Source organism: Falco peregrinus, chromosome 21 (assembly GCF_023634155.1).
Source record: "Falco peregrinus isolate bFalPer1 chromosome 21, bFalPer1.pri, whole genome shotgun sequence".
Taxonomy (NCBI): domain Eukaryota; kingdom Metazoa; phylum Chordata; class Aves; order Falconiformes; family Falconidae; genus Falco; species Falco peregrinus.
This window is the reverse complement of record NC_073742.1, coordinates 1,221,592-1,767,127: the sequence shown is the minus strand read 5'-3', so window position 1 is coordinate 1,767,127 and position 545,536 is coordinate 1,221,592.

The window sequence follows — 545,536 nt, the reverse complement described above, 5'->3', positions numbered from 1 at the left end:
TGGTGGGCCGTGGTGGGCTGGGACAGGTCATGGTAGGCTGGGACAGGCTGTGGTGGGCCGTGGCTCGCTGTGGCGGGCCGTGGTGGGCTGGGACGGGCCGTGGTGGGCTGTGGTGGGACGCGGTGGTCTGGGACGGGCTGGGATGGGCTCTGGTGGTATGGAACGGGCTGGGATGGGCTGGGATGAGCTGGGACCGGATGTGGTGGGCTGGGACGAGCTGTGGTGAGCTGGGATGAGCTGTGGTGGGCTGGGACGGGATGTTGTGAGCTGGGATGAGCTGTGGTGGGCTGGGACGGGATGTTGTGAGCTGGGATGAGCTGTGGTGGGCTGAGATGGGATGTGGTATGCTGGGACGGGCTGTGGTGTGCTGGGACGGGCGGGGGACGTGCTGTGCTGGGCGGAGACGGGCTGTGGTGGGCGGGGACGGGCTGTGGTGGTCTGGAACGGGCTGTGGTGGCCTGGGATGGGCTGTGTTGGCCTGGGACGGGCTGTGGTGGGCTGTGGTGGGTTGTGGTGGGGCGTGGTGGGCTGGGATGGGCCGTGGTAAACTGTGGTGGACGGTGTTGGGCTGGGACGGGTCGTGGTGGGCTGGGACGGTCCGTGGTGGGCCGTGGTGAGCTGTGGTGGGGCGTGGTGGGCTGTGGTTTGCCGTGGTGGGCTGGGGCGGGCTGTGGTGAGCAGGGATGGGCTGTGGTGGGCAGGGACGGGCTGTGGTGGGCAGGGACGGGCTGTGGTGGGCAGGGACGACCTGTGACGGGCTGTGGTGGGCTGGGATGGGCTGTGATGGGATGTGGTGGGCTTTGACGGGCTGTTGTGGGCTGTGACGGGCAATGGTTGGCTGGGACGGGCTGTGATGGGCTGGGACGATCTGTGACAGGCTGGGACAGGTTGTGGTGGTCTGCGGTAGGCTGTGGTGTGCTGTAGTGGCCTGTGGTGGGCTGGGACGGGCTGTGGTGGGCTGGGACGGGCTGTGGTGGGCAGGGACGGGCTGTGACGGGCTGTGGTGGGCCGTGGTGGGCTGGGACGGGCTGTGGAGGGCTGGGACGGGCTGTGGTGGTCTGGAATGGTCTGTGGTGGCCTGGGATGGGCTGTGTTGGCCTGGGACGGGCTGTGGTGGGCTGTGGTGGGTTGTGGTGGGGCGTGGTGGGCTGGGATGGGCCGTGGTAAACTGTGGTGGACGGTGTTGGGCTGGGACGGGTCGTGGTGGGCTGGGACGGTCCGTGGTGGGCCGTGGTGAGCTGTGGTGGGGCGTGGTGGGCTGTGGTTTGCCGTGGTGGGCTGGGGCGGGCTGTGGTGGGCAGGGATGGGCTGTGGTGGGCAGGGACGGGCTGTGGTGGGCAGGGACGGGCTGTGGTGGGCAGGGACGACCTGTGACGGGCTGTGGTGGGCTGGGATGGGCTGTGATGGGATGTGGTGGGCTTTGACGGGCTGTTGTGGGCTGTGACGGGCAATGGTTGGCTGGGACGGGCTGTGATGGGCTGGGACGATCTGTGACAGGCTGGGACAGGTTGTGGTGGTCTGCGGTAGGCTGTGGTGTGCTGTAGTGGCCTGTGGTGGGCTGGGACGGGCTGTGGTGGGCTGGGACGGGCTGTGGTGGGCAGGGACGGGCTGTGACGGGCTGTGGTGGGCCGTGGTGGGCTGGGACGGGCTGTGGAGGGCTGGGACGGGCTGTGGTGGTCTGGAATGGTCTGTGGTGGGCTGGGACGGGCTGTGGTGGGCTGTGGTGGGCTGGGACTGGCTGTGGTGGGCTGGGACGGGGTGGGATGGGCTGTGGTGGGCTGGGACGGGCTGTGGTGGGCTGTGGTGGGTTGGGACGAGCTGTGGTGGGCCGTGGTGGGCTGTGGTGGGATGGGACGGGCCGTGGTGGGCTGTGGTGGGCTGTGGTGGGATGGGACGGGCCGTGGTGGGCCAGGACAGGCAGTGGTGCGCCGTGGTGGGCCGTTCTGGGCCGTGGTGGGCCGTGATGGGCTGGGCCGTGGTGTGCTGGGATGGGACGGGCTGTGCGGGGCCGGGCCGGGCTGTGGTAAGCTGGGACGTGCTGAGACGGGCTGTGGTGGGCTGTGGTGGGATGGGACGGGCTGTGGTGGGCTCTGGTGGGCTGGGACGGGCTGGGACTAGCTGAAGTCGGCTGGGACGGGCTGCGGTGAGCTGGGACAGGCTGCGGTGGGCTGGGACGGGCCGTGGTGGGCTGGGACGGGCCGTGGTGGGCTGGGACGGACTGTGGTGGGCTGTGGTGGACTGGGAAGGGCTGTGGTGGGCCATGGTGGGCCGTGTTGGGCCGGGGCAGGTTGTGGTGGGCTGTGGTGGGCTGTGGTGGGTAGTGGTGGACTGTGCTGTGCGGTGGTGGGCTGGGACGGGCTGTGGTGGGCTGCGACAGGCTGGGACGGGTTGTGGTTTGCTGTGGTGGGCTGTGGTGGGCTCTGGCGGGCTGTGGTGGGCCGTGGCGGGCCGTGGTGTGCTGGACTGGGCTGTGGTGGGCGGGGACGGGCTGGGACGGGCTGTGGTGGGCTGTGGTGAGCTGGGACGGGCTGTGGCAGGCCGTGGTGGGCTGTGGCAGGCTGGGATGGGCTTTGGCGGGCCGTGGTGGGCCGTGGCTAGCCGTGGTGTGCTGGGATGGGCTGTGGTAGGCTGGGATGGGCTGTGGTGGGCTGGGACGGGATGTGGTGGGCAGGGACGGGCTGTGGTGGTCATGGACGGGCTGTGGTGGCCTGGGACGGGCTGTGTTGGGCTGTGGTGGGCTTGGACGGTCTGTGGTGGGCGGGGACGGTCTGTGGTGGACTGGGACGGGCTGTGGTGGCCTGGGGCGGGCTGTGGTGCGTTGGGACGAGCTGTGGTGGGCCGTGGTGGGCTGGGATGGGCCGTGGTAAACTGTGCTGGGCCGTGGTGGGCTGGGACGGGTCGTGGTGGGCTGGGACGGTCCGTGGTGGGCCGTGGTGAGCTGTGGTGGGCTGTGGTGGGCTCGGGCAGGCTGTGGTGGGCAGGGACGGGCTGTGACGGGCTGTGGTGGGCCGTGGTGGGCTGGGACGGGCTGTGGAGGGCTGGGACGGGCTGTGGTGGTCTGGAATGGTCTGTGGTGGGCTGGGATGGGCTGTGGTTGGCTGTGGTGGGCTGGGACTGGCTGTGGTGGGCTGGGACGGGGTGGGATGGGCTGTGGTGGGCTGGGACGGGCTGTGGTGGGCTGGGACGGGCTGTGGTGGGCTGTGGTGGGTTGGGACGACCTGTGGTGGGCCGTGGTGGGCTGGGATGGGCCGTGGTAAACTGTGCTGGGCCGTGGTGGGCGGGGACGGTCCGTCGTAGGCCGTGGTGAGCTGTGGTGGACCGTGGTGGGCTGGGGCGGGCTGTGGTGGGCTGGGGCAGGCTGTGGTGGGCTATGGTGGGCTGTGGTTGGCAGGGACGGGCTGTGGTGGGCTGTGGTAGGTTCTGGTGAGCTTGAGACGGGTCGTGGTGGGCTGGGACGTTCCGTGGTGGTCCGTGGTGGGCTGTGGTGGGCCGTGGTGGGCGGGGACGGGCTGTGGTGGGCTGTGGTGGGCTGGGACGGGCTGGGACGGGCTGCGGTGGGCTGGGACGAGCTGGGACGGGCTGCGGTGGGCTAGTACGGGCTGTGGTGGGCCGTGGTGGGCTGTGGTGGGACGTTTTGGGCCGGGATGGGAGGGGGTGGGCTGTGGTGGGCCGTGGTGGGCTGGGACAGGTCATGGTGGTCTGGGACAGGCTGTGGTGGGCCGTGGCTCGCTGTGGCGGGCCGTGGTGGGCTGGGACGGGCCGTGGTGGGCTATGGTGGGACGTGGTGGTCTGGGATGGGCTGGGACGAGCTCTGGTGGTCTGGAACGGGCTATGGTGGGCTGGGATGAGCTGGGACCGGATGTGGTGGGCTGGGATGGGCTGTGGTGGGCTGTGACGGGCTGTGGTGGGCTGGGACGGGCTGTGGTGGGCTGGGACGGGCTGTTGTGGGCCGGGACGGGCTGTGCTGGGCCGGGACGGGCTGTGCTGGGCCGGGACGGGCCGTGGTTAGCTGGGACAGGCCGTGGTGGGCTGGGACGGGCAGTGGTTGGCTGTGACGGGTTGTGATGGGCTGGGACGAGCTGTGACAGGCTGGGACGGGCTGTGGTGGTCTGCGGTAGGTTGTGGTGTGCTGTAGTGGCCTATGGTGGGCTGGTACGGGCTGTGGTGGGCAGTGGTGGGCCGTGGTGGGCTGGGACAGGCTGTGGTGAGCTGAGACGGGCTGTGGTGGGCTTGGAAGAACCGTGGTGGGCCGTGGTGGGCTGGGACGGGCCGTGGTGGGCTGGGACGGGCCCTGGTGGGCTGCGTCATGCCCTGGTGGGCTGGGACGGACCGTGGTGGGCTGGGATGGGCCGTGGTGGGCTGGGACGGGCCGTGGTGGGTTGTGGTGGACTGGGAAGGGCTGTGGTGTGCCATGGTCGGTCGTGTTGGGCCGGGACGGGTTGTGGTGGGCTGGAACGGGCCGTGGTGGGCTGGGACAGGCCGTAGTGGGCTGTGGTAGGCCGTAGTGGGCTGTGGTGGGCTGAAACAGGCTGTGGTGGGCAGAGAGAAGTTGTGGTGGGCGGGGACGGGCCGTGGTGGGCGGGGACGGGCCGTGGTGGGCTGGGACGGGCTGGGACGGGCTGTGGTGGGCTGGGACGGGCTGTGGTGGGCTGGGACGGGCTGTGGTGGGCTGGGACGGGCTGTGGTAAGCTGTGGTGGGCTGTGACGGGCTGTGGTGGGTTGTGGTGAACTGAGACAGGCTGGGACGGGCTTGGACGGGCTCTGGTGGCCTGGGACGGGCTGTGGGGGGCTGTGGTGGGCTGGGACGAACTGTGGTGCACTGGGACTGGCTGTAGTGTGCTGGGACGGGTTTGGACGGGCTGCGGTGGGCTGGGACGGGCTGCGGTGGGCTGGGACGGGCTGCGGTGGGCTGGGACGGGCTGGGACGGGCTGCGGTGGGCTGGGACGAGCTGGGACGGGCTGCGGTGGGCTAGTACGGGCTGTGGTGGGCTGGGACGGACACTGGTGAGTCTGGGACGGGCTGTGGTGGGCTGGGATGTGCTGTGGTGGGCGGGGACGGGCTGTAATGCTCGGGGACGGGCTATGGTGGGCTGTGGTGGGCTTGGACGGGCTGTGGTGGGTTTTGGTGAGCTGAGATGGGCTGGGATGGGCTCTGGTGGGGTGGGACAGGCTGTGGTGGGCTGGGACGGCCTGTGGTGGGCTGGGACGGCCTGTGCTGGGCTGGGACGGGCTGTGGTGGGCTGTGGTGGGTTGAGAGAAGCTGTAGTGGGCGGGAACGGGCTGTGATGGGCTTCGACGATCTGTGGTGGGCGGGGACGGGCCGTGGTGGGCGGGGAAGGGCCGTGGTGGGCGGGGACGGGCCGTGGTGAGCTGGAACGGGTTGTGGTGGGCTGGGACGGGCTGTGGTAAGCTGTGGTGGGCTGGGACGGGCTGTGGTGGGTTGTGGTGAACTGAGACAGGCTGGGACAAGCTTGGACGGGCTCTGGTGGCCTGGGACGGGCTGTGGGGGGCTGTGGTGGGCTGGGACGGTCTGTAGTGGGCTGGGACGAGCTGTGGTGGGCTGGGACTGGCTGTAGTGTGCTGGACGGGTTTGGACGGGCTGTGGTGGGCTGGGACGGTCCGGGACGGGCTGCGGTGGGCTGGGGTGGGCTGCGGTGGACTGGGACGAGCTGGGATGGGATGCGGTAGGCTGGAACGGGCTGCGGTGGGCTGGGACGGGCTGTGGTGGGTGGGGATGGGCTGTAATGGTTGGGGACAGGCTGTGGTGGGCTGGGACGGGCTGTGGTGGGTTGTGGTGAGCTGAGACGGGCTGGGACGGGCTGTGGTGGGCTGGGACGGGCTGTGGTGGGCTGGGACGGGCTGTGGTGGGCTGGGACAGGCTGTGGTGGGCTGGGAGTGGCTGGGACGTGCTGTGGTGGGCTGGGACGGGCAGAGGTGCACTGGGACGGTCTGGGACGGGCTGTAGTGGGTTGGGACAGGCTCTGCTGGGCTGACGTGGGCCGTGGTGGGCGGGGACGGGCTGTGGTGGGCTGGGACGGGCTATGGTGGGCTGGGAGTGGCTGAGACGTGCTGTGGTGGGCTGGGACGAGCTGGGACGGGCTGCGGTTGGCTGGGACGGGCAGGGACGGGCTGTGGTTGCTGGTACGGTCTGACACGGGCTGGGACGGGCTGTGGTGGGCTGGGACGGGCTGTGGTGGGCTGGGACGGGCTGTGGTGGGCTGGGACGGGCTGTGGTGGGCTGGGACGGGCTGTGACGGGCTGTGGTGGGCCGTGGTGGGCTGGGACGGGCTGTGGAGGGCTGGGACGGGCTGTGGTGGTCTGGAATGGTCTGTGGTGGGCTGGGACGGGCTGTGGTGGGCTGTGGTGGGCTGGGACTGGCTGTGGTGGGCTGGGACGGGGTGGGATGGGCTGTGGTGGGCTGGGACGGGCTGTGGTGGGCAGTGGTGGGCTGTGGTGGGCTGGGACAGGCTGTGGTGAGCTGAGACGGGCTGTGGTGGGCTGTGGTGGGCTGTGAAGTGCCGTGGTGGGCCGTGGTGGGCAGGGACGGGCCGTGGTGGGCAGGGACGGGCCGTGGTGGGCAGGGACGGGCCGTGGTGGGCTGGGACGGGCCGTGGTGGGCTGGGACGGGCCGTGGTGGGCTGTGGTGGGCGGGGAAGGGCTGTGGTGGGCCACGGTGGGCTGTGTTGAGCCGGGATGGGTTGTGGTGGGCCGGGACGGGCCGTGGTGGGCTGGGACAGGCCGTGGTGGGCCGTAGTGGGCTGTGGTGGTCCGTAGTGGGCTGTGGTGGGCTGTGGTGACCTGGGACGGGCTGAGGTACACTGTGGTGGGTTGTGGTAAGCTGAGACGGGCTGTGGTGGGCCGGGATGGGCTGTGGTGGGCTGGGACGGGCTATGGTGGGCTGGGATGGTCTGGGACGGGCTGTGGTGGGCCGGGACTGGCCGTGGTTGGCTGGGACGGGCCGTAGTGGGCCGTGGTGGGCCGGGCCGGGCCGTGGTGGGCCGGGCCGGGCCGTGGTGGGTGGTGACCGGCTGTGGTGGGCCGGGACGGGCCGTGGTGTGCTGGGACGAGCCGTGGTGTGCCGGGACGGGCCGTTGTGGGCCGGGCCGGGCCGTGGTGGGCCGAGACGGGCTGTGGTGGGCTGGGACAGGCTCTGGTGGTCTGGGACGGGCTGTGGTGGGTAGGCACGGGCTGTGGTGGGCTGGGACGGGCTGTGGTGGGCTGGGACGGGCCGTGGTGGGCTGGGAAAGGGTGGGACGGGCTGTGGTGGGCTATGGCAGGCTGTGGTGGGATGGGACGGGCCGTGGTGGGCCGGGACAGGCAGTGGTGCGCCGTGGTGGGCCGTTCTGGGCCGTGGTGGGCCGTGATGGGCTGGGCCGTGGTGTGCTGGGATGGGACGGGCTGTGCGGGGCCGGGCCGGGCTGTGGTAAGCTGGGACGTGCTGAGACGGGCTGTGGTGGGCTGTGGTGGGATGGGACGGGCTGTGCGGGGCCGGGACGGGCTGTGGTAAGCTGGGACGTGCTGAGACGGGCTGTGGTGGGCTGTGGTGGGATGGGACGGGCTGTGGTGGGCTCTGGTGGGCTGGGACGGGCTGGGACTAGCTGAAGTCGGCTGGGACGGGCTGCGGTGAGCTGGGACAGGCTGCGGTGGACTGGGACGGGCTGCGGTGGGCTGGGACGGGCCGTGGTGGGCTGGGACGGGCCGTGGTGGGCTGGGACGGGCCGTGGTGGGCTGGGACGGACTGTGGTGGGCTGTGGTGGACTGGGAAGGGCTGTGGTGGGCCATGGTGGGCCGTGTTGGGCCGGGGCAGGTTGTGGTGGGCTGTGGTGGGCTGTGGTGGGTAGTGGTGGACTGTGCTGTGCGGTGGTGGGCTGTGGTGGGCTGGGACGGGCTGTGGTGGGCTGCGACAGGCTTGGACGGGTTGTGGTTTGCTGTGGTGGGCTGTGGTGGGCTCTGGCGGGCTGTGGTGGGCCGTGGCGGGCCGTGGTGTGCTGGACTGGGCTGTGGTGGGCGGGGACAAGCTGGGACGGGCTGTGGTGGGCTGTGGTGAGCTGGGACGGGCTGTGGCAGGCCGTGGTGGGCTGTGGCAGGCTGGGATGGGCTTTGGCGGGCCGTGGTGGGCCGTGGCTAGCCGTGGTGTGCTGGGATGGGCTGTGGTAGGCTGGGATGGGCTGTGGTGGGCTGGGACGGGATGTGGTGGGCTGGGACGGGCTGTGGTGTGCTGGGATGGGCGGGGACGGGCTGTGGTGGGCGGGGATGGGCTGTGGTGGGCAGGGACGGGCTGTGGTGGTCATGGACGGGCTGTGGTGGCCTGGGACGGGCTGTGTTGGGCTGTGGTGGGCTTGGACGGTCTGTGGTGGGCGGGGACGGTCTGTGGTGGACTGGGACGGGCTGTGGTGGCCTGGGGCGGGCTGTGGTGCGTTGGGACGAGCTGTGGTGGGCCGTGGTGGGCTGGGATGGGCCGTGGTAAACTGTGCTGGGCCGTGGTGGGCTGGGACGGGTCGTGGTGGGCTGGGACGGTCCGTGGTGGGCCGTGGTGAGCTGTGGTGGGCTGTGGTGGGCTCGGGCAGGCTGTGGTGGGCAGGGACGGGCTGTGACGGGCTGTGGTGGGCCGTGGTGGGCTGGGACGGGCTGTGGATGGCTGGGACGGGCTGTGGTGGTCTGGAATGGTCTGTGGTGGGCTGGGATGGGCTGTGGTTGGCTGTGGTGGGCTGGGACTGGCTGTGGTGGGCTGGGACGGGGTGGGATAGGCTGTGGTGGGCTGGGACGGGCTGTGGTGGGCTGGGACGGGCTGTGGTGGGCTGTGGTGGGTTGGGACGACCTGTGGTGGGCCGTGGTGGGCTGGGATGGGCCGTGGTAAACTGTGCTGGGCCGTGGTGGGCGGGGACGGTCCGTGGTAGGCCGTGGTGAGCTGTGGTGGACCGTGGTGGGCTGGGGCGGGCTGTGGTGGGCTGGGGCAGGCTGTGGTGGGCTGGGGCAGGCTGTGGTGGGCTATGGTGGGCTGTGGTTGGCAGGGACGGGCTGTGGTGGGCTGTGGTAGGTTCTGGTGAGCTTGAGACGGGTCGTGGTGGGCTGGGACGTTCCGTGGTGGTCCGTGGTGGGCTGTGGTGGGCCGTGGTGGGCGGGGACGGGCTGTGGTGGGCTGTGGTGGGCTGGGATGGGCTGTGGTGGGCTGGACGGGCTGTGGTGGGCCGTGGTGGGCTGTGGTGGGACATTTTGGGCCGGGATGGGAGGGGGTGGGCTGTGGTGGGCCGTGGTGGGCTGGGACAGGTCATGGTGGTCTGGGACAGGCTGTGGTGGGCCGTGGCTCGCTGTGGCGGGCCGTGGTGGGCTGGGACGGGCCGTGGTGGGCTATGGTGGGACGTGGTGGTCTGGGATGGGCTGGGACGAGCTCTGGTGGTCTGGAACGGGCTATGGTCAGCCGTGGTGTGCTGGGACGGGCTGTGGTGGGTTGGGACGGGCTGTGGTGGGCTGGGACGGGCTGCGGTGGGCTGGGACGGGCCGTGGTGGGCTGTGACGGGCTGTGGTGGGCTGTGACGGGCTGTGGTGGGCCGGGACGGGCTGTGCTGGGCCGGGACGGGCCATGGTTAGCTGGGACAGGCCGTGGTGGGCTGGGACGGGCAGTGGTTGGCTGTGACGGGTTGTGATGGGCTGGGACGAGCTGTGACAGGCTGGGACGGGCTGTGGTGGTCTGCGGTAGGTTGTGGTGTGCTGTAGTGGCCTATGGTGGGCTGGTACGGGCTGTGGTGGGCAGTGGTGGGCCGTGGTGGGCTGGGACAGGCTGTGGTGAGCTGAGACGGGCTGTGGTGGGCTTGGAAGAACCGTGGTGGGCCGTGGTGGGCTGGGACGGGCCGTGGTGGGCTGGGACGGGCCCTGGTGGGCTGCGTCATGCCCTGGTGGGCTGGGACGGACCGTGGTGGGCTGGGACGGGCTGTGGTGGGCTGGGACGGGCCGTGGTGGGTTGTGGTGGACTGGGAAGGGCTGTGGTGTGCCATGGTCGGTCGTGTTGGGCCGGGACGGGTTGTGGTGGGCTGGAACGGGCCGTGGTGGGCTGGGACAGGCCGTAGTGGGCTGTGGTGGGCCGTAGTGGGCTGTGGTGAGCTGTGGTGGGCCGGGACAGGCTGTGGTGGGCAGAGAGAAGTTGTGGTGGGCGGGGACGGGCCGTGGTGGGCGGGGACGGGCCGTGGTGGGCTGGGACGGGCTGGGACGGGCTGTGGTGGGCTGGGACGGGCTGTGGTGGGCTGTGACGGGCTGTGGTAAGCTGTGGTGGGCTGTGACGGGCTGTGGTGGGTTGTGGTGAACTGAGACAGGCTGGGACGGGCTTGGACGGGCTCTGGTGGCCTGGGACGGGCTGTGGGGGGCTGTGGTGGGCTGGGACGAACTGTGGTGCACTGGGACTGGCTGTAGTGTGCTGGGACGGGTTTGGACGGGCTGCGGTGGGCTGGGACGGGCTGCGGTGGGCTGGGACGGGCTGCGGTGGGCTGGGACGGGCTGGGACGGGCTGCGGTGGGCTGGGACGAGCTGGGACGGGCTGCGGTGGGCTAGTACGGGCTGTGGTGGGCTGGGACGGACACTGGTGAGTCTGGGACGGGCTGTGGTGGGCTGGGATGTGCTGTGGTGGGCGGGGACGGGCTGTAATGCTCGGGGACGGGCTATGGTGGGCTGTGGTGGGCTTGGACGGGCTGTGGTGGGTTTTGGTGAGCTGAGATGGGCTGGGATGGGCTCTGGTGGGGTGGGACAGGCTGTGGTGGGCTGGGACGGCCTGTGGTGGGCTGGGACGGCCTGTGCTGGGCTGGGACAGGCTGTGGTGGGCTGTGGTGGGTTGAGAGAAGCTGTAGTGGGCGGGAACGGGCTGTGATGGGCTTCGACGATCTGTGGTGGGCGGGGACGGGCCGTGGTGGGCGGGGACGGGCCGTGGTGGGCGGGGAAGGGCCGTGGTGGGCGGGGACGGGCCGTGGTGAGCTGGAACGGGTTGTGGTGGGATGGGACGGGCTGTGGTAAGCTGTGGTGGGCTGGGACGGGCTGTGGTGGGTTGTGGTGAACTGAGACAGGCTGGGACAAGCTTGGACGGGCTCTGGTGGCCTGGAACGGGCTGTGGGGGGCTGTGGTGGGCTGGGACGGTCTTTAGTGGGCTGGGACGAGCTGTGGTGGGCTGGGACTGGCTGTAGTGTGCTGGGACGGGTTTGGACGGGCTGTGGTGGGCTGGGACGGTCCGGGACGGGCTGCGGTGGGCTGGGGTGGGCTGCGGTGGACTGGGACGAGCTGGGATGGGATGCGGTAGGCTGGGACGGGCTGCGGTGGGCTGGGACGGGCTGTGGTGGGCGGGGATGGGCTGTAATGGTTGGGGACAGGCTGTGGTGGGCTGTGGTGGGCTGGGACGGGCTGTGGTGGGTTGTGGTGAGCTGAGACGGGCTGGGACGGGCTGTGGTGGGCTGGGACGGGCTGTGGTGGGTTGTGGTGAACTGAGACAGGCTGGGACGGGCTTGGACGGGCTCTGGTGGCCTGGGACGGGCTGTGGGGGGCTGTGGTGGGCTGGGACGAACTGTGGTGCACTGGGACTGGCTGTAGTGTGCTGGGACGGGTTTGGACGGGCTGTGGTGGGCTGGGACGGGCTGCGGTGGTCTGGGAGGGGCTGCAGTGGGCTGGGACGGGCTGCGGTGGGCTGGGACGGGCTGCGGTGGGCTGGGACGGGCTGGGACGGGCTGCGGTGGGCTGGGACGAGCTGGGACGGGCTGCGGTGGGCTAGTACGGGCTGTGGTGGGCTGGGACGGACACTGGTGAGTCTGGGACGGGCTGTGGTGGGCTGGGATGTGCTGTGGTGGGCGGGGACGGGCTGTAATGCTCGGGGACGGGCTATGGTGGGCTGTGGTGGGCTTGGACGGGCTGTGGTGGGTTTTGGTGAGCTGAGATGGGCTGGGATGGGCTCTGGTGGGGTGGGACAGGCTGTGGTGGGCTGGGACGGCCTGTGGTGGGCTGGGACGGCCTGTGCTGGGCTGGGACGGGCTGTGGTGGGCTGTGGTGGGTTGAGAGAAGCTGTAGTGGGCGGGAACGGGCTGTGATGGGCTTCGACGATCTGTGGTGGGCGGGGACGGGCCGTGGTGGGCGGGGACGGGCCGTGGTGGGCGGGGAAGGGCCGTGGTGGGCGGGGACGGGCCATGGTGAGCTGGAACGGGTTGTGGTGGGCTGGGACGGGCTGTGGTAAGCTGTGGTGGGCTGTGACGGGCTGTGGTGGGTTGTGGTGAACTGAGACAGGCTGGGACGGGCTTGGACGGGCTCTGGTGGCCTGGGACGGGCTGTGGGGGGCTGTGGTGGGCTGGGACGGTCTGTAGTGGGCTGGGACGGGCTATGGTGGGCTGGGAGTGGCTGGGACGTGCTGTGGTGGGCTGGGACGAGTTGGGACGGGCTGCGGTTGGCTGGGACGGGCAGGGACGGGCTGTGGTTGCTGGTACGGTCTGACACGGGCTGGGACGGGCTGTGGTGGGCTGGGACGGGCTGTGGTGGGCTGGGACGGGCTGTGGTGGGCTGGGACGGGCTGGGACGGGCTGTGGTGGGCCGTGGTGGGCTGGGACGGGCTGTGGAGGGCTGGGACGGGCTGTGGTGGGCTGGAATGGTCTGTGGTGGGCTGGGACGGGCTGTGGTGGGCTGTGGTGGGCTGGGACTGGCTGTGGTGGGCTGGGACGGGGTGGGATGGGCTGTGGTGGGCTGGGACGGGCTGTGGTGGGCAGTGGTGGGCTGTGGTGGGCTGGGACAGGCTGTGGTGAGCTGAGACGGGCTGTGGTGGGCTGTGGTGGGCTGTGAAGTGCCGTGGTGGGCCGTGGTGGGCAGGGACGGGCCGTGGTGGGCAGGGACGGGCCGTGGTGGGCTGGGACGGGCCGTGGTGGGCTGGGACGGGCCGTGGTGGGCTGTGGTGGGCGGGGAAGGGCTGTGGTGGGCCATGGTGGGCTGTGTTGAGCCGGGATGGGTTGTGGTGGGCCGGGACGGGCCGTGGTGGGCTGGGACAGGCCGTGGTGGGCCGTAGTGGGCTGTGGTGGTCCGTAGTGGGCTGTGGTGGGCTGTGGTGACCTGGGACGGGCTGAGGTACACTGTGGTGGGTTGTGGTAAGCTGAGACGGGCTGTGGTGGGCCGGGATGGGCTGTGGTGGGCTGGGACGGGCTATGGTGGGCTGGGATGGTCTGGGACGGGCTGTGGTGGGCCGGGACTGGCCGTGGTTGGCTGGGACGGGCCGTAGTGGGCCGTGGTGGGCCGGGCCGGGCCGTGGTGGGCCGGGCCGGGCCGTGGTGGGTGGTGACCGGCTGTGGTGGGCCGGGACGGGCCGTGGTGTGCTGGGACGAGCCGTGGTGTGCCGGGACGGGCCGTTGTGGGCCGGGCCGGGCCGTGGTGGGCCGAGACGGGCTGTGGTGGGCAGGGACGGGCTGTGACGGGCTGTGGTGGGCCGTGGTGGGCTGGGACGGGCTGTGGATGGCTGGGACGGGCTGTGGTGGTCTGGAATGGTCTGTGGTGGGCTGGGATGGGCTGTGGTTGGCTGTGGTGGGCTGGGACTGGCTGTGGTGGGCTGGGACGGGGTGGGATAGGCTGTGGTGGGCTGGGACGGGCTGTGGTGGGCTGGGACGGGCTGTGGTGGGCTGTGGTGGGTTGGGACGACCTGTGGTGGGCCGTGGTGGGCTGGGATGGGCCGTGGTAAACTGTGCTGGGCCGTGGTGGGCGGGGACGGTCCGTGGTAGGCCGTGGTGAGCTGTGGTGGACCGTGGTGGGCTGGGGCGGGCTGTGGTGGGCTGGGGCAGGCTGTGGTGGGCTGGGGCAGGCTGTGGTGGGCTATGGTGGGCTGTGGTTGGCAGGGACGGGCTGTGGTGGGCTGTGGTAGGTTCTGGTGAGCTTGAGACGGGTCGTGGTGGGCTGGGACGTTCCGTGGTGGTCCGTGGTGGGCTGTGGTGGGCCGTGGTGGGCGGGGACGGGCTGTGGTGGGCTGTGGTGGGCTGGGATGGGCTGTGGTGGGCTGGACGGGCTGTGGTGGGCCGTGGTGGGCTGTGGTGGGACGTTTTGGGCCGGGATGGGAGGGGGTGGGCTGTGGTGGGCCGTGGTGGGCTGGGACAGGTCATGGTGGTCTGGGACAGGCTGTGGTGGGCCGTGGCTCGCTGTGGCGGGCCGTGGTGGGCTGGGACGGGCCGTGGTGGGCTATGGTGGGACGTGGTGGTCTGGGATGGGCTGGGACGAGCTCTGGTGGTCTGGAACGGGCTATGGTGGGCTGGGATGAGCTGGGACCGGATGTGGTGGGCTGGGATGGGCTGTGGTGAGCTGGGATGAGCTGTGGTGGGCTGGGACGGGATGTGGTAGAGCTGGGATGAGCTGTGGTGGGCTGGGACGGGATGTGGTGTGCTGGGACGGGCTGTGGTGTGCTGGGATGGGAGGGGACGGGCTGTGGTGGGCGGGGATGGGCTGTGGTGGGCGGGGACAGGCTGTGGTGGGCTGGGACGACCTGTGACGGGCTGTGACGGGCTGTGGTGGGCTGTGACGGGCTGTGGTGGGCTGTGACGGGCTGTGGTGGGCTGTGACGGGCTGTGGTGGGCTGGGACGGGCTGTGGTGGGCTGGGACGGGCTGTGGTGGGCCGGGACGGGCTGTGGTAGGCCGGGACGGGCTGTGCTGGGCCGGGACGGGCCGTGGTTAGCTGGGACAGGCCGTGGTGGGCTGGGACGGGCAGTGGTTGGCTGTGACGGGTTGTGATGGGCTGGGACGAGCTGTGACAGGCTGGGACGGGCTGTGGTGGTCTGCGGTAGGTTGTGGTGTGCTGTAGTGGCCTATGGTGGGCTGGGACGGGCTGTGGTGGGCAGTGGTGGGCCGTGGTGGGCTGGGACAGGCTGTGGTGAGCTGAGACGGGCTGTGGTGGGCTTGGAAGAACCGTGGTGGGCCGTGGTGGGCTGGGACGGGCCGTGGTGGGCTGGGACGGGCCCTGGTGGGCTGCGTCATGCCCTGGTGGGCTGGGACGGACCGTGGTGGGCTGGGACGGGCTGTGGTGGGCTGGGACGGGCCGTGGTGGGTTGTGGTGGACTGGGAAGGGCTGTGGTGTGCCATGGTCGGTCGTGTTGGGCCGGGACGGGTTGTGGTGGGCTGGAACGGGCCGTGGTGGGCTGGGACAGGCCGTAGTGGGCTGTGGTGGGCCGTAGTGGGCTGTGGTGGGCTGTGGTGGGCTGGGACAGGCTGTGGTGGGCAGAGAGAAGTTGTGGTGGGCGGGGACGGGCCGTGGTGGGCGGGGACGGGCCGTGGTGGGCTGGGACGGGCTGGGACGGGCTGTGGTGGGCTGGGACGGGCTGTGGTGGACGGGCTGTGGTAAGCTGTGGTGGGCTGTGACGGGCTGTGGTGGGTTGTGGTGAACTGAGACAGGCTGGGACGGGCTTGGACGGGCTCTGGTGGCCTGGGACGGGCTGTGGGGGGCTGTGGTGGGCTGGGACGAACTGTGGTGCACTGGGACTGGCTGTAGTGTGCTGGGACGGGTTTGGACGGGCTGCGGTGGGCTGGGACGGGCTGCGGTGGGCTGGGACGGGCTGGGACGGGCTGCGGTGGGCTGGGACGAGCTGGGACGGGCTGCGGTGGGCTAGTACGGGCTGTGGTGGGCTGGGACGGACACTGGTGAGTCTGGGACGGGCTGTGGTGGGCTGGGACGGGCTGTGGTGGGTTGTGGTGAACTGAGACAGGCTGGGACAAGCTTGGACGGGCTCTGGTGGCCTGGAACGGGCTGTGGGGGGCTGTGGTGGGCTGGGACGGTCTGTAGTGGGCTGGGACGAGCTGTGGTGGGCTGGGACGGTCTGGGACGGGCTGCGGTGGGCTGGGGTGGGCTGCGGTGGACTGGGACGAGCTGGGATGGGATGCGGTAGGCTGGGACGGGCTGCGGTGGGCTGGGACGGGCTGTGGTGGGTGGGGATGGGCTGTAATGGTTGGGGACAGGCTGTGGTGGGCTGTGGTGGGCTGGGACGGGCTGTGGTGGGTTGTGGTTGGCTGTGGTGGGCTGGGACGGGCTGTGGTGGGCTGGGACGGGCTGTGGTGGGCTGGGACGGGCTGTGGTGGGCTGGGACGGGCTGTGGTGGGCTGGGACAGGCTGTGGTGGGCTGGGAGTGGCTGGGACGTGCTGTGGTGGGCTGGGACGGGCAGAGGTGCACTGGGACGGTCTGGGACGGGCTGTAGTGGGTTGGGACAGGCTCTGCTGGGCTGACGTGGGCCGTGGTGGGCTGGGACGGGCTGTGGTGGGCTGGGACGGGCTATGGTGGGCTGGGAGTGGCTGGGACGTGCTGTGGTGGGCTGGGACGAGCTGGGACGGGCTGTGGTGGGCTGGGACGGGCAGGGACGGGCTGTGGTTGCTGGTACGGTCTGACACGGGCTGGGACGGGCTGTGGTGGGCTGGGACGGGCTGTGGTGGGCTGGGACGGGCTGTGGTGGGCTGGGACGGGCTGTGGTGGGCTGAGGTGGGCCGTGGTGTGCTGGGACGGACTGTGGTGGGCCGGCACGGGCTGTGATTGTCCGGGACCGGCCGTGGTGGGCCGTGGTGGTCTGGGACGGGCTGTGGTGGGCTGGGACGGGCTGTGTTGGGCTGGGACGGGCTGTGTTGGGCTGGGACGGACTCTGGTGAGTCTGGGATGTGCTGTGGTGGGCGGGGACGGGCTGTGGTGGTTCGGGGACAGGCTGTGGTGGGTTGTGGTGAGCTGAGACGGGCTGGGTCGAGCTGTGGTGGGCTGGGTCGGGCTGTGGTGGGCTGGGTCGGGCCGTGGTGGGCTGGTACGGGCCGTGGTGGGCTGGGATGGGCCGTGGTGGGCTGTGGTGGGCCGTGGTGGGCTATGGTGTGCCGTGGTGGGCTGGGACGTACTGTGTTGGGCTGTGGTGAGCTGTGGTGGGCTGGGACGGGCTGTGGTGGGTTGGGACGGGCTGTTGTGGGCGGGGACTGGCTGTGATGGGCTTCGACGGGCTGTGGTGGGCTGGGACGGGCTGTGGTGGGCTGGGACGGGCTAGGACGTGTTGGGACGAGCTGTAGTGGGCTGTGGTGGGCTGGGACGAGCTGGGATGGGATGCGGTAGGCTGGGACGGGCTGCGGTGGACTGGGACGAGCTGGGATGGGATGCGGTAGGCTGGGACGGGCTGCGGTGGGCTGGGACGGGCTGTGGTGGGTGGGGATGGGCTGTAATGGTTGGGGACAGGCTGTGGTGGGCTGTGGTGGGCTGGGACGGGCTGTGGTGGGTTGTGGTTGGCTGTGGTGGGCTGGGACGGGCTGTGGTGGGCTGGGACGGGCTGTGGTGGGCTGGGACGGGCTGTGGTGGGCTGGGACGGGCTGTGGTGGGCTGGGACGGGCTGTGGTGGGCTGGGAGTGGCTGGGACGTGCTGTGGTGGGCTGGGACGGGCAGAGGTGCACTGGGACGGTCTGGGACGGGCTGTAGTGGGTTGGGACAGGCTCTGCTGGGCTGACGTGGGCCGTGGTGGGCTGGGACGGGCTGTGGTGGGCTGGGACGGGCTATGGTGGGCTGGGAGTGGCTGGGACGTGCTGTGGTGGGCTGGGACGAGCTGGGACGGGCTGTGGTGGGCTGGGACGGGCAGGGACGGGCTGTGGTTGCTGGTACGGTCTGACACGGGCTGGGACGGGCTGTGGTGGGCTGGGACGGGCTGTGGTGGGCTGGGACGGGCTGTGGTGGGCTGGGACGGGCTGTGGTGGGCTGAGGTGGGCCGTGGTGTGCTGGGACGGACTGTGGTGGGCCGGCACGGGCTGTGATTGTCCGGGACCGGCCGTGGTGGGCCGTGGTGGTCTGGGACGGGCTGTGGTGGGCTGGGACGGGCTGTGTTGGGCTGGGACGGGCTGTGTTGGGCTGGGACGGACTCTGGTGAGTCTGGGATGTGCTGTGGTGGGCGGGGACGGGCTGTGGTGGTTCGGGGACAGGCTGTGGTGGGTTGTGGTGAGCTGAGACGGGCTGGGTCGAGCTGTGGTGGGCTGGGTCGGGCTGTGGTGGGCTGGGTCGGGCCGTGGTGGGCTGGTACGGGCCGTGGTGGGCTGGGATGGGCCGTGGTGGGCTGTGGTGGGCCGTGGTGGGCTATGGTGTGCCGTGGTGGGCTGGGACGTACTGTGTTGGGCTGTGGTGAGCTGTGGTGGGCTGGGACGGGCTGTGGTGGGTTGGGACGGGCTGTTGTGGGCGGGGACTGGCTGTGATGGGCTTCGACGGGCTGTGGTGGGCTGGGACGGGCTGTGGTGGGCTGGGACGGGCTAGGACGTGTTGGGACGAGCTGTAGTGGGCTGTGGTGGGCTGGGACGAGCTGGGACGGACTGGGACGTGCTGGGATGGTCTGTAGTGGGCTGTGGTGGGCTGTGGTGTGCTGGTACGGGCTGTGGTGGGCGGGGACAGGCTGGGACGGGTGCTGGCATGGGCTGGGACGGGCCGTTGTGGGCTTAAGTGGGCCGTGGTGGGCTGGGACGGACCGTGGTGGGCCGGGATGGGCTGGTATGGGCTGGGACGGGCTGTGGTGGGCTGTGGTGGGCTGGGATGGTCTGTGGTGGGCCTGGACGGGCTGCGGTGGGCCGTGGTGGGCTGCAGCGAGCCGTGGTGGGCTGCAGCGGGCCGTGGTGGGCTGCAGCGGGCCGTGGTGGGCTGCAGCGGGCCGTGGCGGGCTGCAGCGGGCTGTGGTGGGCCGTGGCGGGCCATGGTAAGCTGGGACGGTCTGTGGTGGGCTGGGACGGTCTGTGGTGGGCTGGGACGGGCTATGGTGGGTGAGGATGGGCTGCGGTGGGCCGGGACGGGATGTGGTGGGCTGTGGTGGGCTGCGGCGGGCCGTGGTGGGCTGCAGCGGGCCGTGGTGGGCCGTGGCAAGCCATGGTAAGCTGGGACGGGCTGTGTTGGGCTGGGACAGGCTGTGGTGGGCTGGGACGGGCTGGCACGGGCTGTGGTTTCCTGGGACGGGCTGTGGTGGGCTGGGACGGACTCTGGTGAGTCTGGGATGTGCTGTGGTGGGCGGGGACGGGCTGTAATGGTCGGGGACAGGCTGTGGTGGGTTGTGGTGAGCTGAGACGGGCTGGGTCGGGCTGTGGTGGGCTGGGTCGGGCTGTGGTGGGCTGGGTCGGGCCGTGGTGGGCTGGTACGGGCCGTGGTGGGCTGTGGTGGGCCGTGGTGGGCTGGGACGTACTGTGTTGGGCTGTGGTGAGCTGTGGTGGGCTGGGACGGGCTGTGGTGGGTTGGGACGGGCTGTTGTGGGCGGGGGCGGGCTGTGATGGGTCGTGGCGGGCCGTGGTGGGCTGTGGCGTGCCGTGGTGGGCCGTGGCGAGCCGTGGCGGGCCGTGGTGGGCCGTGGCAGGCCTGGACGGGCAGTGGTGGGCTGTGGAGGGCTGTGGAGGGCTGTGGTGGGCTGGGACTAGCTGTGGCGGGCTGGAACGGGCTGTGGTGGGCTGGGACGGGCTGTGGTGGGCTGTGGTTGGCTGTGGTGGGCTGGGACGGGCTGTGGTGGTCTTGGATGGGCTGTGGCGTGCCAAGATGGGCTGTGGCGGTCTGGGATGGTCTGGGACGGGCTGTTGTGGGGTCTGCAGCCTGTGGTGGGTTGTGGCGGGCCGTGGTGGGCCGTGGCAGGCTGGGACGGGCTGTGGAGGTCTGTGGTGGGCTGTGGTGGGCTGGGATGGACTGTGGTGGGCTGTGGTGCGCTGTGGTGGGCTGGGACGGGCCGTGGTGGGCTGGGACAGGCCATGGTGGGGCATGGTGGGCCGTTTTGGGCCGGGATGGGAAGGGGTGGGCTGTGGTGGGCTGTGGAGGTCTGTGGTGGGCTGTGGTGGTCTGGGACGTGCTGTGGTGGGCTGGAACAGGCAGTGGTGGGCTGTGGTGGGTCGTGGTGGGCCGTTTTGGGCCGGGATGGGAAGGGGTGGGCTGTGGTGGGCTGGGACGGGCTGTGGTGGGCTGGGACGGGCTGTGGTGGGCTGAGGTGGGCCGTGGTGTGCTGGGACGTGCTGTGGTGGGCCGGCACGGGCTGTGATTGTCCGGGACCGGCCGTGGTGGGCCGTGGCGGTCTGGGACGGGCTGTGGTGGGCTGGGACGGGCTGTGTTGGGCTGGGACGGGCTGTGTTGGGCTGGGACGGACTCTGGTGAGTCTGGGATGTGCTGTGGTGGGCGGGGACGGGCTGTAATGGTCGGGGACAGGCTGTGGTGGGTTGTGGTGAGCTGAGACGGGCTGGGTCGGGCTGTGGTGGGCTGGGTCGGGCTGTGGTGGGCTGGGTCGGGCCGTGGTGGGCTGGGTCGGGCCGTGGTGGGCTGGGATGGGCCGTGGTGGGCTGTTGTGGGCCGTGGTGGGCTATGGTGTGCCGTGGTGGGCTGGGACGTACTGTGTTGGGCTGTGGTGAGCTGTGGTGGGCTGGGACGGGCTGTGGTGGGCTGGGACGGGCTGTGGTGGGTTGGGACGTGCTGTGTTGGGCTGTGGTGAGCTGTGGTGGGCTGGGACGGGCTGTGGTGGGTTGGGACGGGCTGTGGTGGGCTGGGACGTACTGTGTTGGGCTGTGGTGAGCTGTGGTGGGCTTCGACGGGCTGTGGTGGGCTGGGACGGGCTGTGGTGGGCTGGGACGGGCTAGGACGTGTTGGGACGAGCTGTAGTGGGCTGTGGTGGGCTGGGACGAGCTGGGACGGACTGGGACGTGCTGGGATGGTCTGTAGTGGGCTGTGGTGGGCTGTGGTGTGCTGGTACGGGCTGTGGTGGGCGGGGACAGGCTGGGACGGGTGCTGGCATGGGCTGGGACGGGCCGTTGTGGGCTGAAGTGGGCCGTGGTGGGCTGGGACGGACCGTGGTGGGCCGGGATGGGCTGGCATGGGCTGGGACGAGCTGGGATGGGCTTGGTGGGCTGGGACGGGCTGTGGTGGGCTGTGGTGGGCTGGGATGGTCTGTGGTGGGCCTGGACGGGCTGCGGTGGGCCGTGGTGGTCTGCAGGGAGCCGTGGTGGGCTGCAGCGGGCCGTGGTGGGCTGCAGCGGGCCATGGTAAGCTGGGACGGTCTGTGGTGGGCTGGGACGGTCTGTGGTGGGCTGGGACGGGCTATGGTGGGTGAGGATGGGCTGCGGTGGGCCGGGACGGGATGTGGTGGGCTGTGGTGGGCTGCGGCGGGCCGTGTTGGGCTGCAGCGGGCCGTGGTGGGCCGTGGCAAGCCATGGTAAGCTGGGACGGGCTGTGTTGGGCTGGGACAGGCTGTGGTGGGCTGGGACGGGCTGGCACGGGCTGTGGTTTCCTGGGACGGGCTGTGGTGGGCTGGGACGGACTCTGGTGAGTCTGGGATGTGCTGTGGTGGGCGGGGACGGGCTGTAATGGTCGGGGACAGGCTGTGGTGGGTTGTGGTGAGCTGAGACGGGCTGGGTCGGGCTGTGGTGGGCTGGGTCGGGCTGTGGTGGGCTGGGTCGGGCCGTGGTGGGCTGGTACGGGCCGTGGTGGGCTGTGGTGGGCCGTGGTGGGCTGGGACGTACTGTGTTGGGCTGTGGTGAGCTGTGGTGGGCTGGGACGGGCTGTGGTGGGTTGGGACGGGCTGTTGTGGGCGGGGGGCGGGCTGTGATGGGCTTCGACGGGCTGTGGTGGGCTGGGACGGGCTGTGGTCGGCTGGGACGGGCTAGGACATGTTGGGTCGAGCTGTGGTGGGCTGGGACGAGCTGGGACAGACTGGGACGTGCTGGGACGGTCTGTAGTGGGCTGTGGTGGGCTGGGACTAGCTGGGACGGACTGGGACGTGCTGGGACGGTCTGTAGTGGGCTGTGGTAGGCTGTGGTGTGCTGGGACAGCCTGTAGTGAGCTGTGGTGGGCTGTGGTGGGCTGGTACGGGCTGTGGTGGGCGGGGACAGGCTGGGACGGGTGCTGGCATGGGCTGGGACGGGCCGTTGTGGGCTTAAGTGGGCCGTGGTGGGCTGGGACGGACCGTGGTGGGCCGGGATGGGCTGGCATGGGGTGGGACGAGCTGGGATGGGCTTGGTGGGCTGGGACGGGCTGTGGTGGGCTGGGATGGTCTGTGGTGGGCCTGGACGGGCTGCGGTGGGCCGTGGTGGGCTGCAGCGGGCCGTGGTGGGCTGCAGCGGGCCGTGGCGGGCTGCAGCGGGCCGTGGCGGGCTGCAGCGGGCCGTGGTGGGCCGTGGCGGGCCATGGTAAGCTGGGACGGTCTGTGGTGGGCTGGGACGGGCTATGGTGGGTGAGGATGGGCTGCGGTGGGCCGGGACGGGATGTGGTGGGCTGTGGTGGGCTGCGGCGGGCCGTGTTGGGCTGCAGTGGGCCGTGGTGGGCCGTGGCGGGCCATGGTAAGCTGGGACGGGCTGTGTTGGGCTGGGACGGGCTAGGACATGTTGGGACGAGCTGTGGTGGGCTGGGACGAGCTGGGACAGACTGGGACGTGCTGGGACGGTCTGTAGTGGGCTGTGGTGGGCTGGAACGTGCTGGGACGGCCTGTAGTGAGCTGTGGTAGGCTGTGGTGGGCGGGGACGGGCTGGGACGGGTGCTGGTTGGCTGGGACGGGCCGTTGTGGGCTGAAGTGGGCCGTGGTGGGCTGGGACGGACCGTGGTGGGCCGGGATGGGCTGGCATGGGCTGGGACGAGCTGGGATGGGCTTGGTGGGCTGGGACGAGCTGGGATGGGCTTGGTGGGCTGGGACGGGCTGTGGTGGGCTGTGGTGGGCTGGGATGGTCTGTGGTGGGCCGTGACGGGCTGTGGTGGGCTGTGGTGGGCTGCGGCGGGCCGTGGTGGGCTGCAGCGGGCCGTGGTGGGCCGTGGCGGGCCATGGTAAGCTGGGACGGGCTGTGGTGGGCTGGGACGGGCTGTGGTGGGCTGGGACGGGCTGTGGTGGGCGGGGACGGGCTGTGGTGGGCTGGGACGGGCTGTGGTGGGCTGGGACAAGCTGTGGTGGGCTGGGACGGGCTGTGGTGGGCTGGGACAAGCTAGGACGGGCTGTGGTGGTCTGTGGTTGTCTGGGAAGGGCTGTGGTGGTTTGGGACCTGCTGTGGTGGGCCGGGACGGGCTGTGGTGGGCTGTGGTGGGCTGGGACGGGCTGTGGTGGGCTGGGACGGGCTGTGGTGGGCTGGGACAGGCTGTGGTGGGCTGGGACGGGCTATGGTGGGTGAGGATGGGCTGCAGTGGGCCGGGACGGGATGTGGTGGGCTGTGGTAAGCTGGGACGGGCTGTGGCGGGCCGTGGTGGGCCGTGTCAAGCCGTGGTGGGCCGTGGTGGGCCATGGTAAGCTGGAACGGGCTGTGGTGGGTAGGGACGGGCTGTGTTGGGCTGGGACGGGCTGTGGTGGGCTATGGTGGGCTGGGAAGGGCTGTGGTGGTCTGGGACGGGCTGTGGTGGGTCGGGACAGGCTGTGGTGGGCCGTGGTAAGCTGGGACGGGCTGTGGTGGGCTTGGACAGGGTGTGGTGGACTGGGACGGGCTGCGGTGGGCCGGGACAGGCTGTGGTGGGCCGGGACGGGCTGCGGTGGGCAGGGACGGGCTGCGGTGGGCCGGGACGGGCTGCGGTGGGCTGTGGTAAGCTGGGATGGCCTGTGGTGGACTTTGACGGGCTGTGGTGGGCTGGGACGGGCTCTGGTGGTCTGCGGTAGGCTGTGGTGTGCTGTAGTGGCCTGTGGTGGGCCGTGTTTGGCTGTGGTGGGTTGTGGTGGGCTGGGACAGGCTGTGCTGAGCTGAGACGGGCCGTGGTGGGCTGGGACAGGCTGTGGTGGTCTGGGACGGGCTGTAGTGGGCAGGGACAAGTTGTGGTGGGCGGAGAAGGGCTGTGGTGGTTGGGGACGGGCTGTGGTGGGCAGGGACGGGCTGTGGTGGACTGTGGTGGGCTGGGACGGGCTGTGGTAAGCTGTGGTGGGCTGTGGTGGTCTGGGATGGGCTGTGGTGGGTTGTGGTCAACTGAGACAGGCTGGGACGGGCTGGGACTGGCTCTGGTGGCCTGGGACGAGCTGGGACGGGCTGTGGCAGGCTGTGGTGGGCTGGGACGGGTTTTGGTGGGCTGCGACGGGCTGCGACGGGCTGGGACGGGTTGTGGTGGACTGGGTCGGGCTGTGGTGGGTTATGGTGGGCTGGGATGGGCTGGGACGGGCTGTGGTTGGCTGGGACGAGCTGTGCTGCGCTGGGACGGGCTGTGGTGGGCTGGGACGGGCTGGGACGGGTTATGGTGGGCTGGGACGGGGTGGGATGGGCTGTGGTGGGCTGGGACGGGCTGTGGTGAGCTGAGGTGGGCCGTGGTGGGCTGGGACGGGATGTGGTGAGCTGGGATGAGCTGTGGTGGGCTGGGACGGGCTGTGGAGGGCTGTGGTGGGCTGTGGTAGCCTGGGACGGGCTGTGGTGGGTTGGGACGGGCTGTGGTGGGCTGTGGTGGGCCGTGGTGGGCTGGGACAGGCTCTGGTGGTTTGGAACGGGCTGTGGTGGGCTGGGACGGGCCGTGGTGAACTGTGGTGGGCCGTGGTGGGCCGTGGTGAGCTGGGATGGGCCGTGGTAGGCTGTGGTGAGCAGGGATGGGCTGATATAGGCTGTGGTGGGCTGGGATGCGCTGTGGTGGGCTGGGACGGGCTGTGGTGGGCTGGGATGGGCAGTGATGGGCTGTGGTGGGCTTTCACGAACTGTGGTGGGCTGGGACGGGCTGTGCTGGGCTGGGACGGGCTGGGACGGGCTGTGGTGGGCCGGGCCGGGCTGTGCTGGGCCGGGACGGGTAATGGTTGGCTGGGACGGGCTGTGATGGGCTGGGACGATCTGTGACAGGCTGGGACAGGTTGTGGTTGTTTGCGGTGGGCTGTGGTGTGCTGTAGTGGCCTGTGGTGGGCTTGGACGGGCTGTGGTGGACTGGGACGGGCTGTGGTGGGCCATGGTGGGCCGTGTTGGGCCGGGACAGGTTGTGGTGGGCTGAGGTGGGCTGTGGTGGGCAGTGGTGGACTGTGCTGTGCGGTGGTGGGCTGTGGTGGGCTGGGACGGGCTGGGACGGGCTGTGGTGGGCTGTGGTGAGCTGGGACGGGCTGTGGCAGGCCGTGGTGGGCTGTGGCAGGCTGGGATGGGCTTTGGCGGGCCATGGTGGGCCGTGGCTAGCCGTGGTGTGCTGGGCTGGGCTGTGGTAGGCTGGGATGGGCTGTGGTGGGCTGGGACGGGATGTGGTGGGCTGGGACGGGCTGTGGTGTGCTGGGATGGGCGGGGACGGGCTGTGGTGGGCGGGGATGGGCTGTGGTGGGCAAGGACGGGCTGTGGTGGGCGGGGGACGGGCTGGGACGGGCTGTGGTGGGCTTGGACGGGCTGTGGTGGACTGGGACGGTCTGTGGTGTGCTGGGACGGGCTGTGGTGGGCTGGGACTGGCTGGGACGGGCTGGGATGGGCTGTGGTGTGCTGGGACGGGCTGTGGTGGGCTGGGACAAGCTGGGACGGGCTTGGACGGGCTGTGGTGGCCTGGGACTGGCTGTGGTGGCCTGGGACGGGCTGTGGTGGGCTGTGGTGCATTGGGACGAGCTGTGGTGGGCCGTGGTGGGCTGGGATGGGCCGTGGTAAACTGTGCTGGGCCGTGGTGGGCTGGGCCGGGTCGTGGTGGGCTGGGACGGTTTGTGGTGGGCCGTGGTGAGCTGTGGTGGGCCGTGGTGGGCTGTGGTGGGCTGGGGCGGGCTGTGGTGGGCTATGGTGGGCTGTGGTTGGCAGGGACGGGCTGTGGTGGGCTGTGGTATGTTCTGGTGAGCTTGAGACGGGTCGTGGTGGGCTGGGACGGTCCGTGGTGGGCCGTGGTGGGCTGTGGTGGGCCGTGGTGGGCGGGGACGGGCTGTGGTGGGCGGGGACGGGCTGTAGTGGGCGGGGACGGGCTGTGGTGGGCGGGGACGGGCTGGGACGGTCTGTGGTGGCCTGGGACTGGCTGTGGTGGGCTGGGACTGGCTGGGACGGGCTGGGATGGGCTGTGGTGTGCTGGGACGGGCTGTGGTGGGCTGTGACGGGCTTGGACGGGCTGTGGTGGCCTGGGACTGGCTGTGGTGGCCTGGGACTGGCTGTGGTGGCCTGGGACGGGCTGTGGTGGGCTGTGGTGCGTTGGGACGAGCTGTGGTGGGCCGTGGTGGGCTGGGATGGGCCGTGGTAAACTGTGCTGGGCCGTGGTGGGCTGGGCCGGGTCGTGGTGGGCTGGGACGGTTTGTGGTGGGCCGTGGTGGGCTGTGGTGGGCTGGGAAGGGCTGTGGTGGACCATGGTGGGCCGTGTTGAGCCGGGACAGGTTGTGGTGGGCTGTGGTGGGCCGTGGTGGGCTGTGGTGGACTGGGAAGGGCTGTGGTGGGCCATGGTGGGCCGTGTTGAGCCGGGACAGGTTGTGGTGGGCTGTGGTGGGCCGTAGTGGGCTGTGGTGGGCCGTGGTGGGCTGTGGTGGGCCGGGACGGGCTGTGGTGGGCTGTGGTGCGCTGTGGTGGGTTGTGGTGAGTTGGGACGGGCTGTGGTGGGCTGTGGTGGGCTGGGACGGGCTGTGGTGGGCTGTGGTGGGCTGGGATGGGCTGAGATAGGCTGTGGTGGGCTGGGACGGGCTGCGGTGGGCTGGGACGGGCTGGGACGGGCTGTGGTGGGCTGGGCTGGGCTGTGGTGGGCTGGAACGGGCTGGGACGCGTTGTGGTGGGTGTGGTGGGCTGGGACTGACTGGGACGGACTATGTTTGGCTGGGACGGTCTGTGGTGGGCCGTGGTGGTCTGGGACAGGCTGTGGTGAGCTGAGACGGGCTGTCGTGGGCTGGGACGTGCCGTGGTGGGCTGGGACGGGCTAGGACAGGCTATGGTGGGCCGTGGTGGGCTGGGACAGGCTGTGGTGAGCTGAGACAAGCTCTGGTGGGCTATGGTGGGCTGTGGTGAGCTGGGACGAGCTGTGACATGCTGGGATGGGCTGTGGTGGTCTGCGGTAGGCTGTGGTGTGCTGTAGTGGTCTGTGATGGGCTGGGGTGGGCTGGGACAGGCTGTGGTAAGCTGGGACGGGCTGTGGTGGGTAGGCACGTGCTGTGGTGGGCTGGGACGGGCTGTGGTGGGCTGTGGTGGGCTGGGAAGTGCCGTGGTTGGCCATGGTGGGCAGGGACGGGCTGTGGTGGGCTGGGACGGGCCGTGGTGGGCCGGGACAGGCAGTGGTGCGCCGTGGTGGGCTGGGATGGGCCGTGGTGGGCCGTTCTGGGCCGTGGTGGGACGTGATGGGCTGGGCCGTGGTGTGCTGGGATGGGACGGGCTGTGCGGGGCCGGGACGGGCTGTGGTGGGCTGTGGTAAGCTGGGACGTGCTGGGACGGGCTGTGGTGGGCTGTGGTGGGATGGGACGGGCTGTGGTGGGCTCTGGTGGGCTGGGACGGGCTGGGACTAGCTGAGGTCGGCTGGGACGGGCTGCGGTGAGCTGGGACAGGCTACGGTGGGCTGGGACGGGCTGCGGTGGGCTGGGACGGGCTGTGGTGTGTTGGGACGGGCTTTGGTGGTCTGGAATGGGATGTGGTGGGCTGTGACATGCTGGCACGTACTGGGACGGCCTGTGACATGCTGGGACGGTTTGTAGTGGGCTGCGGTGGGCTGTGGTGGGCTGGGACGGGCTGGGATGGTCTGGGACGGGCCGTGGTGGGCTGGGACGGGCCGTGGTGGGCTGGGACGGGCCGTGGTGGGCTGGGACGGGCCGTGGTGGGCTGGGACGGACTGTGGTGAGCTGTGGTGGACTGGGAAGGGCTGTGGTGGGCCATGGTGGGCCGTGTTGGGCCGGGACAGGTTGTGGTGGGCTGAGGTGGGCTGTGGTGGGCAGTGGTGGACTGTGCTGTGCGGTGGTGGGCTGTGGTGGGCTGGGACGGGCTGTGGTGGGCTGTGGTGAGCTGGGACGGGCTGTGGCAGGCCGTGGTGGGCTGTGGCAGGCTGGGATGGGCTTTGGCGGGCCATGGTGGGCCGTGGCTAGCCGTGGTGTGCTGGGCTGGGCTGTGGTAGGCTGGGATGGGCTGTGGTGGGCTGGGACGGGATGTGGTGGGCTGGGACGGGCTGTAGTGGGCTGGGACGGGCGGGGACGGGCTGTGGTGGGCGGGGATGGGCTGTGGTGGGCGGGGACGGGCTGTGGTGGGCGGGGACGGGCTGTGGTGGGCGGGGACGGGCTGGGACGGGCTGTGGTGGGCTTGGACGGGCTGTGGTGGACTGGGACGGTCTGTGGTGTGCTGGGACGGGCTGTGGTGGGCTGGGACTGGCTGGGACGGGCTGGGATGGGCTGTGGTGTGCTGGGACGGGCTGTGGTGGGCTGGGACAAGCTGGGACGGGCTTGGACGGGCTGTGGTGGCCTGGGACTGGCTGTGGTGGCCTGGGACGGGCTGTGGTGGGCTGTGGTGCATTGGGACGAGCTGTGGTGGGCCGTGGTGGGCTGGGATGGGCCGTGGTAAACTGTGCTGGGCCGTGGTGGGCTGGGCCGGGTCGTGGTGGGCTGGGACGGTTTGTGGTGGGCCGTGGTGAGCTGTGGTGGGCCGTGGTGGGCTGTGGTGGGCTGGGGCGGGCTGTGGTGGGCTATGGTGGGCTGTGGTTGGCAGGGACGGGCTGTGGTGGGCTGTGGTAGGTTCTGGTGAGCTTGAGACGGGTCGTGGTGGGCTGGGACGGTCCGTGGTGGGCCGTGGTGGGCTGTGGTGGGCCGTGGTGGGCGGGAACGGGCTGTGGTGGGCTGTGGTGGGCTGGGACGGACTGTGGTGAGCTGGACGGGCTGTGGTGGGCCGTGGTGGGCTGTGGTGGGCCGTTTTGGGTCGGGATGGGAGGGGGTGGGCTGTGGTGGGCCGTGGTGGGCTGGGACATGTCATGGTGGGCTGGGACAGGCTGTGGTGGGCCGTGGCTTGCTGTGGCGGGCCGTGGTGGGCTGGGACGGGCCGTGGTGGGCTGTGGTGGGACGTGGTGGTCTGGGACGGGCTGGGACGGGCTCTGGTGGTCTGGAACGGGCTATGGTGGGCTAGGATGGGCTGGGACCGGATGTGGTGGGCTGGGCTGGGCTGTGGTGAGCTGGGATGAGCTGTGGTGGGCTGGGACGGGATGTGGTGAGCTGGGATGGGATGTGGTGTGCTGGGACGGGCTGTGGTGGGCTGGGACGGGCTGTGGTGGGCCGGGACGGGCTGGGACGGGCGGGGCCAGGCTGTGGTGGGCGGGGACGAGCTGTGGTGGGCGGGGACGGGCTGTGGTGGGCTGGGACGGGCTGTGGAGGGCTGGGACGGGCTGTGGTGGTCTGGAATGGTCTGTGGTGGGCTGGGACGGACTGTGGTGGGCTGTGGTGTGCTGGGACTGGCTGTGGTGGGCTGGGATGGGCGGGGACGGTCTGTGGTGGGCGGGGACGGTCTGTGGTGGGCGGGGATGGGCTGTGGTGGGCGGGGACGGGCTGTGGTGGTCTGGAACGGGCTGTGGTGGTCTGGGACGGGCTGTGGTGGCCTGGGACGGGCTGTGGTGGCCTGGGACGGGCTGTGGTGGCCTGGGACGGGCTGTGGTGGCCTGGGACGGGCTGTGGTGGGCTGTGGTGGGCTGTGGTGGGGCGTGGTGGGCTGGGATGGGCCGTGGTAAACTGTGGTGGACGGTGGTGGGCTGGGACGGGTCGTGGTGGGCTGGGACGGTCCGTGGTGGGCCGTGGTGAGCTGTGGTGGGGCATGGTGGGCTGTGGTGGGCCGTGGTGGGCTGGGGCGGGCCGTGGTGGGCAGGGACGGGCCGTGGTGGGCAGGGACGGGCTGCGGCGGGCTGGGACGGGCTGTGGCAGGCTATGGCGGGCAGTGGTGGGCCGTGGTGGGTGGTGGTGGGCTTTGGTGGGCTGTGGTGTGCTGGGATAAGCTGTGGTAGGCTGGGATGGGCTGTGGTGGGCTGTGGTGGGCTTTGGTTAGCTGGGATGGGCTGTGGTGGGCTGGGACGGGCTGTGTTGGGCTGGGACGGGCTGTGTTGGGCTGGGACGGGCTATGGTGGGCTGGGAGTGGGTGGGACGTGCTGTGGTGGGCTGGGACGAGCTGGGACGGGCTGTGGTGGGCTGGGACGGTCTGGGATGGGATGCGGTGGGCTGTGGTGGGCTGGGACGGGCTGTGGTGGGCTGGGACGGGCTGTGGTGGGCTGGGACGGACTGTGGTGGGCTGGCACGGGCTGGTACGGGCTGTGGTGGGCTGGGGCAGGCTGTGGTGGGCTGTGGTGGGCTCTGGTGAGTCTAGGACGGGCTCTGGTGGGCTGGGATGGGCTCTGGTGGGCTGGTACGAACTGGGATGGGCTGGGACGGCCTGTGGTGGGCTGTGGTGGGCTGGGACTGGCTGTGGTGGGCTGGGACTGGCTGTGGTGATCTGGGACGGGCTGTGGTGGCTGGGACGGGCTGTGGTGGGCCGTGGTGGGCCGGGCCGGGCCGTGGTGGGCCGTGGTGGGCCGTTTTGGGCCGGGATGGGAAGGGGTGGGCTGTGGTGGGCCGTGGTGGGCTGGGACAGGCCGTGGTGGGCTGTGGTGGCCCGTGGTGGGCTGGGACAGGCTCTGGTGGCCTGGAACGCGCTGTGGTGGGCTGGGACAAGCTGTGGTGGGCAGGGACGGGCTGTGGTGGGCGGGGATGGGCTGTGGTGGGCTGGGACGGGCTGTGGTGGGCTGTGGTCGGCTGGGACTGGCTGTGGTGGGCTGGGATGGGCTGTGGTGGGCCGTGGTGGGCTCGGACGGGCCGCGGTGGGCTGGGACAGGCTGTGGTAAGCCTTGTTGAGCTGTGGTGGGCCGCGGTGGGCTGTGGAGTGCCGTGGTGGGTGGTGGCGAGCCGTGGCGGGCTGTGGTGGGCCGTGGCAGGCCGGGACGGGCAGTGGTGGGCTGTGGAGGGCTGTGGAGGGCTGTGGTGGGCTGGGACTAGCTGTGGTGGGCTGGAACAAGCTGTGGTGGGCTGGGACGGGCTGTTGTGGGCTGTGGTGGGCTGTGTTGGGTCGTGGCGGGCCGTGGTGGGCTGTGGCGTGCCGTGGTGGGCCGTGGCGAGCCGTGGCGGGCCGTGGTGGGCCGTGGCAGGCCTGGACGGGCAGTGGTGGGCTGTGGAGGGCTGTGGAGGGCTGTGGTGGGCTGGGACTAGCTGTGGTGGGCTGGGACTAGCTGTGGCGGGCTGGAACGGGCTGTGGTGGGCTGGGACGGGCTGTGGTGGGCTGTGGTTGGCTGTGGTGGGCTGGGACGGGCTGTGGTGGTCTTGGATGGGCTGTGGCGTGCCAAGATGGGCTGTGGTGGTCTGGGATGGTCTGGGACCGGCTGTTGTGGGGTCTGCGGCCTGTGGTGGGTTGTGGCGGGCCGTGGTGGGCCGTGGCAGGCTGGGACGGGCTGTGGAGGTCTGTGGTGGGCTGTGGTGGGCTGTGGTGCGCTGTGGCGGGCTGGGACGGGCCGTGGTGGGCTGGGACAGGCCATGGTGGGGCATGGTGGGCCGTTTTGGGCCGGGATGGGAAGGGGTGGGCTGTGGTGGGCTGTGGAGGTCTGTGGTGGGCTGTGGTGGTCTGGGACGTGCTGTGGTGGGCTGGAACAGGCCGTGGTGGGCTGTGGTGGGTCGTGGTGGGCCGTTTTGGGCCGGGATGGGAAGGGGTGGGCTGTGGTGGGCTGGGACGGGCTGTGGTGGGCTGGGACGGGCTGTGGTGGGCTGGGACGGGCTGTGGTTGGCTGGCACAGGGTGGGATGGGCTGTGGTGGGCTGGGACAGGCTGTGGTGGGCTGAGACAGGCTGTGGTGAACTGTCGTGGGCTATGATATGCCGTGGTGGGCCGTGGTGGGCTGGGACGGGCCGTGGTGGGCTGTGGTGGGATGTGGTGGGTTCTGGTGAGCTTGACACGGGCTGGGACGTGCTGGGACAGGCTGGGACGGGCTCTGGTTGGCTGGGACGGGCTGTGGTGGGCTGTGGTGGTTTGTGGTAAGCTGTGGTGGGCTGGGACGGGCCGTGGTGGGCTGTGGTGGGCTGGGACGGGCTGTGGCGGTCTTGGATGGGCTGTGGCGTGCCAAGACGGGCTGTGGCGGTCTGGGACAGCCTGTGACGGGCTGTGGTGGGTTGTGGCGGACCCTGGTGGGCCGTGGCGGGCCCTGGTGGGCTGTGGCGGGCTGGGCCGGGCAGTGGTGGATTGTGGTGGGCCGTGGCGGGCCGTGGTGGACCGTGGTGGGCCGTGGTTGGCTGTGGTGGGCTGTGGTGGGCTGTGACGTGCTGGGATGGGCTGTGGTGGGCTGGGACGGGCTGTGGTGGGCCGTGGCGGGCTGTGTTGGGCCCTGGCGGGCTGTGGTGGGCTGTGGAGTGCCGTGGTGGGTGGTGGCGAGCCGTGGCGGGCCGTGGTGGGCCGTGGCAGGCCGGGACGGGCAGTGGTGGGCTGTGGAGGGCTGTGGAGGGCTGTGGTGGGCTGGGACTAGCTGTGGTGGGCTGGAACAAGCTGTGGTGGGCTGGGACGGGCTGTTGTGGGCTGTGGTGGGCTGTGTTGGGCCGTGGCGGGCTGTGTTGGGCTGTGGCGTGCCGTGGTGGGCCGTGGCGGGCCGTGGCGAGCCGTGGCGGGCCGTGGTGGGCCGTGGCAGGCCGGGACGGGCAGTGGTGGGCTGTGGAGGGCTGTGGAGGGCTGTGGTGGGCTGGGACTAGCTGTGGTGGGCTGGGACTAGCTGTGGCGGGCTGGAACGGGCTGTGGTGGGCTGGGACGGGCTGTGGTGGGCTGTGGTTGGCTGTGGTGGGCTGGGACGGGCTGTGGTGGTCTTGGATGGGCTGTGGCGTGCCAAGATGGGCTGTGGTGGTCTGGGATGGTCTGGGACGGGCTGTTGTGGGGTCTGCGGCCTGTGGTGGTTTGTGGCGGGCCGTGGTGGGCCGTGGCGGGCTGGGACGGGCCGTGGAGGGATGTGGTGGGCTGGGATGGACTGTGGTGGGCTGTGGTGTGCTGTGGTGGGCTGGGACGGGCCGTGGTGGGCTGGGACAGGCTGTCGTGGGCCATGGTAGGCCGTGGCGGGCCTGGATGGGCTGTGGTGGGCCGTGGTGGGCCGTGGCGGGCAGGGACGGGCTGTGGTGGGCTGTGGCGGGCAGGGTCGGGCAGTGGTGGTCTGTGGTGGGCCGTGGTGGGCCGTGGTGCGCCGTGGCGGGCTGTGGTGGGCCGTGGTGGTGTGGGACGGGCTGTGGCGGGCCATTTTGGGCTGTGGTGGTTTGTAGTGGGCTGTGGCGGGCTGGGACGGGCTGTGGTTGGCTGGGACGGGCTGTGGTGGGCTGTGGTGGTTTGTGGTAAGCTGTGGTGGGCTGAGACGGGCTGTGGTTGGCTGGGACGGTCTGTGGTGAGCTGGGACGGGCTGTGGTGGGCAGGGCCGGGCTGTGACGGGCTGTGACGGGCTGTGACGGGCTGTGACGGGCTGGGCTGGGCTGGGACAAGCTGTGGTGGACTGGGACAAGCTGTGGTGGGCTGGGCCGGTCTGTGGTGGGCTGGGATGGGCTGTGGTGGGCTGGGACGGGCTGTGGTGGGCTGTGACGGGCCGTGGGGGGCCGTGTTGGGCCGTGGCGGGCAGTGGTGGGCCGTGGCAGGCTGTGGCGGGCCGTGGCGGGCCGTGGTGGGCTGTGGTGGGCTGTGGTGGACTGGGACGGGCTGTGGTGAGGTGGGACGGGCTTTGGTGAGCTGCGACAGGCTGTGGTGGCCTGGGACGGGCTGGCACGGGCTGTGGTGGGCTGGGATAAGGTGTGGTGGGCTTGGACGGGCTGTTGTGGGCTTTGGTGGGCTGTGGTGGGCTGGGACGGGCTGTGGCGGTCTTGGATGGGCTGTGGTGGGCCAAGACTTGCTGTGGCGGTCTGGGACGGCCTGTGACGGGCTGTGTTGGGGTCTGGCGGGCCCTTGTGGGTTGTGGTTGGCCGTGGTGTGCCGTGGTGGGCCGTGGCGGGCCTGGCCGGACAGTGGTGGGCTGTGGGGGGCCGTGGTGGGCTGTGGTGGGTCTTGGCCGGGCCGTGGTGGGCCGTGGTGGGCCGTGCTGGGCTGTGGAGGGCTGTGGAGGGCTGTGAAGGGCTGTGGAGGGCTGTGGCGGGCCGTGGTGGTCAGTGGCAGGCCGGGATGGGCTGTGGTGGGCTGTGGGTGGCTGGGACGGGCTGTGGTGGGCTGTGACAGGCTGTGGTGGGCTGTGACGGGCTATGGTGGGCTGTGATGGGCTGTGGTGGGCTTTGGTGGGCTCTGGTGGGCTGGGACGGGTTGTTGTGGTCAGGGACGCGCTGTGGTGGGCTGGGACGGGCTGTGGTGGCCTGTGGCGGGCTGTGGCTGCTTGGGACGGGCTGTGGTGGGCTGGGACAGGCTGTGGTGGGCTGGGACAGGCTGTGGTGGGCTGGGGCGTGCCGTGGTGGGCTGGGACGGGCCGTGGTGAACTGTGGTGGGCTGTGGTGGGCTGTGGTCAGCCGTGGTGGGCTGGCACGGGCTGTGGTCAGTTGTGGTGGGCTGGCACGGGCTGTGGTGGGCTGGGACGAGCTGTGGTGGGTTGTGGTGAGCTGAGACAGGCTGGGACGGGCTGTGGTGGGCTGGGACGAACTGTGGTGGGATGAGACGGGCTGGGACGACCTGGGACGGGTTGTGGTAGGCTGGGACTGGCTGTGGTGGGCTGGGACGGGCCGTGGTGGGCTGTGGTGCGCTGTGTTGGGCTGTAGTTGGCCGTGGTGCGGTGTGTTGGGCTGTGGTGTGCCGTGGTGTGCTGTGGTGTGCTGTGGTAAGCTGGGACGGGCTGTGGTGGGCAGGGATGGGCTGTGGTGGGCTGGGACGGGCTGTGGTGGGCTGTGGTGGGGTGTGACGGGCTGTGGTGGGCGGGGACGGGCTGTGGTGGGTTGCGGTGAGCTGAGACAGGCTGGGACGGGCTGTGGTGGGCTGGGATGGGCTGTGGTGGCTTGCGACGAACTGTGTGGGATGTGACGGGCTGGGACCGCCTGGGACGGGTTGTGGTAGGCTGGGACGGTCTGTGGTGGGCTGGGACGGGCTTTGGTTGGCGGGGACGGGCTTTGGTTGGCGGGGACGGGCTGTGGTGGGCAGGGACGGGCTGGGACGGGCTGTGGTTGGCTAGGCCAGGCTGTGGTGGGCTGTAACGGGCTGTGTCTGGCTGGGACCAGCTGGGACGGGCTGTGGTGGGCGGGGACGGGCTTTGGTGGGCTGTGGTAGGCGGGGATGGGCTGTGGTGGGCTGGGACGGGCTGTGGTGGGCTGGGACGGGCTGTGGCTGCCTGGGACGGGCTGTGGTGGGCTGGGACGAGTTGTGGTGTGCCGGGACAGGCTGTGGTGGGCTGTGGTGAGCTGAGACGGGCTGTGGTGGGCTGTGGTGGGCTGAGATGGGCTGTGGTGGGCTGTGGTAAGCTGGGACAAGCTGTGGTGGGCTGGGACGGGCTGTGGTGGTCTGGGACGCGCTGTGTTGGGCGGGGATGGGCTGTGGTGGGCTGTGGTGGTCCGGGACGGGCTCTGGTGGGCTGTGGTGGGGTGGGATGGGCTGTGGTGCGCTGTGGCGAGTTGTGGTGAGCTGGGACGGGCTGGGACGGGCTGTGGTGGGCTGGGACTTGCTGTGGTGGGCTGTGGTTTGTCCATCAAACAGCTTCTCTGTTTTTCTGTCTCTCAGGCCAACAGTTTTACCGTCTCCTCGGTCTCTGCCCCCTCTTGGCTTCATCGTTTCATTATTGGAAAGAAAGGACAGAACCTGGCCAAAATAACTCAGCAGATGCCAAAGGTATGGATGAGTTGGTTAGCTTAGCACCCCCGGCGTAGAAAAAGGTTTAGTCCAGATCACTCGTCACGAAAGAGAGAGGTGTATTCTAGCGTGGGTAAAACCAGGGGGAAATGACACAGATCTTTGCTGTTCAAGGGAACCCTCTCTTTTACTGCTGCAAACACTGCTCCTCCTATGTTATTGTCATGGGTTGAGCCCTTCCAAGGAAGCTTTATGTGGTGCTGTTTTGAGAACTGATGTAGTAGGATACCTGGAAATGGCGAGTGCAGCAAGGCTTCTCCCTGGGGAGTTAGACGGTATCTAGATAAAGGCTAGATGCGTAAACTTCTCCAAAGCCGTTGCAGAAACCGGGACGGCACCAGAGCCTTGGGCTCTAGGCACTGCCATATGGCCGAAATTGTTAAGTTACTGACTTGTAAAATTGTGGGGATTTGGTCTGGGCTTTTTGGGAAGGAGCACATCTCTCAGTGGCAGGGATCGATGGTGTAGGCCTGACCAAAAGCATTGGCCTGGCTTGGATCTTGGCAAATTCTGAAGAGATTCATTGTCCTTCACCTCAAGGTTCACATCAAATTCACTGGAGGAGAGGATAACATCACTTTGGAAGGACCTACAGAAGATGTGCATGTGGCTCAGGAACAGATTGAAGCCATGCTCAAGGAACTGGTGAGCTGCAGTTACTAGTTCCAGTAAGAAACTGGGGGAAGAAGGGGCAACAGAGCAGAGGTGATGAGGTGTTTGTCACATCCATAGGATGTCTTGGCATGCTTAATCGAACTTGCAGGAGACAAATTGTGTGGCAGGTGGATGACGCCCCTTGGTTATGAAACTCATCCATAGCATCCTTGAAAAGTCAGCATTAATTTTTTTGGTGCGGAGAAGGAAGGATTCTCTTGGTTATAGCTGGAGAGGCATAGAAGTCAGTCTTTTCAATGTTTCATGAGCACAGTGCTCTCTTCTCAAAGCAGAGGAATGCTTGTGCTCTGCTTAAGAGCAGAAGTGCTTGTAGCTGACCGCTGGTGAGTCAGTGCCAATACTGGCAGTAGGCAGTTACTTAGGGCACGAGACAGAAGCGGTGGCCTGTCCTACCTGGCCCTATATAATATAATATATAATATTGGACATACATACATATATAGATATAGATATAAAAATATAATTCTTTTTAGATCCACGGGATGGATTACGCAATAATCAAGGCTGACCACCAATTCCACCGACACCTCATTGGCAAGAACGCAGCTAAACGGTAAGTGGAGTGCCTTTCTAGTCCTTCCCATGCTCACACTCTTCGTGTTTAGCAGATCATATCAGGGGCTCTGTAGCTCACCCAGTGTGCTGTCTCCATCACGTTTCCTCTGCTTTCCTGGAGTGGTGGCGGTACAAGCTGAGAAATGGGCCGTGAGGCCTTGCGATGGCTTTAACGTGTGAAAGTACCTTGGGAGCCTGAACAGTAGTGGAATTACTTCTCTGTGCGAATGACATTTTAGCAGCCAGTTGTGGGTGGTGGAAATGTGCTTGGTGAGCTTCTCCCTGTAGAGGAATGAAGGCGGTGGGTTGATTAGCATTGATAACACGCAGCTGTGGCCTTGCCTCAGAGGCAGTGGGTTGATTGACGTGGACGACGTGCAGGTGTAGCTGGTTCCCGCTAAGGGGTTAAATAGCCCTGTGGCTTGTGGGAGAGGGTGTCAGCTGGAGGAGGAGCAGTGTGGTCTGGCCTCTGGAGGAAGGCGCTACAGCACCGGCAGTAGAATATGGCCAACGCTAAAGCCTTGTTGCGGTCTGCTAGTTTGATAGCACTGCAACGTGTCCCCAGCCAAGAGTTTGGGGTAGAAAGGAACGATTGTCCTCTGCTCTAAATGTGATACTGTTTGGGGAAGAAACACGCCTCGCTCTGACAAGGGAACAATGGGCTCTGTAGATGCCACGGTATATTTACTTGGACAGGCTCTCGTGTGGCACAGGTCTGCTCTCACTGAACTCCAGGGTGAAGAGGCAATTTCCCCTGTCTCAACCCTACCCCACTGAGCCCTTCCCAGAGGCGGCTTTCCTTCTTCAAAAGCCTCTGAGCAGTGATAATCAAGGTGCCTTGCTTCCAGGTCTTTGCCTAGCAGACGGCGTCACCACAGTCCTTGCCTCGAAGTTAACAGGATGAAGGATCTGTACAAGGTGTCTGTGCGCATTCCCCCGGACAACGAGAAGAGCAACCCGATCAGAATGGAAGGAGACCCACAGGGGGTCCCACAGGCCAAGAAAGAGCTGCTGGAACTCGCTTCCCGTATGGTGAGTGGGTAGGACGTGATGTTTGGGAGACTGCAGGGTTTGGGCTCTCGTGTTCCCTTGTAACCTTCTGACGCGAGTGTGTGCCCCTTGCCCACGGAGCACTTGGATCTCATGACAAGTGCAAGTTCTTCTTCACAAATGTCTTCCTCTGTTCCCTCGGGTAGCCCTTCTCTGTCAACGCAGAGTGAATTTGGTCTGGAGAAAAGAGGGACAGTGCTGGCAAGTAAACCGTCGGGCAGCAAACCGCTAAGTCAAAGTAGATGGCTCTCCGGCTGAACACTCAGCGTGCCCTCTGTTCCCATCAGGAAAATGAACACGCTGCGGACCTAATCGTTGAGCAGAAATTCCACCGGACCATCATTGGGCAGGAGGCTGAGCGGGTCTGGGAAATCCGGGAGCAATTCCCAGAGGTAAGGCTTTGTAGGAGAGGAGGAATCCAGAGGGGTTATTTCCTACATGGGTAGTAGGCCTGTCGTCACAGAAGTCGTAACTTTAGTGGCTCTGTAGCGCAAGTGTCTGAGAAGATAGTTCTTTTAGCCAGAGGCCGCTAACACGGTTCCCTGTTTCTGAATGGGAAGAGGGCATGTGTAGGATCCCCCCAACCTTTGCATGTGTCTGACACAAGGGTTCTTGCTTTTGCTTGAGCTAACTATAAATGACCGCTCCTGCAGGTTATCATCAGCTTCCCAGACCCTGCACACAAGAGTGACATCGTCCAACTCCGAGGTCCCAAAAACGAGGTGGAGAAGTGCACCGAGTACATGCAAAAGATGGTGGCAGACCTGGTAAGGAGGTCTCTGCCTGCTCTTCCCTCCTACGTGCCTGGATAACCCTGAGGCAAAGCAGAGCTCTACTGGCTTGGGTAGAGCTAAAACACCTCAAGAGGAGGGAGCTGTCGGCGCTGTTTTGGCTGAATGGAGGCAGGGGGTAGTACCTGTTATGTGAAGGCTACAGGGGAACGTCCTTGCCTTTGTTTAGTCTTACAAAAGTCCCTCGTATAGAGAACTTCCTTGGGTCGAAGCCTGTTTTCAAAAGCTCGTTTATCAGAGCTCCTGAAGTCGGGCCTCCCTTGCCACGACAGTGTAATCTTCGGTTCTCCCTTCCTTTCTCCCTTAGGTTGAAAACAGCTTTTCTATTTCTGTCCCCATCTGCAAACAGTTCCACAAGAACATCATAGAGAAAGGAGGTGCCAAAATCAAGAAGGTGAGATATTGTTCCTAACACAGGTGGGCCGTGGCGGGCCGTGGTAAGCTGTAATGGGCTGTGGTGGGCTGTGGTGAGCTGGGAAGGGCTGTGGTGGGCTGGGACGGGCTGTGGTGGGCTGCGGTGTGCCATGGTGGGATGGCCCGGGCTGGGACATACTGTGGTGGTCGGGGACGGGCTGTGGTGGGCTGGGACGGGCTGGCACATACTGTGGTGGGCGGGGACGGGCCGTGGTGGGCGGGGACGGGCCGTGGTGGGCTGGGACGGGCTGGCACGGGCTGCGGTGGGCTGGGACGGACTCTGCTGAGTCTGGGATGTGATGTGGTGGTCGGGGACGGGCTGTAATAGTCGGGGACAGGCTGTGGTGGGCTGTGCTGGGCTGGGACGGGCTGTGGTGGGTTGTGGTGAGCTGAGACGGGCTGGGACGGGCTCTGGTGGGCTGGGATGGGCTCTGGTGGGCCGGGACGGGCTTGGACGGGCTGCGACAAGCGGGGACGGGCTGGGATGGGCTGCGACGGGCTAGGACAGGCTGGCACGGGCTGTGGTTGCCTGAGATGGGCTGTGGTGGTCTGGGACGGGCTGCGGTTGGCTGGGACGGGCTGGCACGGGCTGTGGTGGGCTAGTAAGGGCTGACACGGGCCGGGACGGGCCGTGGTGAGCAGGGACAGGCTTTGGTGGGCGGGGACGGGCCGTGGCGGGTTCTGGTGAGCTGAGAAGGGCTGTGGTGGGGTGTGGTAAGCTGGGACGGGCTCTGGTGGGTTGTGGTGGGCTGGGACAAATTGTGGTGGGTGGGGATGTGCTGTGGTGGGCTGTGGTGTGCTGGGACGGGCTGGAAAAAGGTGTGGTGGGCTGGGACGGGCTGGCACGGGCTGTGGTGGGCTGGGACGGACTGTGCTGAGTCTGGGATGTGATGTGGTGGTCGGGGATGGGCTGTAATAGTCGGGGACAGGCTGTGGTGGGCTGTGCTGTGCTGGGACGGGCTGTGGTGGGTTGTGGTGAGCTGAGACAGACTGGGATGGGCTCTGGTGGGCTGGGATGGGCTCTGGTGGGCTGGGACGGGCTGTGGTGGGCTGGGACGGCCTGTGGTGGGCTGGGAGGGGCAGAGGTGCACTGGGACGGTCTGGGACGGGCTGTGGTGGGCTGGGACGGGCTGTAGTGGGTTGGGACGGGTTCTGCTGGGCTGAGGTGGGCCGTGGTGGGCTGGGACGGGCTGGGACGGGCTATGGTGGGCTGGGAGTGGCTGGGACGTGGTGGGCTGGGACGGGCTGTGGTGGGCTGGGACGGGCTGTGGTGGGCTAGGACGGGCTGTGGTGGGCTGGGACGGGCTGTGGTGGGCTAACACGGGCTGCGGTGGGTTGGGACGGGCTGCGGTGGGCTGGGACGGGCTCTACTGTGCTGAGGTGGGCCGTGGTAAGCTGGGACAGGCTGCAGTGGGCTGGGACGGGCTGGGACGGGCCGTGGTGGGTTGGGAGTGGCTGGGACGTGCTGTGGTGGGCTGTGTTAGGCTGTGGTGAGCTGTGGTGGGCTGGGACGGGCTGGGACGGGCTATGGTGGGCTGGGAGTGGCTGGGACGTGCTGTGGTGGGCTGTGTTAGGCTGTGGTGAGCTGTGGTGGGCTGGGACGGGCTGTGGTGGGCTTCAACGGGCTGTGATGGGCTGGGATGGGCCGTGGTGGGCGGGGGACGGGCCGTGGTGGGCTGGTACGGGCCGTGGTGGGCGGGGACGGGCCGTGGTGGCCGTGGACGGGCTGGGACGGGCCGTGGTGGGCTGGGACGGGCCGTGGTGGGCTGGGACGGGCCGTGGTGGGCTGGGACGGGCCGTGGTGGGCTATGGTGTGCCGTGGTGGGCTGGGACGTACTGTGTTAGGCTGTGGTGATCTGTGGTGGGCTGGGACGAGCTGTGGTGGGCTGGGACGGTCTGTGATGGGCTGGGACGGGCTCTGGTGGGTTGGGACGGGCTGTTGTGAGCTTCGACGGGCTGTGATGGGCTTCGACGGGCTGTGGTGGGCTGGGATGGGCCGTGGTGAGCTGGGACGGGCCCTGGTGTTCTGGAACGGGCTGTGGTGGGCTGGGACGAGCTGTGGTAAGCTGTGCTGGGCTGTGGTGGGCTGGGACGGGCTGTGACGGGTCGTGGTGGACTGGGTCGGGCTGTGGTGGCTTATGGTGGGCTGGGACGGGCTGTGGTTGGCTGGGACGAGCTGTGCTGCGCTGGGACGGGTTATGGTGGGCTGGGACGGAATGTGGTGGGTTATAGTGGGCTGGGACGGGCTGTGGTGGGCTGGGACAGGCTGGGACGGGCTGCGGTGGGCTGGGACGGGCTGTGGTGGGCTAACACGGGCTGCGGTGGGTTGGGACGGGCTGCGGTGGGCTGGGACGGGCTGCGGTGGTCTTGGACGGGCTCTGCTGTGCTGAGGTGGGCCGTGGTGGGCTGGGACAGGCTGCGGTGGGCTAGGACGGGCTGGGACGGGCCGTGGTAGGCTGGCACGGGCCGTGGTGGGCTGGCACGGGCCGTGGTGGGCTGAGGTAGGCCGTGGTGGGCCGGGACGGGCCGTGGTGAACCGTGGTGGGCCGGGAGGGGCTGTGGTGGGCCGGGCCGGGCTCTGGTGGGCCGGGACAGGCTGTGGTAGGCTGTGGTGGGCTGGGACGGGCTGTGGTGGGCTGGGACGGGCTGTGGTGGGCTGGGACGGGCTGTGGTGGGCTGGGACGGGCTGTGGTGGGCTGGGACGGGCTGTGGTGGGCTGGGACGGGCTGTGGTGGGCTGGGACGGGCTGTGGTGGGCTGGGACGGGCTGTGGTGGGCTGGGACGGGCTGTGGTGGGCTGGGACGGGCTGTGGTGGGCTTGGACGGGCTGCGGTGGGCTGGGACAGGCACTGCTAGGCTGAGGTGGGCCGTGGTGGGCGGGGACGGGCCTTGGTGGGCGGGGACGGGCCGTGGTGGGTGGGGACGGGCCGTGGTGTGCTGGGAAGGGCTGGGACGGGCTGGAACGGACTGTGGTGGGTTGTGTTGGGCTGTGGTGGGCTGTGGTGACCTGGGAAGGGCTGTGGTGGTCTGTGGTAAGCTGGGACTGGCTCTGGTGGGCCGGGACGGGCTGTGGTGGGTTGTGGTGGGTTGAGAGAAGCTGTGGTGGGCTTCGACGATCTGTGGTGTGCTGGGACAGGCGGTGGTGGGCTGGGATGGGCCGTGGTGGGCCGGGACAGGTCATAGTGGGCGGAGAGAAGTTATGGTGGGCGGGAACAGGCTGTGGTGGGCGGGGAAGGGCTGTGGTAGGCGGGGACGGGCTGTGGTGGACTGTGGTGAGCTGGAACGGGCTGTGGTGGGCTGGGACGAGCTGTGGTAAGCTGTGGTGGGCTGCGACTAGCTGCGAAGGGCTGGGACGGGTTGTGGTGGACTGGGTCGGGCTGTGGTGGGTTATGGTGGGCTGGGACGGGCTGTGGTTGGCTGGGACGAGCTGTGCTGCGCTGGGACGGGCTGTGGTGGGCTGGGACGGGCTGGGACGGGTTATGGTGGACTGGGATGGAATGTGGTGGGTTATGGTGGGCTGGGACGGGCTGTGGTGGGCTGCGGTGGGCTGGGACGGGCTGCGGTGGGCTGGGACGGGCTGGGACGGGCTGTGGTGGGCTGGGACGGGCTGTGGTGGGCTGGGACGGGCTGTGGTTGCTGGTACGGTCTGACACGGGCTGGGACGGGCTGTGGTGGGCTGGGACGGGCTGTGGTGGGCTAACACGGGCTGCGGTGGGTTGGGACGGGCTGCGGTGGGCTGGGACGGGCTGCGGTGGTCTTGGACAGGCTCTGCTGTGCTGAGGTGGGCCGTGGTGGGCTGGGACAGGCTGCGGTGGGCTGGGACGGGCCGTGGTGGGTTGGGACGGGCTGTTGTGGGCTTCGACGGGCTGTGATGGGCTGGGACGGGCCGTGGTGGGAGGGGACGGGCCGTGGTGGGCGGGGACGGGCCGTGGTGGGCGGGGACGGGCCGTGGTGGGCGGGGACGGGCTGGGACGGGCCGTGGTGGGCTGGGACGGGCCGTGGTGGGCTGGGACGGGCCGTGGTGGGCTGGGACGGGCCGTGGTGGGCTATGGTGTGCCGTGGTGGGCTGGGACGTGCTGTGTTAGGCTGTGGTGAGCTGTGGTGGGCTGGGACGGGCTGTGGTGGGCTGGGACGGGCTGTGGTGGGTTGGGACGGGCTGTTGTGGGCTTCGACAGGCTGTGATGGGCTGGGACGGGCTGTGGTGGGCTGGGACGGGCCGTGGTGAGCTGGGACGGGCCCTGGTGGTCTGGAACGGGCTGTGGTGGGCTGGGACGAGCTGTGGTAAGCTGTGGTGGGCTGTGGTGGGCTGGGACGGGCTATGACGGGTGTGGTGGACTGGGTCGGGCTGTGGTGGGTTATGGTGGGCCGGGACAGGCTGTGGTAGGCTGTGGTGGGCTGGGACGGGCTGTGGTGGGCTGGGACGGGCTGTGGTGGGCTGGGACGGGATGTGGTGGGCTTGGACGGGCTGCGGTGGGCTGGGACAGGCACTGCTGGGCTGAGGTGGGCCATGGTGGGCGGGGACGGGCCGTGGTGGGTGGGGACGGGCCGTGGTGTGCTGGGAAGGGCTGGGACGGGCTGGAACGGACTGTGGTGGGCTGTGGTGGGCTGTGGTGGGCTGTGGTGACCTGGGAAGGGCTGTGGTGGGCTGTGGTAAGCTGGGACTGGCTCTGGTGGGCTGGGACGGTCTGTGGTGGGCTGCGGTGGGCTGAGACGGGCTGTGGTGGGCCGGGACGGGCTCTGGTGGGCCGGGACGGGCTGTGGTGGGCTGTGGTGGGTTGAGAGAAGCTGTGGTGGGCTTCGACGATCTGTGGTGTGCTGGGACAGGCGGTGGTGGGCTGGGACGGGCCGTGGTGGGCTGGGACAGGCCGTAGTGGGCGGAGAGAAGTTATGGTGGGCGGGAACGGGCTGTGGTGGGTGGGGAAGGACTGTGGTAGGCGGGGACGGGCTGTGGTGGACTGTGGTGAGCTGGAACGGGCTGTGGTGGGCTGGGACGAGCTGTGGTAAGCTGTGGTAAGCTGTGGTGGGCTGTGGTGGGCTGGGACGGTCTGTAGTGTGCTGGGACGGGTTTGGACGGGCTGTGGTGGGCTGGGACGGTCTGGGACGGGCTGCGGTGGGCTGTGGTGGGCTGCGGTGGGCGGGTACGGGCTGCGGTGGGCTGGGACGAGCTGGGACGGGCCGTGGTGGGCGGGGACGGGCCGCGGTGGGCGGGGACGGGCCGCGGTGGGCGGGGATGGGCCGCGGTGGGCGGGGACGGGCCGCGGTGGGCGGGGACGGGCCGCGGTGGGCGGGGACGGGCTGTGGTGTGCCGTGGTGGGCTGGGACGGGCTGTGTTGGGCTGTGGTGAGCCGTGGTGGGCTGGGACGGGCTGTGGCGAGCCGTGGTGGGCTGGGACGGGCTGTGGTGGGCTGTGGTGAGCCGTGGTGGCCTGGGACGGGCTGTGGTGGGCTGTGGTGAGCCGTGGTGCGCTGGGACGGGCTGTGGTGGGTTGGGACGGGCTGTTGTGGGCTTCGACGGGCTGTGGTGGGCTGGGACGGGCTGTGGTGGGCTGGGACGGGCTAGGACGTGTTGGGACGAGCTGTAGTGGGCTGTGGTGGGCTGGGACGAGCTGGGACGGACTGGGACGTGCTGGGATGGTCTGTAGTGGGCTGTGGTGGGCTGGGACGTGCTGGGGCGGCCTGTAGTGAGCTGTGGTGGGCTGGTACGGGCTGTGGTGGGCTGGGACGGGTGCTGGTTGGCTGGGACGGGCCGTTGTGGGCTGAAGTGGGCCGTGGTGGGCTGGGACGGACCGTGGTGGGCCGGGATGGGCTGGCATGGGCTGGGACGAGCTGGGATGGGCTTGGTGGGCTGGGACGGGCTGTGGTGGGCTGTGGTGGGCTGCGGCGGGCCGTGGAGGGCCGTGGCGTGCCATGGTAAGCTGAGACGGGCTGTGTTGGGCTGGGACGGGCTGCGTTGGGCTGGTACAAGCTGGGACGGGCTGTGGTGGGCTTTGGTGGGCTGGGACGGGCTGTGGTGGGCCGGGACGGGCTGTGGTGGGCCGGGACGGGCTGTGGTGGGCCGGGACGGGCTGTGGTGGGCCGGGACGGGCTGTGGTGGGCCGGGACGGGCTGTGGTGGGCCGGGACGGGCTGTGGTGGGCCGGGACGGGCTGTGGTGGGCCGGGACAGGCTGTGGTGGGCCGGGACAGGCTGTGGTGGACTGGGATGGGCTGTGGTGGGCCGGGACAGGCTGTGGTGGGCTGGGACGGGCTATGGTGGGTGAGGATGGGCTGCGGTGGGCCGGGACGGGATGTGGTGGGCTGTGGTAAGCTGGGACAGGCTGTGGCGGGTGGGATAGGCTGGGACGGGCTGGCACGGGCTGTGGTTGCCTGAGACGGGCTGTGGTGGGTTGGGACGGGCTGTGGTGGGTTGGGACAGGCTGTCTTGGTCCAGGACGGGCTGCGGTGGGCTGGGACGGGCTGCGGTGGTCTTGGACGGGCTCTGCTGTGCTGAGGTGGGCCGTGGTGGGCTGGGACAGGCTGTGGTGGGCTGGGACGGGCTGGGACGGGCCGTGGTGGGCTGTCACGGGCCGTGGTGGGCTGGCACGGGCCGTGGTGGGCTGAGGTAGGCCGTGGTGGGCCAGGACGGGCCGTGGTGAACCGTGGTGGGCCGGGAGGGGCTGTTGTGGGCCGGGCCGGGCTCTGGTGGGCCGGGCCGGGCTCTGGTGGGCCGGGCCGGGCTGTGGTGGGCCGGGACGGGCTGTGGTGGGCTGGGACGGGATGTGGTGGGCTTGGATGGGCTGCGGTGGGCTGGGACAGGCACTGCTGGGCTGAGGTGGGCCGTGGTGGGCGGGGACGGGCCTTGGTGGGCGGGGACGGGCCGTGGTGGGTGGGGATGGGCCGTGGTGTGCTGGGAAGGGCTGGGACGGGCTGGAACGGACTGTGGTGGCGTGTGGTGGGCTGTGGTGGGCTGTGGTGACCTGGGAAGGGCTGTGGTGGGCTGTGGTAAGCTGGGACTGGCTCTGGTGGGCCGGGACGGGCTGTGGTGGTCTGTGGTGGGTTGAGAGAAGCTGTGGTGGGCTTCGACGATCTGTGGTGTGCTGGGACAGGTTGTGGTGGGCTGGGACGGGCCGTGGTGGGCCGGGACAGGCCGTAGTGGGCGGAGAGAAGTTATGGTGGACGTGAACGGGCTGTGGTGGGCGGGGAAGGGCTGTGGTAGGCGGGGACGGGCTGTGGTGGACTGTGGTGAGCTGGAACGGGCTGTGGTGGGCTGGGACGAGCTGTGGTAAGCTGTGATGCGCTGTGGTGGGCTGGGACGGGCTGTGGTGGGTTGTGGTGAACTGAGACAGGCTGGGACGGGCTTGGACGGGCTCTGGTGGCCTCGGACGAGCTGGGACGGGCTGTGGGGGCTGTGGTGGGCTGGGACGGGTTTTGGTGGGCTGGGACGGTCTGTAGTGGGCTGGGACGAGCTGTGGTGGGCTGGGACTGGCTGTAGTGTGCTGGGACGGGTTTGGATGGGCTGTAGTGGGCTGGGACGGGCTGCGGTGGGCTGGGACGTGCTGGGACGGGCTGTGGTGGCCTGGGACGGGCTGTGGTGGGCTAACACGGGCTGCGGTGCGTTGGGACGGGCTGCGGTGGGCTGGGACGGGCTGTAGTGTGCTGGGACGGGTTTGGATGGGCTGTAGTGGGCTGGGACGGTCTGGGACGGGCTGCGGTGGGCTGGGACGGGCTGCGGTGGGCTGGGACGGGCTGCGGTGGGCTGGGACGGGCTGCGGTGGGCTGGGACGGGCTGTGGTGGGCTGGGACGGGCCGTGGTGGGCTGGGACGGGCTGTGGTGGGCTGGGAGTGGCTGGGACGTGCTGTGGTGGGCTGGGACGAGCTGGGACGGGCTGCGGTTGGCTGGGACGGGCTGGCACGGGCTGTGGTTGCTGGTACGGTCTGACACGGGCTGGGACGGGCTGTGGTGGGCTGGGACGGGCTGTGGTGGGCTGGGACGGGCTGTGGTGGGCTGGGACGGGCTGTGGTGGGCTGGGACGTGCTCTGGTGGGTTGTGGTGAGCTGAGACAGGCTGGGACGAGCTGTGGTGGGCTGGGACGGGCTGTGGTGGGCCGGCACGGGCTGTGATTGTCCGGGACCGGCCGTGGTGGGCCGTGGTGGTCTGGGACGGGCTGTGGTGGGCTGGGACGGGCTGTGGTGGGCTGTGGTGGGTTGGGATGGGCTCTGGTGGGCCGGGACGGGCTCTGGTGGCCCGGGCCAGGCTCTGGTGGGCCGGGACGGGCTGTGGTGGGCTATGGTGTGCCGTGGTGGGCTGGGACTGGCTGTAGTGTGCTGGGACGTGTTTGGACGGGCTGTGGTGGGCTGGGACGGTCTGGGACGGGCTGCGGTGGGCTGTGGTGGGCTGTGGTGGGCGGGTACGGGCTGCGGTGGGCTGGGACGAGCTGGGACGGGCTGTGGTGGGCTGGGACGGGCCGTGGTGGGCTGGGACGGGCCGTGGTGGGCGGGGACGGGCCGTGGTGGGCGGGGACGGGCCGCGGTGGGCGGGGACGGGCCGCGGTGGGCGGGGACGGGCTGGGACGGGCCGCGGTGGGCTGGGACGGGCCGCGGTGGGCTGGGATGGGCTGGGACGGGCCGTGGTGGGCTATGGTGTGCCGTGGTGGGCTGGGACGTACTGTGTTGGGCTGTGGTGAACTGTGGTGGGCTGGGACGGGCTGTTGTGGGCTTCGACGGGCTGTGATGGGCTTCGACGGGCCGTGGTGGGCTGGGACGGGCCGTGGTGGGCGGGGACGGGCCCTGGTGGTCTGGAACGGGCTGTGGTGGGCTGGGACGGGCTAGGACGTGTTGGGACGAGCTGTAGTGGGCTGTGGTGGGCTGGGACGGACTGGGACGTGCTGGGACGGGCTGTAGTGGGCTGTGGTGGGCTGGGACGTGCTGGGACGGCCTGTAGTGAGCTGTGGTGGGCTGGTACCGGCTGTGGTGGGCTGGGACGGGTGCTGGTTGGCTGGGACGGGCCGTTGTGGGCTGAAGTGGGCCGTGGTGGGCTGGGACGGACCGTGGTTGGCCGGGATGGGCTGGCATGGGCTGGGACGAGCTGGGATGGGCTTGGTGGGCTGGGATGGGCTGTGGTGGGCTGTGGTGGGCTGGGATGGTCTGTGGTGGGCCTGGACGGACTATGGTGGGCTGTGGTGGGCTGGGATAGTCTGTGGTGGGCCTGGACAGGCTGTGGTGGGCTGTGGTGTGCTGCGGCGGGCCGTGGAGGGCCGTGGCGGGCCATGGTAAGCTGGGACGGGCTGTGTTGGGCTGGGACGAGATGTGTTGGGCTGGGACGGACTCTGGTGAGTCTGGGATGTGATGTGGTGGGCGGGGACGGGCTGTAATGGTCGGAGACAGGCTGTGGTGGACTGTGGTGGGCTGGGACGGGCTGTGGTGGGTTGTGGTGAGCTGAGACGGTCTGGGACGGGCTCTGGTGGGCTGGGATGGGCTCTGGTGGGCTGGGACGGGCTGTGGTGGGCTGGGACGGGCAGAGGTGCACTGGGACGGTCTGGGACGGGCTGTAGTGGGTTGGGACGGGCTCTGCTGGGCTGACGTGGGCTGTGGTGGGCTGGGACGGGTTGTGGTGGGCTGGGACGGGCTGTGGTAGGCTGGGACGGGCTGTGGTGGGCTGGGACGGGCTGTGGTGGGCTGTGGTGGGCTGTGGTCGTCTGGAACGGGCTGTGGTGGGCTGGGACGGGCTGTGGTAAGCCGTGGTCGTCTGGAACGGGCTGTGGTGGGCTGGGACGTGCTGTGGTGGGCTGGGACGTGCTGTGGTGCCCTGGGACGAGGTGGGACGGGCTTTGGTGGGCTGGGACGGGCTGTGGTGGGCTGGGACGGGCTGTGGTGGGCTGAGGTGGGCCGTGGTGTGCTGGGACGGACCGTGGTGGCCCAGCACAAGCTGTGATTGTCCGGGACCGGCCGTGGTGGGCCGTGGTGGTCTGGGACGGGCTGTGGTGGGCTGGGACGGGCTGTGGTGGGTTGGGATGGACTCTGGTGGGCCGGGACGGGCTCTGGTGGGCCGGGACGGGCTGTGGTGGGCTGTGGTGGTTTGAGAGAAACTGTAGTGGGCGGGAACGGGCTGTGATGGGCTTCGACGACCTGTGGTGTGCTGGGACAGGCCGTGGTGGGCGGGGACAGGCCGTGGTGGTCGGGGACGGGCTGTGGTGGGCTGGGAAGGTTTTGGACGGGCTGTGGTGGGCTGGGACGGTCTGGGATGGGATGCGGTGGGCTGTGTTGGGCTGGGACGGGCTGTGTTGGGCTGGGACGGGCTGTGTTGGGCTGGGACGGGCTGTGTTGGGCTGGGACGGGCTGTGGTGGGCTGGGACGGGCTGTGGTGGGCTGGGACGGGCTGTGGTGGGCTGGGACGGACTCTGGTGAGTCTGGGACGGGCTCTGGTGGGCTGGTACGAACTGGGACGGGCTGGGACGGGCTGGGACGGGCTGTGGTGGGCTGTGGTGGGCTGGGACTGGCTGTGGTGAACTGGGACGGGCTGCGGTGGCTGGGACGGGCTGCGGTGGCTGGGACGGGCTGTGGTGGGCCGTGGTGGGCTGGGACAGGCCGTGGTGGGCTGTGGTGGGCCGTGGTGGGCTGGGATGGGAAGTGGTGGTCTGGAACGGGCTGTGGTGGGCTGGGGACGGGCAGGGGTGGGGTGGGACGGGGTGGGACGGGCTGTGGTGGGCTGTGGTGGGCCGTGGTGTTCTGTGGTGGGCCGTGGTGGGCTAGGACGGGCTGTGGTGGGCTGTGGTGGGCCGTGGTGGGCTTGGACGGGCTGTGGTAGGCTGTGGTGGGTTTTGGTGAGCTTAAGACGGGCTGTGGTGGGCTGGGACGGTCTGTGGTGGGCTGTGGTGGGCCGTGGTGGGCTGGGACAGGCTCTGGTGGTCTGGAACGCGCTGTGGTGGGCTGGGACAAGCTGTGGTGGGCAGGGACGGGCTGTGGTGGGCAGGGATGGGCTGTGGTGGGCTGGGACGGGCTGTGGTGGGCCGTGGTGGGCTAGGACGGGCCGCGGTGGGCTGGGACAGGCTGTGGTAAGCCTTGTTGGGCTGTGGTGGGCCGTGGTGGGCTATGGTGTGCTGGGACGGGCCGTGGTGGGCTGTGGCGGGCCGTTGTGGGCTGTGGTGGGTTCTAGTGAGCTTGAGACGGGCTCTGGTGGTCTGGAACGGGCTGTGGCGGTCTTGGATGGGCGGTGGCGTGCCAAGAGGGGCTCTGGTGGTCTGGGACGGCCTGTGACGGGCTGTGGTGGGTTGTGGCGGGCCGTGGTGGGCCGTGGCGGGCTGGGCCGGGCAGTGGTGGGCCGTGGTGGACCGTGGTGGGCCGTGGTGGGCTGGGACGGGCTGTGGAGGGCTGTGGTGGGCTGTGGTGGGCTGTGACGTGCTGGGATGGGCTGTGGTGGGCTGGGACGGGCTGTGGTGGGCCGTGGCGGGCTGTGTTGGGCCGTGGCGGGCCGTGGTGGGCCGTGGAGTGCCGTGGTGGGCCGTGGCGGGCCGTGGTGGGCCGTGGCAGGCCGGGACGGGCTGTGGTGGGCTGTGAAGGGCTGTGGTGGGCTGGGACTAGCTGTGGTGGGCTGGGACTAGCTGTGGTGGGCTGGAACAAGCTGTGGTGGGCTGTGGTGGGCTGTGGTGGGCTGTGGTGGGCTGTGGTGGGCTGTGTTGGGCCGTGGTGGGCCGTGGTGGGCTGTGGCGTGCCGTGGTGGGTCGTGGCGGGCCGTGGTGGGCCGTGGCAGGCCGGGACGGGCAGTGGCGGGCTGGAACGGGCTGTGGTGGGCTGGGACTAGCTGTGGTGGGCTGGGACTAGCTGTGGCGGCCTGGAACGGGCTGTGGTGGGCTGGGACGGGCTGTGGTGGGCTGTGGTTGGCTGTGGTGGGCTGGGACGGGCTGTGGTGGTCTTGGATGGGCTGTGGCGTGCCAAGATGGGCTGTGGCGGTCTGGGATGGGCTGTTGTGGGGTCTGCGGCCTGTGGTGGGTTGTGGCGGGCCGTGGTGGGCCGTGGTGGGCCGTGGCGGGCTGGGACGGGCTGTGGAGGTCTGTGGTGGGCTGTGGTGGGCTGTAGTCGTCTGGAACGGGCTGGGACAGGCTGGGACGTGCTGTGGTGGGCTGGGACGAGGTTGGACGGGCTTTGGTGGGCTGGGACGGGCTGGCACGGGCTGTGGTGGGCTGGGACGGGCTGTGGTGGGCTGGGACGGGCTGTGGTGGGCCGGCACGGGCTGTGATTGTCCGGGACCGGCCGTGGTGGGCCTTGGTGGTCTGGGACGGGCTGTGGTGGGCTGGGACGGGCTGTGGTGGGCTGTGGTGGGTTGGGATGGGCTCTGGTGGGCCGGGACGGGCTCTGATGGGCCTGGACGAGCTGTGGAGGGCTGTGGTGGTTTGAGAGAAACTGTAGTGGGCGGGAACGGGCTGTGATGGGCTTCGACGATCTGTGGTGTGCTGGGACAGGCCGTGGTGGGCAGTAACAGGCCGTGGTGGGCGGGGACGGGCCGTGGTGGGCGGGGATGGGCTGTGGTGGTCTGGGACGGTTTTGGACGGGCTGTGGTGGGCTGGGACGGTCTGGGATGGGATGCGGTGGGCTGGGACGGGCTGGGACGGGCTGTGGTGGCTGGGACGGGCTGTGGTGGGCTGGGACGGGCTGTGGTGGGCTATGGTAGGCTGGGAAGGGCTGTGGTGGGCTGGGACGGGCTGGGACGAGCTGGGACGGGCTGGGATGGGCTGGGACGGGCTGTGGTGGGCTGTGGTAAGCTGGGACGGGCTGTGGTGGGCTTTGACGGGCTGTGGTGTGCTGCGACGGGCCGTGGTGGGCTTGGACGGGCCGTGGTGAACTGTGGTGGGCCGTGGTGGGCTAACACGGGCTGTGGTGGGCTGTGGTGGGCTGGGACGGGCCGTGGTGGTCTGGGACGGGCTGTGGTGAACTGTGGTGAGCCGTGGTGGGCTGGGACGGGCTGTGGTGGGCTGTGGTGGGCTGGGACGGGCAGAGGTGCACTGGGACGGGCTGGGACGGGCTGTGGTGGGCTGGGACGGGCTGTGGTGGGCCGGGACGGGCTGCGGTGGGCCAGGACGGGCTGCGGTGGGCAGGGATGGGCTGCGGTGGGCTGGGACGGGCCGTGGTGGGCTAACACGGGCTGTGGTGGGTTGGGACGGGCTGTGGTGGCCTGGGACGGGCTGTGGTGGGCTGGGACGGGCTGGGACGCGCTGTGGTGGGCTGGGACGGGCTGGGACGGGCTGTGGCGGTCTTGGATGGGCTGTGGCGGTCTTGGATGGGCTGTGGCGTGCCAAGACGGGCTGTGGCTGTCTGGGACGGCCTGTGACGGGCTGTGGTGGGTTGTGGCGGGCCGTGGTGGGCCGTGGCGGGCCGGGAGAAGCAGTTGTGGGCCGTGGTGGGCCGTGGCGGGCCGGGATGGGCCGTGGCGGGCCGGGATGGGCCGTGGTGGGCCGTGGTGGGCCGTGGTGGGCCGTGGTGGGCTGTGGTGCGCTGTGGTGGGCTGGGACGGGCCGTGCTGGGCTGGGACAGGCTGTGGTGGGCCATGGTGGGCCGTGGCGGGCCTGGGTGGGCTGTGGTGGGCCGTGGTGGGCAGGGACGGGCTGTGTTGGGCTGTGGCGGGCAGGGTCGGGCAGTGGTGGGCTGTGGTGGGCTGTGGTGGGCCGTGGTGGTGTGGGACGGGCTGTGACGGACTGTGACGGGCTGTGACAGGCTGTGACGGGCTGTGATGGAATGGGACAAGCTGTGGTGGGCTGGGATGGGCTGTGGTGGGCTGGGACCGTCTGTGATGGGCTGGCACAGGCTGTGGTGGGCTATGGTGGGCTGGGACGGGCTGTGGCGGTCTTGGATGGGCTGTGGCATGCCAAGACGGGCTGTGGCGGTCTGGGACGGCCTGTGACGGGCTGTGGTGGGTTGTGGTGGGTTGTGGTGGTCCGTGGCGGGCCCTGGTGGACCGTGGCGGGCTGGGCCGGGCAGTGGTGGGTTGTGGTGGGCCGTGGCGGTCCGTGGTGGACCGTGGTGGGCCGTGGTGGGCTGGGACGGGCTGTGGAGGGCTGCGGTGGGCTGTGGTGGGCTGTGACGTGCTGTGGTGGGCTGTGGTGGGCTGGGACGGGCTGTGTTGGGCCGTGGTGGGCTGTGTTGGGCCGTGGCGAGCCGTGGATGGCTGGGGGGGCTGTGGTCGGCCGTGGCGAGCCGTGGCGGGCCGTGGTGGGCCGTGGCAGGCCGGGACGGGCAGTGGTGGGCTGTGGTGGGCTGGGACTAGCTGTGGTGGGCTGGGACTAGCTGTGGTGGGCTGGGACTAGCTGTGGTGGGCTGGGACTAGCTGTGGTGGGCTGTGGTGGGCTGTGTTGGGCCGTGGCGGGCCGTGGTGGGCTGTGGCGTGCCGTGGTGGGCTGTGGCGGGCCGTGGTGGGCCGTGGCAGGCCGGGACGGGCAGTGGTGGGCTGTGGAGGGCTGTGGAGGGCTGTGGTGGGCTGGGACTAGCTGTGGTGGACTGGGACTAGCTGTGGCGGGCTGGAACGGGCTGTGGTGGGCTGGGACGGGCTGTGGTGGGCTGTGGTTGGCTGTGGTGGGCTGGGACGGGCTGTGGTGGTCTTGGATGGGCTGTGGCGTTCCAAGACGGGCTGTGGTGGTCTGGGATGGTCTGGGACGGGCTGTTGTGGGGTCTGCGACCTGTGGTGGGTTGTGGCGGGCCGTGGTGGGCCGTGGTGGTGGGCCGATACGGACTGTGGAGGTCTGTGGTGGGCTGTGGTGGGCTGGGATGGACTGTGGTGGGCCGTGGTGGGCTGTGGTGCGCTGTGGTGGGCTGGGACGGGCCGTGGTGGGCTGGGACAGGCTGTGGTGGGCCATGGTGGGCCGTAGCAGGCCTGGGTGGGCTGTGGTGGGCCGTGGCGGGCAGGGACGGGCTGTGGTGGGCTGTGGCGAGCAGGGTCGGGCAGTGGTGGGCTGTGGTGGGCCGTCGTGCGCCGTGGTGGGCCGTCGTGCGCCGTGGCGGCCTGTGGTGGGCCGTGGTGGTGTGGGACGGGCTGTGGCGGGCCGTTTTGGGCTGTGGTGGTTTGAAGTGGGCTGTGGCGGGCTGGGACGGGCTGTGGTTGGGTGGGACGGGCTGTGGTGGGCTGTGGTGGTTTGTGGTAAGCTGTGGTGGGCTGGGACGGGCTGTGGTTGGCTGTGACGGAATGTAGTGGGTTATAGTGGGCTGGGACAGGCTGGGACGGGCTGTGGTGGGCTGGGACAGGCTGGGATGGGCTGTGGTGGGCTGGGACGGGCTGTGGTGGCTTGCGACGAGCTGTGTGGGATGTGACGGGCTGGGACCACCTGGGACGGGTTGTGGTAGGCTGGGACGGTCTGTGGTGGACTGGGACGGTCTGTGGTGGACTGGGACGGTCTGTGGTGGGCTGGGACGGGCTTTGGTTGGCGGGGACGGGCTTTGGTTGGCGGGGACGGGCTGTGGTAGGCGGGGACAGGCTGTGGTGGGCTGGGACGGGCTGGGACGGGCTGTGGTGGGCTGTAACGGGCTGTGTCTGGCTGGGACCAGCTGGGACAGGTAGTGGTGGGCTGGGACGAGCTGTGGTGGGCTGTGGTGGGCTGTGGTAGGCGGGGACAGGCTGTGGTGGGCTGGGACGGGCTGGGACGGGTTGTGGTGGGCTGGGACGGGCTGTGGCTCCCTGGGACGGGCTGTGGTGGGCTGGGACGAGTTGTGGTGTGCCGGGACGGGCTGTGGTGGGCTGTGGTGAGCTGAGACGGGCTGGGACGGGCTGTGGTGGGCCGGGACTGGCCGTGGTTGGCTGGGACGGGCCGTGGTGGGCCGTTCTGGGCCGTGGTGGGCCGTGATGGGCTGGGCCGTGGTGTGCTGGGCTGGGACGTGCCGTGGTGGGCTGGGACGGGCTAGTACAGGCTACGGTGGGCCGTGGTGGGCTGGGACAGGCTGTGGTGAGCTGAGACGGGCTCTGGTGGGCTATGGTGGGCTGTGGTGAGCTGGGACGAGCTGTGACATGCTGGGACGGGCTGTGGTGGTCTGCGGTAGGCTGTGGTGTGCTGTAGTGGTCTGTGATGGGCTGGGGTGGGCTGGGACAGGCTGTGGTGGGCTGGGACGGGCTGTGGTGGGTAGGCACGGGCTGTGGTGGGCTGTGGTGGGCTGGGAAGTGCCGTGGTTGGCCGTGGTGGGCAGGGACGGGCCGTGGTGGGCTGGGAGGGGCCGTGGTGGGCTGGGACGGGCCGTGGAGGGCTGGGACAAGCCATGGTGGGCTGGGACGGGCCGTGGTGGGCTGGGACGGGCTCTGGTGGGCTGGGACGAGCTGTGACATGCTGGGACGGGCTGTGGTGGTCTGCGGTAGGCTGTGGTGTGCTGTAGTGGTCTGTGATGGGCTGGGGTGGGCTGGGACGGGCTGTGGTGGGTAGGCACGGGCTGTGGTGGGCTGGGACGGGCTGTGGTGGGCTGTGGTGGGCTGGGAAGTGCCGTGGTTGGCCATGGTGGGCTGGGACGGGCCGTGGTGGGCTGGGACGGGCCGTGGTGGGCTGGGACAAGCCGTGGTGGGCTGAAGTGGGCCGTGGTGGGCTGGGACGGGCCGTGGTGGCCTGGGACGGGCCGTGGTGGGTTGGGACGGGCCGTGGTGGGCTGGGACGGGCCGTGGTGGGCTGGGACGGGCTGTGGTGGGCCGCGCCGGGTTGTGGTGAGCCGAGACGGGCCGTGGTGGGCTGGGACGGGCTGTGGTGGGTTGGGACGGGCTGTGGTGGGCTGTGGTGGGCTGGGATGCGCTGTGGTGGGCTGGGACGGGCTGTGGTGGGCTGGGACGGGCTGTGGTGGGCTGGGACGGGCTGTGGTGGGCTGGGACGGGCTGTGGTGGGCTGGGACGGGCTGTGATGGGCTGTGGTGGGCTGTGACGGGCTGTGCTGGGCTATGACGGGCTGTGCTGGGCTGTGACGGGCTGTGGTGGGCTGGGACGGGCTGTGGTGGCCAGTGGTGGGCTGTGGTGGGCTGGGACAGGCTGTGGTGAGCTGAGACAGGCTGTGGTGGGCTGTGGTGAGCTGGGAAGTGCCGTGGTGGGCCGTGGTGGGCAGGGACGGGCTGTGGTGTGCTGGGACGGGCTGTGGTGGGCTGGGACAGGCCGTGGTGGGCTGTGGTGGGCCGTAGTGGGCTGTGGTGGGCCGGGACGGGCTGTGGTGAGCTGCGCCGGGCTGTGGTGAGCTGTGACTGGCTGTGGTGGGCCGCGCCGGGCTGTGGTGAGCCGAGACGGGCTGTGGTGGGCTGGAACGGGCTGTAGTGTGCTTTGGTGGGCTGGGATGGGCAGTGCTTGGCTGTGGTGGGCTGGGACGGGCTGCGGTGGGCTGTGGTGGGCTGGGATGGGCTGAGATAGGCTGTGGTGGACTGGGACGGGCTTTGGTGGTCTGGGCTGGGCCGTGGTGGGCTGGGACAGGCTGTGGTGGGCTGGATCGGGCTGGGACGGGCTGTGGTGGGCTGGGACGGGCTGTGGTGGGCTGGGACGGGCTGTGGTGTGCTGTGACGGGCTGTGGTGGGCTGGGACGGGCTGTGGTGGGCTGGGACGGGCTGTGGTGGGCTGGGATGGGCTGTGACGGGCTGTGGTGGGCTGTGACGGGCTGTGGTGGGCTCTGACGTGCTTTGACGGGCTGTGGCGGGCCGGGCCGGGCTGTGCTGGGTAGGGCCGGGCCGTGCTGGGCAAGGACGGGCCGTGGTTAGCTGGGACAGGCTGTGGTGGGCTGGGACGGGCAATGGTTGGCTGTGACAGGCTGTGGTGGGCTGGGACGGGCTGTGGTGGGCAGTGGTGGGCTGTGGTGGGCTGGGACAGGCTGTGGTGGGCAGTGGTGGGCTGTGGTGGGCTGGGACAGACTGTGGTGAGCTGAGACGGGCTGTGGTGGGCTGGGAAGTGCCGTGGTGGGCCGTAGTGGGCTGTGGTGGGCTGTAGTGGGCTGTGGTGGGCTGTGGTGAGCTGGGACGGGCTGTGGTGGGTCGGGACGGGCTGTGGTGAGCTGCGCCGGGCTGTGGTGAGCTGTGACTGGCTGTGGTGGGCCGCGCCGGGCTGTGGTGAGCCGAGACGGGCTGTGGTGGGCTGGGACGGGCTGTAGTGGGCTGTGGTGGGCTGGGATGGGCTGAGATGGGCTGTGGTGGGCTGGGACGGGCTGTAGTGGGCTGTGGTGGGCAGGGACGGGTTGTGGTGTGCTGGGACGGGCTGTGGTGGGCTGGGACGGGCCGTGGTGGGCTGGGTCGGGCTGTGGTGGGCTGGGACGGGCCGTGGTGGGCTGTGGTGGACTGGGAAGGGCTGTGGTGGGCCATGGTGGGCCGTGTTGGGCCGGGACGGGTTGTGGTGGGCTGGGACAGGCCGTGGTGGGCTGGGACAGGCCGTGAAGGGCCGTAGTGGGCTGTGGTGGGCCGTAGTGGGCTGGGACGGGCTGTGGTGGGCTGGGACGGGCCGTGGTGGGCTGGGACGGGCTGGGACGGGCTGGGACGGGCTGGGACGGGCTGCGACGGGCTGGGACGGGCTGCGATGGGCTGGGACGGGCGGCGACGGGCTGCAACGGGCTGGGACGGGCTGTGGTGGGCTGGGACGGGCTGTGGTGGGCTGGGACAAGCTGTGGTGGGCTGGCACAGGCTGTGGTTTCCTGGGACGGGCTGTGGTGGGCGGGGACGGGCTGGGACAGGCTGTGGCGGGCTGGGACGGGCTGGCACGGGCTGTGGTTGCCTGAGACGGGCTGTGGTGGGCTGGGACGGGCTGCGGTGGTCTGGGACAGGCTGCAGTGAGCTGGGACGGGCCGTTGTGGGCCGGGACGGGCCGTGGTGGGCAGGGACAGGCTTTGGTGGGCGGGAACGGGCCGTGGCGGGTTGTGGTGAGCTGAGAAGGGCTGTGGTGGGCTGTGGTGGGCTGGGACGGGCTGTGGTGGGCCGGGCTGTGGTGGGCTGTGATGGGCTGTGGTGGGCTGTGACGGGCTGTGCTGGGCTATGACGGGCTGTGCTGGGCTGTGACGGGCTGTGGTGGGCTGGGACGGGCTGTGGTGGCCAGTGGTGGGCTGTGGTGGGCTGGGACAGGCTGTGGTGAGCTGAGACAGGCTGTGGTGGGCTGTGGTGAGCTGGGAAGTGCCGTGGTGGGCCGTGGTGGGCAGGGACGGGCTGTGGTGTGCTGGGACGGGCTGTGGTGGGCTGGGACAGGCCGTGGTGGGCTGTGGTGGGCCGTAGTGGGCTGTGGTGGGCCGGGACGGGCTGTGGTGAGCTGCGCCGGGCTGTGGTGAGCTGTGACTGGCTGTGGTGGGCCGCGCCGGGCTGTGGTGAGCCGAGACGGGCTGTGGTGGGCTGGAACGGGCTGTAGTGTGCTTTGGTGGGCTGGGATGGGCAGTGCTTGGCTGTGGTGGGCTGGGACAGGCTGCGGTGGGCTGTGGTGGGCTGGGATGGGCTGAGATAGGCTGTGGTGGACTGGGACGGGCTTTGGTGGTCTGGGCTGGGCCGTGGTGGGCTGGGACAGGCTGTGGTGGGCTGGATCGGGCTGGGACGGGCTGTGGTGGGCTGGGACGGGCTGTGGTGGGCTGGGACGGGCTGTGGTGTGCTGTGACGGGCTGTGGTGGGCTGGGACGGGCTGTGGTGGGCTGGGACGGGCTGTGGTGGGCTGGGATGGGCTGTGACGGGCTGTGGTGGGCTGTGACGGGCTGTGGTGGGCTCTGACGTGCTTTGACGGGCTGTGGCGGGCCGGGCCGGGCTGTGCTGGGTAGGGCCGGGCCGTGCTGGGCAAGGACGGGCCGTGGTTAGCTGGGACAGGCTGTGGTGGGCTGGGACGGGCAATGGTTGGCTGTGACAGGCTGTGGTGGGCTGGGACGGGCTGTGGTGGGCAGTGGTGGGCTGGGACAGGCTGTGGTGGGCAGTGGTGGGCTGTGGTGGGCTGGGACAGACTGTGGTGAGCTGAGACGGGCTGTGGTGGGCTGGGAAGTGCCGTGGTGGGCCGTAGTGGGCTGTGGTGGGCCGTAGTGGGCTGTGGTGAGCTGGGACGGGCTGTGGTGGGTCGGGACGGGCTGTGGTGAGCTGCGCCGGGCTGTGGTGAGCTGTGACTGGCTGTGGTGGGCCGCGCCGGGCTGTGGTGAGCCGAGACGGGCTGTGGTGGGCTGGGACGGGCTGTAGTGGGCTGTGGTGGGCTGGGATGGGCTGAGATGGGCTGTGGTGGGCTGGGACGGGCTGTAGTGGGCTGTGGTGGGCAGGGACGGGTTGTGGTGTGCTGGGACGGGCTGTGGTGGGCTGGGACGGGCCGTGGTGGGCTGGGTCGGGCTGTGGTGGGCTGGGACGGGCCGTGGTGGGCTGTGGTGGACTGGGAAGGGCTGTGGTGGGCCATGGTGGGCCGTGTTGGGCCGGGACGGGTTGTGGTGGGCTGGGACAGGCCGTGGTGGGCTGGGACAGGCCGTGAAGGGCCGTAGTGGGCTGTGGTGGGCCGTAGTGGGCTGGGACGGGCTGGGACGGGCTGTGGTGGGCTGGGACGGGCTGGGACGGGCTGGGACGGGCTGGGACGGGCTGGGACGGGCTGGGACGGGCTGGGACGGGCTGGGACGGGCTGCGATGGGCTGGGACGGGCGGCGACGGGCTGCAACGGGCTGGGACGGGCTGTGGTGGGCTGGGACGGGCTGTGGTGGGCTGGGACAAGCTGTGGTGGGCTGGCACAGGCTGTGGTTTCCTGGGACGGGCTGTGGTGGGCGGGGACGGGCTGGGACAGGCTGTGGCGGGCTGGGACGGGCTGGCACGGGCTGTGGTTGCCTGAGACGGGCTGTGGTGGGCTGGGACGGGCTGCGGTGGTCTGGGACAGGCTGCAGTGAGCTGGGACGGGCCGTTGTGGGCCGGGACGGGCCGTGGTGGGCAGGGACAGGCTTTGGTGGGCGGGAACGGGCCGTGGCGGGTTGTGGTGAGCTGAGAAGGGCTGTGGTGGGCTGTGGTGGGCTGGGACGGGCTGTGGTGGGCCGGGCTGTGGTGGGCTGGGAAGGGGTGGGACGGGCCGTGGTGGGCTGGGACGGGCCGTGGTGGGCTGGGACCGGCTGTGGTGGGCTGTGGTGGGCTGTGGTGGGCTGGGACGAACTGTGGCGGGCTGTGGTGGGTTGGGACAAGCTGTGGTGGGCTGGCACGGGCTGGCACGGGCTGGCACGGGCTGTGGTTGCCTGGGACGGGCTGTGGTGGGCGGGGACGGGCTGGGACAGGCTGTGGCGGGCTGTGGTGGGCTGGGACGGGCTGCGGTGAGCTGGGACGGGCCGTCGTGGGCCGGGCCGGGCCGTGGTGAGCAGGGACAGGCTTTGGTGGGCGGGAACGGGCCCTGGCGGGTTGTGGTGAGCTGAGAAGGGCTGTGGTGGGGTGTGGTAAGCTGGGACGGGCTCTGGTGGGCTGTGGTGGGCTGGGACAAATTGTGGTGGGCTGGGATGTGCTCTGGTGGGCTGTGGTGTGCTGGGACGGGCTGGAAAAAGCTGTGGTGGGCTGGTACGGGCTGTGGTGGGCGGGGACGGGCTGGGACGGGCGCTGGTTGGCTGGGACGGGCCGTAGTGGTCTGAGGTGGGCTGTGGTGGGCTGGGACGGGCCGTGGTGGGCCGGGATGGGCTGGCATGGGTTGGGACGAGCTGGGATGGGCTTGGTGGGCTGGGATGGGCTGTGGTGGGCTGTGGTAAGCTGTGACGGGCAGTGGTGGGCCTGGACGGGTTGTGGTGGGCTGTGGTGGGCTGCGGCGGGCTGTGGTGGGCGGGGACGGGATGCGTTGGGCTGGGACAAGCTAGGACGGTCTGTGGTGGGCTATGGTGGGCTTGGAAGGGCTGTGGTCGGGCAGTGGTGGGCTGGGATAAGCTGTGGTGGGCTGGGACAGGCTGTGGTGGGCAGTGGTGGGCTGTGGTGGAATGGGACAAGCTGTGCTGGACTATGGTGGGCTGTGGTGGGCTGTGGGGGGCTGGGACTAGATGTGGTGGGCTGGGACGGTCTGTGGCGGGCTAGGACGGGCTGTGGTGGGTAGGGACAGCCTGTGGTGGGCTGGGACGGGCTGTGGTGTGCTGGGACGGGCCGTGGTGGGCTGGGACGGGCCGTGGTGGGCTGGGACGGGCAGTGCTTCGCTGTGACAGGCTGGGACGGGCCGTGGTGGGCTGGGACGGGCTGTGATGGTCTGGGACGGGCTGGGACAGGCTGGGACGGGCTGCGGTGGGCTGGGATGGGCTGTGGTGGGCTGGGACGAGCTGTGATGGGCTGTGGTGGGCTGGGACGGGCTGTGGTGGGCTGGGACGGGCTGTGGTGGGTTGGGACGGGCTCTGCTAGGCTGAGGTGGGCCTTGGTGGGCTGGGACGGGCTGTGGTGGGCTGGGACAGGCTATGGTGGGCTGGGAGTGGCTGGGACGTGCTGTGGTGGGCTGGGACGAGCTGGGACGGGCTGCGGTTGGCTGGGACGGGCTGCCACGGGCTGTGGTTGGATGGTGCGGTCTGACACGGGCTGGGACGGGCTGTGGTGGGCTGGGACGGGCTGTGGTGTGCTGGGACGGGCTGTGGTGGGCTGTGGTGGGCTGGGACAGGCTGTGGTGAGCTGAGATTAGCCGTGGTAGGCCATGGTGGGCTGGGACAGGCCGTGGTGGGCTGGCACGGGCCGTGGTGGGCTGGGACAGGCAGTGCTTGGCCATGGTGGGCTGGGACGGGCCGTGGTGGGCTGGGACGGGCCGTGGTGGGCCGGGACAGGCCGTGGTGGGCCGGGACGGGCCGTGGTGGGCCAGGATGGGCTGTGGAGGGGTGGGACGGGCCGTGGTGAACTGTGGTGGGCTGTGGTGGGCCGTGGTAGGCTGTGGTGGGCCGTGATGGGCTGGGACGGGCCGTGGTGGACTGGGACGGGCCATGGTGGGCTGGGACTGGTTGGGATGAACTGGGACGGGCTGTGGTGGGGGGGGACGGGCCGTGGTGGGCTGGGACGGGCTGTGGTGGGCTTGGATTGGTTGGGATGAACTGGGACGGGCTGTGGTGGGCTGGGACGGGCTGTGGTGGGCAGTGGTGGGCTGTGGTGGGCTGGGACAGACTGTGGTGAGCTGAGACGGGCTGTGGTGGGCTGTGGTGGGCTGGGAAGTGCCGTGGTGGGCCGTGGTGGGCTGTGACAGTCTGTGGTGGGCTGTGACGGGCTGTGGTGGGCTGTGACGGGCTGGGACGGGCGTTGACGGGCTGTGGTGGGCCGGGACGGGCCGTGCTAGGCAAGGACGGGCCGTGGTTAGCTGGGACAGGCTGTGGTGGGCTGGGACGGGCAATGGTTGGCTGGGACAGGCTGTGATGGGCTGGGACGGGCTGTGGTGGTCTGCGGTAGGCTGTGGTGTGCTGTAGTGGCCTGTGGTGGGCTGGGACGGGCTTTGGTGGGCAGTGGTGGGCTGTGGTGGGCTGGGACAGGCTGTGGTGAGCTGAGACGGGCTGTGGTGGACTGGGAAGGGCTGTGGTGGGCCATGGTGGGCCTTGTTGGGCCGGGACGGGTTGTGGTGGGCTGGGACAGGCCGTGGTGGGCTGGGACAGGCCGTGAAGGGCCGTAGTGGGCTGTGGTGGGCCGTAGTGGCTGCGACGGGCTGCGACGGGCTAGGACGGGCTGGGATGGGCTGGGACGGGCTGCGACGGGCTGGGACGGGCTGGGACGGGCTGCAACGGTCTGGGACGGGCTGTGGTGGGCTGGGACGGGCTGTGGTGGGCTGGGACAAGCTGTGGTGGGCTGGCACGGGCTGGCACGGGCTGGCAAGGGCTGTGGTTTCCTGGGACGGGCTGTGGTGGGCGGGGACGGGCTGGGACGGGCTGGGACGGGCTGGCACGGGCTGTGGTTGCCTGAGACGGGCTGTGGTGGGCTGGGACGGGCTGCGGTGAGCTGGGACGGGCCGTTGTGGGCCGGGACGGGCCGTGGTGGGCAGGGACAGGCTTTGGTGGGCGGGAACGGGCCGTGGCGGGTTGTGGTGAGCTGAGAAGGGCTGTGGTGGGCTGTGGTGGGCTGGGACGGGCTGTGGTGGGCCGGGCCATGGTGTGGTGGGCTGGGAAGGGGTGGGACGGGCTGTGGTGGGCTGGGACGGGCTGTGGTGGGCTGGGACGGGCTGTGGTGGGCTGTGGTGGGCTGGGACAGGCTGTGGTGAGCTGAGACGGGCTGTGGTGGGCTGGGAAGGGCCGTGGTGGGCCGTGGTGGGCTGGGACAGGCCGTGGTGGGCCGTAGTGGGCTGTGGCGGGCTGTGGTGGGCTGGGATGGGCCGTGGTGGGCTGTGGTGGGCTGTGGTGGGCTGTGGTGGGCTGTGGTGGTCTGGGACGGGCTGTGGTGGGCTGTGGTGGGTTCTGGTGAGCTTGAGACGGGCTGAGGTGGTCTGGGACGGGCTGGGATGGGCTGTAATGGGCGGGGACGGCCTGTGGTGGGCTGGGACGGGCTGGGACGGGCTATGGTGGGCTGGGACGGGTTGGGACGGGCTGTGGTGGGCTGTGGTGGGCTGGGACGGGCTCTGGTGGTCTGGAACAGGCTGGGACGGGCTGGCACGGGCTGTGGTGGGCTGGGACGGTCTGGGACAGGCTGTGGTGTGCTGGGACGGGCTGTGGTGTGCTGGGACGGGCTGTGGTAAGCTGTAACGGTCTGTGGTGTGCTGGGACGGGTTGGGACGGGCTGGGACGAGCTGGGACTGGCTGGGACGGGCTGGGATGGGCTGTGGTGGGCTGGGACGGGCTGCGGTGGGCTGGCACAGGCCGTGGTGAGCTGAGGTAGGCCGTGGTGGGCCGGGATGGGCCGTGCTGGGCCTGGACGGGCCGCGGTGGGCCGTGGTGAACCGTGGTGGGCCGGGAGGGGCTGTGGTGGGCCGGGCCGGGCTCTGGTGGGCCAGGACAGGCTGTGGTAGGCTGTGGTGGGCTGGGACGGGCTGTGGTGGGCTGGGAGGGGTTGTGGTGGGCTGGGACGGGCTGTGGTGGGCTGGGACGGGCTGTGGTGGGCTGGGACTGGCTGTGGTGAGCTGGGACTGGCTGGGACGGGCTGGGATGGGCTGTGGTGGGCTGGGACGGGCTGTGGTTAGCTGTAACGGGCTGTGGTGGGCTGGGACGGGCTGTGGTAAACTGGGACGGGCTGGGACTGGCTGTGGTGGGCTGGGACGGGCTGTGGTGGGCTGGGACTGTCTGTGGTGAGCTGGGACGGGCTGGGACGAGCTGGGACTGTCTGGGACGGCCTGGGATGGGCTGTGGTGGGCGGGGACGGGCTGCGGTGGGCCGTGGTGGGCGGGGACGGGCCGTGGTGAACCGTGTTGGGCTGTGGTGGGCCGTTTTGGGCCGGGATTGGAAGGGGTGGGCTGTGGTGGGCCGTGGTGGGCTGGGACGGGTCGTGGTGGGCTGGGCCGGGCCGTGGTGGGCTGTGGCGGGCCGTGGTGGGCTGTGGCGGGCTGTGGCGGGCCGTGGTGGGCTGGGATGGGCCGTGGTGGGCTGTGGTGGGCTGTGGTGGTCTGGGACGGGCTGTGGTGGGCTGTGGTGGGTTCTGGTGAGCTTGAGACGGGCTGAGGTGGTCTGGGACGGGCTGGGATGGGCTGTAATGGGCGGGGACGGCCTGTGGTGGGCTGGGACGGGCTGGGACGGGCTATGGTGGGTTGGGACGGGCTGTGGTGGGCTGTGGTGGGCTGGGACGGGCTGGGACGGGCTGTGGTGGGCTGGGACGGTCTGGGACAGGCTGTGGTGTGCTGGGACGGGCTGTGGTGTGCTGGGACGGGCTGTGGTAAGCTGTAACGGGCTGTGGTGAGCTGGGACGGGCTGTGGTAAACTGGGACGGGCTGGGACGGACTGGGACGAGCTGTGGTGTGCTGGGACAGTCTGTGGTGGACTGGGACAAGCTGTGGTGTGCTGGGACGGGTTGGGACGAGCTGGGACTGGCTGGGACGGGCTGGGATGGGCTGTGGTGGGCTGGGATGGGCTGGGACGAGCTGGGACTGGCTGGGACGGACTGGGATGGGCTGTGGTGGGCTGGGACGGGCTGGGACGGCCTGGGACAGGCTGTGGTGGGCTGGGACGGGCTGTGGCGGTCTTGGATGGGCTGTGGCGTGCTAAGACGGGCTGTGGCGGTCTGGGACGGCTGTGGTGGGTTGTGGCAGGCTGTGGTGGGCTGGGACGGGCTGTGGTGGGCTGGGACATTCCGTGGTGGACCGTGGCGGGCTTGGATGGGCCGTGGTGGGCTTGGATGGGCCGTGGTGGGCTGTGGTCGGCCGTGGTGGGCTGTGGTTGGCCGTGGTGGGCCGTGGTGGGCCGTGGTAGGCCGTGGTGGGCCGTGGTGGGCCGTGGTCGGCCGTGGTCGGTCGTGGTGGGCCGTGGTCGGTCGTGGTGGGCTGGGACGGGCTGTGGTGGGCGGGGACGGGCTATGGTGGGCAGGGACAAGCTGTTGTGGGCTGGGACGGGCTGGGACGGGCTGTGGTGGGCTAGGACGGGCTGTGGTGTGCTGTGGTGGGCTCGGACGGGCTGTGGTGAACTTTTGTGGGCTGGGGCGGGTTGAGGCGGGCTGTGGTGTGCTGGGACGGGCTGTGTTGGGCTTTGATGGGCCGTGGTGGGCTCGGACGGGCCGTGGCGGGCCGGGCCGGGCCGTGGTGGGCTGTTGTAAGCTGGGACGGTCTGAGGCGGGCCGTGGTGGTCTGGGACGGGCCGTGGTGGGCTGGGACGGGCCGTGGTGGGCTGGGACGGGCTGTGGTGGGCTGGGACGGGCCGTGGTGGGCTGGGACGGGCTGGGACGGGTTGTGGTGTGCTGGGACGGGCTGTGGTGGGCTGGGACGGGCTGTGGTGTGCTGGGATGGGCTGTGGTGTGCTGGGACAGGCTGGGACGGGCTGTGGTGTGCTGGAACGGGCTGTGGTGTGCTGGGACGGGCTGTGGTGGTCTGGGACGGGCTGTGGTGGGCTGGGAAGGTCTGTGGTGGGCTGGGACGGGCTGTGGTGGGCTCAGACGGGCCGTGGTGGGCTGGGATGTGCCGTGGTGAACTGTGGTGGGCTATGGTGGGCAGTGGTGGGCTGGGACGGGTCGTGTTGGGCTGTGGTGGGACGTGGTGGGTTCTGGTGAGCTTGAGTCGGGCTGTGGTGGGCGGGGATGGGCTGTGGTGGGCGGGGACGGGCTATGGTGGGCGGGGACGGGCTGTGGTGTGCTGGGACGGGCTGGGACGGGCTGTGGTGGGCTAGGACCGGCTGTGGTGTGCTGTGGTGGGCTTGGACGATCTGTGGTGAACTTTGGTGGGCTGGGGCGGGTTGAGGCGGGCTGTGGTGTGCTGGGACGGGCTGTGGAGGGCTGGGATGGGCCGTGGTGGGCTGGGACGGGCTGTGGTGGGCTGGGACGGGACGGGACGGGCTGGGACGGGCTGGGACGAGACGGGACAGTCTGGGACGGGCTGTGCTGGGAAGGGACGGGACGGGTTGTGGTGGGCTGGGACGGGACGGGCTGTTCTGGGACGGGACGGGACGGGCTGTGGTGGGACGGGACGCGCTGGGACGGGACGGGACGGGCTGTGATGGGCTGGGATGGGTTCTGGGGGGCTGTGGTGATCTCTGGTGGGCTCTGGTGGGCTCTGGTGGTCTGGAACGGGCTGTGGTGGGCTGGGATGGGCTGGGACGGGCTGTGGTGGGCTGGGACGAGCTGTGGTGGGCTGTGGTGTGCTGGGACGGGCTTGGACGGGCTGGGACGGGCTGGGACGAGCTGTGGTGGGCGGAGACAGGCTGCGGTGGGCTGGGACGGGCTGCGGTGGACTGGGACGGGCTGTGGTCGACGGGGATGGGCGGGGACGGGCTGTGGTGGGCGGGGACGGGCTGTGGTGGGCTGTGGTGGGCTGGAACGTGCTGTGGTGAGCTGGGACGGGCCGTGGTGGGCTGTGGTGGGCCGTGGTTCGCTGTGGTGGGCCGTGGTGGGCTGGGAGAGCCCGTGGTCAGCTGTGGTGGGCCGTGGTGGTTAGAGACGGGCTATGGTGGGCTGTGGTGGGTTCTGGTGAGCTTGAGACAGGCTGTGGTGGGCTGGGACGGGCTGGGACAAGCTCTGGTGGTCTGGGATGGGCTGTGGTGGGCTCGGACAAGCCGGGACGGGCCGTAGTGGGCCGTGGTGGGCTGGGACGGGCCGTGGTGTGCTGGGACGAGCTGTGGTGTGCTGGGACGGGCTGTGGTGGGCCGTTTTGGGCCGGGATGGGAAGGGGTGGGCTGTGGTGGGCTGGGACGGGCCGTGGTGGGCTGTGGTGGGCCGTGGTTCGCTGGGACGGGCCGTGGTGGGCTGGGACGGGCCGTGGTAAACTGGGACGGGCTGGGACTGGCTGTGGTGGGCTGGGACGGGCTGGGACGGGCTGGGACTGGCTGGGACGGGCTGGGATGGGCTGTGGTGGGCGGGGACGGGCTGCGGTGGGCCGTGGTGGGCGGGGGACGGGCCGTGGTGAACCGTGGTGGGCTGTGACGGGCCCTTTTGGGACGGGATTGGAAGGGGTGGGCTGTGGTGGGCCGTGGTGGGCTGGGACGGGTCGTGGTGGGCTGGGACGGGCCGTGGTGGGCTGTGGTGGGCCGTGGTTCGGTGGGACGGGCCGTGGTTCGGTGGGACGGGCCGTGGTTCGCTGGGACGGGCCGTGGTTCGCTGGGACGGGCCGTGGTGACCTGGGACGGGCCGTGGTGACCTGGGACGGGCCGTGGTGGGCTGGGACGGGCCGTGGTGGGCTGGGACGGGCCGTGGTGGGCGGAGACGGGCCGTGGTGGGCTGGGACGGGCTGTGGTGTGCTGGGATGGGCTGTGTTGTGCTGTGGTGGGCTTGGACGATCTGTGGTGAACTTTGGTGGGCTGGGGCAGGTTGAGGCAGGCTGTGGTGTGCTGGGACGGGCTGTGGAGGGCTGGGATGGGCCGTGGTGGGCTGGGACGGGCTGTGGTGGGCTGGGACAAGACGGGACGGGCTGGGACGGGCTGGGACGAGACGGGACAGTCTGGGACGGGCTGTGCTGGGAAGGGACGGGATGGGTTGTGGTGGGCTGGGACGGGACGGGCTGTTCTGGGACGGGACGGGACGGGCTGTGCTGGGACGGGACGCGCTGGGATGGGACGGGACGGGCTGTGATGGGCTGGGATGGGTTCTGGGGGGCTGTGGTGATCTCTGGTGGGCTCTGGTGGGCTCTGGTGGTCTGGAACGGGCTGTGGTGGGCTGGGACGGGCTGGGACGGGCTGTGGTGGGCTGGGACGAGCTGTGGTGGGCTGTGGTGTGCTGGGACGGGCTTGGACGGGCTGGGACGGGCTGGGACGAGCTGTGGTGGGCGGAGACAGGCTGCGGTGGGCTGGGACGGGCTGCGGTGGACTGGGACGGGCTGTGGTCGACGGGGATGGGCGGGGGACGGGCTGTGGTGGGCGGGGACGGGCTGTGGTGGGCTGTGGTGGGCTGGAACGTGCTGTGGTGAGCTGGGACGGGCCGTGGTGGGCTGTGGTGGGCCGTGGTTCGCTGTGGTGGGCCGTGGTGGGCTGGGAGAGCCCGTGGTCGGCTGTGGTGGGCCGTGGTGGTCTGAGACGGGCTATGGTGGGCTGTGGTGGGATCTGGTGAGCTTGAGACAGGCTGTGGTGGGCTGGGACGGGCTGGGACGAGCTCTGGTGGTCTGGGACGGGCTGTGGTGGGCTCGGACAAGCTGGGACGGGCCGTAGTGGGCCGTGGTGGGCTGGGACGGGCCGTGGTGTGCTGGGACGAGCTGTGGTGTGCTGGGACGGGCTGTGGTGGGCTGTGGTGGGCCGTTTTGAGCCGGGATGGGAAGGGGTGGGCTGTGGTGGGCTGTGGTGGGCTGGGACGGGCCGTGGTGGGCTGTGGTGGGCCGTGGTTCGCTGGGACGGGCCGTGGTGGGCTGGGACGGGCCGTGGTAAACTGGGACGGGCTGGGACTGGCTGTGGTGGGCTGGGACGGGCTGGGACTGGCTGGGACGGGCTGGGATGGGCTGTGGTGGGCGGGGACGGGCTGCGGTGGGCCGTGGGGGGGGGGGGACGGGCCGTGGTGAACCGTGGTGGGCTGGGACGGGCCCTTTTGGGACGGGATTGGAAGGGGTGGGCTGTGGTGGGCCGTGGTGGGCTGGGACGGGTCGTGGTGGGCTGGGACGGGCTGTGGTGGGCTGGGACAGGCCGTGGTGGGCTGTGGTGGGCTGTGGTTCGGTGGGACGGGCCGTGGTTCGCTGGGACGGGCCGTGGTTCGCTGGGACGGGCCGTGGTTCGCTGGGATGGGCCGTGGTGGCCTGGGACGGGCCGTGGTGGCCTGGGACGGGCCGTGGTGGGCTGGGACGGGCCGTGGTGGGCGGAGACGGGCCGCGGTGGACTGGGACGGGCCGCGGTGGACTGGGACGGGCTGCGGTGGACTGGGACGGGCTGTGGTCGACGGGGACGGGCGGGGACGGGCTGTGGTGGGCGGGGACGGGCTGTGGTGGGCGGGGACGGGCTGTGGTGGGCTCGTGGTCGGCTGTGGTGAGCTGGGACGGGCTGTGGTAAGCTGTAACGGGCAGTGGTGGGCTGGGACGGGCTGTGGTAAACTGGGATGGGCTGGGACGGGCTGGGACGAGCTGCGGTGGGCGGAGATGGGCTGCGGTGGGCTGGGACGGGCTGCGGTGGGCCGGGCCGGGGTGGGATGGGCTGGGACGGGCTGTGGTGGTCTGTGGTGGGCTCTCTGGTGGTCTGGAACGGGCTGTTGTGGGCTGGGAAGGGCTGGAATGGGCTGGGGTGGGCTGTGGTGGGCTGTGGCAGGCTGTGGCAGGCTGTAGCGGGCTGTGGTGGGCTGTGGCAGGCTGTAGCGGGCTGTGGTGGGCTGTGGCAGGCTGTAGCGGGCTGTGGTGGGTTTTGGTGAGCTGGGATGTTCTGTGGTGAACTGGGATGGGCTGTGGTGTGATGGGATCGGCTGTGGTGGGCTGAGGTAGGCTGTGGTGGGCTGGGACGGGTTGTGGTAGGCTGTGGTGGGCCGTGGTGGCATGGGATGGGCCGTGGTGAACCGGGCCGGGCCGTGGTGTGCTGGGACGGGCTGCGGTGGGCTGGGACGGGCTGTGGTGGCTTGTGGTGAGCTGGGACGGGCTGTGGTGAGCCGGGACGGGCTGTGGTGGGCGTGGAGGGGCCGTGGTGGGCGTGGAGGGGCCGTGGTGGGCGGGGACGGGCCGTGGTGGGCGGGGACGGCCTGTGGTTGTCTGGGACAAGCTGTGGTGGGCTGGGACGGGCTGTGGTGGGCTGTGGTGTGCTGGGACGGGCCGTGGTGGCTCGGGACGGGCCGTGGTGGGCTGGGACAAGCTCTGGTGAGCTGTGGTGTGCTGGAACGGTCTGTGGTGGGCGGGGAAGTTCTGTGGTGGCCTGGGACTGGCTCTGGTGGTCTGGAACAGGCTGTGGTGTGCTGGGACGGGTTCTGGTGGTGCGGAACGGACTGTGGTGGGCTGGGACGGGCCGTGTTCGGTTGTGGTGAGCTGAGACCCGCTGGGACGGGCTGTGGTGGGCTGGGACGGGCTGTGGTGGGCTGGGACGGGCTGTGGTGGGCTGGGACGGGCTGTGGTCAGTCGTGATGTGCTGGGACGGGGCGTGGTGGCTCGGGACGGACTCTGGTGGGCCGTGACAAGCTCTGGTGGACTGTGGTGGGCCGGGACGGGCTGTGGTGAGCCGGGACGGGCTGTGGTGGGCTGGGACGGGCTGTGGTGGGCTGTGGTGGGCTGGGACGGGCTGTGGTGGGTTTTGGTGTGCTGGGACGGGCCGTGGTGGCTCGGGACGGGCCGTGGTAGGCCGGGACAAGCTCTGGTGAGCTGTGGTGTGCTGTAACGGTCTGTGGTGGGCGGGGAAGGTCTGTGGTGGCTTGGGACGGGCTTTGGTGGTCTGGAACGGGCTCTGGTGGGCTGGGACGGGTTCTGGTGGTCTGGAACGGACTGTGGTGGGCTGGGACGGGCCGTTTTCAGTTGTGGCGAGCTGAGACCCGCTGGGACGTGCTGGGACGGTCTGGGACGGGCTGGGACGGTCTGGGACGGGCTGTGGTGGGCTGGGACGGGCTGTGGTGGGCTGGGACGGGCTGTGGTGGGCTGGGACGGGCTTTGGTGGTCTGGAACGGGCTGTGGTGGGCTGGGACACGTTCTGGTGGGCTGGAACGGACTGTCGTGGGCTGGGACGGGCCGTGTTCGGTTGTGGTGAGCTGAGACCAGCTGGGACGGGCTGGGACGGGCTGTGGTGGGCTGGGACGGGCTGGGACGGGCGGTGGTGGGCTGGGACGGGCTGTGGTGGGCTCTGGTTGGCTGGGACGGGCTGTGGTGGGCTGGGACGGGCTGTGGTGGGCTGTGGTGAGCTGAGACGGGCTGGCACGGGCTGTGGTAAGCTGGGACGGGCTCTGGTGGGCTGTGACGGTCTGTGATGGGCTGTGGTGGGCTGGGACGAGCTGGGACCGGCTGGGACGGGCTGTGGTGGGCTGGGACGGGCTGTGGTGGGCTGGGACAGGCTGGGACGGGCTGTGGTGGGCGGGGACGGGCTGTGGTGGGCGGGGATGGGCTGGGACGTGCTGTGGTGGGCTGTGGCAGGTTGGAGCGGGTTGTGGTGGCTTATGGTGAGCTGGGACAGGCTGGGACGGGCTGTGGTGGGCTGGGACTGGCTGTGGTGGGCTGGGACGGGCTGTGGTCATTCGTGGTGTGCTGGGATGGGCCGTGGTGGCTCGGGACGGACTCTGGTGCGCCGTGACAAGCTCTGGTGGACTGTGGTGGGCCGGGACGGGCTGTGGTGGGCTGGGACGGGCTGTGGTGGGCCGGGACGGGCTGTGGTGGGCTGTGGTGGGCTGGGACGGGCTGTGGTGGGCTTTGGTGTGCTGGGACGGGCCGTGGTGGCTCGGGACGGGCCGTGGTAGTCCGGGACAAGCTCTGGTGAGCTGTGGTGTGCTGTAACGGTCTGTGGTGGGCGGGGAAGGTCTGTGGTGGCTTGGGACAAGCTTTGGTGGTCTGGAACGGGCTGTGGTGGGCTGGGACGGGTTCTGGTGGTCCGGAACGGACTGTGGTGGGCTGGGACGGGCCGTTTTCAGTTGTGGCGAGCTGAGACACGCTGGGACAGGCTGGGACGGGCTGGGACGGTCTGGGACGGGCTGTGGTGGGCTGGGACGGGCTGTGATGGGCTGGGACGGGCTGTGGTGGGCTGTGGTGAGCTGAGACGGGCTGGCACGGGCTGTGGTAAGCTGGGACGTGCTCTGGTGGGCTGGGACGGTCTGTGATGGGCTGTGGTGGGCTGGGACGAGCTGTGGTGGGCTGGGACGAGCTGGGACCGGCTGGGACGGGCTGTGGTGGGCTGGGACGGGCTGTGGTGGGCTGGGACAGGCTGGGACGGGCTGGGGTTGGCTGGGACGGGCTGTGGTGGGCAGGGACGGGCTGGGGTGGGCGGGGACGGGCTGGGACGTGCTGTGGTGGGCTGTGGCAGGTTGGAGCGGGTTGTGGTGGCTTATGGTGAGCTGGGACAGGCTGGGACATTCTGTGGTGGGCTGGGACAGGCTGTGGTCAGTCGTGGTGTGCTGGGACGGGCCGTGGTGGCTCGGGACGGACTCTGGTGGGCTGTGACAAGCTCTGGTGGGCTGTGGTGGGCCGGGACGGGCTGTGGTGGGCCGGGACGGGCTGTGGTGGGCTGTGGTCGGCTGTGGTGTGCTGGGACGGGCCGTGGTGGCTTGGGACGGGCCGTGGTGGGCCAGGACAAGCTCTGGTGCGCTGTGGTGTGCTGGAACGGTCTGTGGTGGGCGGGGAAGGTTTGTGGTGGCCTGGGATGGGCTTTGGTGGTCTGGAACGGGCTGTGGTGGGCTGGGACGGGTTCTGGTGGTCTGGAACGGACTGTGGTGGGCTGGGACGGGCCGTTTTCAGTTGTGGTGAGCTGAGACCCGCTGGGACGGGCTGGGACGGTCTGGGACGGGCTGGGACGGTCTGGGATGGGCTGTGGTGGGCTGGGATGGGCTGGGACCGGATGTGGTGGGCTGGGACGGGCTGTGGTGGGCTGGGACGGGCTGTGGTGGGCTGGGACGGGCTGTGGTGGGCTGAGATGGGCGGGGACGGGCTGTGGTGGGCGGGGACGGGCTGTGGTGGGCGGGGACGGGCTGTGGTGGGCGGGGACGGGCTGTGGTGAGCGGGGACGGGATGTGGTGTGCTGGGACGGGCTGTGGTGTGATGGGATGTGCGGGGACGGGCTGTGGTGGGCGGGGACGGGCTGTGGTGGGCTGGGACGGGCTGTGGTGGGCTGGGACGGGGTGGGGTGGGCTGTGGTGGGCTGGGACGGGCTGTGGTGGGCTGGGACGGGCTGTGGTGGGCTGGGACGGGCTGTGGTGGGCTGGGATGGGCGGGGACGGTCTGTGGTGGGCGGGGACGGTCTGTGGTGTGCTGGGACGGGCTGTGGTGTGCTGGGACGGGCTGTGGTGTGCTGGGACGGGCTGTGGTGGGTTGGGACGGGCCGTGGTGGGCTGTGGTGGGACGTGGTGGTCTGGGACGGGCTGGGACGGGCTCTGGTGGTCTGGAACGGGCTGTGGTGGGCTGGGATGGGCTGGGACGGGCTGTGGTGAGCTGGGATGAGCTGTGGTGGGCTGGGACGGGATGTTGTGAGCTGGGATGAGCTGTGGTGGGCTGGGATGGGATGTGGTATGCTGGGACGGGCTGTGGTGTGCTGGGATGGGCGGGGACGCGCTGTGGTGGGCGGAGACGCGCTGTGGTGGGCGGGGACGGGCTGTGGTGGGCGGGGACGGGCTGTGGTGGCCTGGGACGGGCTGTGGTGGCCTGGGACGGGCTGTGGTGGCCTGGGACGGGCTGTGGTGGCCTGGGACGGGCTGTGGTGGGCTGTGGTGGGCTGTGGTGGGGCGTGGTGGGCTGGGCTGGGCCGTGGTAAACTGTGGTGGACGGTGGTGGGCTGGGACGGTCTGTGGTGGGCGGGGACGGTCTGTGGTGTGCTGGGACGGGCTGTGGTGTGCTGGGACGGGCTGTGGTGGGTTGGGACGGGCTGGGACGGGCTGCGATGGGCTGTGGTGTGCTGGGACAGGCTGCGGTTGCCTGGGACGGGCTGTGGTGGCCTGCGACGGGCTGTGGTGGGCAGGGATGGGCTGTGGTGGGTTGGGATGGGCTGGGACGTGCTGGGACAGGCTGTGGTGGGCTGGGACGGGCTGTGGTGGAATGTGACGGGCTGGGACAGGCTGTGATGGGCTGGGACGAGCTGTGGTGGGCTGTGGTGGGCTGGGATGTGCTGTGGTGGGCTGGGATGTGCTGTGGTGGGCTGGGACGGTCTGTGACGGGCTGCGGTTGGCTGGGACGGGCTGTGGTGTGCTGGGACGGGCTGTGGTGTGCTGGGACGGGCTGTGGTGGGCTTGGACAGGCTGGGACGGGCTGTGGTGGCCTGGGACGGGCTGTGGTGGCCTGGGGCGGGCTGTGGTGGGTTGGGACGAGCTGTGGTGGGCCGTGGTGGGCTGGGATGGGCCGTGGTAAACTGTGCTGGGCCGTGGTGGGCAGGGACGGTCCGTGGTGGGCCGTGGTGGGCTGTGGTGGGCTGGGGCGGGCTGTGGTGGGCTATGGTGGGCTGTGGTTGGCAGGGACGGGCTGTGGTGGGCTGTGGTAGGTTCTGGTGAGCTTGAGACGGGTCGTGGCGGGCTGGGACGGTCCGTGGTGGGCTGTGGTGGGCCGTGGTGGGCGGGGACGGGCTGGGACAGGCTGTGGTGGGCTGGACAGGCTGTGGTGGGCCGTGGTGGGCTGTGGTGGGACGTTTTGGGCCGGGATGGGAGGGGGTGGGCTGTGGTGGGCCGTGGTGGGCTGGGACAGGTCATGGTAGGCTGGGACAGGCTGTGGTGGGCCGTGGCTCGCTGTGGCGGGCCGTGGTGGGCTGGGACGGGCCGTGGTGGGCTATGGTGGGACGTGGTGGTCTGGGACGGGCTGGGATGGGCTCTGGTGGTCTGGAACGGGCTGTGGTGTGCTGGGATGGGCTGGGACCGGATGTGGTGGGCTGGGACGAGCTGTGGTGAGCTGGGATGAGCTGTGGTGGGCTGGGACGGGATGTTGTGAGCTGGGATGAGCTGTGGTGGGCTGAGATGGGATGTGGTATGCTGGGACGGGCTGTGGTGTGCTGGGACGGGCGGGGACGTGCTGTGCTGGGCGGAGACGGGCTGTGGTGGGCGGGGACGGGCTGTGGTGGTCTGGAACGGGCTGTGGTGGCCTGGGATGGGCTGTGGTGGCCTGGGACGGGCTGTGGTGGGCTGTGGTGGGTTGTGGTGGGGCGTGGTGGGCTGGGATGGGCCGTGGTAAACTGTGGTGGACGGTGTTGGGCTGGGACGGGTCGTGGTGGGCTGGGACTGTCCGTGGTGGGCCGTGGTGAGCTGTGGTGGGGCGTGGTGGGCTGTGGTGGGGCGTGGTGGGCTGGGGCGGGCTGTGGTGGGCAGGGACGGGCTGTGGTGGGCAGGGACGGGCTGTGGTGGGCAGGGACGGGCTGGGACGGGCCGTGGTGGGCTGGGACGGGCTGTGGAGGGCTGGGACGGGCTGTGGTGGTCTGGAATGGCCTGTGGTGGACTGGGACTGGCTGTGGTGGGCTGGGACGGGGTGGGATGGGCTGTGGTGGGCTGGGACGGGCTGTGGTGAGCTGAGGTGGGCCGTGGTGGGCTGGGACGGGATGTGGTGAGCTGGGATGAGCTGTGGTGGGCTGGGACGGGCTGTGGAGGGCTGTGGTGGGCTGTGGTAGCCTGGGACGGGCTCTGGTGGGTTGGGACAAGCTGGGATGGGCTTGGACGGGCTGGAACGGGCTGTGGTGGCCTGGGACGGGCTGTGGTGGCCTGGGGCGGGCTGTGGTGGGTTGGGACGAGCTGTGGTGGGCCGTGGTGGGCTGGGATGGGCCGTGGTAAACTGTGCTGGGCCGTGGTGGGCAGGGACGGTCTGTGGTGGGCCGTGGTGGGCTGGGGCGGGCTGTGGTGGGCTATGGTGGGCTGTGGTTGGCAGCGACGGGCTGTGGTGGGCCTGTGGTAGGTTCTGGTGAGCTTGAGACGGGTCGTGGCGGGCTGGGACGGTCCGTGGTGGGCCTTGTTGGGCTGTGGTGGGCCGTGGTGGGCGGGGACGGGCTGGGACAGGCTGTGGTGGGCTGGACAGGCTGTGGTGGGCCGTGGTGGGCTGTGGTGGGACGTTTTGGGCCGGGATGGGAGGGGGTGGGCCGTGGTGGGCTGGGACAGGTCATGGTGGGCTGGGACAAGCTGTGGTGGGCCGTGGCTCCCTGTGGCGGGCCGTGGTGGGCTGGGACGGGCCGTGGTGGGCTGTGGTGGGACGTGGTGGTCTGGGACGGGCTGGGACCGGCTCTGGTGGTCTGGAACGGGCTGTGGTGGGCTGGGATGGGCTGGGACGGGCTGTGGTGAGCTGGGATGAGCTGTGGTGGGCTGGGACGGGATGTTGTGAGCTGTGGTGGGCTGGGATGGGATGTGGTATGCTGGGACAGGCTGTGGTGTGCTGGGATGGGCGGGGACGGGCTGTGGTGGGCGGAGACGCGCTGTGGTGGGCGGGGACGGGCTGTGGTGGCCTGGGACGGGCTGTGGTGGCCTGGGACGGGCTGTGGTGGCCTGGGACGGGCTGTGGTGGGCTGGACAGGCTGTGGTGGAACGTTTTGGGCCGGGATGGGAGGGGGTGGGCTGTGGTGGGCCGTGGTGGGCTGGGACAGGTCATGGTAGGCTGGGACAGGCTGTGGTGGGCCGTGGCTCGCTGTGGCGGGCCGTGGTGGGCTGGGACGGGCCGTGGTGGGCTGTGGTGGGACGTGGTGGTCTGGGACGGGCTGGGACGGGCTCTGGTGGTCTGGAACGGGCTGTGGTGGGCTGGGATGGGCTGGGACGGGCTGTGGTGAGCTGGGATGAGCTGTGGTGGGCTGGGACGGGATGTTGTGAGCTGGGATGAGCTGTGGTGGGCTGGGATGGGATGTGGTATGCTGGGATGGGCTGTGGTGTGCTGGGATGGGCGGGGACGCGCTGTGGTGGGCGGAGACGCGCTGTGGTGGGCGGAGACGCGCTGTGGTGGGCGGGGACGGGCTGTGGTGGCCTGGGACGGGCTGTGGTGGCCTGGGACGGGCTGTGGTGGCCTGGGACGGGCTGTGGTGGCCTGGGATGGGCTGTGGTGGGCAGGGACGGGCTGTGGTGGGCTGGACAGGCTGTGGTGGGCCGTGGTGGGCTGTGGTGGGACGTTTTGGGCCGGGATGGGAGGGGGTGGGCTGTGGTGGGCCCTGGTGGGCTGGGACAGGTCATGGTAGGCTGGGACAGGCTGTGGAGGGCCGTGGCTCCCTGTGGCGGGCCGTGGTGGGCTGGGACGGGCCGTGGTGGGCTATGGTGGGACGTGGTGGTCTGGGACGGGCTGGGATGGGCTCTGGTGGTCTGGAACGGGCTGTGGTGGGCTGGGATGGGCTGGGATGGGATGTGGTGGGCTGGGACGAGCTGTGGTGAGCTGGGATGAGCTGTGGTGGGCTGGGACAGGATGTTGTGAGCTGGGATGAGCTGTGGTGGGCTGAGATGGGATGTGGTATGCTGGGACGGGCTGTGGTGTGCTGGGACGGGCGGGGACGTGCTGTGCTGGGCGGGGGACGGGCTGTGGTGGTCTGGAACGGGCTGTGGTGGCCTGGGATGGGCTGTGGTGGCCTGGGACGGGCTGTGGTGGGCTGTGGTGCGTTGTGGTGGGGCGTGGTGGGCTGGGATGGGCCGTGGTAAGCTGTGGTGGACGGTGTTGGGCTGGGACGGGTCGTGGTGGGCTGGGACGGTCCATGGTGGGCCGTGGTGAGCTGTGGTGGGGCGTGGTGGGCTGTGGTGGGGCGTGGTGGGCTGGGGCGGGCTGTGGTGGGCAGGGACGGGCTGTGGTGGGCAGGGACGGGCTGTGGTGGGCAGGGACGGGCTGGGACGGGCCGTGGTGGGCTGGGACGGGCTGTGGAGGGCTGGGACGGGCTGTGGTGGTCTGGAATGGTCTGTGGTGGGCAGGGACGGGCTGTGGTGGGCTGTGGTGGGCTGGGACTGGCTGTGGTGGGCTGGGACGGGGTGGGATGGGCTGTGGTGGGCTGGGAAGGGCTGTGGTGAGCTGAGGTGGGCCGTGGTGGGCTGGGACGGGATGTGGTGAGCTGGGATGAGCTGTGGTGGGATGGGACGGACTGTGGAGGGCTGTGGTGGGCTGTGGTGGGCGGGGACGGGCTGTGGTGGGCTGGGACGGGCTGTGGTGTGCTGGGATGGGAGGGGACGGGCTGTGGTGGCCGGGGACGGGCTGTGGTGGGCGGGGACGGGCTGTGGTGGGCGGGGACGGGCTGTGGCGGCCTGGGGCAGGCTGTGGTGGGCTGGGACAGGCCGTGGTGGGCCGTAGTGGGCTGTGGTGGGCTGTGGTGGGCCGGGACGGGCTGTGGTGAGCTGCGACTGGCTGTGGTGGGCCGCACCGGGCTCTGGTGAGCCGAGACAGACTGAGGTGGGCTATGGTGGGCTGGGACGGGCTGTGTTGGGCTGGGATGGGTTGAGATAGGCTGTGGTGGGCTGGGACAGGCTGTGGTGGGCTGGGCTGGGCTTTGGTGGGCTGGGCTGGGTTGTGGTGGGCTGTGGTGGGCTGGAACGGGCTGGGACGAGTTGTGGTGGGTGTGCTGGGCTGGGACAGGCTGGGACGGACTATGTTTGGCTGGGACGGGCTGTGGTTGGTTATGGTGGGTTGGGACAGGCTGTGGTGATCTGAGACGGGATGTCGTGGGCTGGGACGTGCCGTGGTGGGCCGTGGTGGGCTGGGTCGGGCTTTGGTGGGCTGGGACTGGCTGTGGTGGGTTGGGACGAGCTGCGGTGGGCCGTGGTGGGCCGTGACGGGCCGTAGTGGGCTGTGGTCCGCCGTGTTTGGCTGGGACGGGCTCTGGTGGGCTGGGACGGGCTGTGTTGGGCTGGAACGGGCTCTGGTGGGATGGGACGGGCTGGGACGACCTGTGACGGGCAGTGACGGGCTGTGGTGGGCTGGGACGGGCTGTGGTGGGCCGGGAAGGGCTGTGGTGGGCCGGGACGGGCTGTGGTGGGCCGGGACGGGCTGTGGTGGGCCGGGACGGGCTGTGCTGGGCCGGGACGGGCCGTGGTTAGCTGGGACAGGCCGTGGTGGGCTGGGACGGGCAGTGGTTGGCTGTGACGGGTTGTGATGGGCTGGGACGAGCTGTGACAGGCTGGGACGGGCTGTGGTGGTCTGTGGTAGGTTGTGGTGTGCTGTAGTGGCCTATGGTGGGCTGGGACAGGCTGTGGTGAGCTGAGACGGGCTGTGGTGGGCTTGGAAGAACCGTGGTGGGCCGTGGTGGGCTGGGACGGGCCGTGGTGGGCTGGGACGGGCCATGGTGGGCCGGGCCGGGCCGTGGTGGGCCGCGACGGGCCGTGGTGGGCCGAGACGGGCTGTGGTGGGCTGGGACAGGCTGTGTTGGGCTGGGACGGGCTGTGGTGGGTGGGGACGGGCTGTGGTGGGCTGGGACAAGCTAGGACGGGCTGGGACGGGCTGTGGTGGGCTGGGAAGGGCTGTGGTGGGCTGGGACAGGCTATGGTGGGCTGGGACGGGCCGTAGTGGTCGGGGACAAGTTGTGGTGGGTGGAGAAGGGCTGTGGTGGGTGGGGACGGGCTGTGGTGGGCAGGGACGGGCTGTGGTGGACTTTGGTGCGCTGGGACGGGCTGTGGTAAGCAGTGGTGGGCTGTGGTGGTCTGGGATGGGCTGTGGTGGGTTGTGGTCAACTGAGACAGGCTGGGATGGGCTGGGACTGGCTCTGGTGGCCTGGGACCAGCTGGGACGAGCTGTGGTAGGCTGTGGTGGGTTGGGATGGGTTTTGGTGGGCTGCGACGGGCTGCGACGGGCTGCAACGTGCTGGGACGGGTTGTGGTGTACTGGGTCGGGCTGCGGTGGGTTATGGTGGGCTGGGACGGGCTGTGGTTGGCTGGGACGAGCTATGCTGCGCTGGGACGGGCTGGGACGGGTTATGGTGGGCTGGGACGGAATGTAGTGGGTTATAGTGGGCTGGGACAGGCTGGGACGGGCTGTGGTGGGCTGGGACAGGCTGGGACGGGCTGTGGTGGGCTGGGACGGGCTGTGTTGGGCTATGGCGGGCTGTGGTGGGATGGGACGGGCTGTAGGGATCCGGGAGGGGCCGTGGTGGGCCGGGATGGGCCGTGGTGGGCCGTGGTGGGCGGGGACGGGCCATGGTGGGCCGTTCTGGACCGTGGTGGGCCGTGGTGGGCTGGGCCGTGGTGTGCTGGGATGGGACGGGCTGTGAGGGTCCCGGACGGGTTGTGGTGGATCGGGACGGGCTGTGGTGGGCTGTGGTGACCTGGGACGGGCTGAGGTACACTGTGGTGGGTTGTGGTAAGCTGAGACGGGCTGTGGTGGGCCGGGATGGGCTGTGGTGGGCTGGGACGGGCTATGGTGGGCTGGGATGGTCTGGGACGGGCTGTGGTGGGCTGGGACGGGCCGTGGTGGGCCGGGACGGGCCATGGTGGGCCGGGACGGGCCGTGGTGGGCCGGGACGGGCCATGGTGGGCCGAGACGGGCTGTGGTGGGCTGGGACAGGCTCTCGTGGTCTGGGACGGGCTGTGGTGGGCTGGGACAGGGTGGGACGATCTGTGGTGGGCTATTGCAGGCTGTGGTGGGCGGGGACGGGCTGGGACGGGTGCTGGTTGGCTGGGACGGGCCTTTGTGGGCTGAAGTGGGCCGTGGTGGGCTGGGACGGACCGTGGTGGGCCAGGATGGGCTGGCATGGGCTGGGACGAGCTGGGATGGGCTTGGTGGGCTGGGACGGGCTGGGATGGGCTTGGTGGGCTGGGATGGTCTGTGGTGGGCCGGGACGGGCTGTGGTGGGCTGTGGTGGGCTGGGACGGGCCGTGGTGGGCTGCAGCGGGCCGTGGTGGGCCGTGGCGGGCCATGGTAAGCTGGGACAGGCTGTGTTGGGCTGGGACGGGCTGTGGTGGGCTGGGACGGGCTGTGGTGGGCTGGGACGGGCTGTGGTGGGCGGGGACGGGCTGTGGTGGGCTGGGACGGGCTATGGTGGGTGAGGATGTGCTGCGGTGGGCCGGGACGGGATGTGGTGGGCTGTGGTAAGCTGGGACGGGCTGAGATGGGCTGTCGTGGGCTGGGACGTGCTGTGGTGGGCTGGGACGGGCTAGGACAGGCTATGGTGGGCCGTGATGGGCTGGGACAGGCTGTGGTGAGCTGAGACGGGCTCTGGTGGGCTATGGTGGGCTGTGGTGAGCTGGGACGAGCTGTGACATGCTGGGACGGGCTGTGGTGGTCTGCGGTAGGCTGTGGTGTGCTGTAGTGGTCTGTGATGGGCTGGGGTGGGCTGGGACGGGCTGTGGTGGGCTGTGGTATGCTGGGACGGGCTGTGGTGTGCTGGGACGGGCGGGGACGGGCTGTGGTGGGCGGAGACGGGCTGTGGTGGGCGGGGACGGGCTGTGGTGGCCTGGGATGGGCTGTGGTGGCCTGGGACGTGCTGTGGTGGCCTGGGACGGTCTGTGGTGGGCTGTGGTGGGGCGTGGTGGGCTGGGATGGGCCGTGGTAAACTGTGGTGGACGGTGGCGGGCTGGGACGGGTCGTGGTGGGCTGGGACGGTCTGTCGTAAGCCGTGGTGAGCTGTGGTGGGGCGTGGTGGGCTGTGGTGGGCCGTGGTGGGCTGTGGCGGGCTGTGGTGGGCAGGGACGGGCTGTGGTGGGCAGGGACGGGCTGTGGTGGGCAGGGACGGGCTGTGACGGGCTGTGGTGGGCCGTGGTGGGCTGGGACGGGCTGTGGAGGGCTGGGACGGGCTGTGGTGGTCTGGAATGGTCTGTGGTGGGCTGGGACAGGCTGTGGTGGGCTGTGGTGGGCTGGGACTGGCTGTGGTGGGCTGGGACGGGGTGGGATGGGCTGTGGTGGGCTGGGACGGGCTGTGGTGAGCTGAGGGGGGCCGTGGTGGGCTGGGACGGGATGTGGTGAGCTGGGATGAGCTGTGGTGGGCTGGGACGGGCTGTGGAGGGCTGTGGTAGTCTGGGACGGGCTGTGGTGGGTTGGGACGGGCTGTGGTGGGCTGTGACGGGCTGTGGTGGGCCGTGGTGGGTTGAGAGAAGCTGTAGTGGGCGGGAACGGGCTGTGATGGGCTTTGACGATCTGTGGTGGGCGGGGACGGGCCGTGGTGGGCGGGGACGGGCCGTGGTGGGCGGCGACGGGACGTGGTGGGCGGGGATGGGCTTGGACGGGCTGGGAAGGCCTGTGGTGGGCTGGGACGGGCTGTGGTGGGCTGGGACAGGCCATGGTGGGTCGGGACAGGCCGTAGTGGGCGGAGAGAAGTTATGGTGGGCGGGAACGGGCTGTGGTGGGCGGGGAAGGGCTGTGGTAGGCGGGGACGGGCTGTGGTGGACTGTGGTGAGCTGGAACGGGCTGTGGTGGGCTGGGACGAGCTGTGGTGGGCTGTGGTGGGCTGGGACGGGCTGTGGTGGGTTGTGGTGAACTGAGACAGGCTGGGACGGGCTTGGACGGGCTCTGGTGGCCTGGGACGAGCTGGGACAGGCTGTGGGGGCTGTGGTGGGCTGGGACGGGTTTTGGTGGGCTGGGACGGTCTGTAGTGGGCTGGGACGAGCTGTGGTTGTCTGGGACTGGCTGTAGTGTGCTGGGACGGGTTTGGATGGGCTGCGGTGGGCTGGGACGGGCTGGGACAGGCTGTGGTGGCCTGGGACGGGCTGTGGTGGGCTAACACCGGCTGCGGTGCGTTGGGACGGGCTGCGGTGGGCTGGGACAGGCTGTAGTGTGCTGGGACGGGTTTGGACGGGCTGTGGTGGGCTGGGATGGGCTGTGGTGGGCTGGGATGGGCTGTGGTGGGCTGGGACGGGCAGTGGTGGGCTTGGACCGGTTGTGGTGGGCTGGGACGGGCTGCGGTGAGCTGGGACGGGCTGTGGCGGGCTGTGGTGGTTTGAGAGAAGCTGTAGTGGGCGGGAACGGGCTGTGATGGGCTGCGACGATCTGTGGTGGGGCGGGGACGGGCCGTGGTGGGCGGGGACGGGCCGTGGTGGGCGGGGATGGGCTTGCACGGGCTGCGACGGGATGTGGTGCGCTGCGACGGGCTGGGACGGGCTGGGACGGGCTGCGACGGGCTGGGACGGGCTGCGACAAGCTGTGGTGGGCGGGGACGGGCTGGGACAGGCTGTGGTGGGCTGGGACTGGCTGGGACGGGCTGGCACGGGCTGTGGTTGCCTGAGACGGGCTGTGGTGGGCTGGGACGGGCTGTGGTGGTCTGGGACGGGCTGCGGTTGGCTGGGACGGGCTGGCACGGGCTGTGGTGGGCTAGTAATGGCTGACACGGGCCGGGACGGGCCGTGGTGGGCCGGGACGGGCCGTCGTGGGCCGGGACGGGCCGTGGTGGGCCGGGACGGGCTTTGGTGGGCGGGGACGGGCCGTGGCGGGTTGTGGTGACCTGAGAAGGGCTGTGGTGGGGTGTGGTAAGCTGGGACGGGCTCTGGTGGGTTGTGGTGGGCTGGGACAAATTGTGGTGGGCGGGGATGTGCTGTGGTGGGCTGTGGTGTGCTGGGACGGGCTGGGACGGGCTGTGGTGGGCTGGGACGGGATGTGGTGGGCTTGGACAGGCACTGCTGGGCTGAGGTGGGGCCGTGGTGGGCGGGGACGGGCCTTGGTGGGCGGGGACGGGCCGTGGTGGGTGGGGACGGGCCGTGGTGTGCTGGGAAGGGCTGGGACGGGCTGGAACGGACTGTGGTGGGCTGGGGCGGGCTGTGGTGGGCTATGGTGGGCTGTGGTTGGCAGGGACGGGCTGTGGTGGACTGGGACGGGCTGTGGTGTGCTGGGACGGGCTGTGGTGGGCTGGGACTGGCTGGGATGGGCTGTGGTGTGCTGGGACGGGCTGTGGTGGGCTGGGACAAGCTGGGACGGGCTTGGACGGGCGGGGACGGGCTGTGGTGGCCTGGGACGGGCTGTGGTGGCCTGGGGCGGGCTTTGGTGGGTTGGGACGAGCTGTGGTGGGCTGTCGTGGGCTGGGATGGGCCGTGGTAAACTGTGCTGGGCCGTGGTGGGCTGGGACGGGTCGTGGTGGGCTGGGACGGTCCGTGGTGGGCCGTGGTGAGCTGTGGTGGGCTGTGGTGGGCTGGGGCGGGCTGTGGTCGTCTATGGTGGGCTGTGGTTGGCAGGGACGGGCTGTGGTGGGCTGTGGTAGGTTCTGGTGAGCTTGAGATGGGTCGTGGCGGGCTGGGACGGTCCGTGGTGGGCCGTGGTGAGCTGTGGTGAGCCGTGGTGGGCTGTGGTGGGCCGTGGTGGGCTGGGACGGGTTGGGACAGGCTGTGGTGGGCTGGACGGGCTGTGGTGGGCCGTGGTGGGCTGTGGTGGGCCGTTTTGGGACGGGATGGGAGGGGGTGGGCTGTGGTGGGCCGTGGTGGGCTGGGACAGGTCATGGTGGGCTGGGACAGGCTGTGGTGGGCCGTGGCTCGCTGTGGCGGGCCGTGGTGGGCTGGGACGGGCCGTGGTGGGCTGTGGTGGGACGTGGTGGTCTGGGACGGGCTCTGGTGGTCTGGAACGGGCTGTGGTGGGCTGGGATGGGCTGGGACCGGATGTGGTGGGCTGGGACGGGCTGTGGTGAGCTGGGATGAGCTGTGGTGGGCTGGGACGGGATGTTGTGAGCTGGGATGAGCTGTGGTGGGCTGGGATGGGATGTGGTATGCTGGGACGGGCTGTGGTGTGCTGGGACGGGCGGGGACGGGCTGTGGTGGGCGGAGACGGGCTGTGGTGGGCGGGGACGGGCTGTGGTGGCCTGGGACGGGCTGTGGTGGGCGGGGACGGGCTGTGGTTGCCTGAGACGGGCTGTGGTGGGCTGGGACGGGCTGTGGTGGTCTGGGACGGGCTGCGGTGGGCTGGGACGTGCTGGCACGGGCTGTGGTGGGCTAGTAAGGGCTGACACGGGCCGGGCCGGGCCGTCGTGGGCAGGGACGGGCTTTGGTGGGCGGGGACGGGCCGTGGCGGGTTGTGGTGAGCTGAGAAGGGCTGTGGTGGGGTTTGGTAAGCTGGGACGGGCTCTGGTGGGTTGTGGTGGGCTGGGACAAATTGTGGTGGGCGGGGATGTGCTGTGGTGGGCTGTGGTGTGCTGGGACGGGCTGGAAAAAGGTGTGGTGGGCTGGGACGGGCTGTGGTGGGCTGGGACGGGCTGGCACGGGCTGCGGTGGGCTGGGACGGACTCTGGTGAGTCTGGGATGTGATGTGATGGGCGGGGACGGGCTGTAATAGTCGGAGACAGGCTGTGGTGGGCTGTGCTGGGCTGGGACGGGCTGTGGTGGGCTGTGGTGGGTTGAGAGAAGCTGTAGTGGGCGGGAAGGGGCTGTGATGGGCTTCGACGATCTGTGGTGGGCGGGGACGGGCCGTGGTGGGCGGGGACGGGCCGTGGTGGGCGGGGACGGGCTGTGGTGAGCTGGAACGGGTTGTGGTGGGCTGGGACGGGCTGTGGTGGGTTGTGGTGAACTGAGACAGGCTGGGACGGGCTTGGACGGGCTGTGGTGGCCTGGGACGGGCTCTGGTGGGCTGGGACGGGCTGTGGTGGGCTGGGACGGGCTGTGGTGGGCTGGGACGGGATGTGGTGAGCTGGGATGGGATGTGGTGTGCTGGGACGGGCTGTGGTGTGCTGGGATGGGCGGGGACGGGCTGTGGTGGGCGGGGGACGAGCTGTGGTGGGCGGGGACGGGCTGTGGTGGGCTGGGACGGGCTGTGGTGGTCTGGAATGGTCTGTGGTGGGCTGGGACGGGGCTGTGGTGGGCTGTGGTGTGCTGGGACTGGCTGTGGTGGGCTGGGACGGGCTGGGACGGGCTGTGGTGGGCTTGGACGGTCTGTGGTGGCCTGGGGCGGGCTGTGGTGGGTTGGGACGAGCTGTGGTGGGCTGTGGTGGGCTGGGACGGGCTGGGATGGGCTGGGACTTGCTGGGACGGGCTGGGATGGGCTGTGGTGTGCTGGGACGGGCTGTGGTGGGCTGGGACAAGCTGGGACGGGCTTGGACGGGCGGGGACAGGCTGTGGTGGCCTGGGGCGGGCTTTGGTGGGTTGGGACGAGCTGTGGTGGGCTGTGGTGGGCTGGGATGGGCCGTGGTAAACTGTGCTGGGCCGTGGTGGGCTGGGACGGGTCGTGGTGGGCTGGGACGGTCCGTGGTGGGCCGTGGTGAGCTGTGGTGGGCTGTGGTGGGCTGGGGCGGGCTGTGGTCGTCTATGGTGGGCTGTGGTTGGCAGGGACGGGCTGTGGTGGGCTGTGGTAGGTTCTGGTGAGCTTGAGATGGGTCGTGGCGGGCTGGGACGGTCCGTGGTGGGCCGTGGTGAGCTGTGGTGAGCCGTGGTGGGCTGTGGTGGGCCGTGGTGGGCTGGGACGGGTTGGGACAGGCTGTGGTGGGCTGGACGGGCTGTGGTGGGCCGTGGTGGGCTGTGGTGGGCCGTTTTGGGACGGGATGGGAGGGGGTGGGCTGTGGTGGGCCGTGGTGGGCTGGGACAGGTCATGGTGGGCTGGGACAGGCTGTGGTGGGCCGTGGCTCGCTGTGGCGGGCCGTGGTGGGCTGGGACGGGCCGTGGTGGGCTGTGGTGGGACGTGGTGGTCTGGGACGGGCTCTGGTGGTCTGGAACGGGCTGTGGTGGGCTGGGATGGGCTGGGACCGGATGTGGTGGGCTGGGACGGGCTGTGGTGAGCTGGGATGAGCTGTGGTGGGCTGGGACGGGATGTTGTGAGCTGGGATGAGCTGTGGCGGGCTGGGATGGGATGTGGTATGCTGGGACGGGCTGTGGTGTGCTGGGACGGGCGGGGACGGGCTGTGGTGGGCGGGGACGGGCTGTGGTGGCCTGGGACGGGCTGTGGTGGGCGGGGGACGGGCTGTGGTTGCCTGAGACGGGCTGTGGTGGGCTGGGACGGGCTGTGGTGGTCTGGGACGGGCTGCGGTGGGCTGGGACGTGCTGGCACGGGCTGTGGTGGGCTAGTAAGGGCTGACACGGGCCGGGACGGGCCGTCGTGGGCAGGGACGGGCTTTGGTGGGCGGGGACGGGCCGTGGCGGGTTGTGGTGAGCTGAGAAGGGCTGTGGTGGGGTTTGGTAAGCTGGGACGGGCTCTGGTGGGTTGTGGTGGGCTGGGACAAATTGTGGTGGGCGGGGATGTGCTGTGGTGGGCTGTGGTGTGCTGGGACGGGCTGGAAAAAGGTGTGGTGGGCTGGGACGGGCTGTGGTGGGCTGGGACGGGCTGGCACGGGCTGCGGTGGGCTGGGACGGACTCTGGTGAGTCTGGGATGTGATGTGATGGGCGGGGACGGGCTGTAATAGTCGGGGACAGGCTGTGGTGGGCTGTGCTGGGCTGGGACGGGCTGTGGTGGGCTGTGGTGGGTTGAGAGAAGCTGTAGTGGGCGGGGAAGGGGCTGTGATGGGCTTCGACGATCTGTGGTGGGCGGGGACGGGCCGTGGTGGGCGGGGACGGGCCGTGGTGGGCGGGGGACGGGCTGTGGTGAGCTGGAACGGGTTGTGGTGGGCTGGGACGGGCTGTGGTGGGTTGTGGTGAACTGAGACAGGCTGGGACGGGCTTGGACGGGCTGTGGTGGCCTGGGACGGGCTGTGGTGGGCTGTGGTGGGCTGGGACGGGCTGTGGTGGGCTGGGACGGGCTGTGGTGGGCTGGGACGGGATGTGGTGGGCTTGGACGGGCTGCGGTGGGCTGGGACAGGCACTGCTGGGCTGAGGTGGGCCGTAGTGGGCGGGGGACGGGCCTTGGTGGGCGGGGACGGGCCGTGGTGGGCTGGGACGGGCTGGGATGGGTTATGGTGGGCTGGGACGGAATGTGGTGGGTTATAGTGAGCTGGGACGGGCTGTGGTGGGCTGGGACAGGCTGGGACGGGCTGCGGTGGGCTGGGACGGGCTGGGATGGGCTGTGGTGGGCTGGGACGGGATGTGGTGGGCTAACACGGGCTGCGGTGGGTTGGGACGGGCTGCGGTGGGCTGGGACAGGCTGCGGTGGTCTTGGACGGGCTCTGCTGTGCTGAGGTGGGCCGTGGTGGCCTGGGACAGGCTGCGGTGGGCTGGGACGGGCTGGCACGGGCCGTGGTGGGCTGGCACGGGCCGTGGTGGGCTGAGGTAGGCCGTGGTGGGCCGGGACGGGCCGTGGTGAACCGTGGTGGGCCGGGCCGGGCTCTGGTGGGCCGGGAGGGGCTGTGGTAGGCTGTGGTGGGCTGGGACGGGCTGTGGTGGTCTGGGACGGGCTGTGGTGGTCTGGGACGGTCTGTGGTGGGCTGGGACGGGCTGTGGTGGGCTGGGACGGGCTGTAGTGGGCTTGGACGGGCTGCGGTGGGCTGGGACAGGCACTGCTGGGCTGAGGTGGTCCTTGGTGGGCGGGGGCGGGCCATGGTGGGTGGGGACGGGCCGTGGTGTGCTGGGAAGGGCTGGGACGGGCTGGGACGGGCTGTGGTGTCCTGGGAGGGGCTGTGGTGGGCTAACACGGGCTGCGGTGCGTTGGGACGGGCTGCGGTGGGCTGGGACAGGCTGTAGTGTGCTGGGACGGGTTTGGATGGGCTGTAGTGGGCTGGGACGGTCTGGGACGGGCTGGGACGGTCTGTGGTGGGCTGGGACGGGCTGTGGTGGGCTGGGACGGGCTGTGGTAGGCTGGGACGGGCTGTGGTGGGCTGGGACGGGCTGGGACGGGCTGTGGTGGGCTGGGACGGGCTGTGGTGGGCTGGGACGGGCTGTGGTGGTCTGGAATGGCCTGTGGTGGACTGGGACTGGCTGTGGTGGGCTGGGACGGGGTGGGATGGGCTGTGGTGGGCTGGGACGGGCTGTGGTGAGCTGAGGTGGGCCGTGGTGGGCTGGGACGGGATGTGGTGAGCTGGGATGAGCTGTGGTGGGCTGGGACGGGCTGTGGAGGGCTGTGGTGGGCTGTGGTAGCCTGGGACGGGCTGTGGTGGGCTGTGGTGGGTTGAGAGAAGCTGTAGTGGGCGGGAAGGGGCTGTGATGGGCTTCGACGATCTGTGGTGGGCGGGGACGGGCCGTGGTGGGCGGGGACGGGCCGTGGTGGGCGGGGACGGGCTGTGGTGAGCTGGAACGGGTTGTGGTGGGCTGGGACGGGCTGTGGTGGGTTGTGGTGAACTGAGACAGGCTGGGACGGGCTTGGACGGGCTGTGGTGGCCTGGGACGGGCTGTGGTGGGCTGTGGTGGGCTGGGACGGGCTGTGGTGGGCTGGGACGGGCTGTGGTGGGCTGGGACGGGATGTGGTGGGCTTGGACGGGCTGCGGTGGGCTGGGACAGGCACTGCTGGGCTGAGGTGGGCCGTAGTGGGCGGGGACGGGCCTTGGTGGGCGGGGACGGGCCGTGGTGGGCTGGGACGGGCTGGGATGGGTTATGGTGGGCTGGGACGGAATGTGGTGGGTTATAGTGAGCTGGGACGGGCTGTGGTGGGCTGGGACAGGCTGGGACGGGCTGCGGTGGGCTGGGACGGGCTGGGATGGGCTGTGGTGGGCTGGGACGGGATGTGGTGGGCTAACACGGGCTGCGGTGGGTTGGGACGGGCTGCGGTGGGCTGGGACAGGCTGCGGTGGTCTTGGACGGGCTCTGCTGTGCTGAGGTGGGCCGTGGTGGCCTGGGACAGGCTGCGGTGGGCTGGGACGGGCTGGCACGGGCCGTGGTGGGCTGGCACGGGCCGTGGTGGGCTGAGGTAGGCCGTGGTGGGCCGGGACGGGCCGTGGTGAACCGTGGTGGGCCGGGCCGGGCTCTGGTGGGCCGGGAGGGGCTGTGGTAGGCTGTGGTGGGCTGGGACGGGCTGTGGTGGTCTGGGACGGGCTGTGGTGGTCTGGGACGGGCTGTGGTGGGCTGGCACGGGCTGTGGTGGGCTGGGACGGGCTGTAGTGGGCTGGGACAGGCTGTAGTGTGCTGGGACGGGTTTGGATGGGCTGTAGTGGGCTGGGACGGTCTGGGACGGGCTGGGACGGTCTGTGGTGGGCTGGGACGGGCTGTGGTGGGCTGGGACGGGCTGTGGTAGGCTGGGACGGGCTGTGGTGGGCTGGGACGGGCTGGGACGGGCTGTGGTGGGCTGGGACGGGCTGTGGTGGGCTGGGACGGGCTGTGGTGGTCTGGAATGGCCTGTGGTGGACTGGGACTGGCTGTGGTGGGCTGGGACGGGGTGGGATGGGCTGTGGTGGGCTGGGACGGGCTGTGGTGAGCTGAGGTGGGCCGTGGTGGGCTGGGACGGGATGTGGTGAGCTGGGATGAGCTGTGGTGGGCTGGGACGGGCTGTGGAGGGCTGTGGTGGGCTGTGCTGGGCTGGGACGGGCTGTGGTGGGCTGTGGTGGGTTGAGAGAAGCTGTAGTGGGCGGGAAGGGGCTGTGATGGGCTTCGACGATCTGTGGTGGGCGGGGACGGGCCGTGGTGGGCGGGGACGGGCCGTGGTGGGCGGGGACGGGCTGTGGTGAGCTGGAACGGGTTGTGGTGGGCTGGGACGGGCTGTGGTGGGTTGTGGTGAACTGAGACAGGCTGGGACGGGCTTGGACGGGCTGTGGTGGCCTGGGACGGGCTCTGGTGGGCTGGGACGGGCTGTGGTGGGCTGGGACGGGCTGTGGTGGGCTGGGACGGGATGTGGTGAGCTGGGATGGGATGTGGTGTGCTGGGACGGGCTGTGGTGTGCTGGGATGGGCGGGGACGGGCTGTGGTGGGCGGGGACGGGCTGTGGTGGGCGGGGACGAGCTGTGGTGGGCGGGGACGGGCTGTGGTGGGCTGGGACGGGCTGTGGTGGTCTGGAATGGTCTGTGGTGGGCTGGGACGGGCTGTGGTGGGCTGTGGTGTGCTGGGACTGGCTGTGGTGGGCTGGGACGGGCTGGGACGGGCTGTGGTGGGCTTGGACGGTCTGTGGTGGCCTGGGGCGGGCTGTGGTGGGTTGGGACGAGCTGTGGTGGGCTGTGGTGGGCTGGGACGGGCTGGGATGGGCTGGGACTTGCTGGGACGGGCTGGGATGGGCTGTGGTGTGCTGGGACGGGCTGTGGTGGGCTGGGACAAGCTGGGACGGGCTTGGACGGGCGGGGGACAGGCTGTGGTGGCCTGGGGCGGGCTTTGGTGGGTTGGGACGAGCTGTGGTGGGCTGTGGTGGGCTGGGATGGGCCGTGGTAAACTGTGCTGGGCCGTGGTGGGCTGGGACGGGTCGTGGTGGGCTGGGACGGTCCGTGGTGGGCCGTGGTGAGCTGTGGTGGGCTGTGGTGGGCTGGGGCGGGCTGTGGTCGTCTATGGTGGGCTGTGGTTGGCAGGGACGGGCTGTGGTGGGCTGTGGTAGGTTCTGGTGAGCTTGAGATGGGTCGTGGCGGGCTGGGACGGTCCGTGGTGGGCCGTGGTGAGCTGTGGTGAGCCGTGGTGGGCTGTGGTGGGCCGTGGTGGGCTGGGACGGGTTGGGACAGGCTGTGGTGGGCTGGACGGGCTGTGGTGGGCCGTGGTGGGCTGTGGTGGGCCGTTTTGGGACGGGATGGGAGGGGGTGGGCTGTGGTGGGCCGTGGTGGGCTGGGACAGGTCATGGTGGGCTGGGACAGGCTGTGGTGGGCCGTGGCTCGCTGTGGCGGGCCGTGGTGGGCTGGGACGGGCCGTGGTGGGCTGTGGTGGGACGTGGTGGTCTGGGACGGGCTCTGGTGGTCTGGAACGGGCTGTGGTGGGCTGGGATGGGCTGGGACCGGATGTGGTGGGCTGGGACGGGCTGTGGTGAGCTGGGATGAGCTGTGGTGGGCTGGGACGGGATGTTGTGAGCTGGGATGAGCTGTGGCGGGCTGGGATGGGATGTGGTATGCTGGGACGGGCTGTGGTGTGCTGGGACGGGCGGGGACGGGCTGTGGTGGGCGGAGACGGGCTGTGGTGGGCGGGGACGGGCTGTGGTGGCCTGGGACGGGCTGTGGTGGGCGGGGACGGGCTGTGGTTGCCTGAGACGGGCTGTGGTGGGCTGGGACGGGCTGTGGTGGTCTGGGACGGGCTGCGGTGGGCTGGGACGTGCTGGCACGGGCTGTGGTGGGCTAGTAAGGGCTGACACGGGCCGGGCCGGGCCGTCGTGGGCAGGGACGGGCTTTGGTGGGCGGGGACGGGCCGTGGCGGGTTGTGGTGAGCTGAGAAGGGCTGTGGTGGGGTTTGGTAAGCTGGGACGGGCTCTGGTGGGTTGTGGTGGGCTGGGACAAATTGTGGTGGGCGGGGATGTGCTGTGGTGGGCTGTGGTGTGCTGGGACGGGCTGGAAAAAGGTGTGGTGGGCTGGGACGGGCTGTGGTGGGCTGGGACGGGCTGGCACGGGCTGCGGTGGGCTGGGACGGACTCTGGTGAGTCTGGGATGTGATGTGATGGGCGGGGACGGGCTGTAATAGTCGGGGACAGGCTGTGGTGGGCTGTGCTGGGCTGGGACGGGCTGTGGTGGGCTGTGGTGGGTTGAGAGAAGCTGTAGTGGGCGGGAAGGGGCTGTGATGGGCTTCGACGATCTGTGGTGGGCGGGGACGGGCCGTGGTGGGCGGGGACGGGCCGTGGTGGGCGGGGACGGGCTGTGGTGAGCTGGAACGGGTTGTGGTGGGCTGGGACGGGCTGTGGTGGGTTGTGGTGAACTGAGACAGGCTGGGACGGGCTTGGACGGGCTGTGGTGGCCTGGGACGGGCTGTGGTGGGCTGTGGTGGGCTGGGACGGGCTGTGGTGGGCTGGGACGGGCTGTGGTGGGCTGGGACGGGATGTGGTGGGCTTGGACGGGCTGCGGTGGGCTGGGACAGGCACTGCTGGGCTGAGGTGGGCCGTAGTGGGCGGGGACGGGCCTTGGTGGGCGGGAACGGGCTGCGGTGGGCTGGGACGGACTCTGGTGAGTCTGGGATGTGATGTGATGGGCGGGGACGGGCTGTAATAGTCGGGGACAGGCTGTGGTGGGCTGTGCTGGGCTGGGACGGGCTGTGGTGGGCTGTGGTGGGTTGAGAGAAGCTGTAGTGGGCGGGAAGGGGCTGTGATGGGCTTCGACGATCTGTGGTGGGCGGGGACGGGCCGTGGTGGGCGGGGACGGGCCGTGGTGGGCGGGGACGGGCTGTGGTGAGCTGGAACGGGTTGTGGTGGGCTGGGACGGGCTGTGGTGGGTTGTGGTGAACTGAGACAGGCTGGGACGGGCTTGGACGGGCTGTGGTGGCCTGGGACGGGCTGTGGTGGGCTGTGGTGGGCTGGGACGGGCTGTGGTGGGCTGGGACGGGCTGTGGTGGGCTGGGACGGGATGTGGTGGGCTTGGACGGGCTGCGGTGGGCTGGGACAGGCACTGCTGGGCTGAGGTGGGCCGTAGTGGGCGGGGACGGGCCTTGGTGGGCGGGGACGGGCCGTGGTGGGCTGGGACGGGCTGGGATGGGTTATGGTGGGCTGGGACGGAATGTGGTGGGTTATAGTGAGCTGGGACGGGCTGTGGTGGGGCTGGGACAGGCTGGGACGGGCTGCGGTGGGCTGGGACGGGCTGGGATGGGCTGTGGTGGGCTGGGACGGGATGTGGTGGGCTAACACGGGCTGCGGTGGGTTGGGACGGGCTGCGGTGGGCTGGGACAGGCTGCGGTGGTCTTGGACGGGCTCTGCTGTGCTGAGGTGGGCCGTGGTGGCCTGGGACAGGCTGCGGTGGGCTGGGACGGGCTGGCACGGGCCGTGGTGGGCTGGGCACGGGCCGTGGTGGGCTGAGGTAGGCCGTGGTGGGCCGGGACGGGCCGTGGTGAACCGTGGTGGGCTGGGCCGGGCTCTGGTGGGCCGGGAGGGGCTGTGGTAGGCTGTGGTGGGCTGGGACGGGCTGTGGTTGTCTGGGACGGGCTGTGTGGTGGTCTGGGACGGGCTGTGGTGGGCTGGCACGGGCTGTGGTGGGCTGGGACGGGCCTGTAGTGGGCTTGGACGGGCTGCGGTGGGCTGGGACAGGCACTGCTGGGCTGAGGTGGTTATTGGTGGGCGGGGGCGGGCCATGGTGGGTGGGGACGGGCCGTGGTGTGCTGGGAAGGGCTGGGACGGGCTGGGACGGGCTGTGGTGTCCTGGGAGGGGCTGTGGTGGGCTAACACGGGCTGCGGTGCGTTGGGACGGGCTGCGGTGGGCTGGGACAGGCTGTAGTGTGCTGGGACGGGTTTGGATGGGCTGTAGTGGGCTGGGACGGTCTGGGACGGGCTGGGACGGGCTGTGGTGGGCTGGGACGGGCTGTGGTGGGCTGGGACGGGCTGTGGTGGGCTGGGACGGGCTGTGGTGGGCTGGGACGGGCTGGGACGGGCTGTGGTGGGCTGGGACGGGCTTGTGGTGGGCTGGGACGGGCTGTGGTGGGTTGAGAGAAGCTGTAGTGGGCGGGGAACGGGGCTGTGATGGGCTTTGACGATCTGTGGTGGGCGGGGACAGCCGTGGTGGGCGGTGACGGGCCGTGGTGGGCGGCGACGGGCCGTGGTGGGCGGGGATGGGCTTGGACGGGCTGGGAAGGGCCTGTGGTGGGCTGGGACAGGCTGTGGGTGGGCTGGGACAGGCCATGGTGGGCCGGGACAGGCCGTAGTGGGCGGAGAGAAGTTATGGTGGGGCGGGAACGGGCTGTGGTGGGCGGGGAAGGGCTGTGGTAGGCGGGGACGGGCTGTGGTGGACTGTGGTGAGGCTGGAACGGGCTGTGGTGGGCTGGGACGAGCTGTGGTGGGCTGTGGTGGGCTGGGACGGGCTGTGGTGGGTTGTGGTGAACTGAGACAGGCTGGGACGGGCTTGGACAGGCTCTGGTGGCCTGGGACGAGCTGGGACAGGCTGTGGGGGGCTGTGGTGGGCTGGGACGGGGGTTTTGTGGGCTGGGACGGTCTGTAGTGGGCTGGGACGAGCTGTGGTGGGCTGGGACTGGCTGTAGTGTGCTGGGACGGGTTTGGATGGGCTGCGGTGGGCTGGGACGGGCTGGGACGGGCTGTGGTGGCCTGGGACGGGCTGTGGTGGGCTAACACGGGCTGCGGTGCGTTGGGACGGGCTGCGGTGGGCTGGGACAGGCTGTAGTGTGCTGGGACGGGTTTGGACGGGCTGTGGTGGGCTGGGACGGGCTGTGGTGGGCTGGGACGGGCCTGTGGTGGGCTGGGACGGGCAGTGGTGGGCTTGGACCGGTTGTGGTGGGCTGGGACGGGCTGCGGTGAGCTGGGACGGGCTGTGGCGGGCTGTGGTGGTTTGAGAGAAGCTGTAGTGGGCGGGGAACGGGCTGTGATGGGCTGCGACGATCTGTGGTGGGCGGGGACGGGCCGTGGTGGGCGGGGACGGGCCGTGGTGGGCGGGACGGGCCGTGGTGGGCGGGGATGGGCTTGCACGGGCTGCGACGGGATGTGGTGCGCTGCGACGGGCTGGGACGGGCTGGGACGGGCTGCGACGGGCTGGGACGGGCTGCGACAAGCTGTGGTGGGCGGGGGACGGGCTGGGACAGGCTGTGGTGGGCTGGGACTGGCTGGGACGGGCTGGCACGGGCTTTGGTTGCCTGAGACGGGCTGTGGTGGGCTGGGACGGGCTGTGGTGGTCTGGGACGGGCTGCGGTTGGCTGGACGGGCTGGCACGGGCTGTGGTGGGCTAGTAATGGCTGACACGGGCCGGGACGGGCCGTGGTGGGCCGGGACGGGCCGTGGTGGGCCGGGACGGGCTTTGGTGGCGGGGACGGGCCGTGGCGGGTTGTGGTGAGCTGAGAAGGGCTGTGGTGGGGTGTGGTAAGCTGGGACGGGCTCTGGTGGGTTGTGGTGGGCTGGGACAAATTGTGGTGGGCGGGATGTGCCTGTGGTGGGCTGTGGTGTGCTGGGACGGGCTGGGACGGGCTGTGGTGGGCTGGGAAGGATGTGGTGGGCTTGGACAGGCACTGCTGGGCTGAGGTGGGCCGTGGTGGGCGGGGACGGGCCGTGGTGGGTGGGGACGGGCCGTGGTGTGCTGGGAAGGGCTGGGACGGGCTGGAACGGACTGTTGGTGGGCTGTGGTGGGCTGTGGTGACCTGGGAAGGGCTGTGGTGGGCTGTGGTAAGCTGGGACTGGCTCTGGTGGGCTGGGACGGTCTGTGGTGGGCTGCGGTGGGCTGGGACGGGCTGTGGTGGGCTGGGACGGGCTGTGGTGTGCTGGGACGGGCTGTGGTGGGCTGGGACGGGCACTGGTGGGCTGGGACAGGCTGGGATGGGCTGGGACGGGCCATGGTGGGCTGGGACGGGCCGTGGTGGGCTGGGACGGGCCGTGGTGGGCTGGGACGGACTGTGGTGGGCTGTGGTGGATTGGGAAGGCTGTGGTGGGCCATGGTGGGCCGTGTTGGGCCTGGATAGGTTGTGGTGGGCTGAGGTGGGTTGTGGTGGGGCAGTGGTGGACTGTGCTGTGCGGTGGTGGGCTGTGGTGGGCTGGGACGGTCTGTGGTGGGCTGGGACGGTCTGGGACGGGCTGTGGTGGGCTGCGACAGGCTGGGACGGGTTGTGGTTTGCTGTGGTGGGCTGTGGTGGGCTGTGGTGGGCCGTGGCGGGCCGTGGTGTGCTGGACCGGGCTGTGGTGGGCTGGGACGGGCTGGGACGGGCTGGGACGGGCTGTGGTGGGCTGTGGTGAGCTGGGACGGACTGTGGCAGGCCCGTGGTGGGCTGTGGCAGGCTGGGATGGGCTGTGGTGGGCCATGGCTAGCGTGGTGTGCTGGGCTGGGCTGTGGTAGGCGGGGATGGGCTGTGGTGGGCTGGGACGGGCTGCGGTGTGCTGGGATGGGCGGGGACGGGCTGTGGTGGGTGGGGACGGGCTGTGGTGGGCGGGGGACGGGCTGGGACTGGCTGCGACGGGCTGGGACTTGCTGCGACGGGCTGGGATGGGCTGTGGTGTGCTGGGACGGTCTGTGGTGTGTGCTGGGACGGGCTGTGGTGGGTTGGGACGGGCTGGGATGGGCTGTGGTGTGCTGGGACGGGCTGTGGTGGGCTGGGACGGGCTTGGACGGGCTGTGGTGGCCTGGGACTGGCTGTGGTGGCCTGGACTGGCTGTGGTGGCCTGGGACGGGCTGTGGTGGGCTGTGGTGCGTTGGGACGAGCTGTGGTGGGCTGTGTGGGCTGGGATGGGCCGTGGTAAACTGTGCTGGGCCGTGGTGGGCTGGGCCGGTTCGTGGTGGGCTGGGACGGTTTGTGCTGGGCCGTGGTGAGCTGTGGTGGGCCGTGGTGGGCTGTGGTGGGCTGGGGGCGGGCTGTGGTGGGCTATGGTGGGCTGGGACGGACTGTGGTGAGCTGGACGGGCTGTGGTGGGCCGTGGGTGGGCCGTTTTGGGCCGGGATGGGAGGGGGTGGGCTGTGGTGGGCCGTGGTGGCCTGGGACAGGTCATGGTGGGCTGGGACAGGCTGTGGTGGGCCGTGGCTCGCTGTGGCGGGCCGTGGTGGGCTGGGACGGGCCGTGGTGGGCTGTGGTGGGACGTGGTGGTCTGGGACGGGCTGGGACGGGCTCTGGTGGTCTGGAACGGGCTATGGTGGGCTAGGATGGGCTGGGACCGGATGTGGTGGGCTGGGATGGGCTGTGGTGAGCTGGGATGAGCTGTGGTGGGCTGGGACGGGATGTGGTGAGCTGGGATGGGATGTGGTGTGCTGGGACGGGCTGTGGTGTGCTGGGATGGGCGGGGACGGGCTGTGGTGGGCGGGGACGGGCTGTGGTGGGCGGGGACGGGCTGTGGTGGGCGGGGACGGGCTGTGGTGGCCTGGGACGGTCTGTGGTGGGCTGGGACGGGCTGTGGAGGGCTGGGACGGGCTGTGGTGGTCTGGAATGGTCTGTGGTGGGCTGGGACGGGCTGTGGTGGGCTGTGGTGTGCTGGGACTGGCTGTGGTGGGCTGGGACGGGCTGGGACGGGCTGTGGTGGGCTTGGACGGTCTGTGGTGGCCTGGGGCGGGCTGTGGTGGGTTGGGACGAGCTGTGGTGGGCTGTGGTGGGCTGAGATGGGCTGGGATGGGCTGGGACTGGCTGGGACGGGCTGGGATGGGCTGTGGTGGGCTGGGACGGGCTGGGATGGGCTGGGACTGGCTGGGACGGGCTGGGATGGGCTGTGGTGTGCTGGGACGGGCTGTGGTGGGCTGGGACAAGCTGGGACGGGCTTGGACGGGCGGGGACGGGCTGTGGTGGCCTGGGACGGGCTGTGGTGGCCTGGGGCGGGCTTTGGTGGGTTGGGACGAGCTGTGGTGGGCTGTGGTGGGCTGGGATGGGTCGTGGTAAACTGTGCTGGGCCGTGGTGGGCTGGGACGGGTCGTGGTGGGCTGGGACGGTCCGTGGTGGGCCGTGGTGAGCTGTGGTGGGCTGTGGTGGGCTGGGGCTGGCTGTGGTCGTCTATGGTGGGCTGTGGTTGGCAGGGACGGGCTGTGGTGGGCTGTGGTAGGTTCTGGTGAGCTTGAGATGGGTCGTGGCGGGCTGGGACGGTCCGTCGTGGGCCGTGGTGAGCTGTGGTGAGCCGTGGTGGGCTGTGGTGGGCCGTGGTGGGCTGGGACGGGTTGGGACAGGCTGTGGTGGGCTGGACGGGCTGTGGTGGGCCGTGGTGGGCTGTGGTGGGCCGTTTTGGGACGGGATGGGAGGGGGTGGGCTGTGGTGGGCCGTGGTGGGCTGGGACAGGTCATGGTGGGCTGGGACAGGCTGTGGTGGGCCGTGGCTCGCTGTGGCGGGCCGTGGTGGGCTGGGACGGGCCGTGGTGGGCTGTGGTGGGACGTGGTGGTCTGGGACGGGCTCTGGTGGTCTGGAACGGGCTGTGGTGGGCTGGGATGGGCTGGGACCGGATGTGGTGGACTGGGACGGGCTGTGGTGAGCTGGGATGAGCTGTGGTGGGCTGGGACGGGATGTTGTGAGCTGGGATGAGCTGTGGCGGGCTGGGATGGGATGTGGTATGCTGGGACGGGCTGTGGTGTGCTGGGACGGGCGGGGACGGGCTGTGGTGGGCGGAGACGCGCTGTGGTGGGCGGGGACGGGCTGTGGTGGCCTGGGACGGGCTGTGGTGGGCGGGGACGGGCTGTGGTTGCCTGAGACGGGCTGTGGTGGGCTGGGACGGGCTGTGGTGGTCTGGGACGGGCTGCGGTGGGCTGGGACGTGCTGGCACGGGCTGTGGTGGGCTAGTAAGGGCTGACACGGGCCGGGACGGGCCGTCGTGGGCAGGGACGGGCTTTGGTGGGCGGGGACGGGCCGTGGCGGGTTGTGGTGAGCTGAGAAGGGCTGTGGTGGGGTTTGGTAAGCTGGGACGGGCTCTGGTGGGTTGTGGTGGGCTGGGACAAATTGTGGTGGGCGGGGATGTGCTGTGGTGGGCTGTGGTGTGCTGGGACGGGCTGGAAAAAGGTGTGGTGGGCTGGGACGGGCTGTGGTGGGCTGGGACGGGCTGGCACGGGCTGCGGTGGGCTGGGACGGACTCTGGTGAGTCTGGGATGTGATGTGATGGGCGGGGACGGGCTGTAATAGTCGGGGACAGGCTGTGGTGGGCTGGGATTGAATGTGGTGGGTTATAGTGGGCTGGGACGGGCTGTTGTGGGCTGGGACAGGCTGGGACGGGCTGGGATGGGCTGTGGTGGGCTGGGACGGGCTGTGGTGGGCTAACACGGGCTGCGGTGGGTTGGGACGGGCTGCGGTGGGCTGGGACAGGCTGCGGTGGTCTTGGACGGGCTCTGCTGTGCTGAGGTGGGCCGTGGTGGGCTGGGACAGGCTGCGGTGGGCTGGGACGGGCTGGCACGGGCCGTGGTGGGCTGGCACGGGCCGTGGTGGGCCGGGACGGGCCGTGGTGAACCGTGGTGGGCCGGGCCGGGCTCTGGTGGGCCGGGAGGGGCTGTGGTAGGCTGTGGTGGGCTGGGACGGGCTGTGGTGGGCTGGGATGGGCTGTGGTGGTCTGGGACGGGCTGTGGTGGGCTGGCACGGGCTGTGGTGGGCTGGGACGGGCTGTGGTGGGCTTGGACGGGCTGCGGTGGGCTGGGACAGGCACTGCTGGGCTGAGGTGGTCCTTGGTGGGCGGGGGCGGGCCGTGGTGGGTGGGGACGGGCCGTGGTGTGCTGGGAAGGGCTGGGACGGGCTGGAACGGACTGTGGTGGGCTGTGGTGGGCTGTGGTGACCTGGGAAGGGCTGTGGTGGGCTGTGGTAAGCTGGGACTGGCTCTGGTGGGCTGGGACAGTCTGTGGTGGGCTGCGGTGGGCTGGGACGGGCTGTGGTGGGCTGAGACGGGCTGTGGTGGGCCAGGACGGGCTTTGGTGGGCCGAGACGGGCTGTGGTGGGCTGTGGTGGGTTGAGAGAAGCTGTGGTGGGCTGGGACGGGCCGTGGTGGGCCGGGACAGGCCGTAGTGGGCGGAGAGAAGTTATGGTGGGCGGGAACGGGCTGTGGTGGACGGGGAAGGGCTGTGGTAGGCGGGGACGGGCTGTGGTGGACTGTGGTGAGCTGGAACGGGCTGTGGTGGGCTGGGACGGGCTGTGGTGGGTTGTGGTGAACTGAGACAGGCTGGGACGGGCTTGGACGGGCTGTGGGGGGCTGTGGTGGGCTGGGACGGTCTGTAGTGGGCTGGGACGAGCTGTGGTGGGCTGGGACTGGCTGTAGTGTGCTGGGACGGGTTTGGATGGGCTGTAGTGGGCTGGGACGGTCTGGGACGGGCTGCGGTGGGCTGGGACGGGCTGGGACGGGCTGTGGTGGCCTGGGAGGGGCTGTGGTGGGCTAACACGGGCTGCGGTGCGTTGGAACGGGCTGCGGTGGGCTGGGACAGGCTGTAGTGTGCTGGGACGGGTTTGGATGGGCTGTAGTGGGCTGGGACGGTCTGGGACGGGCTGGGACGGTCTGTGGTGGGCTGGGACGGGCTGTGGTGGGCTGGGACGGGCTGTGGTGGGCTGGGACGGGCTGGGACGGGCTGTGGTGGGCTGGGACGGGCTGTGGTGGGCTGTGGTGGGTTGAGAGAAGCTGTAGTGGGCGGGAACGGGCTGTGATGGGCTTTGACGATCTGTGGTGGGCGGGGACGGGCCGTGGTGGGCGGCGACGGGCCGTGGTGGGCGGGGATGGGCTTGGACGGGCTGGGAAGGCCTGTGGTGGGCTGGGACGGGCTGTGGTGGGCTGGGACAGGCCATGGTGGGCCGGGACAGGCCGTAGTGGGCGGAGAGAAGTTATGGTGGGCGGGAACGGGCTGTGGTGGGCGGGGAAGGGCTGTGGTAGGCGGGGACGGGCTGTGGTGGACTGTGGTGAGCTGGAACGGGCTGTGGTGGGCTGGGACGAGCTGTGGTGGGCTGTGGTGGGCTGGGACGGGCTGTGGTGGGTTGTGGTGAACTGAGACAGGCTGGGACGGGCTTGGACGGGCTCTGGTGGCCTGGGACGAGCTGGGACAGGCTGTGGGGGCTGTGGTGGGCTGGGACGGGTTTTGGTGGGCTGGGACGGTCTGTAGTGGGCTGGGACGAGCTGTGGTGGGCTGGGACTGGCTGTAGTGTGCTGGGACGGGTTTGGATGGGCTGCGGTGGGCTGGGACGGGCTGGGACAGGCTGTGGTGGCCTGGGACGGGCTGTGGTGGGCTAACACGGGCTGCGGTGCGTTGGGACGGGCTGCGGTGGGCTGGGACAGGCTGTAGTGTGCTGGGACGGGTTTGGACGGGCTGTGGTGGGCTGGGACGGGCTGTGGTGGGCTGGGACGGGCAGTGGTGGGCTTGGACCGGTTGTGGTGGGCTGGGACGGGCTGCGGTGAGCTGGGACGGGCTGTGGCGGGCTGTGGTGGTTTGAGAGAAGCTGTAGTGGGCGGGAACGGGCTGTGATGGGCTGCGACGATCTGTGGTGGGCGGGGACGGGCCGTGGTGGGCGGGGACGGGCCGTGGTGGGCGGGGACGGGCCGTGGTGGGCGGGGATGGGCTTGTACGGGCTGCGACGGGATGTGGTGCGCTGCGACGGGCTGGGACGGGCTGGGACGGGCTGCGGTTGGCTGGGACGGGCTGGCACGGGCTGTGGTGGGCTGGGACGGACTCTGGTGAGTCTGGGATGTGATGTGGTGGGCGGGGAAGGGCTGTAATAGTCGGGGACAGGCTGTGGTGGGCTGTGCTGGGCTGGGACGGGCTGTGGTGGGTTGTGGTGAGCTGAGACGGGCTGGGACGGGCTGTGGTGGGCTGGGATGGGCTCTGGTGGGCTGGGACGGGCTGTGGTGGGCTGGGACGGGCTGTGGTGTGCTGGGAGTGGCTGGGACGTGCTGTGGTGGGCTGGGACGAGCTGGGACGGGCTGTGGTGGGCTGGGACGGGCTGTGGTGGGTTGTGGTGAACTGAGACAGGCTGGGACGGGCTTGGACGGGCTCTGGTGGCCTGGGACGGGCTGTGGGGGGCTGTGGTGGGCTGGGACGGGCTGTGGTGGGCTTGGATAGGCTGTGGTGGGCTGGGACGGGCTATGGTGTGTGAGGATGGGCTGCGGTTGGCCGGGACGGGATGTGGTGGGCTGTGGTAAGCTGGGACGGGCTGTGGCAGGCTGTGGTGGGCCGTGTCAAGCCGTGGTGGGCCGTGGCGGGCCATGGTAAGCTGGGACGGGCTGTGGTGGGTAGGGACGGGCTGTGTTGGGCTGGGACGGGCTGTGGTGGGCTATGGTGGTCTGGGACGGGCTGGGATGGGCTGGGACGGGCTGGGATGGGCTCTGGTGGGCTGGGACGGGCTGGGAAGGTCTGTGGTGATCTGGGACGGGCTGTGGTGGGTCGGGACGGGCTGTGGTGGGCTGTGGTAAGCTGGGACGGGCTGTGGTGGGCTTGGACAGGCTGTGGTGGGCTGGGACGGGCTGCGGTGGGCCGGGACAGGCTGCGGTGGGCCGGGACGGGCTGCGGTGGGCAGGGACGGGCTGCGGTGGGCCGGGACGGGCTGTGGTGGGCTGTGGTAAGCTGGGACGGGCTGTGGTGGACTTTGACGGGCTGTGGTGGGCTGTGGTGGGCTGGGACGGGCTGTGGTGGGCTGGGACGGGCTCTGGTGGTCTGCGGTAGGCTGTGGTGTGCTGTAGTGGCCTGTGGTGGGCTGGGACGGGCTGTGGTGGGCCGTGTTTGGCTGCGGTGGGTTGTGGTGGGCTGGGACAGGCTGTGGTGAGCTGGGACGGTCTGTGGTGGGCTGGGACGGTCTGTGGTGGGCTGGGACAGGCTGTGGCGGGCTGGGACGGGCTGTAGTGGGCGGGGACAAGTTGTGGTGGGCGGAGAAGGGCTGTGGTGGTTGGGGACGGGCTGTGGTGGACTGTGGTGGGCTGCGACGGGCTGTAGTAAGCTGTGGTGGGCTGTGGTGGTCTGGGATGGGCTGTGGTGGGTTGTGGTCAACTGAGACAGGCTGGGAAGGGCTGGGACTGGCTCTGGTGGCCTGGGACGAGCTGGGACGGGCTGTGGCAGGCTGTGGTGGGCTGGGACGGGTTTTGGTGGGCTGCGACGGGCTGCGACGGGCTGGGACGGGTTGTGGTGGACTGGGTCGGGCTGTGGTGGGTTATGGTGGGCTGGGACGGGCTGTGGTTGGCTGGGACGAGCTGTGCTGCGCTGGGACGGGCTGTGGTTGGCTGGGACGGGCTGGGACGGGTTATGGTGGGCTGGGACGGAATGTGGTGGGTTATAGTGGGCTGGGACGGGCTGTGGTGGGCTGGGACAGGCTGGGATGGGCTGCGGTGGGCTGGGACGGGCTGGGACGGGCTGTGGTGTGCTGGGACGGGCTGTGGTGGGCTAACACGGGCTGCGGTGGGTTGGGACGGGCTGCGGTGGGCTGGGACGGGCCGTGGTGGGCGGGGACGGGCCGTGGTGGGCTGGGACGGGCTATGGTGGGCCGGGACAGGCTGTGGTGGGCTGTGGTGGGCTTGGACAGGCTGTGGTGGGCTGGGACGGGCTGTGGTGGGCCGGGACAGGCTGTGGTGGGCTGGGACGGGCTATGGTGGGTTATGGTGGGCTGGTACGGGCTGTGGTGGTCTGGGACGGGCTGGGACGGGCTGGGACGGGCTGGGACGGGCTGGGAAGGTCTGGGACGGTCTGGGACTGGCTGGGACGGGCTGGGACGAGCTGGGATGGGCTGGGACGGGCTGTGGTGGGCTGTGGTAAGCTTGGACGGGCTGTGGTGGGCTTTGACGGGCTGTGGTGGGCTGTGGTGTACTGGGACGGGCCGTGGTGGGCTGGGACGGGCCGTGGTGAACTGTGTTGGGCTGGGATGGGCTATGGTGGGCTGGGACGGTCTGGGACGGGCTGTGGTGGGCTGGGACGGGCTGGGACGGGCTGTGGTGGGCTGGGACGGGCTATGGTGGGTGAGGATGGGCTGCGGTGGGCCGGGACGGGATGTGGTGGGCTGTGGTAAGCTGGGACAGGCTGTGGCGGGCTGTGGTGGGCCGTGTCAAGCCGTGGTGGGCCGTGGCGGGCCATGGTAAGCTGGGACGGGCTGTGGTGGGTAGGGACGGGCTGTGGTGGGCTGGGACGGGCTGTGGTGGGTTATGGTGGGCTGGGACGGGCTGTGGTGGGCTGGGACGGGCTGTGGTGGGCTGGGACGGGCTGTGGTGGGTTATGGTGGGCTGGGACGGGCTGTGGTGGGTTGGGACGGGCTGTGGTGGGCTGTGGTGGGTTCAGAGAAGCTGTAGTGGGCGGGAACGGGCTGTGATGGGCTTCAACGATCTGTGATGGGCGGGGACGGGCCGTGGTGGGCGGGGACGGGTTGTGGTGGGCGGGGACGGGCCGTGGTGGGTTATGGTGGGCTGGTACGGGCTGTGGTGGTCTGGGACGGTCTGGGACGGTCTGGGACGGTCTGGGATGGTCTAGGACGGTCTGGGACGGGCTATGACGGTCTGGGACGGGCTGGGACGGGCTGGGACGAGCTGGGATGGGCTGGGACGGGCTGTGGTGGGCTGGGACGGTCTGTGGTGGGCTGGGACAGGCTGTGGCGGGCTGGGACGGGCTGTAGTGGGCGGGGACAAGTTGTGGTGGGCGGAGAAGGGCTGTGGTGGTTGGGGACGGGCTGTGGTGGACTGTGGTGGGCTGCGACGGGCTGTAGTAAGCTGTGGTGGGCTGTGGTGGTCTGGGATGGGCTGTGGTGGGTTGTGGTCAACTGAGACAGGCTGGGAAGGGCTGGGACTGGCTCTGGTGGCCTGGGACGAGCTGGGACGGGCTGTGGCAGGCTGTGGTGGGCTGGGACGGGTTTTGGTGGGCTGCGACGGGCTGCGACGGGCTGGGACGGGTTGTGGTGGACTGGGTCGGGCTGTGGTGGGTTATGGTGGGCTGGGACGGGCTGTGGTTGGCTGGGACGAGCTGTGCTGCGCTGGGACGGGCTGTGGTTGGCTGGGACGGGCTGGGACGGGTTATGGTGGGCTGGGACGGAATGTGGTGGGTTATAGTGGGCTGGGACGGGCTGTGGTGGGCTGGGACAGGCTGGGATGGGCTGCGGTGGGCTGGGACGGGCTGGGACGGGCTGTGGTGTGCTGGGACGGGCTGTGGTGGGCTAACACGGGCTGCGGTGGGTTGGGACGGGCTGCGGTGGGCTGGGACGGGCCGTGGTGGGCGGGGACGGGCCGTGGTGGGCTGGGACGGGCTATGGTGGGCCGGGACAGGCTGTGGTGGGCTGTGGTGGGCTTGGACAGGCTGTGGTGGGCTGGGACGGGCTGTGGTGGGCCGGGACAGGCTGTGGTGGGCTGGGACGGGCTATGGTGGGTTATGGTGGGCTGGTACGGGCTGTGGTGGTCTGGGACGGGCTGGGACGGGCTGGGACGGGCTGGGACGGGCTGGGAAGGTCTGGGACGGTCTGGGACTGGCTGGGACGGGCTGGGACGAGCTGGGATGGGCTGGGACGGGCTGTGGTGGGCTGTGGTAAGCTTGGACGGGCTGTGGTGGGCTTTGACGGGCTGTGGTGGGCTGTGGTGTACTGGGACGGGCCGTGGTGGGCTGGGACGGGCCGTGGTGAACTGTGTTGGGCTGGGATGGGCTATGGTGGGCTGGGACGGTCTGGGACGGGCTGTGGTGGGCTGGGACGGGCTGGGACGGGCTGTGGTGGGCTGGGACGGGCTATGGTGGGTGAGGATGGGCTGCGGTGGGCCGGGACGGGATGTGGTGGGCTGTGGTAAGCTGGGACAGGCTGTGGCGGGCTGTGGTGGGCCGTGTCAAGCCGTGGTGGGCCGTGGCGGGCCATGGTAAGCTGGGACGGGCTGTGGTGGGTAGGGACGGGCTGTGGTGGGCTGGGACGGGCTGTGGTGGGTTATGGTGGGCTGGGACGGGCTGTGGTGGGCTGGGACGGGCTGTGGTGGGCTGGGACGGGCTGTGGTGGGTTATGGTGGGCTGGGACGGGCTGTGGTGGGTTGGGACGGGCTGTGGTGGGCTGTGGTGGGTTCAGAGAAGCTGTAGTGGGCGGGAACGGGCTGTGATGGGCTTCAACGATCTGTGATGGGCGGGGACGGGCCGTGGTGGGCGGGGACGGGTTGTGGTGGGCGGGGACGGGCCGTGGTGGGTTATGGTGGGCTGGTACGGGCTGTGGTGGTCTGGGACGGTCTGGGACGGTCTGGGACGGTCTGGGATGGTCTAGGACGGTCTGGGACGGGCTATGACGGTCTGGGACGGGCTGGGACGGGCTGGGACGAGCTGGGATGGGCTGGGACGGGCTGTGGTGGGCTGTGGTAAGCTGGGACGGGCCGTGGTGGGCTGGGACGGGCCGTGGTGAACTGTGTTGGGCTGGGATGGGCTATGGTGGGCTGGGACGGTCTGGGACGGGCTGTGGTGGGCTGGGACGGGCTGGGACGGGCTGTGGTGGGCTGGGACGGGCTATGGTGGGTGAGGATGGGCTATGGTGGGTGAGGATGGGCTGCGGTGGGCCGGGACGGGATGTGGTGGGCTGTGGTAAGCTGGGACGGGCTGTGGCGGGCCGTGGTGGGCCGTGTCAAGCCGTGGTGGGCCGTGGCGGGCCATGGTAAGCTGGGACGGGCTGTGGTGGGCTGGGACGGGCTGTGTTGGGCTGGGATGGGCTGTGGTGGGCTATGGTGGGCTGGGAAGGGCTGTGGTGGTCTGGGACGGGCTGGGACGGGCTGGGACGGGCTGTGGTGGACTGTAGTGGGCTTTGACGGGCTGTGGTGGACCGTGGTGGGCTGGGACGGGCTGTGGTGGGCTGGGACGGGCCGTGGTGGGCTGGGACGTGCTGTGGTGGGCTGGGACGGGCTGGGACGGGCTGGGACGGGCTGTGGTGGGCTGGGACGGGCTGTGGTGGGCTGGGACAGGCTAGGACGTGCTGGGACGGCCTGTAGTGAGCTATGGTGGGCTGTGGTGGGCTGGTACGGGCTGTGGTGGGCTGGGACGGGCTGGGAAGGGCTGGGACGGGTGCTGGTTGGCTGGGACGGGCCGTTGTGGGCTGAAGTGGGCCGTGGTGGGCTGGGACGGACCGTGGTGGGCCGGGATGGGCTGGCATGGGCTGGGACGAGCTGGGATGGGCTTGGTGGGCTGGGACGGGCTGTGGTGGGCTGTGGTAAGCTGGGATAGTCTGTGGTGGGCCTGGACGGGCTGTGGTGGGCTGTGGTGGGCTGCGGCGGGCCGTGGAGGGCCGTGGCGGGCCATGGTAAGCTGAGACGGGCTGTGTTGGGCTGGGACGGGCTGTGTTGGGCTGGGACGGGCTGTGTTGGGCTGGGACGGGCTGTGTTGGGCTGGGACGGGCTGCGTTGGGCTGGGACAAGCTGGGACGGACTGTGGTGGGCTATGGTGGGCTGGGAAGGGCTGTGGTGGTCTGGGACGGTCTGTGGTGGGCTTGGACAGGCTGTGGTGGAGTGGGACGGGCTGTGGTGGGCCGGGACAGGCTGTGGTGGTCTGGGACGGGCTGTCGTGGGCTGTGTTGGGCTGGGACGGGCTGTGTTGGGCTGGGACGGGCTGCGTTGGGCTGGGACAAGCTAGGACGGGCTGTGGTGGGCTATGGTGGGCTGGGAAGGGCTGTGGTGGTCTAGGACGGGCTGTGGTGGGCCGGGACGGGCTGTGGTTGTCTGGGAAGGGCTGTGGTGGTTTGGGACGGGCTGTGGTGGGCCGGGACAGGCTGTGGTGGACTGCGACGGGCTATGGTGGGTGAGGATGGGCTGCGGTGGGCTGGGACGGGCTGTGGCGGGCCGTGGTGGGCCGTGGCAAGCCGTGGTGGGCCGTGGCGGACCATGGTAAGCTGGGACGGGCTGTGGTGGGTAGGGACGGGCTTGGATGGGCTGGGATGGGCTGTGGTGGGCTATGGTGGGCTGGGAAGGGCTGTGGTGGTCTGGGACGGGCTGGGACGGGCTGTGGTGGGCTGGGACGGGCAGAGGTGCACTGGGACGGGCTGGGACGGGCTGTAGTGGTTTGGGACGGGCTGTGGTGGGCTGGGATGGGCTGCGGTGGGCTGGGACGGGCTGTGGTGGGCTGGGACGGGCTATGGTGGGCTGGGAGTGGCTGGGACGTGCTGGGGTGGGCTGGGACGAGCTGGGACGGGCTGCGGTTGGCTGGGACGGGCTGGCACGGGCTGTGGTTGCTGGTACGGTCTGACACGGGCTGGGACGGGCTGTGGTGGCCTGGGACGGGCTGTGGTGTGCTGGGACGGGCTGTGGTGGGCTGGGACGGGCAGTGGTGGGCTGGGACGGGCTGTGGTGGGCTGGGACAGGCTGTGGTGGGCTGGGACGGGCTATGGTGGGTGAGGATGGGCTGCGGTGGGCCGTGACGGGATGTGGTGGGCTGTGGTAAGCTGGGACGGGCTGTGGTGGGTAGGGACGGGTTGTGATGGGCTGGGACGGGCTGTGGTGGGTTATGGTGGGCTGGTACGGGCTGTGGTGGTCTGGGACGGTCTGGGACGGTCTGGGACGGTCTGGGACGGGCTATGACGGTCTGGGACGGGCTGGGACGGTCTGGGACGAGCTGGGATGGGCTGGGACGGGCTGTGGTGGGCTGTGGTAAGCTGGGACGGGCTGTGGTGGGCTTTGACGGGCTGTGGTGGGCTGTGGTGTACTGGGACGGGCCGTGGTGGGCTGGGACGGGCCGTGGTGAACTGTGTTGGGCTGGGATGGGCTATGGTGGGCTGGGACGGTCTGGGACGGGCTGTGGTGGGCTGGGACGGGCTGGGACGGGCTGTGGTGGGCTGGGACGGGCTATGGTGGGTGAGGATGGGCTGCGGTGGGCCGGGACGGGATGTGGTGGGCTGTGGTAAGCTGGGACGGTCTGTGGCGGGCTGTGGTGGGCCGTGTCAAGCCGTGGTGGGCCGTGGCGGGCCATGGTAAGCTGGGACAGGCTGTGGTGGGTAGGGACGGGCTGTGGTGGGCTGGGACGGGCTGTGGTGGGTTATGGTGGGCTGGGACGGGCTGTGGTGGGTAGGGACGGGCTGTGTTGGGCTGGGACGGGCTGTGGTGGGTTATGGTGGGCTGGGACGGGCTGTGGTGGGTTGGGACGGGCTGTGGTGGGCTGTGGTGGGTTGAGAGAAGCTGTAGTGGGCGGGAACGGGCTGTGATGGGCTTCGACGATCTGTGATGGGCGGGGACGGGCCGTGGTGGGCGGGGACGGGTTGTGGTGGGCGGGGACGGGCCGTGGTGGGCGGGGATGGGCTTGGACGGGCTGCGACGGGATGTGGTGTGCTGCAACGTGCTGGGACGGGCTGGGACGGGCTGCGACGGGCTGGGACAAGCTGTGGTGGGCGGTGACGGGCTGGGACAGGCTGTGGCGGGCTGGGACAGGCTGGGACGGGCTGGCACGGACTGTGGTTGCCTGAGACGGGCTGTGGTGGTCTGGGACGGACTGCGGTTGTCTGGGACGGGCTGGCACGGGCTGTGGTGGGCTAGTAAGGGCTGACACGGGCCGGGACGGGCCGTGGTGGGCCGGGCAGGGCCGTCGTGGGCAGGGACGTGCTTTGGTGGGCGGGGGACGGGCCGTGGCGGGTTGTGGTGAGCTGAGAAGGGCTGTGGTGGGGTGTGGTAAGCTGGGACGGGCTCTGGTGGGATGTGGTGGGCTGGGACAAATTGTGGTGGGCGGGGATGTGCTGTGGTGGGCTGTGGTGTGCTGGGACGGGCTGGAAAAAGGTGTGGTGGGCTGGGACGGGCTGTGGTGGGCTGGGACGGGCCGTGGTGGGCTGGGACGGGTGCTGGTTGGCTGGGACGGGCCGTAGTGGGCTGAAGTGGGCCGTGGTGGGCTGGGACGGACCGTGGTGGGCCGGGATGGGCTGGCATGGGCTGGGACGAGCTGGGATGGGCTTGGTGGGCTGGGACGGGCTGTGGTGGGCTGTGGTAAGCTGGGATAGTCTGTGGTGGGCCTGGACGGGCTGTAGTGGGCTGTGGTGGGCTGCGGCGGGCCGTGGAGGGCCGTGGCGGACCATGGTAAGCTGGGACGGGCTGTGTTGGGCTGGGACAGGCTGTGTTGGGCTGGGACGGGCTGTGTTGGGCTGGGACGGGCTGCGTTGGGCTGGGACAAGCTAGGACGGGCTGTGGTGGGCTATGGTGGGCTGGGAAGGGCTGTGGTGGTCTAGGACGGGCTGTGGTGTGCCGGGACGGGCTGTGGTTGTCTGGGAAGGGCTGTGGTGGTTTGGGACGGGCTGTGGTGGGCCGGGACAGGCTGTGGTGGACTGCGACGGGCTATGGTGGGTGAGGATGGGCTGCGGTGGGCTGGGACAGGCTGTTGCGGGCCTTGGTGGGCCGTGGCAAGCCGTGGTGGGCCGTGGCGGGCCATGGTAAGCTGGGACGAGCTGTGGTGGGTAGGGACGGGCTGTGATGGGCTGGGATGGGCTGTGGTGGGCTATGGTGGGCTGGGAAGGGCTGTGGTGGTCTGGGACGGGCTGGGACGGGCTGTGGTGGGCTGGGACGGGCAGAGGTGCACTGGGACGGTCTGGGACGGGCTGTGGTGGGCTGGGACGGGCTGTAGTGGTTTGGGACGGGCTCTGCTGGGCTGGGATGGGCTGCGGTGGGCTGGGACGGGCTGTGGTGGGCTGGGACGGGCTATGGTGGGCTGGGAGTGGCTGGGACGTGCTGGGGTGGGCTGGGACGAGCTGGGACGGGCTGCGGTTGGCTGGGACGGGCTGGCACGGGCTGTGGTTGCTGGTACGGTCTGACACGGGCTGGGACGGGCTGTGGTGGGCTGGGACGGGCTGTGGTGGGCTGGGACGTGCTGTGGTGGGCTGGGACGGGCTGGGACGGGCTGGGACGGGCTGTGGTGGGCTGGGACGGGCTGTGGTGGGCTGGGACAGGCTAGGACGTGCTGGGACGGCCTGTAGTGAGCTATGGTGGGCTGTGGTGGGCTGGTACGGGCTGTGGTGGGCTGGTACGGGCTGGGAAGGGCTGGGACGGGTGCTGGTTGGCTGGGACGGGCCGTTGTGGGCTGAAGTGGGCCGTGGTGGGCTGGGACGGACCGTGGTGGGCCGGGATGGGCTGGCATGGGCTGGGACGAGCTGGGATGGGCTTGGTGGGCTGGGACGGGCTGTGGTGGGCTGTGGTAAGCTGGGATAGTCTGTGGTGGGCCTGGACGGGCTGTGGTGGGCTGTGGTGGGCTGCGGCGGGCCGTGGAGGGCCGTGGCGGGCCATGGTAAGCTGAGACGGGCTGTGTTGGGCTGGGACGGGCTGTGTTGGGCTGGGACGGGCTGTGTTGGGCTGGGACGGGCTGCGTTGGGCTGGGACAAGCTGGGACGGACTGTGGTGGGCTATGGTGGGCTGGGAAGGGCTGTGGTGGTCTGGGACGGGCTGTGGTGGGCCGGGACGGGCTGTGGTGGGCTGGGACGGGCTGTGGTGGTTTGGGACAGGCTGTGGTGGTCTGGGACGGGCTGTCGTGGGCTGTGTTGGGCTGGGACGGGCTGTGTTGGGCTGGGACGGGCTGCGTTGGGCTGGGACAAGCTAGGACGGGCTGTGGTGGGCTATGGTGGGCTGGGAAGGGCTGTGGTGGTCTAGGACGGGCTGTGGTGGGCCGGGACGGGCTGTGGTTGTCTGGGAAGGGCTGTGGTGGTTTGGGACGGGCTGTGGTGGGCCGGGACAGGCTGTGGTGGACTGCGACGGGCTATGGTGGGTGAGGATGGGCTGCGGTGGGCTGGGACGGGCTGTGGCGGGCCGTGGTGGGCCGTGGCAAGCCGTGGTGGGCCGTGGCGGACCATGGTAAGCTGGGACGGGCTGTGGTGGGTAGGGACGGGCTTGGATGGGCTGGGATGGGCTGTGGTGGGCTATGGTGGGCTGGGAAGGGCTGTGGTGGTCTGGGACGGGCTGTGGTGGGCTGTGGTTGGCTGGGACGGGCAGAGGTGCACTGGGACGGTCTGGGACGGGCTGTGGTGGGCTGGGACGGGCTGTAGTGGTTTGGGACGGGCTGTGGTGGGCTGGGATGGGCTGCGGTGGGCTGGGACGGGCTGTGGTGGGCTGGGACGGGCTATGGTGGGCTGGGAGTGGCTGGGACGTGCTGGGGTGGGCTGGGACGAGCTGGGACGGGCTGCGGTTGGCTGGGACGGGCTGGCACGGGCTGTGGTTGCTGGTACGGTCTGACACGGGCTGGGACGGGCTGTGGTGGCCTGGGACGGGCTGTGGTGTGCTGGGACGGGCTGTGGTGGGCTGGGACGGGCAGTGGTGGGCTGGGACGGGCTGTGGTGGGCTGGGACAGGCTGTGGTGGGCTGGGACGGGCTATGGTGGGTGAGGATGGGCTGCGGTGGGCCGTGACGGGATGTGGTGGGCTGTGGTAAGCTGGGACGGGCTGTGGCGGGCCGTGGTGGGCCGTGGCAAGCCGTGGTGGGCCGTGGCGGGCCATGGTAAGCTGGGACGGGCTGTGGTGGGTAGGGACGGGCTGTGATGGGCTGGGACGGGCTGTGGTGGCTTATGGTGGGCTGGTACGGGCTGTGGTGGTCTGGGACGGTCTGGGACGGTCTGGGACGGTCTGGGACGGTCTGGGACGGTCTGGGACGGGCTTTGACGGTCTGGGACGGGCTGGGACGGGCTGGGACGGTCTGGGACGAGCTGGGATGGGCTGGGACGGGCTGTGGTGGGCTGTGGTAAGCTGGGACGGGCTGTGGTGGGCTTTGACGGGCTGTGGTGGGCTGTGGTGTACTGGGACGGGCCGTGGTGGGCTGGGACGGGCCGTGGTGAACTGTGTTGGGCTGGGATGGGCTATGGTGGGCTGGGACGGTCTGGGACGGGCTGTGGTGGGCTGGGACGGGCTGGGACGGGCTGTGGTGGGCTGGGACGGGCTATGGTGGGTGAGGATGGGCTGCGGTGGGCCGGGACGGGATGTGGTGGGCTGTGGTAAGCTGGGACGGTCTGTGGCGGGCTGTGGTGGGCCGTGTCAAGCCGTGGTGGGCCGTGGCGGGCCATGGTAAGCTGGGACGGGCTGTGGTGGGTAGGGACGGGCTGTGGTGGGCTGGGACGGGCTGTGGTGGGTTATGGTGGGCTGGGACGGGCTGTGGTGGGTAGGGACGGGCTGTGTTGGGCTGGGACGGGCTGTGGTGGGTTATGGTGGGCTGGGACGGGCTGTGGTGGGTTGGGACGGGCTGTGGTGGGCTGTGGTGGGTTGAGAGAAGCTGTAGTGGGCGGGAACGGGCTGTGATGGGCTTCGACGATCTGTGATGGGCGGGGGACGGGCCGTGGTGGGCGGGGGACGGGTTGTGGTGGGCGGGGACGGGCCGTGGTGGGCGGGGATGGGCTTGGACGGGCTGCGACGGGATGTGGTGTGCTGCAACGTGCTGGGACGGGCTGGGACGGGCTGCGACGGGCTGGGACAAGCTGTGGTGGGCGGGTGACGGGCTGGGACAGGCTGTGGCGGGCTGGGACAGGCTGGGACGGGCTGGCACGGGCTGTGGTTGCCTGAGACGGGCTGTGGTGGTCTGGGACGGACTGCGGTTGTCTGGGACGGGCTGGCACGGGCTGTGGTGGGCTAGTAAGGGCTGACATGGGCCGGGACGGGCCGTGGTGGGCCGGGCAGGGCCGTCGTGGGCAGGGACGTGCTTTGGTGGGCGGGGACGGGCCGTGGCGGGTTGTGGTGGGCTGAGAAGGGCTGTGGTGGGGTGTGGTAAGCTGGGACGGGCTCTGGTGGGTTGTGGTGGGCTGGGACAAATTGTGGTGGGCGGGGATGTGCTGTGGTGGGCTGTGGTGTGCTGGGACGGGCTGGAAAAAGGTGTGGTGGGCTGGGACGGGCTGTGGTGGGCTGGGACGGGCTGTGGTGGGCTGGGACGGGCTGTGGTGGGCTGGGACGGGCTGTGGTGGGCTGGGACGGGCTGTGGTGGGCTGGGATGGGCAGTGGTGGGCTGGGACGGGCTGTGGTGGGCTGGGACGGGCTGTGGTGGGCTGGGATGGGCAGTGGTGGGCTTGGACGGGCAGTGGTGGGCTGGGACGGGCTGTGGTGGGTTGAGAGAAGCTGTAGTGGGCGGGAACGGGCTGTGATGGCCTGTGACGATCTGTGGTGGGCGGGGACGAGCCGTGGTGGGCGGGGACGGGCCGTGGTGGGCGGGGACGGGCCGTGGTAGGCGGGGATGGGCTTCGAAGGGCTGCGAAGGGATGTGGTGTGCTGCGACGGGCTGCGACGGGCTGCGACAAGCTGTGGTGGGCGGGGACGGGCTGGGACAGGCTGTGACGGGCTGTGGTGGGCTGGGACGGGCTGTGGTGGGTTGTGGTGAGCTGAGACGGGCTGGGACGGGGTCTGGTGGCCTGGGACGAGCTGGGACGGGCTGTGGCAGGCTGTGGTGGGCTGGGACGGGTTTTGGTGGGCTGCGACGGGCTGCGACGGGCTGGGACGGGTTGTGGTGGACTGGGTCGGGCTGTGGTGGGTTATGGTGGGCTGGGACGGGCTGTGGTTGGCTGGGACGGCCTGTGGTGGGCTGGGAGGGGCAGAGGTGCACTGGGACGGTCTGGGACGGGCTGTGGTGGGCTGGGACGGGCTGTAGTGGGTTGGGACGGGCTCTGCTGGGCTGAGGTGGGCCGTGGTGGGCTGGGACGGGCTGTGGGACGGGCTGGGACGGGCTGTGGTGGGCTGGGACGGGCTGGGACGGGTTATGGTGGGCTGGGACGGAATGTGGTGGGTTATAGTGGGCTGGGACGGGCTGTGGTGGGCGGGGACAGGCTGGGACGGGCTGCGGTGGGCTGGCATGGGCCGTGGTGGGCTGAGGTAGGCCGTGGTGGGCCGGGACGGGCCGTGGTGAACCGTGGTGGGCCGGGACGGGCTGTGGTAAGCCGGGAGGGGGCTGTGGTGGGCCGGGCCGGGCTCTGGTGGGCCGGGACAGGCTGTGGTAGGCTGTGGTGGGCTGGGACGGGCTGTGGTGGGCTGGGACGGGATGTGGTGGGCTTGGACGGGCTGCGGTGGGCTGGGACAGGCACTGCTGGGCTGAGGTGGGCCGTGGTGGGCGGGGGACGGGCCGTGGTGGGCGGGGGACGGGCCGTGGTGTGCTGGGAAGGGCTGGGACGGGCTGGAACGGACTGTGGTGGGCTGTGGTGGGCTGTGGTGACCTGGGAAGGGCTGTGGTGGGCTGTGGTAAGCTGGGACTGGCTCTGGTGGGCTGGGACGGTCTGTGGTGGGCTGTGGTGGGCTGGGACGGGCTCTGGTGGGCTGAGACGGGCTCTGGTGGGCCGGGACGGGCTCTGGTGGGCCGGGACGGGCTGTGGTAGGCTGTGGTGGGTTGAGAGAAGCTGTGGTGGGCTGGGACGGGCTGTGGTGGGCTGGGATGGGCCGTGGTGGGCTGGGACGGGCCGTGGTGGGCTGGGACGGGCCGTGGTGGGCTGTTCACGGGCCGTAGTGGGCGGAGAGAAGTTATGGTGGGCGGGAACGGGCTGTGGTGGGCGGGGAAGGGCTGTGGTAGGCGGGGACGGGCTGTGGTGGACTGTGGTGAGCTGGAACGGGCTGTGGTGGGCTGGGACGGGCTGTGGTAAGCTGTGGTGGGCTGTGGTGGGCTGGGACGGGCTGTGGTGGGTTGTGGTGAACTGAGACAGGCTGGGACGGGCTTGGACGGGCTCTGGTGGCCTGGGACGAGCTGGGACGGGCTGTGGGGGCTGTGGTTGGCTGGGACGGGTTTTGTTGGGCTGGGACGGTCTGTAGTGGGCTGGGACGAGCTGTGGTGGGCTGGGACTGGCTGTAGTGTGCTGGGACGGGTTTGGATGGGCTGCGGTGGGCTGGGACGGTCTGGGACGGGCTGCGGTGGGCTGGGACGGGCTGGGACGGGCTGTGGTGGCCTGGGACGGGCTGTGGTGGGCTAACACGGGCTGCGGTGCATTGGGACGGGCTGCGGTGGGCTGGGACAGGCTGTAGTGTGCTGGGACGGGTTTGGATGGGCTGTAGTGGGCTGGGACGGTCTGGGACGGGCTGCGGTGGGCTGGGACGGGTAGGGACGGGCTGTGGTGGGCTGTGGTGGGCTGGGACGGGCTGTGGTGGGCTGGGACGGGCTGTGGTGGGCTGGGACGGGCTGTGGTGGGCTGGGACGGGCTGCGACAGGCTGGGACGGGCTGCGACGGGCTGGGACGGGCTGCGACAAGCTGTGGTGTGCGGGGACGGGCTGGGACTGGCTGGGACGCGCTGGCACGGGCTGTGGTTGCCTGAGACGGGCTGTGGTGGTCTGGGACGGGCTGCGGTTGGCTGGGACGGGCTGGCACGGGCTGTGGTGGGCTAGTAAGGGCTGACACGGGCCGTGACGGGCCGTGGTGGGCCGGGACGGGCTGTCGTGGGCCGGGACGGGCCGTGGTGGGCAGGGACGGGCTTTGGTGGGCGGGGACGGGCCGTGGCGGGTTGTGGTGAGCTGGGAAGGGCTGTGGTGGGGTGTTGTAAGCTGGGACGGGCTCTGGTGGGTTGTGGTGGGCGGGGGACAAATTGTGGTGAGCTGGGACGGGCTGTGGTGGGCTGTGGTGTGCTGGGACTGGCTGGAAAAAGGTGTGGTGGGCTGGGACGGGCTGTGGTGGGCGGGGACGGGCTGGCACGGGCTGTGGTGGGCTGGGACGGGCTGTGGTGGGCTAACACGGGCTGCGGTGCGTTGGGACGGGCTGCGGTGGGCTGGGACAGGCTGTAGTGTGCTGGGACGGGTTTGGATGGGCTGTAGTGGTCTGGGACGGGCTGCGGTGGGCTGGGACGGGCTGTGGTGGGCTGGGACGGGCTGTGGTGGGCTGGGACGGGCTGGGACGGGCTGTGGTGGGCTGGGACGGGCTGTGGTGGGCTGGGACGGGCAGTGGTGGGCTTGGACGGGCAGTGGTGGGCTGGGACGGGCTGTGGTGGGCTGTGGTGGGTTGAGAGAAGCTGTAGTGGGCGGGAACCGGCTGTGATGGGCTGTGACGATCTGTGGTGGGCGGGGACGGGCCGTGGTGGGCGGGGACGGGCCGTGGTGGGCGGGGACGGGCCGTGGTAGGCGGGGATGGGCTTCGAAGGGCTGCGAAGGGATGTGGTGTGCTGCGACGGGCTGCGACGGGCTGCGACGGGCTGCGACAAGCTGTGGTGGGTGGGGACGGGCTGGGACAGGCTGTGACGGGCTGTGGTGGGCTGGGACGGGCTGGGACGGGCTCTGGTGGGCTGGGATGGGCTCTGGTGGGCTGAGACGGCCTGTGGTGGGCTGGGACGGCCTGTGGTGGGCTGGGAGGGGCTGTAGTGGGTTGGGACGGGCTCTGCTGGGCTGAGGTGGGCCGTGGTGGGCTGGGACGGGCTGTGGGACGGGCTGGGACGGGCTGTGGTTGGCTGGGAGTGGCTGGGACGTGCTGTGGTGGGCTGGGACGAGCTGGGACGGGCTGTGGTGGGCTGTGGTGGGCTGGGACGGGTTTTGGTGGGCTGCTATGCGCTGCGACGGGCTGGGATGGGTTGTGGTGGACTGGGTCAGGCTGTGGTGGGTTATGGTGGGCTGGGACTGGCTGTGGTTGGCTGGGACGAGCTGTGCTGCGCTGGGACGGGCTGTGGTGGGCTGGGACGAACTGGGACGGGTTATGGTGGGCTGGGACGGAATGTGGTGGGTTATAGTGGGCTGGGACGGGCTGTGGTGGGCGGGGACAGGCTGGGACGGGCTGCGGTGGGCTGGGACGGGCTGGGACGGGCTGTGGTGGGCTGGGACGGGCTGTGGTGGGCTGTGACGGGCTGCGGTGGGTTGGGACGGGCTGCGGTGGGCTGGGACGGGCTGGGACGGGCCGTGGTGGGCTGGCACGGGCCGTGGTGGGCTGAGGTAGGCCGTGGTGGGCCGGGCCGGGCCGTGGTGAACCGTGGTGGGCCGGGACGGGCTGTGGTAAGCCGGGAGGGGCTGTGGTGGGCCGAGCCGGGCTCTGGTGGGCTGGGACAAGCTGTGGTAGGCTGTGGTGGGCTGGGACGGGCTGTGGTGGGCTGGGACGGGATGTGGTGGGCTTGGACAGGCACTGCTGGGCTGAGGTGGGCCGTGGTGAGCGGGGACGGGCCTTGGTGGGCGGGGACGGGCCGTGGTGGGTGGGGACGGGCCGTGGTGTGTTGGGAAGGGCTGGGACGGGCTGGAACGGACTGTGGTGGGCTGTGGTGGGCTGTGGTGACCTGGGAAGGGCTGTGGTGGGCTGTGGTAAGCTGGGGCAGGCTCTGGTGGGCTGGGACGGTCTGTGGTGGGCTGCGGTGGGCTGGGACAGGCTGTGGTGGGCTGAGACGGGCTCTGGTGGGCCGGGACGGGCTCTGGTGGTCCGGGACGGGCTGTGGTGGTCTGTGGTGGGTTGAGAGAAGCTATGGTGGGCGGGAACGAGCTGTGGTGGGCTGGGACGGGCTGTGGTGGGCTGGGACGGGCTGGCACAGGCTGTGGTGGGCTGGGACGGGCTGTGGTGGGCTAACACGGGCTGCGGTGCGTTGGGACGGGCTGCGGTGGGCTGGGACAGGCTGTAGTGTGCTGGGGCGGGTTTGGATGGGCTGTAGTGGGCTGGGACGGTCTGGGACGGGCTGTGGTGGGCTGGGACAGGCTGTGGTGGGCTGCGACGGGCTGGGATGGGCTGTGGTGGGCTGGGACGGGCTGGGACGGGCTGGGACGGGCTGGGACGGGCTGGGACGGGCTGGGACGGGCTGTGGTGGGCTGGGACGGGCTGTGGTGGGCTGGGACGGGCTGTGGTGGGCGGGGACGGGCCGTGGTGGGCGGGGACGGGCCGTGGTGGGCGGAGACGGGCTGTGGTGGGCTTGGACAGGCCGTGGTGGGCGGGGACGGGCCGCGGTGGGCGGGGACGGGCCGCGGTGGGCTGGGACGGGCTGGGACGGGCCGCGGTGGGCTGGGACGGGCTGGGACGGGCCGCGGTGGGCTGGGACGGGCCGCGGTGGGCTGGGACGGGCCGCGGTGGGCTGGGATGGACCGCGGTGGGCTGGGACAGGCCGTGGTGGGCTATGGTGTGCCGTGGTGGGCTGGGACGTACTGTGGTGGGCTTGGACAGGCCGTTGTGGGCTTGGACAGGCCGTGGTGGGCGGGGACGGGCCGCGGTGGGCGGGGACGGGCTGGGACGGGCCGCGGTGGGCTGGGACGGGCCGCGGTGGGCTGGGATGGACCGCGGTGGGCTGGGATGGGCCGTGGTGGGCATGGTGTGCCGTGGTGGGCTGGGACGTACTGTGTTGGGCTGTGGTGAACTGTGGTGGGCTGGGACGGGCTGTTGTGGGCTTCGACGGGCTGTGATGGGCTTCGACGGGCCGTGGTGGGCTGGGACGGGCCGTGGTGGCCTGGGACGGGCCCTGGTGGTCTGGAACGGGCTGTGGTGGGCTGGGACGGGCTAGGACGTGTTGGGACGAGCTGTAGTGGGCTGTGGTGGGCTGGGACGGACTGGGACGTGCTGGGACGGTCTGTAGTGGGCTGTGGTGGGCTGGGATGTGCTGGGACGGCCTGTAGTGAGCTGTGGTGGGCTGGTACGGGCTGTGGTGGGCTGGGACGGGTGCTGGTTGGCTGGGACGGGCCGTTGTGGGCTGAAGTGGGCCGTGGTGGGCTGGGACGGACCGTGGTGGGCCGGGATGGGCTGGCATGGGCTGGGACGAGCTGGGATGGGCTTGGTGGGCTGGGACGGGCTGTGGTGGGCTGTGGTGGGCTGGGATGGTCTGTGGTGGGCCTGGACGGGCTGTGGTGGGCTGTGGTGGGCTGGGATAGTCTGTGGTGGGCCTGGACGGGCTGTGGTGGGCTGTGGTGGGCTGCGGCGGGCCGTGGAGGGCCGTGGCGGGCCATGGTAAGCTGGCACGGGCTGTGTTGGGCTGGGACGGGCTGTGTTGGGCTGGGACGGGCTGTTTTAGGCTGGGACGGACTCTGGTGAGTCTGGGATGTGCTGTGGTGGGCGGGGACAGGCTGTGGTGGGCTGTGGTGGGCTGGGACGGGCTGTGGTGGGTTGTGGTGAGCTGAGACGGGCTGGGACGGGCTCTGGTGGGCTGGGATGGGCTGTGGTGGGCTGGGACGGGCTGTGGTGGGCTGGGACGGGCAGAGGTGCACTGGGACGGTCTGGGACGGCCTGTAGTGGGTTGGGACGGGCTCTGCTGGGCTGACGTGGGCTGTGGTGGGCTGGGACGGGTTGTGGTGGGCTGGGACGGGCTGTGGTAGGCTGGGACGGGCTGTGGTGGGCTGGGACGGGCTGTGGTGGGCTGTGGTGGGCTGTGGTCGTCTGGAACGGGCTGTGGTGGGCTGGGACGGGCTGTGGTGGGCCGTGGTCGTCTGGAACGGGCTGGGACAGGCTGGGACGTGCTGTGGTGGGCTCGGACGTGCTGTGGTGCCCTGGGACGAGGTGGGACAGGCTTTGGTGGGCTGGGACGGGCTGGGACGGGCTGTGGTGGGCTGGGACGGGCTGTGGTGGGCTGAGGTGGGCCGGGGTGTGCTGGGACGGACCGTGGTGGGCCGGCACAAGCTGTGATTGTCCGGGACCGGCCGTGGTGGGCCGTGGTGCACTGGGACGGGCTGTGGTGGGCTGGGACGGGCTGTGGTGGGCTGTGGTGGGTTGGGACGGGCTCTGGTGGGCCGGGACGGGCTGTGGCGGGCTGTGGTGGTTTGAGAGAAACTGTAGTGGGCGGGAACGGGCTGTGATGGGCTTCGACGACCTGTGGTGTGCTGGGACAGGCCGTGGTGGGCGGGGACAGGCCGTGGTGGGCGGGGACGGGCCGTGGTGGGCGGGGATGGGCTGTGGTGGGCTGGGAAGGTTTTGGACGGGCTGTGGTGGGCTGGGACGGTCTGGGATGGGATGCGGTGAACTGTGTTGGGCTGGGACGGGCTGTGTTGGGCTGGGACGGGCTGTGGTGGGCTGGGACGGGCTGTGGTGGGCTGGTACGAACTGGGACGGGCTGGGACGGGCTGGGACCGGCTGTGGTGGGCTGTGGTGGGCTGGGACTGGCTGTGGTGAACTGGGACGGGCTGCGGTGGCTGGGACGGGCTGTGGTGGGCCGTGGTGGGCTGGGACAGGCCGTGGTGGGCTGTGGTGGGCCGTGGTGGGCTGGGATGGGAAGTGGTGGTCTGGAACGGGCTGTGGTGGGCTGGGGACGGGCAGGGGTGGGGTGGGACGGGGTGGGATGGGCTGTGGTGGGCTGTGGTGGGCTGTGGTGGGCCGTGGTGTTCTGTGGTGGGCCGTGGTGGGCTAGGACGGGCTGTGGTGGGCTGTGGTGGGCCGTGGTGGGCTTGGACGGGCTGTGGTAGGTTGTGGTGGGTTCTGGTGAGCTTAAGACGGGCTGTGGTGGGCTGTGGTGGGCCGTGGTGGGCTGGGACAGGCTCTGGTGGTCTGGAACGCGCTGTGGTGGGCTGGGACAAGCTGTGGTGGGCTGGGACGGGCTGTGGTGGGCGGGGATGGGCTGTGGTGGGCTGGGACGGGCTGTGGTGGGCCGTGGTGGGCTCGGACGGGCCGCGGTGGGCTGGGACAGGCTGTGGTAAGCCTTGTTGGGCTGTGGTGGGCCGTGGTGGGCTATGGTGTGCTGGGACGGGCCGTGGTGAGCTGTGGCGGGCCGTCGTGGGCTGTGGTGGGTTCTAGTGAGCTTGAGACGGGCTGTGGTGGGCTGGGATGGGCTTGGATCGGCTGTGGTGGTCTGGAACGGGCTGTGGCGGTCTTGGATGGGCTGTGGCGTGCCAAGACAGGCTGTGGTGGTCTGGGACGGCCTGTGACGGGCTGTGGTGGGTTGTGGCGGGCCGTGGTGGGCCGTGGCGGGCCCTGGTGGGCCGTGGCGGGCTGGGCGGGGCAGTGGTGGGTTGTGGTGGGCCGTGGCGGGCCGTGGTGGACCGTGGTGGGCCGTGGTGGGCTGGGACGGGCTGTGGAGGGCTGTGGTGGGCTGTGGTGGGCTGTGACATGCTGGGATGGGCTGTGGTGGGCTGGGACGGGCTGTGGTGGGCCGTGGCGGGCTGTGTTGGGCCGTGGCGGGCCGTGGTGGGCTGTGGAGTGCCGTGGTGGGCCGTGGCGAGCCGTGGCGGGCCGTGGTGGGCCGTGGCAGGCCGGGACGGGCTTTGGTGGGCTGTGGAGGGCTGTGGAGGGCTGTGGTGGGCTGGGACTAGCTGTGGTGGGCTGGGACTAGCTGTGGTGGGCTGGGACTAGCTGTGGCGGGCTGGAACGGGCTGTGGCGGGCTGGAACGGGCTGTGGCGGGCTGGAACGGGCTGTGGTGGGCTGGGACGGGCTGTGGTGGGCTGTGGTTGGCTGTGGTGGGCTGGGACGGGCTGTGGTGGTCTTGGATGGGCTGTGGCATGCCAAGATGGGCTGTGGTGGTCTGGGATGGTCTGGGACGGGCTGTTGTGGGGTCTGCGGCCTGTGGTGGGTTGTGGCGGGCCGTGGTGGGCCGTGGCAGGCTGGGACGGGCTGTGGAGGTCTGTGGTGGGCTGTGGTGGGCTGGGATGGACTGTGGTGGGCTGTGGTGGGCTGTGGTGCACTGTGGTGGGCTGGGACGGGCCGTGGTGGGCTGGGACAGGCTGTGGTGGGCCATGGTGGGCCATGGCGGGCCTGGGTGGGCTGTGGTGGGCTGTGGTGGGCCGTGGCGGGCAGGGATGGGCTGTGGTGGGCTGTGGCGGGCAGGGTCGGGCAGTGGTGGGCCGTGGTGCGCCGTGGCGGGCTGTGGTGGGCCGTGGTGGTGTGGGACGGGCTGTGGCGGGCCATTTTGGGCTGTGGTGGTTTGTAGTGGGCTGTGGCAGGCTGGGACGGGCTGTGGTGGGCTGGAACGGGCCGTGGTGGGCTGGGCTGGGCTGTGGTGGGCCGTAGTGGGCTGGAACAGGCCGTGGTGGGCTGTGGTGGGCCGTGGTGGGGTGGGACGGGCCGTGGTTGGCTGTGGTGGGTTCTGGTGAGCTTTAGACGGGTCGTGGTGGGCGGGGACGGGCTCTGGTGGTCTGGGACATGCTGTGGTGGGCTGGAACAGGCCGTGGTGGGCCGTGGTGGGTTGTGGTGGGCCGTTTTGGGCCGGGATGGGAAGGGGTGGGCTGTGGTGGGCTGTGGTGGGCTGGGACGGGCTGTGGTTGGCTGGCACGGGGTGGGATGGGCTGTGGTGGGCTGGGACAGGCTGTGGTGGTGTGGGAAGGTCTGGGATGGGATGCGGTGGGCTGTGGTGGGCTGGGACGGGCTGTGGTGGGCTGGGACGGGCTGTGGTGGGCTGGGACGGGCTGTGTTGGGCTGGGATGGACTCTGGTGAGTCTGGGACGGGCTCTGGTGGGCTGGGACGGGCTCTGGTGGGCTGGTACGAACTGGGACGGGCTGGGACGGGCTGGGACCGGCTGTGGTGGGCTGTGGTGGGCTGGGACTGGCTGTGGTGAACTGGGACGGGCTGTGGTGGCTGGGACGGGCTGTGGTGGGCTGTGGTGGGACGGGCCGGGCCGTGGTGGGCCGTGGTGCACTGTGGTGGGCCGTTTTGGGCCGGGATGGGAAGGGGTGGGCTGTGGTGGGCCGTGGTGGGCTGGGACAGGCCTTGGTGGGCTGTGGTGGGCTGTGGTGGGCTGGGATGGGAAGTGGTGGTCTGGAACGGGCTGTGGTGGGCTGGGGACGGGCAGGGGTTGGGTGGGACGGGGTGGGACGGGCTGTGGTGGGCTGTGGTGGGCCGTGGTGGGCTAGGACGGGCCGTGGTGGGCTGTGGTGGGCCGTGGTGGGCTTGGACGGGCTGTGGTAGGCTGTGGTGGGTTCTGGTGAGCTTAAGACGGGCTGTGGTGGGCTGGGACGGGCTGTGGTGGGCTGTGGTGGGCCGTGGTGGGCTGGGACAGGCTCTGGTGGTCTGGAACGCGCTGTGGTGGGCTGGGACAAGCTGTGGTGGGCAGGGACGGGCTGTGGTGGGCGGGGATGGGCTGTGGTGGGCTGGGACGGGCTGTGGTGGGCCGTGGTGGGCTCGGACGGGCCGCGGTGGGCTGGGACAGGCTGTGGTAAGCCTTGTTGGGCTGTGGTGGGCTGTGGTTGGCTATGGTGTGCTGGGACGGGCCGTGGTGGGCTGTGGTGGGTTCTAGTGAGCTTGAGACGGGCTGTGGTGGGCTGGGATGGGCTTGGACCGGCTCTGGTGGTCTGGAACGGGCTGTGGTGGGCTGGGACAGGCTGGGACACGCTGGGACGGGCTGGGACGGGCTGTGGTGGGCTGGGACGGGCTGTGGTTGGCTGTGGTGGGCTGGGACGCGCTGTGGAGGTCTGTGGTGGGCTGTGGTGGGCTGGGACGTGCTGTGGTGGGCTGTGGTGGGCTGGGACGGGCTGTGGCGGTCTTGGATGGGCTGTGGCGTGCCAAGACGGGCTGTGGTGGTCTGGGACGGCCTGTGACGGGCTGTGGTGGGTTGTGGCGCGCTGTGGTGGGCCGTGGCGGGCCCTGGTGTGCCGTGGCGGGCTGGGCCGGGCAGTGGTGGGTTGTGGTGGGCCATGGCGGGCCGTGGTGGACCGTGGTGGGCCGTGGTGGGCTGGGACGGGCTGTGGAGGGCTGTGGTGGGCTGTGACGTGCTGGGATGAGCTGTGGTGGGCTGGGACGGGCTGTGGTGGGCCGTGGCGGGCTGTGTTGGGCCGTGGCGGGCCGTGGTGGGCTGTGGAGTGCCGTGGTGGGCCGTGGCGAGCCGTGGCGGGCCGTGGTGGGCCGTGGCAGGCCGGGACGGGCTTTGGTGGGCTGTGGAGGGCTGTGGAGGGCTGTGGTGGGCTGAGACTAGCTGTGGTGGGCTGGGACGGACTCTGGTGAGTCTGGGACGGGCTCTGGTGGGCTGGTACGAACTGGGACGGGCTGGGACGGGCTGGGACTGGCTGTGGTGGGCTGTGGTGGGCTGGGACTGGCTGTGGTGAACTGGGACGGGCTGCGGTGGCTGGGACGGGCTGTGGTGGGCCGTGGTGGGCTGGGACAGGTCGTGGTGGGCTGTGGTGGGACGTGGTGGGCTGGGATGGGAAGTGGTGGTCTGGAACGGGCTGTGGTGGGCTGGGGACGGGCAGGGGTCGGGTGGGACGGGGTGGGACGGGGTGGGACGGGCTGTGGTGGGCTGTGGTGGGCTGTGGTGGGCCGTGGTGTTCTGTGGTGGGCCGTGGTGGCAAGGACGGGCTGTGGTAGGCTGTGGTGGGTTCTGGTGAGCTTAAGACGGGCTGTGGTGGGCTGGGACGGGCTGTGGTGGGCTGTGGTGGGCCGTGGTGGGCTGGGACAGGCTGTGCTGGGCTGGGATGGGCTGTGGTGGGCTGTGGTGGGCTGGGACGGGCTGTGGTGGGCTGTGGTGGGCCGTGGTGGGCTTGGACGGGCTGTGGTAGGCTGTGGTGGGTTCTGGTGAGCTTAAGACGGGCTGTGGTGGGCTGGGACGGGCTGTGGTGGGCTGTGGTGGGCCGTGGTGGGCTGGGACAGGCTCTGGTGGTCTGGAACGCGCTGTGGTGGGCTGGGACAAGCCGTGGTGGGCAGGGACGGGCTGTGGTGGGCGGGGATGGGCTGTGGTGGGCTGGGACGGGCTGTGGTGGGCCGTGGTGGGCTAGGACGGGCCGCGGTGGGCTGGGACAGGCTGTGGTAAGCCTTGTTGGGCTGTGGTGGGCCGTGGTGGGCTATGGTGTGCTGGGATGGGCCGTGGTGGGCGGTGGCGGGCCGTCGTGGGCTGTGGTGGGTTCTAGTGAGCTTGAGACGGGCTGTGGTGGGCTGGGATGGGCTTGGACCGGCTCTGGTGGTCTGGAACGGGCTGTGGCGGTCTTGGATGGGCGGTGGCGTGCCAAGAGGGGCTGTGGTGGTCTGGGACGGCCTGTGACGGGCTGTGGTGGGTTGTGGCGGGCCGTGGTGGGCCGTGGCGGGCTGGGCCGGGCAGTGGTGGGCCGTGGCGGGCCGTGGTGGACCGTGGTGGGCCGTGGTGGGCTGGGACGGGCTGTGGAGGGCTGTGGTGGGCTGTGGTGGGCTGTGACGTGCTGGGATGGGCTGTGGTGGGCTGGGACAGGCTGTGTTGGGCCGTGGCGGGCTGTGTTGGGCCGTGGCGGGCCGTGGTGGGCTGTGGAGTGCCATGGTGGGCCGTGGCGAGCCGTGGCGGGCCGTGGTGGGCCGTGGCAGGCCGGGACGGGCTGTGGTGGGCTGTGGAGGGCTGTGGTGGGCTGGGACTAGCTGTGGTGGGCTGGGACTAGCTGTGGTGGGCTAGGACTAGCTGTGGTGGGCTGGAACAAGCTGTGGTGGGCTGTGGTGGGCTGTGGTGGGCTGTGGTGGGCTGTGGTGGGCTGTGTTGGGCCGTGGTGGGCCGTGGTGGGCTGTGGTGTGCCGTGGTGGGCCGTGGCGGGCCGTGGTGGGCCGTGGCAGGCCGGGACGGGCAGTGGTGGGCTGTGGAGGGCTGTGGAGGGCTGTGGTGGGCTGGGACTAGCTGTGGTGGGCTGGGACTAGCTGTGGCGGGCTGGAACGGGCTGTGGTGGGCTGGGACGGGCTGTGGTGGGCTGTGGTTGGCTGTGGTGGGCTGGGACGGGCTGTGGTGGTCTTGGATGGGCTGTGGCGTGCCAAGATGGGCTGTGGTGGTCTGGGATGGTCTGGGACGGGCTGTTGTGGGGTCTGCGGCCTGTGGTGGGTTGTGGCGGGCCGTGGTGGGCCGTGGCGGGCTGGGACGGGCTGTGGAGGTCTGTGGTGGGCTGTGGTGGGCTGGGATGGACTGTGGTGGGCTGTGGTGCGCTGTGGTGGGCTGGGACGGGCCGTGGTGGGCTGGGACAGGCTGTGGTGGGCCATGGTGGGCCGTGGCGGGCCTGGGTGGGCCGTGGTGGGCCGTGGTGGGCCGTGGCGGGCAGGGACGGGCTGTGGTGGGCTGTGGCGGGCAGGGTCGGGCAGTGGTGGGCCGTGGTGGGCCGTGGTGCGCCGTGGCGGGCTGTGGCGGGCCATGGTAAGCTGGGACGGGCTGTGGTGGGTAGGGACGGGCTGTGTTGGGCTGGGATGGGCTGGCACGGGCTGTGGTTTCCTGGGACGGGCTGTGGTGGTCTGGGACGGACTCTGGTGAGTCTGGGATGTGATGTGGTGGGCGGGGACGGGCTGTTGTGGGCTTCGACGGGCTGTGATGGGCTTCGACGGGCTGTGGTGGGCTGGTACGGGCCGTGGTGGGCTGGGACGGGCCGTGGTGTGCTGGGACGGGCCCTTGTGGGCTTGTATGGGCCGTGGTGGGCGGGACGGGCCGTGGTGGGCGGGGACGGGCCGTGGTGGGCGGGGACGGGCCGTGGTGGGCGGGGACGGGCCGTGGTGGGCGGGGACGGGCTATGGTGGGCTGGGACGGGCCGTGGTGGGCTGGGACGGGCTGGGACGGACTGGGACGGGCTGGGACGGGCCGTGATGGGCTGGGACGGGCCGTGGTGGGCTATGGTGTGCCGTGGTGGGCTGGGACGTACTGTGTTGGGCTGTGGTGAGCTGTGGTGGGCTGGGACGGGCTGTGGTGAGTCTGGGATGTGCTGTGGTGGGCGGGGACGGGCTGTAATAGTCGGGGACAGGCTGTGGTGGGCTGTGGTGGGCTGGGATGGGCTGTGGTGGGTTGTGGTGAGCTGAGACGGGCTGGGACGGGCTGTGGTGGGCTGGGACGGGCTGTGGTGGGCTGGGACGGGCAGAGTTGCACTGGGACGGGCTGGGACGGGCTGTAGTGGGTTGGGACGGGCTCTGCTGGGCTGACGTGGGCCGTGGTGGGCTGGGACGGGCTCTGGTGGGCCGGGACGGGCTGTGGTGGGTTGAGAGAAACTGTAGTGGGCGGGAACGGGCTGTGATGGGCTTCGACGATCTGTGGTGTGCTGGGACAGGCCGTGGTGGGCTATGGTGTGCCGTGGTGGGCTGGGACGTACTGTGTTGGGCTGTGGTGAGCTTTGGTGGGCTGGGACGGGCTGTGGTGGGCTGGGACGGGCTGTGGTGGGTGTGGACGGGCTGTTGTGGGCTTCGACGGGCTGTGATGGGCTTCGACGGGCTGTGGTGGGCTGGTACGGGCCGTGGTGGGCTGGGACGGGCCGTGGTGGGCTGAGACGGGCCCTGGTGGGCTTGGACGGGCCGTGGTGGGCGGGACGGGCCGTGGTGGGCGGGGACGGGCCGTGGTGGGCGGGGACGGGCCGTGGTGGGCGGAGACGGGCCGTGGTGGGCGGGGACGGGCCGTGGTGGGCGGGGACGGGCCGTGGTGGGCGGGGACGGGCTATGGTGGGCTGGGACGGGCCGTGGTGGGCTGGGACGGGCTGGGACGGACTGGGACGGGCTGGGACGGGCCGTGGTGGGCTATGGTGTGCCGTGGTGGGCTGGGACGTACTGTGTTGGGCTGTGGTGAGCTGTGGTGGGCTGGGACGGGCTGTGGTGAGTCTGGGATGTGCTGTGGTGGGCGGGGACGGGCTGTAATAGTCGGGGACAGGCTGTGGTGGGCTGTGGTGGGCTGGGATGGGCTGTGATGGGTTGTGGTGAGCTGAGACGGGCTGGGACGGGCTGTGGTGGGCTGGGACGGCCTGTGGTGGGCTGGGACGGGCAGAGGTGCACTGGGACGGTCTGGGATGGGCTGTAGTGGGTTGGGACAGGCTCTGCTGGGCTGACGTGGGCCGTGGTGGGCTGGGACGGGCTGTGGTGGGCTGGGACGGGCTCTGGTGGGCCGGGACGGGCTGTGGTGGGCTGTGGTGGGTTGAGAGAAACTGTAGTGGGCGGGAACGGGCTGTGATGGGCTTCGACGATCTGTGGTGTGCTGGGACAGGCCGTAGTGGGCGGGGACGGGCCGTGGTGGGCGGGGACGGGCCCTGGTGGTCTGGAACGGGCTGTGGTGGGCTGGGACGTGCTAGGACGTGTTGGGACGAGCTGTAGTGGGCTGTGGTGGGCTGGGACGAGCTGGGACGGACTGGGACGTGCTGGGATGGTCTGTAGTGGGCTGTGGTGGGCTGGGACGGGCTGTGGTGGGCTGGGACGGGCTGTGGTGGGTTGGGACGGGCTGTTGTGGGCTTCGACGGGCTGTGGTGGGCTGGGACGGGCTTTGGTGGGCTGGGACGGGCCGTGGTGGCCTGGGACGGGCCCTGGTGTTCTGGAACGGGCTGTGGTGGGCTAGGACGGGCTAGGACGTGCTGGGACGGCCTGTAGTGAGCTGTGGTGGGCTGTGGTGGGCTGGTACGGGCTGTGGTGGGCTGTGGTGGGCTGGTACGGGCTGGGACGGGTGCTGGTTGGCTGGGACGGGCTGTGGTGGGCCGGGACGGGCTGGCATGGGCTGGGACGAGCTGGGATGGGCTTGGTGGGCTGGGACGGGCTGTGGTGGGCTGTGGTAAGCTGGGATAGTCTGTGGTGGGCCTGGACGGGCTGTGGTGGGCTGTGGTGGGCTGCGGCGGGCCGTGGAGGGCCATGGCGGGCCATGGTAAGCTGGGACGGGCTGTGTTGGGCTGGGACGGGCTGTGTTGGGCTGGGACGGGCTGTGTTGGGCTGGGACGGGCTGCGTTGGGCTGGGACAAGCTGGGACGGGCTGTGGTGGGCTATGGTGGGCTGGGAAGGGCTGTGGTGGTCTGGGACGGGCTGTGGTGGGCCGGGACGGGCTGTGGTGGGCCTGGACAGGCTGTGGTGGACTGGGACGGGCTGTGGTGGGTGAGGATGGGCTGCGGTGGGCCGGGATGGGATGTGGTGGGCTGGGAAGGGCTGTGGTGGTCTGGGACGGACTGGGACGGGCTGGGACGGGCTGGGACGAGCTGGGATGGGCTGGGACGGGCTGTGGTGGGCTGTGGTAAGCTGGGACGGGCTGTGGTGGGCTTTGACGGGCTGTGGTGGGCTGTGGTGGGCTGGGACGGGCCGTGGTGGGCTGGGACGGGCCGTGGTGAACTGTGGTGGGCCGTGGTTGGCTGGGACGGGCTGTGGTGGGCTGTGGTGGGCTGGGACGGGCAGAGGTGCACTGGGACGGTCTGGGACGGGGTGTGGTGGGCTGGGACGGGCTGGGACGGGCTGTGTTGGGCTGGGACGGGCTGTGTTGGGCTGGGACGGGCTGTGGTGGACTGTGGTGGGCTGCGACGGGCTGTAGTAAGCTGTGGTAGGCTGTGGTGGTCTGGGATGGGCTGTGGTGGGTTGTGGTCAACTGAGACAGGCTGGGACGGGCTGGGACTGGCTCTGGTGGCCTGGGACGAGCTGGGACGGGCTGTGGCAGGCTGTGGTGGGCTGGGACGGGTTTTGGTGGGCTGCGACGGGCTGCGACGGGCTGGGACGGGTTGTGGTGGACTGGGTCGGGCTGTGGTGGGTTATGGTGGGCTGGGACGGGCTGTGGTTGGCTGGGACGAGCTGTGCTGCGCTGGGACGGGCTGTGGTGGGCTGGGACGGGCTGGGACGGGGTGTGGTGGGCTGGGACGGGCTGGGACGGGCTGTGTTGGGCTGGGACGGGCTGTGTTGGGCTGGGACGGGCTGTGGTGGACTGTGGTGGGCTGCGACGGGCTGTAGTAAGCTGTGGTGGGCTGTGGTGGTCTGGGATGGGCTGTGGTGGGTTGTGGTCAACTGAGACAGGCTGGGACGGGCTGGGACTGGCTCTGGTGGCCTGGGACGAGCTGGGACGGGCTGTGGCAGGCTGTGGTGGGCTGGGACGGGTTTTGGTGGGCTGCGACGGGCTGCGACGGGCTGGGACGGGTTGTGGTGGACTGGGTCGGGCTGTGGTGGGTTATGGTGGGCTGGGACGGGCTGTGGTTGGCTGGGACGAGCTGTGCTGCGCTGGGACGGGCTGTGGTGGGCTGGGACGGGCTGGGACGGGTTATGGTGGGCTGGGACGGAATGTGGTGGGTTATAGTGGGCTGGGACGGGCTGTGACGGGCTGTGGTGGGCTGGGACGGGCTGTGGTGGGCTAACACGGGCTGCGGTGGTCTTGGACGGGCTCTGCTGTGCTGAGGTGGGCCCTGGTGGGCTGGGACAGGCTGCGGTGGGCTGGGACGGGCTGGGACGGGCCGTGGTGGGCTGGCACGGGCCGTGGTGGGCTGAGGTAGGCCGTGGTGGGCCGGACGGGCCGTGGTGAACCGTGGTGGGCCGGGAGGGGCTGTGGTAAGCCGGGAGGGGCTGTGGTGGGCCGGGACGGGCTCTGGTGGGCCGTGACAGGCTGTGGTAGGCTGTGGTGGGCTGGGACGGGCTGTGGTGGGCTGGGACAGGCTGTGGTGGGCTGGGACAGGCACTGCTGGGACGAGGTGGGCCGTGGTGGGCGGGGGACGGGCCGTGGTGGGTGGGGACGGGCCGTGGTGTGCTGGGAAGGGCTGGGACGGGCTGGAACGGACTGTGGTGGGCTGTGGTGGGCTGTGGTGACCTGGGAAGGGCTGTGGTGGGCTGTGGTAAGCTGGGACTGGCTCTGGTGGGCTGGGATGGGCCGTGGTGGGCTGCGGTGGGCTGGACGGGCTGTGGTGGGCTGATATGGGCTGTGGTGGGCCGGGACGAGCTGGGATGGGCTGCGGTTGGCTGGGACGGGCTGGCACGGGCTGTGGTTGCTGGTACGGTCTGACACGGGCTGGGACGGGCTGTGGTGGGCTGGGACGGGCTGTGGTGGGCTGGGACGGGCTGTGGTGGGCTGGCACGGGCTGGGACGGGCCCTGGTGGTCTGGAACGGGCTGTGGTGGGCTGGGACGGGCTAGGACGTGTTGGGACGAGCTGTAGTGGGCTGTGGTGGGCTGGGACGAGCTGGGACGGACTGGGACGTGCTGGGACGGTCTGTAGTGGGCTGTGGTGGGCTGGGACGTGGTGGGGCGGCCTGTAGTGAGCTGTGGTGGGCTGTGGTGGGCTGGTACGGGCTGTGGTGGGCTGGGACGGGCTGTGGTGGGTTGGGACGGGCTTTGGTGGGCGGGGACGGGCCGTGGTGGGCGGGGACGGGCCGTGGTGGGCAGGGACGGGCCGTGGTGGGCGGGGACGGGCCGTGGTGGGCTGTGGTGGGCTGGGACGGGCTGGGACAGGCTGGGACGGCCGTGATGGGCTGGGACGGGCCGTGGTGGGCTATTGTGTGCCGTGGTGGGCTGGGACGGGCTGTGGTGGGCTGTGGTGAGCTTTGGTGGGCTGGGACGGGCTGTGGTGGGCTGGGACGGGCTCTGATGGGTGTGGACGGGCTGTTGTGGGCTTCGACGGGCTGTGATGGGCTCTGACGGGCTGTGGTGGGCTGGGACGGGCTGTGGTTGGCTGGGACGAGCTGTGCTGCGCTGGGACGGGCTGTGGTGGGCTGGGACGGGCTGGGACGGGGTGTGGTGGGCTGGGACGGGCTGGGACGGGCTGTGTTGGGCTGGGACGGGCTGTGTTGGGCTGGGACGGGCTGTGGTGGACTGTGGTGGGCTGCGATGGGCTGTAGTAAGCTGTGGTGGGCTGTGGTGGTCTGGGATGGGCTGTGGTGGGTTGTGGTCAACTGAGACAGGCTGGGACGGGCTGGGACTGGCTCTGGTGGCCTGGGACGAGCTGGGACGGGCTGTGGCAGGCTGTGGTGGGCTGGGACGGGTTTTGGTGGGCTGCGACGGGCTGCGACGGGCTGGGACGGGTTGTGGTGGACTGGGTCGGGCTGTGGTGGGTTATGGTGGGCTGGGACGGGCTGTGGTTGGCTGGGACGAGCTGTGCTGCGCTGGGACGGGCTGTGGTGGGCTGGGACGGGCTGGGACGGGTTATGGTGGGCTGGGACGGAATGTGGTGGGTTATAGTGGGCTGGGACGGGCTGTGACGGGCTGTGGTGGGCTGGGACGGGCTGTGGTGGGCTAACACGGGCTGCGGTGGTCTTGGACGGGCTCTGCTGTGCTGAGGTGGGCCCTGGTGGGCTGGGACAGGCTGCGGTGGGCTGGGACGGGCTGGGACGGGCCGTGGTGGGCTGGCACGGGCCGTGGTGGGCTGAGGTAGGCCGTGGTGGGCCGGGACGGGCCGTGGTGAACCGTGGTGGGCCGGGAGGGGCTGTGGTAAGCCGGGAGGGGCTGTGGTGGGCCGGGACGGGCTCTGGTGGGCCGTGACAGGCTGTGGTAGGCTGTGGTGGGCTGGGACGGGCTGTGGTGGGCTGGGACAGGCTGTGGTGGGCTGGGACAGGCACTGCTGGGACGAGGTGGGCCGTGGTGGGCGGGGACGGGCCGTGGTGGGTGGGGACGGGCTGTGGTGTGCTGGGAAGGGCTGGGACGGGCTGGAACGGACTGTGGTGGGCTGTGGTGGGCTGTGGTGACCTGGGAAGGGCTGTGGTGGGCTGTGGTAAGCTGGGACTGGCTCTGGTGGGCTGGGATGGGCCGTGGTGGGCTGCGGTGGGCTGGACGGGCTGTGGTGGGCTGATATGGGCTGTGGTGGGCCGGGACGAGCTGGGATGGGCTGCGGTTGGCTGGGACGGGCTGGCACGGGCTGTGGTTGCTGGTACGGTCTGACACGGGCTGGGACGGGCTGTGGTGGGCTGGGACGGGCTGTGGTGGGCTGGGACGGGCTGTGGTGGGCTGGCACGGGCTGGGACGGGCCCTGGTGGTCTGGAACGGGCTGTGGTGGGCTGGGACGGGCTAGGACGTGTTGGGACGAGCTGTAGTGGGCTGTGGTGGGCTGGGACGAGCTGGGACGGACTGGGACGTGCTGGGACGGTCTGTAGTGGGCTGTGGTGGGCTGGGACGTGGTGGGGCGGCCTGTAGTGAGCTGTGGTGGGCTGTGGTGGGCTGGTACGGGCTGTGGTGGGCTGGGACGGGCTGTGGTGGGTTGGGACGGGCTTTGGTGGGCGGGGACGGGCCGTGGTGGGCGGGGGACGGGCCGTGGTGGGCAGGGACGGGCCGTGGTGGGCGGGGACGGGCCGTGGTGGGCTGTGGTGGGCTGGGACGGGCTGGGACAGGCTGGGACGGCCGTGATGGGCTGGGACGGGCCGTGGTGGGCTATTGTGTGCCGTGGTGGGCTGGGACGGGCTGTGGTGGGCTGTGGTGAGCTTTGGTGGGCTGGGACGGGCCCTGGTGGTCTGGAACGGGCTGTGGTGGGCTGGGACGGGCTAGGACGTGTTGGGACGAGCTGTAGTGGGCTGTGGTGGGCTGGGACGAGCTGGGACGGACTGGGACGTGCTGGGACGGTCTGTAGTGGGCTGTGGTGGGCTGGGACGTGGTGGGGCGGCCTGTAGTGAGCTGTGGTGGGCTGTGGTGGGCTGGTACGGGCTGTGGTGGGCTGGGACGGGCTGTGGTGGGTTGGGACGGGCTTTGGTGGGCGGGGACGGGCCGTGGTGGGCGGGGACGGGCCGTGGTGGGCAGGGACGGGCCGTGGTGGGCGGGGACGGGCCGTGGTGGGCTGTGGTGGGCTGGGACGGGCTGGGACAGGCTGGGACGGCCGTGATGGGCTGGGACGGGCCGTGGTGGGCTATTGTGTGCCGTGGTGGGCTGGGACGGGCTGTGGTGGGCTGTGGTGAGCTTTGGTGGGCTGGGACGGGCTGTGGTGGGCTGGGACGGGCTCTGATGGGTGTGGACGGGCTGTTGTGGGCTTCGACGGGCTGTGATGGGCTCTGACGGGCTGTGGTGGGCTGGGACGGGCCGTGGTGGGCTGGGACGGGCCGTGGTGGGCTGGGACGGCCCGTGGTGGGCTGTGGCAAGCCGTGGTGGGTCGTGGCGGGCTGTGGTGTGCCGTGGTGGGCAGTGGTGGGCCGTGGTGGGCTGTGGTGGGCCTTGGCGGGCTGTGGTGGGTAGTGGTGGGCTGAGACGGGCTGTGGTGGGCTGTGGTGGTCTGGGACAGGCTGTGGTGGGCTGGCGCTAGCTGTGGCGGGCTGGGAAGGGATTTGGCGGGCCGGGATAGTCTGTGATGGTCTGTGACGGGCTGTGGCGCGCCATGGTGGGCTGTGGCGGGACGTGGTGGGCCGTGGCAGGCCGGGATGGGCTGTGGTGGGCTGTGGGTGGCTGGGACGGGCTGTGGTGGGCTGTGGTAGGCTGGGACGGGCTGTGGTAGGCTAGGACGGGCTGTGGTGGGCTGGGACAGGCTGTGACGGGCTGTGGTGGGCTGTGATGGGCTGTGGTGGGCTTTGGTGGGCTCTGGTGGGCTGTGACAGGCTGTGGTGGGCTGGGACGGGCTGTGGTTGGCTGGGAAGGGCTGTGGTAGAGCTGGGACGGGCTTTGGTGAGCTGGGACAGGCTGCGGTGGCCTGGGACGGGCTGGGACGGGCTGGGACAGGTTGTGGTGGGCTGGGACGGGTTGTTGTGGTCAGGGACGCGCTGTGGTGGGCTGGGACGGGCTGTGGTGGGCTGAGACGGGTTGTGGTGGGCTGTGGTGGGCTGGGACGGGCTGTGGTGGGCTGGGACGGGCTGTGGTGGGCTGGGACGGGCCGTGGTGAGCTGGGACGGGCCGTGGTGGGCTGGGACGGGCTGTGTTGGGCTGGGACAGGGTGGGACGGGCTGTGGTGGGCTATGGCGGGCTGTGGTGGGATGGGACGGGCCGTGGTGGGCCGGGACAGGCAGTGGTGCGCCGTGGTGGGCTGGGATGGGCCGTGGTGGGCCGTTCTGGGCCGTGGTGGGCCGTGATGGGCTGGGCCGTGGTGTGCTGGGATGGGACGGGCTGTGGGGGGCCGGGACGGGCAGAGGTGCACTGGGACGGTCTGGGATGGGCTGTAGTGGGTTGGGACAGGCTCTGCTGGGCTGACGTGGGCCGTGGTGGGCTGGGACGGGCTGTGGTGGGCTGGGACGGGCTCTGGTGGGCCGGGACGGGATGTGGTGGGCTGTGGTGGGTTGAGAGAAACTGTAGTGGGCGGGAACGGGCTGTGATGGGCTTCGACGATCTGTGGTGTGCTGGGATAGGCCGTGGTGGGCGGGGACGGGCCGTGGTGGGCGGGGACGGGCCCTGGTGGTCTGGAACGGGCTGTGGTGGGCTGGGACGTGCTAGGACGGACTGGGACGTGCTGGGATGGTCTGTAGTGGGCTGTGGTGGGCTGGTACGGGCTGTGGTGGGCTGGGACGGGCTGTGGTGGGTTGGGACGGGCTGTTGTGGGCTTCGACGGGCTGTGGTGGGCTGGGACGGGCTTTGGTGGGCTGTGAAGGGCCGTGGTGGCCTGGGACGGGCCCTGGTGTTCTGGAACGGGCTGTGGTGGGCTAGGACGGGCTAGGACGTGCTGGGACGGCCTGTAGTGAGCTGTGGTGGGCTGTGGTGGGCTGGTACGGGCTGTGGTGGGCTGTGGTGGGCTGGTACGGGCTGGGACGGGTGCTGGTTGGCTGGGACGGGCTGTGGTGGGCCGGGACGGGCTGGCATGGGCTGGGACGAGCTGGGATGGGCTTGGTGGGCTGGGACGGGCTGTGGTGGGCTGTGGTAAGCTGGGATAGTCTGTGGTGGGCCTGGACGGGCTGTGGTGGGCTGTGGTGGGCTGCGGCGGGCCGTGGAGGGCCATGGCGGGCCATGGTAAGCTGGGACGGGCTGTGTTGGGCTGGGACGGGCTGTGTTGGGCTGGGACGGGTTGCGTTGGGCTGGGACAAGCTGGGACGGGCTGTGGTGGGCTATGGTGGGCTGGGAAGGGCTGTGGTGGTCTGGGACGGGCTGTGGTGGGCCGGGACGGGCTGTGGTGGGCCTGGACAGGCTGTGGTGGACTGGGACGGGCTGTGGTGGGTGAGGATGGGCTGCGGTGGGCCGGGATGGGATGTGGTGGGCTGGGAAGGGCTGTGGTGGTCTGGGACGGACTGGGACGGGCTGGGACGGGCTGGGACGAGCTGGGATGGGCTGGGACGGGCTGTGGTGGGCTGTGGTAAGCTGGGACGGGCTGTGGTGGGCTTTGACGGGCTGTGGTGGGCTGTGGTGGGCTGGGACGGGCCGTGGTGGGCTGGGACGGGCCGTGGTGGACTGTGGTGGGCCGTGGTTGGCTGGGACGGGCTGTGGTGGGCTGTGGTGGGCTGGGACGGGCAGAGGTGCACTGGGACGGTCTGGGACGGGGTGTGGTGGGCTGGGACGGGCTGGGACGGGCTGTGTTGGGCTGGGACGGGCTGTGTTGGGCTGGGACGGGCTGTGGTGGACTGTGGTGGGCTGCGACGGGCTGTAGTAAGCTGTGGTGGGCTGTGGTGGTCTGGGATGGGCTGTGGTGGGTTGTGGTCAACTGAGACAGGCTGGGACGGGCTGGGACTGGCTCTGGTGGCCTGGGACGAGCTGGGACGGGCTGTGGCAGGCTGTGGTGGGCTGGGACGGGTTTTGGTGGGCTGCGACGGGCTGCGACGGGCTGGGACGGGTTGTGGTGGACTGGGTCGGGCTGTGGTGGGTTATGGTGGGCTGGGACGGGCTGTGGTTGGCTGGGACGAGCTGTGCTGCGCTGGGACGGGCTGTGGTGGGCTGGGACGGGCTGGGACGGGTTATGGTGGGCTGGGACGGAATGTGGTGGGTTATAGTGGGCTGGGACGGGCTGTGACGGGCTGTGGTGGGCTGGGACGGGCTGTGGTGGGCTAACACGGGCTGCGGTGGTCTTGGACGGGCTCTGCTGTGCTGAGGTGGGCCCTGGTGGGCTGGGACAGGCTGCGGTGGGCTGGGACGGGCTGGGACGGGCCGTGGTGGGCTGGCACGGGCCGTGGTGGGCTGAGGTAGGCCGTGGTGGGCCGGGACGGGCCGTGGTGAACCGTGGTGGGCCGGGAGGGGCTGTGGTAAGCCGGGAGGGGCTGTGGTGGGCCGGGACGGGCTCTGGTGGGCCGTGACAGGCTGTGGTAGGCTGTGGTGGGCTGGGACGGGCTGTGGTGGGCTGGGACAGGCTGTGGTGGGCTGGGACAGGCACTGCTGGGACGAGGTGGGCCGTGGTGGGCGGGGACGGGCCGTGGTGGGTGGGGACGGGCCGTGGTGTGCTGGGAAGGGCTGGGACGGGCTGGAACGGACTGTGGTGGGCTGTGGTGGGCTGTGGTGACCTGGGAAGGGCTGTGGTGGGCTGTGGTAAGCTGGGACTGGCTCTGGTGGGCTGGGATGGGCCGTGGTGGGCTGCGGTGGGCTGGGACGGGCTGTGGTGGGCTGATATGGGCTGTGGTGGGCCGGGACGAGCTGGGATGGGCTGCGGTTGGCTGGGACGGGCTGGCACGGGCTGTGGTTGCTGGTACGGTCTGACACGGGCTGGGACGGGCTGTGGTGGGCTGGGACGGGCTGTGGTGGGCTGGGACGGGCTGTGGTGGGCTGGCACGGGCTGGGACGGGCCCTGGTGGTCTGGAACGGGCTGTGGTGGGCTGGGACGGGCTAGGACGTGTTGGGACGAGCTGTAGTGGGCTGTGGTGGGCTGGGACGAGCTGGGACGGACTGGGACGTGCTGGGACGGTCTGTAGTGGGCTGTGGTGGGCTGGGACGTGGTGGGGCGGCCTGTAGTGAGCTGTGGTGGGCTGTGGTGGGCTGGTACGGGCTGTGGTGGGCTGGGACGGGCTGTGGTGGGTTGGGACGGGCTTTGGTGGGCGGGGACGGGCCGTGGTGGGCGGGGACGGGCCGTGGTGGGCAGGGACGGGCCGTGGTGGGCGGGGACGGGCCGTGGTGGGCTGTGGTGGGCTGGGACGGGCTGGGACAGGCTGGGACGGCCGTGATGGGCTGGGACGGGCCGTGGTGGGCTATTGTGTGCCGTGGTGGGCTGGGACGGGCTGTGGTGGGCTGTGGTGAGCTTTGGTGGGCTGGGACGGGCTGTGGTGGGCTGGGACGGGCTCTGATGGGTGTGGACGGGCTGTTGTGGGCTTCGACGGGCTGTGATGGGCTCTGACGGGCTGTGGTGGGCTGGGACGGGCCGTGGTGGGCAGGGACGGGCCGTGGTGGGCTGGGACGGCCCGTGGTGGGCTGTGGCAAGCCGTGGTGGGTCGTGGCAGGCTGTGGTGTGCCGTGGTGGGCAGTGGTGGGCCGTGGTGGGCTGTGGTGGGCCTTGGCGGGCTGTGGTGGGTAGTGGTGGGCTGAGACGGGCTGTGGTGGGCTGTGGTGGTCTGGGACAGGCTGTGGTGGGCTGGCGCTAGCTGTGGCGGGCTGGGATGGGATTTGGCGGGCCGGGATAGTCTGTGATGGTCTGTGACGGGCTGTGGCGCGCCATGGTGGGCTGTGGCGGGACGTGGTGGGCCGTGGCAGGCCGGGATGGGCTGTGGTGGGCTGTGGGTGGCTGGGACGGGCTGTGGTGGGCTGTGGTAGGCTGGGACGGGCTGTGGTAGGCTAGGACGGGCTGTGGTGGGCTGGGACAGGCTGTGACGGGCTGTGGTGGGCTGTGATGGGCTGTGGTGGGCTTTGGTGGGCTCTGGTGGGCTGTGACAGGCTGTGGTGGGCTGGGACGGGCTGTGGTTGGCTGGGAAGGGCTGTGGTAGAGCTGGGACGGGCTTTGGTGAGCTGGGACAGGCTGCGGTGGCCTGGGACGGGCTGGGACGGGCTGGGACAGGTTGTGGTGGGCTGGGACGGGTTGTTGTGGTCAGGGACGCGCTGTGGTGGGCTGGGACGGGCTGTGGTGGGCTGTGGTGAGCTGAGACGGGTTGTGGTGGGCTGTGGTGGGCTGGGACGGGCCGTGGTGGGCTGGGACGGGCCGTGGTGAGCTGGGACGGGCCGTGGTGGGCTGGGACGGGCTGTGTTGGGCTGGGACAGGGTGGGACGGGCTGTGGTGGGCTATGGCGGGCTGTGGTGGGATGGGACGGGCCGTGGTGGGCCGGGACAGGCAGTGGTGCGCCGTGGTGGGCTGGGATGGGCCGAGGTGGGCCGTTCTGGGCCGTGGTGGGCCGTGATGGGCTGGGCCGTGGTGTGCTGGGATTGGACGGGCTGTGGGGGGCCGGGACGGGCTGTGGTGGGCTGTGGTAAGCTGGGACGTGCTGGGACGGGCTGTGGTGGGCTGTGGTGGGATGGGACGGGCTGTGGTGGGCTCTGGTGGGATGGGACGGGCTGGGACTAGCTGAGGTCGGCTGGGACGGGCTGCGGTGAGCTGGGACAGGCTACGGTGGGCTGGGACGGGCTGCGGTGGTCTGGGACGGGCTGTGGTGGGCAGGGCCGGGCTTTGGTGGTCTGGAATGGGATGTGGTGGGCTGGGACAGGCTGGCACGTACTGGGACGGCCTGTGACATGCTGGGACGGTTTGTAGTGGGCTGCGGTGGGCTGTGGTGGGCTGGGACGGGCGCTGGTTGGCTGGGATGGGCTGGGATGGTCTGGGATGGGCGCTGGTGGGCTGGGACGGGCCGTGGTGGGCTGGGACGGGCCGTGGTGGGCTGGGTCGGGCCGTGGTGGGCTGGGTCGGGCCGTGGTGGGCTGGGACGGGCCGTGGTGGGCTGGGTCGGGCCGTGGTGGGCTGGGACGGGCCGTGGTGGGCGGGGACGGGCCGTGGTGGGCTGGGACGGACTGTGGTGGGCTGTGGTGGACTGGGAAGGGCTGTGGTGGGCCATGGTGGGCCGTGTTGGGCTGGGACAGGTTGTGGTGGGCTGTGGTGGGCCGTAGTGGGCTGTGGTGGGCCGTGGTGGGCTGTGGTGGGCCGGGACGGGCTGTGGTGGGCTGGGACGGGCTCTGGTTGGCTGGGACGGGCTGCGGTGGGCCGGCACGGGCTGCGGTGTGCCGGGCGGGGCTGCGGTAGGCCAGGCCGGGTCGTGGTGGGCCGAGACAGGCTGTGGTGGGCTGTGGTAAGTTGGGATGGGCCGTGGTGGGCGGGGACGGGCCGTGGTGGGCTGGGACAGGCTGTGGTGGGCTGGGACGGGCGATGGTGGGTGAGGACGGGCTGCGGTGGGCCGGGACAGGCTGTGGTGGGCTGTGGTAAGCTGGGACGGGCTGTGGTGGGCTTGGACGGGCTATGGAGGGCTGGGACGGGCTGGGACGGGCTGTGGTAGGTAGGGATGGGCTGTGGTGCTCTGGGACGGGCTCTGGTGGTCTGGAATGTGCTCTGTTGGGCTGGGACGGGCTGTGGTGGGCTGTGGTGTGCCGTGGTGGGTCATGGTGGGCCGTGGTGTACTGTGGTGAGCTGGGACGGGCTGTAGTGGGCTAGGACAGGCTGTGGTGGGTAGGGACGGGCTGTGGTGAGCTGAGACGGGCTGTGGTGGGCTGGGACGGGCTGTGGTGGCCTGGGACGGGCTGTGGTGGCCTGGGACGGGCTGTGGTGGGCTGGGACGGGCTGTGGTGGGCTGGGACGGGCTGTGGTGGGCTGGGACAGGCAATGGTGGACTGGGACTGGTTGGGATGAACTGGGACGGGCTGTGGTGGGCTGGGGCGAGCTGTGGTGGGCTGGGACGGTCTGTGGTGGGCGGGGAAGGGCTGTAGTGGGCTGTGGAGGGCTGGGACGGGCTGTAGTGTGCCGTGGTGGGCTGGGACGGGCTGTGGTGGCCTGGGACGGGCTATGGTGGGTGAGGACGGGCTGTGGTGGGCTGGGACGGGCTGTGGTGGGCTGGGACGGGCTGTGGTGGGCTGGGACGGGCTGTGGTGTGCTGGTACTTGCTGTGGTGTGCTGTGGTGGGCTGGTACGGGCTGTGGTGGGCTGGGACGGGCGCTGGTTGGCTGGGATGGGCTGGGATGGTCTGGGATGGGCGCTGGTGGGCTGGGACGGGCCGTGGTGGGCTGGGACGGGCCGTGGTGGGCCTGGGTCGGGCCGTGGTGGGCTGGGTCGGGCCGTGGTGGGCTGGGACGGGCCGTGGTGGGCTGGGACGGGCCGTGGTGGGCTGGGACGGACTGTGGTGGGCTGTGGTGGACTGGGAAGGGCTGTGGTGGGCCATGGTGGGCCGTGTTGGGCCGGGACAGGTTGTGGTGGGCTGTGGTGGGCCGTAGTGGGCTGTGGTGGGCCGTGGTGGGCTGTGGTGGGCCGGGACGGGCTGTGGTGGGCTGGGACGGGCTCTGGTTGGCTGGGACGGGCTGCGGTGGGCCGGCACGGGCTGCGGGTGTGCCGGGCGGGGCTGCGGTAGGCCAGGCCGGGTCGTGGTGGGCCGAGACAGGCTGTGGTGGGCTGTGGTAAGTTGGGACGGGCCGTGGTGGGTTGTGGTGAACTGAGACAGGCTGGGACGGGCTTGGACGGGCTCTGGTGGCCTGGGATGAGCTGGGACGGGCTGTGGGGGCTGTGGTGGGCTGGGACGGGTTTTGGTGGGCTGGGACGGTCTGTAGTGGGCTGGGACGAGCTGTGGTGGGCTGGGACTGGCTGTAGTGTGCTGGGACGGGTTTGGATGGGCTGTGGTGGGCTGGGACGGGCTGTGGTGGGCTGGGACAGGCTGTGGTGGGCTGGGACGGGCTTTGGTGAGCTGGGACAGGCTGCAGTGGCCTGGGACGGGCTGGGACGGGCTGGGACAGGCTGTGGTGGGCTGGGACGGGCGTTGGTGGGTGAGGACGGGCTGCGGTGGGCCGGGACAGGCTGTGGTGGGCTGTGGTAAGCTGGGACGGGCTGTGGTGGGCTTGGACGGGCTATGGAGGGCTGGGACGGGCTGGGACGGGCTGTGGTAGGTAGGGATGGGCTGTGGTGCTCTGGGACGGGCTCTGGTGGGCTGGAATGTGCTCTGTTGGGCTGGGACGGGCTGTGGTGGGCTGTGGTGTGCCGTGGTGGGTCATGGTGGGCCGTGGTGTACTGTGGTGAGCTGGGACGGGCTGTAGTGGGCTAGGACAGGCTGTGGTGGGTAGGGACGGGCTGTGGTGAGCTGAGACGGGCTGTGGTGGGCTGGGACGGGCTGTGGTGGCCTGGGATGGGCTGTGGTGGCCTGGGACGGGCTGTGGTGGGCTGGGACGGGCTGTGGTGGGCTGGGACGGGCTGTGGTGGGCTGGGACAGGCAATGGTGGACTGGGACTGGTTGGGATGAACTGGGACGGGCTGTGGTGGGCTGGGGCGAGCTGTTGGTGGGCTGGGACGGTCTGTGGTGGGGCGGGGAAGGGCTGTAGTGGGCTGTGGAGGGCTGGGACGGGCTGTAGTGTGCCGTGGTGGGCTGGGGACGGGCTGTGGTGGCCTGGGACGGGCTATGGTGGGTGAGGACGGGCTGTGGTGGGCTGGGACGGGCTGTGGTGGGCTGGGACGGGCTGTGGTGGGCTGGGACGGGCTGTGGGTGTGCTGGTACTTGCTGTGTGTGTGCTGTGGTGGGCTGGTACGGGCTGTGGTGGGCTGGGACGGGCTGTGGGTGGGCTGGGACGGGCTGGGACGGGCTGTGGTAGGTAGGGATGGGCTGTGGTGCTCTGGGACGGGCTCTGGTGGGCTGGAATGTGCTCTGTTGGGCTGGGACGGGCTGTGGTGGGCTGTGGTGTGCCGTGGTGGGTCATGGTGGGCCGTGGTGTACTGTGGTGAGCTGGGACGGGCTGTAGTGGGCTAGGACAGGCTGTGGTGGGTAGGGACGGGCTGTGGTGAGCTGAGACGGGCTGTGGTGGGCTGGGACGGGCTGTGGTGGCCTGGGATGGGCTGTGGTGGCCTGGGACGGGCTGTGGTGGGCTGGGACGGGCTGTGGTGGGCTGGGACGGGCTGTGGTGGGCTGGGACAGGCAATGGTGGACTGGGACTGGTTGGGATGAACTGGGACGGGCTGTGGTGGGCTGGGGCGAGCTGTGGTGGGCTGGGACGGTCTGTGGTGGGCGGGGAAGGGCTGTAGTGGGCTGTGGAGGGCTGGGACGGGCTGTAGTGTGCCGTGGTGGGCTGGGACGGGCTGTGGTGGCCTGGACGGGCTATGGTGGGTGAGGACGGGCTGTGGTGGGCTGGGACGGGCTGTGGTGGGCTGGGACGGGCTGTGGTGGGCTGGGACGGGCTGTGGTGTGCTGGTACTTGCTGTGGTGTGCTGTGGTGGGCTGGTACGGGCTGTGGTGGGCTGGGACGGGCTGTGGTGGGCTGGGACGGGCTCTGGTTGGCTGGGATGGGCTGCGGTGGGCCGGCACAGGCTGCGGTGTGGCAGGCGGGGCTGCGGTAGGCCAGGGCCGGGTCGTGGTGGGCCGAGACAGGCTGTGGTGGGCTGTGGTAAGTTGGGACGGGCCCTGGTGGGCGGGGGACGGGCCGTGGTGGGCTGGGACAGGCTGGGGTGGGCTGGGACGGGCTATGGTGGGTGAGGACGGGCTGCGGTGGGCCGGGACAGGCTGTGGTGGGCCGGGACAGGCTGTGGTGGGCTGTGGTAAGCTGGGACGGGCTGTGGTGGGCTTGGACGGGCTATTGTGGGCTGGGACGGGCTGGGACGGGCTGTGGTAGGTAGGGATGGGCTGTGGTGGGCTGGCATGGGCTGTGGTGCTCTGGGATGGGCTCTGGTGGTCTAGAATGTGCTCTGTTGGGCTGGGACGGGCTGTGGTGGGCTGTGGTGTGCCGTGGTGGGTCATGGTGGGCCGTGGTGTACTGTGGTGAGCTGGGACGGGCTGTAGTGGGCTAGGACAGGCTGTGGTGGGTAGGGACGGGCTGTGGTGAGCTGAGACGGGCTGTGGTGGCCTGGGACGGGCTGTGGTGGGCTGGGACGGGCTGTGGGTGTGCTGTGGTGGGCTGGGACGGGTTGTGGTGGGCTGGGACGGGCTGTGGTGGACTGGGACGGGCTGTGGTGGGCTGGGACGGGCTGTGGTGGGCTGGGACGGGCTGTGGTGTGCTGTGGTGGGCTGGGACGGGCTGTGGTGGGCTGGGACGGGCAGTGGTGGGCTGGGACTGGTTGGGATGAACTGGGACGGGCTGTAGTGGGCTGGGACGAGCTGTGGTGGGCTGGGACGGTCTGTGGTGGGCTGGGACGGGCTGTGGTGGGCGGGGGACGGGCTGGGACGAGCTGGGACGGGCTGTGGTGGGCTGGGACGGGCCGTGGTGGGGCTATGGTGTGCCGTGGGTGGGCTGGGACATACTGTGTTGGGCTGTGGTGAGCTGTGGTGGGCTGGGACGGGCTGTGGTGGGCTGGGACGGGCTGTGGTAGGTTGGGACGGGCTGTTGTGATCTGGGACGAGCTGTGGTAGGCTGGGACAAACTGTGGCGGGCTGGGACAAACTGTGGCGGGCTGGGACGGGCCATGGCGGGCTGGGACGGGCCGTGGCGGGTTGGGACGGGCCGTGGCGGGCTGGGACGGGCCGTGGCGGGCTGGGACGGGCCGTGGCGGGCTGGGACGGGCCGTGGTGGGCTGGGACGGGCCTGTGGTGGGCTGGGCTGGGCCGTGGCAAGCCGTGGTGGGCCGTGGTAAGCTGGTGACGGGCCGTGGTGGGCTGGGTCGGACTGTGGTGTGGTGGGACGGGCTGTGGTGGGCTGGGACGGGCTGTGGTGGGCTATGACGGGCTGTGGTGCTCTGGGACGAGCTGGGAAAAGCTGTGGTGGGCTGCGACGGGCCTGTGGTGGGCTGGGACGAGCTGTGACCGGTTGTGGTGGGCTGGATTGGACTGGGACGGGCTGTGGTGTGCTGGGACGGGCCGTGGTGGGCTGGTAAGGGCTGTGGTAGGCTGTGGTGGGCTGCGACGGGCTGTGGTGGGCCGGGACAGGCCGTGGTGGGCTGTGGTGCGCCGTGTTTATCTGGGACGAGCTGTGGTGGGCGGGGACGGGCCGTGGTGGGCCGGGACGGGCCGTGGTTAGCTGTGGTGGGCTGAAACAGGCTGGACGGGCTGTGGTGGGCTGTGGTGACCTGTGGTGTGCTGTGGTGTGCTGGGGACGGGTTGCGGTGGGCTGGGACGGGTTGCGGTGGGCTGGGACAGGCTGCGGTGGGCTGGGACGGGCTGCGGTGGGCTGGGATAAGCTGTGTTGGGCTGCGACGGGCTGTGGTAGGCTGGGATGAGCTGTGGAGGGTTGGGACGGGCTGTGGAGGGTTGTGGAGGGCTGTGCTGGGCTTGGACAGGCTGTGGTGGGCTGAGATGGGCCGTGGTGGTCCGTGGTGGGCTGGGACAGGCCGTGCTGGGCTAGGACGGGCTGTGGTGAACTGTGGTGGGCTGTGATGGGCCCTGGTGGGCTGGGACGGGCCGTGGTGGGCTGGGACAGGCTGCGGTGGGCTGGGACGGGCTGCGGTGGGCTGGGATAAGCTGTGTTGGGCTGCGACGGGCTGTGGTGGGCTGGGACGGGCTTTGGTGGGCTGGGACGGGCCGTGGTGGCCTGGGACGGGCCGTGGTGGGCTGGGACAGGCTGTGGTGGGCTGTGGTGGACTGGGAAGGGCCGTGGTGGGCCGTGGTGTGCTGTGGTGGGCCATGGTGGACCGTGGTTGGCCGTGGTGGGCCGGGACAGGCCGTGGTTAGCCGTGGTGGGCTGAAACAGGCTGGGACGGGCTCTGGTGGGCTGGGACGGGATGTGGTGGGCTGGGACGGGCTGTGGTGGGCTGGGACGGGCTGGGAAGGGCTGGGACGGCCTGTGGTGGTCTGGGACGGCCTGTGGTGTTCTGGGAATGTCTGTGGTGGGCTGGGACGGGCTGTGGTGGGCTGGGACGGGCTGTGGTGGGCTGGGACGGGCTGTGGTGGGCTGGGACGGGCTGTGGTGAGGTGGGACCGGCTGTGGTGAGGTGGGACGGGCTGCGACGGGCTGGGACGGGCTGTTGTGGGCTGGGACGGGCTGCCGTGGGCTGGGACGGGCTGCCGTGGGCTGGGACGGGCTGGGACGGGCTGTGGTGGGCTGGGACGGGCCGTGGTGGGCTGGGACGGGCCGTGGTGGGCTGGGCGGGCTGGTACTTGATGTGGTGGGCTGGGACAGGCTGGGACGGGCTGTGACGGGCTGTGGTGATCTGGGACGAGCTGGGAAAAGCTGTGGTGGGCTGCAACGGGCTGTGGTGGGCTGGGACGAGCTGTGACGGGTTTGTGGTGGGCTGGATTGGACTGGGACGGGCTGTGGTGTGCTGGGACGGGCCGTGGTGGGCTGGTAAGGGCTGTGGTAGGCTGTGGTGGGCTGCGACGGGCTGTGGTGGGCCGGGACAGGCCGTGGTGGGCTGTGGTGCGCCGTGTTTATCTGGGACGAGCTGTGGTGGGCCATGGCGGGCCGTGGTGGGCCGGGACGGGCCGTGGATAGCTGTGGTGGGCTGAAACAGGCTGGGACGGGCTGTGGTGGGCTGTGGTGACCTGTGGTGTGCTGTGGTGTGCTGGGACGGGTTGCGGTGGGCTGGGACGGGTTGCGGTGGGCTGGGACAGGCTGCGGTGGGCTGGGACGGGCTGCGGTGGGCTGGGATAAGCTGTGTTGGGCTGCGACGGGCTGTGGTAGGCTGGGATGAGCTGTGGAGGGTTGGGACGGGCTGTGGAGGGTTGTGGAGGGCTGCTGTGCTGGGCTTGGACAGGCTGTGGTGGGCTGAGATGGGCCGTGGTGGTCCGTGGTGGGCTGGGACGGGCCGTGCTGGGCTAGGACGGGCTGTGGTGAACTGTGGTGGGCTGTGATGGGCCCTGGTGGGCTGGGACGGGCCGTGGTGGGCTGGGACAGGCCGTGGTGGGCTGGGACGGGCCGTGGTGGGCTGGGACGGGCCGTGGTGGGCTGGGACAGGCTGTGGTGGGCTGTGGTGGACTGGGAAGGGCCGTGGTGGGCCGTGGTGTGCTGTGGTGGGCCATGGTGGACCGTGGTTGGCCGTGGTGGGCCGGGACAGGCCGTGGTTAGCCGTGGTGGGCTGAAACAGGCTGGGACGGGCTCTGGTGGGCTGGGACGGGATGTGGTGGGCTGGGACGGGCTGTGGTGGGCTGGGACGGGCTATGGTGGGCTGGCACGGGCTGTGGTGGGCTGGGACGTGCTGTGGTGGGCTGGGACGGGCTGTGGTGGGCTGGGATGGGCTGGGAAGTGCTGGGACGGCCTGTGGTGGTCTGGGACGGCCTGTGGTGTTCTGGGAATGTCTGTGGTGGGCTGGGACGGGCTGTGGTGGGCTGGGACGGGCTGTGGTGGGCTGGGACGGGCTGTGGTGAGGTGGGACCGGCTGTGGTGAGGTGGGACGGGCTGCGACGGGCTGCGACGGGCTGGGACGGGCTGTTGTGGGCTGGGACGGGCTGCCGTGGGCTGGGACGGGCTGCCGTGGGCTGGGACGGGCTGGGACGGGCCGTGGTGGGCTGGGACGGGCCGTGGTGGGCTGGGCGGGCTGGTACTTGATGTGGTGGGCTGGGACAGGCTGGGACGGGCTGTGACGGGCTGTGGTGCTCTGGGACGAGCTGGGAAAAGCTGTGGTGGGCTGCGACGGGCTGTGGTGGGCTGGGACGAGCTGTGACGGGTTGTGGTGGGCTGGATTGGACTGGGACGGGCTGTGGTGTGCTGGGACGGGCCGTGGTGGGCTGGTAAGGGCTGTGGTAGGCTGTGGTGGGCTGCGACGGGCTGTGGTGGGCCGGGACAGGCCGTGGTGGGCTGTGGTGCGCCGTGTTTATCTGGGACGAGCTGTGGTGGGCCATGGCGGCCGTGGTGGGCCGGGACGGGCCGTGGTTAGCTGTGGTGGGCTGAAACAGGCTGGGACGGGCTGTGGTGGGCTGTGGTGACCTGTGGTTGGCTGTGGTGACCTGTGGTGTGCTGCGGTGGGCTGGGACGGGTTGCGGTGGGCTGGGACAGGCTGTGGTGGGCTGGGACGGGCTGTGGTGGGCTGGGACGGGCTGGGAAGGGCTGGGACGGCCTGTGGTGGTCTGGGACGGCCTGTGGTGTTCTGGGAATGTCTGTGGTGAGCTGGCACGGGCTGTGGTGAGCTGGGACGGGCTGTGGTGGGCTGGGACGGGCTGTGGTGGGCTGGGACGGGCTGTGGTGTGCTGTGGTGGGCTGGGACGGGCTGTGTTGGGCTGGGACGGGCTGTGGTGGGCCGGGACAGGCTGTGGTGGGCTGGGACAGGCTATGGTGGGTGAGGATGGGCTGCGGTGGGCCGGGACGGGATGTGGTGGGCTGTGGTAAGCTGGGACGGGCTGTGGCGGGCCGTGGTGGGCCGTGGAAAGCCGTGGTGGGCCGTGGCGGGCCATGGTAAGCTGGGACGGGCTGTGGTGGGTAGGGACGGGCTATGGTGGGCTGGGGAGTGGCTGGGACGTACTGTGGTGGGCTGGGACGAGCTGGGACGGGGCTGCGGTTGGCTGGGACGGGCTGTGGTGGGCTGGGACGGGCTTTGGTGGGTGAGGATGGGCTGCGGTGGGCTGGGACGGGCTGTGGCGGGCCGTGGTGGGCCGTGGCGGGCCATGGTAAGCTGGGACGGGCTGTGGTGGGTAGGGACGGGCTGTGTTGGGCTAGGATGGGCTGTGGTGGGCTACGGTGGGCTGGGAAGGGCTGTGGTGGTCTGGGACGGGCTGGGACGGTCTGGGACGGGCTGTGGTGAGCTGTGGTGGGCTTTGACGGGCTGTGGTGGGCTTTGACGGGCTGTGGTGGGCCGTTGTGGGCTGGGACGGGCCGTGGTGGGCTGGGACGGGCTGTGGTGGGCTAGGACGGGCTGTGGTGGGCTGGGACGGGCTGTGGTGGGGTGTGGTGGGCTGGGACGGGCAGAGGTGCACTGGGACGGTCTGGGACGGGCTGTGGTGGGCTGGGACGGGCTGTAGTGGGTTGGGACGGGCTCTGCTGGGCTGGGATGGGCTGTGGTGGGCTGGGACGGGCTGTGGTGGGCTGGGACGGGCTATGGTGGGCTGGGAGTGGCTGGGACGTGCTGTGGTGGGCTGGGACGAGCTGGGACGGGCTGTGGTTGGCTGGGACGGGCTGGCACGGGCTGTGGTTGCTGGTACGGTCTGAGACGGGCTGGGACGGGCTGTGGTGGGCTGTGGTGGGCCGTGTCAAGCCGTGGTGGGTTGTGGCGGGCCTTGGTAAGCTGGGACGGGCTGTGGTGGGTAGGGACGGGCTGTGTTGGGATGGGACGGGCTGTGGTGGGCTATGGTGGGCTGGGAAGGGCTGTGGTGGTCTGGGACGGGCTGGGACAGGCTGGGATGGGCTTTGGTGGGCTGGGACGGGCTGGGAAGGGCTGTGGTGATCTGGGACGGGCTGTGGTGGGTCGGGACGGGCTGTGGTGGGCTGTGGTAAGCTGGGACGGGCTGTGGTGGGCTTGGACAGGGTGTGGTGGACTGGGACGGGCTGCGGTGGGCCGGGACAGGCTATGGTGGGCTGGGACGGGCTGCGGTGGGCAGGGACGGGCTGCGGTGGGCCGGGACAAATTGTGGTGGGCTGTGGTAAGCTGGGACGGGCTGTGGTGGACTTTGACGGGCTGTGGTGGGCTGTGGTGGGCTGGGACGGGCTCTGGTGGGCTGGGACGGGCTCTGGTGGTCTGCGGTAGGCTGTGGTGTGCTGTAGTGGCCTGTGGTGGGCTGGGACGGGCTGTGGTGGGCCGGGACAGGCTGTGGTGGCTGGGACGGGCTGTGGTGGGCTGGGACGGGCTGTGGTGGGCTTGGACGGGCTGCGGTGGGCTGGGACAGGCACTGCTGGGCTGAGGTGGGCCGTGGTGGGCGGGGACGGGCCTTGGTGGGCAGGGACGGGCCGTGGTGGGTGGGGACGGGCCGTGGTGTGCTGGGAAGGGCTGGGACGGGCTGGAACGGACTGTGGTGGGCTGTGGTGGGCTGTGGTGACCTGGGAAGGGCTGTGGTGGGCTGTGGTAAGCTGGGACTGGCTCTGGTGGGCTGGGACGGGCTGTGGTGGGCTGTGGTGGGCTGTGGTCGTCTGGAACGGGCTGGGACAGGCTGGGACGTGCTGTGGTGGGCTGGGACATGCTGTGGTGCGCTGGGACGAGGTGGGACGGGCTTTGGTGGGCTGGGACAGGCTGGCACGTGCTGTGGTGGGCTGGGACGGTCTGACATGGGCTGGGACGGTCTGACATGGGCTGGGACGGTCTGTGGTGGGCTGGGACGGGCTGTGGTGGTCTGTGGTGGGCTGGGACGGGCTGTGGTGATCTGGGACGAGCTGTGGTAGGCTGGGACAAACTGTGGCGGGCTGGGACGGGCCATGGCGGGCTGGGACGGGCCGTGGCGGGTTGGGACGGGCCGTGGCGGGCTGGGACGGGCCGTGGCGGGCTGGGACGGGCCGTGGCGGGCTGGGACGGGCCGTGGTGGGCTGGGACGGGCTGTGGTGGGCTGGGCTGGGCCGTGGCAAGCCGTGGTGGGCCGTGGTAAGCTGTGACGGGCCGTGGTGGGCTGGGTCGGACTGTGGTGTGGTGGGACGGGCTGTGGTGGGCTGGGACGGGCTGTGGTGGGCTATGACGGGCTGTGGTGCTCTGGGACGAGCTGGGAAAAGCTGTGGTGGGCTGCGACGGGCTGTGGTGGGCTGGGACGAGCTGTGACCGGTTGTGGTGGGCTGGATTGGACTGGGACGGGCTGTGGTGTGCTGGGACGGGCCGTGGTGGGCTGGTAAGGGCTGTGGTAGGCTGTGGTGGGCTGCGACGGGCTGTGGTGGGCCGGGACAGGCCGTGGTGGGCTGTGGTGCGCCGTGTTTATCTGGGACGAGCTGTGGTGGGCCATGGCGGGCCGTGGTGGGCCGGGACGGGCCGTGGTTAGCTGTGGTGGGCTGAAACAGGCTGGGACGGGCTGTGGTGGGCTGTGGTGACCTGTGGTGTGCTGTGGTGTGCTGGGACGGGTTGCGGTGGGCTGGGACGGGTTGCGGTGGGCTGGGACAGGCTGCGGTGGGCTGGGACGGGCTGCGGTGGGCTGGGATAAGCTGTGTTGGGCTGCGACGGGCTGTGGTAGGCTGGGATGAGCTGTGGAGGGTTGGGACGGGCTGTGGAGGGTTGTGGAGGGCTGTGCTGGGCTTGGACAGGCTGTGGTGGGCTGAGATGGGCCGTGGTGGTCCGTGGTGGGCTGGGACGGGCCGTGCTGGGCTAGGACGGGCTGTGGTGAACTGTGGTGGGTTGTGATGGGCCCTGGTGGGCTGGGACGGGCCGTGGTGGGCTGGGACGGGCCGTGGTGGGCTGGGACGGGCCGTGGTGGGCTGGGGTGGGCCGTGGTGGGCTGGGATGGGCCGTGGTGGGCTGGGACAGGCTGTGTTGGGCTGTTGTGGACTGGGAAGGGCCGTGGTGGGCCGTGGTGTGCTGTGGTGGGCCATGGTGGACCGTGGTTGGCCGTGGTGGGCCGGGACAGGCCGTGGTTAGCCGTGGTGGGCTGAAACAGGCTGGGACTAGCTCTGGTGGGCTGGGACGGGATGTGGTGGGCTGGGACGGGCTGTGGTGGGCTGGGACGGGCTGTGGTGGGCTGGGACGGGCTGGGAAGGGCTGGGACAGGCTGGGACGGTCTGTGGTGGGCTGGGACGGGCTGTGGTGGGCTGGGACGGGCTGTGGTGGGCTAGAAGGGGTTTTGTTGGGCGGGGACCGGCTGTGGTGGGCTGTAGAAGGCTGGGACGGGCTGTGGTGGGCTGTGGTGAGCTGGGACGGGCTGTGGTGGGCTGTGGTGGGCTGTGGTGGGCTGTGGTGGGCTGTGGTGGGCTGGGACGGGCCGTGGTGGGCTGTGGTGGGCCGTGGTGGTCTGGGACGGGCTGTGGTAAATTGGGATGGGATGGGACTGTCTGTGGTGGGCTGGGACAGGCTGGGACGGGCTGTGGTGGGCTGGGACTGGCTGTGGTGGGCTGGGACTGGCTGTGCTGGGCTGGGACTGGCTGTGGTGAGCTGGGACGGGCTGTGGTGGGCTGTGGTGGGCTGGGACGGGCTGTGGTGGGCTGGGACAACCTGTGGTGGACTGGGGCGAGTTGTGGTGGGCCGGGACGGGCTGTGGTGGGCTGTGGCAAGCTGGGACGGCCTGTGGTGGGCTGGGACGGGCTATGGTGGGTGAGAATGGGCTGCGGTGGGCCGGGACGGGATGTGGTGGGCTGTGGTAAGCTGGGACGGGCTGTGGCGGGCTGTGGTGGGCCGTGTCAAGCCGTGGTGGGTTGTGGCGGGCCTTGGTAAGCTGGGACGGGCTGTGGTGGGTAGGGACGGGCTGTGTTGGGATGGGACGGGCTGTGGTGGGCTATGGTGGGCTGGGAAGGGATGTGGTGGTCTGGGACGGGCTGGGACGGGCTGGGATGGGCTTTGGTGGGCTGGGACGGGCTGGGAAGGGCTGTGGTGATCTGGGACGGGCTGTGGTGGGTCGGGACGGGCTGTGGTGGGCTGTGGTAAGCTGGGACGGGCTGTGGTGGGCTTGGACAGGGTGTGGTGGACTGGGACGGGCTGCGGTGGGCTGGGACAGGCTATGGTGGGCTGGGACGGGCTGCGGTGGGCAGGGACGGGCTGCGGTGGGCCGGGACAAATTGTGGTGGGCTGTGGTAAGCTGGGACGGGCTGTGGTGGACTTTGACGGGCTGTGGTGGGCTGTGGTGGGCTGGGACGGGCTCTGGTGGGCTGGGACGGGCTCTGGTGGTCTGCGGTAGGCTGTGGTGTGCTGTAGTGGCCTGTGGTGGGCTGGGACAGGCTGTGGTGGGCCGGGACAGGCTGTGGTGGGCTGGGACGGGCTGTGGTGGGCTGGGACGGGCTGTGGTGGGCTTGGACGGGCTGCGGTGGGCTGGGACAGGCACTGCTGGGCTGAGGTGGGCCGTGGTGGGCGGGGACGGGCCTTGGTGGGCAGGGACGGGCCGTGGTGGGTGGGGACGGGCCGTGGTGTGCTGGGAAGGGCTGGGACGGGCTGGAACGGACTGTGGTGGGCTGTGGTGGGCTGTGGTGACCTGGGAAGGGCTGTGGTGGGCTGTGGTAAGCTGGGACTGGCTCTGGTGGGCTGGGACGGGCTGTGGTGGGCTGTGGTGGGCTGTGGTCGTCTGGAACGGGCTGGGACAGGCTGGGACGTGCTGTGGTGGGCTGGGACATGCTGTGTTGCGCTGGGACGAGGTGGGACGGGCTTTGGTGGGCTGGGACAGGCTGGCACGGGCTGTGGTGGGCTGGAACAGTCTGACATGGGCTATGACGGGCTGTGGTGGGCTGGGACGGGCTGTGGTGGGCCGTGGTGGGCTGTGGTGGGCTGGGATGGGCTGTGGTAGAGGTGGGACAGGCTTCCGTGAGCTGCGACAGGCTGTGGTGGCCTGGGACAGGCTGGGACGGGCTCTGGTGGGCTGGGAGTAGCTGAGGCGGGCTGGGGCGGACTTTGGTGGGCTGGGACAGTCTGTGGCGGGATGGGACGGGCCGTGGCGGGCCGTGGAGGGCCGTGGCGGGCTGTGGAGGGCCGTGGCGGGCAGGGACAGGCAGTGGTTGGCTATGGTGGGCCGTGGTGGGCTGTGGTGGGCCGTGGCGGCTGTGGTGGACCGTGGTGGGCTGGGACGTGCTGTGGACGGTTGTGGTGGGCTGGGACGAGCTGTGGTGGGCTGCGACGGGCTGTGGTGGGCTGAGGTGGGCCGTGGTGTGCTGGGACGGACCGTGGTGGGTTGGCACGGGCTGTGATTGTCCGGGACCGGCCGTGGTGGTCTGGGACGGGCTGTGGTGGGCTGGGACGGGCTGTGGTGGGCTGTGGTGGGCTGGGATGGGCTGTGGTGGGCCGAGACGGGCTCTGGTGGGCCAGGACGGGCTCTGGTGGGCCGGGACGGGCTGTGGTGGGCTGTGGTGGGTTGAGAGAAACTGTAGTGGGCGGGAACGGGCTGTGATGGGCTTCGACGATCTGTGGTGTGCTGGGACAGGCCTTGGTGGGCGGGGACGGGCCGTGGTGGGCGGGGACGGGCCCTGGTGGTCTGGAACGGGCTGTGGTGGGCTGGGACGGGCTAGGACGTGTTGGGACGAGCTGTAGTGGGCTGTGGTGGGCTGGGACGAGCTGGGACGGACTGGGACGTGCTGGGACGGTCTGTAGTGGGCTGTGGTGGGCTGGGACGTGCTGGGACGGCCTGTAGTGAGCTGTGGTGGGCCGTGGTGGGCTGTGGCGGGCAGTGGTGGGCTGTGGCGTGCCGTGGTGGGTTGTGGTGGGCCTTGGCGGGCCGTGGTGGGCTGTGGTGGGTTGTGGTGGGCCGTGGTGGGCTAGGACGGGCTGTGGAGTGCTGTGGAGGGCTGTGAAGCGCTGTGGTGGGCTGTGGTGGGCTGGGACTAGCTGTGGCGGGCCGTGGTGGGCCGTGGCGGGCAGTGGTGGGCCGTGGCGTTCCGCGACGGCCCATGGCGGGCTGTAATGGGCCGTGGCTGGCAGTGGTGGGCCGTAGTGGGCTGTGGCGGGCCGTGGTGGGCCGTGGTGGGCTGTGGTGGGCTGTGGTGAGGTGGGACGGGCTTTGGTGAGCTGCGACAGGCTGTGGTGGCCTGGGACGGGCTGGCACGGGCTGTGGTGGGCTGGGATAAGGTGTGGTGGGCTTTGACGGGCTGTTGTGGGCTGTGGTGGGCTGTGGTGGGCTGGGACGGGCTGTGGCGGTCTTGGATGGGCTGTGGTGGGCCAAGACTTGCTGTGGCGGTCTGGGACAGTCTGTGACGGGCTGTGTTGGGGTCTGGCGGGCCCTTGTGGGTTGTGGTTGGCCGTGGTGTGCCGTGGTGGGCCGTGGCGGGCCTGGCCGGACAGTGGTGGGCTGTGGGGGGCCGTGGTGGGCTGTGGTGGGTCTTGGCCGGGCCGTGGTGGGCCGTGCTGGGCTGTGGAGGGCTGTGGAGGGCTGTGGAGGGCTGTGGAGGGCTGTGGCGGGCCGTGGTGGGCTGTGGTGGGCTGTGGTGGGCTGTGGTGGACCGTGGTGGGCTGGGATGTGCTGTGGACGGTTGTGGTGGGCTGGGACGAGCTGTGGTGGGCTGCGACGGGCTGTGGTGGGCTGGGACGTTCCGTGGTGGGCTGGGACGTTCCGTGGTGGGCTGTGGTGGGCCGTGGTAGGCTGTGGTGGGCTGTGATGGGCTGTGGTGGGCTGTGTCGGGCTGTGTCGGGCTGTGATGCAACGTGGCTGTGGTGGGCCGTGGTGGGCCGTTGCAGGCTGTACTGGGCTGGGACGGGCTGTGGTAGGCTGGGATGGCCTGTGGTGGGCTGGGACGGGCTGTGGTGGGCTGTGGTGGGCTGGGACGGGCTGTGGTGTGCTGTGGTGGGCTGGGACGGGCTGTGGTGGGCTGGGACGGGCTGTGGTGGGCTGGGACGGGCTGGGACGGGCTGTGGCGGGCTGGGATGAGCTGTGGCGGGCTGGGACAGGCTGTGGCGGGGTATGGCGGGTTGTGGCAGACCGTGGTGCGCTGGGATGGGCTGTGGTAGTCTGGGATGGGCTGTGGTGCCTGGGACAGGCTGTGGTGGGCCGTGGCGGGCCGTGGTGGGCCGTGGCAGGCCGGGACGGGCCGTGGTGGGCTGTGGGTGGCTGGGACGGGCTGTGGAGGGCTGTAGTGGGCTGGGAAGGGCTGTGGTGGCCTGGGACGGGCTGAGACGGGCAGTGGTGGGCTGGGACAGGCTGTGGTGGGCTGTGGTGGGCCTTGGCGGGCCGTTGTGGGCTGTGGTTGGCTGGGACGAGCTGTGGTGGGCCGTGGTGGGTCGTGGCGGGCCGTGGTGGGCCGTGGCGGGCCGGGACGTGCAGTGGTGGGCTTTGGTGGGCATTGGCGGGCTGTGGTGTGCCGTGGCGGGCCGCGGTGGGCTGGGACGGGCTGTGAAGGGTTGTGGTGCGCTGTGGTGGGCTGTGACCGGCTGTGGTGGGCTGTGGTGTGCTTGGACGGGCTGTGGTGGACCGGGAAAGGCTGTGGCGGGCTGGGACGGGCTGTGGCTAGCTGGGACTAGCTGTGGCGGGCTGGGACGGTCTGTGGCAGGCTAGGACGGGCTGTGGTGCGTAGGGACAGGCTGTGGTGGGCTGGGACGGCCTGTGACGGCCCGTGGTGGGCTCTGGCGGGCCGTGGTGGGTCGTGGCGGGCTGTGGTGTGCCGTGGTGGGCAGTGGTGGGCCGTGGTGGGCTGTGGTGGGCCTTGGCGGGCTGTGGTGGGTAGTGGTGGGCTGAGACGGGCTGTGGTGGGCTGTGGTGGGCTGTGGTGGTCTGGGACAGGCTGTGGTGGGCTGTGGTGTGCTTGGACGGGCTGTGGTGGACCGGGAAAGGCTGTGGCGGTCTGGGACGGCCTGTGACGGGCTGTGTTGGGGTCTGGCGGGCCCTTGTGGGTTGTGGTTGGCCATGGTGTGCCGTGGTGGGCCGTGGCGGGCCTGGCCGGACAGTGGTGGGCTGTGGGGGGCCGTGGTGGGCTGTGGTGGGTCTTGGCCGGGCCGTGGTGGGCCGTGCTGGGCCGTGCTGGGCTGTGGAGGGCTGTGGAGGGCTGTGGAGGGCTGTGGAGGGCTGTGGAGGGCTGTGGCGGGCCATGGTGGGCCGTGGTGGGCTGTGACGGGCTGTGGTGGGCTGTGACAGGCTGTGGTGGGCTGTGGTGGGCTGTGGTGGACTATGGTGGGCTGTGGTGGGCTGGGATAAGCTGTCGTAGGCTGGGACGGGCTGTGGTGGGCTGTGGTGGGCTGTGGCGGGCTGGGATGGGCTGTGACGGGCCGTGGTGGGCTGTGGCGGGCAGTGGTGGGCTGTGGCGTGCCGTGGTGGGCTGTGGTGGGCCTTGGCGGGCCGTGGTGGGCTGTGGTGGGTTGTGGTGGGCCGTGGTGGGCTGGGACGGGCTGTGGAGTGCTGTGGAGGGCTGTGAAGCGCTGTGGTGGGCTGTGGTGGGCTGTGGTGGGCTGGGACTAGCTGTGGCGGGCCGTGGTGGGCCGTGGCGGGCTCTAATGGGCCGTGGCTGGTAGTGGTGGGCCGTAGTGGGCTGTGGCGGGCCGTGGTGGGCTGTGGTGGGCTGGGATGGGCTGTGGTAGAGGTGGGACAGGCTTCCGTGAGCTGCGACAGGCTGTGGTGGCCTGGGACAGGCTGGGACGGGCTCTGGTGGGCTGGGAGTAGCTGAGGCGGGCTGGGGCGGACTTTGGTGGGCTGGGACAGTCTGTGGCGGGATGGGACGGGCCGTGGCGGGCAGGGACAGGCAGTGGTTGGCTATGGTGGGCCGTGGTGGGCTGTGGTGGGCCGTGGCGGCTGTGGTGGACCGTGGTGGGCTGGGACGTGCTGTGGACGGTTGTGGTGGGCTGGGACGAGCTGTGGTGGGCTGCGACGGGCTGTGGTGGGCTGAGGTGGGCCGTGGTGTGCTGGGACGGACCGTGGTGGGTTGGCACGGGCTGTGATTGTCCGGGACCGGCCGTGGTGGTCTGGGACGGGCTGTGGTGGGCTGGGACGGGCTGTGGTGGGCTGTGGTGGGCTGGGATGGGCTGTGGTGGGCCGAGACGGGCTCTGGTGGGCCAGGACGGGCTCTGGTGGGCCGGGACGGGCTGTGGTGGGCTGTGGTGGGTTGAGAGAAACTGTAGTGGGCGGGAACGGGCTGTGATGGGCTTCGACGATCTGTGGTGTGCTGGGACAGGCCTTGGTGGGCGGGGACGGGCCGTGGTGGGCGGGGACGGGCCCTGGTGGTCTGGAACGGGCTGTGGTGGGCTGGGACGGGCTAGGACGTGTTGGGACGAGCTGTAGTGGGCTGTGGTGGGCTGGGACGAGCTGGGACGGACTGGGACGTGCTGGGACGGTCTGTAGTGGGCTGTGGTGGGCTGGGACGTGCTGGGACGGCCTGTAGTGAGCTGTGGTGGGCCGTGGTGGGCTGTGGCGGGCAGTGGTGGGCTGTGGGGTGCCGTGGTGGGTTGTGGTGGGCCTTGGCGGGCCGTGGTGGGCTGTGGTGGGTTGTGGTGGGCCGTGGTGGGCTGGGACGGGCTGTGGAGTGCTGTGGAGGGCTGTGAAGCGCTGTGGTGGGCTGTGGTGGGCTGGGACTAGCTGTGGCGGGCCGTGGTGGGCCGTGGCGGGCAGCTGTGGGCCGTGGCGTTCCGCGACGGCCCGTGGCGGGCTGTAATGGGCCGTGGCTGGCAGTGGTGGGCCGTAGTGGGCTGTGGCGGGCCGTGGTGGGCCGTGGTGGGCTGTGGTGGGCTGGGATGGGCTGTGGTAGAGGTGGGACAGGCTTCCGTGAGCTGCGACAGGCTGTGGTGGCCTGGGACGGGCTGGGACGGGCTCTGGTGGGCTGGGACTAGCTGAGGCGGGCTGGGGCGGACTTTGGTGGGCTGGGACAGTCTGTGGCGGGATGGGACGGGCCGTGGCGGGCCGTGGAGGGCCGTGGCGGGCTGTGGAGGGCCGTGGCGGGCAGGGACAGGCAGTGGTTGGCTATGGTGGGCCGTGGTGGGCTGTGGTGGGCCGTGGCGGCTGTGGTGGACCGTGGTGGGCTGGGACGTGCTGTGGACGGTTGTGGTGGGCTGGGACGAGCTGTGGTGGGCTGGGACGGGCTGGGACGGGCTGTGGTGGGCTGGGACGAGCTGTGGCGGGCTAGGACAGGCTGTGGCGGGGTATGGCGGGTTGTGGCAGACCGTGGTGCGCTGGGATGGGCTGTGGTAGTCTGGGATGGGCTGTGGTGCCTGGGACAGGCTGTGGTGGGCCGTGGCGGGCCGTGGTAGGCCGTGGCAGGCCGGGACGGGCCGTGGTGGGCTGTGGGTGGCTGGGACGGGCTGTGGTGTGCTGTGGAGGGCTGTAGTGGGCTGGGAAGGGCTGTGGTGGCCTGGGACGGGCTGAGACGGGCAGTGGTGGGCTGGGACAGGCTGTGGTGGGCTGTGGTGGGCCTTGGCGGGCCGTTGTGGGCTGTGGTTGGCTGGGACGAGCTGTGGTGGGCCGTGGTGGGTAGTGGCGGGCCGTGGTGGGCCGTGGTGGGCTCTGGTGGGCCGTGGCGGGTCGTGGCGGGCCGTGGTGGGCCATGGCGGGCCGGGACGTGCAGTGGTGGGCTTTGGTGGGCATTGGCGGGCTGTGGTGTGCCGTGGCGGGCCGCGGTGGGCTGGGACGGGCTGTGAAGGGTTGTGGTGGGCTGTGGTGGGCTGTGGTGTGCTTGGACGGGCTGTGGTGGACCGGGAAAGGCTGTGGCGGGCTGGGACGGGCTGTGGCGGGCTGGGACTAGCTGTGGCGGGCTGGGACGGTCTGTGGCAGGCTAGGACGGGCTGTGGTGCGTAGGGACAGGCTGTGGTGGGCTGGGACGGCCTGTGACGGCCCGTGGTGGGCTCTGGCGGGCCGTGGTGGGTCGTGGCGGGCTGTGGTGTGCCGTGGTGGGCAGTGGTGGGCTGTGGTGGGCTGTGGTGGGTAGTGGTGGGCTGAGACGGGCTGTGGTGGGCTGTGGTGGGCTGTGGTGGTCTGGGACAGGCTGTGGTGGGCTGTGGTGGGCTGGCACTAGCTGTGGCGGGCTGGGATGGGATTTGGCGGGCCGGGATAGTCTGTGATGGTCTGTGACGGGCTGTGGCGCGCCATGGTGGGCTGTGGCGGGACGTGGTGGGCCGTGGCAGGCCGGGATGGGCTGTGGTGGGCTGTGGGTGGCTGGGACGGGCTGTGGTGGGCTGTGGTAGGCTGTGGTGGGCTGTGGTAGGCTAGGACGGGCTGTGGTGGGCTGGGACAGGCTGTGGTGGGCTGTGACGGGCTGTGGTGGGCTGTGATGGGCTGTGGTGGGCTTTGGTGGGCTCTGGTGGGCTGTGACAGGCTGTGGTGGGCTGGGACGGGCTGTGGTTGGCTGGAAAGGGCTGTGGTGAGCTGGGACGGGCTTTGGTGAGCTGGGACAGGCTGCGGTGGCCTGGGACGGGCTGTGGTGGGCTGTGGTGAGCTGAGACGGGCTGTGGTGGGCTGGGACGGGCTGTGGTGTGCTGCGATGGGCTGTGGTGGGCTGTGGTGGGTTTTGGTGAGCTGAGACGGGCTGAGACGGGCTGGGAGGGTCTGGGATGGGCTGTGGTGGTCTGGGACGGGGTGGGACGATCTGGGCAAGCTGTGGTATTTTGGACCGGGCTAGCACGGGCTCTGGTGGGCTGGGATGGTCTGTGGTGGCCTGTAACGGGCTGTGGCTGGCTGGGACGGGCTGTGGTGGGCTGGGACGGGCTGTGGTGGGCTGGGACGGGCTGTGGTGCGCTGGGACAGGCTGTGGTGGGCGGGGGCGTGCCGTGGTGGGCTGTGGTGGTCCGTGGTGGGCTGGGACGGGCCGTGGTGAACTGTGGTGGGCTGTGGTGGTCTGGGACGGGCTGTGGTGGGCTGGGACGAACTGTGGTGGGATGAGACGGGCTGGGACAGCCTGGGACGGGTTGTGGTAGGCTGGGACTGGCTCTGGTGGGCTGGGATGGGCTGTGGTGGCCTGTGGCGGGCTGTGGCTGGCTGGGACGGGCTGTGGTGGGCTGGGACGGGCTGTGGTGGGCTGGGATGGGCTGTGGTGCGCTGGGACAGGCTGTGGTGGGCGGGGGGCGTGCCGTGGTGGGCTGTGGTGGTCCGTGGTGGGCTGGGACGGGCCGTGGTGAACTGTGGTAGGCTGTGGTGGGCTGGGACGGGCTGTGGTGGGCTGGGACGAACTGTGGTGGGATGAGATGGGCTGGGACGGCCTGGGACGGGTTGTGGTAGGCTGGGACTGGCTGTGGTGGGCTGGGACGGGCCGTGGTGGGCGGTGGTGCGCTGTGTTGGGCTGTAGTGGGCCGTGGTGCGGTGTGTTGGGCTGTGGTGTGCCGTGGTGTGCTGTGGTGTGCTGTGGTAAGCTGGGACGGGCTGTGGTGGGCAGGGACGGGCTGTGGTGGGCTGTGGCGGGCTGTGGTGGGCTGTGACGAGCTGTGCTGGGCGGGCACGGGCTGTGGTGGGTTGTGGTGAGCTGAGACAGGCTGGGACGGGCTGTGGTGCGCTGGGACGGGCTGTGGTGGCTTGCGACGAACTGTGTGGGATGTGACGGGCTGGGACCGCCTGGGACGGGTTGTGGTAGGCTGGGACGGTCTGTGGTGGACTGGGACGGTCTGTGGTGGGCTGGGACGGTCTGTGGTGGGCTGGGACGGGCTTTGGTTGGCGGGGACGGGCTTTGGTTGGCGGGGACGGGCTGTGGTGGGCGGGGATGGGCTGTGGTGGGCTGTGGTTGGCTAGGCCAGGCTGTGGTGGGCTGTAACGGGCTGTGTCTGGCTGGGACCAGCTGGGACGGGCTGTGGTGGGCGGGGACGGGCTGTGGTGGGCTGTGGTAGGCGGGGACGGGCTGTGGTGGGCTGGGACGGGCTGGGACGGGCTGTGGTGGGCTGGGACGGGCTGTGGCTGCCTGGGACGGGCTGTGGTGGGCTGGGACGAGTTGTGGTGTGCCGGGACGGGCTGTGGTGGGCTGTGGTGAGCTGAGACGGGCTGTGGTGGGCTGTGGTGGGCTGGGATGGGCTGTGGTGGGCTATGGTAAGCTGGGACAAGCTGTGGTGGGCTGGGATGGGCTGTGGTGGTCTGGGACGCGCTGTGTTTGGGCGGGGGACGGGCTGTGGTGGGCTGTGGTGGTCCCGGACGGGCTCTGGTGGGCTGTGGTGGGGTGGGACGGGCTGTGGTGCGCTGTGGCGAGTTGTGGTGAGCTGAGACAGGCTGGGACGGGCTGGGACGGGCTGTGGTGGGCTGGGACTTGCTGTGGTGGGCTATGGTTTGTCCATCAAACAGCTTCTCTGTTTTTCTGTCTCTCAGGCCAACAGTTTTACCGTCTCCTCGGTCTCTGCCCCCTCTTGGCTTCATCGTTTCATTATTGGAAAGAAAGGACAGAACCTGGCCAAAATAACTCAGCAGATGCCAAAGGTATGGATGAGCTGGTTAGCTTAGCACCCCCGGCGTAGAAAAAGGTTTAGTCCAGATCACTCGTCACGAAAGAGAGAGGTGTATTCTAGCGTGGGTAAACCCAGGGGGAAATGACACAGATCTTTGCTGTTCAAGGGAACCCTCTCTTTTACTGCTGCAAACACTGCTCCTCCTATGTTATTGTCATGGGTTGAGCCCTTCCAAGGAAGCTTTATGTGGTGCTGTTTTGAGAACTGATGTAGTAGGATACCTGGAAATGGCGAGTGCAGCAAGGCTTCTCCCTGGGGAGTTAGACGGTATCTAGATAAAGGCTAGATGAGTAAACTTCTCCAAAGCCCTTGCAGAAACCGGGGCGGCACCAGAGCCTTGGGCTCTAGGCACTGCCATATGGCCGAAATTGTTAAGTTACTGACTTGTAAAATTGTGGGGATTTGGTCTGGGCTTTTTGGGAAGGAGCACATCTCTCAGTGGCAGGGATCGATGGTGTAGGCCTGACCAAAAGCATTGGCCTGGCTTGGATCTTGGCAAATTCTGAAGAGATTCATTGTCCTTCACCTCAAGGTTCACATCAAATTCACTGGAGGAGAGGATAACATCACTTTGGAAGGACCTACAGAAGATGTGCATGTGGCTCAGGAACCGATTGAAGCCATGCTCAAGGAACTGGTGAGCTGCAGTTACTAGTTCCAGTAAGAAACTGGGGGAAGAAGGGGCAACAGAGCAGAGGTGATGAGGTGTTTGTCACATCCATAGGATGTCTTGGCATGCTTAATCGAACTTGCAGGAGACAAATTGTGTGGCCAGGTGGATGACGCCCCTTGGTTATGAAACTCATCCATAGCATCCTTGAAAAGTCAGCATTAATTTTTTTGGTGCGGAGAAGGAAGGATTCTCTTGGTTATAGCTGGAGAGGCATAGAAGTCAGTCTTTTCAATGTTTCATGAGCACAATGCTCTCTTCTCAAAGCAGAGGAATGCTTGTGCTCTGCTTAAGAGCAGAAGTGCTTGTAGCTGACCGCTGGTGAGTCAGTGCCAATACTGGCAGTAGGCAGTTACTTAGGGCATGAGACAGAAGCCGTGGCCTGTCCTACCTGGCCCTATATATTATAATATAAAATAATGTACATACATACATATATAGATAGATATAAAAAATATAATTCTTTTTAGATCCACGGGATGGATTACGCAATAATCAAGGCTGACCACCAATTTCACTGACACCTCATTGGCAAGAACGCAGCTAAACGGTAAGTGGAGTGCCTTTCTAGTCCTTCCCATGCTCACACTCTTCGTGTTTAGCAGATCATATCAGGGGCTCTGTAGCTCACCCAGTGTGCTGTCTCCATCACGTTTCCTCTGCTTTCCTGGAGTGGTGGTGGTACAAGGAGAGAAATGGGCCGTGAGGCCTTGCGATGGCTTTAACGTGTGAAAGTACCTTGGGAGCCTGAACAGTAGTGGAATTACTTCTCTGTGCGAATGACATTTTAGCAGCCAGTTGTGGGTGGTGGAAATGTGCTTGGTGAGCTTCTCCCTGTAGAGGAATGAAGGCGGTGGGTTGATTAGCATTGATAACACGCAGCTGTGGCCTTGCCTCAGAGGCAGTGGGTTGATTGACGTGGACGACGTGCAGGTGTAGCTGGTTCCCGCTAAGGGGTTAAATAGCCCTGTGGCTTGTGGGAGAGGGTGTCAGCTGGAGGAGGAGCAGTGTGGTCTGGCCTCTGGAGGAAGGTGCTACAGCACCGGCAGTAGAATATGGCCAACGGTAAAGCCTTGTTGCGGTCTGCTAGTTTGATAGCGCTGCAATGTGTCCCCAGCCAAGAGTTTGGGGTAGAAAGGAACGATTATCCTCTGCTCTAAATGTGATACTGTTTGGGGGAAGAAACACGCCTCGCTCTGACAAGGGAACAATGGGCTCTGTAGATGCCACGGTATATTTACTTGGACAGGCTCTCGTGTGGCACAGGTCTGCTCTCACTGAACTCCAGGGGGAAGAGGCAATTTCCCCTGTCTCAACCCTACCCCACTGAGCCCTTCCCAGAGGCGGCTTTACTTCTTCATCAGCCTCTGAGCAGTGATAATCAAGGTGCCTTGCTTCCAGGTCTTTGCCTAGCAGACGGCGTCACCACAGTCCTTGCCTCGAAGTGAAACAGGTTGAAGGATCTGTACAAGGTGTTTGTGCGCATTCCCCCGGACAACGAGAAGAGCAACCCGATCAGAATTGAAGGAGACCCACAGGGGGTCCCCACAGGCCAAGAAAGAGCTGCTGGAACTCGCTTCCCGTATGGTGAGTGGGTAGGACGTGATGTTTGGGAGACTGCAGGGTTTGGGCTCTCGTGTTCCCTTGTAACCTTCTGATGCGAGTGTGTGCCCCTTGCCCACCGAGCACTTGGATCTCATGACAAGTGCAAGTTCCTCTTCACAAATGTCTTCCCCTGTTCCCTCGGGTAGCCCTTCTCTGTCAACGCAGAGTGAATTTGGTCTGGAGAAAAGAGGGACAGTGCTGGCAAGTAAACCGTTGGGTAGCAAACCGCTAAGTCAAAGTAGATGGCTCTCCGGCTGAACACTCAGCGTGCCCTCTGTTCCCATCAGGAAAATGAACACGCTGCGGACCTAATCGTTGAGCAGAAATTCCACCGGACCATCATTGGGCAGAAGGCTGAGCGGGGTCTGGGAAATCCGGGAGCAATTCCCAGAGGTAAGGCTTTGTAGGAGAGGAGGAATCCAGAGGGGTTATTTCCTACATGGGTAGTAGGCCTGTCGTCACAGAAGTCGTAACTTTAGTGGCTCTGTAGCGCAAGTGTCTGAGAAGATAGTTCTTTTAGCCAGAGGCCGCTAACACGGTTCCCCTTTTCTGAATGGGAAGAGGGCATGTGTAGGATCCCCCCAACCTTTGCATGTGTCTGACACAAGGGTTCTTGCTTTTGCTTGAGCTAACTATAAATGACCGCTCCTGCAGGTTATCATCAACTTCCCAGACCCTGCACACAAGAGTGACATCGTCCAACTCCGAGGTCCCAAAAACGAGGTGGAGAAGTGCACCGAGTGCATGCAAAAGATGGTGGCAGACCTGGTAAGGAGGTCTTCTGCCTGCTCTTCCCTCCTACGTGCCTGGATAACCCTGGGGCAAAGCAGAGCTCTACTGGCTTGGGTAGAGCTAAAACACCTCAAGAGGAGGGAGCTGTCGACGCTGTTTTGGCTGAATGGAGGCAAGGGGTAGTACCTGTTATGTGAAGGCTACAGGGGAACGTCCTTGCCTTTGTTTAGTCTTACAAAAGTCCCTCGTATAGAGAACTTCCTTGGGTCGAAGCCTGTTTTCAAAAGCTCGTTTATCAGAGCTCCTGAAGTCGGGCCTCCCTTGCCACGACAGTGTAATCTTCGGTTCTCCCTTCCTTTCTCCCTTAGGTTGAAAACAGCTTTTCTATTTCTGTCCCCATCTGCAAACAGTTCCACAAGAACATCATAGAGAAAGGAGGTGCCAAAATCAAGAAGGTGAGATATTGTTCCTAACACAGGTGGGCTGTGGCGGGCCGTGGCGGGCTGGGACGGGCCGTGGTGAACTTTGGTGGGCTGTGGTGGGCCGTGGAGGTCGTTTTGGGCCGGGATGGGATGGGGTGGGCTGTGGTGGGTCGTGGAGGGCTGGGACAGGCCTTGGTTGGCTAGGATGGGCTGTGGTGGGCCGTGGTGGGGCGTGGTGGGCTTGGACAGGCTGTGGTGGGCTGTGGTGGGTTCTGGTGAGCTTCAGACGGGCTGTGGTGGGCTGGGACGGGCTGGGACGGGCTCTGGTGGTCTGGAACAGGCTGTGATGGGCTGGGACAGTCTGGGACAAGCTTGGAAAGGCTGGGACGGGCTGTGGTGGGCGAGGACGGGCTGGGACGGGCTGTGGTGGGCTGTGGTAGGCTGGGACGGGCTGTGGTGGGCTGGAACGGCCTGGGACGGGCTGTGGTGGGCTGGGACAGGCTGTGGTGGGCTGCGGCGGCTGGGACGGGCTGGGACGGGCTGGGACGGGCTGTGGTGGGCTGTCGTCGGCTGGGACTGGCTGTGGTGGGCTGGGTCTGGCTGTGGTGGGCTGGGACGGGGTGGGACGGGGTGGAAAGGGGTGTGGTGGCCTGTGGTGAGCTGGGACGGGCTGGGACGGGCTGGGAGAGGCTGGGACAGGCTGTGGTGGGCTGTGGTGGCCTGGGACATGCTGTGGTGGGCGGGGACGGGCTGTGGTGGGCGGGGACGGGCTGTGGTGGGCGGGGACGGGCTGTGGTGGGTTGTGGTGAGCTGAGACGGGCTGGGAGGGTCTGGGATGGGCTGTGGTGGTCTGGGACGGGCTTTGACGGGCTGTGGTGGGCTTTGACGGGCTGTGGTGGTCTGGGACGGGCTGTGGTGGGCTTTGACGGGCTGTGGTGGGCTTTGACGGGCTGTGGTGGGCTTTGACGGGCTGGGACGGGCTTTGACGGGCTGGGACGGGCTTTGACGGGCTGGGACGGGCTTTGACGGGCTGGGACGGGCCGTGGTGGGCTGGGACGGGCCGTGGTGGGCTGGGACGGGCCGTGGTGAACTGTGGTGGGCCGTGGTGGGCTGGGACGGGCTGTGGTGGGCTGTGGTGGGCTGGGACGGGCAGAGGTGCACTGGGACGGTCTGGGACGGTCTGTGGTGGGCGGAGACGGGCTGTAGTGGGTTTGGACGGGCTCTGCTGGGCTGGGATGGGCTGTGGTGGGCTGGGACGTGCTGTGGTGGGCTGGGACGAGCTGGGACGGGCTGTGGTTGGCTGGGACGGGCTGGCACGGGCTGTGGTTGCTGGTACGGTCTGACACGGGCTGGGACGGGCTGTGGTGGGCTGTCGTCGGCTGGGACGGGCTGTGGTGGGCTGGGTCTGGCTGTGGTGAGCTGGGACGGGCTGGGACGGGCTGGGAGAGGCTGGGACAGGCTGTGGTGGGCTGTGGTGGCCTGGGACATGCTGTGGTGGGCTGTGGTGGGCGGGGACGGGCTGTGGTGGGCGGGGGACGGGCTGTGGTGGGCGGGGACGGGCGGGGACGGGCCGGGACGGGCCGCGGTGGGCCGCGGTGGGCCGGGACGGGCCGCGGTGGGCCGGGACGGGCCGCGGTGGGCCGGGACGGGCCGCGGTGGGCCGGGACGGGCCGCGGTGGGCCGGGACGGGCTGCGGTGGGCCGGGACGGGCCGGGACGGGCTGCGGTGGGCCGGGACGGGACGGGCCGGGACGGGCCGCGGTGGGCGGGGCCGGGACGGGCCGCGGTGGGCCGTGGTTTGCCGGGACGGGCTGCGGTGGGCCGTGGTTTGCCGGGACGGGCTGCGGTGGGCCGGGACGGGCTGCGGTGGGCCGGGACGAGCCGGGACGGGATGCGGTGGGCCGGGACGGGCCGGGACGGGATGCGGTGGGCCGGGACGGGCCGGGACGGGATGCGGTGGGCCGGGACGGGCCGGGACGGGCTGTGGTGGCCTGGGTCGGGCTGTGGTGGCCTGGGTCGGGCTGTGGTGTGCTGGGATGGGCTGTGGTGGGCTGTGGTGCGCTGGGACGGGCTGTGGTGGGCTAGGACGAGCTGTGGTGGACTGTGGTGGGCTGGTACGGGCTGTGGTGGGCCGGGATGGGCTGTGGTGGGCTAGGACGGGCTGTGGTGGGCCGGGACGGGCCGTGGTCGGCTGTGGTGCGCCGTGTTTAGCTGGGACGGGCCGTGGTTGGCCGTGGTGGGCCGGGACGGGCCGTGGTTAGCCGTGGTGGGCTGAAACTGGCTGGGACGGGCTGCGGTGGGCTGGGACAGGCTGCGGTGGGCTGGGACGGGCTGCGGTGAGCTGCGACGGGCTGTGGTGAGCTGCGACGGGCTGCGGTGAGCTGCGACGGGCTGTGGTGGGCTGGGACGGCCTGTGGTAAGCTGGGACGGGCTGCGATAAGTTGTAACCGGCTGTGGTGGGCTGTGGTGGTCTGGGACGGGTTGTGGTGAGCTGAGACGGGCTGTGGTGGGCTTTGGTGGGCTGTGGTGGGCTGGGACGGGCCTTGGTTGGCTGGGACGGGCTGGTACTTGATGAGGTGGGCTGGGACGGGCTAGGACGGGCTGGGACGGGCTGTGGTTGTCTGGGACGAGCTGGGGAAAGCTGTGGTGGGCTGGGACGGCCTGTGGTGGGCTGGGACGGCCTGTGGTGGGCTGGGACGGGCTGTGGTGGGCTGGGACGGGCTGTGGTGGGCTGGGACGGGCTGTGGTGGGCTGGTACTTGCTGTGGTGGGCCGTGGTGGGCCGGGACGGGCCGTGGTGGGCCGGGACGGGCCGTGGCGGGCCGGGACGGGCCGTGGCGGGCCGGGACGGGCCGTGGCGGGACGGGACGGGCCGTGGTGGGCCGGGACGGGCTGTGGTCGGCTGGGACAAGCTGTGGTGGTCCGTGGTGGGATGGGACGGGCCGTGGTGGGCTGTGGTGCGCCGGTTTTAGGTGGGACAAGCCGTGGTGGGCCGTCATGTGCTGTGGTGGGCTGGGACGGGCCATGGTTGGCCGTGGTGGGCTGAGGTGGGCCGGGACAGGCCGTGGTTAGCCGTGGTGGGCTGAAACAGGCTGGGACAGGCTGTGGTGGGACGGGGACGGGCTGTGGTGGGCTGTGGTGAGCTGGGATGGGCTGGGACGGGCTGTGATGGGCTGGGACGGGCTCTGGTGGTCTGTGACGGGCTGGGACGAGCTGTGACAAGCTGGGACGGGCTGCGGTGGGCTGGGACGGGCTGCGGTGGGCTGGGACGGGCTGCGGTGGGCTGGGACGGGCTGCGGTGGGCTGTGGTGGGCTGGGACGGGCTGTGGTGGTCTTGGATGGGCTGTGGCGTGCCAAGACAGGCTGTGGCTGTCTGGGACGGCCTGTGACGGGCTGTGGTGGGTTGTTGCGGGCCGTGGTGGGCCGTGGCGGGCCGGGACAAGCAGTGGTGGGCCGTGGCGGGCTGGGCCGGGCAGTGGTGGGTTGTGGTGGGCCGTGGCGGGCCGTGGTGGCCCGTGGTGGGCTGGAACGGGCTGTGGTGGGCTGGGACGGGCTGTGGTCGGCTGTGGTGGGCTGTGGTGGGCTGGGACGGGCTGTGGTGGTCTTGGATGGGCTGTGGCGTGCCAAGACGGGCTATGGTGGTCTGGGATGGTCTGGGACAGGCTGGGACAGGCTGAGACAGGCTGTGGTGGCCTGTGGTGGTCTGGGACATGCTGTGGTGGTCTGGGACATGCTGTGGTGGTCTGGAACGGGCTGTGGTGGGCTGGGACGGGCTGTGGTAGGCGGGGACGGGCTGTGGTGGGCGGGAACGGGCTGTTGTGGGCACAGACCAGCTGTTGTAGGCACAGACGAGTTGTTTTTGGCGGGAACGGGCTGGGACGGGCTGTGGTGGGCTGGGTCGGTCTGGACGGGCTGTGGTGGGCTGGGTCGGGCTGTGGTGGGCTGGGTCGGGCTGTGGTGGGCTGGGTCGGGCTGTGGTGGGCTGGGTCGGGCTGTGGTGGGCTGGGACGGGCTGTGGAGGGCTGTAGTGAGCTGGGACAAGCTGTGGTGGGCTGGGATGTGTTGTGGTGGGCTGTGTCAAGCTGTTGTGGGCTGTGTTGGGCTGTGGCGGGCCGTGGTGGGCTCTGGCAAGGCGTGGCGGGCTCTGGCGGGCCAGGGTGGACCTTGGCGGGCCGTGGCGTGCCGGGGTGGGCCGTGGCGGGCCGTGGCGTGCCGTGGCGGGCCGTGGCGGGCTGTGGTGGGCCGTGGTGGGCTGGGACATACTGTGGAGGGCTGTGGTGGCCTGTGGTGGGCTGGGACATGCTGTGGAGGGCTGCGGTGGGCTGTGGTGGGCTGGGACATGCTGTGGAGGGCTGCGGTGGGCTGTGGTGGGCTGTGATGGGCTGTCGTGGGCTGGGACCTGCTATGGAGGGCTGTGGCGTGCTGTGGTGGGCTGTGGCGGGCTGTGGCGTGCTGGGACAGGCCGTGGTGGGGTGTGGTTGGCTGTGGTGGGCGGGGACGGTCTGTGGTGGGCGGGGATGGTCTGTGGTGGGCGGGGACTGTCTGTGGTGGACTGGGACGGTCTGTGGTGTGCTGGGACGGTCTGTGGTGTGCTGGGATGGGCTGTGGTGGGCTGGGACTGGCTGGGACGGGCTTGGACGTGCTGTGGTGGGCTGGGACGTGCTGTGGTGCGCTGGGACGGGCTATGGTGGGCTGGGATGGTCTGGGACTGGCCGTGGTTGGCCGGGACGGGCCGTGGTTGGCCGTGGTGGGCCGTTCTGGGCCGTGGTGGGCCGTGATGGGCTGGGCCGTGGTGTGCTGGGATGGGACGGGCTGTGCGGGGCTGGGTCGGGCTGTGGTGGGCTGGGTCGGGCCGTGGTGGGCTGGGTCGGGCCGTGGTGGGCTGGGTCGGGCCGTGGTGGGCTGGGTCGGGCCGTGGTGGGCTGGGACGGGCCGTGGTGGGCTGGGACAGGCCGTGGTGAGTTGGGACGGACTGTGGTGGGCTGTGGTGGACTGGGAAGTGCTGTGGTGGGCCATGGTGGGCCGTGTTGAGCCGGGACAGGTTGTGGTGGGCCGTGGTGGGCCGGGACGGGCTGTGGCTGGCTGTCGTGCGCTGTGGTGGGTTGTGGTGAGCTGGGACGGGCTGTGGTGGGCTGGGACGGGCTGTGGTGGGCTGTGGTGGGCTGGGATGGGCTGAGATAGGCTGTGGTGGGCTGGGACGGGCTGCGGTGGGCTGGGACGGGCTGGGACGGGCTGTGGTGGGCTGGGCTGGGCTGTGGTGTGCTGGAACGGGCTGGGACGCATTGTGGTGGGTGTGGTGGGCTGGGACTGACTGGGACGGACTATGTTTGGCTGGGACGGTCTGTGGTGGGCCGTGGTGGTCTGGGACAGGCAGTGGTGAGCTGAGACGGGCTGTCATGGGCTGGGCCGTGCCGTGGTGGGCTGGGACGGGCTAGTACAGGCTACGGTGGGCCGTGCTGGGCTGGGACAGGCTGTGGTGAGCTGAGACGGGCTCTGGTGGGCTATGGTGGGCTGTGGTGAGCTGGGACGAGCTGTGACATGCTGGGACGGGCTGTGGTGGTCTGCGGTAGGCTGTGGTGTGCTGTAGTGGTCTGTGATGGGCTGGGGTGGGCTGGGACGGGCTGTGGTGGGCTGGGAAGGGCTGTGGTGGGTAGGCACGGGCTGTGGTGGGCTGTGGTGGGCTGGGAAGTGCCGTGGTTGGCCGTGGTGGGCAGGGACGGGCCGTGGTGGGCTGGGACGGGCCGTGGAGGGCTGGGACAAGCCATGGTGGGCTGGGACGGGCCGTGGTGGGCTGGGACGGGCTCTGGTGGGCTGGGACGAGCTGTGACATGCTGGGACGGGCTGTGGTGGTCTGCGGTAGGCTGTGGTGTGCTGTAGTGGTCTGTGATGGGCTGGGGTGGGCTGGGACAGGCTGTGGTGGGCTGGGACGGGCTGTGGTGGGTAGGCACGGGCTGTGGTGGGCTGGGACGGGCTGTGGTAGGCTGTGGTGTGCTGGGACGGGCTGTGGTAGGCTGTGGTGGGCTGGGACGGGCTGTGGTAGGCTATGGTGGGCTGGGAAGTGCCGTGGTTGGCCGTGGTGGGCTGGGACGGGCCGTGGTGGGCTGGGACGGGCCGTGGTGGGCTGGGACAAGCCGTGGTGGGCTGGGACGGGCCGTGGTGGGCTGGGACGGGCCGTGGTGGGCTGGGACGGGCCGTGGTGGGCCGCGCCGGGTTGTGGTGAGCCGAGACGGGCCGTGGTGGGCTGGGACGGGCTGTGGTGGGTTGGGACGGGCTGTGGTGAACTGTGGTGGGCTGGGATGCGCTGTGGTGGGCTGGGATGCGCTGTGGTGGGCTGGGACGGGCTGTGGTGGGCTGGGACGGGCTGTGGTGGGCTGGGACGGGCTGCCACGGGCTGGGACGGGCTGTGGTGGGCTGGGACGGGCTGTGGTGGGCTGGGACGGGCTGTGGTGGGCTGGGACGGGCTGTGGTGGGCTGGGACGGGCTGTGGTGGGCTGGGACGGGCTGTGGTGGGCTGGGACGGGCTGTGGTGGGCTGGGACGGGCTGTGCTGGGCTGGGACGGGCTGTGCTGGGCTGGAACGGGCTGTGGTGGGCTGAGACGGGCTGTGGTGAGCTGAGACGGGCTGTGGTGGGCTGTGGTGGGCTGGGAAGTGCCGTGGTGGGCCGTGGTGGGCTGGGACAGGCCGTGGTGGGCCGTAGTGGGCTGTGGTGGGCCATAGTGGGCTGTGGTGGGCTGTGGTGAGCTGGGACAGGCTGTGGTGGGCCGGGACGGGCTGTGGTGAGCTGCGCCGGGCTGTGGTGAGCTGCGCCGGGCTGTGGTGAGCTGTGACTGGCTGTGGTGGGCCGCGCCGGGCTGTGGTGAGCCGAGACGGGCTGTGGTGGGCTGGGACGGGCTGTAGTGGGCTGTGGTAGGCTGGGATGGGCTGAGATGGGCTGTGGTGGGCTGGGACGGGCTGCGGCGGGCTGTGGTGGGCTGGGACGGGCTTTGGTGGGCTGGGCTGGGTAGTGGTGGGCTGGAACGGGCTGGGACAGGCTGTGGTGGGCTGGATCGGGCTGGGACGGGCTGTGGTGGGCTGGGACGGGCTGTGGTGGGCTGGGACGGGCTGTGGTGGGCTGGGACGGGCTGTGGTGGGCTGGGACGGGCTGTGGTGGGCTGGGACGACCTGTGACGGGCTGTGGTGGGCTGGGATGGGCTGTGACGGGCTGTGTTGGGCTGTGACAGTCTGTGGTGGGCTGTGACGGGCTGTGGTGGGCTGTGACGGGCTGGGACGGGCGTTGACGGGCTGTGGTGGGCCGGGACGGGCCGTGCTGGGCAAGGACGGGCCGTGGTTAGCTGGGACAGGCTGTGGTGGGCTGGGACGGGCAATGGTTGGCTGTGACAGGCTGTGATGGGCTGGGACGGGCTGTGGTGGTCTGCGGTAGGCTGTGGTGTGCTGTAGTGGCCTGTGGTGGGCTGGGACGGGCTGTGCTGGGCAGTGGTGGGCTGTGGTGGGCTGGGACAGGCTGTGGTGAGCTGAGACGGGCTGTGGTGGACTGGGAAGGGCTGTGGTGGGCCATGGTGGGCCTTGTTGGGCCGGGACGGGTTGTGGTGGGCTGGGACAGGCCGTGGTGGGCTGGGACAGGCCGTGAAGGGCCGTAGTGGGCTATGGTGGGCCGTAGTGGCTGGGACGGGCTGGGACGGGCTGGGACGGGCTGGGACGGGCTGGGACGGGCTGGGACGGGCTGCGACGGGCTGGGACGGGCTGCAACGGTCTGGGACGGGCTGTGGTGGGCTGGGACGGGCTGTGGTGGGCTAGGACGGGCTGTGGTGGGCTGGGACGGGCCATGGTTGGCCGTGGTGGGCTGAGGTGGGCCGGGACAGGCCGTGGTTAGCCGTGGTGGGCTGAAACAGGCTGGGACAGGCTGTGGTGGGACGGGGACGGGCTGTGGTGGGCTGTGGTGAGCTGGGATGGGCTGGGACGGGCTGTGATGGGCTGGGACGGGCTCTGGTGGTCTGTGACGGGCTGGGACGAGCTGTGACAAGCTGGGACGGGCTGCGGTGGGCTGGGACGGGCTGCGGTGGGCTGGGACGGGCTGCGGTGGGCTGGGACGGGCTGCGGTGGGCTGTGGTGGGCTGGGACGGGCTGTGGTGGTCTTGGATGGGCTGTGGCGTGCCAAGACAGGCTGTGGCTGTCTGGGACGGCCTGTGACGGGCTGTGGTGGGTTGTTGCGGGCCGTGGTGGGCCGTGGCGGGCCGGGACAAGCAGTGGTGGGCCGTGGCGGGCTGGGCCGGGCAGTGGTGGGTTGTGGTGGGCCGTGGCGGGCCGTGGTGGCCCGTGGTGGGCTGGAACGGGCTGTGGTGGGCTGGGACGGGCTGTGGTCGGCTGTGGTGGGCTGTGGTGGGCTGGGACGGGCTGTGGTGGTCTTGGATGGGCTGTGGCGTGCCAAGACGGGCTATGGTGGTCTGGGATGGTCTGGGACAGGCTGGGACAGGCTGAGACAGGCTGTGGTGGCCTGTGGTGGTCTGGGACATGCTGTGGTGGTCTGGGACATGCTGTGGTGGTCTGGAACGGGCTGTGGTGGGCTGGGACGGGCTGTGGTAGGCGGGGACGGGCTGTGGTGGGCGGGAACGGGCTGTTGTGGGCACAGACCAGCTGTTGTAGGCACAGACGAGTTGTTTTTGGCGGGAACGGGCTGGGACGGGCTGTGGTGGGCTGGGTCGGTCTGGACGGGCTGTGGTGGGCTGGGTCGGGCTGTGGTGGGCTGGGTCGGGCTGTGGTGGGCTGGGTCGGGCTGTGGTGGGCTGGGTCGGGCTGTGGTGGGCTGGGACGGGCTGTGGAGGGCTGTAGTGAGCTGGGACAAGCTGTGGTGGGCTGGGATGTGTTGTGGTGGGCTGTGTCAAGCTGTTGTGGGCTGTGTTGGGCTGTGGCGGGCCGTGGTGGGCTCTGGCAAGGCGTGGCGGGCTCTGGCGGGCCAGGGTGGACCTTGGCGGGCCGTGGCGTGCCGGGGTGGGCCGTGGCGGGCCGTGGCGTGCCGTGGCGGGCCGTGGCGGGCTGTGGTGGGCCGTGGTGGGCTGGGACATACTGTGGAGGGCTGTGGTGGCCTGTGGTGGGCTGGGACATGCTGTGGAGGGCTGCGGTGGGCTGTGGTGGGCTGTGATGGGCTGTCGTGGGCTGGGACCTGCTATGGAGGGCTGTGGCGTGCTGTGGTGGGCTGTGGCGGGCTGTGGCGTGCTGGGACAGGCCGTGGTGGGGTGTGGTTGGCTGTGGTGGGCGGGGACGGTCTGTGGTGGGCGGGGATGGTCTGTGGTGGGCGGGGACTGTCTGTGGTGGACTGGGACGGTCTGTGGTGTGCTGGGACGGTCTGTGGTGTGCTGGGATGGGCTGTGGTGGGCTGGGACTGGCTGGGACGGGCTTGGACGTGCTGTGGTGGGCTGGGACGTGCTGTGGTGCGCTGGGACGGGCTATGGTGGGCTGGGATGGTCTGGGACTGGCCGTGGTTGGCCGGGACGGGCCGTGGTTGGCCGTGGTGGGCCGTTCTGGGCCGTGGTGGGCCGTGATGGGCTGGGCCGTGGTGTGCTGGGATGGGACGGGCTGTGCGGGGCTGGGTCGGGCTGTGGTGGGCTGGGTCGGGCCGTGGTGGGCTGGGTCGGGCCGTGGTGGGCTGGGTCGGGCCGTGGTGGGCTGGGTCGGGCCGTGGTGGGCTGGGTCGGGCCGTGGTGGGCTGGGACGGGCCGTGGTGGGCTGGGACAGGCCGTGGTGAGTTGGGACGGACTGTGGTGGGCTGTGGTGGACTGGGAAGTGCTGTGGTGGGCCATGGTGGGCCGTGTTGAGCCGGGACAGGTTGTGGTGGGCCGTGGTGGGCCGGGACGGGCTGTGGCTGGCTGTCGTGCGCTGTGGTGGGTTGTGGTGAGCTGGGACGGGCTGTGGTGGGCTGGGACGGGCTGTGGTGGGCTGTGGTGGGCTGGGATGGGCTGAGATAGGCTGTGGTGGGCTGGGACGGGCTGCGGTGGGCTGGGACGGGCTGGGACGGGCTGTGGTGGGCTGGGCTGGGCTGTGGTGTGCTGGAACGGGCTGGGACGCATTGTGGTGGGTGTGGTGGGCTGGGACTGACTGGGACGGACTATGTTTGGCTGGGACGGTCTGTGGTGGGCCGTGGTGGTCTGGGACAGGCAGTGGTGAGCTGAGACGGGCTGTCATGGGCTGGGCCGTGCCGTGGTGGGCTGGGACGGGCTAGTACAGGCTACGGTGGGCCGTGCTGGGCTGGGACAGGCTGTGGTGAGCTGAGACGGGCTCTGGTGGGCTATGGTGGGCTGTGGTGAGCTGGGACGAGCTGTGACATGCTGGGACGGGCTGTGGTGGTCTGCGGTAGGCTGTGGTGTGCTGTAGTGGTCTGTGATGGGCTGGGGTGGGCTGGGACGGGCTGTGGTGGGCTGGGAAGGGCTGTGGTGGGTAGGCACGGGCTGTGGTGGGCTGTGGTGGGCTGGGAAGTGCCGTGGTTGGCCGTGGTGGGCAGGGACGGGCCGTGGTGGGCTGGGACGGGCCGTGGAGGGCTGGGACAAGCCATGGTGGGCTGGGACGGGCCGTGGTGGGCTGGGACGGGCTCTGGTGGGCTGGGACGAGCTGTGACATGCTGGGACGGGCTGTGGTGGTCTGCGGTAGGCTGTGGTGTGCTGTAGTGGTCTGTGATGGGCTGGGGTGGGCTGGGACAGGCTGTGGTGGGCTGGGACGGGCTGTGGTGGGTAGGCACGGGCTGTGGTGGGCTGGGACGGGCTGTGGTAGGCTGTGGTGTGCTGGGACGGGCTGTGGTAGGCTGTGGTGGGCTGGGACGGGCTGTGGTAGGCTATGGTGGGCTGGGAAGTGCCGTGGTTGGCCGTGGTGGGCTGGGACGGGCCGTGGTGGGCTGGGACGGGCCGTGGTGGGCTGGGACAAGCCGTGGTGGGCTGGGACGGGCCGTGGTGGGCTGGGACGGGCCGTGGTGGGCTGGGACGGGCCGTGGTGGGCCGCGCCGGGTTGTGGTGAGCCGAGACGGGCCGTGGTGGGCTGGGACGGGCTGTGGTGGGTTGGGACGGGCTGTGGTGAACTGTGGTGGGCTGGGATGCGCTGTGGTGGGCTGGGATGCGCTGTGGTGGGCTGGGACGGGCTGTGGTGGGCTGGGACGGGCTGTGGTGGGCTGGGACGGGCTGCCACGGGCTGGGACGGGCTGTGGTGGGCTGGGACGGGCTGTGGTGGGCTGGGACGGGCTGTGGTGGGCTGGGACGGGCTGTGGTGGGCTGGGACGGGCTGTGGTGGGCTGGGACGGGCTGTGGTGGGCTGGGACGGGCTGTGCTGGGCTGGGACGGGCTGTGCTGGGCTGGAACGGGCTGTGGTGGGCTGAGACGGGCTGTGGTGAGCTGAGACGGGCTGTGGTGGGCTGTGGTGGGCTGGGAAGTGCCGTGGTGGGCCGTGGTGGGCTGGGACAGGCCGTGGTGGGCCGTAGTGGGCTGTGGTGGGCCATAGTGGGCTGTGGTGGGCTGTGGTGAGCTGGGACAGGCTGTGGTGGGCCGGGACGGGCTGTGGTGAGCTGCGCCGGGCTGTGGTGAGCTGCGCCGGGCTGTGGTGAGCTGTGACTGGCTGTGGTGGGCCGCGCCGGGCTGTGGTGAGCCGAGACGGGCTGTGGTGGGCTGGGACGGGCTGTAGTGGGCTGTGGTAGGCTGGGATGGGCTGAGATGGGCTGTGGTGGGCTGGGACGGGCTGCGGCGGGCTGTGGTGGGCTGGGACGGGCTTTGGTGGGCTGGGCTGGGTAGTGGTGGGCTGGAACGGGCTGGGACAGGCTGTGGTGGGCTGGATCGGGCTGGGACGGGCTGTGGTGGGCTGGGACGGGCTGTGGTGGGCTGGGACGGGCTGTGGTGGGCTGGGACGGGCTGTGGTGGGCTGGGACGGGCTGTGGTGGGCTGGGACGACCTGTGACGGGCTGTGGTGGGCTGGGATGGGCTGTGACGGGCTGTGTTGGGCTGTGACAGTCTGTGGTGGGCTGTGACGGGCTGTGGTGGGCTGTGACGGGCTGGGACGGGCGTTGACGGGCTGTGGTGGGCCGGGACGGGCCGTGCTGGGCAAGGACGGGCCGTGGTTAGCTGGGACAGGCTGTGGTGGGCTGGGACGGGCAATGGTTGGCTGTGACAGGCTGTGATGGGCTGGGACGGGCTGTGGTGGTCTGCGGTAGGCTGTGGTGTGCTGTAGTGGCCTGTGGTGGGCTGGGACGGGCTGTGCTGGGCAGTGGTGGGCTGTGGTGGGCTGGGACAGGCTGTGGTGAGCTGAGACGGGCTGTGGTGGACTGGGAAGGGCTGTGGTGGGCCATGGTGGGCCTTGTTGGGCCGGGACGGGTTGTGGTGGGCTGGGACAGGCCGTGGTGGGCTGGGACAGGCCGTGAAGGGCCGTAGTGGGCTATGGTGGGCCGTAGTGGCTGGGACGGGCTGGGACGGGCTGGGACGGGCTGGGACGGGCTGGGACGGGCTGGGACGGGCTGCGACGGGCTGGGACGGGCTGCAACGGTCTGGGACGGGCTGTGGTGGGCTGGGACGGGCTGTGGTGGGCTGGCACGGGCTGGCACGGGCTGGCAAGGGCTGTGGTTTCCTGGGACGGGCTGTGGTCGGCGGGGACGGGCTGGGACAGGCTGTGGCGGGCTGGGACGGGCTGGCACGGGCTGTGGTTGCCTGTGACGGACTGTGGTGGGCTGGGACGGGCTGCGGTGAGCTGGGACGGGCCGTTGTGGGCCGGGACGGGCCGTGGTGGGCAGGGACAGGCTTTGGTGGGCGGGAACGGGCCGTGGCGGGTTGTGGTGAGCTGAGAAGGGCTGTGGTGGGCTGTGGTGGGCTGGGACGGGCTGTGGTGGGCCGGGCCATGGTGTGGTGGGCTGGGAAGGGGTGGGACGGGCTGTGGTGGGCTGGGACGGGCTGTGGTGGGCTGGGACGGGCTGTGGTGGGCTGTGGTGGGCTGGGACAGGCTGTGGTGAGCTGAGACGGGCTGGGAAGGGCCGTGGTGGGCCGTGGTGGGCTGGGACAGGCCGTGGTGGGCCGTAGTGGGCTGTGGTGGGCCGTAGTGGGCTGTGGTGGGCTGTGGTGACCTGGGACAGGCTGTGGTGGGCCGGGACGGGCTGTGGTGAGCTGCGCCGGGCTGTGGTGAGCTGTGACTGGCTGTGGTGGGCCGCGCCGGGCTGTGGTGAGCCGAGACGGGCTGTGTTGGGCTGGGACGGGCTGTAGTGGGCTGTGGTGGGCTGGGACGGGCTGTGGTGGGCAGTGGTGGGCTGTGTTGGGCTGGGACAGGCTGTGGTGAGCTGAGACGGGCTGTGTTGGGCTGGGACGGGCTGTAGTGGGCTGTGGTGGGCTGGGATGGGCTGAGATGGGCTGCGGTGGGCTGTGGTGGGCTGGGATGGGCTGAGATAAGCTGTGGTGGGCTGGGACGGGCTTTGGTGGGCTGGGCTGGGTAGTGGTGGGCTGGAACGGGCTGGGACAGGCTGTGGTGGGCTGGATCGGGCTGGGACGGGCTGTGGTGGGCTGGGACGGGCTGTGGTGGGCTGGGACGGGCTGTGGTGGGCTGGGACGACCTGTGACGGGCTGTGGTGGGCTGGGATGGGCTGTGACGGGCTGTGGTGGGCTGTGACAGTCTGTGGTGGGCTGTGACGGGCTGTGGTGGGCTGTGACGGGCTGTGGTGGGCTGGGACGGGCGTTGACGGGCTGTGGTGGGCTGGGACGGGCCGTGCTGGGCCGGGACGGGCCGTGCTGGGCAAGGACGGGCCGTGGTTAGCTGGGACAGGCTGTGGTGGGCTGGGACGGGCAATGGTTGGCTGTGACAGGCTGTGATGGGTTGGGACGGGCTGTGGTGGTCTGCGGTAGGCTGTGGTGTGCTGTAGTGGCCTGTGGTGGGCTGGGACGGGCTGTGGTGGGCAGTGGTGGGCTGTGGTGGGCTGGGACAGGCTGTGAAGGGCCGTAGTGGGCTGTGGTGGGCCGTAGTGGCTGGGACGGGCTGGGACGGGCTGCGACGGGCTGCGACGGGCTGGGACGGGCTGCAACAGTCTGGGACGGGCTGTGGTGGGCTGGGACGAACTGTGGTGGGCTGGGACAAGCTGTGGTGGGTTGGCACGGGCTGGCACGGGCTGTGGTTGCCTGAGACGGGCTGTGGTGGGCTGGGACGGGCTGCGGTGAGCTGGGACGGGCCGCTGTGGGCCGGGACGGGCCGTGGTGGGCAGGGACAGGCTTTGGTGGGCGGGAACGGGCCGTGGCGGATTGTGGTGAGCTGAGAGGGGCTGTGGTGGGCTGTGGTGGGCTGGGACGGGCTGTGGTGGGCCGGGCCGGGCTGTCGTGGCTGGGAAGGGGTGGGACGGGCTGTTGTGGGCTGGGACGGGCCGTGGTGGGCTGGGACCGGCTGTGGTGGGCTGAGATGGGCTGTGGTGGGCTGGGACGAACTGTGGCGGGCTGTGGTGGGCTGGGACAAGCTGTGGTGGGCTGGCACGGGCTGGCACGGGTTGGCACGGGCTGTGGTTGCCTGGGACGGGCTGTGGTGGGCGGGGACGGGCTGGGACAGGCTGTGGCGGGCTGGGACGGGCTAGCACGGGCTGTGGTTGCCTGAGACGGGCTGTGGTGGGCTGGGACGGGCTGGGGTGGTCTGGGACAGGCTGCGGTGAGCTAGGACGGGCCGTCGTGGGCCGGGACGGGCCGTGGTAGAGCAGGGACAGGCTTTGGTGGGCGGGAACGGGCCGTGGCGGGTTGTGGTGTGCTGAGAAGGGCTGTGGTGGGGTGTGGTAAGCTGGGACGGGCTGTGGTGGGCTGTGGTGGGCTGGGACAAATTGTGGTGGGCTGGGATGTGCTCTGGTGGGCTGTGGTGTGCTGGGACGGGCTGGAAAAAGCTGTGGTGGGATGGGACGGGCTGTGGTGGGCTGGGACGGGCTGTGGTGGGCTGGGACGGGCTGTGGTGGTCTGGGACGGGCTGGGACGGGCTGGGACGGTCTGGGACGGGCTGGGACGGGCTGGGACGGTCTGGGACGGTCTGGGACGGTCTGGGACGGGCTGGGACGGGCTGGGACGAGCTGGGATGGGCTGGGACGGGCTGTGGTGGGCTGTGGTAAGCTGGGACGGGCTGTGGTGGGCTTTGACGGGCTGTGGTGGGCTGTGGTGGGCTGGGACGGGCCGTGGTGGGCTGGGACGGGTCGTGGTGAACTGTGGTGGGCCGTGGTTTGCTGGGACGGGCTGTGGTGGGCTGTGGTGGGCTGGGACGGGCAGAGGTGCACTGGGACGGTCTGGGACGGGGTGTGGTGGGCTGGGACGGGCTGGGACGGGCTGTGTTGGGCTGGGACGGTCTGTGGTGTGCTGGGACGGGCTGTGGTAAGCTGTAACGGGCTGTGGTGAGCTGGGACGGGCTGTGGTAACCTGGGACGGGCTGGGACGGACTGGGACGAGCTGTGGTGTGCTGGGACGGTCTGTGGTGGACTGGGACGGGCTGTGGTGTGCTGGGACGGGTTGGGACGGGCTGGGACGAGCTGGGACTGGCTGGGACGGGCTGGGATGGGCTGTGGTGGGCTGGGATGGGCTGGGACGAGCTGGGACTGGCTGGGACGGGCTGTGGTGGGCTGGGACGGGCTGGCACGGCCTGGGACAGGCTGTGGTGGGCTGGGACGGGCTGTGGCGGTCTTGGATGGGCTGTGGCGTGCCAAGACGGGCTGTGGCGGTCTGGGACGGCTGTGGTGGGTTGTGGCAGGCTGTGGTGGGCCGTGGCGGGCCTTGGTGGGCCGTGGCGGGCCGGGCAGTGGTGGGCTGTGGTTCGGTGGGACGGGCCGTGGTGGGCTGGGACGTGCTGTGGAGGGCTGTGGTGGGCTGTGACGGGCAGTGGGGGGCTGTGGTGGGCTGGGACGGGCTGGGACAGGTTGTGGTGGGCTGGGACGGGCTGTGGTGTGCTGGGACGGGCTGGCACGGGGTGGGACGGGCTGGGACAGTCTGTGGTGGACTGGGACGGTCTGTGGTGGGCTGGAACGGGCTGTGGTGGGCAGGGACTGGCTGTGATGGGCTGTGGTGGGCTGGGACGGGCTGTGATGGGCTGGGACGAGTTCTGGGGGGCTGTGGTGATCTATGGTGTGCTGTGGTGGCCTGTGGTGGGTTGGGACGGGCTGTGGTGGGCTGTGACGGGCTAGTGGTGTGCTGGGACGGGCTGGGACAGGCTGTGGTGGCCTGTGGTGGGCTGGGACGGGCTGTGGTGGGTTGTGGTGGGCTGTGGTGGGCTGGGACGGGCTGGGACAAGCTGTGGTGGGCTGGGACAGGCTGTGGTGGGCTGGGACGGGCTGTGGTGGGCTGTGATGGGCTGTGGTGTGCTGGGACAGGCTGTGGTGGGCTGGGACGGGCTGTGGTGTTCTGGGACGAGCTGGGACGGGCTGGAACGGGCTGTGGTAGGCGGGGTCGGTCTGTGGTGGGCTGGGACGAGATGTGGTGTGCTGTGGTGGGCTGGGACGGGCCGTGGTGAACTGTGGTTGGCAGTGGTGGTCCGTGGTGGGCTGTGGTAGGCTGTGGCGGGCTGGGACGGGCTCTGGTGGGCTGTGGTGGGCTGGGACGGGCTGTGGTGGGCTGGGACAGGCTGGGACATGCTGGGATGGGCTGGGACGGGCTGGGACAAGCTGTAGTGTGCTGGGACGGGCTGCGATGGGCGGGGACGGGCTGCGGTGGGCGGGGACGGGCTGCGGTGGGCGGGGACGGGATGCGGTGGGCGGGGACGGGCTGGGACGGGCTGGGACGGGCTGTGGTGGGCTGGGACGGGGTGTGGTGGAATGGGACGGGCTGGGACAGGCTGTGGTGGGCTGGGACGGGCTGTGGTGGGCTGGGACGGGCTCTGGTGGGCCGTGGTGAACCGTGGTGGGCCGTTTTGGGTCTGGATGGGAAGGGGTGGGCTGTGGTGGGTCGTGGTGGGCTGGAACAGGTCATGGTGGGCTGAGACGGCCCGTGGTGGGCTGTGGTGGGCCGTGGTTCGCTGTGGTGGGCCGTGGTGGGCTGGGACAGGCCGTGGTGGTCTGGGACAGGCTGTGGTGTGCTGTGGTGGGTTCTGGTGAGCTTGAGACGGGCTGTGGTGGGCTGGGACGGGCTGTGGTGTTCTGGGACGAGCTGGGACGGGCTGGAACGGGCTGTGATGGGCGGGGACGGGCTGTGGTGGGCTGGGACGAGATGTGGTGGGCTGTGGTGGGCTGGGACGGGCCGTGGTGAACTGTGGTGGGCAGTGGTGGTCCGTGGTGGGCTGTGGTAGGCTGTGGCGGGCTGGGACGGGCTGTGACGGGCTGTGGTGGGCTGGGACGGGCTGTGGTGGGCTGGGACGGGCTGTGGTGGGCTGGGACGGGCTGTGGTGGGCTGGGACATGCCGTGGTGGACCGTGGCGGGCTTGGATGGGCCGTGGTCGGCTTGGATGGGCCGTGGTGGGCTTGGATGGGCCGTGGTGGGCTTGGATGGGCCGTGGTGGGCTGTGGTCGGCCGTGGTGGGCTGTGGTCGGCCGTGGTGGGCCGTGGTGGGCCGTGGTGGGCCGTGGTGGGCCGTGGTCGGTCGTGGTGGGCCGTGGTCGGTCGTGGTGGGCTGGGACGGGCTGTGGTGGGCGGGGACGGGCTATGGTGGGCGGGGACAAGCTGTTGTGGGCTGGGACGGGCTGGGACGGGCTGTGGTGGGCTAGGACGGGCTGTGGTGTGCTGTGGTGGGCTCGGAGGGGCTGTAGTGAACTTTTGTGGGCTGGGGCGGGTTGAGGAGGGCTGTGGTGTGCTGGGACGGGCTGTGTTGGGCTTTGATGGGCCGTGGTGGGCTCGGACGGGCCGTGGCGGGCCGGGCCGGGCCGTGGTGGGCTGTTGTAAGCTGGGACGGTCTGAGGCGGGCCGTGGTGGGCTGGGACGGGCCGTGGTGGGCTGGGACGGGCTGGGACGGGCTGTGGTGTGCTGGGACGGGCTGTGGTGGACTGGGACGGGCTGTGGTGGGCTGGGACGGGCTGTGGTGGGCAGTGGTGGGCTGTGGTGGGCTGGGACAGGCTGTGGTGAGCTGAGACGGGCTGTGGTGGGCTGGGAAGGGCCGTGGTGGGCCATGGTGGGCTGGGACAGGCCGTGGTGGGCCGTAGTGGGCTGTGGTGGGCCGTAGTGGGCTGTGGTGGGCTGTGGTGACCTGGGACAGGCTGTGGTGGGCCGGGACGGGCTGTGGTGAGCTGCGCCGGGCTGTGGTGAGCTGTGACTGGCTGTGGTGGGCTGCGCCGGGCTGTGGTGAGCCGAGACGGGCTGTGGTGGGCTGGGACGGGCTGTAGTGGGCTGTGGTGGGCTGGGATGGGCTGAGATGGGCTGCGGTGGGCTGTGGTGGGCTGGGATGGGCTGAGATAAGCTGTGGTGGGCTGGGACTGGCTTTGGTGGGCTGGGCTGGGTAGTGGTGGGCTGGAACGGGCTGGGACAGGCTGTGGTGGGCTGGATCGGGCTGGGACGGGCTGTGGTGGGCTGGAACGGGCTGTGGTGGGCTGGGACGACCTGTAACAGGCTGTGGTGGGCTGGGATGGGCTGTGACGGGTTGTGGTGGGCTGTGACAGTCTGTGGTGGGCTGTGACGGGCTGTGGTGGGCTGTGACGGGCTGTGGTGGGCTGGGACGGGAGTTGACGGGCTGTGGTGGGCCAGGACGGGCCGTGCTGGGCCGGGACGGGCCGTGCTGGGCAAGGACGGGCCGTGGTTAGCTGGGACAGGCTGTGGTGGGCTGGGACGGGCAATGGTTGGCTGTGACAGGCTGTGATGGGCTGGGACGGGCTGTGGTGGGCTGGGACGGGCTGTGGGGGGCTCAGACGGGCCGTGGTGGGCTGGGATGTGCCGTGGTGAACTGTGGTGGGCTATGGTGGGCAGTGGTGGGCTGGGACGGGTCGTGTTGGGCTGTGGTGGGACGTGGTGGGTTCTGGTGAGCTTGAGTCGGGCTGTGGTGGGCGGGGACGGGCTGTGGTGTGCTGGGACGGGCTGGGACGGGCTGTGGTGGGCTAGGACCGGCTGTGGTGTGCTGTGGTGGGCTTGGACGATCTGTGGTGAACTTTGGTGGGCTGGGGCGGGTTGAGGCGGGCTGTGGTGTGCTGGGACGGGCTGTGGAGGGCTGGGATGGGCCGTGGTGGGCTGGGACGGGCTGTGGTGGGCTGGGACGGGACGGGACGGGCTGGGACGGGCTGGGACGAGACGGGACAGTCTGGGACGGGCTGTGCTGGGAAGGGACGGGACGGGTTGTGGTGGGCTGGGATGGGACGGGCTGTTCTGGGACAAGACGGGAAGGGCTGTGGTGGGACGGGACGCGCTGGGACGGGACGGGACGGGCTGTGATGGGCTGGGATGGGTTCTGGGGGGCTGTGGTGATCTCTGGTGGGCTCTGGTGGGCTCTGGTGGTCTGGAACGGGCTGTGGTGGGCTGGGACGGGCTGGGACGGGCTGTGGTGGGCTGGGACGAGCTGTGGTGGGCTGTGGTGTGCTGGGACGGGCTTGGACGGGCTGGGACGGGCTGGGACGAGCTGTGGTGGGCGGAGACAGGCTGCGGTGGGCTGGGACGGGCTGCGGTGGACTGGGACGGGCTGTGGTCGACGGGGATGGGCGGGGACAGGCTGTGGTGGGCGGGGACGGGCTGTGGTGGGCTGTGGTGGGCTGGGACGGGCTGTGGTGAGCTGGGGCGGGCCGTGGTGGGCTGTGGTGGGCCGTGGTTCACTGTGGTGGTCCGTGGTGGGCTGGGAGAGCCCGTGGTCAGCTGTGGTGGGCCGTGGTGGTCTGAGACGGGCTATGGTGGGCTGTGGTGGGTTCTGGTGAGCTTGAGACAGGCTGTGGTGGGCTGGGACGGGCTGTGGTGTTCTGGGACGAGCTGGGACGGGCTGGAACGGGCTGTGGTAGGCGGGGTCGGTCTGTGGTGGGCTGGGACGAGATGTGGTGTGCTGTGGTGGGCTGGGACGGGCCGTGGTGAACTGTGGTTGGCAGTGGTGGTCCGTGGTGGGCTGTGGTAGGCTGTGGCGGGCTGGGACGGGCTCTGGTGGGCTGTGGTGGGCTGGGACGGGCTGTGGTGGGCTGGGACAGGCTGGGACATGCTGGGATGGGCTGGGACGGGCTGGGACAAGCTGTAGTGTGCTGGGACGGGCTGCGATGGGCGGGGACGGGCTGCGGTGGGCGGGGACGGGCTGCGGTGGGCGGGGACGGGATGCGGTGGGCGGGGACGGGCTGGGACGGGCTGGGACGGGCTGTGGTGGGCTGGGACGGGGTGTGGTGGAATGGGACGGGCTGGGACAGGCTGTGGTGGGCTGGGACGGGCTGTGGTGGGCTGGGACGGGCTCTGGTGGGCCGTGGTGAACCGTGGTGGGCCGTTTTGGGTCTGGATGGGAAGGGGTGGGCTGTGGTGGGTCGTGGTGGGCTGGAACAGGTCATGGTGGGCTGAGACGGCCCGTGGTGGGCTGTGGTGGGCCGTGGTTCGCTGTGGTGGGCCGTGGTGGGCTGGGACAGGCCGTGGTGGTCTGGGACAGGCTGTGGTGTGCTGTGGTGGGTTCTGGTGAGCTTGAGACGGGCTGTGGTGGGCTGGGACGGGCTGTGGTGTTCTGGGACGAGCTGGGACGGGCTGGAACGGGCTGTGATGGGCGGGGACGGGCTGTGGTGGGCTGGGACGAGATGTGGTGGGCTGTGGTGGGCTGGGACGGGCCGTGGTGAACTGTGGTGGGCAGTGGTGGTCCGTGGTGGGCTGTGGTAGGCTGTGGCGGGCTGGGACGGGCTGTGACGGGCTGTGGTGGGCTGGGACGGGCTGTGGTGGGCTGGGACGGGCTGTGGTGGGCTGGGACGGGCTGTGGTGGGCTGGGACATGCCGTGGTGGACCGTGGCGGGCTTGGATGGGCCGTGGTCGGCTTGGATGGGCCGTGGTGGGCTTGGATGGGCCGTGGTGGGCTTGGATGGGCCGTGGTGGGCTGTGGTCGGCCGTGGTGGGCTGTGGTCGGCCGTGGTGGGCCGTGGTGGGCCGTGGTGGGCCGTGGTGGGCCGTGGTCGGTCGTGGTGGGCCGTGGTCGGTCGTGGTGGGCTGGGACGGGCTGTGGTGGGCGGGGACGGGCTATGGTGGGCGGGGACAAGCTGTTGTGGGCTGGGACGGGCTGGGACGGGCTGTGGTGGGCTAGGACGGGCTGTGGTGTGCTGTGGTGGGCTCGGAGGGGCTGTAGTGAACTTTTGTGGGCTGGGGCGGGTTGAGGAGGGCTGTGGTGTGCTGGGACGGGCTGTGTTGGGCTTTGATGGGCCGTGGTGGGCTCGGACGGGCCGTGGCGGGCCGGGCCGGGCCGTGGTGGGCTGTTGTAAGCTGGGACGGTCTGAGGCGGGCCGTGGTGGGCTGGGACGGGCCGTGGTGGGCTGGGACGGGCTGGGACGGGCTGTGGTGTGCTGGGACGGGCTGTGGTGGACTGGGACGGGCTGTGGTGGGCTGGGACGGGCTGTGGTGGGCAGTGGTGGGCTGTGGTGGGCTGGGACAGGCTGTGGTGAGCTGAGACGGGCTGTGGTGGGCTGGGAAGGGCCGTGGTGGGCCATGGTGGGCTGGGACAGGCCGTGGTGGGCCGTAGTGGGCTGTGGTGGGCCGTAGTGGGCTGTGGTGGGCTGTGGTGACCTGGGACAGGCTGTGGTGGGCCGGGACGGGCTGTGGTGAGCTGCGCCGGGCTGTGGTGAGCTGTGACTGGCTGTGGTGGGCTGCGCCGGGCTGTGGTGAGCCGAGACGGGCTGTGGTGGGCTGGGACGGGCTGTAGTGGGCTGTGGTGGGCTGGGATGGGCTGAGATGGGCTGCGGTGGGCTGTGGTGGGCTGGGATGGGCTGAGATAAGCTGTGGTGGGCTGGGACTGGCTTTGGTGGGCTGGGCTGGGTAGTGGTGGGCTGGAACGGGCTGGGACAGGCTGTGGTGGGCTGGATCGGGCTGGGACGGGCTGTGGTGGGCTGGAACGGGCTGTGGTGGGCTGGGACGACCTGTAACAGGCTGTGGTGGGCTGGGATGGGCTGTGACGGGTTGTGGTGGGCTGTGACAGTCTGTGGTGGGCTGTGACGGGCTGTGGTGGGCTGTGACGGGCTGTGGTGGGCTGGGACGGGAGTTGACGGGCTGTGGTGGGCCAGGACGGGCCGTGCTGGGCCGGGACGGGCCGTGCTGGGCAAGGACGGGCCGTGGTTAGCTGGGACAGGCTGTGGTGGGCTGGGACGGGCAATGGTTGGCTGTGACAGGCTGTGATGGGCTGGGACGGGCTGTGGTGGGCTGGGACGGGCTGTGGGGGGCTCAGACGGGCCGTGGTGGGCTGGGATGTGCCGTGGTGAACTGTGGTGGGCTATGGTGGGCAGTGGTGGGCTGGGACGGGTCGTGTTGGGCTGTGGTGGGACGTGGTGGGTTCTGGTGAGCTTGAGTCGGGCTGTGGTGGGCGGGGACGGGCTGTGGTGTGCTGGGACGGGCTGGGACGGGCTGTGGTGGGCTAGGACCGGCTGTGGTGTGCTGTGGTGGGCTTGGACGATCTGTGGTGAACTTTGGTGGGCTGGGGCGGGTTGAGGCGGGCTGTGGTGTGCTGGGACGGGCTGTGGAGGGCTGGGATGGGCCGTGGTGGTCTGGGACGGGCTGTGGTGGGCTGGGACGGGACGGGACGGGCTGGGACGGGCTGGGACGAGACGGGACAGTCTGGGACGGGCTGTGCTGGGAAGGGACGGGACGGGTTGTGGTGGGCTGGGATGGGACGGGCTGTTCTGGGACAAGACGGGAAGGGCTGTGGTGGGACGGGACGCGCTGGGACGGGACGGGACGGGCTGTGATGGGCTGGGATGGGTTCTGGGGGGCTGTGGTGATCTCTGGTGGGCTCTGGTGGGCTCTGGTGGTCTGGAACGGGCTGTGGTGGGCTGGGACGGGCTGGGACGGGCTGTGGTGGGCTGGGACGAGCTGTGGTGGGCTGTGGTGTGCTGGGACGGGCTTGGACGGGCTGGGACGGGCTGGGACGAGCTGTGGTGGGCGGAGACAGGCTGCGGTGGGCTGGGACGGGCTGCGGTGGACTGGGACGGGCTGTGGTCGACGGGGATGGGCGGGGACAGGCTGTGGTGGGCGGGGACGGGCTGTGGTGGGCTGTGGTGGGCTGGGACGGGCTGTGGTGAGCTGGGGCGGGCCGTGGTGGGCTGTGGTGGGCCGTGGTTCACTGTGGTGGTCCGTGGTGGGCTGGGAGAGCCCGTGGTCAGCTGTGGTGGGCCGTGGTGGTCTGAGACGGGCTATGGTGGGCTGTGGTGGGTTCTGGTGAGCTTGAGACAGGCTGTGGTGGGCTGGGACGGGCTGGGACAAGCTCTGGTGGTCTGGGACGGGCTGTGGTGGGCTCGGACAAGCCGGGACGGGCCGTAGTGGGCCGTGGTGGGCTGGGACGGGCCGTGGTGTGCTGGGACGAGCTGTGGTGTGCTGGGACGGGCTGTGGTGGGCCGTTTTGGGCCGGGATGGGAAGGGGTGGGCTGTGGTGGGCTGGGACGGGCCGTGGTGGGCTGTGGTGGGCCGTGGTTCGCTGGGACGGGCCGTGGTGGGCTGGGACGGGCCGTGGTAAACTGGGACGGGCTGGGACTGGCTGTGGTCGGCTGGGACGGGCTGGGACGGGCTGGGACTGGCTGGGACGGGCTGGGATGGGCTGTGGTGGCCGGGGACGGGCTGCGGTGGGCCGTGGTGGGCGGGGACGGGCCATGGTGAACCGTGGTGGGCTGGGACGGGCCCTTTTGGGACGGGATTGGAAGGGGTGGGCTGTGGCGGGCCGTGGTGGGCTGGGACGGGTCGTGGTGGGCTGGGACGGGTCGTGGTGGGCTGGGACGGGCCGTGGTGGGCTGTGGTGGGCCGTGGTTCGGTGGGACGGGCCGTGGTTCGGTGGGACGGGCCGTAGTTTGCTGGGACGGGCCGTGGTGGCCTGGGACGGGCCGTGGTGACCTGGGACGGGCCGTGGTGGGCTGGGACGGGCCGTGGTAGGCTGGGACGGGCCGTGGTGGGCTGGGACGGGCTGTGGTGTGCTGGGATGGGCTGTGGTGTGCTGTGGTGGGCTTGGACGATCTGTGGTGAACTTTGGTGGGCTGGGGCGGGTTGAGGCGGGCTGTGGTGTGCTGGGACGGGCTGTGGAGGGCTGGGACGGGGTGGGACGGGGTGGAAAGGGGTGTGGTGGCCTGTGGTGAGCTGGGACGGGCTGGGACGGGCTGGGAGAGGCTGGGACAGGCTGTGGTGGGCTGTGGTGGGCGGGGACGGGCCGTGGTGGGCGGGGACGGGCCGTGGTGGGCGGGGACGGGCCGCGGTGGGCGGGGACGGGCCGTGGTGGGCGGGGACGGGTCGTGGTGGGCTGGGACGGGTCGTGGTGGGCTGGGACGGGCCGTGGTGGGCTGTGGTGGGCCGTGGTTCGGTGGGACGGGCCGTGGTTCGCTGGGACGGGCCGTGGTTCGCTGGGACGGGCCGTGGTTCGCTGGGACGGGCCGTGGTGGCCTTGGACGGGCCGTGGTGGGCTGGGACGGGCCGTGGTGGGCTGGGACGGGCCGTGGTGGGCTGGGACGGGCCGTGGTGGGCTGGGACGGGTTGTGGTGGGCGGAGACGGGCCGTGGTGGGCTGGGACGGGCCGTGGTGTGCTGGGATGGGCTGTGGTGTGCTGTGGTGGGCTTGGACGATCTGTGGTGAACTTTGGTGGGCTGGGGCGGGTTGAGGCGGGCTGTGGTGTGCTGGGACGGGCTGTGGAGGGCTGGGATGGGCCGTGGTGGGCTGGGACGAACTGTGGCGGGCTGTGGTGGGCTGGGACAAGCTGTGGTGGGCTGGCACGGGCTGGCACGGGTTGGCACGGGCTGTGGTTGCCTGGGACGGGCTGTGGTGGGCGGGGACGGGCTGGGACAGGCTGTGGCGGGCTGGGACGGGCTAGCACGGGCTGTGGTTGCCTGAGACGGGCTGTGGTGGGCTGGGACGGGCTGGGGTGGTCTGGGACAGGCTGCGGTGAGCTAGGACGGGCCGTCGTGGGCCGGGACGGGCCGTGGTAGAGCAGGGACAGGCTTTGGTGGGCGGGAACGGGCCGTGGCGGGTTGTGGTGTGCTGAGAAGGGCTGTGGTGGGGTGTGGTAAGCTGGGACGGGCTGTGGTGGGCTGTGGTGGGCTGGGACAAATTGTGGTGGGCTGGGATGTGCTCTGGTGGGCTGTGGTGTGCTGGGACGGGCTGGAAAAAGCTGTGGTGGGATGGGACGGGCTGTGGTGGGCTGGGACGGGCTGTGGTGGGCTGGGACGGGCTGTGGTGGTCTGGGACGGGCTGGGACGGGCTGGGACGGGCTGGGACGGGCTGGGACGGTCTGGGACGGTCTGGGACGGTCTGGGACGGGCTGGGACGGGCTGGGACGAGCTGGGATGGGCTGGGACGGGCTGTGGTGGGCTGTGGTAAGCTGGGACGGGCTGTGGTGGGCTTTGACGGGCTGTGGTGGGCTGTGGTGGGCTGGGACGGGCCGTGGTGGGCTGGGACGGGTCGTGGTGAACTGTGGTGGGCCGTGGTTTGCTGGGACGGGCTGTGGTGGGCTGTGGTGGGCTGGGACGGGCAGAGGTGCACTGGGACGGTCTGGGACGGGGTGTGGTGGGCTGGGACGGGCTGGGACGGGCTGTGTTGGGCTGGGACGGTCTGTGGTGTGCTGGGACGGGCTGTGGTAAGCTGTAACGGGCTGTGGTGAGCTGGGACGGGCTGTGGTAACCTGGGACGGGCTGGGACGGACTGGGACGAGCTGTGGTGTGCTGGGACGGTCTGTGGTGGACTGGGACGGGCTGTGGTGTGCTGGGACGGGTTGGGACGGGCTGGGACGAGCTGGGACTGGCTGGGACGGGCTGGGATGGGCTGTGGTGGGCTGGGATGGGCTGGGACGAGCTGGGACTGGCTGGGACGGGCTGTGGTGGGCTGGGACGGGCTGGCACGGCCTGGGACAGGCTGTGGTGGGCTGGGACGGGCTGTGGCGGTCTTGGATGGGCTGTGGCGTGCCAAGACGGGCTGTGGCGGTCTGGGACGGCTGTGGTGGGTTGTGGCAGGCTGTGGTGGGCCGTGGCGGGCCTTGGTGGGCCGTGGCGGGCCGGGCAGTGGTGGGCTGTGGTTCGGTGGGACGGGCCGTGGTGGGCTGGGACGTGCTGTGGAGGGCTGTGGTGGGCTGTGACGGGCAGTGGGGGGCTGTGGTGGGCTGGGACGGGCTGGGACAGGTTGTGGTGGGCTGGGACGGGCTGTGGTGTGCTGGGACGGGCTGGCACGGGGTGGGACGGGCTGGGACAGTCTGTGGTGGACTGGGACGGTCTGTGGTGGGCTGGAACGGGCTGTGGTGGGCAGGGACTGGCTGTGATGGGCTGTGGTGGGCTGGGACGGGCTGTGATGGGCTGGGACGAGTTCTGGGGGGCTGTGGTGATCTATGGTGTGCTGTGGTGGCCTGTGGTGGGTTGGGACGGGCTGTGGTGGGCTGTGACGGGCTAGTGGTGTGCTGGGACGGGCTGGGACAGGCTGTGGTGGCCTGTGGTGGGCTGGGACGGGCTGTGGTGGGTTGTGGTGGGCTGTGGTGGGCTGGGACGGGCTGGGACAAGCTGTGGTGGGCTGGGACAGGCTGTGGTGGGCTGGGACGGGCTGTGGTGGGCTGTGATGGGCTGTGGTGTGCTGGGACAGGCTGTGGTGGGCTGGGACGGGCTGTGGTGTTCTGGGACGAGCTGGGACGGGCTGGAACGGGCTGTGGTAGGCGGGGTCGGTCTGTGGTGGGCTGGGACGAGATGTGGTGTGCTGTGGTGGGCTGGGACGGGCCGTGGTGAACTGTGGTTGGCAGTGGTGGTCCGTGGTGGGCTGTGGTAGGCTGTGGCGGGCTGGGACGGGCTCTGGTGGGCTGTGGTGGGCTGGGACGGGCTGTGGTGGGCTGGGACAGGCTGGGACATGCTGGGATGGGCTGGGACGGGCTGGGACAAGCTGTAGTGTGCTGGGACGGGCTGCGATGGGCGGGGACGGGCTGCGGTGGGCGGGGACGGGCTGCGGTGGGCGGGGACGGGATGCGGTGGGCGGGGACGGGCTGGGACGGGCTGGGACGGGCTGTGGTGGGCTGGGACGGGGTGTGGTGGAATGGGACGGGCTGGGACAGGCTGTGGTGGGCTGGGACGGGCTGTGGTGGGCTGGGACGGGCTCTGGTGGGCCGTGGTGAACCGTGGTGGGCCGTTTTGGGTCTGGATGGGAAGGGGTGGGCTGTGGTGGGTCGTGGTGGGCTGGAACAGGTCATGGTGGGCTGAGACGGCCCGTGGTGGGCTGTGGTGGGCCGTGGTTCGCTGTGGTGGGCCGTGGTGGGCTGGGACAGGCCGTGGTGGTCTGGGACAGGCTGTGGTGTGCTGTGGTGGGTTCTGGTGAGCTTGAGACGGGCTGTGGTGGGCTGGGACGGGCTGTGGTGTTCTGGGACGAGCTGGGACGGGCTGGAACGGGCTGTGATGGGCGGGGACGGGCTGTGGTGGGCTGGGACGAGATGTGGTGGGCTGTGGTGGGCTGGGACGGGCCGTGGTGAACTGTGGTGGGCAGTGGTGGTCCGTGGTGGGCTGTGGTAGGCTGTGGCGGGCTGGGACGGGCTGTGACGGGCTGTGGTGGGCTGGGACGGGCTGTGGTGGGCTGGGACGGGCTGTGGTGGGCTGGGACGGGCTGTGGTGGGCTGGGACATGCCGTGGTGGACCGTGGCGGGCTTGGATGGGCCGTGGTCGGCTTGGATGGGCCGTGGTGGGCTTGGATGGGCCGTGGTGGGCTTGGATGGGCCGTGGTGGGCTGTGGTCGGCCGTGGTGGGCTGTGGTCGGCCGTGGTGGGCCGTGGTGGGCCGTGGTGGGCCGTGGTGGGCCGTGGTCGGTCGTGGTGGGCCGTGGTCGGTCGTGGTGGGCTGGGACGGGCTGTGGTGGGCGGGGACGGGCTATGGTGGGCGGGGACAAGCTGTTGTGGGCTGGGACGGGCTGGGACGGGCTGTGGTGGGCTAGGACGGGCTGTGGTGTGCTGTGGTGGGCTCGGAGGGGCTGTAGTGAACTTTTGTGGGCTGGGGCGGGTTGAGGAGGGCTGTGGTGTGCTGGGACGGGCTGTGTTGGGCTTTGATGGGCCGTGGTGGGCTCGGACGGGCCGTGGCGGGCCGGGCCGGGCCGTGGTGGGCTGTTGTAAGCTGGGACGGTCTGAGGCGGGCCGTGGTGGGCTGGGACGGGCCGTGGTGGGCTGGGACGGGCTGGGACGGGCTGTGGTGTGCTGGGACGGGCTGTGGTGGACTGGGACGGGCTGTGGTGGGCTGGGACGGGCTGTGGTGGGCAGTGGTGGGCTGTGGTGGGCTGGGACAGGCTGTGGTGAGCTGAGACGGGCTGTGGTGGGCTGGGAAGGGCCGTGGTGGGCCATGGTGGGCTGGGACAGGCCGTGGTGGGCCGTAGTGGGCTGTGGTGGGCCGTAGTGGGCTGTGGTGGGCTGTGGTGACCTGGGACAGGCTGTGGTGGGCCGGGACGGGCTGTGGTGAGCTGCGCCGGGCTGTGGTGAGCTGTGACTGGCTGTGGTGGGCTGCGCCGGGCTGTGGTGAGCCGAGACGGGCTGTGGTGGGCTGGGACGGGCTGTAGTGGGCTGTGGTGGGCTGGGATGGGCTGAGATGGGCTGCGGTGGGCTGTGGTGGGCTGGGATGGGCTGAGATAAGCTGTGGTGGGCTGGGACTGGCTTTGGTGGGCTGGGCTGGGTAGTGGTGGGCTGGAACGGGCTGGGACAGGCTGTGGTGGGCTGGATCGGGCTGGGACGGGCTGTGGTGGGCTGGAACGGGCTGTGGTGGGCTGGGACGACCTGTAACAGGCTGTGGTGGGCTGGGATGGGCTGTGACGGGTTGTGGTGGGCTGTGACAGTCTGTGGTGGGCTGTGACGGGCTGTGGTGGGCTGTGACGGGCTGTGGTGGGCTGGGACGGGAGTTGACGGGCTGTGGTGGGCCAGGACGGGCCGTGCTGGGCCGGGACGGGCCGTGCTGGGCAAGGACGGGCCGTGGTTAGCTGGGACAGGCTGTGGTGGGCTGGGACGGGCAATGGTTGGCTGTGACAGGCTGTGATGGGCTGGGACGGGCTGTGGTGGGCTGGGACGGGCTGTGGGGGGCTCAGACGGGCCGTGGTGGGCTGGGATGTGCCGTGGTGAACTGTGGTGGGCTATGGTGGGCAGTGGTGGGCTGGGACGGGTCGTGTTGGGCTGTGGTGGGACGTGGTGGGTTCTGGTGAGCTTGAGTCGGGCTGTGGTGGGCGGGGACGGGCTGTGGTGTGCTGGGACGGGCTGGGACGGGCTGTGGTGGGCTAGGACCGGCTGTGGTGTGCTGTGGTGGGCTTGGACGATCTGTGGTGAACTTTGGTGGGCTGGGGCGGGTTGAGGCGGGCTGTGGTGTGCTGGGACGGGCTGTGGAGGGCTGGGATGGGCCGTGGTGGGCTGGGACGGGCTGTGGTGGGCTGGGACGGGACGGGACGGGCTGGGACGGGCTGGGACGAGACGGGACAGTCTGGGACGGGCTGTGCTGGGAAGGGACGGGACGGGTTGTGGTGGGCTGGGATGGGACGGGCTGTTCTGGGACAAGACGGGAAGGGCTGTGGTGGGACGGGACGCGCTGGGACGGGACGGGACGGGCTGTGATGGGCTGGGATGGGTTCTGGGGGGCTGTGGTGATCTCTGGTGGGCTCTGGTGGGCTCTGGTGGTCTGGAACGGGCTGTGGTGGGCTGGGACGGGCTGGGACGGGCTGTGGTGGGCTGGGACGAGCTGTGGTGGGCTGTGGTGTGCTGGGACGGGCTTGGACGGGCTGGGACGGGCTGGGACGAGCTGTGGTGGGCGGAGACAGGCTGCGGTGGGCTGGGACGGGCTGCGGTGGACTGGGACGGGCTGTGGTCGACGGGGATGGGCGGGGACAGGCTGTGGTGGGCGGGGACGGGCTGTGGTGGGCTGTGGTGGGCTGGGACGGGCTGTGGTGAGCTGGGGCGGGCCGTGGTGGGCTGTGGTGGGCCGTGGTTCACTGTGGTGGTCCGTGGTGGGCTGGGAGAGCCCGTGGTCAGCTGTGGTGGGCCGTGGTGGTCTGAGACGGGCTATGGTGGGCTGTGGTGGGTTCTGGTGAGCTTGAGACAGGCTGTGGTGGGCTGGGACGGGCTGTGGTGTTCTGGGACGAGCTGGGACGGGCTGGAACGGGCTGTGGTAGGCGGGGTCGGTCTGTGGTGGGCTGGGACGAGATGTGGTGTGCTGTGGTGGGCTGGGACGGGCCGTGGTGAACTGTGGTTGGCAGTGGTGGTCCGTGGTGGGCTGTGGTAGGCTGTGGCGGGCTGGGACGGGCTCTGGTGGGCTGTGGTGGGCTGGGACGGGCTGTGGTGGGCTGGGACAGGCTGGGACATGCTGGGATGGGCTGGGACGGGCTGGGACAAGCTGTAGTGTGCTGGGACGGGCTGCGATGGGCGGGGACGGGCTGCGGTGGGCGGGGACGGGCTGCGGTGGGCGGGGACGGGATGCGGTGGGCGGGGACGGGCTGGGACGGGCTGGGACGGGCTGTGGTGGGCTGGGACGGGGTGTGGTGGAATGGGACGGGCTGGGACAGGCTGTGGTGGGCTGGGACGGGCTGTGGTGGGCTGGGACGGGCTCTGGTGGGCCGTGGTGAACCGTGGTGGGCCGTTTTGGGTCTGGATGGGAAGGGGTGGGCTGTGGTGGGTCGTGGTGGGCTGGAACAGGTCATGGTGGGCTGAGACGGCCCGTGGTGGGCTGTGGTGGGCCGTGGTTCGCTGTGGTGGGCCGTGGTGGGCTGGGACAGGCCGTGGTGGTCTGGGACAGGCTGTGGTGTGCTGTGGTGGGTTCTGGTGAGCTTGAGACGGGCTGTGGTGGGCTGGGACGGGCTGTGGTGTTCTGGGACGAGCTGGGACGGGCTGGAACGGGCTGTGATGGGCGGGGACGGGCTGTGGTGGGCTGGGACGAGATGTGGTGGGCTGTGGTGGGCTGGGACGGGCCGTGGTGAACTGTGGTGGGCAGTGGTGGTCCGTGGTGGGCTGTGGTAGGCTGTGGCGGGCTGGGACGGGCTGTGACGGGCTGTGGTGGGCTGGGACGGGCTGTGGTGGGCTGGGACGGGCTGTGGTGGGCTGGGACGGGCTGTGGTGGGCTGGGACATGCCGTGGTGGACCGTGGCGGGCTTGGATGGGCCGTGGTCGGCTTGGATGGGCCGTGGTGGGCTTGGATGGGCCGTGGTGGGCTTGGATGGGCCGTGGTGGGCTGTGGTCGGCCGTGGTGGGCTGTGGTCGGCCGTGGTGGGCCGTGGTGGGCCGTGGTGGGCCGTGGTGGGCCGTGGTCGGTCGTGGTGGGCCGTGGTCGGTCGTGGTGGGCTGGGACGGGCTGTGGTGGGCGGGGACGGGCTATGGTGGGCGGGGACAAGCTGTTGTGGGCTGGGACGGGCTGGGACGGGCTGTGGTGGGCTAGGACGGGCTGTGGTGTGCTGTGGTGGGCTCGGAGGGGCTGTAGTGAACTTTTGTGGGCTGGGGCGGGTTGAGGAGGGCTGTGGTGTGCTGGGACGGGCTGTGTTGGGCTTTGATGGGCCGTGGTGGGCTCGGACGGGCCGTGGCGGGCCGGGCCGGGCCGTGGTGGGCTGTTGTAAGCTGGGACGGTCTGAGGCGGGCCGTGGTGGGCTGGGACGGGCCGTGGTGGGCTGGGACGGGCTGGGACGGGCTGTGGTGTGCTGGGACGGGCTGTGGTGGACTGGGACGGGCTGTGGTGGGCTGGGACGGGCTGTGGTGGGCAGTGGTGGGCTGTGGTGGGCTGGGACAGGCTGTGGTGAGCTGAGACGGGCTGTGGTGGGCTGGGAAGGGCCGTGGTGGGCCATGGTGGGCTGGGACAGGCCGTGGTGGGCCGTAGTGGGCTGTGGTGGGCCGTAGTGGGCTGTGGTGGGCTGTGGTGACCTGGGACAGGCTGTGGTGGGCCGGGACGGGCTGTGGTGAGCTGCGCCGGGCTGTGGTGAGCTGTGACTGGCTGTGGTGGGCTGCGCCGGGCTGTGGTGAGCCGAGACGGGCTGTGGTGGGCTGGGACGGGCTGTAGTGGGCTGTGGTGGGCTGGGATGGGCTGAGATGGGCTGCGGTGGGCTGTGGTGGGCTGGGATGGGCTGAGATAAGCTGTGGTGGGCTGGGACTGGCTTTGGTGGGCTGGGCTGGGTAGTGGTGGGCTGGAACGGGCTGGGACAGGCTGTGGTGGGCTGGATCGGGCTGGGACGGGCTGTGGTGGGCTGGAACGGGCTGTGGTGGGCTGGGACGACCTGTAACAGGCTGTGGTGGGCTGGGATGGGCTGTGACGGGTTGTGGTGGGCTGTGACAGTCTGTGGTGGGCTGTGACGGGCTGTGGTGGGCTGTGACGGGCTGTGGTGGGCTGGGACGGGAGTTGACGGGCTGTGGTGGGCCAGGACGGGCCGTGCTGGGCCGGGACGGGCCGTGCTGGGCAAGGACGGGCCGTGGTTAGCTGGGACAGGCTGTGGTGGGCTGGGACGGGCAATGGTTGGCTGTGACAGGCTGTGATGGGCTGGGACGGGCTGTGGTGGGCTGGGACGGGCTGTGGGGGGCTCAGACGGGCCGTGGTGGGCTGGGATGTGCCGTGGTGAACTGTGGTGGGCTATGGTGGGCAGTGGTGGGCTGGGACGGGTCGTGTTGGGCTGTGGTGGGACGTGGTGGGTTCTGGTGAGCTTGAGTCGGGCTGTGGTGGGCGGGGACGGGCTGTGGTGTGCTGGGACGGGCTGGGACGGGCTGTGGTGGGCTAGGACCGGCTGTGGTGTGCTGTGGTGGGCTTGGACGATCTGTGGTGAACTTTGGTGGGCTGGGGCGGGTTGAGGCGGGCTGTGGTGTGCTGGGACGGGCTGTGGAGGGCTGGGATGGGCCGTGGTGGTCTGGGACGGGCTGTGGTGGGCTGGGACGGGACGGGACGGGCTGGGACGGGCTGGGACGAGACGGGACAGTCTGGGACGGGCTGTGCTGGGAAGGGACGGGACGGGTTGTGGTGGGCTGGGATGGGACGGGCTGTTCTGGGACAAGACGGGAAGGGCTGTGGTGGGACGGGACGCGCTGGGACGGGACGGGACGGGCTGTGATGGGCTGGGATGGGTTCTGGGGGGCTGTGGTGATCTCTGGTGGGCTCTGGTGGGCTCTGGTGGTCTGGAACGGGCTGTGGTGGGCTGGGACGGGCTGGGACGGGCTGTGGTGGGCTGGGACGAGCTGTGGTGGGCTGTGGTGTGCTGGGACGGGCTTGGACGGGCTGGGACGGGCTGGGACGAGCTGTGGTGGGCGGAGACAGGCTGCGGTGGGCTGGGACGGGCTGCGGTGGACTGGGACGGGCTGTGGTCGACGGGGATGGGCGGGGGACAGGCTGTGGTGGGCGGGGACGGGCTGTGGTGGGCTGTGGTGGGCTGGGACGGGCTGTGGTGAGCTGGGGCGGGCCGTGGTGGGCTGTGGTGGGCCGTGGTTCACTGTGGTGGTCCGTGGTGGGCTGGGAGAGCCCGTGGTCAGCTGTGGTGGGCCGTGGTGGTCTGAGACGGGCTATGGTGGGCTGTGGTGGGTTCTGGTGAGCTTGAGACAGGCTGTGGTGGGCTGGGACGGGCTGGGACAAGCTCTGGTGGTCTGGGACGGGCTGTGGTGGGCTCGGACAAGCCGGGACGGGCCGTAGTGGGCCGTGGTGGGCTGGGACGGGCCGTGGTGTGCTGGGACGAGCTGTGGTGTGCTGGGACGGGCTGTGGTGGGCCGTTTTGGGCCGGGATGGGAAGGGGTGGGCTGTGGTGGGCTGGGACGGGCCGTGGTGGGCTGTGGTGGGCCGTGGTTCGCTGGGACGGGCCGTGGTGGGCTGGGACGGGCCGTGGTAAACTGGGACGGGCTGGGACTGGCTGTGGTCGGCTGGGACGGGCTGGGACGGGCTGGGACTGGCTGGGACGGGCTGGGATGGGCTGTGGTGGCCGGGGACGGGCTGCGGTGGGCCGTGGTGGGCGGGGACGGGCCATGGTGAACCGTGGTGGGCTGGGACGGGCCCTTTTGGGACGGGATTGGAAGGGGTGGGCTGTGGCGGGCCGTGGTGGGCTGGGACGGGTCGTGGTGGGCTGGGACGGGTCGTGGTGGGCTGGGACGGGCCGTGGTGGGCTGTGGTGGGCCGTGGTTCGGTGGGACGGGCCGTGGTTCGGTGGGACGGGCCGTAGTTTGCTGGGACGGGCCGTGGTGGCCTGGGACGGGCCGTGGTGACCTGGGACGGGCCGTGGTGGGCTGGGACGGGCCGTGGTAGGCTGGGACGGGCCGTGGTGGGCTGGGACGGGCTGTGGTGTGCTGGGATGGGCTGTGGTGTGCTGTGGTGGGCTTGGACGATCTGTGGTGAACTTTGGTGGGCTGGGGCGGGTTGAGGCGGGCTGTGGTGTGCTGGGACGGGCTGTGGAGGGCTGGGACGGGGTGGGACGGGGTGGAAAGGGGTGTGGTGGCCTGTGGTGAGCTGGGACGGGCTGGGACGGGCTGGGAGAGGCTGGGACAGGCTGTGGTGGGCTGTGGTGGGCGGGGGACGGGCCGTGGTGGGCGGGGACGGGCCGTGGTGGGCGGGGACGGGCCGCGGTGGGCGGGGACGGGCCGTGGTGGGCGGGGACGGGTCGTGGTGGGCTGGGACGGGTCGTGGTGGGCTGGGACGGGCCGTGGTGGGCTGTGGTGGGCCGTGGTTCGGTGGGACGGGCCGTGGTTCGCTGGGACGGGCCGTGGTTCGCTGGGACGGGCCGTGGTTCGCTGGGACGGGCCGTGGTGGCCTTGGACGGGCCGTGGTGGGCTGGGACGGGCCGTGGTGGGCTGGGACGGGCCGTGGTGGGCTGGGACGGGCCGTGGTGGGCTGGGACGGGTTGTGGTGGGCGGAGACGGGCCGTGGTGGGCTGGGACGGGCCGTGGTGTGCTGGGATGGGCTGTGGTGTGCTGTGGTGGGCTTGGACGATCTGTGGTGAACTTTGGTGGGCTGGGGCGGGTTGAGGCGGGCTGTGGTGTGCTGGGACGGGCTGTGGAGGGCTGGGATGGGCCGTGGTGGGCTGGGACGGGCTGTGGTGGGCTGGGACAAGACGGGACGGGCTGGGACGGGCTGGGACGAGACGGGACAGTCTGGGACGGGCTGTGCTGGGAAGGGACGGGACGGGTTGTGGTGGGCTGGGACGGGACGGGCTGTTCTGGGACGGGACGGGACGGGCTGTGGTGGGACGGGACGCGCTGGGACGGGACGGGACGGGCTGTGATGGGCTGGGATGGGTTCTGGGGGGCTGTGGTGATCTCTGGTGGGCTCTGGTGGGCTCTGGTGGTCTGGAACGGGCTGTGGTGGGCTGGGACGGGCTGGGACGGGCTGTGGTGGGCTGGGACGAGCTGTGGTGGGCTGTGGTGTGCTGGGACGGGCTTGGGCGGGCTGGGACGGGCTGGGACGAGCTGTGGTGGGCGGAGACAGGCTGCGGTGGGCTGGGACGGGCTGCGGTGGACTGGGACGGGCTGTGGTCGACGGGGATGGGCGGGGACGGGCTGTGATGGGCGGGGACGGTCTGTGGTGGGCTGTGGTGGGCTGGAACGTGCTGTGGTGAGCTGGGATGGGCCGTGGTGGGCTGTGGTGGGCCGTGGTGGGCTGGGAGAGCCCGTGGTCAGCTGTGGTGGGCCGTGGTGGTCTGAGACGGGCTATGGTGGGCTGTGGTGGGTTCTGGTGAGCTTGAGACAGGCTGTGGTGTGCTGGGACGGGCTGGGACAAGCTCTGGTGGTCTGGGATGGGCTGTGGTGGGCTCGGACAAGCCGGGACGGGCCGTAGTGGGCCGTGGTGGGCTGGGACGGGCCGTGGTGTGCTGGGACGAGCTGTGGTGTGCTGGGACGGGCTGTGGTGGGCCGTTTTGGGCCGGGATGGGAAGGGGTGGGCTGTGGTGGGCTGGGACGGGCCGTGGTGGGCTGTGGTGGGCCGTGGTTCGCTGGGACGGGCCGTGGTAAACTGGGACGGGCTGGGACTGGCTGTGGTAGGCTGGGACGGGCTGGGACTGGCTGGGACGGGCTGGGATGGGCTGTGGTGGGCGGGGACGGGCTGCGGTGGGCCGTGGTGGGCGGGGACGGGCCATGGTGAACCGTGGTGGGCTGGGACAGGCCCTTTTGGGACGGGATTGGAAGGGGTGGGCTGTGGTGGGCCGTGGTGGGCTGGGACGGGTCGTGGTGGGCTGGGACGGGTCGTGGTGGGCTGGGACGGGCCGTGGTGGGCTGTGGTGGGCCGTGGTTCGGTGGGACGGGCCGTGGTTCGGTGGGACGGGCCGTAGTTTGCTGGGACGGGCCGTGGTGGCCTGGGACGGGCCGTGGTGACCTGGGACGGGCCGTGGTGGGCTGGGACGGGCCGTGGTGGGCTGGGACGGGTTGTGGTGGGCGGAGACGGGCCGTGGTGGGCTGGGACGGGCTGTGGTGTGCTGGGATGGGCTGTGGTGTGCTGTGGTGGGCTTGGACGATCTGTGGTGAACTTTGGTGGGCTGGGGCGGGTTGAGGCGGGCTGTGGTGTGCTGGGACGGGCTGTGGAGGGCTGGGATGGGCCGTGGTGGGCTGGGACGGGCTGTGGTGGGCTGGGACAAGACGGGACGGGCTGGGACGGGCTGGGATGAGACGGGACAGTCTGGGACGGGCTGTGCTGGGAAGGGACGGGATGGGTTGTGGTGGGCTGGGACGGGACGGGCTGTTCTGGGACGGGACGGGCTGTGGTGGGACGGGACGCGCTGGGACGGGACGGGACGGGCTGTGATGGGCTGGGATGGGTTCTGGGGGGCTGTGGTGATCTCTGGTGGGCTCTGGTGGGCTCTGGTGGGCTCTGGTGGTCTGGAACGGGCTGTGGTGGGCTGGGACGGGCTGGGACGGGCTGTGGTGGGCTGGGACGAGCTGTGGTGGGCTGTGGTGTGCTGGGACGGGCTTGGACGGGCTGGGACGGGCTGGGACGAGCTGTGGTGGGCGGAGACAGGCTGCGGTGGGCTGGGACGGGCTGCGGTGGACTGGGACGGGCTGTGGTCGACGGGGATGGGCGGGGACGGGCTGTGGTGGGCGGGGACGGGCTGTGGTGGGCTGTGGTGGGCTGGGACGGGCTGTGGTGAGCTGGAACGGGCCGTGGTGGGCTGTGGTGGGCCGTGGTTCGCTGTGGTGGGCCGTGGTGGGCTGGGAGAGCCCGTGGTCGGCTGTGGTGGGCCGTGGTGGTCTGAGACGGGCTATGGTGGGCTGTGGTGGGTTCTGGTGAGCTTGAGACAGGCTGTGGTGTGCTGGGATGGGCTGTGGTGGGCTGTGGTGGGCCGTTTTGAGCCGGGATGGGAAGGGGTGGGCTGTGGTGGGCTGTGGTGGGCTGGGACGGGCCGTGGTGGGCTGTGGTGGGCCGTGGTTCGCTGGGACGGGCCGTGGTGGGCTGGGTCGGGCCGTGGTAAACTGGGACGGGCTGAGACTGGCTGTGGTGGGCTGGGACGGGCTGGGACGGGCTGGGACTGGCTGGGACGGGCTGGGATGGGCTGTGGTGGGCGGGGACGGGCTGCGGTGGGCCGTGGTGGGGGGGGGACGGGCCGTGGTGAACCGTGGTGGGCTGGGACGGGCCCTTTTGGGACGGGATTGGAAGGGGTGGGCTGTGGTGGGCCGTGGTGGGCTGGGACGGGCCGTGGTGGGCTGGGACGGGCCGTGGTGGGCTGTGGTGGGCCGTGGTTCGGTGGGACGGGCCGTGGTTCGCTGGGACGGGCTGTGGTGGCCTGGGACGGGCCGTGGTGGCCTGGGACGGGCCGTGGTGGCCTGGGACGGGCCGTGGTGGGCTGGGACGGGCCGTGGTGGGCGGAGACGGGCCGCGGTGGACTGGGACGGGCCGCGGTGGACTGGGACGGGCTGCGGTGGACTGGGACGGGCTGTGGTCGACAGGGACGGGCGGGGACGGGCTGTGGTGGGCGGGGACGGGCTGTGGTAAACTGGGATGGGCTGGGACGGGCTGGGACGAGCTGCGGTGGGCGGAGATGGGCTGCGGTGGGCTGGGACGGGCTGCGGTGGGCCGGGCCGGGGTGGGATGGGCTGGGACGGGCTGTGATGGCCTGGGACGGGCTGTGGTGGCCTGGGGCGGGCTGTGGTGCGTTGGGACGAGCTGTGGTGGGCCGTGGTGGGCTGAGATGGGCCGTGGTAAACTGTGCTGGGCCGTGGTGGGCTGGGATGGGTCATGGTAGGCTGGGACGGTCCGTGGTGGGCCGTGGTGAGCTGTGGTGGGCTGTGGTGGGCTGGGGCGGGCTGTGGTGGGCTATGGTGGGCAGTGGTTGGCAGGGACGGGTTGTGGTGGGCTGTGGTATGTTCTGGTGAGCTTGAGATGGGTCGTGGCGGGCTGGGACGGTCCGTGGTGGGCCGTGGTGAGCTGTGGTGGGCCGTGGTGGGCTGTGGTGGGCTGGGACGGGCTGGGACAGGCTGTGGTGGGCTGGACGGGCTGTGGTGGGCTATGGTGGGCCGTTTTGGGCCGGGATGGGAGGGGGTGGGCTGTGGTGGGCCGTGGTGGGCTGGGACAGGTCATGGTGGGCTGGGACAAGCTGTGGTGGGCCGTGGCTCGCTGTGGCGGGCCGTGGTGGCCTGGGACGGGCCGTGGTGGGCTGTGGTGGGACGTGGTGGGCTGGGACGGGCTGGGACGGGCTCTGGTGGTCTGGAACGGGCTGTGGTGGGCTGGGATGGGCTGGGACGGGCTGTGGTGAGCTGGGATGAGCTGTGGTGGGCTGGGACGGGATGTTGTGAGCTGGGATGAGCTGTGGTGGGCTGGGATGGGATGTGGTATGCTGGGACGGGCTGTGGTGTGCTGGGATGGGCGGGGACGCGCTGTGGTGGGCGGAGACGCGCTGTGGTGGGCGGAGACGCGCTGTGGTGGGCGGGGACGGGCTGTGATGGCCTGGGACGGGCTGTGGTGGCCTGGGACGGGCTGTGGTGGCCTGGGATGGGCTGTGGTGGGCTGTGGTGGGCCGTGGTGGGGCGCGGTGGGCTGGGATGGGCCGTGGTAAACTGTGGTGGACGGTGGTGGGCTGGGACGGTCTGTGGTGGGCGGGGACGGTCTGTGGTGTGCTGGGACGGGCTGTGGTGGGTTGGGACGGGCCGTGGTGGGCTGTGGTGGGACGTGGTGGGCTGGGACGGGCTGGGACGGGCTCTGGTGGTCTGGAACGGGCTGTGGTGGGCTGGGATGGGCTGGGACGGGCTGTGGTGAGCTGGGATGAGCTGTGGTGGGCTGGGACGGGATGTTGTGAGCTGGGATGAGCTGTGGTGGGCTGGGACGGGATGTGGTATGCTGGGACGGGCTGTGGTGTGCTGGGATGGGCGGGGACGCGCTGTGGTGGGCGGAGACGCGCTTTGGTGGGCGGAGACGCGCTGTGGTGGGCGGGGACGGGCTGTGGTGGCCTGGGACGGGCTGTGGTGGCCTGGGACGGGCTGTGGTGGCCTGGGAAGGGCTGTGGTGGCCTGGGATGGGCTGTGGTGGGCTGTGGTGGGCTGTGGTGGGGCGTGGTGGGCTGGGCTGGGCCGTGGTAAACTGTGGTGGACGGTGGTGGGCTGGGACGGTCTGTGGTGGGCGGGGACGGGCTGTGGTGTGCTGGGACGGGCTGTGGTGTGCTGGGACGGGCTGTGGTGGGTTGGGACGGGCTGGGACGTGCTGGGACAGGCTGTGGTGGGCTGGAACGGGCTGTGGTGGAATGTGACGGGCTGGGGTGGGCTTGGACGGGCTGTGGTGTGCTGGGACGGGCTGTGGTGGCCTGGGACGGGCTGTGGTGGGCAGGGACGGGCTGTGGTGGGTTGGGATGGGCTGGGACGTGCTGGGACAGGCTGTAGTGGGCTGGGACGGGCTGTGGTGGAATGTGACGGGCTGGGACAGGCTGTGATGGGCTGGGACGAGCTGTGGTGGGCTGTGGTGGGCTGGGACGTGCTGTGGTGGGCTGGGACGAGCTGGGACGGGGTGCGGTTGGCTGGGACGGGCTGTGGTGTGCTGGGACGGGCTGTGGTGGGCTGGGACAAGCTGGGATGGGCTTGGACAGGCTGGGACGGGCTGTGGTGGCCTGGGACGGGCTATGGTGGCCTGGGGCGGGCTGTGGTGGGTTGGGACGAGCTGTGGTGGGCCGTGGTGGGCTGGGATGGGCCGTGGTAAACTGTGCTGGGCCGTGGTGGGCAGGGACGGTCCGTGGTGGGCTGTGGTGGGCTGGGGCGGGCTGTGGTGGGCCGTGGTGGGCTGTGGTTGGCAGGGACGGGCTGTGGTGGGCTGTGGTAGGTTCTGGTGAGCTTGAGACGCTTCGTGGCGGGCTGGGACAATCCGTGGTGGGCCTTGGTGGGCTGTGGTGGGCCGTGGTGGGCGGGGACGGGCTGGGACAGGCTGTGGTGGGCCGTGGTGGGCTGTGGTTGGACGTTTTGGGCCGGGATGGGAGGGGGTGGGCTGTGGTGGGCCGTGGTGGGCTGGGACGGGCTGTGGTGGGCTGTGGTGGGTTGTGGTGGGGCGTGGTGGGCTGGGATGGGCCGTGGTAAACTGTGGTGGACGGTGTTGGGCTGGGACGGGTCGTGGTGGGCTGGGACGGTCTGTGGTGGGCCGTGGTGAGCTGTGGTGGGGCGTGGTGGGCTGTGGTGGGCCGTGGTGGGCTGGGGCGGGCCGTGGTGGACTGGGGCGGGCTGTGGTGGGCAGGGATAGGCTGTGGTGGGCTGTGGTAAGCTGGGACGTGCTGGGACGCGCTGTGGTGGGCTGTGGTGGGATGGGACGGGCTGTGGTGGGCTCTGGTGGGCTGGGACGGGCTGGGACTAGCTGAGGTCAGCTGGGACAGGCTGCGGTGGGCTGGGACGGGCCGTGGTGGGCTGGGACGGGCCGTGGTGGGCTGGGACGGGCCGTGGTGGGCTGGGACGGGCCGTGGTTGGCTGGGACGGACTGTGGTGGGCTGTGGTGGACTGGGAAGGGCTGTGGTGGGCTGGGACGGGCTGTGGTGGGCAGGGATGGGCTGTGACGGGCTGTGGTGGGCCGTGGTGGGCTGGGACGGGCTGTGGTGGTCTGGAATGGTCTGTGGTGGGCTGGGACGGGCTGTGGTGGGCTGTGGTGGGCTGGGACTGGCTGTGGTGGGCTGGGACGGGGTGGGATGGGCTGTGGTGGGCTGGGACGGGCTGTGGTGGGCAGTGGTGGGCTGTGGTGGGCTGGGACAGACTGTGGTGAGCTGAGACGGGCTGTGGTGGGCTGTGGTGGGCTGTGAAGTGCCGTGGTGGGCCGTGGTGGGCAGGGACGGGCCGTGGTGGGCAGGGACGGGCCGTGGTGGGCTGGGACAGGCCGTGGTGGGCTGGGACGGTCTGTGGTGGGCTGGGACGGGCCGTGGTGGGCTGTGGTGGACTGGGAAGGGCTGTGGTGGGCCATGGTGGGCTGTGTTGGGCCGGGACGGGTTGTGGTGGGCCGGGCCGGGCCGTGGTGGGCTGGGACAGGCCGTGGTGGGCCGTAGTGGGCTGTGGTGGTCCGTAGTGGGCTGTGGTGGGCTGTGGTGACCTGGGACGGGCTGAGGTACACTGTGGTGGGTTGTGGTAAGCTGAGACGGGCTGTGGTGGGCCGGGATGGGCTGTGGTGGGCTGGGACGGGCTATGGTGGGCTGGGATGGTCTGGGACGGGCTGTGGTGGGCCGGGACTGGCCGTGGTTGGCTGGGACGGGCCGTGGTGGGCCGGGACGGGCCGTGGTGGGCCGGGACGGGCCGTGGTGGGCCGGGACGGGCTGTGGTGGGCCGGGACGGGCCGTGGTGGGTGGTGACGGGCTGTGGTGGGCCGGGACAAGCCGTGGTGTGCTGGGACGGGCCATGGTGTGCCGGGACGGGCCGTTGTGGGCCGGGCCGGGCCGTGGTGGGCCGAGACGGGCTGTGGTGGGCTGGGACAGGCTCTGGTGGTTTGGGACGGGCTGTGGTGGGTAGGTACGGGCTGTGGTGGGCTGGGACGGGCTGTGGTGGGCTGGGAAGTGCCGTGGTTGGCCGTGGTGGGCAGGGACGGGCCGTGGTGGGCTGGGACGGGCCGTGGTGGGCTGGGACAGGGTGGGACGGGCTGTGGTGGGCTATGGCGGGCTGTGGTGGGATGGGACGGGCCGTGGTGGGCCGGGACAGGTGGTGGTGAGCCGTGGTGGGCTGGGATGGGCCGTGGTGGGCCGTTCTGGGCCGTGGTGGGCCGTGATGGGCTGGGCCGTGGTGTGCTGGGATGGGACGGGCTGTGCGGGGCCGGGACGGGCTGTGGTGGGCTGTGGTAAGCTGGGACGTGCTGGGACGGGCTGTGGTGGGCTGTGGTGGGATGGGACGGGCTGTGGTGGGCTCTGGTGGGCTGGGACGGGCTGGGACTAGCTGAGGTCGGCTGGGACGGGCTGCGGTGAGCTGGGACAGGCTGCGGTGGGCTGGGACGGGCCGTGGTTGGCTGGGACGGGCCGTGGTGGGCTGGGACGGGCCGTGGTTGGCTGGGACGGACTGTGGTGGGCTGTGGTGGACTGGGAAGGGCTGTGGTGGGCCATGGTGGGCCGTGTTGGGCCGGGGCAGGTTGTGGTGGGCTGTGGTGGGCTGTGGTGGGTAGTGGTGGACTGTGCTGTGCGGTGGTGGGCTGTGGTGGGCTGGGACGGGCTGTGGTGGGCTGCGACAGGCTGGGACGGGTTGTGGTTTGCTGTGGTGGGCTGTGGTGGGCTCTGGCGGGCTGTGGTGGGCCGTGGCGGGCCGTGGTGTGCTGGACTGGGCTGTGGTGGGCGGGGACAAGCTGGGACGGGCTGTGGTGGGCTGTGGTGAGCTGGGACGGGCTGTGGCAGGCCGTGGTGGGCTGTGGCAGGCTGGGATGGGCTTTGGCGGGCTGTGGTGGGCCGTGGCTATCCGTGGTGTGCTGGGATGGGCTGTGGTAGGCTGGGATGGGCTGTGGTGGGCTGGGACGGGATGTGGTGGGCTGGGACGGGCTGTGGTGTGCTGGGATGGGCGGGGACGGGCTGTGGTGGGCTGGGACGGGCTGTGGTGGGCTGGGATGGGTGGGGACGGGCTGTGGTGGGCGGGGACGGGCTGTGGTGGGCTGGGACGGGCTGTGGTGGTCTGGGACGGGCTGTGGTGGCCTGGGACGGGCTGTGTTGGGCTGTGGTGGGCCGGGATGGGCTGTGGTGGGCGGGGACGGTCTGTGGTGGACTGGGACGGGCTGTGGTGGCCTGGGGCAGGCTGTGGTGCGTTGGGACGAGCTGTGGTGGGCCGTGGTGGGCTGGGATGGGCCGTGGTAAACTGTGCTGGGCTGTGGTGGGCTGGGACGGGTCGTGGTGGGCTGGGACGGTCCGTGGTGGGCCGTGGTGAGCTGTGGTGGGCTGTGGTGGGCTCGGGCAGTCTGTCGTGGGCAGGGACGGGCTGTGACGGGCTGTGGTGGGCCGTGGTGGGCTGGGACGGGCTGTGGAGGGCTGGGACGGGATGTGGTGGGCTGGGACGGGCGGTGGTGTGCTGGGATGGGCGGGGACGGGCTGTGGTGGGCTGGGACGGGCTGTGGTGGGCGGGGACGGACTGGGACGTGCGGGGACGGTCTGTGGTGGGCTGGGACGGGCTGTGGTGGGCTGGGATGGGCGGGGACGGGCTGTGGTGGGCGGGGACGGGCTGTGGTGGTCTGGGACGGGCTGTGGTGGTCTGGGACGGGCTGTGGTGGCCTGGGACGGGCTGTGTTGGGCTGTGGTGGGCCGGGATGGGCTGTGGTGGGCGGGGACGGGATGTGGTGGGCTGGGACGGGCTGTGGTGTGCTGGGATGGGCGGGGACGGGCTGTGGTGGGCTGGGACGGGCTGTGGTGGGCTGGGATGGGTGGGGACGGGCTGTGGTGGGCGGGGACGGGCTGTGGTGGGCTGGGACGGGCTGTGGTGGTCTGGGACGGGCTGTGGTGGCCTGGGACGGGCTGTGTTGGGCTGTGGTGGGCCGGGATGGGCTGTGGTGGGCGGGGACGGTCTGTGGTGGACTGGGACGGGCTGTGGTGGCCTGGGGCAGGCTGTGGTGCGTTGGGACGAGCTGTGGTGGGCCGTGGTGGGCTGGGATGGGCCGTGGTAAACTGTGCTGGGCTGTGGTGGGCTGGGACGGGTCGTGGTGGGCTGGGACGGTCCGTGGTGGGCCGTGGTGAGCTGTGGTGGGCTGTGGTGGGCTCGGGCAGTCTGTCGTGGGCAGGGACGGGCTGTGACGGGCTGTGGTGGGCCGTGGTGGGCTGGGACGGGCTGTGGAGGGCTGGGACGGGATGTGGTGGGCTGGGACGGGCGGTGGTGTGCTGGGATGGGCGGGGACGGGCTGTGGTGGGCTGGGACGGGCTGTGGTGGGCGGGGACGGACTGGGACGTGCGGGGACGGTCTGTGGTGGGCTGGGACGGGCTGTGGTGGGCTGGGATGGGCGGGGACGGGCTGTGGTGGGCTGGGACGGGCTGTGGTGGTCTGGGACGGGCTGTGGTGGCCTGGGACGGGCTGTGTTGGGCTGTGGTGGGCCGGGATGGGCTGTGGTGGGCGGGGACGGTCTGTGGTGGACTGGGACGGGCTGTGGTGGCCTGGGGCGGGCTGTGGTGCGTTGGGACGAGCTGTGGTGGGCCGTGGTGGGCTGGGATGGGCCGTGGTAAACTATGCTGGGCCGTGGTGGGCTGGGACGGGTCGTGGTGGGCTGGGACGGTCCGTGGTGGGCTGTGGTGAGCTGTGGTGGGCTGTGGTGGGCTCGGGCAGTCTGTCATGGGCAGGGACGGGCTGTGACGGGCTGTGGTGGGCCGTGGTGGGCTGGGACGGGCTGTGGAGGGCTGGGACGGGCTGTGGTGGTCTGGAATGGTCTGTGGTGGGCTGGGATGGGCTGTGGTTGCCTGTGGTGGGCTGGGACTGGCTGTGGTGGGCTGGGACGGGGTGGGATGGGCTGTGGTGGGCTGGGACGGGCTGTGGTGGCCTGGGACGGGCTGTGGTGGGCTGTGGCGGGTTGGGACGAGCTGTGGTGGGCCGTGGTGGGCTGGGATGGGCCGTGGTAAACTGTGCTGGGCCCGTGGTGGGCGGGGACGGTCCGTGGTAGGCCGTGGTGGGCTGGGGCGAACTGTGGTGGGCTGGGACGGGCTGTGGTGGGCTGGGACGGGCTGTGGTGGGCTGGGACGGGTGCTGGTTGTCTGGGACGGGCTGTGGGGGGCTGGGACTGGCTGTGGTGGGCTGGGACGGTCCGTGGTAGGCCGTGGTGGGCTGGGACGGGCTGTGGTGGGCCGGGACGGGCTGTGGTGGGCCGTGGTGGGCTGTGGTGGGCCGTTTTGGGCCGGGATGGGAGCGGGTGGGCTGTGGTGGGCCGTGGTGGGCTGGGACAGGTCATGGTGGGCTGGGACAGGCTGTGGTGGGCCCTGGCTCGCTGTGGCGGGCCGTGGTGGGCGGGGACGGGCTGTGGTGGGCTGGGACGGGCTGTGGCGGTCTGGGACGGGCTGTGGCGGGCTGGGGCAGGCCGTGGTGGGCTGGGACGGGCCGTGGTGGGCCGTGGTGGGCCGGGACAGGCCGTGGTGGGCCGGGACGGGCCGTGGTGGGCCGGGACGGGCTGTGGTGGGCCGGGACGGGCCGTGGTGGGTGGTGACGGGCTGTGGTGGGCCGGGACAAGCCGTGGTGTGCTGGGACGGGCCATGGTGTGCCGGGACGGGCCGTTGTGGGCCGGGCCGGGCCGTGGTGGGCCGAGACGGGCTGTGGTGGGCTGGGACAGGCTCTGGTGGTTTGGGACGGGCTGTGGTGGGTAGGTACGGGCTGTGGTGGGCTGGGACGGGCTGTGGTGGGCTGGGAAGTGCCGTGGTTGGCCGTGGTGGGCAGGGACGGGCCGTGGTGTACTGGGACGGGCCGTGGTGGGCTGGGACAGGGTGGGACGGGCTGTGGTGGGCTATGGCGGGCTGTGGTGGGATGGGACGGGCCGTGGTGGGCCGGGACAGGCAGTGGTGCGCCGTGGTGGGCTGGGATGGGCCGTGGTGGGCCGTTCTGGGCCGTGGTGGGCCGTGATGGGCTGGGCCGTGGTGTGCTGGGATGGGACGGGCTGTGCGGGGCTGGGACAGGCTGTGGTGGGCTGTGGTAAGCTGGGACGTGCTGGGACGGGCTGTGGTGGGCTGTGGTGGGATGGGACGGGCTGTGGTGGGCTCTGGTGGGCTGGGACGGGCTGGGACTAGCTGAGGTCGGCTGGGACGGGCTGCGGTGAGCTGGGACAGGCTGCGGTGGGCTGGGACGGGCCGTGGTGGGCTGGGACGGGCCGTGGTGGGCTGGGACGGGCCGTGGTTGGCTGGGACGGACTGTGGTGGGCTGTGGTGGACTGGGAAGGGCTGTGGTGGGCCATGGTGGGCCGTGTTGGGCCGGGGCAGGTTGTGGTGGGCTGTGGTGGGCTGTGGTGGGTAGTGGTGGACTGTGCTGTGCGGTGGTGGGCTGTGGTGGGCTGGGACGGGCTGTGGTGGGCTGCGACAGGCTGGGACGGGTTGTGGTTTGCTGTGGTGGGCTTTGGTGGGCTCTGGCGGGCTGTGGTGGGCCGTGGCGGGCCGTGGTGTGCTGGACTGGGCTGTGGTGGGCGGGGACGGGCTGGGACGGGCTGTGGTGGGCTGTGGTGAGCTGGGACGGGCTGTGGCAGGCCGTGGTGGGCTGTGGCAGGCTAGGATGGGCTTTGGCGGGCTGTGGTGGGCTGTGGCTAGCCGTGGTGTGCTGGGATGGGCTGTGGTAGGCTGGGATGGGCTGTGGTGGGCTGGGACGGGATGTGGTGGGCTGGGACGGGCTGTGGTGTGCTGGGATGGGCGGGGACGGGCTGTGGTGGGCTGGGACGGGCTGTGGTGGGCGGGGACGGTCTGTGGTGGGCGGGGACGGTCTGTGGTGTGCTGGGATGGGCGGGGACGGGCTGTGGTGGGCGGGGACGGGCTGTGGTGGTCTGGGACGGGCTGTGGTGGTCTGGGACGGGCTGTGGTGGCCTGGGACGGGCTGTGTTGGGCTGTGGTGGGCCGGGATGGGCTGTGGTGGGCGGGGACGGTCTGTGGTGGACTGGGACGGGCTGTGGTGGCCTGGGGCGGGCTGTGGTGCGTTGGGACGAGCTGTGGTGGGCCGTGGTGGGCTGGGATGGGCCGTGGTAAACTGTGCTGGGCCGTGGTGGGCTGGGACGGGTCGTGGTGGGCTGGGACGGTCCGTGGTGGGCCGTGGTGAGCTGTGGTGGGCTGTGGTGGGCTCGGGCAGTCTGTCGTGGGCAGGGACGGGCTGTGACGGGCTGTGGTGGGCCGTGGTGGGCTGTGGTGGGCTGTGGAGGGCTGGGACGGGCTGTGGTGGTCTGGAATGGTCTGTGGTGGGCTGGGATGGGCTGTGGTTGCCTGTGGTGGGCTGGGACTGGCTGTGGTGGGCTGGGACGGGGTGGGATGGGCTGTGGTGGGCTTGGACGGGCTGTGGTGGCCTGGGACGGGCTGTGGTGGGCTGTGGCAGGTTGGGACGAGCTGTGGTGGGCCGTGGTGGGCTGGGATGGGCCGTGGTAAACTGTGCTGGGCCGTGGTGGGCGGGGACGGTCCGTGGTAGGCCGTGGTGGGCTGGGGCGAGCTGTGGTGGGCTGGGACGGGCTGTGGTGGGCTGGGACGGGCTGTGGTGGGCTGGGACGGGTGCTGGTTGGCTGGGACGGGCTGTGGGGGGCTGGGACGGGCTGTGGTGGGCTGTGGTAAGCTGGGACTGGCTCTGGTGGGCTGGGACGGTCTGTGGTGGGCTGCGGTGGGCTGGGACGGGCTGTGGTGGGCTGAGACGGGCTGTGGTGGGCCGGGACGGGCTCTGATGGGCCGGGACGGGCTGTGGTGGGCTGTGGTGGGTTGAGAGAAGCTGTGGTGGGCGGGAACAGGCTGTGGTGGGCTGGGACGGGCTGTGGTGGGCTGGGACGGGCCGTGGTGGGCCGGGACAGGCCGTAGTGGGCGGAGAGAGGTTATGGTGGGCGGGAACCGGCTGTGGTGGGCGGGGAAGGGCTGTGGTAGGCGGGGACGGGCTGTGGTGGACTGTGGTGAGCTGGAACGGGCTGTGGTGGGCTGGGACGAGCTGTGGTAAGCTGTGGTGGGCTGAGACAGGATGTGGTGGGTTGTGGTGAACTGAGACAGGCTGGGACAGGCTTGGATGGGCTCTGGTGGCCTGGGACGAGCTGGGACGGGCTGTGGGGGCTGTGGTGGGCTGGGATGGGTTTTGGTGGGCTGGGACGAGCTGTGGTGGGCTGGGATGGTCCGTGGTAGGCCGTGGTGGGCTGTGGTGGGCTGTGGTGGGCTGGGACGGGCTGTGGTGGGCCGGGACGGGCTGTGGTGGGCCGTGGTGGGCTGTGGTGGGCCGTTATGGGCCGGGATGGGAGCGGGTGGGCTGTGGTGGGCCGTGGTGGGCTGGGACAGGTCATGGTGGGCTGGGACAGGCTGTGGCGGGCCGTGGTGGGCTGGGACGGGCCGTGGTGGGCTATGGTGGGACGTGGTGGTCTGGGATAGGCTGGGACGGGCTCTGGTGGTCTGGAACGGGCTATGGTGGGCTGGGATGAGCTGGGACGTGCTGTGGTGGGCTAGGATGGGCTGTGGTGAGCTGGGATGAGCTGTGGTGGGCTGGGACGGGATGTGGTGAGCTGGGATGAGCTGTGGTGGGCTGGGACGGGCTGTGGTGTGCTGGGATGGGAGGGGACGGGCTGTGGTGGGCGGGGATGGGCTGTGGTGGGCGGGGACGGGCTGTGGTGGGCGGGGACGGGCTGTGGCGGGCTGGGACGGGCTGTGGCGGGCTGGGGCAGGCCGTGGTGGGCTGGGACAGGCCGTGGTGGGCCGTAGTGGGCTGTGGTGGGCTGCGACTGGCTGTGGTGGGCCGCACCGGGCTGTGGTGAGCCGAGACAGACTGAGGTGGGCTGTGGTGGGCTGGGACGGGCTGTGTTGGGCTGGGATGGGCTGAGATAGGCTGTGGTGGACTGGGACAGGCTGTGGTGGGCTGGGCTGGGCTTTGGTGGGCTGGGCTGGGTTGTGGTGGGCTGTGGTGGGCTGGAACGGGCTGGGACGAGTTGTGGGGGGGTGTGCTGGGCTGGGACAGGCTGGGACGGACTATGTTTGGCTGGGACGGGCTGTGGTTGGTTGTGGTGGGTTGGGACAGGCTGTGGTGATCTGAGACGGGCTGTGGTGGGCCGGGACGGGCTGTGCTGGGCCGGGACGGGCCGTGGTTAGCTGGGACAGGCCGTGGTGGGCTGGGACGGGCAGTGGTTGGCTGTGACGGGTTGTGATGGGCTGGGACGGGCTGTGACAGGCTGGGACGGGCTGTGGTGGGCTGGGACGGGCTGTGGGGGGCTCAGACGGGCCGTGGTGGGCTGGGATGTGCCGTGGTGAACTGTGGTGGGCTATGGTGGGCAGTGGTGGGCTGGGACGGGTCGTGTTGGGCTGTGGTGGGACGTGGTGGGTTCTGGTGAGCTTGAGTCGGGCTGTGGTGGGCGGGGACGGGCTGTGGTATGCTGGGACGGGCTGGGACGGGCTGTGGTGGGCTAGGACCGGCTGTGGTGTGCTGTGGTGGGCTTGGACGATCTGTGGTGAACTTTGGTGGGCTGGGGCGGGTTGAGGCGGGCTGTGGTGTGCTGGGACGGGCTGTGGAGGGCTGGGATGGGCCGTGGTGGGCTGGGACGGGCTGTGGTGGGCTGGGACGGGACGGGACGGGCTGGGACGGGCTGGGACGAGACGGGACAGTCTGGGACGGGCTGTGCTGGGAAGGGACGGGACGGGTTGTGGTGGGCTGGGATGGGACGGGCTGTTCTGGGACAAGACGGGAAGGGCTGTGGTGGGACGGGACGCGCTGGGACGGGACGGGACGGGCTGTGATGGGCTGGGATGGGTTCTGGGGGGCTGTGGTGATCTCTGGTGGGCTCTGGTGGGCTCTGGTGGTCTGGAACGGGCTGTGGTGGGCTGGGACGGGCTGGGACGGGCTGTGGTGGGCTGGGACGAGCTGTGGTGGGCTGTGGTGTGCTGGGACGGGCTTGGACGGGCTGGGACGGGCTGGGACGAGCTGTGGTGGGCGGAGACAGGCTGCGGTGGGCTGGGACGGGCTGCGGTGGACTGGGACGGGCTGTGGTCGACGGGGATGGGCGGGGACGGGCTGTGGTGGGCGGGGACGGGCTGTGGTGGGCTGTGGTGGGCTGGGACGGGCTGTGGTGAGCTGGGGCGGGCCGTGGTGGGCTGTGGTGGGCCGTGGTTCACTGTGGTGGTCCGTGGTGGGCTGGGAGAGCCCGTGGTCAGCTGTGGTGGGCCGTGGTGGTCTGAGACGGGCTATGGTGGGCTGTGGTGGGTTCTGGTGAGCTTGAGACAGGCTGTGGTGGGCTGGGACGGGCTGGGACAAGCTCTGGTGGTCTGGGACGGGCTGTGGTGGGCTCGGACAAGCCGGGACGGGCCGTAGTGGGCCGTGGTGGGCTGGGACGGGCCGTGGTGTGCTGGGACGAGCTGTGGTGTGCTGGGACGGGCTGTGGTGGGCCGTTTTGGGCCGGGATGGGAAGGGGTGGGCTGTGGTGGGCTGGGACGGGCCGTGGTGGGCTGTGGTGGGCCGTGGTTCGCTGGGACGGGCCGTGGTGGGCTGGGACGGGCCGTGGTAAACTGGGACGGGCTGGGACTGGCTGTGGTCGGCTGGGACGGGCTGGGACGGGCTGGGACTGGCTGGGACGGGCTGGGATGGGCTGTGGTGGCCGGGGACGGGCTGCGGTGGGCCGTGGTGGGCGGGGACGGGCCATGGTGAACCGTGGTGGGCTGGGACGGGCCCTTTTGGGACGGGATTGGAAGGGGTGGGCTGTGGCGGGCCCTGGTGGGCTGGGACGGGTCGTGGTGGGCTGGGACGGGTCGTGGTGGGCTGGGACGGGCCGTGGTGGGCTGTGGTGGGCCGTGGTTCGGTGGGACGGGCCGTGGTTCGGTGGGACGGGCCGTAGTTTGCTGGGACGGGCCGTGGTGGCCTGGGACGGGCCGTGGTGACCTGGGACGGGCCGTGGTGGGCTGGGACGGGCCGTGGTAGGCTGGGACGGGCCGTGGTGGGCTGGGACGGGCTGTGGTGTGCTGGGATGGGCTGTGGTGTGCTGTGGTGGGCTTGGACGATCTGTGGTGAACTTTGGTGGGCTGGGGCGGGTTGAGGCGGGCTGTGGTGTGCTGGGACGGGCTGTGGAGGGCTGGGACGGGGTGGGACGGGGTGGAAAGGGGTGTGGTGGCCTGTGGTGAGCTGGGACGGGCTGGGACGGGCTGGGAGAGGCTGGGACAGGCTGTGGTGGGCTGTGGTGTGCTGGGACGGGCCGTGGTGGGCGGGGACGGGCCGTGGTGGGCGGGGACGGGCCGCGGTGGGCGGGGACGGGCCGTGGTGGGCGGGGACGGGTCGTGGTGGGCTGGGACGGGTCGTGGTGGGCTGGGACGGGCCGTGGTGGGCTGTGGTGGGCCGTGGTTCGGTGGGACGGGCCGTGGTTCGCTGGGACGGGCCGTGGTTCGCTGGGACGGGCCGTGGTTCGCTGGGACGGGCCGTGGTGACCTGGGACGAGCCGTGGTGACCTGGGACGGGCCGTGGTGGGCTGGGACGGGCCGTGGTGGGCTGGGACGGGCCGTGGTGGGCTGGGACGGGTTGTGGTGGGTGGAGACGGGCCGTGGTGGGCTGGGACGGGCCGTGGTGTGCTGGGATGGGCTGTGGTGTGCTGTGGTGGGCTTGGACGATCTGTGGTGAACTTTGGTGGGCTGGGGCGGGTTGAGGCGGGCTGTGGTGTGCTGGGACGGGCTGTGGAGGGCTGGGATGGGCCGTGGTGGGCTGGGACGGGCTGTGGTGGGCTGGGACAAGACGGGACGGGCTGGGACGGGCTGGGACGAGACGGGACAGTCTGGGACGGGCTGTGCTGGGAAGGGACGGGACGGGTTGTGGTGGGCTGGGACGGGACGGGCTGTTCTGGGACGGGACGGGACGGGCTGTGGTGGGACGGGACGCGCTGGGACGGGACGGGACGGGCTGTGATGGGCTGGGATGGGTTCTGGGGGGCTGTGGTGATCTCTGGTGGGCTCTGGTGGGCTCTGGTGGTCTGGAACGGGCTGTGGTGGGCTGGGACGGGCTGGGACGGGCTGTGGTGGGCTGGGACGAGCTGTGGTGGGCTGTGGTGTGCTGGGACGGGCTTGGGCGGGCTGGGACGGGCTGGGACGAGCTGTGGTGGGCGGAGACAGGCTGCGGTGGGCTGGGACGGGCTGCGGTGGACTGGGACGGGCTGTGGTCGACGGGGATGGGCGGGGACGGGCTGTGGTGGGCTGTGGTGGGCTGGAACGTGCTGTGGTGAGCTGGGACGGGCCGTGGTGGGCTGTGGTGGGCCGTGGTGGGCTGGGAGAGCCCGTGGTCAGCTGTGGTGGGCCGTGGTGGTCTGAGACGGGCTATGGTGGGCTGTGGTGGGTTCTGGTGAGCTTGAGACAGGCTGTGGTGTGCTGGGACGGGCTGGGACAAGCTCTGGTGGTCTGGGATGGGCTGTGGTGGGCTCGGACAAGCCGGGACGGGCCGTAGTGGGCCGTGGTGGGCTGGGACGGGCCGTGGTGTGCTGGGACGAGCTGTGGTGTGCTGGGACGGGCTGTGGTGGGCCGTTTTGGGCCGGGATGGGAAGGGGTGGGCTGTGGTGGGCTGGGACGGGCCGTGGTGGGCTGTGGTGGGCCGTGGTTCGCTGGGACGGGCCGTGGTAAACTGGGACGGGCTGGGACTGGCTGTGGTAGGCTGGGACGGGCTGGGACTGGCTGGGACGGGCTGGGATGGGCTGTGGTGGGCGGGGACGGGCTGCGGTGGGCCGTGGTGGGCGGGGGACGGGCCATGGTGAACCGTGGTGGGCTGGGACAGGCCCTTTTGGGACGGGATTGGAAGGGGTGGGCTGTGGTGGGCCGTGGTGGGCTGGGACGGGTCGTGGTGGGCTGGGACGGGTCGTGGTGGGCTGGGACGGGCCGTGGTGGGCTGTGGTGGGCCGTGGTTCGGTGGGACGGGCCGTGGTTCGGTGGGACGGGCCGTAGTTCGCTGGGACGGGCCGTGGTTCGCTGGGACGGGCCGTGGTGGCCTGGGACGGGCCGTGGTGACCTGGGACGGGCCGTGGTGGGCTGGGACGGGCCGTGGTGGGCTGGGACGGGTTGTGGTGGGCGGAGACGGGCCGTGGTGGGCTGGGACGGGCTGTGGTGTGCTGGGATGGGCTGTGGTGTGCTGTGGTGGGCTTGGACGATCTGTGGTGAACTTTGGTGGGCTGGGGCGGGTTGAGGCGGGCTGTGGTGTGCTGGGACGGGCTGTGGAGGGCTGGGATGGGCCGTGGTGGGCTGGGACGGGCTGTGGTGGGCTGGGACAAGACGGGACGGGCTGGGACGGGCTGGGATGAGACGGGACAGTCTGGGACGGGCTGTGCTGGGAAGGGACGGGATGGGTTGTGGTGGGCTGGGACGGGACGGGCTGTTCTGGGACGGGACGGGCTGTGGTGGGACGGGACGCGCTGGGACGGGACGGGACGGGCTGTGATGGGCTGGGATGGGTTCTGGGGGGCTGTGGTGATCTCTGGTGGGCTCTGGTGGGCTCTGGTGGGCTCTGGTGGTCTGGAACGGGCTGTGGTGGGCTGGGACGGGCTGGGACGGGCTGTGGTGGGCTGGGACGAGCTGTGGTGGGCTGTGGTGTGCTGGGACGGGCTTGGACGGGCTGGGACGGGCTGGGACGAGCTGTGGTGGGCGGAGACAGGCTGCGGTGGGCTGGGACGGGCTGCGGTGGACTGGGACGGGCTGTGGTCGACGGGGATGGGCGGGGACGGGCTGTGGTGGGCGGGGACGGGCTGTGGTGGGCTGTGGTGGGCTGGGACGGGCTGTGGTGAGCTGGAACGGGCCGTGGTGGGCTGTGGTGGGCCGTGGTTCGCTGTGGTGGGCCGTGGTGGGCTGGGAGAGCCCGTGGTCGGCTGTGGTGGGCCGTGGTGGTCTGAGACGGGCTATGGTGGGCTGTGGTGGGTTCTGGTGAGCTTGAGACAGGCTGTGGTGTGCTGGGATGGGCTGTGGTGTGCTGGGACGGGCTGTGGTGGGCCGTTTTGGGCCGGGATGGGAAGGGGTGGGCTGTGGTGGGCTGGGACGGGCCGTGGTGGGCTGTGGTGGGCCGTGGTTCGCTGGGACGGGCCGTGGTGGGCTGGGTCGGGCCGTGGTAAACTGGGACGGGCTGAGACTGGCTGTGGTGGGCTGGGACGGGCTGGGACGGGCTGGGACTGGCTGGGACGGGCTGGGATGGGCTGTGGTGGGCGGGGGACGGGCTGCGGTGGGCCGTGGTGGGGGGGGACGGGCCGTGGTGAACCGTGGTGGGCTGGGACGGGCCCTTTTGGGACGGGATTGGAAGGGGTGGGCTGTGGTGGGCCGTGGTGGGCTGGGACGGGCCGTGGTGGGCTGGGACGGGCCGTGGTGGGCTGTGGTGGGCCGTGGTTCGGTGGGACGGGCCGTGGTTCGCTGGGACGGGCTGTGGTGGCCTGGGACGGGCCGTGGTGGCCTGGGACGGGCCGTGGTGGCCTGGGACGGGCCGTGGTGGGCTGGGACGGGCCGTGGTGGGCGGAGACGGGCCGCGGTGGACTGGGACGGGCCGCGGTGGACTGGGACGGGCTGCGGTGGACTGGGACGGGCTGTGGTCGACGGGGACGGGCGGGGACGGGCTGTGGTGGGCGGGGACGGGCTGTGGTAAACTGGGATGGGCTGGGACGGGCTGGGACGAGCTGCGGTGGGCGGAGATGGGCTGCGGTGGGCTGGGACGGGCTGCGGTGGGCCGGGCCGGGGTGGGATGGGCTGGGACGGGCTGTGATGGCCTGGGACGGGCTGTGGTGGCCTGGGGCGGGCTGTGGTGCGTTGGGACGAGCTGTGGTGGGCCGTGGTGGGCTGAGATGGGCCGTGGTAAACTGTGCTGGGCCGTGGTGGGCTGGGACGGGTCATGGTAGGCTGGGACGGTCCGTGGTGGGCCGTGGTGAGCTGTGGTGGGCTGTGGTGGGCTGGGGCGGGCTGTGGTGGGCTATGGTGGGCAGTGGTTGGCAGGGACGGGTTGTGGTGGGCTGTGGTATGTTCTGGTGAGCTTGAGATGGGTCGTGGCGGGCTGGGACGGTCCGTGGTGGGCCGTGGTGAGCTGTGGTGGGCCGTGGTGGGCTGTGGTGGGCTGGGACGGGCTGGGACAGGCTGTGGTGGGCTGGACGGGCTGTGGTGGGCTATGGTGGGCCGTTTTGGGCCGGGATGGGAGGGGGTGGGCTGTGGTGGGCCGTGGTGGGCTGGGACAGGTCATGGTGGGCTGGGACAAGCTGTGGTGGGCCGTGGCTCGCTGTGGCGGGCCGTGGTGGCCTGGGACGGGCCGTGGTGGGCTGTGGTGGGACGTGGTGGGCTGGGACGGGCTGGGACGGGCTCTGGTGGTCTGGAACGGGCTGTGGTGGGCTGGGATGGGCTGGGACGGGCTGTGGTGAGCTGGGATGAGCTGTGGTGGGCTGGGACGGGATGTTGTGAGCTGGGATGAGCTGTGGTGGGCTGGGATGGGATGTGGTATGCTGGGACGGGCTGTGGTGTGCTGGGATGGGCGGGGACGCGCTGTGGTGGGCGGAGACGCGCTGTGGTGGGCGGAGACGCGCTGTGGTGGGCGGGGACGGGCTGTGATGGCCTGGGACGGGCTGTGGTGGCCTGGGACGGGCTGTGGTGGCCTGGGATGGGCTGTGGTGGGCTGTGGTGGGCCGTGGTGGGGCGCGGTGGGCTGGGATGGGCCGTGGTAAACTGTGGTGGACGGTGGTGGGCTGGGACGGTCTGTGGTGGGCGGGGACGGTCTGTGGTGTGCTGGGACGGGCTGTGGTGGGTTGGGACGGGCCGTGGTGGGCTGTGGTGGGACGTGGTGGGCTGGGACGGGCTCTGGTGGTCTGGAACGGGCTGTGGTGGGCTGGGATGGGCTGGGACGGGCTGTGGTGAGCTGGGATGAGCTGTGGTGGGCTGGGACGGGATGTTGTGAGCTGGGATGAGCTGTGGTGGGCTGGGACGGGATGTGGTATGCTGGGACGGGCTGTGGTGTGCTGGGATGGGCGGGGACGCGCTGTGGTGGGCGGAGACGCGCTGTGGTGGGCGGAGACGCGCTGTGGTGGGCGGGGACGGGCTGTGGTGGCCTGGGACGGGCTGTGGTGGCCTGGGACGGGCTGTGGTGGCCTGGGAAGGGCTGTGGTGGCCTGGGATGGGCTGTGGTGGGCTGTGGTGGGCTGTGGTGGGGCGTGGTGGGCTGGGCTGGGCCGTGGTAAACTGTGGTGGACGGTGGTGGGCTGGGACGGTCTGTGGTGGGCGGGGACGGGCTGTGGTGGCCTGGGACGGGCTGTGGTGGCCTGGGACGGGCTGTGGTGGCCTGGGAAGGGCTGTGGTGGCCTGGGGCGGGCTGTGGTGCGTTGGGACGAGCTGTGGTGGGCCGTGGTGGGCTGAGATGGGCCGTGGTAAACTGTGCTGGGCCGTGGTGGGCTGGGACGGGTCATGGTAGGCTGGGACGGTCCGTGGTGGGCCGTGGTGAGCTGTGGTGGGCTGTGGTGGGCTGGGGCGGGCTGTGGTGGGCTATGGTGGGCAGTGGTTGGCAGGGACGGGTTGTGGTGGGCTGTGGTATGTTCTGGTGAGCTTGAGATGGGTCGTGGCGGGCTGGGACGGTCCGTGGTGGGCCGTGGTGAGCTGTGGTGGGCCGTGGTGGGCTGTGGTGGGCTGGGACGGGCTGGGACAGGCTGTGGTGGGCTGGACGGGCTGTGGTGGGCTATGGTGGGCCGTTTTGGGCCGGGATGGGAGGGGGTGGGCTGTGGTGGGCCGTGGTGGGCTGGGACAGGTCATGGTGGGCTGGGACAAGCTGTGGTGGGCCGTGGCTCGCTGTGGCGGGCCGTGGTGGCCTGGGACGGGCCGTGGTGGGCTGTGGTGGGACGTGGTGGGCTGGGACGGGCTGGGACGGGCTCTGGTGGTCTGGAACGGGCTGTGGTGGGCTGGGATGGGCTGGGACGGGCTGTGGTGAGCTGGGATGAGCTGTGGTGGGCTGGGACGGGATGTTGTGAGCTGGGATGAGCTGTGGTGGGCTGGGATGGGATGTGGTATGCTGGGACGGGCTGTGGTGTGCTGGGATGGGCGGGGACGCGCTGTGGTGGGCGGAGACGCGCTGTGGTGGGCGGAGACGCGCTGTGGTGGGCGGGGACGGGCTGTGATGGCCTGGGACGGGCTGTGGTGGCCTGGGACGGGCTGTGGTGGCCTGGGATGGGCTGTGGTGGGCTGTGGTGGGCCGTGGTGGGGCGCGGTGGGCTGGGATGGGCCGTGGTAAACTGTGGTGGACGGTGGTGGGCTGGGACGGTCTGTGGTGGGCGGGGACGGTCTGTGGTGTGCTGGGACGGGCTGTGGTGGGTTGGGACGGGCCGTGGTGGGCTGTGGTGGGACGTGGTGGGCTGGGACGGGCTCTGGTGGTCTGGAACGGGCTGTGGTGGGCTGGGATGGGCTGGGACGGGCTGTGGTGAGCTGGGATGAGCTGTGGTGGGCTGGGACGGGATGTTGTGAGCTGGGATGAGCTGTGGTGGGCTGGGACGGGATGTGGTATGCTGGGACGGGCTGTGGTGTGCTGGGATGGGCGGGGACGCGCTGTGGTGGGCGGAGACGCGCTGTGGTGGGCGGAGACGCGCTGTGGTGGGCGGGGACGGGCTGTGGTGGCCTGGGACGGGCTGTGGTGGCCTGGGACGGGCTGTGGTGGCCTGGGAAGGGCTGTGGTGGCCTGGGATGGGCTGTGGTGGGCTGTGGTGGGCTGTGGTGGGGCGTGGTGGGCTGGGCTGGGCCGTGGTAAACTGTGGTGGACGGTGGTGGGCTGGGACGGTCTGTGGTGGGCGGGGACGGGCTGTGGTGTGCTGGGACGGGCTGTGGTGTGCTGGGACGGGCTGTGGTGGGTTGGGACGGGCTGGGACGGGCTGCGATGGGCTGTGGTGTGCTGGGACAGGCTGCGGTTGCCTGGGACGGGCTGTGGTGGCCTGGGACGGGCTGTGGTGGGCAGGGACGGGCTGTGGTGGGTTGGGATGGGCTGGGACGTGCTGGGACAGGCTGTGGTGGGCTGGGACGGGCTGTGGTGGAATGTGACGGGCTGGGACAGGCTGTGATGGGCTGGGACGAGCTGTGGTGGGCTGTGGTGGGCTGGGACGTGCTGTGGTGGGCTGGGACGAGCTGGGACGGGGTGCGGTTGGCTGGGACGGGCTGTGGTGTGCTGGGACGGGCTGTGGTGGGCTGGGACAAGCTGGGATGGGCTTGGACAGGCTGGGACGGGCTGTGGTGGCCTGGGACGGGCTATGGTGGCCTGGGGCGGGCTGTGGTGGGTTGGGACGAGCTGTGGTGGGCCGTGGTGGGCTGGGATGGGCCGTGGTAAACTGTGCTGGGCCGTGGTGGGCAGGGACGGTCCGTGGTGGGCTGTGGTGGGCTGGGGCGGGCTGTGGTGGGCCGTGGTGGGCTGTGGTTGGCAGGGACGGGCTGTGGTGGGCTGTGGTAGGTTCTGGTGAGCTTGAGACGCTTCGTGGCGGGCTGGGACAATCCGTGGTGGGCCTTGGTGGGCTGTGGTGGGCCGTGGTGGGCGGGGACGGGCTGGGACAGGCTGTGGTGGGCCGTGGTGGGCTGTGGTTGGACGTTTTGGGCCGGGATGGGAGGGGGTGGGCTGTGGTGGGCCGTGGTGGGCTGGGACGGGCTGTGGTGGGCTGTGGTGGGTTGTGGTGGGGCGTGGTGGGCTGGGATGGGCCGTGGTAAACTGTGGTGGACGGTGTTGGGCTGGGACGGGTCGTGGTGGGCTGGGACGGTCTGTGGTGGGCCGTGGTGAGCTGTGGTGGGGGCGTGGTGGGCTGTGGTGGGCCGTGGTGGGCTGGGGCGGGCCGTGGTGGACTGGGGCGGGCTGTGGTGGGCAGGGATAGGCTGTGGTGGGCTGTGGTAAGCTGGGACGTGCTGGGACGCGCTGTGGTGGGCTGTGGTGGGATGGGACGGGCTGTGGTGGGCTCTGGTGGGCTGGGACGGGCTGGGACTAGCTGAGGTCAGCTGGGACAGGCTGCGGTGGGCTGGGACGGGCCGTGGTGGGCTGGGACGGGCCGTGGTGGGCTGGGACGGGCCGTGGTGGGCTGGGACGGGCCGTGGTTGGCTGGGACGGACTGTGGTGGGCTGTGGTGGACTGGGAAGGGCTGTGGTGGGCTGGGACGGGCTGTGGTGGGCAGGGATGGGCTGTGACGGGCTGTGGTGGGCCGTGGTGGGCTGGGACGGGCTGTGGTGGTCTGGAATGGTCTGTGGTGGGCTGGGACGGGCTGTGGTGGGCTGTGGTGGGCTGGGACTGGCTGTGGTGGGCTGGGACGGGGTGGGATGGGCTGTGGTGGGCTGGGACGGGCTGTGGTGGGCAGTGGTGGGCTGTGGTGGGCTGGGACAGACTGTGGTGAGCTGAGACGGGCTGTGGTGGGCTGTGGTGGGCTGTGAAGTGCCGTGGTGGGCCGTGGTGGGCAGGGACGGGCCGTGGTGGGCAGGGACGGGCCGTGGTGGGCTGGGACAGGCCGTGGTGGGCTGGGACGATCTGTGGTGGGCTGGGACGGGCCGTGGTGGGCTGTGGTGGACTGGGAAGGGCTGTGGTGGGCCATGGTGGGCTGTGTTGGGCCGGGACGGGTTGTGGTGGGCCGGGCCGGGCCGTGGTGGGCTGGGACAGGCCGTGGTGGGCCGTAGTGGGCTGTGGTGGTCCGTAGTGGGCTGTGGTGGGCTGTGGTGACCTGGGACGGGCTGAGGTACACTGTGGTGGGTTGTGGTAAGCTGAGACGGGCTGTGGTGGGCCGGGATGGGCTGTGGTGGGCTGGGACGGGCTATGGTGGGCTGGGATGGTCTGGGACGGGCTGTGGTGGGCCGGGACTGGCCGTGGTTGGCTGGGACGGGCCGTGGTGGGCCGGGACGGGCCGTGGTGGGCCGGGACGGGCCGTGGTGGGCCGGGACGGGCTGTGGTGGGCCGGGACGGGCCGTGGTGGGTGGTGACGGGCTGTGGTGGGCCGGGACAAGCCGTGGTGTGCTGGGACGGGCCATGGTGTGCCGGGACGGGCCGTTGTGGGCCGGGCCGGGCCGTGGTGGGCCGAGACGGGCTGTGGTGGGCTGGGACAGGCTCTGGTGGTTTGGGACGGGCTGTGGTGGGTAGGTACGGGCTGTGGTGGGCTGGGACGGGCTGTGGTGGGCTGGGAAGTGCCGTGGTTGGCCGTGGTGGGCAGGGACGGGCCGTGGTGTACTGGGACGGGCCGTGGTGGGCTGGGACAGGGTGGGACGGGCTGTGGTGGGCTATGGCGGGCTGTGGTGGGATGGGACGGGCCGTGGTGGGCCGGGACAGGCAGTGGTGCGCCGTGGTGGGCTGGGATGGGCCGTGGTGGGCCGTTCTGGGCCGTGGTGGGCCGTGATGGGCTGGGCCGTGGTGTGCTGGGATGGGACGGGCTGTGCGGGGCTGGGACAGGCTGTGGTGGGCTGTGGTAAGCTGGGACGTGCTGGGACGGGCTGTGGTGGGCTGTGGTGGGATGGGACGGGCTGTGGTGGGCTCTGGTGGGCTGGGACGGGCTGGGACTAGCTGAGGTCGGCTGGGACGGGCTGCGGTGAGCTGGGACAGGCTGCGGTGGGCTGGGACGGGCCGTGGTGGGCTGGGACGGGCCGTGGTGGGCTGGGACGGGCCGTGGTTGGCTGGGACGGACTGTGGTGGGCTGTGGTGGACTGGGAAGGGCTGTGGTGGGCCATGGTGGGCCGTGTTGGGCCGGGGCAGGTTGTGGTGGGCTGTGGTGGGCTGTGGTGGGTAGTGGTGGACTGTGCTGTGCGGTGGTGGGCTGTGGTGGGCTGGGACGGGCTGTGGTGGGCTGCGACAGGCTGGGACGGGTTGTGGTTTGCTGTGGTGGGCTGTGGTGGGCTCTGGCGGGCTGTGGCGGGCCGTGGCGGGCCGTGGTGTGCTGGACTGGGCTGTGGTGGGCGGGGACGGGCTGGGACGGGCTGTGGTGGGCTGTGGTGAGCTGGGACGGGCTGTGGCAGGCCGTGGTGGGCTGTGGCAGGCTGGGATGGGCTTTGGCGGGCTGTGGTGGGCCGTGGCTATCCGTGGTGTGCTGGGATGGGCTGTGGTAGGCTGGGATGGGCTGTGGTGGGCTGGGACGGGATGTGGTGGGCTGGGACGGGCTGTGGTGTGCTGGGATGGGCGGGGACGGTCTGTGGTGGGCTGGGACGGGCTGTGGTGGGCTGGGATGGGTGGGGACGGGCTGTGGTGGGCGGGGACGGGCTGTGGTGGGCTGGGACGGGCTGTGGTGGTCTGGGACGGGCTGTGGTGGCCTGGGACGGGCTGTGTTGGGCTGTGGTGGGCCGGGATGGGCTGTGGTGGGCGGGGACGGTCTGTGGTGGACTGGGACGGGCTGTGGTGGCCTGGGGCAGGCTGTGGTGCGTTGGGACGAGCTGTGGTGGGCCGTGGTGGGCTGGGATGGGCCGTGGTAAACTGTGCTGGGCTGTGGTGGGCTGGGACGGGTCGTGGTGGGCTGGGACGGTCCGTGGTGGGCCGTGGTGAGCTGTGGTGGGCTGTGGTGGGCTCGGGCAGTCTGTCGTGGGCAGGGACGGGCTGTGACGGGCTGTGGTGGGCCGTGGTGGGCTGGGACGGGCTGTGGAGGGCTGGGACGGGATGTGGTGGGCTGGGACGGGCGGTGGTGTGCTGGGATGGGCGGGGACGGGCTGTGGTGGGCTGGGATGGGCTGTGGTGGGCGGGGACGGTCTGTGGTGGGCGGGGACGGTCTGTGGTGGGCTGGGACGGGCTGTGGTGGGCTGGGATGGGCGGGGACGGGCTGTGGTGGGCGGGGACGGGCTGTGGTGGGCTGGGACGGGCTGTGGTGGTCTGGGATGGGCTGTGGTGGCCTGGGACGGGCTGTGTTGGGCTGTGGTGGGCCGGGATGGGCTGTGGTGGGCGGGGACGGTCTGTGGTGGACTGGGACGGGCTGTGGTGGCCTGGGGCGGGCTGTGGTGCGTTGGGACGAGCTGTGGTGGGCCGTGGTGGGCTGGGATGGGCCGTGGTAAACTATGCTGGGCCGTGGTGGGCTGGGACGGGTCGTGGTGGGCTGTGGTGGGCTGGGACAAATTGTGGTGGGCTGGGATGTGCTCTGGTTGGCTGTGGTGTGCTGGGACGGGCTGTGGTGGGCCGGGACGGGCCGTGGTGGGTGGTGACGGGCTGTGGTGGGCCGGGACAAGCCGTGGTGTGCTGGGACGGGCCATGGTGTGCCGGGACGGGCCGTTGTGGGCCGGGCCGGGCCGTGGTGGGCCGAGACGGGCTGTGGTGGGCTGGGACAGGCTCTGGTGGTTTGGGACGGGCTGTGGTGGGTAGGTACGGGCTGTGGTGGGCTGGGACGGGCTGTGGTGGGCTGGGAAGTGCCGTGGTTGGCCGTGGTGGGCAGGGACGGGCCGTGGTGTACTGGGACGGGCCGTGGTGGGCTGGGACAGGGTGGGACGGGCTGTGGTGGGCTATGGCGGGCCGTGGTGGGATGGGACGGGCCGTGGTGGGCCGGGACAGGCAGTGGTGCGCCGTGGTGGGCTGGGATGGGCCGTGGTGGGCCGTTCTGGGCCGTGGTGGGCCGTGATGGGCTGGGCCGTGGTGTGCTGGGATGGGACGGGCTGTGCGGGGCTGGGACAGGCTGTGGTGGGCTGTGGTAAGCTGGGACGTGCTGGGACGGGCTGTGGTGGGCTGTGGTGGGATGGGACGGGCTGTGGTGGGCTCTGGTGGGCTGGGACGGGCTGGGACTAGCTGAGGTCGGCTGGGACGGGCTGCGGTGAGCTGGGACAGGCTGCGGTGGGCTGGGACGGGCCGTGGTGGGCTGGGACGGGCCGTGGTGGGCTGGGACGGGCCGTGGTTGGCTGGGACGGACTGTGGTGGGCTGTGGTGGACTGGGAAGGGCTGTGGTGGGCCATGGTGGGCCGTGTTGGGCCGGGGCAGGTTGTGGTGGGCTGTGGTGGGCTGTGGTGGGTAGTGGTGGACTGTGCTGTGCGGTGGTGGGCTGTGGTGGGCTGGGACGGGCTGTGGTGGGCTGCGACAGGCTGGGACGGGTTGTGGTTTGCTGTGGTGGGCTGTGGTGGGCTCTGGCGGGCTGTGGTGGGCCGTGGCGGGCCGTGGTGTGCTGGACTGGGCTGTGGTGGGCGGGGACGGGCTGGGACGGGCTGTGGTGGGCTGTGGTGAGCTGGGACGGGCTGTGGCAGGCCGTGGTGGGCTGTGGCAGGCTAGGATGGGCTTTGGCGGGCTGTGGTGGGCTGTGGCTAGCCGTGGTGTGCTGGGATGGGCTGTGGTAGGCTGGGATGGGCTGTGGTGGGCTGGGACGGGATGTGGTGGGCTGGGACGGGCTGTGGTGTGCTGGGATGGGCGGGGACGGGCTGTGGTGGGCTGGGACGGGCTGTGGTGGGCGGGGACGGTCTGTGGTGTGCTGGGATGGGCGGGGACGGGCTGTGGTGGGCGGGGACGGGCTGTGGTGGTCTGGGACGGGCTGTGGTGGTCTGGGACGGGCTGTGGTGGCCTGGGACGGGCTGTGTTGGGCTGTGGTGGGCCGGGATGGGCTGTGGTGGGCGGGGACGGTCTGTGGTGGACTGGGACGGGCTGTGGTGGCCTGGGGCGGGCTGTGGTGCGTTGGGACGAGCTGTGGTGGGCCGTGGTGGGCTGGGATGGGCCGTGGTAAACTGTGCTGGGCCGTGGTGGGCTGGGACGGGTCGTGGTGGGCTGGGACGGTCCGTGGTGGGCCGTGGTGAGCTGTGGTGGGCTGTGGTGGGCTCGGGCAGTCTGTCGTGGGCAGGGACGGGCTGTGGTGGGCCGTGGTGGGCTGTGGTGGGCTGTGGAGGGCTGGGACGGGCTGTGGTGGTCTGGAATGGTCTGTGGTGGGCTGGGATGGGCTGTGGTTGCCTGTGGTGGGCTGGGACTGGCTGTGGTGGGCTGGGACGGGGTGGGATGGGCTGTGGTGGGCTTGGACGGGCTGTGGTGGCCTGGGACGGGCTGTGGTGGGCTGTGGCAGGTTGGGACGAGCTGTGGTGGGCCGTGGTGGGCTGGGATGGGCCGTGGTAAACTGTGCTGGGCCGTGGTGGGCGGGGACGGTCCGTGGTAGGCCGTGGTGGGCTGGGGCGAGCTGTGGTGGGCTGGGACGGGCTGTGGTGGGCTGGGACGGGCTGTGGTGGGCTGGGACGGGTGCTGGTTGGCTGGGACGGGCTGTGGGGGGCTGGGACGGGCTGTGGTGGGCTGGGATGGTCCGTGGTAGGCCGTGGTGGGCTGTGGTGGGCTGTGGTGGGCTGGGACGGGCTGTGGTGGGCCGGGACGGGCTGTGGTGGGCCGTGGTGGGCTGTGGTGGGCCGTTATGGGCCGGGATGGGAGCGGGTGGGCTGTGGTGGGCCGTGGTGGGCTGGGACAGGTCATGGTGGGCTGGGACAGGCTGTGGCGGGCCGTGGTGGGCTGGGACGGGCCGTGGTGGGCTATGGTGGGACGTGGTGGTCTGGGATAGGCTGGGACGGGCTCTGGTGGTCTGGAACGGGCTATGGTGGGCTGGGATGAGCTGGGACGTGCTGTGGTGGGCTAGGATGGGCTGTGGTGAGCTGGGATGAGCTGTGGTGGGCTGGGACGGGATGTGGTGAGCTGGGATGAGCTGTGGTGGGCTGGGACGGGCTGTGGTGTGCTGGGATGGGAGGGGACGGGCTGTGGTGGGCGGGGATGGGCTGTGGTGGGCGGGGACGGGCTGTGGTGGGCGGGGACGGGCTGTGGCGGGCTGGGACGGGCTGTGGCGGGCTGGGACGGGCTGTGGCGGGCTGGGGCAGGCCGTGGTGGGCTGGGACAGGCCGTGGTGGGCCGTAGTGGGCTGTGGTGGGCTGCGACTGGCTGTGGTGGGCCGCACCGGGCTGTGGTGAGCCGAGACAGACTGAGGTGGGCTGTGGTGGGCTGGGACGGGCTGTGTTGGGCTGGGATGGGCTGAGATAGGCTGTGGTGGGCTGGGACAGGCTGTGGTGGGCTGGGCTGGGCTTTGGTGGGCTGGGCTGGGTTGTGGTGGGCTGTGGTGGGCTGGAACGGGCTGGGACGAGTTGTGGGGGGTGTGCTGGGCTGGGACAGGCTGGGACGGACTATGTTTGGCTGGGACGGGCTGTGGTTGGTTGTGGTGGGTTGGGACAGGCTGTGGTGATCTGAGACGGGCTGTGGTGGGCCGGGACGGGCTGTGCTGGGCCGGGACGGGCCGTGGTTAGCTGGGACAGGCCGTGGTGGGCTGGGACGGGCAGTGGTTGGCTGTGACGGGTTGTGATGGGCTGGGACGGGCTGTGACAGGCTGGGACGGGCTGTGGTGGTCTGTGGTAGGTTGTGGTGTGCTGTAGTGGCCCTGTGGTGGGCTGGGACAGGCTGTGGTGAGCTGAGACGGGCTGTGGTGGGCTTGGAAGAACCGTGGTGGGCCGTGGTGGGCTCGGACGGGCCGTGGTGGGCTGGGACGGGCCATGGTGGGCCGGGATGGGCCGTGGTGGGCCAGGACGGGCCGTGGTGGGCCGAGACGGGCTGTGGTGGGCTGGGACAGGCTGTGGTGGGCTGGGACGGGCTGTGTTGGGCTGGGACGGGCTGTGTTGGGCTGGGACGGGCTGTGTTGGGCTGGGACGGGCTGTGGTGGGCGGGGACGGGCTGTGGTGGGCGGGGACGGGCTGTGGTGGGCTGGGACAAGCTAGGACGGGCTGTGGTGGGCTATGGTTGTCTGGGAAGGGCTGTGGTGGGCTGGGACGGGCCGTGGTGGGCTGGGACGGTCTGTGGTGGGCTGGGACAGGCTATGGTGGGCTGGGACGGGCCGTAGTGGGCGGGGACAAGTTGTGGTCGGTGGAGAAGGGCTGTGGTGGGTGGGGACGGGCTGTGGTGGGCAGGGACGGGCTGTGGTGGACTTTGGTGCGCTGGGACGGGCTGTGGTAAGCAGTGGTGGGCTGTGGTGGTCTGGGATGGGCTGTGGTGGGTTGTGGTCAACTGAGACAGGCTGGGATGGGCTGGGACTGGCTCTGGTGGCCTGGGACCAGCTGGGACGAGCTGTGGTAGGCTGTGGTGGGTTGGGACGGGTTTTGGTGGGCTGCGACGGGCTGCGACGGGCTGCAACGTGCTGGGACGGGTTGTGGTGTACTGGGTCGGGCTGCGATGGGTTATGGTGGGCTGGGACGGGCTGTGGTTGGCTGGGACGAGCTATGCTGCGCTGGGACGGGCTGGGACGGGTTATGGTGGGCTGGGACGGAATGTAGTGGGTTATAGTGGGCTGGGACAGGCTGGGACGGGCTGTGGTGGGCTGGGACAGGCTGGGACGGGCTGTGGTGGGTTGGGACGGGCTGTGTTGGGCTATGGCGGGCTGTGGTGGGATGGGACGGGCTGTAGGGGTCCGGGAGGGGCCGTGGTGGGCCGGGATGGGCCGTGGTGGGCCGTGGTGGGCGGGGACGGGCCATGGTGGGCCGTTCTGGGCCGTGGTGGGCCGTGGTGGGCTGGGCCGTGGTGTGCTGGGATGGGACGGGCTGTGAGGGTCCCGGACGGGTTGTGGTGGATCGGGACGGGCTGTGGTGGGCTGTGGTGACCTGGGACGGGCTGAGGTACACTGTGGTGGGTTGTGGTAAGCTGAGACGGGCTGTGGTGGGCCGGGATGGGCTGTGGTGGGCTGGGACGGGCTATGGTGGGCTGGGATGGTCTGGGACGGGCTGTGGTGGGCTGGGACGGGCCATGGTGGGCCAGGACGGGCCGTGGTGTGCCGGGACGGGCCATGGTGGGCTGGGACGGGCTGTGGTGGGCTGGGACAGGCTCTGGTGGTCTGGGACGGGCTGTGGTGGGCTGGGACAGGGTGGGACGATCTGTGGTGGGCTATGGCAGGCTGTGGTGGGCGGGGACGGGCTGGGACGGGTGCTGGTTGGCTAGGACGGGCCTTTGTGGGCTGCAGTGGGCCGTGGTGGGCTGGGACGGACCGTGGTGGGCCGGGATGGGCTGGCATGGGCTGGGACGAGCTGGGATGGGCTTGGTGGGCTGGGACAGGCTGGGATGGGCTTGGTGGGCTGGGACGGGCTGTGGTGGGCTGTGGTGGGCTGGGATGGTCTGTGGTGGGCCGGGACGGGCTGTGGTGGGCTGTGGTGGGCTGGGACGGGCCGTGGTGGGCTGCAGCGGGCCGTGGTGGGCCGTGGCGGGCCATGGTAAGCTGGGACGGGCTGTGTTGGGCTGGGACGGGCTGTGGTGGGCTGGGACGGGCTGTGGTGGGCGGGGACGGGCTGTGGTGGGCTGGGACGGGCTATGGTGGGTGAGGATGTGCTGTGGTGGGCCGGGACGGGATGTGGTGGGCTGTGGTAAGCTGGGACGGGCTGAGATGGGCTGTCGTGGGCTGGGACGTGCCGTGGTGGGCTGGGACGGGCTAGGACAGGCTATGGTGGGCCGTGGTGGGCTGGGACAGGCTGTGGTGAGCTGAGACGGGCTCTGGTGGGCTGTGGTGAGCTGGGACGAGCTGTGACATGCTGGGACGGGCTGTGGTGGTCTGCGGTAGGCTGTGGTGTGCTGTAGTGGTCTGTGATGGGCTGGGGTGGGCTGGGACGGGCTGTGGTGGGCTGTGGTATGCTGGGACGGGCTGTGGTGTGCTGGGACGGGCGGGGACGGGCTGTGGTGGGCGGAGACGGGCTGTGGTGGGCGGGGACGGGCTGTGGTGGTCTGGAACGGGCTGTGGTGGCCTGGGACGGGCTGTGGTGGCCTGGGACGGTCTGTGGTGGGCTGTGGTGGGGCGTGGTGGGCTGGGATGGGCCGTGGTAAACTGTGGTGGACGGTGGCGGGCTGGGACGGGTCGTGGTGGGCTGGGACGGTCCGTCGTAAGCCGTGGTGAGCTGTGGTGGGGCGTGGTGGGCTGTGGTGGGCCGTGGTGGGCTGGGGCGGGCTGTGGTGGGCTGGGACGGGCTGTGGTGGGCAGGGACGGCCTGTGGTGGGCAGGGACGGGCTGTGACGGGCCGTGGTGGGCTGGGACGGGCTGTGGTGGGCTGGGACGGGCTGTGGTGGTCTGGAATGGTCTGTGGTGGGCTGGGACAGGCTGTGGTGGGCTGTGGTGGGCTGGGACTGGCTGTGGTGGGCTGGGACGGGGTGGGATGGGCTGTGGTGGGCTGGGACAGGCTGTGGTGAGCTGAGGGGGGCCGTGGTGGGCTGGGACGGGATGTGGTGAGCTGGGATGAGCTGTGGTGGGCTGGGACGGGCTGTGGAGGGCTGTGGTAGCCTGGGACGGGCTGTGGTGGGTTGGGACGGGCTGTGGTGGGCTGTGACGGGCTGTGGTGGGCCATGGTGGGCTGGGACAGGCTCTGGTGGTTTGGAACGGGCTGTGGTGGGCTGGGACGGGCCGTGGTGAACTGTGGTGGGCTGTGGTGGGCCGTGGTGAGCTGGGACGGGTTGTGGTAGGCTGTGGTGAGCAGGGATGGGCTGATATAGGCTGTGGTGGGCTGGGATGCGCTGTGGTGGGCTGGGACGGGCTGTGGTGGGCTGTGACGGGCTGTGACGGGCTGTGGTGGGCTGGGATGGGCTGTGATGGGCTGTGGTGGGCTTTCACGAACTGTGGTGGGCTGGGACGGGCTGGGCTGGGCTGGGACGGGCTGTGCTGGGCTGGGACGGGCTGGGACGGGCTGTGGTGGGCCGGGCCGGGCTGTGCTGGGCCGGGCCGGGCAATGGTTGGCTGGGACGGGCTGTGATGGGCTGGGACGATCTGTGATAGGCTGGCACAGGTTGTGGTGGTCTGCGGTGGGCTGTGGTGTGCTGTAGTGGCCTGTGGTGTGCTGTAGTGGCCTGTGGTGGGCTGGGACGGGCTGTGGTGGGCTGGGACGGGCTGTGGTGGGCTGTGGTGGGCAGTGGTGGGCTGTGGTGGGCTGGGACAGGCTATGGTGAGCTGAGACGGGCTGTGGTGGGCTGTGAAGTGCCGTGGTGGGCCATGGTGGGCAGGGACGGGCCGTGGTGGGCTGGGACGGGCCGTGGTGGGCTGGGACGGGCCGTGGTGGGCTGTGGTGGACTGGGAAGGGCTGTGGTGGGCCATGGTGGGCTGTGTTGGGCCGGGACGGGTTGTGGTGGGCTGGGACGGGCCGTGGTGGGCTGGGACAGGCCGTGGTAGGCCGTAGTGGGCTGTGGTGGGCCGTAGTGGGCTGTGGTGGGCTGTGGTGAGCTGGGACGGGCTGTGGTGGACCGGGACGGGCTGTGGTGGGCCGGGACAGGCTGTGGGGGGCCGGGACGGGATGTGGGGGGCCGGGACGGGCTCTGGTGGGCTGGGACGGGCTGTGTTGGGCTATGGTGGGCTGTGGTGGGATGGGACGGGCCGTGGGGGTCCGGGAGGGGCCGTGGTGGGCCGGGACGGGCCGTGGTGGGCTGTGGTGGGTGGGGACGGGCCATGGTGGGCCGTTCTGGGCCGTGGTGGGCCGTGATGGGCAGGGCAGTGGTGTGCTGGGATGGGATGGGCTGTGAGGGTCCCGGACGGGTTGTGGTGGATCGGGACGGGCTGTGGTGGGCTGTGGTGCGCTGTGGTGGGTTGTGGTGAGCTGGGACGGGCTGTGGTGGGCTGTGGTGGGCTGGGACGGGCTGTGGTGGGCTGTGGTGGGCTGGGATGGGCTGAGATAGGCTGTGGTGGGCTGGGACGGGCTGCGGTGGGCTGGGACGGGCTGCGGTGGGCTGGGACGGGCTGGGACGGGCTGTGGTGGGCTGGGTTGGGCTGTGGTGGGCTATAACGAGCTGGGACGCGTTGTGGTGGGTGTGGTGGGCTGGGACTGACTGGGATGGAGTATGTTTGGCTGGGACGGTCTGTGGTGGGCTGTGGTGGTCTGGGACAGGCTGTGGTGAGCTGAGACGGGCTGTCGTGGGCTGGGACGTGCCGTGGTGGGCTGGGACGGGCTAGGACAGGCTATGGTGGGCCGTGGTGGGCTGGGACAGGCTGTGGTGAGCTGAGACGGGCTCTGGTGGGCTATGGTGGGCTGTGGTGAGCTGGGACGAGCTGTGACATGCTGGGACGAGCTGTGGTGGTCTGCGGTAGGCTGTGGTGTGCTGTAGTGGTCTGTGATGGGCTGGGGTGGGCTGTGGTGGGCCGTGTTTGGCTGTGGTGGGTTGTGGTGGGCTGGGACAGGCTGTGACGGGTCGTGGTGTACTGGGTCGGGCTGCGGTGGGTTATGGTGGGCTGGGACGGGCTGTGGTTGCCTGGGACGAGCTATGCTGCGCTGGGACGGGCTGGGACGGGTTATGGTGGGCTGGGACGGAATGTAGTGGGTTATAGTGGGCTGGGAAAGGCTGGGACGGGCTGTGGTGGGCTGGGACAGGCTGGGACGGGCTGTGGTGGGCTGGGACGGGCTGTGTTGGGCTATGGCGGGCTGTGGTGGGATGGGATGGGCTGTAGGGGTCCGGGAGGGGCCGTGGTGGGCCGGGATGGGCCGTGGTGGGCGGGGACGGGCCATGGTGGGCCGTTCTGGGCCGTGGTGGGCCGTGGTGGGCTGGGCCGTGGTGTGCTGGGATGGGACGGGCTGTGAGGGTCCCGGACGGGTTGTGGTGGATCGGGACGGGCTGTGGTGGGCTGTGGTGACCTGGGACGGGCTGAGGTACACTGTGGTGGGTTGTGGTAAGCTGAGACGGGCTGTGGTGGGCCGGGATGGGCTGTGGTGGGCTGGGACGGGCTATGGTGGGCTGGGATGGTCTGGGACGGGCTGTGGTGGGCTGGGACGGGCCGTGGTGGGCCGGGACGGGCCATGGTGGGCCGGGACGGGCCGTGGTGGGCCGGGACGGGCCATGGTGGGCCGAGACGGGCTGTGGTGGGCTGGGACAGGCTCTGGTGGTCTGGGACGGGCTGTGGTGGGCTGGGACAGGGTGGGACGATCTGTGGTGGGCTATGGCAGGCTGTGGTGGGCGGGGACGGGCTGGGACGGGTGCTGGTTGGCTGGGACGGGCCTTTGTGGGCTGAAGTGGGCCGTGGTGGGCTGGGACGGACCGTGGTGGGCCGGGATGGGCTGGCATGGGCTGGGACGAGCTGGGATGGGCTTGGTGGGCTGGGACGGGCTGGGATGGGCTTGGTGGGCTGGGACGGTCTGTGGTGGGCCGTGGTGGTCTGGGACAGGCTGTGGTGAGCTGAGACGGGCTGTCGTGGGCTGGGACGTGCCGTGGTGGGCTGGGACGGGCTAGGACAGGCTATGGTGGGCCGTGGTGGGCTGGGACAGGCTGTGGTGAGCTGAGACGGGCTCTGGTGGGCTCTGGTGGGCTGTGGTGAGCTGGGACGAGCTGTGACATGCTGGGACGGGCTGTGGTGGTCTGCGGTAGGCTGTGGTGTGCTGTAGTGGTCTGTGATGGGCTGGGGTGGGCTGGGACGGGCTGTGGTGGGCTTGGACGGGCTGCGGTGGGCTGGGACAGGCACTGCTGGGCTGAGGTGGGCCGTGGTGGGCGGGGACGGGCCTTGGTGGGCGGGGACAGGCCGTGGTGGGTGGGGACGGGCCGTGGTGTGCTGGGAAGGGCTGGGACGGGCTGGAACGGACTGTGGTGGCGTGTGGTGGGCTGTGGTGGGCTGTGGTGACCTGGGAAGGGCTGTGGTGGGCTGTGGTAAGCTGGGACTGGCTCTGGTGGGCTGGGACGGTCTGTGGTGGGCTGCGGTGGGCTGAGACGGGCTGTGGTGGGCCGGGACGGGCTCTGGTGGGCCGGGACGTGCTGTGGTGGTCTGTGGTGGGTTGAGAGAAGCTGTGGTGGGCTTCGACGATCTGTGGTGTGCTGGGACAGGTTGTGGTGGGCTGGGACGGGCCGTGGTGGGCCGGGACAGGCCGTAGTGGGCGGAGAGAAGTTATGGTGGGCGGGAATGGGCTGTGGTGGGCGGGGAAGGGCTGTGGTAGGCGGGGACGGGCTGTGGTGGACTGTGGTGAGCTGGAACGGGCTGTGGTGGGCTGGGACGAGCTGTGGTAAGCTGTGGTGGGCTGTGGTGGGCTGGTACGGGCTGTGGTGGGTTGTGGTGAACTGAGACAGGCTGGGACGGGCTTGGACGGGCTCTGGTGGCCTGGGACGAGCTGGGACGGGCTGTGGGGGCTGTGGTGGGCTGGGACGGGTTTTGGTGGGCTGGGACGGTCTGTAGTGGGCTGGGACGAGCTGTGGTGGGCTGGGACTGGCTGTAGTGTGCTGGGACGGGTTTGGATGGGCTGTAGTGGGCTGTGACAGTCTGGGACGGGCTGCGGTGGGCTGGGACGGGCTGGGACGGGCTATGGTGGCGTGGGACGGGCTGTGGTGGGCTAACACGGGCTGCGGTGCGTTGGGACGGGCTGCGGTGGGCTGGGACAGGCTGTAGTGTGCTGGGACGGGTTTGGATGGGCTGTAGTGGGCTGGGACGGGCTGCGGTGGGCTGGGACGGGCTGCGGTGGGCTGGGACGGGCTGTGGTGGGCTGGGACGGGCTGTGTTGGGCTGGGACGGGCTGTGGTGGGCTGTGATGGTTTGGGAAGGGCTGTGCTGGGCTGGGACGGGCTGTGGTGGGCCGGGACAGGCTGTGGTGGGCTGGGACGGGCTATGGTGGATGAGGATGGGCTGCGGTGGGCCGGGACGGGATGTGGTGGGCTGGGACGGGCTGTGGTGGGCTGGGACGGGATGTGGTGGGCTTGGACGGGCTGCGGTGGCCTGGGACAGGCACTGCTGGGCTGAGGTGGGCCGTGGTGGGCGGGGACGGGCCTTGGTGGGTGGGGACGGGCCGTGGTGTGCTGGGAAGGGCTGGGACGGGCTGGAACGGACTGTGGTGGGCTGTGGTGGGCTGTGGTGGGCTGTGGTGACCTGGGAAGGGCTGTGGTGGGCTGTGGTAAGCTGGGACTGGCTGTGGTTGGCTGGGATGGTCTGTGGTGGGCTGTGGTGGGCTGGGACGGGCTGTGGTGGGCTGAGACGGGCTGTGGTGGGCCAGGACGGGCTGTGGTGGGCCGGGACGGGCTGTGGTGGGCTGTGGTGGGTTGAGAGAAGCTGTGGTGGGCTTCGACGATCTGTGGTGTGCTGGACAGGCCGTGGTGGGCTGGGCTGGGCCGTGGTGGGCCGGGACAGGCCATAGTGGGCGGAGAGAAGTTATGGTGGGCGGGAACAGGCTGTGGTGGGCGGGGAGAGGCTGTGGTAGGCGGGGACGGGCTGTGGTGGACTGTGGTGAGCTGGAACGGGCTGTGGTGGGCTGGGACGAGCTGTGGTAAGCTGTGGTGGGCTGGGACGGGCTGTGACGGGGCGTGGTGGACTGGGTCAGGCTGTGGTGGGTTATGGTGGGCTGGGACGGGCTGTGGTTGGCTGGGACGAGCTGTGCTGCGCTGGGACGGGCTGTGGTGGGCTGGGACGGGCTGGGACGGGTTATGGTGGGCTGGGATGGAATGTGGTGGGTTATAGTGGGCTGGGACGGGCTGCGGTGGGCTGGGACGGGCTGCGGTGGGCTGGGACGGGCTGGGACGGGCTGTGGTGGGCTGGGACGGGCTGTGGTAAGCTAACACGGGCTGCGGTGGGTTGGGACGGGCTGCGGTGGTCTTGGACGGGCTCTGCTGTGCTGAGGTGGGCCGTGGTGGGCTGGGACAGGCTGCGGTGTACTGGGACGGGCTGGGACGGGCCGTGGTGGGCTGTCACGGGCCGTGGTGGGCTGTCACGGGCCGTGGTGGGCTGTCACGGGCTGTGGTGGGCTGGCACGTGCCGTGGTGGGCTGAGGTAGGCCGTGGTGGGCCGGGACGGGCCTTGGTGAACCGTGGTGGGCCGGGAGGGGCTGTGGTGGGCCGGGAGGGGCTGTGGTGGGCCGGGACAGGCTGTGGTGGGCCGGAACGGGCTGTGGTGGGCTGGGACGGGCTGTAGTGTTCTGGGACGGGTTTGGATGGGCTGTAGTGGGCTGGGACGGGCTGTGGTGGGCTGGGACGGGCTGGGACGGGCTGTGGTGGCCTGGGACGGGCTGTGGTGGCCTGGGACGGGCTGTGGTGGGCTAAAACGGACTGCGGTGCATTGGGACGGGCTGCGGTGGGCTGGGACAGGCTGTAGTGTGCTGGGACGGGTTTGGATGGGCTGTAGTGGTCTGGGACGGGCTGTGGTGGGCTGGGACGGGCTGCGGTGGGCTGGGACGGGCTGGGACGGGCTGGGACGGGCTGTGGTGGGCTGGGACGGGCAGTGGTGGGCTGGGACGGGCTGTGGTGGGCTGGGACGGGCTGTGGTGGGCTGTGGTGGGTTGAGAGAAGCTGTAGTGGGCGGGAACAGGCTGTGATGGTCTTCGACGATCTGTGGTGGGCGGGGACGGGCCGTGGTGGGCGGGGACGGCCCGTGGTGGGCTGGGACGGGCCATGGTGGGCTGGGACGTGCTGCGACGGGCTGGGACGGGCTGCGACGGGCTGGGACAGGCTGTGGCGGGCTGGGACAGGCTGGGACGGGCTGGCACGGTCTGTGGTTGCCTGAGACGGGCTGTGGTGGGCTGGGACGGGCTGTGGTGGTCTGGGACGGGCTGCGGTTGGCTGGGACGGGCTGGCACGGGCTGTCGTGGGCTAGTAAGGGCTGACACGGGCCGGGACGGGCCGTGGTGGGCTGGGACGGGCTGTGCTGGGCCGGGCCGGGCCGTGGTGGGCAGGGACGGGCTTTGGTGGGCGGGGACGGGCCGTGGCGGGTTGTGGTGAGCTGAGAAGGGCTGTGGTGGGGTGTGGTAAGCTGGAACGGACTGTGGTGGACTTTGACGGGCTGTGGTGGGCTGTGGTGGGCTGGGACGGGCCGTGGTGGGCTGGCACGGGCCGTGGTGGGCTGGCACGGGCCGTGGTGGGCTGAGGTAGGCCGTGGTGGGCCGGGCCGGGCCGTGGTGAACCGTGGTGAGCCGGGACGGGCTGTGGTAAGCCGGGAGGGGCTGTGGTGGGCCGGGCCGGGCTCTGGTGGGCCGTGACAGGCTGTGGTAGGCTGTGGTGGGCTGGGACGGACTGTGGTGGGCTGGGACGGGATGTGGTGGGCTTGGACGGGCTGCGGTGGGCTGGGACAGGCACTGCTGGGCTGAGGTGGGCCGTGGTGGGCGGGGACGGGCCTTGGTGGGCGGGGACGGGCCGTGGTGGGCGGGGACGGGCCGTGGTGTGCTGGGAAGGGCTGGGACGGGCTGGAACGGACTGTGGTGGGCTGTGGTGGGCTGTGGTGACCTGGGAAGGGCTGTGGTGGGCTGTGGTAAGCTGGGACTGGCTCTGGTAGGCTGGGACGGTCTGTGGTGGGCTGCGGTGGGCTGGGACGGGCTGTGGTGGGCCGAGACGGGCTCTGGTGGGCCGGGACGGGCTCTGGTGGGCCGGGTGGGCTGGGACGGGCTGTGGTGGGCTGGGACGGGCTGTGGTGGGCTGGGACGGGCTGTGGTGGGCTGTGGTGGGCTGGGACGGGCTGGGACGGGATGGGACGGGCTGTGGTGGGCTGGGACAGGCAGTGGTGGGCTGGGACGGGCTGTGGTGGGCTGGGACGGGCCGTGGTGGTCTGGAACGGGCTGTGGTGGGCTGGGACGGGCTAGGACGTGTTGGGACAAGCTGTAGTGGGCTGTGGTGGGCTGGGACGAGCTGGGACGGACTGGGACGTGCTGGGACGGTCTGTAGTGGGCTGTGGTGGGCTGGGACGTGCTGGGACGGCCTGTAGTGAGCTGTGGTGGGCTGGTACGGGCTGTGGTGGGCTGGGACGGGTGCTGGTTGGCTGGGACGGGCCGTTGTGGGCTGAAGTGGGCCGTGGTGGGCTGGGACGGACCGTGGTGGGCCGGGATGGGCTGGCATGGGCTGGGACGAGCTGGGATGGGCTTGGTGGGCTGGGACGGGCTGTGGTGGGCTGTCGTAAGCTGTGATAGTCTGTGGTGGGCCTGGACGGGCTGTGGTGGGCTGTGGTGGGCTGCGGCGGGCCGTGGAGGGCCGTGGCGTGCCATGGTAAGATGGGACGGGCTGTGGTAAGCTGGGACGGGCTGTGTTGGGCTGGGACGGGCTGTGTTGGGCTGGGACGGGCTGTGTTGGGCTGGGACGGGCTCTGGTGAGTCTGGGATGTGCTGTGGTGGGCGGGGACGGGATGTAATGGTCGGGTACAGGCTGTGGTGGCCTGTGGTGGGCTGGGACGGGCTGTGGTGGGTTGTGGTGAGCTGAGACGGGCTGGGACGAGCTCTGGTGGGCTGGGACGGGCTGTGGTGGGCTGGGACGGGCTGTGGTGGGCTGGGACGGGCAGAGGTGCACTGGGACGGTCTGGGACGGGCTGTAGTGGGTTGGGACGGGCTCTGCTGGGCTGACGTGGGCCGTGGTGGGCTGGGACGGACTGTGGTGGGCCGGGATGGGCTGGCATGGGCTGGGACGAGCTGGGATGGGCTTGGTGGGCTGGGACGGCCTGTGGTGGGCTGTGGTAAGCTGAGATAGTCTGTGGTGGGCCTGGACGGGCTATGGTGGGCTGCGGCGGGCCGTGGAGGGCCGTGGCGGGCCATGGTAAGCTGGGACGGGCTGTGTTGGGCTGGGACGGGCTGTGTTGGGCTGGGACGGACTCTGGTGAGTCTGGGATGTGATGTGGTGGGCGGGGACAGGGTGTAATGGTCGGGGACAGGCTGTGGTGGGCTGTGGTGGGCTGGGACGGGCTGTGGTGGGTTGTGGTGAGCTGAGACGGGCTGGGACGGGCTCTGGTGGGCTGGGATGGGCTCTGGTGGGCTGGGACGGGCTGTGGTGGGCTGGGACGGGCTGAGGTGGGCTGGGACAGGCTGGGACGGGCTGCAGTGGGCTGGGACGGGCTGGGACGGGCTGTGGTGGGCTGGGACGGGCTGTGGTGGGCTGGGACGGGCTGGGACAGGCTGGCACGGGTGCTGGTTGGCTGGGACGGGCCGTTGTGGGCTGCAGTGGGCCGTGGTGGGCTGGGACGGACCGTGGTGGGCCGCGATGGGCTGGCATGGGCTGAGACGAGCTGGGATGGGCTTGGTGGGCTGGGACGGGCTGTGGTGGGCTGTGGTAAGCTGGGATAGTCTGTGGTGGGCCTGGACGGGCTGCGGTGGGCTGTGGTGGGCTGGGACGGGCTGTGGTGGGTTGTGGTGGGCTGAGACGGTCTGGGACGGGCTGTGGTGGGCTGGGACGGGCCGCGGTGGGCTGGGACAGGCTGGGACGGGCTGTGGTGGGCTGTGGTGGGCTGTGGTCGTCTGGAACGGGCTGTTGTGGGCTGGGACGGGCTGTGGTGGGCTGTGGTCGTCTGGAACGGGCTGGGACAGGCTGGGACGTGCTGTGGTGGGCTGGGACGTGCTGTGGTGCCCTGGGACGAGGTGGGACGGGCTTTGGTGGGCTGGGACGGGCTGGGACGGGCTGTGGTGGGCTGAGGTGGGCCGTGGTGTGCTGGGACGGACCGTGGTGGGCCGGCACAAGCTGTGATTGTCCGGGACCGGCCGTGGTGGTCTGGGACGGGCTGTGGTGGGCTGGGACGGGCTGTGGTGGGCTGTGGTGGGTTGGGATGGGCTCTGGTGGGCCGGGACGGGCTGTGGCGGGCTGTGGTGGTTTGAGAGAAACTGTAGTGGGCGGGAACGGGCTGTGATGGGCTTCGACGACCTGTGGTGTGCTGGGACAGGCTGTGGTGGGCGGGGACAGGCCGTGGTGGGTGGGGACGGGCCGTGGTGGGCGGGGATGGGCTGTGGTAAGCTGGGAAGGTTTTGGACGGGCTGTGGTGGGCTGGGACGGTCTGGGATGGGATGCGGTGGGCTGTGTTGGGCTGGGACGGGCTCTGGTGGGCTGGGACGGGCTGTGGTGGGCTGGGACGGGCTGTGGTGGGCTGTGACGGACTCTGGTGAGTCTGGGACGGGCTCTGGTGGGCTGGTACGAACTGGGACGGGCTGGGACGGGCTGGGACCGGCTGTGGTGGGCTGTGGTGGGCTGGGACTGGCTGTGGTGAACTGGGACGGGCTGCGGTGGCTGGGACGGGCTGTGGTGGGCCGTGGTGGGCTGGGACAGGCCTTGGTGGGCTGTGGTGGGCCGTGGTGGGCTGGGATGGGAAGTGGTGGTCTGGAACGGGCTGTGGTGGGCTGGGGACGGGCAGGGGTGGGGTGGGACGGGGTGGGACGGGGTGGGACGGGCTGTGGTGGGCTGTGGTGGGCTGTGGTGGGCCGTGGTGTTCTGTGGTGGGCCGTGGTGGGCTAGGACGGGCTGTGGTGGGCTGTGGTGGGCCGTGGTGGGCTTGGACGGGCTGTGGTAGGCTGTGGTGGGTTCTGGTGAGCTTAAGACGGGCTGTGGTGGGCTGGGACGGGCTGTGGTGGGCTGTGGTGGGCCGTGGTGGGCTGGGACAGGCTCTGGTGGTCTGGAACGCGCTGTGGTGGGCTGGGACAAGCTGTAGTGGGCAGGGACGGGCTGTGGTGGGCGGGGATGGGCTGTGGTGGGCTGGGACGGGCTGTGGTGGGCTGGGACGGGCTGTGGTAAGCCTTGTTGGGCTGTGGTGGGCCGTGGTGGGCTATGGTGTGCTGGGACGGGCCGTGGTGGGCTGTGGCGGGCCGTCGTGGGCTGTGGTGGGTTCTAGTGAGCTTGAGACGGGCTGTGGTGGGCTGGGATGGGCTTGGACCGGCTCTGGTGGTCTGGAACGGGCTGTGGTGGGCTGGGACGGGCTGGGACACGCAGGGACGGGCTGGGACGGGCTGTGGTGGGCTGGGTCGGGCTGCGGTGGGCTGGGACGGACTCTGGTGAGTCTGGGATGTGCTGTGGTGGGCGGGGACGGGCTGTAATGGTCGGGGACGGTCTGTGGTGGGTTGTGGTGAGCTGAGACGGGCTGGGTCGGGCTGTGGTGGGCTGGGTCGGGCTGTGGTGGGCTGGGTCGGGCCGTGGTGGGCTGGGACGGGCTGTGGTGGGCCGTGGTGGGCTATGGTGTGCCGTGGTGGGCTTGGACGTACTGTGTTGGGCTGTGGTGAGCTGTGCTGGGCTGGGACGGGCTGTGGTGGGTTGGGACGGGCTGTTGTGGGCGGGGGCGGGCTGTGATGGGCTTCGACGGGCTGTGGTGGGCTGGGACGGGCTGTGGTGGGCTGGGACGGGCTAGGACGTGTTGGGACGAGCTGTAGTGGGCTGTGGTGGGCTGGGACGAGCTGGGACGGACTGGGACGTGCTGGGACGATCTGTAGTGGGCTGTGGTGGGCTGGGACGTGCTGGGACGGCCTGTAGTGAGCTGTGGTGGGCTGTGGTGGGCTGGTACGGGCTGTGGTGGGCGGGGACGGGCTGGGACGGGTGCTGGTTGGCTGGGATGGGCCGTGGCAGGCTGGGACGGACCGTGGTGGGCCGGGATGGGCTGGCATGGGCTGGGACGAGCTGGGATGGGCTTGGTGGGCTGGGACGGGCTGTGGTGGGCTGTGGTGGGCTGGGATGGTCTGTGGTGGGCCTGGACGGGCTGTGGTGGGCTGCGGCGGGCCATGGTGGGCTGCAGCGGGCCGTGGTGGGCCGTGGCAGGCCATGGTAAGCTGGGACGGGCTGTGTTGGGCCGGGACGGGCTGTGTTGGGCCGGGACGGGCTGTGTTGGGCCGGGACGGGCTGTGTTGGGCCAGGATGGGCTGTGGTGGGCCGGGACGGGCTGTGTTGGGCCGGGACGGGCTGTGTTGGGCTGGGACGTGCTGTGGTGGGCCGGGACGGGCTGTGGTGGCCCGGGACAAGCTGTGGTGGGCCGGGACGGGCTTTGGTGGGCCGGGACGGGCTGTGATGGGCTGGGACAAGCTAGGACGGGCTGTGGTGGGCTGTGGTTGTCTGGGAAGGGCTGTGGTGGTTTGGGACGGGCTGTGGTGGGCCGGACGGGCTGTGGTGGGCTGTGGTGGGCTTGGACAGGCTGTGGTGGGCTGGGACGGGCTGTGGTGGGCGGGGACGGTCTGTGGCGGTCTTGGATGGGCTGTGGCGTGCCAAGACAAGCTGTGGCTGTCTGGGACGGCCTGTGACGGGCTGTGGTGGGTTGTGGCGGGCCGTGGTGGGCCGTGGCGGGCCGGGACAAGCAGTGGTGGGCCGTGGTGGGCCGTGGCGGGCCGGGATGGGCCGTGGTGGGCCGTGGTGGGCTGTGGTGGGCCGTGGCGGGCTGTGGTGGACCGTGCTGGGCTGGGACGTGCTTTGGACGGTTGTGGTGGGCTGTGGTGTGCTGGCATGTGCTGTGGTGGGCTGGGACGGGCTGTGGAGGGCTGGGACGAGCTGTGGATGGCTGTACTGGGCTGGGACGTGTTGTGGAGGGCTGTGGTGGGCTGGGACGAGCTGTGGTGGGCTGGGACGGGCTGTGGTGGCCTGGGACGGGCTGTGGTGGGCTGGGACAGGCTGTGGTGAGCTGGGACGGGCTGTGGTGGGCTGGGACGCGCTGTGGTGGGCTGGGACGGGCTGTGGTGGGCTGGGACGGGCTGTGGTGGGTGGGGACGGGCTGGGACGGGTGCTGGTTGGCTGGGACGGGCCGTTGTGGGCTGAAGTGGGCCGTGGCGGGCTGGGACGGACTGTGGTGGGCCGGGATAGGCTGGCATGGGCTGGGACGAGCTGGGATGGGCTTGGTGGGCCTGGACGGGCTGTGGTGGGCTGCGGCGGGCCGTGGTGGGCTGCAGCGGGCCGTGGTGGGCCGTGGCGGGCCATGGTAAGCTGGGACGGGCTGTGTTGGGCTGGGACGGGCTGTGTTGGGCCGGGACAGGCTGTGTTGGGCCGGGACGGGCTGTGTTGGGCCGGGACGGGCTGTGTTGGGCCGGGACGGGCTGTTTTGGGCCGGGACGGGCTGTGGTGGGCCGGGACGGGCTGTGTTGGGCCGGGACGGGCTGTGGTGGGCCGGGACGTGCTGTGGTGGGCCGGGACGGGCTGTGGTGGGCCGGGACAGGCTGTGATGGGCTGGGACAAGCTAGGACGGGCTGTGGTTGTCTGGGAAGGGCTGTGGTGGTTTGGGACGGGCTGTGGTGGGCCGGGACGGGCTGTGGTGGGCTGTGGTGGGCTGGGACGGGCTGTGGTGGGCGGGGACGGTCTGTGGCGGTCTTGGATGGGCTGTGGCGTGCCAAGACAAGCTGTGGCTGTCTGGGACGGCCTGTGACGGGCTGTGGTGGGTTGTGGCGGGCCGTGGTGGGCCGTGGCGGGCCGGGACAAGCAGTGGTGGGCCGTGGTGGGCCGTGGCGGGCCGGGATGGGCCGTGGTGGGCCGTGGTGGGCTGTGGTGGGCCGTGGCAGGCTGTGGTGGACCGTGCTGGGCTGGGACGTGCTTTGGAGGGTTGTGGTGGGCTGTGGTGTGCTGGCATGTGCTGTGGTGGGCTGGGACGGGCTGTGGAGGGCTGGGACGAGCTGTGGATGGCTGTACTGGGCTGGGACGTGTTGTGGAGGGCTGTGGTGGGCTGGGACGAGCTGTGGTGGGCTGGGACGGGCTGTGGTGGGCTGGGACGGGCTGTGGTGGGCTGGGACGGGCTGTGGTGGGCTGGGACGGGCTATGGTGGGCTGGGACGTGCTGTGGTGTGCTGGGACGGGCTGTGGTGGGCTGGGACGGGCTGTGGTGGGCTGGGACGGGCTGTGGTGGGCTGGGACGTGCGGTGGTGGGCTGGGACGTGCTGTGGTGGGCTGGGACGTGCTGTGGAGGGAAGGGACGGGCTGTGGTGGGGTGTGGTGGGCTGTGGCAGGCTGAAGTGGTCCTTGGCGGGCTGTCGTGGGCCGTGGCGGGCTGTCGTGGGCCGTGGTGGGCTGGGACGTGCTGTGGAGGGCTCTGGTGGGCTGGGACGGGCTGTGGTGGGCTGTGGCGGGCTGGTGTGGGCCGTGGTGGGGTCTGGCGGGGCGTGGTGGGCCGTGGTGGGCCAGAGTGGGCTTGGACGGGCTGGGACGGGCTGTGGTGGGATGGGATAAGCTGTGGTGGGCTGGGACAGTCTGTGGTGGGCTGTGGTGGGATGGGACAAGCTGTGGTGGGCTGGGATGGGCTGTGGTGGGCTGGGACCGTCTGTGATGGGCTGGGAGAGGCTGTGGTGGGCTATGGTGGGCTGGGACGGGCTGTGGCGGTCTTGGATGGGCTGTGGCGTGCCAAGACGGGCTGTGGCGGTCTGGGACGGCATGTGACGGGCTGTGGTGGGTTGTGGCGGGCCGTGGTGGGCCGTGGCGGGCCCTGGTGGGCCGTGGCGGGCTGGGCCGGGCAGTGGTGTGTTGTGGTGGGCCGTGGCGGGCCGTGGTGGGCCGTGGTGGGCTGGGACGGGCTGTGGAGGGCTGTGGTGGGCTGTGGTGGGCTGTGACGTGCTGTGGTGGGCTGTGGTGGGCTGGGACGGGCTGTGGTGGGCTGTGTTGGGCCGTGGCGGGCCATGGTGGGCTGTGGAGTGCCGTGGTCGGCCGTGGCGAGCCGTGGTGGGCCGTGGTGGGCCGTGGTGGGCCGTGGCAGGCCGGGACGGGCAGTGGTGGGCTCTGGAGGGCTGTGGTGGGCTGGGACTAGCTGTGGTGGGCTGGGACTAGCTGTGGTGGGCTGGGACTAGCTGTGGTGGGCTGGAACAAGCTGTGGTGTGCTGGGCTGGGCTGTGGTGGGCTGGGACGGGCTGTGGTGGGCTGGGACGGGCCGTGGTGGGCTGGGACAGGCCGTGCTGGGCTGGGACAGGCTGTGGTGGGCCATGGTGGGCCGTGGTGGGCCTGGGTGGGCCGTGGTGGGCCGTGGTGGGCCGTGGCGGGCAGGGGTGGGCTGTGGCGGGCAGGGTCGGGCAGTGGTGGGCTGTGGTGGGCCGTGGTGCGCCGTGGCGGGCTGTGGTGGGCCGTGGTGGTGTGGGACGTGCTGTGGCGGGCCGTTTTGGGCTGTGGTGGTTTGTAGTGGGTTGTGGCGGGCTGGGACGGGCTGTGGTTGGCTGGGATGGGCTGTGGTGGGCTGTGGTGGTTTATGGTAAGCTGTGGTGGGCTGGGACGGTCTGTGGTGAGCTGTGACGGGCTGTGACGGGCTGTGACGGGCTGTGACGGGCGGGGGACGTGCTGTGACTGGCTGTATTGGGCGGGGACGGGCTGTGTTGGGCGGGGACGGGCCGTGTTGGGTGGGGACGGGCCGTGGTGGGCGGGGACGGGCTGTGGTGGGCTGTGGTGGGCTGGAATTGGCTGTGGTGAGCTGGGACGGGCTATGGTAAGCTGTAACGGGCTGTGGTGCGCTGCGGTGAGCTGTGATGGGCTGTGGTGGACTGGTACGAACTGGGACGGGCTGGGACGGGCTGGGACCGGCTGTGGTGGGCTGGGACTGGCTGTGGTGGGCTGGGAATGGCTGTGGTGATCTGGGACGGGCTATGGTGAGCTGGGACAGGCTGGTACGGGCTGTGGTGGCTGTGACAAGCCGTGGTGGGCCGTGGTGGGCCAGGCCGGGCCGTGGTGAACCGTGGTGGTCCGTGGTGCGCTGTGGTGGGCCGTTATGGGCCGGGATGGGAAGGGGTGGGCTGTGGTGGGCCGTGGTGGGCTGGGTCAGGCCGTGGTGGGCTGTGGTGGGCCGTGGTGGGCTGGGATGGGAAGTGGTGGTCTGGAACGGGCTGTGGTGGGCTGGGACGGGCAGGGGTGGGGTGGGACGGGGTGGGACGGGCTGTGGTGGGCTGTGGTGGGCCGTGGTGTTCTGTGGTGGGCCGTGGTGGGCTAGGACGGGCCGTGGTGGGCTGTGGTGGGCCGTGGTGGGCTGGGACGGGCCGTGGTTAGCTGGGACGGGCTGGGACGGGCTGTGGTGGGCTGTGGTGGGCCGTGGTGGGCTAGGACGGGCCGTGGTGGGCTGGGTCGGGCCGTGGTGGGCTGGGATGGGCCGTGGTGGGCTGGGACGGGCCGTGGTGGGCTGGGACGGGCCGTGGTGGGCTGTGGTGGGCTGTGGTGGACCGTGGTGGGCCATGGTGGGCCGTGTTGGGCCGGGACAGGTTGTGGTGGGCTGGGACAGGCCGTGGTGGGCTGTGACAGGCCGTGGTGGGCAGTAGTGGGCTGTGGTGTGCCGTAGTGGGCTGTGGTGGGCCGTGGTGGGCTGTGGTGGGCCGGGATGGGCTGTGGTGGGCTGTGGTGCGCTGTGGTGGGTTGTGGTGAGCTGGGACGGGCTGTGGTGGGCTGGGATGGGCTGTGGTGGGCTGTGGTGGGCTGGGATGGGCTGAGATAGGCTGTGGTGGGCTGGTACGGGCTGCGGTGGTCTGGGGCGGGCTGCGGTGGGCTGTGGTGGGCTGGGACGGGCTGTGGTGGGCTGGGCTGGGCTGTGGTGGGCTGGAACGGTCTGGGACGCGTTGTGGTGGGTGTGGTGGGCTGGGACTGACTGGGACGGACTATGTTTGGCTGGGACGGTCTGTGGTGGGCCGTGGTGGTCTGGGACAGGCTGTGGTGAGCTGAGACAGGCTGTCGTGGGCTGGGACGTGCCGTGGTGAGCTGAGACGGGCTGTGGTGGGCTATGGTGGGCTAGGACGAGCTGTGACGGGCTGTGATGGTCTGCGGTAGGCTGTGGTGTGCTGTAGTGGTCTGTGAAGGGCTGGGGTGGGCTGGGACAGGCTGTGGTGGGCTTGGGACGGGCTGTGGTGGGCTGGGACGGGCTGTGGTGGGCTGTGGTGGGCTGGGACGGGCTGTGGTGAGCTGAGACGGGCTGTGGGGGGCTGTGGTGGGCTGGGAAGTGCCGTGGTTGGCCGTGGTGGGCAGGGACGGGCTGTGGTGTGCTGGGACGGGCCGTGATGGGCTGGGACGGGCCGTGATGGGCTGGGACGGGCCGTGGTGGGCTGGGACGGGCCGTGGTGGGCTGGGACAGGCCGTGGTGGGCTGGGACGGTCTGTGGTGGGTTGGGACGGGCCGTGGTGGGCTGGGACCGGCCGTGGTGGGTTGGGACGGGCCGTGGTGGGCTGGGACGGGCCGTGGTGGGCTGGGACGGGCCGTGGTGGGCTGGGACGGGCCGTGGTGGGCTGGGACGGGCCGTGGTTGGCTGGGACGGGCTGTGGTGGGCTGGGTCGGGCCGTGGTGGGCCGTGGTGGGCTGGGACGGACTGGGAAGGGCTGTGGTGGGCCATGGTGGGCCCTGTTGGGCCGGGACGGGTTGTGGTGGGCTGGGACGGGCCGTGGTGGGCTGGGACAGGCCATGGTGGGCCGTAGTGGGCTGTGGTGGGCCGGGACGGGCTGTGGTGGGCCGGGCCGGGCTGTGGTGAGCTGCGACGGGCTGTGGTGGGCCGCGCCGGGCTGTGGTGAGCCGAGACGGGCTGTGGTGGGCTGGGATGGGCTGAGATAGGCTGTGGTGGGCTGGGCTGGGCTGTGACGGGCTGTGGTGCGCTGTGGCGAGTTGTGGTGAGCTGAGACGGGCTGGGACGGGCTGTGGTGGGCTGGGACTTGCTGTGGTGGGCTGTGGTTTGTCCATCAAACAGCTTCTCTGTTTTTCTGTCTCTCAGGCCAACAGTTTTACCGTCTCCTCGGTCTCTGCCCCCTCTTGGCTTCATCGTTTCATTATTGGAAAGAAAGGACAGAACCTGGCCAAAATAACTCAGCAGATGCCAAAGGTATGGATGAGCTGGTTAGCTTAGCACCCCCGGCGTAGAAAAAGGTTTAGTCCAGATCACTCGTCACGAAAGAGAGAGGTGTATTCTAGCGTGGGTAAAACCCAGGGGGAAATGACACAGATCTTTGCTGTTCAAGGGAACCCTCTCTTTTACTGCTGCAAACACTGCTCCTCCTATGTTATTGTCATGGGTTGAGCCCTTCCAAGGAAGCTTTATGTGGTGCTGTTTTGAGAACTGATGTAGTAGGATACCTGGAAATGGCGAGTGCAGCAAGGCTTCTCCCTGGGGAGTTAGACGGTATCTAGATAAAGGCTAGATGCGTAAGCTTCTCCAAAGCCCTTGCAGAAACCGGGACGGCACCAGAGCCTTGGGCTCTAGGCACTGCCATATGGCCGAAATTGTTAAGTTACTGACTTGTAAAATTGTGGGGATTTGGTCTGGGCTTTTTGGGAAGGAGCACATCTCTCAGTGGCAGGGATCGATGGTGTAGGCCTGACCAAAAGCATTGGCCTGGCTTGGATCTTGGCAAATTCTGAAGAGATTCATTGTCCTTCACCTCAAGGTTCACATCAAATTCACTGGAGGAGAGGATAACATCACTTTGGAAGGACCTACAGAAGATGTGCATGTGGCTCAGGAACAGATTGAAGCCATGCTCAAGGAACTGGTGAGCTGCAGTTACTAGTTCCAGTAAGAAACTGGGGGAAGAAGGGGCAACAGAGCAGAGGTGATGAGGTGTTTGTCACATCCATAGGATGTCTTGGCATGCTTAATCGAACTTGCAGGAGACAAATTGTGTGGCAGGTGGATGACGCCCCTTGGTTATGAAACTCATCCATAGCATCCTTGAAAAGTCAGCATTAATTTTTTTGGTGCGGAGAAGGAAGGATTCTCTTGGTTATAGCTGGAGAGGCATAGAAGTCAGTCTTTTCAATGTTTCATGAGCACAGTGCTCTCTTCTCAAAGCAGAGGAATGCTTGTGCTCTGCTTAAGAGCAGAAGTGCTTGTAGCTGACCGCTGGTGAGTCAGTGCCAATACTGGCAGTAGGCAGTTACTTAGGGCACGAGACAGAAGCGGTGGCCTGTCCTACCTGGCCCTATATAATATAATATATAATATTGGACATACATACATATATAGATATAGATATAAAAATATAATTCTTTTTAGATCCACGGGATGGATTACGCAATAATCAAGGCTGACCACCAATTCCACCGACACCTCATTGGCAAGAACGCAGCTAAACGGTAAGTGGAGTGCCTTTCTAGTCCTTCCCATGCTCACACTCTTCGTGTTTAGCAGATCATATCAGGGGCTCTGTAGCTCACCCAGTGTGCTGTCTCCATCACGTTTCCTCTGCTTTCCTGGAGTGGTGGTGGTACAAGGAGAGAAATGGGCCGTGAGGCCTTGCGATGGCTTTAACGTGTGAAAGTACCTTGGGAGCCTGAACAGTAGTGGAATTACTTCTCTGTGCGAATGACATTTTAGCAGCCAGTTGTGGGTGGTGGAAATGTGCTTGGTGAGCTTCTCCCTGTAGAGGAATGAAGGCGGTAGGTTGATTAGCATTGATAACACGCAGCTGTGGCCTTGCCTCAGAGGCAGTGGGTTGATTGACGTGGACGACGTGCAGGTGTAGCTGGTTCCCGCTAAGGGGTTAAATAGCCCTGTGGCTTGTGGGAGAGGGTGTCAGCTGGAGGAGGAGCAGTGTGGTCTGGCCTCTGGAGGAAGGTGCTACAGCACCGGCAGTAGAATATGGCCAACGCTAAAGCCTTGTTGCGGTCTGCTAGTTTGATAGCACTGCAACGTGTCCCCAGCCAAGAGTTTGGGGTAGAAAGGAACGATTATCCTCTGCTCTAAATGTGATACTGTTTGGGGAAGAAACACGCCTCGCTCTGACAAGGGAACAATGGGCTCTGTAGATGCCACGGTATTTACTTGGACAGGCTCTCGTGTGGCACAGGTCTGCTCTCACTGAACTCCAGGGGGAAGAGGCAATTTCCCCTGGCTCAACCCTACCCCACTGAGCCCTTCCCAGAGGCGGCTTTCCTTCTTCAACAGCCTCTGAGCAGTGATAATCAAGGTGCCTTGCTTCCAGGTCTTTGCCTAGCAGACGGCGTCACCACAGTCCTTGCCTCGAAGTTAACAGGATGAAGGATCTGTACAAGGTGTCTGTGCGCATTCCCCCGGACGAGAAGAGCAACCCGATCAGAATGGAAGGAGACCCACAGGGGGTCCCACAGGCCAAGAAAGAGCTGCTGGAACTCGCTTCCCGTATGGTGAGTGGGGTAGGACGTGATGTTTGGGAGACTGCAGGGTTTGGGCTCTCGTGTTCCCTTGTAACCTTCTGACGCGAGTGTGTGCCCCTTGCCCACGGAGCACTTGGATCTCATGACAAGTGCAAGTTCCTCTTCACAAATGTCTTCCTCTGTTCCCTCGGGTAGCCCTTCTCTGTAAACGCAGAGTGAATTTGGTCTGGAGAAAAGAGGGACAGTGCTGGCAAGTAAACCGTCGGGCAGCAAACCGCTAAGTCAAAGTAGATGGCTCTCCGGCTGAACACTCAGCGTGCCCTCTGTTCCCGTCAGGAAAATCAACACGCTGCGGACCTAATCGTTGAGCAGAAATTCCACCGGACCATCACTGGGCAGAAGGCTGAGCGGGTCTGGGAAATCCGGGAGCAATTCCCAGAGGTAGGGCTTTGTAGGAGAGGAGGAATCCAGAGGGGTTATTTCCTACATGGGTAGTAGGCCTGTCGTCACAGAAGTCGTAACTTTAGTGGCTCTGTAGCGCAAGTGTCTGAGAAGATAGTTCTTTTAGCCAGAGGCCGCTAACACGGTTCCCTGTTTCTGAATGGGAAGAGGGCATGTGTAGGATCCCCCCAACCTTTGCATGTGTCTGACACAAGGGTTCTTGCTTTTGCTTGAGCTAACTATAAATGACCGCTCCTGCAGGTTATCATCAGCTTCCCAGACCCTGCACACAAGAGTGACATCGTCCAACTCCGAGGTCCCAAAAACGAGGTGGAGAAGTGCACCGAGTACATGCAAAAGAGGGTGGCAGACCTGGTAAGGAGGTCTCTGCCTGCTCTTCCCTCCTACGTGCCTGGATAACCCTGGGGCAAAGCAGAGCTCTACTGGCTTGGGTAGAGCTAAAACACCTCAAGAGGAGGGAGCTGTCGACGCTGTTTTGGCTGAATGGAGGCAGGGGGTAGTACCTGTTATGGGAAGGCTATAGGGGAACGTCCTTGCCTTTGTTTAGTCTTACAAAAGTCCCTCGTATAGAGAACTTCCTTGGGTCTAAGCCTGTTTTCAAAAGCTCGTTTATCAGAGCTCCTGAAGTCTGGCCTCCCTTGCCACGACAGTGTAATCTTCAGTTCTCCCTTCCTTTCTCCCTTAGGTTGAAAACAGCTTTTCTATTTCTGTCCCCATCTGCAAACAGTTCCACAAGAACATCATAGAGAAAGGAGGTGCCAAAATCAAGAAGGTGAGATATTGTTCCTAACACAGGTGGGCCGTGGCGGGCTGGGACGGGCCGTGGCGGGCCGTGGTAAGCTGTAATGGGCTGTGGTGGGCTGTGGTGAGCTGGGAAGGGCTGTGGTGGGCTGGGACGGGCTGTGGTGGGCTGCGGTGTGCCATGGTGGGCTGGCCCGGGCTGGGACATACTGTGGTGGTCGGGGACGGGCTGTGGTGGGCTGGGACGGGCTGGCACATACTGTGGTGGGCGGGGACGGGCTGTGGTGGTCCGGGATGGGCTGAGACGGGCTGTGGTGGGGGGGGACGGGCTGGGGTGGGCCGGGACGGGCTCTGGTGGGCTGGGGTGGGCCGGGACGGGCTCTGGTGGGCTGGGGTGGGCCGGGACGGCCTGGAATGGGCTGTGGTGGGCCGGCACGGGCTGTGGTGGGCCGGCACGGGCTGTGGTGGGCCGGCACGGGCTGTGGTGGGCCGGCACGGGATGTGGTGGGCCGGCACGGGCTGTGGTGGGCCGGCACGGGATGTGGTGGGCTGGGACAGGCACTGCTGGGCTGAGGTGGGCCGTGGTGGGCGGGGACGGGCCGTGGTGGGCGGGGACGGGCCGTGGTGGGCGGGGACGGGCCGTGGTGGGCGGGGACGGGCCGTGGTGGGCGGGGACGGGCCGTGGTGGGCGGGGACGGGCCGTGGTGTGCTGGGAAGGGCTGGGACGGGCTGTGGTGGGCCGGGACGGGCTGTGGCAGGCTGGGATGGGCTTTGGCGGGCCGTGGCTAGCCGTGGTGTGCTGGGCTGGGCTGTGGTAGGCTGGGACGGGCTGTGGTGGGCTGGGACGGGCTGTGGTGGGCTGGGACGGGATGTGGTGGGCTGGGACGGGCTGTGGTGTGCTGGGGTGGGCGGGGGTGTGCTGGGGTGGGCGGGGACGGGCTGTGGTGGGCGGGGACGGGCTGTGGTGGGCGGGGACGGGCGGGGACGGGCTGGGACGGGCTGGGACGGGCTGGGACGGGCTGTGGTGTGCTGGGACGGTCTGTGGTGGGCTGGGACTGGCTGGGACGGGCTGGGATGGGCTGTGGTGTGCTGGGACGGGCTGTGGTGAGCTGGGACAAGCTGGGACGGGCTTGGACGAGCTGTGGTGGCCTGGGACGGGCTGTGGTGGCCTGGGACGGGCTGTGGTGGGCCGTGGTGGGCTGGGATGGGCCGTGGTAAACTGTGCTGGGCCGTGGTGGGCTGGGACGGGTCGTGGTGGGCGGGGACGGTCCCTGGTGGGCCGTGTGAGCTGTGGTGGGCCGTGGTGGGCTGGGGCGGGCCGTGGTGGGCTGGGGCGGGCTGTGGTGGGCTATGGTGGGCTGTGGTTGGCAGGGACAGGCTGTGGTGGGCTGTGGTAGGTTCTGGTGAGCTTGAGACGGGTCGTGGTAGGCTGGGACGGTTTGTGGTGGGCCGTGGTGGGCGGGGGCGGGCTGTGATGGGCTTCGACGGGCTGTGGTGGGCTGGGACGGGCTGTGGTGGGCTGGACGGGCTGTGGTGGGCCGTGGTGGGCTGTGGTGGGCCGTTTTGGGCTGGGATGGGAGGGGGTGGGCTGTGGTGGGCCGTGGTGGGCTGGGACAGGTCATGGTGGGCTGGGACAGGCTGTGGTGGGCCGTGGCTCGCTGTGGCGGGCCGTGGTGGTCTGGGACGGGCCGTGGTGGGCTGTGGTGGGACGTGGTGGTCTGGGACGGGCTGGGACAGGCTCTGGTGGTCTGGAACGGGCTGTGGTGGGCTGGGATGGGCTGGGACCGGATGTGGTGGGCTGGGATGGGCTGTGGTGAGCTGGGATGAGCTGTGGTGGGCTGGGAGGGCTGTGGTGGGCTGGGAGGGCTGTGGTGGGCTGGAACGGGCTCTGGTGGGCCGGGACGGGCTCTGGTGGGCCGGGACGGGCTCTGGTGGGCTGTGGTGGGTTGAGAGAAACTGTAGTTGGCGGGAACGGGCTGTGATGGGCTTCGACGATCTATGGTGTGCTGGGACGGGCCGTGGTGGGCGGGGACGGGCCGTGGTGGGCGGGGACGGGCCCTGGTGGTCTGGAACGGGCTGTGGTGGGCTGGGACGGGCTAGGACGTGTTGGGACGAGCTGTAGTGGGCTGTGGTGGGCTGGGACGGGCTGGGACGGACTGGGACGTGCTGGGACGGTCTGTAGTGGGCTGTGGTGGGCTGGGACGTGCTGGGACGGCCTGTAGTGAGCTGTGGTGGGCTGTGGTGGGCTGGTACGGGCTGTGGTGGGCTGGGACGGGCTGGGAAGGGCTGGGACGGGTGCTGGTTGGCTGGGACGGGCCGTTGTGGGCTGAAGTGGGCCGTGGTGGGCTGGGACGGACCGTGGTGGGCCGGGATGGGCTGGCATGGGCTGGGACGAGCTGGGATGGGCTTGGTGGGCTGGGACGGGCTGTGGTGGGCTGTGGTAAGCTGGGATAGTCTGTGGTGGGCCTGGACGGGCTGTGGTGGGCTGTGGTGGGCCTGGACGGGCTGTGGTGTGCTGTGGTAAGCTGGGACGGGCTGTGGTGGACTTTGACGGGCTGTGGTGGGCTGTGGTGGGCTGGGACGGGCTGTGGTGGGCTGGGACGGGCTCTGGTGGTCTGCGGTAGGCTGTGGTGTGCTGTAGTGGCCTGTGGTGGGCTGGGACGGGCTGTGGTGGGCCGTGTTTGGCTGTGGTGGGTTGTGGTGGGCTGGGACAGGCTGTGGCGAGCTGAGACGGGCCGTGGTGGGCTGGGACGGTCTGTGGTGGGCTGGGACAGGCTGTGGTGGACTGTGGTGGGTTGGGACGGGCTGTAGTAAGCTGTGGTGGTCTGGGATGAGCTGTGGTGGGTTGTGGTCAACTGAGACAGGCTGGGACGGGCTGGGACTGGCTCTGGTGGCCTGGGACGAGCTGGGACGGGCTGTGGCAGGCTGTGGTGGGCTGGGACGGGTTTTGGTGGGCTGCGACGGGCTGCAACGGGCTGGGACGGGTTGTGGTGGACTGGGTCGGGCTGTGGTGGGTTATGGTGGGCTGTGACGGGCTGTGGTGGCTGGGATGAGCTGTGCTGCGCTGGGACGGGCTGTGGTTGGCTGGGACGGGCTGGGACGGGTTATGGTGGGCTGGGACGGAATGTGGTGGGTTATAGTGGGCTGGGACGGGCTGCGGTGGGCTGGGACGGGCTGTGGTGGGCTGGGACGGGCTGTGGTGGGTTGGGACGGGCTGTGGTGGGTTGGGACGGGCTGCGGTGGGCTGGGACGGGCTGCGGTGGTCTTGGACGGGCTCTGCTGTGCTGAGGTGGGCCGTGGTGGGCTGGGACAGGCTGCGATGGGCTGGGACGGGCTGGACGGGCCGTGGTGGGCTGGCACAGGCCGTGGTGGGCTGGCACGGGCTGTGGTGGGCTGAGGTAGGCCGCGGTGGGCCGGGACGGGCCGTGGTGAACCGTGGTGGGCCGTGACGGGCGGGTGGTAAGCCGGGCTGGGCTCTGGTGGGCCGGGCTGGGCTCTGGTGGGCCGGGCTGGGCTCTGGTGGGCCGGGACGGGCTGTGGTGGGCCGGGACGGGCTGTGGTGGGCCGGGACGGGCTGTGGTGGGCTGGGACGGGCTGTGGTGGGCTGGGACGGGCTGTGGTGGGCTGGGACGGGCTGTGGTGGGCTGGGACGGGCTGTGGTGGACTGGGACGGGCTTTGGTGGGCTGGGACGGGCTAGGACGTGCTGGGATGGCCTGTAGTGAGCTGTGGTGGGCTGTGGTGGGCTGGTACGGGCTGTGGTGGGCTGTGGTGGGCTGGTACGGGCTGGGACGGGTGCTGGTTGGCTGGGACGGGCTGTGGTGGGCCGGGACGGGCTGGCATGGGCTGGGACGAGCTGGGATGGGCTTGGTGGGCTGGGACGGGCTGTGGTGGGCTGTGGTAAGCTGGGATAGTCTGTGGTGGGCCTGGACAGGCTGTGGTGGGCTGTGGTGGGCTGAAGTGGGCCGTGGTGGGCTGGGACGAACCGTGGTGGGCCGGGATGGGCTGGCATGGGCTGGGACGAGCTGGGATGGGCTTGGTGGGCTGGGACGGGCTGTGGTGGGCTGTGGTAAGCTGGGATAGTCTGTGGTGGGCCTGGACGGGCTGTGGTGGGCTGTGGTGGGCTGCGGCGGGCCGTGGAGGGCCGTGGCGGGCCATGGTAAGCTGGGACGGGCTGTGTTGGGCTGGGACGGGCTGTGTTGGGCTGGGACGGGGCTGTGGCAGGCTGGGACGGGCTGTGTTGGGCTGGGACGGGCTGTGTTGGGCTGGGACGGGCTGCGTTGGGCTGGGACAAGCTGGGAAGGGCTGTGGTGGGCTATGGTGGGCTGGGAAGGGCTGTGGTGGTCTGGGACGGGCTGTGGTGGGCCGGGACGGGCTGTGGTGGGCCGGGACGGGCTGTGGTGGGCCTGGACAGGCTGTGGTGGACTGGGACGGGCTGTGGTGGGCCGGGACAGGCTGTGGTGGGCTGGGACGGGCTATGGTGGGTGAGGATGGGCTGCGGTGGGCCGGGATGGGATGTGGTGGGCTGGGAAGGGCTGTGGTGGGCTGGGACGGGCTGTGGTGGGCTGCGGTGTGCCATGGTGGGCTGGCCCGGGCTGGGACATACTGTGGTGGTCGGGGACGGGCTGTGGTGGGCTGGGACGGGCTGGCACATACTGTGGTGGGCGGGGACGGGCTGTGGTGGTCCGGGATGGGCTGAGACGGGCTGTGGTGGGGGGGGGACGGGCTGGGGTGGGCCGGGACGGGCTCTGGTGGGCTGGGGTGGGCCGGGACGGGCTCTGGTGGGCTGGGGTGGGCCGGGACGGCCTGGAATGGGCTGTGGTGGGCCGGCACGGGCTGTGGTGGGCCGGCACGGGCTGTGGTGGGCCGGCACGGGCTGTGGTGGGCCGGCACGGGCTGTGGTGGGCCGGCACGGGCTGCGGTGGGCTGGGACAGGCACTGCTAGGCTGAGGTGGGCTGTGGTGGGCGGGGACGGGCCTTGGTGGGCGGGGACGGGCCTTGGTGGGCGGGGACGGGCCGTGGTGGGCGGGGACGGGCCGTGGTGTTCTGGGAAGGGCTGGGACGGGCTGTGGCAGGCTGGGATGGGCTTTGGCGGGCCGTGGCTAGCCGTGGTGTGCTGGGCTGGGCTGTGGTAGGCTGGGATGGGCTGTGGTGGGCTGGGACGGGATGTGGTGGGCTGGGACGGGCTGTGGTGGGCTGGGGTGGGCGGGGACGGGCTGGGACGGGCTGGGACGGGCTGGGACGGGCTGGGACGGGCTTGGTGGGCTGGGACGGGCTGTGGTGGGCTGTGGTAAGCTGGGATAGTCTCTGGTGGGCCTGGACGGGCTGTGGTGGGCTGTGGTGGGCCTGGACGGGCTGTGGTGGGCTGTGGTAAGCTGGGACGGGCTGTGGTGGTCTTTGACGGGCTGTGGTGGGCTGTGGTGGGCTGGGACGGGCTGTGGTGGGCTGGGACGGGCTCTGGTGGTCTGCGGTAGGCTGTGGTGTGCTGTAGTGGCCTGTGGTGGGCTGGGACGGGCTGTGGTGGGCCGTGTTTGGCTGTGGTGGGTTGTGGTGGGCTGGGACAGGCTGTGGCGAGCTGAGACGGGCCGTGGTGGGCTGGGACGGTCTGTGGTGGGCTGGGACAGGCTGTGGTGGACTGTGGTGGGTTGGGACGGGCTGTAGTAAGCTGTGGTGGTCTGGGATGAGCTGTGGTGGGTTGTGGTCAACTGAGACAGGCTGGGACGGGCTGGGACTGGCTCTGGTGGCCTGGGATGAGCTGGGACGGGCTGTGGCAGGCTGTGGTGGGCTGGGACGGGTTTTGGTGGGCTGCGACGGGCTGCAACGGGCTGGGACGGGTTGTGGTGGACTGGGTCGGGCTGTGGTGGGTTATGGTGGGCTGTGACGGGCTGTGGTGGCTGGGATGAGCTGTGCTGCACTGGGACGGGCTGTGGTTGGCTGGGACGGGCTGGGACGGGTTATGGTGGGCTGGGACGGAATGTGGTGGGTTATAGTGGGCTGGGACGGGCTGCGGTGGGCTGGACTGGCTGCGGTGGGCTGGGACGGGCTGTGGTGGGCTAAACACGGACTGCGGTGGGTTGGGACGGGCTGCGGTGGGCTGGGACGGGCTGTGGTGGTCTTGGACGGGCTCTGCTGTGCTGAGGTGGGCCGTGGTGGGCTGGGACAGGCTGCGATGGGCTGGGACGGGCTGGACGGGCCGTGGTGGGCTGGCACAGGCCGTGGTGGGCTGGCACGGGCTGTGGTGGGCTGAGGTAGGCCGCGGTGGGCCGGGACGGGCCGTGGTGAACCGTGGTGGGCCGTGACGGGCGGTGGTAAGCCGGGCTGGGCTCTGGTGGGCCGGGCTGGGCTCTGGTGGGCCGGGCTGGGCTCTGGTGGGCCGGGACGGGCTGTGGTGGGCTGGGACGGGCTGTGGTGGGCTGGGACGGGCTGTGGTGGACTGGGACGGGATTTGGTGGGCTGGGACGGGCCGTGGTGGCCTGGGATGGGCCCTGGTGTTCTGGAACGGGCTGTGGTGGGCTGGGACTGGCTAGGACATGCTGGGATGGCCTGTAGTGAGCTGTGGTGGGCTGTGGTGGGCTGTGGTGGGCTGGTACGGGCTGTGGTGGGCTGTGGTGGGCCGGGACGGGCTGTGGTGGGCCGGGACGGGCTGTGGTGGGCCGGGACGGGCTGTGGTGGGCCGGGACGGGCTGTGGTGGGCCTGGACGGGCTGCGGTGGGCTGGGACAGGCACTGCTGGGGTGAGGTGGGCCGTGGTGGGCGGGGACGGGCCGTGGTGGGCGGGGACGGGCCGTGGTGGGCGGGGACGGGCCGTGGTGGGCGGGGACGGGCCGTGGTGTGCTGGGGTGGGCGGGGACGGGCTGTGGTGGGCGGGGACGGGCTGTGGTGGGCGGGGACGGGCTGTGGTGGGCGGGGACGGGCTGTGGTGGGCGGGGACGGGCTGGGACGGGCTGGGACGGGCTGTGGTGTGCTGGGACGGTCTGTGGCGGGCTGGGACTGGCTGGGACGGGCTGGGATGGGCTGTGGTGTGCTGGGGCGGGCTGTGGTGGGCTGGGACAAGCTGGGACGGGCTTGGACGAGCTGTGGTGGGCTGGGACGGGATGTGGTGGGCTGGGACGGGATGTGGTGGGCTGGGACGGGATGTGGTGGGCTGGGGTGGGCGGGGACGGGCTGTGGTGGGCGGGGACGGGCTGTGGTGGGCGGGGACGGGCTGGGACGGGCTGGGACGGGCTGGGACGGGCTGGGACGGGCTGGGACGGGCTGGGACGGGCTGTGGTGTGCTGGGACGGTCTGTGGTGGGCTGGGACTGGCTGGGACGGGCTGGGATGGGCTGTGGTGTGCTGGGGCGGGCTGTGGTGGGCTGGGACAAGCTGGGACGGGCTTGGACGAGCTGTGGTGGCCTGGGACGGGCTGTGGTGGCCTGGGACGGGCTGTGGTGGGCCGTGGTGGGTTGGGACGAGCTGTGGTGGGCCGTGGTGGGCTGGGATGGGCCGTGGTAAACTGTGCTGGGCCGTGGTGGGCTGGGACGGGTCGTGGTGGGCGGGGACGGTCCCTGGTGGGCCGTGGTGAGCTGTGGTGGGCCGTGGTGGGCTGGGGCGGGCCGTGGTGGGCTGGGGCGGGCTGTGGTGGGCTATGGTGGGCTGTGGTTGGCAGGGACGGGCTGTGGTGGGCTGTGGTAGGTTCTGGTGAGCTTGAGACGGGTCGTGGTAGGCTGGGACGGTTTGTGGTGGGCTGTGGTGGTCTGTGGTGGGCCGTGGTGGTCTGTGGTGGGCTGTGGTGGGCGGGGACGGGCTGTGGTGGGCGGGGACGGGCTGTGGTGGGCTGGACGGTCTGTGGTGGGCCGTTTTGGGCGGGGATGGGAGGGGGTGGGCTGTGGTGGGCCGTGGTGGGCTGGGACAGGTCATGGTGGGCTGGGACAGGCTGTGGTGGGCCGTGGCTCGCTGTGGCGGGCCGTGGTGGTCTGGGACGGGCCGTGGTGGGCTGTGGTGGGACGTGGTGGTCTGGGACGGGCTGGGACAGGCTCTGGTGGTCTGGAACGGGCTATGGTGGGCTGGGATGGGCTGGGACCAGATGTGGTGGGCTGGGATGGGCTGTGGTGAGCTGGGATGAGCTGTGGTGGGCTGGGAGGGCTGTGGTGGGCTGGGAGGGCTGTGGTGGGCTGGAACGGGCTCGGGTGGGCCGAGACAGGCTCTGGTGGGCCGGGACGGGCTCTGGTGGGCTGTGGTGGGTTGAGAGAAACTGTAGTTGGCGGGAACGGGCTGTGATGGGCTTCGACGATCTATGGTGTGCTGGGACAGGCCGTGGTGGGCGGGGACGGGCCGTGGTGGGCGGGGACGGGCCCTGGTGGTCTGGAACGGGCTGTGGTGGGCTGGGACGGGCTAGGACGTGTTGGGACGAGCTGTAGTGGGCTGTGGTGGGCTGGGACGGACTGGGACGTGCTGGGACGGTCTGTAGTGGGCTGTGGTGGGCTGGGACGTGCTGGGACGGCCTGTAGTGAGCTGTGGTGGGCTGTGGTGGGCTGGTACGGGCTGTGGTGGGCTGGGACGGGCTGGGAAGGGCTGGGACGGGTGCTGGTTGGCTGGGACGGGCCGTTGTGGGCTGAAGTGGGCCGTGGTGGGCTGGGACGGACCGTGGTGGGCCGGGATGGGCTGGCATGGGCTGGGACGAGCTGGGATGGGCTTGGTGGGCTGGGACGGGCTGTGGTGGGCTGTGGTAAGCTGGGATAGTCTGTGGTGGGCCTGGACGGTCTGTGGTGGGCTGTGGTGGGCTGGGACGGGCTGTGGTGTGCTGTGGTAAGCTGGGACGGGCTGTGGTGGACTTTGACGGGCTGTGGTGGGCTGTGGTGGGCTGGGACGGGCTGTGGTGGGCTGGGACGGGCTCTGGTGGTCTGCGGTAGGCTGTGGTGTGCTGTAGTGGCCTGTGGTGGGCTGGGACGGGCTGTGGTGGGCCGTGTTTGGCTGTGGTGGGTTGTGGTGGGCTGGGACAGGCTGTGGCGAGCTGAGACGGGCCGTGGTGGGCTGGGACGGTCTGTGGTGGGCTGGGACAGGCTGTGGTGGACTGTGGTGGGTTGGGACGGGCTGTAGTAAGCTGTGGTGGTCTGGGATGAGCTGTGGTGGGTTGTGGTCAACTGAGACAGGCTGGGAAGGGCTGGGACTGGCTCTGGTGGCCTGGGACGAGCTAGGACGGGCTGTGGCAGGCTGTGGTGGGCTGGGACGGGTTTTGGTGGGCTGCGACGGGCTGCAACGGGCTGGGACGGGTTGTGGTGGACTGGGTCGGGCTGTGGTGGGTTATGGTGGGCTGTGACGGGCTGTGGTGGCTGGGATGAGCTGTGCTGCGCTGGGACGGGCTGTGGTTGGCTGGGACGGGCTGGGACGGGTTATGGTGGGCTGGGACGGAATGTGGTGGGTTATAGTGGGCTGGGATGGGCTGCGGTGGGCTGGGACTGGCTGCGGTGGGCTGGGACGGGCTGTGGTGGGCTAACACGGGCTGCGGTGGGTTGGGACGGGCTGCGGTGGGCTGGGACGGGCTGCGGTGGGCTGGGACGGGTGCTGGTTGGCTGGGACGGGCCGTTGTGGGCTGCAGTGGGCCGTGGTGGGCTGGGACGGACCGTGGTGGGCTGGGATGTGCTGGCATGGGCTGGGACGAGCTGGGATGGGTTTGGTGGGCTGGGACGGGCTGTGGTGGGCTGTGGTAAGCTGGGATAGTCTGTGGTGGGCCTGGACGGGCTGTGGTGGGCTGTGGAGGGCCGTGGCGGGCCATGGTAAGCTGGGACGGGCTGTGTTGGGCTGGGACGGCCTGTGTTGGGCTGGGACGGGCTGTGTCGGGCTGGGATGGACTCTGGTGAGTCTGGGATGTGCTGTGGTGGGTGGGGACGGGCTGTAATGGTCGGGGACAGGCTGTGGTGGGCTGTGGTGGGCTGGGACGGGCTGTGGTGGGTTGTGGTGAGCTGAGACGGGCTGGGACGGGCTGTGGTGGGCTGGGACGGGCTGTTGTGGGCTGTGGCGGGCTGTGGTGTGCTGGGACGCGCTGTGGTGGGCTGGGACGGGCAGAGGTGCACTGGGCCGGTCTGGGACGGGCTGTAGTGGGTTGGGACGGGCTCTGCTGGGCTGACGTGGGCCGTGGTGGGCTGGGACGGGCCGTGGTGGGCTGGCACGGGCTATGGTGGGCTGGGAGTGGCTGGGACGTGCTGTGGTGGGCTGGGACGAGCTGGGACGGGCTGCGGTTGCTGGTACGGTCTGACACGGGCTGGCACGGGCTGTGGTGGGCTGGCACGGGCTGCGGTGGGCTGGGACGGGCTGTGGTGGGCTGTGGTCGTCTGGAACGTGCTGGGACAGGCTGGGACGTGCTGTGGTGGGCTGGGACGTGCTGTGGTGCACTGGGACGAGGTGGGACGGGCTGTGGTGGGCTGTGGTAAGCTGGGATAGTCTGTGGTGGGCCTGGACAGGCTGTGGTGGGCTGTGGTGGGCTGAAGTGGGCCGTGGTGGGCTGGGACGAACCGTGGTGGGCCGGGATGGGCTGGCATGGGCTGGGACGAGCTGGGATGGGCTTGGTGGGCTGGGACGGGCTGTGGTGGGCTGTGGTAAGCTGGGATAGTCTGTGGTGGGCCTGGACGGGCTGTGGTGGGCTGTGGTGGGCTGCGGCGGGCCGTGGAGGGCCGTGGCGGGCCATGGTAAGCTGGGACGGGCTGTGTTGGGCTGGGACGGGCTGTGTTGGGCTGGGACGGGCTGTGGCAGGCTGGGACGGGCTGTGTTGGGCTGGGACGGGCTGCGTTGGGCTGGGACAAGCTGGGAAGGGCTGTGGTGGGCTATGGTGGGCTGGGAAGGGCTGTGGTGGTCTGGGACGGGCTGTGGTGGGCCGGGACGGGCTGTGGTGGGCCTGGACAGGCTGTGGTGGACTGGGACGGGCTGTGGTGGGCCGGGACAGGCTGTGGTGGGCTGGGACGGGCTATGGTGGGTGAGGATGGGCTGCGGTGGGCCGGGATGGGATGTGGTGGGCTGGGAAGGGCTGTGGTGGGCTGGGACGGGCTGTGGTGGGCTGCGGTGTGCCATGGTGGGCTGGCCCGGGCTGGGACATACTGTGGTGGTCGGGGACGGGCTGTGGTGGGCTGGGACGGGCTGGCACATACTGTGGTGGGCGGGGACGGGCTGTGGTGGTCCGGGATGGGCTGAGACGGGCTGTGGTGGGGGGGGGACGGGCTGGGGTGGGCCGGGACGGGCTCTGGTGGGCTGGGGTGGGCCGGGACGGGCTCTGGTGGGCTGGGGTGGGCCGGGACGGCCTGGAATGGGCTGTGGTGGGCCGGCACGGGCTGTGGTGGGCCGGCACGGGCTGTGGTGGGCCGGCACGGGCTGTGGTGGGCCGGCACGGGCTGTGGTGGGCCGGCACGGGCTGCGGTGGGCTGGGACAGGCACTGCTAGGCTGAGGTGGGCCGTGGTGGGCGGGGACGGGCCTTGGTGGGCGGGGACGGGCCTTGGTGGGCGGGGACGGGCCGTGGTGGGCGGGGACGGGCCGTGGTGTTCTGGGAAGGGCTGGGACGGGCTGTGGCAGGCTGGGATGGGCTTTGGCGGGCCGTGGCTAGCCGTGGTGTGCTGGGCTGGGCTGTGGTAGGCTGGGATGGGCTGTGGTGGGCTGGGACGGGATGTGGTGGGCTGGGACGGGCTGTGGTGGGCTGGGGTGGGCGGGGACGGGCTGGGACGGGCTGGGACGGGCTGGGACGGGCTGGGACGGGCTGGGACGGGCTTGGTGGGCTGGGACGGGCTGTGGTGGGCTGTGGTAAGCTGGGATAGTCTCTGGTGGGCCTGGACGGGCTGTGGTGGGCTGTGGTGGGCCTGGACGGGCTGTGGTGGGCTGTGGTAAGCTGGGACGGGCTGTGGTGGTCTTTGACGGGCTGTGGTGGGCTGTGGTGGGCTGGGACGGGCTGTGGTGGGCTGGGACGGGCTCTGGTGGTCTGCGGTAGGCTGTGGTGTGCTGTAGTGGCCTGTGGTGGGCTGGGACGGGCTGTGGTGGGCCGTGTTTGGCTGTGGTGGGTTGTGGTGGGCTGGGACAGGCTGTGGCGAGCTGAGACGGGCCGTGGTGGGCTGGGACGGTCTGTGGTGGGCTGGGACAGGCTGTGGTGGACTGTGGTGGGTTGGGACGGGCTGTAGTAAGCTGTGGTGGTCTGGGATGAGCTGTGGTGGGTTGTGGTCAACTGAGACAGGCTGGGACGGGCTGGGACTGGCTCTGGTGGCCTGGGACGAGCTGGGACGGGCTGTGGCAGGCTGTGGTGGGCTGGGACGGGTTTTGGTGGGCTGCGACGGGCTGCAACGGGCTGGGACGGGTTGTGGTGGACTGGGTCGGGCTGTGGTGGGTTATGGTGGGCTGTGACGGGCTGTGGTGGCTGGGATGAGCTGTGCTGCGCTGGGACGGGCTGTGGTTGGCTGGGACGGGCTGGGACGGGTTATGGTGGGCTGGGACGGAATGTGGTGGGTTATAGTGGGCTGGGACGGGCTGCGGTGGGCTGGGACGGGCTGTGGTGGGCTGGGACGGGCTGTGGTGGGTTGGGACGGGCTGTGGTGGGTTGGGACGGGCTGCGGTGGGCTGGGACGGGCTGCGGTGGTCTTGGACGGGCTCTGCTGTGCTGAGGTGGGCCGTGGTGGGCTGGGACAGGCTGCGATGGGCTGGGACGGGCTGGACGGGCCGTGGTGGGCTGGCACAGGCCGTGGTGGGCTGGCACGGGCTGTGGTGGGCTGAGGTAGGCCGCGGTGGGCCGGGACGGGCCGTGGTGAACCGTGGTGGGCCGTGACGGGCGGTGGTAAGCCGGGCTGGGCTCTGGTGGGCCGGGCTGGGCTCTGGTGGGCCGGGCTGGGCTCTGGTGGGCCGGGACGGGCTGTGGTGGGCTGGGACGGGCTGTGGTGGGCGGGGACGGGCTGTGGTGGGCGGGGACGGGCTGTGGTGGGCGGGGACGGGCTGTGGTGGGCGGGGACGGGCTGGGACGGGCTGGGACGGGCTGTGGTGTGCTGGGACGGTCTGTGGCGGGCTGGGACTGGCTGGGACGGGCTGGGATGGGCTGTGGTGTGCTGGGGCGGGCTGTGGTGGGCTGGGACAAGCTGGGACGGGCTTGGACGAGCTGTGGTGGGCTGGGACGGGATGTGGTGGGCTGGGACGGGATGTGGTGGGCTGGGACGGGATGTGGTGGGCTGGGGTGGGCGGGGACGGGCTGTGGTGGGCGGGGACGGGCTGTGGTGGGCGGGGACGGGCTGTGGTGGGCGGGGACGGGCTGTGGTGGGCGGGGACGGGCTGGGACGGGCTGGGACGGGCTGGGACGGGCTGGGACGGGCTGGGACGGGCTGTGGTGTGCTGGGACGGTCTGTGGTGGGCTGGGACTGGCTGGGACGGGCTGGGATGGGCTGTGGTGTGCTGGGGCGGGCTGTGGTGGGCTGGGACAAGCTGGGACGGGCTTGGACGAGCTGTGGTGGCCTGGGACGGGCTGTGGTGGCCTGGGACGGGCTGTGGTGGGCCGTGGTGGGTTGGGACGAGCTGTGGTGGGCCGTGGTGGGCTGGGATGGGCCGTGGTAAACTGTGCTGGGCCGTGGTGGGCTGGGACGGGTCGTGGTGGGCGGGGACGGTCCCTGGTGGGCCGTGGTGAGCTGTGGTGGGCCGTGGTGGGCTGGGGCGGGCCGTGGTGGGCTGGGGCGGGCTGTGGTGGGCTATGGTGGGCTGTGGTTGGCAGGGACGGGCTGTGGTGGGCTGTGGTAGGTTCTGGTGAGCTTGAGACGGGTCGTGGTAGGCTGGGACGGTTTGTGGTGGGCCGTGGTGGGCTGTGGTGGGCCGTGGTGGTCTGTGGTGGGCTGTGGTGGGCGGGGACGGGCTGTGGTGGGCGGGGACGGGCTGTGGTGGGCTGGACGGTCTGTGGTGGGCCGTTTTGGGCGGGGATGGGAGGGGGTGGGCTGTGGTGGGCCGTGGTGGGCTGGGACAGGTCATGGTGGGCTGGGACAGGCTGTGGTGGGCCGTGGCTCGCTGTGGCGGGCCGTGGTGGTCTGGGACGGGCCGTGGTGGGCTGTGGTGGGACGTGGTGGTCTGGGACGGGCTGGGACAGGCTCTGGTGGTCTGGAACGGGCTATGGTGGGCTGGGATGGGCTGGGACCAGATGTGGTGGGCTGGGATGGGCTGTGGTGAGCTGGGATGAGCTGTGGTGGGCTGGGAGGGCTGTGGTGGGCTGGGAGGGCTGTGGTGGGCTGGAACGGGCTCGGGTGGGCCGAGACAGGCTCTGGTGGGCCGGGACGGGCTCTGGTGGGCTGTGGTGGGTTGAGAGAAACTGTAGTTGGCGGGAACGGGCTGTGATGGGCTTCGACGATCTATGGTGTGCTGGGACAGGCCGTGGTGGGCGGGGACGGGCCGTGGTGGGCGGGGACGGGCCCTGGTGGTCTGGAACGGGCTGTGGTGGGCTGGGACGGGCTAGGACGTGTTGGGACGAGCTGTAGTGGGCTGTGGTGGGCTGGGACGGACTGGGACGTGCTGGGACGGTCTGTAGTGGGCTGTGGTGGGCTGGGACGTGCTGGGACGGCCTGTAGTGAGCTGTGGTGGGCTGTGGTGGGCTGGTACGGGCTGTGGTGGGCTGGGACGGGCTGGGAAGGGCTGGGACGGGTGCTGGTTGGCTGGGACGGGCCGTTGTGGGCTGAAGTGGGCCGTGGTGGGCTGGGACGGACCGTGGTGGGCCGGGATGGGCTGGCATGGGCTGGGACGAGCTGGGATGGGCTTGGTGGGCTGGGACGGGCTGTGGTGGGCTGTGGTAAGCTGGGATAGTCTGTGGTGGGCCTGGACGGTCTGTGGTGGGCTGTGGTGGGCTGGGACGGGCTGTGGTGGGCTGTGGTAAGCTGGGACGGGCTGTGGTGGACTTTGACGGGCTGTGGTGGGCTGTGGTGGGCTGGGACGGGCTGTGGTGGGCTGGGACGGGCTCTGGTGGTCTGCGGTAGGCTGTGGTGTGCTGTAGTGGCCTGTGGTGGGCTGGGACGGGCTGTGGTGGGCCGTGTTTGGCTGTGGTGGGTTGTGGTGGGCTGGGACAGGCTGTGGCGAGCTGAGACGGGCCGTGGTGGGCTGGGACGGTCTGTGGTGGGCTGGGACAGGCTGTGGTGGACTGTGGTGGGTTGGGACGGGCTGTAGTAAGCTGTGGTGGTCTGGGATGAGCTGTGGTGGGTTGTGGTCAACTGAGACAGGCTGGGAAGGGCTGGGACTGGCTCTGGTGGCCTGGGACGAGCTAGGACGGGCTGTGGCAGGCTGTGGTGGGCTGGGACGGGTTTTGGTGGGCTGCGACGGGCTGCAACGGGCTGGGACGGGTTGTGGTGGACTGGGTCGGGCTGTGGTGGGTTATGGTGGGCTGTGACGGGCTGTGGTGGCTGGGATGAGCTGTGCTGCGCTGGGACGGGCTGTGGTTGGCTGGGACGGGCTGGGACGGGTTATGGTGGGCTGGGACGGAATGTGGTGGGTTATAGTGGGCTGGGATGGGCTGCGGTGGGCTGGGACTGGCTGCGGTGGGCTGGGACGGGCTGTGGTGGGCTAACACGGGCTGCGGTGGGTTGGGACGGGCTGCGGTGGGCTGGGACGGGCTGCGGTGGGCTGGGACGGGTGCTGGTTGGCTGGGACGGGCCGTTGTGGGCTGCAGTGGGCCGTGGTGGGCTGGGACGGACCGTGGTGGGCTGGGATGTGCTGGCATGGGCTGGGACGAGCTGGGATGGGTTTGGTGGGCTGGGACGGGCTGTGGTGGGCTGTGGTAAGCTGGGATAGTCTGTGGTGGGCCTGGACGGGCTGTGGTGGGCTGTGGAGGGCCGTGGCGGGCCATGGTAAGCTGGGACGGGCTGTGTTGGGCTGGGACGGCCTGTGTTGGGCTGGGACGGGCTGTGTCGGGCTGGGATGGACTCTGGTGAGTCTGGGATGTGCTGTGGTGGGTGGGGACGGGCTGTAATGGTCGGGGACAGGCTGTGGTGGGCTGTGGTGGGCTGGGACGGGCTGTGGTGGGTTGTGGTGAGCTGAGACGGGCTGGGACGGGCTGTGGTGGGCTGGGACGGGCTGTTGTGGGCTGTGGCGGGCTGTGGTGTGCTGGGACGCGCTGTGGTGGGCTGGGACGGGCAGAGGTGCACTGGGCCGGTCTGGGACGGGCTGTAGTGGGTTGGGACGGGCTCTGCTGGGCTGACGTGGGCCGTGGTGGGCTGGGACGGGCCGTGGTGGGCTGGCACGGGCTATGGTGGGCTGGGAGTGGCTGGGACGTGCTGTGGTGGGCTGGGACGAGCTGGGACGGGCTGCGGTTGCTGGTACGGTCTGACACGGGCTGGCACGGGCTGTGGTGGGCTGGCACGGGCTGCGGTGGGCTGGGACGGGCTGTGGTGGGCTGTGGTCGTCTGGAACGTGCTGGGACAGGCTGGGACGTGCTGTGGTGGGCTGGGACGTGCTGTGGTGCACTGGGACGAGGTGGGACGGGCTGTGGTGGGCTGGCACGGGCTGGCACGGGCTGGGACGGGCTGTGGTGGGCTGGGACGGGCTGTGGTGGGCTGAGGTGGGCCGTGGTGTGCTGGGACGGACCGTGGTGGGCCGGCACGGGCTGTGATTGTCCGGGACCGGCCGTGGTGGGCCGTGGTGGTCTGGCACGGGCTGTGGTGGGCTGGGACGGGCTGTGGTGGGCTGTGGTGGGTTGGGATGGGCTCTGGTGGGCTGAGACGGGCTCTGGTGGGCCGGGACGGGCTCTGGTGGGCCGGGACGGGCTGTGGTGGGCTGTGGTGGGTTGAGAGAAACTGTAGTGGGCGGGAACGGGCTGTGATGGGCTTCGACGATCTGTGGTGTGCTGGGACAGGCCGTGGTGGGCGGGGACGGGCCCTGGTGGTCTGGAACGGGCTGTGGTGGGCTGGGACGGGCTAGGACGTGTTGGGACGAGCTGTAGTGGGCTGTGGTGGGCTGGGACGAGCTGGGACGGACTGGGACGTGCTGGGACGGTCTGTAGTGGGCTGTGGTGGGCTGGGACGTGCTGGGACGGCCTGTAGTGAGCTGTGGTGGGCTGGGACGGGCTGGGACGGGCTGGGACGGGTGCTGGTTGGCTGGGACGGGCCGTTGTGGGCTGAAGTGGGCCGTGGTGGGCTGGGATGGACCGTGGTGGGCCGGGACGGGCTGTGGTGGGCTGGGACGAGCTGGGATGGGCTTGGTGGGCTGGGACGGGCTGTGGTGGGCTGTGGTAAGCTGGGATAGTCTGTGGTGGGCCTGGACGGGCTGTGGTGGGCTGTGGTGGGCTGCGGCGGGCCGTGGAGGGCCCTAGCGTGCCATGGTAAGCTGGGACGGGCTGTGTTGGGCTGGGACGGGCTGTGTTGGGCTGGGACGGGCTGTGTTGGGCTGGGACGGGCTCTGGTGGGCCGGGACGGGCTCTGGTGGGCCGGGACGGGCTCTGGTGGGCCGGGACGGGCTGTGGTGGGCTGTGGTGGGTTGAGAGAAACTGTAGTGGGCGGGAACGGGCTGTGATGGGCTTCGACGATCTGTGGTGTGCTGGGACAGGCCGTGGTGGGCAGGGACGGGCCCTGGTGGTCTCGAACGGGCTGTGGTGGGCTGGGATGGGCTAGGACGTGTTGGGACGAGCTGTAGTGGGCTGTGGTGGGCTGGGACGAGCTGGGACGGACTGGGACGTGCTGGGACGGTCTGTAGTGGGCTGTGGTGGGCTGGGACGGCCTGTGTTGGGCTGGGACGGGCTGGGACGGGCTGGGACGGGTGCTGGTTGGCTGGGACGGGCCGTTGTGGGCTGAAGTGGGCCGTGGTGGGCTGGGACGGACCGTGGTGGGCCGGGATGGGCTGGCATGGGCTGGGACGAGCTGGGATGGGCTTGGTGGGCTGGGACGGGCTGTGGTGGGCTGTGGTAAGCTGGGATAGTCTGTGGTGGGCCTGGACGGGCTGTGGTGGGCTGGGACGAGCTGGGACGGGCTGTGGTGGGCTGGGACGGGCTGTGGTGGGCTGGCAAGGGCTGTGGTGGGCTGTGGTGGGCTGTGGTCGGCTGGGACGTGCTGTGGTGGGCTGGGACGTGCTGTGGTGCGCTGGGACGAGGTGGGACGGGCTTTGGTGGGCTGGGACGGTCTGACATGGGCTGGGACGGGCTGTGGTGGGCTGGGACGGGCTGTGGTGGGCTGGGACGGGATGTGGTGGGCTGGGACGGCCTGTGGTGGGTTGTGGTTAGCTGAGACAGGCTGGGACGGGCTGTGGTGGGCTGGGACGGGCTGTGGTGGGCTGGGACGGGCTGTGGTGGGCTGGGACGGGCTGCGGTGGGCTGTGGTGGGCTGTGGTCATCTGGAACGGGCTGGGACAGGCTGGGACGTGCTGTGGTGGGCTGGGACGTGCTGTGGTGCGCTGGGACGAGGTGGGACGGGCTGTGGCGGGCTGGGACGGGCTGGCACGGGCTGTGGTGGGCTGGGACGGGCTGGCACGGGCTGGGACGGGCTGTGGTGGGCTGGGACGGGCTGTGGTGGGCTGAGGTGGGCCGTGGTGTGCTGGGACGGACCGTGGTGGGCCGGCACGGGCTGTGATTGGCCGGGACCGGCCGTGGTGGGCCGTGGTGGTCTGGCACGGGCTGTGGTGGGCTGGGACGGGCTGTGGTGGGCTGTGGTGGGTTGGGATGGGCTCTGGTGGGCCGGGACGGGCTCTGGTGGGCCGGGACGGGCTGTGGTGGGCTGTGGTGGGTTGAGAGAAACTGTAGTGGGCGGGAACGGGCTGTGATGGGCTTCGACGATCTGTGGTGTGCTGGGACAGGCCGTGGTGGGCGGGGACGGGATGTGGTGGGCTGGGACGGGCTATGGTGGGCTGGGAGTGGCTGGGACGTGCTGTGGTGGGCTGGGACGGGCTGGCACGGGCTGTGGTTGCTGGTACGGTCTGACACGGGCTGGGACGGGCTGTGGTGGGCTGGGACGGGCTGTGGTGGGCTGGGACGGGCTGTGGTGGGCTGGCACGGGCTGTGGTGGGCTGTGGTGGGCTGGGACGGGCTGTGGTGGGCTGGGACGTGCTCTGGTGGGTTGTGGTGAGCTGAGACAGGCTGGGACAGGCTGTGGTGGGTTGGGACGGGCTGTGGTGGGCTGGCACGGGCTGTGGTGGGCTGTGGTCATCTGGAACGGGCTGGGACAGGCTGGGACGTGCTGTGGTGGGCTGGGATGTGCTGTGGTGGGCTGGGACGAGGTGGGACGGGCTTTGGTGGGCTGGGACGGGCTGGCACGGGCTGTGGTGGGCTGGGACGGGCTGGCACGGGCTGGGACGGGCTGTGGTGGGCTGGGATGGGCTGTGGTGGGCTGAGGTGGGCCGTGGTGTGCTGGGACGGACCGTGGTGGGCCGGCACGGGCTGTGATTGTCCGGGACCGGCTGTGGTGGGCCGTGGTGGTCTGGGACGGGCTGTGGTAGGCTGGGACGGGCTGTGGTGGGTTGGGATGGGCTCTGGTGGGCCGGGACGGGCTGTGGTGGGCTGTGGTGGGTTGAGAGAAACTGTAGTGGGCGGGAACGGGCTGTGATGGGCTTCGACGATCTGTGGTGTGCTGGGACAGGCCGTGGTGGGCTGGGACGGGCTGTGGTGGGCTGGAACGGGCTGTGGTGGGCTGGGACGGGTTAGGACGTGTTGGGACGAGCTGTAGTGGGCTGTGGTGGGCTGGGACGAGCTGGGACGGACTGGGACGTGCTGGGACGGTCTGTAGTGGGCTGTGGTGGGCTGGGACGTGCTGGGACGGCCTGTAGTGAGCTGTGGTGGGCTGTGGTGGGTTGGGACGGGCTGTGGTGGGCTGGGACGAGCTAGGACGGGCTGGGACGGGTGCTGGTTGGCTGGGACGGGCCGTTGTGGGCTGTAGTGGGCCGTGGTGGGCTGGGACGGACCGTGGTGGGCCGGGATGGGCTGTGGTGGGCTGGGACGAGCTGGGATGGGCTTGGTGGGCTGGGACGAGCTGGGATGGGCTGTGGTGGGCCTGGACGGGCTGTGGTGGGCTGTGGTGGGCTGCGGCGGGCCGTGGAGGGCTGTGGCGGGCCATGGTAAGCTGGGACGGGCTGTGTTGGGCTGGGACGGGCTGTGTTGGGCTGGGACGGGCTGTGTCGGGCTGGGACGGACTCTGGTGAGTCTGGGATGTGCTGTGGTGGGCGGGGACGGGCTGTAATGGTCGGGGACAGGCTGTGGTGGGCTGTGGTGGGCTGGGACGGGCTGTGGTGGGTTGTGGTGAGCTGAGACGGGCTGGGACGGGCTGTGGTGGGCTGGGACGGGCTGTGGTGGGCTGTGGCGGGCTGTGGTGGGCTGGGACGCGCTGTGGTGGGCTGGGACGGGCAGAGGTGCACTGGGACGGTCTGGGACGGGCTGTAGTGGGTAGGGACGGGCTCTGCTGGGCTGACGTGGGCCGTGGTGGGCTGGGACGGGCCGTGGTGGGCTGGCACGGGCTATGGTGGGCTGGGAGTGGCTGGGACGTGCTGTGGTGTGCTGGGACAAGCTGGGACGGGCTGTGGTGGGCTGGTACGGTCTGACACGGGCTGGGACGGGCTGTGGTGGGCTGGCACGGGCTGTGGTGGGCTGGCACGGGCTGTGGTGGGCTGGCACGGGCTGTGGTGGGCTGGCACGGGCTGTGGTGGGCTGGCACGGGCTGCGGTGGGCTGGGACGGGCTGTGGTGGGCTGTGGTGGGCTGTAGTCGTCTGGAACGTGCTGGGACAGGCTGGGACGTGCTGTGGTGGGCTGGGACGTGCTGTGGTGCGCTGGAACGAGGTGGGGCGGGCTTTGGTGGGCTGGGACGGGCTGGCACGGGCTGTGGTGGGCTGGGACAATTTGACATGTGCTGGGACGGGCTGTGGTGGGCTGGGACGGGCTGTGGTGGGCTGTGGTGGGTTGAGAGAAACTGTAGTGGGCGGGAACGGGCTGTGATGGGCTTCGACGATCTATGGTGTGCTGGGAAAGGCTGTGGTGGGCGGGGACGGGCCCTGGTGGTCTGGAACGGGCTGTGATGGGCTGGGACGGGCTAGGACGTGTTGGGACGAGCTGTAGTGGGCTGTGGTGGGCTGGGACGAGCTGGGACGGACTGGGACGTGCTGGGACGGTCTGCAGTGGGCTGTGGTGGGCTTGGACGTGCTGGGACGGCCTGTAGTGAGCTGTGGTGGGCTGTGGTGGGCTGGTACAGGCTGTGGTGGGCTGGGACGGGCTGGGACGGGTGCTGGTTGGCTGGGACGGGCCGTTGTGGGCTGAAGTGGGCCGTGGTGGGCTGGGACGGACCGTGGTGGGCCGGGATGGGCTGGCATGGGCTGGGACGAGCTGGGATGGGCTTGGTGGGCTGGGACGGGCTGTGGTGGGCTGTGGTAAGCTGGGACAGTCTGTGGTGGGCTGGGACGGGCATTGCTGGGCCGGGCCGGACTGTGGTGGGCCGGGCCGGGCTGTGGTGGGCCGGGCCGGGCTGTGGTGGGCTGTGGTAAGCTGGGATAGTCTGTGGTGGGCCTGGATGGGCTGTGGTGGGCCGGGCCGGGCTGTGGTGGGCCGGGCCGGGCTGTGGTGGGCCGGGACGGGCTGTGGTGGGCCGGGACAGGCTGTGGTGGACTGGGACGGGCTGTGGTGGGCCGGGACAGGCTGTGGTGGGCTGGGACGTGCTATGGTGGGTGAGGATGGGCTGCGGTGGGCCGGGACGGGATGTGGTGGGCTGTGGTAAGCTGGGACGGGCTGTGGCGGGCCGTGGCAAGCCGTGGTGGGCCGTGGCGGCCCATGGTAAGCTGGGACGGGCTGTGGTGGGTAGGGACGGGCTGTGTTGGGCTGGGACGGTCTGTGGTGGGCTATGGTAGGCTGGGAAGGGCTGTGGTGGGCTGGGACGGGCTGGGACGGGCTGGGACGGGCTGGGACGGTCTGGGACAGGCTGTGGCGGGCTGTGGTAAGCTGGGACGGGCTGTGGTGGGCTGGGACGGGCTGTGGTGGGCTGTGGTGGGCTGGGACGGGCCGTGGTGAACTGTGGTGGGCTGGGACGGGCTGTGGTGGGGCTGGGACAGGCAGAGGTGCACTGGGACGGTCTGGGACGGGCTGTGGTGGGCTGGGACAAGCTAGGACGGGCTGTGGTGGGCTGTGGTTGTCTGGGAAGGGCTGTGGTGGTCTGGGACGGGCTGTGGTGGGCCGGGACGGGCTGTGGTGGGCTGTGGTGGGCTTGGACAGGCTGTGGTGGGCTGGGACGGGCTGTGGTGGGCCGGGACAGGCTGTGGTGGGCTGGGACGGGCTGTGGTGGGCTGGGACGGGCTCTGGTGGTCTGCGGTAGGCTGTGGTGTGCTGTAGTGGCCTGTGGTGGGCTGGGACGGGCTGTGGTGGGCCGTGTTTGGCTGTGGTGGGTTGTGGTGGGCTGGGACAGGCTGTGGTGAGCTGAGACGGGCCGTGGTGGGCTGGGACGGTCTGTGGTGGGCTGGGACAGGCTGTGGTGGGCTGGGACGGGCTGTAGTGGGCGGGGACAAGTTGTGGTGGGCGGAGAAGGGCTGTGGTGGTTGGGGACGGGCTGTGGTGGGCAGGGACGGGCTGTGGTGGACTGTGGTGGGCTGCGACGGGCTGTAGTAAGCTGTGGTGGGCTGTGGTCGTCTGGGATGGGCTGTGGTGGGTTTTGGTCAACTGAGACAGGCTGGGACGGGCTGGGACTGGCTCTGGTGGCCTGGGACGAGCTGGGACGGGCTGTGGCAGGCTGTGGTGGGCTGGGACGGGTTTTGGTGGGCTGCGACGGGCTGGGAGAAGCTGTGGTGGGCGGGGACGGGCTGGGACAGGCTGTGGCGGGCTGGGACTGGCTGGGACGGGCTTTGACGGGATGTGGTTGCCTGGGACGGGCTGTGGTGGTCTGGGACGGGCTGTGGTGGGCTGGGACGGGCTGTGGTGGGCTGGGACGGGCTGGCACGGGCTGTGGTGGGCTAGTAAGGGCTGACACAGGCCGGGACGGGCCGTGGTGGGCCGGGACGGGCCATGGTGGGCAGGGACGGGCTTTGGTGGGCGGGGACGGGCCGTGGCGGGTTGTGGTGAGCTGAGAAGGGCTGTGGTGGGGTGTGGTAAGCTGGGACGGGCTCTGGTGGGTTGTGGTGGGCTGGGACAAATTGTGGTGGGCGGGGATGTGCTGTGGTGGGCTGTGGTGTGCTGGGACGGGCTGGAAAAAGGTGTGGTGGGCTGGGACGGGCTGGCACGGGCTGCGGTGGGCTTGGACGGACTCTGGTGAGTCTGGGATGTGATGTGGTGGGCGGGGACGGGCTGTAATAGTCGGGGACAGGCTGTGGTGGGCTGTGGTGGGCTGGGACGGGCTGGGACGGGCTGTGGTGGGCTGGGACGGGCTGTAGTGGGTTGGGACCGGCTCTGCTGGGTTGAGGTGGGCCGTGGTGGGCTGGGACGGGCTGTGGTGGGCTGGGAGTGGCTGGGACGTGCTGTGGTGGGCTGGGACGAGCTGGGACGGGCTGTGGTGGGCTGGGACGGGCTGTGGTGGGCTGGGACGGGCTGTGGTGGGCTGAGGTGGGCCGTGGTGTGCTGGGACGGACCGTGGTGGGCCAGCACGGGCTGTGATTGTCCGGGACCGGCCGTGGTGGGCCGTGGTGGGCTGGGACGGGCTGTGGTGGGCTGGGACGGGCTGTGGTGGGTTGGGACGGGCTGTGGTGGGCTGTGGTGGGTTGAGAGAAGCTGTAGTGGGCGGGAACGGGCTGTGATGGGCTTCGAAGATCTGTGGTGGGCGGGGACGGGCCGTGGTGGGCGGGGACGGGCTGTGGTGAGCTGGAACGGGTTGTGGTGGGCTGGGACGGGCCGTGGTGGCCTGGGACGGGCACTGGTGGTCTGGAACGGGCTGTGGTGGGCTGGGACGGGCTAGGACGTGTTGGGACGAGCTGTGGTGGGCTGGGACGAGCTGGGACGGACTGGGACGTGCTGGGACGGTCTGTAGTGGGCTGTGGTGGGCTGGGACGTGCTGGGAGGGCCTGTAGTGAGCTGTGGTGGGCTGGGACGGGCTGTGGTGGGCTGGGACGGGTGCTGGTTGGCTGGGACGGGCCGTTATGGGCTGAAGTGGGCCGTGGTGGGCTGGGACGGACCGTGGTGGGCCGCGATGGGCTGGCATGGGCTGGGACGAGCTGGGATGGGCTTGGTGGGCTGGGACGGGCTGTGGTGGGCTGTGGTAAGCTGGGATAGTCTGTGGTGGGCCTGGACGGGCTGTGCTGGGCCGGGCCGGACTGTGGTGGGCCGGGACGGGCTGTGGTGGGCCGGGACGGGCTGTGGTGGGCCGGGACAGGCTGTGGTGGACTGGGACGGGCTGTGGTGGGCCGGGACAGGCTGTGGTGGGCTGGGACGTGCTATGGTGGGTGAGGATGGGCTGCGGTGGGCCGGGACGGGATGTGGTGGGCTGTGGTAAGCTGGGACGGGCTGTGGCGGGCCGTGGCAAGCCGTGGTGGGCCGTGGCGGCCCATGGTAAGCTGGGACGGGCTGTGGTGGGTAGGGACGGGCTGTGTTGGGCTGGGACGGTCTGTGGTGGGCTATGGTAGGCTGGGAAGGGCTGTGGTGGGCTGGGACGGGCTGGGACGGGCTGGGACGGGCTGGGACGGGCTGGGACGGGCTGGGACGGGCTGGGACGGGCTGGGACGGTCTGGGACAGGCTGTGGCGGGCTGTGGTAAGCTGGGACGGGCTGTGGTGGGCTGTGACGGGCTGTGGTGGGCTGTGGTGGGCTGGGACGGGCCGTGGTGAACTGTGGTGGGCTGGGACGGGCTGTGGTGGGCTGGGACAGGCAGAGGTGCACTGGGACGGTCTGGGACGGGCTGTGGTGGGCTGGGACAAGCTAGGACGGGCTGTGGTGGGCTGTGGTTGTCTGGGAAGGGCTGTGGTGGTCTGGGACGGGCTGTGGTGGGCCGGGACGGGCTGTGGTGGGCTGTGGTGGGCTTGGACAGGCTGTGGTGGGCTGGGACGGGCTGTGGTGGGCCGGGACAGGCTGTGGTGGGCTGGGACGGGCTGTGATGGGCTTCGACGGGCTGTGGTGGGCTGGGACGGGCCGTGGTGAGCTGGGACGGGCCCTGGTGGTCTGGAACGGGCTGTGGTGGGCTGGGACGAGCTGTGGTAAGCTGTGGTGGGCTGTGGTGGGCTGGGACGGGCTGTGACGGGTCGTGGTGGACTGGGTCGGGCTGTGGTGGGTTATGGTGGGCTGGGATGGGCTGTGGTTGGCTGGGACGAGCTGTGCTGCGCTGGGACGGGTTATGGTGGGCTGGGACGGAATGTGGTGGGTTATAGTGGGCTGGGACGGAATGTGGTGGGCTGGCACGGGCTGTGGTGGGCTGGGACGGGCTGCGGTGGGCTGGGACGGGCTGGGACGGGCTGTGGTGTGCTGGGACGGGCTGTGGTGGGCTAACACGGGCTGCGGTGGGTTGGGACGGGCTGCGGTGGGCTGGGACGGGCTGCGGTGGTCTTGGACGGGCTCTGCTGTGCTGAGGTGGGCCGTGGTGGGCTGGGACAGGCTGCGGTGGGCTGGGACGGGCTGGGACGGGCCGTGGTGGGCTGGCACGGGCCGTGGTGGGCTGGCACGGGCCGTAGTGGGCTGAGGTAGGCCGTGGTGGGCCGGGACGGGCCGTGGTGAACCGTGGTGGGCCGGGAGGGGCTGTGGTGGGCCGGGCCGGGCTCTGGTGGGCCGGGACAGGCTGTGGTAGGCTGTGGTGGGCTGGGACGGGCTGTGGTGGGCTGGGACGGGCTGTGGTGGGCTTGGACGGGCTGGGGTGGGCTTGGACGGGCTGGGGTGGGCTGGGACAGGCACTGCTGGGCTGAGGTGGGCCGTGGTGGGCGGGGACGGGCCGTGGTGGGCGGGGACGGGCCGTGGTGGGTGGGGACGGGCTGTGGTGTGCTGGGAAAAGCTGGGACGGGCTGGAACGGACTGTGGTGGGCTGTGGTGAGCTGTGGTGACCTGGGAAGGGCTGTGGTGGGCTGTGGTAAGCTGGGTCTGGCTCTGGTGGGCTGGGACAGTCTGTGGTGGGCTGCGGTGGGCTGAGACAGGCTGTGGTGGGCCGGGACGGGCTCTGGTGGGCCGGGACGGGCTGTGGTGGGCTGTGGTGGGTTGAGAGAAGCTGTAGGGGGCTTCGACGATCTGTGGTGTGCTGGGACGGGCCGTGGTGGGCCAGGACAGGCCGTAGTGGGTGGAGAGAAGTTATGGTGGGCGGGAACGGGCTGTGGTGGGCGGGGAAGGACTGTGGTAGGCGGGGACGGGCTGTGGTGGACTGTGGTAGAGCTGGAACGGGCTGTGGTGGGCTGGGACGAGCTGTGGTAAGCTGTGGTGGGCTGTGGTGGGCTGGGACGGTCTGTAGTGTGCTGGGACGGGTTTGGACGGGCTGTGGTGGGCTGGGACGGTCTGGGACGGGCTGCGGTGGGCTGTGGTGGGCTGCGGTGGGCGGGTACGGGCTGCGGTGGGCTGGGATGAGCTGGGACGGGCCGCGGTGGGCGGGGACGGGCCGCGGTGGGCGGGGACGGGCCGCGGTGGGCGGACACGGGCCGCGGTGGGCGGGGACGGGCCGCGGTGGGCGGGGACGGGCCGCGGTGGGCTGGGACAAGCTGGGACGGGCTGTGGTGGGCTATGGTGGGCTGGGAAGGGCTGTAGTGGTCTGGGACGGGCTGTGGTGGGCCGGGACGGGCTGTGGTGGGCCGGGACGGGCTGTGGTGGGCCGGGACGGGCTGTGGTGGACTGGGATGGGCTGTGGTGGGCCGGGACAGGCTGTGGTGGGCTGGGACGGGCTATGGTGGGTGAGGATGGGCTGCGGTGGGCCGGGACGGGATGTGGTGGGCTGTGGTAAGCTGGGACGGGCTGTGGCGGGCCGTCGCAAGCCGTGGCGGGCCATGGTAAGCTGGGACGGGCTGTGGTGGGTAGGGACGGGCTGTGTTGGGCTGGGACGGGCCGTGGCGGGCCATGGTAAGCAGGGACGGGCTGTGGTGGGCCGGGACGGGCTGGGACGGGCTGTGGTGGGCTTGGACACGCTGTGGTGGGCTGGGACGGGCTGCGGTGGGCCGGGACAGGCTGTGGTGGGCTGGGACGGGCTGTGGTGGGCCGGGATAGGCTGTGGTGGGCTGGGACGGGCTAAGGTGGGTGAGGATGGGCTGCGGTGGGCCGGGACGGGATGTGGTGGGCTGTGGAAAGCTGGGACGGGCTGTGGCGGGCTGTGGTGGGCCGTGTAAAGCCGTGGTGGGCCGTGGCGGGCCATGGTAAGCTGGGACGTGCTGTGGTGGGTAGGGACGGGCTGTGGTGGGCTGGGACGGGCTGTGGTGGGCTATGGTAGGCTGGGAAGGGCTGTGGTGGTCTGGGACGGGCTGGGATGGGCTGCGACGGGCTGGGACGGGCTGGGATGGGCTTTGGTGGGCTGGGACGGGCTGTGGTGGTCTGGGACGGGCTGGGAAGGGCTGTGGTGATCTGGGACGGGCTGTGGTGGGTCGGGACGGGCTGTGGTGGGCTGTGGTAAGCTGGGACGGGCTGTGGTGGGCTTGGACAGGGTGTGGTGGACTGGGACGGGCTGCGGTGGGCCGGGACAGGCTGCGGTGGGCCGGGACGGGCTGCGGTGGGCAGGGACGGGCTGCGGTGAGCCGGGACGGGCTGTGGTGGGCTGTGGTAAGCTGGGACGGGCTGTGGTGGGCTGGGACGGGCCCTGGTGGTCTGCGGTAGGCTGTGGTGTGCTGTAGTGGCCTGTGGTGGGCTGGGACGGGCTGTGGTGGGCCGTGTTTGGCTGTGGTGGGTTGTGGTGGGCTGGGACAGGCTGTGGTGAGCTGAGACGGGCCGTGGTGGGCTGGGACGGTCTGTGGTGGGCTGGGACAGGCTGTGGTGGTCTGGGACGGGCTGTAGTGGGCGGGGACGGGCTGTGGTGGGCAGAGAAGGGCTGTGGTGGAGTGTGGTGAGCTGGGACGGGCTGTAGTAAGCTGTGGTGGGCTGTGGTGGTCTGGGATGGGCTGTGGTGGGTTGTGGTCAACTGAGACAGGCTGGGACGGGCTGGGACTGGCTCTGGTGGCCTGGGACGAGCTGGGACGGGCTGTGGCAGCCTGTGGTGGGCTGGGACGGGTTTTGGTGGGCTGGGACGGAATGTGGTGGGTTATAGTGGGCTGGGACGGGCTGTGGTGGGCTGGGACAGGCTGGGACGGGCTGCGGTGGGCTGGGACGGGCTGGGACGGGCTGTGTTGGGCTGGGACGGGCTGTGGTGGGCTAACACGGGCTGCGGTGGGTTGGGACGGGCTGCGGTGGGCTGTGGTGGGCTGCGGTGGTCTTGGACGGGCTCTGCTGTGCTGAGGTGGGCCGTGGTGGGCTGGGACAGGCTGCGGTGGGCTGGGACGGCCTGGGACGGGCCGTGGTGGGCTGGCACGGGCCGTGGTGGGCTGGCACGGGCCGTGGTGGGCGGAGGTAGGCCATGGTGGTCCGGGACGGGCCGTGGTGAACCGTGGTGGGCCGGGAGGGGCTGTGGTGGGCCTGGCCAGGCTCTGGTGGGCCAGGACAGGCTGTGGTAGGCTGTGGTGGGCTGGGACGGGCTGTGGTGGGCTGGGACGAGCTGTGGTGGGCTGGGACGGGATGTGGTGGGCTTGGACGGGCTGCGGTGGGCTGGGACAGGTACTGCTGGGCTGAGGTGGGCTGAGGTGGGCCGTGGTGGGCGGGGACGGGCCTTGGTGGGCGGGGACGGGCCGTGGTGGGTGGGGACGGGCCGTGGTGTGCTGGGAAGTGCTGGGACGGGCTGGAACGGACTGTGGTGGGCTGTGGTGGGCTGTGGTGACCTGGGAAAGGCTGTGGTGGGCTGTGGTAAGCTGGGACAGGCTCTGGTGGGCTGGGACGGTCTGTGGTGGGCTACGGTGGGCTGAGACGGGCTGTGGTAGGCCGTGGCGGGCTCTGGTGGGCCGGGACGGGCTGTGGTGGGCTGTGGTGGGTTGAGAGAAGCTGTGGTGGGCTTCGACGATCTGTGGTGTGCTGGGACAGGCGGTGGTGGGCTGGGACGGGCCGTGGTGGGCCGGGACAGGCCGTAGTGGGCGGAGAGAAGTTATGGTGGGCGGGAACGGGCTGTGGTGGGCGGGGAAGGACTGTGGTAGGCGGGGACGGGCTGTGGTGGACTGTGGTGAGCTGGAACGGGCTGTGGTGGGCTGGGACGAGCTGTGGTAAGCTGTGGTAAGCTGTGGTGGGCTGTGGTGGGCTGGGACGGTCTGTAGTGTGCTGGGACGGGTTTGGACGGGCTGTGGTGGGCTGGGACGGTCTGGGACGGGCTGCGGTGGGCTGTGGTGAGCGGGGACGGGCCATGGTGGGCGGGGACGGGCCGTGGTGGGCTGTGGTGGGCTTGGACGGGCTGCGACGGGATGTGGTGTGCTGCGATGGGCTGGGACGGGCTGGGACGGGCTGGGACGGGCTGGGACGGGCTGTGGCGGGCTGGGACAGGCTGGGACGGGCTGGCACGGGCTGTGGTTGCCTGAGACGGGCTGTGGTGGGCTGGGACGGGCTGTGGTGGACTGTGGTGAGCTGGGACGGGCTGTGGTGGGCTGTGACGGGCTGTGACGGGGCGTGGTGGACTGGGTCGGGCTGTGGTGGGTTATGGTGGGCTGGGACGGGCTGTGGTTGGCTGGGACGAGCTGTGCTGCGCTAGGACGGGCTGTGGTGGGCTGGGACGGGCTGGGACGGGTTATGGTGGGCTGGGATGGAATGTGGTGGGTTATAGTGGGCTGGGACGGGCTGTGGTGGGCTGGGACAGGCTGGGACGGGCTGCGGTGGGCTGGGACGGGCTGTGGTGGGCTGGGACGGGCTGTGGTAAGCTAACACGGGCTGCGGTGGGTTGGGACGGGCTGCGGTGGGCTGGGACGGGCTGCGGTGGTCTTGGACGGGCTCTGCTGTGCTGAGGTGGGCCGTGGTGGGCTGGGACAGGCTGCGGTGGATTGGGACGGGCTGGGACGGGCCGTGGTGGGCTGTCAGGGGCCGTGGTGGGCTGTCAGGGGCCGTGGTGGGCTGTCATGGGCCGTGGTGGGCTGGCACGGGCCGTGGTGGGCTGAGGTAGGCCGTGGTGGGCCGGGACGGGCCGTGGTGAACCGTGGTGGGCCGGGAGGGGCTGTGGTGGGCCGGGAGGGGCTGTGGTGGGTCGGGACAGGCTGTGGTGGGCCGGGACGAGCTGTGGTGGGCCGGGACGTGCTGCGGTGGGCTGGGACGGGCTGCGGTGGGCTGGGACGGGCTGCGGTGGGCTGGGACGGGCTGGGACGGGCTGTGGTGGGCTGGGACGGGCTGTGGTGGGCTGGGACGGGCTGTGGTGGGCTGGGACGGGCTGTGGTGGGCTGGGACGGGCTGGGACGGGCTGGGACGGTCTGGGACGGGCTGTGGTGGGCTGGGACGGGCAGTGGTGGGCTTGGACGGGCAGTGGTGGGCTTGGACGGGCTGTGGTGGGCTGGGACGGGCTGTGGTGGGCTGTGGTGGGTTGAGAGAAGCTGTAGTGGGCGGGAACGGGCTGTGATGGGCTTCGACGATCTGTGGTGAGCGGGGACGGGCCGTGGTGGGCGGGGACGGGCCGTGGTGGGCTGTGGTGGGATTGGACGGGCTGCGACGGGATGTGGTGTGCTGCGATGGGCTGGGACGGGCTGGGACGGGCTGGGACGGGCTGTGGCGGGCTGGGACAGGCTGGGACGGGCTGGCACGGGCTGTGGTTGCCTGAGACGGGCTGTGGTGGGCTGGGACGGGCTGTGGTGGTCTGGGACGGGCTGCGGTTGGCTGGGACGGGCTGGCACGGGCTGGGATGGGCTTGGTGGGCTGGGACGGGCTGTGGTGGGCTGTGGTAAGCTGGGATAGTCTGTGGTGGGCCTGGACGGGCTGTGGTGGGCTGTGGTGGGCTGCGGCGAGCCGTGGAGGGCCGTGGCGTGCCATGGTAAGCTGGGACAGGCTGTGTTGGGCTGGGACGGGCTGTGTTGGGCTGGGACGGGCTGGGACGGGCTGGGACGGGCTGGGACGGGCTGTGGTAGGCTGGGACGGGCTGTGGTGGGTTGGGACGGGCTGTGGTGGGCTGTGGTGGGCTGGGACGGACTCTGGTGAGTCTGGGATGTGATGTGGTGGGCGGGGGACGGGCTGTAATAGTCGGGGACAGGCTGTGGTGGGCTGTGGTGGGCTGGGACGGGCTGTGGTGGGTTGTGGTGAGCTGAGATGGGCTGGGACGGGCTCTGGTGGGCTGGGATGGGCTCTGGTGGGCTGGGACGGCCTGTGATGGGCTGGGAGGGGCAGAGGTGCACTGGGACGGTCTGGGACGGGCTGTGGTGGGCTGGGACGGGCTGTAGTGGGTTGGGACGGGCTCTGCTGGGCTGAGGTGGGCCGTGGTGGGCTGGGACGGGCTATGGTGGGCTGGGAGTGGCTGGGACGGGCTGTGGTGGGCTGGGACGGGCTGTGGTGGGCTGGGACGGGCTGTGGTGGGCTGGTACGGTCTGACACGGGCTGGGACGGGCTGGGACGGGCAGTGGTGGGCTGGGACGGGCTGTGGTGGGCTGGGACGGGCTGTGGTGGGCTTGGACGGGCTGTGGTGGGCTGTGGTGGGTTGAGAGAAGCTGTAGTGGGCGGGAACAGGCTGTGATGGGCTTCGACCATCTGTGGTGGGCGGGGGACAGCTGTGGTGGGCGGCGACGGGCTGTGGTGGGCGGGGGATGGGCCGTGGTGGGCGGGGATGGGCCGTGGAGGGCGGAGACGGGCCGTGGTGGGCGGGGGGACGGGCCGTGGTGGGCGGGGGACGGGCCGTGGTGGGCGGGGACGGGCCGCGGTGGGCTGGGACGGTCCGTGGTGGGCGGGGGGCGGGCCGTGGTGGGCTGGGACGGGCCGTGATGGTCGGGGACGGGCTGTGGTGAGCTGTGGTGGGCTGGGACGGGCTGTGGTGGGTTGTGGTGAACTGAGACAGGCTGGGACGGGCTTGGACGGGCTCTGGTGGCCTGGGACGGGCTGTGGGGGGCTGTGGTGGGATGGGACGGTCTGTAGTGGGCTGGGACGAGCTGTGGTGGGCTGGGACTGGCTGTAGTGTGCTGGGACGGGTTTGGACGGGCTCTGGTGGGCTGGGACGGTCTGGGACGGGCTGTGGTGGGCTGGGACGGGCTGTGGTGGGTTGGGACGGGCAGAGGTGGGCTGTGGTGGGTTGAGAGAAGCTGTAGGGGGCTTCGACGATCTGTGGTGTGCTGGGACGGGCCGTGGTGGGCCAGGACAGGCCGTAGTGGGTGGAGAGAAGTTATGGTGGGCGGGAACGGGCTGTGGTGGGCGGGGAAGGACTGTGGTAGGCGGGGACGGGCTGTGGTGGACTGTGGTAGAGCTGGAACGGGCTGTGGTGGGCTGGGACGAGCTGTGGTAAGCTGTGGTGGGCTGTGGTGGGCTGGGACGGTCTGTAGTGTGCTGGGACGGGTTTGGACGGGCTGTGGTGGGCTGGGACGGTCTGGGACGGGCTGCGGTGGGCTGTGGTGGGCTGCGGTGGGCGGGTACGGGCTGCGGTGGGCTGGGATGAGCTGGGACGGGCCCGCGGTGGGCGGGGACGGGCCGCGGTGGGCGGGGACGGGCCGCGGTGGGCTGGGACAAGCTGGGACGGGCTGTGGTGGGCTATGGTGGGCTGGGAAGGGCTGTAGTGGTCTGGGACGGGCTGTGGTGGGCCGGGACGGGCTGTGGTGGGCCGGGACGGGCTGTGGTGGGCCGGGACGGGCTGTGGTGGACTGGGATGGGCTGTGGTGGGCCGGGACAGGCTGTGGTGGGCTGGGACGGGCTATGGTGGGTGAGGATGGGCTGCGGTGGGCCGGGACGGGATGTGGTGGGCTGTGGTAAGCTGGGACGGGCTGTGGCGGGCCGTCGCAAGCCGTGGCGGGCCATGGTAAGCTGGGACGGGCTGTGGTGGGTAGGGACGGGCTGTGTTGGGGCTGGGACGGGCCGTGGCGGGCCATGGTAAGCAGGGACGGGCTGTGGTGGGCCGGGACGGGCTGGGACGGGCTGTGGTGGGCTTGGACACGCTGTGGTGGGCTGGGACGGGCTGCGGTGGGCCGGGACAGGCTGTGGTGGGCTGGGACGGGCTGTGGTGGGCCGGGATAGGCTGTGGTGGGCTGGGACGGGCTAAGGTGGGTGAGGATGGGCTGCGGTGGGCCGGGACGGGATGTGGTGGGCTGTGGAAAGCTGGGACGGGCTGTGGCGGGCTGTGGTGGGCCGTGTAAAGCCGTGGTGGGCCGTGGCGGGCCATGGTAAGCTGGGACGTGCTGTGGTGGGTAGGGACGGGCTGTGGTGGGCTGGGACGGGCTGTGGTGGGCTATGGTAGGCTGGGAAGGGCTGTGGTGGTCTGGGACGGGCTGGGATGGGCTGCGACGGGCTGGGACGGGCTGGGATGGGCTTTGGTGGGCTGGGACGGGCTGTGGTGGTCTGGGACGGGCTGGGAAGGGCTGTGGTGATCTGGGACGGGCTGTGGTGGGTCGGGACGGGCTGTGGTGGGCTGTGGTAAGCTGGGACGGGCTGTGGTGGGCTTGGACAGGGTGTGGTGGACTGGGACGGGCTGCGGTGGGCCGGGACAGGCTGCGGTGGGCCGGGACGGGCTGCGGTGGGCAGGGACGGGCTGCGGTGAGCCGGGACGGGCTGTGGTGGGCTGTGGTAAGCTGGGACGGGCTGTGGTGGGCTGGGACGGGCCCTGGTGGTCTGCGGTAGGCTGTGGTGTGCTGTAGTGGCCTGTGGTGGGCTGGGACGGGCTGTGGTGGGCCGTGTTTGGCTGTGGTGGGTTGTGGTGGGCTGGGACAGGCTGTGGTGAGCTGAGACGGGCCGTGGTGGGCTGGGACGGTCTGTGGTGGGCTGGGACAGGCTGTGGTGGTCTGGGACGGGCTGTAGTGGGCGGGGACGGGCTGTGGTGGGCAGAGAAGGGCTGTGGTGGAGTGTGGTGAGCTGGGACGGGCTGTAGTAAGCTGTGGTGGGCTGTGGTGGTCTGGGATGGGCTGTGGTGGGTTGTGGTCAACTGAGACAGGCTGGGACGGGCTGGGACTGGCTCTGGTGGCCTGGGACGAGCTGGGACGGGCTGTGGCAGCCTGTGGTGGGCTGGGACGGGTTTTGGTGGGCTGGGACGGAATGTGGTGGGTTATAGTGGGCTGGGACGGGCTGTGGTGGGCTGGGACAGGCTGGGACGGGCTGCGGTGGGCTGGGACGGGCTGGGACGGGCTGTGTTGGGCTGGGACGGGCTGTGGTGGGCTAACACGGGCTGCGGTGGGTTGGGACGGGCTGCGGTGGGCTGTGGTGGGCTGCGGTGGTCTTGGACGGGCTCTGCTGTGCTGAGGTGGGCCGTGGTGGGCTGGGACAGGCTGCGGTGGGCTGGGACGGCCTGGGACGGGCCGTGGTGGGCTGGCACGGGCCGTGGTGGGCTGGCACGGGCCGTGGTGGGCGGAGGTAGGCCGTGGTGGTCCGGGACGGGCCGTGGTGAACCGTGGTGGGCCGGGAGGGGCTGTGGTGGGCCTGGCCAGGCTCTGGTGGGCCAGGACAGGCTGTGGTAGGCTGTGGTGGGCTGGGACGGGCTGTGGTGGGCTGGGACGAGCTGTGGTGGGCTGGGACGGGATGTGGTGGGCTTGGACGGGCTGCGGTGGGCTGGGACAGGTACTGCTGGGCTGAGGTGGGCTGAGGTGGGCCGTGGTGGGCGGGGACGGGCCTTGGTGGGCGGGGACGGGCCGTGGTGGGTGGGGACGGGCCGTGGTGTGCTGGGAAGTGCTGGGACGGGCTGGAACGGACTGTGGTGGGCTGTGGTGGGCTGTGGTGACCTGGGAAAGGCTGTGGTGGGCTGTGGTAAGCTGGGACAGGCTCTGGTGGGCTGGGACGGTCTGTGGTGGGCTACGGTGGGCTGAGACGGGCTGTGGTAGGCCGTGGCGGGCTCTGGTGGGCCGGGACGGGCTGTGGTGGGCTGTGGTGGGTTGAGAGAAGCTGTGGTGGGCTTCGACGATCTGTGGTGTGCTGGGACAGGCGGTGGTGGGCTGGGACGGGCCGTGGTGGGCCGGGACAGGCCGTAGTGGGCGGAGAGAAGTTATGGTGGGCGGGGAACGGGCTGTGGTGGGCGGGGAAGGACTGTGGTAGGCGGGGACGGGCTGTGGTGGACTGTGGTGAGCTGGAACGGGCTGTGGTGGGCTGGGACGAGCTGTGGTAAGCTGTGGTAAGCTGTGGTGGGCTGTGGTGGGCTGGGACGGTCTGTAGTGTGCTGGGACGGGTTTGGACGGGCTGTGGTGGGCTGGGACGGTCTGGGACGGGCTGCGGTGGGCTGTGGTGAGCGGGGACGGGCCATGGTGGGCGGGGACGGGCCGTGGTGGGCTGTGGTGGGCTTGGACGGGCTGCGACGGGATGTGGTGTGCTGCGATGGGCTGGGACGGGCTGGGACGGGCTGGGACGGGCTGGGACGGGCTGTGGCGGGCTGGGACAGGCTGGGACGGGCTGGCACGGGCTGTGGTTGCCTGAGACGGGCTGTGGTGGGCTGGGACGGGCTGTGGTGGACTGTGGTGAGCTGGGACGGGCTGTGGTGGGCTGTGACGGGCTGTGACGGGGCGTGGTGGACTGGGTCGGGCTGTGGTGGGTTATGGTGGGCTGGGACGGGCTGTGGTTGGCTGGGACGAGCTGTGCTGCGCTAGGACGGGCTGTGGTGGGCTGGGACGGGCTGGGACGGGTTATGGTGGGCTGGGATGGAATGTGGTGGGTTATAGTGGGCTGGGACGGGCTGTGGTGGGCTGGGACAGGCTGGGACGGGCTGCGGTGGGCTGGGACGGGCTGTGGTGGGCTGGGACGGGCTGTGGTAAGCTAACACGGGCTGCGGTGGGTTGGGACGGGCTGCGGTGGGCTGGGACGGGCTGCGGTGGTCTTGGACGGGCTCTGCTGTGCTGAGGTGGGCCGTGGTGGGCTGGGACAGGCTGCGGTGGATTGGGACGGGCTGGGACGGGCCGTGGTGGGCTGTCACGGGCCGTGGTGGGCTGTCAGGGGCCGTGGTGGGCTGTCATGGGCCGTGGTGGGCTGGCACGGGCCGTGGTGGGCTGAGGTAGGCCGTGGTGGGCCGGGACGGGCCGTGGTGAACCGTGGTGGGCCGGGAGGGGCTGTGGTGGGCCGGGAGGGGCTGTGGTGGGTCGGGACAGGCTGTGGTGGGCCGGGACGAGCTGTGGTGGGCCGGGACGTGCTGCGGTGGGCTGGGACGGGCTGCGGTGGGCTGGGACGGGCTGCGGTGGGCTGGGACGGGCTGGGACGGGCTGTGGTGGGCTGGGACGGGCTGTGGTGGGCTGGGACGGGCTGTGGTGGGCTGGGACGGGCTGTGGTGGGCTGGGACGGGCTGGGACGGTCTGGGACGGGCTGTGGTGGGCTGGGACGGGCAGTGGTGGGCTTGGACGGGCAGTGGTGGGCTTGGACGGGCTGTGGTGGGCTGGGACGGGCTGTGGTGGGCTGTGGTGGGTTGAGAGAAGCTGTAGTGGGCGGGAACGGGCTGTGATGGGCTTCGACGATCTGTGGTGAGCGGGGACGGGCCGTGGTGGGCGGGGACGGGCCGTGGTGGGCTGTGGTGGGCTTGGACGGGCTGCGACGGGATGTGGTGTGCTGCGATGGGCTGGGACGGGCTGGGACGGGCTGGGACGGGCTGTGGCGGGCTGGGACAGGCTGGGACGGGCTGGCACGGGCTGTGGTTGCCTGAGACGGGCTGTGGTGGGCTGGGACGGGCTGTGGTGGTCTGGGACGGGCTGCGGTTGGCTGGGACGGGCTGGCACGGGCTGGGATGGGCTTGGTGGGCTGGGACGGGCTGTGGTGGGCTGTGGTAAGCTGGGATAGTCTGTGGTGGGCCTGGACGGGCTGTGGTGGGCTGTGGTGGGCTGCGGCGAGCCGTGGAGGGCCGTGGCGTGCCATGGTAAGCTGGGACAGGCTGTGTTGGGCTGGGACGGGCTGTGTTGGGCTGGGACGGGCTGGGACGGGCTGGGACGGGCTGGGACGGGCTGTGGTAGGCTGGGACGGGCTGTGGTGGGTTGGGACGGGCTGTGGTGGGCTGTGGTGGGCTGGGACGGACTCTGGTGAGTCTGGGATGTGATGTGGTGGGCGGGGACGGGCTGTAATAGTCGGGGACAGGCTGTGGTGGGCTGTGGTGGGCTGGGACGGGCTGTGGTGGGTTGTGGTGAGCTGAGATGGGCTGGGACGGGCTCTGGTGGGCTGGGATGGGCTCTGGTGGGCTGGGACGGCCTGTGATGGGCTGGGAGGGGCAGAGGTGCACTGGGACGGTCTGGGACGGGCTGTGGTGGGCTGGGACGGGCTGTAGTGGGTTGGGACGGGCTCTGCTGGGCTGAGGTGGGCCGTGGTGGGCTGGGACGGGCTATGGTGGGCTGGGAGTGGCTGGGACGGGCTGTGGTGGGCTGGGACGGGCTGTGGTGGGCTGGGACGGGCTGTGGTGGGCTGGTACGGTCTGACACGGGCTGGGACGGGCTGGGACGGGCAGTGGTGGGCTGGGACGGGCTGTGGTGGGCTGGGACGGGCTGTGGTGGGCTTGGACGGGCTGTGGTGGGCTGTGGTGGGTTGAGAGAAGCTGTAGTGGGCGGGAACAGGCTGTGATGGGCTTCGACCATCTGTGGTGGGCGGGGACAGCTGTGGTGGGCGGCGACGGGCTGTGGTGGGCGGGGATGGGCCGTGGTGGGCGGGGATGGGCCGTGGAGGGCGGAGACGGGCCGTGGTGGGCGGGGACGGGCCGTGGTGGGCGGGGACGGGCCGTGGTGGGCGGGGACGGGCCGCGGTGGGCTGGGACGGTCCGTGGTGGGCGGGGGTGGGCCGTGGTGGGCTGGGACGGGCCGTGATGGTCGGGGACGGGCTGTGGTGAGCTGTGGTGGGCTGGGACGGGCTGTGGTGGGTTGTGGTGAACTGAGACAGGCTGGGACGGGCTTGGACGGGCTCTGGTGGCCTGGGACGGGCTGTGGGGGGCTGTGGTGGGATGGGACGGTCTGTAGTGGGCTGGGACGAGCTGTGGTGGGCTGGGACTGGCTGTAGTGTGCTGGGACGGGTTTGGACGGGCTCTGGTGGGCTGGGACGGTCTGGGACGGGCTGTGGTGGGCTGGGACGGGCTGTGGTGGGTTGGGACGGGCTGTTGTGGGCTTCGACGGGCTGTGATGGGCTTCGACGGGCTGTGGTGGGCTGGGACGGGCCGTGGTGGCCTGAGACGGGCCCTGGTGGTCTGGAACGGTCTGTGGTGTGCTGGGACGGGCTAGGACGTTTTGGCACGAGCTGTAGTGGGCTGTGGTGGGCTGGGACGAGCTGGGACGGTCTGTAGTGAGCTGTGGTGGGCTGCGACGGGCTGTGGTGGGCTGGGACGGGTGCTGGTTGGCTGGGACGGGCCGTTGTGGGCTGAAGTGGGCCGTGGTGGGCTGGGACGGACCGTGGTGGGCCGGGATGGGCTGGCATGGGCTGGGACGAGCTGGGATGGGCTTGGTGGGCTGGGACGGGCTGTGGTGGGCTGTGGTAAGCTGGGATAGTCTGTGGTGGGCCTGGACGGGCTGTGGTGGGCTGTGGTGGGCTGCGGCGGGCCGTGGAGGGCCGTGGCGGGCCATGGTAAGCTGGGACGGGCTGTGTTGGGCTGGGACGGGCTGTGTTGGGCTGGGACGGGCTGTGTTGGGCTGGGACGGACTCTGGTGAGTCTGGGATGTGCTGTGGTAAGCGGGGATGGGCTGTAATGGTCGGAGACAGGCTGGGACGGGCTGTATTGGGCTGGGACGGGTTTTGGTGGGCTGCGATGGGCTGCGACGGGCTGGGACGGGCTGTGGTGGACTGGGACGGGCTGCGGTGGGCTGGGACGAGATGTGGTGGGCTGGGACGGGCTGTGGTGGGCTGGGACGGGCTGTGGTGGGCTGGGACGGGCTGTGGTGGGCTGGGATGGGCTGTGGTGGGCTGAGGTGGGCCGTGGTGTGCTGGGACGGACCGTGCTGGGCCGGCACGGGCTGTGATTGTCCGGGACCGGCCGTGGTGGGCCGTGGTGGTCTGGGACGGGCTGTGGTGGGCTGTGGTGGGTTGGGATGGGCTCTGGTGGGCCGGGACAGGCTCTGGTGGCCTGGGCCAGGCTCTGGTGGGCCGGGACGGGCTGTGGTGGGCTGTGGTGGGTTGAGAGAAACTGTAGTGGGCGGGAACGGGCTGTGATGGGCTTCGACGATCTGTGGTGTGCTGGGACAGGCCGTGGTGGGCGGGGACGGGCCGTGGTGGGCGGGGACGGGCCCTGGTGGTCTGGAACGGGCTGTGGTGGGCTGGGACGGGCTAGGACGTGTTGGGACGAGCTGTGGTGGGCTGGGACGAGCTGGGACGGACTGGGACGTGCTGGTACGTTCTGTAGTGGGCTGTGGTGGGCTGGGACGTGCTGGGACGGCCTGTAGTGAGCTGTGGTGGGCTGGTACGGGCTGTGGTGGGCTGGGACGGGCTGGGACGGGTGCTGGTTGGCTGGGACGGGCCGTTGTGGGCTGAAGTGGGCCGTGGTGGGCCGGGATGGGCTGGCATGGGCTGGGACGAGCTGGGATGGGCTTGGTGGGCTGGGACGGGCTGTGGTGGGCTGTGGTAAGCTGGGATAGTCTGTGGTGGGCCTGGACGGGCTGTGGTGGGCTGTGGTGGGCTGCGGCGAGCCGTGGAGGGCCGTGGCGTGCCATGGTAAGCTGGGACAGGCTGTGTTGGGCTGGGACGGGCTGGGACGGGCTGGGACGGGCTGGGACGGGCTGGGACGGGCTGTGGTAGGCTGGGACGGGCTGTGGTGGGTTGGGACGGGCTGTGGTGGGCTGTGGTTGGCTGGGACGGGCTGGCACGGGCTGTGGTTGCTGGTACGGTCTGACACGGGCTGGGACGGGCTATGGTGGGCTGGGAGTGGCTGGGACGGGCTGTGGTGGGCTGGGACGGGCTGTGGTGGGCTGGGACGGGCTGTGGTGGGCTGGGACGTGCTGTGGTGCGCTGGGATGAGCTGGGACGGGCTGTGGTTGGCTGGGACGGGCTGGCACGGGCTGTGGTTGCTGGTACGGTCTGACACGGGCTGGGACGGGCTGTGGTGGTCTGGGTCGGGCTGGGACGGGCTGAGGTGGGCTGGGACGGGCTGTGGTGGGCTGGGACGGGCTGTGGTGGGCTGGGACGGGCTGTGTTGGGCTGGGACGGGCTGTGTTGGGCTGGGACGGGCTGTGTTGGGCTGGGACGGGCTGAGGTGGGCTGGGACGGGCTGTGGTTGGCTGGGATAGGCTGTGGTGGGCTGGGACGGGCTATGGTGGGTGAGGATGTGCTGCGGTGGGCCGGGACGGGATGTGGTGGGCTGTGGTAAGCTGGGACGGGCTGTGGCGGGCTGTGGTGGGCTGAGACGGTCTGGGACGGGATCTGGTGGGCTGGGACGGGCTGGGATGGGCTTTGGTGGGCTGGGACGGGCTGTGGTGGGCTGGGACGGGCTGGGAAGGGCTGTGGTAAGCTGGGACGGGCTGTGGTGGGCTTGGACAGGGTGTGGTGGACTGGGACGGGCTGCGGTGGGCCGGGACGGGCTGCGGTGGGCAGGGACGGGCTGCGGTGGGCTGGGACGGGCTGTGGTGGGCTGTGGTAAGCTGGGACGGGCTGTGGTGGACTTTGACGGGCTGTGGTGGGCTGGGACGGGCTGTGGTGGGCTGGGACGGGCTCTGGTGGTCTGCGGTAGGCTGTGGTGTGCTGTAGTGGCCTGTGGTGGGCTGGGACGGGCTGTGGTGGGCCGTGTTTGGCTGTGGTGGGTTGTGGTGGGCTGGGACAGGCTGTGGTGAGCTGAGACGGGCCGTGGTGGTCTGGGACGGTCTGTGGTGGGCTGGGACAGGCTGTGGTGGGCTGGGACGGGCTGTAGTGGGTGGGGACGGGTTGTGGTGGGCGGAGAAGGGCTGTGGTGGTTGGGGACGGGCTGTGGTGGGCAGGGACGGGCTGTGGTGGACTGTGGTGAGCTGGGACGGGCTGTAGTAAGCTGTGGTGGGCTGTGGTCGTCTGGGATGGGCTGTGGTGGGTTGTGGTCAACTGAGACAGGCTGGGACAGGCTGGGACTGGCTCTGGTGGCCTGGGACGAGCTGGGACGGGCTGTGGCAGGCTGTGGTGGGCTGGGACGGGTTTTGGTGGGCTGCGACGGGCTGCGACGGCCTGGGACGGGTTGTGGTGGACTGGGTCGGGCTGTGGTGGGTTATGGTGGGCTGGGATGGGCTGTGGTTGGCTGGGACGAGCTGTGCTGCGCTGGGACGGGCTGTGGTGGGCTGGGACGGGTTATGGTGGGCTGGGACGGAATGTGGTGGGTTATAGTGGGCTGGGATGGGCTGTGGTGGGCTGGGAGAGGCTGGGACGGGCTGCGGTGGGCTGGGACGGGCTGGGACGGGCTGTGGTGGGCTAACACGGGCTGCGGTGGGTTGGGACGGGCTGCGGTGGTCTTGGACGGGCTCTGCTGTGCTGAGGTGGGCCGTGGTGGGCTGGGACAGGCTGCGGTGGGCTGGGACGGGCTGGGACGGGCCGTGGTGGGCTGGCACGGGCCGTGGTGGGCTGGCACGGGCCGTGGTGGGCTGAGGTAGGCCGTGGTGGGCCGGGACGGGCCGTGGTGAACCGTGGTGAGCCGGGACGGGCTGTGGTAAGCCGGGAGGGGCTGTGGTGGGCCGGGCCGGGCTCTGGTGGGCCGGGACAGGCTGTGGTAGGCTGTGGTGGGCTGGGACGGGCTGTGGTGGGCTGGGACGGGATGTGGTGGGCTTGGACGGGCTGCGGTGGGCTGGGACAGGCACTGCTGGGCTGAGGTGGGCCGTGGTGGGCGGGGACGGGCCTTGGTGGGCGGGGACGGGCCGTGGTGGGCGGGGACGGGCCGTGGTGTGCTGGGAAGGGCTGGGACTGGCTCTGGTGGGCTGGGATGGTCTGTGGTGGGCTGCGGTGGGCTGGGACGGGCTGTGGTGGGCTGAAACGGGCTCTGGTGGGCCGGGACGGGCTCTGGTGGGCTGGGACGGGCTGTGGTGGGCTGTGGTGGTTTGAGAGAAGCTGTGGTGGGCTGGGACGGGCCGTGGTGGGCCGGGACAGGCCGTAGTGGGCGGAGAGAAGTTATGGTGGGCGGGAACGGGCTGTGGTGGGCGGGGAAGGGCTGTGGTAGGCGGGGACGGGCTGTGGTGGACTGTGGTGAGCTGGAACGGGCTGTGGTGGGCTGGGACGAGCTGTGGTAAGCTGTGGTGGGCTGTGGTGGGCTGGGACGGGCTGTGGTGGGTTGTGGTGAACTGAGACAGGCTGGGACGGGCTTGGACGGGCTCTGGTGGCCTGGGACGAGCTGGGACGGGCTGTGGGGGCTGTGGTGGGCTGGGACCGGTTTTGGTGGGCTGGGACGGTCTGTAGTGGGCTGGGACGAGCTGTGGTGGGCTGGGACGGGCTGTGGTGGGCTGGGACGAGCTGTGGTGGGCTGTGGTGGGTTGAGAGAAGCTGTAGTGGGCGGGAACGGGCTGTGATGGGCTTCGAAGATCTGTGGTGGGCGGGAACGGGCCGTGGTGGGCGGGGACGGACCGGGATGGGCTGGGACGGGCCGTGGTGGGCTGGGACGGGCCGTGGTGGGCTGGGACGGGCCGTGGTGGGCTATGGTGAGCTGTGGTGGGCTGGGACGGGCTGTGGTGGGCTGGGACGGGCTGTGGTGGGTTGGGACAGGTTGTTCTGGGCTTCGACGGGCTGTGATGGGTTTCGACGGGCTGTGGTGGGCTGGGACGGGCCGTGGTGGTCTGGAACGGGCTGGGACGGGCTAGGACGTGTTGGGACGAGCTGTAGTGCGCTGTGGTGGGCTGGGACGAGCTGGGACGGACTGGGACGTGCTGGGACGGTCTGTAGTGGGCTGTGGTGGGCTGGGACGTGCTGGGACGGTCTGTAGTGGGCTGTGGTGGGCTGGGACGTGCTGGGACGGCCTGTAGTGAGCTGTGGTGGGCTGGGACGGGCTGTGGTGGGCTGGGACGGGTGCTGGTTGGCTGGGACGGGCCGTTGTGGGCTGAAGTGGGCCGTGGTGGGCAGGGACGGACCGTGGTGATCCGAGATGGGCTGGCATTGGCTGGGACGAGCTGGGATGGGCTTGGTGGGCTGGGACGGGCTGTGGTGGGCTGTCGTAAGCTGGGATAGTCTGTGGTGGGCCTGGACGGGCTGTGGTGGGCTGTGGTGGGCTGCGGCGGGCCGTGGAGGGCCGTGGCGTGCCATGGTAAGCTGGGACGGGCTATGTTGGGCTGGGACGGGCTCTGGTGGGCTGGGACGAGCTGTGTTGGGCTGGGACGGACTCTGGTGAGTCTGGGATGTGCTGTGGTGGGCGGGGACGGGCTGTAATGGTCGGTGACAAACTGTGGTGGACTGTGGTGGGCTGGGACGGGCTGTGGTGGGCTGGGACGTGCTCTGGTGGGTTGTGGTGAGCTGAGACAGGCTGGGACGGGCTGTGGTGGGCTGGGACGGGCTGTGGTGGGCTGGCACGGGCTGTGGTGGGCTGGGACGGGCTGTGGTGGGCTGTGGTGGGCTGTGGTCATCTGGAATGGGCTGGGACAGGCTGGGACGTGCTGTGGTGGGCTGGGACGTGCTGTGGTGCGCTGGGACGAGGTGGGACGGGCTTTGGTGGGCTGGGACGGGCTGGCACGGGCTGTGGTGGGCTCGGACGGTCTGACATGGGCTGGGACGGGCTGTTGTGGGCGGGGAGGGGCCGTGGTGGGCGGGGAGGGGCCGTGGTGGGCGGGGAGGGGCCGTGGTGGGCGTGGACGGGCCGTGGTGGGCGGGGACGGGCCGTGGTGGGCGGGGACGGGCCGTGGTGGGCGGGGACGGGCCGTGGTGGGCTGGGACGGGCTGTGGTGGGTTGGGACGGGCTGTTGTGGGCTTCGACGGGTTGTGGTGGGCTGGGACGGGCTTTGGTGGGCTGGGACGGGCCGTGGTGGCCTGGGACGGGCCCTGGTGTTCTGGAACGGGCTGTGGTGGGCTGGGACGGGCTAGGACGTGCTGGGACGGCCTGTAGTGAGCTGTGGTGGGCTGTGGTGGGCGGGTACGGGCTGTGGTGGGCTGGGACGGGTTTGGAAAGGCTGGGACGGGCTGGGAAGGGCTGGGACGGGTGCTGGTTGGCTGGGACGGGCCGTTGTGGGCTGAAGTGGGCCGTGGTGGGCTGGGACTGACCGTGGTGGGCCGGGATGGGCTGGCATGGGCTCGGACAAGCTGGGATGGGCTTGGTGGGCTGGGACGGGCTGTGGTGGGCTGTGGTAAGCTGGGATAGTCTTTGGTGGGCCTGGACGGGCTGTGGTGGGCTGCAGCGGGCCGTGGAGGGCCGTGGCGTGCCATGGTAAGCTGGGACAGGCTGTGTTGGGCTGGGACGGGCTGGGACGGGCTGCGTTGGGCTGGGACAAGCTAGGACGGGCTGGGAGTGGGTTATGGTGGGCTGGGAAGGGCTGTGGTGGGCTGGGACGGGCTGTGGTGGGCCGGGACAGGCTGTGGTGGACTGGGACGGGCTGTGGTGGGCTGGGTCAGGCTGTGGTGGGCTGGGACGGGCTATGGTGGGTGAGGATGGGCTGCGGTGGGCCGGGACGGGATGTGGTGGTCTGTGGTAAGCTAGGACGGGCTGTGGCGGGCCGTGGTGGGCCGTGGCAAGCCGTGGTGGGCCGTGGCGGGCCATGGTAAGCTGGGACGGGCTGTGGTGGGCTGGGACGGGCTGTGGTGGGCTATGGTGGGCTGGGAAGGGCTGTGGTGGTCTGGGACGGGCTGGGACGGTCTGGGACGGTCTGGGACGGGCTGGGACGGGCTGGGACGGGCTGGGACGAGCTGGGATGGGCTGGGACGGGCTGTGGTGGGCTGTGGTAAGCTGGGACGGGCTGTGGTGGGCTTTGACGGGCTGGGACGGGCCGTGGTGGGCTGGGACGGGCCGTGGTGAACTGTGTTGGGCTGGGACGGGCTATGGTGGGCTGGGACGGTCTGGGACGGGCTGTGGTGGGCTGTGTTGGGCTGGGACGGGCTGTGTTGGGCTGGGACGGGCTGCGGTGGGCCGGGACGGGCTGCGGTGGGCAGGGACGGGCTGCGGTGGGCTGGGACGGGCTGTGGTGGGCTGTGGTAAGCTGGGACGGGCTGTGGTGGACTTTGACGGGCTGTGGTGGGCTGGGACGGGCTGTGGTGGGCTGGGACGGGCTCTGGTGGTCTGCGGTAGGCTGTGGTGTGCTGTAGTGGCCTGTGGTGGGCTGGGACGGGCTGTGGTAGGCCGTGTTTGGCTGTGGTGGGTTGTGGTGGGCTGGGACAGGCTGTGGTGAGCTGAGACGGGCCGTGGTGGGCTGGGACGGTCTGTGGTGGGCTGGGACAGGCTGTGGTGGGCTGGGACGGGCTGTAGTGGGTGGGGACGGGTTGTGGTGGGCGGAGAAGGGCTGTGGTGGTTGGGGACGGGCTGTGGTGGGCAGGGACGGGCTGTGGTGGACTGTGGTGAGCTGGGACGGGCTGTAGTAAGCTGTGGTGGGCTGTGGTCGTCTGGGATGGGCTGTGGTGGGTTGTGGTCAACTGAGACAGGCTGGGACAGGCTGGGACTGGCTCTGGTGGCCTGGGACGAGCTGGGACGGGCTGTGGCAGGCTGTGGTGGGCTGGGACGGGTTTTGGTGGGCTGCGACGGGCTGCGACGGCCTGGGACGGGTTGTGGTGGACTGGGTCGGGCTGTGGTGGGTTATGGTGGGCTGGGACGGGCTGTGGTTGGCTGGGACGAGCTGTGCTGCGCTGGGACGGGCTGTGGTGGGCTGGGACGGGTTATGGTGGGCTGGGACGGAATGTGGTGGGTTATAGTGGGCTGGGACGGGCTGTGGTGGGCTGGGAGAGGCTGGGACGGGCTGCGGTGGGCTGGGACGGGCTGGGACGGGCTGTGGTGGGCTAACACGGGCTGCGGTGGGTTGGGACGGGCTGCGGTGGGCTGGGACGGGCTGCGGTGGTCTTGGACGGGCTCTGCTGTGCTGAGGTGGGCCGTGGTGGGCTGGGACAGGCTGCGGTGGGCTGGGACGGGCTGGGACGGGCCGTGGTGGGCTGGCACGGGCCGTGGTGGGCTGGCACGGGCCGTGGTGGGCTGAGGTAGGCCGTGGTGGGCCAGGACGGGCCGTGGTGAACCGTGGTGAGCCGGGACGGGCTGTGGTAAGCCGGGAGGGGCTGTGGTGGGCCGGGCCGGGCTCTGGTGGGCCGGGACAGGCTGTGGTAGGCTGTGGTGGGCTGGGACGGGCTGTGGTGGGCTGGGACGGGATGTGGTGGGCTTGGACGGGCTGCGGTGGGCTGGGACAGGCACTGCTGGGCTGAGGTGGGCCGTGGTGGGCGGGGACGGGCCTTGGTGGGCGGGGACGGGCCGTGGTGGGCGGGGACGGGCCGTGGTGTGCTGGGAAGGGCTGGGACTGGCTCTGGTGGGCTGGGATGGTCTGTGGTGGGCTGCGGTGGGCTGAGACGGGCTCTGGTGGGCCGGGACGGGCTCTGGTGGGCTGGGACGGGCTGTGGTGGGCTGTGGTGGTTTGAGAGAAGCTGTGGTGGGCTGGGACGGGCCGTGGTGGGCCGGGACAGGCCGTAGTGGGCGGAGAGACATTATGGTGGGCGGGAACGGGCTGTGGTGGGCGGGGAAGGGCTGTGGTAGGCGGGGACGGGCTGTGGTGGACTGTGGTGAGCTGGAACGGGCTGTGGTGGGCTGGGACGAGCCGTGGTAAGCTGTGGTGGGCTGTGGTGGGCTGGGACGGGCTGTGGTGGGTTGTGGTGAACTGAGACAGGCTGGGACGGGCTTGGATGGGCTCTGGTGGCCTGGGATGAGCTGGGACGGGCTGTGGGGGCTGTGGTGGGCTGGGACGGGTTTTGGTGGGCTGGGACGGTCTGTAGTGGGCTGGGACGAGCTGTGGTGGGCTGGGACGGGCTGTGGTGGGCTGGGACGAGCTGTGGTGGGCTGTGGTGGGTTGAGAGAAGCTGTAGTGGGCGGGAACGGGCTGTGATGGGCTTCGAAGATCTGTGGTGGGCGGGAACGGGCCGTGGTGGGCGGGGACGGACCGGGATGGGCTGGGACGGTCTGTAGTGGGCTGTGGTGGGCTGGGACGTGCTGGGACGGTCTGTAGTGGGCTGTGGTGGGCTGGGACGTGCTGGGACGGCCTGTAGTGAGCTGTGGTGGGCTGGTACGGGCTGGTACGGGCTGGGACGGGTGCTGGTTGGCTGGGACGGGCCGTTGTGGGCTGAAGTGGGCCGTGGTGGGCTGGGACGGACCGTGGTGGGCCGGGATGGGCTGGCATTGGCTGGGACGAGCTGGGATGGGCTTGGTGGGCTGGGACGGGCTGTGGTGGGCTGTGGTAAGCTGGGATAGTCTGTGGTGGGCCTGGACGGGCTGTGGTGGGCTGTGGTGGGCTGCGGCGGGCCGTGGAGGGCCGTGGCGTGCCATGGTAAGCTGGGACGGGCTATGTTGGGCTGGGACGGGCTCTGGTGGGCTGGGACGAGCTGTGTTGGGCTGGGACGGACTCTGGTGAGTCTGGGATGTGCTGTGGTGGGCGGGGACGGGCTGTAATGGTCGGTGACAAACTGTGGTGGACTGTGGTGGGCTGGGACGGGCTGTGGTGGGCTGGGACGTGCTCTGGTGGGTTGTGGTGAGCTGAGACAGGCTGGGACGGGCTGTGGTGGGCTGGGACGGGCTGTGGTGGGCTGGCACGGGCTGTGGTGGGCTGGGACGGGCTGTGGTGGGCTGTGGTCATCTGGAACGGGCTGGGACAGGCTGGGACGTGCTGTGGTGGGCTGGGACGTGCTGTGGTGCGCTGGGACGAGGTGGGACGGGCTTTGGTGGGCTGGGACGGGCTGGCACGGGCTGTGGTGGGCTCGGACGGTCTGACATGGGCTGGGACGGTCTGTGGTGGGCTGGGACGGGCTGTGGTGGGCGGGGAGGGGCCGTGGTGGGCGGGGAGGGGCCGTGGTGGGCGGGGAGGGGCCGTGGTGGGCGTGGACGGGCCGTGGTGGGCGGGGACGGGTCGTGGTGGGCGGGGACGGGCCGTGGTGGGCTGTGGTGGACCGTGTTGGGCTATGCTGTGCCATGGTGGGCTGGGACGTATTGTGTTGGGCTGTGGTGAGCTGTGGTGGGCTGGGACGGGCTGTGGTGGGCTGGGACGGGCTGTGGTGGGTTGGGACGGGCTGTTGTGGGCTTCGACGGGTTGTGGTGGGCTGGGACGGGCTTTGGTGGGCTGGGACGGGCCGTGGTGGCCTGGGACGGGCCCTGGTGTTCTGGAACGGGCTGTGGTGGGCTGGGACGGGCTAGGACGTGCTGGGACGGCCTGTAGTGAGCTGTGGTGGGCTGTGGTGGGCGGGTACGGGCTGTGGTGGGCTGGGACGGGTTTGGAAAGGCTGGGACGGGCTGGGAAGGGCTGGGACGGGTGCTGGTTGGCTGGGACGGGCCGTTGTGGGCTGAAGTGGGCCGTGGTGGGCTGGGACTGACCGTGGTGGGCCGGGATGGGCTGGCATGGGCTCGGACAAGCTGGGATGGGCTTGGTGGGCTGGGACGGGCTGTGGTGGGCTGTGGTAAGCTGGGATAGTCTTTGGTGGGCCTGGACGGGCTGTGGTGGGCTGTGGTGGGCTGCAGCGGGCCGTGGAGGGCCGTGGCGTGCCATGGTAAGCTGGGACAGGCTGTGTTGGGCTGGGACGGGCTGGGACGGGCTGCGTTGGGCTGGGACAAGCTAGGACGGGCTGGGAGTGGGTTATGGTGGGCTGGGAAGAACTGTGGTGGTCTGGGACGGGCTGTGGTGGGCCGGGACAGGCTGTGGTGGACTGGGACGGGCTGTGGTGGGCTGGGACAGGCTGTGGTGGGCTGGGACGGGCTATGGTGGGTGAGGATGGGCTGCGGTGGGCCGGGACAGGATGTGGTGGTCTGTGGTAAGCTGGGACGGGCTGTGGCGGGCCGTGGTGGGCCGTGGCAAGCCGTGGTGGGCCGTGGCGGGCCATGGTAAGCTGGGACGGGCTGTGGTGGGCTGGGACGGGCTGTGGTGGGCTATGGTGGGCTGGGAAGGGCTGTGGTGGTCTGGGACGGTCTGGGACGGGCTGGGACGGGCTGGGACGGGCTGGGACGGGCTGGGACGGGCTGGGACGAGCTGGGATGGGCTGGGACGGGCTGTGGTGGGCTGTGGTAAGCTGGGACGGGCTGTGGTGGGCTTTGACGGGCTGTGGTGGGCTGTGGTGGGCTGGGACGGGCCGTGGTGGGCTGGGACGGGCCGTGGTGAACTGTGTTGGGCTGGGACGGGCTATGGTGGGCTGGGACGGTCTGGGACGGGCTGTGGTGGGCTGTGTTGGGCTGGGACGGGCTGTGTTGGGCTGGGACGGGCTGTGGTGGGCTGGGACGGGCTGTGGTGGGCTGGGACGGGCTGTAGTGGGTTGGGACGGGCTCTGCTGGGCTGACGTGGGCCGTGGTGGACTGGGACGGGCTGTGGTGGGCTGGGACAGGCTGTGGTGCGCTGGGACGGGCTATGGTGGGTGAGGATGGGCTGCGGTGGGCCGGGATGGGATGTGGTGGGCTGTGGTAAGCTGGGACGGGCTGTGGCGGGCTGTGGTGGGCCGTGTCAAGCCGTGGTGGGCCGTGGCGGGCCATGGTAAGCTGGGACGGGCTGTGGTGGGTAGGGACGGGCTGTGTTGGGCTGGGACGGGCTGTGGTGGTCTGGGACGGGCTGGGATGGGCTGGGACAGGCTGGGACGGGCTGGGATGGGCTTTGGTGGGCTGGGACGGGCTGTGGTGGGCTGGGACGGGCTGGGAAGGGCTGTGGTGATCTGGGACGGGCTCTGGTGGGCTGGGACCGGCTGTGGTGGGCTGCGGTGGGCTGGGACGGGCTGTGGTGGGCTGAGACGGGCTGTGGTGGGTTGAGAGAAGCTGTGGTGGGCTGGGACGGGCTGTGGTGGGCCGGGACAGGCCGTAGTGGGCGGAGAGAAGTTATGGTGGGCGGGAACGGGCTGTGGTGGGCGGGGAAGGGCTGTGGTAGGCAGGGACGGGCTGTGGTGGACTGTGGTGAGCTGGAACGGGCTGTGGTGGGCTGGGACGAGCTGTGGTAAGCTGTGGTGGGCTGTGGTGGGCTGGGACGGGCTGTGGTGGGTTGTGGTGAACTGAGACAGGCTGGGACGGGCTTGGACGGGCTCTGGTGGCCTGGGACGAGCTGGGACGGGCTGTGGGGGCTGTGGTGGGCTGGGACGGGTTTTGGTTGGCTGGGACGGTCTGTAGTAGGCTGGGACGAGCTGTGGTGGGCTGGGACTGGCTGTAGTGTGCTGGGACGGGTTTGGATGGGCTGTAGTGGGCTGGGACGGTCTGGGACGGGCTGCGGTGGGCTGGGACGGGCTGGGACGGGCTGTGGTGGCCTGGGACGGGCTGTGGTGGGCTAACACGGGCTGCGGTGCGTTGGGACGGGCTGCGGTGGGCTGGGACAGGCTGTAGTGTGCTGGGACGGGTTTGGATGGGCTGTAGTGGGCTGGGACGGTCTGGGACGGGCTGCGGTGGGCTGGGACGGGCTGGGACGGGCTGTGGCGGGCTGGGACGGGCTGTGGTGGGCTGGGACGGGCTGTGGTGGGCTGGTACGGGCTGTGGTGGTCTGGGACGGTCTGGGACGGTCTGGGACGGGCTGGGACGGGCTGGGACGAGCTGGGATGGGCTGGGACGGGCTGTGGTGGGCTGTGGTAAGCTGGGACGGGCTGTGGTGGGCTTTGACGGGTTGTGGTGGGTTGTGGTGTGCTGGGACGGGCCGTGGTGGGCTGGGACGGTCCGTGGTGAACTGTGTTGGGCTGGGACGGGCTATGGTGGGCTGGGACGGTCTGGGACGGGCTGTGGTGGGCTGGGACGGGCTGGGACGGGCTGTGGTGGGCTGGGACGGGCTGTGGTGGGTGAGGATGGGCTGCGGTGGGCCGGGACGGGATGTGGTGGGCTGTGGTAAGCTGGGATGGGCTGTGGCGGGCTGTGGTGGGCCGTGTCAAGCCGTGGTGGGCCGTGGCGGGCCATGGTAAGCTGGGACGGGCTGTGGTGGGTAGGGACGGGCTGTGTTGGGCTGGGACGGGCTGTGGTGGGTTATGGTGGGCTGGTACGGGCTGTGGTGGTCTGGGACGGGCTGGGATGGGCTGGGACGGGCTGGGACGGGCTGGGATGGGCTTTGGTGGGCTGGGACGGGCTGTGGTGGGCTGGGACGGGCTGGGAAGGGCTGTGGTGATCTGGGACGGGCTGTGGTGGGTCGGGACGGGCTGTGGTGGGCTGTGGTAAGCTGGGACGGGCTGTGGTTGGCTTGGACAGGGTGTGGTGGACTGGGACGGGCTGCGGTGGGCCGGGACGGGCTGCGGTGGGCAGGGACGGGCTGCGGTGGGCTGGGACGGCCTGTGGTGGGCTGTGGTAAGCTGGAACGGGCTGTGGTGGACTTTGACGGGCTGTGGTGGGCTGTGGTGGGCTGGGACGGGCTGTGGTGGGCTGGGACGGGCTCTGGTGGTCTGCGGTAGGCTGTGGTGTGCTGTAGTGGCCTGTGGTGGGCTGGGACGGGCTGTGGCAGGCTGTGGTGGGCTGGGACGGGTTTTGGTGGGCTGCGACGGGCTGCGACGGGCTGGGACGGGTTGTGGTGGACTGGGTCGGGCTGTGGTGGGTTATGGTGGGCTGGGACGAGCTGTGCTGCGCTGGGACGGGCTGTGGTGGGCTGGGACGGGCTGGGACGAGTTATGGTGGGCTGGGACGGAATGTGGTGGGTTATAGTGGGCTGGGACGGGCTGGGACGGGCTGTGGTGGGCTAACACGGGCTGCAGTGGGTTGGGACGGGCTGCGGTGGGCTGGGACGGGCTGTGGTGGTCTGCGGTAGGCTGTGGTGTGCTGTAGTGGCCTGTGGTGGGCTGGGACGGGCTGTGGTGGGCCGTGTTTGGCTGTGGTGGGTTGTGGTGGGCTGGGACAGGCTGTGGTGAGCTGAGACGGGCCGTGGTGGGCTGGGACGGTCTGTGGTGGGCTGGGACAGGCTGTGGTGGGTTGGGACGGGCTGTAGTGGGCGGGGACAAGTTGTGGTGGGCGGAGAAGGGCTGTGGTGGTTGGGGACGGGCTGTGGTGGGCAGGGACGGGCTGTGGTGGACTGTGGTGAGCTGGGACGGGCTGTAGTAAGCTGTGGTGGGCTGTGGTCGTCTGGGATGGGCTGTGGTGGGTTGTGGTCAACTGAGACAGCCTGGGACAGGCTGGGACTGGCTCTGGTGGCCTGGGACGGGCTGTGGCAGGCTGTGGTGGGCTGGGACGGGTTTTGGTGGGCTGCGACGGGCTGCGACGGGCTGGGACGGGTTGTGGTGGACTGGGTCGGGCTGTGGTGGGTTATGGTGGGCTGGGACGGGCTGTGGTTGGCTGGGACGAGCTGTGCTGTGCTGGGACGGGCTGTGGTGGGCTGGGACGGGCTGGGACGGGTTATGGTGGGCTGGGACGGGCTGTGGTGGGCTGGGACAGGCTGGGACGGGCTGCGGTGGGCTGTGGTGGGCTAACACGGGCTGCGGTGGGTTGGGACGGGCTGCGGTGGGCTGGGAAGGGCTGCGGTGGTCTTGGATGGGCTCTGCTGTGCTGAGGTTGGCCGTGGTGGGCTGGCACGGGCCGTGGTGGGCTGGCACGGGCCGTGGTGGGCTGAGGTAGGCCGTGGTCGGCCGGGACGGGCCGTGGTGAACCGTGGTGAGCCGGGACGGGCTGTGGTAAGCCGGGAGGGGCTGTGGTGGGCCCGGCCGGGCTCTGGTGGGCCGTGACAGGCTGTGGTAGGCTGTGGTGGGCTGGGACGGGCTGTGGTGGGCTGGGACGGGATTTGGTGGGCTTGGACGGGCTGCGGTGGGCTGGGACAGGCACTGCTGGGCTGAGGTGGGCCGTGGTGGGCGGGGACGGGCCTTGGTGGGCGGGGACGGGCCGTGGTGGGTGGGGACGGGCCGTGGTGTGCTGGGAAGGGCTGGGACGGGCTGGAATGGACTGTGGTGGCCTGTGGTGGGCTGTGGTGACCTGGGAAGGGCTGTGGTGGGCTGTGGTAAGCTGGGACTGGCTCTGGTGGGCTGGGACGGTCTGTGGTGGGCTGCGGTGGGCTGGGACGGGCTGTGGTGGGCTGAGACGGGCTGTGGTGGGCCGGGACGGGCTCTGGTGGGCCGGGACGGGCTTTGGTGGGCTGTGGTGGGTTGAGAGAAGCTGTGGTGGGCTGGGACGGGCTGTGGTGGGCTGGGACGGGCCGTGGTGGGCCGGGACAGGCCGTAGTGGGCGGAGAGAAGTTATGGTGGGGGGGAACAGGCTGTGGTGGGCGGGGAAGGGCTGTGGTAGGCAGGGACGGGCTGTGGTGGACTGTGGTGAGCTGGAACGGGCTGTGGTGGGCTGGGACGAGCTGTGGTAAGCTGTGATGGGCTGTGGTGGGCTGGGACGGGCTGTGGTGGGTTGTGGTGAACTGAGACAGGCTGGGACGGGCTTGGACGGGCTCTGGTGGCCTGGGACGAGCTGGGACGGGCTGTGGGGGCTGTGGTGGGCTGGGACGGGTTTTGGTGGGCGGGGACGGTCTGTAGTGGGCTGGGACGAGCTGTGGTGGACTGGGTCGGGCTGTAGTGTGCTGGGACGGGTTTGGATGGGCTGTAGTGGGCTGGGACGGTCTGGGACGGGCTGCGGTGGGCTGTGGTGGGCTGGGACGGGCTGTGGTGGCCTGGGACGGGCTGTGGTGGGCTAACACAGGCTGCGGTGCGTTGGGACGGGCTGCGGTGGGCTGGGACAGGCTGTAGTGTGCTGGGACGGGTTTGGATGGGCTGTGCTGGGCTGGGACGGTCTGGGACGGGCTGCGGTGGGCTGGGACGGGCTGGGACGGGCTGTGGTGGGCTGGGACGGGCTGTGGTGGGCTGGGACGGGCTGTAGTGGGTTGGGACGGGCTCTGCTGGGCTGAGGTGGGCCGTGGTGGGCTGGGACGGGCTGTGGTGGGCTGGGACAGGCTGTGGTGGGCTGGGACGGGCTATGGTGGGTGAGGATGGGCTGCGGTGGGCCGGGACGGGATGTGGTGGGCTGTGGTAAGCTGGGACAGGTTGTGGCGGGCCGTGGTGGGCCGTGGCAAGCCGTGGTGGGCCATGGTAAGCTGGGACGGGCTGTGGTGGGTAGGGACGGGCTGTGTTGTGCTGGGACGGGCTGTGGTGGGTTATGGTGGGCTGGTACGGGCTGTGGTGGTCTGGGACGGGCTGGGACGGGCTGGGACGGTCTGGGACGGGCTGGGACGGGCTGGGACGGTCTGGGACGGGCTGGGACGGTCTGGGACGGGCTGGGACGGGCTGGGACGAGCTGGGATGGGCTGGGACGGGCTGTGGTGGGCTGTGGTAAGCTGGGACGGGCTGTGGTGGGTTTGGACCGGGTGTGGTGGACTGGGACGGGCTGCGGTGGGCCGGGACAGGCTGCGGTGGGCAGGGACGGGCTGCGGTGGGCTGGGACGGGCTGTGGTGGGCTGTGGTGTGCTGGGACGGGCCGTGGTTGCCTGGGACGGGCCGTGGTGAACTGTGTTGGTCTGGGACGGGCTATGGTGGGCTGGGACGGTCTGGGACGGGCTATGGTGGGCTGGGACGGTCTGGGACGGGCTGTGGTGGGCTGGGACGGGCTGGGACGGGCTGTGGTGGGCTGGGACGGGATGTGGTGGGCTGTGGTAAGCTGGGACGGGCTGTGGCGGGCCGTGGTGGGCCGTGTCAAGCCGTGGTGGGCCGTGGCGGGCCATGGTAAGCTGGGACGGGCTGTGGTGGGTAGGGACGGGCTGTGGTGGGCTGGGACGGGCTGTGGTGGGTTATGGAGGGCTGGTACGGGCTGTGGTGGTCTGGGACGGGCTGGGATGGGCTGGGACGGGCTGGGATGGGCTTTGGTGTGCTGGGACGGGCTGTGGTGGGTCGGGACGGCCCGTGGTGGGCTGTGGTAAGCTGGGACGGGCTGTGGTGGGTTTGGACCGGGTGTGGTGGACTGGGACGGGCTGCGGTGGGCCGGGACAGGCTGCGGTGGGCAGGGACGGGCTGCGGTGGGCTGGGACGGGCTGTGGTGGGCTGTGGTAAGCTGGAACGGGCTGTGGTGGACTTTGACGGGCTGTGGTGGGCTGTGGTGGGCTGGGACGGGCTGTGGTGGGCTGGGACGGGCTCTGGTGGTCTGCGGTAGGCTGTGGTGTGCTGTAGTGGCCTGTGGTGGGCTGGGACGGGCTGTGGTGGGCCGTGTTTGGCTGTGGTGGGTTGTGGTGGGCTGGGACAGGCTGTGGTGAGCTGAGACGGGCCGTGGTGGGCTGGGACGGTCTGTGGTGGGCTGGGACAGGCTGTGGTGGTTTGGGACGGGCTGTAGTGGGCGGGGACAAGTTGTGGTGGGCGGAGAAGGGCTGTGGTGGTTGGGGACGGGCTGTGGTGGGCAGGGACGGGCTGTGGTGGACTGTGGTGAGCTTGGACGGGCTGTAGTAAGCTGTGGTGGGCTGTGGTCGTCTGGGATGGGCTGTGGTGGGTTGTGGTCAACTGAGACAGGCTGGGACAGGCTGGGACTGGCTCTGGTGGCCTGGGACGAGCTGGGACGGGCTGTGGCAGGCTGTGGTGGGCTGGGACGGGTTTTGGTGGGCTGCGACGGGCTGCGACGGGCTGGGACGGGTTGTGGTGGACTGGGTCGGGCTGTGGTGGGTTATGGTGGGCTGGGACGAGCTGTGCTGCGCTGGGACGGGCTGTGGTGGGCTGGGACGGGCTGGGACGAGTTATGGTGGGCTGGGACGGAATGTGGTGGGTTATAGTGGGCTGGGACGGGCTGGGACGGGCTGTGGTGGGCTAACACGGGCTGCAGTGGGTTGGGACGGGCTGCGGTGGGCTGGGACGGGCTGCGGTGGTCTTGGACGGGCTCTGCTGTGCTGAGGTTGGCCGTGGTGGGCTGGGACAGACTGTGGTGGGCTGGGACGGGCTGGGACGGGCCGTGGTGGGCTGGCACGGGCCGTGGTGGGCTGGCACGGGCCGTGGTGGGCTGAGGTAGGCCGCGGTGGGCCGGGACGGGCCGTGGTGAACCGTGGTGAGCCGGGACAGGCTGTGGTAAGCCGGGAGGGGCTGTGGTGGGCCGGGCCGGCCTCTGGTGGGCCGTGACAGGCTGTGGTAGGCTGTGGTGGGCTGGGACGGGCTGTGGTGGGCTGGGACGGTCTGTGGTGGGCTGGGACGGGCTGTGGTGGGCTTGGACGGGCTGTGTTGGGCTGGGACAGGCACTGCTGGGCTGAGGTGGGCCGTGGTGGGCGGGGACGGGCCTTGGTGGGCGGGGACGGGCCGTGGTGGGTGGGGACAGGCCGTGGTGTGCTGGGAAGGGCTGGGACGGGCTGGAACGGACTGTGGTGGGCTGTGGTGGGCTGTGGTGACCTGGGAAGGGCTGTGGTGGGCTGTGGTAAGCTGGGACTGGCTCTGGTGGGCTGGGACGGTCTGTGGTGGGCTGCGGTGGGCTGGGACGGGCTGTGGTGGGCTGAGACGGGCTGTGGTGGGCCGGGACGGGCTCTGGTGGGCCGGGACGGGCTGTGGTGGGCTGTGGTGGGTTGAGAGAAGCTGTGGTAGGCTGGGACGGGCTGTGGTGGGCTGGGACGTGCCGTGGTGGGCCGGGACAGGCCGTAGTGGGCGGAGAGAAGTTATGGTGGGCGGGGAACGGGCTGTGGTGGGCGGGGAAGGGCTGTGGTAGGCAGGGACGGGCTGTGGTGGACTGTGGTGAGCTGGAACGGGCTGTGGTGGGCTGGGACGAGCTGTGGTAAGCTGTGGTGGGCTGTGGTGGGCTGGGACGGGCTGTGGTGGGTTGTGGTGAACTGAGACAGGCTGGGACGGGCTTGGACGGGCTCTGGTGGCCTGGGACGAGCTGGGACGGGCTGTGGGGGCTGTGGTGGGCTGGGACGGGTTTTGTTGGGCTGGGACGGTCTGTAGTGGGCTGGGACGAGCTGTGGTGGGCTGGGACAGGCTGTAGTGTGCTGGGACGGGTTTGGATGGGCTGTAGTGGGCTGGGACGGTCTGGGACGGGCTGCGGTGGGCTGGGACGGGCTGTGGTGGGGTGGGACGGGCTGTGGTGGGCTGGGACGGGCCGTGGTGGGCTGGGACGGGCCGTGGTGGGCTGGGACGGGCTGGGACGGGCTGGGACGGGCTGGGACGGGCTGTGGTGGGCTGGGACGGGCAGTGGTGGGCTGGGACGGCCTGTGGTGGGCTTGGACGGGCTGTGGTGGGCTGGGACGGGCTGTGGAGGGCTGTGGTGGGTTGAGAGAAGCTGTAGTGGGCGGGAACGGGCTGTGATGGGCTTCGACGATCTGTGGTGGGCGGGGACGGGCCGTGGTGGGCGGGGACGGGTTGTGGTGGGCGGGGACGGGCCGTGGTGGGCGGGGACGGGCTTGGACTGGCTGCGACGGGATGTGGTGTGCTGCGACGGGCTGGGACGGGCTGCGATGGGCTGGGACAAGCTGTGGTGGGCGGTGACGGGCTGGGACAGGCTGTGGCAGGCTGGGACAGGCTGGGACGGGCTGGCACGGGCTGTGGTTGCCTGAGACGGGCTGTGGTGGTCTGGGACGGGCTGCGGTTGGCTGGGACAGGCTGGCACGGGCTGTGGTGGGCTAGTAAGGGATGACACGGGCCGGGACGGGCCGTGGTGGGCCGGGACGGGCCGTCGTGGGCAGGGACGGGCTTTGGTGGGCGGGGACGGGCCGTGGCGGGTTGTGGTGAGCTGAGAAGGGCTGTGGTGGGGTGTGGTAAGCTGGGACGGGCTCTGGTGGGTTGTGGTGGGCTGGGACAAATTGTGGTGGGCGGGGATGTGCTGTGGTGGGCTGTGGTGTGCTGGGACGGGCTGGAAAAAGGTGTGGTGGGCTGGGACGGGCTGTGGTGGGCTGGGATGGGCTGGCACGGGCTGTGGTGGGTTGTGGTGAGCTGAGACGGGCTGGGACGGGCTCTGGTGGGCTGGGCTGGGCTCTGGTGGGCTGTGATGGTCTGTGGTGGGCTGGGACGGCCTGTGGTGGGCTGGGACGGCCTGTGGTGGGCTGGGAGGGGCAGAGGTGCACTGGGACGGTCTGGGACGGGCTGTGGTGGGCTGGGACGGGCTGTAGTGGGTTGGGACAGGCTCTGCTGGGCTGAGGTGGGCCGTGGTGGGCTGGGACGGGCTGTGGTGGGCTGGGACGTGCTGTGGTGGGCTGGGACGTGCTGTGGTGGGCTGGGACGGACTGTGGTGGACTGGGACGGGCTGTGGTGGGCTGGGACGGGCTGTGGTGGGGTGGGACGGGCTGTGGTGGGCTGGGACGGGCTGTGGTGGGCTGGGACGGGCTGGGACGGGCTGTGGTGGGCTGGGACGGGCTGTGGTGGGCTGGGACGGGCTGTGGTGGGCGGGGACGGGCAGTGGTGGGCTTGGACGAGCTGTGGTGGGCTGGGACGAGCTGTGGTGGGCTGTGGTGGGTTGAGAGAAGCTGTAGTGGGCGGGAACGGGCTGTGATGGGCTTCGACGATCTGTGGTGGGCGGGGACGGGCTGTGGTGGGCGGGGACGGGCCGTGGTGGGTGGGGACGGGCCGTGGTGCGCGGGGACGGGCTAGGACGTGTTGGGACGAGCTGTAGTGGGCTGTGGTGGGCTGGGACGAGCTGGGACGGACTGGGACGTGCTGGGACGGTCTGTAGTGGGCTGTGGTGGGCTGGGACGTGCTGGGACGGCCTGTAGTGAGCTGTGGTGGGGTGGGACGGGCTGTGGTGGGCTGGGACGGGCTGTGGTGGGCTGGGACGGGCTGTGGTGGGCAGGGACGTGCTTTGGTGGGCGGGGACGGGCCGTGGCGGGTTGTGGTGAGCTGAGAAGGGCTGTGGTGGGGTGTGGTAAGCTGGGACGGGCTCTGGTGGGTTGTGGTGGGCTGGGACAAATTGTGGTGGGCGGGGATGTGCTCTGGTTGGCTGTGGTGTGCTGGGACGGGCTGGAAAAAGCTGTGGTGGGATGGGACAGGCTGTGGTGGGCGGGGACGGGCTGTAATGGTCGGGGACAGGCTGTGGTGGGCTGTGGTGGGCTGGGACGGGCTGTGGTGGGTTGTGGTGAGCTGAGACGGGCTGGGACGGGCTCTGGTGGGCTGGGACGGGCTGTGGTGGGCTGGGACGGGCTGTGGTGGGCTGGGACGGGCAGAGGTGCACCGGGACGGTCTGGGACGGGCTGTAGTGGGTTGGGACGAGTTCTGCTGGGCTGAGGTGGGCCGTGGTGGGCTGGGACGGGCTGTGGTGGGCTGGGACGGGCTATGGTGGGCTGGGAGTGGCTGGGACGTGCGGTGGTGGGCTGGGACGAGCTGGGGCGGGCTGCGGTTGGCTGGGACGGGCTGGCACGGGCTGTGGTTGCTGGTACGGTCTGACACGGGCTGGGACGGGCTGTGGTGGGCTGGGACGGGCTGTGGTGTGCTGGGACGGGCTGTGGTGGGCTGGGACGGGCTGGGACGGGCTGTGGTGGGCTGACACGGGCTGTGGTGGGCTGGGACGTGCTTTGGTGGGCTGGGACGGGCTGGGACGGGCTGTGGTGGGCTGTGGTCATCTGGAACGGGCTGGGACAGGCTGGGACGTGCTGTGGTGGGCTGGGACGTGCTGTGGTGCGCTGGGACGAGGTGGGACGGGCTGTGGTGGGCTGGGACGGGCTGGGACGGGCTGTGGTGGGCTCGGACGGTCTGACATGGGCTGGGACGGTCTGTGGTGGGCTGGGACGGGCTGTGGTGGGCTGGGACGGGCTGTGGTGGGCTGAGGTTGGCCATGGTGTGCTGGGATGGACCGTGGTGGGCCGGCACGGGCTGTGATTGTCCGGGACCGGCCGTGGTGGGCCGTGGTGGTCTGGGACGGGCTGTGGTGGGCTGGGACGGGTGCTGGTTGGCTGGGACGGGCCGTTGTGGGCTGAAGTGGGCCGGGATGGGCTGGCATGGGCTGGGACGAGCTGGGATGGGCTTGGTGGGCTGGACGGGCTGTGGTAAGCTGGGATAATCTGTGGTGGGCCTGGACGGGCTGTGGTGGGCTGTGGTGGGCTGCGGCGGGCCGTGGAGGGCCGTGGCGGGCCATGGTAAGCTGGGACGGGCTGTGGTAAGCTGGGACGGGCTGTGTTGGGCTGGGACGGGCTGTGTTGGGCTGGGACGGGCTCTGGTGAGTCTGGGATGTGCTGTGGTGGGCGGGGACGGGCTGTAATGGTCGGGGACGGGCTGTGGTGGGCTGGGACGGGCTGTGGTGGGTTGTGGTGAGCTGAGACGGGCTGGGACGGGCTGTGGTGGGCTGGGACGGGCTGTGGTGGGCTGGGACGGGCAGAGGTGCACTGGGACGATCTGGGACGGGCTGTAGTGGGTTGGGACGGGCTCTGCTGGGCTGACGTGGGCCGTGGTGGGCTGGGATGGGCTGTGGTGGGCTGGGACGGGCTATGGTGGGCTGGGAGTTGCTGGGACGTGCTGTGGTGGGCTGGGACGAGCTGGGACGGGCTGCGGTTGGCTGGGACGGGCTGGCACGGGCTGTGGTTGCTGGTACGGTCTGACACGGGCTGGGACGGGCTGTGGTGGGCTGGCACGGGCTGTGGTGGGCTGGCACGGGCTGTGGTGGGCTGGGACAGGCTGTGGTGGGCTGGGACGGGCTGTGGTGGGCTGGGACGGGCTGTGGTCGTCTGGAACGGGCTGGGACGGGCTGTGGTCGTCTGGAACGGGCTGGGACAGGCTGGGACGTGCTGTGGTGGGCTGGGACGTGCTGTGGTGCGCTGGGACGAGGTGGGACGGGCTTTGGTGAGCTGGGACGGGCTGGCACGGGCTGTGGTGGGCTGTGACGGTCTGACATGGGCTGGGACGGGCTGTGGTGGGCTGGGACGGGCTGTGGTGGTCTGGGACAGACCATGGTGGGCCGGCACGGGCTGTGATTGTCCGGGACCGGCCGTGGTGGGCCTTGGTGGTCTGGGACGGGCTGTGGTGGGCTGGGACGGGCTGTGGTGGGCTGAGACGGGCTCTGGTGGGCCGGGACGGGCTGTGGTGGGCTGTGGTGAGTTGAGAGAAACTGTAGTGTGCGGGAACGGGCTGTGATGGGCTTCGACGATCTGTGGTGTGCTGGGACAGGCCGTGGTGGGCTTCGACGGGCCGTGGTAGGCGGGGACGGGCCCTGGTGGTCTGGAACGGGCTGTGGTGGGCTGGGACGGGCTGAGACATGTTGGGACGAGCTGTAGTGGGCTGTGGTGGGCTGGGACGAGCTGGGACGGACTGGGACGTGCTGGGACGGTCTGTAGTGGACTGTGGTGGGCTGGGACGTGCTGGGATGGCCTGTAGTGAGCTGTGGTGGGCTGTGGTGGGCTGGTACGGGCTGTGGTGGGCTGGGACGGGCCGTGGTGGGCTGGGACGGGTGCTGGTTGGCTGGGACGGGCCGTAGTGGGCTGAAGTGGGCCGTGGTGGGCTGGGACGGACCGTGGTGGGCCGGGATGGGCTGGCATGGGCTGGGACGAGCTGGGATGGGCTTGGTGGGCTGGGACGGGCTGTGGTGGGCTGTGGTAAGCTGGGATAGTCTGTGGTGGGCCTGGACGGGCTGTGTTGGGCTGTGGTGGGCTGCGGCGGGCCGTGGAGGGCCGTGGCGGGCCATGGTAAGCTGGGACGGGCTGTGTTGGGCTGGGAAGGGCTGTGTTGGGCTGGGACGGGCTGCGTTGGGCTGGGACAAGCTAGGACGGGCTGCGGTGGGCTATGGTGGGCTGGGAAGGGCTGTGGTGGTCTTGGACGGGCTGTGGTGGGCCGGGACGGGCTGTGGCTGTCTGGGAAGGGCTGTGGTGGTTTGGGACGGGCTGTGGTGGGCCGGGACAGGCTGTGGTGGACTGCGACGGGCTATGGTGGGTGAGGATGGGCTGCGGTGGGCTGGGACGGGCTGTGGCGGGCCTTGGTGGGCCGTGGCAAGCCGTGGTGGGCCGTGGCGGGCCATGGTAAGCTGGGATGGGCTGTGGTGGGTAGGGACGGGCTTTGATGGGCTGGGATGGGCTGTGGTGGGCTATGGTGGGCTGGGAAGGGCTGTGGTGGTCTGGGACGGGCTGTGGTGGGCTGTGGTGGGCTGGGACGGGCAGAGGTGCACTGGGACGGTCTGGGACGGGCTGTGGTGGGCTGGGACGGGCTGTAGTGGTTTGGGACGGGCTCTGCTTGGCTGGGATGGGCTGCGGTGGGCTGGGACGGGCTGTGGTGGGCTGGGACGGGCTATGGTGGGCTGGGAGTGGCTGGGACGTGCTGGGGTGGGCTGGGACGAGCTGGGACGGGCTGCGGTTGGCTGGGACGGGCTGGCACGGGCTGTGGTTGCTGGTACGGTCTGACACGGGCTGGGACGGGCTGTGGTGGGCTGGGACGGGCTGTGGTGGACTGGGACGGGCTGTGGTGGGCTGGGACGTGCTGTGGTGGGCTGGGACGGGCTGGGACGGGCTGGGACGGGCTGTGGTGGGCTGGGACGGGCTGTGGTGGGCTGGGACAGGCTAGGACGTGCTGGGACGGCCTGTAGTGAGCTGTGGTGGGCTGGTACGGGCTGTGGTGGGCTGGGACGGGCTGGGAAGGGCTGGGACGGGTGCTGGTTGGCTGGGACGGGCCGTTGTGGGCTGAAGTGGGCCGTGGTGGGCTGGGACGGACCGTGGTGGGCCGGGATGGGCTGGCATGGGCTGGGACGAGCTGGGATGGGCTTGGTGGGCTGGGACGGGCTGTGGTGGGCTGTGGTAAGCTGGGATAGCCTGTGGTGGGCCTGGACGGGCTGTGGTGGGCTGTGGTGGGCTGCGGCGGGCCGTGGAGGGCCATGGCAGGCCATGGTAAGCTGGGACGGGCTGTGTTGGGCTGGGACGGGCTGTGTTGGGCTGGGACGGGCTGTGTTGGGCTGGGACGGGCTGCGTTGGGCTGGGACAAGCTGGGACGGACTGTGGTGGGCTATGGCGGGCTGGGAAGGGCTGTGGTGGTCTGGGACGGGCTGTGGTGGGCCGGGACGGGCTGTGGTGGGCTGGGACGGGCTGTGGTGGGCTGGGACAGGCTGTGGTGGTCTGGGACGGGCTGTAGTGGGCGGGGACGGGCTGGAACGGGCTGTGTTGGGCTGGGACGAGCTGCGTTTGGCTGGGACAAGCTAGGACGGGCTGTGGTGGGCTATGGTGGGCTGGGAAGGGCTGTGGTGGTCTAGGACGGGCTGGGGTGGGCCGGGACGGGCTGTGGTTGTCTGGGAAGGGCTGTGGTGGTTTGGGACGGGCTGTGGTGGGCCGGGACAGGCTGTGGTGGACTGCGACGGGCTATGGTGGGTGAGGATGGGCTGCGGTGGGCTGGGACGGGCTGTGGTGGGCCGTGGTGGGCCGTGGCGGGCCATGGTAAGCTGGGACGGGCTGTGGTGGGTAGGGACGGGCTGGGATGGGCTGGGATGGGCTGTGGTGGGCTATGGTGGGCTGGGAAGGGCTGTGGTGGTCTGGGACGGGCTGTGGTGGGCTGTGGTGGGCTGGGATGGGCAGAGGTGCACTGGGACGGTCTTGGACGGGCTATGGTGGCCTGGGACGGGCTGTAGTGGTTTGGGACGGGCTCTGCTGGGCTGGGATGGGCTGCGGTGGGCTGGGACGGGCTGTGGTGGGCTGGGACGGGCTATGGTGGGCTGGGAGTGGCTGGGACGTGCTGGGGTGGGCTGGGACGAGCTGGGATGGGCTTGGTGGGCTGGGACGGGCTGTGGTGGGCTGTGGTAAGCTGGGATAGACTGTGGTGGGCCTGGACGGGCTGTGGTGGGCTGTGGTGGGCTGCGGCGGGCCGTGGAGGGCCGTGGCGAGCCATGGTAAGCTGGGACGGGCTGTGTTGGGCTGAGACGGGCTGTGTTGGGCTGGGACGGGCTGTGTTGGGCTGGGACGGGCTGCGTTGGGCTGGGACAAGCTGGGACAGACTGTGGTGGGCTATGGTGGGCTGGGAAGGGCTGTGGTGGTCTGGGACGGGCTGTGGTGGGCCAGGACGGTCTGTGGTGGGCTTGGACAGGCTGTGGTGGACTGGGACGGGCTGTGGTGGGCCGGGACAGGCTGTGGTGGGCTGGGACGGGCTATGGTGGGTGAGGATGGGCTGCGGTGGGCCGGGACGGGATGTGGTGGGCTGTGGTAAGCTGGGACGGGCTGTGGCGGGCCGTGGTGGGCCGTGGCAAGCCGTGGTGGTCCGTGGCGGCCCATGGTAAGCTGGGACGGGCTGTGGTGGGTAGGGACGGGCTGTGTTGGGCTGGGACGGGCTGTGGTTGGCTATGGTGGGCTGGGAAGGGCTGTGGTGGTCTGGGACGGGGTGGGATGGGATGGGATGGGCTTTGGTGGGCTGGGACGGGCTGTGGTGGGCTGGGACGGGCTGTGGTGGGCTGTGGTGATCTGGGACGGGCTGTGGTGGATCGGGACGGGCTGTGGTGGGCTGTGGTAAGCTGGGACGGGCTGTGGTGGGCTTGGACAGGGTGTGGTGGACTGGGACGGGCTGCGGTGGGCCGGGACAGGCTGCGGTGGGCCGGGACGGGCTGTGGTGGGCAGGGACGGGCTGCGGTGGGCCGGGACGGGCTGTGGTGGGTTGTGGTAAGCTGGGACGGCCTGTGGTGGAATTTGACGGGCTGTGGTGGGCTGTGGTGGGCTGGGACGGGCTGTGGTGGGCTGGGACGGGCTCTGGTGGTCTGCGGTAGGCTGTGGTGTGCTGTAGTGGCCTGTGGTGGGCTGGGACGGGCTGTGGTGGGCCGTGTTTGGCTGTGGTGGGTTGTGGTGGGCTGGGACAGGCTGTGGTGAGCTGAGATGGGCCGTGGTGGGCTGGGACAGGCTGTGGTGGGCTGGGACGGGCTGTAGTGGGCGGGGACAAGTTGTGGTGGGCGGAGAAGGGCTGTGGTGGTTGGGGACGGGCTGTGGTGGGCAGGGACGGGCTGTGGTGGACTGTGGTGAGCTGGGACGGGCTGTAGTAAGCTGTGGTGGACTGGGATGGGCTGTGGTGGGTTGTGGTCAACTGAGACAGGCTGGGACGGGCTGGGACTGGCTCTGGTGGCCTGGGACGAGCTGGGACGGGCTGTGGCAGGCTGTGGTGGGCTGGGACGGGTTTTGGTGGGCTGCGACGGGCTGGGACGGGTTGTGGTGGACTGGGTCGGGCTGTGGTGGGTTATGGTGGGCTGGGACGGGCTGTGGTTGGCTGGGACGAGCTGTGCTGCGCTGGGACGGGCTGTGGTGGGCTGGGACGGGCTGGGACGGGTTATGGTGGGCTGGGACGGAATGTGGTGGGTTATAGTGGGCTGGGACGGGCTGTGGTGGGCTGGGACAGGCTGGGACGGGCTGCGGTGGGCTGGGACGGGCTGGGACGGGCTGTGGTGGGCTAACACGGGCTGCGGTGGGTTGGGACGGGCTGCGGTGGGCTGGGACGGGCTGCGGTGGTCTTGGACGGGCTCTGCTGTGCTGAGGTGGGCCGTGGTGGGCTGGGACAGGCTGCGGTGGGCTGGGACGGGCTGGCACGGGCCGTGGTGGGCTGGCACGGGCCGTGGTGGGCTGGCACGGGCCGTAGTGGGCTGAGGTAGGCCGTGGTAGGCCGGGACGGGCCGTGGTGAACCGTGGTGAGCCGGGACGGGCTGTGGTAAGCCGGGAGGGGCTGTGGTGGGCCGGGCCGGGCTCTGGTGAGCTGGGACAGGCTGTGGTAGGCTGTGGTGGGCTGGGACGGGCTGTGGTGGGCTGGGACGGGCTGTGGTGGGCTGGGACGGGATTTGGTGGGCTTGGACGGGCTGCGGTGGGCTGGGACAGGCACTGCTGGGCTGAGGTGGGCCGTGGTGGGCGGGGACGGGCCTTGGTGGGTGGGGACGGGCCGTGGTGGGTGGGGACGGGCCGTGGTGTGCTGGGAAGGGCTGGAACGGGCTGTGGTGGGCTGTGGTAAGCTGGGACTGGCTCTGGTGGGCTGGGACGGTCTGTGGTGGGCTGCGGTGGGCTGGGACGGGCTGTGGTGGGCTGAGACGGGCTGTGGTGGGCCGGGACGGGCTCTGATGGGCCGGGACGGGCTGTGGTGGGCTGTGGTGGGTTGAGAGAAGCTGTGGTGGGCGGGAACAGGCTGTGGTGGGCTGGGACGGGCTGTGGTGGGCTGGGACGGGCCGTGGTGGGCCGGGACAGGCCGTAGTGGGTGGAGAGAGGTTATGGTGGGCGGGAACCGGCTGTGGTGGGCGGGGAAGGGCTGTGGTAGGCGGGGACGGGCTGTGGTGGACTGTGGTGAGCTGGAACGGGCTGTGGTGGGCTGGGACGAGCTGTGGTAAGCTGTGGTGGGCTGAGACAGGATGTGGTGGGTTGTGGTGAACTGAGACAGGCTGGGACAGGCTTGGATGGGCTCTGGTGGCCTGGGACGAGCTGGGACGGGCTGTGGGGGCTGTGGTGGGCTGGGATGGGTTTTGGTGGGCTGGGACGAGCTGTGGTGGGCTGGGACTGGCTGTAGTGTGCTGGGACGGGTTTGGATGGGCTGTAGTGGGCTGGGACGGTCTGGGACGGGCTGCGGTGGGCTGGGAAGGGCTGGGACGGGCTGTGGTAGCCTGGGACGGGCTGTGGTGGGCTAACACGGGCTGCGGTGCATTGGGACAAGCTGTGGTGGGCTGGGACAGGCTGGGATGGGCCGTGGTGGGCTGGCACGGGCTGTGGTGGGCTGAGGTAGGCCGTGGTGGGCTGGGACGAGCTGTGGTGGGCGGTGGTGGGCTGGGACGGGCTGTTGTGGTCTGCGGTAGGCTGTGGTGTGCTGTAGTGGCCTGTGGTGGGCTGGGATAGGCTGTGGTGTGCTGTAGTGGCCTGTGGTGGGCTGGGACGGGCTGTGGTGGGCTGGGACGGGCTGTGGTGGGCTGGGACTAGCTGTGGTGGGCTGGGACGGGCTGCGGTGGGCTGGGACAGGCTGCGGTGGGCTGGGACGGGCTGGGACGGGCCGTGGTGGGCTGGCATGGGCCGTGGTGGGCTGGCACGGGCCGTGGTGGGCTGAGGTAGGCCGTGGTGGGCCGGGACGGGCCGTGGTGAACCGTGGTGGGCCGGGACGGGCTGTGGTAAGCCGGGAGGGGCTGTGGTGGGCCGGGCCGGGCTCTGGTGGGCCGGGACAGGCTGTGGTAAGCTGTGGTGGGCTGGGACGGGCTGTGGTGGGCTGTGACGATCTGTGGTGGGCGGGGATGGGCCGTGGTGGGCGGGGACGGGCTGTGGTGAGCGGGGATGGGCTGTGGTGGGCTGGGACGGGCCGTGGTGGGCGGGGACGGGCCGTGGTAGGCGGGGATGGGCTTCGAAGGGCTGCGAAGGGATGTGGTGTGCTGCGACGGGCTGCGACGGGCTGCGACGGGCTGGGACGGGCTGCGACAAGCTGTGGTGGGCGGGGACGGGCTGGGACAGGCTGTGACGGGCTGTGGTGGGCTGGGACGGGCTGTGGTGGGTTGTGGTGAGCTGAGACGGGCTGGGACGGGCTCTGGTGGGCTGGGATGGGCTCTGGTGGGATGAGACAGCCTGTGGTGGGCTGGGACGGCCTGTGGTGGGCTGGGAGGGGCAGAGGTGCACTGGGACGGTCTGGGACGGGCTGTGGTGGGCTGGGACGGGCTGTAGTGGGTTGGGACGGGCTCTGCTGGGCTGAGGTGGGCCGTGGTGGGCTGGGACGGGCTGTGGTGGGCTGGGACGGGCTGTGGTGGGCTGGGAGTGGCTGGGACGTGCTGTGGTGGGCTGGGACGAGCTGGGACGGACTGTGGTGGGCTGTGGTGGTCTGGGACGGGTTTTGGTGGGCTGCTATGCGCTGCGATGGGCTGGGACGGGTTATGGTGGGCTGGGACGGAATGTGGTGGGTTATAGTGGGCTGGGACGGGCTGTGGTGGGCGGGGACAGGCTGGGACGGGCTGCGGTGGGCTGTGACGATCTGTGGTGGGCGGGGACGGGCCGTGGTGGGCGGGGACGGGTGGTGGTGGGTGGGGACGGGCCGTGGTGGGCGGAAATGGGCTTGGAAGGGCTGCGAAGGGATGTGGTGTGCTGCGACGGGCTGGGACGGGCTGCGACGGGCTGCGACAAGCTGTGGTGGGCGGGGACGGGCTGTAGTGGGCTGGGACGAGCTGTGGTGGGCTGGGACTGGCTGTAGTGTGCTGGGACGGGTTTGGATGGGCTGCGGTGGGCTGGGACGGTCTGGGACTGGCTGCGGTGGGCTGGGACGGGCTGTGGTGGCCTGGGACGGGCTGTGGTGGGCTAACACGGGCTGCGGTGTGTTGGGACGGGCTGCGGTGGGTGGGACAGGCTGTAGTGTGCTGGGACGGGTTTGGATGGGCTGTAGTGGGCTGGGACGGGCTGCGGTGGGCTGGGACGGGCTGGCACGGGCTGTGGTGGGCTGGGACGGGCTGTGGTGGGCTGTGTTGGGCTGGGACGGGCTGTGGTGGGCTGGGACAGGCTGTGGTGGGCTGGGACGGGCTGGGATGGGCTGGGACGGGCTGTGGTGGGCTGGGACGGGCTGGGACGGGCTGGGGCGGGCTGCGACAAGCTGTGGTGGGCGGGGACGGGCTGGGACTGGCTGGGACGGGCTGGCACGGGCTGTGGTTGCCTAGACGGGCTGTGGTGGGCTGGGACGGGCTGTGGTGGGCTGGGACGGGCTGCGGTTCGCTGGGACGGGCTGGCACGGGCTGTGGTGGGCTAGTAAGGGCTGACACGGGCCGGGACGGGCCGTGGTGGGCCGGGACGGGCCGTGGTGGGCCGGGACGGGCCGTGGTGGGCAGGGACGGGCTTTGGTGGGCGGGAACGGGCCGTGGCGGGTTGTGGTGAGCTGAGAAGGGCTGTGGTGGGGTGTGGTAATCTGGGACGGGCTCTGGTGGGTTGTGGTGGGCTGGGACAAATTGTGGTGGGCGGGGATGTGCTGTGGTGGGCTGTGGTGTGCTGGGACGGGCTGGAAAAAGGTGTGGTGGGCTGGGACGGGCTGTGGTGGGCTGGGACGGGCTGGCACAGGCTGTGGTGGGCTGGGACGGGCTGTGGTGGGCTAACACGGGCTGCGGTGCATTGGGACGGGCTGCGGTGGGCTGGGACAGGCTGTAGTGTGCTGGGGCGGGTTTGGATGGGCTGTAGTGGGCTGGGACGGTCTGGGACGGGCTGTGGTGGGCTGGGACGGGCTGGGACAGGCTCTGGTGGGCTGGGACGGGCTGTGGTGGGCTGGGACGGGCTGGGACGGGCTGTGGTGGGCTGGGACAGGTTGTGGTGGGCTGGGACGGGCTGGGACGGGCTGGGACGGGCTGGGACGGGATGGGACGGGCTGTGGTTGGCTGGGACGGGCTGTGGTGGGCTGGGACGGGCTGGGACGGGCTGTGGTGGGCTGGGACGGGCCTTGGTGAGCTGGGACGGGCAGTGGTTGGCTTGGACGGGCTGTGGTGGGCTGGGACGGGCTGTGGTGGGTTGTGGTGAGCTGAGACGGGCTGGGACGGGCTCTGGTGGGCTGGGCTGGGCTCTGGTGGGCTGGGACGGGCAGAGGTGCACTGGGACGGCCTGTGGTGGGCTGGGAAATGCAGAGGTGCACTGGGACGGGCTGTGGTGGGCTGGGACGGGCTGTAGTGGGTTGGGACGGGCTGTGCTGGGCTGAGGTGGGCCGTGGTGGGCTGGGACGGGCTCTGGTGGGCTGGGCTGGGCTCTGGTGGGCTGGGACGGGCAGAGATGCACTGGGACGGCCTGTGGTGGGCTGGGAAATGCAGAGGTGCACTGGGACGGTCTGGGACGGGCTGTGGTGGGCTGGGACGGGCTGTAGTGGGTTGGGACGGGCTCTGCTGGGCTGAGGTGGGCCGTGGTGGGCTGGGACGGGCTGTGGTGGGCTGGAACGGGCTGTGGTGGGCTGGGAGTGGCTGGGACGTGCTGTGGTGGGCTGGGACGAGCTGGGACGGGCTGTGGTGGGCTGGGACGGGCTGTGGTGGGTTGTGGTGAACTGAGACAGGCTGGGACAAGCTTGGACGGGCTCTGCTGTGCTGCGACGGGCTGTGGGGGGCTGTGGTGGGGTGGGACGGTCTGTAGTGGCCTGGGACGGGCCGTGGTGGGCTGGGACTGGCTGTAGTGTGCTGGGACGTGTTTGGACGGGCTGTGGTGGGCTGGGACGGTCTGGGACGAGCTGCGGTGGGCTGTGGTGGGCTGCGGTGGGCGGGTACGGGCTGCGGTGGGCTAGGACGAGCTGGGACGGGCTGTGGTGGGCTGGGACAGGCTGTGGTGGGCTGGGACAAGCTGTGGTGGGCTGGGACGGGCCGTGGTGGGCGGGGACGGGCCGTGGTGGGCGGGGACTGGCCGTGGTGGGCGGGGACGGGCTGTGGTGGGCTGTGGTCGTCTGGAACGGGCTGTGGTGGGCTGGGACGGGCTGTGGTGGGCCGTGGTCGTCTGGAACGGGCTGGGACAGGCTGGGACGTGCTGTGGTGGGCTCGGACGTGCTGTGGTGCCCTGGGACGAGGTGGGACGGGCTTTGGTGGGCTGGGACGGGCTGTGGTGGGCTGGCAAGGGCTGTGGTGGGCTGGGATGGGCTGTGGTGGGCCGTAGTGGGCTGGAACAGGCCGTGGTGGGCTGTGGTGGGCCGTGGTGGGGTGGGACGGGCCGTGGTTGGCTGTGGTGGGTTCTGGTGAGCTTTAGACGGGTCGTGGTGGGCGGGGACGGGCTCTGGTGGTCTGGGACATGCTTTGGTGGGCTGGAACAGGCCGTGGTGGGCCGTGGTGGGTCGTGGTGGGCCGTTTTGGGCCGGGATGGGAAGGGGTGGGCTGTGGTGGGCTGTGGTGGGCTGGGACGGGCTGTGGTTGGCTGGCACGGGGTGGGATGGGCTGTGGTGGGCTGGGACAGGCTGTGGTGGTGTGGGACGGTCTGGGATGGGATGCGGTGGGCTGTGGTGGGCTGGGACGGGCTGTGGTGGGCTGGGACGGGCTGTGGTGGGCTGGGACGGGCTGTGTTGGGCTGGGACGGGCTGTGTTGGGCTGGGACGGACTCTGGTGAGTCTGGGACGGGCTCTGGTGGGCTGGGACGGGCCGTGGTGGGCTGGTACGAACTGGGACGGGCTGGGACGGGCTGGGACCGGCTGTGGTGGGCTGTGGTGGGCTGGGATGGGCTGTGGTGAACTGGGACGGGCTGTGGTGGCTGGGACGGGCTGTGGTGGGCCGTGGTGGGACGGGACGGGCCGTGGTGGGTCATGGTGCGCTGTGGTGGGCCGTTTTGGGCCGGGATGGGAAGGGGTGGGCTGTGGTGGGCCGTGGTGGGCTGGGACAGGCCTTGGTGGGCTGTGGTGGGCCGTGGTGGGCTGGGATGGGAAGTGGTGGTCTGGAACGGGCTGTGGTGGGCTGGGGACGGGCAGGGGTTGGGTGGGACGGGGTGGGACGGGGTGGGACGGGCTGTGGTGGGCTGTGGTGGGCTGTGGTGGGCCGTGGTGGGCTAGGACGGGCCGTGGTGGGCTGTGGTGGGCCGTGGTGGGCTTGGACGGGCTGTGGTAGGCTGTGGTGGGTTCTGGTGAGCTTAAGACGGGCTGTGGTGGGCTGGGACGGGCTGGGACGGGCTGTGGTGGGCTGGGACGGGCTGTGGCTGCCTGGGACGGGCTGTGGTGGGCTGGGACGAGTTGTGGTGTGCCGGGACGGGCTGTGGTGGGCTGTGGTGAGCTGAGACGGGCTGTGGTGGGCTGTGGTGGGCTGTGGTAAGCTGGGACAAGCTGTGGTGGGCTGGGACGGGCTGTGGTGGTCTGGGACGCGCTGTGTTGTGCGGGGACGGGCTGTGGTGGGCTGGGACGGGCTGTGGTGTGCTGGGACGGGCTGTGGTGGGCTGTGGTTTGTCCATCAAACAGCTTCTCTCTTTTTCTGTCTCTCAGGCCAACAGTTTTACCGTCTCCTCGGTCTCTGCCCCCTCTTGGCTTCATCGTTTCATTTTTGGAAAGAAAGGACAGAACCTGGCCAAAATAACTCAGCAGATGCCAAAGGTATGGATGAGCTGGTTAGCTTAGCACCCCCGGCGTAGAAAAAGGTTTAGTCCAGATCACTCGTCACGAAAGAGAGAGGTGTATTCTAGCGTGGGTAAAACCAGGGGGAAATGACACAGATCTTTGCTGTTCAAGGGAACCCTCTCTTTTACTGCTGCAAACACTGCTCCTCCTATGTTATTGTCATGGGTTGAGCCCTTCCAAGGAAGCTTTATGTGGTGCTGTTTTGAGAACTGATGTAGTAGGATACCTGGAAATGGCGAGTGCAGCAAGGCTTCTCCCTGGGGAGTTAGACGGTATCTAGATAAAGGCTAGATGCGTAAACTTCTCCAAAGCCCTTGCAGAAACCGGGACGGCACCAGAGCCTTGGGCTCTAGGCACTGCCATATGGCCGAAATTGTTAAGTTACTGACTTGTAAAATTGTGGGGATTTGGTCTGGGCTTTTTGGGAAGGAGCACATCTCTCAGTGGCAGGGATCGATGGTGTAGGCCTGACCAAAAGCATTGGCCTGGCTTGGATCTTGGCAAATTCTGAAGAGATTCATTGTCCTTCACCTCAAGGTTCACATCAAATTCACTGGAGGAGAGGATAACATCACTTTGGAAGGACCTACAGAAGATGTGCATGTGGCTCAGGAACAGATTGAAGCCATGCTCAAGGAACTGGTGAGCTGCAGTTACTAGTTCCAGTAAGAAACTGGGGGAAGAAGGGGCAACAGAGCAGAGGTGATGAGGTGTTTGTCACATCCATAGGATGTCTTGGCATGCTTAATCGAACTTGCAGGAGACAAATTGTGTGGCAGGTGGATGACGCCCCTTGGTTATGAAACTCATCCATAGCATCCTTGAAAAGTCAGCATTAATTTTTTTGGTGCGGAGAAGGAAGGATTCTCTTGGTTATAGCTGGAGAGGCATAGAAGTCAGTCTTTTCAATGTTTCATGAGCACAGTGCTCTCTTCTCAAAGCAGAGGAATGCTTGTGCTCTGCTGAAGAGCAGAAGTGCTTGTAGCTGACCGCTGGTGAGTCAGTGCCAATACTGGCAGTAGGCAGTTACTTAGGGCACGAGACAGAAGCGGTGGCCTGTCCTACCTGGCCCTATATAATATAATATATAATATTGGACATACATACATATATAGATATAGATATAAAAATATAATTCTTTTTAGATCCACGGGATGGATTACGCAATAATCAAGGCTGACCACCAATTCCACCGACACCTCATTGGCAAGAACGCAGCTAAACGGTAAGTGGAGTGCCTTTCTAGTCCTTCCCATGCTCACACTCTTCGTGTTTAGCAGATCATATCAGGGGCTCTGTAGCTCACCCAGTGTGCTGTCTCCATCACGTTTCCTCTGCTTTCCTGGAGTGGTGGTGGTACAAGGAGAGAAATGGGCCGTGAGGCCTTGCGATGGCTTTAACGTGTGAAAGTACCTTGGGAGCCTGAACAGTAGTGGAATTACTTCTCTGTGCGAATGACATTTTAGCAGCCAGTTGTGGGTGGTGGAAATGTGCTTGGTGAGCTTCTCCCTGTAGAGGAATGAAGGCGGTGGGTTGATTAGCATTGATAACACGCAGCTGTGGCCTTGCCTCAGAGGCAGTGGGTTGATTGACATGGACGATGTGCAGGTGTAGCTGGTTCCCGCTAAGGGGTTAAATAGCCCTGTGGCTTGTGGGAGAGGGTGTCAGCTGGAGGAGGAGCAGTGTGGTCTGGCCTCTGGAGGAAGGCGCTACAGCACCGGCAGTAGAATATGGCCAACGGTAAAGCCTTGTTGCGGTCTGCTAGTTTGATAGCACTGCAACGTGTCCCCAGCCAAGAGTTTGGGGTAGAAAGGAACGATTATCCTCTGCTCTAAATGTGATACTGTTTGGGGAAGAAACACGCCTCGCTCTGACAAGGGAACAATGGGCTCTGTAGATGCCACGGTATTTACTTGGACAGGCTCTCGTGTGGCACAGGTCTGCTCTCGCTGAACTCCAGGGGGAAGAGGCAATTTCCCCTGTCTCAACCCTACCCCACTGAGCCCTTCCCAGAGGCGGCTTTCCTTCTTCAACAGCCTCTGAGCAGTGATAATCAAGGTGCCTTGCTTCCAGGTCTTTGCCTAGCAGACGGCGTCACCACAGTCCTTGCCTCGAAGTGAACAGGATGAAGGATCTGTACAAGGTGTCTGTGCGCATTCCCCCAGACAACGAGAAGAGCAACCCGATCAGAATGGAAGGAGACCCACAGGGGGTCCCACAGGCCAAGAAAGAGCTGCTGGAACTCGCTTCCCGTATGGTGAGTGGGTAGGACGTGATGTTTGGGAGACTGCAGGGTTTGGGCTCTCGTGTTCCCTTGTAACCTTCTGACGCGAGTGTGTGCCCCTTGCCCACCGAGCACTTGGATCTCAGGACAAGTGCAAGTTCCTCTTCACAAATGTCTTCCTCTGTTCCCTCAGGTAGCCCTTCTCTGTCAACGCAGAGTGAATTTGGTCTGGAGAAAAGAGGGACAGTGCTGGCAAGTAAACCGTCGGGCAGCAAACCACTAAGTCAAAGTAGATGGCTCTCCGGCTGAACACTCAGCGTGCCCTCTGTTCCCATCAGGAAAATGAACACGCTGCAGACCTAATCGTTGAGCAGAAATTCCACCGGACCATCATTGGGCAGAAGGCTGAGCGGGTCTGGGAAATCCGGGAGCAATTCCCAGAGGTAAGGCTTTGTAGGAGAGGAGGAATCCAGAGGGGTTATTTCCTACATGGGTAGTAGGCCTGTCGTCACAGAAGTCGTAACATTAGTGGCTCTGTAGCGCAAGTGTCTGAGAAGATAGTTCTTTTAGCCAGAGGCCGCTAACACGGTTCCCTGTTTCTGAATGGGAAGAGGGCATGTGTAGGATCCCCCCAACCTTTGCATGTGTCTGACACAAGGGTTCTTGCTTTTGCTTGAGCTAACTATAAATGACCGCTCCTGCAGGTTATCATCAGCTTCCCAGACCCTGCACACAAGAGTGACATCGTCCAACTCCGAGGTCCCAAAAACGAGGTGGAGAAGTGCACCGAGTACATGCAAAAGAGGGTGGCAGACCTGGTAAGGAGGTCTCTGCCTGCTCTTCCCTCCTACGTGCCTGGATAACCCTGAGGCAAAGCAGAGCTCTACTGGCTTGGGTAGAGCTAAAACACCTCAAGAGGAGGGAGCTGTCGACGCTGTTTTGGCTGAATGGAGGCAGGGGGTAGTACCTGTTATGTGAAGGCTACAGGGGAACGTCCTTGCCTTTGTTTAGTCTTACAAAAGTCCCTCGTATAGAGAACTTCCTTGGGTCTAAGCCTGTTTTCAAAAGCTCGTTTATCAGAGCTCCTGAAGTCGGGCCTCCCTTGCCACGACAGTGTAATCTTCAGTTCTCCCTTCCTTTCTCCCTTAGGTTGAAAACAGCTTTTCTATTTCTGTCCCCATCTGCAAACAGTTCCACAAGAACATCATAGAGAAAGGAGGTGCCAAAATCAAGAAGGTGAGATATTGTTCCTAACACAGGTGGGCCGTGGCGGGCTGGGACGGGCCGTGGCGGGCCGTGGTAAGCTGTAAAGTGCTGTGGTGGGCTGTGGTGAGCTGGGAAGGGCTGTGGTGGGCTGGGACGGGCTGTGGTGGGCTGGCCCGGGCTGGCACATACTGTGGTGGTCGGGGACGGGCTGTGGTGGGCTGGGACGGGCTGAGACGGGCTGTGGTGGTCCGGGACGGGCTGGGGTGGGCTGGGACGGACACTTGTGGGCTGGGGTGGGCCGGGACGGGCTCTGGTGGGCTGAGACGGGCTGTGGTGGGCTGTGGTGGGTGGAGAGAAGCTGTTGTGGGCGGGAACGGGCCGTGGTGGGCCGGGACAGGCCGTGGTGGGCCGGGACAGGCCGTGGTGGGCCGGGACAGGCCGTGGTGGGCAGAGAGAAGTTGTGGTGGGCGGGGGACGGGCCGTGGTGGGCGGGGACGGGCCGTGGTGGGCTGTGGTGGACTGGGAAGGGCTGTGGTGTGCCATGGTCGGCCGTGTTGGGCCGTGTTGGGCCGTGTTGGGCCGTGTTGGGCTGGGACAAGCCGTGGTGGGCCGTGGTGGGCCGTGGTGGGCCGTGGTGGGCCGTGGTGGGCCGTGGTGGGCCGTGGTTGGCCGGGACGGGCTGTGGTGAGCTGCGACGGGCTGTGGTGGGCGGCGCCGGGCTGTGGTGAGCCGAGACGGGCTGTGGTGGGCTGGGACGGGCTGTGGTGGGCAGGGACGGGCTGCGGTGGGCTGGGACAGGCTGGGACGGGCCGTGGTGGGCTGGCACGGGCCGTGGTGGGCTGAGGTAGGCCGTGGTGGGCCGTGGTGAACCGTGGTGGGCCGGGAGGGGCTGTGGTAAGCCGGGAGGGGCTCTGGTGGGCCGGGCCGGGCTCTGGTGGGCCGGGACAGGCTCTGGTGGGCTGGGACGGGCTGTGCTAAGCTGTATTGGGCTGTGGTAGGCTGTAGTGGGCTGGGACGGGCTGTGGCAGGCTGTGGTTGGCTGGGACGAGCTGTGGCGGGCGGTGGTGGGCTGGGACGGGCTGTTGTGTTCTGCGGTAGGCTGTGGTGTGCTGTAGTGGCCTGTGGTGGGCTGGGACGGGCTGTGGTGGGCTGGGACAGGCTGTGGGGGGCTGGGACGGGCTGTGGTGGGTTGGGACGGGCTGTGGAGGGCTGTGGTGGGCTTGGACAGGATGTGGTGGGCTGAGATCGGCCTGCGGTGGGCTGCGGTGGGCCGGGACGGGCTGCGGTGGGCCGGGACGGGCTGCGGTGGGCTGGGATGGGCTGTGGTGGGCTAACACATGCTGCGGTGGGTTGGGACGGGCTGCGGTGGGCTGGGACGGGCTGCGGTGGTCTTGGACGAGCTCTGCTGGGCTGAGGTGGGCCGTGGTGGGCTGGGACGGGCTGTGGTGGGCTGAGGTAGGCCGTGGTGGGCCAGGACGGGCCGTGGTGGGCCTGGACGGGCCGCGGTGGGCCGTGGTGGGCCGGGACGGGCTGTGGTAAGCCGGGAGGGGCTGTGGTGGGCCGGGACAGGCTGTGGTAGGCTGTGGTGGGCTGGGACGGGCTGTGGTGGGCTGGGACGGGCTGTGGTGGGCTGGGACGGGCTGTGGTGGGCTGGGACGGGCTGTGGTGGGCTGGGACGGGCTGTGGCGGTCTTGGACGGGCTGTGGCGGTCTTGGACGGGCTGTGGCGTGCCAAGACGGGCTGTGGCGTGCCAAGACAGGCTGTGGCTGTCTGGGACGGCCTGTGACGGGCTGTGGTGGGTTGTGGCGGGCCAAGGTGGGCCGTGGCGGGCCGGGATGGGCCGTGGCGGGCCGTGGTGGACCGTGCTGGGCTGGGACATGCTTTGGTGGGTTTTGCTGGGCTGTGGTGTGCTGGGACGGGCTGTGGAGGGCTGGGACGGGCTGTGGATGGCTGTAGTGGGCTGTGGTGGGCGGGGACGGGCTGTGGTGGGCGGGGACGGGCTGTGGTGGGCGGGGACGGGCTGTGGTGGGCGGGGACGGGCTGTGGTGGGCGGGGACGGGCTGTGGTGGGCGGGGACGGGCTGTGGTGGGCTAGGACTGGCTGTGGTGGGCTGTGGTGAGCTGGGACGGGCTGTGGCAGGCCGTGGTTGGCTGTGGCAGGCTGGGATGGGCTTTGGCGGGCCGTGGTGGGCCGTGGCTAGCCGTGGTGTGCTAGGCTGGGCTGTGGTGGGCGGGGACGGGCTGTGGTGGGCTGGGATGGGGTGGCACGGGCTGTGGTTGGCTGGAACGGGCTGGCACGGGCTGTGGTTGCTGGTACGGTCTGACACGGGCTGGGACGGGCTGTGGTGGGCTGGGACGGGCTGTGGTGGGCTGGGACGGGCTGTGGTGGGCTCTGGTGGGCTGTAGTCGTCTGGAACGGGCTGGGACAGGCTGGGACGTGCTGTGGTGGGCTGGGACGTGCTGTGGTGCGCTGGGACGAGGTGGGACGGGCTTTGGTGGGCTGGGACGGGCTGTGGTGGGCTGTGGTGGGCTGGTACAGTCTGACATGTGCTGGGACGGGCTGTGGTGGCCTGGGACGGGCTGTGGTGGGCTGAGGTGGGCCGTGGTGTGCTGGGACGGACCGTGGTGGGCCGGCACGGGCTGTGATTGTCCGGGACCGGCCGTGGTGGGCCGTGATGGGCTGGGACGGGCTGTGGTGGGCTGGGACGGGCTGTGGTGGGCTGTGGTGGGCCGGGACGGGCTCTGGTGGGCCGGGACGGGCTCTGGTGGGCCGGGACGGGCTGTGGCGGGCTGTGGTGGTTTGAGAGAAACTGTAGTGGGCAGGAACGGGCTGTGATGGGCTTCGACGACCTGTGGTGGGCGGGGACGGGCCGTGGTGGGCGGGGACGGGCCGTGGTGGGCGGGGACGGGCCGTGGTGGGCGGGGACGGGCCGTGGTGGGCGGGGATGGGCTGTGGTGGGCTGGGACGGTTTTGGACGGGCTGTGGTGGGCTGGGACGGTCTGGGACGGGCTCTGGTGGGCCGAGACGGGCTCTGGTGGGCCGAGACGGGCTCTGGTGGGCCGGGACGGGCTCTGGTGGGCCGGGACGGGCTGTGGTGGGCTGTGGTGGGTTGAGAGAAACTGTAGTGGGCGGGAACGGGCTGTGATGGGCTTCGATGATCTGTGGTGTGCTGGGACAGGCCGTGGTGGGCGGGGACGGGCCGTGGTGGGCGGGGACGGGCCCTGGTGGTCTGGAACGGGCTGTGGTGGTCTGGGACGGACTAGGACGTGTTGGGACGAGCTGTAGTGGGCTGTGGTGGGCTGGGACGAGCTGGGACGGACTGGGACGTGCTGGGACGGTCTGTAGTGGGCTGTGGTGGGCTGGGACGTGCTGGGACGGCCTGTAGTGAGCTGTGGTGGGCTGTGGTGGGCTGGTACGGGCTGTGGTGGGCTGGGACGGGCTGTGGTGGGCTGGGACGGGTGCTGGTTGGCTGGGACGGGCCGTTGTGGGCTGAAGTGGGCCGTGGTGGGCTGGGACGGACCGTGGTGGGCCGGGATGGGCTGGCATGGGCTGGGACGAGCTGGGATGGGCTTGGTGGGCTGGGACGGGCTGTGGTGGGCTGTGGTAAGCTGGGATAGTCTGTGGTGGGCCTGGACGGGCTGTGTTGGGCTGTGGTGGGCTGCGGCGGGCCGTGGAGGGCCGTGGCGGGCCATGGTAAGCTGGGACGGGCTGTGTTGGGCTGGGACGGGCTGTGTTGGGCTGGGACGGACTCTGGTGAGTCTGGGATGTTCTGTGGTGGGCGGGGACGGGCTGTAATGGTCGGGGACAGGCTGTGGTGGGCTGTGGTGGGCTGGGACGGGCTGTGGTGGGTTGTGGTGAGCTGAGACGGGCTGGGACGGGCTGTGGTGGGCTGGGACGGGCTGTGGTGGGCTGGGACGGGCGTGGTGGGCTGGGACGCGCAGAGGTGCACTGGGACGGGCTGTAGTGGATTGGGACGGGCTCTGCTGGGCTGAGGTGGGCCGTGGTGGGCTGGGACGGGCTGTGGTGGGCTGGGACGGGCTCTGCTGGGCTGGGAGTGGCTGGGACGTGCTGTGGTGGGCTGGGACGAGCTGGGACGGGCTGCGGTTGCTGGTATGGTCTGACACGGGCTGTCACGGGCTGTGGTGGGCTGTCACGGGCTGTGGTGGGCTGTCACGGGCTGTGGTGGGCTGTCACGGGCTGTGGTGGGCTGTCACGGGCTGTGGTGGGCTGTCACGGGCTGTGGTGGGCTGGCACGGGCTGTGGTGGGCTGGGACGGGCTGTGGTGGGCTGTGGTCGTCTGGTACGGGCTGGGACAGGCTGGGACGTGCTGTGGTGGGCTGGGACGGGCTGTGGTGGGCTGGGACGGGCTGTGGTGGGCTGGGACGGGCTGTGGTGGGCTGGGACGGGTTTTGGTGGGCTGGGACGGGCTGTGGTGGGCTGGGACGGGCCGTGGTGTGCTGGGACGGACCGTGGTGGGCCGGCACGGGCTGTGATTGTCCGGGACCGGCCGTGGTGGGCCGTGGTGGTCTGGGACGGGCTGTGGTGGGCTGGGACGGGCTGTGGTGGGTTGGGACGGGCTGTGGTGGGCTGTGGTGGGTTGAGAGAAGGTGTAGTGTGCGGGAACGGGCTGTGATGGGCTTCGACGATCTGTGGTGTGCTGGGACAGGCCGTGGTGGGCGGGGACGGGCCCTGGTGGTCTGGAACGGGCTGTGGTGTGCTGGGACGGGCTAGGACGTGTTGGGACGAGCTGTAGTGGGCTGTGGTGGGCTGGGACGTGCTGGAACAGCCTGTAGTGAGCTCTGGTGGGCTGCGGTAGGCTGTGGTGTGCTTTAGTGGCCTGTGGTGGGCTGGGACGGGCTGTGGTGGGCCGTGTTTGGCTGTGGTGGGTTGTGGTGGGCTGGGACAGGCTGTGGCGAGCTGAGACGGGCCGTGGTGGGCTGGGACGGGCTGTGGTGTGCTGGGACGGGCTGTAGTGGGCGGGGACAAGTTGTGGTGGGCGGAGAAGGGCTGTGGTGGTTGGGGACGGGCTGTGGTGGGCAGGGACGGGCTGTGGTGGACTGTGGTGGGTTGGGACGGGCTGTAGTAAGCTGTGGTGGTCTGGGATGGGCTGTGGTGGGTTGTGGTCAACTGAGACAGGCTGGGACGGGCTGGGACTGGCTCTGGTGGCCTGGGACGAGCTGGGACGGGCTGTGGCAGGCTGTGGTGGGCTGGGACGGGTTTTGGTGGGCTGCGACGGGCTGGGACGGGTTGTGGTGGACTGGGTCGGGCTGTGGTGGGTTATGGTGGGCTGTGACGGGCTGTGGTGGCTGGGACGGGCTGTGGTGGGCTGGGACGGGCTGGGACGGGTTATGGTGGGCTGGGACGGAATGTGGTGGGTTATAGTGGGCTGGGACGGGCTCTGGTGGGCTGGGACGGGCTGTGGTGGGCTAACACGGGCTGCGGTGGGTTGGGACGGGCTGCGGTGGGCTGGGACGGGCTGCGGTGGTCTTGGACAGGCTCTGCTGTGCTGAGGTGGGCTGCGGTGGGCCGGGACGGGCTCTGGTGGGCCGGGACGGGCTCTGGTGGGCCGGGACGGGCTGTGGTGGGCCGGGACGGGCTGTGGTGGGCCGGGACGGGCTGTGGTGGGCCGGGACGGGCTGTGGTGGGCTGGGAAGGGCTGTGGTAGGCGGGGACGGGCTGTGGTGGACTGTGGTGAGCTGGAACAGGCTGTGGTGGGCTGGGACGAGCTGTGGTAAGCTGTGGTGGGCTGTGGTGGGCTGGGACGGGCTGTGGTGGGTTGTGGTGAACTGAGACAGGCTGGGACGGGCTTGGACGGGCTCTGGTGGCCTGGGACGAGCTGGGACGGGCTGTGGGGGCTGTGGTGGGCTGGGACGGGTTTTGGTGGGTTGGGACGGTCTGTAGTGGGCTGGGACGAGCGGTGGTGGGCTGGGACTGGCTGTAGTGTGCTGGGACGGGTTTGGATGGGCTGTGGCGGGCTGGGACGGTCTGGGACAGGCTGCGGTGGGCTGGGACAGGCTGGGACGGGCTGTGGCGGCCTGGGACGGGCTGTGGTGGGTCGGGACGAGCTGCGGTGGGCTGGGACGGGCTGTGGTGGGCTGGGACGGGCTGGGACGGGCCCTGGTGGTCTGGAACGGGCTGTGGTGGGCTGGGATGGGCTAGGACGTGCTGGGACGGCCTGTAGTGAGCTGTGGTGGGCTGGTACGGGCTGTGGTGGGCTAGTAAGGGCTGACACGGGCCGGGACGGGCCATGGTGGGCCGGGACGGGCCGTGGTGGGCCGGGACGGGCCGTCGTGGGCAGGGACAAGCTTTGGTGGGCGGGGATGGGCCGTGGCGGGTTGTGGTGAGCTGAGAAGGGCTGTGGTGGGGTGTGGTAAGCTGGGACGGGCGCTGGCGGGTTTTGGTGAGCTGAGACGGGCTGGGACGGGCTCTGGTGGGCTGGGAGGGGCTCTGGTGGGCTGGGACGGCCTGTGGTGGGCTGGGACGGCCTATGGTGGGCTGGGAGGGGCAGAGGTGCACTGGGACGGTCTGGGACGGGCTGTGGTGGGCTGGGACGGGCTGTAGTGGGTTGGACGGGCTCTGCTGGGCTGAGGTGAGCCGTGGTGGGCTGGGACGTGCTGTGTTGGGCTGGGATGAGCTGGGACGGGCTGTGGTGTGCTGGGACGGGCTGTGGTGTGCTGGGACGGGCTGTGGTGTGCTGGGACGGGCTGTGGTGGGCTGGGACGGGCTGTGGTGGGCTGGGACGGGCTGTGGTGGGCTGGGACGGGCTGTGGTGGGCTGGGAGGGCTGTGGTGGGCTGGGACGGGCTGTGGTGGGCTGGGACGGGCTGTGGTGGGCTGGGACGGGCTGTGGTGGGCTGTGGTAAGCTGGGATAGTCTGTGGTGGGCCTGGACGGGCTGTGGTGGGCTGAAGTGGGCCGTAGTGGGCTGGGACGGACCGTGGTGGGCCGGAATGGGCTGTCATGGGCTCGGACGAGCTGGGATGGGCTTGGTGGGCTGGGACGGGCTGTGGTGGGCTGTGGTAAGCTGGGATAGTCTGTGGTGGGCCTGGACGGGCTGTGGTGGGCTGTGGTGGGCTGCGGCGGGCCGTGGAGGGCCGTGGCGGGCCATGGTAAGCTGAGACGGGCTGTGTTGGGCTGGGACGGGCTGTGTTGGGCTGGGACGGGCTGTGTTGGGCTGGGACGGGCTGTGTTGGGCTGGGACGGGCTGTGTTGGGCTGGGACGGGCTGTGTTGGGCTGGGACGGGCTGTGTTGGGCTGGGACGGGCTGTGTTGGGCTGGGACGGGCTGGGACGGGCTGGGACGGGCTGGGACGGGCTGGGACGGGCTGGGACGGGCTGGGACGGGCTGGGACAAGCTGGGACGGGCTGTGGCGGGCTATGGTGGGCTGTGGTGAGCTTTGGTGGGCTGGGACGGGCTGTGGTGGGCTGGGACGGGCTGTGGTGGGCTTTGACGGGCTGTGATGGGCTTTGACGGGCTGTGATGGGCTTCGACAGGCTGTGGTGGGCTGGGACGGGCTTTGGTGGGCTGGGACGGGCCGTGGTGGCCTGGGACGGGCCCTGGTGGTCTGGAACGGGCTGTGGTGGGCTGGGACGGGCTAGGACGTGTTGGGACGAGCTGTAGTGGGCTGTGGTGGGCTGGGACGAGCTGGGACGGACTGGGACGTGCTGGGACGGTCTGTAGTGGGCTGTGGTGGGCTGGGAAGGGCTGTGGTGGGTTGGGACGGGCTGTTGTGGGCTTTGACGGGCTGTGATGGGCTTCGACAGGCTGTGGTGGGCTGGGACGGGCTTTGGTGGGCTGGGACGGGCCGTGGTGGCCTGGGACGGGCCCTGGTGTTCTGGAACGGGCTGTGGTGGGCTGGTACGGGCTGGGACGGGCTGGGACGGGTGCTGGTTGGCTGGGACGGGCTGTGGTGGGCCGGGACGGGCTGGCATGGGCTGGGACGAGCTGGGATGGGCTTGGTGGGCTGGGACGGGCTGTGGTGGGCTGTGGTAAGCTGGGATAGTCTGTGGTGGGCCTGGACGGGCTGTGGTGGGCTGTGGTGGGCTGAAGTGGGCCGTGGTGGGCTGGGACGGACCGTGGTGGCCCGGGATGGGCTGGCATGGGCTCGGACGAGCTGGGATGGGCTTGGTGGGCTGGGACGGGCTGTGGTGGGCTGTGGTAAGCTGGGATAGTCTGTGGTGGGCCTGGACGGGCTGTGGTGGGCTGTGGTGGGCTGCGGCGGGCCGTGGCGGGCCATGGTAAGCTGAGACGGGCTGTGTTGGGCTGGGACGGCCTGTGTTGGGCTGGGACGGGCTGTGTTAGGCTGGGACGGGCTGCGTTGGGCTGGGACAAGCTGGGACGAGCTGTGGTGGGCTATGGTGGGCTGGGAAGGGCTGTGGTGGTCTGGGACGGGCTGTGGTGGGCCGGGACGGGCTGTGGTGGGCTTGGACAGGCTGTGGTGGACTGGGACGGGCTGTGGTGGGCCGGGACAGGCTGTGGTGGGCTGGGATGGGCTATGGTGGGTGAGGATGGGCTGCGGTGGGCCGGGATGGGATGTGGTGGGCTGGGAAGGGCTGTGGTGGTCTGGGACGGACTGGGACGGGCTGGGACGGGCTGGGACGGGCTGGGACGAGCTGGGATGGGCTGGGACGGGCTGTTGTGGGCTGTGGTAAGCTGGGACGGGCTGTGGTGGGCTTTGACGGGCTGTGGTGGGCTGTGGTGGGCTGGGACGGGCAGAGGTGCACTGGGACGATCTGGGACGGGGTGTGGTGGGCTGTGTTGGGCTGGGACGGGCTGTGTTGGGCTATGGTGGGCTGGGACGGGCTGTGGTGGGCTGGGACGGGCTGTGGTGGGCTGGGACGGGATGTGGCAGGCTGTGGTGGGCCGTGTCAAGCCGTGGTGGGCCGTGGCGGGCCATGGTAAGCTGGGACGGGCTGTGGTGGGTAGGGACGGGCTGTGTTGGGCTGGGACGGGCTGTGGTGGGCTATGGTGGGCTGGGAAGGGCTGTGGTGGTCTGGGACGGGCTGGGATGGGCTGGGATGGGCTGGGATGGACTTTGGGGGGCTGGGACGGGCTGGGAAGGGCTGTGGTGATCTGGGACGGGCTGTGGTGGATCGGGACGGGCTGTGGTGGGCTGTGGTAAGCTGGGACGGGCTGTGGTGGACTTGGACAGGCTGTGGTGGGCTGGGACGGGCTGCGGTGGGCCGGGACGGGCTGCGGTGGGCAGGGACAAGCTGCGGTGGGCCGGGACGGGCTGTAGTGGGCTGTGGTAAGCTGGGACGGGCTGTGGTGGACTTTGACGGGCTGTGGTGGGCTGTGGTGGGCTGGGACGGGCTGTGGTGGGCTGGGACAAGCTCTGGTGGTCTGCGGTAGGCTGTGGTGTGCTGTAGTGGCCTGTGGTGGGCTGGGACGGGCTGTGGTGGGCCGTGTTTGGCTGTGGTGGGTTGTGGTGGGCTGGGACAGGCTGTGGTGGGCTGGGACGGTCTGTGGTGGGCTGGGACAGGCTGTGGTGGGCTGGGACGGGCTGTAGTGGGCGGGGACAAGTTGTGGTGGGCGGAGAAGGGCTGTGGTGGTTGGGGACGGACTGTGGTGGGCTGCGACGGGCTGTAGTAAGCTGTGGTGGGCTGTGGTGGTCTGGGATGGGCTGTGGTGGGTTGTGGTCAACTGAGACAGGCTGGGACGGGCTGGGATTGGCTCTGGTGGCCTGGGACGAGCTGGGACGGGCTGTGGCAGGCTGTGGTTGGCTGGGACGGGTTTTGGTGGGCTGCGACAGTCTGCGACGGGCTGGGACGGGTTGTGGTGGACTGGGACGGGCTGTGGTTGGCTGGGACAGGCTGGGATGGGCTGCGGTGGGCTGGGACGGGCTGGGACGGGCTGTGGTGGGCTGGGACGGGCTGTAGTGGGCGGGGACAAGTTGTGGTGGGCGGAGAAGGGCTGTGGTGGTTGGGGACGGGCTGTGGTGGACTGTGGTGGGCTGCGACGGGCTGTAGTAAGCTGTGGTGGGCTGTGGTGGTCTGGGATGGGCTGTGGTGGGTTGTGGTCAACTGAGACAGGCTGGGACGGGCTGGGACTGGCTCTGGTGGCCTGGGACGAGCTGGGACGGGCTGTGGCAGGCTGTGGTTGGCTGGGACGGGTTTTGGTGGGCTGCGACAGGCTGCGACGGGCTGGGACGGGTTGTGGTGGACTGGGACGGGCTGTGGTTGGCTGGGACAGGCTGGGATGGGCTGCGGTGGGCTGGGACGGGCTGGGACGGACTGTGGTGGGCTGTGGTGGGCTGTGGTGACCTGGGAAGGGCTGTGGTGGGCTGTGGTAAGCTGGGACTGGCTCTGGTGGGCCGGGACGGGTTGTGGTGGGCTGTGGTAAGCTGGGATAGTCTGTGGTGGGCCTGGACGGGCTGTGGTGGGCTGTGGTGGGCTGAAGTGGGCCGTGGTGGGCTGGGACGGACCGTGGTGGGCCGGGATGGGCTGGCATGGGCTCGGACGAGCTGGGATGGGCTTGGTGGGCTGGGACGGGCTGTGGTGGGCTGTGGTAAGCTGGGATAGTCTGTGGTGGGCCTGGACGGGCTGTGGTGGGCTGTGGTGGGCTGCGGCGGGCCGTGGAGGGCCGTGGCGGGCCATGGTAAGCTGAGACGGGCTGTGTTGGGCTGGGACAGCCTGTGTTGGGCTGGGACGGGCTGTGTTGGGCTGGGACGGGCTGCGTTGGGCTGGGACGGGCTGTGGTGGGCTGTGGTGGGCCGGGACGGGCTGTGGTGGGCCGGGACGGGCTGTGGTGGGCCGGGACGGGCTGTGGTGGGCCTGGACGGGCTGTGGTGGGCCTGGACAGGCTGTGGTGGACTGGGACGGGCTGTGGTGGGCCGGGACAGGCTGTGGTGGGCTGGGAAGGGCTGTGGTGGTCTGGGACGGGCTGGGACGGGCTGGGACGAGCTGGGATGGGCTGGGACGGGCTTTGGTGGGCTGTGGTAAGCTGGGACGGGCTGTGGTGGGCTTTGACGGGCTGTGGTGGGCTGTGGTGGGCTGGGACGGGCCGTGGTGGGCTGGGACGGGTCGTGGTGAACTGTGGTGGGCCGTGGTTTGCTGGGACGGGCTGTGGTGGGCTGTGGTGGGCTGGGACGGGCAGAGGTGCACTGGGACGGTCTGGGACGGGGTGTGGTGGGCTGGGACGGGCTGGGACGGGCTGTGGTGGGCTGGGACGGGCTGTGGTGGGCTGGGACGGGCTGTGGTGGGCTGGGACGGGCTGTGGTGGGCTGGGACGGGCTGTGTTGTGCTGGGACAAGCTAGGACGGGCTGTGGTGGGCTGTGGTGGTCTGGGAAGGGCTGTGGTGGTCTGGGATGGGCTGTGGTTGGCCGGGACGGGCTGTGGTGGGCTGGGACGGGCTGTGGTGGGCTGGGACGGGCTGTGGTTGGCCGGGACGGGCTGTGGTGGGCTGGGACGGGCTGTGGTGGGACGGGACGGGCTGTGGTGGGCTGTGGTGGGCTTGGAGAGGCTGTGGTGGGCTGGGACGGGCTGTGGTGGGCCTGGACAGGCTGTGGTGGGCTGGGACGGGCTATGGTGTGTGAGGATGGGCTGTGGTGGGCCGGGACGGGATGTGGTGGGCTGTGGTAAGCTGGGACGGGCTGTGGCAGGCGGTGGTGGGCTCTGTCAAGCCGTGGTGCGCCGTGGCGGGCCATGGTAAGCTGGGACAGGCTGTGGTGGGCTGTGGTGGGCTTGGACAGGCTGTGGTGGGCTGGGACAGGCTGTGGTGGGCTGGGACAGGCTCTAGTGGGCGGGACAAGTTGTGGTGGGCGGAGAAGGGCTGTGGTGTTTGGGGACGGGCTGTGGTGGGCAGGGACGGGCTGTGGTGGACTGTGGTGGGCTGCGACGGGCTGTAGTAAGCTGTGGTGGGCTGTGGTGGTCTGGGATGGGCTGTGGTGGGTTGTGGTCAACTGAGACAGGCTGGGACGGGCTGGGACTGGCTCTGGTGGCCTGGGACGAGCTGGGACGGGCTGTGGCAGGCTGTGGTTGGCTGGGACGGGTTTTGGTGGGCTGCGACAGGCTGCGACGGGCTGGGACGGGTTGTGGTGGACTGGGACGGGCTGTGGTTGGCTGGGACAGGCTGGGATGGGCTGCGGTGGGCTGGGACGGGCTGGGACGGACTGTGGTGGGCTGTGGTGGGCTGTGGTGACCTGGGAAGGGCTGTGGTGGGCTGTGGTAAGCTGGGACTGGCTCTGGTGGGCCGGGACGGGTTGTGGTGGGCTGTGGTAAGCTGGGATAGTCTGTGGTGGGCCTGGACGGGCTGTGGTGGGCTGTGGTGGGCTGAAGTGGGCCGTGGTGGGCTGGGACGGACCGTGGTGGGCCGGGATGGGCTGGCATGGGCTCGGACGAGCTGGGATGGGCTTGGTGGGCTGGGACGGGCTGTGGTGGGCTGTGGTAAGCTGGGATAGTCTGTGGTGGGCCTGGACGGGCTGTGGTGGGCTGTGGTGGGCTGCGGCGGGCCGTGGAGGGCCGTGGCGGGCCATGGTAAGCTGAGACGGGCTGTGTTGGGCTGGGACAGCCTGTGTTGGGCTGGGACGGGCTGTGTTGGGCTGGGACGGGCTGCGTTGGGCTGGGACGGGCTGTGGTGGGCTGTGGTGGGCCGGGACGGGCTGTGGTGGGCCGGGACGGGCTGTGGTGGGCCGGGACGGGCTGTGGTGGGCCTGGACGGGCTGTGGTGGGCCTGGACAGGCTGTGGTGGACTGGGACGGGCTGTGGTGGGCCGGGACAGGCTGTGGTGGGCTGGGAAGGGCTGTGGTGGTCTGGGACGGGCTGGGACGGGCTGGGACGAGCTGGGATGGGCTGGGACGGGCTTTGGTGGGCTGTGGTAAGCTGGGACGGGCTGTGGTGGGCTTTGACGGGCTGTGGTGGGCTGTGGTGGGCTGGGACGGGCCGTGGTGGGCTGGGACGGGTCGTGGTGAACTGTGGTGGGCCGTGGTTTGCTGGGACGGGCTGTGGTGGGCTGTGGTGGGCTGGGACGGGCAGAGGTGCACTGGGACGGTCTGGGACGGGGTGTGGTGGGCTGGGACGGGCTGGGACGGGCTGTGGTGGGCTGGGACGGGCTGTGGTGGGCTGGGACGGGCTGTGGTGGGCTGGGACGGGCTGTGGTGGGCTGGGACGGGCTGTGTTGTGCTGGGACAAGCTAGGACGGGCTGTGGTGGGCTGTGGTGGTCTGGGAAGGGCTGTGGTGGTCTGGGATGGGCTGTGGTTGGCCGGGACGGGCTGTGGTGGGCTGGGACGGGCTGTGGTGGGCTGGGACGGGCTGTGGTTGGCCGGGACGGGCTGTGGTGGGCTGGGACGGGCTGTGGTGGGACGGGACGGGCTGTGGTGGGCTGTGGTGGGCTTGGAGAGGCTGTGGTGGGCTGGGACGGGCTGTGGTGGGCCTGGACAGGCTGTGGTGGGCTGGGACGGGCTATGGTGTGTGAGGATGGGCTGTGGTGGGCCGGGACGGGATGTGGTGGGCTGTGGTAAGCTGGGACGGGCTGTGGCAGGCGGTGGTGGGCTCTGTCAAGCCGTGGTGCGCCGTGGCGGGCCATGGTAAGCTGGGACAGGCTGTGGTGGGCTGTGGTGGGCTTGGACAGGCTGTGGTGGGCTGGGACAGGCTGTGGTGGGCTGGGACAGGCTCTAGTGGGCGGGACAAGTTGTGGTGGGCGGAGAAGGGCTGTGGTGTTTGGGGACGGGCTGTGGTGGGCAGGGACGGGCTGTGGTGGACTGTGGTGGGCTGCGACGGGCTGTAGTAAGCTGTGGTGGGCTGTGGTGGTCTGGGATGGGCTGTGGTGGGTTGTGGTCAACTGAGACAGGCTGGGACGGGCTGGGACTGGCTCTGGTGGCCTGGGACGAGCTGGGACGGGCTGTGGCAGGCTGTGGTGGGCTGGGACGGGCAGTGGTGGGCTGCGACGGGCTGTGGTGGTCTGGGACGGGCTGTGGTGGGCCGGGACGGGCTGTGGTGGGCTTGGACAGGCTGTGGTGGACTGGGAGTGGCTGGGACGTGCTGTGGTGGGCTGGGACGGGCTATGGTGGGTGAGGATGGGCTGCGGTGGGCCGGGATGGGATGTGGTGGGCTGGGAAGGGCTGTGGTGGTCTGGGACGGACTGGGACGGACTGGGACGAGCTGGGACGGGCTGGGACGGGCTGGGATGGGCTGGGACGGGCTGGGACGAGCTGGGATGGGCTGGGACGGGCTGTTGTGGGCTGTGGTAAGCTGGGACGGGCTGTGGTGGGCTTTGACGGGCTGTGGTGGGCTGGGACGGGCGGTGGTGGGCTGGGACGGGCCGTGGTGAACTGTGGTGGGCCGTGGTTGGCTGGGACGGGCTGTGGTGGGCTGTGGTGGGCTGGGACGGGCAGAGGTGCACTGGGACGATCTGGGACGGGGTGTGGTGGGCTGGGACGGGCTGTGTTGGGCTGGGACGGGCTGTGTTGGGCTGTGGTGGGCTGGGACGGGCTGTGGTGGGCTGGGACGGGCTGTGGTTGGCCGGGACGGGCTGTGGTGGGCTGGGACGGGCAGTGGTGGGACGGGACGGGCTGTGGTGGGCTGTGGTGGGCTTGGACAGGCTGTGGTGGGCTGGGACGGGCTGTGGTGGGCTGTGGTAAGCTGGGACGGGCTGTGGTGGACTTTGACGGGCTGTGGTGGGCTGTGGTGGGCTGGGACGGGCTGTGGTGGGCTGGGACGGGCTATGGTGTGTGAGGATGGGCTGCGGTGGGCCGGGACGGGATGTGGTGGGCTGTGGTAAGCTGGGACGGGCTGTGGCAGGCTGTGGTGGGCCGTGTCAAGCCGTGGTGGGCCGTGGCGGGCCATGGGAAGCTTGGACGGGCTGTGGTGGGTAGGGACGGGCTGTGTTGGGCTGGGACGGGCTGTGGTGGGCTATGGTGGGCTGGGAAGGGCTGTGGTGGTCTGGGACGGGCTGGGATGGGCTTTGGTGGGCTGGGACGGGCTGGGAAGGGCTGTGGTGATCTGGGACGGGCTGTGGTGGGTCGGGACGGGCTGTGGTGGGCTGTGGTAAGCTGGGACGGGCTGTGGTGGGCCGGGACAGGCTGTGGTGGGCCGGGACGGGCTGCGGTGGGCCGGGACGGGCTGCGGTGGGCAGGGACGGGCTGCGGTGGGCCGGGACGGGCTGTAGTGGGCTGTGGTAAGCTGGGACGGGCTGTGGTGGACTTTGACAGGCTGTGGTGGGCTGGGACGGGCTGTGGTGGGCTGGGACAAGCTCTGGTGGTCTGCGGTAGGCTGTGGTGTGCTGTAGTGGCCTGTGGTGGGCTGGGACGGGCTGTGGTGGGCCGTGTTTGGCTGTGGTGGGCCGTGTTTGGCTGTGGTGGGTTGTGGTGGGCTGGGACAGGCTGTGGTGGGCTGAGACGGGCCGTGGTGGGCTGGGACGGTCTGTGGTGGGCTGGGACAGGCTGTGGTGGGCTGGGACGGGCTGTAGTGGGCGGGGACAAGTTGTGGTGGGCGGAGAAGGGCTGTGGTGGTTGGGGACGGGCTGTGGTGGACTGTGGTGGGCTGTGACGGGCTGTAGTAAGCTGTGGTGGGCTGTGGTGGTCTGGGATGGGCTGTGGTGGGTTGTGGTGAACTGAGACAGGCTGGGATGGGCTGGGACTGGCTCTGGTGGCCTGGGACAAGCTGGGACGGGCTGTGGCAGGCTGTGGTTGGCTGGGACGGGTTTTGGTGGGCTGAGACAGGCTGCGACGGGCTGGGACGGGTTGTGGTGGACTGGGACGGGCTGTGGTTGGCTGGGACAGGCTGGGATGGGCTGCGGTGGGCTGGGACGGGCTGGGACGGGCTGTGGTGGGCTGGGACGGGCTGTAGTGGGCGGGGAGAAGTTGTGGTGGGCGGAGAAGGGCTGTGGTGGTTGGGGACGGGCTGTGGTGGACTGTGGTGGGCTGCGACGGGCTGTAGTAAGCTGTGGTGGGCTGTGGTGGTCTGGGATGGGCTGTGGTGGGTTGTGGTCAACTGAGACAGGCTGGGACGGGCTGGGACTGGCTCTGGTGGCCTGGGACGAGCTGGGACGGGCTGTGGCAGGCTGTGGTTGGCTGGGACGGGTTTTGGTGGGCTGCGACAGGCTGCGACGGGCTGGGACGGGTTGTGGTGGACTGGGACGGGCTGTGGTTGGCTGGGACATGCTGGGACGGGCTGCGGTGGGCTGGGACGGGCTGGGACGGGCTGTGGTGGGCTGGGACGGGCTGTAGTGGGCGGGGACAAGTTGTGGTGGGCGGAGAAGGGCTGTGGTGGTTGGGGACGGGCTGTGGTGGACTGTGGTGGGCTGCGACGGGCTGTAGTAAGCTGTGGTGGGCTGTGGTGGGCTGGGATGGGCTGTGGTGGGTTGTGGTGAGCTGAGACGGGCTGGGACGGGCTGTGGTGGGCTGGGACGGGCTGTGGTGGGCTGGGACGGGCAGAGGTGCACTGGGACGGGCAGAGGTGCACTGGGACGGTCTGGGACGGGCTGTAGTGGGTTGGGACGGGCTCTGCTGGGCTGACGTGGGCCGTGGTGGGCTGGGACGGGCTGTGGTGGGCTGGGACGGGTTGTGGTGGGCGGGGACGGGCTGTGGTGGGCTGTGGTGGGTTGAGAGAAACTGTAGTGGGCGGGAACGGGCTGTGATGGGCTTCGACGATCTGTGGTGTGCTGGGACAGGCCGTGGTGGGTGGGGACGGGCCGTGGTGGGCGGGGACGGGCCCTGGTGATCTGGAACGGGCTGTGGTGGGCTGGTACGGGCTGGGACGGGCTGGGACGGGTGCTGGTTGGCTGGGACGGGCTGTGGTGGGCCGGGACGGGCTGGCATGGGCTGGGACGAGCTGGGATGGGCTTGGTGGGCTGGGACGGGCTGTGGTGGGCTGTGGTAAGCTGGGATAGTCTGTGGTGGGCCTGGACGGGCTGTGGTGGGCTGTGGTGGGCTGAAGTGGGCCGTGGTGGGCTGGGACGGACCGTGGTGGGCCGGGATGGGCTGGCATGGGCTCGGACGAGCTGGGATGGGCTTGGTGGGCTGGGACGGGCTGTGGTGGGCTGTGGTAAGCTGGGATAGTCTGTGGTGGGCCTGGACGGGCTGTGGTGGGCTGTGGTGGGCTGCGGCGGGCCGTGGAGGGCCGTGGCGGGCCATGGTAAGCTGAGACGGGCTGTGTTGGGCTGGGACAGCCTGTGTTGGGCTGGGACGGGCTGTGTTAGGCTGGGACGGGCTGCGTTGGGCTGGGACAAGCTGGGACGAGCTGTGGTGGGCTATGGTGGGCTGGGAAGGGCTGTGATGGTCTGGGACGGGCTGTGGTGGGCCGGGACGGGCTGTGGTGGGCTGTGGTGGGCTGGGACGGGCAGAGGTGCACTGGGACGATCTGGGACGGGGTGTGGTGGGCTGGGACGGGCTGTAGTAAGCTGTGGTGGGCTGTGGTGGTCTGGGATGGGCTGTGGTGGGTTGTGGTCAACTGAGACAGGCTGGGACGGGCTGGGACTGGCTCTGGTGGCCTGGGATGAGCTGGGACGGGCTGTGGCAGGCTGCGACGGGCTGGGACGGGTTGTGGTGGACTGGGACGGGCTGTGGTTGGCTGGGACAGGCTGGGATGGGCTGCGGTGGGCTGGGACGGGCTGGGACGGACTGTGGTGAGCTGGGACGGGCTGTAGTGGGCGGGGACAAGTTGTGGTGGGCGGAGAAGGGCTGTGGTGGTTGGGGACGGGCTGTGGTGGACTGTGGTGGGCTGCGACGGGCTGTAGTAAGCTGTGGTGGGCTGTGGTGGGCTGGGATGGGCTGTGGTGGGTTGTGGTGAGCTGAGACGGGCTGGGACGGGCTGTGGTGGGCTGGGACGGGCTGTGGTGAGCTGGGACGGGCAGAGGTGCACTGGGACGGGCAGAGGTGCACTGGGACGGTCTGGGACGGGCTGTAGTGGGTTGGGACGGGCTCTGCTGGGCTGACGTGGGCCGTGGTGGGCTGGGACGGGCTGTGGTGGGCTGGGACGGGTTGTGGTGGGCCGGGACGGGCTGTGGTGGGCTGTGGTGGGTTGAGAGAAACTGTAGTGGGCGGGAACGGGCTGTGATGGGCTTCGACGATCTGTGGTGTGCTGGGACAGGCCGTGGTGGGCGGGGACGGGCCGTGGTGTTCTGGAACGGGCTGTGGTGGGCTGGGACGGGCTAGGACGTGTTGGGACGAGCTGTAGTGGGCTGTGGTGGGCTGGGACGGACTGGGACGTGCTGGGACGGTCTGTAGTGGGCTGTGGTGGGCGGGGACGTGCTGGGACGGCCTGTAGTGAGCTGTGGTGGGCTGTGGTGGGCTGGGACGGGCTGTGGTGGGTTGGGACGGGCTGTTGTGGGCTTCGACGGGCTGTGGTGGGCTGGGACGGGCTTTGGTGGGCTGGGACAGGCCGTGGTGGCCTGGAACGGGCCCTGGTGTTCTGGAACGGGCTGTGGTGGGCTGGGACGGGCTATGACGTGCTGGGACGGCCTGTAGTGAGCTGTGGTGGGCTGTGGTGGGCCGGTACGGGCTGTGGTGGGCTGGTACGGGCTGGGACGGGTGCTGGTTGGCTGGGACGGGCTGTGGTGGGCCGGGACGGGCTGGCATGGGCTGGGACGAGCTGGGATGGGCTTGGTGGGCTGGGACGGGCTGTGGTGGGCTGTGGTAAGCTGGGATAGTCTGTGGTGGGCCTGGACGGGCTGCGGTGGGCTGTGGTGGGCTGAAGTGGGCCGTGGTGGGCTGGGACGGACCGTGGTGGGCCGGGATGGGCTGGCATGGGCTGGGACGAGCTGGGATGGGCTTGGTGGGCTGGGACGGGCTGTGGTGGGCTGTGGTAAGCTGGGATAGTCTGTGGTGGGCCTGGACGGGCTGTGGTGGGCTGCGGCGGGCCGTGGAGGGCCGTGGCGGGCCATGGTAAGCTGAGACGGGCTGTGTTGGGCTTGGACGGGCTGTGTTGGGCTGGGACGGGCTGTGTTGGGCTGGGACGGGCTGCGTTGGGCTGGGACAAGCTGGGACGGGCTGTGGTGGGCTATGGTGGGCTGGGAAGGGCTGTGGTGGTCTGGGACGGGCTGTGGTGGGCCGGGACGGGCTATGGTGGGCCTGGACAGGCTGTGGTGGACTGGGACGGGCTGTGGTGGGCCGGGACAGGCTGTGGTGGGCTGGGACGGGCTATGGTGGGTGAGGATGGGCTGCGGTGGGCCGGGATGGGATGTGGTGGGCTGGGAAGGGCTATGGTGGTCTGGAACGGGCTCTTGTGGGCTGGGACGGGCTAGGACATGTTGGGACGAGCTGTAGTGGGCTGTGGTGGGCTGGGACGAGCTGGGACGGACTGGGACGTGCTGGGACGGTCTGTAGTGGGCTGTGGTGGGCTGGGACGTGCTGGGACGGCCTGTAGTGAGCTGTGGTGGGCTGTGGTGGGCTGGTACGGGCTGTGGTGGGCTGGGACGGGCTGTGGTGGGTTGGGACGGGCTGTTGTGGGCTTCGACGGGCTGTGGTGGGCTGGGACGGGCCGTGGTGGCCTGGGACGGGCCCTGGTGTTCTGGAACGGGCTGTGGTGGGCTGGGACGGGCTAGGACGTGCTGGGACGGCCTGTAGTTGAGCTGTGGTGGGCTGTGGTGGGCCGGTACTGGCTGTGGTGGGCTGGTACGGGCTGGGACGGGTGCTGGTTGGCTGGGACGGGCTGTGGTGGGCTGCGACGGGCTGTGTTGGGCTGGGACGGGCTGTGTTGGGCTGGGACGGGCTGTGTTGGGCTGGGACGGGCTGCGTTGGGCTGGGACAAGCTGGGACGGGCTGTGGTGGGCTTTGGTGGGCTGGGAAGGGCTGTGGTGGTCTGGGACGGGCTGTGGTGGGCCGGGACGGGCTGTGGTGGGCTTGGACAGGCTGTGGTGGACTGGGACGGGCTGTGGTGGGCCGTGTTTGGCTGTGGTGGGTTGTGGTGGGCTAGGACAGGCTGTGGTGGGCTGGGACGGGCTGTAGTGGGCGGGGACAAGTTGTGGTGGGCGGAGAAGGGCTGTGGTGGTTGGGGACGGGCTGTGGTGGACTGTGGTGGGTTGGGACGGGCTGTAGTAAGCTGTGGTGGGCTGTGGTGGGTTGTGGTCAACTGAGACAGGCTGGGACGGGCTGGGACTGGCTCTGGTGGCCTGGGACGAGCTGGGACGGGCTGTGGCAGGCTGTGGTGGGCTGGGACGGGTTTTGGTGGGCTGCGACGGGCTGCGACGAGCTGGGACGGGTTGTGGTGGACTGGGTCGGGCTGTGGTGGGTTATGGTGGGCTGGGACGGGCTGTGGTTGGCTGGGACGAGCTGTGCTGCGCTGGGACGGGCTGTGGTGGGCTGGCACGGGCTGTGGTGGGCTGGCACGGGCTGTGGTGGGCTGGGACGGGCTGTGGTGGGCTTGGACGGGCTGTGGTGGCCTGGGACAGGCACTGCTGGGCTGAGGTGGGCCGTGGTGGGCGGGGACGGGCCGTGGTGGGTGGGGACGGGCCGTGGTGTGCTGGGAAGGGCTGGGACGGGCTGGAACGGACTGTGGTGGGCTGTGGTGGGCTGTGGTGACCTGGGAAGGGCTGTGGTGGGCTGTGGTAAGCTGGGACTGGCTCTGGTGGGCTGGGACGGTCTGTGGTGGGCTGCGGTGGGCTGGGACGGGCTGTGGTGGGCTGATACGGGCTGTGGTGGGCCGGGACAGGCCGTAGTGGGCGGAGAGAAGTTATGGTGGGCGGGAACGGGCTGTGGTGGGCGGGGACGGGCTTTGGTGAGCTGGGACAGGCTGCGGTGGCCTGGGACGGGCTGGGACGGGCTGGGACAGGTTGTGGTGGGCTGGGACGGGTTGTTGTGGTCAGGGACGCGCTGTGGTGGGCTGGGACGGGCTGTGGTGGGCTGTGGTGAGCTGAGACGGGTTGTGGTGGGCTGTGGTGGGCTGGGACGGGCTGTGGTGGGCTGGGACAGGGTGGGACGGGCTGTGGTGGGCTATGGCGGGCTGTGGTGGGATGGGACGGGCCGTGGTGGGCCGGGACAGGCAGTGGTGCGCCGTGGTGGGCTGGGATGGGCCGTGGTGGGCCGTTCTGGGCCGTGGTGGGCCGTGATGGGCTGGGCCGTGGTGTGCTGGGATGGGACGGGCTGTGGGGGGCCGGGACGGGCTGTGGGGGGCCGGGACGGGCTGTGGTGGGCTGTGGTAAGCTGGGACGTGCTGGGACGGGCTGTGGTGGGCTGTGGTGGGATGGGACGGGCTGTGGTGGGCTCTGGTGGGATGGGACGGGCTGGGACTAGCTGAGGTCGGCTGGGACGGGCTGCGGTGAGCTGGGACAGGCTACGGTGGGCTGGGATGGGCTGTGGTGGGCAGGGCCGGGCTTTGGTGGTCTGGAATGGGATGTGGTGGGCTGGGACAGGCTGGCACGTACTGGGACGGCCTGTGACATGCTGGGACGGTTTGTAGTGGGCTGCGGTGGGCTGTGGTGGGCTGGGACGGGCGCTGGTTGGCTGGGATGGGCTGAGATGGTCTGGGATGGGCGCTGGTGGGCTGGGACGGGCTGTGGTGGGCTGGGACGGGCCGTGGTGGGCTGGGACGGGCCGTGGTGGGCTGGGTCGGGCCGTGGTGGGCTGGGTCGGGCCGTGGTGGGCTGGGTCGGGCCGTGATGGGCTGGGTCGGGCCGTGGTGGGCTGGGTCGGGCCGTGGTGGGCTGGGTCGGGCCGTGGTGGGCTGGGTCGGGCCGTGGTGGGCTGGGTCGGGCCGTGGTGGGTTGGGACGGGCCGTGGTGGGCTGGGACGGGCCGTGGTGGGCTGGGACGGGCCGTGGTGGGCTGGGACGGACTGTGGTGGGCTGTGGTGGACTGGGAAGGGCTGTGGTGGGCCATGGTGGGCCGTGTTGGGCCGGGACAGGTTGTGGTGGGCTGTGATGGGCCGTAGTGGGCTGTGGTGGGCCGTGGTGGGCTGTGGTGGGCCGGGACGGGCTGTGGTGGGCTGGGACGGGCTCTGGTTGGCTGGGACAGGCTGCGGTGGGCCGGCACGGGCTGTGGTGGGCTGTGGTAAGCTGGGACGGGCTGTGGTGGGCTTGGACGGGCTATGGTGGGCTCGGACGGGCTGGGACGGGCTGTGGTAGGTAGGGATGGGCTGTGGTGGGCTGGCATGGGCTGTGGTGCTCTGGGACGGGCTCTGGTGGGCTGGAATGTGCTCTGTTGGGCGGGGACGGGCTGTGGTGGGCTGGGACGGGCTGTGGTGGGCTGTGGTGGGCTGTCGTGGGCTGGGAAGGGCTGTCGTGGGCTGTGGGGGCCTGGGACATGCTGGGGTGGGCTGGGAAGGGCTGGGACGGTCTGTGACGAGCTGGGACGAGCTGTGATGGGCTGTGGTGTGTTGTAGTGGCCTGTGGTGTGCTGTAGTGTCCTGTGGTGGGCCGGGACAGGCAGTGGTGTGCCGTGGTGGGTCATGGTGGGCCGTGGTGTACTGTGGAGAGCTGGGACGGGCTGTAGTGGGCTAGGACAGGCTGTGGTGGGTAGGGACGGGCTGTGGTGAGCTGAGACGGGCTGTGGTGGCCTGGGACGGGCTGTGGTGGCCTGGGACGGGCTGTGGTGGCCTGGGACGGGCTGTGGTGGCCTGGGACGGGCTGTGGTGTGCTGTGGTGGGCTGGGACGGGCTGTGGTGGGCTGGGACAGGCAATGGTGGACTGGGACTGGTTGGGATGAACTGGGACGGGCTGTGGTGGGCTGGGACGAGCTGTGGTGGGCTGGGACGGTCTGTGGTGGGCGGGGAAGGGCTGTAGTGGGCTGTGGAGGGCTGGGACGGGCTGTAGTGTGCCGTGGTGGGCTGGGACGGGCTGTGGTGGGCGGGGACGGGCTGTGGTGGGCTGGGACGGGCTGTGGTGGGCTGGGACGGGCTGTGGTGGGCTGGTACTTGCTGTGGTGTGCTGTGGTGGGCTGGTACGGGCTGTGGTGGGCTGGGACGGGCTGCGGTGGGCCGGCACAGTCTGCGGTGTGCCAGGCGGGGCTGCGGTATGCCAGGCCGGGTCGTGGTGGGCCGAGACAGGCTGTGGTGGGCTGTGGTAAGTTGGGACGGGCCGTGGTGGGTGGGGACGGGCCGTGGTGGGCTGGGACAGGCCGTGGTGGGCTGGGACGGGCTATGGTGGGTGAGGACGGTCTGCGGTGGGCCGGGACAGGCTGTGGTGGGCTGTGGTAATCTGGGACGGGCTGTGGTGGGCTGTGGTGGGCTATGGTGGGCTGGGACGGGCTGTGGTAGGTAGGGATGGGCTGTGGTGGGCTGGCATGGACTGTGGTGCTCTGGGACGGGCTCTGGTGGGCTGGAATGTGCTCTGTTGGGCTGGGACGGGCTGTGGTGGGCTGTGGTGTGCCGTGGTGGGTCATGGTGGGCCGTGGTGTACTGTGGAGAGCTGGGACGGGCTGTAGTGGGCTAGGACAGGCTGTGGTGGGTAGGGACGGGCTGTGGTGAGCTAAGACGGGCTGTGGTGGCCTGGGACGGGCTGTGGTGGGCTGGGACGGGTTGTGGTGGGCTGGGACGGGCTGTGGTGGGCTGGGACGAGCTGTGGTGGGCGGGGACGGGCTGTGGTGGGCTGGGACGGGCTGTGGTGGGCTGTCGTGGGCTGGGAAGGGCTGTCGTGGGCTGTGGGGGCCTGGGACATGCTGGGGTGGGCTGGGAAGGGCTGGGACGGTCTGTGACGAGCTGGGACGAGCTGTGATGGGCTGTGGTGTGTTGTAGTGGCCTGTGGTGTGCTGTAGTGTCCTGTGGTGGGCTGGGACGGGCTGTGGTGGGCTGGGGCAAACTGTGGTGGGCTGTGGTGGGCTAGGATGAGCTGGGATAGGCTGGGACGGGCTGGGACGGGCTGTGGTGGGCTGTGTTGGGCCGTGGCGGGCCGTGGTGGGCTGTGGCGTGCCGTGGTGGGCCGTGGCGAGCCGTGGCGGGCCGTGGTGGGCCGTGGCAGGCTGGGACGGGCTGTGGTGGGCTGTGGAGGGCTGTGGAGGACTGTGGTGGGCTGGGACTAGCTGTGGTGGGCTGGGACTAGCTGTGGCGGGCTGGAACGGGCTGTGGTGGGCTGTGGTTGCCTGTGGTGGGCCGTGGTGGGCTGTGGTGGGCTGGGACGGGCTGTGGTGGGCTGTGGTGGGCTGGGACGGGTTGTGGTGGGCTGGGACGGGCTGTGGTGGACTGGGACGGGCTGTGGTGGGCTGGGACGAGCTGTGGTGGGCGGGGACGGGCTGTGGTGGGCTGGGACGGGCTGTGGTGGGCTGTGGTGGGCTGTCGTGGGCTGGGAAGGGCTGTCGTGGGCTGTGGGGGCCTGGGACATGCTGGGGTGGGCTGGGAAGGGCTGGGACGGTCTGTGACGAGCTGGGACGAGCTGTGATGGGCTGTGGTGTGTTGTAGTGGCCTGTGGTGTGCTGTAGTGTCCTGTGGTGGGCTGGGACGGGCTCTGGTGGGCTGGGGCAAACTGTGGTGGGCTGTGGTGGGCTAGCATGAGCTGGGACAGGCTGGGACGGGCTGGGACAGGCTGTGGTGGGCTGTGGTGGGCCGTGGCAGGCCGTGGTGGGCTGTGGCGTGCCGTGGTGGGCCGTGGCGAGCCGTGGCGGGCCGTGGTGGGCCGTGGCAGGCCGGGACAGGCTGTGGTGGGCTGTGGAGGGCTGTGGAGGACTGTGGTGGGCTGGGACTAGCTGTGGTGGGCTGGGACTAGCTGTGGCGGGCCGGGACGTGCAGTGGTGGGCTTTGGTGGGCATTGGAGGGCTGTGAAGGGTTGTGGTGGGCTGTGGTGGGCTGGGACAGGCTGTGGTGGGCCATGGTGGGCCGTGGCGGGCCTGGGTGGGCTGTGGTGGGCCGTGGTGGGCCGTGGCGGGCAGGGACGGGCTGTGGTGGGCCGTGGTGCGCCATGGCAGGCTGTGGTGGGCCGTGGTGGTGTGGGATGGGCTGTGGCGGGCCATTTTGGGCTGTGGTGGTTTGTAGTGGGCTGTGGTGAGCTGGGACGGGCTGTGGTGGGCAGGGCCGGGCTGTGACGGGCTGTGAGGGGCTGTGACGGGCTGGGCTGGGCTGGGACAAGCTGTGGTGGGCTGGGACGGACTGTGGAGGGCTGTGAAGCGCTGTGGTGGGCTGTGGTGGGCTGTGGTGGGCTGGGACTAGCTGTGGCGGGCCGTGGTGGGCCGTGGCGGGCAGTGGTGGGCCGTGGCGTTCTGCGACGGCCCGTGGCGGGCTGTAATGGGCCGTGGCTGGCAGTGGTGGTCTGTGGCGGGCCGTGGTGGGCCGTGGTGGGCTGTGGTGGGCTGTGGTGGGCTGGGATGGGCTGTGGTAGAGGTGGGACAGGCTTCGGTGAGCTGCGACAGGCTGTGGTGGCCTGGGACGGGCTGGGACGGGCTCTGGTGGGCTGGGACTAGCTGAGGCGGGCTGGGGCGGGCTTTGGTGGGCTGGGACAGTCTGTGGCGGGATGGGACGGGCCGTGGAGGGCCGTGGCGGGCTGTGGAGGGCCGTGGCGGGCAGGGACAGGCAGTGGTTGGCTATGGTGGGCCGTGGTGGGCTGTGGTGGGCCGTGGCGGCTGTGGTGGACCGTGGTGGGCTGGGACGTGCTGTGGACGGTTGTGGTGGGCTGGGACGAGCTGTGGTGGGCTGCGACGGGCTGTGGTGGGCTGGGACGTTCCGTGGTGGGCTGGGACGTTCCGTGGTGGGCTGTGGTGGGCCGTGGTAGGCTGTGGTGGGCTGTGATGGGCTGTGGTGGGCTGTGTCGGGCTGTGTCGGGCTGTGATGCGCCGTGGCTGTGGTGGGCCGTGGTGGGCCGTTGCAGGCTGTACTGGGCTGGGACGGGCTGTGGTAGGCTGGGATGGCCTGTGGTGGGCTGGGACGGGCTGTGGTGGGCTGTGGTGGGCTGGGAAGGGCTCTGATGGCCTGGGACGGGCTGTGGTGGGCTGGGACGGGCTGGGACGGGCTGTGGCGGGCTGGGACGAGCTGTGGCGGGCTAGGACAGGCTGTGGCGGGGTATGGCGGGTTGTGGCAGACCGTGGTGCGCTGGGATGGGCTGTGGTAGTCTGGGATGGGCTGTGGTGCCTGGGACAGGCTGTGGTGGGCCGTGGCGGGCCGTGGTGGGCCGTGGCAGGCCGGGACGGGCCGTGGTGGGCTGTGGGTGGCTGGGACGGGCTGTGGTGTGCTGTGGAGGGCTGTAGTGGGCTGGGAAGGGCTGTGGTGGCCTGGGACGGGCTGAGACGGGCAGTGGTGGGCTGGGACAGGCTGTGGTGGGCTGTGGTGGGCCTTGGCGGGCCATGATGGGCTGTGGTTGGCTGGGACGAGCTGTGGTGGGCCGTGGTGGGTAGTGGCGGGCCGTGGTGGGTAGTGGCGGGCCGTGGTGGGCTCTGGTGGGCCGTGGTGGGTCGTGGCGGGCCGTGGTGGGCCGTGGCGGGCCGGGACGTGCAGTGGTGGGCTTTGGTGGGCATTGGCGGGCTGTGAAAGGTTGTGGTGGGCTGTGGTGGGCTGTGACCGGCTGTGGTGGGCTGTGGTGTGCTTGGACGGGCTGTGGTGGACCGGGAAAGGCTGTGGCGGGCTGGGACGGGCTGTGGCTAGCTGGGACTAGCTGTGGCGGGCTGGGACGGGCTGTGGCAGGTTAGGACGGGCTGTGGTGCGTAGGGACAGGCTGTGGTGGGCTGGGACGGCCTGTGACGGCCCGTGGTGGGCTCTGGCAAGCCGTGGTGGGTCGTGGCGGGCTGTGGTGTGCCGTGGTGGGCAGTGGTGGGCCGTGGTGGGCTGTGGTGGGCCTTGGCGGGCTGTGGTGGGTAGTGGTGGGCTGGGACAGGCTGTGGTGGGCTGGCGCTAGCTGTGGCGGGCTGGGATGGGATTTTGCAGGCCGGGATAGTCTGTGATGGTCTGTGACGGGCTGTGGCGCGCCATGGTGGGCTGTGGCGGGACGTGGTGGGCCGTGGCAGGCCGGGATGGGCTGTGGTGGGCTGTGGGTGGCTGGGACGGGCTGTGGTGGGCTGTGGTAGGCTGGGACGGGCTGTGGTAGGCTAGGACGGGCTGTGGTGGGCTGGGACAGGCTGTGGTGGGCTGTGACGGGCTGTGGTGGGCTGTGATGGGCTGTGGTGGGCTTTGGTGGGCTCTGGTGGGCTGTGACAGGCTGTGGTGGGCTGGGACGAGCTGTGGTTAGCTGGGAAGGGCTGTGGTGAGCTGGGACGGGCTTTGGTGAGCTGGGACAGACTGCGGTGGCCTGGGACGGGCTGGGACGGGCTGGGACAGGTTGTGGTGGGCTGGGACGGGTTGTTGTGGTCAAGGACGCGCTGTGGTGGGCTGGGACGGGCTGTGGTGGGCTGTGGTGAGCTGAGACGGGTTGTGGTGGGCTGTGGTGGGCTGGGACGGGCTGTGGTGGGCTGCGATGGGCTGTGGTGGGCTGTGGTGAGCTGAGATGGGCTGAGACGGGCTGGGAGGGTCTGGGATGGGCTGTGGTGGTCTGGGACGGGGTGTGGTGGGCTATGGTGGGCTTGGAAGGGCTGTTGTGGTCTGGGACGGGCTGGGACGGGCTGTGGTGGGCTGTGGTAAGCTGGGACGGGCTGTGGTGGGCTTTGACGGGCTGTGGTGGGCCGTGGTGGGCTGGGACGGGCCGTGGTGGGCTGGGACGGGCCGTGGTGAACTGTGGTGGGCCGTGGTGGGCTGCGACGGGCTGTGGTGGGCTGTGGTGGGCTGGGACGGGCAGAGGTGCATTGGGATGGTCTGGGACGGTCTGTGGTGGGCTGAGACGGGCTGTAGTGGGTTTGGACGGGCTGTGTTGGGCTGGGATGGGCTGTGGTGGGCTGGGACGTGCTGTGGTGGGCTGGGACGAGCTGGGACGGGCTGCGGTTGGCTGGGACGGGCTGGCACGGGCTGTGGTTGCTGGTACGGTCTGACATGGGCTGGGACGGGCTGCGGTGGGCTGGGACGGGCTGTGGCGGGCTGGGACGAGCTGTGGCGGGCTAGGACAGGCTGTGGCGGGTTATGGCGGGTTGTGGCAGACCGTGGTGCGCTGGGATGGGCTGTGGTAGTCTGGGATGGGCTGTGGTGCCTGGGACAGGCTGTGGTGGGCCGTGGCGGGCCGTGGTGGGCCGTGGCAGGCCGGGACGGGCCGTGGTGGGCTGTGGGTGGCTGGGACGGGCTGTGGTGTGCTGTGGAGGGCTGTAGTGGGCTGGGAAGGGCTGTGGTGGCCTGGGACGGGCTGAGACGGGCAGTGGTGGGCTGGGACAGGCTGTGGTGGGCTGTGGTGGGCCTTGGCGGGCCATGATGGGCTGTGGTTGGCTGGGACGAGCTGTGGTGGGCCGTGGTGGGTAGTGGCGGGCCGTGGTGGGCTCTGGTGGGCCGTGGTGGGTCGTGGCGGGCCGTGGTGGGCCGTGGCGGGCCGGGACGTGCAGTGGTGGGCTTTGGTGGGCATTGGAGGGCTGTGAAGGGTTGTGGTGGGCTGTGGTGGGCTGGGACAGGCTGTGGTGGGCCATGGTGGGCCGTGGCGGGCCTGGGTGGGCTGTGGTGGGCCGTGGCGGGCAGGGACGGGCTGTGGTGGGCCGTGGTGCGCCATGGCAGGCTGTGGTGGGCCGTGGTGGTGTGGGATGGGCTGTGGCGGGCCATTTTGGGCTGTGGTGGTTTGTAGTGGGCTGTGGTGAGCTGGGACGGGCTGTGGTGGGCTGTGACGGGCTGTGAGGGGCTGTGACGGGCTGGGCTGGGCTGGGACAAGCTGTGGTGGGCTGGGACGGGCTGTGGAGGGCTGTGAAGCGCTGTGGTGGGCTGTGGTGGGCTGTGGTGGGCTGGGACTAGCTGTGGCGGGCCGTGGTGGGCCGTGGCGGGCAGTGGTGGGCCGTGGCGTTCTGCGACGGCCCGTGGCGGGCTGTAATGGGCCGTGGCTGGCAGTGGTGGTCTGTGGCGGGCCGTGGTGGGCCGTGGTGGGCTGTGGTGGGCTGTGGTGGGCTGGGATGGGCTGTGGTAGAGGTGGGACAGGCTTCGGTGAGCTGCGACAGGCTGTGGTGGCCTGGGACGGGCTGGGACGGGCTCTGGTGGGCTGGGACTAGCTGAGGCGGGCTGGGGCGGGCTTTGGTGGGCTGGGACAGTCTGTGGCGGGATGGGACGGGCCGTGGAGGGCCGTGGCGGGCTGTGGAGGGCCGTGGCGGGCAGGGACAGGCAGTGGTTGGCTATGGTGGGCCGTGGTGGGCTGTGGTGGGCCGTGGCGGCTGTGGTGGACCGTGGTGGGCTGGGACGTGCTGTGGACGGTTGTGGTGGGCTGGGACGAGCTGTGGTGGGCTGCGACGGGCTGTGGTGGGCTGGGACGTTCCGTGGTGGGCTGGGACGTTCCGTGGTGGGCTGTGGTGGGCCGTGGTAGGCTGTGGTGGGCTGTGATGGGCTGTGGTGGGCTGTGTCGGGCTGTGTCGGGCTGTGATGCGCCGTGGCTGTGGTGGGCCGTGGTGGGCCGTTGCAGGCTGTACTGGGCTGGGACGGGCTGTGGTAGGCTGGGGTGGGCTGGGACGGGCTGTGGTGGGCTGTGGTGGGCTGGGAAGGGCTCTGATGGCCTGGGACGGGCTGTGGTGGGCTGGGACGGGCTGGGACGGGCTGTGGCGGGCTGGGACGAGCTGTGGCGGGCTAGGACAGGCTGTGGCGGGGTATGGCGGGTTGTGGCAGACCGTGGTGCGCTGGGATGGGCTGTGGTAGTCTGGGATGGGCTGTGGTGCCTGGGACAGGCTGTGGTGGGCCGTGGCGGGCCGTGGTGGGCCGTGGCAGGCCGGGACGGGCCGTGGTGGGCTGTGGGTGGCTGGGACGGGCTGTGGTGTGCTGTGGAGGGCTGTAGTGGGCTGGGAAGGGCTGTGGTGGCCTGGGACGGGCTGAGACGGGCAGTGGTGGGCTGGGACAGGCTGTGGTGGGCTGTGGTGGGCCTTGGCGGGCCATGATGGGCTGTGGTTGGCTGGGACGAGCTGTGGTGGGCCGTGGTGGGTAGTGGCGGGCTGTGGTGGGTCGTGGCGGGCCGTGGTGGGCCGTGGCGGGCCGGGACGTGCAGTGGTGGGCTTTGGTGGGCATTGGCGGGCTGTGAAAGGTTGTGGTGGGCTGTGGTGGGCTGTGACCGGCTGTGGTGGGCTGTGGTGTGCTTGGACGGGCTGTGGTGGACTGGGAAAGGCTGTGGCGGGCTGGGACGGGCTGTGGCTAGCTGGGACTAGCTGTGGCGGGCTGGGACGGGCTGTGGCAGGTTAGGACGGGCTGTGGTGCGTAGGGACAGGCTGTGGTGGGCTGGGACGGCCTGTGACGGCCCGTGGTGGGCTCTGGCAAGCCATGGTGGGTCGTGGCGGGCTGTGGTGTGCCGTGGTGGGCAGTGGTGGGCCGTGGTGGGCTGTGGTGGGCCTTGGCGGGCTGTGGTGGGTAGTGGTGGGCTGGGACAGGCTGTGGTGGGCTGGCGCTAGCTGTGGCGGGCTGGGATGGGATTTTGCAGGCCGGGATAGTCTGTGATGGTCTGTGACGGGCTGTGGCGCGCCATGGTGGGCTGTGGCGGGACGTGGTGGGCCGTGGCAGGCCGGGATGGGCTGTGGTGGGCTGTGGGTGGCTGGGACGGGCTGTGGTGGGCTGTGGTAGGCTGGGACGGGCTGTGGTAGGCTAGGACGGGCTGTGGTGGGCTGGGACAGGCTGTGGTGGGCTGTGACGGGCTGTGGTGGGCTGTGATGGGCTGTGGTGGGCTTTGGTGGGCTCTGGTGGGCTGTGACAGGCTGTGGTGGGCTGGGACGGGCTGTGGTTGGCTGGGAAGGGCTGTGGTGAGCTGGGATGGGCTTTGGTGAGCTGGGACAGGCTGCGGTGGCCTGGGACGGGCTGGGACGGGCTGGGACAGGTTGTGGTGGGCTGGGACGGGTTGTTGTGGTCAGGGACGCGCTGTGGTGGGCTGGGACGGGCTGTGGTGGGCTGTGGTGAGCTGAGACGGGTTGTGGTGGGCTGTGGTGGGCTGAGACGGGTTGTGGTGGGCTGTGGTGGGCTGGGACGGGCTGTGGTGGGCTGCGATGGGCTGTGGTGGGCTGTGGTGGGTTGTGGTGAGCTGAGACGGGCTGGGAGGGTCTGGGATGGGCTGTGGTGGTCTGGGACGGGCTGTGGTGGGCTATGGTGGGCTTGGAAGGGCTGTTGTGGTCTGGGACGGGCTGGGACGGGCTGTGGTGGGCTGTGGTAAGCTGGGACGGGCTGTGGTGGGCCGTGGTGGGCTGGGACGGGCCGTGGTGGGCTGGGACGGGCCGTGGTGAACTGTGGTGGGCTGGGACGGGCAGAGGTGCACTGGGACGGTCTGGGACGGTCTGTGGTGGGCTGAGACGGGCTGTAGTGGGTTTGGACGGGCTCTGCTGGGCTGGGATGGGCTGTGGTGGGCTTGGACGTGCTGTGCTGGGCTGGGACGAGCTGGGACGGGCTGCGGTTGGCTGGGACGGGCTGGCACGGGCTGTGGTTGCTGGTACGGTCTGACACGGGCTGGGACGGGCTGCGGTGGGCTGGGACGGGCTGTGGTGGGCTGGGACGAGCTGTGGTGGGCTGGGACGGGCCGTGGTGGGCTGGGACGGGCTGTGGTGGGCTGGGACACGGTGGGACGGGCTGTGGTGGGCTATGGCGGGCTGTGGTGGGCTGGGACGGGCTGTGGTGGGCTGGGACGGGCTGGGACGAGCTGGGATGGGCTGTGGTGGGCTGCGGTAGGCTGTGGTGTTCTGTAGTGGTCTGTGGTGTTCTGTAGTGGTCTGTGGTGGGCTGGCACGGGCTGTGGTGGGCTGGCACGGGCTGTGTTGGGCTGGCACGGGCTGTGGTGGGCTGGGACAGGCTGTGGTGGGCTGGGACGGGCTGTGGTGTGCCGGGATGGGCGGGGACGGGTTGTGACGAGCTGGGACGAGGCGTGAGGGGCTATGGTGTGTTGTAGTGGCCTGTGGTGTGCTGTAGTGTCCTGTGGTGGGCTGGGACGGGCTGTGGTGGGCTGGGACAAACTGTGGTGGGCTGTGATGGGCTAGGATGAGCTGGGACAGGCTGGGACGGGCTGGGACGGGCTGTGGTGGGCTGGGACGGGCTGTGGTGGGCTGGGGCGGGCTGTGGTGGGCTGGGGCGGGCTGTGGTGGGCTGGGGCGGGCTGTGGTAGGCTGCGACGGGCTGGGACGGGCTGCGACGGGCTGGGACGGGCTGCGACGGGCTGGGACGGGCTGTGGTGTGCTGGGACGGGCTGTGGTGGGTTGGGACGGGCTGTGGTGGGCTGGGACGGGCTGGGACGGGCCGTGGTGGGCTGGGACGGGCCGTGGTTAGCTGGGACGGGCTCTGGTGGGCTTGGACAGGCTGTGGTGGGCTGGGACGAGACGTAGTAGGCTGGGACGAACCGTGGTGGGTTGTTATCGGCCGTGGTGGGCTGTGGTGGGCTGTGGTGGACTGTGGTGGATTGTGGTGGGCTGTGGTAAGCTGTGACGGGATGTGGTAAGCTGGGACGGGCTTTCGTGGGCTGGGACGGGTTGTCGTGGGCTGGGACGGGCTGGGACGGGCCGTGGTGAGCTGGGACGGGCCGTGGTGGGCTGGGACAGCCCGTGGTGGGCTGGGACAGGCTCTGGTGAGCCGGGACAGGCCGTGGTGGGCTGGGACAAACTGTGGTGGGCTGGGATGAACTGTGGTGGTCTGTGGTGGGCTGGGACGGGCTGTGGTGATCTGGGACGAGCTGTGGTAGGCTGGGACAAACTGTGTCGGGCTGGGACAAACTGTGGCGGGCTGGGACGGGCCATGGCGGGCTGGGACGGGCCGTGGCGGGTTGGGACGGGCCGTGGCGGGCTGGGACGGGCCGTGGCAGGCTGGGACGGGCCGTGGTGGGCTGGGACGGGCTGTGGTGGGCTGGGCTGGGCCGTGGCAAGCCGTGGTGTGCCGTGGTAAGCTGTGACGGGCCGTGGTGGGCGGGGACGGGCCGTGGTGGGCGGGGACGGGCCGTGGTGGGCTGGGACGGGCTGGGACGGGCTGGGACGGGCTGGGACGGCCGTGATGGGCTGGGACGGGCCCTGGTGGGCTATGGTGTGCCGTGGTGGGCTGGGACATACTGTGTTGGGCTGTGGTGAGCTTTGGTGGGCTGGGACGGGCTGTGGTGGGCTGGGAAGGGCTGTGGTGGGTGTGGACGGGCTGTTGTGGGCTTCGACGGGCTGTGATGGGCTTCGACGGGCTGTGGTGGGCTGGGACGGGCCGTGGTGGGCTGGGACGGGCCGTGGTGGGCTGGGACGGGCCGTGGTGGGCGGGGACGGGCCGTGGTGGTCGCGGACGGGCCGTGGTGGGCGGGGACGGGCCGTGGTGGTCGGGGACGGGCCGTGGTGGGCGGAGACGGGCCGTGGTGGGCGCGGACGGGCCGTGGTGGGTGGGGACGGGCCGTGGTGGGCGGGGACGGGCTCTGGTGGGCTGGGACGGGCCGTGGTGGGCTGGGACGGACTGGGACGGGCTGGGACGGGCCGTGGTGGGCTGGGACGGGCCGTGGTGGGCTATGGTGTGCCGTGGTGGGCTGGGACGTACTGTGTTGGGCTGTGGTGAGCTGTGGTGGGCTGGGACGGGCTGTGGTGGGCTGGGACGGGCTGTGGTGGGTTGGGACGGGCTGTTGTGGGCTTCGACGGGCTGTGATGGGCTGGGACGGGCTGTGGTGGGCTGGGACGGGCCGTGGTGGCCTGGGACGGGCCCTGGTGGTCTGGAACGGGCTGTGGTGGGCTGGGACGGGCTAGGACGTGTTGGGACAAGCTGTAGTGGGCTGTGGTGGGCTGGGACGAGCTGGGACGGACTGGGACGTGCTGGGATGGTCTGTAGTGGGCTGTGGTGGGCTGGGACGTGCTGGGACGTATTGGGACAAGCTGTAGTGGGCTGTGGTGGGCTGGGACGTGCTGGGACGGCCTGTAGTGAGCTGTGGTGGGCTGGTACGGGCTGGTACGGGCTGGGACGGCTGGTGGTTGGCTGGGACGGGCCGTTGTGGGCTGAAGTGGGCCGTGGTGGGCTGGGACGGACCGTGGTGGGCCGGGATGGGCTGGCATGGGCTGGGACGAGCTGGGATGGGCTTGGTGGGCTGGGACGGGCTGTGGTGGGCTGTGGTAAGCTGGGATAGTCTGTGGTGGGCCTGGACGGGCTGTGTTGGGCTGGGACGGACTCTGGTGAGTCTGGGATGTGCTGTGGTGGGTGGGGACGGGCTGTAATAGTCGGGGACAGGCTGTGGTGGGCTGTGGTGGGCTGGGATGGGCTGTGGTGGGTTGTGGTGAGCTGAAACGGGCTGGGACGGGCTGTGGTGGGCTGGGACGGGCAGAGGTGCACTGGGACGGGCAGAGGTGCACTGGGACGGTCTGGGACGGGCTGTAGTGGGTTGGGACGGGCTCTGCTGGGCTGACGTGGGCCGTGGTGGGCTGGGACGGGCTGTGGTGGGCTGGGACGGGCTCTGGTGGGCCGGGACGGGCTGTGGTGGGCTGTGGTGGGTTGAGAGAAACTGTAGTGGGTGGGAACGGGCTGTGATGGGCTTTGACGATCTGTGGTGTGCTGGGACAGGCCGTGGTGGGCGGGGACGGGCCCTGGTGGTCTGGAACGGGCTGTGGTGGGCTGGGACGGGCTAGGACGTGTTGGGACGAGCTGTAGTGGGCTGTGGTGGGCTGGGACGAGCTGGGACGGACTGGGACGTGCTGGGACGGTCTGTAGTGGGCTGTGGTGGGCTGGGACGTGCTGGGACGGCCTGTAGTGAGCTGTGGTGGGCTGTGGTGGGCTGGTACGGGCTGTGGTGGGCTGGGACGGGCTGTGGTGGGTTGGGACGGGCTGTTGTGGGCTTTGACGGGCTGTGGTGGGCTGGGACGGGCTTTGGTGGGCTGGGACGGGCCGTGGTGGCCTGGGACGGGCCCTGGTGTTCTGGAACGGGCCCTGGTGTTCTGGAACGGGCTGTGGTGGGCTGGCACGGGCTGTGGTGGGCTGTGGTGGGCTGTGGTCGTCTGGAACGGGCTGGGACAGGCTGGGACGTGCTGTGGTGGGCTGGGACGTGCTGTGGTGCGCTGGGACGAGGTGGGACGGGCTTTGGTGGGCTGGGACGGGCTGGCACGGGCTGTGGTGGGCTGGGACGGTCTGACATGGGCTGGGACGGGCTGTGGTGGCCTGGGACGGGCTGTGGTGGTCTGAGGTGGGCCGTGGTGTGCTGGGACGGACCGTGGTGGGCCGGCACGGGCTGTGATTGTCCGGGACCGGCCGTGGTGGGCCGTGGTGGTCTGGGACGGGCTGTGGTGGTCTGGGACGGGCTGTGGTGGGCTGAGGTGGGCCGTGGTGTGCTGGGACGGACCGTGCTGGGCCGGCACGGGCTGTGATTGTCCGGGACCGGCCGTCGTGGGCTGTGGTGGTCTGGGACGGGCTATGGTGGGCTGGGACAAGTACTGGTTGGCTGGGACGGGCCGTTGTGGGCTGAAGTGGGCCGTGGTGGGCTGGGACGGACCGTGGTGGGCCGGGATGGGCTGGCATGGGCTGGGACGAGCTGGGATGGGCTTGGTGGGCTGGGACGGGCTGTGGTGGGCTGTGGTAAGCTGGGATAGTCTGTGGTGGGCCTGGACGGGCTGTGGTGGGCTGTGGTGGGCTGCGGCGGGCCGTGGAGGGCCGTGGCGTGCCATGGTAAGCTGGGACGGGCTGTGTTGGGCTGGGACGGGCTGTGTTGGGCTGGGACGGACTCTGGTGAGTCTGGGATGTGATGTGGTGGGCGGGGACGGGCTGTAATGGTCGGGGACAGGCTGTGGTGGGCTGTGGTGGGCTGGGACGGGCTGTGGTGAATTATGGTGACCTGAGACGGGCTGGGACAGGCTGTGGTGGGCTGGGACGGGCTGTGGTGGGCTGGGACGGGCAGAGGTGCACTGGGACGGTCTGGGACGGGCTGTAGTGGGTTGGGACGGGCTCTGCTGGGCTGACGTGGGCCGTGGTGGGCTGGGACGGGCTGTGGTGGGCTGGGACGGGCTCTGGTGGGCCGGGACGGGCTGTGGTGGGCTGTGGTGGGTTGAGAGAAACTGTAGTGGGCGGGAACGGGCTGTGATGGGCTTTGACGATCTGTGGTGTGCTGGGACAGGCCGTGGTGGGCGGGGACGGGCCCTGGTGGTCTGGAACGGGCTGTGGTGGGCTGGGACGGGCTAGGACGTGTTGGGACGAGCTGTAGTGGGCTGTGGTGGGCTGGGACGAGCTGGGACGGACTGGGACGTGCTGGGACGGTCTGTAGTGGGCTGTGGTGGGCTGGGACATGCTGGGACGGCCTGTAGTGAGCTGTGGTGGTCTGTGGTGGGCTGGTACGGGCTGTGGTGGGCTGGGACGGGCTGTGGTGGGTTGGGACGGGCTGTTGTGGGCTTCGACGGGCTGTGGTGGGCTGGGACGGGCTTTGGTGGGCTGGGACGGGCCGTGGTGGCCTGGGACGGGCCCTGGTGTTCTGGAACGGGCTGTGGTGGGCTGGGACGGGCTAGGACGTGCTGGGACGGCCTGTAGTGAGCTGTGGTGGGCTGTGGTGGGCTGGTACGGGCTGTGGTGTGCTGTGGTGGGCTGGTACGGGCTGGGACGGGTGCTGGTTGGCTGGGACGGGCTGTGGTGGGCCGGGACGGGCTGGCATGGGCTGGGACGAGCTGGGATGGGCTTGGTGGGCTGGGACGGGCTGTGGTGGGCTGGGACAGGCTGTGGTGGGCTGGGACAGGCACTGCTGGGACGAGGTGGGCCGTGGTGGGCGGGGACGGGCCTTGGTGGGCGGGGACAAGCCGTGGTGGGTGGGGACGGGCCGTGGTGTGCTGGGAAGGGCTGGGACGGGCTGGAACGGACTGTGGTGGGCTGTGGTGGGCTGTGGTAAGCTGGGAAGGGCTGTGGTGGGCTGTGGTAAGCTGGGACTGGCTCTGGTGGGCTGGGACGGTCTGTGGTGGGCTGCGGTGGGCTGGGACGGGCTGTGGTGGGCTGATACGGGCTGTGGTGGGCCGGGACGAGCTGGGACGGGCTGCGGTTGGCTGGGACGGGCTCGCACGGGCTGTGGTTGCTGGTACGGTCTGACACGGGCTGGGACGGGCTGTGGTGGGCTGGGACGGGCTGTGGTGGGCTGGGACGGGCTGTGGTGGGCTGGGACGGGCCCTGGTGGTCTGGGACGGGCTGTGGTGGGCTGGGACGGGCTAGGACGTGCTGGGACGGCCTGTAGTGAGCTGTGGTGGGCTGTGGTGGGCTGGTACGGGCTGTGGTGGGCTGTGGTGGGCTGGGACGGGCTGGGACGGGTGCTGGTTGGCTGGGACGGGCCGTTGTGGGCTGAAGTGGGCCGTGGTGGGCTGGGACGGACCGTGGTGGGCCGGGATGGGCTGGCATGGGCTGGGACGACATGGGATGGGCTTGGTGGGCTGGGACGGGCTGTGGTGGGCTGTGGTAAGCTGGGATAGTCTGTGGTGGGCCTGGACGGGCTGTGGTGGGCTGCGGCGGGCCGTGGAGGGCCGTGGCGGGCCATGGTAAGCTGGGACGGGCTGTGTTGGGCTGGGACGGGCTGTGTTGGGCTGGGACGGGCTGCGTTGGGCTAGGACAAGCTGGGACGGACTGTAGTGGGCTATGGTGGGCTGGGAAGGGCTGTGGTGGTCTGGGACGGGCTGTGGTGGGCTGGGACGGGCTGTGGTGGGCTTGGACAGGCTGTGGTGGACTGGGACGGGCTGTGGTGGGCCGTGTTTGGCTGTGGTGGGTTGTGGTGGGCTAGGACAGGCTGTGGTGAGCTGAGACGGGCCGTGGTGGGCTGGGACGGGCTGTGGTGGGCTGGGACAGGCTGTGGTGGGCTGGGACGGGCTGTAGTGGGCGGGGACAAGTTGTGGTGGGCGAAGAAGGGCTGTGGTGGTTGGGGACGGGCTGTGGTGGGCAGGGACGGGCTGTGGTGGGCTGTGGTGGGCTGCGACGGGCTGTAGTAAGCTGTGGTGGGCTGTGGTGGTCTGGGATGGGCTGTGGTGGGTTGTGGTCAACTGAGACAGGCTGGGACGGGCTGGGACTGGCTCTGGTGGCCTGGGACGGGCTGTGGCAGGCTGTGGCAGGCTGTGGTGGGCTGGGACGGGTTTTGGTGGGCTGCGACGGGCTGCGACGGGCTGGGACGGGTTGTGGTGGACTGGGTCGGGCTGTGCTGGGTTATGGTGGGCTGGGACGGGCTGTGGTTGGCTGGGACGAGCTGTGCTGCGCTGGGACGGGCTGTGGTGGGCTGGGACGGGCTGGGACGGGTTATGGTGGGCTGGGACGGAATGTGGTGGGTTATAGTGGGCTGGGACGGGCTGTGGTGGGCTGGGACAGGCTGGGATGGGCTGCGGTGGGCTGGGACGGGCTGGGAAGGGCTGTGGTGGGCTGGGACGGGCTGTGGTGGGCTAACACGGGCTGCGGTGGGTTGGGACGGGCTGCGGTGGGCTGGGACGGGCTGCGGTGGTCTTGGACGGGCTCTGCTGTGCTGAGGTGGGCCGTGGTGGGCTGGGACAGGCTGCGGTGGGCTGGGACGGGCTGGGATGGGCCGTGGTGGGCTGGCACGGGCCGTGGTGGGCTGAGGTAGGCCGTGGTGGGCCGGGCCGGGCCGTGGTGAACCGTGGTGGGCCAGGAGGGGCTGTGGTAAGCCGGGAGGGGCTGTGGTAAGCTGGGAGGGGCTGTGGTGGGCCGGGACAGGCTGTGGTAGGCTTTGGTGGGCTGGGACGGGCTGTGGTGGGCTGGGACGGGCTGTGGTGTGCTGGGACGGGCTGTGGTGGGCTTGGACGGGCTGTGGTGGGCTGGGACAGGCACTGCTGGGCTGAGGTGGGCCGTGGTGGGCGGGGACGGGCCGTGGTGGGTGGGGACGGGCCGTGGTGTGCTGGGAAGGGCTGGGACGGGCTGGAACGGACTGTGGTGGGCTGTGGTGGGCTGTGGTGACCTGGGAAGGGCTGTGGTGGGCTGTGGTAAGCTGGGACTGGCTCTGGTGGGCTGGGACGGTCTGTGGTGGGCTGCGGTGGGCTGGGACGGGCTGTGGTGGGCCGGGACGGGCTCTGGTGGGCCGGGACGGGCTGTGGTGGGCTGTGGTGGGTTGAGAGAAGCTGTGGTGGGCGGGAACGGGCTGTGGTGGGCTGGGACGGGCCGTGGTGGGCTGGGACGGGCCGTGGTGGGCCGGGACAGGCCATAGTGGGCGGAGAGAAGTTATGGTGGGCGGGAACGGGCTGTGGTGGACGGGGAAGGGCTGTGGTAGGCGGGGACGGGCTGTGGTGGGCTGGGACGGGCTGTGGTGGGCTGGGACGGGCTGTGGTGGGCTGGGACGGGCTGTGGTAAGCTGGGACGGGCTGTGGTGGGCTGGGACAAGCTAGGATGGGCTGTGGTGGGCTGTGGTTGTCTGGGAAGGGCTGTGGTGGTCTGGGAAGGGCTGTGGTGGTCTGGGACGGGCTGTGGTTGGCCGGGACGGGCTGTGGTGGGCTGGGACGGGCTGTGGTGGGACGGGACGGGCTGTGGTGGGCTTGGACAGGCTGTGGTGGACTGGGACGGGCTGTGGTGGGCTTGGACAGGCTGTGGTGGGCTGGGACGGGCTATGGTGTGTGAGGATGGGCTGCGGTGGGCCGGGACGGGATGTGGTGGGCTGTGGTAAGCTGGGACGGGCTGTGGCAGGCTGTGGTGGGCCGTGTCAAGCCGTGGTGGGCCGTGGCGGGCCATGGTAAGCTGGGACGGGCTGTGGTGGGAAGGGACGGGCTGTGGTGGGCTGTGGTGGGCTTGGACAGGCTGTGGTAGGCTGGGACAGGCTGTGGTGGGCTGGGACGGGCTGTAGTGGGCGGGGACAAGTTGTGGTGGGCGGAGAAGGGCTGTGGTGGTTGGGGACGGGCTGTGGTGGGCAGGGACGGGCTGTGGTGGGTTGTGGTCAACTGAGACAGGCTGGGACGGGCTGGGACTGGCTCTGGTGGCCTTGGACGAGCTGGGACGGGCTGTGGCAGGCTGTGGTGGGCTGGGACGGGTTTTGGTGGGCTGCGACGGGCTGCGACGGGCTGGGACGCGTTGTGGTGGACTGGGTCGGGCTGTGGTGGGTTATGGTGGGCTGGGACGGGCTGTGGTTGGCTGGGACGAGCTGTGCTGCGCTGGGACGGGCTGTGGTGGGCTGGGACGGGCTGGGACGGGTTATGGTGGGCTGGGACGGAATGTGGTGGGTTATAGTGGGCTGGGACGGGCTGTGGTGGGCTGGGACAGGCTGGGATGGGCTGCGGTGGGCTGGGACAGGCTGTGGTGGGCTGGGACGGGCTGTGGTGGGCTAACACGGGCTGCGGTGGGCTGGGACGGGCTGCGGTGGTCTTGGACGGGCTCTGCTGTGCTGAGGTGGGCCGTGGTGGGCTGGGACAGGCTGCGGTGGGCTGGGACGGGCTGGGACGGGCCGTGGTGGGCTGGCACGGGCCGTGGTGGGCTGAGGTAGGCCGTGGAGGGCCGGGACGGGCCGTGGTGAATTGTGGTGGGCCGGGAGGGGCTGCGGTAAGCCGGGAGGGGCTGTGGTGGGCCGGGACGGGCTCTGGTGGGCCGTGACAGGCTGTGGTAGGCTGTGGTGGGCTGGGACGGGCTGTGGTGGGCTGGGACAGGCTGTGGTGGGCTGGGACAGGCACTGCTGGGCTGAGGTGGGCCGTGGTGGGCGGGGACGGGCCTTGGTGGGCGGGGACGGGCCGTGGTGGGTGGGGACAGGCCGTGGTGTGCTGGGAAGGGCTGGGACGGGCTGGAACGGACTGTGGTGGGCTGTGGTGGGCTGTGGTGACCTGGGAAGGGCTGTGGTGGGCTGTGGTAAGCTGGGACTGGCTCTGGTGGGCTGGGACGGTCTGTGGTGGGCTGCGGTGGGCTGGGACGGGCTGTGGTGGGCTGATACGGGCTCTGGTGGGCCGGGACGAGCTGGGACGGGCTGCGGTTGGCTGGGACGGGCTCGCACGGGCTGTGGTTGCTGGTACGGTCTGACACGGGCTGGGACGGGCTGTTGTGGGCTGGGACGGGCTGTGGTGGGCTGGGACGGGCTGTGGTGGGCTGGGACGGGCTGTGGTGGGCTGGGACGGGCTGGGACGGGCCCTGGTGGTCTGGGACGGGCTGTGGTGGGCTGGGACGGGCTAGGACGTGCTGGGACGGCCTGTAGTGAGCTGTGGTGGGCTGTGGTGGGCTGGTACGGGCTGTGGTGGGCTGTGGTGGGCTGGGACGGGCTGGGACGGGTGCTGGTTGGCTGGGACGGGCCGTAGTGGGCTGAAGTGGGCCGTGGTGGGCTGGGACGGACCGTGGTGGGCCGGGATGGGCTGGCATGGGCTGGGACGAGCTGGGATGGGCTTGGTGGGCTGGGACGGGCTGTGGTGGGCTGTGGTAAGCTGGGATAGTCTATGGTGGGCCTGGACGGGCTGTGGTGGGCTGCGGCGGGCCGTGGAGGGCCGTGGCGTGCCATGGTAAGCTGGGACGGGCTGTGTTGGGCTGGGACGGGCTGTGTTGGGCTGGGACGGGCTGTGTTGGGCTGGGACGGGCTGCGTTGGGCTGGGACAAGCTGGGACGGACTGTAGTGGGCTATGGTGGGCTGGGAAGGGCTGTGGTGGTCTGGGACGGGCTGTGGTGGGCTTGGACGGGCTGTGGTGGGCTGGGACAGGCACTGCTGGGCTGAGGTGGGCCGTGGTGGGCGGGGACGGGCCGTGGTGGGCGGGGACGGGCCGTGGTGTGCTGGGAAGGGCTGGGACAGGCTGGAACGGACTGTGGTGGGCTGTGGTGGGCTGTGGTGACCTGGGAAGGGCTGTGGTGGGCTGTGGTAAGCTGGGACTGGCTCTGGTGGGCTGGGACGGTCTGTGGTGGGCTGCGGTGGGCTGGGACGGGCTGTGGTGGGCTGAGACAGGCTGTGGTGGGCCGGGACGGGCTCTGGTGGGCCGGGACGGGCTGTGGTGGGCTGTGGTGGGTTGAGAGAAACTGTGGTGGGCGGGAACGGGCTGTGGTGGGCTGGGACGGGCCGTGGTGGGCTGGGACGGGCCGTGGTGGGCCGGGACAGGCCATAGTGGGCAGAGAGAAGTTATGGTGGGCGGGAACGGGCTGTGGTGGGCGGGGAAGGGCTGTGGTAGGCGGGGACGGGCTGTGGTGGACTGTGGTGAGCTGGAACGGGCTGTGGTGGGCTGGGACGAGCTGTGGTAAGCTGTGGTGGGCTGTGGTGGGCAGGGACGGGCTGTGGTGGGTTGTGGTGAACTGAGACAGGCTGGGACGGGCTTGGACGGGCTCTGGTGGCCTGGGACGAGCTGGGACGGGCTGTGGGGGCTGTGGTGGGCTGGGACGGGTTTTGGTGGGCTGGGACGGTCTGTAGTGGGCTGGGACGAGCTGTGGTGGGCTGGGATTGGCTGTAGTGTGCTGGGACGGTCTGGGACGGGCTGCGGTGGGCTGGGACGGCCTGGGACGGGCTGTGGTGGGCTGGGACGGGCTGTGGTGGGCTAACACGGGCTGCGGTGCGTTGGGACGGGCTGCGGTGGGCTGGGACAGGCTGTAGTGTGCTGGGACGGGTTTGGATGGGCTGTAGTGGGCTGGGACGGTCTGGGACGGGCTGCGGTGGGCTGGGACGGGCTGCGGTGGGCTGGGACGGGCTGCAGTGGGCTGGGACGGGCTGCGGTGGGCTGGGACGGGCTGCGGTGGGCTGGGACGGGCAGTGGTGGGCAGGGACGGGCTTTGGTGGGCGGGGACGGGCCGTGGCGGGTTGTGGTGAGCTGAGAAGGGCTGTGGTGGGGTGTGGTGGGCTGGGACGGGCTCTGGTGGGTTGTGGTGGGCTGGGACAAATTGTGGTGGGCGGGGGACGTGCTGTGGTGGGCTGTCGTGTGCTGGGACAGGCTGGAAAAAGCTGTGGTGGGCTGGGACGGGCTGGCACGGGCTGTGGTGGGCTGGGACGGACTCTGGTGAGTCTGGGGTGTGATGTGGTGGGCGGGGACGGGCTGTGGTGGGCTGGGACGGGCTATGGTGGGCTGGGAGTGGCTGGGACGTGCTGTGGTGTTCTGGGACGAGGTGGGATGGGCTGTGGTGGGCTGGGACGGGCTGTGGTGGGTTGTGGTGAACTGAGACAGGCTGGGACGGGCTTGGACGGGCTCTGGTGGCCTGGGGCGGGCTGTGGGGGGCTGTGGTGGGCTGGGACGGTCTGTAGTGGGCTGGAACGAGCTGTGGTGGGCTGGGACTGGCTGTAGTGTGCTGGGACGGGTTTGGACGGGCTGTGGTGGGCTGACACGGGCTGGGACGAGCTGCGGTGGGCTGTGGTGGGCTGCGGTGGGCGGGTACGGGCTGCGGTGGGCTGGGACGAGCTGGGAAGGGCTGTGGTGGGCTGGGACGGGCTGTGGTGGGCTGGGATGGGCTGTGTTGGGCTGGGACGGATTCTGGTGAGTCTGGGATGTGCTGTGGTGGGCGGGGACGGGCTGTAATGGTCGGGGACAGGCTGTGGTGGGCTGTGGTGGTCTGGGACGGGCTGTGGTGGGTTGTGGTGATCTGAGACGGGCTGGGACGGGCTCTGGTGGGCTGGGATGGGCTCTGGTGGGCTGGGATGGGCTGTGGTGGGCTGGGAGTGGCTGGGACGTGCTGTGGTGTTCTGGGACGAGGTGGGATGGGCTGTGGTGGGCTGGGACGGGCTGTGGTGGGTTGTGGTGAACTGAGACAGGCTGGGACGGGCTTGGACGGGCTCTGGTGGCCTGGGGCGGGCTGTGGGGGGCTCTGGTGGGCTGGGACGGGCTGTGGTGGGCTGGGACGGGCTGTGGTGGGCTGGGACGGGCTGTGGTGGGCTGAGGTGGGCCGTGGTGTGCTGGGATGGATCGTGGTGGGCCGGCACGGGCTGTGATTGTCCGGGACCGGCCGTGGTGGGTCGTGGTGGTCTGGGACGGGCTGTGGTGGGCTGGGACGAGCTGTGGTGGGCTGTGGTGGGTTGGGACGGGCCGTGGTGGGCTGGGACGGGCTGGCACGGGCTGTGGTGGGCTGGGACGGACTCTGGTGAGTCTGCGGTGTGATGTGGGGGGCGGGGACGGGCTGTGGTGGGCTGGGACGGGCTATGGTGGGCTGGGAGTGGCTGGGACGTGCTGTGGTGTTCTGGGACGAGGTGGGATGGGCTGTGGTGGGCTGGGACGGGCTGTGGTGGGTTGTGGTGAACTGAGACAGGCTGGGACGGGCTTGGACGGGCTCTGGTGGCCTGGGGCGGGCTGTGGGGGGCTGTGGTGGGCTGGGACGGTCTGTAGTGGGCTGGAACGAGCTGTGGTGGGCTGGGACTGGCTGTAGTGTGCTGGGACGGGTTTGGACGGGCTGTGGTGGGCTGACACGGGCTGGGACGAGCTGCGGTGGGCTGTGGTGGGCTGCGGTGGGCGGGTACGGGCTGCGGTGTGCTGGGACGAGCTGGGAAGGGCTGTGGTGGGCTGGGACGGGCTGTGGTGGGCTGGGACGGGCTGTGGTGGGCTGATACGGATTCTGGTGGGCCGGGACGAGCTGGGACGGGCTGCGGTTGGCTGGGACGGGCTCGCACGGGCTGTGGTTGCTGGTACGGTCTGACACGGGCTGGGACGGGCTGTGGTGGGCTGGGACGGGCTGTGGTGGGCTGGGACGGGCTGTGGTGGGCTGGGACGGGCTGTGGTGGGCTGGGACGGGCTGGGACGGGCCCTGGTGGTCTGGGACGGGCTGTGGTGGGCTGGGACGGGCTAGGACGTGCTGGGACGGCCTGTAGTGAGCTGTGGTGGGCTGTGGTGGGCTGGTACGGGCTGTGGTGGGCTGTGGTGGGCTGGGACGGGCTGGGACGGGTGCTGGTTGGCTGGGACGGGCCGTTGTGGGCTGAAGTGGGCCGTGGTGGGCTGGGACGGACCGTGGTGGGCCGGGATGGGCTGGCATGGGCTGGGACGAGCTGGGATGGGCTTGGTGGGCTGGGACGGGCTGTGGTGGGCTGTGGTAAGCTGGGATAGTCTATGGTGGGCCTGGACGGGCTGTGGTGGGCTGCGGCGGGCCATGGAGGGCCGTGGCGTGCCATGGTAATCTGGGACGGGCTGTGTTGGGCTGGGACGGGCTGTGTTGGGCTGGGACGGGCTGCGTTGGGCTGGGACAAGCTGGGACGGACTGTAGTGGGCTATGGTGGGCTGGGAAGGGCTGTGGTGGTCTGGGACGGGCTGTGGTGGGCTTGGACGGGCTGTGGTGGGCTGGGACAGGCACTGCTGGGCTGAGGTGGGCCGTGGTGGGCGGGGACGGGCCGTGGTGGGTGGGGACGGGCCGTGGTGTGCTGGGAAGGGCTGGGACAGGCTGGAACGGACTGTGGTGGCCTGTGGTGGGCTGTGGTGACCTGGGAAGGGCTGTGGTGGGCTGTGGTAAGCTGGGACTGGCTCTGGTGGGCTGGGACGGTCTGTGGTGGGCTGCGGTGGGCTGGGACGGGCTGTGGTGGGCTGAGACGGGCTGTGGTGGGCCGGGACGGGCTCTGGTGGGCCGGGACGGGCTGTGGTGGGCTGTGGTGGGTTGAGAGAAACTGTGGTGGGCGGGAACGGGCTGTGGTGGGCTGGGACGGGCCGTGGTGGGCCGGGACAGGCCATAGTGGGCAGAGAGAAGTTATGGTGGGCGGGAACGGGCTGTGGTGGGCGGGGAAGGGCTGTGGTAGGCGGGGACGGGCTGTGGTGGACTGTGGTGAGCTGGAACGGGCTGTGGTGGGCTGGGACGAGCTGTGGTAAGCTGTGGTGGGCTGTGGTGGGCAGGGACGGGCTGTGGTGGGTTGTGGTGAACTGAGACAGGCTGGGACGGGCTTGGACGGGCTCTGGTGGCCTGGGACGAGCTGGGACGGGCTGTGGGGGCTGTGGTGGGCTGGGACGGGTTTTGGTGGGCTGGGACGGTCTGTAGTGGGCTGGGACGAGCTGTGGTGGGCTGGGATTGGCTGTAGTGTGCTGGGACGGTCTGGGACGGGCTGCGGTGGGCTGGGACGGCCTGGGACAGGCTGTGGTGGGCTGGGACGGGCTGTGGTGGGCTAACACGGGCTGCGGTGCGTTGGGACGGGCTGCGGTGGGCTGGGACAGGCTGTAGTGTGCTGGGACGGGTTTGGATGGGCTGTAGTGGGCTGGGACGGTCTGGGACGGGCTGCAGTGGGCTGGGACGGGCTGCGGTGGGCTGGGACGGGCTGCAGTGGGCTGGGACGGGCTGCGGTGGGCTGGGACGGGCTGCGGTGGGCTGGGACGGGCAGTGGTGGGCAGGGACGGGCTTTGGTGGGCGGGGACGGGCCGTGGCGGGTTGTGGTGAGCTGAGAAGGGCTGTGGTGGGGTTTGGTGGGCTGGGACGGGCTCTGGTGGGTTGTGGTGGGCTGGGACAAATTGTGGTGGGCGGGGACGTGCTGTGGTGGGCTGTCGTGTGCTGGGACAGGCTGGAAAAAGCTGTGGTGGGCTGGGACGGGCTGGCACGGGCTGTGGTGGGCTGGGACGGACTCTGGTGAGTCTGCGGTGTGATGTGGGGGGCGGGGACGGGCTGTGGTGGGCTGGGACGGGCTATGGTGGGCTGGGAGTGGCTGGGACGTGCTGTGGTGTTCTGGGACGAGGTGGGATGGGCTGTGGTGGGCTGGGACGGGCTGTGGTGGGTTGTGGTGAACTGAGACAGGCTGGGACGGGCTTGGACGGGCTCTGGTGGCCTGGGGCGGGCTGTGGGGGGCTGTGGTGGGCTGGGACGGTCTGTAGTGGGCTGGAACGAGCTGTGGTGGGCTGGGACTGGCTGTAGTGTGCTGGGACGGGTTTGGACGGGCTGTGGTGGGCTGACACGGGCTGGGACGAGCTGCGGTGGGCTGTGGTGGGCTGCGGTGGGCGGGTACGGGCTGCGGTGGGCTGGGACGAGCTGGGAAGGGCTGTGGTGGGCTGGGACGGGCTGTGGTGGGCTGGGACGGGCTGTGGTGGGCTGGGACGGATTCTGGTGAGTCTGGGATGTGCTGTGGTGGGCGGGGACGGGCTGTAATGGTCGGGGACAGGCTGTGGTGGGCTGTGGTGGTCTGGGACGGGCTGTGGTGGGTTGTGGTGATCTGAGACGGGCTGGGACGGGCTCTGGTGGGCTGGGATGGGCTGTGGTGGGCTGGGAGTGGCTGGGACGTGCTGTGGTGTTCTGGGACGAGGTGGGATGGGCTGTGGTGGGCTGGGACGGGCTGTGGTGGGTTGTGGTGAACTGAGACAGGCTGGGACGGGCTTGGACGGGCTCTGGTGGCCTGGGGCGGGCTGTGGGGGGCTCTGGTGGGCTGGGATGGGCTGTGGTGGGCTGGGAGTGGCTGGGACGTGCTGTGGTGGGCTGGGACGAGCTGGGACGGGCTGCGGTTGGCTGGGACGGGCTGGCTCGGGCTGTGGTTGCTGGTACGGTCTGACACGGGCTGGGACGGGCTGTGGTGGGCTGGGACGGGCTGTGGTGGGCTGGGACGGGCAGAGGTGCACTGGGACGGGCTGTGGTGGGCTGGGATGGGCTGTGGTGGGCTGTGGTGGGCTGTGGTCGTCTGGAACAGGCTGGGACAGGCTGGGACGAGCTGTGGTGGGCTGGGACGTGCTGTGGTGCGCTGGGACGAGGTGGGACGGGCTTTGGTGGGCTGGCACGGGCTGTGGTGGGCTGGGACGGTCTGACATGGGCTGGTACGGGCTGTGGTGGGCTGGGACGTGCTGTGGTGGGCTGGGACGGGCTGTGGTGGGCTGGGACGGGCTGTGGTGGGCTGGGACGGGCTGTGGTGGGCTGAGGTGGGCCGTGGTGTGCTGGGATGGACCGTGGTGGGCCGGCACGGGCTGTGATTGTCCGGGACCGGCCGTGGTGGGTCGTGGTGGTCTGGGACGGGCTGTGGTGGGCTGGGACGGGCTGTGGTGGGTTGGGATGGGCTGTGGTGGGCTGAGACGGGCTCTGGTGGGCCGGGACGGGCTCTGGTGGGCCGGGACGGGCTGTGGTGGGCTGTGGTGGGTTGAGAGAAACTGTAGTGGGCGGGAACGGGCTGTGATGGGCTTCGACGATCTGTGGTGTGCTGGGACAGGCCGTGGTGGGCGGGGACGGGCCGTGGTGGACTGGGACGGGCTGTGGTGGGTGAGGATGGGCTGCGGTGGGCTGGGACGGGCCGTGGCGGGCCGTGGTGGGCCGTGGCGGGCCGTGGTGGGCCTTGGCAAGCCGTGGTGGGCCGTGGCGGGCCATGGTAAGCTGGGACGGGCTGTGGTGGGTAGGGACGGGCTGTGTTGGGCTGGGCTGGGCTGGCACGGGCTGTGGTTTCCTGGGACGGGCTGTGGTGGGCTGGGACGGACTCTGGTGAGTCTGGGATGTGCTGTGGTGGGCGGGGACGGGCTGTAATGGTCAGGGACAGGCTGTGGTGGGTTGTGGTGAGCTGAGACGTGCTGTGGTGGGCTGGGACGGGCTGTGGTGGGCTGGGACGGGCAGAGGTGCACTGGGACGGTCTGGGACGGGCTGTAGTGGGTTGGGACGGGCTCTGCTGGGCTGACGTGGGCCGTGGTGGGCTGGGACGGGCTGTGGTGGGCTGGGACGGGCTGTGGTGGGCTGGGACGGGCAGAGGTGCACTGGGACCGTCTGGGACAGGCTGTAGTGGGTTGGGACGGGCTCTGCTGGGCTGAGGTGGGCCGTGGTGGGCTGGGACGGGCTGTGGTGGGCTGGGACGGGCTATGGTGGGCTGGGAGTGGCTGGGACGTGCTGTGGTGGGCTGGGACGAGCTGGGATGGGCTGCGGTTGGCTGGGACGAGCTGGCACGGGCTGTGGTTGCTGGTACGGTCTGACACGGGCTGGGACGGGCTGTGGTGGGCTGGGACAGGCTGTGGTGAGCGGGGACGGTCTGTGGTGGGCTGGCACGGGCTGTGGTTTCCTGGGACGGGCTGTGGTGGGCTGGGACGGACTCTGGTGAGTCTGGGATGTGATGTGGTGGGCGGGGACGGGCTGTAATGGACGGGGACAGGCTGTGGTGGGCTGGGACGGGCAGTGGTTGGCTGGGAAGGGCTGTGGTGAGCTGGGACGGGCTGTGGTGAGCTGGGACGGGCTTTGGTGAGCTGGGATGGGCTGCGGTGGCCTGGGACGGGCTGGGATGGGCTGGGACAGGTTGTGGTGGGCTGGGACGGGTTGTTGTGGTCAGGGACGCGCTGTGGTGGGCTGGGACGGGCTGTGGTGGGCTGTGGTGAGCTGAGACGGGTTGTGGTGGGCTGTGGTGGGCTGGGACGGGCTGTGGTGGGCTGGGACAGGGTGGGACGGGCTGTGGTGGGCTATGGCAGGCTGTGGTGGGATGGGACGGGCCGTGGTGGGCCGGGACAGGCAGTGGTGCGCCATGGTGGGCTAGGATGGGCCGTGGTGGGCCGTTCTGGGCCGTGGTGGGCCGTGATGGGCTGGGCCGTGGTGTGCTGGGATGGGACGGGCTGTGGGGGGCCGGGACGGGCTGTGGTGGGCTGTGGTAAGCTGGGACGTGCTGGGACGGGCTGTGGTGGGCTGTGGTGGGATGGGACGGGCTGTGGTGGGCTCTGGTGGGATGGGACGGGCTGGGACTAGCTGAGGTCGGCTGGGACGGGCTGCGGTGAGCTGGGACAGGCTACGGTGGGCTGGGATGGGCTGTGGTGGGCAGGGCCGGGCTTTGGTGGTCTGGAATGGGATGTGGTGGGCTGGGACAGGCTGGCACGTACTGGGACGGCCTGTGACATGCTGGGACAGTTTGTAGTGGGCTGCGGTGGGCTGTGGTGGGCTGGGACGGGCGCTGGTTGGCTGGGATGGGCTGGGATGGTCTGGGATGGGCGCTGGTGGGCTGGGACGGGCCGTGGTGGGCTGGGACGGGCCGTGGTGGGCTGGGTCGGGCCGTGGTGGGCTGGGTCGGGCCGTGGTGGGCTGGGACGGGCCGTGGTGGGCTGGGTCGGGCCGTGGTGGGCTGGGTCGGGCCGTGGTGGGCTGGGTCGGGCCGTGGTGGGTTGGGACGAGCTGTGGTGGGCTGGGACGGTCTGTGGTGGGCTGGGAAGGGCTGTAGTGGGCTGTGGAGGGCTGGGACGGGCTGTAGTGTGCCGTGGTGGGCTGGGACGGGCTGTGGTGGGCTGGGACGGGCTGTGGTGGGCTGGGACGGGCTGTGGTGGGCTGGTATTTGCTGTGGTGGGCTGGTACGAGCTGTGGTGGGCCGGGACGGGCTGCGGTGGGCCGGCACGGGCTGCGGTGTGCCAGGCGGGGCTGCGGTATGCCAGGCCGGGTCGTGGTGGGCCGAGACAGGCTGTGGTGGGCTGTGGTAAGTTGGGACGGGCCGTGGTGGGCGGGGACGGGCCGTGGTGGGCTGGGACAGGCCGTGGTGGGCTGGGACCGGCTATGGTGGGTGAGGACGGTCTGCGGTGGGCCGGGACAGGCTGTGGTGGGCTGTGGTAATCTGGGACGGGCTGTGGTGGGCTTGGACGGGCTATGGTGGGCTGGGACGGGCTGGGACGGGCTGTGGTAGGTAGGGATGGGCTGTGGTGGGCTGGCATGGACTGTGGTGCTCTGGGACGGGCTCTGGTGGGCTGGAGTGTGCTCTGTTGGGCTGGGACGGGCTGTGGTGGGCTGTGGTGTGCCGTGGTGGGTCATGGTGGGCCGTGGTGTACTGTGGAGAGCTGGGACGGGCTGTAGTGGGCTAGGACAGGCTGTGGTGGGTAGGGACGGGCTGTGGTGAGCTGAGACGGGCTGTGGTGGCCTGGGACGGGCTGTGGCGGGCTGGGACGGGCTGTGGTGTGCTGTGGTGGGCTGGGACGGGTTGTGGTGGGCTGGGACGGGCTGTGGTGGACTGGGACGGGCTGTGGTGGGCTGGGACGAGCTGTGGTGGGCGGGGACGGGCTGTGGTGGGCTGGGACGGGCTGTGGTGGGCTGTGGTGGGCTGTCGTGGGCTGGGAAGGGCTGTCGTGGGCTGTGGGGGCCTGGGACATGCTGGGGTGGGCTGGGAAGGGCTGGGACGGTCTGTGACGAGCTGGGACGAGCTGTGATGGGCTGTGGTGTGTTGTAGTGGCCTGTGGTGTGCTGTAGTGTCCTGTGGTGGGCTGGGACGGGCTGTGGTGGGCTGGGGTAAACTGTGGTGGGCTGTGGTGGGTTATGATGAGCTGGGACAGGCTGGGACGGGCTGGGACGGGATGTGGTGGGCTGTGTTGGGCCGTGGCGGGCCGTGGTGGGCTGTGGCATGCCGTGGTGGGCCGTGGCGAGCCGTGGCGGGCCGTGGCAGGCCGGGACGGGCTGTGGTGGGCTGTGGAGGGCTGTGGAGGACTGTGGTGGGCTGGGACTAGCTGTGGTGGGCTGGGACTAGCTGTGGCGGGCCGGGACGGGATGTGGTGAGCTGGGATGGGATGTGGTGTGCTGGGACGGTCTGGGACGGGCTGTAGTGGGTTGGGACGGGCTCTGCTGGGCTGACGTGGGCCGTGGTGGGCTGGGACGGGCTGTGGTGGGCTGGGACTAGCTGTGGCGGGCTGGAACGGGCTGTGGTGGGCTGTGGTTGGCTGTGGTGGGCCGTGGTGGGCTGTGGTGGGCTGGGACGGGCTGTGGTGGGCTGTGGTGGGCTGTGGTGCGCTGTGGTGCGCTGTGGTGGGCTGGGACGGGCCGTGGTGGGCCGTGGTGCGCCATGGCAGGCTGTGGTGGGCCGTGGTGGTGTGGGATGGGCTGTGGCGGGCCATTTTGGGCTGTGGTGGTTTGTAGTGGGCTGTGGTGAGCTGGGACGGGCTGTGGTGGGCAGGGCCGGGCTGTGACGGGCTGTGACGGGCTGGGCTGGGCTGGGACAAGCTGTGGTGGACTGGGACGGGCTGTGGAGGGCTGTGGTGGGCTGTGGTGGGCTGTGGTGGGCTGTGGTGGGCTGGGACTAGCTGTGGCGGGCCGTGGTGGGCCGTGGCGGGCAGTGGTGGGTTGTGGCGTTCCGCGACGGCCCGTGGCGGGCTGTAATGGGCCGTGGCTGGCAGTGGTGGGCCGTAGTGGGCTGTGGCGGGCCGTGGCGGGCCGTGGTGGGCTGTGGTGGGCTGGGACAGGCTGTGGTGGGCTGGGACGGGCAGTGGTGGGCTGGGACTGGCTGTGGTGCGCTGTGGTGGGCTGGGACGGGCTGGGACAGGCTGAGGTGGGCTGGGACGGGCTGTGGTGGGCTGGGACGGGCTGTGGTGGGCTGGGAGGGGCAGTGGTGAGCTGGGAGGGGCAGTGGTGGGCTGGGACGGGCTGTGGTGGGCTGGGACGGGCTGTGATGGGCTGGGACGGGCTGTGGTGGGTTCTGGTGAGCTTGAGACGGGCTGGGACGGGCTGTGGTGGGCTGGGACGGGCTGCGGTGTGCTGGGACGGGCTGCGGTGTGCTGGGACGGGCTGCGGTGTGCTGGGACGGGCTGCGGTGGGCTGGGACGGGCTGCGGTGGGCTGGGACGGGCTGCGGTGGGCAGGGCCGGGCTGTGACGGGCTGTGACGGGCTGGGCTGGGCTGGGACAAGCTGTGGTGGACTGGGACGGGCTGTGGAGGGCTGTGGTGGGCTGTGGTGGGCTGTGGTGGGCTGTGGTGGGCTGGGACTAGCTGTGGCGGGCCGTGGTGGGCCGTGGCGGGCAGTGGTGGGTTGTGGCGTTCCGCGACGGCCCGTGGCGGGCTGTAATGGGCCGTGGCTGGCAGTGGTGGGCCGTAGTGGGCTGTGGCGGGCCGTGGCGGGCCGTGGTGGGCTGTGGTGGGCTGGGACAGGCTGTGGTGGGCTGGGACGGGCAGTGGTGGGCTGGGACTGGCTGTGGTGCGCTGTGGTGGGCTGGGACGGGCTGGGACAGGCTGAGGTGGGCTGGGACGGGCTGTGGTGGGCTGGGACGGGCTGTGGTGGGCTGGGAGGGGCAGTGGTGAGCTGGGAGGGGCAGTGGTGGGCTGGGACGGGCTGTGGTGGGCTGGGACGGGCTGTGGTGGGCTGGGACGGGCTGTGATGGGCTGGGACGGGCTGTGGTGGGTTCTGGTGAGCTTGAGACGGGCTGGGACGGGCTGTGGTGGGCTGGGACGGGCTGCGGTGTGCTGGGACGGGCTGCGGTGTGCTGGGACGGGCTGCGGTGGGCTGGGACGGGCTGCGGTGGGCTGGGACGGGCTGCGGTGGGCTGGGATGGGCTGCGGTGGGCTGGGACGGGCTGTGGTGGGCTGTGGTGGGCTGGGACGGGCTGTGGTGGTCTTGGATGGGCTGTGGCGTGCCAAGACAGGCTGTGGCTGTCTGGGACGGCCTGTGACGGGCTGTGGTGGGTTGTTGCGGGCCGTGGTGGGCCGTGGTGGACCGTGGCGGGCCGGGACAAGCAGTGGTGGGCCGTGGCGGGCTGGGCCGGGCAGTGGTGGGTTGTGGTGGGCCGTGGCGGGCCGTGGTGGCCCGTGGTGGGCTGGAACGGGCTGTGGTGGGCTGGGACGGGCTGTGGTGGGCTGTGGTGGGCTGGGACGGGCTGTGGTGGTCTTGGATGGGCTGTGGCGTGCCAAGACGGGCTATGGTGGTCTGGGATGGTCTGGGACAGGCTGGGACAGGCTGAGACAGGCTGTGGTGGCCTGTGGTGGTCTGGGACATGCTGTGGTGGTCTGGGACATGCTGTGGTGGTCTGGAACGGGCTGTGGTGGGCTGGGACGGGCTGTGGTAGGCGGGGACGGGCTGTGGTGGGCGGGGAACGGGCTGTTGTGGGCACAGACCAGCTGTTGTAGGCACAGACGAGTTGTTTTTGGCGGGAACAGGCTGGGACGGGCTGTGGTGGGCTGGGTCGGTCTGGACGGGCTGTGGTGGGCTGGGTCGGGCTGTGGTGGGCTGGGACGGGCTGTGGTGGGCTGGGACGGGCTGTGGTGGGCTGGGACGGGCTGTGGAGGGCTGTAGTGAGCTGGGACAAGCTGTGGTGGGCTGTGTTGGGCTGTGGCGGGCCGTGGTGGGCTCTGGCAAGGCGTGGCGGGCTCTGGCGGGCCAGGGTGGACCTTGGCGGGCCGTGGCGTGCCGGGGTGGGCTGTGGCGGGCCGTGGCGTGCCGGGGTGGGCCGTGGCGGGCCGTGGCGGGCTGTGGTGGGCCGTGGTGGGCTGGGACATACTGTAGAGGGCTGTGGTGGCCTGTGGTGGGCTGGGATGTGCTGTGGAGGGCTGCGGTGGGCTGTGGTGGGCTGTGACGGGCTGTCGTGGGCTGGGACCTGCTATGGAGGGCTGTGGCGTGCTGTGGTGGGCTGTGGCGGGCTGTGGCGTGCTGGGACAGGCCGTGGGTGGGGTGTGGTTGGCTGTGGTTGGCGGGGACGGTCTGTGGTGGGCGGGGATGGTCTGTGGTGGGCGGGGACTGTCTGTGGTGGACTGGGACGGTCTGTGGTGTGCTGGGACGGTCTGTGGTGTGCTGGGATGGGCTGTGGTGGGCTGGGACTGGCTGGGACGGGCTTGGACGTGCTGTGGTGGGCTGGGACGTGCTGTGGTGCGCTGGGACGGGCTATGGTGGGCTGGGATGGTCTGGGACGGGCTGTGGTGGGCTGGGACAGGCCGTGGTGGGCCGGGACGGGCCGTGGTGGGCCGGGACGGGCCGTTGTGGGCCGGGCCGGGCCGTGGTGGGCCGAGAGGGGCTGTGGTGGGCTGGGACAGGCTCTGGTGGTCTGGGACGGGCTGTGGTGGGCTGGGACAGGGTGAGACGGGCTGTGGTGGGCTATGGCGGGCTATGGTGGGATGGGACGGGCCGTGGTGGGCTGGGACGGGCCGTGGTGCGCCGTGGTGGGCTGGGATGGGCCGTTCTGGGCCGTGGTGGGCCGTGATGGGCTGGGCCGTGGTGTGCTGGGATGGGACGGGCTGTGCGGGGCTGGGACGGGCCGTGGTTGGCTGGGTCGGGCCGTGGTGGGCTGGGACGGGCCGTGGTGGGCTGGGACAGGCCGTGGTGAGCTGGGACGGACTGTGGTGGGCTGTGGTGGACTGGGAAGTGCTGTGGTGGGCCATGGTGGGCCGTGTTGAGCCGGGACAGGTTGTGGTGGGCCGTGGTGGGCCGGGACGGGCTGTGGCTGGCTGTGGTGCGCTGTGGTGGGTTGTGGTGAGCTGGGACGGGCTGTGGTGGGCTGGGACGGGCTGTGGTGGGCTGGGATGGGCCTGAGATAGGCTGTGGTGGGCTGGGACGGGCTGCGGTGGGCTGGGACGGGCTGGGACGGGCTGTGGTGGGCTGGGCTGGGCTGGGCTGTGGTGTGCTGGAACGGGCTGGGACGCATTGTGGTGGGTGTGGTGGGCTGGGACTGACTGGGACGGACTATGTTTGGCTGGGACGGTCTGTGGTGGGCCGTGGTGGTCTGGGACAGGCAGTGGTGAGCTGAGACGGGCTGTCGTGGGCTGGGACGTGCCGTGGTGGGCTGGGACGGGCTAGTACAGGCTACGGTGGGCCGTGGTGGGCTGGGACAGGCTGTGGTGAGCTGAGACGGGCTCTGGTGGGCTATGGTGGGCTGTGGTGAGCTGGGACGAGCTGTGACATGCTGGGACGGGCTGTGGTGGTCTGCGGTAGGCTGTGGTGTGCTGTAGTGGTCTGTGATGGGCTGGGGTGGGCTGGGACAGGCTGTGGTGGGCTGGGATGGGCTGTGGTGGGTAGGCACGGGCTGTGGTGGGCTGTGGTGGGCTGGGAAGTGCCGTGGTTGGCCGTGGTGGGCAGGGACGGGCCGTGGTGGGCTGGGACGGGCCGTGGTGGGCTGGGACGGGCCGTGGAGGGCTGGGACAAGCCATGGTGGGCTGGGACGGGCCGTGGTGGGCTGGGACGGGCTCTGGTGGGCTGGGACGAGCTGTGACATGCTGGGACGGGCTTTGGTGGTCTGCGGTAGGCTGTGGTGTGCTGTAGTGGTCTGTGATGGGCTGGGGTGGGCTGGGACAGGCTGTGGTGGGCTGGGACGGGTTGTGGTGGGTAGGCACGGGCTGTGGTGGGCTGTGGTGGGCTGGGAAGTGCCGTGGTTGGCCGTGGTGGGCTGGGACGGGCCGTGGTGGGCTGGGACGGGCCGTGGTGGGCTGGGACGGGCCGTGGTGGGCCGCGCCGGGTTGTGGTGAGCCGAGACGGGCCGTGGTGGGCTGGGACGGGCTGTGGTGGGTTGGGACGGGCTGTGTTGGGCTGGGATGCGCTGTGGTGGGCTGGGATGCGCTGTGGTGGGCTGGGATGCGCTGTGGTGGGCTGGGACGGGCTGTGGTGGGCTGTGGTAGGCTGGGACGGGCTGTGGTAGGCTAGGACGGGCTGTGGTGGGCTGGGACAGGCTGTGGTGGGCTGTGACGGGCTGTGGTGTGCTGTGACGGGCTGTGGTGGGCTGTGACGGGCTGTGCTGGGCTGTGACGGGCTGTGGTGGGCTGGGACGGGCTGTGGTGGCCAGTGGTGGGCTGTGGTGGGCTGGGACGGGCTGTGGTGAGCTGAGACAGGCTGTGGTGGGCTGTGGTGAGCTGGGAAGTGCCGTGGTGGGCCGTGGTGGGCAGGGACGGGCTGTGGTGTGCTGGGACGGGCTGTGGTGGGCTGGGACAGGCCGTGGTGGGCCGTAGTGGGCTGTGGTGGGCCGTAGTGGGCTGTGGTGGGCTGTGGTGGGCCGGAACGGGCTGTGGTGAGCTGCACCGGGCTGTGGTGAGCTGTGACTGGCTGTGGTGGGCCGCGCCGGGCTGTGGTGAGCCGAGACGGGCTGTGGTGGGCTGGAACGGGCTGTAGTGGGCTTTGGTGGGCTGGGATGGGCAGTGCTTGGCTGTGGTGGGCTGGGACGGGCTGCAGTGGGCTGTGGTGGGCTGGGATGGGCTGAGATAGGCTGTGGTGGACTGGGACGGGCTTTGGTGGGCTGGGCTGGGCCGTGGTGGGCTGGGACAGGCTGTGGTGGGCTGGATCGGGCTGGGACGGGCTGTGGTGGGCTGGGACGGGCTGTGGTGTGCTGGGACGGGCTGTGGTGGGCTGGGACGGGCTGTGGTGGGCTGGGATGGGCTGTGACGGGCTGTGGTGGGCTGTGACGGGCTGTGGTGGGCTCTGACGTGCTTTGACGGGCTGTGGCGGGCCGGGCCGGGCTGTGCTGGGTAGGGCCGGGCCGTGCTGGGCAAGGACGGGCCGTGGTTAGCTGGGACAGGCTGTGATGGGCTGGGACGGGCTGTGGTGGTCTGCGGTAGGCTGTGGTGTGCTGTAGTGGCCTGTGGTGGGCTGGGACGGGCTGTGGTGGGCTGGGACGGGCTGTGGTGGGCAGTGGTGGGCTGTGGTGGGCTAGGACAGGCTGTGGTGGGCAGTGGTGGGCTGTGGTGGACTGGGACAGACTGTGGTGAGCTGAGACGGGCTGTGGTGGGCTGGGAAGTGCCGTGGTGGGCCGTGGTGGGGCGTAGTGGGCTGTGGTGGGCCGTAGTGGGCTGTGGTGGGCTGTGGTAAGCTGGGACGGGCTGTGGTGGGTCGGGACGGGCTGTGGTGAGCTGCGCCGGGCTGTGGTGAGCCGAGACGGGCTGTGGTGGGCTGGGACGGGCTGTAGTGGGCTGGGATGGGCTGAGATGAGCTGTGGTGGGCTGGGACGGGCTGCGGTGGGCTGTGGTGGGCTGGGATGGGCTGAGATAGGCAGTGGTGGGCTGGGACGGGCTTTGGTGGGCTGGGCTGGGTAGTGGTGGGCTGGAACGGGCTGGGACAGGCTGTGGTGGGCTGGATCGGGCTGGGACGGGCTGTAGTGGGCTGGGACGGGCTGTGGTGGCCTGGGACGGGCAATGGTTGGCTATAACAGGCTGTGGTGGGCTGGGACGGGCTGTGGTGAGCTTAGACGGGCTGTGGTGGGCTGTGGTGGGCTGGGAAGTGCTGTGGTAGGCCGTGGTGGGCAGGGACGGGTTGTGGTGTGCTGGGACGGGCCGTGGTGGGCTGGGACGGGCCGTGGTGGGCTGGGACGGGCCGTGGTGGGCTGGGACGGGCTGTGGTGGACTGGGAAAAGCTGTGGTGGGCCATGGTGGGCCGTGTTTGGCCGGGACGGGTTGTGGTGGGCTGGGACAGGCCGTGGTGGGCTGGGACAGGCCGTGAAGGGCCGTAATGGGCTGTGGTGGGCCGGTGTGGGGTGGGACGGGCTGGGACGGGCTGGGACGGGCTGGGACGGGCTGGGACGGGCTGCGACGGGCTGCAACGGGCTGGGACGGGCTGTGGTGGTCTGGGACGGGCTGCGACGGGCTGGCACGGGCTGGCACGGGCTGTGGTTTCCTGGGACGGGCTGTGGTGGGCGGGGACGGGCTGGGACAGGCTGTGGCAGGCTGGGACGGGCTGGCACAGGCTGTGGTTGCCTGAGACGGGCTGTGGTGGGCTGGGACGGGCTGCAGTGGTCTGGGACAGGCTGCGGTGAGCTGGGACGGGCCGTTGTGGGCCGGGACGGGCCGTGGAGGGCAGGGACAGGCTTTGGTGGGCTGTAACAGGCCGTGGCGGGTTGTGGTGAGCTGAGAAGGGCTGTGGTGGGCTGTGGTGGGCTGTGGTGGGCTGGGACGGGCTGTGGTGGGCCGGGCCGGGCTGTGGTGGGCTGGGAAGGGGTGGGACGGGCCGTGGTGGGCTGGGACGGGCCGTGGTGGGCTGGGACCGGCTGTGGTGGGCTGAGATGGGCTGTGGTGGGCTGGGACGAACTGTGGCGGGCTGTGGTGGGCTGGGACAAGCTGTGGTGGGCTGGCACGGGCTGGCACGGGTTGGCACGGGCTGTGGTTGCCTGGGACGGGCTGTGGTGGGCGGGGACGGGCTGGGACAGGCTGTGGCGGGCTGGGACGGGCTGGCACGGGCTGTGGTTGCCTGAGACGGGCTGTGGTGGGCTGGGAAGGGCTGCGGTGGTCTGGGACAGGCTGCGGTGAGCTGGGACGGGCCGTCGTGGGCCGGGACGGGCCGTGGTGAGCAGGGACAGGCTTTGGTGGGCGGGAACGGGCCGTGGCGGGTTGTGGTGAGCTGAGAAGGGCTGTGGTGGGGTGTGGTAAGCTGGGACGGGCTGTGGTGGGCTGTGGTGGGCTGGGACAAATTGTGGTGGGCTGGGATGTGCTCTGGTGGGCTGTGGTGTGCTGGGACGGGCTGGAAAAAGCTGTGGTGGGCTGGTACGGGCTGTGGTGGGCGGGGACGGGCTGGGACGGGCGCTGGTTGGCTGGGACGGGCCGTAGTGGGCTGAGGTGGGCCGTGGTGGGCTGGGACGGGCCGTGGTGGGCCGGGATGGGCTGGCATGGGTTGGGACGAGCTGGGATGGGCTTGGTGGGCTGGGACGGGCTGTGGTGGGCTGTGGTAAGCTGGGACGGGCAGTGGTGGGCCTGGACGGGTTGTGGTGGGCTGTGGTGGGCTGCGGCGGGCCGTGGTGGGCCATGGTAAGCTGGGACGGGCTGTGTTGGGCTGGGACGGGCTGTGGTGGGCGGGGACGGGTGCGTTGGGCTGGGACAAGCTAGGACGGTCTGTGGTGGGCTATGGTGGGCTTGGAAGGGCTGTGGTCGGGCAGTGGTGGGCTGGGATAAGCTGTGGTGGGCTGGGACAGGCTGTGGTGGGCTGTGGTGGGCTGTGGTGAAATGGGACAAGCTGTGGTGGGCTGTGGTGGGCTGTGGGGGGCTGGGACTAGATGTGGTGGGCTGGGACGGTCTGTGGCGGGCTAGGACGGGCTGTGGTGGGTAGGGACAGCCTGTGGTGGGCTGGGACGGGCTGTGGTGTGCTGGGACGGGCCGTGGTGGGCTGGGACGGGCAGTGCTTGGCTGTGACGGGCTGGGACGGGCTGTGATGGTCTGGGACGGGCTGGGACAGGCTGGGACGGGCTGCGGTGGGCTGGGACGGGCTGCGGTGAGCTGGGACGGGCTGTGGTGGGCTGGGACGGGCTGTGGTGGGCTGGGACGGGCTGTGGTGGGCTGGGACGGGCTGTGGTGGGTTGGGACGGGCTCTGCTAGGCTGAGGTGGGCCTTGGTGGGCTGGGACGGGCTGTGGTGGGCTGGGACAGGCTATGGTGGGCTGGGAGTGGCTGGGACGTGCTGTGGTGGGCTGGGACGAGCTGGGACGGGCTGCGGTTGGCTGGGACGGGCTGCCACGGGCTGTGGTTGGCTGGTGCGGTCTGACACGGGCTGGGACGGGCTGTGGTGGGCTGGGACGGGCTGTGGTGTGCTGGGACGGGCTGTGGTGGGCTGTGGTGGGCTGGGACAGGCTGTGGTGAGCTGAGATTAGCCGTGGTAGGCCATGGTGGGCTGGGATAGGCCGTGGTGGGCTGGGACGGGCCGTGGTGGGCTGGGACGGGCCGTGGTGGGCTGGGACGGGCCGTGGTGGGCTGGGACGGGCAGTGCTTGGCTGTGACGGGCTGGGACGGGCCGTGGTGGGCCGGGACGGGCCGTGGTGGGCCGGGACGGGCTGTGGTGGGCTGGGACGGGCTGTGGAGGGCTGGGACGGGCTGTGGTGGTCTGGAATGGTCTGTGGTGGGCTGGGACGGGCTGTGGTGGGCTGTGGTGTGCTGGGACTGGCTGTGGTGGGCTGGGACGGGCTGTGGTGGGCTTGGACGGTCTGTGGTGGCCTGGGGCGGGCTGTGGTGGGTTGGGACGAGCTGTGGTGGGCTGTGGTGGGCTGGGACTGGCTGGGACGGGCTGGGATGGGCTGTGGTGTGCTGGGACGGGCTGTGGTGGGCTGGGACAAGCTGGGACGGGCTTGGACGGGCGGGGACGGGCTGTGGTGGCCTGGGACGGGCTGTGGTGGCCTGGGGCGGGCTTTGGTGGGTTGGGACGAGCTGTGGTGGGCTGTGGTGGGCTGGGATGGGCCGTGGTAAACTGTGCTGGGCCGTGGTGGGCTGGGACGGGTCGTGGTGGGCTGGGACGGTCCGTGGTGGGCCGTGTTGAGCTGTGGTGGGCTGTGGTGGGCTGTGGTGGGCTGGTGCGGGCTGTGGTCGGCTATGGTGGGCTGTGGTTGGCAGGGACGGGCTGTGGTGGGCTGTGGTAGGTTCTGGTGAGCTTGAGATGGGTCGTGGCGGGCTGGGACGGTCCGTGGTGGGCCGTGGTGAGCTGTGGTGGGCCGTGGTGGGCTGTGGTGGGCCGTGGTGGGCTGGGACGGGTTGGGACAGGCTGTCGTGGGCTGGACGGGCTGTGGTGGGCCGTGGTGGGCTGTGGTGGGCCGTTTTGGGCCGGGATGGGAGGGGGTGGGCTGTGGTGGGCCGTGGTGGGCTGGGACAGGTCATGGTGGGCTGGGACAGGCTGTGGTGGGCCGTGGCTCGCTTTGGCAGGCCGTGGTGGGCTGGGACGGGCCGTGGTGGGCTGTGGTGGGACGTGGTGGTCTGGGACGGGCTCTGGTGGTCTGGAACGGGCTGTGGTGGGCTGGGATGGGCTGGGACCGGATGTGGTGGGCTGGGACGGGCTGTGGTGAGCTGGGATGAGCTGTGGTGGGCTGGGACGGGATGTTGTGAGCTGGGATGAGCTGTGGTGGGCTGGGATGGGATGTGGTATGCTGGGATGGGCTGTGGTGTGCTGGGACGGGCGGGGACGGGCTGTGGTGGGCTTGGACGGTCTGTGGTGGCCTGGGGCGGGCTGTGGTGGGTTGGGACGAGCTGTGGTGGGCTGTGGTGGGCTGGGACTGGCTGGGACGGGCTGGGATGGGCTGTGGTGTGCTGGGACGGGCTGTGGTGGGCTGGGACAAGCTGGGACGGGCTTGGACGGGCGGGGGACGGGCTGTGGTGGCCTGGGACGGGCTGTGGTGGCCTGGGGCGGGCTTTGGTGGGTTGGGACGAGCTGTGGTGGGCTGTGGTGGGCTGGGATGGGCCGTGGTAAACTGTGCTGGGCCGTGGTGGGCTGGGACAGGCTGTGGTGGGCTGGGACGGTCCGTGGTGGGCCGTGGTGAGCTGTGGTGGGCTGTGGTGGGCTGTGGTGGGCTGGGGCGGGCTGTGGTCGGCTATGGTGGGCTGTGGTTGGCAGGGACGGGCTGTGGTAAGCTGTGGTAGGTTCTGGTGAGCTTGAGATGGGTCGTGGCGGGCTGGGACGGTCCGTGGTGGGCCGTGGTGAGCTGTGGTGGGCCGTGGTGGGCTGGGACGGGTTGGGACAGGCTGTGGTGGGCTGGACGGGCTGTGGTGGGCCGTGGTGGGCTGTGGTGGGCTGGGGCGGGCTGTGGTGGGCTATGGTGGGCTGTGGTTGACAGGGACGGGCTGTGGTGGGCTGTGGTAGGTTCTGGTGAGCTTGAGACGGGTCGTGGTGGGCGGGGACGGGCTGTGGTGGGCCGTGGTGGGCGGGGACGGGCTGTGGTGGGCGGGAACGGGCTGTGGTGGGCTGTGGTGGGCTGGGACGGGCTGTGGTGAGCTGGACGGGCTGTGGTGGGCTGGGACGGGCAGTGGTGGGCTGGGACGGGCTGTGGTGTGCTGGGACGGGCTGTGGTGGGCTGGGATGGGCTGTGGTGAGCTGGGATGAGCTGTGGTGGGCTGGGACGGGATGTGGTGAGCTGGGATGGGATGTGGTGTTCTGGGACGGGCTGTGGTGGGCTGGGATGGGGGGGAAGGGCTGTGGTGGGCGGGGACGGGCTGTGGTGGGCGAGGACGAGCTGTGGTGGGCGGGGACGGGCTGTGGTGGGCGGGGACGGGCTGTGGTGGGCTGGGACGGGCTGTGGTGGGCTGGGACGGGCTGTGGAGGGCTGGGACGGGCTGTGGTGGTCTGGAATGGTCTGTGGTGGGCTGGGACGGGCTGTGGTGGGCTGTGGTGTGCTGGGACTGGCTGTGGTGGGCTGGGACGGGCTGTGGTGGGCTTGGACGGTCTGTGGTGGCCTGGGGCGGGCTGTGGTGGGTTGGGACGAGCTGTGGTGGGCTGGGACTGGCTGGGACGGGCTGGGATGGGCTGTGGTGTGCTGGGACGGGCTGTGGTGGGCTGGGACAAGCTGGGACGGGCTTGGACGGGCGGGGGACGGGCTGTGGTGGCCTGGGACGGGCTGTGGTGGCCTGGGGCGGGCTTTGGTGGGTTGGGACGAGCTGTGGTGGGCTGTGGTGGGCTGGGATGGGCCGTGGTAAACTGTGCTGGGCCGTGGTGGGCTGGGACGGGTCGTGGTGGGCTGGGACGGTCCGTGGTGGGCCGTGGTGAGCTGTGGTGGGCCGTGGTGGGCTGTGGTGGGCTGGTGCGGGCTGTGGTCGGCTATGGTGGGCTGTGGTTGGCAGGGACGGGCTGTGGTGGGCTGTGGTAGGTTCTGGTGAGCTTGAGATGGGTCGTGGCGGGCTGGGACGGTCCGTGGTGGGCCGTGGTGAGCTGTGGTGGGCTGTGGTGGGCCGTGGTGGGCTGGGACGGGTTGGGACAGGCTGTGGTGGGCTGGACGGGCTGTGGTGGGCCGTGGTGGGCTGTGGTGGGCCGTTTTGGGCCGGGATGGGAGGGGGTGGGCTGTGGTGGGCCGTGGTGGGCTGGGACAGGTCATGGTGGGCTGGGACAGGCTGTGGTGGGCCGTGGCTCGCTTTGGCAGGCCGTGGTGGGCTGTGGTGGGACGTGGTGGTCTGGGACGGGCTCTGGTGGTCTGGAACGGGCTGTGGTGGGCTGGGATGGGCTGGGACCGGATGTGGTGGGCTGGGACGGGCTGTGGTGAGCTGGGATGAGCTGTGGTGGGCTGGGACGGGATGTTGTGAGCTGGGATGAGCTGTGGTGGGCTGGGATGGGATGTGGTATGCTGGGACGGGCTGTGGTGTGCTGGGACGGGCGGGGACGGGCTGTTGTTGGCGGAGACGGGCTGTGGTGGGCGGGGACGGGCTGTGGTGGCCTGGGACGGGCTGTGGCTGGCTGGGACGGGCTGTGTTTGCCTGAGACGGGCTGTGGTGGGCTGGGACGGGCTGTGGTGGTCTGGGACGGGCTGCGGTTGGCTGGGACGGGCTGGCACGGGCTGTGGTGGGCTAGTAAGGGCTGACACGGGCCGGGACGGGCCGTCGTGGGCAGGGACGGGCTTTGGTGGGCGGGGACGGGCCGTGGCGGGTTGTGGTGAGCTGAGAAGGGCTGTGGTGGGGTGTGGTAAGCTGGGACGGGCTCTGGTGGGTTGTGGTGGGCTGGGACAAATTGTGGTGGGCGGGGATGTGCTGTGGTGGGCTGTGGTGTGCTGGGACGGGCTGGAAAAAGGTGTGGTGGGCTGGGACGGGCTGTGGTGGGCTGGGACGGGCTGGCACGGGCTGTGGTGGGCTGGGACGGACTCTGGTGAGTCTGGGATGTGATGTGGTGGGCGGGGACGGGCTGTAATAGTCGGGGACAGGCTGTGGTGGGCTGTGGTGGGTTGAGAGAAGCTGTAGTGGGCGGGAAGGGGCTGTGATGGGCTTCGACGATCTGTGGTGGGCGGGGACGGGCCGTGGTGGGCGGGGACGGGGCGTGGTGGGCGGGGGACGGGCTGTGGTGAGCTAGAACGGGTTGTGGTGGGCTGGGACGGGCTGTGGTGGGTTGTGGTGGGCTGAGGTAGGCTGGGACGGGCTTGGACGGGCTCTGGTGGCCTGGGACGGGCTGTGGGGGGCTGTGGGGGGCTGTTGTGGGCTGGGACGGGCTGTGGTGGGCTGGGACGGGCTGTGGTGGGCTGGGACAGGCTGTGGTGGGCTGGGACGGGATGTGGTGGGCTTGGACGGGCTGCGGTGGGCTGGGACAGGCACTGCTGGGCTGAGGTGGGCCGTGGTGGGCGGGGACGGGCCTTGGTGGGCCCGGACGGGCTGTGGTGGGCTGGGACGGGCTGGGATGGGTTATGGTGGGCTGGGACGGGCTGTGGTGGGTTGTGGTGAACTGAGACAGGCTGGGACGGGCTTGGACGGGCTCTGGTGGCCTGGGACGGGCTGTGGGGGGGCTGTGGTGGGCTGGGACGGTCTGTAGTGGGCTGGGATGAGCTGTGGTGGGCTGGGACTGGCTGTAGTGTGCTGGGACGTGTTTGGACGGGCTGTGGTGGGCTGGGACGGTCTGGGACGGGGTGCGGTGGGCTGTGGTGGGCGGGTACGGGCTGCGGTGGGCTGGGACGAGCTGGGACGGGCTGTGGTGGGCTGGGACAAGCTGTGGTGGGCGGGGACGGGCCGTGGTGGGCGGGGATGGGCTGTGGTGGGCTGGGACGGACTCTGGTGTGTCTGGGATGTGATGTGGTGGGCGGGGACGGGCTGTAATGGTCGGGGACAGGCTGTGGTGGGCTGTGGTGGGCTGGGACGGGCTGTGGTGGGTTGTGGTGAGCTGAGACGGGATGGGACGGGCTCTGGTGGGCTGGGATGGGCTCTGGTGGGCTGGGACGGGCTGTGGTGGGCTGGGACGGGCAGAGGTGCACCGGGACGGTCTGGGACGGGCTGTAGTGGGTTGGGACGAGTTCTGCTGGGCTGAGGTGGGCCGTGGTGGGCGGGGACGGGCCGTGGTGGGAGGGGACGGGCTTTGGTGGGCGGGGACGGGCCGTGGCGGGTTGTGGTGAGCTGAGAAGGGCTGTGGTGGGGTGTGGTAAGCTGGGACGGGCTCTGGTGGGTTGTGGTGGGCTGGGACAAATTGTGGTGGGCGGGGATGTGCTGTGGTGGGCTGTGGTGTGCTGGGACGGGCTGGAAAAAGGTGTGGTGGGCTGGGACGGGCTGTGGTGGGCTGGGACGGGCTGGCACGGGCTGTGGTGGGCTGGGACGGACTCTGGTGAGTCTGGGATGTGATGTGGTGTGCGGGGACGGGCTGTAATAGTCGGGGACAGGCTGTGGTGGGCTGTGCTGGGCTTGGACGGGCTGTGGTGGGTTGTGGTGAGCTGAGACGGGCTGGGACGGGCTCTGGTGGGCTGGGATGGGCTCTGGTGGGCTGGGACGGCCTGTGGTGGGCTGGGACGGGCTGTGGTGATCTGGGACGGGCTGTGGTGGGTCAGGACGGGCTGTGGTGGGCTGTGGTAAGCTGGGACGGGCTGTGGTGGCCTTGGACAGGGTGTGGTGGACTGGGACGGGCTGCGGTGGGCCGGGACAGGCTGCGGTGGGCCGGGACGGGCTGCGGTGGGCCGGGACGGGCTGCAGTGGGCCGGGACGGGCTGCGCTGGGCAGGGACGGGCTGCGGTGGGCCGGGACGGGCTGTGGTGGGCTGTGGTAAGCTGGGACGCGCTGTGGTGGACTTTGACGGTCTGTGGTGGGCTGGGACGGGCTCTGGTGGGCTAGGACGGGCTCTGGTGGTCTGCGGTAGGCTGTGGTGTACTGTAGTGGCCTGTGGTGGGCTGGGACGGGCTGTGGTGGGCCGTGTTTGGCTGTGGTGGGTTGTGGTGGGCTGGGACAGGCTGTGGTGAGCTGAGACGGGCCGTGGTGGGCTGGGACGGTCTGTGGTGGGCTGGGACGGGCAGTCGTGGGCTGGGACGGGCTGTAGTGGGCGGGGACAAGTTGTGGTGGGCGGAGAAGGGCTGTGGTGGTTGGGGCCGGGCTGTGGTGGGCAGGGACGGGCTGTGGTGGACTGTGGTGGGCTGGGACGGGCTGTAGTAACCTGTGGTGGGCTGTGGTGGTCTGGGATGGGCTGTGGTGGGTTGTGGTCAACTGAGACAGGCTGGGACGGGCTGGGACTGGCTCTGGTGGCCTGGGACGAGCTGGGACGGGCTGGGACGGGCTGTGGTGGGCTGGGACAGGCTGCGGTGGGCTGGGACGGGCTCTACTGTGCTGAGGTGGGCCGTGGTGGGCTGGAACAGGCTGGGACGGGCTGGGACGGGCTGTGGTGGGCTGGGACGGTCTGGGATGGGCTGCGGTGGGCTGTGGTGGGCTGCGGTGGGCGGGTACAGGCTGCGGTGGGCTGGGACGAGCTGGGACGGGCCGCGGTGGGCGGGGACGGGCCGCGGTGGGCTGGGACGGGCTATGGTGTGCCGCGGTGGGCAGGGACGGACTATGGTGTGCCGTGGTGGGCTGGGACGGGCTGTGTTGGGCTGTGGTGAGCCGTGGTGGGCTGGGACGGGCTGTGGCGGGCTGTGCTGAGCCGTGGTGGGCTGGGACGGGCTGTGGTGGGCTGTGGTGAGCCGTGGTGGGCTGGGACGGGCTGTGGTGGGTTGGGACGGGCTGTGGTGGGCTTCGACGGGCTGTGGTGGGCTGGGACGGGCCGTGGTGGCCTGGGACGGGCCCTGGTGGTCTGGAACGGGCTGTGGTGGGCTGGGACGGGCTAGGACGTGTTGGGACGAGCTGTAGTGGGCTGTGGTGGGCTGGGACGAGCTGGGACGGACTGGGACGTGCTGGGACGGTCTGTAGTGGGCGGTGTTGGGCTGGGACGTGCTGGGGCGGCCTGTAGTGAGCTGTGTTGGGCTGGTACGGGCTGTGGTGGGCTGGGACGGGTGCTGGTTGGCTGGGACGGACCGTTGTGGGCTGAAGTGGGCCGTGGTGGGCTGGGACGGACCGTGGTGGGCCGGGATGGGCTGGCATGGGCTGGGACGAGCTGGGATGGGCTTGGTGGGCTGGGACGGGCTGTGGTGGGCTGTGGTAAGCTGGGATAGTCTGTGGTGGGCCTGGACGGGCTGTGGTGGGCTGCGGCGGGCCGTGGAGGGCCGTGGCGGGCCATGGTAAGCTGAGACGGGCTGTGTTGGGCCGGGACAGGCTGTGGTGGACTGGGATGGGCTGTGTTGGCCCGGACAGGCTGTGGTGGGCTGGGACGGGCTATGGTGGGTGAGGATGGGCTGTGGTGGCCGGGACGGGCTGTGGTGGGAGGGGACGGGCTGTGGTGGGCTGGGACGGGCTGTGGTGGGCTGGGACGGGCTGTGGTGGGCTGGGACGGGCTGTGGTGGGCTGGGACAAGCTAGGACGGGCTGTGGTGGGCTGTGGTGGTTTGGGAAGGGCTGTGGTGGTTTGGGACGGGCTGTGGTGGGCCGGGACGGGCTGTGGTGGGCTGTGGTGGGCTTGGACAGGCTGTGCTGGGCTGGGACGGGCTGTGGTGGGCCGGGACAGGCTGTGGTGGGCTGGGACGGGCTATGGTGGATGAGGATGGGCTGCGGTGGGCTGGGACGGGCTGTGGTGGGAGGGGACGGGCTGTGGTGGGCTGGGACGGGCTGTGGTGGGCTGGGACGGGCTGTGGTGGGCTGGGACAAGCTAGGACGGGCTGTGGTGGGCTGTGGTGGTTTGGGAAGGGCTGTGGTGGTTTGGGACGGGCTGTGGTGGGCCGGGACGGGCTGTGGTGGGCTGTGGTGGGCTTGGACAGGCTGTGCTGGGCTGGGACGGGCTGTGGTGGGCCGGGACAGGCTGTGGTGGGCTGGGACGGGCTATGGTGGATGAGGATGGGCTGCGGTGGGCCGGGACGGGCTGTGGTGGGCCGTGTCAAGCCGTGGTGGGCCGTGGCGGGCCATGGTAAGCTGGGACGGGCTGTGGTGGGTAGGGACGGGCTGTGTTGGGCTGGGATGGGCTGTGGTGGGCTATGGTGGGCTGGGAATAGCTGTGGTGGGCTGGGACGGGCTGTGGTGGGCTATGGTGGGCTGGGACGGGCTGGGATGGGCTTTGGTGGGCTGGGACGGGCTGTGATGGGCTGGGACGGGCTGTGGTGGGTCGGGACGGGCTGTGGTGGGCTGTGGTAAGCTGGGACAGGCTGTGGTGGACTTTGACGGGCTGTGGTGGGCTGTGGTGGGCTGGGACGGGCTCTGGTGGGCTGGGACGGGCTCTGGTGGTCTTCGGTAGGCTGTGGTGTTCTGTAGTGGCCTGTGGTGGGCTGGGACGGGCTGTGGTGGGCCGTGTTTGGCTGTGGTGGGTTGTGGTGGGCTGGGACGGGCTGTGTTGGGCTGTGGTGAGCCGTGGTGGGCTGGGACGGGATGTGGCGGGCTGTGCTGAGCCGTGGTGGGCTGGGACGGGCTGTGGTGGGCTGTGGTGAGCCGTGGTGGGCTGGGACGGGCTGTGGTGGGTTGGGACGGGCTGTGGTGGGCTTCGACGGGCTGTGGTGGGCTGGGACGGGCCGTGGTGGCCTGGGACGGGCCCTGGTGGTCTGGAACGGGCTGTGGTGGGCTGGGACGGGCTAGGACGTGTTGGGACGAGCTGTAGTGGGCTGTGGTGGGCTGGGACGAGCTGGGACGGACTGGGACGTGCTGGGACGGTCTGTAGTGGGCTGTGGTGGGCTGGGACGTGCTGGGGCGGCCTGTAGTGAGCTGTGTTGGGCTGGTACGGGCTGTGGTGGGCTGGGACGGGTGCTGGTTGGCTGGGACGGACCGTTGTGGGCTGAAGTGGGCCGTGGTGGGCTGGGACGGACCGTGGTGGGCCGGGATGGGCTGGCATGGGCTGGGACGAGCTGGGATGGGCTTGGTGGGCTGGGACGGGCTGTGGTGGGCTGTGGTAAGCTGGGATAGTCTGTGGTGGGCCTGGACGGGCTGTGGTGGGCTGCGGCGGGCCGTGGAGGGCCGTGGCGGGCCATGGTAAGCTGAGACGGGCTGTGTTGGGCTGGGACGGGCTGTGGTGGGCTGGGACGGGCGTGTTGGGCTGGAACGGGCTGTGGTGGGCTGGGACGGGCTGCGTTGGGCTGGGACAAGCTGGGACGGGCTGTGGTGGGCTATGGTGGGCTGGGAAGGGCTGTGGTGGTCTGGGACGGGCTGTGGTGGGCCGGGACGGGCTCTGGTGCGCCGGGACGGGCTGTGGTGGGCCGGGACAGGCTGTGGTGGACTGGGATGGGCTGTGTTGGCCCGGACAGGCTGTGGTGGGCTGGGACGGGCTATGGTGGGTGAGGATGGGCTGTGGTGGCCGGGACGGGCTCTGGTGGGAGGGGACGGGCTGTGGTGGGCTGGGACGGGCCATGGTAAGCTGGGACAGGCTGTGGTGGGCTGTGGTGGGCTTGGACAGGCTGTGGTGGGCTGGGACAGGCTGTGGTGGTCTGGGACGGGCTGTAGTGGGCTGGGACGGGCTGTGGTGGGCTGTGGTCATCTGGAACGGGCTGGGACAGGCTGGGACGTGCTGTGGTGGGCTGGGACGGGCTGTGGTGCGCTGGGACGAGGTGGGACGGGCTTTGGTGGGCTGGGACGGGTTGGCACGGGCTGTGGTGGGCTGGGACGGTCTGACATGGGCTGGGATGGGCTGTGGTGGGCGGGGACGGGCTGTGGTGGCTGGGACGGGCTGGGACGGGCTGCGGTGGGCTGGGACGGGCTGTGGTGGGCTGACACGGGCTGTGGTGGGCCGGGACTGGCTCTGGTGGGCCGGGACTGGCTGTGGTGTGCTGTGGTGGGTTGAGAGAAGCTGTGGTGGGCTTCGACGATCTGTGGTGTCCTGGGACAGGCCGTGGTGGGCTGGGATGGGCCGTGGTGGGCCGGGACAGGCCATAGTGGGCGGAGAGAAGTTATGGTGGGCGGGAACAGGCTGTGGTGGGCGGGGAAGGGCTGTGGTAGGCGGGGACGGGCTGTGGTGGACTGTGGTGGGCTGCGGCGGGCCGTGGAAAGCCGTGGCGGGCCATGGTAAGCTGGGACGGAATGTGTTGGGCTGGGACGGGCTGTGGTTGGCTGGGACGAGCTGTGCTGCGCTGGGACAAGCTGTGGTGGGCTGGGACGGGCTGGGACGGGTTATGGTGGGCTGGGATGGAATGTGGTGGGTTATAGTGGTCTGGGACGGGCTGCGGTGGGCTGGGACAGGCTGGGACGGGCTGCGGTGGGCTGGGACGGGCTGGGACGGGCTGTGGTGGGCTGGGACGGGCTGTGGTAAGCTAACACGGGCTGCGGTGGGTTGGGACGGGCTGCGGTGGTCTTGGACGGGCTCTGCTGTGCTGAGGTGGGCTGTGGTGGGCTGGGACAGGCTGCGGTGTGCTGGGACGGGCTGGGACGGGCTGTGGTGGGCTGTCACGGGCCGTGGTGGGCTGTCACGGGCCGTGGTGGGCTGGCACGGGCCGTGGTGGGCTGAGGTAGGCCGTGGTGGGCCGGGACGGGCCGTGGTGAACCGTGGTGGGCCGGGAGGGGCTGTGGTAAGCCGGGAGGGGCTGTGGTGGGCCGGGACGGGCTGTGGTGGGCCGGGCCGGGCTGTGGTGGGCTGGGACGGGCTGTAGTGTGCTGGGACGGGTTTGGATGGGCTGTAGTGGGCTGGGACGGGCTGTGGTGGGCTGTGTTGGGCCGGGACGGGCTGTGGTGGCCTGGAACGGGCTGTGGTGGGCTAAAACGGACTGCGGTGCATTGGGACGGGCTGCGGTGGGCTGGGACAGGCTGTAGTGTGCTGGGACGGGTTTGGATGGGCTGTAGTGGGCTGGGACGGTCTGGGACGGGCTGCGGTGGGCTGGGACGGGCTGCGGTAGGCTTCGACGGGCTGTGATGGGCTTCGACGGGCTGTGGTGGGCTGGGACGGGCCGTGGTGGCCTGGGACGGGCCCTGGTGGTCTGGAACGGGCCGTGGTGTGCGGGGACGGGCTAGGACGTGTTGGGACGAGCTGTAGTGGGCTGTGGTGGGCTGGGACGGGTGCTGGTTGGCTGGGACGGGCCGTTGTGGGCTGAAGTGGGCCGTGGTGGGCTGGGACGGACCGTGGTGGGCCGGGATGGGCTGGCATGGGCTGGGAGGGTCTGGGATGGGCTTGGTGGGCTGGGACGGGCTGTGGTGGGCTGTCGTAAGCTGGGATAGTCTGTGGTGGGCCTGGACGGGCTGTGGTGGGCTGTGGTGGGCTGCGGCGGGCCGTGGAAAGCCGTGGCGGGCCATGGTAAGCTGGGACGGAATGTGTTGGGCTGGGACGGGCTGTGTTGGGCTGGGACAGGCTGTGTCGGGCTGGGACGGACTCTGGTGAGTCTGGGATGTGCTGTGGTGGGCTGGGACGGGCTGTGGTGGGCTGGGACGGGCTCTGGTGGTCTGCAGTAGGCTGTGGTGTGCTGTAGTGGCCTGTGGTGGGCTGGGACGGGCTGTGGTGGGCCGTGTTTGGCTGTGGTGGGTTGTGGTGGGCTGTGACAGGCTGTGGTGAGCTGAGACGGGCCGTGGTGGGCTGGGACGGTCTGTGGTGGGCTGGGACAGGCTGTGGTGGGCTGGGACGGGCTGTAGTGGGTTGTGGTGAGCTGAGACGGGCTGGGACGGGCTCTGGTGGGCTGGGACGGGCTGTGGTGGGCTGGGAGGGGCAGAGGTGCACTGGGACGGGCTGGGACGGGCTGTGGTGGGCTGGGACGGGCTGTGGTGGGCTGGGACGGGCTGTGGTGGGCTGTGGTGGGCTGTGGTCATCTGGAACGGGCTGGGACAGGCTGGGACGTGCTGTGGTGGGCTGGGACGTGCTGTGGTGCGCTGGGACGAGGTGGGACGGGCTTTGGTGGGCTGGTACGGGCTGGCACGGGCTGTGGTTGTCTGGGACGGTCTGGCATGGGCTGGGACGGGCTGTGGTGGGCTGGGACGGGCTGTGGTGGGCTGGGACGGGCCGTGGTGGGCGGGGACGGGCCGTGGTGGGCGGGGACGGGTCGTGGTGGGCTATGGTGTGCCATGGTGGGCTGGGACGTACTGTGTTGGGCTGTGGTGAGCTGTGGTGGGCTGGGACGGGCTGTGGTGGGCTGGGACAGGCTGTGGTGGGTTGGGACGGGCTGTTGTGGGCTTCGACGGGCTGTGGTTGGCTGGGACGGGCCGTGTGGCCTGGGAAGGGCCCTGGTGGTCTGGAACGGGCTGTGGTGGGCTGGGACGGGCTAGGACATGTTGGGACGAGCTGTAGTGGGCTGTGGTGGGCTGGGACGAGCTGGGACGGACTGGGACGTGCTGGGACGGTCTGTAGTGGGCTGTGGTGGGCTGGGACGTGCTGGGACGGCCTGTAGTGAGCTGTGGTGGGCTGGTACGGGCTGTGGTGGGCAGGGACAGGTGCTGGTTGGCTGGGACGGGCTGTGGTGGGCTGAAGTGGGCCGTGGTGGGCTGGGACGGACCGTGGTGGGCCGGGATGGGCTGGCATGGGCTGGGACGAGCTGGGATGGGCTTGGTGGGCTGGGACGGGCTGTGGTGGGCTGTGGTAAGCTGGGATAGTCTGTGGTGGGCCTGGACAGGCTGTGGTGGGCTGGGACGGACTCTGGTGAGTCTGGGATGTGCTGTGGTGGGCAGGGATGGGCTGTAATAGTCGGGGACAGGCTGTGGTGGGCTGTGGTGGGCTGGGATGGGCTGTGGTGGGTTGTGGTGAGCTGAGACGGGCTGGGACGGGCTGTGGTGGGCTGGGACGGGCAGAGGTGCACTGGGACGGGCAGAGGTGCACTTGGACGGTCTGGGACGGGCTGTAGTGGGTTGGGGCGGGCTCTGCTGGGCTGACGTGGGCCGTGGTGGGATGGGACGGGCTGTGGTGGGCTGGGATGGGCTGTGGTGGGCCGGGACGGGCTGTGGTGGGCTGTGGTGGGTTGAGAGAAACCGTAGTGGGCGGGAACGGGCTGTGATGGGCTTCGACGATCTGTGGTGTGCTGGGACAGGCCGTGGTGGGCGGGGACGGGCCGTGGTGGGCGGGGACGGGCCCTGGTGGTCTGGAACGGGCTGTGGTGGGCTGGGACGGGCTAGGACGTGTTGGGACGAGCTGTAGTGGGCTGTGGTGGGCTGGGACGAGCTGGGACGGACTGGGACGTGCTGGGACGAGCTGTAGTGGGCTGTGGTGGGCTGGGACGTGCTGGGACGGCCTGTAGTGAGCTGTGGTGGGCTGTGGTGGGCTGGTACGGGCTGTGGTGGGCTGGGACGGGCTGTGGTGGGTTGGGACGGGCTGTTGTGGGCTTCGACGGGCTGTGGTGGGCTGGGACGGGCTTTGGTGGGCTGGGACGAACCGTGGTGGCCTGGGACGGGCCCTGGTGTTCTGGAACGGGCTGTGGTGGGCTGGGACGGGCTAGGACGTGCTGGGACGGCCTATAGTGAGCTGTGGTGGGCTGTGGTGGGCTGATACGGGCTGTGGTGGGCCGGGACGAGCTGGGATGGGCTGCGGTTGGCTGGGACGGGCTGGCACGGGCTGTGGTTGCTGGTACGGTCTGACACGGGCTGGGACGGGCTGTGGTGGGCTGGGACGGGCTGTGGTGGGCTGGGACGGGCTGTGGTGGGCTGGGCCGGGCTGGGACGGGCCCTGGTGGTCTGGAACGGGCTGTGTTGGGCTGGGACGGGCTAGGACGTGCTGGGACGGCCTGTAGTGAGCTGTGGTGGGCTGTGGTGGGCTGGTACGGGCTGTGGTGGGCTGGGACGGGCTGGGACGGGTGCTGGTTGGCTGGGACGGGCCGTTGTGGGCTGAAGTGGGCCGTGGTGGGCTGGGACGGACTGTGGTTGGTTGGGATGGGCTGGCATGGGCTGGGACGAGCTGGGATGGGCTTGGTGGGCTCGGACGGGCTGTGGTGGGCTGTGGTAAGCTGGGATAGTCTGTTGTGGGCCTGGACGGGCTGTGGTGGGCTGCGGCGGGCCGTGGAGGGCCGTGGCGGGTCATGGTAAGCTGGGACGGGCTGTGGTGGGCTGGGGCGGGCTGTGGTGGGCTGGGACGGGCTGTGGTCGTCTGGAACGGGCTGGGACAGGCTGGGACGGGCTGCGTTTGGCTGGGACAAGCTGGGACGGGCTGTGGTGGGCTATGGTGGGCTGGGAAGGGCTGTGGTGGTCTGGGACGGGCTGTGGTGGGCCGGGACGGGCTGTGGTGGGCTGGGACGGGCTGTAGTGGGCGGGGACAAGTTGTGGTGGGCGGAGAAGGGCTGTGGTGGTTGGGGACGGGCTGTGGTGGGCAGGGACGGGCTGTGGTGGTCTGTGGTGGGCTGGGACGGGCTGTAGTAAGCTGTGGTAGGCTGTGGTGGTCTGGGATGGGCTGTGGTGGGTTGTGGTCAACTGAGACAGGCTGGGACGGGCTGGGACTGGCTCTGGTGGCCTGGGACGAGCTGGGACGGGCTGTGCGGGCTGTGGTGGGCTGGGACGGGTTTTGGTGGGCTGGGACGGTCTGTAGTGGGCTGGGACGAGCTGTGGTGGGCTGGGATTGGCTGTAGTGTGCTGGGACGGGTTTGGATTGGCTGTGGTGGGCTGGGACGGGTTTGGATTGGCTGTAGTGTGCTGGGACGGTCTGGGACGGGCTGCGGTGGGCTGGGACGGGCTGGGACGGGCTGTGGTGGCCTGGGACGGGCTGTGGTGGGCTAACACGGGCTGCGGTGCGTTGGGACGGGCTGCGGTGGGCTGGGACAGGCTGTAGTGTGCTGGGACGGGTTTGGATGGGCTGTAGTGGGCTGGGACGGTCTGGGACGGGCTGCGGTGGGCTGGGACGGGCTGCGGTGGTCTGGGACGGGCTGCGGTGGGCTGGGACGGGCTGCGGTGGGCTGGGACAGCCTGTGGTGGGCTGGGACGGGCTGTGGTGGGCAGGGACGGGCTTTGGTGGGCGGGGACGGGCCGTGGCGGGTTGTGGTGAGCTGAGAAGGGCTGTGGTGGGGTGTGGTAAGCTGGGACGGGCTCTGGTGGGTTGTGGTGGGCTGGTACGGGCTGGGACGGGTGCTGGTTGGCTGGGACGGGCTGTGGTGGGCTGGGACGGGCTGGCATGGGCTGGGACGAGCTGGAATGGGCTTGGTGGGCTGGGACGGGCTGTGGTGGGCTGTGGTAATCTGGGATAGTCTGTGGTGGGCCTGGACGGGCTGTGGTGGGCTGTGGTGTGCTGAAGTGGGCCGTGGTGGGCTGGGACGGACCGTGGTGGGCCGGGATGGGCTGGCATGGGCTGGGACGAGCTGGGATGGGCTTGGTGGGCTGGGACGGGCTGTGGTGGGCTGTCGTAAGCTGGGATAGTCTGTGGTGGGCCTGGACGTGCTGTGGTGGGCTGTGGTGGGCTGCGGCGGGCCGTGGCGGGCCATGGTAAGCTGGGACGGGCTGTGTTGGGCTGGGACGGGCTGTGTTGGGCTGGGACGGGCTGTGTTGGGCTGGGACGGTCTGTGTTGGGCTGGGACGGGCTGCGTTGGGCTGGGACAAGCTGGGACGGGCTGTGGTGGGCTATGGTGGGCTGGGAAGGGCTGTGGTGGTCTGGGACGGGCTGTGGTGGGCCGGGACGGGCTGTGGTGGGCCTGGACAGGCTGTGGTGGACTGGGACGGGCTGTGGTGGGCCGGGACAGGCTGTGGTGGGCTGGGACGGGCTATGGTGGGTGAGGATGGGCTGCGGTGGGCCGGGCCAAGCCGTGGTGAACCGTGGTGGATCGGGAGGGGCTGTGGTGGGCCGGGCCGGGCTCTGGTGGGCCGGGACAGGCTGTGGAAGGCTGTGGTGGGCTGGGACGGGCTGTGGTGGGCTGGGATGGGCAGAGGTGCACTGGGACGGTCTGGGACGGGGTGTGGTGGGCTGTGTTTGGCTGGGACGGGCTGTGGTGGGCTGGGACGGGCTGTGGTGGGCTGGGACGGGCTGTGGTGGGCTGGGACAAGCTAGGACGGGCTGTGGTGGGCTGTGGTTGTCTGGGAAGGGCTGTGGTGGTCTGGGACGGGCTGTGGTTGGCCGGGACGGGCTGTGGTGGGACGGGACGGGCTGTGGTGGGCTGTGGTGGGCTTGGACAGGCTGTGGTGGGCTGGGACGGGCTGTGGTGGGCTTGGACAGGCTGTGGTGGGCTGGGACGGGCTATGGTGTGTGAGGATGGGCTGCGGTGGGCCGGGACGGGATGTGGTGGGCTGTGGTAAGCTGGGACGGGCTGTGGCAGGCTGTGGTGGGCCGTGTCAAGCCGTGGTGGGCCGTGGCGGGCCATGGTAAGCTGGGACGGGCTGTGGTGGGCTGTGGTGGGCTTGGACAGGCTGTAGTGGGCGGGGACAAGTTGTGGTGGGCGGAGAAGGGCTGTGGTGGTTGGGGACGGGCTGTGGTGGGCAGGGACGGGCTGTGGTGGACTGTGGTGGGCTGCGACGGGCTGTAGTAAGCTGTGGTGGGCTGTGGTGGTCTGGGATGGGCTGTGGTGGGTTGTGGTCAACTGAGACAGGCTGGGACGGGCTGGGACTGGCTCTGGTGGCCTGGGACGAGCTGGGACGGGCTGTGGCAGGCTGTGGTGGGCTGGGACGGGTTTTGGTGGGCTGCGACGGGCTGCGACGGGCTGGGACGGGTTGTGGTGGACTGGGTCAGGCTGTGGTGGGTTATGGTGGGCTGGGACGGGCTGTGGTTGGCTGGGACGAGCTGTGCTGCGCTGGGACGGGCTGTGGTGGGCTGGGACGGGCTGGGACGGGTTATGGTGGGCTGGGACGGAATGTGGTGGGTTATAGTGGGCTGGGACGGGCTGTGGTGGGCTGGGACAGGCTGGGATGGGCAGTGGTGGGCTGGGACGGGCTGGGACGGGCTGTGGTGGGCTGGGACGGGCTGTGGTGGGCTAACACGGGCTGCGGTGGGTTGGGACGGGCTGCGGTGGGCTGGGACGGGCTGCGGTGGTCTTGGATGGGCTCTGCTGTGCTGAGGTGGGCCGTGGTGGGCTGGGACAGGCTGCGGTGGGCTGTGACGGGCTGGGACGGGCCGTGGTGGGCTGGCACGGGCCGTGGTGGGCTGAGGTAGGCCGTGGTGGGCCGGGACGGGCCGTGGTGAACCGTGGTGGGCCGGGAGGGGCTGTGGTAAGCCGGGAGGGGCTGTGGTGTGCCGGGACGGGCTCTGGTGGGCCGTGACAGGCTGTGGTAGGCTGTGGTGGGCTGGGACGGGTTGTGGTGGGCTGGGACGGGCTGTGGTGGGCTGGGACGGGATGTGGTGGGCTGGGACGGGATGTGGTGGGCTTGGACGGGCTGCGGTGGGCTGGGACAGGCACTGCTGGGACGAGGTGGGCCGTGGTGGGCGGGGACGGGCCTTGGCGGGCGGGGACAAGCCGTGGTGGGTGGGGACGGGCCGTGGTGTGCTGGGAAGGGCTGGGACGGGCTGGAACGGACTGTGGTGGGCTGTGGTGGGCTGTGGTGACCTGGGAAGGGCTGTGGTGGGCTGTGGTAAGCTGGGACTGGCTCTGGTGGGCTGGGATGGGCCGTGGTGGGCTGCGGTGGGCTGGACGGGCTGTGGTGGGCTGATATGGGCTGTGGTGGGCCGGGACGAGCTGGGATGGGCTGCGGTTGGCTGGGACGGGCTGGCACGGGCTGTGGTTGCTGGTACGGTCTGACACGGGCTGGGACGGGCTGTGGTGGGCTGGGACGGGCTGTGGTGGGCTGGCACGGGCTGGGACGGGCCCTGGTGGTCTGGAACGGGCTGTGGTGGGCTGGGACGGGCTAGGACGTGTTGGGACGAGCTGTAGTGGGCTGTGGTGGGCTGGGACGAGCTGGGACGGACTGGGACGTGCTGGGACGGTCTGTAGTGGGCTGCGGTGGGTTGGGACGGGCTGTGGTGGGCTGATACGGGCTGTGGTGGGCCGGGACGAGCTGGGATGGGCTGCGGTTGGCTGGGACGGGCTGGCACGGGCTGTGGTTGCTGGTACGGTCTGACACGGGCTGGGACGGGCTGTGGTGGGCTGGGACGGGCTGTGGTGGGCTGGGACGGGCTGTGGTGGGCTGGGACGGGCTGTGGTGGGCTGGGCCGGGCTGGGACGGGCCCTGGTGGTCTGGAACGGGCTGTGTTGGGCTGGGACGGGCTAGGACATGCTGGGACGGCCTGTAGTGAGCTGTGGTGGGCTGTGGTGGGCTGGTACGGGCTGTGGTGGGCTGGGACGGGCTGGGACGGGTGCTGGTTGGCTGGGACGGGCCGTTGTGGGCTGAAGTGGGCCGTGGTGGGCTGGGACGGACTGTGGTTGGTTGGGATGGGCTGGCATGGGCTGGGACGAGCTGGGATGGGCTTGGTGGGCTGGGACGGGCTGTGGTGGGCTGTGGTAAGCTGGGATAGTCTGTTGTGGGCCTGGACGGGCTGTGGTGGGCTGCGGCGGGCCGTGGAGGGCCGTGGCGGGTCATGGTAAGCTGGGACGGGCTGTGGTGGGCTGGGGCGGGCTGTGGTGGGCTGGGACGGGCTGTGGTCGTCTGGAACGGGCTGGGACAGGCTGGGACGGGCTGCGTTGGGCTGGGACAAGCTGGGACGGGCTGTGGTGGGCTATGGTGGGCTGGGAAGGGCTGTGGTGGTCTGGGACGGGCTGTGGTGGGCCGGGACGGGCTGTGGTGGGCTTGGACAGGCTGTGGTGGACTGGGACGGGCTGTGGTGGGCCGTGTTTGGCTGTGGTGGGTTGTGGTGGGCTAGGACAGGCTGTGGTGAGCTGAGACGGGCCGTGGTGGGCTGGGATGGTCTGTGGTGGGCTGGGACAGGCTGTGGTGGGCTGGGACGGGCTGTAGTGGGCGGGGACAAGTTGTGGTGGGCGGAGAAGGGCTGTGGTGGTTGGGGACGGGCTGTGGTGGGCAGGGACGGGCTGTGGTGGACTGTGGTGGGCTGGGACGGGCTGTAGTAAGCTGTGGTGGGCTGTGGTGGTCTGGGATGGGCTGTGGTGGGTTGTGGTCAACTGAGACAGGCTGGGACGGGCTGGGACTGGCTCTGGTGGCCTGGGACGAGCTGGGACGGGCTGTGTGGGCTGTGGTGGGCTGGGACGGGTTTTGGTGGGCTGGGACGGTCTGTAGTGGGCTGGGACGAGCTGTGGTGGGCTGGGATTGGCTGTAGTGTGCTGGGACGGTCTGGGACGGGCTGCGGTGGGCTGGGAAGGTCTGGGACGGGCTGTGGTGGCCTGGGACGGGCTGTGGTGGGCTAACACGGGCTGCGGTGCGTTGGGACGGGCTGTGGTGGGCTGGGACAGGCTGTAGTGTGCTGGGACGGGTTTGGATGGGCTGTAGTGGGCTGGGACGGTCTGGGACGGGCTGCGGTGGGCTGGGACGGGCTGCGGTGGTCTGGGACGGGCTGCGGTGGGCTGGGACAGCCTGTGGTGGGCTGGGACGGGCTGTGGTGGGCTGTGGTAAGCTGGGATAGTCTGTTGTGGGCCTGGACGGGCTGTGGTGGGCTGCGGCGGGCCGTGGAGGGCCGTGGCGGGTCATGGTAAGCTGGGACGGGCTGTGGTGGGCTGGGGCGGGCTGTGGTGGGCTGGGACGGGCTGTGGTCGTCTGGAACGGGCTGGGACAGGCTGGGACGGGCTGCGTTGGGCTGGGACAAGCTGGGACGGGCTGTGGTGGGCTATGGTGGGCTGGGAATGGCTGTGGTGGTCTGGGACGGGCTGTGGTGGGCCGGGACGGGCTGTGGTGGGCTGGGACGGGCTGTAGTGGGCGGGGACAAGTTGTGGTGGGCGGAGAAGGGCTGTGGTGGTTGGGCACGGGCTGTGGTGGGGAGGGACGGGCTGTGGTGGACTGTGGTGGGCTGGGACGGGCTGTAGTAAGCTGTGGTGGTCTGGGATGGGCTGTGGTGGGTTGTGGTCAACTGAGACAGGCTGGGACGGTATGGGACTGGCTCTGGTGGCCTGGGACGAGCTGGGACGGGCTGTGCGGGCTGTGGTGGGCTGGGACGGGTTTTGGTGGGCTGGGACGGTCTGTAGTGGGCTGGGACGAGCTGTGGTGGGCTGGGATTGGCTGTAGTGTGCTGGGACGGTCTGGGACGGGCTGCGGTGGGCTGGGACGGGCTGGGACGGGCTGTGGTGGCCTGGGACGGGCTGTGGTGGGCTAACACGGGCTGCGGTGCGTTGGGACGGGCTGCGGTGGGCTGGGACAGGCTGTAGTGTGCTGGGACGGGTTTGGATGGGCTGTAGTGGGCTGGGACGGTCTGGGACGGGCTGCGGTGGGCTGGGACGGGCTGCGGTGGTCTGGGACGGGCTGCGGTGGGCTGGGACGGGCTGCGGTGGGCTGGGACAGCCTGTGGTGGGCTGGGACGGGCTGTGGTGGGCAGGGACGGGCTTTGGTGGGCGGGGACGGGCCGTGGCGGGTTGTGGTGAGCTGAGAAGGGCTGTGGTGGGGTGTGGTAAGCTGGGACGGGCTCTGATGGGTTGTGGTGGGCTGGTACGGGCTGGGACGGGTGCTGGTTGGCTGGGACGGGCTGTGGTGGGCTGGGACGGGCTGGCATGGGCTGGGACGAGCTGGAATGGGCTTGGTGGGCTGGGACGGGCTGTGGTGGGCTGTGGTAATCTGGGATAGTCTGTGGTGGGCCTGGACGGGCTGTGGTGGGCTGAAGTGGGCCGTGGTGGGCTGGGACGGACCGTGGTGGGCCGGGATGGGCTGGCATGGGCTGGGACGAGCTGGGATGGGCTTGGTGGGCTGGGACGGGCTGTGGTGGGCTGTCGTAAGCTGGGATAGTCTGTGGTGGGTCTGGACGGGCTGTGGTGGGCTGTGGTGGGCTGCGGCGGGCCGTGGAGGGCCGTGGCGGGCCATGGTAAGCTGGGACGGGCTGTGTTGGGCTGGGACGGGCTGTGTTGGGCTGGGACGGGCTGTGTTCGGCTGGGACGGTCTGTGTTGGGCTGGGACGGGCTGCGTTGGGCTGGGACAAGCTGGGACGGGCTGTGGTGGTCTATGGTGGGCTGGGAAGGGCTGTGGTGGTCTGGGACGGGCTGTGGTGGGCCGGGACGGGCTGTGGTGGGCCTGGACAGGCTGTGGTGGACTGGGACGGGCTGTGGTGGGCCGGGACAGGCTGTGGTGGGCTGGGACGGGCTATGGTGGGTGAGGATGGGCTGCGGTGGGCCGGGATGGGATGCGGTGGGCTGGGAAGGGCTGTGGTGGTCTGGGACAGACTGGGACGGGCTGGGACGAGCTGGGATGGGCTGGGACGGGCTGTGGTGGGCTGTGGTAAGCTGGGACGGTCTGTGGTGGGCTTTGACGGGCTGTGGTGGGCTGTGGTGGGCTGGGACGGGCCGTGGTGGGCTGGGACGGGCCGTGGTGAACTGTGGTGGGCCGTGGTTGGCTGGGACGGGCTGTGGTGGGCTGTGGTGGGCTGGGACGGGCAGAGGTGCACTGGGACGGTCTGGGACGGGGTGTGGTGGGCTGTGTTTGGCTGGGACGGGCTGTGGTGGGCTGGGACGGGCTGTGGTGGGCTGGGACGGGCTGTGGTGGGCTGGGACAAGCTAGGACGGGCTGTGGTGGGCTGTGGTTGTCTGGGAAGGGCTGTGGTGGTCTGGGACGGGCTGTGGTTGGCCGGGACGGGCTGTGGTGGGACGGGACGGGCTGTGGTGGGCTGTGGTGGGCTTGGACAGGCTGTGGTGGGCTGGGACGGGCTGTGGTGGGCTTGGACAGGCTGTGGTGGGCTGGGACGGGCTATGGTGTGTGAGGATGGGCTGCGGTGGGCCGGGACGGGATGTGGTGGGCTGTGGTAAGCTGGGACGGGCTGTGGCAGGCTGTGGTGGGCCGTGTCAAGCCGTGGTGGGCCGTGGCGGGCCATGGTAAGCTGGGACGGGCTGTGGTGGGCTGTGGTGGGCTTGGACAGGCTGTAGTGGGCGGGGACAAGTTGTGGTGGGCGGAGAAGGGCTGTGGTGGTTGGGGACGGGCTGTGGTGGGCAGGGACGGGCTGTGGTGGACTGTGGTGGGCTGCGACGGGCTGTAGTAAGCTGTGGTGGGCTGTGGTGGTCTGGGATGGGCTGTGGTGGGTTGTGGTCAACTGAGACAGGCTGGGACGGGCTGGGACTGGCTCTGGTGGCCTGGGACGAGCTGGGACGGGCTGTGGCAGGCTGTGGTGGGCTGGGACGGGTTTTGGTGGGCTGCGACGGGCTGCGACGGGCTGGGACGGGTTGTGGTGGACTGGGTCAGGCTGTGGTGGGTTATGGTGGGCTGGGACGGGCTGTGGTTGGCTGGGACGAGCTGTGCTGCGCTGGGACGGGCTGTGGTGGGCTGGGACGGGCTGGGACGGGTTATGGTGGGCTGGGACGGAATGTGGTGGGTTATAGTGGGCTGGGACGGGCTGTGGTGGGCTGGGACAGGCTGGGATGGGCAGTGGTGGGCTGGGACGGGCTGGGACGGGCTGTGGTGGGCTGGGACGGGCTGTGGTGGGCTAACACGGGCTGCGGTGGGTTGGGACGGGCTGCGGTGGGCTGGGACGGGCTGCGGTGGTCTTGGATGGGCTCTGCTGTGCTGAGGTGGGCCGTGGTGGGCTGGGACAGGCTGCGGTGGGCTGTGACGGGCTGGGACGGGCCGTGGTGGGCTGGCACGGGCCGTGGTGGGCTGAGGTAGGCCGTGGTGGGCCGGGACGGGCCGTGGTGAACCGTGGTGGGCCGGGAGGGGCTGTGGTAAGCCGGGAGGGGCTGTGGTGTGCCGGGACGGGCTCTGGTGGGCCGTGACAGGCTGTGGTAGGCTGTGGTGGGCTGGGACGGGCTGTGGTGGGCTGGGACGGGCTGTGGTGGGCTGGGACGGGATGTGGTGGGCTGGGACGGGATGTGGTGGGCTTGGACGGGCTGCGGTGGGCTGGGACAGGCACTGCTGGGACGAGGTGGGCCGTGGTGGGCGGGGACGGGCCTTGGTGGGCGGGGACAAGCCGTGGTGGGTGGGGACGGGCCGTGGTGTGCTGGGAAGGGCTGGGACGGGCTGGAACGGACTGTGGTGGGCTGTGGTGGGCTGTGGTGACCTGGGAAGGGCTGTGGTGGGCTGTGGTAAGCTGGGACTGGCTCTGGTGGGCTGGGACGGTCTGTGGTGGGCTGCGGTGGGTTGGGACGGGCTGTGGTGGGCTGATACGGGCTGTGGTGGGCCGGGACGAGCTGGGATGGGCTGCGGTTGGCTGGGACGGGCTGGCACGGGCTGTGGTTGCTGGTACGGTCTGACACGGGCTGGGACGGGCTGTGGTGGGCTGGGACGGGCTGTGGTGGGCTGGGACGGGCTGTGGTGGGCTGGGCCGGGCTGGGACGGGCCCTGGTGGTCTGGAACGGGCTGTGTTGGGCTGGGACGGGCTAGGACGTGCTGGGACGGCCTGTAGTGAGCTGTGGTGGGCTGTGGTGGGCTGGTACGGGCTGTGGTGGGCTGGGACGGGCTGGGACGGGTGCTGGTTGGCTGGGACGGGCCGTTGTGGGCTGAAGTGGGCCGTGGTGGGCTGGGACGGACTGTGGTTGGTTGGGATGGGCTGGCATGGGCTGGGACGAGCTGGGATGGGCTTGGTGGGCTGGGACGGGCTGTGGTGGGCTGTGGTAAGCTGGGATAGTCTGTTGTGGGCCTGGACGGGCTGTGGTGGGCGGCGGCGGGCCGTGGAGGGCCGTGGCGGGTCATGGTAAGCTGGGACGGGCTGTGGTGGGCTGGGGCGGGCTGTGGTGGGCTGGGACGGGCTGTGGTCGTCTGGAACGGGCTGGGACAGGCTGGGACGGGCTGCGTTGGGCTGGGACAAGCTGGGACGGGCTGTGGTGGGCTATGGTGGGCTGGGAAGGGCTGTGGTGGTCTGGGACGGGCTGTGGTGGGCCGGGACGGGCTGTGGTGGGCTTGGACAGGCTGTGGTGGACTGGGACGGGCTGTGGTGGGCCGTGTTTGGCTGTGGTGGGTTGTGGTGGGCTAGGACAGGCTGTGGTGAGCTGAGACGGGCCGTGGTGGGCTGGGATGGTCTGTGGTGGGCTGGGACAGGCTGTGGTGGGCTGGGACGGGCTGTAGTGGGCGGGGACAAGTTGTGGTGGGCGGAGAAGGGCTGTGGTGGTTGGGGACGGGCTGTGGTGGGCAGGGACGGGCTGTGGTGGACTGTGGTGGGCTGGGACGGGCTGTAGTAAGCTGTGGTGGGCTGTGGTGGTCTGGGATGGGCTGTGGTGGGTTGTGGTCAACTGAGACAGGCTGGGACGGGCTGGGACTGGCTATGGTGGCCTGGGACGAGCTGGGACGGGCTGTGCGGGCTGTGGTGGGCTGGGACGGGTTTTGGTGGGCTGGGACGGTCTGTAGTGGGCTGGGACGAGCTGTGGTGGGCTGGGATTGGCTGTAGTGTGCTGGGACGGTCTGGGACGGGCTGCGGTGGGCTGGGACGGGCTGGGACGGGCTGTGGTGGCCTGGGACGGGCTGTGGTGGGCTAACATGGGCTGCGGTGCGTTGGGACGGGCTGCGGTGGGCTGGGACAGGCTGTAGTGTGCTGGGACGGGTTTGGATGGGCTGTAGTGGGCTGGGACGGTCTGGGACGGGCTGCGGTGGGCTGGGACGGGCTGCGGTGGTCTGGGACGGGCTGCGGTGGGCTGGGACGGGCTGCGGTGGGCTGGGACAGCCTGTGGTGGGCTGGGACGGGCTGTGGTGGGCAGGGACGGGCTTTGGTGGGCGGGGACGGGCCGTGGCGGGTTGTGGTGAGCTGAGAAGGGCTGTGGTGGGGTGTGGTAAGCTGGGACGGGCTCTGGTGGGTTGTGGTGGGCTGGGACAAATTGTGGTGGGCGGGGATGTGCTGTGGTGGGCTGTGGTGTGCTGGGACAGGCTGGAAAAGCTGTGGTGGGCTGGGACGTGCTGGGGCGGGCTGTGGTGGGCTGGGACGGACTCTGGTGAGTCTGGGGTGTGATGTGGTGGGCGGGGACGGGCTGTGGTGGGCTGGGACGAGCTGTGGTGGGCTGGGACTGGCTGTAGTGTGCTGGGACGGGTTTGGACGGGCTGTGGTGGGCTGACACGGGCTGGGATGGGCTGCGGTGGGCTGTGGTGGGCTGCGGTGGGCGGGTACGGGCTGCGGTGTGCTGGGACGAGCTGGGAAGGGCTGTGGTGGGCTGGGACGGGCTGTGGTGGGCTGGGATGGGCTCTGGTGGGCTGGTACGAACTGGGATGGGCTGGGACGGGCTGGGACCGGCTGCGGTGGGCTGTGGTTGGCTGGGACTGGCTGTGGTGGGCTGGGACTGGCTGTGGTGATCTGGGACGGGCTATGGTGAGCTGGGACAGGCTGGTACGGGCTGTGGTGGCTGGGACGGGCTGTGGTGGGCCGTGGTGGGACGGGACGGGCTGTGGAGGGCTGTGGTGGGCTGTGACGTGCTGTGGTTGGCTGTGGTGGGCTGGGATGGGCCGTGGTGGGCTGTGGTGGGCTGGGACGAGCTGTGGCGGTCTTGGATGGGCTGTGGCGTGCCAAGACGGGCTGTGGCGGTCTGGGACGGCCTGTGACGTGCCGTGGTGGGCCATGGCGGGCCCTGGTGGGCCGTGGCGGGCCCTGGTGGGCCGTGGCGGGCTGGGCCGGGCAGTGGTGGGTTGTGGTGGGCCGTGGCGGGCCGTGGTGGACCGTGGTGGGCTGGGACGGGCTGTGGAGGGCTGTGGTGGGCTGTGGTGGGCTGTGACGTGCTGGGATGGGCTGTGGTGGGCTGGGACGGGCTGTGGTGGGCCGTGGCGGGCTGTGTTGGGCCGTGGCGGGCCGTGGTGGGCTGTGGAGTGCCGTGGTGGGCCATGGCGGGCCGTGGTGGGCCGTGGCAGGCCGGGACGGGCAGTGATGGGCTGTGGAGGGCTGTGGAGGGCTGTGGAGGGCTGTGGTGGGCTGGGACTAGCTGTGGTGGGCTGGGACTAGCTGTGGTGGGCTGGAACAAGCTGTGGTGGTCTGGGACGGGCTGTTGTGGGCTGTGGTGGGCTGTTGCGGGCCGTGGTGGGCTGTGGCGTGCCGTGGTGGGCCGTGGCGAGCCGTGGCGGGCCGTGGTGGGCCGTGGCAGGCCGGGACGGGCTGTGGTGGGCTGTGGAGGGCTGTGGAGGACTGTGGTGGGCTGGGACTAGCTGTGGTGGGCTGGGACTAGCTGTGGCGGGCTGGAACGGGCTGTGGTGGGCTGTGGTTGGCTGTGGTGGGCCGTGGTGGGCTGTGGTGGGCTGGAACGGGCTATGGTGGGCTGTGGTGCGCTGTGGTGCGCTGTGGTGGGCTGGGACGGGCCGTGGTGGGCTGGGACAGGCTGTGGTGGGCCATGGTGGGCCGTGGCGAGCCTGGGTGGGCTGTGGTGGGCCGTGGTGAGCCGTGGCGGGCAGGGACGGGCTGTGGTGGGCCGTGGTGGTGTGGGATGGGCTGTGGCGGGCCATTTTGGGCTGTGGTGGTTTGTAGTGGGCTGTGGCGGGCTGGGACGGGCTGTGGTTGGCTGGGACGGTCTGTGGTGAGCTGGGACGGGCTGTGGTGGGCAGGGCCGGGCTGTGACGGGCTGTGACGGGCTGTGACGGGCTGGGCTGGGCTGGGACAAGCTGTGGTGGGCTGGGACGGGCTGTGGAGTGCTGTGGAGGGCTGTGAAGCGCTGTGGTGGGCTGTGGTGGGTTGGGACTAGCTGTAACGGGCCGTGGTGGGCTGTGGCGGGCAGTGGTGGGCCGTGGCGTTCCGCGACGGCCCGTGGCAGGCTGTAATGGGCCGTGGCTGGCAGTGGTGGTCTGTGGCGGGCCGTGGTGGGCTGTGGTGGGCTATGGTGGGCTGGGATGGGCTGTGGTAGAGGTGGGACCGGCTTCGGTGAGCTGCGACAGGCTGTGGTGGTCTGGGACGGGCTGGGACGGGCTCTGGTGGGCTGGGACTAGCTGAGGCGGGCTGGGGCGGGCTTTGGTGGGCTGGGACAGTCTGTGGCGGGATGGGACGGGCCGTGGCGGGCCGTGGAGGGCCGTGGCGGGCTGTGGAGGGCCGTGGCGGGCAGGGACAGGCAGTGGTTGGCTATGGTGGGCCGTGGTGGGCTGTGGTGGGCCGTGGCGGCTGTGGTGGACCGTGGTGGGCTGGGACGTGCTGTGGACGGTTGTGGTGGGCTGGGACGAGCTGTGGTGGGCTGCGACGGGCTGTGGTGGGCTGGGACGTTCCGTGGTGGGCTGTGGTGGGCTGTGGTGGGCCGTGGTAGGCTGTGGTGGGCTGTGTCGGGCTGTGATGCGCCGTGGCTGTGGTGGGCCGTTGCAGGCTGTACTGGGCTGGGACGGGCTGTGGTAGGCTGGGATGGCCTGTGGTGGGCTGGGACGGGCTGTGGTGGGCTGTGGTGGGCTGGGACGGGCTCTGATGGGCTGGGACGGGCTGTGGTGGGCTGGGACGGGCTGTGGTGGGCTGGGACGGGCTGTGGCGGGCTGGGACGAGCTGTGGCGGGCTAGGACAGGCTGTGGCGGGTTATGGTGGGTTGTGGCAGACCGTGGTGCGCTGGGATGGGCTGTGGTAGTCTGGGATGGGCTGTGGTGCCTGGGACAGGCTGTGGTGGGCCGTGGCGGGCCGTGGTAGGCCGTGGCAGGCCGGGACGGGCCGTGGTGGGCTGTGGGTGGCTGGGACGGGCTGTGGTGTGCTGTGGAGGGCTGTAGTGGGCTGGGAAGGGCTGTGGTGGCCTGGGAGGGGCTGAGACGGGCAGTGGTGGGCTGGGACAGGCTGTGGTGGGCTGTGGTGGGCCTTGGCGGGCCATGATGGGCTGTGGTTGGCTGGGACGAGCTGTGGTGGGCCGTGGTGGGTAGTGGCGGGCCGTGGTGGGCTCTGGTGGGCCGTGGTGGGTCGTGGCGGGCCGTGGTGGGCCGTGGCGGGCCGGGACGTGCAGTGGTGGGCTTTGGTGGGCATTGGCGGGCTGTGGTGTGCCGCGGTGGGCTGGGACGGGCTGTGAAGGGTTGTGGTGGGCTGTGGTGGGCTGTGACCGGCTGTGGTGGGCTGTGGTGTGCTTGGACGGGCTGTGGTGGACCGGGAAAGGCTGTGGCGGGCTGGGTCGGGCTGTGGTGGGCTGGGACTAGCTGTGGCGGGCTGGGACGGTCTGTGGCAGGCTAGGACGGGCTGTGGTGCGTAGGGACAGGCTGTGGTGGGCTGGGACGGCCTGTGATGGCCCGTGGTGGGCTCTGGCAAGCCGTGGTGGGTCGTGGCGGGCTGTGGTGTGCCGTGGTGGGCAGTGGTGGGCCGTGGTGGGCTGTGGTGGGCCTTGGCGGGCTGTGGTGGGTAGTGGTGGGCTGAGACGGGCTGTGGTGGGCTGTGGTGGTCTGGGACAGGCTGTGGTGGGCTGGCGCTAGCTGTGGCGGGCTGGGATGGGATTTGGCAGGCCGGGATAGTCTGTGATGGTCTGTGACGGGCTGTGGCGTGCCATGGTGGGCTGTGGCGGGACGTGGTGGGCCGTGGCAGGCCGGGATGGGCTGTGGTGGGCTGTGGGTGGCTGGGACGGGCTGTGGTGGGCTGTGGTAGGCTGGGACGGGCTGTGGTAGGCTAGGACGGGCTGTGGTGGGCTGGGACAGGCTGTGGTGGGCTGTGACGGGCTGTGGTGGGCTGTGATGGGCTGTGGTGGGCTTTGGTGGGCTGTGGTGGGCTGTGACAGGCTGTGGTGGGCTGGGACGGGCTGTGGTTGGCTGGGAAGGGCTGTGGTGAGCTGGGACGGGCTTTGGTGAGCTGGGACAGGCTGCGGTGGCCTGGGACGGGCTGGGACGGGCTGGGACAGGTTGTGGTGGGCTGGGACGGGTTGTTGTGGTCAGGGACGCGCTGTGGTGGGCTGTGGTGAGCTGAGACGGGCTGTGGTGTGCTGCGATGGGCTGTGGTGGGCTGTGGTGGGTTGTGGTGAGCTGAGACGGGCTGAGACGGGCTGGGAGGGTCTGGGACGGGCTGTGGTGGTCTGGGACGGGCTGTGGTGGGCTATGGTGGGCTTGGAAGGGCTGTTTTGGTCTGGGACGGGCTGGGACGGGCTGTGGTGGGCTGTGGTAAGCTGGGACGGGCTGTGGTGGGTTTTGACGGGCCGTGGTGGGCTGGGACGGGCCGTGGTGGGCTGGGACGGGCCGTGGTGGGCTGGGCGGGCTGGTACTTGATGTGGTGGGCTGGGACAGGCTGGGACGGGCTGCGACGGGCTGTGGTGGGCTGGGACGAGCTGTGACGGGTTGTGGTGGGCTGGATTGGACTGGGACGGGCTGTGGTGTGCTGGGACGGGCCGTGGTGGGCTGGTAAGGGCTGTGGTAGGCTGTGGTGGGCTGCGACGGGCTGTGGTGGGCCGGGACAGGCCGTGGTGGGCTGTGGTGCGCCGTGTTTATCTGGGACGAGCTGTGGTGGGCCATTTTGGGCCGTGGTGGGCCGGGACGGGCCGTGGTTAGCTGTGGTTGGCTGAAACAGGCTGGGACGGGCTGTGGTGGGCTGTGGTGACCTGTGGTTGGCTGTGGTGACCTGTGGTGTGCTGTGGTGTGCTGGGACGAGTTGCGGTGGGCTGGGACGGGTTGCGGTGGGCTGGGACAGGCTGCGGTGGGCTGGGACGGGCTGCGGTGGGCTGGGATAAGCTGTGTTGGGCTGCGACGGGCTGTGGTAGGCTGGGATGAGCTGTGGAGGGTTGGGACGGGCTGTGGAGGGTTGTGGAGGGCTGTGCTGGGCTTGGACAGGCTGTGGTGGGCTGAGATGGGCCGTGGTGGTCCGTGGTGGGCTGGGACGGGCCGTGCTGGGCTAGGACGGGCTGTGGTGAACTGTGGTGGGCTGTGATGGGCCCTGGTGGGCTGGGACGGGCCGTGGTGGGCTGGGACGGGCCGTGGTGGGCTGGGACGGGCCGTGGTGGGCTGGGGTGGGCCGTGGTTGGCTGGGACGGGCTGTGGTGGGCTGTGGTGGACTGGGAAGGGCCGTGGTGGGCCGTGGTGTGCTGTGGTGGGCCATGGTGGACCGTGGTTGGCCGTGGTGGGCCGGGACAGGCCGTGGTTAGCCGTGGTGGGCTGTGGTGGGCTGGGACGGGCTGTGGTGGGCTGGGACGGGCTGTGGTGGGCTGGGACGGGCTGTCGTGGGCTGGGACGGGCTGTCGTGGGCTGGGATGGGCTGTCGTGGGCTGGGACGGGCTGTCGTGGGCTGGGACGGGCTGTCGTGGGCTGTGGGGGCCTGGGACATGCTGTGGTGGGCTGGGAAGGGCTGGGACGAGCTGTGACGGGCTGGGACGAGCTGTGACGGAGTGGGACGAGCTGTGACGGGCTGTGGTGTGCTGTAGTGGCCTGTGGTGGGCTGGGACGGGCTGTGGTGGGCTGGGACAAACTGTGGTGAGCTGTGGTGGGCTGGGAAGAGCTGGGACAGGCTGGGACGGGTTGTGGTGGGCTGTCGTGGGCTGGGACAGGCTGTGGTGGTCTGGGACGGCCTGTGGTGGTCTGGGACGGCCTGTGGTGGTCTGGGAATGTCTGTGGTGAGCTGGCACGGGCTGTGGTGAGCTGGGACGGGCTGTGGTGGGCTGGGACGGGCTGTGGTGGGCTGGGACGGGCTGTGGTGAGGTGGGACGGGCTGTGGTGAGGTGGGACGGGCTGCGACGGGCTGCGACGGGCTGGGACGGGCTGTTGTGGGCTGGGACGGGCTGCCGTGGGCTGGGACGGGCTGCCGTGGGCTGGGACGGGCTGGGACGGGCTGTGGTGGGCTGGGACGGGCCGTGGTGGGCTGGGACGGGCCGTGGTGGGCTGGGCGGGCTGGTACTTGATGTGGTGGGCTGGGACAGGCTGGGACGGGCTGTGACGGGCTGTGGTGCTCTGGGACGAGCTGGGAAAAGCTGTGGTGGGCTGCGACGGGCTGTGGTGGGCTGGGACGAGCTGTGGTGGGCTGTGATGGGCTGTGGTGGGCTGGGACGGGCTGTGGTGTTCTGGGACGAGCTGGGACGGGCTGGAACGGGCTGTGGTAGGCGGGGTCGGTCTGTGGTGGGCTGGCACGGGCTGGTACGGGCTGTGGTGGGCTGGGACGGACTCTGGTGAGTCTGGGGTGTGCTGTGGTGTGCTGGGACGGGTTGCGGTGGCCTGGGACGGGTTGCGGTGGGCTGGGACAGGCTGCGGTGGGCTGGGACGGGCTGCGGTGGGCTGGGATAAGCTGTGTTTGGCTGCGACGGGCTGTGGTAGGCTGGGATGAGCTGTGGAGGGTTGGGACGGGCTGTGGAGGGTTGTTGAGGGCTGTGCTGGGCTTGGACAGGCTGTGGTGGGCTGAGATGGGCCGTGGTGGTCCGTGGTGGGCTGGGACGGGCCGTGCTGGGCTAGGACGGGCTGTGGTGAACTGTGGTGGGCTGGGATGGGCCCTGGTGGGCTGGGACGGGCCGTGGTGGGCTGGGACGGGCCGTGGTGGGCTGGGACAGGCTGTGGTGGGCTGTGGTGGACTGGGAAGGGCCATGGTAGGCCGTGGTGTGCTGTGGTGGGCCATGGTGGACCGTGGTTGGCCGTGGTGGGCCGGGACAGGCCGTGGTTAGCCGTGGTGGGCTGAAACAGGCTGGGACGGGCTCTGGTGGGCTGGGACGGGATGTGGTGGGCTGGGACGGGCTGTGGTGGGCTGGGACGGGCTGGGAAGGGCTGGGACAGGCTAGGACGGTCTGTGGTGGGCTGGGATGGGCTGTGGTGGGCTGGGACGGGCTGTGGTGGGCTAGAAGGGGTTTTGTTGGGCGGGGACCGGCTGTGGTGGGCTGTGGAAGGCTGGGACGGGCTGTGGTGGGCTGTGGTGAGCTGGGACGGGCTGTGGTGGGCTGTGGTGGGCTGTGGTGGGCTGTGGTGGGCTGGGACGGGCCGTGGTGGGCTGTGGTGGGCCGTGGTGGTCTGGGACGGGCTGTGGTAAACTGGGACGGGATGGGACTGTCTGTGGTGGGCTGGGACGGGCTGTGGTGGGCTGGGACTGGCTGTGGTGGGCTGGGACTGGCTGTGCTGGGCTGGGACTGGCTGTGGTGAGCTGTGACGGGCTGTGACGGGCTGTGGTGGGCTGTGGTGGGCTGGGACGGGCTGTGGTGGGCTGGGACAACCTGTGGTGGACTGGGGCGAGTTGTGGTGGGCCGGGACGGGCTGTGGTGGGCTGTGGTAAGCTGGGACGGCCTGTGGTGGGCTGGGACGGGCTATGGTGGGTGAGGATGGGCTGCGGTGGGTCGGGACGGGATGTGGTGGGCTGTGGTAAGCTGGGATGGGCTGTGGCGGGCTGTGGTGGGCCGTGTCAAGCCGTGGTGGGTTGTGGCGGGCCTTCGTAAGCTGGGACGGGCTGTGGTGGGTAGGGACGGGCTGTGTTGGGATGGGACGGGCTGTGGTAGGCTATGGTGGGCTGGGAAGGGCTGTGGTGGTCTGGGACGGGCTGGGACGGGCTGGGATGGGCTTTGGTGGGCTGGGACGGGCTGTGGTGGGCTGGGACGGGCTGGGAAGGGCTGTGGTGATCTGGGACGGGCTGTGGTGGGTCGGGACGGGCTGTGGTGGGCTGTGGTAAGCTGGGACGGGCTGTGGTGGGCTTGGACAGGGTGTGGTGGACTGGGACGGGCTCTGGTGGGCCGGGACAGGCTATGGTGGGCTGGGACGGGCTGCGGTGGGCTGGGGCGGGCTGCGGTGGGCCGGGACGGGCTGTGGTGGGCTGTGGTAAGCTGGGACGGGCTGTGGTGGACTTTGACGGGCTGTGGTGGGCTGTGGTGGGCTGGGACGGGCTGTGGTGGGCTGGGACGGGCTCTGGTGGTCTGCGGTAGGCTGTGGTGTGCTGTAGTGGCCTGTGGTGGGCTGGGACGGGCTGTGGTGGGCCGTGTTTGGCTGTGGTGGGTTGTGGTGGGCTGGGACAGGCTGTGGTCAGCTGAGACGGGCCGTGGTGGGCTGGGACGGTCTGTGGTGGGCTGGGACAGGCTGTGGTGGGCTGGGACGGGCTGTAGTGGGCGGGGACAAGTTGTGGTGGGCGGAGAAGGGCTGTGGTGGTTGGGGACGGGCTGTGGTGGGCAGGGACGGGCTGTGGTGGACTGTGGTGGGCTGGGACGGGCTGTGGTGGGTTGTGGTCAACTGAGACAGGCTGGGACGGGCTGGGACTGGCTCTGGTGGCCTGGGACGAGCTGGGACGGGCTGTGGCAGGCTGTGGTGGGCTGGGACGGGTTTTGATGGGCTGCGACGGGCTGGGACGGGTTGTGGTGGACTGGGTCTGGCTGTGGTGGGTTATGGTGGGCTGGGACGGGCTGTGGTTGGCTGGGACGAGCTGTGCTGCGCTGGGACGGGCTGTGGTGGGCTGGGACGGGTTATGGTGGGCTGGGACGGAATGTGGTGGGTTATAGTGGGCTGGGACGGGCTGTGGTGGGCTGGGACAGGCTGGGACAGGCTGCGGTGGGCTGGGACGGGCTGGGACGGGCTGTGGTGGGCTTGGACGGGCTGTGGTGGGCTAACACGGGCTGCGGTGGGTTGGGACGGGCTGCGGTGGGCTGGGACGGGCTGCGGTGGTCTTGGACGGGCTCTGCTGTGCTGAGGTGGGCCGTGGTGGGCTGGGACAGGTTTCGGTGGGCTGGGACGGGCCGTGGTGGGCTGGCACGGGCCGTGGTGGGCTGGCACGGGCCGTGGTGGGTTGAGGTAGGCCGTGGTGGGCCGGGCCGGGCCGTGGTGAACCGTGTTGGGCCGGGACGGGCTGTGGTAAGCCGGGAGGGGCTGTGGTGGGCCGGGCCGGGCTGTGGTGGGCCGGGACAGGCTGTGGTGGGCTTGGACGGGCTGCGGTGGGCTGGGACAGGCACTGCTGGGCTGAGGTGGGCCGTGGTGGGCGGGGACGGGCCTTGGTGGGCGGGGACGGGCCGTGGTGGGTGGTGACGGGCCGTGGTGGGCGGGGACGGGCCGTGGCGGGTTGTGGCGAGCTGAGAAGGGCTGTGGTGGGGTGTGGTAAGCTGGGACGGGCTCTGGTGGGTTGTGGTGGGCTGGGACAAATTGTGGTGGGCGGGGATGTGCTGTGGTGGGCTGTCGTGTGCTGGGACGGGCTGGAAAAAGGTGTGGTGGGCTGGGACGGGCTGGCACGGGCTGTGGTGGGCTGGGACGGACTCTGGTGAGTCTGGGATGTGATGTGGTGGGCGGGGACAGGCTGTAATAGTCGGGGACAGGCTGTGGTGGGCTGTGCTGGGCTGGGACGGGCTGTGGTGGGTTGTGGTGAGCTGAGACGGGCTTGGATGGGCTCTGGTGGGCTGGGATGGGCTGTGGTGGGCTGGGACGGCCTGTGGTGGGCTGGGACGGCCTGTGGTGGGCTGGGAGGGGCAGAGGTGCACTGGGACGGTCTGGGACGGGCTGTGGTGGGCTGGGACGGGCTGTAGTGGGTTGGGACGGGCTCTGCTGGGCTGGGACGGGTTACGGTAGGCTGGGACGGGTTATGGTGGGCTGGGACGGGCTATGGTGGGCTGGGAGTGGCTGGGACGTGCTGTGGTGGGCTGGGACGAGCTGGGACGTGCTGTGGTGGGCTGGGACGGGCTGTGGTGGGTTGTGGGGAACTAAGACAGGCTGGGACGGGCTGGTACGGGCTCTGGTGGCCTGGGACGGGCTGTGGGGGGCTGTGGTGGGCTGGGACGGTCTGTAGTGGGCTGGGACGAGCTGTGGTGGGCTGGGACTGGCTGTAGTGTGCTGGGACGGGTTTGGACGAGCTGTGGTGGGCTGGGACGGTCTGGGACGGGCTGTGGTGGACTATGGTGGGCTGTGGTGGGCTGGGATAAGCTGTGGTAGGCTGGGACGGTCTGTGGTGGGCTGTGGTGGGCTGTGGCGGGCTGGGATGGGCTGTGACGGGCCGTGGTGGGCTGTGGCGGGCAGTGGTGGGCTGTGGCGTGCCGTGGTGGGCTGTGGTGGGCCTTGGCGGGCCGTGGTGGGCTGTGGTGGGTTGTGGTGGGCCGTGGTGGGCTGGGACGGGCTGTGGAGTGCTGTTGAGGGCTGTGAAGCGCTGTGGTGGGCTGTGGTGGGCTGTGGTGGGCTGGGACTAGCTGTGGCGGGCCGTGGTGGGCCGTGGCGGGCAGTGGTGGGCCGTGGCGTTCCGCGACGGCCCGTGGCGGGCTGTAATGGGCCGTGGCTGGCAGGGGTGGGCCGTAGTGGGCTGTGGCGGGCCGTGGTGGGCTGTGGTGGGCTGGGATGGGCTGTGGTAGAGGTGGGACAGGCTTCCGTGAGCTGCGACAGGCTGTGGTGGCCTGGGACGGGCTGGGACGGGCTCTGGTGGGCTGGGAGTAGCTGAGGCGGGCTGGGGCGGACTTTGGTGGGCTGGGACAGTCTGTGGCAGGATGGGACGGGCCGTGGAGGGCCATGGCGGGCTGTGGAGGGCCGTGGCGGGCAGGGACAGGCAGTGGTTGGCTATGGTGGGCCGTGGTGGGCTGTGGTGGGCCGTGGCGGCTGTGGTGGACCGTGGTGGGCTGGGATGTGCTGTGGACGGTTGTGGTGGGCTGGGACGAGCTGTGGTGGGCTGCGACGGGCCGTGGTGGGCTGGGCGGGCTGGTACCTGATGTGGTGGGCTGGGACAGGCTGGGACGGGCTGTGACGGGCTGTGGTGCTCTGGGACGAGCTGGGAAAAGCTGTGGTGGGCTGCGACGGGCTGTGGTGGGCTGGGACGAGCTGTGACGGGTTGTGGTGGGCTGGATTGGACTGGGACGGGCTGTGGTGTGCTGGGACGGGCCGTGGTGGGCTGGTAAGGGCTGTGGTAGGCTGTGGTGGGCTGCGACGGGCTGTGGTGGGCCGGGACAGGCCGTGGTGGGCTGTGGTGCGCCGTGTTTATCTGGGACGAGCTGTGGTGGGCCATTTTGGGCCGTGGTGGGCCGGGACGGGCCGTGGTTAGCTGTGGTGGGCTGAAACAGGCTGGGACGGGCTGTGGTGGGCTGTGGTGACCTGTGGTGTGCTGTGGTGTGCTGGGACGGGTTGCGGTGGCCTGGGACGGGTTGCGGTGGGCTGGGACAGGCTGCGGTGGGCTGGGACGGGCTGCGGTGGGCTGGGATAAGCTGTGTTTGGCTGCGACGGGCTGTGGTAGGCTGGGATGAGCTGTGGAGGGTTGGGACGGGCTGTGGAGGGTTGTTGAGGGCTGTGCTGGGCTTGGACAGGCTGTGGTGGGCTGAGATGGGCCGTGGTGGTCCGTGGTGGGCTGGGACGGGCCGTGCTGGGCTAGGACGGGCTGTGGTGAACTGTGGTGGGCTGGGATGGGCCCTGGTGGGCTGGGACGGGCCGTGGTGGGCTGGGACGGGCCGTGGTGGGCTGGGACAGGCTGTGGTGGGCTGTGGTGGACTGGGAAGGGCCATGGTAGGCCGTGGTGTGCTGTGGTGGGCCATGGTGGACCGTGGTTGGCCGTGGTGGGCCGGGACAGGCCGTGGTTAGCCGTGGTGGGCTGAAACAGGCTGGGACGGGCTCTGGTGGGCTGGGACGGGATGTGGTGGGCTGGGACGGGCTGTGGTGGGCTGGGACGGGCTGGGAAGGGCTGGGACAGGCTAGGACGGTCTGTGGTGGGCTGGGATGGGCTGTGGTGGGCTGGGACGGGCTGTGGTGGGCTAGAAGGGGTTTTGTTGGGCGGGGACCGGCTGTGGTGGGCTGTGGAAGGCTGGGACGGGCTGTGGTGGGCTGTGGTGAGCTGGGACGGGCTGTGGTGGGCTGTGGTGGGCTGTGGTGGGCTGGGACGGGCCGTGGTGGGCTGTGGTGGGCTGAAACAGGCTGGGACGGGCTGTGGTGGGCTGTGGTGACCTGTGGTGTGCTGTGGTGTGCTGGGACGGGTTGCGGTGGCCTGGGACGGGTTGCGGTGGGCTGGGACAGGCTGCGGTGGGCTGGGACGGGCTGCGGTGGGCTGGGATAAGCTGTGTTTGGCTGCGACGGGCTGTGGTAGGCTGGGATGAGCTGTGGAGGGTTGGGACGGGCTGTGGAGGGTTGTTGAGGGCTGTGCTGGGCTTGGACAGGCTGTGGTGGGCTGAGATGGGCCGTGGTGGTCCGTGGTGGGCTGGGACGGGCCGTGCTGGGCTAGGACGGGCTGTGGTGAACTGTGGTGGGCTGGGATGGGCCCTGGTGGGCTGGGACGGGCCGTGGTGGGCTGGGACGGGCCGTGGTGGGCTGGGACAGGCTGTGGTGGGCTGTGGTGGACTGGGAAGGGCCATGGTAGGCCGTGGTGTGCTGTGGTGGGCCATGGTGGACCGTGGTTGGCCGTGGTGGGCCGGGACAGGCCGTGGTTAGCCGTGGTGGGCTGAAACAGGCTGGGACGGGCTCTGGTGGGCTGGGACGGGATGTGGTGGGCTGGGACGGGCTGTGGTGGGCTGGGACGGGCTGGGAAGGGCTGGGACAGGCTAGGACGGTCTGTGGTGGGCTGGGATGGGCTGTGGTGGGCTGGGACGGGCTGTGGTGGGCTAGAAGGGGTTTTGTTGGGCGGGGACCGGCTGTGGTGGGCTGTGGAAGGCTGGGACGGGCTGTGGTGGGCTGTGGTGAGCTGGGACGGGCTGTGGTGGGCTGTGGTGGGCTGTGGTGGGCTGTGGTGGGCTGGGACGGGCCGTGGTGGGCTGTGGTGGGCCGTGGTGGTCTGGGACGGGCTGTGGTAAACTGGGACGGGATGGGACTGTCTGTGGTGGGCTGGGACGGGCTGTGGTGGGCTGGGACTGGCTGTGGTGGGCTGGGACTGGCTGTGCTGGGCTGGGACTGGCTGTGGTGAGCTGTGACGGGCTGTGACGGGCTGTGGTGGGCTGTGGTGGGCTGGGACGGGCTGTGGTGGGCTGGGACAACCTGTGGTGGACTGGGGCGAGTTGTGGTGGGCCGGGACGGGCTGTGGTGGGCTGTGGTAAGCTGGGACGGCCTGTGGTGGGCTGGGACGGGCTATGGTGGGTGAGGATGGGCTGCGGTGGGTCGGGACGGGATGTGGTGGGCTGTGGTAAGCTGGGATGGGCTGTGGCGGGCTGTGGTGGGCCGTGTCAAGCCGTGGTGGGTTGTGGCGGGCCTTCGTAAGCTGGGACGGGCTGTGGTGGGTAGGGACGGGCTGTGTTGGGATGGGACGGGCTGTGGTAGGCTATGGTGGGCTGGGAAGGGCTGTGGTGGTCTGGGACGGGCTGGGACGGGCTGGGATGGGCTTTGGTGGGCTGGGACGGGCTGTGGTGGGCTGGGACGGGCTGGGAAGGGCTGTGGTGATCTGGGACGGGCTGTGGTGGGTCGGGACGGGCTGTGGTGGGCTGTGGTAAGCTGGGACGGGCTGTGGTGGGCTTGGACAGGGTGTGGTGGACTGGGACGGGCTCTGGTGGGCCGGGACAGGCTATGGTGGGCTGGGACGGGCTGCGGTGGGCTGGGGCGGGCTGCGGTGGGCCGGGACGGGCTGTGGTGGGCTGTGGTAAGCTGGGACGGGCTGTGGTGGACTTTGACGGGCTGTGGTGGGCTGTGGTGGGCTGGGACGGGCTGTGGTGGGCTGGGACGGGCTCTGGTGGTCTGCGGTAGGCTGTGGTGTGCTGTAGTGGCCTGTGGTGGGCTGGGACGGGCTGTGGTGGGCCGTGTTTGGCTGTGGTGGGTTGTGGTGGGCTGGGACAGGCTGTGGTCAGCTGAGACGGGCCGTGGTGGGCTGGGACGGTCTGTGGTGGGCTGGGACAGGCTGTGGTGGGCTGGGACGGGCTGTAGTGGGCGGGGACAAGTTGTGGTGGGCGGAGAAGGGCTGTGGTGGTTGGGGACGGGCTGTGGTGGGCAGGGACGGGCTGTGGTGGACTGTGGTGGGCTGGGACGGGCTGTGGTGGGTTGTGGTCAACTGAGACAGGCTGGGACGGGCTGGGACTGGCTCTGGTGGCCTGGGACGAGCTGGGACGGGCTGTGGCAGGCTGTGGTGGGCTGGGACGGGTTTTGATGGGCTGCGACGGGCTGGGACGGGTTGTGGTGGACTGGGTCTGGCTGTGGTGGGTTATGGTGGGCTGGGACGGGCTGTGGTTGGCTGGGACGAGCTGTGCTGCGCTGGGACGGGCTGTGGTGGGCTGGGACGGGTTATGGTGGGCTGGGACGGAATGTGGTGGGTTATAGTGGGCTGGGACGGGCTGTGGTGGGCTGGGACAGGCTGGGACAGGCTGCGGTGGGCTGGGACGGGCTGGGACGGGCTGTGGTGGGCTTGGACGGGCTGTGGTGGGCTAACACGGGCTGCGGTGGGTTGGGACGGGCTGCGGTGGGCTGGGACGGGCTGCGGTGGTCTTGGACGGGCTCTGCTGTGCTGAGGTGGGCCGTGGTGGGCTGGGACAGGTTTCGGTGGGCTGGGACGGGCCGTGGTGGGCTGGCACGGGCCGTGGTGGGCTGGCACGGGCCGTGGTGGGTTGAGGTAGGCCGTGGTGGGCCGGGCCGGGCCGTGGTGAACCGTGTTGGGCCGGGACGGGCTGTGGTAAGCCGGGAGGGGCTGTGGTGGGCCGGGCCGGGCTGTGGTGGGCCGGGACAGGCTGTGGTGGGCTTGGACGGGCTGCGGTGGGCTGGGACAGGCACTGCTGGGCTGAGGTGGGCCGTGGTGGGCGGGGACGGGCCTTGGTGGGCGGGGACGGGCCGTGGTGGGTGGTGACGGGCCGTGGTGGGCGGGGACGGGCCGTGGCGGGTTGTGGCGAGCTGAGAAGGGCTGTGGTGGGGTGTGGTAAGCTGGGACGGGCTCTGGTGGGTTGTGGTGGGCTGGGACAAATTGTGGTGGGCGGGGATGTGCTGTGGTGGGCTGTCGTGTGCTGGGACGGGCTGGAAAAAGGTGTGGTGGGCTGGGACGGGCTGGCACGGGCTGTGGTGGGCTGGGACGGACTCTGGTGAGTCTGGGATGTGATGTGGTGGGCGGGGACAGGCTGTAATAGTCGGGGACAGGCTGTGGTGGGCTGTGCTGGGCTGGGACGGGCTGTGGTGGGTTGTGGTGAGCTGAGACGGGCTTGGATGGGCTCTGGTGGGCTGGGATGGGCTGTGGTGGGCTGGGACGGCCTGTGGTGGGCTGGGACGGCCTGTGGTGGGCTGGGAGGGGCAGAGGTGCACTGGGACGGTCTGGGACGGGCTGTGGTGGGCTGGGACGGGCTGTAGTGGGTTGGGACGGGCTCTGCTGGGCTGGGACGGGTTACGGTAGGCTGGGACGGGTTATGGTGGGCTGGGACGGGCTATGGTGGGCTGGGAGTGGCTGGGACGTGCTGTGGTGGGCTGGGACGAGCTGGGACGTGCTGTGGTGGGCTGGGACGGGCTGTGGTGGGTTGTGGGGAACTAAGACAGGCTGGGACGGGCTGGTACGGGCTCTGGTGGCCTGGGACGGGCTGTGGGGGGCTGTGGTGGGCTGGGACGGTCTGTAGTGGGCTGGGACGAGCTGTGGTGGGCTGGGACTGGCTGTAGTGTGCTGGGACGGGTTTGGACGAGCTGTGGTGGGCTGGGACGGTCTGGGACGGGCTGTGGTGGACTATGGTGGGCTGTGGTGGGCTGGGATAAGCTGTGGTAGGCTGGGACGGTCTGTGGTGGGCTGTGGTGGGCTGTGGCGGGCTGGGATGGGCTGTGACGGGCCGTGGTGGGCTGTGGCGGGCAGTGGTGGGCTGTGGCGTGCCGTGGTGGGCTGTGGTGGGCCTTGGCGGGCCGTGGTGGGCTGTGGTGGGTTGTGGTGGGCCGTGGTGGGCTGGGACGGGCTGTGGAGTGCTGTTGAGGGCTGTGAAGCGCTGTGGTGGGCTGTGGTGGGCTGTGGTGGGCTGGGACTAGCTGTGGCGGGCCGTGGTGGGCCGTGGCGGGCAGTGGTGGGCCGTGGCGTTCCGCGACGGCCCGTGGCGGGCTGTAATGGGCCGTGGCTGGCAGGGGTGGGCCGTAGTGGGCTGTGGCGGGCCGTGGTGGGCTGTGGTGGGCTGGGATGGGCTGTGGTAGAGGTGGGACAGGCTTCCGTGAGCTGCGACAGGCTGTGGTGGCCTGGGACGGGCTGGGACGGGCTCTGGTGGGCTGGGAGTAGCTGAGGCGGGCTGGGGCGGACTTTGGTGGGCTGGGACAGTCTGTGGCAGGATGGGACGGGCCGTGGAGGGCCATGGCGGGCTGTGGAGGGCCGTGGCGGGCAGGGACAGGCAGTGGTTGGCTATGGTGGGCCGTGGTGGGCTGTGGTGGGCCGTGGCGGCTGTGGTGGACCGTGGTGGGCTGGGATGTGCTGTGGACGGTTGTGGTGGGCTGGGACGAGCTGTGGTGGGCTGCGACGGGCCGTGGTGGGCTGGGCGGGCTGGTACCTGATGTGGTGGGCTGGGACAGGCTGGGACGGGCTGTGACGGGCTGTGGTGCTCTGGGACGAGCTGGGAAAAGCTGTGGTGGGCTGCGACGGGCTGTGGTGGGCTGGGACGAGCTGTGACGGGTTGTGGTGGGCTGGATTGGACTGGGACGGGCTGTGGTGTGCTGGGACGGGCCGTGGTGGGCTGGTAAGGGCTGTGGTAGGCTGTGGTGGGCTGCGACGGGCTGTGGTGGGCCGGGACAGGCCGTGGTGGGCTGTGGTGCGCCGTGTTTATCTGGGACGAGCTGTGGTGGGCCATTTTGGGCCGTGGTGGGCCGGGACGGGCCGTGGTTAGCTGTGGTGGGCTGAAACAGGCTGGGACGGGCTGTGGTGGGCTGTGGTGACCTGTGGTGTGCTGTGGTGTGCTGGGACGGGTTGCGGTGGCCTGGGACGGGTTGCGGTGGGCTGGGACAGGCTGCGGTGGGCTGGGACGGGCTGCGGTGGGCTGGGATAAGCTGTGTTTGGCTGCGACGGGCTGTGGTAGGCTGGGATGAGCTGTGGAGGGTTGGGACGGGCTGTGGAGGGTTGTTGAGGGCTGTGCTGGGCTTGGACAGGCTGTGGTGGGCTGAGATGGGCCGTGGTGGTCCGTGGTGGGCTGGGACGGGCCGTGCTGGGCTAGGACGGGCTGTGGTGAACTGTGGTGGGCTGGGATGGGCCCTGGTGGGCTGGGACGGGCCGTGGTGGGCTGGGACGGGCCGTGGTGGGCTGGGACAGGCTGTGGTGGGCTGTGGTGGACTGGGAAGGGCCATGGTAGGCCGTGGTGTGCTGTGGTGGGCCATGGTGGACCGTGGTTGGCCGTGGTGGGCCGGGACAGGCCGTGGTTAGCCGTGGTGGGCTGAAACAGGCTGGGACGGGCTCTGGTGGGCTGGGACGGGATGTGGTGGGCTGGGACGGGCTGTGGTGGGCTGGGACGGGCTGGGAAGGGCTGGGACAGGCTAGGACGGTCTGTGGTGGGCTGGGATGGGCTGTGGTGGGCTGGGACGGGCTGTGGTGGGCTAGAAGGGGTTTTGTTGGGCGGGGACCGGCTGTGGTGGGCTGTGGAAGGCTGGGACGGGCTGTGGTGGGCTGTGGTGAGCTGGGACGGGCTGTGGTGGGCTGTGGTGGGCTGTGGTGGGCTGTGGTGGGCTGGGACGGGCCGTGGTGGGCTGTGGTGGGCCGTGGTGGTCTGGGACGGGCTGTGGTAAACTGGGACGGGATGGGACTGTCTGTGGTGGGCTGGGACGGGCTGTGGTGGGCTGGGACTGGCTGTGGTGGGCTGGGACTGGCTGTGCTGGGCTGGGACTGGCTGTGGTGAGCTGTGACGGGCTGTGACGGGCTGTGGTGGGCTGTGGTGGGCTGGGACGGGCTGTGGTGGGCTGGGACAACCTGTGGTGGACTGGGGCGAGTTGTGGTGGGCCGGGACGGGCTGTGGTGGGCTGTGGTAAGCTGGGACGGCCTGTGGTGGGCTGGGACGGGCTATGGTGGGTGAGGATGGGCTGCGGTGGGTCGGGACGGGATGTGGTGGGCTGTGGTAAGCTGGGATGGGCTGTGGCGGGCTGTGGTGGGCCGTGTCAAGCCGTGGTGGGTTGTGGCGGGCCTTCGTAAGCTGGGACGGGCTGTGGTGGGTAGGGACGGGCTGTGTTGGGATGGGACGGGCTGTGGTAGGCTATGGTGGGCTGGGAAGGGCTGTGGTGGTCTGGGACGGGCTGGGACGGGCTGGGATGGGCTTTGGTGGGCTGGGACGGGCTGTGGTGGGCTGGGACGGGCTGGGAAGGGCTGTGGTGATCTGGGACGGGCTGTGGTGGGTCGGGACGGGCTGTGGTGGGCTGTGGTAAGCTGGGACGGGCTGTGGTGGGCTTGGACAGGGTGTGGTGGACTGGGACGGGCTCTGGTGGGCCGGGACAGGCTATGGTGGGCTGGGACGGGCTGCGGTGGGCTGGGGCGGGCTGCGGTGGACCGGGACGGGCTGTGGTGGGCTGTGGTAAGCTGGGACGGGCTGTGGTGGACTTTGACGGGCTGTGGTGGGCTGGGACGGGCTGTGGTGGGCTGGGACGGGCTCTGGTGGTCTGCGGTAGGCTGTGGTGTGCTGTAGTGGCCTGTGGTGGGCTGGGACGGGCTGTGGTGGGCCGTGTTTGGCTGTGGTGGGTTGTGGTGGGCTGGGACAGGCTGTGGTCAGCTGAGACGGGCCGTGGTGGGCTGGGACGGTCTGTGGTGGGCTGGGACAGGCTGTGGTGGGCTGGGACGGGCTGTAGTGGGCGAGGACAAGTTGTGGTGGGCGGAGAAGGGCTGTGGTGGTTGGGGACGGGCTGTGGTGGGCAGGGACGGGCTGTGGTGGACTGTGGTGGGCTGGGACGGGCTGTAGTAAGCTGTGGTGGTCTGGGATGGGCTGTGGTGGGTTGTGGTCAACTGAGACAGGCTGGGACGGGCTGGGACTGGCTCTGGTGGCCTGGGACGAGCTGGGACGGGCTGTGGCAGGCTGTGGTGGGCTGGGACGGGTTTTGATGGGCTGCGACGGGCTGGGACGTGTTGTGGTGGACTGGGTCTGGCTGTGGTGGGTTATGGTGGGCTGGGACGGGCTGTGGTTGGCTGGGACGAGCTGTGCTGCGCTGGGACGGGCTGTGGTGGGCTGGGACGGGTTATGGTGGGCTGGGACGGAATGTGGTGGGTTATAGTGGGCTGGGACGGGCTGTGGTGGGCTGGGACAGGCTGGGACAGGCTGCGGTGGGCTGGGACGGGCTGTGGTGGGCTTGGACGGGCTGTGGTGGGCTAACACGGGCTGCGGTGGGTTGGGACGGGCTGCGGTGGGCTGGGACGGGCTGCGGTGGTCTTGGACGGGCTCTGCTGTGCTGAGGTGGGCCGTGGTGGGCTGGGACAGGTTTCGGTGGGCTGGGACGGGCCGTGGTGGGCTGGCACGGGCCGTGGTGGGCTGGCACGGGCCGTGGTGGGTTGAGGTAGGCCGTGGTGGGCCGGGCCGGGCCGTGGTGAACCGTGTTGGGCCGGGACGGGCTGTGGTAAGCCGGGAGGGGCTGTGGTGGGCCGGGCCGGGCTGTGGTGGGCCGGGACAGGCTGTGGTGGGCTTGGACGGGCTGCGGTGGGCTGGGACAGGCACTGCTGGGCTGAGGTGGGCCGTGGTGGGTGGTGACGGGCCTTGGTGGGCGGGGACGGGCCGTGGCGGGTTGTGGCGAGCTGAGAAGGGCTGTGGTGGGGTGTGGTAAGCTGGGACGGGCTCTGGTGGGTTGTGGTGGGCTGGGACAAATTGTGGTGGGCGGGGATGTGCTGTGGTGGGCTGTCGTGTGCTGGGACGGGCTGGAAAAAGGTGTGGTGGGCTGGGACGGGCTGTGGTGGGCTGGGACGGGCTGGCACGGGCTGTGGTGGGCTGGGACGGACTCTGGTGAGTCTGGGATGTGATGTGGTGGGCGGGGACAGGCTGTAATAGTCGGGGACAGGCTGTGGTGGGCTGTGCTGGGCTGGGACGGGCTGTGGTGGGTTGTGGTGAGCTGAGACGGGCTTGGATGGGCTCTGGTGGGCTGGGATGGGCTGTGGTGGGCTGGGACGGCCTGTGGTGGGCTGGGACGGCCTGTGGTGGGCTGGGAGGGGCAGAGGTGCACTGGGACGGTCTGGGACGGGCTGTGGTGGGCTGGGACGGGCTGTAGTGGGTTGGGACGGGCTCTGCTGGGCTGGGACGGGTTACGGTAGGCTGGGACGGGTTATGGTGGGCTGGGACGGGCTATGGTGGGCTGGGAGTGGCTGGGACGTGCTGTGGTGGGCTGGGACGAGCTGGGACGTGCTGTGGTGGGCTGGGACGGGCTGTGGTGGGTTGTGGGGAACTAAGACAGGCTGGGACGGGCTGGTACGGGCTCTGGTGGCCTGGGACGGGCTGTGGGGGGCTGTGGTGGGCTGGGACGGTCTGTAGTGGGCTGGGACGAGCTGTGGTGGGCTGGGACTGGCTGTAGTGTGCTGGGACGGGTTTGGACGAGCTGTGGTGGGCTGGGACGGTCTGGGACGGGCTGTGGTGGACTATGGTGGGCTGTGGTGGGCTGGGATAAGCTGTGGTAGGCTGGGACGGTCTGTGGTGGGCTGTGGTGGGCTGTGGCGGGCTGGGATGGGCTGTGACGGGCCGTGGTGGGCTGTGGCGGGCAGTGGTGGGCTGTGGCGTGCCGTGGTGGGCTGTGGTGGGCCTTGGCGGGCCGTGGTGGGCTGTGGTGGGTTGTGGTGGGCCGTGGTGGGCTGGGACGGGCTGTGGAGTGCTGTTGAGGGCTGTGAAGCGCTGTGGTGGGCTGTGGTGGGCTGTGGTGGGCTGGGACTAGCTGTGGCGGGCCGTGGTGGGCCGTGGCGGGCAGTGGTGGGCCGTGGCGTTCCGCGACGGCCCGTGGCAGGCTGTAATGGGCCGTGGCTGGCAGGGGTGGGCCGTAGTGGGCTGTGGCGGGCCGTGGTGGGCTGTGGTGGGCTGGGATGGGCTGTGGTAGAGGTGGGACAGGCTTCCGTGAGCTGCGACAGGCTGTGGTGGCCTGGGACGGGCTGGGACGGGCTCTGGTGGGCTGGGAGTAGCTGAGGCGGGCTGGGGCGGACTTTGGTGGGCTGGGACAGTCTGTGGCAGGATGGGACGGGCCGTGGAGGGCCATGGCGGGCTGTGGAGGGCCGTGGCGGGCAGGGACAGGCAGTGGTTGGCTATGGTGGGCCGTGGTGGGCTGTGGTGGGCCGTGGCGGCTGTGGTGGACCGTGGTGGGCTGGGATGTGCTGTGGACGGTTGTGGTGGGCTGGGACGAGCTGTGGTGGGCTGCGACGGGCCGTGGTGGGCTGGGCGGGCTGGTACCTGATGTGGTGGGCTGGGACAGGCTGGGACGGGCTGTGACGGGCTGTGGTGCTCTGGGACGAGCTGGGAAAAGCTGTGGTGGGCTGCGACGGGCTGTGGTGGGCTGGGACGAGCTGTGACGGGTTGTGGTGGGCTGGATTGGACTGGGACGGGCTGTGGTGTGCTGGGACGGGCCGTGGTGGGCTGGTAAGGGCTGTGGTAGGCTGTGGTGGGCTGCGACGGGCTGTGGTGGGCCGGGACAGGCCGTGGTGGGCTGTGGTGCGCCGTGTTTATCTGGGACGAGCTGTGGTGGGCCATTTTGGGCCGTGGTGGGCCGGGACGGGCCGTGGTTAGCTGTGGTGGGCTGAAACAGGCTGGGACGGGCTGTGGTGGGCTGTGGTGACCTGTGGTGTGCTGTGGTGTGCTGGGACGGGTTGCGGTGGCCTGGGACGGGTTGCGGTGGGCTGGGACAGGCTGCGGTGGGCTGGGACGGGCTGCGGTGGGCTGGGATAAGCTGTGTTTGGCTGCGACGGGCTGTGGTAGGCTGGGATGAGCTGTGGAGGGTTGGGACGGGCTGTGGAGGGTTGTTGAGGGCTGTGCTGGGCTTGGACAGGCTGTGGTGGGCTGAGATGGGCCGTGGTGGTCCGTGGTGGGCTGGGACGGGCCGTGCTGGGCTAGGACGGGCTGTGGTGAACTGTGGTGGGCTGGGATGGGCCCTGGTGGGCTGGGACGGGCCGTGGTGGGCTGGGACGGGCCGTGGTGGGCTGGGACAGGCTGTGGTGGGCTGTGGTGGGCCATGGTGGACCGTGGTTGGCCGTGGTGGGCCGGGACAGGCCGTGGTTAGCCGTGGTGGGCTGAAACAGGCTGGGACGGGCTCTGGTGGGCTGGGACGGGATGTGGTGGGCTGGGACGGGCTGTGGTGGGCTGGGACGGGCTGGGAAGGGCTGGGACAGGCTAGGACGGTCTGTGGTGGGCTGGGATGGGCTGTGGTGGGCTGGGACGGGCTGTGGTGGGCTAGAAGGGGTTTTGTTGGGCGGGGACCGGCTGTGGTGGGCTGTGGAAGGCTGGGACGGGCTGTGGTGGGCTGTGGTGAGCTGGGACGGGCTGTGGTGGGCTGTGGTGGGCTGTGGTGGGCTGGGACGGGCCGTGGTGGGCTGTGGTGGGCCGTGGTGGTCTGGGACGGGCTGTGGTAAACTGGGACGGGATGGGACTGTCTGTGGTGGGCTGGGACGGGCTGTGGTGGGCTGGGACTGGCTGTGGTGGGCTGGGACTGGCTGTGCTGGGCTGGGACTGGCTGTGGTGAGCTGTGACGGGCTGTGACGGGCTGTGGTGGGCTGTGGTGGGCTGGGACGGGCTGTGGTGGGCTGGGACAACCTGTGGTGGACTGGGGCGAGTTGTGGTGGGCCGGGACGGGCTGTGGTGGGCTGTGGTAAGCTGGGACGGCCTGTGGTGGGCTGGGACGGGCTATGGTGGGTGAGGATGGGCTGCGGTGGGTCGGGACGGGATGTGGTGGGCTGTGGTAAGCTGGGATGGGCTGTGGCGGGCTGTGGTGGGCCGTGTCAAGCCGTGGTGGGTTGTGGCGGGCCTTCGTAAGCTGGGACGGGCTGTGGTGGGTAGGGACGGGCTGTGTTGGGATGGGACGGGCTGTGGTAGGCTATGGTGGGCTGGGAAGGGCTGTGGTGGTCTGGGACGGGCTGGGACGGGCTGGGATGGGCTTTGGTGGGCTGGGACGGGCTGTGGTGGGCTGGGACGGGCTGGGAAGGGCTGTGGTGATCTGGGACGGGCTGTGGTGGGTCGGGACGGGCTGTGGTGGGCTGTGGTAAGCTGGGACGGGCTGTGGTGGGCTTGGACAGGGTGTGGTGGACTGGGACGGGCTCTGGTGGGCCGGGACAGGCTATGGTGGGCTGGGACGGGCTGCGGTGGGCTGGGGCGGGCTGCGGTGGACCGGGACGGGCTGTGGTGGGCTGTGGTAAGCTGGGACGGGCTGTGGTGGACTTTGACGGGCTGTGGTGGGCTGGGACGGGCTGTGGTGGGCTGGGACGGGCTCTGGTGGTCTGCGGTAGGCTGTGGTGTGCTGTAGTGGCCTGTGGTGGGCTGGGACGGGCTGTGGTGGGCCGTGTTTGGCTGTGGTGGGTTGTGGTGGGCTGGGACGGAATGTGGTCAGCTGAGACGGGCCGTGGTGGGCTGGGACGGTCTGTGGTGGGCTGGGACAGGCTGTGGTGGGCTGGGACGGGCTGTAGTGGGCGAGGACAAGTTGTGGTGGGCGGAGAAGGGCTGTGGTGGTTGGGGACGGGCTGTGGTGGGCAGGGACGGGCTGTGGTGGACTGTGGTGGGCTGGGACGGGCTGTAGTAAGCTGTGGTGGTCTGGGATGGGCTGTGGTGGGTTGTGGTCAACTGAGACAGGCTGGGACGGGCTGGGACTGGCTCTGGTGGCCTGGGACGAGCTGGGACGGGCTGTGGCAGGCTGTGGTGGGCTGGGACGGGTTTTGATGGGCTGCGACGGGCTGGGACGTGTTGTGGTGGACTGGGTCTGGCTGTGGTGGGTTATGGTGGGCTGGGACGGGCTGTGGTTGGCTGGGACGAGCTGTGCTGCGCTGGGACGGGCTGTGGTGGGCTGGGACGGGTTATGGTGGGCTGGGACGGAATGTGGTGGGTTATAGTGGGCTGGGACGGGCTGTGGTGGGCTGGGACAGGCTGGGACAGGCTGCGGTGGGCTGGGACGGGCTGGGACGGGCTGTGGTGGGCTTGGACGGGCTGTGGTGGGCTAACACGGGCTGCGGTGGGTTGGGACGGGCTGCGGTGGGCTGGGACGGGCTGCGGTGGTCTTGGACGGGCTCTGCTGTGCTGAGGTGGGCCGTGGTGGGCTGGGACAGGTTTCGGTGGGCTGGGACGGGCCGTGGTGGGCTGGCACGGGCCGTGGTGGGCTGGCACGGGCCGTGGTGGGTTGAGGTAGGCCGTGGTGGGCCGGGCCGGGCCGTGGTGAACCGTGTTGGGCCGGGACGGGCTGTGGTAAGCCGGGAGGGGCTGTGGTGGGCCGGGCCGGGCTGTGGTGGGCCGGGACAGGCTGTGGTGGGCTTGGACGGGCTGCGGTGGGCTGGGACAGGCACTGCTGGGCTGAGGTGGGCCGTGGTGGGCGGGGACGGGCCTTGGTGGGTGGGGACGGGCCGTGGTGGGTGGTGACGGGCCGTGGTGGGCGGGGACGGGCCGTGGCGGGTTGTGGCGAGCTGAGAAGGGCTGTGGTGGGGTGTGGTAAGCTGGGACGGGCTCTGGTGGGTTGTGGTGGGCTGGGACAAATTGTGGTGGGCGGGGATGTGCTGTGGTGGGCTGTCGTGTGCTGGGACGGGCTGGAAAAAGGTGTGGTGGGCTGGGACGGGCTGTGGTGGGCTGGGACGGGCTGGCACGGGCTGTGGTGGGCTGGGACGTTCCGTGGTGGGCTGGGACGTTCCGTGGTGGGCTGTGGTGGGCCGTGGTAGGCTGTGGTGGGCTGTGATGGGCTGTGGTGGGCTGTGTCGGGCTGTGATGCAACGTGGCTGTGGTGGGCCGTGGTGGGCCGTTGCAGGCTGTACTGGGCTGGGACGGGCTGTGGTAGGCTGGGATGGCCTGTGGTGGGCTGGGACGGGCTGTGGTGGGCTGTGGTGGGTTGGACGGGCTTCGATGGGCTGTGGTGAGCTGGGACGGGCTGTGGTGGGCTGGGACGGGCTGTGGTGGGCTGGGACGGGCTGGGACGGGCTGTGGCGGGCTGGGACGAGCTGTGGCGGGCTGGGACAGGCTGTGGCGGGGTATGGCGGGTTGTGGCAGACCGTGGTGCGCTGGGATGGGCTGTGGTAGTCTGGGATGGGCTGTGGTGCCTGGGACAGGCTGTGGTGGGCCGTGACGGGCCGTGGTGGGCCGTGGCGGGCCGTGGTGGGCCGTGGCGGGCTGTGGGTGGCTGGGACGGGCTGTGGTGTGCTGTGGAGGGCTGTAGTGGGCTGGGAAGGGCTGTGGTGGCCTGGGACGGGCTGAGACGGGCAGTGGTGGGCTGGGACAGGCTGTGGTGGGCTGTGGTGGGCCTTGGCGGGCCGTGGTGGGCTGTGGTTGGCTGGGACGAGCTGTGGTGGGCCGTGGTGGGTAGTGGCGGGCCGTGTGGGCCGTGGTGGGCTCTGGTGGGCCGTGGTGGGCCGTGGCGGGCCGGGACGTGCAGTGGTGGGCTTTGGTGGGCATTGGCGGGCTGTGGTGTGCCGTGGCGGGCCGCGGTGGGCTGGGACGGGCTGTGAAGGGTTGTGGTGGGCTGTGGTGGGCTGTGACCGGCTGTGGTGGGCTGTGGTGTGCTTGGACGGGCTGTGGTGCGTAGGGAAAGGCTGTGGCGGGCTGGGACGGGCTGTGGCGGGCTGGGACTAGCTGTGGCGGGCTGGGACGGTCTGTGGCAGGCTAGGACGGGCTGTGGTGCGTAGGGACAGGCTGTGGTGGGCTGGGACGGCCTGTGACGGCCCGTGGTGGGCTCTGGCGGGCCGTGGTGGGTCGTGGCGGGCTGTGGTGTGCCGTGGTGGGCAGTGGTGGGCCGTGGTGGGCTGTGGTGGGCCTTGGCGGGCTGTGGTGGGTAGTGGTGGGCTGAGACGGGCTGTGGTGGGCTGTGGTGGGCTGTGGTGGTCTGGGACAGGCTGTGGTGGGCTGAGGTGTGCTTGGACGGGCTGTGGTGGACCGGGAAAGGCTGTGGCGGTCTGGGACGGCCTGTGACGGGCTGTGTTGGGGTCTGGCGGGCCCTTGTGGGTTGTGGTTGGCCGTGGTGTGCCGTGGTGGGCCGTGGCGGGCCTGGCCGGACAGTGGTGGGCTGTGGGGGGCCGTGGTGGGCTGTGGTGGGTCTTGGCAGGGCCGTGGTGGGCCGTGCTGGGCTGTGGAGGGCTGTGGAGGGCTGTGGAGGGCTGTGGTAGGCTGTGGCGGACCGTGGTGGGCCGTGCTGGGCTGTGACGGGCTGTGGTGGGCTGTGACGGGCTGTGGTGGGCTGTGACAGGCTGTGGTGGGTTGTGACGGGCTGTGGTGGACTATGGTGGGCTGTGGTGGGCTGGGATAAGCTGTCGTAGGCTGGGACGGGCTGTGGTGGGCTGTGGTGGGCTGTGGTGGGCTGTGGCGGGCTGGGATGGGCTGTGACGGGCCGTGGTGGGCTGTGGCGGGCAGTGGTGGGCTGTGGCGTGCCGTGGTGGGCTGTGGTGGGCCTTGGCGGGCCGTGGTGGGCTGTGGTGGGTTGTGGTGGGCCGTGGTGGGCTGGGACGGGCTGTGGAGTGCTGTGGAGGGCTGTGAAGCGCTGTGGTGGGCTGTGGTGGGCTGGGACTAGCTGTCGCGGGCCGTGGTGGGCCGTGGCGTTCCGCGACGGCCCGTGGCGGGCTGTAATGGGCCGTGGCTGGCAGTGGTGGGCCGTAGTGGGCTGTGGCGGGCCGTGGTGGGCCGTGGTGGGCTGTGGTGGGCTGGGATGGGCTGTGGTAGAGGTGGGACAGGCTTCCGTGAGCTGCGACAGGCTGTGGTGGCCTGGGACGGGCTGGGACGGGCTCTGGTGGGCTGGGAGTAGCTGAGGCGGGCTGGGGCGGACTTTGGTGGGCTGGGACAGTCTGTGGCGGGATGGGACGGGCCGTGGAGGGCCGTGGCGGGCTGTGGAGGGCCGTGGCGGGCAGGGACAGGCAGTGGTTGGCTATGGTGGGCCGTGGTGGGCTGTGGTGGGCCGTGGCGGCTGTGGTGGACCGTGGTGGGCTGGGACGTGCTGTGGACGGTTGTGGTGGGCTGGGACGAGCTGTGGTGGGCTGGGACGGGCTGGGACGGGCTGTGGCGGGCTGGGACGAGCTGTGGCGGGCTAGGACAGGCTGTGGCGGGGTATGGCGGGTTGTGGCAGACCGTGGTGCGCTGGGATGGGCTGTGGTAGTCTGGGATGGGCTGTGGTGCCTGGGACAGGCTGTGGTGGGCCGTGGCGGGCCGTGGTGGGCCGTGGCAGGCCGGGACGGGCCGTGGTGGGCTGTGGGTGGCTGGGACGGGCTGTGGTGTGCTGTGGAGGGCTGTAGTGGGCTGGGAAGGGCTGTGGTGGCCTGGGACGGGCTGAGACGGGCAGTGGTGGGCTGGGACAGGCTGTGGTGGGCTGTGGTGGGCCTTGGCGGGCCGTGGTGGGCTGTGGTTGGCTGGGACGAGCTGTGGTGGGCCGTGGTGGGTAGTGGCGGGCCGTGGTGGGCTCTGGTGGGCCGTGGTGGGTCGTGGCGGGCTGTGGTGGGCCGTGGCGGGCCGGGACGTGCAGTGGTGGGCTTTGGTGGGCATTGGCAGGATGTGGTGTGCCGTGGCGGGCCGCGGTGGGCTGGGACGGGCTGTGAAGGGTTGTGGTGGGCTGTGGTGGGCTGTGACCGGCTGTGGTGGGCTGTGGTGTGCTTGGACGGGCTGTGGTGGACCGGGAAAGGCTGTGGCGGGCTGGGACGGGCTGTGGCGGGCTGGGACTAGCTGTGGCGGGCTGGGACGGTCTGTGGCAGGCTAGGACGGGCTGTGGTGCGTAGGGACAGGCTGTGGTGGGCTGGGACGGCCTGTGACGGCCCGTGGTGGGCTCTGGCGGGCCGTGGTGGGTCGTGGCGGGCTGTGGTGGGCCTTGGCGGGCTGTGGTGGGTAGTGGTGGGCTGAGACGGGCTGTGGTGGGCTGTGGTGGGCTGTGGTGGTCTGGGACAGGCTGTGGTGGGCTGTGGTGGGCTGGCACTAGCTGTGGCGGGCTGGGATGGGATTTGGCGGGCCGGGATAGTCTGTGATGGTCTGTGACGGGCTGTGGCGCGCCATGGTGGGCTGTGGCGGGACGTGGTGTGCCGTGGCAGGCCGGGATGGACTGTGGTGGGCTGTGGGTGGCTGGGACGGGCTGTGGTGGGCTGTGGTAGGCTGTGGTGGGCTGTGGTAGGCTAGGACAGGCTGTGGTGGGCTGGGACAGGCTGTGGTGGGCTGTGACAGGCTGTGGTGGGCTGTGATGGGCTGTGGTAGGCTTTGGTGGGCTCTGGTGGGCTGTGACAGGCTGTGGTGGGCTGGGACGGGCTGTGGTTGGCTGGGAAGGGCTGTGGTGAGCTGGGACGGGCTTTGGTGAGCTGGGACAGGCTGCGGTGGCCTGGGACGGGCTGTGGTGGGCTGTGGTGAGCTGAGACGGGCTGTGGTGGGCTGGGACGGGCTGTGGTGTGCTGCGATGGGCTGTGGTGGGCTGTGGTGGGTTGTGGTGGGCTGTGGTGGGTTGTGGTGAGCTGAGACGGGCTGAGACGGGCTGGGAGGGTCTGGGATGGGCTGTGGTGGGCTGGGACGGGCTGGGACGATCAGGGCAAGCTGTGGTATTTTGGACCGGGCTAGCACGGGCTCTGGTGGGCTGGGATGGGCTGTGGTGGCCTGTGGCGGGCTGTGGCTGGCTGGGACAGGCTGTAGTGGGCTGGGACGGGCTGTGGTGGGCTGGGACGGGCTGTGGTGGGCTGGGACAGGCTGTGGTGGGCGGGGGCGTGCCGTGGTGGGCTGTGGTGGTCCGTGGTGGTCTGGGACGGGCCGTGGTGAACTGTGGTGGGCTGTGGTGGGCTGGGACGGGCTGTGGTGGGCTGGGACGAACTGTGGTGGGATGAGACGGGCTGGTACGGCCTGGGACGGGTTGTGGTAGGCTGGGACTGGCTGTGGTGGGCTGGGACGGGCCGTGGTGGGCGGTGGTGCGCTGTGTTGGGCTGTAGTGGGCCGTGGTGCGGTCTGTTGGGCTGTGGTGTGCCGTGGTGTGCTGTGGTGTGCTGTGGTAAGCTGGGACGGGCTGTGGTGGGCAGGGACGGGCTGTGGTGGGCTGTGGCGGGCTGTGGTGGGCTGTGGTGGGCTGTGACGAGCTGTGCTGGGCGGGGACGGGCTGTGGTGGGTTGTGGTGAGCTGAGACAGGCTGGGACGGGCTGTGGTGCGCTGGGACGGGCTGTGGTGGCTTGCGACGAACTGTGTGGGATGTGACGGGCTGGGACCGCCTGGGACGGGTTGTGGTAGGCTGGGACGGTCTGTGGTGGACTGGGACGGTTTGTGGTGGGCTGGGACGGGCTTTGGTTGGCGGGGACGGGCTTTGGTTGGCGGGGACGGGCTGTGGTGGGTGGGGATGGGCTGTGACGGGCTGTGGTTGGCTAGGCCAGGCTGTGGTGGGCTGTAACGGGCTGTGTCTGGCTGGGACCAGCTGGGACGGGCTGTTGTAGGCGGGGACGGGCTGTGGTGGGCTGTGGTAGGCGGGGACGGGCTGTGGTGGGCTGGGACGGGCTGGGACGGGCTGTGGCTGCCTGGGACGGGCTGTGGCTGCCTGGGACGGGCTGTGGTGGGCTGGGACGAGTTGTGGTGTGCCGGGACGGGCTGTGGTGGGCTGTGGTGAGCTGAGACGGGCTGTGGTGGGCTGTGGTGGGCTGGGACAAGCTGTGGTGGGCTGGGATGGGCTGTGGTGGTCTGGGACGCGCTGTGTTGGGCGGGGACGGGCTGTGGTGGGCTGTGGTGGTCCGGGACGGGCTCTGGTGGGCTGTGGTGGGGTGGGACGGGCTGTGGTGCGCTGTGGCGAGTTGTGGTGAGCTGGGACGGGCTGGGACGGGCTGTGGTGGGCTGGGACTTGCTGTGGTGGGCTGTGGTTTGTCCATCAAACAGCTTCTCTGTTTTTCTGTCTCTCAGGCCAACAGTTTTACCGTCTCCTCGGTCTCTGCCCCCTCTTGGCTTCATCGTTTCATTATTGGAAAGAAAGGACAGAACCTGGCCAAAATAACTCAGCAGATGCCAAAGGTATGGATGAGCTGGTTAGCTTAGCACCCCCGGCGTAGAAAAAGGTTTAGTCCAGATCACTCGTCACGAAAGAGAGAGGTGTATTCTAGCGTGGGTAAAACCAGGGGGAAATGACACAGATCTTTGCTGTTCAAGGGAACCCTCTCTTTTACTGCTGCAAACACTGCTCCTCCTATGTTATTGTCATGGGTTGAGCCCTTCCAAGGAAGCTTTATGTGGTGCTGTTTTGAGAACTGATGTAGTAGGATACCTGGAAATGGCGAGTGCAGCAAGGCTTCTCCCTGGGGAGTTAGACGGTATCTAGATAAAGGCTAGATGAGTAAACTTCTCCAAAGCCCTTGCAGAAACCGGGACGGCACCAGAGCCTTGGGCTCTAGGCACTGCCATATGGCCGAAATTGTTAAGTTACTGACTTGTAAAATTGTGGGGATTTGGTCTGGGCTTTTTGGGAAGGAGCACATCTCTCAGTGGCAGGGATCGATGGTGTAGGCCTGACCAAAAGCATTGGCCTGGCTTGGATCTTGGCAAATTCTGAAGAGATTCATTGTCCTTCACCTCAAGGTTCACATCAAATTCACTGGAGGAGAGGATAACATCACTTTGGAAGGACCTACAGAAGATGTGCATGTGGCTCAGGAACCGATTGAAGCCATGCTCAAGGAACTGGTGAGCTGCAGTTACTAGTTCCAGTAAGAAACTGGGGGAAGAAGGGGCAACAGAGCAGAGGTGATGAGGTGTTTGTCACATCCATAGGATGTCTTGGCATGCTTAATCGAACTTGCAGCAGACAAATTGTGTGGCAGGTGGATGACGCCCCTTGGTTATGAAACTCATCCATAGCATCCTTGAAAAGTCAGCATTAATTTTTTTGGTGCGGAGAAGGAAGGATTCTCTTGGTTATAGCTGGAGAGGCATAGAAGTCAGTCTTTTCAATGTTTCATGAGCACAGTGCTCTCTTCTCAAAGCAGAGGAATGCTTGTGCTCTGCTTAAGAGCAGAAGTGCTTGTAGCTGACCGCTGGTGAGTCAGTGCCAATACTGGCAGTAGGCAGTTACTTAGGGCACGAGACAGAAGCGGTGGCCTGTCCTACCTGGCCCTATATAATATAATATATAATATTGGACATACATACATATATAGATATAGATATAAAAATATAATTCTTTTTAGATCCACGGGATGGATTACGCAATAATCAAGGCTGACCACCAATTCCACCGACACCTCATTGGCAAGAACGCAGCTAAACGGTAAGTGGAGTGCCTTTCTAGTCCTTCCCATGCTCACACTCTTCGTGTTTAGTAGATGGTATCAGGGGCTCTGTAGCTCACCCAGTGTGCTGTCTCCATCACGTTTCCTCTGCTTTCCTGGAGTGGTGGCGGTACAAGGAGAGAAATGGGCCGTGAGGCCTTGCGATGGCTTTAACGGGTGAAAGTACCTTGGGAGCCTGAACAGTAGTGGAATTACTTCTCTGTGCGAATGACATTTTAGCAGCCAGTTGTGGGTGGTGGAAATGTGCTTGGTGAGCTTCTCCCTGTAGAGGAATGAAGGCGGTGGGTTGATTAGCATTGATAACACGCAGCTGTGGCCTTGCCTCAGAGGCAGTGGGTTGATTGACGTGGACGACGTGCAGGTGTAGCTGGTTCCCGCTAAGGGGTTAAATAGCCCTGTGGCTTGTGGGAGAGGGTGTCAGCTGGAGGAGGAGCAGTGTGGTCTGGCCTCTGGAGGAAGGCGCTACAGCACCGGCAGTAGAATATGGCCAACGGTAAAGCCTTGTTGCGGTCTGCTAGTTTGATAGCGCTGCAACGTGTCCCCAGCCAAGAGTTTGGGGTAGAAAGGAACGATTATCCTCTGCTCTAAATGTGATACTGTTTGGGGAAGAAACACGCCTCGCTCTGACAAGGGAACAATGGGCTCTGTAGATGCCACGGTATTTACTTGGACAGGCTCTCGTGTGGCACAGGTCTGCTCTCACTGAACTCCAGGGGGAAGAGGCAATTTCCCCTGTCTCAACCCTACCCCACCGAGCCCTTCCCAGAGGCGGCTTTCCTTCTTCAACAGCCTCTGAGCAGTGATAATCAAGGTGCCTTGCTTCCAGGTCTTTGCCTAGCAGACGGCGTCACCACAGTCCTTGCCTCGAAGTGAACAGGATGAAGGATCTGTACAAGGTGTCTGTGCGCATTCCCCCGGACAACGAGAAGAGCAACCCGATCAGAATGGAAGGAGACCCACAGGGGGTCCCACAGGCCAAGAAAGAGCTGCTGGAACTCGCTTCCCGTAGGGTGAGTGGGTAGGACGTGATGTTTGGGAGACTGCAGGGTTTGGGCTCTCGTGTTCCCTTGTAACCTTCTGGTGCGAGTGTGTGCCCCTTGCCCACCGAGCACTTGGATCTCATGACAAGTGCAAGTTCCTCTTCACAAATGTCTTCCTCTGTTCCCTCGGGTAGCCCTTCTCTGTCAACGCAGAGTGAATTTGGTCTGGAGAAAAGAGGGACAGTGCTGGCAAGTAAACCGTCGGGCAGCAAACCGCTAAGTCAAAGTAGATGGCTCTCCGGCTGAACACTCAGCGTGCCCTCTGTTCCCATCAGGAAAATGAACACGCTGCGGACCTAATCGTTGAGCAGAAATTCCACCGGACCATCATTGGGCAGGAGGCTGAGCGGGTCTGGGAAATCCGGGAGCAATTCCCAGAGGTAAGGCTTTGTAGGAGAGGAGGAATCCAGAGGGGTTATTTCCTACATGGGTAGTAGGCCTGTCGTCACAGAAGTCGTAACTTTAGTGGCTCTGTAGCGCAAGTGTCTGAGAAGATAGTTCTTTTAGCCAGAGGCCGCTAACACGGTTCCCTGTTTCTGAATGGGAAGAGGGCATGTGTAGGATCCCCCCAACCTTTGCATGTGTCTGACACAAGGGTTCTTGCTTTTGCTTGAGCTAACTATAAATGACCGCTCCTGCAGGTTATCATCAGCTTCCCAGACCCTGCACACAAGAGTGACATCGTCCAACTCCGAGGTCCCAAAAACGAGGTGGAGAAGTGCACCGAGTACATGCAAAAGATGGTGGCAGACCTGGTAAGGAGGTCTCTGCCTGCTCTTCCCTCCTACGTGCCTGGATAACCCTGAGGCAAAGCAGAGCTCTACTGGCTTGGGTAGAGCTAAAACACCTCAAGAGGAGGGAGCTGTCGGCGCTGTTTTGGCTGAATGGAGGCAGGGGGTAGTACCTGTTATGTGAAGGCTACAGGGGAACGTCCTTGCCTTTGTTTAGTCTTACAAAAGTCCCTCGTATAGAGAACTTCCTTGGGTCGAAGCCTGTTTTCAAAAGCTCGTTTATCAGAGCTCCTGAAGTCGGGCCTCCCTTGCCACGACAGTGTAATCTTCAGTTCTCCCTTCCTTTCTCCCTTAGGTTGAAAACAGCTTTTCTATTTCTGTCCCCATCTGCAAACAGTTCCACAAGAACATCATAGAGAAAGGAGGTGCCAAAATCAAGAAGGTGAGATATTGTTCCTAACACAGGTGGGCCGTGGCGGGCTGGGACGGGCCGTAGCGGGCCGTGGCGGGCCGTGGTAAGCTGTGGTGGGCTGTGGTGAGCTGGGAAGGGCTGTGGTGGGCTGGGACGGGCTGTGGTGGGCTGCGGTGTGCCATGGTGGGCTGGCCCGGGCTGGGACATACTGTGGTGGTCGGGGACGGGCTGTGGTGGGCTGGGACGGGCTGAGACGGGCTGTGGTGGTCCGGGACGGGCTGGGGTGGGCTGGGACGGGCTCTGGTGGGCTGGGGTGGGCCGGGACGGGCTGGGGTGGGCTGAGACGGGCTGTGGTGGGCTGTGGTGGGTGGAGAGAAGCTGTTGTGGGCGGGGAACGGGCCGTGGTGGGCCGGGACAGGCCGTGGTGGGCCGGGACAGGCCGTAGTGGGCAGAGAGAAGCTGTGGTGGGCGGGGACGGGCCGTGGTGGGCGGGGACGGGCCGTGGTGGGCGGGGACGGGCCGTGGTGGGCTGTGGTGGACTGGGAAGGGCTGTGGTGTGCCATGGTCAGTCGTGTTGGGCCGTGGTGGGCCGTGGTGGGCCGTGGTGGGCCGTGGTGGGCCGGGACGGGCTGTGGTGAGCTGCGACGGGCTGTGGTGGGCGGCGCCGGGCTGTGGTGAGCCGAGACGGGCTGTGGTGAGCCGAGACGGGCTGTGGTGGGCAGGGACGGGCTGCGGTGGGCTGGGACAGGCTGGGACGGGCCGTGGTGGGCTTGCACGGGCCGTGGTGGGCTGAGGTAGGCCGTTGTGGGCCGTGGTGAACCGTGGTGGGCCGGGAGGGGCTCTGGTAAGCCGGGAGGGGCTCTGGTGGGCCGGGCCGGGCTCTGGTGGGCCGGGCTGGGCTCTGGTGGGCCGGGACAGGCTGTGGTGGGCTGGGACGGGCTGTGCTAAGCTGTATTGGGCTGTGGTAGGCTGTAGTGGGCTGGGACGGGCTGTGGCAGGCTGTGGTTGGCTGGGACGAGCTGTGGCGGGCGGTGGTGGGCTGGGACGGGCTGTTGTGTTCTGCGGTAGGCTGTGGTGTGCTGTAGTGGCCTGTGGTGGGCTGGGACGGGCTGTGGGGGGCTGGGACGGGCTGTGGGGGGCTGGGACGGGCTGTGGAGGGCTGTGGTGGGCTTGGACAGGATGTGGTGGGCTGAGATCGGCCTGCGGTGGGCTGCGGTGGGCCGGGACGGGCTGCGGTGGGCCGGGACGGGCTGCCGTGGGCTGGGATGGGCTGTGGTGGGCTAACACGTGCTGCGGTGGGTTGGGACGGGCTGCGGTGGGCTGGGACGGGCTGCGGTGGTCTTGGACGAGCTCTGCTGGGCTGAGGTGGGCCGTGGTGGGCTGGCACGGGCTGTGGTGGGCTGAGGTAGGCCGTGGTGGGCCAGGACGGGCCGTGGTGGGCCTGGACGGGCCGCGGTGGGCCGTGGTGGGCCGGGAGGGGCTGTGGTAAGCCGGGAGGGGCTGTGGTGGGCCGGGACGGGCTGTGGTGGGCTGGGACGGGCTGTGGTGGGCTGGGACGGGCTGTGGTGGGCTGGGACGGGCTGTGGTGGGCTGGGACGGGCTGTGGTGGGCTGGGACGGGCTGTGGTGGGCTGGGACGGGCTGTGGCGTGCCAAGACGGGCTGTGGCGTGCCAAGACGGGCTGTGGCGTGCCAAGACGGGCTGTGGCGTGCCAAGACGGGCTGTGGCGTGCCAAGACGGGCTGTGGCTGTCTGGGACGGCCTGTGACGGGCTGTGGTGGGTTGTGGCGGGCCAAGGTGGGCTGTGGCGCACCGTGGTGGGCCGTGGCGGGCCGTGGTGGACCGTGCTGGGCTGGGACATGCTTTGGTGGGTTTTGGTGGGCTGTGGTGAGCCGAGACGGGCTGTGGTGAGCCGAGACGGGCTGTGGTGGGCAGGGACGGGCTGCGGTGGGCTGGGACAGGCTGGGACGGGCCGTGGTGGGCTGGCACGGGCCGTGGTGGGCTGAGGTAGGCCGTTGTGGGCCGTGGTGAACCGTGGTGGGCCGGGAGGGGCTCTGGTAAGCCGGGAGGGGCTCTGGTGGGCCGGGCCGGGCTCTGGTGGGCCGGGACAGGCTGTGGTGGGCTGGGACGGGCTGTGCTAAGCTGTATTGGGCTGTGGTAGGCTGTAGTGGGCTGGGACGGGCTGTGGCAGGCTGTGGTTGGCTGGGACGAGCTGTGGCGGGCGGTGGTGGGCTGGGACGGGCTGTTGTGTTCTGCGGTAGGCTGTGGTGTGCTGTAGTGGCCTGTGGTGAGCTGGGACGGGCTGTGGTGGGCTGGGACGGGCTGTGGGGGGCTGGGACGGGCTGTGGTGGGTTGGGACGGGCTGTGGAGGGCTGTGGTGGGCTTGGACAGGATGTGGTGGGCTGAGATCGGCCTGCGGTGGGCTGCGGTGGGCCGGGACGGGCTGCGGTGGGCCGGAACGGGCTGCCGTAGGCTGGGATGGGCTGTGGTGGGCTAACACGTGCTGCGGTGGGTTGGGACGGGCTGCGGTGGGCTGGGACGGGCTGCGGTGGTCTTGGACGAGCTCTGCTGGGCTGAGGTGGGCCGTGGTGGGCTGGCACGGGCTGTGGTGGGCTGAGGTAGGCCGTGGTGGGCCAGGACGGGCCGTGGTGGGCCTGGACGGGCCGCGGTGGGCCGTGGTGGGCCGGGAGGGGCTGTGGTAAGCCGGGAGGGGCTGTGGTGGGCCGGGACAGGCTGTGGTGGGCCGGGACGGGCTGTGGTGGGCCGGGACGGGCTGTGGTGGGCCGGGACGGGCTGTGGTGGGCTGGGACGGGCTGTGGTGGGCTGGGACGGGCTGTGGTGGGCTGGGACGGGCTGTGGCGGGCTGGGACGGGCTGTGGCGGGCTGGGACGGGCTGTGGCGGGCTGGGACGGGCTGTGGCGTGCCAAGACGGGCTGTGGCGTGCCAAGACGGGCTGTGGCGTGCCAAGACGGGCTGTGGCGTGCCAAGACGGGCTGTGGCTGTCTGGGACGGCCTGTGACGGGCTGTGGTGGGTTGTGGCGGGCCAAGGTGGGCCGTGGCGCACCGTGGTGGGCCGTGGCGGGCCGTGGTGGACCGTGCTGGGCTGGGACATGCTTTGGTGGGTTTTGGTGGGCTGTGGTGTGCTGGGACGGGCTGTGGTGTGCTGGGACGGGCTGTGGAGGGCTGGGACGGGCTGTGGTGGGCGGGGACGGGCTGTGGTGGGCGGGGACGGGCTGTGGTAGGCGGGGACGGGCTGTGGTGGGCGGGGACGGGCTGTGGTGGGCTAGGACTGGCTGTGGTGGGCTGTGGTGAGCTGGGACGGGCTGTGGCAGGCTGGGATGGGCTTTGGCGGGCCGTGGTGTGCTAGGCTGGGCTGTGGTAGGCTGGGATGGGCTGTGGTGGGCGGGGACGGGCTGTGGTGGGCTGGGACGGGCTGTGGTGGGCTCTGGTGGGCTGTAGTCGTCTGGAACGGGCTGGGACAGGCTGGGACGGGCTTTGGTGGGCTGGGACGGGCTGGCACGGGCTGGGACGGGTTGTGGTGGCCTGGGACGGGCTGTGGTGGGCTGAGGTGTGCCGTGGTGTGCTGTGACGGACCGTGGTGGGCCGGCACGGGCTGTGATTGTCCGGGACCGGCCGTGGTGGGCCGTGATGGTCTGGGACGGGCTGTGGTGGGCTGGGACGGGCTGTGGTGGGCTGTGGTGGGTTGGGATGGGCTCTGGTGGGCCAGGACGGGCTCTGGTGGGCCGGGCCGGGCTCTGGTGGGCCGGGACGGGCTGTGGTGGGTTGAGAGAAACTGTAGTGGGCGGGAACGGGCTGTGATGGGCTTCTACGACCTGTGGTGTGCTGGGACAGGCCGTGGTGGGCGGGGACGGGCCGTGGTGGGCGGGGATGGGCTGTGGTGGGCTGGGACGGTTTTGGACGGGCTGTGGTGGGCTGGGACGGACTGGGACGGGCTGTGGTGGGCCGAGACGGGCTCTGGTGGGCCGGGACGGGCTGTGGTGGGCTGTGGTGGGTTGAGAGAAACTGTAGTGGGCGGGAACGGGCTGTGATGGGCTTCTACGATCTGTGGTGTGCTGGGACAGGCCGTGGTGGGCGGGGACGGGCCGTGGTGGGCGGGGACGGGCCCTGGTGGTCTGGAACGGGCTGTGGTGGTCTGGGACGGACTAGGACGTGTTGGGACGAGCTGTAGTGGGCTGTGGTGGGCTGGGACGAGCTGGGACGGACTGGGACGTGCTGGGACGGTCTGTAGTGGGCTGTGGTGGGCTGGGACGTGCTGGGACGGCCTGTAGTGAGCTGTGGTGGGCTGTGGTGGGCTGGTACGGGCTGTGGTGGGCTGGGACGGGCTGTGGTGGGCTGGGACGGGTGCTGGTTGGCTGGGACGGGCCGTTGTGGGCTGAAGTGGGCCGTGGTGGGCTGGGACGGACCGTGGTGGGCCGGGATGGGCTGGCATGGGCTGGGACGAGCTGGGATGAGCTTGGTGGGCTGGGACGGGCTGTGGTGGGCTGTCGTAAGCTGGGATAGTCTGTGGTGGGATTGGACGGGCTGTGGTGGGCTGTGGTGGGCTGCGGCGGGCCGTGGAGGGCCATGGCGGGCCATGGTAAGCTGGGACAGGCTGTGTTGGGCTGGGACGGGCTGTGTTGGGCTGTGGTCGTCTGGAACGGGCTGGGACAGGCTGGGACGTGCTGTGGTGGGCTGGGACGTGCTGTGGTGCGCTGGGACGAGGTGGGACGGGCTTTGGTGGGCTGGGATGGGCTGGGACAGGCTGTGGTGGGCTGGGACGGGCTGTGGTGGGCTGAGGTGGGCCGTGGTGTGCTGGGACGGACCGTGGTGGGCCGGCACAAGCTGTGATTGTCCGGGACCGGCCGTGGTGGGCCGTGGTGGTCTGGGACGGGCTGTGGTGGGTAGGGACGGGCTGTGTTGTGCTGTGGTGGGCTGAGACGGGCTCTGGTGGGCTGAGACGGGCTCTGGTGGGCTGAGACGGGCTCTGGTGGGCGGGACGGGCTCTGGTGGGCCGGGACGGGCTGTGGTGGGCTGTGGTGGGTTGAGAGAAGCTGTAGTGGGCGGGAACGGGCTGTGATGGGTCTTCGACGATCTGTGGTGTGCTGGGACAGGCCGTGGTGGGCGGGGACGGGTCGTAGTGGGCGGGGACGGGCCGTGGCGGGTTGTGGTGAGCTGAGAAGGGCTGTGGTGGGGTGTGGTAAGCTGGGACGGGCTCTGGTGGGCTGTGGTGGGCTGGGACAAATTGTGGTGGGCTGGGATGTGCTCTGGTTGGCTGTGGTGTGCTGGGACGGGCTGGAAAAAGCTGTGGTGGGATGGGACGGGCTGTGGTGGGCTGGGACAGGCTGTGGTGGGCTGGGACGGGCTGGCACGGGCTGTGGTTTCCTGGGACGGGCTGTGGTGGGCTGGGACGGACTCTGGTGAGTCTGGGATGTGATGTGGTGGGCGGGGACGGGCTGTAATGGTCGGGGACAGGCTGTGGTGGGCTGTGGTGGTCTGGGACGGGCTGTGGTGGGTTGTGGTGAGCTGAGACGGGCTGGGACGGGCTGTGGTGGGCTGGGACGGGCTGTGGTGGTCTGGAACGGGCTGTGGTGGGCTGGGACGGGCTAGGACGTGTTGGGACGAGCTGTAGTGGGCTGTGGTGGGCTGGGACGAGCTGGGACGGACTGGGACGTGCTGGGACGGTCTGTAGTGGGCTGTGGTGGGCTTGGACGTGCTGGGACGGCCTGTAGTGAGCTGTGGTGGGCTGTGGTGGGCTGGGACGGAACGTGGTGGGCCGGCACGGGCTGTGATTGTCCGGGACCGGCCGTGGTGGGCCGTGGTGGTCTGGGACGGGCTGTGGTGGTCTGGGACGGGCTGTGGTGGGTTGGGACGGGCTGTGGTGGGTTGAGAGAAGCTGTAGTGGGTGGGAACGGGCTGTGATGGGCTTTGACGATCTGTGGTGTGCTGGGACAGGCCGTGGTGGGCGGGGACAGGCCCTGGTGGTCTGGAACGGGCTGTGGTGGGCTGGGACGGGCTAGGACGTGTTGGGACGAGCTGTAGTGGGCTGTGGTGGGCTGGGACGTGCTGGGACAGCCTGTAGTGAGCTCTGGTGGGCTGTGGTGGGCTGGGACGGGCTGTGGTGGGCCGTGTTTGGCTGTGGTGGGTTGTGGTGGGCTGGGACAGGCTGTGGCGAGCTGAGACGGGCCGTGGTGGGCTGGGACGGGCTGTGGTGGGCTGGGACAGGCTGTGGTGGGCTGGGACGGGCTGTAGTTGGCGGGGACAAGTTGTGGTGGGCGAAGAAGGGCTGTGGTGGTTGGGGACGGGCTGTGGTGGGCAGGGACGGGCTGTGGTGATCTGGGACGGGCTGCGGTTGGCTGGGACGGGCTGGCACGGGCTGTGGTGGGCTAGTAAGGGCTGACACGGGCCGGGACGGGCCATGGTGGGCCGGGACGGGCCGTGGTGGGCCGGGCCGGGCCGTCGTGGGCAGGGACGGGCTTTGGTGGGCGGGGACGGGCCGTGGCGGGTTGTGGTGAGCTGAGAAGGGCTGTGGTGGGGTGTGGTAAGCTGGGACGGGCTCTGGTGGGTTTTGGTGAGCTGAGACGGGCTGGGACAGGCTCTGGTGGGTTTTGGTGAGCTGAGACGGGCTGGGACGGGCTCTGGTGGGCTGGGATGGGCTCTGGTGGGCTGGGACGCCCTGTGGTGGGCTGGGACGGCCTATGGTGGGCTGGGAGGGGCAGAGGTGCACTGGGACGGTCTGGGACGGGCTGTGGTGGGCTAGGATGGGCTGTAGTGGGTTGGGACGGGCTCTGCTGAGTTGAGGTGGGCCGTGGTGGGCTGGGACGGGCTGTGTTGGGCTGGGACGTGCTGTGTTGGGCTGGGACGTGCTGTGTTGGGCTGGGACGAGCTGGGACGGGCTGTGGTGTGCTGGGACGGGCTGTGGTGTGCTGGGACGGGCTGTGGTGGGCTGGGACGGGCTGTGGTGGGCTGGGACGGGCTGTGGTGGGCTGGGACGGGCTGTGGTGGCCTGGGACGGGCTGTGGTAGGCTGGGACGGGCTGTGGTGGGCTGGGACGGGCTGGGACGGACTGGGACGAGCTGTAGTGGGCTGTGGTGGGCTGGGACGAGCTGGGACGGACTGGGACGTGCTGGGACGGTCTGTAGTGGGCTGTGGTGGGCTGGGACGTGCTGGGACGGCCTGTAGTGAGCTGTGGTGGGCTGGTACGGGCTGTGGTGGGCTGGGACGGGTGCTGGTTAGCTGGGACGGGCCGTTGTGGGCTGAAGTGGGCCGTGGTGGGCTGGGACGGACCGTGGTGGGCCGGGATGGGCTGGCATGGGCTGGGACGAGCTGGGATGGGCTTGGTGGGCTGGGATGGGCTGTGGTGGGCTGTGGTAAGCTGGCATAGTCTGTGGTGGGCCTGGACGGGCTGTGTTGGGCTGGGACGGACTCTGGTGAGTCTGGGATGTGCTGTGGTGGGCGGGGACGGGCTGTAATGGTCGGGGACAGGCTGTGGTGGGCTGTGGTGGGCTGGGATGGGCTGTGGTGGGTTGTGGTGAGCTGAGACGGGCTGGGACGGGCTGTGGTGGGCTGGGACGGGCTGTGGTGGGCTGGGACGGGCAGAGGTGCACTGGGACGGTCTGGGACGGGCTGTAGTGGGTTGGGACGGGCTCTGGTGGGCCGGGACGGGCTGTGGTGGGCTGTGGTGGGTTGAGAGAAACTGTAGTGGGCGGGAACGGGCTGTGATGGGCTTTGACAATCTGTGGTGTGCTGGGACAGGCCGTGGTGGGCGGGGACGGGCCGTGGTGGGCGGGGACAGGCCCTGGTGGTCTGGAACGGGCTGTGGTGGGCTGGGACGGGCTAGGACGTGTTGGGACGAGCTGTAGTGGGCTGTGGTGGTCTGGGACGAGCTGGGACGGACTGGGACGTGCTGGGACGGTCTGTAGTGGGCTGTGGTGGGCTGGGACGTGCTGGGACGGCCTGTAGTGAGCTGTGGTGGGCTGTGGTGGGCTGGTACGGGCTGTGGTGGGCTGGGACGGGCTGTGGTGGTTTGGGACAGGCTGTTATGGGCTTTGACGGGCTGTGATGGGCTTCGACAGGCTGTGGTGGGCTGGGACGGGCTTTGGTGGGCTGGGACGGGCCGTGGTGGCCTGGGACGGGCCCTGGTGTTCTGGAACGGGCTGTGGTGGGCTGGGACGGGCTAGGACGTGCTGGGACGGCCTGTAGTGAGCTGTGGTGGGCTGTGGTGGGCTGGTACCGGCTGTGGTGGGCTGTGGTGTGCTGGTACGGACTGGGACGGGTGCTGGTTGGCTGGGACGGGCTGTGGTGGGCCAGGACGGGCTGGCATGGGCTGGGACGAGCTGGGATGGGCTTGGTGGGCTGGGACGGGCTGTGGTGGGCTGTGGTAAGCTGGGATAGTCTGTGGTGGGCCTGGACGGGCTGTGGTGGGCTGTGGTGGGCTGAAGTGGGCCGTGGTGGGCTGGGACGGACCGTGGTGGGCCGGGATGGGCTGGCATGGGCTGGGACAAGCTGGGATGGGCTTGGTGGGCTGGGACGGGCTGTGGTGGGCTGTGGTAAGCTGGGATAGTCTGTGGTGGGCCTGGACGGGCTGTGGTGGGCTGTGGTGGGCTGCGGCGGGCCGTGGAGGGCTGTGGCGGGCCATGGTAAGCTGGGACGGGCTGTGTTGGGCTGGGACGGGCTGTGTTGGGCTGGGACGGGCTGTGTTGGGCTGGGACGGGCTGCGTTGGGCTGGGACAAGCTGGGACGGGCTGTGGTGGGCTATGGTGGGCTGGGAAGGGCTGTGGTGGGCTGGGACGGGCTGCTGTGTTCTTGGACGGGCTCTGCTGTGCTGAGGTGGGCCGTGGTGGGCTGGGACGGGCTGCGATGGGCTGGGACAGGCTGGACGGGCCGTGGTGGGCTGGCACAGGCCGTGGTGGGCTGGCACGGGCTGTGGTGGGCTGAGGTAGGCCGCGGTGGGCCGGGACGGGCCGTGGTGAACCGTGGTGGGCCGGGCCGGGCTCTGGTGGGCCGGGACAGGCTGTGGTAGGCTGTGGTGGGCTGGGACGGGCTGTGGTGGGCTGGGACGGGCTGTGGTGGGCTGGGACGGGCTGCGGTGGGCTGGGACGGGCTGTGGTGGGCTGTGGTAAGCTGGGATAGTCTGTGGTGGGCCTGGACGGGCTGTGGTGGGCTGTGGTGGGCTGCGGCGGGCCGTGGAGGGCCGTGGCGGGCCATGGTAAGCTGGGACGGGCTGTGTTGGGCTGGGACGGGCTGTGTTGGGCTGGGACGGGCTGCGTTGGGCTGGGACAAGCTGGGACGGGCTGTGGTGGGCTATGGTGGGCTGGGAAGGGCTGTGGTGGTCTGGGACGGGCTGTGGTGGGCTGGGACGGGCTGTGGTGGGCCTGGACAGGCTGTGGTGGACTGGGACGGGCTGTGGTGGGCTGGGACTGGCTGTGGTGGGCTGGGACAGGCTGCGACGGGCTGGGACGGGCTGTGGTGGGCTGGGACGGGCTGTGGTGGGCTGGGACGGGCTGTGGTGGGCTTGGACAAGCTAGGACGGGCTGTGGTGGGCTGTGGTTGTCTGGGAAGGGCCGTGGTGGTCTGGGACGGGCTGTGGTTGGCCGGGACGGGCTGTGGTGGGCTGGGACGGGCTGTGGTGTGCTGGGATGGGCGGGGGACAAGCTGGGATGGGCTGGGACGGGCTGGGACGGGCTGGGACGGGCTGCGACGGGCTGCGACGGGCTGGGACAAGCTGTGGTGGGCTGGGATGGGCTGGGACAGGCTGTGGCGGGCTGGGACAGGCTGGGACGGGCTGGCACGGGCTGTGGTTGCCTGAGACGGGCTGTGGTGGGCTGGGACGGGCTGTGGTGGTCTGGGACGGGCTGCCGTTGGCTGGGATGGGCTGGCACGGGCTGTGGTGGGCTAGTAAGGGCTGACACGGGCCGGGACGGGCCATGGTGGGCCGGGCCGGGCCGTGGTGGGCCGGGCAGGGCCGTCGTGGGCAGGGACAGGCTTTGGTGGGCGGGGACGGGCCGTGGCGGGTTGTGGTGAGCTGAGAAGGGCTGTGGTGGGGTGTGGTAAGCTGGGACGGGCTCTGGTGGGTTGTGGTGGGCTGGGACAAATTGTGGTGGGCGGGGATGTGCTGTGGTGGGCTGTGGTGTGCTGGGACGGGCTGGAAAAAGGTGTGGTGGGCTGGGACGGGCTGTGGTGGGCTGGGACGGGCTGTGGTGGGCTGGGACGGGCTGTGGTGGGCTGGGACGGGCTGTGGTGGGCTGGGACGGGCTGCGGTGGGCTGGGACGAGCTGGGACGGGCCGTGGTGGGCTGGGACGGGCCGTGGTGGGCGGGGACGGGCCGTGGTGGGCGGGGACGGGCCGTGGTGGGCGGGGGATGGGCCGTGGTGGGCGGGGACGGGCCGTGGTGGGCGGGGACGGGCTGGAACGGGCTGGGACGGGCTGGGACGGCCGTGATGGGCTGGGACGGGCCGTGGTGGGCTATGGTGTGCCGTGGTGGGCTGGGACGTACTGTGTTGGACTGTGGTGAGCTTTGGTGGGCTGGGACGGGCTGTGGTGGGTTGGGACGGGCTGTTGTGGGCTTCGACGGGCTGTGATGGGCTTCGACGGGCTGTGGTGGGCTGGGACGGGCCGTGGTGGACTGGGACGGGCCGTGGTGGGCGGGGACGGGCCGTGGTGGGCGGGGACGGGCCGTGGTGGACTGGGACGGGCCGTGGTGGACTGGGACGGGCCGGGGTGGGCGGGGACGGGCCGTGGTGGGCTGGGACGGGCCGTGGTGGGCTGGGACGGGCCGTGGTGGGCAGGGACGGGCTGGGACGGACTGGGACGGCCGTGATGGGCTGGGACGGGCCGTGGTGGGCTATGGTGTGCCGTGGTGGGCTGGGACGTACTGTGTTGGGCTGTGGTGAGCTGTGGTGGGCTGGGACAGGTTGTGGTGGGCTGGGACGGGCTGTGGTGGGTTGGAACGGGCTGTTGTGGGCTTCGACGGGCTGTGATGGGCTTCGACGGGCTGTGGTGGGCTGGGACGGTCTGTGGTGGCCTGGGACGGGCCCTGGTGGTCTGGAACGGGCTGTGGTGGGCTGGGACGGGCTAGGACATGTTGGGACGAGCTGGAGTGGGCTCTGGTGGGCTGGGACGAGCTGGGACGGACTGGGACGTGCTGGGACGGTCTGTAGTGGGCTGTGGTGGGCTGGGACGTGCTGGGACGGCCTGTAGTGAGCTGTGGTGGGATGGTACGGGCTGTGGTGGGCTGGGACGGGTGCTGGTTGGCTGGGACGGGCCGTTGTGGGCTGAAGTGGGCCGTGGTGGGCTGGGACGGACCGTGGTGGGCCGGGATGGGCTGGCATGGGCTGGGACGAGCTGGGATGGGCTTGGTGGGCTGGGACGGGCTGTGGTGGGCTGTGGTAAGCTGGGATAGTCTGTGGTGGGCCTGGACGGGCTGTGGTGGGCTGGGACGGACTCTGGTGAGTCTGGGATGTGCTGTGGTGGGCGGGGACGGGCTGTAATGGTCGGGGACAGGCTGTGGTGGGCTGTGGTGGTCTGGGACGGGCTGTGGTGGGCTGTGGTGGGCTGTGGTGGGCTGAAGTGGGCCGTGGTGGGCTGGGACGGACCGTGGTGGGCCGGGATGGGCAGAGGTGCAGTGGGACGGGCAGAGGTGCGCTGGGACGGTCTGGGACGGGCTGTAGTGGGTTGGGACGGGCTCTGCTGGGCTGACGTGGGCCGTGGTGGGCTGGGACGGGCTGTGGTGGGCTGTGGTGGGTTGAGAGAAACTGTAGTGGGCGGGAACGGGCTGTGATGGGCTTCGACGGTCTGTGGTGTGCTGGGACAGGCCGTGGTGGGCGGGGGACGGGCCGTGGTGGGCGGGGACGGGCCCTGGTGGTCTGGAACGGGCTGTGGTGGGCTGGGACGGGCTAGGACGTGTTGGGACGAGCTGTAGTGGGCTGTGGTGGGCTGGGACGAGCTGGGACGGACTGGGACGTGCTGGGACGGTCTGTAGTGGGCTGTGGTGGGCTGGGACATGCTGGGACGGGCTTTGGTGGGCTTTGGTGGGCTGTGGTGGGCTGTGGTGGGCTGTGGTGGGCTGGTACGGGCTGTGGTGGGCTGGTACGGGCTGTGGTGGGTTGGGACGGGCTGTTGTGGGCTTTGACGGGCTGTGATGGGCTTCGACAGGCTGTGGTGGGCTGGGACGGGCTTTGGTGGGCTGGGACGGGCCGTGGTGGCCTGGGACGGGCCCTGGTGTTCTGGAACGGGCTGTGGTGGGCTGGGATGGGTTGAGAGAAGCTGTGGTGGGCTGGGACGGGCTGTGGTGGGCTGGGACGTGCCGTGGTGGGCCGGGACAGGCCGTAGTGGGTGGAGAGAAGTTATGGTGGGCAGGAACGGGCTGTGGTGGGCGGGGAAGGGCTGTGGTAGGCAGGGACGGGCTGTGGTGGGCTGTGGTAAGCTGGGTCTGGCTCTGGTGGGCTGGGACGGTCTGTGGTGGGCTGTGGTGGGCTGGGACGGGCTGTGGTGGGCTGGGACGGGCTGTGGTGGGCTGGGACAGGCCGTGGTGGGCAGGGACGGGATTTGGTGGGCGGGGACGGGCCGTGGCGGGTTGTGGTGAGCTGAGAAAGGCTGTGGTGGGGTGTGGTAAGCTGGGACGGGCTCTGGTGGGTTGTGGTGGGCTGGGACAAATTGTGGTGGGCGGGGATGTGCTGTGGTGGGCTGTGGTGTGCTGGGACAGGCTGGAAAAGCTGTGGTGGGCTGGGACGGGTTGGCACGGGCTGTGGTGGGCTGGGACGGACTCTGGTGAGTCTGGGGTGTGATGTGGTGGGCGGGGACGGGCTGTGGTGGGCTGGGACGGGCTATGGTGGGCTGGGAGTGGCTGGGACGTGCTGTGGTGTTCTGGGACGAGGTGGGATGGGCTGTGGTGGGCTGGGACGGGCTGTGGTGGGTTGTGGTGAACTGAGACAGGCTGGGACGGGCTTGGACGGGCTGTGGTGGGCTGGGACGGGCTGTGGGGGGCTGTGGTGGGCTGGGACGGTCTGTAGTGGGCTGGGACGAGCTGTGGTGGGCTGGGACTGGCTGTAGTGTGCTGGGACGGGTTTGGACGGGCTGTGGTGGGCTGACACGGGCTGGGACGAGCTGCGGTGGGCTGTGGTGGGCTGCGGTGGGCGGGTACGGGCTGCGGTGGGCTGGGACGAGCTGGGAAGGGCTGTGGTGGGCTGGGACGGGCTGTGGTGGGCTGGGACGGGCTGTGGTGGGCTGGGACGGGCTGTGTTGGGCTGGGACAGATTCTGGTGAGTCTGGGATGTGCTGTGGTGGGCGGGGACGGGCTGTAATGGTCGGGGACAGGCTGTGGTGGGCTGTGGTGGTCTGGGACGGGCTGTGGTGGGTTGTGGTGAGCTGAGACGGGCTGGGACGGGCTCTGGTGGGCTGGGATGGGCTCTGGTGGGCTGGGATGTGCTGTGGTGGGCTGGGAGTGGCTGGGACGTGCTGTGGTGTTCTGGGACGAGGTGGGATGGGCTGTGGTGGGCTGGGACGGGCTGTGGTGGGTTGTGGTGAACTGAGACAGGCTGGGACGGGCTTGGACGGGTTCTGGTGGCCTGGGGCGGGCTGTGGGGGGCTCTGGTGGGCTGGGACGGCCTGTGGTGGGCTGGGAGTGGCTGGGACGTGCTGTGGTGGGCTGGGACGAGCTGGGACGGGCTGCGGTTGGCTGGGACGGGCTGGCTCAGGCTGTGGTTGCTGGTACGGTCTGACACGGGCTGGGACAGGCCATAGTGGGCGGAGAGAAGTTATGGTGGGCGGGAACGGGCTGTGGTGGACGGGGACGGGCTATGGTGGGCTGGGAGTGGCTGGGACGTGCTGTGGTGGGCCGGGACGAGCTGGGACGGGCTGCGGTTGGCTGGGACGGGCTGGCTCAGGCTGTGGTTGCTGGTACGGTCTGACACGGGCTGGGACGGGCTGTGGTGGGCTGGGACGGGCTGTGGTGGGCTGGGACGGGCAGAGGTGCACTGGGACGGGCAGAGGTGCATTGGGACGGGCTGTGGTGGGCTGGGACGGGCTGTGGTGGGCTGTGGTGGGCTGTGGTCGTCTGGAACGGGCTGGGACAGGCTGGGACGTGCTGTGGTGGACTGGGACGTGCTGTGGTGCGCTGGGACGAGGTGGGACGGGCTTTGGTGGGCTGGCACGGGCTGTGGTGGGCTGGGACGGTCTGACACGGGCTGGTACGGGCTGTGGTGGGCTGGGACGTGCTGTGGTGGGCTGGGACGGGCTGTGGTGGGCTGGGACGGGCTGTGGTGGGCTGAGGTGGGCCGTGGTGTGCTGGGATGGACCGTGGTGGGCCGGCACGGGCTGTGATTCTCCGGGACCGGCCGTGGTGGGTCGTGGTGGTCTGGGACGGGCTGTGGTTGGCTGGGACGGGCTGTGGTGGGCTGTGGTGGGTTGGGATGGGCTGTGGTGGGCTGAGACGGGCTCTGGTGGGCCGGGATGGGCTCTGGTGGGCCGGGACTGGCTGTGGTGGGTTGAGAGAAACTGTAGTGGGCGGGAACGGGCTGTGATGGGCTTCGACGATCTGTGGTGTGCTGGGACAGGCCGTGGTGTGCGGGGACGGGCCGTGGTGTGCTGGGACGGGCCGTGGTGGGCTGGGACGGGCCGTTGTGGGCTGTAGTGGGCTGTGGTGGGCTGGGACGGGCTGTGGTGGGCTGTGGTGTGCTGGGACGGGCAGAGGTGCACTGGGACGGTCTGGGACGGGCTGTGGTGGGCTGGGACAAGCTGGGACGGGCTGTGGTGGGCTGGGACGGGCTGTGTTGGGCTGGGACGGGCTGTGTTGGGCTGGGACGGGCTGTGGTGGGCTGGCACGGGCTGTGGTGGGCTGGCACGGGCTGTGGTGGGCTAGGACGGGCTGTGGTGGGCTGTGGTGGGCTGTGGTCGTCTGGAACGGGCTGGGACAGGCTGGGACGTGCTGTGGTGGGCTGGGACGTGCTGTGGTGCGCTGGGACGAGGTGGGACGGGCTTTGGTGGGCTGGGACGGGCTGGCACGGGCTGTGGTGGGCTGGGACGGGCTGTAGTGGGTTGGGACGGGCTCTGCTGGGCTGGGATGGGCTGTGGTGGGTTGGGACGGGCTGTGGTGGGCTGTGTTGGGGGGTGACGGGCTGTGGTGAATTGTGGTGAGCTGAGACGGGCTGGGACGGGCTCTGGTGGGCTGGGATGTGCTCTGGTGGGCTGGGACGGGCAGAGGTGCACTGGGACGGTCTGGGACGGGCTGTAGTGGGTTGGGACTGGCTCTGCTGGGCTGAGGTGGGCCGTGGTGGGCTGGGACGGGCTGTGGTGGGCTGGGATGGGCTCTGGTGGGCTGGGACGGGCAGAGGTGCACTGGGACGGTCTGGGACGGGCTGTAGTGGGCTGGGACGGGCTCTGCTGGGCTGGGACGGGCTGTGGTGGGCTGGGACGGGCTATGGTGGGCTGGGACGAGCTGGTACGGGCTGCGGTGGGCTGGGACGGGCTGGGACGGGCTGTGGTTGCTGGTACGGTCTGACACGGGCTGGCACGGGCTGTGGTGGGCTGGCACGGGCTGTGGTGGGCTGGGACGGGCTGTGGTGGGCTGGGACGGGCTGTGGTGGGCTGTGGTGGGCTGTGGTCGTCTGGAACGGGCTGGGACAAGCTGGGACGTGCTGTGGTGGGCTGGGACGTGCTGTGGTGCGCTGGGACGAGGTGGGACGGGCTTTGGTGGGCTGGGACGGGCTGGCACGGGCTGTGGTGGGCTGGGACGGGCTGTAGTGGGTTGGGACGGGCTCTGCTGGGCTGGGATGGGCTGTGGTGGGTTGGGACGGGCTGTGGTGGGCTGTGTTGGTGGGTGACGGGCTGTGGTGAATTGTGGTGAGCTGAGACGGGCTGGGACGGTCTCTGGTGGGCTGGGCTGGGCTCTGGTGGGCTGGGACGGGCAGAGGTGCACTGGGACGGTCTGGGACGGGCTGTAGTGGGTTGGGACGGGCTCTGCTGGGCTGAGGTGGGCCGTGGTGGGCTGGGACGGGCTGTGGTGGGATGGGACGGGCTATGGTGTGCTGGGAGTGGCTGAGACTTGCTGTGGTGGGCTGGGACGAGCTGGGACGGGCTGCGGTTGGCTGGGACGGGCTGGCACGGGCTGTGGTTGCTGGTACGGTCTGACACGGGCTGGGACGGGCTGTGGTGGGCTGGGACGGGCTGTGGTGGTCTGGGACGGGCTGTGGTGGGCTGGGACGGGCCGTGGTGGGCTGGGACGGGCTGTGGTGGGCTGGGACGGACTGGGACGGGCTGGGACGGGCTGGGACGGGCTGTGGTAAGCTGGGACGGGCTGGGGTGGGCTTTGACGGGCCGTGGTGGGCTTAGACGGGCCGTGGTGGGCGGGGACGGGCCGTGGTGGGCGGGGGACGGGCCGTGGTGGGCGGGGACGGGCCGTGGTGGGCTGGGACGGGCCGTGGTGGGCTGGGACGGGCTGTGGTGGGCTGTTACGGGCCGCGGTGGGCTGGGACGGGCCGTGGTGGGCTATGGTGTTCCGTGGTGGGCTGGGACGTACTGTGTTGGGCTGGGACGGGCTGTGTTGGGCTGGGACGGGCTGTGTTGGGCTGGGACGGGCTCTGGTGGGCCGGGACAGGCTGTGGTGGGCTGTGGTGGGTTGAGAGAAACTGTAGTGGGCGGGAACGGGCTGTGATGGGCTTCGACGATCTGTGGTGTGCTGGGACAGGCCGTGGTGGGCGGGGATGGGCCCTGGTGGTCTGGAACGGGCTGTGGTGGGCTGGGACGGGCTAGGACGTGTTGGGACGAGCTGTAGTGGGCTGTGGTGGGCTGGGACGAGCTGGGACGGACTGGGACGTGCTGGGACGGTCTGTAGTGGGCTGTGGTGGGCTGGGACGTGCTGGGACGGCCTGTAGTGAGCTGTGGTGGGCTGTGGTGGGCTGGTACGGGCTGTGGTGGGCTGGGACGGGCTGGAACGGCCTGGGACGGGTGCTGTGGTGGGCTGGGACGGGCCGTTGTGAGCTGCAGTGGGCCGTGGTTGGCTGGGACAGACCGTGGTGGGCCGGGATGGGCTGGCATGGGCTGGGACGAGCTGGGATGGGCTTGGTGGGCTGGGACGGGCTGTGGTGGGCTGTGGTAAGCTGGGATAGTCTGTGGTGGGCCTGGACGGGCTGTGGTGGGCTGTGGTGGGCTGTGGTAGGCTGCGGCGGGCCGTGGAGGGCCGTGGCGGGCCATGGTAAGCTGGGACGGGCTGTGTTGGCCTGGGACGGGCTGTGTTGGGCTGGGACGGGCTGTGGTGGGCTGGGACGGACTGTGGTGGGCTGAGGTGGGCCGTGGTGTGCTGCAACGGACCGTGGTGGGCCGGCACGGGCTGTGATTGTCCGGGACCGGCCGTGGTGGGCCGTGGTGGTCTGGGACGGGCTGTGGTGGGCTGGAACGGGATGTGGTGGGCTGTGGTCGGTTGGGATGGGCTGTGGTGGGCTGAGACGGGCTTTGGTGGGCCGGGACGGGCTCTGGTGGGCCGGGACAGGCTGTGGTGGGCTGTGGTGGGTTGAGAGAAACTGTAGTGGGCGGGAACGGGCTGTGATGGGCTTCGACGATCTGTGGTGTGCTGGGACAGGCCGTGGTGGGCGGGGACGGGCCGTGGTGGTCTGGAACGGGCCCTGGTGGTCTGGAACGGGCTGTGGTGGGCTGGGACGGGCTAGGACATGTTGCGACGAGCTGTAGTGGGCTGTGGTGGGCTGGAACGAGCTGGGACGGACTGGGACGTGCTGGGACGGTCTGTAGTGGGCTGTGGTGGGCTGGGACGTGCTGGGACGGCCTGTGGTGGGCTGTGATGGGCTGGTACGGGCTGTGGTGGGCTGGGACGGGCTGGGACGTGTTGGGACGAGCTGTAGTGGGCTGTGGTGGGCTGGGACGAGCTGGGACGGACTGGGACGTGCTGGGACGGTCTGTAGTTGGCTGTGGTGGGCTGGGACGTGCTGGGACGGCCTGTAGTGAGCTGTGGTGGGCTGTGGTGGGCTGGTACGGGCTGTGGTGGGCTGGGACGGGCTAGGACGGGCTGGGACGGGTGCTGTGGTGGGCTGGGACGGGCCGTTGTGAGCTGCAGCGGGCCGTGGTGGGCTGGGACAGACCGTGGTGGGCCGGGATGGGCTGGCATGGGCTGGGACGAGCTGGGATGGGCTTAGTGGGCTGGGACGGGCTGTGGTGGGCTGGGACGGGCTGTGGTGGGCTGGCACGGGCTGTGGTGGGCTGGGACGGGCTGTGGTGGGCTGTGGTCATCTGGAACGGGCTGGGACAGGCTGGGACGTGCTGTGGTGGGCTGGGACGTACTGTGGTGCGCTGGGACGAGCTGGGACGGGCTGCGGTTGGCTGGGACGGGCTGGCACGGGCTGTGGTGGGCTGGGACGGTCTGACATGGGCTGGGACGGGCTGTGGTGGCCTGGGACGGGCTGTGGTGGGCTGAGGTGGGCCGTGGTGTGCTGGGACGGACCGTGGTGGGCCGGCACAAGCTGTGATTGTCCGGGACCGGCCGTGGTGGGCCGTGGTGGTCTGGGACGGGCTGTGGTGGGCTGGGACGGGCTGTGGTGGGCTGTGGTGGGTTGGGATGGGCTCTGGTGGGCCGGGACGGGCTGTGGTGGGCCGGGACGGGCTGTGGTGGGCTGTGGTGGGCTGTGGCGGGCCGTGGAGGGCCGTGGCGGGCATGGTAAGCTGGCACGGGCTGTGTTGGGCTGGGACGGGCTGTGTTGGGCTGGGACGGGCTGTGTCGGGCTGGGACGGACTCTGGTGAGTCTGGGATGTGCTGTGGTAGGCGGGGACGGGCTGTAATGATCGGGGACAGGCTGTGGTGGGCTGTGGTGGGCTGGGACGGGCTGTGGTGGGTTGTGGTGAGCTGAGACGGGCTGGGACAGGCTGTGGTGGGATGGGACGGGCTGTGGTGGGCTGGGACGGGCAGAGGTGCACTGGGACGGTCTGGGACGGGCTGTAGTGGGTTGGGACGGGCTCTGCTGGGCTGACCTGGGCCGTGGTGGGCTGGGACGGGCTGTGGTGGGCTGGGACGGGCTATGGTGGGCTGGGAGTGGCTGGGACGTGCTGTGGTGGGCTGGGACGAGCTGGGACGGGCTGGCACGGGCTGTGGTTGCTGGTACGGTCTGACACGGGCTGGGACGGGCTGTGGTGGGCTGGGACGGGCTGTTGTGGGCTGGGACGGGCTGTGGTGGGCTGGGACGTGCTCTGGTGGGTTGTGGTGAGCTGAGACAGGCTGGGACGGGCTGTGGTGGGCTGGGACAGGCTGTGGTGGGCTGGGACGGGCTGTGGTGGGCTGGCACGGGCTGTGGTGGGCTGGGACGGGCTGTGGTGGGCTGTGGTGGGCTGTGGTCATCTGGAACGGGCTGGGACAGGCTGGGACGTGCTGTAGTGGGCTGGGACGTGCTGTGGTGCGCTGGGACGAGGTGGGACGGGCTTTGGTGGGTTGGGAAGGTCTGACATGGGCTGGGACGGGCTGTGGTGGGCTGGGACGGGCTGTGGTGGGCTGGGACGGGCTGTGGTGGGCTGAGGTGGGCCGTGGTGTGCTGGGACGGACCGTGGTGGGCCGGCACGGGCTGTGATTGTCCGGGACCGGCCGTGGTGGGCCGTGGTGGTCTGGGACGGGCTCTGGTGGGCTGGGACGGGCTGTGGTGGGCTGTGGTGGGTTGGGATGGGCTGTGGTGGGTTGTGGTGAGCTGGGACGGGCTGTGGTGGGCTGGGACGGGCTGTGGTGGGCTGGGACGGGCTGTGGTGGGCTGGGACGGGCAGAGGTGCACTGGGACGGTCTGGGACGGGCTGTAGTGGGTTGGGACGGGCTCTGCTGGGCTGAGGTGGGCCGTGGTGGGCTGGGACGGGCTGTGGTGGGCTGGGACGGCTATGGTGGGCTGGGAGTGGCTGGGACGTGCTGTGGTGGGCTGGGACGGGCTGGCACGGGCTGTGGTTGCTGGTACGGTCTGACACGGGCTGGGACGGGCTGTGGTGGGCTGGGACCGGCTGTGGTGGGCTGGCACGGGCTGTGGTGGGCTGGGACGGGCTGTGGTGGGCTGGGACGTGCTCTGGTGGGTTGTGGTGAGCTGAGACAGGCTGGGACGGGCTGTGGTGGGCTGGGACGGGCTGTGGTGGGCTGGCACGGGCTGTGGTGGGCTGGGACGGGCTGTGGTGGGCTGTGGTCATCTGGAACGGGCTGGGACAGGCTGGGACGTGCTGTGGTGGGCTGGGACGTGCTGTGGTGGGCTGGGACGAGCTGGGACGGGCTGCGGTTGGCTGGGACGGGCTGGCACGGGCTGTGGTGGGCTGGGACGGTCTGACATGGGCTGGGACGGGCTGTGGTGGCCTGGGACGGGCTGTGGTGGGCTGAGGTGGGCCGTGGTGTGCTGGGACGGACCGTGGTGGGCCGGCACAAGCTGTGATTGTCCGGGACCGGCCGTGGTGGGCCGTGGTGGTCTGGGACGGGCTGTGGTGGGCTGGGACGGGCTGTGGTGGGCTGTGGTGGGTTGGGATGGGCTCTGGTGGGCCGGGACGGGCTCTGGTGGGCCGGGACGGGCTGTGGTGGGCTGTGGTGGGTTGAGAGAAACTGTAGTGGGCGGGAACGGGCTGTGATGGGCTTCGACTTTCTGTGGTGTGCTGGGACAGGCCGTGGTGGGCTGGGACGGGCTGTGGTGGGCTGGAACGGGCTGTGGTGGGCTGGGACGGGCTAGGACGTGTTGGGACGAGCTGTAGTGGGCTGTGGTGGGCTGGGACGAGCTGGGACGGACTAGGACGTGTTGGGACGGTCTGTAGTGAGCTGTGGTGGGCTTGGACGTGCTGGGACAACCTGTAGTGAGCTGTGGTGGGCTGTGGTGGGCTGTGGTGGGCTGCGGCGGGCTGTGGAGGGCCGTGGCGTGCCATGGTAAGCTGGGACGGGCTGTGTTGGGCTGGGACGGGCTGTGTTGGGCTGGGACGCGCTGTGTTGGGCTGGGACGGGCTGTGGTGGGCCTGGACAGGCTCTGGTGGGCCGGGACGGGCTGTGGTGGGCTGTGGTGGGTTGAGAGAAACTGTAGTGGGCGGGAACGGGCTGTGGTGGGCTTCGACGATCTGTGGTGTGCTGGGACAGGCCGTGGTGGGCGGGGACGGGCCCTGGTGGTCTGGAACGGGCCCTGGTGGGCTGGGACGGGCTAGGACGTGTTGGGACGAGCTGTAGTGGTCTGTGGTGGGCTGGGACGAGCTGGGACGGACTGGGACGTGCTGGGACGGTCTGTAGTGGGCTGTGGTGTGCTGGGACGTGCTGGGACGGCCTGTGGTGGGCTGTGGTGGGCTGGGACGGGCTGTGGTGGGCTGTGGTGGGCTGGGACGGGCTGGGACGGGTGCTGGTTGGCTGGGACGGGCTGTTGTGGGCTGAAGTGGGCCGTGGTGGGCTGGGACGGACCGTGGTGGGCCAGTATGGGCTGGCATGGGCTGGGACGAGCTGGGATGGGCTTGGTGGGCTGGGACGAGCTGGGATGGGCTTGGTAGGCTGGGACGGGCTGTGGTGGGCTGTGGTAAGCTGGGATAGTCTGTGGTGGGCCTGGACGGGCTGTGGTGGGCTGCGGCGGGCCGTGGAGGGCCGTGGCGGGCATGGTAAGCTGGCACGGGCTGTGTTGGGCTGGGACGGGCTGTGTTGGGCTGGGACGGGCTGTGTTGGGCTGGGACGGACTCTGGTGAGTCTGGGATGTGCTGTGGTAGGCGGGGACGGGCTGTAATGATCGGGGACAGGCTGTGGTGGGCTGGGACGGGCTGTGGTGGGTTGTGGTGAGCTGAGACGGGCTGGGACAGGCTGTGGTGGGATGGGACGGGCTGTGGTGGGCTGGGACGGTCTGGGACGGGCTGTAGTGGGTTGGGACGGGCTCTGCTGGGCTGAGGTGGGCCGTGGTGGGCTGGGACGGGCTGTGGTGGGCTGGGACGGGCTATGGTGGGCTGGGAGTGGCTGGGACGTGCTGTGGTGGGCTGGGACGAGCTGGGACGGGCTAGCACGGGCTGTGGTTGCTGGTACGGTCTGACATGGGCTGGGACGGGCTGTGGTGGGCTGGGACAGGCTGTGGTGGGCTGGGACGGGCTGTGGTGGGCTGGGACGTGCTCTGGTGGGTTGTGGTGAGCTGAGACAGGCTGGGACGGGCTGTGGTGGGCTGGGACGGGCTGTGGTGGGCTGGGACGGGCTGTGGTGGGCTGGCACGGGCTGTGGTGGGCTGGGACGGGCTGTGGTGGGCTGTGGTGGGCTGTGGTCATCTGGAACGGGCTGGGACAGGCTGGGACGTGCTGTAGTGGGCTGGGACGTGCTGTGGTGCGCTGGGACGAGGTGGGACGGGCTTTGGTGGGCTGGGAAGGTCTGACATGGGCTGGGACGGGCTGTGGTGGGCTGGGACGGGCTGTGGTGGGCTGGGACGGGCTGTGGTGGGCTGAGGTGGGCCGTGGTGTGCTGGGACGGACCGTGGTGGGCCGGCACGGGCTGTGATTGTCCGGGACCGGCCGTGGTGGGCCGTGGTGGTCTGGGACGGGCTGTGGTGGGCTGGGACGGGCTGTGGTGGGCTGTGGTGGGTTGGGATGGGCTGTGGTGGGTTGTGGTGAGCTGGGACGGGCTGTGGTGGGCTGGGACGGGCTGTGGTGGGCTGGGACGGGCAGAGGTGCACTGGGACGGGCAGAGGTGCACTGGGACGGTCTGGGACGGGCTGTAGTGGGTTGGGACGGGCTCTGCTGGGCTGAGGTGGGCCGTGGTGGGCTGGGACGGGCTGTGGTGGGCTGGGACGGGCTATGGTGGGCTGGGAGTGGCTGGGACGTGCTGTGGTGGGCTGGGACGGGCTGGCACGGGCTGTGGTTGCTGGTACGGTCTAACACGGGCTGGGACGGGCTGTGGTGGGCTGGGACCGGCTGTGGTGGGCTGGCACGGGCTGTGGTGGGCTGGGACGGGCTGTGGTGGGCTGGGACGTGCTCTGGTGGGTTGTGGTGAGCTGAGACAGGCTGGGACGGGCTGTGGTGGGCTGGGACGGGCTGTGGTGGGCTGGCACGGGCTGTGGTGGGCTGGGACGGGCTGTGGTGGGCTGTGGTCATCTGGAACGGGCTGGGACAGGCTGGGACGTGCTGTGGTGGGCTGGGACGTGCTGTGGTGGGCTGGGACGAGCTGGGACGGGCTGCGGTTGGCTGGGACGGGCTGGCACGGGCTGTGGTGGGCTGGGACGGGCTGTGGTGGCCTGGGACGGGCTGTGGTGGGCTGAGGTGGGCCGTGGTGTGCTGGGACGGACCGTGGTGGGCCGGCACAGGCTGTGATTGTCCGGGACCGGCCGTGGTGGGCCGTGGTGGTCTGGGACGGGCTGTGGTGGGCTGGGACGGGCTGTGGTGGGCTGTGGTGGGTTGGGATGGGCTCTGGTGGGCCGGGACGGGCTCTGGTGGGCCGGGACGGGCTGTGGTGGGCTGTGGTGGGTTGAGAGAAACTGTAGTGGGCGGGAACGGGCTGTGATGGGCTTCGACGATCTGTGGTGTGCTGGGACAGGCCGTGGTGGGCTGGGACGGGCTGTGGTGGGCTGGAACGGGCTGTGGTGGGCTGGGACGGGCTAGGACGTGTTGGGACGAGCTGTAGTGGGCTGTGGTGGGCTGGGACGAGCTGGGACGGACTAGGACGTGTTGGGACGGCCTGTAGTGAGCTGTGGTGGGCTGTGGTGGGCTGTGGTGGGCTGCGGCGGGCTGTGGAGGGCCGTGGCGTGCCATGGTAAGCTGGGACGGGCTGTGTTGGGCTGGGACGGGCTGTGTTGGGCTGGGACGCGCTGTGTTGGGCTGGGACGGGCTGTGGTGGGCCGGGACAGGCTCTGGTGGGCCGGGACGGGCTGTGGTGGGCTGTGGTGGGTTGAGAGAAACTGTAGTGGGCGGGAACGGGCTGTGATGGGCTTCGACGATCTGTGGTGTGCTGGGACAGGCCGTGGTGGGCGGGGACAGGCCCTGGTGGTCTGGAACGGGCTGTGGTGGGCTGGGACGGGCTAGGACGTGTTGGGACGAGCTATAGTGGGCTGTGGTGGGCTGGGACGAGCTGGGACGGACTGGGACGTGCTGGGACGGTCTGTAGTGGGCTGTGGTGTGCTGGGACGGCCTGTGGTGGGCTGTGGTGGGCTGGTACGGGCTGTGGTGGGCTGGGACGGGCTGGGACGGGCTGGGACGGGTGCTGGTTGGCTGGGACGGGCTGTTGTGGGCTGAAGTGGGCCGTGGTGGGCTGGGACGGACCGTGGTGGGCCAGGATGGGCTGGCATGGGCTGGGACGAGCTGGGATGGGCTTGGTGGGCTGGGACGAGCTGGGATGGGCTTGGTAGGCTGGGACGGGCTGTGGTGGGCTGTGGTAAGCTGGGATAGTCTGTGGTGGGCCTGGACGGGCTGTGGTGGGCTGTGGTGGGCTGCGGCGGGCCGTGGAGGGCCGTGGCGGGCATGGTAAGCTGGCACGGGCTGTGTTGGGCTGGGACGGGCTGTGTTGGGCTGGGACGGGCTGTGTCGGCCTGGGACGGACTCTGGTGAGTCTGGGATGTGCTGTGGTAGGCGGGGACGGGCTGTAATGATCGGGGACAGGCTGTGGTGGGCTGGGACGGGCTGTGGTGGGTTGTGGTGAGCTGAGACGGGCTGGGACAGGCTGTGGTGGGATGGGACGGGCTGTGGTGGGCTGGGACGGGCAGAGGTGCACTGGGACGGTCTGGGACGGGCTGTAGTGGGTTGGGACGGGCTCTGCTGGGCTGACGTGGGCCGTGGTGGGCTGGGACGGGCTATGGTGGGCTGGGAGTGGCTGGGACGTGCTGTGGTGGGCTGGGACGAGCTGGGACGGGCTGGCACGGGCTGTGGTTGCTGGTACGGTCTGACACGGGCTGGGACGGTCTGTGGTGGGCTGGGACGGGCTGTGGTGGGCTGGGACGGGCTGTGGTGGGCTGGGACGTGCTCTGGTGGGTTGTGGTGAGCTGAGACAGGCTGGGACGGGCTGTGGTGGGCTGGGACGGGCTGTGGTGGGCTGGGACGGGCTGTGGTGGGCTGGCACGGGCTGTGGTGGGCTGGGACGGGCTGTGGTGGGCTGTGGTGGGCTGTGGTCATCTGGAACGGGCTGGGACAGGCTGGGACGTGCTGTAGTGGGCTGGGACGTGCTGTGGTGCGCTGGGACGAGGTGGGACGGGCTTTGGTGGGCTGGGAAGGTCTGACATGGGCTGGGACGGGCTGTGGTGGGCTGGGACGGGCTGTGGTAGGCTGGGACGGGCTGTGGTGGGCTGAGGTGGGCCGTGGTGTGCTGGGACGGACCGTGGTGGGCCGGCACGGGCTGTGATTGTCCGGGACCGGCCGTGGTGGGCCGTGGTGGTCTGGGACGGGCTGTGGTGGGCTGGGACGGGCTGTGGTGGGCTGTGGTGGGTTGGGATGGGCTGTGGTGGGTTGTGGTGAGCTGGGACGGGCTGTGGTGGGCTGGGACGGGCTGTGGTGGGCTGGGACGGGCAGAGGTGCACTGGGACGGGCAGAGGTGCACTGGGACGGTCTGGGACGGGCTGTAGTGGGTTGGGACGGGCTCTGCTGGGCTGAGGTGGGCCGTGGTGGGCTGGGACGGGCTGTGGTGGGCTGGGACGGGCTATGGTGGGCTGGGAGTGGCTGGGACGTGCTGTGGTGGGCTGGGACGGGCTGGCACGGGCTGTGGTTGCTGGTACGGTCTGACACGGGCTGGGACGGGCTGTGGTGGGCTGGGACGGGCTGTGGTGGGCTGGGACGGGCTGTGGTGGGCTGGGACGGGCTGTGGTGGGCTGGGACGTGCTCTGGTGGGTTGTGGTGAGCTGAGACAGGCTGGGACGGGCTGTGGTGGGCTGGGACGGGCTGTGGTGGGCTGGCACGGGCTGTGGTGGGCTGGCACGGGCTGTGGTGGGCTGTGGTCATCTGGAACGGGCTGGGACAGGCTGGGACGTGCTGTGGTGGGCTGGGACGTGCTGTGGTGGGCTGGGACGAGCTGGGACGGGCTGCGGTTGGCTGGGACGGGCTGGCACGGGCTGTGGTGGGCTGGGACGGTCTGACATGGGCTGGGACGGGCTGTGGTGGCCTGGGACGGGCTGTGGTGGGCTGAGGTGGGCCGTGGTGTGCTGGGACGGACCGTGGTGGGCCGGCACAGGCTGTGATTGTCCGGGACCGGCCGTGGTGGGCCGTGGTGGTCTGGGACGGGCTGTGGTGGGCTGGGACGGGCTGTGGTGGGCTGTGGTGGGTTGGGATGGGCTCTGGTGGGCCGGGCCGGGCTCTGGTGGGCCGGGACGGGCTGTGGTGGGCTGTGGTGGGTTGAGAGAAACTGTAGTGGGCGGGAACGGGCTGTGATGGGCTTCGACGATCTGTGGTGTGCTGGGACAGGCCGTGGTGGGCTGGGACGGGCTGTGGTGGGCTGGAACGGGCTGTGGTGGGCTGGGACGGGCTAGGACGTGTTGGGACGAGCTGTAGTGGGCTGTGGTGGGCTGGGACGAGCTGGGACGGACTAGGACGTGTTGGGACGGTCTGTAGTGAGCTGTGGTGGGCTTGGACGTGCTGGGACGGCCTGTAGTGAGCTGTGGTGGGCTGTGGTGGGCTGTGGTGGGCTGCGGCGGGCCATGGAGGGCCGTGGCGTGCCATGGTAAGCTGGGACGGGCTGTGTTGGGCTGGGACGGGCTGTGTTGGGCTGGGACGCGCTGTGTTGGGCTGGGACGGGCTGTGGTGGGCCGGGACAGGCTCTGGTGGGCCGGGACGGGCTGTGGTGGGCTGTGGTGGGTTGAGAGAAACCGTAGTGGGCGGGAACGGGCTGTGATGGGCTTCGACGATCTGTGGTGTGCTGGGACAGGCCGTGGTGGGCGGGGACGGGCCCTGGTGGTCTGGAACGGGCTGTGGTGGGCTGGGACGGGCTAGGACGTGTTGGGACGAGCTGTAGTGGGCTGTGGTGGGCTGGGACGAGCTGGGACGGACTGGGACGTGCTGGGACGGTCTGTAGTGGGCTGTGGTGTGCTGGGACGTGCTGGGGCGGCCTGTGGTGGGCTGTGGTGGGCTGGTACGGGCTGTGGTGGGCTGTGGTGGGCTGGGACGGGCTGGGACGGGTGCTGGTTGGCTGGGACGGGCCGTTGTGGACTGAAGTGGCCCATGGTGGGCTGGGACGGACCGTGGTGGGCCGGGAGGGGCTTGGTGGGCTGGGACGAGCTGGGATGGGCTTGGTGGGCTGGGACGAGCTGGGATGGGCTTGGTAGGCTGGGACGGGCTGTGGTGGGCTGTGGTAAGCTGGGATAGTCTGTGGTGGGCCTGGACGGGCTGTGGTGGGCTGTGGTGGGCTGCGGCGGGCCGTGGAGGGCCGTGGCGGGCCATGGTAAGCTGGCACGGGCTGTGTTGGGCTGGGACGGGCTGTGTTGGGCTGGGACGGACTCTGGTGAGTCTGGGATGTGCTGTGGTAGGCGGGGATGGGCTGTAATGGTCGGGGACAGGCTGTGGTGGGCTGTGGTGTGCTGGGACGGGCTGTGGTGGGTTGTGGTGAGCTGAGACGGGCTGTGGTGGGCTGGGACGGGCTGTGGTGGGCTGGGACGGGCTATGGTGGGCTGGGAGTGGCTGGGACGTGCTGTGGTGGGCTGGGACGAGCTGGGACGGGCTGGCACGGGCTGTGGTTGCTGGTACGGTCTGACACGGGCTGGGACGGGCTGTGGTGGGCTGGGTCGGGCCGTGGTGGGCTGGGACGGGCTGTGGTGGGCTGGGACGTGCTTTGGTGGGCTGGGACGGGCTGGGACGGGCTGTGGTGGGCTGGGATGGGCTGTGGTGGGCTGGGACGGACAGTGGTGGGCTGGCACGGTCTGTGGTGGGCTGGGACAGGCTGTGGTGGGCTGTGGTGGGCTGTGGTCATCTGGAACGGGCTAGGACAGGCTGGGACGTGCTGTGGTGGGCTGGGACGTGCTGTGGTGCGCTGGGACGAGGTGGGACGGGCTTTGGTGGGCTGGGACCGGCTGTGGTGGGCTGGGACGGGCTGGGACGGGCTGTGGTGGGCTGAGGTGGGCCGTGGTGTGCTGGGACGGACCGTGGTGGGCCGGCACGGGCTGTGATTGTCCGGGACCGGCCGTGGTGGGCCGTGGTGGTCTGGGACGGGCTGTGGTGGGCTGTGGTGGGTTGGGATGGGCTGTGGTGGGTTGTGGTGAGCTGAGACGGGCTGGGACGGGCTGTGGTGGGCTGGGACGGGCTGTGGTGGGCTGGGACGGGCAGAGGTGCACTGGGACGGTCTGGGACGGGCTGTAGTGGGTTGGGACGGGCTCTGCTGGGCTGAGGTGGGCCGTGGTGGGCTGGGACGGGCTGTGGTGGGCTGGGACGGGCTATGGTGGGCTGGGAGTGGCTGGGACGTGCTGTGGTGGGCTGGGACGGGCTGGCACGGGCTGTGGTTTCTGGTACGGTCTGACACGAGCTGGGACGGGCTGTGGTGGGCTGGGACGGGCTGTGGTGGGCTGGGATGGGCTGTGGTGGGCTGGGACGGACTGTGGTGGGCTGGCACGGTCTGTGGTGGGCTGGGACGGGCTGTGGTGGGCTGTGGTCATCTGGAACGGGCTAGGACAGGCTGGGATGTGCTGTGGTGGGCTGGGACGTGCTGTGGTGCGCTGGGACGAGGTGGGACGGGCTTTGGTGGGCTGGGACCGGCTGTGGTGGGCTGGGACGGGCTGTGGTGGGCTGGGACGGGCTGTGGTGGGCTGAGGTGGGCCGTGGTGTGCTGGGACGGACCGTGGTGGGCCGGCACGGGCTGTGATTGTCCGGGACCGGCCGTGGTGGGCCGTGGTGGTCTGGGACGGGCTGTGGTGGGCTGTGGTGGGTTGGGATGGGCCGTGGTGGGTTGTGGTGAGCTGAGACGGGCTGGGACGGGCTGTGGTGGGCTGGGACGGGCCGTGGTGGGCTGGGACGGGCTGTGGTGGGCTGGCACGGGCTGTGGTGGGCTGGGAGTGGCTGGGACGTGCTGTGGTGGGCTGGGACGGGCTGGCACGGGCTGTGGTTTCTGGTACTGTCTGACACGGGCTGGGACGGGCTGTGGTGGGCTGGGACGGGCTGTGGTGGGCTGGGACGGGCTGTGGTGGGCTGGGACGTGCTCTGGTGGGTTGTGGTGAGCTGAGACAGGCTGGGACGGGCTGTGGTGGGCTGGGACGGGCTGTGGTGGGCTGGGACGGGCTGTGGTGGTCTGTGGTCATCTGGAACGGGCTGGGACAGGCTGGGACGTGCTGTGGTGGGCTGGGACGTGCTGTGGTGGGCTGGGACGAGCTGGGACGGGCTGCGGTTGGCTGGGACGGGCTGGCACGGGCTGTGGTGGGCTGGGACGGGCTGTGGTGGGCTGGGACGGGCTGTGGTGGGCTGAGGTGGGCCGTGGTGTGCTGGGACGAACCGTGGTGGGCCGGCACGGGCTGTGATTGTCCGGGACCGGCCGTGGTGGGCCGTGGTGGTCTGGGACGGGCTGTGGTGGGCTGGGACGGGCTGTGGTGGGCTGTGGTGGGTTGGGATGGGCTCTGGTGGGCCGGGACGGGCTGTGGTGGGCTGTGGTGGGTTGAGAGAAACTGTAGTGGGCGGGAACGGGCTGTGATGGGCTTCGACGATCTGTGGTGTGCTGGGACAGGCCGTGGTGGGCGGGGACGGGCCCTGGTGGTCTGGAACGGGCTGTGGTGGGCTGGGACGGGCTAGGACGTGTTGGGACGAGCTGTAGTGGGCTGTGGTGGGTCGGAACGAGCTGGGACGGACTGGGACGTGCTGGGACGGTCTGCAGTGGGCTGTGGTGGGCTTGGACGTGCTGGGACGGCCTGTAGTGAGCTGTGGTGGGCTGTGGTGGGCTGGTACAGGCTGTGGTGGGCTGGGACGGGCTGGGACGGGTGCTGGTTGGCTGGGACGGGCCGTTGTGGGCTGAAGTGGGCCGTGGTGGGCTGGGACGGACCGTGGTGGGCCGGGATGGGCTGGCATGGGCTGGGACGAGCTGGGATGGGCTTGGTGGGCTGGGACGGGCTGTGGTGGGCTGTGGTAAGCTGGGATAGTCTGTGGTGGGCCTGGACGGGCTGTGGTGGGCTGCGGCGGGCCGTGGAGGGCCGTGGCGGGCCATGGTAAGCTGGGACGGGCTGTGTTGGGCTGGGACGGCTGTGTTGGGCTGGGACGGGCTGTGTTGGGCTGGGACGGGCTGCGTTGGGCTGGAACAAGCTAGGACGGGCTGTGGTGGGCTATGGTGGTCTGGAACGGGCTCTTGTGGGCTGGGACGGGCTAGGACATGTTGGGACGAGCTGTAGTGGGCTGTGGTGGGCTGGAACGAGCTGGGACGGACTGGGACGTGCTGGGACGGTCTGTAGTGGGCTGTGGTGGGCTGGGACGTGCTGGGACGGCCTGTGGTGGGCTGTGGTGGGCTGGTACGGGCTGTGGTGGGCTGGGACGGGCTTGGACGGGTTCTGGTGGGCTGGGACAGGCCGTTGTGGGCTGAAGTGGGCCGTGGTGGGCTGGGACGGACCGTGGTGGGCCGGGATGGGCTGGCATGGGCTGGGACGAGCTGGGATGGGCTTGGTGGGCTGGGACGAGCTGGGATGGGCTTGGTAGGCTGGGACGGGCTGTGGTGGGCTGTGGTAAGCTGGGATAGTCTGTGGTGGGCCTGGACGGGCTGTGGTGGGCTGTGGTGGGCTGCGGCGGGCCGTGGAGGGCCGTGGCGTGCCATGGTAAGCTGGCACGGGCTGTGTTGGGCTGGGACGGGCTGTGTTGGGCTGGGACAGGCTGTGTCGGGCTGGGACGGACTGTGGTGAGTCTGGGATGTGCTGTGGTAGGCGGGGACGGGCTGTAATGATCGGGGACAGGCTGTGGTGGGTTGTGGTGGGCTGGGACGGGCTGGGACAGGCTGTGGTGGGCTGGGACGGGCTGTGGTGGGCGGGGACGGGCTATGGTGGGCTGGGAGTGGCTGGGACGTGCTGTGGTGGGCTGGGACGAGCTGGGACGGGCTGGCACGGCCTGTGGTTGCTGGTACGGTCTGACACGGGCTGGGACGGGCTGTGGTGGGCTGGGACGGGTGGTGGTGGGCTGGGATGTGCTCTGGTGGGTTGTGGTGAGCTGAGACAGGCTGGGACGGGCTGTGGTGGGCTGGGACGGGCTGTGGTGGGCTGGGACGGGCTGTGGTGGGCTGTGGTGGGCTGTGGTCATCTGGAACGGGCTGGGACAGGCTGGGACGTTCTGTAGTGGGCTGGGACGTGCTGTGGTGCGCTGGGACGGGGTGGGACGGGCTTTGGTGGGCTGGGACGGTCTGACATGGGCTGGGACGGGCTGTGGTGGGCTGGGACGGGCTGTGGTGGGCTGAGGTGGGCCGTGGTGTGCTGGGACGGACCGTGGTGGTTCGGCACGGGCTGTGATTGTCCGGGACCGGCCGTGGTGGGCCGTGGTGGGCTGGGACGGGCTGTGGTGGGCTGGGACGGGCTGTGGTGGGCTGTGGTGGGTTGGGATGGGCTGTGGTGGGTTGTGGTGAGCTGAGACGGGCTGGGACGGGCTGTGGTGGGCTGGGACGGGCTGTGGTGGGCTGGGACGGGCTGTGGTGGGCTGGGACGGGCAGAGGTGCACTGGGACGGTCTGGGACGGGCTGTAGTGGGTTGGGACGGGCTCTGCTGGGCTGAGGTGGGCCGTGGTGGGCTGGGACGGGCTGTGGTGGGTTGGGACGGGCTATGGTGGGCTGGGAGTGGCTGGGACGTGCTGTGGTGGGCTGGGACGGGCTGGCACGGGCTGTGGTTGCTTTTACGGTCTGACACGGGCTGGGACGGGCTGTGGTGGGCTGGGACGGGCTGTGGTGGGCTGGCACGAGCTGTGGTGGGCTGGGACGGGCTGTGGTGGGCTGGGACGTGCTCTGGTGGGTTGTGGTGAGCTGAGACAGGCTGGGACGGGCTGTGGTGGGCTGGGACGGGCTGTGGTGGGCTGGCACGGGCTGTGGTGGGCTGGCACGGGCTGTGGTGGGCTGTGGTCATCTGGAACGGGCTGGGACAGGCTGGGACGTGCTGTGGTGGGCTGGGACGTGCTGTGGTGGGCTGGGACGAGCTGGGACGGGCTGCGGTTGGCTGGGACGGGCTGGCACGGGCTGTGGTGGGCTGGGACGGTCTGACATGGGCTGGGACGGGCTGTGGTGGGCTGGGACGGGCTGTGGTGGGCTGAGGTGGGCCGTGGTGTGCTGGGACGGACCGTGGTGGGCCGGCACGGGCTGTGATTGTCCGGGACCGGCCGTGGTGGGCCGTGGTGGGCTGGGACGGGCTGTGGTGGGCTGGGACGGGCTGTGGTGGGCTGTGGTGGGTTGGGATGGGCTGTGGTGGGTTGTGGTGAGCTGAGACGGGCTGGGACGGGCTGTGGTGGGCTGGGACGGGCTGTGGTGGGCTGGGACGGGCTGTGGTGGGCTGGGACGGGCAGAGGTGCACTGGGACGGTCTGGGACGGGCTGTAGTGGGTTGGGACGGGCTCTGCTGGGCTGAGGTGGGCCGTGGTGGGCTGGGACGGGCTGTGGTGGGCTGGGACGGGCTATGGTGGGCTGGGAGTGGCTGGGACGTGCTGTGGTGGGCTGGGACGGGCTGGCACGGGCTGTGGTTGCTTTTACGGTCTGACACGGGCTGGGACGGGCTGTGGTGGGCTGGGACGGGCTGTGGTGGGCTGGCACGAGCTGTGGTGGGCTGGGACGGGCTGTGGTGGGCTGGGACGTGCTCTGGTGGGTTGTGGTGAGCTGAGACAGGCTGGGACGGGCTGTGGTGGGCTGGGACGGGCTGTGGTGGGCTGGCACGGGCTGTGGTGGGCTGGCACGGGCTGTGGTGGGCTGTGGTCATCTGGAACGGGCTGGGACAGGCTGGGACGTGCTGTGGTGGGCTGGGACGTGCTGTGGTGGGCTGGGACGAGCTGGGACGGGCTGCGGTTGGCTGGGACGGGCTGGCACGGGCTGTGGTGGGCTGGGACGGGCTGTGGTGGGCTGGGACGGGCTGTGGTGGGCTGAGGTGGGCCGTGGTGTGCTGGGACGGACCGTGGTGGGCCGGCACGGGCTGTGATTGTCCGGGACCGGCCGTGGTGGGCCGTGGTGGTCTGGGACGGGCTGTGGTGGGCTGGGACGGGCTGTGGTGGGCTGTGGTGGGTTGGGATGGGCTGTGGTGGGCCGGGACGGGCTCTGGTGGGCCGGGACGGGCTGTGGTGGGCTGTGGTGGGTTGAGAGAAACTGTAGTGGGCGGGAACGGGCTGTGATGGGCTTCGACGATCTGTGGTGTGCTGGGACAGGCCGTGGTGGGCTGGGACGGGCTGTGGTGGGCTGGAACGGGCTGTGGTGGGCTGGGACGGGCTAGGACGTGTTGGGACGAGCTGTAGTGGGCTGTGGTGGGCTGGGACGAGCTGGGACGGACTGGGACGTGCTGGGACGGTCTGTAGTGAGCTGTGGTGGGCTTGGACGTGCTGGGACAACCTGTAGTGAGCTGTGGTGGGCTGTGGTGGGCTGGTACGGGCTGTGGTGGGCTGGGACGGGCTAGGACAGGCTGGGACGGGTGCTGGTTGGCTGGGACGGGCCGTTGTGGACTGCAGTGGGCCGTGGTGGGCTGGGACGGACCGTGGTGGGCCGGGATGGGCTGGCATGGGCTGGGACGAGCTGGGATGGGCTTGGTGGGCTGGGACGGGCTGTGGTGGGCTGTGGTAAGCTGGGATAGTCTGTGGTGGGCCTGGACGGGCTGTGGTGGGCTGCGGCGGGCCGTGGAGGGCCGTGGTGGGCCATGGTAAGCTGGGACGGGCTGTGTTGGGCTGGGACGGGCTGTGTTGGGCTGGGACGGGCTGTGTCGGGCCGGGACGGGCTCTGGTGGGCCGGGACGGGCTGTGGTGGGCTGTGGTGGGTTGAGAGAAACTGTAGTGGGCGGGAACGGGCTGTGATGGGCTTCGATGATCTGTGGTGTGCTGGGACAGGCCGTGGTGGGCGGGGACGGGCCCTGGTGGTCTGGAACGGGCTGTGGTGGGCTGGGACGGGCTAGGACGTGTTGGGACGAGCTGTAGTGGGCTGTGGTGGGCTGGGACGAGCTGGGACGGACTGGGACGTGCTGGGACGGTCTGTAGTGGGCTGTGGTGGGCTGGGACGTGCTGGGACGGCCTGTGGTGGGCTGTGGTGGGCTGGTACGGGCTGTGGTGGGCTGGGACGGGCTGGGACAGGTGCTGGTTGGCTGGGACGGGCCGTTGTGGGCTGAAGTGGGCCGTGGTGGGCTGGGACGGACCGTGGTGGGCCGGGATGGGCTGGCATGGGCTGGGACGAGCTGGGATGGGCTTGGTGGGCTGGGACGGGCTGTGGTGGGCTGTGGTAAGCTGGGATAGTCTGTGGTGGGCTGTGGTGGGCTGCGGTGGGCCGTGGAGGGCCGTGGCGTGCCATGGTAAGCTGGGACGGGCTGTGTTGGGCTGGGAAGGGCTGTGGTGGGCTGGGACGGGCTCTGGTGGGCTGGGACGGGCTCTGGTGGGCCGGGACGGGCTCTGGTGGGCCGGGCCGGGCTGTGGTGGGCTGTGGTGGGTTGAGAGAAACTGTAGTGGGCGGGAACGGGCTGTGATGGGCTTCGACGATCTGTGGTGTGCTGGGACAGGCCGTGGTGGGCGGGGACGGGCCCTGGTGGTCTGGAACGGGCTGTGGTGGGCTGGGACGGGCTGGGACGTGTTGGGACGAGCTGTAGTGGGCTGTGGTGGGCTGGGACGAGCTGGGACGGACTGGGACGTGCTGGGACGGTCTGTAGTGGGCTGTGGTGGGCTGGGACGTGCTGGGACGGCCTGTGGTGGGCTGTGGTGGGCTGGTACGGGCTGTGGTGGGCTGGGACGGGTGCTGGTTGGCTGGGACGGGCCGTTGTTGGCTGAAGTGGGCCGTGGTGGGCTGGGACGGACCGTGGTGGGCCGGGATGGGCTGGCATGGGCTGGGACGAGCTGGGATGGGCTTGGTGGGCTGGGACGGGCTGTGTTGGGCTGTGGTAAGCTGGGATAGTCTGTGGTGGGCCTGGACGGGCTGTGGTGGGCTGTGGTGGGCTGCGGCGGGCCGTGGAGGGCCGTGGCGTGCCATGGTAAGCTGGGACGGGCTGTGTTGGGCTGGGACGGGCTGTGTTGGGCTGGGACGGGCAGAGGTGCACTGGGACAGTCTGGGACGGGCTGTAGTGGGTTGGGACGGGCTCTGCTGGGCTGAGGTGGGCCGTGGTGGGCTGGGACGGGCTGTGGTGGGCTGGGAGTGGCTGGGACGTGCTGTGGTGGGCTGGGACGAGCTGGGACGGGCTGGCACGGGCTGTGGTTGCTGGTACGGTCTGACACGGGCTGGGACGGGCTGTGGTGGGCTGGGACGGGCTGTGGTGGGCTGGGACGGGCTGTGGTGGGCTGGGACGGGCTGTGTTGGGCTGGGACGGGCTGTGTTGGGCTGGGACGGGCTGCGTTGGGCTGGAACAAGCTAGGACGGGCTGTGGTGGGCTATGGTGGTCTGGAACGGGCTCTTGTGGGCTGGGACGGGCTAGGACATGTTGGGACGAGCTGTAGTGGGCTGTGGTGGGCTGGAACGAGCTTGGACGGACTGGGACGTGCTGGGACGGTCTGTAGTGGGCTGTGGTGGGCTGGGACGTGCTGGGACGGCCTGTGGTGGGCTGTGGTGGGCTGGTACGGGCTGTGGTGGGCTGGGACGGGCTTGGACGGGTTCTGGTGGGCTGGGACAGGCCGTTGTGGGCTGAAGTGGGCCGTGGTGGGCTGGGACGGACCGTGGTGGGCCGGGATGGGCTGGCATGGGCTGGGACGAGCTGGGATGGGCTTGGTGGGCTGGGACGAGCTGGGATGGGCTTGGTAGGCTGGGACGGGCTGTGGTGGGCTGTGGTAAGCTGGGATAGTCTGTGGTGGGCCTGGACGGGCTGTGGTGGGCTGTGGTGGGCTGCGGCGGGCCGTGGAGGGCCGTGGCGTGCCATGGTAAGCTGGCACGGGCTGTGTTGGGCTGGGACGGGCTGTGTTGGGCTGGGACAGGCTGTGTCGGGCTGGGACGGACTGTGGTGAGTCTGGGATGTGCTGTGGTAGGCGGGGACGGGCTGTAATGATCGGGGACAGGCTGTGGTGGGTTGTGGTGGGCTGGGACGGGCTGTGGTGGGTTGTGGTGAGCTGAGACGGGCTGGGACAGGCTGTGGTGGGCTGGGACGGGCTGTGGTGGGCGGGGACGGGCTATGGTGGGCTGGGAGTGGCTGGGACGTGCTGTGGTGGGCTGGGACGAGCTGGGACGGGCTGGCACGGCCTGTGGTTGCTGGTACGGTCTGACACGGGCTGGGACGGGCTGTGGTGGGCTGGGACGGGTGGTGGTGGGCTGGGATGTGCTCTGGTGGGTTGTGGTGAGCTGAGACAGGCTGGGACGGGCTGTGGTGGGCTGGGACGGGCTGTGGTGGGCTGGGACGGGCTGTGGTGGGCTGTGGTGGGCTGTGGTCATCTGGAACGGGCTGGGACAGGCTGGGACGTTCTGTAGTGGGCTGGGACGTGCTGTGGTGCGCTGGGACGGGGTGGGACGGGCTTTGGTGGGCTGGGACGGTCTGACATGGGCTGGGACGGGCTGTGGTGGGCTGGGACGGGCTGTGGTGGGCTGAGGTGGGCCGTGGTGTGCTGGGACGGACCGTGGTGGTTCGGCACGGGCTGTGATTGTCCGGGACCGGCCGTGGTGGGCCGTGGTGGGCTGGGACGGGCTGTGGTGGGCTGGGACGGGCTGTGGTGGGCTGTGGTGGGTTGGGATGGGCTGTGGTGGGTTGTGGTGAGCTGAGACGGGCTGGGACGGGCTGTGGTGGGCTGGGACGGGCTGTGGTGGGCTGGGACGGGCTGTGGTGGGCTGGGACGGGCAGAGGTGCACTGGGACGGTCTGGGACGGGCTGTAGTGGGTTGGGACGGGCTCTGCTGGGCTGAGGTGGGCCGTGGTGGGCTGGGACGGGCTGTGGTGGGTTGGGACGGGCTATGGTGGGCTGGGAGTGGCTGGGACGTGCTGTGGTGGGCTGGGACGGGCTGGCACGGGCTGTGGTTGCTTTTACGGTCTGACACGGGCTGGGACGGGCTGTGGTGGGCTGGGACGGGCTGTGGTGGGCTGGCACGAGCTGTGGTGGGCTGGGACGGGCTGTGGTGGGCTGGGACGTGCTCTGGTGGGTTGTGGTGAGCTGAGACAGGCTGGGACGGGCTGTGGTGGGCTGGGACGGGCTGTGGTGGGCTGGCACGGGCTGTGGTGGGCTGGCACGGGCTGTGGTGGGCTGTGGTCATCTGGAACGGGCTGGGACAGGCTGGGACGTGCTGTGGTGGGCTGGGACGTGCTGTGGTGGGCTGGGACGAGCTGGGACGGGCTGCGGTTGGCTGGGACGGGCTGGCACGGGCTGTGGTGGGCTGGGACGGTCTGACATGGGCTGGGACGGGCTGTGGTGGGCTGGGACGGGCTGTGGTGGGCTGAGGTGGGCCGTGGTGTGCTGGGACGGACCGTGGTGGGCCGGCACGGGCTGTGATTGTCCGGGACCGGCCGTGGTGGGCCGTGGTGGGCTGGGACGGGCTGTGGTGGGCTGGGACGGGCTGTGGTGGGCTGTGGTGGGTTGGGATGGGCTGTGGTGGGTTGTGGTGAGCTGAGACGGGCTGGGACGGGCTGTGGTGGGCTGGGACGGGCTGTGGTGGGCTGGGACGGGCTGTGGTGGGCTGGGACGGGCAGAGGTGCACTGGGACGGTCTGGGACGGGCTGTAGTGGGTTGGGACGGGCTCTGCTGGGCTGAGGTGGGCCGTGGTGGGCTGGGACGGGCTGTGGTGGGCTGGGACGGGCTATGGTGGGCTGGGAGTGGCTGGGACGTGCTGTGGTGGGCTGGGACGGGCTGGCACGGGCTGTGGTTGCTTTTACGGTCTGACACGGGCTGGGACGGGCTGTGGTGGGCTGGGACGGGCTGTGGTGGGCTGGCACGAGCTGTGGTGGGCTGGGACGGGCTGTGGTGGGCTGGGACGTGCTCTGGTGGGTTGTGGTGAGCTGAGACAGGCTGGGACGGGCTGTGGTGGGCTGGGACGGGCTGTGGTGGGCTGGCACGGGCTGTGGTGGGCTGGCACGGGCTGTGGTGGGCTGTGGTCATCTGGAACGGGCTGGGACAGGCTGGGACGTGCTGTGGTGGGCTGGGACGTGCTGTGGTGGGCTGGGACGAGCTGGGACGGGCTGCGGTTTGCTGGGACGGGCTGGCACGGGCTGTGGTGGGCTGGGACGGTCTGACATGGGCTGGGACGGGCTGTGGTGGGCTGGGACGGGCTGTGGTGGGCTGAGGTGGGCCGTGGTGTGCTGGGACGGACCGTGGTGGGCCGGCACGGGCTGTGATTGTCCGGGACCGGCCGTGGTGGGCCGTGGTGGTCTGGGACGGGCTGTGGTGGGCTGGGACGGGCTGTGGTGGGCTGTGGTGGGTTGGGATGGGCTGTGGTGGGCCGGGACGGGCTCTGGTGGGCCGGGACGGGCTGTGGTGGGCTGTGGTGGGTTGAGAGAAACTGTAGTGGGCGGGAACGGGCTGTGATGGGCTTCGACGATCTGTGGTGTGCTGGGACAGGCCGTGGTGGGCTGGGACGGGCTGTGGTGGGCTGGAACGGGCTGTGGTGGGCTGGGACGGGCTAGGACGTGTTGGGACGAGCTGTAGTGGGCTGTGGTGGGCTGGGACGAGCTGGGACGGACTGGGACGTGCTGGGACGGTCTGTAGTGAGCTGTGGTGGGCTTGGACGTGCTGGGACAACCTGTAGTGAGCTGTGGTGGGCTGTGGTGGGCTGGTACGGGCTGTGGTGGGCTGGGACGGGCTAGGACAGGCTGGGACGGGTGCTGGTTGGCTGGGACGGGCCGTTGTGGACTGCAGTGGGCCGTGGTGGGCTGGGACGGACCGTGGTGGGCCGGGATGGGCTGGCATGGGCTGGGACGAGCTGGGATGGGCTTGGTGGGCTGGGACGGGCTGTGGTGGGCTGTGGTAAGCTGGGATAGTCTGTGGTGGGCCTGGACGGGCTGTGGTGGGCTGCGGCGGGCCGTGGAGGGCCGTGGTGGGCCATGGTAAGCTGGGACGGGCTGTGTTGGGCTGGGACGGGCTGTGTTGGGCTGGGACGGGCTGTGTCGGGCCGGGACGGGCTCTGGTGGGCCGGGACGGGCTGTGGTGGGCTGTGGTGGGTTGAGAGAAACTGTAGTGGGCGGGAACGGGCTGTGATGGGCTTCGACGATCTGTGGTGTGCTGGGACAGGCCGTGGTGGGCGGGGACGGGCCCTGGTGGTCTGGAACGGGCTGTGGTGGGCTGGGACGGGCTAGGACGTGTTGGGACGAGCTGTAGTGGGCTGTGGTGGGCTGGGACGAGCTGGGACGGACTGGGACGTGCTGGGACGGTCTGTAGTGGGCTGTGGTGGGCTGGGACGTGCTGGGACGGCCTGTGGTGGGCTGTGGTGGGCTGGTACGGGCTGTGGTGGGCTGGGACGGGCTGTGTCGGGCTGGGACGGACTCTGGTGAGTCTGGGATGTGCTGTGGTGGGCGGGGACGGGCTGTAATGGTCGGGGACAGGCTGTGGTGGGCCGGGACGGGCTGGGACGGGCTGTGGTGGTCTGGGACGGGCTGTGGTGGGCTGTGGCGGGCTGTGGTGGGCTGGGACGGGCTGTGGTGGGCTGGGACGGGCAGAGGTGCACTGGGACGGTCTGGGACGGGCTGTAGTGGGTTGGGACGGGCTCTGCTGGGCTGAGGTGGGCCGTGGTGGGCTGGGACCGGCTGTGGTGGGCTGGAACGTGCTGTGGTGGGCTGGGAGTGGCTGGGACGTGCTGTGGTGGGCTGAGACGAGCTGGGACGGGCTGCGGTTGCTGGTACGGTCTGACACGGGCTGGGACGGGCTGTGGTGGGCTGGGACGTGCTGTGGTGCGCTGGGACGAGGTGGGACGGGATTTGGTGGGCTGGGACGGGCTGGGACGGGCTGTGGTGGGCTGGGACGGGCTGTGGTGGGCTGGGACGGTCTGTGGTGGGCTGAGGTGGGCCGTGGTGTGCTGGGACGGACCATGGTGGGACGGCACGGGCTGTGATTGTCCAGGACCGGCCGTGGTGGGCTGGGACGGGCTGTGGTGGGCTGGGACGGGCTGTGGTGGGTTGTGGTGAGCTGAGACGGGCTGGGACGGGCTGTGGTGGGCTGGGACGGGCTGTGGTGCACTGGGACGGTCTGGGACGGGCTGTAGTGGGTTGGGACGGGCTCTGCTGGGCTGAGGTGGGCCGTGGTGGGCTGGGACGGGCTCTGGTGGGCTGGGACGGGCTATGGTGTGCTGGGAGTTGCTGGGACGTGCTGTGGTAGGCTGGGACGAGCTGGGACGGGCTGGCACGGGCTGTGGTTGCTGGTACGGTCTGACACGGGCTGGGACGGGCTGTGGTGGGCTGGGACGGGCTGTGGTGGTCTGGCACGGGCTGTGGTGGGCTGGGACGGGCTAGGATGGGCTGGGACGGGTGCTGGTTGGCTGGGACGGGCCGTTGTGGGCTGCAGTGGGCCATGGTGGGCTGGGACGGACCGTGGTGGGCCGGGATGGGCTGTGGTGGGCTGGGACGAGCTGGGATGGGCTTGGTGGGCTGGGACGGGCTGTGGTGGGCTGTGGTAAGCTGGGATAGTCTGTGGTGGGCCTGGACGGGCTGTGTTGGGCTGTGGTGGGCTGCGGCGGGCCGTGGAGGGCCGTGGCGGGCCATGGTAAGCTGGGACGGGCTGTGTTGGGCTGGGACGGGCTGTGGTGGGCTGGGACGGGCAGAGGTGCACTGGGACGGTCTGGGACGGGCTGTAGTGGGTTGGGACGGGCTCTGCTGGGCTGACGTGGGCCGTGGTGGGCTGGGACGGGCTGTGGTGGGCTGGGACGGGCTATGGTGGGCTGGGAGTGGCTGGGACGTGCTGTGGTGGGCTGGGACGAGCTGGGACAGGCTGGCACGGGCTGTGGTTGCTGGTACGGTCTGACACGGGCTGGGACGGGCTGTGGTGGGCTGGGACGTGCTGTGGTGGGCTGGGACGGGCTGTGGTGGTCTGGGACGGGCTGTGGTGGGCTGTGGCGGGCTGTGGTGGGCTGGGACGGGCTGTGGTGGGCTGGGACGGGCAGAGGTGCACTGGGACGGTCTGGGACGGGCTGTAGTGGGTTGGGACGGGCTCTGCTGGGCTGAGGTGGGCCGTGGTGGGCTGGGACGGGCTGTGGTGGGCTGGGACGGGCTATGGTGGGCTGGGAGTGGCTGGGACGTGCTGTGGTGGGCTGAGACGAGCTGGGACGGGCTGCGGTTGCTGGTACGGTCTGACACGGGCTGGGACGGGCTGTGGTGGGCTGGGACGTGCTGTGGTGCGCTGGGACGAGGTGGGACGGACTGGGACGTGCTGGGTCGGTCTGTAGTGGGCTTTGGTGGCCTGGGATGTGCTGGGACGGCCTGTAGTGAGCTGTGGTGGGCTGGTACGGGCTGTGGTGGGCTGGGACGGGCTAGGACGGGCTGGGACGGGTGCTGGTTGGCTGGGACGGGCCGTTGTGGGCTGCAGTGGGCCATGGTGGGCTGGGACGGACCGTGGTGGGCCGGGATGGGCTGGCATGGGCTGGGACGAGCTGGGATGGGCTTGGTGGGCTGGGACGGGCTGTGGTGGGCTGTGGTAAGCTGGGATAGTCTGTGGTGGGCCTAGACGGGCTGTGGTGGGCTGTGGTGTGCTGCGGCGGGCCGTGGAGGGCCGTGGCGGGCCATGGTAAGCTGGGACGGGCTGTGTTGGGCTGGGACGGGCTGTGTCGGGCTGGGACGGACTCTGGTGAGTCTGGGATGTGCTGTGGTTGGCGGGGACGGGCTGTAATGCTCGGGGACAGGCTGTGGTGGGTTGTGGTGAGCTGAGATGGGCTGTGGTGGGCTGGGACGGGCTGTGGTGGGCTGGGACGGGCAGAGGTGCACTGGGACGGTCTGGGACGGGCTGTAGTGGGTTGGGACGGGCTCTGCTGGGCTGACGTGGGCCGTGGTGGGCTGGGACGGGCTGTGGTGGGCTGGGACGGGCAGAGGTGCACTGGGACGGTCTGGGACGAGCTGTAGTGGGTTGGGACGGGCTCTGCTGGGCTGAGGTGGGCCCTGGTGGGCTGGGACGGGCTGTGGTGGGCTGGGACGGGCTATGGTGGGCTGGGAGTGGCTGGGACGTGCTGTGGTGGGCTGGGACGAGCTGGGACGGGCTGCGGTTGGCTGGGACGGGCTGGCACGGGCTGTGGTTGCTGGTACGGTCTGACACGGGCTGGGACGGGCTGTGGTGGGCTGGGACGGGCTGTGGTGGGCTGGGACGGGCTGTGGTGGGCTGGGACGGGCTGTGGTGGGCTGGGACGTGCTCTGGTGGGTTGTGGTGAGCTGAGACGGGCTGGGACGGGCTGTGGTGGGCTGGGACGGGCTGTGGTGGGCTGGGACGGGCAGAGGTGCACTGGGATGGTCTGGGACGGGTTGTAGTGGGTTGGGACGGGCTCTGCTGGGCTGAGGTGGGCCGTGGTGGGCTGGGACGGGCTGTGGTGGGCTGGGACGGGCTATGGTGGGCTGGGAGTGGCTGGGACGTGCTGTGGTGGGCTGGGACGAGCTGGGACGGGCTGGCACGGGCTGTGGTTGCTGGTACGGTCTGACACGGGCTGGGACGGGCTGTGGTGGGCTGGGACGTGCTGTGGTGGGCTGGGACGGGCTGTGGTGGGCTGGGACGGGCTGTGGTGGGCTGGGACGGTCTGTGGTGGGCTGGCACGGGCTGTGGTGGGCTGGGACAGGCTGTGGTGGTCTGGGACGGGCTGTGGTGGGCTGGGACGGGCTGTGGTGGGCTGGGACGGGCTGTGGTGGGCTGAGGTGGGCCGTGGTGTGCTGGGAGGGACCGTGGTGGGCCGGCACGGGCTGTGATTGTCCGGGACCGGCCGTGGTGGGCCGTGGTGGTCTGGGACGGGCTGTGGTGGGCTGGGACGGGCTGTGGTGGGCTGTGGTGGGTTGGGATGGGCTGTGGTGGGTTGTGGTGAGCTGAGACGGGTTGGGACGGGCTGTGGTGGGCTGGGACGTGCTGTGGTGGGCTGGGACGGGCAGAGGTGCACTGGGACGGTCTGGGACGGGCTGTAGTGGGTTGGGACAGGCTCTGCTGGGCTGAGGTGGGCCGTGGTGGGCTGGGACGGGCTGTGGTGGGCTGGGACGGGCTATGGTGGGCTGGGAGTGGCTGGGACGTGCTGTGGTGGGCTGGGACGAGCTGGGACGGGCTGCGGTTGGCTGGGACGGGCTGGCACGGGCTGTGGTTGCTGGTACGGTCTGACACGGGCTGGGACGGGCTGTGGTGGGCTGGGACGGGCTGTGGTGGGCTGGGACGGGCTGGGACGGGCCGTGGAGGGCCGTGGCGGGCCATGGTAAGTTGGCACGGGCTGTGTTGGGCTGGGACGGGCTGTGTTGGGCTGGGACGGGCTGTGTTGGGCTGGGACGGACTCTGGTGAGTCTGGGATGTGCTGTGGTGGGCGGGGACGGGCTGTAATGGTCGGGGACAGGCTGTGGTGGGCTGTGGTGGGCTGGGACGGGCTGTGATGGGTTGTGGTGAGCTGAGACGGGCTGGGACGGGCTGTGGTGGGCTGGGACGGGCTGTGGTGGGCTGGGACGGGCAGAGGTGCACTGGGACGGTCTGGGACGGGCTGTAGTGGTTTGGGACGGGCTCTGCTGGGCTGACGTGGGCCGTGGTGGGCTGGGACGGGCTGTGGTGGGCTGGGACGGGCTATGGTGGGCTGGGAGTGGCTGGGACGTGCTGTGGTGGGCTGGGACGAGCTGGGACCGCTGCGGTTGGCTGGGACGGGCTGGCACGGGCTGTGGTTGCTGGTACGGTCTGACACGGGCTGGGACGGGCTGGGACGGGCTGTGGTGGGCTGGGACGGGCAGAGGTGCACTGGGACGGGCTGGGACGGGCTGTAGTGGGTTGGGACAGGCTCTGCTGGGCTGAGGTGGGCCGTGGTGGGCTGGGACGGGCTGTGGTGGGCTGGGACGGGCTATGGTGGGCTGGGAGTGGCTGGGACGTGCTGTGGTGGGCTGGGACGAGCTGGGACGGGCTGCGGTTGGCTGGGACGGGCTGGCACGGGCTGTGGTTGCTGGTACGGTCTGACACGGGCTGGGACGGGCTGTGGTGGGCTGGGACGGGCCGTGGTGAACTGTGGTGGGCCGTGGTGGGCTGGGACGGGCTGTGGTGGGCTGTGGTGGGCTGGGACGGGCAGAGGTGCACTGGGACAGTCTGGGACGGGCTGTGGTGGGCTGGGACGGGCTGTAGTGGGTTGGGACGGGCTCTACTGGCTGAGGTGGGCCGTGGTGGGCTGGGACGGGCTGTGGTGGGCTGGGACGGGCTATGGTTGGCTGGGAGTGGCTGGGACGTGCTGTGGTGGGCTGGGACGAGCTGGGACGGGCTGCGGTTGGCTGGGACGGGCTGGCACGGGCTGTGGTTGCTGGTACGGTCTGACACGGGCTGGGACGGGCTGTGGTGGGCTGGGACGGGCTGTGGTGGGCTGGGACGGGCTGGGACGGGCCGTGGAGTGCCGTGGCGGGCCATGGTAAGCTGGCACGGGCTGTGTTGGACTGGGACGGGCTGTGTTGGGCTGGGACGGGCTGTGTTGGGCTGGGACGGACTCTGGTGAGTCTGGGATGTGCTGTGGTGGGCGGGGACGGGCTGTAATGGTCGGGGACAGGCTGTGGCGGGCTGTGGTGGGCTGGGACGGGCTGTGATGGGTTGTGGTGAGCTGAGACGGGCTGGGACGGGCTGTGGTGGGCTGGGACGGGCTGTGGTGGGCTGGGACGGGCAGAGGTGCACTGGGACGGTCTGGGACGGGCTGTAGTGGATTGGGACGGGCTCTGCTGGGCTGACGTGGGCCGTGGTGGGCTGGGACGGGCTGTGGTGGGCTGGGACGGGCTATGGTGGGCTGGGAGTGGCTGGGACGTGCTGTGGTGGGCTGGGACAAGCTGGGACCGCTGCGGTTGGCTGGGACGGGCTGGCACGGGCTGTGGTTGCTGGTACGGTCTGACACGGGCTGGGACGGGCTGGGACGGGCTGTGGTGGGCTGGGACGTGCTGTGGTGGGCTGGGACGGGCTGTGGTGGGCTGGGACGGGCTGTGGTGGGCTGTGGTGGGCTGTGGTCATCTGGAATGGGCTGGGACAGGCTGGGACGTGCTGTGGTGGGCTGGGACGTGCTGTGGTGCGCTGGGACGAGGTGGGACGGGCTGTGGTGGGCTGAGACGGGCTGTGGTGCGCTGGGACGGGCTGTGGTGGGCTGAGGTGGGCCGTGGTGTGCTGGGGCGGAATGTGGTGGGCCGTCACGGGCTGTGATTGTCCAGGACCGGCCGTGGTGGGCCGTGGTGGTCTGGGACGGGCTGTGGTGGGCTGGGATGGGTGCTGGTTGGCTGGGACGGGCCGTTGTGGGCTGAAGTGGGCCGGGATGGGCTGGCATGGGCTGGGACGAGCTGGGATGGGCTTGGTGGGCTGGGACGGGCTGTGGTGGGCTGTGGTAAGCTGGGATAGTCTGTGGTGGGCCTGGACGGTCTGTGGTGGGCTGTGGTGGGCTGCGGCGGGCCGTGGAGGGCCGTGGCGAGCCATGGTAAGCTGCGACGGGCTGTGTTGGGCTGGGACGGGCTGTGTTGGGCTGGGACGGGCTGTGTTGGGCTGGGACGGGCTGCGTTGGGCTGGGACGGGCTGTGTTGGGCTGGGAAGGGCTCTGGTGAGTCTGGGATGTGCTGTGGTGGGCAGGGACGGGCTGTAATGGTCGGGGATGGGCTGTGGTGGGCTGGGATGGGCTATGGTGGGTTGTGGTGAGCTGAGACGGGCTGGGACGGGCTGTGGTGGGCTGGGACGGGCTGTGGTGGGCTGGGACGGGCAGAGGTGCACTGGGACGGTCTGGGACGGGCTGTAGTGGGTTGGGACGTGCTGTGGTGGGCTGGTACGAGCTGTGGTGGGCTGGGATGGGCTGTGGTGGGCTCGACGGGCTATGGTGGGCTGGGAGTGGCTGGGACGTGCTGTGGTGGGCTGGGACGAGCTGGGACGGGCTGCGGTTGGCTGGGACGGGCTGGCACGGGCTGTGGTTGCTGGTACGGTCTGACACGGGCTGGGACGGGCTGTGGTGGGCTGGGACGGGCTGTGGTGGGTTGGGACGGGCTGTGGTGGGATGGGACGGGCTGTGGTGGGCTGTGGTCGTCTGGAACGGGCTGGGACAGGCTGGGACGGGCTGTGGTGGGCTGGGACGTGCTGTGGTGCGCTGGGACGAGGTGGGACGGGCTTTGGTGGGTTGGGACGGGCTGGCACGGGCTGTGGTGGGCTGGGACGGGCTTTGGTGGGCTGGGACGGGCTATGGTGGGTGAGGATGGGCTGCGGTGTGCTGGGACGGACCGTCGTGGGCCGGCACAAGCTGTGATTGTCCGGGACCGGCCGTGGTGGGCCGTGGTGGTCTGGGACGGGCTGTGGTGGTCTGGGACGGGCTGTGGTGGGCTGTGGTGGGTTGGGACGGGCTCTGGTGGGCTGAGACGGGCTCTTGTGGGCCGGGACGGGCTCTGGTGGGCCGGGACGGGCTGTGGTGGGCTGTGGTGGGTTGAGAGAAGTTGTAGTGGGCGGGAACGGGCTGTGATGGGCTTCGACGATCTGTGGTGTGCTGGGACAGGCCGTGGTGGGCGGGGACGGGCCGTGGTGGGCTGGGTCGGGCTGTGTTGGGCTGGGACGGACTGCGTTGGGCTGGGACAAGCTGGGACGGGCTGTGGTGGGCTATGGTGGGCTGGGAAGGGCTGTGGTGGTCTGGGACGGGCTGTGGTGGGCCGGGACGGGTTGTGGTGGGCTTGGTCAGGCTGTGGTGGACTGGGACGGGCTGTGGTGGGCCTGGACAGGCTGTGGTGGGCTGGGACGGGCTATGGTGGGTGAGGATGGGCTGCGGTGGGCCGGGACGGGTTGTGGTGGGCTGTGGTAAGCTGGGACGGGCTGTGGCGGGCCGTGGTGGGCTGTGGCAAGCCGTGGTGGGCTGTGGCGAGCCATGGTAAGCTGGGACGGGCTGTGTTGGGCTGGGACGGGCTGTGTTGGGCTGGGACAGGCTGTGTTGGCTGGGACGGGCTCTGGTGAGTCTGGGATGTGCTGTGGTGGGCGGGGATGGGCTGTAATGGTCGGGGACAGGCTGTGGTGGGCTGTGGTGGGCTGGGACGGGCTGTGGTGGGCTGGCACGGGCTGTGGTGGGCTGGGACGGGCTGTGGTGGGCTGGGACGTGCTGTGGTGCGCTGGGAAGAGGTGGGACGGGCTTTGGTGGGCTGGGACGGGCTGGCACGGGCTGTGGTGGGCTGGGACGGTTTGACATGGGCTGGGACGGGCTGTGGTGACCTGGGACGGGCTGTGGTGGTCTGGGACCGGCCGTGGTGGGTCGTGGTGGTCTGGGACGGGCTGTGGTGGGCTGGGACGGGCTGTGGTGGGCTGTGGTGGGTTGGGATGGGCTGTGGTGGGCTGAGACGGGCTCTGGTGGGCCGGGATGGGCTCTGGTGGGCCGGGACGGGCTGTGGTGGGCTGTGGTGGGTTGAGAGAAACTGTAGTGGGCGGGAACGGGCTGTGATGGGCTTCGACGATCTGTGGTGGGCGGGGACGGGCCGTGGTGGGCGGGGACGGGCCCTGGTGGTCTGGAACGGGCTGTGGTGGGCTGGGACGGGCTAGGACGTGTTGGGACGAGCTGTAGTGGGCTGTGGTGGGCTGGGACGAGCTGGGACGGACTGGGACGTGCTGGGACGGTCTGTAGCGGGCTGTGGTGGGCTGGGACGTGCTGGGACGGCCTGTAGTGAGCTGTGGTGGGCTGTGGTGGGCTGGTACGGGCTGTGGTGGGCTGGGACGGGCTGGGACGGCCTGGGACGGGTGCTGGTTGGCTGGGACGGGCCGTAGTGGGCTGAAGTGGGCCGTGGTGGGCTGGGACGGACCGTGGTGGGCCGGGATGGGCTGGCATGGGCTGGGACGAGCTGGGATGGGCTTGGTGGGCTGGGACAGGCTGTGGTGGGCTGTGGTAAGCTGGGATAGTCTGTGGTGGGCCTGGACGGGCTGTGTTGGGCTGTGGTGGGCCGCGGCGGGCCGTGGAGGGCCGTGGCGGGCCATGGTAAGCTGGGACGGGCTGTGTTGGGCTGGGACGGGCTGTGTTGGGCTGGGACGGGCTGCGTCGGGCTGGGACGGGCTGTGTTGGGCTGGGACGGGCTGCGTTGGGCTGGGACAAGCTGGGACGGGCTGGGAAGGGCTGTGGTGGTCTCGGACGGGCTTTGGTGGGCCGGGACGGGCTGTGGTGGGCTGGGACGGGCTGTGGTGGTTTGGGACGGGCTGTGGTGGGCCGGGGCAGGCTGTGGTGGGCTGCGACGGGCTATGGTGGGTGAGGATGGGCTGCGGTGGGCTGGGACGGGCTGTGGCGGGCCGTGGTGGGCCGTGGCAAGCCGTGGTGGGCCGTGGCGGGCCATGGTAAGCTGGGACGGGCTGTGGTGGGTAGGGACGGGCTGTGTTGGGCTGGGATTGGCTGTGGTGGGCTATGGTGGGCTGGGAAGGGCTGTGGTGGTCTGGGACGGGCTGGGACGGGCTGTGGTGGGCTGTGGTGGGCTGGGACGGGCAGAGGTGCACTGGGACGGTCTGGGACGGGCTGTGGTGGGCTGGGACGGGCTCTGCTGGGCTGGGACGGGCTGTGGTGGGCTGGGACGGGCTGTGGTGGTCTGGGACGGGCTATGGTGGGCTGGGAGTGGCTGGGACGTGCTGTGGTGGGCTGGGACGACCTGGGACGTGCTGCGGTTGGCTGGGACGGGCTGGCACAGGCTGTGGTTGCTGGTACGGTCTGACACGGGCTGGGACGGGCTGGGACGGGCTGTGGTGGGCTGGGACGGGCTGCGGTGGGCTGGGACGGGCTGCGGTGGGCTGGGACGGGCTGGGACGGGCTGCGGTGGGCTGTGGTGGGCTGCAGTGGGCAGGTACGGGCTGCGGTGGGCTGGGACGAGCTGGGACGGGCTGTGGTGGGCTGGGACGGGCTGTGATGGGCTGGCACGGGCTGTGGTGGGATGGGACGGGCTGTGGTGGGCTGTGGTCGTCTGGAACAGGCTGGGACAGACTGGGACGGGCTGTGGTGGGCTGGGACGTGCTGTGGTGCGCTGGGACGAGGTGGGACGGGCTTTGGTGGGTTGGGACGGGCTGGGACGGGCTGTGGTGGGCTGGGACGGGCTGTGGTGTGCTGAGGTGGGCCGTGGTGTGCTGGGACGGACCGTGGTGGGTCGGCACAAGCTGTGATTGTCCGGGACCGGCCGTGGTGGGCCGTGGTGGTCTGGGACGGGCTGTGGTGGGCTGGGACGGGTGCTGGTTGGCTGGGACGGGCCGTAGTGGGCTGAAGTGGGCCGTGGTGGGCTGGGACGGACCGTGGTGGGCCGGGATGGGCTGGCATGGGCTGGGACGAGCTGGGATGGGCTTGGTGGGCTGGGACGGGCTGTGTTGGGCTGTGGTAAGCTGGTATAGTCTGTGGTGGGCCTGGACGGGCTGTGGTGGGCTGCGGCAGGCCGTGGAGGGCCGTGGCGTGCCATGGTAAGCTGGGACGGGCTGTGTTGGGCTGGGACGGGCTGTGTTGGGCTGGGACGGGCTGTGTTGGGCTGGGACGGGCTGTGTTGGGCTGGGACGGGCTGCGTTGGGCTGGGACAAGCTAGGACGGGCTGTGGTGGGCTATGGTGGGCTGGGAAGGGCTGTGGTGGTCTAGGACGGGCTGTGGTGGGCCGGGACGGGCTGTGGTTGTCTGGGAAGGGCTGTGGTGGTTTGGGACGGGCTGTGGTGGGCCGGGACAGGCTGTGGTGGGCTGCGACGGGCTATGGTGGGTGAGGATGGGCTGCGGTGGGCTGGCACGGGCTGGGACGGGCTGTGGTGGGCTGGGACGGGCTGTGGTGGGCTGGGACGGGCTGGGACGGGCTGGGACGGGCTGTGGTGGGCCGGGACGGGCTGTGGTGGGCTGGGACGGGTTGCGGTGGGCTGTGGTGGGCTGCGGTGGGCGGGTACGGGCTGCGGTGGGCTGGGACGAGCTGGGACGGGCTGTGGTGGGCTGGGATGGGCTGTGGTGGGCTGGGACGGGCTGTGGTGGGTTGGGACGGGCTGTGGTGGGATGGGACGGGCTGTGGTGGGCTGTGGTCATCTGGAACGGGTTGGGACAGGCTGGGACGGGCTGTGGTGGGCTGGGACGTGCTGTGGTGCGCTGGGACGAGGTGGGACGGGCTTTGGTGGGTTGGGACGGGTTGGCACGGGCTGTGGTGGGCTGGGACGGGCTGTGGTGTGCTGAGGTGGGCCGTGGTGTGCTGGGACGGACCGTGGTGGGCCGGCACAAGCTGTGATTGTCCGGGACCGGCCGTGGTGGGCCGTGGTGGTCTGGGACGGGCTGCGGTGGGCTGGGACTGGCTGTGGTGGGCTGTGGTGAGTTGGGATGGGCTCTGGTGGGCTGAGACGGGCTCTGGTGGGCTGAGACGAGCTCTTGTGGGCCGGGACGGGCTCTGGTGGGCCGGGACGGGCTCTGGTGGGCTGTGGTGGGTTGAGAGAAGTTGTAGTGGGCGGGAACGGGCTGTGATGGGCTGCAACGATCTGTGGTGTGCTGGGACAGGCCGTGGTGGGCGGGGACGGGCCGTGGTGGGCTGGGTCGGGCTGTGTTGGGCTGGGGCGGACTGCGTTGGGCTGGGACAAGCTGGGACGGGCTGTGGTGGGCTATGGTGGGCTGGGAAGGGCTGTGATGGTCTGGGACGGGCTGTGGTGGGCCGGGACGGGTTGTGGTGGGCCGGGACGGGTTGTGGTGGGCTTGGTCAGGCTGTGGTGGACTGGGACGGGCTGTGGTGGGCCGGGACAGGCTGTGGTGGGCTGGGACGGGCTATGGTGGGTGAGGATGGGCTGCGGTGGGCCGGGGCGGGTTGTGGTGGGCTGTGGTAAGCTGGGACGGGCTGTGGCGGGCCGTGGCAAGCCGTGGTGGGCCGTGGCGGGCCATGGTAAGCTGAGACGGGCTGTGTTGGGCTGGGACGGGCTGTGGTGGGCTGGGACGGGCTGTGGTGGGCGGGGACGGGCTGTGTTGGGCTGGGACGGGCTCTGGTGAGTCTGGGATGTGCTGTGGTGGGTTGTGGTCAACTGAGACAGGCTGGGACGGGCTGGGACTGGCTCTGGTGGCCTGGGACGAGCTGGGACGGGCTGTGGCCGGCTGTGGTGGGCCGTGTCAAGCCGTGGTGGGCCGTGGCGGGCCTTGGTAAGCTGGGACGGGCTGTGGTGGGTAGGGACGGGCTATGTTGGGCTGGGACAGGCTGTGGTGGGCTATGGTGGGCTGGGATGGGCTGTGGTGGTCTGGGACTGGCTGGGATGGGCTTTGGTGGGCTGGGACGGGCTGTGGTGGGCTGGGACGGGCTGGGAAGGGCTGTGGTGATCTGGGACGGGCTGTGGTGGGTCGGGACGGGCTGTGGTGGGCTGTGGTGAGCTGAGACGGGCAGTGGTGGGCTGGGACGGTCTGTGGTGGGCTGGGACAGGCTGTAGTGGGCGGGGACAAGTTGTGGTGGGCGGAGAAGGGCTGTGGTGGTTGGGGACGGGCTGTGGTGGGCAGGGACGGGCTGTGGTGGACTGTGGTGGGCTGGGACGGGCTGTAGTAACCTGTGGTGGGCTGGGATGGGCTGTGGTGGGTTGTGGTCAACTGAGACAGGCTGGGACGGGCTGGGACTGGCTCTGGTGGCCTGGGACGAGCTGGGACGGGCTGTGGCAGGCTGTGGTGGGCTGGGACGGGTTTTGGTGGGCTGCGACGGGCTGGGACGGGTTGTGGTGGACTGGGTCGGGCTGTGGTGGGTTATGGTGGGCTGGGACGGGCTGTGGTTGGCTGGGACGAGCTGTGGTGGGCTGGGACGGGCTGTGGTGGGCTGGGACGGGTTATGGTGGGCTGGGACGGAATGTGGTGGGTTATAGTGGGCTGGGACGGGCTGTGGTGGGCTGGGACAGGCTGGGACGGGCTGCGGTGGGCTGGGACGGGCTGTGGTGGGCTGGGACGGGCTGTGGTGGGTTGGGACGGGCTGTGGAGGGCTGTGGTGGGCTTGGACAGGATGTGGTTGGCTGAGATCGGCCGTGGTGGGCCATGGTTGGCCGAGACGGGCCATGGTTGGCTGGGACGGGCCATGGTGGTTTGGTACGGACCGTGGTGGGCCGGGACGGGCCGTGGTGGGCCGGGACGGGCCGTGCTGGGCCGGGAAGGGCCGCGGTGGGCCGGGACGGGCCGTGCTGGGCCGGGACAGGCAGTTGTGGGCTGGGACGGGCCGTGGTAGGCTGGGACGGGCCGTGGTTGGCTCTGACGGGCTGTGATGGGCTGGGACGAACTGTGACAGGCTGTGGTGGGCCATGGTGGGCTGGGAAGGGCCGTGGTGGGCTGGGACGGACCGTGGTGGATCGGGATGGGCTGGCATGGGCTGAGACGAGCTGGGATGGGCTTGGTGGGCTGGGACGGGCTGTGGTGGGCTGTGGTAAGCTGGGATAGTCTGTGGTGGGCCTGGACGGGCTGTGGTGGGCTGTGGTGGGCTGCGGCGGGCCGTGGAGTGCCGTGGCGGGCCATGGTAAGCTGGGGCGGGCTGTGTTGGGCTGGGACGGGCTGTGTTGGGCTGGGACGGACTCTGGTGAGTCTGGGATGTGCTGTGGTGGGCGGGGACGGGCTGTAATGGTCGGGGACAGGCTGTGGTGGGCTGTGGTGGGCTGGGACGGGCTGTGGTGGGTTGTGGTGAGCTGAAACGGGCTGGGACGGGCTCTGGTGGGCTGGGATGGGCTCTGGTGGGCTGGGACGGGCTGTGGTGGGCTGGGACGGGCAGAGGTGCACTGGGACGGGCTGTAGTGGGTTGGGACGGGTTCTGCTGGGCTGAGGTGGGCCGTGGTGGGCTGGGACGGGCTGTGGTGGGCTGGGACGGGCTATGGTGGGCTGGGAGTGGCTGGGACGTGCTGTGGTGGGCTGGGACGAGCTGGGACGGGCTGCGGTTGGCTGGGACGGGCTGGCACGGGCTGTGGTTGCTGGTACGGTCTGACACGGGCTGGGACGGGCTGTGGTGGGCTGGGACGGGCTGTGGTGGGCTGGCACGGGCTGTGGTGGGCTGGCACGGGCTGTGGTAGCCTGGCACGGGCTGTGGTGGGCTGGCACGGGCTGTGTTGGGCTGGGACGGGCTGTGGTGGGCTGGGACGGGCTGGGACGGGCTGGGACGGGCTGTGGTGGGCTGGGACGGGCTGTGGTGGGCTGGGACGGGCTGTGGTGGGCTGTGGTGGGCTGTGGTCGTCTGGAACGGGCTGGGACAGGTTGGGACGTGCTGTGGTGGGCTGGGACGTGCTGTGGTGGGCTGGGACGTGATGGGACGGGCTTTGGTGGGCTAGGGACGGGCTGGCACGGGCTGTGGTGGTCTGGGATGGGCTGTGGTGGGCTGGGACGGGCTGTGGTGGGCTGGGACGGGCTGTGGTGCGCTGGGACGGGCTGTGGTGGGCTGAGGTGGGCCGTGGTGTGCTGGGACGGACCGTGGTGGGCTGGCATGGGCTGTGATTGTCCGGGACCGGCCGTGGTGGGCTGGGACGGGCTGTGGTGGGCTGTGGTGGGCTGAGACGGGCTCTGGTGGGCCGGGATGGGCTCTGGTGGGCCGGGACGAGCTGTGGTGGGCTGTGGTGGGTTGAGAGAAACTGTAGTGGGCGGGAACGGGCTGTGATGGGCTTCGACGATCTGTGGTGTGCTGGGGCAGGCCGTGGTGGGCGGGGACGGGCTGTGGTGGGCTGGGACGGGCTGTGGTGGGCTGGGACAGGCTGGGACGTGTTGGGACGAGCTGTAGTGGGCTGTGGTGGGCTGGGACGAGCTGGGACGGACTGGGACGTGCTGGGACGGTCTGTAGTGGGCTGTGGTGGGCTTGGACGTGCTGGGACGGCCTGTAGTGAGCTGTGGTGGGCTGTGGTGGGCGGGGACGGGCTGTGGTGGGTTGGGGCGGCCTGTTGTGGGCTTCGACGGGCTGTGATGGGCTTCGACGGGCTGTGGTGGGCTGGGACGGGCTTTGGTTGGCTGGGACGGGCCGTGGTGGCCTGGGACGGGCCCTGGTGTTTTGGAACGGGCTGTGGTGGGCTGGGACGGGCTAGGACGTGCTGGGACGGCCTGTAGTGAGCTGTGGTGGGCTGTGGTGGGCTGGGACGGACTGGGACGGGCTGAGACGGGTGCTGGTTGGCTGGGACGGGCCGTTGTGGGCTGAAGTGGGCCGTGGTGGGCTGGGACAGACCGTGGTGGGCAGGGATGGGCTGGCATGTGCTGGGACGAGCTGGGATGGGCTTGGTGGGCTGGGACGGGCTGTGGTGGGCTGTGGTAAGCTGGGATAGTCTGTGGTGGGCTTGGACGGGCTGTGGTGGGCTGTGGTGGGCTGCGGCGGGCCGTGGAGGGCCGTGGCGTGCCATGGTAAGCTGGGACGGGCTGTGTTGGGCTGGGACGGGCTGTGTTGGGATGGGACGGGCTGCGTTGGGCTCGGACAAGCTGGGACGGGCTGTGGTGGGCTATGGTGGGCTGGGAAGGGCTGTGGTGGTCTGGGACGGGCTGTGGTGGTCCGGGACGGGCTGTGGTGGGCTTGGACAGGCTGTGGTGGACTCGGACGGGCTGTGGTGGGCTGGGACGGGCTATGGTGGGTTAGGATGGGCTGCGGTGGGCCGGGACGGGATGTGGTGGGCTGTGGTAAGCTGGGACGAGCTGTGGTGGGCCATCATGGGCCGTCGTGGGCCGGGACGGGCCGTGGTGGGCAGGGACGGGCTTTGGTGGGCGGGGACGGGCCGTGGCGGGTTGTGGTGAGCTGAGAAGGGCTGTGGTGGGGTGTGGTAAGCTGGGACGGGCTCTGGTGGGTTGTGGTGGGCTGGGACAAATTGTGGTGGGCGGGGATGCGCTGTGGTGGGCTGTGGTGTGCTGGGACGGGCTGGAAAAAGGTGTGGTGGGCTGGGACGGGCTGTGGTGGGCTGGGACGGGCTGGCACGGGCTGTGGTGGGCTGGGACGGACTCTGGTGAGTCTGGGATGTGATGTGGTGGGCTGGGACAGGCTGTAATAGTCGGGGACAGGCTGTGGTGGGCTGTGCTGGGCTGGGACGGGCTGTGGTGGGTTGTGGTGAGCTCAGACGGGCTGGGACGGGCTCTGGTGGGCTGGGATGGGCTCTGGTGGGCTGGGACGGCCTGTGGTGGGCTGGGACGGCCTGTGGTGGGCTGGGAGGGGCAGAGGTGCACTGGGACGGTCTGGGACGGGCTGTGGTGGGCTGGGACGGGCTGTAGTGGGTTGGGACGGGCTCTACTGGGCTGAGGAGGGCCGTGGTGGGCTGGGACGGGTTATGGTGGGCTGGGACGGGCTATGGTGGGCTGGGAGTGGCTGGGACGTGCTGTGGTAGGCTGGGACGAGCTGGGACGGGCTGTGGTGGGCTGGGACGGGCTGTGGTGGGTTGTGGTGAACTGAGACAAGCTAGGACCGGCTTGGACGGGCTCTGGTGGCCTGGGACGGGCTGTGGGGGGCTGTGGTGGGCTGGGACGGTCTCTAGTGGGATGGGACGAGCTGTGGTGGGCTGGGACTGGCTGTATTGTACTGGGACGGGTTTGGACGGGCTGTGGTGGGCTGGGACGGTCTGGGACGGGCTACGGTGGGCTGTGGTGGGCTGCGGTGGGTGGGTACGGGCTGCGGTGGGCTGGGACGAGCTGGGACGGGCTGTGGTGGGCGGGGACGGGCCGTGGTGGGCGGGGACGGGCCGTGGTGGGCGGGGACGGGCCGTGGTGGGCGGGGACGGGCCGTGGTGGGCTGGGACGGGCCGTGGTGGGCTATGGTGTGCCGTGGTAGGCTGGGACGTACTGTGTTGGGCTGTGGTGTGCTGTGGTGTGCTGTGGTGGGCTGTGGTGGGCTGTGGTGGGCTGTGGTGGGCTGTGGTGGGCTGTGACGGGCTGTGGTGGGCTGTGACGGGCGGTGACGGGCCGTGGGGGGCCGTGTTGGGCCGTGGCGGGCAGTGGCGGGCAGTGGCGGGCCGTGGTGGGCCGTGGTGGGCTGTGGTGGGCTGTGGTGGACTGGGACGGGCTGTGGTGAGGTGGGACGGGCTTTCTTGAGCTGCGACAGGCTGTGGTGGCCTGGGACGGGCTGGCACGGGCTGTGGTGGGCTGGGATAAGGTGTGGTGGGCTTGGACGGGCTGTTGTGGACTGTGGTGGGCTGTGGTGGGCTGGGACGGGCTGAGGCGGTCTTGGATGGGCTGTGGTGGGCCAAGACTTGCTGTGGCGGTCTGGGACGGCCTGTGACGGGCTGTGTTGGGGTCTGGCGGGCCCTTGTGGGTTGTGGTTGGCCGTGGTGGGCCGTGGCGGGCCTGGCCGGACAGTGGTGGGCTGTGGAGGGCCGTAGTGGGCTTTTGAAGGGAATGATTTGTTTAATCCTGGAAGAACCCCCAGTGAAACTCACCTAATTGAAGGAGGCCTGTGGGAACTCATGAAGAACGGACCACGGGAGAAAGAACATAACGCAATACAACTAGTGGGGGTTTAGGCCACAAGGGCGTTGCGACCCTGAAACCTGTGGTTATGCAGTAGCAGGATGAAGATCCGGTTACAACCGATACTTTTAGCAAGCATGAAACTGAGGCGTGCAGTGGAAAAGTACCAAAGCAGAACTTGTAACCCTAAGAAACGAAGTGAACAGGGTAAGAAGGAACAGCAAATAAGGAATTTAGCTTTTGCAATATGTAATCACTTTTGTAATATGTAACCAATGAGCTTTGTGCACGATTATCTTAGAATATGTATGCAGCCTTATAAAAGAAGCATGTTAAGAACAATAAAACAGATCTGATTTCCACCTGACCAGGTCTCCTTCTCTCAATCGCAGCAGGCTGTGGTGGGTCTTGGCCGGGCCGTGGTGGGCCCTGCTGGGCTGTGGAGGGCTGTGGAGGGCTGTGGAGTGCTGTGGCGGGCCGTGGTGGGCAGTGGTTGGCTGTGACGGGCTGTGGTGGGCTGTGACGGGCTGTCGTGGGCTGTGGTGGGCTGTGACGGGCTGTGGTGGGCTGTGGTAGGCTGTGACAGGCTGTGGTGGGCTGTGACGGGCTGTGGTGGACTATGGTGGGCTGTGGTGGGCTGGGATAAGCTGTGGTAGGCTGGGACGGTCTGTGGTGGGCTGTGGTGGGCTGTGGCGGGCTGGGATGGGCTGTGACGGGCCGTGGTGGGCTGTGGCGGGCAGTGGTGGGCCGTGGCGTGCCGTGGTGGGCTGTTGTGGGCCTTGGCGGGCTGTGGTGGGCTGTGGTGGGTTGTGGTGGGCCGTGGTGGGCTGGGACAGGCTGTGGAGTGCTGTGGAGGGCTGTGAAGCGCTGTGGCGGGCCGTGGTGGGCCGGGGCGGGCAGTGGTGGGCCGTGGCATTTCGCGACGGCCCGTGGCGGGCTGTAATGGGCCGTGGCTGGCAGTGGTGGGCCGTAGTGGGCTGTGGCGGGCCGTGGCGGGCCGTGGTGGGCCGTGGTGGGCTGTGGTGGGCTGTGGTGGGCTGGGATGGGCTGTGGTAGAGGTGGGACAGGCTTCGGTGAGCTGCGACAGGCTGTGGTGGCCTGGGACGGGCTGGGACGGGCTCTGGTGGGCTGGGACTAGCTGAGGCGGGCTGGGGCGGGCTTTGGTGGGCTGGGACAGTCTGTGGCGGGATGGGACGGGCCGTGGCGGGCCGTGGCGGGCTGTGGAGGGCCATGGCGGGCAGGGACAGGCAGTGGTTGGCTATGGTGGGCCGTGGTGGGCTGTGGTGGGCCGTGGCGGCTGTGGTGGACCGTGGTGGGCTGGGATGTGCTGTGGACGGTTGTGGTGGGCTGGGACGAGCTGTGGTGGGCTGCGACGGGCTGTGGTGGGCTGGGACGTTCCGTGGTGGGCTGGGACGTTCCGTGGTGGGCTGTGGTGGGCCGTGGTAGGCTGTGGTGGGCTGTGATGGGCTGTGTCGGGCTGTGTCGGGCTGTGATGCACCGTGGCTGTGGTGGGCCGTTGCAGGCTGTACTGGGCTGGGACGGGCTGTGGTAGGCTGGGATGGCCTGTGGTGGGCTGGGACGGGCTGTGGTGGGCTGTGGTGGGCTGGGACGGGCTGTGGTGGGCTGTGGTGTGCTGGGACGGGCTGTGGTGGGCTGGGACGGGCTGTGGTGGGCTGGGACGGGCTGGGACGGGCTGTGGCGGGCTGGGACTAGCTGTGGCGGGCTGGGATGGTCTGTGGCAGGCTAGGACGGGCTGTGGTGCGTAGGGACAGGCTGTGGTGGGCTGGGACGGGCTGTGGTGGGCTGGGACAGGCTGGCACGTACTGGGACGGCCTGTGACATGCTGGGACGGTTTGTAGTGGGCTGCGGTGGGCTGTGGTGGGCTGTTATGGGCTATGGTGGGATGGGACGGGCGCTGGTTGGCTGGGACGGGCTGGGATGGTCTGGGATGGGCGCTGGTGGGCTGGGACGGGCCGTGGTGGGCTGGGACGGGCCGTGGTGGGCTGGGTCGGGCCGTGGTGGGCTGGGACGGGCTGTGGTGGGCTGGGACGGGCCGTGGTGGGCTGGGACGGGCCGTGGTGGCCTGGGATGGGCCGTGGTGGGCTGGGACGGGCCGTGGTGGGCTGGGATGGACTGTGGTGGGCTGTGGTGGACCGGGAAGGGCTGTGGTGGGCCATGGTGGGCCGTGTTGGGCCGGGACAGGTTGTGGTGGGCTGTGGTGGGCTGTGGTGGGCAGTGGTGGACTGTGCTGTGCGGTGGTGGGCTGTGGTGGGCTGGGACAGTCTGTGGTGGGCTATGACGGTCTGGGACGGGCTGTGGTGGGCTGCGACAGGCTGGGACGGGTTGTGGTTTGCTGTGGTGGGCTGTGGTGGGCTCTGGCGGGCTGTGGTGGGCCGTGGCGGGCCGTGGTGTGCTGGACTGGGCTGTGGTGGGCTGGGACGGGCTAGGACGGGCTGGGACGGGCTGTGGTGGGCTGTGGTGAGCTGGGACGGGCTGTGGCAGGCCGTGGTGGGCTCTAGCAGGCTGGGATGGGCTTTGGCGGGCCGTGGTGGGCCGTGGCTAGCCGTGGTGTGCTGGGCTGGGCTGTGGTAGGCTGGGATGGGCTGTGGTGGGCTGGGACGGGCTGTGGTGGGCTGGGACAGGCTGTGGTGTGCTGGGATGGGCGGGGACGGGCTGTGGTGGGCTGGGACGGGCTGTGGTGGGCGGGGACGGGCTGTGGTGGGCGGGGACGGGCTGGGACGGGCTGTGGTGGGCTTGGACGGTCTGTGGTGTGCTGGGACGGGCTGTGGTGGGCTGGGACTGGCTGGGACGGGCTGGGATGGGCTGTGCTGTGCTGGGACGGGCTGTGGTGGGCTGGGACGGGCTTGGACGGGCTGTGGTGGCCTGGGACTGGCTGTGGTGGCCTGGGACGGGCTGTGGTGGGCTGTGGTGCATTGGGACGAGCTGTGGTGGGCCGTGGTGGGCTGGGATGGGCCGTGGTAAACTGTGCTGGGTAGTGGTGGGCTGGGCCGTGTCGTGGTGGGCTGGGACGGTTTGTGGTGGGCCGTGGTGAGCTGTGGTGGGCTGGGGCGGGCTGTGGTGGGCTATGGTGGGCTGTGGTTGGCAGGGACGGGCTGTGGTGGGCTGTGGTAGGTTCTGGTGAGCTTGAGACGGGTCGTGGTGGACTGGGACGGTCCGTGGTGGGCCGTGGTGGGCTGTGGTGGGCCGTGGTGGGCGGGGACGGGCTGTGGTGGGCGGGAACGGGCTGTCGTAGGCTGTGGTGGGCTGGGACGGGCTGTGGTGGGCTGGACGGGCTGTGGTGGGCCGTGGTGGGCTGTGGTGGGCTGGGAGGGGGAGAGGTGCACTGGGACGTTCTGGGACGGGCTGTGGTGGGCTGGGACGGGCTGTGGTGGGTTGGGACAGGCTCTGCTGGGCTGGGACGGGCCGTGGTGGGCTGGGACGGGCCGTGGTGGGCTATGGTGTGCCGTGGTGGGCTGGGACGGGCCGTGGTGGGCTATGGTGTTCAGTGGTGGGCTGGGACGTACTGTGTTGGGCTGTGGTGAGCTGGGGTGGGCTTGGACGGGCTGTGGTGGGCTGGGACGGGCTGTGGTGGGCTGGGACGGGCTGTGGTGGGCTGGGACGGGCCGTGGTGGGCTGGGACGGGCCGGGGTGGGCTGGGACGGGCCGTGGTGGGCTGGGACGGGCCGTGGTGGGCTGGGACGGGCCGTGGTGGGCTGGGACGGGCCGTGGTGGGCTGGGACGGGCCGTGGTGGGCTGGGACGGGCCGTGGTGGGCTGACACGGGCTGTGGTGGGCTGACACGGGCTGTGGTGGGCTGACACGGGCTGTGGTGGGCTGGGACGGGCTGTGGTGGGCTGTGTCGGGCTGGGACGGGCTGTGGTGGGCTGGGACGGGCCGTGGTGGGCTGGGACGGGCCGTGGTGGGCTGGGACGGGCCGTGGTGGGCTGGGACGGGCTGTGGTGGGCTGACACGGGCTGTGGTGGGCTGGGACGGGCTGTGGTGGGCTGCCACGGGCTGTGGTGGGCTGGGACGGGCTGTGGAGGGCTGTGTCGGGCTGGGACGGGCTGTGTCGGGCTGGGACGGACTCTGGTGAGTCTGAGATGTGCTGTGGTGGGCGGGGACGGGCTGTGATTGTCCGGGACCGGCTGTGGTGGGCTGTGGTGGGCTGGGACGGGCTGTGGTGGGTTGTGGTGAGCTGAGATGGGCTGGGACGGGCTGTGGTGGGCTGGGACGGGCTGTGGTGGGCTGGGACGGGCTGTGGTGGGCTGGGACGGGCAGAGGTGCCCTGGGACGGTCTGGGACGGGCTGTGGTGGGCTGGGACAGGCTATGGTGGGCTGGGAGTGGCTTGGACGTGCTTTGGTGGGCTGGGACGCGCTGGGACGGGCTGCGGTTGGCTGGGACGGGCTGGCACGGGCTGTGGTTGCTGGGACGGGCTGTGGTGGGCTGGGACGGGCTGGGACGGGCTGGGACGGGCTGGGACGGGCTGGGACGGGCTGTGGTGGGCGGGGACGGGCTGTGGTGGGCGGGGACTGGCTGTGGTGGGCTGGGACGGGCAGAGGTGCACTGGGACGGGCTGTAGTGGGCTGAGGTGGGCCGTGGTGTGCTGGGACGGACCGTGGTGGGCCAGCACAGGCTGTGATTGTCCGGGACCGGCCGTGGTGGGCCGTGGTGGTCTGGGACGGGCTGTGGTGGGCTGCGGTGGGGATGGATGGGCTCTGGTGGGCCGGGACGGGCTGTGGCGGGCTGTGGTGGTTTGAGAGAAACTGTAGTGGGCGGGAACGGGCTGTGATGGGCTTCGACGAACTGTGGTGTGCTGGGACAGGCCGTGGTGGGCGGGGAAAGGCCGCGGTGGGCGGGGACGGGCCGTGGTGGGCGGGGATGGGCTGTGGTGGGCTGGGACGGGCTAGGACGGGCTGTGGTGGGCTGGAACGGGCTGCGGTGGGCGGGGAGGGGCTGTGGTGGGCTGGGACAAGCTGGGATGGGATGCGGTGGGCTGGGACGGGCTGGGACGGGCTGTGGTGGGCTGGGACGGGCTGTGGTGGGCTGGGACGGGCTGTGGTGGGCTGGGACGGGCTGTGGTGGGCTAGGACGGGCTGTGGTGGGCTGGGACGGCCTGTGGTGGGCTGGGACGGCCTGTGGTGGGCTGGGACCGGCTGTGGTGGGCTGGGACCGGCTGTGGTGGGCTGGGACCGGCTGTGGTGGGCTGGGACGGGCTGTGGTGGGCTGGGACGGGCTGTGGTGGGCTGAGGTGGGCCGTGGTGGTCTGGGACGGACCTTGGTGGGCCGGCACGGGCTGTGATTGTCCGGGACCGGCCGTGGTGGGCCGTGGTGGTCTGGGACGGGCTGTGGTGGGTTGGGACGGGCTGTGGTGGGCTGCGGTGGGCCGGGATGGGCTGTGGTGGGCTGGGACGGGCTCTGGTGGGCCGGGACGGGCTGTGGTGGGCTGTGGTGGGTTGAGAGAAACTGTAGTGGGTGGGAACGGGCTGTGATGGGCTTCGACGACCTGTGGTGTGCTGGGACAGGCCGTGGTGGGCGGGGACGGGCCGTGGTGGGCGGGGATGGGCTGTGGTGGGCTGGGACGGTTTTGGACGGGCTGTGGTGGGCTGGGACGGGCTGTGGTGGGTTGGGACGGGCTGTGGTGGGCTGTGGTAAGCTGGGACGGCCTGTGGTGGGCTTGGGCGGAGTGTGGTGGACTGGGACGGGCTGCAGTGGGCCGGGACAGGCTGCGGTGGGCCGGGACGGGCTGCGGTGGGCTATGGTGGGCTGGGAAGGGCTGTGGTGGGCTGTGGTAAGCTGGGACTGGCTCTGGTGGGCTGGGACGGTCTGTGGTGAGCTGCGGTGGGCTGAGACGGGCTCTGGTGGGCCGGGACGGGCTCTGGTGGGCCGGGACGGGCTGTGGTGGGCTGTGGTGGGTTGAGAGAAGCTGTGGTGGGCTTCGACGATCTGTGGTGTGCTGGGACAGGTTGTGGTGGGCTGGGACGGGCCGTGGTGGGCCGGGACAGGCCGTAGTGGGCGGAGAGAAGTTATGGTGGGCGGGAACGGGCTGTGGTGGGCGGGGAAGGGCTGTGGTAGGCGGGGACGGGCTGTGGTGGACTGTGGTGAGCTGGAACGGGCTGTGGTGGGCTGGGACGAGCTGTGGTAAGCTGTGGTGGGCTGTGGTGGGCTGGGACGGGCTGGGACGGGCTGTGGTGGGCTGGGACGGGCAGTGGTGGGCTTGGACGGGCTAGGACGTTTTGGGACGAGCTGTAGTGAGCTGTGGTGGGCTGGGACGTGCTGGGACGGGCTGTGGTGGGCTTTGGTAAGCTGGTACCGGCTGTGGTGCACTTTGATGGACTGTGGTGGGCTGTGGTGGGCTTGGACGGGCTGTGGTGGGCTGGGACGGGATGTGGTGGGCTGTGATAAGCTGGGACGGGCTGCGGCGGGCCGTGGTGGGCCGTGGCAAGCCGTGGTGGGCCGTGGCGGGCCATGGTAAGCTGGGACGGGCTGTGGTGGGTAGGGACGGGCTGTGGTAAGCTGGGACAAGCTGTGGTGGGCTATGGTGGGCTGGGAAGGGCTGTGGTGGTCTGGGACGGGCTGTGGTTGGCCGGGACGGGCTGCGGTGGGCTGGGACGGGCTATGGTGGGTGAGGATGGGCTGCGGTGGGCCGGGACGGGCTGTGGTGGGCTGTGGTAAGCTGGGACGGGCTGTGGCAGGCCGTGGTGGGCTGTGGCAAGCCGTGGTGGGCCGTGGCGGGCCATGGTAAGCTGGGACGGGCTGTGGTGGGTAGGGACGGGCTGTGGTAAGCTGGGACGGGCTGTGGTGGGCTATGGTTAGCTGGGAAGGGCTGTGGTGGTCTGGGACGGGCTGGGACGGGCTGGGATGGGCTGTGGTGGGCTGGGACGGGTTTTGGTGGGCTGGGACGGTCTGTAGTGGGCTGGGACGAGCTGTAGTGTGCTGGGACGGGTTTGGATGGGCTGTAGTGGGCTGGGACGGTCTGGGACGAACTGCGGTAGGCTGGGACAGGCTGGGACGGGCTGTGCTGGCCTGGGACGGGCTGTGGTGGGCTAACACGGGCTGCGGTGCGTTGGGACGGGCTGTGGTGGGCTGGGACAGGCTGTAGTGTGCTGGGACGGGTTTGGATGGGCTGTAGTGGGCTGGGACGGGCTGTGGTGGGCTGGGACGGTCTGGGACGGGCTGTGGTGGGCTGGGACGGGCTGTGATGGGCTGGGACGGGCTGTGGTGGGCTGGGACGGGCTGTGGTGGGCTGGGACGGGCTGTGGTGGGCTGGGACGGGCTGTGGTGGGCTGGGACGGGCTGTGGTGGGCTGGGACGGGCTGTGGTGGGCTGGGACGGGCTGTGTTGGGCTGGGATGGGCTGTGTTGGGCTGGGACGGGCTGCGTTGGGCTGGGACAAGCTGGGACGGGCTGGGATGGGCTTTGGTGGGCTGGGACGGGCTGTGGTGGGCTGGGACGGGCTGGGAAGGGCTGTGGTGATCTGGGACGGGCTGTGGTGGGTCGGGACGGGCTGTGGTTGGCTGTGGTATGCTGGGACGTGCTGTGGTGGACTTTGACGGACTGTGGTGGGCTGGGACGGGCTCTGGTGGTCTGCGGTAGGCTGTGGTGTGCTGTAGTGGCCTGTGGTGGGCTGGGACGGGCTGTGGTGGGCCGTGTTTGGCTGTGGTGGGTTGTGGTGGGCTGGGACAGGCTGTGGTGGGCCGGCACGGGCTGTGGTGGGCTGTGGTGGGTTGGGATGGGCTGTGGTGGGCTGAGACGGGCTGTGGTGGGCCGGGACGGGCTCTGGTGGGCCGGGACGGGCTGTAGTGGGCTGTGGTGGGTTGAGAGAAACTGTAGTGGGCGGGAACGGGCTGTGATGGGATTCGACGATCTGTGGTGTGCTGGGACAGGCTCTGGTGGGCGGGGACTGGCCGTGGTGGGCGGGGACGGGCCCTGGTGGTCTGGAACGGGCTGTGTTGGGCTTGGACGGGCTAGGACGTGTTGGGACGAGCTGTAGTGGGCTGTGGTGGGCTGGGACGAGCTGGGACGGACTGGGACGTGCTGGGACGGTCTGTAGTGGGCTGTGGTGGGCTGGGACGTGCTGGGACGGCCTGTAGTGAGCTGTGGTGGGCTGGGACGGGCTGTGGTGGGCTGGGACGGGCTGTGGTGGGTTGGGACGGGCTGTTGTGGGCTGGGACGGGCTGTGGTGGGCTGTGGTAAGCTGGGATAGTCTGTGGTGGGCCTGGACGGGCTGTGGTGGGCTGTGGTGGGCTGTGGCGGGCCGTGGTGGGCTGAGACGGGCTGTGGTGGGCCGGGACAAGCTCTGGTGGGCCGGGACGGGCTGTGGTGGGCTGTGGTGGGTTGAGAGAAGCTGTGGTTGGCGGGAACGGGCTGTGGTGGGCCGGGACGGGTTGTGGTGGGCTGGGATGGGCTGTGGTAGGCTGGGACAGGCCGTAGTGGGCGGAGAGAAGTTATGGTGGGCGGGAACGGGCTGTGGTGGGTCAGGACAGGCCGTAGTGGGCGGAGAGAAGTTATGGTGGGTGGGAACGGGCTGTGGTGGGCGGGGAAGGGCTGTGGTAGGCGGGGACGGGCTGTGGTGGACTGTAGTGAGCTGGAACAGGCTGTGGTGGGCTGGGACGAGCTGTGGTAAGCTGTGGTGGGCTGTGGTGGGTTGTGGTGAACTGAGACAGGCTGGGACGGGCTTGGACGGGCTCTGGTGGCCTGGGACGAGCTGGGACGGGCTGTGGGGGCTGTGGTGGGCTGGGACGGGTTTTGGTGGGCTGGGGCGGTCTGTAGTGGGCTGGGACGAGCTGTGGTGGGCTGGGACTGGCTGTAGTGTGCTGGGACGGGTTTGGATGGGCTGTAGTGGGCTGGGACGGTCTGGGACGGGCTGGGACGGGCTGTGGTGGCCTGGGACGGGCTGTAGTGGGCTAACACGGGCTGCGGTGCATTGGGACGGGCTGCGGTGGGCTGGGACAGGCTGTAGTGTGCTGGGACGGGTTTGGACGGGCTGTGGTGGGTCGGGACGGGCTGTGGTGGGCTGTGGTAAGCTGGGACGGGCTGTGGTGGGCTTGGACAGGGTGTGGTGGACTGGGACGGGCTGCGGTGGGCCGGGACAGGCTGCGGTAGGCCAGGACGGGCCGCGGTGGGCAGGGACGGGCTGCGGTGGGCCGGGACGGGCTGTGGTGGGCTGTGGTAAGCTGGGACGGGCTGTGGTGGACTTTGACGGGCTGTGGTGGGCTGGGACGGGCTGTGGTGGGCTGGGACGGGCTCTGGTGGTCTGCGGTAGGCTGTGGTGTGCTGTAGTGGCCTGTGGTGGGCCGTGTTTGGCTGTGGTGGGTTGTGGTGGGCTGGGACAGGCTGTGGTGAGCTGAGACGGGCCGTGGTGGGCTGGGACGGTCTGTGGTGGGCTGGGACAGGCTGTAGTGGGCGGGGACAAGTTGTGGTGGGCGTAGAAGGGCTGCGGTGGGCTGGGACGGGCTGTGGTGGGCAGGGACGGGCTGTGGTGGGCCGGGACGGGCTCTGGTGGGCCGGGAGGGGCTGCGGTGGGCTGTGGTGGGTTGAGAGAAGCTGTGGTCGGCGGGAACGGGTTGTGGTGGACTGGGACGGGTTGTGGTGGGCTGGGACGGGCCGTGGTGGGCCGGGACAGGCCGTAGTGGGCGGAGAGAAGTTGTGGTGGGCGGGGAAGGGCTGTGGTAGGCGGGGACGGGCTGTGGTGGACTGTGGTGAGCTGGAACGGGCTGTGGTGGGCTGGGACGAGCTGTGGTAAGCTGTGGTGGGCTGTGGTGGGCTGGGACGGGCTGTGGTGGGTTGTGGTGAACTGAGACAGGCTGGGACGGGCTTGGACGGGCTCTGGTGGCCTGGGACGAGCTGGGACGGGCTGTGGGGGCTGTGGTGGGCTGGGACGGGTTTTGGTGGGCTGGGGCGGTCTGTAGTGGGCTGGGACGAGCTGTGGTGGGCTGGGACTGGCTGTAGTGTGCTGGGACGGGTTTGGATGGGCTGTAGTGGGCTGGGACGGTCTGGGACGGGCTGGGACGGGCTGTGGTGGCCTGGGAAGGGCTGTAGTGGGCTAACACGGGCTGCGGTGCGTTGGGACGGGCTGCGGTGGGCTGGGACAGGCTGTAGTGTGCTGGGACGGGTTTGGACGGGCTGTGGTGGGTCGGGATGGGCTGTGGTGGGCTGTGGTAAGCTGGGACGGGCTGTGGTGGGCTTGGACAGGGTGTGGTGGACTGGGACGGGCTGCGGTGGGCCGGGACAGGCTGCGGTAGGCCAGGACGGGCTGCGGTGGGCAGGGACGGGCTGCGGTGGGCCGGGACAGGCTGTGGTGGGCTGTGGTAAGCTGGGACGGGCTGTGGTGGACTTGGACGGGCTGTGGTGGGCTGGGACGGGCTGTGGTGGGCTGGGACGGGCTCTGGTGGTCTGCGGTAGGCTGTGGTGTGCTGTAGTGGCCTGTGGTGGGCCGTGTTTGGCTGTGGTGGGTTGTGGTGGGCTGGGACAGGCTGTGGTGAGCTGAGACGGGCCGTGGTGGGCTGGGACAGGCTGTGGTGTGCTGGGACAGGCTGTAGTGGGCGGGGACAAGTTGTGGTGGGCGTAGAAGGGCTGTGGTGGTTGGGGACGGGCTGTGGTGGGCAGGGACGGGCTGTGGTGGACTGTGGTGGGCTGGGACGGGCTGTAGTAAGCTGTGGTGGGCTGTGGTGGTCTGGGATGGGTTGTGGTGGTTTGTGGTCAACTGAGACAGGCTGGGACGGGCTGGGACTGGCTCTGGTGGCCTGGGACAAGCTGGGACGGGCTGTGGCAGGCTGTGGTGGGCTGGGACGGATTGTGGTGGACTGGGTCGGGATGTGGTGGGTTATGGTGGGCTGGGACGGGCTGTGGTTGGCTGGGACGAGCTGTGCTGCGCTGGGACGGGCTGTGGTGGGCTGAGACGGGCTGGGACTGGTTATGGTGGGCTGGGACGGAATGTGGTGGGCCGTGTTTGGCTGTGGTGGGTTGTGGTGGGCTGGGACAGGCTGTGGTGAGCTGAGACGGGCAGTGGTGGGCTGGGACGGTCTGTGGTGGGCTGGGACAGGCTGTGGTGGTCTGGGACGGGCTGTAGTGGGCGGGGACAAGTTGTGGTGGGCGGAGAAGGGCTGTGGTGGTTGGGGACGGGCTGTGGTGGGCAGGGACGGGCTGTGGTGGACTGTGGTGGGCTGGGACGGGCTGTAGTAAGCTGTGGTGGGCTGTGGTGGTCTGGGATGGGCTGTGGTGGGTTGTGGTCAACTGAGACAGGCTGGGACTGGCTCTGGTGGCCTGGGACGAGCTGGGACGGGCTGTGGCAGGCTGTGGTGGGCTGGGACGGGTTTTGGTGGGCTGGGACGGGCTGGGACGGGTTATGGTGGGCTGGGACGGGCTGTGGTGGGTTATGGTGGGCTGGGACGGGCTGTGGTGGGCTGGGACAGGCTGGGACGGGCTGTGGTGGGCTGGGACGGGCTGTGGTGGGCTGGGACGGGCTGTGGTGGGCTAACAGGGGCTGCGGTGGGTTGGGACGGGCTGCGGTGGGCTGGGACGGGCTGCGGTGGTCTTGGACGGGCTCTGCTGTTCTGAGGTGGGCCGTGGTGGGCTGGGACAGGCTGCGGTGGGCTGGGACGGGCTGGCACGGGCCGTGGTGGGCTGGCACGGGCCGTGGTGGGCTGAGGTAGGCCGTGGTGGGCCGGGACGGGCCGTGGTGAACCGTGGTGGGCCGGGACGGGCTGTGGTAAGCCGGGAGGGGCTGTGGTGGGCCGGGCCGGGCTGTGGTGGGCCGGGACAGGCTGTGGTAGGCTGTGGTGGGCTGGGACGGGCTGTGGTGGGCTGGGACGGGCTGTGGTGGGCTGGGACGGGATGTGGTGGGCTTGGACAGGCACTGCTGGGCTGAGGTGGGCCGTGGTGGGCGGGGACGGGCCTTGGTGGGCGGGGACGGGCCGTGGTGTGCTGGGAAGGGCTGGGACGGGCTGGAACGGACTGTGGTGGGCTGTGGTGACCTGGGAAGATCTGTGGTGGGCTGTGGTAAGCTGGGACTGGCTCTGGTGGGCTGGGACGGGCTGTGGTGGGCTGCGGTGGGCTGGCACGGGCTGTGGTGGGCTGAGACGGGCTGTGGTGGGCCGGGACGGGCTCTGGTGGGCCGGGACGGGCTGTGGTGGGCTGTGGTGGGTTGAGAGAAGCTGTGGTGGGCGGGAACGGGCTGTGGTGGGCTGGGACGGGTTGTGGTGGGCTGGGCCGGGCCGTGGTGGGCCGGGACAGGCCGTAGTGGGCGGAGAGAAGTTGTGGTGGGCGGGAACGGGCTGTGGTGGGCGGGGAAGGGCTGTGGTAGGCGGGGACGGGCTGTGGTGGACTGTGGTGAGCTGGAACGGGCTGTGGTGGGCTGGGACGAGCTGTGGTAAGCTGTGGTGGGCTGTGGTGGGCTGGGACGGGCTGTGGTGGGTTGTGGTGAACTGAGACAGGCTGGGACGGGCTTGGACGGGCTCTGGTGGCCTGGGACGGGCTGGGACGGGCTGTGGGGGCTGTGGTGGGCTGGGACGTGTTTTGGTGGGCTGGGACGGTCTGTAGTGGGCTGGGACGAGCTGTGGTGGGCTGGGACTGGCTGTAGTGTGCTGGGACGGTTTTGGATGGGCTGTAGTGGGCTGGGACGGGCTGGGACGGGCTGGGACGGGCCGTGGTGGCCTGGGACGGGCTGTAGTGGGCTAACACGGGCTGCGGTGCGTTGGGACGGGCTGCGGTGGGCTGGGACAGGCTGTAGTGTGCTGGGACGGGTTTGGACGGGCTGTGGTTGGTCGGGACGGGCTGTGGTGGGCTGTGGTAAGCTGGGACGGGCTGTGGTGGGCTTGGACAGGGTGTGGTGGACTGGGACGGGCTGCGGTGGGCCAGGACAGGCTGCGGTAGGCCAGGACGGGCTGCGGTGGGCAGGGACGGGCTGCGGTGGGCCGGGACGGGCTGTGGTGGGCTGTGGTAAGCTGGGACGGGCTGTGGTGAGCTGAGACGGGCCGTGGTGGGCTGGGACAGGCTGTGGTGGGCTGGGACAGGCTGTAGTGGGCGGGGACAAGTTGTGGTGGGTGGAGAAGGGCTGTGGTGGTTGGGGACGGGCTGTGGTGGGCAGGGACGGGCTGTGGTGGACTGTGGTGGGTTGGGACGGGCTGTAGTAAGCTGTGGTGGGCTGTGGTGGTCTGGGATGGGTTGTGGTGGTTTGTGGTCAACTGAGACAGGCTGGGACGGGCTGGGACTGGCTCTGGTGGCCTGGGACAAGCTGGGACGGGCTGTGGCAGGCTGTGGTGGGCTGGGACGGATTGTGGTGGAGTGGGTCGGGCTGTGGTGGGTTATGGTGGGCTGGGACGGGCTGTGGTTGGCTGGGACGAGCTGTGCTGCGCTGGGACGGGCTGTGGTGGGCTGAGACGGGCTGGGACGGGTTATAGTGGGCTGGGACGGAATGTGGTGGGTTATAGTTGGCTGGGACGGGCTGTGGTGGGCTGGGACAGGCTGGGACGGGCTGTGGTGGGTTGGGACGGGCTGTGGTGGGCTGGGACGGGCTGGGACGGGTTATGGTGGGCTGGGACGGAATGTGGTGGGTTATAGTTGGCTGGGACGGGCTGTGGTGGGCTGGGAGAGGCTGGGACGGGCTGCGGTGGGCTGGGACGGGCTGGGACGGGCTGTGGTGGGCTAACACGGGCTGCAGTGGGTTGGGACGGGCTGCGGTGGGCTGGGACAAGGTGCGGTGGTCTTGGACGGGCTCTGCTGTTCTGAGGTGGGCCGTGGTGGGCTGGGACAGGCTGCGGTGGGCTGGGACGGGCTGGGACGGGCCGTGGTGGGCTGGCACGGGCCGTGGTGGGCTGGCACGGGCCGTGGTGGGCTGAGGTAGGCCGTGGTGGGCCGGGACGGGCCGTGGTGAACCGTGGTGGGCCGGGACGGGCTGTGGTAAGCCGGGAGGGGCTGTGGTGGGCCGGGCCGGGCTGTGGTGGGCCGGGACAGGCTGTGGTAGGCTGTGGTGGGCTGGGACGGGCTGTGGTGGGCTGGGACGGGCTGTGGTGGGCTGGGACGGGCTGTGGTGGGCTGGGACGGGCTGTGGTTGGCTGGGACAGGCACTGCTGGCCTGGGACGGGCCGTGGTGGGCGGGGACGGGCCGTGGTGGGCGGGGACGGGCCGTGGTGGGCGGGGACGGGCTTTGGTGGGCGGGGACGGGCCGTGGTGTGCTGGGAAGGGCTGGGACGGGCTGGAACGGACTGTGGTGGGCTGTGGTGGGCTGTGGTGACCTGGGAAGATCTGTGGTGGGCTGTGGTAAGCTGGGACTGGCTCTGGTGGGCTGGGACGGTCTGTGGTGGGCTGCGGTGGGCTGGGACGGGCTGTGGTGGGCTGAGACGGGCTGTGGTGGGCCGGGACGGGCTCTGGTGGGCCGGGACGGGCTGTGGTGGGCTGTGGTGGGTTGAGAGAAGCTGTGGTGGGCGGGAACGGGTTGTGGTGGGCTGGGACGGGTTGTGGTGGGCTGGGACGGGCCGTGGTGGGCCGGGACAGGCCGTAGTGGGCGGAGAGAAGTTGTGGTGGGCGGGAACGGGCTGTGGTGGGCGGGGAAGGGCTGTGGTAGGCGGGGACGGGCTGTGGTGGACTGTGGTGAGCTGGAACGGGCTGTGGTGGGCTGGGACGAGCTGTGGTAAGCTGTGGTGGGCTGTGGTGGGCTGGGACGGGCTGTGGTGGGTTGTGGTGAACTGAGACAGGCTGGGACGGGCTTGGACGGGCTCTGGTGGCCTGGGACGAGCTGGGACGGGCTGTGGGGGCTGTGGTGGGCTGGGACGGGTTTTGGTGGGCTGGGACGGTCTGTAGTGGGCTGGGACGAGCTGTGGTGGGCTGGGACTGGCTGTAGTGTGCTGGGACGGGTTTGGATGGGCTGTAGTGGGCTGGGACGGTCTGGGACGGGCTGTGGTGGCCTGGGACGGGCTGTAGTGGGCTAACACGGGCTGCGGTGCGTTGGGACGGGCTGCGGTGGGCTGGGACAGGCTGTAGGTTGTTGGGACGGGTTTGGACGGGCTGTGGTGGGTCGGGACGGGCTGTGGTGGGCTGTGGTAAGCTGGGACGGGCTGTGGTGGGCTTGGACAGGGTGTGGTGGACTGGGACGGGCTGCGGTGGGCCGGGACAGGCTGCGGTAGGCCAGGACGGGCTGCGGTGGGCCGGGACGGGCTGTGGTGGGCTGTGGTAAGCTGGGACGGGCTGTGGTGGACTTTGACAGGCTGTGGTGGGCTGGGACGGGCTGTGGTGGGCTGGGACGGGCTCTGGTGGTCTGCGGTAGGCTGTGGTGTGCTGTAGTGGCCTGTGGTGGGCCGTGTTTCGCTGTGGTGGGTTGTGGTGGGCTGGGACAGGCTGTGGTGAGCTGAGACGGGCCGTGGTGGGCTGGGACAGGCTGTGGTGGGCTGGGACAGGCTGTAGTGGGCGGGGACAAGTTGTGGTGGGCGGGAACGGGCTGTGGTGGGCGGGGAAGAGCTGTGGTAGGCGGGGACGGGCTGTGGTGGACTGTGGTGAGCTGGAACGGGCTGTGGTGGGCTGGGACAGGCTGTAGTAAGCTGTGGTGGGCTGTGGTGGGCTGGGACGGGCTGTGGTGAGCTGAGACGGGCCGTGGTGGGCTGGGACAGGCTGTGGTGGGCTGGGACAGGCTGTAGTGGGCGGGGACAAGTTGTGGTGGGCGGAGAAGGGCTGTGGTGGTTGGGGACGGGCTGTGGTGGGCAGGGACGGGCTGTGGTGGACTGTGGTGGGCTGGGACGGGCTGTAGTAAGCTGTGGTGGGCTGTGGTGGTCTGGGATGGGTTGTGGTGGTTTGTGGTCAACTGAGACAGGCTGGGACGGGCTGGGACTGGCTCTGGTGGCCTGGGACAAGCTGGGACGGGCTGTGGCAGGCTGTGGTGTGCTGGGACAGATTGTGGTGGACTGGGTCGGGATGTGGTGGGTTATGGTGTGCTGGGACGGGCTGTGGTTGGCTGGGACGAGCTGTGCTGCGCTGGGACGGGCTGTGGTGGGCTGGGACGGGCTGGGACTGGTTATGGTGGGCTGGGACGGAATGTGGTGGGCCGTGTTTGGCTGTGGTGGGTTGTGGTGGGCTGGGACAGGCTGTGGTGAGCTGAGACGGGCAGTGGTGGGCTGGGACGGTCTGTGGTGGGCTGGGACAGGCTGTGGTGGTCTGGGACGGGCTGTAGTGGGCGGGGACAAGTTGTGGTGGGCGGAGAAGGGCTGTGGTGGTTGGGGACGGGCTGTGGTGGGCAGGGACGGGCTGTGGTGGACTGTGGTGGGCTGGGACGGGCTGTAGTAAGCTGTGGTGGGCTGTGGTGGTCTGGGATGGGCTGTGGTGGGTTGTGGTCAACTGAGACAGGCTGGGACTGGCTCTGGTGGCCTGGGACGAGCTGGGACGGGCTGTGGCAGGCTGTGGTGGGCTGGGACGGGTTTTGGTGGGCTGGGACGGGCTGGGACGGGTTATGGTGGGCTGGGACGGGCTGTGGTGGGTTATGGTGGGCTGGGACGGGCTGTGGTTGGCTGGGACGAGCTGTGCTGCGCTGGGACAGGCTGTGGTGGGCTGGGACGGGCTGGGATGGGTTATGGTGGGCTGGGACGGAATGTGGTGGGTTATAGTGGGCTGGGACGGGCTGTGGTGGGCTGGGACAGGCTGGGACGGGCTGCGGTGGGCTGGGACGGGCTGTGGTGGGCTAACAGGGGCTGCGGTGGGTTGGGACGGGCTGCGGTGGGCTGGGACGGGCTGCGGTGGTCTTGGACGGGCTCTGCTGTGCTGAGGTGGGCCGTGGTGGGCTGGGACAGGCTGCGGTGGGCTGGGACGGGCTGGCACGGGCCGTGGTGGGCTGGCACGGGCCGTGGTGGGCTGAGGTAGGCCGTGGTGGGCCGGGACGGGCCGTGGTGAACCGTGGTGGGCCGGGACGGGCTGTGGTAAGCCGGGAGGGGCTGTGGTGGGCCGGGCCGGGCTGTGGTGGGCCGGGACAGGCTGTGGTAGGCTGTGGTGGGCTGGGACGGGCTGTGGTGGGCTGGGACGGGCTGTGGTGGGCTGGGACGGGCTGTGGTTGGCTTGGACAGGCACTGCTGGGCTGAGGTGGGCCGTGGTGGGCGGGGACGGGCCTTGGTGGGCGGGGACGGGCCGTGGTGTGCTGGGAAGGGCTGGGACGGGCTGGAACGGACTGTGGTGGGCTGTGGTGGGCTGTGGTGACCTGGGAAGATCTGTGGTGGGCTGTGGTAAGCTGGGACTGGCTCTGGTGGGCTGGGACGGTCTGTGGTGGGCTGCGGTGGGCCGGGACGGGCTCTGGTGGGCCGGGACGGGCTCTGGTGGGCCGGGACGGGCTCTGGTGGGCCGGGACGGGCTCTGGTGGGCTGTGGTGGGTTGAGAGAAGCTGTGGTGGGCGGGAACGGGCTGTGGTGGGCTGGGACGGGTTGTGGTGGGCTGGGACAGGCTTTGGTGGGCTGGGCTGGGCCGTGGTGGGCTGGAACGGGCTGGGACAGGCTGTGGTGGGCTGGATCGGGCTGGCACGTGCTGTGGTGGGCTGGGATGGGCTGTGGTGGGCTGGGACGGGCTGTGGTGGGCTGGGACGACCTGTGACGGGCTGTGGTGGGCTGGGATGGGCTGGGACGGGCTGTGGTGGGCTGTGACAGTCTGTGGTGGGCTGTGACGAGCTGTGGTGGGCTGTGACGGGCTGTGGTGGGCTGTGCCGGGCTGTGGTGGGCTCTGACGTGCTTTGACGGGCTGTGGTGGGCCTGGACGGGCTGTGCTGGGCCGGGACGGGCCGTGCTGGGCAAGTACGGGCCGTGGTTAGCTGGGACAGGCTGTGGTCGGCTGGGACGGGCAATGGTTGGCTGTGAGAGGCTGTGATGGGCTGGGACGGGCTGTGGTGGTCTGCGGTAGGCTGTGGTGTGCTGTAGTGGCCTGTGGTGGGCTGGGACAGGCTGTGGTGGGCAGTGGTGGGCTATGGTGGGCTGGGACAGGCTGTGGTGAGCTGAGACGGGCTGTGGTGGGCTGTGGTGGGCCGTGGTGGACTGGGACGGGCCATGGTGGGCTGGGACTGGTTGGGATGAACTGGGACGGGCTGTGGTTGGGGGGGACGGGCCGTGGTGGGCTGGGACGGGCTGTGGTGGGCTTGGACTGGTTGGGATGGACTGGGACGGGCTGTGGTGGGCTGGGACGGGCTGTGGTGGGCAGTGGTGGGCTGTGGTGGGCCGGGACAGGCTGTGGTGAGCTGAGACGGGATGTGGTGGGCTGGGACGGGCTGTAGTGGGCTGTGGTGGGCTGGGATGGGCTGAGATGGGCTGTGGTGGGCTGGGACGGGCTGCGGTGGGCTGTGGTGGGCTGGGATGGGCTGAGATAGGCTGTGGTGGGCTGGGACGGGCTTTGGTGGGCTGGGCTGGGTAGTGGTGGGCTGGAACGGGCTGGGACAGGCTGTGGTGGGCTGGGACGGGCTGTGGTGGGCTGGGACGGGCTGTGGTGTGCTGGGACGGGCCGTGGTGGGCTGGCACGGGCCGTGGTGGGCTGGGACGGGCCGTGGTGGGCTGGGACGGGCAGTGCTTGGCTGTGACGGGCTGGGACGGGCCGTGGTGGGCTGGGACGGGCTGTGATGGTCTGGGACGGGCTGGGACAGGCTGGGACGGGCTGCGGTGGGCTGGGACGAGCTGGGACGGGCCGTGGTGGGCTGGGACGGGCTGGCACGGCTGCGGTGGGCTAGTACGGGCTGGGACGGGCCGTGGTGGGCCGGGACGGGCCGTGGTGGGTGGGGATGGGCTTTCGTGGGCGGGGACGGGCCGTGGCGGGTTGTGGTGAGCTGAGAAAGGCTGTGGTGGGGTGTTGTAAGCTGGGACGGGCTGTGGTGGGCTGTGGTGGGCTGGGACAAATTGTGGTGTGCTGCGATGTGCTCTGGTGGGTTGTGGTGTGCTGGGACGGGCTGGAAAATGCTGTGGTGGGCTGGGACGGGCTGTGGTGGGCTGGGACGGGCTGGCACGGGCTGTGGTTGCCTGGGACGGGCTGTGGTGGGCTGGGACGGACTCTGGTGAGTCTGGGACGGGCTGTGGTGGGCTGGGATGTGCTGTGGTGGGCTGGGACGAGCTGCGGTGGGCTGGGAAGGTCTGGGACGAGCTGGGACGGGCTGTGGTGGGCGGGGACGGGCTGTGGTGGGCTGGGGTGGGGTTTGGTGGTCTGGAACGGGCTGTGGTGGGCTGGGAAGGGCTGGAATGGGCTTTGGTGGGTTGGGACGGCCTGTGGTGGGCTTGGAACTGTTGTGGTGGTCAGGGACGGGTTCTGGTAGGTCTGGGACGGGCTGTCGTGGTCCAGGACGGGCTGTCGTAGTCCAGGACGGGCTGTGGTGGTCTGGGACGGGCTGGGACAAGCTGTGTTGGGCGGGGACGGGCTGTGGTGGGCGGGGACGGGCTGTTGTGGGCTGGACCGGGCTGTGGTGGGCTGGGATGAGCTGGGACGGGCTGTGGTGGGCGGGGATGGGCTGTGGTGGGCTGGAGCGGGCTGTGGTGGGCTGGGATGAGCTGGGACGGGCTGTGGTGGGCGGGGACGGGCTGTGGTGGGCTGGGACGGGCTGTGTTGGTCTGGGATGGGCTGGGACGCCTTGGAAGGGCTGTGGTGGGCGGTGACGGGTTGTGGGCTGGGACGGGCTGTGGTGGGCTGGGACGGGCTGTGGTGGGCCAGGACGGGCCGTGGCGGTCCGGGACGGGCCATGGCGGGCTGGGACTGGTTGTGGCGGGCTGGGACGAACTGTGGTGGTCTGTGGTGGGCTTGGACGGGCCGTGGTGGGCTGGGACGGGCTGGGACGAGCTGTGACGAGCTGGGACGGGCTGCGGTGGGCTGGGAAGGCCTGGGACGGGACGGGACGAGCTGGGACGGGATGGGACAGGCTGGGACGGGCTGTGCTGGGAAGGGACGGGACGGGTTGTGGTGGGCTGGGACGGGACGGGCTGTGGTGGGACGGGACGGGCTGGAACGGGACGGGCTGGGATGGGCCGGGACTGGCTCTGGTGGGCCGTGGTGGGCCAGGACGGGCCGGGACGGGTTGTGTGGGGCCGGGATGGGCCGTGGTGGGGTGGGAAGGGCTGTGGTGAGCTGAGACGGGCTGTGGTGGTCTGCGATGGAAAAGATGGTGGCAGACCTGGTAAGGAGGTCTGCCTGCTCTTCCCTCCTACGTGCCTGGATAACCCTGGGGCAAAGCAGAGCTCTACTGGCTTGGGTAGAGCTAAAACACCTCAAGAGGAGGGAGCTGTCGGCGCTGTTTTGGCTGAATGGAGGCAGGGGGTAGTACCTGTTATGGGAAGGCTATAGGGGAACGTCCTTGCCTTTGTTTAGTCTTACAAAAGTCCCTCGTATAGAGAACTTCCTTGAGTCTGTTTTCAAAAGCTCGTTTATCAGAGCTCCTGAAGTCGGGCCTCCCTTGCCACGACAGTGTAATCTTCAGTTCTCCCTTCCTTTCTCCCTTAGGTTGAACACAGCTTTTCTATTTCTGTCCCCATCTGCAAACAGTTCCACAAGAACATCGTAGGGAAAGGAGGTGCCAAAATCAAGAAGGTGAGATATTGTTCCTAACACAGGTGGGCTGGGACGGGCTGTGCTGGGCCGGGCCGGGCCGTGGTGGGCCGCGGTGGTCCGGGACGGGCCGCGGTGGTCCGGGATGGGCTATCGTGGGCTGGGGCGGGCTGTGGTGGGCTGGGGCGGGCTGTGCTGGTCCGGGACGGGCTGTCGTGGTCCAGGACGGGCTGTCGCGGTCCGGGACGGGCTGTCGTGGTCCGGGACGGGCTGTCGTGGTCCGAGACGGGCTGTGGTAGGACGGGGCGGGCGGTGGTGGACGGGACAGGCTGTGGTGGGCCGGGACGGTCTGTGGTCGGCTGTGGTGGGCTGGGACATTCTGTGGTGGGCTGGGACGGGCTGGGACGAGCAGGGATGGGCTGTGGTGGGCTGGGACGGGGTGTGGTGGGCTGGGACAGGCTCTGGTGGGCGGAGACAATCTGTGGTTGGCGGGGGACAAGCTCTGGTGGGCTGGGACGGGCTGTGGTGGGCTGGGACGGGCTGCGGTGGGCAGTGGTGGGCTCTGGTGGGCTTGAGACGGTCTGTGGTGTGTTGGGACGGGCTCTGGTGGTCTGGGACGGGCTAGGACGGGCTGTGGTGGGCTGGGACGGGCTGTGGTGGGCGGGGACGGGCTGTGGTTCGCTGGGACGGGCCGTGGTAATCCGGGACGGGCTCTGGTAGGCCGGGACGGGCTGTGGTGGGCTGTGGTGAGTTGGGACGGGCTGTGGTGGACTGTGGTGGGCTGGGACGGGATGTGGTGGACGGGGACAGGCTGTGGTGGGCTGAGACGGGCTGGGACGTTCTGGGACGGTCTGTAGTGGGCTGTGGTGGGCTGGCACGGTCTGGGACGGGATGTGGTGAGCTGGGACGGGCTGTGGGCTGTGATGGGCTGGGACGGGCTGTGGTGGGCCGGGACGGGCTGTGGTAAGCCGGGATGGGCTCTGGTGGGCCGGGACGGGCTGTGGTGGGCTGTGGTGGGCTGGGACTGGCTGTGGTGAGCTGGGACGGGCCGTGGTGGGCTGGGACGGGCCGTGGTGGGCGGAGACGGGCCGTGGTGGGCAGAGACGGGCTGTGGTGGGTGGAGACGGCCTGGGACGGTCTGTGGTGGGCTGGGACATTCTGTGGTGGGCTGGGACGAGCAGGGATGGGCTGTGGTGGGCGGGGACGGGCTGTGGTGGGCGGGGACGGGCCGTGGTGGGCAGAGACGGGCTGTGGTGGGTGGAGACGGCCTGGGACGGTCTGTGGTGGGCTGGGACATTCTGTGGTGGGCTGGGACGAGCAGGGATGGGCTGTGGTGGGCGGGGACGGGCTGTGGTGGGCGGGGACGGGCTGTGGTGGGCGGGGACGGGCTGTGGTGGGCGGGGACGGGCTGTGGTGGGCTGGGACAGTCTGTGGTGGGCTGGGACGGGCTGTGGTGGGCTTGAGACGGGCTGTGGTGTGCTGGAACGGGCTGTGGTGGTCTGGAACGAGCTGGGACGGGCTGGGATAAGCTGGTTCGGTCTGTGGTGGGCTGGGACGGTCTGTGGTGGGCGGGGACGTGCTGTGATGGGCTGGGACGGGCTGGGACGACCTGTGACGGGCTGTGCTGGGCTTGAGACGGGCTGTGGTGTGCTGGAACGGGATCTGGTGGTCTGGAACGAGCTGGGACGGGCTGGGACGGGCTGTGGTGTGCTGGGACGGGCTGTGGTGGGCTGGGACGGCCTTTGGTGGGCTGGGACGGTCTGTGTTTGGCTTGGACGTGCTGTGATGGGCTGGGACGGGCTATGGTGGACTGGGACAGGCTGTGGTGGGCTGGGACGGGCTGGGATGGGCTGGGACGGGCTGGGACAGGCTGTGGTGGGCTGTGGTGGACTGGGACGGGCTGTGGTGTGCTGGGACGGGCTGTGGTGGGCTGGGACGGGCTGTGGTGTTCTGGGACGGGCTATGGTGTGCTGGGACAGACTGTGGTGTGCTGGGACGGAATGGGATGGGCTGTGGTGGGCTGGGACGGTCTGTGGTGGGCTGTGGTGGGCTGGGACGGTTTGTGGTGGGCTGAGACGGGCTGCGGTGGGCTGGGACGGGCTGAGACGGGCTGTGGTGGGCTGGGACGGTCTGTGGTGGGCTGGGACGGGCTGTGGTGGGCCGGGACGGGCTGTGGTGGGCCGTGGTGGGCAGGGACGGCCCGTGGTGGGTTCTGGTGGGCCGTTTTGGGCCTGGATGGGAAGGGGTGGGCTGTGGTGGGCCGTGATGGGCTGTGGCAGGCTGTGGTGGGCTGGGACGGGCCGTGGTGGGCTGTGGTGGGCCGTGATGGGCTGTGGCAGGCTGTGGTGGGCTGGGACGGGCTGTGGTGGGCTGTGGTGGGTTCTGCTGAGCTTGAGACGGGCTGTGGTGGGCTGGAACGAGCTGGGACGGGTTGTGGTGGGCTGGGACGGGCTGTGCTGGGCTGGGACTGGCTGTGGTGGGCCGGGCCGGGCTGTGCTGGGCTGGGACAAGCTGTGGTTTGCGGGGATGGGCTGTGGTGGGCGGGGACGGGCTGTGGTGGGCGGAGACGGGCTGTGGTGGGCGGAGCCGGCCTGGGACGGTCTGTGGTGGGCTGGGACATTCTGTGGTGGGCTGGGACGGGCTGGGAGGAGCAGGGACGGGCTGTGGTGGGCGGGTGACGGGCTGTGGTGGGCGGTGACGGGCTGTGGTGGGCGGTGACGGGCTGTGGTGGGCGGTGACGGGCTGGAAAGGGCTGTGGTGGGCGGTGATGGTCTGTAGTGAGCTGGGACAGGCTGGGAAGGGCTGTGGTGGGCTGGAACGGTTTGTGGTGATCTGGAACGGGCTGTGATGGGCTGGGACGGGCTGGGACATGCTGGGACAGTCTGTGGTGGACTGGGACGGTCTGTGGTTTGGTGGGACGGGCTGGGACGGGCTGTGGTGTGCTGGGACGGGCTGTGGTGGGCTGTGGTGGGATGGGACGGGCTGTGACGGGCTGTGGTGGGCTGTGGTGGGTTCTGCTGAGCTTGAGACGGGCTGTGGTGGGCTGGAACGAGCTGGGACGGGCTGTGCTGGGCTGGGACGGGCTGTGGTGTGCTGGGACAGTCTGTGGTGTGCTGGGACGGAATGGGACGGGCTATGGTGGGCGGGGACGATCTGTGGTGGGCTGTGGTGGGCTGGGATGGGCTGTGCTGGTCTGTGGTGGGCTGTGGTGGGCTGGGACGGGCTGCGGTGAGCTGGGATGGGCTGCGGTGAGCTGGGACGGGCTGCGGTGAGCTGGGATGGGCTGAGACGGGCTGTGGTGGGCTGGGACGGGCTGTGGTGGGCTGGGACGGGCTGTGGTGGGCCGGGACGGGCTGTGGTGGGCCGTGGTGGGCAAGGACATGCCGTGGTGGGCTCTGGTGGGCCGTTTTGGGCCTGGAGGGGAAGGGGTGGGCTGTGGTGGGCTGTGGTGGGCTGTGGCAGGCTGTGGAGGGCTGGGACGGGCCGTTGTGAGCTGTGGTGGGCCGTGGCTCACTGCGGTGGGCCGTGGTGGTCTGGGACGGGCTCGGACGGTCTGTGGTGGGCTCGGACGTGCTGTTATGGGCTGGGACGGGCTATGGTGGACTGGGACGTGCTGTGTTGGGCTGGGACGGGCTGTGGTGGGCTGGGACGGGCTGTGGTGGGCTGGGACGGGCTGTGGTGGGCTGGGACGGGCTGTGGTGGGCTGGGATGGGCTGTGGTGGCCTGGGACGGGCTGTGGTGGGCTGGGACGGGCTGTGGTGGCCTGGGACGGGCTGTGGTGGGCTGGGACGGGCTGTGGTGGGCTGGGACGGGCTGTGGTGTTCTGGGAAGGGCTGTGGTGGGCTGGGACGGGCTGTGGTGTGCTGGGACAGGCTGGGACAGTCTGTGGTGGGCTGGGACGGGCTGTGGTGGGCCGGTCTGTGGTGGGCTGGGACAGTCTGTGGTTGGCTGGGACGGGCTGCTGTGGGCTGGGACGGGCTGGGACAGGCTGGGACAGGTTGTGGTGGCCTGGGACATTCTGTGGTGGGCTGTGGTGGGCTCTGGTGGTCTGGAATGGGCTGTGGTTGAGCTGGGACGGGCTGGGACGGGCTGTGGTGGGCTGGGACAAGCTGAGGTTTGTGGGGATGGGCTGTGGTGGGCGGGGACGGGCTGTGGTGGGCGTAGACGGGCTGTGGTGGGCGGAGACGGCCTGGGACGGTCTGTGGTGGGCTGGGACGGCCTTTGGTGGGCTGGGACGGTCTGTGTTTGGCTTGGACCTGCTGTGATGGGCTGGGACGGGCTATGGTGGACTGGGACGGGCTGTGGTGGGCTGGGACGGGCTGGGATGGGCTGGGACGGGCTGGGACAGGCTGTGGTGGGCTGTGGTGGACTGGGACGGGCTGTGGTGTTCTGGGACGGGCTGTGGTGTTCTGGGACGGGCTGTGGTGTGCTGGGACGGGCTGTGGTGTGCTGGGACAGGCTGTGGTGTGCTGGGATGGAATGGGATGGGCTGTGGTGGGCGGGGACGGTCTGTGGTGGGCTGTGGTGGGCTGGGACGGTTTGTGGTGGGCTGGGACGGGCTGCGGTGGGCTGGGACGGGCTGAGACGGGCTGTGGTGGGCCTGGACGGTCTGTGGTGGGCTGTGGTGGGCCGTGATGGGCTGTGGCAGGCTGTGGTGGGCTGGGACAGGCTGTGGTGTTCTGGGACGGGCTGTGGTGTGCTGGGACAGGCTGTGGTGTGCTGGGACGGAATGGGATGAGCTGTGGTGGGCGGGGACGGTCTGTGGTGGGCTGTGGTGGGCTGGGACGGTTTGTGGTGGGCTGGGACGGGCTGCGGTGGGCTGGGACGGGCTGAGACGGGCTGTGGTGGGCTGGGACGGTCTGTGGTGGGCTGGGACGGGCTGTGGTGGGCCGGGACGGGCTGTGGTGGGCCGTGGTGGGCAGGGACGGCCCGTGGTGGGTTCTGGTGGGCCGTTTTGGGCCTGGATGGGAAGGGGTGGGCTGTGGTGGGCCGTGATGGGCTGTGGCAGGCTGTTGTGGGCTGGGACGGGCCGTGGTGGGCTGTGGTGGGCCGTGATGGGCTGTGGCAGGCTGTGGTGGGCTGGGACGGGCTGTGGTGGGCTGTGGTGGGTTCTGCTGAGCTTGAGACGGGCTGTGGTGGGCTGGAACGAGCTGGGACGGGTTGTGGTGGGCTGGGACGGGTTGTGCTGGGCTGGGACTGGCTGTGGTGGGCCGGGCCGGGCTGTGCTGGGCTGGGACAAGCTGTGGTTTGCGGGGATGGGCTGTGGTGTGCGGGGATGGGCTGTGGTGGGCGGAGACGGGCTGTGGTGGGCGGAGCCGGCCTGGGACGGTCTGTGGTGGGCTGGGACATTCTGTGGTGGGCTGGGACGGGCTGGGAGGAGCAGGGACGGGCTGTGGTGGGCGGTGACGGGCTGTGGTGGGTGGTGACGGGCTGTGGTGGGCGGTGACGGGCTGTGGTGAGCTGGGACAGGCTGGGAAGGGCTGCGGTGGGCTGTGGTGGGCTGGAACGGGCTGTGGTGATCTGGAACGGGCTGTGATGGGCTGGGATGGGCTGGGACATGCTGGGACAGTCTGTGGTGGACTGGGACGGTCTGTGGTTTGGTGGGACGGGCTGGGACGGGCTGTGGTGGGCTGGGACGGGCTGTGGTGGGCTGTGGTGGGCTGGGACGGGCTGGGACGGGCTGTGGTGGGCTGTGGTGGGTTCTGCTGAGCTTGAGACGGGCTGTGGTGGGCTGGAACGAGCTGGGACGGGCTGTGCTGGGCTGGGACGGGCTGTGGTGTGCTGGGACGGAATGGAACGGGCTATGGTGGGCGGGGACGGTCTGTGGTGGGCTGTGGTGGGCTGGGATGGGCTGTGCTGGTCTGTGGTGGGCTGTGGTGGGCTGGGACGGGCTGCGGTGAGCTGGGACGGGCTGCGGTGAGCTGGGATGGGCTGAGACGGGCTGTGGTGGGCTGGGACGGGCTGTGGTGGGCTGGGACGGGCTGTGGTGGGCCGGGACGGGCTGTGGCGGGCCGTGGTGGGCAGGGACGTGCCGTGGTGGGCTCTGGTGGGCCGTTTTGGGCCTGGATGGGAAGGGGTGGGCTGTGGTGGGCCGTGGTGGGCTGTGGCAGGCTGTGGAGGGCTGGGACGGGCCGTGGTGAGCTGTGGTGGGCCGTGGTGGTCTGGGACGGGCTCGGACGGTCTGTGGTGGGCTCGGACGTGCTGTGATGGGCTGGGACGGGCTATGGTGGACTGGGACGTGCTGTGGTGGGCTGGGACGGGCTGTGGTGGGCTGGGACGGGCTGTGGTGGGCTGGGACGGGCTGTGGTGGCCTGGGACGGGCTGTGGTGGCCTGGGACGGGCTGTGGTGGGCTGGGATGGGCTGTGGTGTTCTGGGAAGGGCTGTGGTGGGCTGGGACGGGCTGTGGTGTGCTGGGACAGGCTGGGACAGTCTGTGGTGGGCTGGGACGGGCTGTGGTGGGCCGGTCTGTGGTGGGCTGGGACAGTCTGTGGTTGGCTGGGACGGGCTGCTGTGGGCTGGGACGGGCTGGGACAGGCTGGGACAGGCTGTGGTGGCCTGGGACATTCTGTGGTGGGCTGTGGTGGGCTCTGGTGTTCTGGAATGGGCTGTGGTTGAGCTGGGACGGGCTGGGACGGGCTGTGGTGGGCTGGGACGGGCTGTGGTGGGCCGGGACGGGCTGTGGTAAGCCGGGATGGGCTCTGGTGGGCCGGGACGGGCTGTGGTGGGCTGTGGTGGGCTGGGACTGGCTGTGGTGAGCTGGGACGAGCCGTGGTGGGCTGGGACGGGCCGTGGTGGGCTGGGACGGGCCGTGGTGGGCTGGGACGGGCCGTGGTGGGCGGAGACGGGCTGTGGTGGGCAGAGACGGGCTGTGGTGGGTGGAGACGGCCTGGGACGGTCTGTGGTGGGCTGGGACATTCTGTGGTGGGCTGGGACGAGCAGGGACGCGCTGTGGTGGGCTGGGACGGGCTGTGGTGGGCGGGGACAAGCTGTGGTGGGCGGGGACGGGCTGTGGTGGGCTGGGACGGGCTGTGGTGGGCTGGGACGGGCTGTGGTGGGCTGGGACGGGCTGTGGTGGGCTTGAGACGGGCTGTGGTGGGCTTGAGACGGGCTGTGGTGTGCTGGAACGGGCTGTGGTGGTCTGGAACGAGCTGGGACGGGCTGGGATAAGCTGAGACGGTCTGTGGTGGGCTGGGACGGTCTGTGGTGGGCGGGGACGTGCTGTGATGGGCTGGGACGGGCTGGGACGACCTGTGACGGGCTGTGGTGGGCTTGAGATGGGCTGTGGTGTGCTGGAACGGGATCTGGTGGTCTGGAACGAGCTGGGACGGGCTGGGACGGGCTGTGGTGGGCTGGGACGGCCTTTGGTGGGCTGGGACGGTCTGTGTTTGGCTTGGACGTGCTGTGATGGGCTGGGACGGGCTATGGTGGACTGGGACGGGCGGTGGTGGGCTGGGACGGGCTGGGATGGGCTGGGATGGGCTGGGACAGGCTGGGACGGGCTGTGGTGTTCTGGGACGGGCTGTGGTGTGCTGGGACAGGCTGTGGTGTGCTGGGACGGAATGGGATGGGCTGTGGTGGGCGGGGACGGTCTGTGGTGGGCTGTGGTGGGCTGGGACGGTTTGTGGTGGGCTGGGACGGGCTGCGGTGGGCTGGGACGGGCTGAGACGGGCTGTGGTGGGCTGGGACGGTCTGTGGTGGGCTGGGACGGGCTGTGGTGGGCCGGGACGGGCTGTGGTGGGCCGTGGTGGGCAGGGACGGCCCGTGGTGGGTTCTGGTGGGCCGTTTTGGGCCTGGATGGGAAGGGGTGGGCTGTGGTGGGCCGTGATGGGCTGTGGCAGGCTGTTGTGGGCTGGGACGGGCCGTGGTGGGCTGTGGTGGGCCGTGATGGGCTGTGGCAGGCTGTGGTGGGCTGGGACGGGCTGTGGTGGGCTGTGGTGGGTTCTGCTGAGCTTGAGACAGGCTGTGGTGGGCTGGAACGAGCTGGGACGGGTTGTGGTGGGCTGGGACGGGCTGTGCTGGGCTTGGACTGGCTGTGGTGGGCCTAGCCGGGCTGTGCTGGGCTGGGACAAGCTGTGGTTTGCGGGGACGGGCTGTGGTGGGCTGGGACGGGCTGTGGTGGGCTGGACCGGGCTGTGGTGGGCTGTGGTGGGCGGGGACGGGCTGTGGTGGGCGGGGATGGGCTGTGGTGGGCTGGAGCGGGCTGTGGTGGGCTGGGATGAGCTGGGACGGGCTGTGGTGGGCGGGGACGGGCTGTGGTGGGCTGGGACGGGCTGTGTTGGTCTGGGATGGGCTGGGACGCCTTGGAAGGGCTGTGGTGGGCGGTGACGGGTTATGGTGTTCTGTGACGGGCTGGGACTTTCTGTGGTGAGCTGCGACGGTCTGTGGTGGGCTGGGACGGGCTGTGGTGGGCTGGGACGGGCTGTGGTGGGCCAGGACGGGCCGTGGCGGTCCGGGACGGGCCATGGCGGGCTGGGACTGGTTGTGGCGGGCTGGGACGAACTGTGGTGGTCTGTGGTGGGCTTGGACGGGCCGTGGTGGGCTGGGACGGGCTGGGACGAGCTGTGACGAGCTGGGACGGGCTGCGGTGGGCTGGGAAGGCCTGGGACGGGACGGGACGAGCTGGGACGGGATGGGACAGGCTGGGACGGGCTGTGCTGGGAAGAGACGGGACGGGTTGTGGTGGGCTGGGACGGGACGGGCTGTGGTGGGACGGGACGGGCTGGGACGGGACGGGCTGGGATGGGCCGGGACTGGCTCTGGTGGGCCGTGGTGGGCCAGGACGGGCCGGGACGGGTTGTGTGGGGCCGGGATGGGCCGTGGTGGGGTGGGACGGGCTCTGGTGGTTGTGGTGGACTGGGAAGGGCTGTGGTGAGCTGAGACGGGCTGTGGTGGTCTGCGATGGAAAAGATGGTGGCAGACCTGGTAAGGAGGTCTGCCTGCTCTTCCCTCCTACGTGCCTGGATAACCCTGGGGCAAAGCAGAGCTCTACTGGCTTGGGTAGAGCTAAAACACCTCAAGAGGAGGGAGCTGTCGGCGCTGTTTTGGCTGAATGGAGGCAGGGGGTAGTACCTGTTATGGGAAGGCTATAGGGGAACGTCCTTGCCTTTGTTTAGTCTTACAAAAGTCCCTCGTATAGAGAACTTCCTTGAGTCTGTTTTCAAAAGCTCGTTTATCAGAGCTCCTGAAGTCGGGCCTCCCTTGCCACGACAGTGTAATCTTCAGTTCTCCCTTCCTTTCTCCCTTAGGTTGAACACAGCTTTTCTATTTCTGTCCCCATCTGCAAACAGTTCCACAAGAACATCGTAGGGAAAGGAGGTGCCAAAATCAAGAAGGTGAGATATTGTTCCTAACACAGGTGGGCTGGGACGGGCTGTGCTGGGCCGGGCCGGGCCGTGGTGGGCCGCGGTGGTCCGGGACGGGCCGCGGTGGTCCGGGATGGGCTATCGTGGGCTGGGACGGGCTGTCGTGGGCTGGGGCGGGCTGTGCTGGTCCGGGACGGGCTGTCGTGGTCCAGGACGGGCTGTCGCGGTCCGGGACGGGCTGTCGCAGTCCGGGACGGGCTGTCGTGGTCCGGGACGGGCTGTCGTGGTCCGAGACGGGCTGTGGTAGGACGGGGCGGGCGGTGGTGGACGGGACAGGCTGTGGTGGGCCGGGACGGTCTGTGGTCGGCTGTGGTGGGCTGGGACATTCTGTGGTGGGCTGGGACGGGCTGGGACGAGCAGGGATGGGCTGTGGTGGGCTGGGACGGGGTGTGGTGGGCTGGGACAGGCTCTGGTGGGCGGAGACAATCTGTGGTTGGCGGGGACAAGCTCTGGTGGGCTGGGACGGGCTGTGGTGGGCTGGGACGGGCTGCGGTGGGCAGTGGTGGGCTCTGGTGGGCTTGAGACGGTCTGTGGTGTGTTGGGACGGGCTCTGGTGGTCTGGGACGGGCTAGGACGGGCTGTGGTGGGCTGGGACGGGCTGTGGTGGGCGGGGACGGGCTGTGGTGGGCTGTGGTGGGCTGGGACTGGCCGTGGTGAGCTGGGACGGGCCGTGGTGGGCTGGGACGGGCCGTGGTGGGCTGGGACGGGCCGTGGTGGGCGGAGACGGGCCGTGGTGGGCAGAGACGGGCTGTGGTGGGTGGAGACGGCCTGGGACGGTCTGTGGTGGGCTGGGACATTCTGTGGTGGGCTGGGATGAGCAGGGATGGGCTGTGGTGGGCTGTGACGAGCTGTGGTGGGCGGGGACGGGCTGTGGTGGGCGGGGACGGGCTGTGGTGGGCGGGGACGGGCTGTGGTGGGCTGGGACGGGCTGTGGTGGGCTGGGACGGGCTGTGGTGGGCTTGAGACGGGCTGTGGTGTGCTGGAACGGGCTGTGGTGGTCTGGAACGAGCTGGGACGGGCTGGGATAAGCTGGGACGGTCTGTGGTGGGCTGGGACGGTCTGTGGTGGGCGGGGACGTGCTGTGATGGGCTGGGACGGGCTGGGACGACCTGTGACGGGCTGTGCTGGGCTTGAGACGGGCTGTGGTGTGCTGGAACGGGATCTGGTGGTCTGGAACGAGCTGGGACGGGCTGGGACGGGCTGTGGTGTGCTGGGACGGGCTGTGGTGGGCTGGGACGGCCTTTGGTGGGCTGGGACGGTCTGTGTTTGGCTTGGACGTGCTGTGATGGGCTGGGACGGGCTATGGTGGACTGGGACAGGCTGTGGTGGGCTGGGACGGGCTGGGATGGGCTGGGACGGGCTGGGACAGGCTGTGGTGGGCTGTGGTGGACTGGGACGGGCTGTGGTGTGCTGGGATGGGCTGTGGTGGGCTGGGACGGGCTGTGGTGTTCTGGGACGGGCTATGGTGTGCTGGGACAGGCTGTGGTGTGCTGGGACGGAATGGGATGGGCTGTGGTGGGCGGGGACGGTCTGTGGTGGGCTGTGGTGGGCTGGGACGGTTTGTGGTGGGCTGGGACGGGCTGCGGTGGGCTGGGACGGGCTGAGACGGGCTGTGGTGGGCTGGGACGGTCTGTGGTGGGCTGGGACGGGCTGTGGTGGGCCGGGACGGGCTGTGGTGGGCCGTGGTGGGCAGGGACGGCCCGTGGTGGGTTCTGGTGGGCCGTTTTGGGCCTGGATGGGAAGGGGTGGGCTGTGGTGGGCCGTGATGGGCTGTGGCAGGCTGTGGTGGGCTGGGACGGGCCGTGGTGGGCTGTGGTGGGCCGTGATGGGCTGTGGCAGGCTGTGGTGGGCTGGGACGGGCTGTGGTGGGCTGTGGTGGGTTCTGCTGAGCTTGAGACGGGCTGTGGTGGGCTGGAACGAGCTGGGACGGGTTGTGGTGGGCTGGGACGGGCTGTGCTGGGCTGGGACTGGCTGTGGTGGGCCGGGCCGGGCTGTGCTGGGCTGGGACAAGCTGTGGTTTGCGGGGATGGGCTGTGGTGGGCGGGGACGGGCTGTGGTGGGCGGAGACGGGCTGTGGTGGGCGGAGCCGGCCTGGGACGGTCTGTGGTGGGCTGGGACATTCTGTGGTGGGCTGGGACGGGCTGGGAGGAGCAGGGACGGGCTGTGGTGGGCGGTGACGGGCTGTGGTGGGCGGTGACGGGCTGTGGTGGGCGGTGACGGGCTGTGGTGGGCGGTGACGGGCTGGAAAGGGCTGTGGTGGGCGGTGATGGTCTGTAGTGAGCTGGGACAGGCTGGGAAGGGCTGTGGTGGGCTGGAACGGTTTGTGGTGATCTGGAACGGGCTGTGATGGGCTGGGACGGGCTGGGACATGCTGGGACAGTCTGTGGTGGACTGGGACGGTCTGTGGTTTGGTGGGACGGGCTGGGACGGGCTGTGGTGTGCTGGGACGGGCTGTGGTGGGCTGTGGTGGGATGGGACGGGCTGGGACGGGCTGTGGTGGGCTGTGGTGGGTTCTGCTGAGCTTGAGACGGGCTGTGGTGGGCTGGAACGAGCTGGGACGGGCTGTGCTGGGCTGGGACGGGCTGTGGTGTGCTGGGACAGTCTGTGGTGTGCTGGGACGGAATGGGACGGGCTATGGTGGGCGGGGACGATCTGTGGTGGGCTGTGCTGGTCTGTGGTGGGCTGCGGTGAGCTGGGACGGGCTGCGGTGAGCTGGGACGGGCTGCGGTGAGCTGGGACGGGCTGCGGTGAGCTGGGATGGGCTGAGACGGGCTGTGGTGGGCTGGGACGGGCTGTGGTGGGCTGGGACGGGCTGTGGTGGGCCGGGACGGGCTGTGGTGGGCCGTGGTGGGCAGGGACATGCCGTGGTGGGCTCTGGTGGGCCGTTTTGGGCCTGGATGGGAAGGGGTGGGCTGTGGTGGGCCGTGGTGGGCTGTGGCAGGCTGTGGAGGGCTGGGACGGGCCGTTGTGAGCTGTGGTGGGCCGTGGCTCACTGCGGTGGGCCGTGGTGGTCTGGGACGGGCTCGGACAGTCTGTGGTGGGCTCGGACGTGCTGTTATGGGCTGGGACGGGCTATGGTGGACTGGGACGTGCTGTGTTGGGCTGGGACGGGCTGTGGTGGGCTGGGACGGGCTGTGGTGGGCTGGGACGGGCTGTGGTGGGCTGGGACGGGCTGTGGTGGCCTGGGACGGGCTGTGGTGGGCTGGGACGGGCTGTGGTGGGCTGGGACGGGCTGTGGTGGCCTGGGACGGGCTGTGGTGGCCTGGGACGGGCTGTGGTGGGCTGGGACGGGCTGTGGTGGGCTGGGACGGGCTGTGGTGTTCTGGGAAGGGCTGTGGTGGGCTGGGACGGGCTGTGGTGTGCTGGGACAGGCTGGGACAGTCTGTGGTGGGCTGGGACGGGCTGTGGTGGGCCGGTCTGTGGTGGGCTGGGACAGTCTGTGGTTGGCTGGGACGGGCTGCTGTGGGCTGGGACGGGCTGGGACAGGCTGGGACAGGTTGTGGTGGCCTGGGACATTCTGTGGTGGGCTGTGGTGGGCTCTGGTGTTCTGGAATGGGCTGTGGTTGAGCTGGGACGGGCTGGGACGGGCTGTGGTGGGCTGGGACAAGCTGAGGTTTGTGGGGATGGGCTGTGGTGGGCGGGGACGGGCTGTGGTGGGCGTAGACGGGCTGTGGTGGGCGGAGACGGCCTGGGACGGTCTGTGGTGGGCTGGGACGGCCTTTGGTGGGCTGGGACGGTCTGTGTTTGGCTTGGACCTGCTGTGATGGGCTGGGACGGGCTATGGTGGACTGGGACGGGCTGTGGTGGGCTGGGACGGGCTGGGATGGGCTGGGACGGGCTGGGACAGGCTGTGGTGGGCTGTGGTGGACTGGGACGGGCTGTGGTGTTCTGGGACGGGCTGTGGTGTGCTGGGACGGGCTGTGGTGTGCTGGGACAGGCTGTGGTGTGCTGGGATGGAATGGGATGGGCTGTGGTGGGCGGGAACGGTCTGTGGTGGGCTGTGGTGGGCTGGGACGGTTTGTGGTGGGCTGGGACGGGCTGCGGTGGGCTGGGATGGGCTGAGACGGGCTGTGGTGGGCCTGGACGGTCTGTGGTGGGCTGTGGTGGGCCGTGATAGGCTGTGGCAGGCTGTGGTGGGCTGGGACAGGCTGTGGTGTTCTGGGACGGGCTGTGGTGTGCTGGGACAGGCTGTGGTGTGCTGGGACGGAATGGGATGAGCTGTGGTGGGCGGGGACGGTCTGTGGTGGGCTGTGGTGGGCTGGGACGGTTTGTGGTGGGCTGGGACGGGCTGCGGTGGGCTGGGACGGGCTGAGACGGGCTGTGGTGGGCTGGGACGGTCTGTGGTGGGCTGGGACGGGCTGTGGTGGGCCGGGACGGGCTGTGGTGGGCCGTGGTGGGCTGGGACGGGCTGGTTCTGGTGGGCCGTTTTGGGCCTGGATGGGAAGGGGTGGGCTGTGGTGGGCCGTGATGGGCTGTGGCAGGCTGTGGTGGGCTGGGACGGGCCGTGGTGGGCTGTGGTGGGCCGTGATGGGCTGTGGCAGGCTGTGGTGGGCTGGGACGGGCTGTGGTGGGCTGTGGTGGGTTCTGCTGAGCTTGAGACGGGCTGTGGTGGGCTGGAACGAGCTGGGACGGGTTGTGGTGGGCTGGGACGGGCTGTGCTGGGCTGGGACTGGCTGTGGTGGGCCGGGCCGGGCTGTGCTGGGCTGGGACAAGCTGTGGTTTGCGGGGATGGGCTGTGGTGGGCGGGGATGGGCTGTGGTGGGCGGAGACGGGCTGTGGTGGGCGGAGACGGCCTGGGACGGTCTGGGGTGGGCTGGGACATTCTGTGGTGGGCTGGGACGGGCTGGGAGGAGCAGGGACGGGCTGTGGTGGGCGGTGACGGGCTGTGGTGGGTGGTGACGGGCTGTGGTGGGCGGTGACGGGCTGTGGTGAGCTGGGACAGGCTGGGAAGGGCTGCGGTGGGCTGTGGTGGGCTGGAACGGGCTGTGGTGATCTGGAACGGGCTGTGATGGGCTGGGATGGGCTGGGACATGCTGGGACAGTCTGTGGTGGACTGGGACGGTCTGTGGTTTGGTGGGACGGGCTGGGACGGGCTGTGGTGTGCTGGGACGGGCTGTGGTGGGCTGTGGTGGGCTGGGACGGGCTGGGACGGGCTGTGGTGGGCTGTGGTGGGTTCTGCTGAGCTTGAGACGGGCTGTGGTGGGCTGGAACGAGCTGGGACGGGCTGTGCTGGGCTGGGACGGGCTGTGGTGTGCTGGGACGGAATGGAACGGGCTATGGTGGGCGGGGACGGTCTGTGGTGGGCTGTGGTGGGCTGGGATGGGCTGTGCTGGTCTGTGGTGGGCTGTGGTGGGCTGGGACGGGCTGCGGTGAGCTGGGACGGGCTGCGGTGAGCTGGGATGGGCTGAGACGGGCTGTGGTGGGCTGGGACGGGCTGTGGTGGGCTGGGACGGGCTGTGGTGGGCCGGGACGGGCTGTGGTGGGCCGTGGTGGGCAGGGACGTGCCGTGGTGGGCTCTGGTGGGCCGTTTTGGGCCTGGATGGGAAGGGGTGGGCTGTGGTGGGCCGTGGTGGGCTGTGGCAGGCTGTGGAGGGCTGGGACGGGCCGTGGTGAGCTGTGGTGGGCCGTGGTGGTCTGGGACGGGCTCGGACGGTCTGTGGTGGGCTCGGACGTGCTGTGATGGGCTGGGACGGGCTATGGTGGACTGGGACGTGCTGTGTTGGGCTGGGACGGGCTGTGGTGGGCTGGGACGGGCTGTGGTGGCCTGGGACGGGCTGTGGTGGCCTGGGACGGGCTGTGGTGGGCTGGGACGGGCTGTGGTGTTCTGGGAAGGGCTGTGGTGGGCTGGGACGGGCTGTGGTGTGCTGGGACAGGCTGGGACAGTCTGTGGTGGGCTGGGACGGGCTGTGGTGGGCCGGTCTGTGGTGGGCTGGGACAGTCTGTGGTTGGCTGGGACGGGCTGCTGTGGGCTGGGACGGGCTGGGACAGGCTGGGACAGGCTGTGGTGGCCTGGGACATTCTGTGGTGGGCTGTGGTGGGCTCTGGTGTTCTGGAATGGGCTGTGGTTGAGCTGGGACGGGCTGGGATGGGCTGTGCTGGTCTGTGGTGGGCTGTGGTGGGCTGGGACGGGCTGCGGTGAGCTGGGACGGGCTGCGGTGAGCTGGGATGGGCTGAGACGGGCTGTGGTGGGCTGGGACGGGCTGTGGTGGGCTGGGACGGGCTGTGGTGGGCCGGGACGGGCTGTGGTGGGCCGTGGTGGGCAGGGACGTGCCGTGGTGGGCTCTGGTGGGCCGTTTTGGGCCTGGATGGGAAGGGGTGGGCTGTGGTGGGCCGTGGTGGGCTGTGGCAGGCTGTGGAGGGCTGGGACGGGCCGTGGTGAGCTGTGGTGGGCCGTGGTGGTCTGGGACGGGCTCGGACGGTCTGTGGTGGGCTCGGACGTGCTGTGATGGGCTGGGACGGGCTATGGTGGACTGGGACGTGCTGTGTTGGGCTGGGACGGGCTGTGGTGGGCTGGGACGGGCTGTGGTGGGCTGGGACGGGCTGTGGTGGCCTGGGACGGGCTGTGGTGGCCTGGGACGGGCTGTGGTGGGCTGGGACGGGCTGTGGTGTTCTGGGAAGGGCTGTGGTGGGCTGGGACGGGCTGTGGTGTGCTGGGACAGGCTGGGACAGTCTGTGGTGGGCTGGGACGGGCTGTGGTGGGCTGGGACAGTCTGTGGTTGGCTGGGACGGGCTGCTGTGGGCTGGGACGGGCTGGGACAGGCTGGGACAGGCTGTGGTGGCCTGGGACATTCTGTGGTGGGCTGTGGTGGGCTCTGGTGGTCTGGAATGGGCTGTGGTTGAGCTGGGACGGGCTGGGACGGGCTGTGGTGGGCTGGGACGGGCTGTGGTGGGCCGGGACGGGCTGTGGTAAGCCGGGATGGGCTCTGGTGGGCCGGGACGGGCTGTGGTGGGCTGTGGTGGGCTGGGACTGGCTGTGGTGAGCTGGGACGAGCCGTGGTGGGCTGGGACGGGCCGTGGTGGGCTGGGACGGGCCGTGGTGGGCTGGGACGGGCCGTGGTGGGCTGGGACGGGCCGTGGTGGGCGGAGACGGGCTGTGGTGGGCGGAGACGGGCTGTGGTGGGTGGAGACGGCCTGGGACGGTCTGTGGTGGGCTGGGACATTCTGTGGTGGGCTGGGACGAGCAGGGATGGGCTGTGGTGGGCTGGGACGGGCTGTGGTGGGCGGGGACAAGCTGTGGTGGGCGGGGACGGGCTGTGGTGGGCTGGGAGGGGCTGTGGTGGGCTGGGACGGGCTGTGGTGGGCTGGGACGGGCTGTGGTGGGCTTGAGACGGGCTGTGGTGGGCTTGAGACGGGCTGTGGTGTGCTGGAACGGGCTGTGGTGGTCTGGAACGAGCTGGGACGGGCTGGGATAAGCTGAGACGGTCTGTGGTGGGCTCGGACGGTCTGTGGTGGGCGGGGACGTGCTGTGATGGGCTGGGACGGGCTGGGACGACCTGTGACGGGCTGTGGTGGGCTTGAGATGGGCTGTGGTGTGCTGGAATGGGATCTGGTGGTCTGGAACGAGCTGGGACGGGCTGGGACGGGCTGTGGTGTACTGGGACGACCTTTGGTGGGCTGGGACGGTCTGTGTTTGGCTTGGACGTGCTGTGATGGGCTGGGACGGGCTGTGGTGGACTGGGACGGGCGGTGGTGGGCTGGGACGGGCTGGGATGGGCTGGGATGGGCTGGGACAGGCTGGGACGGGCTGTGGTGTGCTGGGACAGGCTGTGGTGTGCTGGGACGGAATGGGATGGGCTGTGGTGGGCGGGGACGGTTTGTGTTGGGCTGTGGTGGGCTGGGACGGTTTGTGGTGGGCTGGGACGGGCTGCGGTGGGCTGGGACGGGCTGAGACGGGCTGTGGTGGGCTGGGACGGTCTGTGGTGGGCTGGGACGGGCTGTGGTGGGCCGGGACGGGCTGTGGTGGGCCGTGGTGGGCAGGGACGGCCCGTGGTGGGTTCTGGTGGGCCGTTTTGGGCCTGGATGGGAAGGGGTGGGCTGTGGTGGGCCGTGATGGGCTGTGGCAGGCTGTGGTGGGCTGGGACGGGCCGTGGCGGGCTGTGGTGGGCCGTGATGGGCTGTGGCAGGCTGTGGTGGGCTGGGACGGGCTGTGGTGGGCTGTGGTGGGTTCTGCTGAGCTTGAGACGGGCTGTGGTGGGCTGGAACGAGCTGGGACGGGTTGTGGTGGGCTGGGACGGGCTGTGCTGGGCTTGGACTGGCTGTGGTGGGCCGGGCCGGGCTGTGCTGGGCTGGGACAAGCTGTGGTTTGCGGGGACGGGCTGTGGTGGGCGGGGACGGGCTGTGGTGGGCGGAGACGGCCTGGGACGGGCTGTGGTGGGCTGGGACATTCTGTGGTGGGCTGGGACGGGCTGGGAGGAGCAGGGACGGGCTGTGGTGGGCTGGGACGGGCTGTGGTGGGCTGGGACGGGCTGTGGTGTTCTGGGAAGGGCTGTGGTGGGCTGGGACGGGCTGTGGTGTGCTGGGACAGGCTGGGACAGTCTGTGGTGGGCTGGGACGGGCTGTGGTGGGCCGGTCTGTGGTGGGCTGGGACAGTCTGTGGTTGGCTGGGACGGGCTGCTGTGGGCTGGGACGGGCTGGGACAGGCTGGGACAGGCTGTGGTGGCCTGGGACATTCTGTGGTGGGCTGTGGTGGGCTCTGGTGGTCTGGAATGGGCTGTGGTTGAGCTGGGACGGGCTGGGACGGGCTGTGGTGGGCTGGGACAAGCTGAGGTTTGCGGGGATGGGCTGTGGTGGGCGGGGACGGGCTGTGGTGGGCGGAGACGGGCTGTGGTGGGCGGAGACGGCCTGGGACGGTCTGTGGTGGGCTGGGACATTCTGTGGTGGGCTGGGACGGGCTGGGAGGAGCAGGGACGGGCTGTGGTGGGCGGTGACAGGCTGTGGTGGGCGGTGACGGGCTGTGGTGGGCGGTGACGGGCTGTGGTGGGCGGTGACGGGCTGTGGTGGGCGGGTGACGGGCTGTGGTGGGCGGTGACGGGCTGTGGTGGGCGGTGACGGGCTGTGGTGGGCGGTGACGGGCTGTGGTGGGCGGTGACGGGCTGTGGTGGGCGGTGACGGGCTGGAAAGGGCTGTGGTGGGCGGTGATGGTCTGTGGTGAGCCGGGACTGGCTGGGAAGGGCTGTGGTGGGCTGTGGTGGGCTGGAACGGGCTGTGGTGGTCTGGAACGGGCTGTGATGGGCTGGGATGGGCTGGGACATGCTGGGACGGTCTGTGGTGGACTGGGACGGTCTGTGGTGTGCTGGGACAAGCTGGAATGGGCTGCGACGGGCTGGGATGGGCTGGGACGGGCTGTGGTGTGCTGGGACAGGCTGTGGCGGGCTGGGACGGGCTGTGGTGGGCTGTGGTGGACAGGGACGGTCTGTGGTGTGCTGGGACGGTCTGTGGTGTGCTGGGACAGGCTGCGGTGTGCTGGGACGGAATGGGACGGGCTGTGGTGGGCGGGGACGGGCTGACACGGGCTGTGGTGGGCTCTGGTAAGCTGGGACGGGCTGTGGTGGGCTGGGACGGGCTGTGTTGGGCTGGGATGGGCTGGGACACCTTGGAAGGGCTGTGGTGGGCGGTGACGGGCTGTGGTGTTCTGTGACAAGCTGGGACTTTCTGTGATGAGCTGCGACGGTCTGTGGTGGGCTGGGACGGGCTGTGGTGGGCTGGGACGGGCTGTGGTGGGCTGGGACGGGCTGGGACGGGCCGTGGTGAGCTGGGATGGGCGGTGGTGGGCTGGGACGGGCTCTGGTGGGCTGGGGTAGGCTGTGGTGGGCTGGGACGAGCCGTATTAGGCCGGGACGGGCCGTGGTGGGCCGGGCCGGGCCATGGTGGGTTGTTATGGGCCATGGTGGGCTGGGACAGGCTGTGGTGGGCTGTGGTGGACCGTGGTGGGCTGTGATGGGCTGTGGTAAGCTGGGACGGGATGTGGTAAGCTGGGACGGGCTTTCATGGGCTGGGACGGGCTGTCGTGGGCTGGGACGGGCTGGGACGGGCCGTGGTGGGCTGGGACGGGCTGTGTTTGGCCGGGACAGGCCGTGGTGGGCTGGGCCGGGCCATGATGGGCGGGGCCAGGCCGTGGCGGGCTGGGACGTACTGTGGTGGGCTGGGATGAACTGTGGTGGTCAGTGGTGGGCTGGGATGGGCTGTGGTGAGCTGGGACGGGCTGTGGTGGGCTGGGACGGGCTGTGGTGGGCTGGGACGGGCCGTGGCGGGCTGGGACGGGCCGTGGCGAGCTGGGACGGGCCGTGGCGGGTTGGGACGGGCCGTGACGGGCTGGGACGGGCCGTGGTGGGCTGGGACGGGCTGTGGTGGGCTGGGATGAGTCGTGGCAAGCCGTGGTGGGCCGTGGTAAGCTGTGACAGGCCGTGGTGGGCTGGGACTAACTCTGGTGTGGTGGGACGGGCTGTGGTGGGCTGGGACGGGCTGCGGTGGGGTGTGGTGGGCTGGGACCGGCTGCGGTGGGCTGTGGTGGGCTGGGACCGGCTGCGGTGGGCTGTGGTTGGCTGGAATGGGCTGGGACGGGCTGTGGTGGGTGTGGAGGACTGGGACGCGCTGTGGTGAACTGAGACAGGCTATGGTGGGCTGGGATTTGCTGGGACGGCTGGAAGGGGCTGTGGTGGGCTGGGACGGGCTGCGGTGGGCTGGGGCGGGCTGCGGTGGGCTGGGACGGGCTGGGACAGGCTGCGGTGGGCTGGGACGGGCTGCGGTGGGCTGGGACGAGCTGCGGTGGGCGGGGACGGGCTGCGGTGGGCTGGGACGGGCTGCGGTGGGCTGGGAAGGTCTGGGACAAGCTGGGACGGGCTGTGGTGGGCTGGGACGGGCTTTGGTGGGCTGGAACGGGCTGTGGTGGGCTGGGAAGGGCTGGAATGGGCTTTGGTGGGTTGGGACGGGCTGTGGTGGGCTTGGACCTGTTGTGGTGGTCAGGGACGGGTTCTGGTAGGTCCGGGACGGGCTGTCGTGGTCCAGGACGGGCTGCGGTGGTCTGGGACGGGCTGGGACAAGCTGTGTTGGGCGGGGACGGGCTGTGGTGGGCGGGGACAGGCTGTGGTGGGCGGGGACAGGCTGTTGTGGGCTGGAGCGGGCTGTGGTGGGCTGGGACGAGCTGGGACGGGCTGTGGTGGGCGGGGACGGGCTGTGGTGGGCTGGGACGGGCTGTGTTGGTCTGGGATGGGCTGGGACGCCTTGGAAGGGCTGTGGTGGGCGGTGACGGGTTGTGGTGTTCTGTGACGGGCTGGGACTTTCTGTGGTGGGCTGGGACGGGCTGTGGTGGGCTGGGACAGGCTGTGGTGGGCTGGGACGGGCTGTGGTGGGCCGGGACAGGCCGTGGCGGTCCGGGACGGGCCGTGGCGGGCTGGGACGAACTGTGGTGGTCTATGGTGGGCTTGGACGGGCCGTGGTGGGCTGGGACGGGCTGGGACGAGCTGGGACGGGCTGGGACGGGCTGCGGTGGGCTGGGAAGGCCTGGGACGGGACGGGACGAGCTGGGACGGGACGGGACAGGCTGGGACGGGCTGTGCTGGGAAGGGACGGGACGGGTTGTAGTGGGCTGGGACGGGACGGGCTGGGATGGGCCGGGACTGGCTCTGGTGGGCCGTGGTGGGCCAGGACGGGCCGGGACGGGTTGTGTGGGGCCGGGATGGGCCGTGGTGGGGTGGGACGGGCTGTGGTGGTTGTGGTGGGCTGGGAAGGGCTGTGGTGAGCCTAGACGGGCTGTGGTGGGCTGCGATGGAAAAGATGGTGGCAGACCTGGTAAGGAGGTCTGCCTGCTCTTCCCTCCTACGTGCCTGGATAACCCTGGGGCAAAGCAGAGCTCTACTGGCTTGGGTAGAGCTAAAACACCTCAAGAGGAGGGAGCTGTCGGCGCTGTTTTGGCTGAATGGAGGCAGGGGGTAGTACCTGTTATGGGAAGGCTATAGGGGAACGTCCTTGCCTTTGTTTAGTCTTACAAAAGTCCCTCGTATAGAGAACTTCCTTGAGTCTGTTTTCAAAAGCTCGTTTATCAGAGCTCCTGAAGTCGGGCCTCCCTTGCCACGACAGTGTAATCTTCAGTTCTCCCTTCCTTTCTCCCTTAGGTTGAACACAGCTTTTCTATTTCTGTCCCCATCTGCAAACAGTTCCACAAGAACATCGTAGGGAAAGGAGGTGCCAAAATCAAGAAGGTGAGATATTGTTCCTAACACAGGTGGGCTGGGACGGGCTGTGCTGGGCCGGGCCGGGCCGTGGTGGGCCGCGGTGGTCCGGGACGGGCCGCGGTGGTCCGGGATGGGCTATCGTGGGCTGGGACGGGCTGTCGTGGGCTGGGGCGGGCTGTGCTGGTCCGGGACGG